At 43.6% G+C, this 572,750-nt stretch overlaps 10 protein-coding genes and 3 long non-coding RNA genes across 114 annotated transcripts in view; 10 read left to right on the forward strand and 3 right to left on the reverse strand.

The window, feature by feature from the left end:
- LOC107316541 (uncharacterized) overlaps positions 1 to 47,376 on the forward strand; it is a 171,253-nt gene extending 123,877 nt beyond the window's left edge. The window contains exons 5-14 of one of the 5 annotated variants that reach the window (XR_014948354.1): positions 14,960 to 15,106; positions 27,643 to 27,766; positions 30,159 to 30,291; positions 33,438 to 33,542; positions 35,415 to 35,515; positions 36,061 to 36,233; positions 37,540 to 38,202; positions 39,683 to 41,598; positions 42,728 to 42,898; positions 43,565 to 47,376. Coding sequence is in view for 1 of the 5 variants with exons in the window: in XM_085553396.1 (XP_085409522.1) it covers positions 27,720 to 27,766; positions 30,159 to 30,291; positions 33,438 to 33,542; positions 35,415 to 35,465 (336 nt within the window). In the remaining 4 variants the exon portion in view is untranslated. Of the gene's footprint in view, positions 1 to 14,959; positions 15,107 to 18,870; positions 19,167 to 27,642; positions 27,767 to 30,158; positions 30,292 to 33,437; positions 33,543 to 35,414; positions 35,516 to 36,060; positions 36,234 to 37,539; positions 38,203 to 39,682; positions 41,599 to 42,727 lie in introns of those variants that run through there. The other 4 variants (XR_014948355.1, XM_085553396.1, XR_014948357.1 and 1 more) reach the window with 4 other exon arrangements.
- A 33,172-nt stretch (positions 47,377 to 80,548) lies between these two features.
- On the forward strand, positions 80,549 to 253,045 carry PLCL1 (phospholipase C like 1 (inactive)). The gene is made up of 6 exons (XM_085553405.1): positions 80,549 to 84,183; positions 212,630 to 215,101; positions 217,226 to 217,429; positions 228,542 to 228,617; positions 231,568 to 231,677; positions 251,142 to 253,045. Exons 1-6 carry the CDS (start codon positions 83,938 to 83,940, stop codon positions 251,322 to 251,324), a joined length of 3,291 nt encoding a protein of 1,096 aa, XP_085409531.1. The 5' UTR covers positions 80,549 to 83,937; the 3' UTR covers positions 251,325 to 253,045.
- A 6,807-nt stretch (positions 253,046 to 259,852) lies between these two features.
- On the forward strand, positions 259,853 to 290,866 carry BOLL (boule RNA binding protein). 7 transcript variants are annotated; one of them, XM_085553410.1, is made up of 13 exons: positions 259,853 to 260,132; positions 260,617 to 260,711; positions 262,194 to 262,334; positions 265,126 to 265,217; positions 266,680 to 266,734; positions 269,441 to 269,516; positions 272,856 to 272,983; positions 273,985 to 274,056; positions 275,032 to 275,079; positions 275,746 to 275,874; positions 276,859 to 276,957; positions 281,922 to 282,054; positions 283,578 to 287,658. In XM_085553410.1, exons 2-12 carry the CDS (start codon positions 260,694 to 260,696, stop codon positions 281,943 to 281,945), a joined length of 882 nt encoding a protein of 293 aa, XP_085409536.1. In that variant the 5' UTR covers positions 259,853 to 260,132; positions 260,617 to 260,693; the 3' UTR covers positions 281,946 to 282,054; positions 283,578 to 287,658. The 7 variants fall into 7 exon arrangements, with proteins under 7 accessions (XP_085409536.1, XP_085409540.1, XP_085409538.1 ...); XM_085553414.1 differs by lacking the exon at positions 259,853 to 260,132 and having other exon boundaries at positions 260,447 to 260,711; positions 275,032 to 275,053; positions 275,810 to 275,874; XM_085553412.1 differs by lacking the exons at positions 259,853 to 260,132; positions 283,578 to 287,658 and adding an exon at positions 290,781 to 290,866 and having other exon boundaries at positions 260,453 to 260,711; positions 276,859 to 276,933; positions 281,926 to 282,054.
- On the forward strand, positions 290,466 to 316,993 carry RFTN2 (raftlin family member 2). 4 transcript variants are annotated; one of them, XM_032446018.2, is made up of 10 exons: positions 290,466 to 290,927; positions 293,970 to 294,153; positions 296,087 to 296,198; positions 297,844 to 298,156; positions 300,210 to 300,410; positions 302,476 to 302,597; positions 303,639 to 303,742; positions 309,301 to 309,379; positions 312,291 to 312,558; positions 315,267 to 316,993. In XM_032446018.2, the coding sequence occupies exons 1-9, from the start codon at positions 290,789 to 290,791 to the stop codon at positions 312,552 to 312,554; spliced, it is 1,518 nt and encodes a 505-aa protein (XP_032301909.2). In that variant the 5' UTR covers positions 290,466 to 290,788; the 3' UTR covers positions 312,555 to 312,558; positions 315,267 to 316,993. The 4 variants fall into 4 exon arrangements, with proteins under 4 accessions (XP_032301909.2, XP_015723554.2, XP_085409532.1 ...); XM_015868068.2 differs by lacking the exon at positions 315,267 to 316,993 and adding an exon at positions 313,873 to 315,104; XM_085553406.1 differs by lacking the exon at positions 315,267 to 316,993 and having other exon boundaries at positions 312,291 to 315,104.
- MOB4 (MOB family member 4, phocein) lies at positions 316,297 to 324,368 on the reverse strand. The gene is made up of 8 exons (XM_015868076.3): positions 324,278 to 324,368; positions 322,954 to 323,016; positions 321,815 to 321,915; positions 321,457 to 321,499; positions 321,117 to 321,203; positions 320,048 to 320,127; positions 319,248 to 319,359; positions 316,297 to 318,358 (listed from the first exon to the last, which is right to left on the reverse strand). Exons 1-8 carry the CDS (start codon positions 324,335 to 324,337, stop codon positions 318,227 to 318,229), a joined length of 678 nt encoding a protein of 225 aa, XP_015723562.1. The 5' UTR covers positions 324,338 to 324,368; the 3' UTR covers positions 316,297 to 318,226.
- On the forward strand, positions 322,097 to 382,473 carry LOC107316509 (uncharacterized). 2 transcript variants are annotated; one of them, XR_014948358.1, is made up of 12 exons: positions 322,097 to 322,271; positions 323,638 to 323,792; positions 325,336 to 325,494; positions 333,443 to 333,531; positions 358,959 to 359,061; positions 363,811 to 363,907; positions 364,124 to 364,316; positions 366,362 to 366,503; positions 372,477 to 372,704; positions 374,637 to 374,778; positions 381,344 to 381,426; positions 382,285 to 382,473. It is a non-coding gene; the product is annotated as an uncharacterized LOC107316509 (long non-coding RNA). The 2 variants fall into 2 exon arrangements; XR_014948359.1 differs by lacking the exons at positions 322,097 to 322,271; positions 323,638 to 323,792; positions 325,336 to 325,494; positions 333,443 to 333,531 and adding an exon at positions 346,998 to 350,767.
- Positions 382,474 to 384,787: 2,314 nt separating this feature from the next.
- COL6A3 (collagen type VI alpha 3 chain) lies at positions 384,788 to 438,573 on the reverse strand. 9 transcript variants are annotated; one of them, XM_015868077.3, is made up of 46 exons: positions 438,129 to 438,562; positions 431,865 to 432,014; positions 430,771 to 431,388; positions 426,162 to 426,764; positions 421,602 to 422,204; positions 418,545 to 419,144; positions 416,360 to 416,926; positions 412,664 to 413,284; positions 411,020 to 411,619; positions 409,872 to 410,474; positions 408,887 to 409,489; positions 407,806 to 408,152; positions 407,258 to 407,336; positions 406,795 to 406,940; positions 405,517 to 405,609; positions 405,052 to 405,105; positions 404,041 to 404,112; positions 403,205 to 403,231; positions 403,048 to 403,092; positions 402,893 to 402,946; positions 402,695 to 402,757; positions 401,896 to 401,961; positions 401,707 to 401,760; positions 401,227 to 401,262; positions 400,470 to 400,532; positions 400,177 to 400,239; positions 399,932 to 399,994; positions 399,650 to 399,712; positions 399,268 to 399,318; positions 398,975 to 399,010; positions 398,807 to 398,869; positions 398,611 to 398,673; positions 398,438 to 398,470; positions 398,298 to 398,334; positions 398,175 to 398,186; positions 397,519 to 398,012; positions 396,778 to 396,877; positions 395,589 to 396,287; positions 394,670 to 394,772; positions 394,300 to 394,580; positions 392,991 to 393,251; positions 391,166 to 391,240; positions 388,912 to 389,091; positions 388,747 to 388,800; positions 385,370 to 385,540; positions 384,788 to 385,214 (listed from the first exon to the last, which is right to left on the reverse strand). In XM_015868077.3, exons 2-46 carry the CDS (start codon positions 431,950 to 431,952, stop codon positions 385,174 to 385,176), a joined length of 9,648 nt encoding a protein of 3,215 aa, XP_015723563.2. In that variant the 5' UTR covers positions 431,953 to 432,014; positions 438,129 to 438,562; the 3' UTR covers positions 384,788 to 385,173. The 9 variants fall into 9 exon arrangements, with proteins under 9 accessions (XP_015723563.2, XP_085409523.1, XP_085409526.1 ...); XM_085553397.1 differs by lacking the exons at positions 384,788 to 385,214; positions 385,370 to 385,540; positions 388,747 to 388,800; ... (7 more) ...; positions 397,519 to 398,012; positions 418,545 to 419,144 and having other exon boundaries at positions 398,044 to 398,186; positions 438,129 to 438,573; XM_085553398.1 differs by lacking the exons at positions 384,788 to 385,214; positions 385,370 to 385,540; positions 388,747 to 388,800; ... (7 more) ...; positions 397,519 to 398,012; positions 430,771 to 431,388 and having other exon boundaries at positions 398,051 to 398,186; positions 438,129 to 438,571.
- On the forward strand, positions 399,989 to 402,766 carry LOC146760124 (uncharacterized). The gene is made up of 3 exons (XR_014948360.1): positions 399,989 to 400,124; positions 401,606 to 402,205; positions 402,630 to 402,766. It is a non-coding gene; the product is annotated as an uncharacterized LOC146760124 (long non-coding RNA).
- Positions 438,574 to 447,249: 8,676 nt separating the features above from the next.
- On the forward strand, positions 447,250 to 470,722 carry MLPH (melanophilin). Of its 27 annotated transcripts, none has more exons than XM_085553416.1 (18): positions 447,250 to 447,376; positions 451,403 to 451,526; positions 455,389 to 455,610; positions 455,870 to 456,006; positions 456,961 to 456,999; positions 457,546 to 457,640; positions 458,155 to 458,283; positions 458,887 to 459,082; positions 459,546 to 459,712; positions 462,763 to 462,846; positions 463,870 to 464,061; positions 465,826 to 466,008; positions 467,105 to 467,260; positions 467,363 to 467,455; positions 467,609 to 467,671; positions 467,814 to 467,871; positions 469,065 to 469,162; positions 469,319 to 470,722. In XM_085553416.1, exons 1-18 carry the CDS (start codon positions 447,337 to 447,339, stop codon positions 469,343 to 469,345), a joined length of 2,103 nt encoding a protein of 700 aa, XP_085409542.1. In that variant the 5' UTR covers positions 447,250 to 447,336; the 3' UTR covers positions 469,346 to 470,722. The 27 variants fall into 27 exon arrangements, with proteins under 27 accessions (XP_085409542.1, XP_085409554.1, XP_085409552.1 ...); XM_032445680.2 differs by lacking the exon at positions 447,250 to 447,376 and adding an exon at positions 450,754 to 450,881; XM_015868095.3 differs by lacking the exon at positions 447,250 to 447,376 and adding an exon at positions 451,223 to 451,241.
- Positions 470,723 to 470,871: 149 nt separating this feature from the next.
- Positions 470,872 to 472,268, forward strand: PRLH (prolactin releasing hormone). Its single transcript, XM_085552907.1, has 4 exons — positions 470,872 to 470,959; positions 471,238 to 471,484; positions 471,712 to 471,857; positions 472,057 to 472,268. Exons 1-4 carry the CDS (start codon positions 470,872 to 470,874, stop codon positions 472,221 to 472,223), a joined length of 648 nt encoding a protein of 215 aa, XP_085409033.1. The 3' UTR covers positions 472,224 to 472,268.
- A 599-nt stretch (positions 472,269 to 472,867) lies between these two features.
- On the reverse strand, positions 472,868 to 478,012 carry RAB17 (RAB17, member RAS oncogene family). 3 transcript variants are annotated; one of them, XM_085553432.1, is made up of 7 exons: positions 477,863 to 478,012; positions 477,667 to 477,763; positions 475,368 to 475,527; positions 474,546 to 474,697; positions 474,199 to 474,324; positions 473,946 to 474,014; positions 472,868 to 473,310 (listed from the first exon to the last, which is right to left on the reverse strand). In XM_085553432.1, the coding sequence occupies exons 1-7, from the start codon at positions 477,940 to 477,942 to the stop codon at positions 473,170 to 473,172; spliced, it is 825 nt and encodes a 274-aa protein (XP_085409558.1). In that variant the 5' UTR covers positions 477,943 to 478,012; the 3' UTR covers positions 472,868 to 473,169. The 3 variants fall into 3 exon arrangements, with proteins under 3 accessions (XP_085409558.1, XP_085409557.1, XP_015723591.2); XM_085553431.1 differs by having other exon boundaries at positions 473,921 to 474,014; positions 477,863 to 478,006; XM_015868105.3 differs by having other exon boundaries at positions 477,856 to 477,991.
- A 3,326-nt stretch (positions 478,013 to 481,338) lies between these two features.
- Positions 481,339 to 491,060, forward strand: LOC107316511 (uncharacterized). Of its 3 annotated transcripts, none has more exons than XR_014948363.1 (4): positions 481,339 to 481,742; positions 484,767 to 485,715; positions 486,425 to 490,343; positions 490,785 to 491,060. It is a non-coding gene; the product is annotated as an uncharacterized LOC107316511 (long non-coding RNA). The 3 variants fall into 3 exon arrangements; XR_014948364.1 differs by having other exon boundaries at positions 486,425 to 489,309; positions 490,181 to 491,060; XR_014948362.1 differs by having other exon boundaries at positions 486,425 to 491,060.
- A 5,151-nt stretch (positions 491,061 to 496,211) lies between these two features.
- Positions 496,212 to 572,750, forward strand: part of LRRFIP1 (LRR binding FLII interacting protein 1) — an 87,404-nt gene continuing 10,865 nt past the window's right edge. Inside the window, exons 1-22 of one of the 50 annotated variants that reach the window (XM_015868027.3) lie at positions 496,212 to 496,389; positions 531,889 to 531,975; positions 538,561 to 538,578; positions 542,156 to 542,203; positions 543,660 to 543,704; positions 544,235 to 544,285; positions 546,688 to 546,720; positions 547,371 to 547,418; positions 549,821 to 549,877; positions 551,047 to 551,127; positions 552,238 to 552,282; positions 553,175 to 553,240; positions 555,807 to 555,884; positions 561,139 to 561,171; positions 562,129 to 562,254; positions 562,988 to 563,059; positions 564,715 to 564,885; positions 565,862 to 565,954; positions 566,409 to 566,501; positions 567,676 to 567,768; positions 568,248 to 568,389; positions 569,997 to 572,750. The exon at positions 569,997 to 572,750 is cut by the window's right edge and continues 4,314 nt beyond it. In XM_015868027.3, coding sequence (XP_015723513.2) covers positions 496,300 to 496,389; positions 531,889 to 531,975; positions 538,561 to 538,578; positions 542,156 to 542,203; positions 543,660 to 543,704; positions 544,235 to 544,285; positions 546,688 to 546,720; positions 547,371 to 547,418; positions 549,821 to 549,877; positions 551,047 to 551,127; positions 552,238 to 552,282; positions 553,175 to 553,240; positions 555,807 to 555,884; positions 561,139 to 561,171; positions 562,129 to 562,254; positions 562,988 to 563,059; positions 564,715 to 564,885; positions 565,862 to 565,954; positions 566,409 to 566,501; positions 567,676 to 567,768; positions 568,248 to 568,389; positions 569,997 to 572,092 — 3,666 coding nt within the window. In that variant the 5' untranslated portion in view covers positions 496,212 to 496,299 and the 3' untranslated portion in view covers positions 572,093 to 572,750. Of the gene's footprint in view, positions 496,390 to 496,466; positions 496,586 to 505,971; positions 506,111 to 521,948; positions 522,089 to 525,335; positions 526,366 to 531,888; positions 531,976 to 538,560; positions 538,579 to 542,155; positions 542,204 to 543,659; positions 543,705 to 544,234; positions 544,286 to 546,687; positions 546,721 to 547,370; positions 547,419 to 549,820; positions 549,878 to 551,046; positions 551,128 to 552,237; positions 552,283 to 553,174; positions 553,241 to 555,806; positions 555,885 to 561,138; positions 561,172 to 562,128; positions 562,255 to 562,987; positions 563,060 to 564,714; positions 564,886 to 565,861; positions 565,955 to 566,408; positions 566,502 to 567,675; positions 567,769 to 568,247; positions 568,390 to 569,996 lie in introns of those variants that run through there. The other 49 variants (XM_015868041.3, XM_085553435.1, XM_015868032.3 and 46 more) reach the window with 49 other exon arrangements.

Consider the following 572,750-nt stretch of genomic DNA (forward strand, 5'->3'; position numbering starts at 1 on the left):
CAGTGCTGTGGCCTGGCCTTCCCAGATCACCCTTCTCATGGCTGCCCTGGACCATGGGCTCAACATGGTACCCTGGCCCTTTATGTGGCCTGGGAGGGCTTACTCTGACTGCTGTGAGGTGAGGGGGCTTTCAGCAATAGGGGAAGGGTCCTGTTTGGGGGGTGCCAGGGTAAAATACATGAGCAGAATAGATACGATGGGATGTTAACTTCACACAGGAGAGATTGATTTGTATAAGGAGATGATGTGCTTTTGTGGGTCCTGCATCTGGTGTTAGTGTCATCCTGTTCTGAGTTGTTCTACTATAATGTTCACGTTATGGATAAACATTGTATAGCTGGATGAAATGTGTACATTAGGAGGCATGCCTGATACCATGCACTAAGTAAAAGGAAGCAATACTATGTGTATGAATGCAGTTTCTGTCCTCATTCTGGTCTCTGCCTCTTGTTAAATGTGAGTATTCTCCTAAGAGACGGCAGCAGGTGTAGAGTTAGCCAATACACTTGGGATGTCAGCTGTGCTGAGTTCTGCAGGGCAGTGAACCTGGGGGCAGCAAGGAAAAGCAGAGGGTGTTTCCTCTGAGGAGAAAGGAGCTGCAGTGGAGCAGCAGGAAGCAGCCCTCAGGGAGGAGATGGATGGTACACTCAGACCCAAGGAACGAGGCCAGTCCTGAGGTACTCCTGCACCTGGGTAGTGCAGCCTTCATCCCCCTACCTCTCATCAGCATGGGCAGGCATCACTAGCTCTGCATGGGTAGATCAAATATGTCATCTGGAAAATCCGGGGGTAGAAAATTAAAAATGAAGAGGAGGGAAAGAAGAAAGTAGGAGATATTCACAGGTTCAGTTTTACTATTTTTTCGGGTTCAATCCCATTATTTTCTCTCTGGTAGGTGAATGAAACCTAAATTTCTTTGACAGAAACAAACATCTGTGCAATGTAACTAGATCAGTGCACTAATGCCAAGGGCTGTCTGGATGAAGGGTAAATCCTAGCTGGTTTACAGTCGACAGTCTAGCATCCTTGTAGTGTGACAGGGTGTACTCGCCAAGCCAGCTGGTTTAGAAAGAGGGGAAAATGTTCCAAAGAAAACTTTGTGCTGTTGCGCTTGGTTCTAGACCGAAGGCAAGATAGCATTCCTGGGGAGTGAGTGCAGGAACGTGTCTTTGCTGCCCATCCTGGAGAGAATTTCTGTAATCAAATTAAACACAATTTCTTGCTTTCACTCTCTGACTGAGCCAGGAGAAAGGGTCATGAGATCCTCTGCTGCTCAAACCCTGCAAAGACCTCGGGGGTGGGAGGGGTAAGTTTCTTGTGGTTGAAGTCCCCAGATGTGTGGCATTTGGTTCTGCTTGTCTGAGGGCAGCACAGAGCCATAAATCTTTAAGATAAATGCACAGCACACATTTTGGCGTTTAAAAATCTGTGCAATTTAGTACCACTCAGTTTGTGTTTGCTTTAGGATGATGTCTGTGAACAAAGTCACAGGAGGTGTTAATAACCAAGTAAAATTGCAAAACCTCTTTGTTTTGTTTTGACTGCAAGTCCCTAAACACATAGTCACAGTGCAGAAAACAAGCTCTTGTCAGAAATATGGTAGCCATGCCCCAAGTCTGGGACCATCGCTGGCATCCCAGCCACCCTGGGAGGAAGGTGTTTGTTGGGCTCCAAGCACTGAGGTAGGCTCTCCAGCAGGAGGAAGTCAGGGGCTACTGGCCCTGGGATTTGCTTGTGTGTGCCTGACTTTCATGGGCACGAGGTTCAGGAGGTGCATGGTCCTGGTTGGGCAAGTTCGGGCTGAGCATTGCTTGGTTATAAAGCTGGCTTTAACAAAGCGATAGCCATGCAGACATACCTCGGCCACTTTGGCAAAAGCAGTCTCAGTACTGGCATTTGACAGGGTTGCTGATGCTCTCAACTGTATATAAATTGAATATATGGCTATCTTAAACAGTGCTATCTGGCTACTGAGTCAGGAGTTGGGCTGATCTTGATTTTAGTCCTGCTCCCTCAAAGGATTTCCATCAAAACTCATAAAACAGTCATAAGGCTGCATGTGAGAAACAAGAAGAGCAAGATGGGTCACTGAGCAAAGAAAATAGCCACTACTTGCTTGACTGTGAGGTTTCCCTGTTCCTCAGTGCAGAGCATCCTGAGACATGCATACTGTGCTGCAAGGAATCCTGAGCAAAGTGCTGCTACTGTTGGTGCAGTGGGTGCATAGCAGCAAATTTGTACAGCAGGGAATGCCCTTTTCCTCTGACCCCTGGTGTTTTGCAGAAGGAATGAGCATCCATGTCACAACAGACATTATTAGTTCAAGCTATTCTGCAGAAATGTTACTCCATGCCAGCGAGCCACCTGACAGTACAACATGTCACCCAATAGAATCACTCAGGTTGAAAAAGACCTTAAAGATCGTCAAGTCCAACTGCAACCTAACCATACTACCTTAACAACCCTCCACTGAATCATGTCCCTGAGCACCACATCCAGACAGTTTTTAAACACATCCAGGGATGGCAACTCAACCACCTCCCTGTGGAGCTTATTCTAGTACTCCTATTCCAGTGCTTAACAACCCTTTCAGTAAAGAAGTGTTTCCTAATATTCAACCTAAACCTACTCTGGTGCAACTTGAGGCCCTTTCCTGTCATCCTGTCACCTGTTAGCAGTAAGAAGAGACCAACCCTGCTCTCGCTGTAAGCGCCTTTCAGATATTGGAAGTGAGCAATAAGGTCCCTCCTCAGCCTCCTTTTCCCCAGACTAAAAAGGCCTCCTTTAGGGAGCTGAAAGGGAGCATAGCATGCAGGGAAGCCCTTGATGGAGGCTTCTGGGGTTTAATTTGGTCAGGAAAAGAGCATGATCAACCCAGAGAAAGGATAAGTGAATTCCTACTTTGCAATATTCCTGTCTGGAAGTATGAATGATCCAACTCCACCAAAGCATGTTGGTCATAAGGTTTAGTGATCAGCGTGTGGAGTAGTCTTGCTGTGCTGGGTTACTAGTGCTGGCTTTGGCAGTGCAGAGCAGTGTATTCTCTGTGCTGGGGCAGAGAGAGACACGAGCCTGAAGCATGTGCTGTTGGGTAATTAAGCCCCCGAAATGCCATAACACAGCAAGGTAGTCTGCGTTCAATCACAAGGAAAGAAACACTAAACAATAACTGGAAGAAACTTAGCTCTTTTCTCCCTCTGAAACAGATCTCCCTTGCCATAATAGCCCTTTCCTTCTGCATTCTTCCTGTAGGGTTAACATAAACATCTTTAAGTTCTACTTCACGACACTATGCTAACTATTCTTGGCCATTGCAACTCAGAGGTGGTTTGCACTGACACAGTCACTCTGTTCTGGCCAGTGGCAGAGGAACAGGTGCAGTGCCACTGGCTGTCCCCATGGGGTGCTCACCCACCTGCACCAATGCAGTGTCTGTGGCCCATCTCTTGTGAAACCTGCCCTGGTCCTTGGGTGAGGAGCAGGTTGTAGAGTCCCGCATGGAGCTAGGGGAGCAGGCTGATGGCCTCCCACAACATGTGGGAGTGATTAACAAAAAGAATTGTGCTGGATAGATCCCAGATGAGTTAACTTCATAAACTTGTGGTCTAATTAAACCACATCCCTTGCATCTTATCTGTCTTCCTGCATGTCCAGAACAATGCCCCAAGATGAGACTGCTACTGCGTTGCGCCTGCATGGAGCATCAGGATCCAATAAGCCCTGCTGTACTGGTGAACTTGTAGGGTTTAATTCCCCAGGAGGTCTTTGCCACCCGCAGTCATCATCAGAGCCTGTCTTGGCTATGCTGCTCAGTGCCCAGTACCATCCCATGCTGCTGAGGAAAGCAGATGTGACGTGCTTTGCCCTGGGAAAACCTGGGGTGCATGCATGGACAAGGGGTGAGAGAGGAGAGGGCAGGATTTTGCATTGTCCTCCAGTCCTTCTGGACAGTTTTCTTCTCTACAGCAGCATGTTTCATCCTTTTGCATGGCTTGAGTCTTTTTCAAGTATAGTTATGTCTATTAAGTAGATCGATTAACCTTGAGCAATATGGAGATCTGAGAACTGAGCCAGCCTCGTGATGTAAAAGTGCTGTGAAGTCTTCAGTAACGAAGTGAAAGGCCTGTGCATTAAAGGGTCCCCATGCTCACTCAGAGGTTTAACACTGCATGGTTCCTCTGCAGCTGGAGCACCCACTGGGTACGAGTGTATACCTGGTGCCAGCTACAGGAGCGACTGAGGAGGGAGGATGTGAATCAAGCCCTTGTGTGGCAGGCAGGGCAGCTGCATCAGGGGGTGCTGCTGGGGGTACAGAGGAGATGCTGGTGCATTTTTGGCCCCTGCCTCTCTGAACAGCCAGAAAGCAAAATTACGTGCAGTTAAATGACTTGGAAGGGAAAAACTATGAGAGAGAGTCCTAATAGGAAGGTTTGTACTCTGCATATCTGGTATATGTCTCACTGCAGAAATAAACAGCCCTTAACTGAGAAGTCTCCGTGGACAGGAATATAATAAATGGAGAGAAGATGGTTGTATCATTCTGCTCAGTTGGTCATTACATGGAATTATAACTATATTATCAATAAGCCTCAATGTCATTACTTTGCTATACTTGGCAAATGCACCCATGCACTCAAATAAACATTCTCCATTAGAAATATTGCAGCCAATTTGCTAACTTTAGCTCCTCAGGGCCTGAGCCTGCAGCTCCTTGGTGCTCACCTGCCCAGGGGTTTCCTCTTAGTCCACCCCCATGTCTCCTTCCATGGGCTCTGGGTAGGGCTGGCCCTCCTGGGATGTGGGCACAGCAGCCAGCTCGCACCTGCACAGCCTGCTCCACAGGAGAAGGAATTTCCATGCTCATTTAACTGTATTTGCACCCACGGCCTATGCGGTAAATCTTGTTGCAGGTTTCAGGATATTTATTTTTAAAGGGAGAATTAATAATGACTGTTTCCTCCCTAGTGAAGATAAGTGTCCGGGGAGACTTGAGCTATCATGTATTTCATGTATATGGCCTCAAATTCTTCTGTGTCCCTTTGCAATTTATTTTCACTCAATTAATTTTATTTTATGATAAAGTCAATGGCCCACGGTGCTGATGGGCATTAGCTGTGGAGCTATCACATTATAATACAATCAGGTTAACTCCTAGCACCATGAGTTAACGCTCCCATCTGCCACAAATAGTCCCAAATGATTGTCTTTTTGTGAAAGCACAGCTCTAACTGTTGGTCACACACCCAGTTACCAGTGCTTACCAGGGGAGCTTGTGCCCCATGGGTGGCTGTAGTGGGGGGCCTGAGTTGCCTATGGAAAGCATCAGAGGGGTTGGATGTGTTTGGGATTCTTTGTGGGATGTTTTTGAATTGTGCTGTTCTCAGCATGTTGAACTTCCAGGGGTTTTGAGCAATGATAGGATCTTGGGCACCAGACAGGAGTCAAACTGCAGCTATGAGGTCTGTTCCTCCTTTAGCCCAGCTTTCAAAGGAGGCCCTCCCCAGGAGGAACACTTTGTGCTGGTATCTCTTTAAGAAAGGCCACATATTTTTTTCCAGGGGACTTGAATTTGAAGAAAATAAGCTTTGACTGAGTCCTCGGTTTAAAGCCACATTTAAGGCTCCAAGCAAAGCTTTATGGTTGCGTTTGAAAACTCTTCCAAATAGGGGTTTGTTATGGAAATGCTGATGTAGCCCTTACCATAGCAGCAGAAGTGCTTTGCTATTATCTGCTGGTCTTTGTGGGAGTGGCCAGATGGCACAAGGACAAGCACCCAGTGGCACGGCCATTGCCTCACATCTGTCTCCCAGGGACCTGGCTCCCCACTGCTGTGCTGGACCTGAGGTCACTGTGAGGCGAAAGCAGGGTGGGCAGCAGGATGTAGGCAGCTCCCATGGGCCCTCTACAGCCAACAAAGACCGTTTTGATGCAGGTGATGCTTCAGGTGAGGCTGGTGATGGGAAGATGATTTTCATGTTAGGCGCTGGCAGCACTGAGCACATCAGGTGCTCAAGAGGGAGCAGACTGGGCTGAACACTATCAAGTCCAAGCCGTTAGTTTTCCCAGCCTGCATATCTCTAAAGACTTCAAGCCTTTCTTTGCTGTTGGTACAGCTGGAAGCTTCTTTTTCCCTTACAGTTGTTTTAAATTCAAACCCTGGGAGGTGAAGCTTGAGGAGAAGAAACCTTAGCCGTGGTGATAACCATGATTTAGCCAACAGGGATGTACTCCCAGATTCTGCACCACTGAATCTTCCTTTGGAATTGCTGGTTCTAACAGGCTGTATGTTCTCTGTCCAGCAAACATCTGATTCAAACTCAGCCTTCCCAGAGTGAACATCAAGAGTAGAGGCTCAGACACGAGGTCTCTTTGGGCTCACCTCTCAGGCTGTGACTTTCCAAGCAGTGTCTTTGGGTCGAGTTAGTTGCAGGGGATGCTCTCTAATCAGGTTTATCCTAGCTGAGGGTGGTTTTATCTGAAAGTGAAGGACCTGAACAGCACTGAGGTGCTGCCTGCTCTTGCCACTGGTGAGGCCTCTTTTCAGGAGGAGCATCCACTAAGGAATGGGGATGTGGGTTGAGAGGAACCTGTGCAGAGGGCTCAGGGCTGCGCCAAACAGAGGCTTTACTGCTCAAGTGCAAACAACTAAGGACGCTTTCTTGACAAGCACCCAATAAAACTGCATTATTACATCCTGTGAACAGCTCAAAAATCCTTAACTCTGGAATATCAGCAGCTTCTCAGTGAAACTAAGCTAATAAACAAGTAGATAATTAACAAAGGCAAACATGAGTCTTGATACCAGTGACTTCATATTAAGAAACCTTCTGGTTTTAATATTTGGCATGTATGCATGAAATAATTTATTGCTGTTTCAAAGCAATTTCAACTGTTAAACATTCATTGGTTTGCTGAAGGAAATAGTAAAAAAAATTCTTTCATGTGAACATTAGTTCTTAATTTTAACATTTCCTTATTTTCTATAATGTGATTTGATGTGGCAATAAGCTTTAGGAACAGATCTAAGTGGAAAAATATTGTTAGCAGGTGAAGGTTTTCTTACCAGATTCCTTAGCTATCTGCTAACCAGGAGAGCTGAATGGGAAGGCGCCCAGAGCCCAGGATTTGGATGGAGGAGTGGATTGTCTCTCTCCTGTGACAGCCTCAGCAAAGCTGATGGGCAACACTGGGTATACCTGAATACACCATCAGGTGAAGGAGACACTCAGCATATTTCTTCTGCTCTTCTCCAAGTTTCAGGATGTTTACTAGAGGGTTGGGTGAATAAGGAGTGTAAATGATGGTGTTAATGGAAAAAGGTGAATAGCGGTCGTATAAGTACTGGGGGATCTGTGTGTAGCCAAGAACCATTCAGTAGCAACCTACATGTTTACCAGGGCTTGGTTTATACATGGTGACTGGAGCTTTGCTGCAAAGACATCCTGTGTCAGCTAGCAGTAACTTTGTCAAAAACAGACTCACACATTGGATTCAGGCATTTTTTGCACACAAATTCTGCACCCTGTTATATCTGGTCTATGTTTATGCACTGATTTAAGAAAGAAGACGTCTTCCTTGACAGCATTGTACAGCTAAGAGATAATATACAGTAACATCTTCAAAATACTCACAATCTATTTCTGTTTTCAAGCAGCCCTGGCTAATGTTATGGCATAGTGCACCTTCGAGTTGTGCCAGTGATGACAGTGTAGGCAGCATGGCCCCATTGCCCTTGTGCTGCCAGAGATTGCAGCAGCACAGTGTTGCTCTTGCCCTCAGAGTGGCTCTAGGGTCTCCATCCAGCAGGGTCAGCTATGCAGAATATTCTGAACATCCTTCTTGCTTCCTGGTCTTGAAAAGAGGCATGGCCACCATTATGAAGTTATGTCAGAGCATCTCTAACTGAAAGAAATGCCCATTTGATTCTGGAACGATTCCTGTGTAGCCTTCACACTGCATGCCCAACCTGCCTCCAGCCCACATTCCCAAAGCAAGGCACATAGCTCAGACTCACTATCCTTGCTGCCTCTATCAGTAACATTTTATTTAATGGAAAAATGATGGTATGGTCTCTTTCAATTAAAAATTAGTAAAGCTGAGGTAAGAATTAAAACTTGCAATTAACTTTTTACTCCCTCCCTTGGTTAGTGTGATGCCATCAGCATCCCTGTACCTGCACTGTTTTCATTGTCACTCAGTGAGAGTGTGCCAGTGCATGTATTGTACTGGAGCTGCCGTGGGAGTAGAGCAGAGGTGTTTGTGCCCTTTGCACTGACCTGCAGGTCCCTGGTCTTGCCCACTCAGTTCTGGCCTGACACAGGTTTTCCTGTGCACAGTGCATCATTGCACAGCAGTCAGGCTGGATGGCCCACACCAAATCTTTTTCATCCCAGTGCTGCTACTGTCAGTGCGTCTGAACTCCTCTATGCCTGTATTTATTGGAAGGGATTTTTTTAAGCACTGAGCGTATATTTGTATGTGCGGCAATACTTCATCATTTTCAGCTGATTTCATCTAGCAGAGCAGAATAGTCCCTCTTTATAATAATCTTAAGCATGTTAACTCATTCATCTGGGTAAGGCAACAAGTTCAAGTGAGGCCTCCAGTGTGTTAATTATTCATGCATGAATCTTTTATTTCATCTAGCCCCATCCACACCAACTGCCTTTCCTAGGAAAGCTCTGTTGAGAAGGAAGCAGCAAATACTGGGTGGTGATATGAAGGGAAGAAAATCAGCTGCGTGTTCCCAAGTGTAAGTTGCCTAGTCTCAGCCTTTTTTCTCTACTGCCATCTATTGTGCAGCAAAAAACACATAGTTCGATGGCTGAGAACTCTGATCTATGAGTTGAAGGAGAGTGGTCACCTGGTGGTGCCTGTAGCTGCTCCTGCTCATTGGGGAACCCATTAAATTAATAAGAAGGAATAAAAGCCACCAGGAAGCAATAACTGGGAGGCCTGGGAGCACCTAAGAATATAGACGGGATCTGGTGTTAGGAAGTACAAAATGGGCTGCCGGGCTTTGCTTGTAAAATTGCCCCGTAAAGCAGGAGCAGCAGACAGCCCTCACTCTGTGAGGGACTCCTGAATGCAGTCAGGCTGTGGAGATGAAGCATGGAGCCCTTGGCTGTGATGTGCCCTAGGACAGCCCGAAAGACAGGCCCACCTGCCATAGTGAGTGTCATGCAGATGGAACGATGTGCTCAAGTCGTGGCTGCCATCTGAAAGCACTTCCCTGGCATCCAGAGCAGTAGATCCATGGGCTGCAGTGAAGCTGGGCATTGAGGTCAAGTGTGGGTTGAACAAAGTACTTGTACATGTTTAGAAAAGAATTCTGAAAGCTGTGACATCAGGATATTGTCAGGGGAAAGAGAGGATAAAATCAGGAAAAGTAGGATCAAAGCAGTGGAAAACACATGAAAATTAATGACTGTCCTTAATACATCTGTCTGAAAGGGCAGCCAAAAGCCTGTTGCAGGCTGGTTCCATACAGCTGTGTTGAGCTGGCTGTGAAGTGCCCAAGGGTGAGGAGCTGTGCTCCTCTTCCCTCCTGCACTGTGCACTACCTGTGCTACACCTTCACAGGCACCACAGGGTCACCCATCTGTGCCTAAACTGGAATGACAGTACGTATTGTCTCTGATTTATTAGTAAACGACTAAGTAGCAACATTAAGCTTTTAGGAAAAGATTAACAATGCTGTGCAGCGGAAACCTGTCATCTTAATTTAAGTGAAAGCCGCTGAAAATGCTCACTCTGTGAGGGAACATGCAAAATTCTTTGCCTAATGGATGTGGAAATGGTATTAGATCCCTTTCGCATCAGGACATTAAAAGCACGTTATTGGCTCTTTATTTGTTTGTTTCTAAGTTTTGCTCTGGTTTTGTTTGATTTTAGTTTCATCATGGAGAAAGACAGGGAGATGCTCATGTTCCTGTTCTTAATGCAGTGTTCCAGTTTCCAAACTGAGATTGATTTTTAGACTTCAGATTGATTTCTGTACTATTACAGGTGATTTTGGTGGTGTCAGGAGATTCCAAACCCTTCTAAGAAGTTAGCAGCTCAGCTTTGAACAACTGCATCTGTTTATCGCCATTACAATGAACAGGTTCACTTTTCCTCTGGGAGATATAATGCCAACAGCCACGTTTGTCCTTGTTTACTTCCCCCAAGCATTTGAAATGCTCATGAAAGCATCCCCAACCTTTGTCCTGGAACAGAGCTGTGCAACAGTGCCTGGTGGACATTTGCTAAGGTTATTGGTGGACTAATGTGCCAGTTTGCCAACACTGGCAAGTTTTGGTGATGTGTTGGTTGTGCTGCATCTCTCCTAGCAAACCAGCCAAGTACAATGGAATGCAGAAAGCCCTTTAAAGAGAAGTTGCTGTACCAAGACTGGGCAAAAATTTCTATGCTGATATCCTTCCCTGACACCCATCGATAAGCAGTGCAACCACACGCCCTTGTTCAGGCACAGAATTCCAAGTCCACTCTTACCTGCAAATATTTCCCTAAAATCTCCAGCAAAACCAAGTAAGGGTAGGGAGAGCACAAATATATTGCTATTGATTCAACCATTATATGTCATGTGTGTTGAATTAGTATCACGTCCTGGTCCAAAGCTCAGTAAAGTCAGAGCAAAATCCCCACAGATTTCAGTATGGATCAGCCTGTAAGGAGGTATTGCAGAAGTGCTAGTATAATATACATGCCAGAATATATTTTATGAGGAAGATAGTCTGAAATCAACATTACAATTTACTAATTCAGTAGAAGAACAGCTGGAAAAATAAATGTGTTTAGCTAGAATAGCATATCTATTTATTGAGCTTCCTTCCGCAGCTATGCACATATCAGCAGTAGGATTGGTCTCTAAAAAATGGGGGAGAAAGGGAGGGGGATGATGGGGAATTCAAATTGATGCACTACTTATTCCACAATAGTAATTCAATTAATGATTTTATAGACCCTGTGTTGCCTCTAGTTCTCAGTCGTTCTCTGCCAAATGAAACACAGAAGCAAGCAATTAGCAGGGCTTGGCGAGGCGGCAGGCCTGTGCTGAGCAAGGGCTGCCCGTGGGAGTGTAGCAATGCCCAGCCCCAGCTCCTGTGCTCCTTGTCTGCAGCAGCAAGCAGCCTGGCCACCATTGAGCTCTTGCAGCTGCAAAGACAGCAAAATGCTTTCTTTTGCTCACCCATTTCCTTAACTTTTTTTTTTAAACTTTTTTCTTTTTTTTTTGAGTGGGGGGTGGTGGGCAAAACACTCACAGAAGCTTTTCATGCTCAGCCCTTGCTCAAGGTTGATGACATAAGGAAATACTTCTGTGTGATTTCTGAGTTACGACCGAACTTTTGGTCAAAGCTACAGCAAAGCCAGTGCTTGAAACTTGAGCTGAATGTAAATCTGATCCAGGAAATTGTTTAGGTACCTGCCTAATTTTAAGCAGTGAAATAGTCATATTGCATTCACCTGAATGACTTGAGTGCCTGAAGATAAACATTTGCCAATAACAGCCCAGAGCACCCTGATCCGTACTTCCCCAAGACCTGGCTGGGGCTGGACTGGGCACACAAAGTAATAGTCTCCCATAAAACATACTGCAAGTAGGCACAGGTCACTCTTAAGAAGGTGCATGTTTCAGAGCTGTAAGTGCCATAATTGCACCAATGGCAAACCCCATTCTTTTTCCAGTGTTCACCATGTTGGTCTTTGCCTTGTTAGTGAACAAATGTCCCCAAAGGCATCCAACTGGTGTTTTGGCTAGGGACTCAAATGGCCCCAAGGGTGCTTTGTGCCCAGAGGATATAGCCAGATGAGTGCCCCTGCTGATGTCCGTGCTGCCATGACATGGCTCCATCATGGAGCCTATGACTGGGGCACTTGAAGCTTTGTTCTCTTTGCTCCACTACCTTTCTTCCAGGAGGCCGGTGGAGGTCTCTATATTTTATTCACATAATCCAGACCTTCAGTGTCAGTGCCTGAAACGAATTACTGTTTATATTAGGAACTTAGTTTAATAAATTAAGTCTGGTCTATGAACTGTCAAAGTCCTTATAGTCTGCAATTCATATAGAACAGATGCCTTTTCCATGACTCTTAACTAGAAGTGGCCAACTTGATTGCTTCCTTTTTGCCATTACTACATTCTGTAGGTTTAGTTATCTACTGCCTACAGAGAATTCAAAACAATTTAAAAGGGCATCTGGTATAAAGCACTCTCTGGGAAAAAAAAAAACTTTCCATATACAATAACTTTCTGTTTAGGTCAGAGAATTATTCAATAATTGGCACTTGTTTAACTAGACCATTCAGAATCAGTTTGGTTTTGGTTTTCCAATTGTAGGTAGTGTTACGGAGCTTTTTCTTTCCAAACAAGCAGGTTTGTGAGTCCTAATTTCCAGCATATTTGTGGCACCGCTGTGATTAAGACCTAACAACTAATTTTTGTACAAGTAACAAACACATATTTCAAAAGTGTCATAAATAATTCAGTGATTTTTTTTTCCCCAGATTGTTTATAAATTATAAATTTTCATTTACTCTGTCCTAGTTTTATATAATACTGATTAAAAAAAAAAAAAAAAAAAAGGAAGAAGAAGAAGAACTAACAGCAATGATTTAATTGAGGGGTGGCAGTCAAGGACAGGATGGCCAGAGCAGACCCCTCTCCCTCGTGTTTCAGTTTCCCAGTCACCAACACCTGAAAGGCCAGACTCAGTAACAGGGGCTGTTGTGAGTCTTCGCTTCCAATATTTATGTTTGGTGAAGCACTTTTAATGCACAAACAGTTGTCGCATGAAAAGTTAATAATGAAGCGCAACCACAAGTATGAAAAGAAAGCAGGGCGGATGCTCTTTGCGTCAGCAGCTGCACGTCCAGGCCTCTTCAAGGTGATATTTTTCCTGTCTTGCTCGTGCAAACATTGCACTGTAGGACTCAACCTGACCCAGCCTTGGCTCTCCCCTTGCCTGCACCAGGGCCGGCTCAGTGACTTTAGTAGTTTGTGTCCCAGGGCAGGACCATTGTCTGTGAGCTACTTGTCTGTGTGCAAATCTTTGTTAAGTTGCTGTGGTACCTGCTTCATTAGGTGTTGTTAATCACAGCTCATGCTGGCTGCATGTCGTGGTTGAGCACAGGCTGCTCTCATCTAATGTTCAAGGAACATTTGGACGTTGTGTTGAGGGACATGGTTTAGTGAGAACTATTGGTGATGGATGGATGGTTGGACGTTGTGATCCTTCGGGTCTTTTCCAACCTTGGTGATTCTATGATTCTGTGATTCTATGGAAGTGCCACAAAGTGTTATTGTGACACTAAGTGTGGTGAACCCATCACTTGGACATTCTCACAGGGCCCCTCTTCCTTCCCCCTTTGTAGGGTTGTGATCTCTATCTTCATAAATGTGCATTTATAAATGTTTGTGTTGGCACTGAGTTGTCTGTACAAGTCCCCTTACTTCACCATAGTGGTTAATTTGGGCAGGTGTCAGGGACACCCATACAAGTTGCTGGGAAGGTTGACATGAAGAAATGCATGCCCAGGTCCCCTTTGTTGTCTCTGCTCTGGCCAGTGAGCAAGAACAACCCATGAGATGCAGAGCTTACCACGTGCTCCACTATGGCCTACAGGTGCTGGTTTTCAATAGCCAAGGATCACATGATCCCATGCCATTAAGACCAAAGTTAACCCCAAGTAAGCATGGAAAAGGAGATGTGCAGGTGACAGAGCTGAGGTGGCTGTGCCAGGCTGTTTCCTGGGAGCCTAAAGGTGCTGAGGAGCAGCTCAAAAGCTGATTTCCAACACAGCTGTTTTTTTCTCTTACGCTTTCTCTATTTGATTTTCAACTTTAAACTCTTCAAAAACTTATTGCCACTGCCAGCCATATATTTTCTGGTGCTGATAAAGTCATTCATTAATGTAAATGTGACAGGAGGTTACTTTTGGTTTTTTTGCTTTTTTTTAAACTTTGCGTTCATCCTTTTCCTCCTGCGTAAATCACACCATTCCGATCTGCTGTATATGCTTTTCTCCCTTAAATTATTCTGTTCTCAAACTTTGTTCATGTCTGTAATCCTGTTTTTTATTTGCTTGTCTTTTTTTGTCTGCTACCCTTCATTTTACTGTCTCTCCTCTTCACAATGCTCTAATTATCTTGACTTTCCACAGCCATTTTGCAAGCCACTGGCCAAGGCAATTTCCAATATATTTGAGCTTGCCAAAGTATTCTTGGATGGACCATGCAATGGAATTATACTGTACTGAACCTAAATCTGACTCTCTGGTGCTCTGATTATAGCCCTGCCTGGTCTGTATTGAAAAACACAGGCACATTTAAAGAGACGGGTTTCCTATTATCTTAAGACCAGCTGTGATTCTCTCTCATTCCTTCTTTTTTCTAATTAGTTTAGTGAAATGGCGTCTGTCAAACCCACTCTCCATAGTGATCTTTGCACCCCAGTTCTAGGCTGAAATGCCATTGTCCCAGGAAACCTCAAGGTCCACTGCTATCATGTGCTTACTGGGAGCTACCCAGTCATACAGCACTATTAAATGTTTTTTTCAGCCAAATCCATGTGTGCCCAGTCTGTATGCTGCTGGGATTACAGGAACTCTTCCTACTGGCTTCAGTGCTTCAAATCCATCCATAGTTCTGTTCACCCTAAAAATCACCAGCCTACAGCTAATGACCATGGTTTTCCTCTCATATCTTCTGCTTCCAGAAAACCAAAAGCTTCCACATAGCTGCCAACCTCCTGGCCACTCCGCTGTATCACAGCACTTGGACTTTTTGGCTCTATTGCCCTAGATGGAGCTTCCCCATGCAGGGGGTTCAGTGGTAGAAACTGGGAGAAGTATTTTTGTTTGGCAGAGAGGGATCCTACAAGCTTTTGTCATAATGCTGGTGACCCAAACCCTGTGGTTCCAAGCTCTGTATTTGTATTTGTTTCCCTTTCCCTATCAGGAGCAAGTGACTCAGGCCTGCTGTGTGTAGAAAACTGGTGTGGAGAAATGTCGTGACGTGAGGATGGGCCAGAAGACAGCCCCCAGACACTGGTCACACTCAGGGATGCCTGTGGTCCCTTCTGAGCCAGCAGACATGAATTCAAAGGTAAACGAGCAGCACACGCATGCTGGAAACAGTCTCCACCTTGCTTGGGGATGGGGCTTTGAGGGAGGTTGATGCGAAGTGAGTTGCACGGCAGAGCAGATGAGTTAGAAATGCTACCAGCCCTTTCCTGAAGCCCTCTCCTTTCTCTTGAGGCAAACTTCTTGTTCTGAGGCTGCCCCACTGGTACCTCCTCATTGCTCCACTTTCTGGAGGCCCTGAGGATTCATTGCAAGTCTCCCAGCTCTCTTGCCACAGGCTTGCACTGTGCAGGTCTGCCAGCAGTGTTTAGCAGCAGATGCCATGATCTCTGTGCTCTACACTGTAGCTTGGCATCTGCTGTCGCTGCTCACACCAGCTCATTCCAACAAGGCCAAAGCTCTGGAGAAGCCCTCGGTCCAGCCTATGTAGCAAGGCAGACCTGTTCCTCAATGGCTTCCAAAGCAGCAGCTGGGTGCTTGGTGTGAGCCCCACATCCCTGTCCCCCATGGGCACTGCTGAGCTCCCACATGCTCACTTCAAGGTCTCCAGCACTGCAGTGGTGGCAGCAGGCCGCAGGTGGCTCAGTCCTCGGCTTTGTTCTTGGAAGCCTTGAAAGTTTTCCCCAGGCGGAGGGGGGAGAGTCTGTTAATTCCACACTTCACAATAATCTTTGCCCTCTATTTCTCCTTCTTAAATACGATTGTGTTATGCACGGAGATGTTTTAGGGACTCAGAACAATGCGGGGCTTCCACGGCTTTCTCCTCCAGCGCTCCTGTGACACTCATATTTCCATTGACTCGAGGCACTCCTTGCCGTTCCCAAGAGCTGTACACAAAGCTCCATGGGGCTGCTAGCTCTGTGCTCAAGGGGGAGGTGAACATGTGCCAAATGCTGAAATCTCGTCCCTATTATGGAGAAGGACTTTGCCCGGTGCTGAGGGAGGTCAGAGTGCAAAACACCTTCCAGTGCAAGCAAAAACCAGTTTCAGCCAATTGAAGCTGTTCCTCTCAGCTCATTTCATACCCCAGATCTCATGCACAAAGACTGGAAAAAAGCTAAACCCCCTGAATTCTAGCATGTGTCCACTTGTGCACATGGGATTTCCAGGAGTGAGGCTTGAGCTGTTCTAAACACTGGCTTCTCCCACTGCAAGGGTGCCGTGGTCAGGTACTCAAAGCCGAAGGAGAGATGAGGACAAAGCCATGGGCTGAGCTGTGTCCAGTGCAAGGGGCACAGCAGGCTCCATGGGGATGGGGCTTGCAGCAGGCTCAGGAAACAACAGGATGTTTTAATCTTTCCTTGCAAAATTTTGCACAATAAATGGTGTTATGTTTGGCTGTATAGAGGGGTCCTGTCTTGAAGTGCTGTTTTTCTTCTTGCCTGAGGGGGAAGGCATGATATCAACCAGATTTGTTGAACACTAGCGGTTTTCTGTGTTGTTGTTTGGATTGTAAACACTATGGGTCATCAGCCCTCTGCTTTTGCTGTGCCTTCACCCTGGTCCTGCACAAGCAGCCCCTTTCCCTGTCTGGGCTGTGGATGCTGCCAGGACACAGCTAATAGAAGATTTCTTAACTGACCTGAAGCTGCAATGACACCTCTGGCCCCAGATCTGCCATTGCACTACCCAAGAATGCTGAAGCAGCTCCCGCTGCCACCCTCTTTCTGGGCTATTCCATTCCAGTTCCTACCCTCCCTGCTTGTGGCAAGGCATGTCCCCAGTGCATCTCCCTTACAGGTGGTCGGTCCTCCTTCTTATGGCAGCACCACACGAACCCCCTGCTCACAAGGACACAAACTTCTTCCCAAGCACCGGGGCAGATAAAAACCACATGTGTTTTGGACTGTTTTTCCCCAGCTGTTTTCAGCTCTCCTGTTCCCTCCAGCTGAATGGGTTTTTGTTTATATGCTGCCCAGGTTTCCCATTTCCATCAGCCCCGGCACTGTCCCCTGCTGTTGTCCCCAGTGTCACTACAGCTGGTCCCTGAGTGGCTGTGCCACATCCCCATACCTTGGCCTCATGCCCATGGTGCTTGCCAGAAGTTAGGTGCAATCCAGTAGAGTGAGAGCCTCTTGGGAGGCAATAGGATGCAGGACAGAATTCCAAAGGGAGAAAGCCACCAGCATACAAGGAGAAGCCCAGCCTCTCTTGCTCATCTTTGTGCTTCTGCACTGCATAGCATCCCACTGTCTGGGACTGATCACTTGGTGTAGCTTATTAACAAGAAATAATGTTTAGTTTTCTCTCCCCTAGGGTTTCAAAAAATGTTTTCTAAACATTGTTGTATACCATAAGGTCTTTCCTCACTGCCAGTCGCTCCTCCGGGGCTTGGATGGGAGTCGAGAATTCACTGGCAGGCAGCACGGCAGGCAGCCACTTCTCTCCCTGCCTCTCGTCCACTGGCCCCTATTAGGAAAGAGGTGGCATGTATTTTCTCATACCCATATGGCAGCTCTCATGGGACTCTCATAAAAAGCAGGGCAGGAAGTGCATCCATAGGTACACTGGGTACCATGGGGGTGCACACCTGAACAGGATGTGTAGTCTTCATAGCTGGGACACTGCATCTCCAGTGTGTCCTCTCTTTTGTGTAGAACCTTGCTGAAACTGTGGCATGTGCAGATTCTGCTCCCTGTCAGTTTGCCTGTCTGCAGAGTGTCCTTGTTAACCTGTGACAAAGAAGGTACCATTGCAACCCGCTTCTCCCCAATATTTTTTTTTGCAGAGGCCACCATTCCTTGTGGCTGCTGGCTGAGTTTCTTTGTAAGCATCCTATAGGCTGTCGATTCCTCCATATCCAGACAGCATGGAGGGCTATCACTAATGTGTGTCATTCATCAAAGCAAAATTACATGTGTCCCAAAAAAAAGGACAGCATGCAGACAAATTACAGCATGCGACAAATTGCTTGCTTGCTTGCTGAGGGGAAAAAAATGAAGCGTGCTGTTTCCCTTTCCTCCCAGAGGTAGGTGTTTGATTCAGCATATTAACACAGATAAGTGTATTTATAGCTGTGGGACATGGGGCAGCCCGATGGCAGAGGGCACAGCTCCGTGCCACCTCCCAGCAGGGTCGCACCATGCCGGGAGGTCCCAGCAGCATCCCCCCACCCCGGGGCCCCTTTTGGTCTTTGGGACCACTAGAGCCCCTCTCATGCAGTTAATTGACTTTCATTAATCACAGTCTTCTCATCTACTTGTTTATGTTCTTCACTACTTCACAAATGTAATCTGACATCTGATTTACAGATTTCAGAAATTAACCTTCCTTCGGCATTTCTGTTTCAGTGTATCTTTATTTATTTACATTCCTGTCAAGTGCAGTTCGATAGAAACGATTTCTGCTTTTGGCAAGTAAGCAAGCCTATTGTTTTACATGTAAACATGCATTTTTGTCAGAGGGGTAGAACACAAATGGCTAATTGTGGGTTGAGCCACTCGGTCCTCGCTTCAGTCCAGCAGTGCTTGGATTCAAGGACCCCCAGCCGGCTGCTCCTCACACTGTGCTGGGCCAGCTGTGTGCCAGGGCCAGGATGTCCCCGAGCATTGGTCCTCTGCCTGGGGGCAGGTGAGACAGGTGGGATGGAGGTGCTGCTGGTGTCCCCAGCCATGCAGCTCCTCTGCAGCCCCAGTCCCTGCCAGGAGAAAGGAGCTAATGGCAGACATTCCCATCTGTGCGCTGCCCCACCTGGGCCACAGGGAAAGGGCTGGCCTCTGCTGCTGTCATTTGGTTTGCCACAAAGACCCGCGCTCCTTGATCAAGCAGACAGCAGCTGCCTCCAGAGAAAGGGATTTTGTGTTTCTGAAGTAACAGTTAACCTGGCAATGACATTATTTTCTTATTTGTGGAGAAAGGTTTGTGCATTATTACTGCAATGAAGCTCCTTGGCTCACTCCACATTCAAGGGCTATTGTCTTTGACAAAGCATCATGCAAAGAGCAAGAGCGGCTTCTCCTGCAGCGGCTGTGGCAGGCCTTGCAAAGGAAATGAAAACAAGCCATGAACAACTCTGTATCAGAATGAAGAAAAAGAAAACAAAGGGGGAAAGAAGTGAGGGCACACTGTGTCGAGGATTAAAGGTAATTTTGGAGTGGCCCCATCTGATTGCATCTACCTCCCCTGGGGATCGTGAGACTGATGGGCAGCACAGTGATGTGGAGTCCATGTCAATGCTATGGTGGCAGGGGCTGCAGGCAACCACCAACCTGCCAGTAGGTCCTGCTGGTACCCGGGACAGATAATAGGGAACACATTTTTCCAGAAATAATATTGAAGGGTAAATGCAATAAAGTGTAGCGTAGGTTTACCAAAGGCGGTTGGTGTCAGGCTAATCTAATTTCCTTATTTAGCAAATGGTTTCTCTAAAGAACTGGAATTCATTCCATTCTGTACTACGCCCTGTGGGAAATTATTAGTGAAATGGGAGACGATGGAAGTCGGCACGGGAGCAGCAGGGTGGCAAGGACAGGGAGTAGAGACCACAGTGTTATGTGTGCCACAGATGCACTGCTGCAGAGGCAGCTGCTGGCCAAGTTTCTCAGGAGCTGCTCGTGAGACCAGACCACTTCTTCATTTAACTGTTTACCTTGGCGTAAGGGGACCTAGGGCTTAATGCTAAGCAGGACAGAGTAGGATGTGGTAGCTGGTCACAACCTTGTGTGACAGCATCTGCCCTGCCTGGCACTGAAGGGCCAGCAAAGCAAACACAGTGGCCCTGAGCAGCACCACTTGCTTTGATGTCGAGGTGGTGGAGCCTCGTGTGACTCCCTGAGGAAATTGCAGAGGGCTCTCCACCACAAAGCAGCCCAGCCTCAGGGCAACCTTGTTGACCTCTCTCACCCTTGGCTGCTCTCACCATTGCACCACGTTACAGCCTCAAGTAAGGCACAACCTGCAATAATCAACCCAAAATAACCTGGGCACCATCTTCCTGACCTCACACCCTTCCTGAGAGCACCTCTTGCCTAGTCCTGCACGTGTGGCAGCCGGAGCCCAGCAGCCCTGTCTGCAACCTGCACGCATGCTGCATGCCTGCATGCCAGCAGGGCAGTGGCATCTGAAGGTGCTGCTGGCTGAGCCCATGTGTCCTCCAGAGCTGGGATGCCGTCTTGCTGTCCCATGGGCACAGACCCAGCCTGTGACCTCCTCTGACATCAGCTGTATGGCCACGCAGGAACAGACGGGTTTCTATTCTTGTTTGGCAGAGACTATGGCACATGCCCATCCTGTAAACAAAGCCAGCACTCTAGAAGCCACCGGATGTGAAGGATGTAATTTTGTTTCTTAATAGCCTCACTGAGGCTATTTTGGCCCACGCAGTGGGATGGCAGTGGGGCCGTACTCTCTGCCCTGGCCAGCGGGCACCTTGCTCCTGGGACACTGATGTCCAGAGCTGTTCATCCTGGGGGGATTCCTGCCTGCTCAGTTACAGCTATCTCAGCTGCAAGATCTCCAGCTGTGTGTTATGGTCCTCAAGTAGCCTCACAAAGGGCAACCAGAGAGACTGCGAAGCACTGAAAAATATTTTGCTCTCCAATAAAAGAGATGTCGTGGTCTTTGGATGTGCTTGCAAGGTCTTGAGTGCACCGAGCATTCCAAGTTTAGGGGCTGGTAATGCTTTGAGGAGACAAGCATGGGAAGTTCAGAGGGCTTGGTCTTCACATGGACCATCATTTTTATCTTGTGCCTCCAGAGCACTCATTCAGTCAGCTCAGAGCCATCTCCCTGGCACATACAGCTGCCCATGTGCACACAAGCTCGTTCAAAACCCAAAGCCCTTCTCTGAATCAAACTGCCATCCTCCCACTCGCATGGATACGTTAGCGCCAACTGTGTAACATCAGTTCGCATCCCTGTATAGCATATGAATAAGCCTTTCAAATTGTATATTCTGCCCTGCAGCATTTATCTCATATTTTGATCGTGATTTTTTCAGCTAAGATGCTCACTCCTCTCTATTCAGCCAGCTCAGTGCTTTGTGCACTTCTAATTTAGGGTTCATTTGTGACTTTCCAGCTCTGTGTTCATTTGGTAACAGTTTGTTCACTTGCTAATATGTTCTCAAACCATACGTTATAATGGATTTTTGCAATGGTTAAAGATAGCGACAAAAGGTTTTTTTCCCATTCCATAGCGTGTCGATTTAACAGTTTGTATTGCTGAAGGAGATCTTAATCACTGTTTTAATTCTCCTTTTGAAGAAAAAAGAACCTGCTATTTATCTTTAGAAGTGAAGACAAGGTTTGGGGGTAATTGTGAGCATTGGGTATTATAAGGCACTTTGATTAATTAAAACAAAATGTCACGATGGCTAGAAAAATTTGCCTTGATGGGATACTCCAAAATTAGCAGAGAATTGATGCCTGACACAGAGCAGCAGGTTGAAGCACACTGGTTAAAAATACTGCCTTCTTTTCTGTAAATCACCTGCCTGCCTTCAGGAAGTTTCTCATGGCCCGGGTTCACAGCATACCTTTAAGATGAAGAAATCACATCTCTGAGGCCAGGAAGGGAAAAGGGTGAGGAGGAGAGCTCTGCTGGTCACAGGGACATCGCAGAACTCCAGCAAGCGCTCAGCCCCTTCTGGCAGCGGGCAGATCCTCCCGGATTGCAACAAATGGCAAACCTCTCATCGGCTCCGAGTGAGAAAAATACCACATCCTTTCATGTTGCAGTAGGAGTAGTCATTAAAAGAAGCATATGGTTTTGAGCTGGTGTACAGCCTCATAGAGCTACCAATGCTGTCTTTCTCCTTGGCCGGAACGTACCCCACAGGCTGAGCTGCCTGATCGAAGAGCATCAAAACTCAGCAAAAAACATATTTTCTAAAAAGCTCTACTTCCATTGTGCACTTACAATAGCAGCGCTACCTTTTTATTTTCTCATAAGGAAAACTCAGACCGCCCTGCAATTAGCAGCGAAACCATGAATACTTTCTTCGTTAACCACAAATGGTTCTTTTCGCGAGGAGCGGGCTCACATATGTTCTAAATATGTTCAGTTTCATTAGGCGGAGACGCGCTGCAGATCTGCTGTTTTATTCAGGAAGGAAAACAAGCACTGCATATGTGCAGCAGAAGTTTGTGGGAATGGGAAGGACTCGAGGCGCTCGCAGAGCGCTGGCGACACTGGGACTTGCTGGGGATGCATGATGGCCCAGCTCATGTTTCCTCACTGGTGGGTACGGGTGCATGGGGTGCGGCGTCCCCAGAAAGCACTGTGGTGTTGGGCTCAGCGTGGGCAGTGAGGTGCCAATGCACAGCACTGTGCCACGTGGGGCCCACAAAGGGGCTGCAGGAAATCTGTTATCCCTCCCTGATGGGTGCAGAGGGGTTTGGTTTCCATGCCCAATTTGTTTGAACAGTTGCAAAGCTGCAAATAAATAAACCAGCAGTGGTTGATACGTATTGCAGTGTGCACAGTGATGCCATTCCTTTTCCTCCCCTAACACACAACCTGATATCAGTAGTGCCTTTAGCCGTTCCTGGCTCACTCTGTGATCCCTGCACCGCGTAGCAGTGCAATCCCCACCTCACCCATGGAGCCCCCAGCACCCGCAGTGCGGCTCAGGAAGCATGGAGTTAAATAAGTTTGTGTCTCTCTCCATCCGAACAATTGAAATCAGCAGTTTGCATTATTTTAAAAATGAATGCCTGGAATCAGCAATTTTCTGTTTCTTTTTTTTTTTTTTTTTCTTTTCTTTTTTTTTTTAAGATCTTGAGGGTTGTTTGTTTTTTTTTATTTAAAGTGGAAAACTACATTAAGTGCAAGGCACTCAACAAAGAAGCAGTCATAAAGCCTAAGTATTCTTAGAGTTATAAAATATGTCCGTTGTGGCAATTCTACTGCCAACAATGAAGTTTTAAGCATTAATATGCCTTCATTGCAGTTTTAATGCCTTAATATTGACTCTATAGCTCTTTTGGGTAATTTTGCTTTCTCTGGTACTTGAAAGGTGATGATGTCAGCGTTCTTCGCACTGATTCATATGCAGGTTGATGAAGCTGAGTTATTTATTGAGTTCCATTATATTTTCTATAAACATTAGTTCTCAATAAACAGAGACATTTAGCCGAGGGTTTATTTATTAAATAGGTACTGTACAGATGGTTTTGCCACACATGATGTGCTGCAGAGGATATTACTCAGGAATAATCAGCTGTGTTATAGCTTGGCTAAATTAATAAGATGATAATGATGAAATTGATGCTTTTGAGCTAGGCTTGGTAAATGGTTTTTGCATAAACAAACTGATAAATTTGAGAAGCAATTACTTGCTTGTCAAAGATAAAAACACAACAGGGCCCATTTATAGTTAGGTCCTATTTATTTTTAAAGATTGTACCAGATTTTATGTTTAATACGCTGCAATTAAAAAATAATACTTAAATGAAGAATAATAAAAAACTAACTTTCTGAGCTCTCCTTCAAATTTGAAGATGCAGCATTGCTTGGTTAGACATCAAGTAAACTTTTTTCAAGGCTTTCACTACATCCAGAAAAAATGTAATTGTTTTATGAGAGATTCTGCCCGGAGTTGTGTGAGGCAGGCTCTGGCAGTGCTTCCTGTGGCTGTACTTGCTCTAAAATTAAGCTGACTTTGATGGGAAGAAGCGCAGTCTCCAGTCCCCTGTCTGATGTGGGTTTCACTGCAGTGATGGCACAGAGGAACAGAGGTAGATGCTCCCCATGCATGCCGACTTCGTGCAGCTCTGCAATACAGTCACCTACACACCTATACGTGTGTGGATATAAGTATATTGGCACACAAGGAAGGCCATCTTTTGATGTGTCTCCTCCCAAGCCTAAGTGTGTTGTGTAGTTTTATTCTCCAGCCAGAGTAGTTTGTTGATGTTTACTTAGAATAGGTTTAATCAGAAAGGCCTTGGCAGCACTGGAGAAACCCCCAGGAGCAGCTGACATCAGCCATGTCCTCAGGATAAGTGTGGCACCCCACGGGACATGGTCAGGGCTTTCCACTCTGGGGTTTGGGGACACAGGTCAGGGAGCACAGGAGCATGCATTTGGCTTCATGATGTCCCTGCGAGGTGAGTGCTGTCACCCTTGACAGAGGTCGGGAGAACATGAGCCAAAAAAGGATGCCAGCTGACCCAAGGCTCTGCGGAAGGGCCCAGTCCCAAGTGCCACCACCAATGATTTATTTAAAGTTACTCTGTAGTAATGCCCTGCGGGCATTGGCTCTGGTGACTAATTCTTTCTGGCTCTGGAAATCAGGGTGGTGGGCCCTAGGACCCATCCTTTTCACCACTACTGTCTTCTACATCCTTGCAGGGATGTCCAAAGTGGACTAGAGCTGAAAGGAGTCATTGTGTGGCCAAAAGTAGGCAGCCATGCTACCTTACTCACACGTGCTCCCCAGCCCATACAAAGACTTTTGTAGCCTCAGTGAGGGGCTGGTGCAGGCCTGGAAGCAGTGCAGCTGTGACAGGAGGCTCTGCCCTTAGGAGCACATCCCTCATGGGTCCCATCAGGGGCTGCTGTGTTTTGACATCCCTACTGCTTAACTGAGACCTTTGCAGCAAAGAATTTGCTCAGCACAGAGCTGGGAAGCTGCTGCTGTGCTGCAGGGCTGCACCTGCTGACCCCTGGTGTGGGCAGTGTGATGTTCAAAGCTGCTGTCACTATATTCCTCCGGGTACTGCCATGCTTCTTGTACTGGGAAGGAAAGAAAGTGAGGGAAGGGAAACAAATTGCTTCACAGCTTTCAAAATATAATTACTTTTTAACTGTTCCTGAGAACTCCAGGTTAAAAATTGTGATTTTGAAGACTTAACATGTTCAAACAAAATAGTTGATTTTAAATAGAATATGATTTCTGCCAGTCAGGATTTCCTTCTCATGAACAATTTTACAGTACTCAGTGATAATATTAATTAGCAAAACCTGAGGATTCTCCAAAAATATTGTTGAAGGATTTACTTGCTATAGGCAGGGGTAGAGCTGAACTTTGCTTTTGGTAGAGGAGTCAGCTCAGAGCTGCTGTCATGAAAGAAAAATAATCAGAATGAACCCAAATGTGGAGCGGTCGCTGTGCAAACCCCCTGCACTTGGGTGCTTTGCTGCAGCCCAGCCAGCCCTAAAGCTACTTTAAAACCAAGGCATTGCAGTGCTTTAAAGGCAGGATTGTTCATTATTAATGAGGTTGTGCTAAAAATCCTATGGACGTGCTGATGACGCTCAATGAGCCAATCCCAAATAACGCCACAGTAATGAATTCCAGAGGAATAAATAATGATTGAGCTATTAGCATAATGGGCAGCCGCAACCTGGTACGGCCACTGCCACCTCGCTGATGGTGCCGTCCCTGCAGCCCCAGCAGTGCCCATTGTGCCACTCTCCATGTGAACACAACGTTGGGGTGGGTGTCTGTGCCCCTCTTGCTCTGCTGTGCAATCAGAGTTTTTCTTCCATGGCTTGCACAGGAAAATTAATTAGAAATTTATATGGCCAGAAGTTCAGTTTAGCACGCGTTTGAGACAGAGGCTATTGCTGCGAACATATTTGCACTCTTCGTCATGGAACAATTATTTGCCCATTTAGAAAATGTGAAATTTGTTTCTGTTTTAAGAGACGTTCCTGAGTGTAAAAGCATCAGAGTGCTGTGGATCGCAGCGCACTGAAAAACCTCCTAAGGGAGCACCCGGCTTGTGGCCCCACACACCGGCATGCACCAGTTGGGGGGGTGGGGAGTTCTATAAAATAGCACTATCCATTTATTTCTTTATAATGCTAAAGATATATATGAATATATTCATAATGCTATCAGGTGGTAAGCGATTGTAACAGGTTACTCAAAGAGCTGGTGGATGCCCCATTCTTGGAGACATTCAAGGTCAGGCTGGATAGGGCTCTGAGCAGCCTGACCTAGTATAGGTGTCCCTGTTCATTGCAGGGGAGTTGAACTAAAGACATTTAAAGGTCCCTTCCAACTTGAACGTCTCTGTGATGCTACGATTCCTGCACAGGAAATCAAGCAGTTGGGTAGAAGGGCTGTGGGCCGGCAGTAGGGCAGCTCTGCCAGCGTCCCCATCCCCATGGCAGCCCAGCAGACCGGCGTCAGGTGCTCCTGCCCTTCTCCTGTCTGCCGCTCGCAAACCCAGCCAGGGAATGTCATTAGAAGCAGCCATGCCATCTGCCTCCTCCTCCCCTCCCCTTTAAATAAGGAAACACCTTGTCAAACACATCCCTCTGAATATCCCTCCTGCGCACTCCGTGGGATCATGCACCATCTGGGCCCTGCACAGCACAGTGTGGCCCACCACAGTGCCCTGATGCCCGTATGGGACAGGCAGGCATGGGGCCTTGTGTCCCTGAAGGTAACTGCAATGTGTGGCAGGGCCTCAGACAAGGGAGGGCAAGGTGGCCAACATCGTGGCGTTGGGAATGGCAGAGCTAAGCAAAGGCAGTGAGTTAACAAGAGGAACAATCCTGGCAGCTCCGTGTTGTTGAACCCAGAGAATTATCCGAGCAAGACCTCAAACGCAGGCATTTGTTAACATGCAAATGGACTGAGTCAGCAATTAGTCAATGCTCAGCATAATTGAATAGAATATAGTAATTAAGTTGCCTTTTAATTATTCCCATTTTGTTTAAGGTAAATATTTACCACTACCATGTGTTTTTTTTTCATTGTCTCCCGCATGGAAAGACAATATCTGCACAAAGGGCCTGCCACAAAGTTTCCCAAAACCTTGAACTCTGCACGTTGCCTCTGTGCAGTACAGTGACCGCTACCAAAACCTCCCCCCGTGCTGGGGAGGCACTCCAAAACCATGACCGCCCCCTCCAGGGCTCGGCCACACAAGGTGGCATAAGGCTGTGGCCTGGCACTCACCCAACATCCACAGACCCGTTCACCAGGTGCACGCTCTGCACAAGTGTGAGTGTGCACAAGTGTGCAGGAGCACACACACGTACGCCTGCCTACAGACCGTTGCAGACAAGTCTTTGTTCTGGGTGATTGCTGTGCAGACAACACACTCACCCGGCTGTGCCGAGACACTGCGCAAAGCGATGTGCTGATAAGTGAGATATCGCTGAGCGGAGCCTTAGGAGACAGGGGAACATTATTTTAAATTATCTCAAACATAAAAACAAAGTGGAGATTTGGCAACCTTGCAGCAAAAACCTCAAAACCAGTTATTCCTTTTAAATAAAAACAAAAATGAGAAACAGTAACTATTAGAAATCCCACCTGGTGCTTTCTCTGTGTTAATGATGCTTCTTAAATTGCATGTGGGTAAATGGTAATTTTGTCTCACACCATTAAAAACTAATGGAACCCTTGATGATAAGAAATGCCATAGCTAGCTTGTTGGAAAACGTTTAATTAATAAAGTAATAAAATTATTGTAAACTAGTGCAGTTTCACAGAGGATTCAATGGGATATAAAACAGATAAAACATCCTTGAGAGTTGGTACAAGAAATAAATGTTACTCTATAAAAAGCAGCGCTATAAAGTTAAGCTGCCCTGTGTTGTACAGAGATAAGATGAGATATTGAAATAATAAGGCAATTTGGATTATTCTTCCAGGGCAGGTGCTGGGATAACGCCATGAGTGGAGGAGCAGGTATATTCTTCCTGGACCAGAAGGGAAGCGCACGTTTCATATGAGCTGGCACAGAGCTGGAGGAAGCTGCTTCACTGCTGCAACACTGTGAGCCAGTGTGAATGTATTGTTCTTCTTATTATTAGCACTGTTATTATTTGCCATTCAGCCCAGGCTGGGGCACACGCAACCTGAGCTCTCCTCACTGTGGGTGCAGCCAGGCACTACCAGCAAAGCCCTGCAGAAGGCTGTGGGACAGCGTGGCTGCGGGGAAGGGGACTGCAGCTCTTCTTTCTCCCATATGTCACAAGCATGTCATGAGATGATGACAAAATAATAACAAGTTGGTGGCTGCTCGAAACTTTTTTTTTTAGCAGCTGTGTTTTTAGAATATTCTAATTAACCATCCGCTTGCTTTAATCACTTTAAGATTTCTGAAATAGCTGAGAGCTTGCTGTACCTTCTCTCGACAGCAGTCTTCCCCATGTGGGGACCATGGCTTTGTTTTTTGGAAGGGAGGGCAGAATCAACAGGGCCAGGCTGGAATCATGCAGTCAGGTTTGTCATTGGCAAGAATTGCCAACACCATCGTGCAGTGATTTTAACTTGCAGCCACTGTAGTACCAGCAAGAAAAGAGGTGACGTTGTCTTTCATCTGCACAATGACTGACTCACTTCGCCTGGACTCAGTTTTGCAAAATTTAAATGCAGTAAGTGCAGTATTTGTCGGAAGAATAAAAGGGTGAGCAATGAGTAAAGGGAAAAATATTTGTCAGCCTGCCAGGGAGAAGGAAGATTAAAAGCTGCCCGTGAATAAGGCATGTGGATGGCACAGCCATCTTGCCACTCAGTGCCGTTGCCTGAATCAGGTAAAAGCGGAGGGCATTATCTCCAGAACGCCCTCCTGTCTGTCAGCGTTAGTTGTTTTCTTAAATGACATGTTTTCTTCTGGCAGATGGGAACAAGCCTTGAAGAATAATTTTTTTTGGAGGCAGACAAATTGGCTGCCTGGAAATGCTTGTGTGTTTAGGAACCTGGGGGCTCTTGGTGTGGGTTGGTGGTGCCCAGCTCACCTCACCCTGTGGCCTCTGCAGGCTGTGCCTGTTCCCAGCCCGCCACGTGCTCTGAGTGTCACCCATGTTGCCTTGAGACCGCAGTACAAAACTTCTGTTCCTCCAGCCAGGGGATTTTACCAAAATTGGGCTTTGGGCTTGGTGAGCTGGCAGCAGAAGGCAGCAGCTGGAAAGGTTTTTGAACATGGCAGCAGTGCCTGAAGTTTGGCAGCAAGGGAATGAAACAGTCAGCTGAGTCCAAATACATCACCTGGAAGTCCCCAGCAGTGCACATGGCACAGTGATGGTGGGCTCCAGCACAGGCATTGCTATCTGCTCTGTTGGGATGGTGGTACTTGTGGCAGCTCCTCACCAGGCTGTTTTCTCCCTCTTGGCAGTGCACATTACCTCCTTCCCTTGCCACAGAGCAGGAGCACACTGACAAATCTCTTCTTTGAGTGACCTTTAGCATACTCGGAGATCTTGGTCCTAACAAGGGGATCCCAGCGTTACACACAAGTGGGCTCATGTCTACACACAAACGTACATGTGCCTTCAGACACCTGCAGTTTTCCTTCTCGCTCTCTATAAATATATACACACATATGTACATCCACAGATACACAGGCATGTGTGCGTATATGTGTGTGCAAAGAGGGGAGGGGAAAGACACTCAGAAAATGAAAGACAAATGTTCAAAAATAATATTCCCAAGCCCTGAAATCCCTAATCATGAGTTTGATGCAATATTTGCCCTAATGGGAAATGATAACTGGCAATAGTCCAAAGCAAACCTCTTAGAAAGGAGCAATAAAAAAGGAAAATGCTAGCTTGGCAGTTAAAGAAAGAGGAGCCGAAGCGAGAACTGCTGTCGGAGATAATAAAGAATTAACCACAAACCCCTTTTCTATTAAGCACAAAAAAGGATATTAAAATAACATGCCCCCACCCTGAATATCTAAGGGGTTGTGTCATACTTTGCTCTGCAGCTTCCCTGGGACTGGCAGAGCTGGGGGCTGCAGCCCGCCCCCCGCCTCCCTGCACCCACTCCTGCCAGGGTGGCTGCTTCACAGTCACACACACTTGCTTCTTGCCTGCATGCTGCGGGCACAACCCTGATGTTTACTATGAGAGGGAATGGGGGCATGGCCTTAGGGGGTGTGAGAGGGGCAGTGAGCTGCAGGGAGCCACGCTGCTCCTCAAACCAGCAAATGTAAAGTCCCCACTGCCCTTGCAGTGCCCTCGCAGCACCTTTGCTGTTCTAGCGAGCTCCTGCAGAGTCTGGGGATAACTTCAGGGACAAAACTACATCCATTGATAAATTTGGCCATGAAAGTAGATTTTGTGAATTACGTATAGCTTGTGGATGTCATCTGTTTAACCAACATCTTTCTGTGTGTGTAGAGCACACCAACACAACAATAACAGCTGTTTCTTCTTGCTCTAAGGGGCTGCCCACTGTTTGGTCCTGCTACCTCCCACTGCATCTATTGCTTAATGAAACAACTGCATGATGAGCTGCTACCAGTACCTTCAAAGCACTTCCTCGTGGATTTAATCAATCCCTACAATGACAACAAGGTAAATTCCACATTACCTGGTCCTTTCTTTTATTACCTGGCTTTCTTGTGTGGCTTCCACAAAGACCTTTAAGACGGGGCTGTATCATACCAGGGCTTCTTTTACCTTTCAGTTTCCTCATTGCCCTGCATGTCACAGAGTACTCTGTACAATGCAGCATTGCTATGCTATCCATACAGTTCACAGATACAAGGACATCTGTTAATGAGTCTTAATGGTCTTAATGCTCTCTTTACCAGTTTTGGTGGCAAACATCAGTACACTTACCTTCAGTTTTGTTGTTTTTTTTAATGTTTGGGCATATTTCATTTTAAGGGTGGTATGCAAATTAAGGCAGAAAGTGACACTCTCTGGCACTTCTATGTGGCAGGGAGTTCCCTGACCTGGTCTGCAGCCATGGGGCATCTTGTAATGCTAACAAACCACAGCACTATGGCCTGCTGGGTTTGGGCAAAGCCAGGAGAAGCTGCAGGAGTTGTGGCTGTCTCCCAGTGCCTGTGCACTTGGGGAATGCCCCAAGCCCAGTTTGACTCAAGCCAAAAAGATGGAGACACTGTAAGGAATCACTAAGAATTTTGGTAAGTGTTACATGACTTGCATCTGCCAGTAACAGCTTATTTAAAAACACAGTGTGTGTATCGCTTTGATATATCTACTTAGAGCATAAAGATTTGGAAGGAAAAAGCAAGTCACCTGTAGGAGACATTTTTTAAATCAAAATTTCTTGCTCTTTTAAAAGTCTTTGTGAAGGAAATAGTCACCAACTCTACTAGTAAACTACTGAGAGGATCTACTTACTTCCAGAGGAAAAAATCAAAACTTCTTCCTGAGCAACATCAGCATAGAAAAGCAGAGCTAAACTTTAATTGCTTTTATCCAAGTTCCTAAATTTATAAACACTTAACCGGAATTCTACCAACTATTACGAAGTTTAAAAATGGAGCATTTGTATGCCTGTGTGCCAGTCTACATTAATTTCTCATCTGAACTTAAAAAATCAAATCAATAAAGGTGTGGGTGGGGATCTTTAAAAAATAACTACTGTGCGCTGTGAGCCAAGAGCTTTAGTACAAGATGTATCTGCCCAAAGTACAGGCAGGCTGGCGTTCAGATCAGGCACCTAAAGCTGGGGTGTCATAAAGCAGAAAAATACCGCCGGGAGCTGTTCTTAGCACAGAGCAGCGGCACATCCAGTGAAACTCCTCTCCAGTTAGATTCATTGCCAAATTACTAATTCCTATTTGATTTATCAATCACAATTTTGTATTGTTAATTCATATGTTCATTAGACAAATCTGTCCCTCCAAGGTAATCACTTAAGGTACTGCTGGCATGTGAACATGCACAAATGGATAATTCTTAATGACCTTCCAAGCTGACACATTTTTGGCATGGGTTTTCTGTATCCTAATTTCAAGCTGCTTTCTCTGTTGCTGTTGTAGGGCTCACTTCCCTCAGCAAGGAGGTCTTGTAATGAGAGGTCGCTGCTAAGAGTGTTCCCATCAAATAGCAGCAGAACAAGGAAAAATTAACACGATCTCCTTGCATAGAAGTGGAAACAATCTTCTCTTTCAGCAGCCTTGCAGAGAGGAGAAAACATTTATATTGAGCAGCTTGACTAGTTCTGTGACTTCTTTTTCACTGTTGCTCCTGTAAATAATAGCGTGATAGGTATGGGCTGCTCAAGCTGTGCTGGCTGGAATGCATGCTGCCCACCCACAAGGCCAAGCCAGCATCACTAATCCTGTATCATGGATTAATAAGATACACAGCTCAACATACAACATGGAACAGCCATGTCACAATTGACAAATATCATGACACACAGGTCAAATAGAGTAGCTCAAACCCTTTGGTAGTGTAGGAGGCCCCATCACAGGCTATGGGCACCAAGTTCAGCACAGAAGATGATGTCAACCACCGTTGCGTCTTCTCACCCAGCTGTGTGGAATGGCAAAATGAAGTCAAGACAAGTCTTGCAGGGCTGCTGGCCATCTCACAAAATTCCCCAGGGGCAGACCATGGGCTGGCCAGATCTGGGAGGAAGAAATGGAACAGAACAGGTACCTCCAACCACCCAGCCTTGGGTTTGGTAGGGTTGGAGGATGGCTGAGAAAAGAGCAAGACAGGACAGGAGAGAGTGGCACCAGAAAAGCACCCATCCCACACGAGTAGCAGCCCCTGGAGAAGAAGAGTTTGCATCCCTTCCTCAAAAGCACAGCTCCGGCTGAAAAACCCGAATGTATGGACGAAATGTAAATGCATTATGACAAGCTGTATGAGAAATCAAAACAAGGAACAAGGAGCGTATGTTTCTTTTAGAGAAATGTCCTTTATCTCGCAGGCAGAATGAAGTGTGTGGCATTCAAATGTTAAGATTTTTACACACTTTCATGAAATACTAAAGAGAAACCCAAAAAAAAAAAGAAGAAAAAAAAAAAGAAGAAAATAACCCAAGTCCATGTCACTTCTCAGCTAGTTTGGTTATTGCTGCTCCTGAGTACTGTAACATATGCACTTTCCCTTTTGAAAATGTATCAAAGTTGTTATTTTGGGGGTGGGATAAACTCTTACCCATGCATATCTTATGTTTCAAAGCCAAGAATGCTTGAGAACCGGCTCTGGATCTGCACATCAGATGCATAAGTGATTAGTGACAAGTGACACAGAAACAGAGAATGTGCTGTGTTACAATGAATAATAAACACGCACAATTTATGCAGGCAGAGTGAGTGGGGAGATGGCATCCTGTGCCTTTTCCATATAAATAATGTGAATCTTGTCGAGCCAGGGTTGGGCACTGCCGGCTGAAGAGTGAGGCTGGGACGGGCGCAGAGGGGTGGTGGGTAGGTGGGGAGCTGGGTCTTCCAGTGGTTTTGTTATGGAGCAAGCTGACAGCAATTGCTCTTGTGTAAATGGGAGCAGAGACAGGGAGATACATTACTGTGGTCAAAAATTTTCACTCTGAAAAGAACTAGTGGATAATGAAAGAAGTTTCACAAAAAGCAGTGGTAACATTTTACAGGTTTCTTGTGAACTTCCCTGAAACATCCATTGTAAAGGCACTGCCGAGCAGAGGGATTGGTGGTGCCTCTCTGAAAAAGCCAACACTGATGAATTTTTGCATGTGCAAACTCTGTTTCTAGACAAAGTTTCACAAACATGCATCTGGACACGTCCCTTCGTGGCACGCCAGCACCTTGGTGAGGCTGCAGTGCATCATCTCTGCGCGAGACAAGGCATGGAGCCAGGTTGTGCTGTCTTTGCTGCCCTCTGCCCGCCTTCCACCCCTGGCTGCCCTATTGGGAAGGAGTTTGTTCTCCAGGGAAAGCTCAAAGCAACAATATTTCTTTTTTTTTTTTTAATTAAAAAATTTCCCCGAAGCACCTGCTGCTTAACTCTGCACATTTTTTTTCCTGGCTATCCTGGCCTGCCAACTCCGAGCGAGCTTTTCTCTCTCATTTTTTACACTCTCTACACTTCCAGAAACGTATGCAGTTGGATAAAAGTAGAACTGAGAGGGGAAAATGCATATTCTGTTATAAAAAAAAAGAAAAAGAAAAGGAAAAAAAAAAAAAAAAGTTGAAAAAAGTGTCTAAAAGATGGATGCGTAAAGAAATCATCCCTGCACTTCAACTCCGGGTCTGAGTTATATAAAGTGAACTGTGGTAATTACCACGCTCCTCCGGATTAATAAACAATTACCATAGTAACTACACCATCAGATGAAACCTATGCTCATGAATTTTTAAAGCATAAATGGAAATACATGCCGGCCTAGAAAGTCTCCCATTTATTTAGCTCCTGGAGGATAAGGCAGCAGCTCCATTAAGGAGCCCAGGAAGCCGCCCAGGCAGCATGTATTATGTACAGGTCCCCTGCACTAAGGAGGAACCCACCAGCACGTCACCCCAGCTGCCCGATGGGCTCTTCTTCTTTTTGGTAAACGTGAGGTTTGGAGAAAGTCTTTAGGCTGATGGTGTGGGACCACACAGAGGAGGCGTCTCCATCCAATTCAATGCTGGCAGAGGGCGCCCACAGCCAGATCACATGGAAAACAACCCCATGGCTTTCTCTGCCATTCATATGAGCTCCTATCTTAACTCCACAGTCAACAGTTTGCCTTAAGGGCTTCAAGCTCATCCTGGAGCTCTGCTATGGCTGAGCCCAGCCTTGGTGTAACAGTTAACAAGAGACATATCAAAACTCCAAATAACAATATTATGTATCAACTTGTTGATAATTCTGACGGGAAAGCTGAAAAGCACCACTAAGTTAAAAAATAATGATGTGCAGCATTTGCAGCAATATTCTAAAACATGAGGTGAGCCCTCTACGCTTTAAGTTTGCGCCACTTACTTCTGATAATGATGATGAGCTGGAATAATACCCCCATTCACAAGAAAGTATTTCTTAAAACACTTTCAGAGTTAGGAAAGCCATTAAATCTTTGTGGATTGAAGGTAAAAAAATAAATTGTATGTATTTTAGACTTTGAATGATCTTCCTATAGCAATTTTAGGGGGGGAAAAAACCTAGGAAGAATTCTGCAATTTTAATCTCCTCAGTAGCTTCCCATTACTAAACAAGCAGAACGCCACGGTACAAATGTGGATGTTACATGTCATCTTGATCTGCTGCTTTTTTCTTTCATTAAAGCTTTAATGCAGCAATTATGGCTACGTTGCCCTATAAAAAAAGGAAAAGGCAGTTTACTTTAAAAAGTGAAATTGCATAGCCTACTATTTAATTATACACAAATGTAAATGGCCTATTTTTCCATAACTGGTTATTACAGCACTGTTTTACTTTCTGAGTTTTCACAATCTCTAAAACCTACAACGCTTCCTGCTATATAATTGTTTTGCTACATTATTGTTTTCATCTTATTTTTTCTTTTAATGCGAGTGCAGCGGGATAAATCTTGGTTTTAAGCCAGCCAGTACTTCATCTACTTAAGCTTTTATAGATGAAGATTGCTGTAATTATCAGAATACCCGCTTATTTCTGAAGTATTATCTTGGCAACCTGCTGGCATTTACAACCAATTAACAAGCTTTGCCCATTAGTTGCATAAGGGGTATCACAGAGTAAAGCCATTGTGTGCTAATTTTCTATTTTAGATAATCAGTTTGGCCATCCAAAATGGAAAGGGGAAGAAAAGAAAGGTTTGACACGCAGTGGCAGACATGTAAAAATGACTACATGCCTTCCCGAGACAAAGGTATCCAGCGCCTGCATGATTGCTTCACTGTCGTCACCACTGGGTTTTAAGTATTTATTCCCTTTGTCTCCTTTGGAAGATAAAATATAAAGTACAGCTTCAGCAAAGTAATCACGTCCTCTTTTTTATTTTTTTAAACAGACTGGCTTCTCCCCTTGTCCTCTCGGTCTTGTAATTTCACCAGATTGTGCAAGTGTTAAACACGACGTCCAAAAAAAAAAGGAGAGGGAGAGGGAGAGGGAGCGGAGTGAGTCTGGCTGGCGGCAGGCTGGGGTTGGGGTAGAGCCCCACGGCTCACCCTGCCCTGTGCCCTGGTGCTTCCAGCCAGGCTGCTGGCAGCAGGCAGGATGTAGCCCAGTGGCTTTGGGTTTGAAGGGTGGGGGGGGGCTTTTTTTAAAGTGGTTTGTTTGTTTGTTTGTTTTGTGTGTGTGTGTATTATATTTATTTGCTGCCTCTGTTATGGGGGTGTGCCGGGGAAAAGAAGAAGAGATAGAGAAATAACCAAAAAAGTTGTCCTATATTTCATTGTTGCCTTCTTTGGACAGGTGCCTCACCACTGCAGCTCTGTCATCCCCCAGTGCTATTGGCAGCACTAACTCAGACCCGGACACCCGGCCCTGACTGGGGAATGGGGTTCCCTCCTCTACCCCGTGCCAGACATGTCCCATTGCAGCCAGACCCTGCCCAGAGCGTGGCACTGCACTGCTCAGCCAGCAAGGTAAGTAATGAAGTGCAGCAATTGCTGGAGGCAGCGGGGCTCACCCATTTAATTGTACATAAATGAGATGTTAGCTGCAGCCCATGCTTTGCAATGAGGGTAGAAAATAATCAGTGTAAAGATGAGCACAGCCCTTCAAGCGCGGTTTGATCACATCTACTCCATTGAACAGAACGGGTGGATGGCTCCTGTTGTAAAATGGTTTTATAAAACGTAGCGGACTGTACAATGACGTGTTTTATGTGCCTCCTGTGGCTTAGTTTCGTATTTTGCTTTAGCATAAGTTAAACAAAATAAAGACTATGATCACGCTAAGAAAGTGCAGCCAGTGAAGTGAAGACAGAAAGTCATAAAGAATGATCAGCTGTGCAATTAGTAAAGACTGAAAATATATGCTGAAGTCTATGAAGTTGTAAATGAATAAGAAAAATGTTGTGCTTGGCAACTGGATGTGCATATTTGCCTCAATTATTTCAAATTATTTGCTACAGCCATTAGAAAACTTTAGCTTTCAGCAAGCTATGATGATAAACTCCCTCTTAGAAAAGGGATCTGGCCAGAGGGCCAGCCTGACTTGCATATTTGGGCTGCTCAGAAAGGGGAGGTCAGAAGACAGATGAGCTGCATGCCAGCAGCCCATGCCCCACTACACTGCTTCGAAGTCCCCTGGTTCCTGTCACACCTAGCTCACAGCTGTCCCGTTGGGACACCACTGGGATGTCCCCATCTGGCAGCAGCTGGGCTTCTGCCCGCAACACACTGTTGACATTGCTCCTCTGCACGGTGGCAAAAAGATTATTATTGAAATGCAAAATAAAAAGTGGATTTCTCCCAGTACTTCACTCCTGAAGGGCCCTTGAGAGATGAAGCTTACCTTGAGCTAAAGGAAAACATTTTTTGTGAAGGGCTCTTGTATGATAGAAGTGCTGCAAGGGTGTAGCCGTGAGTTAAAAACCACAGCTGCAGGGAGAGGACCCCACACATGCTCCCTGCCGCCATCCAGCGCACATCCTTCTGAAGGGCTGGAGCAGGCATCACCGGACACAATCAGGACTGTCCCAAAACAACTGGCTTGGGAAAGTCAGCATGAGTCTGTTCTGCTTTTTTGTCAATGTGAAATTTTAAGTTCCTGTCCCAAAGTGATGCTGAGATTACTTGAAGGTGCATTTGATTTCCTTTTCCAAATAAAGATGGTTACAACCATAGGACAGGTATCAGATGGTTGGGCTGCTTCCCCACATTTTCATGTCGCTAAGAGGAAAAAAAAAAATAGAGGGAAACCCATTTAAAGGGGATTTACTTTCAGTCTCATGCAGATCACCAGACTGAAGGAGCAGTCCTAGCCCAGCATTAACCAACCAGGCCATTGCCATCCAGGAGCCCTGCATCCCAACAGCCTCAGCAAGAGCACAGCAGTGACAACTGAAAAATGGAAGCAGAGAAACTCGCATCATGGAAGAGACAGCACAGACACCCCGTTATATGTTCTGCCTCTGCAAGGGAGGAATCATGCTCCTCCAGGACTCTAATCCCCATCGCTAACAGCATTAAATATTTATGTACCACCACAACTTTGCATGACACTTCACAGAGATAAAAGTGCTATCTCTGTGCCGAAGATCTTAGAGATGACGTCAGACAAAGGAAGAAAGCGAGGTTTACAGAAAGGAGACACGATGAAGATTAAGAAACCAAACTAAAGCTGGTGACCCAGAAGCATTTTTAAATTGTAAGAGAGGGTGGGACGTGGGCTGAGGAAATATTGGGGTTCATTTTGCTTTCCAAGCTTCTTAACTTTTAAAAGTATTTCCAGCCTTATCAGTGATGGTGAGAGATTTCCCAGGTTTCCAAGAAGAAACCAAGTTAGAAACGGAACGGAGAGCTCGTGCAGAGAGAGGCAGCAGCACTCACAGCATCGCCTGAGACAACAATGGACAGAATATATGGGGCAGAGATAGTGTAATCTAAGGCAAGTAGCAATATACATATATCTGCAGTCATGCACATGAACACACTCATGTATATCCATACATACACTCCTAGCAATTCAGTTAGATTAATTTGCTTTGGATATTCCATTATTTTACTGTAGTCCTTGTGTAGTACTTAAAGAATCAGGTTAAGCATTCTGCATTAGATGCACAAACAATGCTGCTTTACCTCCGCATGGGTGTTGTGAGACTTTAATTAATGTTTGTAAAGTGCTTTCAGATCCCCAGAAGAAAGGCGCTATAGAAGTGTGAAGTCTGATTATTTCATGGCATACAAAAGTAGAGGTGAAAAGAAATATTCTCCTCCTTACACACAAAACTACTGATCTCAACTCCTGCATTTAAAAAAGAAGATGTTAAGAAAGAAAAGAATTCTGACCATGAACCTATTTCAGGCTTCCCCTTTGCCTTTTTCATCTGATTTCTGGTTGAGTGAAATAATAAAGTATTGTATTGCTGTAAACTCTTTGTAAGTAGATTTGACTAAGACAACAGAGTTCAGTGCCAGCAGCTACTCTGATCATTCTTTTAAATGGAAATTTACCGTCTGCTGCATCACATGGAAAAAATATAGAACTATTTTTCACAGCTTGTTCACTGAACAGATTATTGGAGGGAAGAAAAAATAAAAAGGCTTCATTTTCTACAGATCCCAAATCTTGGTGTAGAAAGTCTTGGCAATTTCCTTTTGAGAGGAGACAGATTTCACTTTCGCATTGATTTAACAATGATAAGAGTTTCCAAAATGAGGGCCCGATTCTGAAAATCTAAATGGTTGGCCATGCTTGGTTCAATAGCTTATCTATGAGAGCAAAATTACTCACATGCATCAGTCTGTGCAGGATCTGGTCCTAATATAGAACCAGTTCTTGATGTCATAAAATCTTTTTTAACAGCATCTTGTGTTACATTTAATTTATTTCACATGGCCTCATAAAATAAGATAAAAGCTTGTAAGTCTAAAAGTCATATAAAGAAGATGGGGAAAAAAAAGTCCTACCATGTATTCATGTTTATTAAGCATTATCTTCATGCAACTTACAGGCTTTTAACTCCAGAATTTCCAAATGTTTCCCCTGATCCTAATTGCAGTCAGCAAGGGCTGTTAGTGCATGAAACAGATTGCAGCGGATGAGCTTTTTGAGTGAGCAAGGCTTTCCCCAGGCTCTCACAGACTAGTGCTCACACTGCCCTTGCTGCACAGGACAGGACTGGATGTGCCATCCAGTACACAAGGGTAGGTGGCAGTTCAGCATCTGGCTAACTCTCTCCATCCACTAAGCTGCACGTTACTTTGGCTTCTGCAATAACACATGGGATGTGATATATCAGAAGGGCTGCTTTTCAATTTTTTGTTTTAGCATGAGCTCCTCTATGCCAAAGGAAACCTAAAAGAGTAAAGAACAAATATCTAGACTGCAAGAGGAGCAACATGTCTGTTTTGTTTCTGACCTCCAGGTGCAGCACATGAAGCCTGGGAATCATTGCTTGTATCTCCTGTCGGCCTGCAGACAGAGAATGGCTCCAAGCAGGAACATCGTGAGTAGAGGAGCATCTTTGAAGGCAAAGATGGCTTCACCCCTCTACAAGTCAAGGCCAGAATGCTCCTTCTCCCAGGCTGGTGCTGGCAGCAACAGCAGTAATGCTAGGAAAGAGAAGAGACACAGATAAATGGTAGGCCAGCACATGCCAGAGCATGCACCTGAGAGCAGTGTGATTAACTGCAGGATGGTGTTTTACAAAACCCTGTGAAAACTACCAGAGTTAAACTTTGCAATTTAGGAAAACACTTATTTACCCACGAGGCAATGCCCATCATCACTGCTGAGAGATTTTAAAGTGGGCCACGATGGCCAAGCCCTGTTCGATTTTAGCAACTTTCATGAGTTGATGTAAAAGTGTAAAATGTCAAAGGGGGTGGCTTCTTGCTCCCAGTGTGGGCCCTTTAGTGGTAATCATTACTGTAAGGAAACAGAGAGGTCTCACCTCACTGCAGCTGCTGCTAGTGCAGTGCCATCAGCAGGCACTCTGGTGGAAGGTGGCAGAGCTTGCACATTCCCTACACCAAGGCCAATGCAGTGAGCAGACTGCACCCCCAGCCTCAGCCCTGGAAAAGAAAAGTTACTTCTGGTGGAGTTAAAGGATTCCTGAGGACAACTTTCAGAAAAGGCAAACTTGAACCACAATCTGACACAACAGCCAATAAACAGCTTTGAGATAATCGCACGTACCTCTGTGGTAGGCAGTGGTCTAACCCAGGCAGAGATGCTTTTAGAACATGGCTTTTCTCACCAGCCCTTGATATTTTTCTTGTGATCAAGGCAACATCTACAGTGAGAAACCTACGCCACAGCTGTCAGGGCTTCTCTCCAGCAGATAATTAAATTCCAACTCGATTGCCATTGTGACAAGTGAGCTCAAGTTTGGTGGTACCATGCCCGCCAGCCAAACGCAGACGAGAGCCATCAGCTGCACAGTCATTAATGGCTGTGCTGGAAGCAGAGGTGCTGTGGTACTTACTGGCACTCCCCAGGAGGCGGTCAGCCTCCCAGAGACTGACAATAGCAGGAGCACATCTCGAGGTGTGACTGCATTTGGATCCGCATGCTTACGTGGGAGGCCTGACAAAAGTGGAGTGAGTCAACGAGTTTAGAGGACTTTCAAGATCTCTTCCACACCAGAGAAAGGCAGGGTTTAGCCTGGGTTGGTGCGTGGTATGATTGCTAAATGCAAGAAGACAAAGTTATCTGAGTTCTCTGCTTTGGATTGCACTCTTAAGTTGCTCTTTTAGATAAAGAGTTTATTTTTTTTCCCTCTCCGCTTGATTACAATATGCGCATCTCATGTTTTTGCAGATACATCTATTCTTCATAGAAAAGAACATTAAAACTGAGTTTATCCATTAAAAATCAGACTGCACATTAGCTTAGATGTATTTGGCTTCCTAATAACTGTTTTTTCGTAGCTGGCCCACATCATATGTAAATCCACTGTGTATTTCTAGGCTCGTTATTGAACTTTACAATTTTAAATTCAGCTGGAGGAAGACTGTGATTTATTCTCACAAGAGAGAAATGCTGATTTGCTACCAGCATCTCGGAGAGACTCCTCCAGTTCATAAAAGGTGACCAGGTCTCATGTTGAAGAACCACATGAGCCACATCTGTCCATTTGCCTTGCTTGTTGCTTGCAGGTTTACAGCCAGTCAAGCTCTGAGGCGGTTATGGAGATGGCCTCTGCTGAGGCACGTACTCACCCCAACTCTCTGTGCCAGATGAAGGACAGCAGGCTACATGGAGTCTCCTGGAAGTCTCCATTCTGACCTTAAGACCAAGCACCAGCCAACACTCTGAATTATGAAGTACAAATATCAGGTACAGGAGGAATCCAGTAGAAGTATTTTCTGTTGCGTACAGTGTGACACAAGAGGTGTGGCCTTTGGTTGTGCCTGCACTGTGGTTAGCCAGCAGGCATGCTTCAAGATACCCCCTGGCCATGCTGAAATGGAGCAAGGCTTTGAGGCATCCAAGTGGGACCAAACCCAGCTGCCCTACTTGGTGGGACGCAGCACTGGCAGCACCAGGTGGCTGTTAGGTAGATAGGTTTAAGGCTTGGCAGCACCTAAAATCTGGGTGTAGGCACTTAAAGCTGTGCCTGAATAGGTTGGCCCCTTTGTAGATCTCACCCTAGTCTCCTAAAGGCTGAGTTTATTCATCACCCTATGTGCTTTGCTTGCAGCATTGGCTTCTCCGCTTGTCAACACGCCGTTTTCTGAATTCTCAGTGCAAAGGAAGCCTTTCATGGTTTGGCATCCTCTTATATGTTTATGCTTCTCAAGATATATTCTCTAGCCAAGTCTTTAAGTTCTTACATTAGTCCCCAAGCCCAGACATCAATCTGTTGCTGATCAGGTCTTTTCACATCATGCTGCTTTTATCTGGAATGCTGTTTTTGATGCTTCCAGGGAAGCTCTGCCTGATGTTTTTAAGAATGTGGTTAATATATATATATATATATATTTTCTTTCTGTTTAAAACGACACTTGAGTACCACTATTTCTTTTAACCTTTTGCTTTTACCATAAGACTTCAGCAAGAAATTTGCCTTATAAATGCATTTATACTGGGGAGGTCCTGATTTGCATCTTTGTCCTTGGGTAATGCAGAAGCAGCACAGGGGTCCACAAGCAGACAGAGACGGATTATTCCCCCCCCCCCCCCCCTTTTATAGTCTACAATAAAAAGTTTCTTTAAAGGGGAAGAAAAGGGAGGCACATGCTTAATATAGTAGAAAAGCCTTCTTGTGCTTGATACATTGGATAAACGGTTCAAGAACACTTCATCCTCCTCCAACTATTTCCCGCACTTGTGCCAAGGTTAGGGAAACCTTGGGTTAGCTGCTGTCTGAATGCTGCAGGCTGGTATCAGTCTGAACAAGTTCAGCTGACTGCTTAGAAGATTTTCTTTATTCTTCCTCCCGTTGTCTCTCCACTTTGGCAAATAGAAATCACCTTCGTCATTGGGGGAGGCCTCGGCCTGAAAGCGCCCAACAAAGAGCGGCTGGCGGCAGGTCAAGGTCCTTCCATTGAGTCGCCCAGTCCCCATCAGGTTGTGTTGGTGATCAGCCAGCTGTCAGGGAAAAAAGGCTCTCCAGATCAGTGTGGTCTGGGACCAGGTGGGTTGTAAAACCTGACGGCATATTTCAATACATGACTGGAAGATTATAATAAAATTAAAAGCACAACATAAAAAAGAAAAAAATCCAAGAAAAATCAAATTCCTCCCTCATAAGGGAGCTCCCACTTTTCCACACCAGCAAAGAAGGAAACAAAGTGGTGGAAAGTGAAAGTGTCAGCAAGCATGACTGACTACAAGTGGTGGATGTAGTCCTGCTTTCCTTGCTGCCTTTGTACAGTTTTCATACCATGAACTAGCCCATTAATTTTCCTGTAGGTGAGCGTTTTGTCTCTAACCTACTGGGTGATTAACCAGAGTCAAAACCAGAATCTCCAATTTAAATTTAAACATTTAAAATTAAATAACCTTAAAAAGAAAGGTACTGCCTCATGCAGAAATGGTTTTAGTTAGATCATTAAGTTACTGCCATGAAGGTAGAATCAGCTTTGACTGAATTATAACCATTTCTATCACCATGGAGCTGCCCCAGCATTTGTGCAGACAACAATACTCCAAGCTCGCTCTGTACATTTTATAGTGAGAGCCACCTGGGTAAAGCTGACCTACTGGTTCATTGAAAATAAGACAGAATACATCCAATTCCTCCTCTAATGGTCATCTACTTTATAATAAGGATTGCACTAATCATCACTTTCTCTAACAGGACCACGGCCTGGGCCTAACTGTAAGAGCTACATTCATTTAAAGACAGGACATGGAGAACACAGCGATGGGGAAAAGCGCAAAAGCTTCAGCAGATGAGGAAGAGTGATTTCTTCTTCTGTGTTTTCCCTTGCTGAAACTGCTCAAGATGTATTACCATGGCTACCCACCTGGAAAGGCAACACTTTTCCAGTTACTTCATGGCAGCAGAAAGGATCCCAGGAAAGGCTTCCTTCAGGTGAAGAGATGCCAGTGACTATTTCCACCACAAGCCTCCTCCTCCTCCCATGGTGCCCATGCCCTCTGTTCTGGCCCTGGCCCCTCCAAAGTCTTCTGCAGGCCTGGGGCTGCCCCACAGAACCAGCCACATGTACTGTGCTCTGCTCCATGGGAGCTGCTCTGCACGGCACAGACCACAGCCAGGTGAGGAGCAAAGGGCAGATGTGGCATGGATAGTCAGCCCAGCTTTGAGCTGGTGTCCCACAGTGGTAACCGCATTTCTAACCCAATGCATAGATGAGAGGTGCCTGGAAAGGTGGGCTGCATGTCATGATTTTCAAGCTTATTTTGTGATATCTCATGTGGGATATGGCCCTGCCCAAGGTCCCCTGTGCAGGACAACAGAGACAGAAAGGGACTGGTTGCCAGCAGCTGCAGACACCCCGCTGCCCCATTACAGGGCCACCCTCCTGCAAACAGCAGCACTGTTTCCTGACCGTACTGCGTGATGCCTTTGCATTCCTAAATCTTTAAATCCCTGCCTGCATTTCTCGAAACACAACGCTTCAGGAAAAGAGCAAGCCTGAGCCAGGGCTGCGTGGTGGCCTGGGCACCGGCTTCATCACGTTCCTACCCATTAGCCAAGCTGACATCATTAAAGTACATACTCATTTAAGGATTACTCTAACGTTGCTCATTTCTAGGTCAATTATTGACTTAAATCATGTTAAACTTTAACATAAATATGCTACAATATCACCTGTACATATATTACGATAATTATATGGTTACAAAATTCTTTTAAAACAGCAATTTCCCCTTTGGAAACTAGGGAAACTGGCTACTGCTGGAAAATAAAGGCTCACAGACTGCTTTGAAATCTACACAAAGAAATCTGAAGATTCCCATTACCTTCCCATCAGCTTCTCAGCAATCAGTTTGGATTATTAAACACATCTACAAATTAATTCCCCCTCAGTTAAAATCATCGCTTCCTAAAAACGTTCTCTCTAACCCTTTCGGAAAGAAAAGGGGGGAGGGCACAAGAAGTGAAAGGCACCGGATCACAAACAACTTCTAAAGATAGAAGCAATGTGAGATAATGAAGAAAATATCATCATCATTAAAAACAAAGCACTGCTAACTTTTTCACATTGTAGCAAACTTTTCAATTAAGATTTCTTCCCGGCTATTGAAATACGCTTCAAGTAATGATTTTCTGTAATTTGTCTTTTTCCTTTGGAAGCATACCGTGCTATTGTCAGCTTTAAAAAAAGAAGCAATTTTCTGACTTTTGAGATTGAGCAGGTCATGGAAAAATTACTACTGTGGGAACCTGTAATTAAATGGAAAATGCAGCTGCACTTATGAAAAACTAAAATTAAATTTATTCTATTAATACTTGATTCCAGGATGACATTTGACTCTTCAGACACAGGTCCAACTGAAACGGCACCTTACCTGCAGCTTGCAAAGGCGGACGTGATAGAAGATGTACCAACATATTGCTAATTATTTGCTCTCCAATTAAGTTACATTCGTTATAGCAGGATAGTCATTTATGCACGTAGCCCTGCTTCTTTTTCTGGTACTGGCACTTCATCTTTGGGTGTTTTGTTGGTTTTGTTTTCCTAAAGGAGTCAATTAAAATAAATCCATGCAAAATCAGTAACCCTATTGTAAATTTAAATTGAAAGAAAGGAACTTTTGAGCAAAACTATTTAAAACAGTGCATCAGGTAAAGCTCTCCTCCTGGCTTTCAGCAGTCGTGATATGGAGACGATTCAATACAATAACAGGACACAAATCCAGGCTTCAGTTAAAGAAAAAATACCAGGTTCCAACCAAATGCTTACAGTGGACGAGATACAGAGTTTAAATTATATTAATAAAAATCTCCAATAAGATATTTCTGTGACCCACAATACCTTTTAAAACACCCAAAATAGGCAAGGTGAACAAAAGGCGCACCAAGAGATTCGGGTGCAGACGAATTGACTAAGGATCTATTAGACACAATCTGACATCTGATGGTAAAAAATATTTGCCCAGAAACCTTAAAATATAAAGTTAGAAATAATGCAAGAAGAGCAGATCAGTTTAAAATAACTGTATTAATTTTATTTAGTAATTTTAATTTAAAAACACCAGTGTTTTTTTTTTATTCATTGGCATTTAGGAACCTCTCAAAATTTCTAGGGTAATAGCAGGGAATATTGAGCGACCTCTCCTTATTACATGATTTTTAGAAATTACTAAATATGAATTTTCTATACTATATAATAATCTGTAAAACTAAATTCCCTTTAAACCTCCACTAATTTGCTAGTTTTGGGGGGTTCTTTATTTGAATACATAGGGAGGAAATTTTCCATCTCCTGTTCAGCAATCACACACACCCAGTTGTCTGTGCTATTATTAAAAGCACAACTAAATCCACATTGTTTATTTCACATTTATATTATACATCTACATGTTATACACTACAACACTCAGGTTGCAGTCCTTTCTTCGTATGCAAATTCAGCTCCACTATTTTGATTACACTTCCATATTAACTCTAATACAGATATTCATAACTCCTGTGAGAAGGAAAGGAGCAAATTGGAGATCTGCGAAGGAGCAATCACACGCAGCCTGGGAAAGATTTGTTCATCTTTCAGAAGCGACTTGTGAGCAATAGCGTGGTGGCACAGCAAGCCACAAAACCTGCACTGCGTGCACCGCCTGACTGAAGGCACTCAGAAGGGACCTGAGGAGCCAGCAGTACATCCATTTGATTGCACGTGCACCACTTGCTTGCTCTCGGCTGCCTGTTTGGTCAGTGGCTTTTGCTTTCTTTTTTTTTCCCTTCATGCCGTGGAGCTGGATTCCTATTTTCCAGCCACGTATATTCCACGGAGAAAAGGAAAACTGATCCATGAAGTTCCTATTTGCATAAAGCACAGAAACATCTGTCACGAGCTCCTTGTCAGAGGAACGAGCATCAGGAGCGAGATACTGCGGCTGGTCGCCTGCCCTTAATAAAATTCAGTTCTTTTTCTGTCAATAGCAGCTCAGAGTGAGAGTGTTTGAAGGGGCAGAGAAGAGAGAATTTGACCAGAGAAGACGTTACAGTTTGAAACGAGCAATCAGTTACGTGATGCAGTCTCACTGATTAATGTGCCCAAGCGAGCTCTGCCCCAGGATCAGAAATGCCCTGTTCTATTCAATCTCAGCTCTTTGCAGGCGCTGTTCTTACAAAGGTGTATGATTATTAAATCAGAGTCCTGCAGATGCCTGCAATACACAGCAGCTTTCTACTGTTGTTAAACTTTTTTGCAGTAAATGATCCGTGGTGGCAAGGCTGACAACAGAAAGCAGTCGGTCTGCAGTGCTCGTTGGAGTTCTGATTTCAGCCTCGGGAATCCAAGAAAAATATCAAGGAAGACTTATCTGTATCTCAGATCAGGAACATTTTCAGTCTGTTTCTGTATGTATATACGATGCATGTCTACAATCATAAATATCAGGTGGAACAGCCAATTTGTTCGTACAGAATATATAAATGGAACAGGAAGACGGGGAAGTAAAATAGCAACTCTTAAAAACAGAGTAACTGTGTTAGGTCAAGTTATTTCCAGAACCACTACAAATACTTTGGGTAACATACAAGATTTCTATTTCTAAGTCCTGTTCCTTTCCATTATGGACTAACCCTTAAATTAACGAGCTTTATCGATACAATTGTGCAGCGGGCTCCAGGCTGGCCTCCCCTCAGCTCAAAGTCAGAAATCAGCCTAACCTACGGCATGCCGCACTAACAAAGTGCTCCGCTCTGCTCGCGTGTTTTGTGGTATTTAACAGCCAAACGGAGAGGAAAATATTTCCTTTGCATTTACTGCCTACTCGTGTCAGAAGTGGTATGAAGGTGGTCGATAGCACTCTGTTTTCTACCAACAGATAGCAGGCTTCACGCACTAGGGCAGAAGAGATTAATATCACGTTACTAACATCTCCCTCACCATCGTCATTGTAAAAGAAAGGCTTCAAACATTCCTTACGCGGAGCAGACAAGCATGCATGCTTTCTTTCCTGTTTTTATCTCCCTCGTACCTTCACCCACTCTTTGATACCTCGATTTGCCTGTGTCTGGGTGCTGGAAATACCACTTGAGAGCGCGGCTCAGCAGGGTCACGCATTCAGGCAGGGCTGCGGGATATTGTGAAACAACAGTAGTGAGAATAGTACCAAAAAGCAGCAGCAGGAGCGATCTTTGCTCTCATACGCAGATTTGTATAAAAAGTTTCCCTGGCAGTGGTTCATCGGCAGGCAGTAATCTGCTAGGTTACTTCTTTGTAATTTTTCTGTTTCATAAATAATACAGGAGTTTACTAACAGGAAGTTTGTGGGAAGCAACAGTAAACAGTCTAGCAATCCATCTGTTATTGTGGAATCGAGAAAGCTGAATCAGGTTCTTTGCAAGTGGACTATTTTAGTTCGTGCTAGAGAAGACGTGTGGGAAATGGGCATTCGAGTCGTTGAGGCGAACTCTTGCAGCCCTCTTTCCCCCCTTGCCGCGTGGAAAGGGACAGCAGCGTGCAATCACAGTAAGAGACTCGAGTTCATTAGTGGCTGCAGGGCAGCTCAGAATCACCCCGAGCAAAGATGAGGCCGCCGGTCAGAAACAAAGCTCGCAAGCGGCGGCCACGGGGAGTTGTGCCGCTTAAGACACGCAGCTCAGAAAGAGCGACAAATACACAGAAATCCGTTAGCACCTGTCTCGGCATCGAGGTGTTTACCGGGAGGAAACTGAGGGGCTGAAGGGATCCAGAATGGGGGAGTGGGGGGGTTGATGAAGGCAATAAGGGGAAGCAAGGCACGTTGTTCCGACAGGTGTTTGTGCCTTGAGCGCTGCGCCGTGTGCGAGCAGAGGGCACTGGCAGCACAGCGGGACGGGACGGCCGGTCTGCAGCGCTGCGGCCACGTGTGAGCAGGAGCCCGAGCTCAGCATCGGGGTCAATCGCTTCTTCGAGCGGGCTCGCAAACTGCGCTCGTTCACAATACAACCGAGCGTAGCGCTTGGTTTAGAAGAGACAACGAATACACGGAACCCCGAACCCTGGCGGAACGATGCCGGAGGTGAACGACAGGCAGAGAGAAGTGACGCAGGGCAGCTCACGCTGCACACCCGCAGCCCGGGCCACGCGGCTGCGAGACGCGGGGCTCACCCGAGGGATGCGAGCGGTTCACCCAGCTCCCCCTCCGCGGCTCCTCGCCGCTCTCCCGAAGGGGTTTGCTGCCCCCTGCCGGGTCCTGCTTGCTCTGCGGGCGGCCGTTTTCGCTCCTCGGAGGGCAGGAGGGATCCGTGTCCCAGCGCTGCCCCCACGTGGGGCTGCCCGTGCCGAGCAGCGCGATTTGCAACGGGAAAAGGTGAGCTGCATGAAGGCTGGGCCCATACAACACAGAGCAGAGTCCGGGCAGTAAGTGGTGTTTGCATGGTTCCAGCGTCACCTCAGCTAACTTTCTTTTGCAAGATATCATTCCACCATTGCCTCTCTAGCAGCTACAGGTGAATCCGTTGTTCCCTGAAGTAGTAAAAGAAATCACCTGATAACTGTGCAACATAATTAAAAGTTGAGCATTATCTATGCCAGTTCCACCTGGACAGTGGCAGAAATGTAGAACAGTGACAAAGACTGCCATGATTTTCTCTCAAACCAGTAGAAAACCCTGCAAATGGTTCCTCCGAACCTGGACCTGTAATGTCTGTGACTGCAGGACATGCCCTTCTCACATGAACACACTGCAAGTGAATCAGAGTGCTGCATAGTGCTCCTGCAGTGTGCTGTATGGGCACACGGTGGGACCAGATCACTTACACAGAGTGTAGAAGTGGAAATGTTGGTGTGTGTTCTGATAACACTGCAGTGTTACCACCTGTGACTGCCTCCAGCTATAGCCTGGCTTTTTAGCACAGGTTTTACCCTGCGAGCATTAACCTCCATCAGGAAGCACAGGTGTATGTACTTTATCACTCTACAGACTAGAAAAGACCCTATTTCCTGGCATCCAGGTTTCCCCTGCTTCCACGCAGTTCAAGGGCTGTTCCTCTGTACCAGGTCTGCTGCAAGAAGCATCTCACGGTAAGAAGCAGTGTGGTTTTATTATGTTATTTTGCTCATTTGGTTGTAGGGTTTGGAGGTGTTTGTTTCTGTGTTGTAGCATAGTTGATGTTCAGCAGTGCATCAGCACAGCCCGAGTACTGAGGACAGCAAGGAGCTGTGGCAGCCTGGCCACATCATTTAGGCATGCGTAGCCTTTCTGCAGGTCTTGCTCATTTGAATGTGGCATAATCCTGTGTGCTATTTCCTCTATTTGTGTAATTGTTATAAGACAAGGCAGGCCCAGGTGTTCTATCCAGTGTTCCCTGTTGTGAGAAACTTCCATAATGAGGGGTGTTGATGGTATATTTACTGAGTGTTCACTGATTTGCATGTTTCTGTTACCCTCATCTGCTCAAGGTGCAAGGACCCTACAACCACTTATCAGGCAAGTGTTTGATGTTAGGGGCGTTTGTGCACAAGGGAATGGTAAATGATTGCTAATGATGTGCTGGGAGCGTGGTCTTGGCAGTTGACTAGTCTGGGCTCAGAGCTTTGCTCTCTGGAAAGTGTGATAAATGAACTTCTTGTTTGCAAGTCTGAGTCACTACAGTGCTTTGTGAGTTTGTTGTAACGTTAGCAGGTCAAATGCAGGGCTCCACTGAGCTTCGTTGCTGCAATCTGGTTGAGTCTTTGAAACTCTGAACAAGTGCCTCAATGAGACTCTGAGCTGTGATTCCCCATTGTATGTGAGGTACAGCTGCTGCTCTGTACCACTTGGTATCACTGGAGGGACCTGAGCTGTTGCAACACCTGTGATTGCAATTTGGATGTAGGGTTTTTCTTGCTCTAGACCAGCACTGTGTGACCTCTTGGCTTCAGTGCAAACCCTTTGGCTCTGCTGATTATTAAATGGAGAGATTCTGAGCCCTCAGGTCATACTGAGTGCACAGATGTGTAACCACACAGAGGCCTGTGCTGTAGTAGTTGGTAGAGAACTCAGACTCCAGCCCTTTTTGGAAGCCTGCCATAACAGCCCCTGGGGTCCTTCCCTAAGCCTCACCTTCAAGTTGCACTCCTTGCTGGATGGATCAATCTGTATTATATTATGTCACTTCTGCGCCTGTTTCTTTTGTGTTTGTTGGTGTACTCAAGCTGAAAACCACTAGCACCATCATGTTAGACAATCAATTGAAAGTCATATAGACAGAGATTTTAGAAATTGATCTCTAGCAGGAACCTTTGCCCAGGTTTATTGAGTCATGATGCTAATTTATTTCCTCTGTGCCAGGGGAAATCCTGTCTCTATAGTTACCTTTTCTCATCACTTCAGTTTTGTGTCCAGCTCAGCTACCTAATTCTTAGTGTTTTCTGTTCGTGGCAACCAAAACCACTTTATCCATGGAGAAATACAGGCTTTGAAGCTAGTGAGGCTAATTTCAAACACACATAAAATTCAGTGTGGGTAGACAGCTCAGTGAGCTGGAAAACACAAATGCTGCTCATTGCTAGGAGTCATGACACGGTGCAGCAGGTAGCACTGCAAAGCCTCCCCATAAATACCGGAAAAAACAGATGCTGAGAGGGTGTGAGCTGAAGTCTGGGGATTGAGCAGTCCCCTTTTATCTTGCTTATCTGAGCTCGGGTGCCCACAGAGTAGCTCCGCTGCGGCTTCGTGGCTGCACGGTGCCGCCAGAGGGCGGGCGAGGCTGCAGTCGGGAGCTGCCTGCGGGGCTCTACTGACCCCCAGGTGATTTGTGCGGGCATAGGGGGAGCATTCAGTCTCAGAACGAGCCTTTAAGGAGATGCAGAGAAAAAATTAAACGGATGAAAGTGAACCATTTAGGTGTGCTACAGTTATATGAGGAAAGATGCACGTAATGATGCGATAAAGCTCTGCCTAGGCTTCCATAGTGTGTCTCCTGCAGAATCCAGTAGGGAGGCTGAGCATGTATTCCCACCAATTGCACGTAACTGGCAACGCAAGTCAGCACAGACAGAAACCCTATCCCTGGAGGCATTTAAGGCTTGGTTGAGCAGACAGAGAGAGATGTGCTTTAAGGTGTCCTTCAACCCAACCCTATTCCTGTCCCACACTCAGTGCTCACACAAACAGAAACAGCACCACAGGTTTCATCCCATTCCCCTTTCATAGGTGATCAGACTGAAGGCATGTTTGTGGGAAACATGTGCATAAAATCACCCCATTAGCTGGCAGTACTATAAGTAGTAATCCTAGTATCTGACCCTTGAGTTTTCTTGTCTCAAGTTGCTTTATGCACAGAGATGCACACAAATAAATGGGCCTCTCTACTGACCGCCCCCAGAACCACGCCGTCTCTCTAGAAGTTGTTCTGGACCTCACGGTCCATCCACTGGCCATTCATTATGCACAGACACATCCATATCCAGCCCAGACCTGCTTCTCAAGCCACTTTACCCCCAGCTGGTCCATAAAAAAACCTCAGGTTCATTATTAACAAATTTAAAAGAAACCTTCCCCTTAAGTATTTACATGGAATTTAAGTATTTCTTTCTTTAACATAAACAGTGCACACAACAGTTGTTCTTGATTCAGGACTTGGCAATGGTATATAAACCTCAAGTCAATTGCTGTAAGTGAACTGCACGTTTTTCTTACAGTACTTTTAATTAAGCTCTCAAAGGTTTTAATTTTAAAAGACTTTAAGAACAAAAAGACTCTCTTGGCTTTTTTCATAATATAGATGGGAAGAGCTGTTTGCGTGGTCCAGTGGGAATATCTAAATGAAAGCATTAGAAACTGCATTTCCAAGTTCTTTTTCTTCCTTGCTCAGTTTCCAAATGAATGTCTTTTATTGCTACTCAGCCAGCTGCAAAGCCTGTCAATGGTGTAATGCATTTTCAGCATGAAAAGTGTCACCTATACAGATTTAAGTGCTGTGTGTGTAAAATAATAAAGCTCATTGATAACTGGAGGCAAACTAATCAAGAGAAACTAGGCAGAGAACAATTTGACAGTACAGCAAGCTGCCCAGTGATATCACTGAACAACTGTTCTCAAGGCTCAGCCGTGCTGCTGGGAACACAGGAAACCAGTGCAGGTGGTGTATCAGTACCACCCAAAATCTGTTTAGCCCTACAATTGGGCAGACAATTAAAAAGTGGTTACAGCAGATTTTAATTTTCATGCACAATGTATCTTCCTTCCCCATGGAGATCCTCAGTAAAGGAGGTTGCCCTTCACTCCTTCCAGAGCCTTCAGGACCCAGGTAGAAGGCAGCAAGGAAGAGCATCCTACCCAACACCAGCACACTGTTCTTCATGGGGAACTGCTCCTGTCAGAACAGTCACCAACATCCACTACTTTGTTTAGATGGTATGTTACCAAGGTCATCATAATCTAATGCCTATTAGAATGAATTGACTTCAGAATATATATATTCTGCAAAAGGCCAAGTCAGGCTTAAATCCCTAAAATGCAGCAGGTTTAGCATTGTCCTTTTTGTTCATTTGGACCATAGGATTTTGTCTGACACCAAAGTAAGGAAAATTAAACACATGTTTAAAAATGACACTCTTAAGGAGAGTTAAGAAGTATGTATGTAAGGAAAGCACCAGTACACTGCAGCCTGTAAGTGAGAGAATTCAAAGCACTGAGGCTTTTGTCGGCAGCATGGTAATAGTAAGTGGCAAACGTAAGTCAGTGAAAATACCTTCCTTCCTCTATTAAACAATCCTTGTACTTTTCTTTCTCTTCCCTCTCTCACCACCAGGAGTCCCACCAACACTAGGCATAGTAAGAACCAACAAAAGGCACATGTACTTAGTAGGTTGTTTTCCTAATCAGAATTAATCAAAAGTCTTCTCTTGCAAGACATCGTAGAGCTGTTTGATAGATTTTTCCTCTATCAATAGCAAGCTGGCCTTGTGTAGTGGAAGATTAGAAAGTATGCTGTCAACTTAAATTTGTGCCTGCATGAAAAGATAACACTTTAGGAATCCATATAACTAGTAGGAATGTTTATATGATTTAAAAAACATTCCAGAAAGGACTACAGCTCTTAAACAAATCAGCATGTCTCAGTATGTTTGAAGCCCAAATACTGAAGCTGTAGGCAGCCAGCAGAGCAAGCTGCTTCTGAATGCTTTTAGAAGATGCTCTTATGTCAATAATAGAAACAAATGAATTTCATAAGTGACTACTGAATGAAATACAGCCACAGGTTTGCAGCACCAGACCCCATAGAGATGTGGTGCCAGTTATCATAGAAACTGGGGGCTGTGTTTTCAATTTATAAGTTTGCAGTAGCCCTTCATGGGCATTTCAGACCTTCATGATAAGGATCTAGTGGAAAATCATGGCTCCAGCAGAATGAATAGCAAAAACTCCTAAGTGACACAAAGCAACCCTACCTCTTTCATCTTAAAGAGTGACAGTACTCATATAAATGTGTACAGACACACTACCGACTTGCTTGTGTAGTACAGCCAAAATATCATCTGGATGATAAGTTCTTCTCCTTTCCTGGCAAAGCCCTTTTTGAGGAGCACAGCAGCTCCCAGTTGGCCCATGCCAGCTCACAGCCAGTTTATCTCCTTTCTAAGTGACGCCACAGTCTGTGTGGCCAACACTATGTGGTTGTATGTAGATTTTTGCAGGTAGTGTATTCTGTCCCTGTAAGAAGCATCTTTTATTTAAAAATAATAATAATAATAAAAAATGGGGAAAGGATAATACTTCACTCCAGAGAGAAAAAATATGACAACAGCCCCAGTAACTGCTGCATCCAAGTCACAAGTCTGAGGGTAAGCCAGGCATGCAAGATAAAGGAATCAGCAGTCTAACTAAAGAGAACCAAAAAAGGAGCCTTCCAAAGTGACTCACTACAAAGGATAAAAAAAGGAACTTGCATAGATAGCAAAGTTTTTCAAAGCTGTCATGATCTCCTCTGTCTGCAGCTCTGCTTTGGAAATGAGAGCCAGCACCACAGCATGTGGGCAGATGATTCTGGGCATCTTTCTCATGATTCTGCAGAAGTTCAGTAGTTTCCTTGGTCATCATCCCACTGAAACAAGGCACAACAGTGAACGCTGAGCTATCTTCCAGATAACAAGGCCCTGTCTGTACTCAAACTGCTCTTGCGGCACAGCAATCCAGGAACCAAGAAACTAAGACAGACTTATTACTTGGTGAGCAGGTCTTGTCTGGTTTTTAGATGGAGGACGTGAATCAGATTAAACATGTTCCTGTGCTTGTTTAAGACAGTTATGGAACAGTGCTAGAAATGCTGCTTGGAGTAGGTATAAAATTCTCTATCATGGATATATTTCACACCAGATTATGAATATGGATATATTTCACATCAGATTTTTTTAATGGAGACAGAAAAATAGGATGGGCCTTTCATCCTTTGTGCAGGTTGCTTCAGATCTCCCCCACATCTGGGAATCTCCAGGTGTGGGGCAACACAAGTACAAATCAAACTTGTGTATCATGTGCAGTGTGAGTGAAATCAGTCAGGCCTGTGTAAGAGCTAATATTGGCTCCCTCTCAACTACTTAATAGTTCAGTACAAATAAACATAAAAAGTGCTGTTTTCATTTAACTGTGGAACGTAAATAAGATGTCAGCTAATGTTACTAAAGGACAAAAATGTTATTTCCGTAACTTCAAAAATCTCAAGCGCTTAAAAGACATAAAACACATGTCTAAAGGCATGAGTTCTCACCAGAAAACTCTTAAGAAGTAGCAAGTATCAGCACTTTCTGAAAAATAATTGTTTGGTTGATACTTCATTTCTAACAGCACCTCATTATATCCACTGGGCAGAGCTGAAGTTCTAGGACAGCAATGATGATCTAGTAATGTCTGAGGGATATGTTCAGATGCGGGTTAGAGGCTCTGCACTAGATCTTCCATATTTGTTTTTTGAGTGACATAATAGGGACAACGCTGGCATTTTCACAGCTATAACTGTATGTGTTGGAATAATTAACCTATCCCAACTTTGTTCCAATTCAAAGATGTTTAGGATGTTTGTTTCAGCTTTGCTTTTTGACCCCCTAACGAGCAAACTATTTCTCCTTTATATCTTGCTGCCAAGATCCAAATATGTAGTTTCTGTGTTTCTCTGGTAACAGCTAGTGATGTCATAAATTCACTATGTGGTGCAGGGAGACACTACGCTCTGTGCAGCTGTGATGGTCTGGAAGAAAATAGCCAGCCTGCTCTCTGCCTGGCTGCCTGCACTTCTTAATTGCCTGCCCAGCTCTGCAGAGATTATCTGGATATCTTTGGAGAGATCCACAGAAGACCATAGGATTATCTGCTCTTACTTCTTGCATCTTAATCTTGAGGCTTTGAGTGGGATCAACATGGAGAGGTTTTCTAACCAAGGTTTGTTTCTGAAATTATATTCTGAACTCTTTGTTGGTCCTGCTCTGTGTCGGTGCAACAGCAAAGCAAGAATAGTAAAGGCATAGAAGTGATGAAATGTTCAAGGCCAGGCTGGATGAGGCCAAAGGCAGCTTGATCTAGAGTGTGACAACCCTGCCTAGAGCAGGGGGATTGGAACTGGGTGATCATTAAGGTCCCTTCCAACTCAAGCCACTTTAAGATGATGATATGATCATCCAAATTTAGAGGCTTTAAAAGAGAACTATTTTATTTTTTTTCCATGAACTTGTCAAAGTCCACTTAAATAACTTAAATTCCTCTCCATCGTTTTGTTCAGGGATTTTCTATATTTCACTTTGCTAATCACTGGTGAGCTGAGTCACTATTCACAACACAGAACCTCCCATCCTTAGATAAGGGACAGAAATCTTCCTGTTGAACCGAGCTCAGCCACACTTCAGGAGTCATAGAAAAGAGAGCTGCAGATGAGCAGCTTTTTATGAGAGCTTCTCTCTTTCCATTTCAACATTCAGATCCAACCTTGACACCAGTATCTCATGAATTCCTGTCACAGGGGACATCTCAGGGAAGTCTGGAGAACTAAACCTACAGAAAATACTGTTCTTGACTACCTCAGTTGCCTCTCTCAAGTTCACTCTAAAGCTCCTTGAAGAAGCTACCTGTGGTGGGGCTTCTTTACCCATTACTTCTTTCTTTCAACCCACCAAATAATGATCTTCCTTGGGATTCCATCTGTACCAGAAATTAATAAAGTAAAATTACCTTGAGGAATAAAACCCATGCAATTTCCTTTAGATATATGTGTGTGTGTGTGTGATTTTGGCCTAGAGCTAAAATCTTACAATAAATAAAAGAAAAACAAGCTAACAAATAAACAAAAAAACAAAGTCCCTAGACAAATAAGAGAAATTCAGAGCACAGCAATGAACTCTACAACACTCTGTAGAAAAGATGCCTAGGAAGAATATTACTGCTAAAAAAGCAATCATTTTCTCCTCTGTTGCAGAGTGCTTCATTAGGGAAAGAAAGAAAGCCCTAGGCAGAAATTGGTATCAAGCTTATTTTATTAATTTCTGTTACTAGATCATAAAATCCTTTAAGTCATTAAGAGGCCAAAGTGGATGGCTGAGACCAATTACTCAGGACAGTGTACTATAGGACAGGAAACCTCTGCTGAATATTAGCAGGAAATCTGGGGAGCTGCCTAGCTTTGGCTCATTTGTGGGAGTGTTATTGGTGTTGGTGTTTTCAGCAGTAAAGGCTAATAGACACCCCTCACAAGAGAGTAGATGAGGTTCAGAGAGCATTTTGTTCACTTCGTTAATAAACATAAAAGTACCTGGACCTTAGAACCAAGAGTCAAACAAATATGTAATAATTTCTTTTACTAGAAAAGAAAGGGTGAGTTGTCTCTGCTAATAGAATATTAAGAGCAATAAAGCATGAAGTGTATCACCACTTTAGATGTGAAAATAGGTAATTGCATATTTTAACGTTAAGCGTCTTTACAAGAGGTTAATGAAGTCAGGTTGTGTTTTCAAGATGCTGTTAACCTTTAACAGGCTGACACTAGTGACACTGGAATGCAAGATTAAGAGGTCATGTAATGTTAGATAGCTGACCAAGGCATATTAGTTGTAGCACAAGAAGTGCAAGCAATACATAAAATAAAAAAACACGTGTATATTTCATGCTTCAGAGATTATATTGGCATGTTTAATGGTTTAGAGGGAAGACAAGCTGTTTTTTTCTGTGATCTGTTGTAAGTTATTTCTGCTCCCACCAAGCACGTGAGGTTTTAACTCTTAGACAGTTAAGAGTTCAGAGAAAGACTCAGAATACTCACATTATTTTTGTATCAACTGAAACTCTGTAGCTTTTCTTGTGCAAACTACATGATTTCCAGTAATAATTCTTGTTTTGCCTTGTGGTTCTTTAGAAGGACAAACCTGTTTTAAAAAATTGCTCAACTGTACAGTCCTTATCCTTATATAACAAGCAGCAGCTTCTTGATGAAGCTGAAAAAGAGGGACTGATCTTCATTATTAGCTACAGTATCTGAGGAACATAGATGCAGAACATAAACATGTTCCCCAATGGCCACATACCTGCCAATAGTATCTTTGTCTTGGTAATCACTTATTTCTTATTCTGAATGAAAGTGAGTATAAGAGATCACAGAAATTGTATGAGGGTAAGCTGAGCTTCAGATTAAAGTCAGAGGTGAGATGTTTAAATCTGCTGTTCAGGCCTGTTAACTCTTCATTTGACCGCTGCTCTCTAAAAGCAACAAGCAGTTCAAAGGGTTAGATGAGTCATGCCTCTATTTAGTGTACCTGAGCTTTTTCTAGACTAGGGTGTGTTTTAGGACAATATTGGCTACCCAGATCAGTCTACCCTATTTCTTTCCTTCCATTCTTTATCTGAAAACCAGGGATATGCCACCTTAAAGCACAAATGAAGAAAGGAGGTAGGTCACTTCAGTGCTATTGACCCGTCTAATCCTGTAATACAGGAGATAATAAAAGCATGATGACGAGCATGACAAGGAATGGATTTATAATTGCAGACTTTGCTACACGCTGCTAGATATAAAACTTAAATAATGAACTAGAAACAGACACTAGGCTTCAGCTCTGGAGTGTGTTACAGCTAGCAAAAAAGGAGGTCTCTTCAGCAAGATGTCATCTCTTCAAGAGTACTTTTGCTCCTACCTATGCATTATGCAAGTCTTAATAGCTGTATCAAGCAACTATTGAAAACTCTGGCACTGGAGAGCAATGGTCTTGGTTGTAATCATCACACTGCTCTCAGGAGTAATTTGATGGACAAGGCTGCTTTCCTGCAGCAAATCATCTGCCGGAGAACCAGTACTATACACACTAGACAGCTTTTGCTTTTCAAATGTGAACTTTCTTTCTCCAAAGTGATGGACATATATCCAAGAGTTGCATATTTTTTCAGGCTTATTTTTTTATGCTCTATGCTTCCCACAGTTCTTGACACAGACATCAAGCAGCAAATCATTTATGGACAGAAGGTCCTGTTGCCACCTAGCTTTTGATAAGCCTCACCCTCACAGTAATCAGGCATTGTCTCCATTCATCTGAAGAATATTTGGTGTTCTTTGTGTCTTTCACCTACAGAATACCACATTGGAGAGAGATGGATAAACTGTTCTGCTTCATTTCTGCTCATCTCAATTAGAAACAAACTATTGCTGTTACTGTGCAAAGGCAGCTTCTGTGGCAGCTTATATTCTCACTTCATACACAAAACCTGGCAGCTTTGTTTTATTTCACGTTTGTCACACCCTATAAAGATTTAAGGAGCACAGCAACCATCTAGATCAAGGTATCTAACAGTAAAATCTCAGTTTCAGCACTGAGATTTAATTGTTTTAAAAGAATGAATTTAACAGCTGCAAATGAATTGCAATGAGTTGAGTAAAATGGGTTCCACTGAGGACTTTCTAGATATCTCCAAATCAGTGAGCACCGCACCTGAACAAAACCAACCACAATTAAACCTAAAAAAGTAATTTAATGTGGCCAGCCACTGTTAGTGCTAAAATGTAGACAGCATCTATAGCCATGTAGAGAACTGTTATAAGCAGTGTGTTCTTAAATATGCTAAAGGGAGAAGGATTTCTACTTCTGGTTTTGGTAAGCACAGTGTGGCATTATTGATGGTAGCTGTTTCATGTTTTGTGAAAATCACAAAGGCTTAGTTAGCACTAATATAAAGTTTCTCTATAGCAAAGTTATGAGCTGAGTCACAGATCTCTTGCAAGTGAGTTATTCTGCACTTAGAAATGTTGTGCATGTCATTATTCATTAGCACTATCGTAAATGGAGACCCTGTCTCAGTTTTGATGTTGCAGATATTTCTGGATGATAAGGCAGCTTGTTTTCTACTTGACCAATAGCACAACAGGAAGAGATAACAGCAGAGGCAAGTAGTATATAGGCATATACCATATGGAAATGCATTATTAGTTCTGTCAGTATAATCTTGGGCTTCTGCTGCTCTCATGGTGGCAACCCAGAGAATCCTTCTGCAAGACTTCCAGGTTCTGCACATGCCTTCCATCATTCCATGCTTATTTTTGGTTCTGTGATCTGTTAAAAACAATGGGGTTAAACACTCTTTACCAAATTAATGAACTTTGACAGAGAGATACATGGGTGAGAGAGCAGATCATATAACAGAGGCTCCTTGCTCACGTGAGAAGTGATCTATGTAATACATGGCCTTGTATGGTGATTTTTAACCAAGATATTACTGCTCCACTTCACTAAAAAAAGCTTTTTAATCAAACTTTAAATTAGCTGGTTCAATGCCTTGATACTGTTATTACAGACTTGCTGTACTTAACATCAATATCTCAATACTCATTGAGAAAAATAATCACTTTAGCATCTAGACAGCTTTACCAATACAGAAAATAAGAGGTGAGTAATGGTCCAGAAGAAGCACCTGACAAACATTAATAGTTGGATGTCACTTAAGGACATGGCAGTACACTCCCGCTGCTTGGGGCTTTAACCACTAGCTGACAAGTATATGATAATTGTAAGGCTCCTTGCAAGGAGCAGCCAGCTCTCAGCTTTCTCATTTCTTGGCTAATGTAGGATCAAAGGCTGGGGTTCTGGCCCTTCTCTCATGCCTGCCGCTGTGAATTGGGACTTCCTCCACTCATGTAGAAGTTTTCAAGAAGAACAAGAAACACAAGTCTAATATTCATTTTTCATGAAGAACATTTGCAGTCATTCCTTACCGTTTTATGATAGTAAAATGATCCCAGAATTCTACCTCATCAGCTACTTCACCTTCTTCAAGTAGTGACATTGGCGTGATTACCATAATGAAATTTAAAGAAGACAATGGCAGCAGTAACAACTCTATTCTGAACTTGCCACTTGTGATTAAAGAAAACATCTTGTAGCTGTCGACAGCTATGAACAGCGTGTAGATTTAACACTTCTCCCACCAGGCCAACTCAGAGGGCCTTATATGCAACAAAAAGTGTTTCACAGATACTTCTGGTAGTGATAGGCTGAGCAGTCTGCCAGAATGAGCACCTAATACTTGCAGTAGTGTTGCAAAGCAATGGCTTTGATCAGCTTGCCAGAAATGTGGCACAAATATACCCTTAACTATAGCATACAGAAAACATAAAAAATACCACATATACACCAGACCCCTTACTAGAGACACCAGTGTTTTTAACAGCATTCAAGGCCTTAAGGAGGAAGACTTCATCCTCACCTTCCATGTACGAAAGGAATGAAAAAGAAAAAAAGCAGCAGATAAATTTGGTGTTCCCTTAAAGCCTAGTTTATTTGTAGCTTTTGGCTTTCAGCCTTTCTTGCTATGCTGATTGAATTGCTAAGGAAACAATGCATGAAGGGAGATTTCCAGCCATTTCTGTTGAGGAACTGAAGCTTCCCAGGAGGGTGATGATAAGCTGAAATGATGGGTATGATAGAAAGCATCAGATATGGATAGGAAGAGCCAACCAGCTTCAGCTAAATGTATCCAAAATACACAAAGCTGAAAACAGAGAGAATCTCACTAGCAACCTGGAATGATGCCTATTTCAGCAAAAATGACTTGTCAGGGGCAAGCAGCCATGTTAGGACTTTTAATAAGCATTTCCCAACAGCTGCACTGTAGACATTCCTCCTGGCTGTGTTATTCACTTGGCTGCCCATATGCCTGATGGTAATGGCTGTCTTTTGGCCTTGTTACTGGGCATCATCAGGCTCTGGCTTCATTCTTAATGGTTATTTGGATTTATAAGGCAGCAGCCTTCCAACTACATGAAATATATAGCCCATAGGCATATATTTTCAACATGTGCTGCATCTTGTCCTCCGTGCTGTTCCTATTAACCTGACGCAAAATGAGGAGACTGGGACCTCTGTACTCTAAGCTGTTACTACTTCTCAAGACAGTATGGAAAAGGTCTCGTTGTTGCAAGCCTGGCCTCAAGGCTTGGAAATAATAATGACCAAACTTTGTTATGTGTCTAACTAGGCTGTCCTGCTGATTATTCTTGCCTTAACTTTTCCTTGTACATTATCTCTTCTTCTTCCAAACAGGTAAATGTTGCAGATTAAAACCCATTTTGAATAAAACCTCATTCACACCTTATATTACATCACATCAAGCTCTTGAGACTTACCAGAAGTTATAGCACAGGTATAAGATGTAGATGAACTGTTCCTGATTTACACCCATTTAAGTGACAGTTGAATCAGGGGAGCATTTTTTGGGACATCAAGATAAAAGATCTGAGTGTTTTTAACTGTCTGGTAAGATTAATTTTTATCATGTGTCTGGTCATTCATTGTTAGTTTTGATTTGCAGTTCAGCTGGAAGATTAGCGCTTTGCTGCATGCCAGCAATAAGCATGCGGTTGCTCAGAAACTCTAAGCTATTTCTGAAGTGGGTTGTGTAGAAAGCTTCATATTCCATCACTCAGTATTTACTGTGTTTTAGTGGCAAGTTGGACAATAGAGTTCTCTAGTTCAGAGAAAAGAGGAGTAGTATTCAGATATTCAGCCTTAGCCTTTTCTTCCTGATCCCACCACTTACATATGTACCCACATGACAGAATCTTCTACATTCAAAACACAGGTGATCATGTGAGTCGTTATCATGTGCTGAGGTATTAAAATATCACTATCCTTTGCTGAAACAGAACCTGGGAAGCATTACTTTGAGTTGGGCATCAGGTGGGACTTAACCAAAACAACTTTCTTGTTATGTGTTCCACAACACTCTGTGCTCACAGAGTTTGTGGTCCTCTGCTCACATTTATGTGGTCTGCTTTAGAAGAAAATAAGAATTGCTATCCTATATCCTCAAGTCTTTCCCTCCCAGAGGCATACATTGTGTTTCTCCACACTAAGCTGTGGTTTTGTTGCTGATAGAGCATAGAGCACTATGCAGGGGCTCGGAATTGCTTACAAGAGTAAGTCTTGGCAAAAGGGGAGGGAAGGAGGCTTCCTATAACTGGTAGTTTTTTAGCAACTTCAGAAGTGGTTGAAACAAAAACCAGCCTGGTTGTGCAATTGTAAAACTGGAAGGCAGTTGTACAAAAGTTTCATTGCATCAGGAGCTCAGAATCTTCTCTTCAAGGGCTGAAATCTCGTGAGTGTGGTTCACAAGCAGCTCCTTTTCCAGTGTCTCTTGGCACTCCGTTCTTCCTATTCAATCTGGGATTAATGCCAGCCTGTTTCTGAGGCTGTTTCAAACCTGCAGACCATTTGTCAAACCACTAAACCAGAGCATGGACGATGCAGAGAAGCAGATTAAATTTAGCCCATGCTGAGTTCTGTGACTAGGTTGCTCTGAGATATCCAAAGCACCTCATTTGAAGCTAATTCAGGTACTTCTGTACTCCACTGCAGCACAGACACATTCCCCAGGGTTCACAAAGTCCTAAGGATCAAAATCTCTTTAAACGGGAGGCTCGTGCTCCTCAAGAAAAATCTTAAAGTGGGAATCATGGAAATCCTTTGCATTCCTTTTAGCCTAAGACTTCTGTGGATTAATCTTTCCTATTAGTTGCAAGTATGGCAGAATGGTATGTGAAAGTCTCGATGCATCATGTCTCAGGGTACTGCGAGGGCCAGGAGCAGCAAGGGCACATCTGGGATTGGCAGGACTAGGATTCACAGCCAGGATTCATACCACACCTTAGCCAGGGAGCAGGCATCTCCCTGGTGATGGGATAGGGATGGGATGAGGTCTGTCTGAGTTGTACCCGTGTGGGTGAGAATGGAATGGAAAAAGGCTGAGGATGTCAGCCTGTAGATGGTGGCCAGGCAGGGCAGGGCTGTGGCAGAGCTGGAGTCTGACATCCAAAAGCATTGCTGATGCAAAACTGAAGCAGGGCTCTGGACCATGAATAGGGAGGGAGTGAGGCCCCAGAGGAGACTGGGCAGGTTTTTTAGTGCTCCCATGTCCCCGCTAGCATGTAAGGAGCTGTATGTTCTTGGAACTGTCATAGAGGCAGGACAGTACAACTTCCCAACACTAGACTGTGGTTCTATATTTGAAAGTTTTAAAACACGATGAAAGAATTACAGGAAACAAAGAGGCATTTTAGTTTGGGATTTAATTTTTTTTATTATTACTATTTTTTCATTTGGCAGGCAGAGGGTATATTCAGTCTAGACCTAAATATAGCCTTTCTGTCTGCTTAGGGACTATTTATTCTTTCTGTCTCCTGACACCGGTACACACAAAATCTATTTAACATTCAGCAGATGCAGCCCTCATACAAAACCATACGATTTGCTTCTGAGAAATCAGCAGTAATTTTGAGAAGTTATCAGCATGGTGGGGGTGGAAGATCAGCCAGCAGCACCATGACAGAGTCATCCATTTCCCAGCAAGGAACTTCTCCCATGGACACCTGAAGCTAGCACTGGGAGTTAGCAAATAAGATGGTCAAAGCTGATTGAAACATCATGAGGGTGTAACTGATCAGCAGTTTTCCACCTGAATGACTTTCCCAATAAGAAGTCAGACTGTGCTGCTCTTCAAAATCACTTTTTATGTCAGCAGAGTCAGACCCTGCTACCTCTAAAGCTTCTGTAGTTTTGTTTCTGCCTCAAGGAAAATGGCCCCTTTCTGGGTCTCTGCAAGTACAATAACCACATGGAAAAATTAACAGCAGTGAAAGTTTCAATGTAAAAGCATTATTTTCCATACATTGAGACTGTCAGTGGTTAAATTAAGAACCTTAATCTCAGCTCATATATTCATCAGAAGAGTTTCATTATATATTAAATAGTACAGTTTATATATCCTCACTTAACAACTGTTAATCTGACAGAGGTCTGACAGATCCTAAGTACTAGAACTTCACTATTTCACAAATAAGATTTTGCCTGTTTGATGGCAAAACTTGTTACTAAATGCAGTGATTTAAATATATAATGTATGTAGCACAAAGAAATATTTTTTCAAAACTAGTATTTAAAAATATCCCTTATTTCTTCAGTATGAAGTTTTTTTTACTTAAAAAGGGGGATCCCCACAGGCCAGTGGGTCTTTTAGTTGTCTGGGTTCTTGTGGACTGGTGGGCCCTCCTATGGTTGGGGTTCCTGGCTTGCCAAAATGCCTCGGTGTGGAGGATCCTAATGTGTCACCTTTACCCCAGTTGTTATGGACCTGTGGAGTCCCTGCCCGCAGGACATGGAGGTTGTACTGGAGATACTGACCCTGGTGTTGGTGTGCTTGCATTCACTGCTGTAGAATGAGCCCAACAACAATATCATCTTGACTTGGCAAAGTGGGAGGGCACCCAGCTGATTCTGCAGCAGGGACTAGTGTGTGTCAGGAAGGAGCTGTAGACGGGATGCAGGAACAGAGGGAAAACAAGGGAACACGTGAGGACATTGTGAATAAGGAGGGACAGGGTCACATGGCATTTATAGAATCCCTGGGTGCTTTGGTCCTTCCCAAAGCATCACAACTTTAAAGAAGTGATGAGCGAGTGTCCAGAGATTTCAAGGTCCTGCTATATATCCATAGTAATAGGAGAAGAAAGAACAGCACGAGCATAGATGAAGGAGAGAGTACTAGGGACAGTTTGTTTCTCTAATGGAAAATTTTATTTTTTAATACTTGGTACCAAAGGAGGACAGCATTCCAAATTGCAACAGAAAAATCTCCCAGGTTCATCTGAAGGCAGGGTCAGGTCTCATAATCAACATCTCTCTGAGCAGGGAGCTATCATTGGCACTTGAGGCAACCCTGAGGTGAAATCACACTCACTTAGCAAAAGAATTGATGTCAGTAATGCTTTTCAAGGTGATCTTTCCAGTCCAACAATTCCCAGTTTAACAAATTGTACTGAGAAGCTGGGACCAATCGAATCACAAGAGCTTACCTGCTACCATGGGACATAGGGCTGTTCCAGACAGCCTCCTTTGTTTATCCACAGACAGATGGAAGATGTTAACTGCTGTTAAGTTGTATTACTTTAGAAAAAGACAGACATATAAACCTGAACCCTTCAGTAGTAGCAAAATCTCAGACAACTGAGAATTATACAACCTGCTTATCAAACTATTTGCTAAAAATCCCAAGACTGTGGGGTAAGCCCCACTGCCATTGAAGACTAGAAATCTATCGCTGCTTTTAGCTAAGCCAGAATTTCTCACAGGACTATTGGAAGGAAAAAAAACAACTGACTACAGCAAATTGTGTGGATATTTTGTTCTTCACAGAAGAAGAAAAAAAAATTGAGAATTAAATGCTCCATTTAATAGTTGAGAAGATAAAAACCATTTAATCTCAAGTTTGAGAACACAAATATGAAACTAATTCTCATGAAGCATCTAGATCAATAACTTCCTCTGTATAATCCTGTACTTCCTGCAGGGACGTGTTCCCAATTGAGAGCAAGAACAGAATAGGCAAACCAGGTGAACAGATGCAAAATCAGACAGAGAAATACGAATATATTCTGTGGAAAAAGCAGGAAAACTCTTAAACTCTTAACCCATCAATACACTTATTGAGAAAAGAACAATAGCTACTTACTGAAGCACTTCTTCAATGTCTGAAAACATCTCTAAAGATGTATAGGTCTATTTCTTCAAAGAAAAATCTTAAATTAGAAGAAAATCAACTATAATTGTGTTTACAAATGAGCACCAACAACTGAAAAAAGAATCTAGTGCTACTGAGAAAACAATAGCACTGCATAATAGCAGCTGCACAAACCTGCTCTCAGCCAAATCCACGAGCCCTCCTTCAAGAGCTTTGCCTACCCAAACTGTTCCTCAGCTGGCTGCGTTTTGCCTGCCAAAAATTAAATTCCCAGGTATTTTTAGTTCAACTCCACTTCTCACATCTGCACTTGAATCTGGAGACTGTTTGGGAACTGTATGTGCACTTTTTTCTTCTGCTGACTTTGTGTTTCTGAGTTTGGGTTTAACTGGCGACAGTAGTCTGATAGGTCTGCTGTTTAAATGCCCAGACTTCACCATGTCACATGCCTTCTCATCCTCTTCCTCTTCTATTCGCTACACATATCCATGGCAACTGCAACTCCTGCTTAAAAGAAAACAGAGACATTAGGAAATGTCTAGAATCTCATGCCATAGTTTGGCACTGAATCATAGGATGTAGATCCAGCACCCTTCGGCTGCCTATGGAGCAACAGCATCACATTCCATTATCTTCCCCAGAGACCCCAGGCCACAATATCATCACAGTTATGCAAAGTACAAAGCAACAGTCAAGCACAGCACTTTGTTTGAAGAGGCTATTTCCATCTTGAAGGATCATCACAGGAGAAGGAGAAGGAACACAGCGTAGGAAATGAATTAGTTCATTATACAGGAGTGAGATAGGAAATAGTAAACAGCTTGCATTTCATATGGGCAGAAAGGTGAGGTCTGGAAAAGAAAAAAACAGTGTTGGATCAGTCTGTTCCAGCAAAGCACAAAGCTAAATGTGGTACAGAGACATACTATTCACCCACAAACTCTAAACCTACAGAGGAAGCATATGCTTGTCAACATATTGACTTGTAATAGAATTAGTCACATATAGCAAAACAAAGAAAAAAAGCCTTAAAAAGAGAGCCCTAAAATTGATGAGAAAAAATGAAGGGAATGAAAGTACTTAATAAACTGTGCTGATCCTGAATGACAGGTACAGAGAATAAAGAAGTCAGAGGGCATGAATATTGAGAGCCTGATTCTCCCTGGTATTTGTGTATATTTACAGACCCAGCTGATCAGTTGGGTGACTTCAAAGTGAGATTAGAAGAGTAGATGGCAAGAAAGATTCTTTTAGGTTTGATTTTTGAATAGCCATTAAAACACTCACTGTACTTAGAGTTATTTTTCTCTTGAAGTATTGCTCCAGATACTCCGACAATGATTCATTTGTGAATGAAGGTCAGGCTTCTTCCATCCCTTCAAGTAAACAAAGGAATGAGAAATTGTGGTTCTAGAAAGAAATACAAAAGAGGATCTTCCAAGAACTCCTAGTGGAGCTCACATCTTGTTTGCAAAGGTTTGGTCTCTGTATCCAAGACAGTTTTTAGAAAAGCTATGCCTTTTGTTAAACTAATTGATACAACGGGGAGAAACAGAAGTTTCCTACCTTAATAGTACTTCATAGTCGCTGTGGTCTAGTTGAGCCCCCAAAAATGCCTTTGGTATTTGACTGTATTTGACTGTTTCTTTTCCAAGGATTCAAAGAGCACTGAACTTCTTGCCTTCTAAAAGACAGGAAAAAGATTAACTCAATAAGATACTGAATTGTTAAATCATCTTGAGGTTCATTTGAACTACAGCCCTCTTCCCTGCTCTCCCACTGCATGTTTAGCAGCCAAACTCACAATGAAATGGAAGGTCAAGCCCAGAAGGGACTTGACTTCTTGGGAGATAAATTTTTCTTTACGTCTGCAGTGAGATGAGCAGAGCTAAAGAGCTGACCTGATACAGTATTAGTAATCAAACTGTGAATTGGTTTCACAGAAAACTATGCAGTGTTGTAATTAGAGGGAGAGAGGAAGAACTGGACTACACATCTGTGCATATGTGTGTTTCTCAACCTGTTGTTGGGCTGTGGGGGTAAGGAGAAAAAAAGCTCTTCTTCCTGGATAAGATAAAATAATACACTGAAATTATACTTCTTGATTTTAAAGCATGAGTAGAAAGTACTTAAAGAAATGGCATATCACACATCTGCCTAGGGACAGCTGATCACCTTGAACACCACATTTCTGAACAAACAGATCAAAGATCAAGGATGCATGGGAGCAAATTTCTTTAATAAAAGCAAAGTGGATAGTTTACAATTTTCTGATAAAAAATCACTTGGGGAGATATAAGGGAGTCATTGCTCAGTTGTACACTTAAATTCACTACCAGGAATTGAATGTGTTCAGTTGGTTACAGACTCACAAATTCATATCATGATAGAATGGCCTCGATCAGCTTGGCCCCAGTGGCAGCTCTCTGAGCTGCATTTCACACTATGCAAGGGAATTCTGCCATGGCAGTGCACACTTGCCAATTGGTTCATCTGCATGACTCAGTGGTGATACATTTCCATATCACAGCTCAGCTTTATCTCCAGCCACACAGTTCTTCATCATGAACCCAATCATAATCAGACAACAGCAACTGTGACAAGGCATCAAGTATTTTGTTAAGCTCTGAGGGAAATGCAGATCATAAGACATTGGTGTTAACCTTCCAATTGTGATTAAAGATTTTGGCATGTATTTTCACTTATGGTTCTCTTAAAAAAAAAAAAAAGAGAAACATGAGGTAAGGGAGGCCAGACTTACAAACTTTCTGCTCGTGAAACATGTTACTATACAAGGCAAAAAGTATGTGGGATCAGTTCTTTGCTAAGATTATATGTCTAACCTTTATTAGCTTGAAAACAGCTGATAGAAGAGTCAAGGTGGTAGGGTAGGAATCCAAACACAAAAGAGGATGCACAGGGCCTTCTAGCTGCAGGGTACAGGAGTGTAGAGATAGGAAGGAAAGAAAATAAGGAGCACTTGAAATATAGAAGAGGTACTGAAGAGTTTTTTCACAACACTGTATCAGCACAGACTATTAGTAATGAGCAGTTCCCCAGCTGCATTGCTGTAACAGCTAAGCCATTGTTTCCAGCCCTGTTTTTCGTTATCAAGTGGGGAGGCAGAACTTGGAAAAATTCAGTGAGACTCAGCCATTGTAATCATAAATGGAGAATGGCTTTCTCCTTCCAATCACCTCCCATTCTTTCCTGTCTTTTTCTGTCTCTCTGAAAACATTTACATTTAATGAAGTTGTGCATTTGCTCATTTTTATAGGTGACATTAAAGAATTACTGTGAAGTATTATATCCTTTTAGATGCACCAGGGGCATTTCCCATCGATTCTCTGCTTTTCAGAGACAACTGACACTCTTGGGGAAGTGTGCTTTTTGCAGTGATGTCCATGTCATGTTAGGAACATTCACCATGGGAATAGGACTACGAAAAGAGTGAGCCCTGTATAATGTGCAGACCGCATGATCTGTGGGAGGCAAAGAGCAAGAAAAGTCAATAATCCTCCAGGGTTCATAGAGTTTCTGCTCCTATTGAGTGCTAAGAGATGATTTTGCCTCTTCACATAAATTTGTGGCAAGGTCCCTCTTGGAATTCCTTCAAGTGCTATTGCTGCACAAACTCAAGTTAGTCTGGCTTTTTGACAACCATATTTACCTATCAGGCATTCTCTGTGGCTGTATCTTACTATTGTGAAGGCATTGTTGGGCTGTAACCTAGTTTGTAGCAGGCTAAAGAAAAGAAAAGGAGAGGTATGTCTGAGTGATGGAAATTAACCTCTGTTACACTAAGTTCTGAAGAAGCAAGAATGTAGAGCACGTGTGAATGAGCATTAATATGTGAACAATTAATTGTATAAGATGAGGCTACAGGTTTCTCCTTTTGTTTACCAGTTATAAGAGAACTCTTTAAATGCCTGGTGGAAATAAATGTTCTTTTAGAAAGGAGCTACTTTCCATCTATATTTACATCAGGAACTGAGGAAGGTGATCAGTGTGAGCCGCTCTGGGAAGTTCTGCTCCAAATATGTATTCTGCATATGTATATGCATGCTCCAGCATGTGCATGGGTCCATTTCAAACCAAACAGGGACAGTATTTAGCATTCTTAGTTCATTTCTTAGCACGCACACACAAAGTCAAACGTTGCACTGTTGTTTCGTTTGGCATTGTAGGAGGGCAGTAGTCACAAGAGTACTACTTGTTAGGAATTTTTAAGGAGTATTTTCTTAACAAATGTTATCTTTTCCAAGGATAATTTCAGTGATTTAGAATTCCCCTGATACCCTTTGCATGTAGTGAGCCCAGCACAGCAGCAATTTTGATCTCCTGACAGTTATGTAACTTCTCCCACTCTGACAAGCACTTGGGACGCAGGCAAAAAGAAAATGCAGCTGATGTTACATATGCTTATGCCTCCATAGAGGTCTAGAGCTTAGGATGGGGCAGTCTCTGCTTTTCAAAGGTAAACCTGACTGAGAGAGCGGGCCTACAGGCTGATGACCCAACGACAACAGGGCAATGTCTAATATCAAACATTGTAGATCATTGTAAAACAGATTAATAACCAGGTACGTCATCACAGTATTCCAGTAGAAATTGTTATAATGTAGAGACCCGAGCTTTCAGGGCTACATCACACATTAAGGTCATCAGAACCTGCTGCAAGGCTTAGCCTGGTGCTAGAATCTGTACTTATGTGGTAGATACATAGCTGCCTGGTGCACAAAGTACATTTCTTGGTCTCAAAAGAGGCAGCATTATAAGTAATTAGATCCAAAACCTGCTTTTTGTCTATAAGAGACTGCACACAAAGCCTGTGTTTCATGCTGAGCCTTGTGCACCTGGTTGCACAAGATCTGCTACTCACCAGACAAGCCCCCAGAACCTCATGGAACACCTCATGAAACAGAATCACCACAATTCTCATGTTGTGAAGCTCTTGTGCACAAGTTACTGCTTGGAAGAACCGCCCAGCTTTTAGGAAAGACAGTTCAGCAAGGCTCCTATGGAGGTACTGCAAAGTAGTCTTCTGCCATGTAGCTTAAATATGACAGTCCATGAGATCTGGCAGCAATTTTGGAAGACATGCAGCATCCAAGTTCTTTTCTGGTTTGTCTACAAAACTTGATATATGAATTTTGCTAGTGACAATCTGCTTTATTTGGCAGGCAAGACAAAAGGATTCAGTCATGGTCCAGTAAAGCTTTCAGGCAGGAATAGCCAGGAAATCAGTGCAATAAGGTTAAGCATACAAAGACAGAAAACAAACAATCAAAAAGGAGGATTTGCCAACCGAAAATGAGCTTACACTCAAAATGCAACTTATTTTTATGAGGAATATCTTGGCAAAAATAATTAGAAATTTAGAGATACTTTTGACTTCATTTAGATGATTTCTACTGAGCCCACCATTTTCTTTCTTTGTATGCTTGGGCTTCTGATGATGTGTTACTATGGAACAGTGATCTTTCTTGCTTACTTTGTGAACTGTCTCTGGAAGAAATCAAGTGCATCCCCACTCAGACAGGGTATCACCCAAGGCTGAAAGAAATCCCTACATACCACCAAGTGGGGACAGTGAAGACACCACAGATGTGAACTGCAAGACAAGCTGCAAAGGTAGGGTCATCACAAGTTCCCCAAAAATGGCCCTTATCAAGCTGGCACTCAAGCTGCCCTAGGGGCCCTGAGCACTCACAGTGAGCTAGGTGGGCAGGCAGACTCTTGGTCTCAATGGCATGAGAAAGAAGAGAGAATTTCAGTGCCTGCTGCAGACACAGATGTACACAGACTCCTGCATTTAAACTGATTCCTCCCTAAGCACTGGAGCAGTGTTGGAGCTGCTGGCCACCTGTGTCCTTTGCTGATTGCCTGCAGCATTTTTCAGACTATTCTAGGAGAAGAAATGGAGATAACTTTTTGGAAACAACACAGTGATCAGAATAGCTGGAACATCCTTCACCCAGCCACCCAGCCAGCAGTGCCGTGGGCTTCAGCTGCTGTAGTTTTATTTGAGCTCCAGCAACATCATTCAGCAAAGTCATGACAGTATGAAACATGGCACTCCCAGCCCTGGCACCTCTACAGCAGCTAGTGCTCTGGGTGCCAGGCAGGTCCTCAGGCCAGTGGCTGCTTCCACTGGATAACAGATTCACCTGTGCTGGAGAGGATGCACTGATACAGCTGTTGTGAACATAAACACATGCAAGGCCCCAGTTCCAGGGGGAAGTATATGCACATCTGGGTTAACTCAAAGCTGTTATCTACTTGATCTGTTTTCTCAAGACAGCAAGAGGAGAAAGTAGTAACAATATATTTTTTAAACTATTTTATATTTATAACCTCAGTGGCCCAGAATCTTTGCTGGGATAGTTTTTAGACCTACATCATTCACCCATCAGATACAGGGCAAATATCAACCTTCAAAAGCAGTGAGAGCCAGAGGTTGTGACAGCTGGCACATTACTGAATAACCTTGGCCAACAATCAAGCATACTGGAGACTAATTTGGTTACTCTCCAGTTGTTTTTATATGTACTTTCAACATCCTGCACTCTGTTTTTTTATAGCTATTCTTCAGTTGGAGCACAGAGTCTGTAGACAAGAACACTATTCCGTGGCAGCAATACACTGAACATGCAGCACTGTCACCATGAGGAAGGACTTACAAGAGAAAACAGCCCAGGCCAGCTGGTAAAGTATCAGTCATGTTTTAAAGGGATATACAAAGATTAGGCACTCTTCCCAAACAAATCAGGATCTCTCAAACCCTGCTTTAGGCTTCCGAGGGCCAAGTCACTGCCTTCTCTACAGAACAGCTCTTCCTCTCATGAATGATAGAGGCAGATTTTACAGAGTTTAAGTAGGAATGAATTTTGATTCTGACTGGCTGGTGAAACTTCCTTGCAAGTTACTACTTGGGTGGAAAGCAGGCACTATGAGTGGGGTGCTTTTCGTCTCTTCAGATCTCGTAGCATTTTAATAGTGGTTTCAGTAGGGAACGGGAAATCTCATAACTGCTGAAAATAAAAAACACTACAGCTCCTTTGTTGCACAGAACTCTGAGTCATCAGCTCTGCTCACTCTCAGCTGGCAGTTACCCTATTAAAATAAGCCTACTGAAACCAGCTGTGATCAGAAAGTCTTTGTTCTCTATCTTATTGACCCTGTCAGCATCTTTTCTACCTGATTCTTTCCAGGGAAGGCAGTCGTCTCCCACGTCAAACCTAGTCAAATCCCATGTCCCACCAATGATGACAAAGGTAATATTTCCTGCAACATCCAACTGTTACCTGATACTGCACATTAGACTCACTTCCTTCTTTATTCAGATTTACATGGAAGCAGGACTGGTTTCATCTTGTAGTGACTGAGAAACACCATTCAAACACACTCCTCTTTCTGAATCTTTCAAAGTTCCCTGCTATTCAGCTCCTTTTTGCTATAAAAAAAACACAGCTTTTCCTAAATGTTTGTGAACACGGAAGGAAAATACAGACTCTTTAAGAAACCTTTGTATGCATCTGATCAAATGCAGTCTCTGGGCTCAGAGTGGTCATGCTGTTATTTCTACAGCACTTCAAAAGAATGAAATTTCTTTCCTGCCAGGTGTTCTTAGAAATGCATGAAGCAGCATAAGTATTTTGCATGCCACATTCCCAATAACTCAAACCTTTTACTGTTCAAAAGCTGAAGTTTTCTGAATTGTGCAACTGCTTAAATGACTTTTATTAATACTTTGTCATAAGGATTCAGGACAACCTTCTTGAAGGCACATCAATCATTTTGAATCAACATACAAGACGAGTTCTGGAACAGCATTTACAAAGCCACCAAGTAAAAAAACATCCTTTTGGATGAATCATATTCATGAGGACATCAACTCTCAGTGCTTCAATCAGTTTCCACACGATCTCACATGAGGCATAGTCTGTATGGAAACCATTAGGTCACAGCCTGAACCAGTGTTTAAGAAATACCTCTGCTTGGAAATCACCTCCTTTGGAAGTTCTTGGGCAAGCACTTGGAAAGGAGGTAAGCTATTCCTTCTTTATTACTGAATTGTGAGCAAAGCTTTTCTTGGTGACCTAAAAGCTGATCAATGGTAGCTGTATCTTCTGTCTTATACAATACATTGCCAAAAGCAGTTCTCTCTCATGTCTTGTATCATCACTATAATGAGTCAGCTACAAGTTGCAGGAACCCTATGTTATAGTAAGAGCACAGGAGAAGGGAAATGAAAGGACTGAGTGTGGTAAATTCCCTTATCCTTTCTTTGTCCAGCTGAACCTCTCCTGTTTGTCAGCCCAGGTAAGCAAGGATTCATAGTACCCCATCATTCACAGGCAATAGTGCTCTCACTGCTCTGGCTTGAAGGCACAAGTCCACAGCAGCTTGAAGGCAGAAGTAGAGTGAGATTCAGTGTCTCCACTACCGTGCACAGATCAGTGTGACTTACTGTGAACCTGAAATAGAATGAAGCACAGCTGTCCATCCCAGGACAGAGGTACACAGCTCACCAACCTGCAGGGCTGCCTGCTCATGGCTGGGAGCAGGGAGAGTTGATGTGTGAGCTGAGGCAGCTGGTGCAGCCAGCCAAGCTACAGAGGGGCTGGAGTGCCTTTGCAGAGGGACGGAAAAACAGAGGTACAGATAAGTGTTCTGCCATCTCTATGGCAACTGCCAGGGAGCCACACCATTTTCACTGGGGAAAATGGAAAAAAGGGAGAGAGAAGGATAAAACCCAGAGCACAGCCAAGAAAACACTTAGCACTGAGAAACTCACAGCAAAGGGGAAGAAAAAAAGAAGGTGGGAGAGGAAGAGCACAGCTCACCCATGCTGAAAGGGAGAGCAAAGGGCTCAGGGTCAGTGTCCTAGGAGGAAGCCTTCACCTCCCAGCACAGATGCTCCATCAGCCTCCTATCCATGTCTCATAGCACGCAGCCTGCTGCAGCCAGGCACTGCCCTCTGACAGGACAGCAAAAGTACCCTATTATCTTCTAGGAGACGCCAAGAAAGGGGTGAGACTTAGAAAACCACACAAAGGTCTTGAAGTGCTGCAGTGCATACAAAATTTAGTGCTTGAAATATTCATTTTACTCAAGCCACAGATGAATATTAAACTGAAATAAAGATGCCAAGTAGAAGGTGAGTAAATCATATTCACTGAAACCCGTCTGAATTAATGTAAAATAAATAGTGAAAAACCACAAACCAAGGAGCAAGCTAAGCAAGCATCAGAAAACAATGAAAAGGCAGTTCTGATTCTATTTAACTAGTTTAGTTCAGCTCCCTCACTTCCAAAAAGCTTCGACTCTGTTCAGTCTGGAAGTAAAGGTGAAAAAAAAATATTAAAAAAAATCACTCCTTGCTCCCCATGTGGTCACATTACAAGAATTTATGGGTGCTCAATTTGCCTCAGTTTCTCAGTTATAGTGGCAAAGCAGTTGCACCATTGAACTCCATGATTCAGAAGAAAACACGAGTGCAGAAGCCTTGCCAAGCAGAGGAATTAACAGCACAGCCTCTTCTAAGCCATAAGGACGTTTAGCACAGAAAATCTCTCTGCCACTCATGCAAACAGACAAAAGGCTGACAGCTGAGCAGCGGGTCACAGACTTATTCAAGGCTGAATGAGGTCCAGCTCTGACCTGCTTGTCAGCGTTTGTTAGTGGGCGTAAGGACTCTTAGGAAGAGCAGTTTACATGTAGTGGCAGCAAAACCTAGAGCAAAGCTTCCTAGGCTGAGGTGTAGCATCTACGTCATCCCAACCTCCCTCCAAGGTGAGAGCATGGAAAAGTTTTCATCAGAGATGATAGAATGGAGGCAGGTCAACCTGGCACAGACATGGGATCTACTGCCCCACTTTAGCAACAGAGGAGATGGAGAGGCTGAAGCAGTCACCTCCCTCAGTGTGCCCAAGGGCTGGTTCAGGTTCCCTGCAACAAGCTGTAGCCTCTTTGGTGATTGCCTTTCCACCCTTTGATAAGTAAAGTAAAGTCCTGGTCAAGGTCTTCTCAGCAGCTGCTGAGAGGAGCATGGAGGCTGGGAGCTGGTGAGCACTCAGGGACTGGGCCTGGTTACAGGACCTGCAGTGACAGCACTGCAAAACCACATCTGCAAGGAGGTGGCTTTGCATGATGCTCCTACACTCATACAGCCAAAAACTGCATCCTACTGAGTTAAAATGCAGGAAATTAAAATATATATATATATATAAAAATTCAACAAAGAAATTCAGTCTGCATTAACTAGCATCCAAATTTAAGGCAAATTTGTTAAACTGCATCAAATGCTGTTGGGGATACTCGCATTTCTAACTACATCAGCCTTAATTACACTGATCTTAATTAACTTATATATCTAGGACATTCTATACCTTGTAATGTTGCGTAAAAGAACAGGCTGAGCCTTTCACCTGCTTCATACCTTGATGTAAGGAATTCAAATTAAGAGCAGCTGAAATAATACCAAAACATTTAAGAACCTGAAAACATATTCTGCGCAGTTTTGATTGTTGGATCTTCCACATTACACCTCCTCCTCAGGTTAGAAAATTAAATCTAGGTTATTTACATTCAAAATAAGACAACTGTGACATAAATAGGATGATCACAGATCAGTGAGAAAGATTCGTCTTTTTTTTTAATATTGGGATTACTTAAAAATGAAAACCTGAAAATCTAACATGCTTATAAACGTAACGAGAGCTAGCAGAGCAGAGCTGGCAAAAAATATTGCCATGTGCACAGGATTTAAATATTACAACAAAAGTTACTGGGCTGCCCTAGCACCATGGGCTGCTTCATTAACAGAAGAGCATCCTGGATTAGGGATTCATTCTCTAAGCAAATCAGGAGTGTCTGTTTTTCCTGACTCTGCACGCCAGCAATATACACAGCATGAAGTGATCTCTCCTACTGTTCTCTCACACAAATTAAAAGGCAGTGCTGGACATAGACAAGAGTCTGGCTGTGCTGGTTCCTTTAGGTTCTTCCTTTTGTCCTTTTTATAGCATCAGAGAAAGTCAGAGGCCAAGTAAAGAAAGATAAAGGGAAAAAAGCAAAAGACTAAAATAGAGAGACAAAATTATTTGGGAGGAGAAAAGAGGAAACAAGGTCTCTGGGTTCAAAAAGGCAAATGTAATTTTATGAGCAATACTCGGGCCTGGCAACAGACTCTTCTTCCACTGATTGATTGCTTGACCTTCAAAAAGACGTACTGCCTCTTTTGCTGCTGTTACTTATCTGTAGGTAATGCCTTACCTTACCTACCAGCATCTTTTGATCCTTTCACTGAAATACAAGTGTTAATATACTTCCTTCCTGCTATCAAATTCATAACGCTGTAATGTAGGTTGTAAGTAAGAGATTGACTTCTGCCTCTATCACATCAAATGCAGTTTTATTTAAACTAGAAGTGCAGTTTATGAAGATAAACATGGTGATTTCTCATACCGGCTTGTGAACGGGTCCTTTCCATCATGAGCCTTTACCAGAGCAATCAAAAAACAAGAGCTCTTAGGTGTTCAAGAAATTTGAAGAGGCCTTCTTCAGGAATTACAGTACTTTTTAGCATATGATGGTGTATTGTCAGTTTGCTAAGCAGAGGCAGAATTTTCACTTTTCTTCTGCATTTGAATGTAAACCACTGCATTTGTGAGTATTTGCAAAATGCTTCACTTTTGCTAATGATGTTGTAAGCTACAGTGGGAGTCAGTATAGACTGTATGGATTTTAACTACAAGCTTATTTAATCTGATTCAGCAGAGATGTAGACAAACAGTGGTTAACAACACTTTCAACTTCAGCACATTAGCACTCCCACAGCACCAAACTTCAGGAAAATAAGCTCACATAGATTAGTCATTAGCTGTTCTTTTCCATGCCCTTAGAATAGCTTCTTTCCTGACATGTAGCAAACAAGAAAATTTGCATTAAAAGAATAAATATACTTCATATCTGATTGAAAGCATTTTCAATCTTGTTAAAATCCTGTTCAATTAACACTAGGGGAATGTAAATTACTTTTGAGATTACATTTTCATCTTCTCTCTTTTCTTGGGGATGTCCTTCCCTAATGAATTAAGAAGGACCAAATTTGCATGCATGGGAGACAGAAGTCTTCAGAACCATCCGCCGAGCCAAATGGAAGCTTGTATTTAGAAGTGGTGTCAAGGACTGAGCCAAAGTCTGCCTAACCAGTTCCAGCATAAGAATGCACAGACTATAGGGTTCCTGTCTCTTTCCTCTCCCCTCACATCTACCACCATTTTAAGCCAGTTTAGGAGCTGACCAAAACACCGGTAAAAACCACCTTCATGTTTTTCACTGAATATGTCTTCGAAATGAGGCAGATGTGAGTTTAACTCTTTAAACTCTTTTCCTGGGTAGCCAGTTAAGCACTGGAGATCCAAAAGAAGCACTGCACTTCTATCATTGACGTACTTTGGGTTAATAGTGGCCTAATATTTTTGTTTTGATGAGAAGTCCAATTCTGGAGCAAACATACCCCAATCATCCTAACCTATCTGCTTGGTTCACATTACAAAGCAGTTTCTGAGCAGACAAACTGCCTTATCTCTATTGAAACTAAAACAGAAGTTATGCCTCAAGACTACAATTATTATACTGTGCAGCTATTCTGTGCATCAGAGTGTACTAGGATAAACTTCACCCAAAATGCCTGAGGTGTAGTTGTCAGACCATCCAGTCCTGCTATAAGCTTTAATGCTTTCCCTTGGCATTATCAAGAGCTGCATGAAAGAATTCCTCAAGCAGACTTTTCTCCTGAGGGCTGGGCTTCTTTGGTGGTGCAGGCTGCACGTGATTAAAGTGTCTGATTAACAGGCAGAAGTACAGCCCATATTCCATGCCTGATATACTCACAAATTGCCTCCAAAACTTATAATTGCAAAGTAAATATGAATGTGGTTACTTCTGGCAATGCCAGCAATTTTCTTCTGAGGTGGCAAAATTACAGATGTTAATGGGAGCTTTTTAATTTGGATATTACCAGAAAGCCTGCTTTCATCAGTAAAAAGAATTCCTGACTAAAAATAGCATTTTACACTGTTTCCCCAGCAGCCACACACTTCATGATAAGCCAAACAGCCCCCCATAAAATGCATGCAAGTGCTTGGGAACCACAGTGCCACACATTTTAACAGTGAATACATCCACTAAGGTGGCAAGGACATGAAGCACTGTCTGCTAAATAGTATGCTGGCATGAAATTACACCTGTTGGTTGGTAATTACCACAGAGAGGAAGAAATGGATGATATTGTTCATAGCAGTTAACAAGCAAGTTCAAATATCCTGAACAGTAGCATCACCTACAATTAGATTTCTATGCATGTATTACAGCCAAAGAAATAATAAAAGCAATAATCACAGGAGTTAAAAAGACCTCTGTGAAAAAGACTGTTACCGGTAACTATTAAATGGAATTACCGCCTACCATTTAAAGAATCCATTATTATTAAGTGTACTATCAACAAATGTACAGTCAGCAGAGTGGCATGGTTAGGATGGTATTTTACAGGTTGTGTGATTAGAAAGATTAATGCAGCGGAAAGAGATAATCAAAGATAAATGAAATCTCACATGTGTTGTAGGCATACATAAATGCTCCAAAGGGAGCAGTCTTCAGAAAGAGATCCTTCCCCAGCAACAGTCAGCCCTTCAATGGAGTCTAGCAGAGGTGCAGCCATGTTCCACCTCTCCCAGTCACACAGCTGGATTGCCTTCACCTGTGCTCCCAGGGCTGACTCGTGCTCTCCTCAGGTGCTCAATCGGTGGTTCAGGCTGTGACTCAACAGTTCCCATACATTATCTATCATCAGACTTGAATATGAGCTGATATTTAAAAGACTCTTCCAAATCCTCCAGATAATATACAGTGATGTATACAATATGCCTTTTCTTCCCTCCCCCATGCTTCAGGAACTAGCAGCTAAACATAACCAAGCCTCTACTAGTTACACCAATGAATAAAGTCTTACAATGCATCAGAATGTTTCCCCAAAGGAGCAGCATGTTGTTCATTTTCAATTACTTGTTAACTATCTGAACTTGAGTCAGTTCACCCAAAAATGCGAAGACAGGTGTAGGCCTCACATTCTGACTCTGTTTATGTGAAGGAAAGGGAACCTGGCCTGGAAGATAAGAATAGGAATAAACACTTGTCAAAATGATTGCGAGGCCCTGTTTTCACAGTCTGTATTTGTACTGAGAATCAAGATCAAGCGAGCTTTTACCCTTCTGCTCCACTTCTCTCTAAGTTAGAGGCAACATAATATTTATACTACTTAAAAATATGATTGAAAAAAAAAGAACTAAGTAGAGAACAAGAATGAACAAGAGTCACCAAAATGACACTGAATCAAATGACAATATTTTGGTGGAAAAAAAACAACAACAAATGACATTGAGGACATACAGTTATACATCAAAGATTATTTTCTTTTAACTGTATTTGCTAAATACAGGCTCAGTCTGGTTTTTGTTGTTGCTTTTTCAGCTCAGTGACTTCATAGTAATGTTGTAGGCAAAACGTGAGTTCTAATTGTCTTACAAACAACTGAGTGAAGCTTAGCAACAAGTACATTTTTTAATGAATAAATTATAACATTCCTGTGCTATTTTGTTTTAGAATTGCCTATTTGGGATGCAACAATACCAGGAAACCTTATGCAATAATAAGACTTTATAACATACTATTTTATGAACTACCTATCATGGAGCTTTCTTTGTAAAGGACTCATTAAATGTAAAACAAACAATGATTTGCTATTATTGTGGATGAAAAAATGACAACTTGTACCCTATTGCTCTTCTCCAGTCTTGCTAATTGAATGTTCCCGACAGGAAAAAAGGCATCAGCTTTCACACTTCATCAGTCAAGGTCAGTTGATACAGAAGTACCACTTTCACACTCCCAGCAGAACACTTCATTTAAGAGCTACCCAAAACACTCTTTCTAGTGGATACTACTGGTTTATATAAGCTCCAAAAAGACTGCCTCCTCAGTTGTTGTACATTACAGAACACACCCACTGAGGAACAATAGCATGGACTTACAAACAAAGCTGAATGTATGAAAAAAGAACATAAAAAGAAACATTACAGGCACTTACTGACTCACAAGCTCAAATACCTCTATTTGATGTTTTTTAACTACCACCTTGTTTTTCTTAACCAGATGGAATTTGTTTCTAAAAACACATCTTTATCTCTTCCTTTTTACTCATCTTAACGTATACTTGTATTGCAGATTCTATACAGTCTTGAAATATAAAAAAAGAAAATCATATTAGATGAACTTCTTTAACATAAAAAACCCTGAAAAACACAGACTGTAAGAAACTCTATGGAGAGACTATGAGATTATCTGTGCATCCTGTTACGTTAACAACCAACCCACACAAAAAACAATGTGCTCCAGAGAAAGTCTGTTTCTTTAATATACTATTATTTTTTTCTACAGTTACTTATTTCATAGCCCATTTTTTCAGTGAAAACAAACATTTATATGTGTTATGGACCGAAGCAGTGATTGAGCACCTGGTGGAAGGCAGGGCCAACCCAGGGGAGCTCAGGTGCATGCAATGCAGTGCAATGCACCTGAGTGTCTAGAAGAGGTGGAGCCAGGATTCACACCTCCCCAGATCTCATTTAAGGGCTGGCAGTGGAGGTGAGGGTGTTTTGCTGGAGTTTGCTGTATACCTGTGACCTTTGTATGTTAGAGGTAAGTTGCTATTTGTTTTTTGTTTTTGTAGTTGTTGAATTTGGGCTTGTTCTCATTTGTTGCTGTTGGAGAATCCTGCTTTGCTGTTATTGTAGTGCTTTCCATCCAACTTTTGCTTTGTGGCTTGTTTTAATGTTTACTTTATTTAGTTTGAATTTAAATGGGGCCTTATGAAGGAAAAGTAATTGGAGTTTTGTTTAGTCCTGAATTCGTGTATCTTAAGTTGAATATGTTGAATACTTTCATAATCTTGATAGGTGTTCAGTGATTTTACACATGGAGATATGAAGTATATATTCAGTATGTAACCCTAACTGCTATTGGAATCAGAGAGAGGCAAACTTTCCACTGGTTCTTATCTCTGTTAAGTTGGTAACTGTTATCCGGTCCAGCCTCGCTTACGTAGTGAGGACTGGGCAAGCCTGCCGTCCTTCCTATGCACTGCTTTGTTATGCCTGCCGTCCTTTCCTGAGCTCTCGCAGTTGGCACACAGCCCTCCGAGCCCCTCACTCACACAGTATCCATGCAGGACAGCCTCCACGTTCCCGCTGGGTGGTGCTGTTGGCTCTACAACGGTGTGAGCCGCGGCTGCAAAGGGACGGCGGCGGTCCCGGGGCTGGAGCTTCTCGCCTCGCTCCCTTCTGCTGCGAAACACCGCGACCGCAACTAACGCGGCGTGTTTCGGACGGAGGTTCTCGCAGCGCAGAGCGGCGATCGCTCTCCCTCTCGTTTGCTGGTACCGTTACGCGAGGTGCTTTCACAGCGGTGGTTTTGCGTGCTGTACCGCATTGTGTTGTGCCCGGAGCTGCCTGTCGCGACTCCCACTGCGGCAACCGCTGCCGGCACGGCGTGAGCCCCCCTTGCGTGGCTGCAGCACTCGGCCGCCCATCCCGCTGCACGCACGTGTTCACTCCTTACAGCTACAGACACGAACGGCCCCGCACCGCGCTGTCCCGCAGCGCTACCTGCCCCGCATCGCCCCGTCGCCCTCCGGGCGGCCCGTGGGCGCATCCCCTTCTTGCTTTTATTGGTCGCCGGGGCACCCGCGGGCGGCTTCGGCGGTGCTGAGTGGCGCGGCCCCCCGTCCGTCAGCGCCGCCCATCGCAGCACGCCCGAGCTCCTGTCACAACAGAGCGGGGCTGCGGCTGCACTTCCTGCGCTCCCGGCTCCGCAACGCCGAGCCGAGCATCCCCCCCGGCCGCCCCGGGCATGGCCGCTCCGCCGAGAACCGGCTTCAGCCCCGCCGCACGCTGAGCGGAGCGCTGCGGGACGCGGTTCCGCCCTCCCCTCCCGCGTCCCCCGCAGAAGTTGCCGCTGTTCGGCGGGGCGATGGCAGAGGCTGCGGGCGGCAGGGAGCGGCCGGCAGGCAGGGCTCCTCCCGACGCCGCCGTCCGTGCCGAGGAGGAGCAGCTGGAGGCGGCGGGCAGGAGGAGGGAGCGCCGCAGCGGCGTTTCGGCCGTCGGTGCCGGAGAGCGCTTCCCCGGAGGCAGCCTGGGGCAGGCGGCTGCGCCCGAGCCTGACTCTTCTCTCTTGGAGGCGGCCAAGGCCACCCCTCGCCGGAGCAGCATCATCAAGGTAAGGAAGGGCGGCCGCGGGTCGGGACGGTGCCGCTCCGGGCAGGGTCCCGTTGCTCTCCGCCGCCCCGGGAGCTGGAGGTTGGTGCTTGGCGGCGGGGCTGTGCCGCGGCACGCTGCTGGAAGAGCCCGAGGCGGAACGGGTCGCTCCCGAGCGGCGAAATATGCAGTGTCACAAGTTAACAGCAGGCGTGTTTGGAGAGCAGCGCGGTGTGAATTGCTGCCGAGAGGCACCGCGCGTTGCAGCCCGTGTGTGCTATTAGCGGGTCGAGCGGTGGGATTACAGCCTTTGTCTGCCATACAATCCGGTGAGGAGAGTGGCCTTCGGACCGTGCTTACTGGTGCTTCTTCTGTCTTTTAATTTTTAGCAATACGTGGTTTGCAATTAGGTGGAAATCTCCTTGCTGGTATATAGATGAGTTGCTGGCTTCTACGCAGGTGGTGAATGAAACCTCCTGGGCGAAGTTAATTCATCGTTTGCTCACGTGTGAATTCTCTTGTAGCGATTTGCACTGTAAGGTTGTAGCGATTTGCACTGTAAGGTTGTAGCGATTTGCACTGTAAGGTTGTAGCGATTTGCACTGTAAGGTATCGCTGGGTGCACTGGGAAATGAGTATTCATTAGTTTAAATGTGTGAAAGCGCTGTGCCAGAAGTGGAGAATGCATACTTAGCTCTGAGTTCAGCCCTTCCGAGTAGGAATGGATAAACAAAAGGATTGCTTGTGCATTATAGAGCTTCAGTGTTCAAGGATACCAAGATAGCTAAAGGTGAAAGAACCCTAAGGATCCTTTTAAGTTCCACCTTGAGGTACTAACTCCTTAGGTCTAGCCATGTGTGACTTCTAGTCTTCTAAGGGCATCCCGTGTGCATGATGTTGAATGCTTCCAATCTGAAGTTACATCAACCCGTAAATGCCTTATTAAATCAGGACCAAAGTTCTGAAAGTGCTGTGGTTTGGAAATCCAGGACTGTATGATGGGTTTGAAAGCTGGAAATGCACAGTCTTGGGCACAAAGAAAAGAACACATGTTTTTTTTGCAGTTTATCAGCCATACAAATGTCACAAATGCAAGGTAGGTTGTAACGTTAGAGTGGCATTTTCAGTACAGGTTGACATTTAGCAGTATTATTGAGCGAAGTGATATGTTTTCCAGCTGGAGAAAATTTCTTGAGATACATCCTGGGGTGGTGTTAATTGACAGAGCTATTTCTGACAGATCACAAAGCATTAATGCTGTGCGAGGAACTGGTAACAGCATCTGAAATGTTGGATAGAATCTATTTCCTGTGCTTAGGAATTGTGCATCCAAACTGGAACAGGTGGAAGTCACAGTAACCAGGATAGGCTCAGAAGGGACCAAAAACTACAGAGAGTGTTTTGCTTAGCCTAGTGAAATAATGGCCAAAGGGGATGAGTGATGAATCTTGGCTCCTATGTTACAGAGAGGAGCTTTGCTGTATGGGAAGCTTTGGGACAGAGGGTGCTGTACTTAAACCCAATGTGGACCATCACTGTAGGGGTCTGGTTTGTTAGGAATACCAAGAACCAAATAAAGTCATATCTGATCATGAATAATTTATCCTAACATTAATTGTTTGGGTTATTGATTAAATTAAATGGCATGGTAGTGTTTGAAAGCAGGTGTTTGAACTTGCAGGCTACTCATCTCTAAGGCATTATTATGTTGAGGCTCCATTTGAGCATGCTGCTTTTCCCAGCAAGGTTGTCTCAGTGGTCTATACAGTCTGTAGCCAGAGTATATTCCACTGCTTTCCGTAGACTGATCTTATCAGCGGGAAACATGGGCTTCAGAAAGCAGTGGAAGCAGCCAGAGCAAGTCTTTGTTCTGCTTGAACTGGACACTTGTGCTCTACTCTCTTGTTTCTGAAGGTGGGGTTAGATGATCAAAATACATTTCTGGTACCTTTTCACCCATCAGTCTTTCTGAGCCTCACAAGTTTGTTGTTTAGCATTGGAGAGCCCAATTCCAGTGCAAGCTGCTGTTGCTCGCATTGGAGGGTTTTGGTGTCCATGGGATATTTAAGCACAAAGGGCTGAACAGCAACTTGCTTTAAAAACTTCTTGCAGCAAATTGCATTTGGCATATATTAGTAAAATATAAACCATTATAGATTTGGTGTATTCAACTGCTCTATATTTGGCCTCAGAAGCAAGAGAAGTCATAGGGAAAGAACAAAATGTAGCTGGAATGTTTTATTCCCATTTTACTTGGCTTATGTTCACAGTTTTGCAGCTTGAGGTAAACTTGAAGCAGCATTCATGAGAAACAACTGTAGCTGCTCTTGTGCTTTAAAAAATGTCCCTATTATGTGTGCATTAGTTGTCTTTTTCTTCTTTTTTCCCCTTATTGCAAGAAGGGAGTAAGTAGTGCTACCACAGAACTGGAGCAGGAACGGATGTTTGCTGTGAGGAGGTTGAAAGAAGCAGTAATAGTTGGGAGATGGAAGGAGAGGAAGGGCAGGATAGAGCCAGCCCCATTCTCCAGAAAACCTAAACATGGACTGCACGCCTGGGATAGATCATTTTTCAAGTGTTTCCATATTGATTTTATTTTTTTGGTCTTTGTGAGCCCTTTGTTTGCAAATAAAATGTTAATTGTAGCCACTTTTAGGGCAGAAAACAAGAAGCCAAAGAATAGGAGGATACCTCCTTTACATGTGAAATTTTGCTACCTTTTCTGTGCAGAGTTCCAGGCAGAGTCAACTGGTGTTTTCCTTCTAGCATGTTTCTTTTGACATTGCCACGCATGGGCACTTTAATAAATGGGTAGGAAGGCTGTGCAATTTGTTATGTAATGCCTGCTGAAATATTTTGTAACTTTTCATCTATGGTATTTCTAGTCAGTGCTTATCAGGCTCTCTTTCTGCTCTGTTTGCCTGCAACAGGTATTTTCAGGACCACGCATTTCTTCTTCCTGATCTTTGTCTAAAGGTACTGTAGCAGATAACGCAGCTCAGTATGATAACAGTAGGCTGTGCCCATGAAGGAAGTTTGAGGTAGGAGCTGGGTGACCAGACATGAACTTAAGTCACGTTAGAGCTGAGAAACCTTTACCTTGAAGTGAAGGTAAATTTCTTTCAAGAAGTTGTATTGACCCTGATGACTTTATTTAACTTTAATATACTTAAGACAAAAAAAAATACCAGGCTTAGTTTCTTTGAGCTTGTGTTCTGAAGTGTAATGACAGAATTTGTGTTTCAAGGACATGATGCGTCTTTCTGTGCTACATGACTATCTAGCTTTTTTTTTTCCTCTTCAGAAAACTGGAATTTTCAGGACTTTAATGATTCTGCAGTAACTATTGCTTTGCTTTTTGCTGTGTAAGGTTACGTTTAGATACCTGCTGCTTAATAATCTAAAGCTATAGCTATCTAGGATTTACTATGGTTGATTAATTGGCTGACAGGCCAGTTGTGCTTTTAATGCAGTTGCTTTCCTCAGCATGTTCATAGGTACTTTGGAGAAAGTGAAAAATAGGTAGACAACACTGTAGAGAAGGCAATAGAGCTTGAAAAGTTAAAGAGAAGAGCAAGAATGATGTGCCTAACCACAGAAAGACTGCTACGAAGTGAGAAGTTCCTTAGGTCAGTTGGGAAAAAGGCAATTAAAGGTTGGTATTTTAGATGTTAAGCGTATCTCCAAACACTGTGCAAAGAGAAACAGGGAAGTATTCTTATTTTCTTTTTTCCTCACAGGAGAAGTATTATGGGAAACCCAATAATAGTTAAATAGCAACAAGTTTAAAAAATATTGCCTGATGCAGCGTGTAATTAAATCACGCTCATAACAGCCACAGAAAGCTGTGTCAGTCACACATGTAAATGGGTTCATGCAGGTTCAAAATGACAAATTGATGGAGGAGAGCTTCACAAAGCACCAGGAGCATCTGGCTTACAGAGTCCCTGAACTACCAGCTGTTGAGTAAGGGGCGCTGCAGTGGAGGATTGATCACTTTGTACGTTGTTATGTGCCTCCACATGCATGCTGTCCTGTAGCTGGGATACCAACCTGGACTGACCTTTATCTAACCCAGTATTCCTTGGCTAAGAAAAACTGAAATACTGAGCGACCCAGCTGACTGTTTTCTATTACTGCCAGTCTAGTGATCAGAAATAAAGAGTACTTTCTGTTAATAATTCAGAACATCTTTTTTATCAGCTTTAGAAAGAGAAAACATCTTGGAGAGGTTTTCTGGAATGCAAAGGCATAGCTGTAGTCTTAATAATGTGTGTAGTCATGATGCTGCACCTGGATTCTGTATACTCCTGTTTTTTTGTTTTTTTTTATAAGCATCTACTTCCAACAGTTTGGAAGAGAAACTGAACTGGTTACAGACTTGTTTTTGTCAAATTAATTATAACCAGTAAGTGGAATAATTGTTCATATTTATCAGTACTGTGGAACTGTTGCGTTTACTGCAAAGGTAATGGACTGTGAGCATTTCAAACTGGGGCCTGACCCCTGCTTTTTCCTTTGAAATGAAACAATTTCAGCTCTTGTGAGGCCCCATCTGTAGTGCTGCATCCAGGTCTGGGGTCCCCAGTACAGGGAGAACATGGGTCTAGAGTAGGGCCACTAGGATGACCAGAGGGCTGTGTTGAGGGATCTGGGCTTGTTTAGATTGGAGAACAGAAGGCTCTGAGAAGACCTCATTGTGGCCTTCCAGTACTTGGAAGTACTAAAGCTAACCTGGTGGCTCTCCTAGCTTCTTATGCACTTTTAGCTTTTAATGTATCTATCCTTTGTCAGATAAGTTCTTACACGTATTTTTGGTAGTGCATGCTCAAGGTCTCTTACACTTGTTATGGAGCCTTTTGATATCTACCTTGTACCCAAGTCAGCCTGTGATGAATAGGCAAAGATTTCTTTATTTTGCATTTCGGAGTCATTTGTGTTTTCACTTATTTCATTTCCAGTGGTCACATTTTCCACATGGTACCATAATTGTGATTTGCAGACATTGTTACACACAAGTTCTCTAGATTAACTTCTGCTCGAAGAGAGTTGGGGGCCTGACTAGAATTATCTTAGAAAGCAATGAGAGCCTTTACATTCACTTGAATAGGAGCAAGGTAAGACTTGGATCAGGAGTTGAGAAATAAAAACCATCCAAGGCAAACTTCTCTATCGAGTTGAGCGCTAACTACCGAGCAGCTTTCTTGTCAGTCGGTTCAATAAAGAATGTGATGTTAGTATATAGGCTCATTAAATATAGGTAGTAATGGCACAATGTTTGTGGTGTCTTTCCATGCAGTGTCCTAACAGTCAACATTATCTGAATGCCTTTCATTGTAAGTTTCTAAAGGTGACCTTTTCTCAAGCTGGTGATTCCTTTCTGTTGATGAGGTTGGTGATATTTCAAAAAGAAATCAACCTGTTTATTGTGTACCCAAAGACAGGAGTACTTAATAAACTGTTCAGAAATAATGTTCTGTTGGAGTGATGGGCCTGATGGGTAGGGCAGCAGCAGAGAAATGCTTTGTGTTGTTTGGCAAATATGCTTGGCAGCAGTTAATAAAACCAAGTGTTCATATCTGTGTTGAGATGTGGATCCTTATAATAATATTGTATTCATTTTGTAGCTCCACTGAGATCAACTGCATCTGCAACAGATATGTTTTATTTCAGTTAATGGTATATTTTTTTCTGTCCTTCCCTGCTGCTAATGTAAAAAATGGAAGCAATTACTGTAGAGCCAGTAAGGCATCCTCTGTGGCAAAGAAACATTCAGCTGCTCCTGCTCATAAACCTAATTAGCATATTTTTCTATTTCCAGGATGCACCTGGTAGGTGTAATTTTTGGTAGTGTCTTCATAATTTTATTAGGGAATGGGGAATGATCATTAATAGAAATATTTAGGCATTTACATTCTAGCTTGTTTATTTTTCTTCTAGTTAGTACAACTTGGAGGTTCTGACATGCATTGTGGTTTAGAAACTACCTAGGCTTGGTTAAGAAGTTACCTTCTGTGAAAGGTTAAATACGTGTACTAGATGCTGGGAAGTTCTGAAGACCTGTCTTTGTGCTTGTTGATGCATTTAGCGTTGAAGCACTGTTCTTTAATCTTATTGTATCATAAGCCTTTATGGGTTTGAAGCCTACTTATGTGGACTGCTGTTTGTGGGGGAGTTTTATTTCAGGAATTTACAGTTTGCATGGTTATTGAGTCCCTTCCTGAAATACGTTTAAATTACTGACGTGACTGTGATGACTTCTGTTAGTCTTAACTCATTACTAACCCATTTGTTTATTACATTGAAAGTTGTGACCATTAAGGCTGTGTACATGCTCTAACTTCAGTGATCATCTGGAGGTAAACTGAGACCCAGTGTTCCTGTTCCAAAACCATTTAATGTGATTAATAATTCAGGGTATTACATGTCAGGTAATATTGTGACATGCATGTCTAACAGTGGATCGAACTCTTAGAAGCTCCAGTGAAGTTCAAAAAATGGGAATAAGTGTCATACAAATGAGTGCTGGGGGGGGAGGCTGTCAGGGAGTAGGCAGTCTTAGCCTGTTATTGCATGCGAATGAAAGTGTAAGCATTGCTGTTTTTTAACTGAAGTTTACTCTTTAGATGCTTGCAAAACAGGGTATAGGCAGCTCATTGTAAATGCTAGATGACTTTGGGATGCTAGCGTTGTATTTCTTTAGAAGCTGTACCTTCATTTGGAAGAGCCATACAACTTGGTTTTCTTTGTTCTTATGGTTTAATTTTATAACTATTTTCATAAATATCTGGTTGGAAGCTGTGCTTTGCTGAGCTAAAGAGACTGCTAAAGTCGGGAGCTATAGGGGAAAGCACTATGAGTGAATTACTGTAAGATCTCTCCTTTTTCTTCCAAATGAGATTATGTAGAAGCTTCATTGAGTTAATTTAACAAACATAATAGTTTAATAAAAGAACTGTCCTCTGCTGGAATATGACACACCTCCAGGGTACCTGATATAAATACTTAAGTGAAAACATTTGTGAGCACTGGCTTAAAAAATAGCAATTGAAATTGATTAAACTAATGAAAAAGACTTGGTAAATGCAGAGCTTCCTGCAGCAGACAGAGCTTTGTCCCACACAGTGCCTGGAAGCTGCGCAGCTTTCAGCAGGAGTTCTGCTGGAGTCGGCTTTGCTCTGTAACCCCTGAGCCTTGGTTCTCTGCTTAGTATGGGTCTGTGCTGGTAAATGTGGCTGCAGCCCAAAAGAAGTGCAGCTTTCTAATGTTCTGTGAAATTGGTTGTGCTGCTTTGATTTGAAAATGCAAGTCATGCTGTATATATATAGCTTGGGATTTTTTTTCAGTGTGGTGATTTGTTATGGCACTTGCACCCTAAAGCGATGCAGATTTTGGGTATGGGCAGCTTCTGCAGTCTATGAAACCAGGCAGTTTTCCCGCTGCTATTAATGGAAGGTGGGTTGGGCTAATCTGCAATACAAATATCCAATCACAAAACTAAGTTATTTTGAAGTTTTATTATTCAGGTTCTTAAAAACTTTGCAATGTAGTTAATTTTTTCTGGTGATCCTGCTTTTAAGCTGTATTACGTTCTTATGGCAGAAGTGTATTGGTTTAAACCTGGACAACTGATAAGGGATGGGTTTTAGGGGGTCGTTTCCAGATAACAGTTGCTCCTAGTAGAAACAGAAGAATAACTTGTTATTAGAGCAGAGATAAACAACATAGAAATGATTTAAACAATGCACTTGCTGGAAGTTACTTGCTTTGCAGTGCCGTTGTGTTGTGTGCTGACTGCCTATTACAATTCTCTTTATGTTCCATGCTTTTTTTTTCCCTCTTTACACCTTTGTAAACAAGTCGCTCATTTCAAGGGACTGATCCAAATTCTGCTGAGATGAAATTAGAGCTATTTCATCAGCTGCCAAATGTTTTCCTGGTGTCCTTTGGTCATCAAGTAGGAGTGTGCCCTTCAGCAATGCTTCTTGATTTTGAAGACTTAGTTTTTGGACTGGTTAAAAAGAAAAAGTTGCCTTTCTGTAGAAGCTGATTTTCAGCAGTAGAAAAGCGATGTAAGTAAAAAATTTGGGCTTGGGAGAGCCAAAGTGATGTAGTGAAGCAGCATGTTTTGTATGTGCTCATCTGCCTGGCTTGGAGGATGTGTGTTGGGAGCAGGTGGAAAGCTTGGAGGAATAGGAAAAATGGTTAATCCGATGAGATGTGGTTAATAACTTCACCTGCTTTGGTCAGTCAAAAGACAACAAGTGTCTTTCACCATAACTATATCTCCTGTGCTGTGAAATGCTGACTTATAAGTACTTCTGATGGAATCCTGTGGCTGCTGGAGTTTGACTAAAAAGAACTGTCCCTTTTTCTGAAGACTTTCCTTTTCTGAGGGTAAACGTCTGGACTCAGATTTGGATGTGGTCTGGTGCTGGATGGATGGCCTCATTTAACAGAAAGAGATGAGACCAAGGGAGGAATGAAGAGGATCACATTAGGTAGTAAGATGGCGAAGCAATGCTGAAGAGAGGAGGTGCCAGAAAGCTGCAGGGCTATGGGCAGTGCCCAGGACATCTGCAGAAGAGCGATTTTTTTGCTGCAGCTTTTCAGGTAATTGGGATTTGCGGTCTGTGAAGTAAAACCCCCCAGTCTTAAGAGTATGCTCTGATCCCATAGTAGCTTTACTTCCAAATAGGAAAGGACAGTATATTTTGTGGCTTAAGAAAACTGCCTTGCAGCTGGTGTCTGCCTTGTATGCATCAGTTCTCTGCTATAGGGGAATTGTGAACTTCCTTCAGACCAGCTTTTAAATTCTCCAAAGATGCTTGGCTCTCATTGCGAATAAATGAAGCTCCATCCTACTGCGAGTGCTTTTGGCATCCTTTTAGAAATTTGAGGATTTGAAAGGAACAGTGTAGGCACAGTGTTCCATTCACTGGGAGAGGAAAGATGAGCTTTCTCACGTAAAAGGTGGCAGCGTTTCCTTTCTTGCTTGAATAGTTGTGAGGCACAAGACATGACCCAAACAAGATATACCTCAGCTAAATCACATAAGTGGTATAATCCAGAAGTCTTTATTGCATTTGAAATGCCATTTACTTTGTTTACCTCTCTGTACACCCACTCATGGATTGCAGAATGTCTCTGACTTGTGTTGTGGCATTTTGCAGCCAGGAGCACATATTGTACAGTTCTCCAAATACCATTTAACAGAAACAGTGATGTGTTTACAGGTCTAGATAACCTGTATATTTAAAAGAACATGGTTTCACTTGCTTGCTTCATTATCTTCCCATCTGTCTGTGGAATAATTGATTAAGGTATAGCATTGCTCACTGGAAATGAAGGTACAGACTGTTCACAGGGGTACAAGAGCAGAATGCAGCCAGTGTGCCATTAAATGGCATGGGAAGTGGAGCAGAGTGGAGATATTCAGGCCAAGTTTTGTGGTCCATAACAGTTTCCCAGGTAAACTTACATGTCAGCAACATCAGGAGTACTTGATGTACTGGATTTTAGAAAAACAGTTCTGGGATGGAGTCTTGGTGGTACCAAACTGCTCACCTGCTACCCTTGTTGACAAAAATAAATATGTCCTTTAGTGAACTTTGCTTATTATGCGCTCTGTATAATACGTACCCCCCTCCCAAAAGCTACCTGCCTCTAAGGTGTTACCACCTCTACGTGAGTAGAGGCTGGACATCTCTTCTCAGCCCTGCTAGGGATGCCTACTGGGTAAGGATTGCACAGATGGCTATGGAGAGTGCTTCTCCAGGAAACTTTGTGGTCCCCATAGAGTTGGTTTTATAAATTAGCTCAGTTATAACTAGGCTGAATTATTCTTCTTTCTTGGCACGTGCTTTGAATTGGACCTCTCATGCTTAGCAGACAATTAATTATCACTGACAATTCAAAAGAACATGCAATCTCTTCCTAATAAACTGCACTATTTATTGAGCTAGCTGTGTGAGTTCTGCTTGGGCATGGCTATAATTTCTTCGCTAACCAAACCATGAGAGTACTGACTTGACACTGCTAGACCAGTAAAGAACAGGTTGTGAATAAGCTGTTACAATGGCAATAAGTGAGTTGGGAATGGCATTACATGTGAAATTGTAATAATGATGGGTTGTGTTGAACATGACCAGACCAAATTGGGCATCCCTCAGATTGTTGTTCTTTAATGCAGCACCATCTATCTATTTATCATATGCTTGGCATGCCTATTGAAATTTACAGAACATTACCTTGACTTTTTAGGCTAAATTCTGCAGTATTGCACAGTTGTATCAGTGGGAAATGGTTATCTTGTTTCCTTTAGTGAACCTAGGAGCAAAACTTCATAATTTATTGCAAAATACACATTATTTTCAAAGAAGAAAGACTATTTTAATTGAGTGTTGGAGCAGAGGCGTATGTAGAAGAAGGCAAAGCATGGTTTTCACTGCCAAATAACTTGGCAACATTGCAAGTTCTTTTTAGGAGTTATCTCTTATTCTTTTTGGCCTACTGTAATTACAAGTTACCATGGTTTATTTAAAAAGGATTTTTGAAAGGGGCTTTGTATATAGACCAGCATTAATTTTAAACAAGCTTATCAAGAGTTAGCTCAAATTAAAGGTGGTATAATAGGTTATCTGTATAATGATTTGTAATGGCTCTTCACTGACCTAAGGTTGTGTATGGATATTTTCAAGGTCCCTTTTCTTGTAAGATGGAAAGGTTCCTCTCAAATGAGTGCCAGAAGAATCAGGGAATGTGAAAGAACAAGTGTCGCCTTCACAGTGCGGTGGGTTTGCTTGAAACTTGCTATGCTTACTTTCAGTCTGAGCTGGAAGTTTCTGCAGAAAGCTGCTGTGTTCATTGCCTGAACGAGTTGCACGCTATGTTGTGCTGCCGTAGCAAACTCTAGTACAGAGAACTCTCTTGTGCCATCAGAACTGGCTGCGTGGAGGGGTTGTATATCTGAGACTTCAGGTAATATTCTTTAGAGTTGTCGCTTCAATGTAGGACTTGATCTGTAGTGTATTCAGATTACAGAAGAAGGTTATAGCAGACCTCTTGGCACCAGGAACAGATGCTGATCTTCATGAGTGACAAATATGGCAGTAGTAAAGGAATTACATTTTTTAGAATAGGAACAATGAATGCGTCTTATGGCAAATGCAGTGAAGCAAGAAATGCTGATTTGTAGTTTAGACAGTGGAAATCATTCTAAGCTTCCTGGCAATGTTAAATCAATTGATTAGTACTACTGAGCATGAACCTGTGCTTCTTAGCATTTATTTGTTATTCCTTTCTGTATTTTAGTGGCTGTTCATGGTATATTCTGTCTTTGGGAACTTTTCCATTTACAGGTCAAAATCTGAATGCCTTGCCTGTATTTGTTCATAACATCATGTAACCCTTTAGGCTTATTGTGCTCCTTTGCAATAATCAGTGAGTGAATGTAAACCTGAGGATGAAAGTTATTGAAGAGAAAAATATTCTAGAAGAGTGCAAATGCTCTCTGTGTTTCAATGACTTGATCTCATCAGTTATTTTCACTTAGGAATGCTGGCTGCTCGTTAATTTGTACAGCAGATCTTACTGTTCCCAAATTATAGCAAACTTGATTTTTTCCTCCCTTTTCCAAGTTCACAAAAATGCTGGATTTTAGGGTTTTGACGCTGTATGTTGGCTGCTGTGTAAAAGATCTCACTACATTGAGGAAAGTATTCATGGTATTTTCCACATTGCTGTATTGGTAGTGGCAGTTCTACTGCCATTATAATACTAAATCTCATTTAGGAAAAGACTAGAGAAGCTAACTTCACCAGCATTTAAAACTCCAGACCTCAGGGATTTAATAAGCATCCTTCCAGAAGGACCTGATGTGGCTGGGCACATTGCAGAGCTTTTAAATGAGCTTCTAGTTATCTCAGATGAACCCCTAACCACTGAGAAATGCAGTTTTTTCTCACTTTCAGCGGTAATTTGGTGATCAATAGCAGTAAAATAATCCATGTGTTGCACCCTGGAGGATTGCTGATCATCTCTAGTGGCTGTTTAACTTTTAAGATAAGCTTCATGATGTTTTCTGTGACAATAATGATTGTTTCCATTGCTGTTGACTCTTTGGTACTGTTGTTTTTTTTTTCCTGTTAGAGTTTGTATACTATGTGATAAGTTTACTGCTGTCTCTCCCAGCAGGTCACTTCTAACCTTGCAAAGCTGCCTAATTAAATGACTCATGATGATGATGGATTCATATTTGATTTTACAGATCTGTCTGTGTGTCTTCTTCCCTGAAGACTCCACTGTACTTTCTTATGGAAAGTGTGATGAGAAACTGAGTTGCCAGTAATTGTCTGGAAGCATTTGAAGAGTTGCAGGAGAACTAATGTTCCCATCTCCTACTCGTTAATGTATGTTATGTGCAGTGTAATAGAGGGCTTGTAGGGGAGGGACTGTGCAGCTAAAACTGAAGGCTTGTAAAGACTTATTAACTGTAGGAACCTTTCCTGCAGTGAGGATCTGCTGATGATGCTTGTGTTAAAGAAATGTCTGCTTGGAGTTAAAAGTGAGGAGGTTTTAAATGTTGTATTGCCAGAGCACTGAAGATGCAAGATGGTAGTGTAATTTTTCTGAGGAAAACAAACTGGTGAAGGCGATGGAGCTGAATGTGCAGTTCTGAGGCAGATGAAGGCTTGCTTGATATTGAAGTATCTTTTAATATAGATTACAGAGGTCATAATAAACCTTCAAAATCCTGACATTGAACTGGGGTATAGAAATGGGGAAACGTGCCAGGAGTAGAGTTAACATTTTTAGAATATTGTTTCTCCTGCATTTTTATATTCCATAAGAAGAGCAGGTTGTGTGAAGGAACTTCATTGTGTTTAGCCACTTTTCTTTCTGTGAAGTTTGTTGTTGAAGTCAGAACAGATGATGCTGGCACTGTTGGATGCATCTGCCAGCTTGGTTAAGTAGGCTGGATGTGTAACACAGGAGAGCAGTGGAAGAAAGCCTGCAGTGTGATTTAACAAGGCCTTGACTAAATAATTCTAACCTCCGCTGGAGTTTGCAGTCATTTATAAATAAGGGCTTCATCTCATTTTTACATCCAAATGGTGCTGCTCTTGTCTATTTTTATCTTGCTATTTAAAACTTTCCATTTTATTGCAAAGAAAGTGACCATCAGTTAATGACAGAGGTCATAAATTCTGCTGCCAAATAAAAATCAGTACATCCGCAATCTTTTATCCATGCAGTAATGTTGTTTTTTTACCTGCTATTTTGGAATGGAATCTGTGCTATGTTGAAACTATTGTGTGATGGCTGGCTTAAGTTGCCATGGTTAAGATACCATATCTGGTAGCTCCTTGTCCAGTCAAAATGTATGGGAGTGAGTTGCTGTGGTATGGAGACTTGTGGTACTGGCTTCCTTGCTTTGTCACTACTGAGCAAGAAGGTGACAATATTGTGCTGTTAACACACTTGATAAGTACTAATGTGATTTTGCAGTTTTTTTTTATCACACTTTCTAAAGTTTGTGCAGTATTTGATGAAGTACGGAGCTGTGGTTAGTTTCCATAGTACTCTACCAATATCCAAATACTGAACAATGTGTAGTCACCATTTCTGCATGAAAGATAACTTAATATAGTATCCAACACCAAGAAGGTGAACAGAAAAAGTTGTATTATTTTGTTGCCATAGTGATGTAGTGGTGAATTTTGAGTCCGTGTATCAATTTCCAAGGTAAATACACCATGCTTTGTCTTCTGGAGGAAGGGGAATATGAGTCATTAAACAAAGATAAAACTGTTTGTATGTACTTTGATGGTGACACAGGAAGATGAACAGAGACACTAATGATGATGTCTATGAGGACACTGTGCAATGCAGTAAGAATTGTGTTTCTTGGTTTAATCCGCTTTCCAGAAAGCAACACTGATTAAAAAATAAAAGTCTAGAGAAAGAGAGAAATGAGAATTCATAGAAAAAGACAGCAGAGAGGTTCTTTCCTTGAATGAGAAAGCAAAGCTTGAGATAAAGGAGCAGCCCTCTCCAGAAGGATGTGATTTCTAAATGACTGTATTAACAAACAAATGAAATTATTGGTTTTCTGTCTCCAGATGGCTTTGAGGATGTCAGACTTGTCTCTCTTGTCTACTAATAGGGGATGTGAAAGAGCTCGCCGTGCTTCTTTTGCTGAGCTTCTTGCATGCAGCCTCAGCCTGCATGTCTCCTGCTGGCCACAGCCAGCTGGTCTCCATGGCTGGGCAGAATGGTTGCTCTCCTGGGAAAAGTGGATATACTGAAATCAATGTCAATGTCTTTGTCATAAATATGGCAAACATTAAGTGTGAGTTGATTTTTCCAGTTACTTTTATAGCAACAGTTTAGTTTTAAAATTAGTGTATGCGTCCCGTTATCTTTCTGCAAATGGTCCGTGCTTTTTGCACATAAGGATGGCAATTACGTACGTGTTACTTACTCAACTAATGTGAAGAGCTGAGAAGCCGTGGATGCTGATCCTACTATGTGTCCAGTTTTCTACATGTGGTTGGGCTGTGTCTTAAAATATCAGGGTTTATTATTTTTCCAAACAGATGGAATCATTTTCTCCCTCCAGTGTTTCCATTTTAGGTAGAATAATGAATTAATTTTTTTTTTTTTTTTAATAGATCTCACTGTAAAATCCCTCCGTAAGAAGGCTTAAGCAAATATGGAAAAACCATCCTAGGAAAGGATGGAACGGAAGGGAAAGGTGTTTTATAGGTACATTGATCAGTTCCTGAAATCAAGACCTCTTATTCCAGCGTAAGGAATCAAAATTGGTCCTCATTTATTCCTTTCCTCCTATGTAGAGTTGTATCAAAAGTAAATTGTCTTCCCACGTCACTTTGAAATTTGCCAGCATTGCTAATATTGCATTTATTTGGGGAGAAAAAGTCTCCAAATCCTGTTATATTTTATAGTTCCTATAAGTTGAGACTACAAAGAAAAATTGAGGAAAAATTGACTGTAAAGAAAAAAGAAAATACTGGGTGTGCTCAGTGAGCCTGAGGAGAATTTCAAACTTAAGTTGTTTGTATGTAAATAGATGATGAAAATAACTGAAAGGTAGGTGTTAAGCTAACCGATTTTCTACAGAACAATGGCAGGACTAGCATGGATTGTGCAGTGTAAAGAGTTACTTGGATGTTTGACAAGCAATGGAAAAATCTCAACCTGCAGTTTTATGGGGGAAATAAACTTTCACAAGTTTATGTTGGATACAAATGGAAAAGGATGTCAGAATAATCACATCTGCAGCCAAAATATTATTATTCCTTCGAGGCTCCAGTTACCAAAATTCAGTAAGTTATTACTCCACTAACAGGTCTTTGTAGTTATTTTGAATTTATGAAATTATATGTGTTTTTGTAATGTTACAACCATGGGAACGGAAATCTGTCTGTTACACAGCTATTTGTGATGCTTTTGCCTAATACTTGGATATATGTATATTGAGACGGTGAATTACATTCCCATCCTGTGAAATCCATGTGGCTAGTGAGAAGGCCAGGATTTCTCCTTCTTTCAGGGAAATGTGCTTAGTGTCAGTCACCAAACAGATGTTGTTCTGGATGTCTTAATGCTATATGTTATGTTTTGGCTTTCTGGATTGGAACCAGTTCATTGACGGCTTTGGCTATCTGCATCGGTAACCTGTTTTATTCCTTGAGGATTCTTTAGTCTGAGAGTCTGCTCTCCTCCAAACAGTACTTCTAGTGGATTGTCCCATCCAAGTAACATCTAATTGCAAAACTACCTGCATAGAAAGTTGTGAGGGTATCTGGCTGTTCTGCCTGAAGCTGCTGGGACACAGAAAAGAGGGACTGTAGAGTCTCGTGTGTGCAGTTCATAGTAGGAGAACATGCAGAGATTCAAGCTCGAACTCATTTGCAACACCTGTTTTGTCTTCTGTTACACAAATCAAAACTCAGCTCTGGAGGTTACAGCTGAATGCAGTAGTGAGAACTGAAAATTTAGCCATTTATCCTTGCTTATTTTTTTCTTGCAACTCATTATTGTATTTTTTGCATGAAAAGCTCTATCTTCCATGGTTAAAATATGGAGAAATACCAGTTAAAACACCTTCCAAACACTCTTTAAGTCTTTTCCAGTAATGACACACAAGCAGTAAAAATAAAAGTGGATTTTGTTGCTTCTTGCCTTCAAAGAAATGTCAGTGTGACTAGAGAACATTAGGAACAGACAAAGCAGAGAACTAAAACACGACCCTAGACTTTAGTTTGTATAACAGCTTTGAGTGTGGTGCTTCATAAGAAAATGAGTTAAGTAACTTCCTATTTCCTTGTTTTTTGTCATAGAACTTCATGTAGTTTAAGTCCAAGAGGAGGCTCTCAAAGTCTGTCTGTAATTTATTGTAAGCAAAGAAGGATGGGGAGGCCAGGGGTGCTTAGTGCAAGTGTGGGCAGCCTGTGTAGGACACTCAGTTGTGTTCATTCTTCAAAGTTCCTTGTTCCACAGAATGACTTAGGTGAATTTCATCTCTAATTTTCAGATGATGTTTGTCATTTCTTATCTTTTTCATAATAACTTTACACTGGCTTATAGTGACCATCCCAACTGCCTTGGCTTTTTCCTCACTGCAGATTTGTAGTGTTGGACCTCTCTGCTGTTTGTGCTCTTGTCTTTTTGTTTACTGTTCCTCCAGAAGATGTTATGATACTTACATCATAATGTGATCCTAGCCTTGAAACAGTTGAATTGGTAAATAATTTTATTGCATCTTTTACGCAATGTATTACTGCAGGAAGTTTTGTGACAGTAACTTGGTTCCACATTTAAGGAAGGTAACATTTTCCTTTTTTTTCCTGTTGGCTACAGAATTTTGGATGCAAAATGTACTTTGTGCTTTAAAGCAGATTTAATATAAAGCAGTACTTATTCATAAAGCAGTATTATAAATTTTCATTGTAAAACAGTACGCTGCTTTCCTGAGTATCACAACCATTAATATAATGGAATGTGATGATTTAGAGCAAACTCTCTTGCTGGGTTAGTTTACTGATAATCCTTTTCCTATCACTTAGAAACCATTTGGTTAAATTAAGCTCAGATGCAATCAGTAGTTCTTACACTTGCAATTTGGATAAAATGTATTTTAGATAACTAATTCATATTAAAATATTAAGAAAAATCTGATTTATCTGATTAAAACATTGAAGATGGTTTTATTTTGCAGTTTGCCCTGTAAATACCATTGGGCAGCCATTATTGCTTTTTCTTTAGTTTCTGTGTTGATAGGGATTGATCAGGCCAGCTTTCCTTGTGCTGCGTTGAACTTTGCTCTAAATGCTGTCTCACTGATTCTTCTGGAGCATCAGAGCTGACAGATGAATTATATCTTCTTCATATCCTTATTTTTCTTTTATCCTTTTTTTTTTGTGTGTGTGTGTGAATAGGAAGTTGGCTATAAACAAAAATCCTTCAGGCTTTTCATGGATGTTGTCAGTATTAAAATACTCTTATTTAGCAAAGTCTTGCCCTCTGGGCTGTTAACCCGAGGAAGATTTTAAAATGATTAGATAGGCCTTATAGAGTGCTTTGACATCATGTTTATGTATTTTGATCGAGGTTAATTAGAGATTAGGTTTAAATGATTTGTTTTTTTGGCACCACTGATGGATAACTGTTTCTGTGCTGAAGCAGCCTCTGGATAAATAGCTACAGACAAAGTTGCAGAATCCTCTGATAGCAGTGAGCTTCTGGTTGACTTTTAATCTTGTCATCATTTTCGAAGTAATAACACTAGCATGAAAGAAGTAAGCATCAGGCATATAGCTGCTGTTGTTTGGACTGTGATAGGAATTTTGTGCATGGCTTCTACACTGTGCCTGCCATATGTTGAATTGAGACCAACTCCATGTATTCCCATAGCCTAGTTTTGGTTGCCTGGCCCTTCTGAGGCAGCATAGCTTTGGCAGCCAGGTTTCAGTAGACCTCAAGAAGACCTCACTGCATTGGCAGATGTTCATAGGCCATACTTTAGTGGGAGTGTCTAGCCTTGGAAAGAAAACTGAGCCTGGGATTTTAAATTATGTTGCTAATATGTACGTTCTATGGAAAGTCAACTTAGATTGTAAATATGGCTAGGTAAACCTTCTTGGGAGGCAACTGTATTATAAAAAAAAAGGTACAAATCTTCCAAATGATACTCCTGTGTTGATAGATTCAGGTCCCATCCGGACTTTGTCACAGATGTGCATCAGGGATATGCAAAAAAGAAAATATAGTCATAGGCATGTAGGAGCTAACCTATAAATGCAGAATTAACTTGTATTTTTATTACTATTCAAGCAATTCATGTAATGAAGCTTTGTGTATTCTAGTACATTGACACAACATGGACTAGAGTGCTCTGAGAAATGAGAAGCTTTTTGCTTGGATTATTTATTATAATCACGGAAATGGACTTTTAAAGCATCGTTTTCATACGTGCAGGTCCGTTCTTTGCCCTTGCTTTAAAACAGATGACCTCCCACTGAATTTGTGATGTAAGTCACAACCAAATACGATTAACTGTGCCAGATACTGTTTATATTTGCTGCAAACTTGTGGATTGGACTGTGTAAATGTTAATGAAGACAGCTTTTTAAATTATGGGGAGATGTGACATTGAGAAACCTTGTCCACACAGACACTTATCATCAGGGTGCTACATCGGAACGTCTTGCACTGTGCCTTCAGTGTATTGCTTACTTCTTCGGATATGTGGACTGCATAAGTAACTTTGGCCCAGCTTCTGAGGTGTATTTTAGGTCTCTGGCCTTCCACTGAAGGAAGAGATGAGCAGAAGACGTAGTGTATTTTAGCATGGGATCTCTGTATATAGTAGCCCTCAACTTTTTTTTGAGACTTTCCAAATACAGGGAACATATGAGAAAATAGAGTACTTGTATCCATCTTAGCCATTTTTCATTGTATATAATATATTTTAGTTTTCATTTTACAGGTATTAGTTATGGCACTGATTTAGTGAGGATATTATGGCATATGAGAAGTCACTTTGTATTTTCCCATACAACAAGACCGATTTCTTTCTGTTTTAGTGCCTGCTCTCTCTGGCTGCAGAGAGTTTCTAAATTCAACTTGTTATTGCATCTGAAAAAAATTAGGATCAGTTGTAGTTAAGAAATGCAACTTCTGTAGTTCTGTGAGCCTGATTTTTGTGTAGTGACACATCTTCTGGAAATGAACAACACCTGAGAATTTGAATTGAAGCAAAATCTGCCTGAGGGCTGAATTACTTGGCTCATCTCCATACCAATTGCCATTATATACCTCTGCCCAATGTTCAAGTGAGATGAAAAGGGGTGAAGTGCTGCAAGAAGAGTTGCTTTGCAGCTCATTAGACTATGGAGTACTGTGGACCAAAAAAAAAAAAAAAAAAAAAAAAGCAGATTTTTTCCTCACCCTTAAATCTGGCGTTTCATCATATAAGGAAGCTGCATCCGAGTGTGTACTTCTGCTGATACCTGACCTGTAAAATCGTTGAGGTCACTGACTCCCAGAGATGTCAAAGCCTGAACTGTAAACCACCTTAACAGATGTGCTGCTGGAAAGGATGCTGTGAGTACTTTGAGAAAATGAAAATGACTGTCATTGACATTAATGATTAAAGTATAGTAATGGGATAATTGCTGACTATAGATAAGAAGCAGCTGCCAGCACACAGGGCCTGTAGATTTTTCCATTTGTGGGCATTGTAAAAGCAAACTCGTTTATTTGCAAGGTTCCCAGTTGAGAGAAAATTTACTGTAGTGCTAGCAGGGAAAATCTTCTTTAGTAGTTCTCAAGGACAGCTCAAGGTTTTATGTATGTTATAAAGCTAAAGGAGGCTGCCCATGAAAGACTTAATTATGGAACACTAGTTAATCCTAGCTGTTCTTTTGGCAGGGTTCCAGCCTTACAAAGGGGTGGAAATCATCCCTGTCCCCTGACAGGTGGGGAGAGCAATGCTCTGTGCTGTATTCCAGTAGGAAGATCAGTGGCTTGACTTTCTGTTATTCTTCTGCTCGTTCTCTAATGCTCTGGAAGTTAGTGGAACTGAAGACCTGCTCAGGTAGAACAGTGTCCGAATCTGAGAAAAGCGCTGGTCTTTGCTCATGCAGTTTCTGTGCCTCTTTTCACCTCATCTTTTTTGGCACAACTCTCCTGTTCAGGGAACAAGCTTCTGGCTCCCCTTATGCTGGGGATTTTTCTGCATACACAATTTCTGGCACAGTACCCAAGTTATCTGGGATATAAGACCTGAAGGAGTGGCCACAGTATTGATAATAAATTCCACACTTGGCTTTTCCTGCTCTGTGCATGTTTTCACATAATTCTGCAGCAGTGTTTGAATGGGCTCAAGCAGACATTACTCATTTTTGACAACATAATTATGAAGAGTTTTACAATTTTTGCAGCTATTAGGGGTTTAGTTTTACAATTCATTAGTTAATGTTTATTTGCCTTTTTGATTATGTTTCCAGAGCAAAGTGACAATAGAAATTAGAGCTGACACAGTAAGTTCTGCCCCATGACAAGCTTGTGAAATTCTATTCTCCTACTCAGCTAGAGCGAGTAATGATTTATTTCCTTTGTTATTGCAGGAGGGATGTGTAGTGAGGATGGGTCAGTAAGTTTTCTTGCCTTTTGCTAAATGTTTCTTTACTGTTGGTTATGATTCTTTACTAATGAGGACTTCTTTTATTATAATAGTGTGAATTACAGAATCCACAGCCCATTTGTTGAATGTTGTGAAATGCTTATTGGAAATGTATCCAGCCATGGGAAATCAGCGCATTGCTTTATTCTGAATGTAGTGGTGTCTCTGTCTGCTGGTAGATTAAGGGAAGAGTCTGGTGACTGACATGTTAGCTTGACTCTCCTGGAGCTTTGATTAAAGAAAAAGCTTAGCATACTGGAACTTTTGCAGAGATCCTGCCACAGTAGGTGTGCACCTACTGCTGTAGGCAGGCACTTAAGGCTTGCAGATGTCAGTCTAGATGGTGTTGGGTACCCTTGGCTGCAGAGAACTAGCTACAATGCTCTCTGGCCTCATGGGAAATGTGCTGAGTTAAGCATGACATGTGCAGAATACTATTTGGCAGTGTTGCCTGTTGGGTTCTTTTACTGGGTTTGATGTACTTTAGTCTGTCCTCTTTCCTCTTCCTCGATAGGGGTGAAGACCTGGGGCTAAGACCCTTGTTGTGTTGAGGAATATGATTTAGATGAGGAGTATCGGTAATGGTTGGACTAGATGATCTTCTAGGTCATTTCCAACCTTGATAATTCTGTGATTCTAATGTCAGTGTGGCTAGCGCTGGGGCTGGTAAGAAGCTTGCCGTGACAGCCACTGGAGAGCTCTTAAAGGTGGTCTCATTTCTTTTGCAGACATAGAAGATAGCTTTCATCACACTTTTACAACAAAGCTCTTCTTTTCCAGAGAAGTTTCTTCATTAGTTCAGTAGCATTTGAACATACCAAAGATTAAATAAAATTTAGTATGTTAAAAAAAGTGTTCTGTTGGAGTAATGTAACAACATGAACTGTAATGAGGAGCCAGAAAGATATTGCTGTAATAATATCTCAAATTCTGATTAGGACCCCATAGCAAAATCTTCGACAGAGCTGTCAGCAATCTGCTACTGTTGCTGAATGAAAGACTGAACAGAGAAGGAAAAATGGTGGGAAGGTTGCTTCTCATTTGTCATTGGATCCATCCAGCCAAAGAACTTGACCATTTTATTTCAGATCTGGAAGCAACGTAGCTGCAACAGATTTAATGCATGGGCCCTTGCTGTCATTAGGATTTCAAGCAATATTTCCTCTTACATGCGTGTGTGCAGACTGTTTTGTTGAACAGCATGGCATGAGTTTTTGAATCAAAATTTATAGTACAAATTAAATACATTTTGGGAAGCTGACACTTGAAATGGAAATAGTGGAGGAAAATGAACATATTGAACCACCCACTTATTGCTTACTCACTCTGTTTCTTGACACACTCAGCTTCTGCTGGGCTTGCTGCAGCACAAAGATTAGGAGAGCTGATTCTTTGCTTCCTTGTCCCTTGCGTTGCTGCTCGTTTTAGGCAAGACTGTTGTCTTGTATCTGGTCTTGGAAGTCTGCAAGAGAGGACAGATATCAGAGATGGACTCTGCTTGGGGTCTGCTAGTCTTGGGCAGCTTGATAGCATGACTAAGCAGGGTAATTTTCAGTACTTCTTGTTCAAAAAGAAACAAAATCCAGAAAGAAGACACAGCTGCTCTGCAGTCAGAAGTGTTCTGCAAGTGATTGCTTCCCCCTGTCTACTTCATTGGGAAAAGGCACATTTCAAAAACAGCTTCATAATGTACTGTTTACATTTAAACTACACCTTCAGGAATGCTTAAGGAATACATCCATCTCCACTTAAGAGTACCTTAGATGCAAAAAGAACTTCTGAAAAGACAAGTGTGTTTCCTTATTATACAATTGTCTCTTTTGAAGCAAGGTCAGGAAAGTGCTTAAATGTTAGCAAAGCATCTTAATATTCTCCTAGCTTTACTCTTAGAACTATTGAATTTATTTTAATACTTGTGGATTTATTTTCTTCATTAGTAACAAGCACTTGATGGGGAAAATGTTGACTCAAAGAGTTGAAAGCTGGTGAGTGTATAAGCAGAAAAATGAAGGGGAAAAAAAAAATAGCCCTTGCTGATGAGTAAAATTAGCATGAAGGATGGCTTCACTGTCTTGGCCTTCAGAGCGCATGACTTCTGAACCTGCATTTCAAAGAGATCTAAACGTTTCCTCAACACACTATATTTAGTCAGCCTTCGCTTATCAGCATTTTAATCTACTGAAAAATCTTGATTATGATCTCAAGAAAGACAGCATCCGTTTGTTTTGTCTTTCAGTTTGCTCACCATGTGTGCAGGTCAGGCTTCAGATTCTTGCTTTCATGAGCAGCATGTTTGCATTGAGATTATAGAGCTTCTACATGCTGGAAAAAGGAATGAGACATCTAAACCCAATTGCAAAGAGTTGTTTGTGGCTCCCCTCAATCCTGTTGTATCTAAAAGTCTCCGATGAAGTTTTAGAGGTGAGCAGGTAGTAGTTGTCTCACATGCTGCTTATTGCCTGTTTTATAGGCAGTCAACTGGAAAAACCTTCAGTCTGAAGGATGCATAGAAAAACATGCTGCTGAGTTCAGTCAGTGTTTGCTCCCAAGGCTTTGTTGCCAGTGAGCATTGCTTTACCATGTGAAATGAATATGGGCCCTCCAAGCCACTATCACAGAAAAACTGGATGGCTCTGATGGCAGCATATGAGAGTCAAGATGATGCATGGACACAGCTTAATTCTTGGTTCACACTGGAAGATTTCACCCTAGAAGCAGAGCTGTCTTTCTCTTAAGACCAGAGCTATTTCTTTTTAATGATTTGGGAGCAAAAGCAAGACTTCAACATGACCTCTTTGCTACTTAGCCACACCTCAGGGGGACTGTATTCTCACAAACATGTATCATTTAGGTAAAACAGGGTTATTATCAAATTCATACAGAATTCTTAGAATCATGTTTAAAAACAACAAAATGAGCTTTCATTTTCCTGTATTAAAACCCTAAAACCAAAGTCAGTAGTATGAGTAAAAGTTATAAAGTAAAACTTCCATGTATTGATAGTGATGGTGCTTTGATGTTGTCTGCGTAATTATGTTCTATTTTTCAGCCCAGGCACCTTGTATTATTCACCATTGTTTAAAATAATTAAGTCTCACTTATTGCCAGTAATAGAAATCCGAGGCATTTTTTCCAGAGTGATGCTGAACAGCTTTTTTTTCTTTTTCTTTTGTTTTTTTTTTTTTTTGCAGGTTTACTCATTTGAATTTAATGTAGTTATTTCTTAAATTATTAAGAAGCCTGAGATAGCCAAGTTCTGTTTTTAAAACAAGGTTCATTAATAGACTTGCTTGCTCTTTGACTTAATGCAACTAATTAAATTGTTATTAGATTGCTAATGTGGAAGACAAAACTATCCTGGAGCGCAGAAGTGCTTGAGCAGATCTTAGACAAGCCATGCATACAGAGTTAAGGATACCTTGGGGACCTCAGTGCTTTGAAGGATGTGGCTGTTGTGCTGTCATGTTTTGATAGGAGGCAACATCAGCAAAGCCAAAACAGCTGAGAGCTTTAGTCCTTGCTTAAAGCCAGTCGGGATAGGATAATTGAATGTGGGTGTTTCCTGGTTTGGGACTTTTTCTCTAGATCTTCAGTAGTCACTGGGGTCTGAATTTGAGCAGCAGAGTGGGATTAGGTTGACAGTGAGCGTTTATTTATACAGGGAAATGATTATCTCTCTTTCTGCCCTCATTGCACAGAGCTCTGAGGAAATCATGTGCCACTTCTTCCTCTGCTTGAGACGGTAGGATTTTGTCCAGCTACTTCTGTCAGTGTCAGGCTGTCTTGCTAAAACTGTGCCAGGGCGCTAGGAAGTGGCTGCTGAGACTGTGCTTCCCTGTAAATCCAGCTCCCCTGATTTCTTTAGGAGCACAAGGGAGCACCAAGTCCACCTCTTCACAGGCTTTTTCACAGCTCCGGCCAACACTAAGGAACTTTGGCACAAAGACTATTGGGGTGTTGTAGTGCTGCCTTGGCTGGGTATCTCTTATCTCCTCCTGTATTTTCTTTCTGTGTAAGCAATAGTAATAAGTAAAATCCTACTCTACCCTTTTGAAGACCAAAAACCCAAAGCGTACAAATAATTGTACTTTTCCCACATCTTGGAAGTGATCCTTTGGCAATGACCAGCTCATTAAGAGATTAACGTGGTGGCAGCAACAATCTGTTTTGTCATGTCTAAAGATGAAATTTCCAGTGACAGCAAGCTGTGAGTTCCTGCATGTACCTTGAGTGCAAGCATGCTCCTCTTGAGGAGAAGAGTTGAATGGTGAAGTGAGCAAAGCCATAATGGAAATGAGGAAAGCTTGCTTTTCTTCTGTGTGGAGGAGAGGTGGCTAACTGCTTTGGTACAGAAGTCAGACTGACTATTACCTATTTAAATTTGTTCTGAAATGTACCACAACTATGGTAAAATTAAAGTAGAAATTGATTATAGTGGGTTAAGCACTAATGTGGAATAAAGCCAGGTTTTTGGTGACATTTATTTGCCTGAATTGTGTTGTATGCATAGGGAAGGAAAGTTGTTTTGATAGTTCTTCCTGGTTTACTAAGATGCAGAGAAAAGCCATTAAGAAACCTATTTACCTTTGCTAATATTTGCTGTTTTTACTGATTTCTTATCCTTTAAAGTAGCCAGGATAGGAGTAAAAATAAGTGAATAGCCATGTGTTGAAAGGGGTTTATTTCCTCATCCAAGGTGCAGAAAAGTGGTGAAACATCTGAGTTATTCTCTCTGATTCTTGTGGGTTTTCTTGCAATCACGTACTCTCATTTCAATACATTAATCTTCCTGTAAGCTGTGTGAAAAATCCATATAGAGCAAAGGAAACTGATGGGTACTCCTCAAGGGAGTAGTTCTGACTGTGATCAAACAGTTTTCAGATGTGCATTGTAAACAAACTGCAAATTTAAGATTTCCACCTGCTTAATTGTTCTTTGATGGCAGTATTGGCAGAAAACTTGTCATGACAGCAGTGAGAGATTTCCCCACAGAGGAAGGAGTTTGAAAGCAGATAAAGCATTGTCTCCTATCAGTGCTGCATCAGTCTCCTCTAGTTTTCCAAGCCCTCCAGCCCCAACTTTGGAAATTCTCAGGCTGATAGGATAAAGCAAGTCATGGGAGAGTTTAGTAGAGAAGTGAGACTGTTTTCCCCTTTGAACCGTGGAGTTCAGCTCTTTTTACCTGACTTACCATTTTGTTTCCAGTGAGAGGTACCTCAGTGTCTCCATGAGGATTTAACTATGTTGGGTAAACTAGATATTGGCTGGAGATCTACAGTGTTACACAGGCAGCCTCGAGACAAATTTTGTTTCCTGCTTTCCATTCTTGAAAAGAAAAACCAGAAGAGAGTCAGCTTTGCTTCCTCACAGCTGCCTGGAGCTGTGGACAGGCCACTGGAGCTCCATTCAATTGTGCTTGCTCCTCCATTGGTGCCAGCTCTGCTTTGCAAGAGTCTCAAGGCAGAGCAGCACACCTGCTGCGCTTTGATTTCTGGATTCTTCTCTGTTGTGGAGGCTGAAGTGCAGGTATTTTGTTTGCAGCCTGGCAGAGAGCGTGTGTGCTTTAAAGGATGGTGGTTTAGAACTGGCTCCAAACCTGTGTGCAGTAAATATCTGTATTACATCTTGTGGCTCTGTTTAAGGTATTTGAGGTAAGAATGTGGCCAAATCCAGTCAAAAATCCCTAAAAAGCATTTCCAGCCCTGTTAAATGAGTTGTGTCCCCTTTATGTTCCAGTTTGTCTTTTTTCCTCGAGAGCAAAAATGTACCAAAGGGTGAGCAGTGAGCAGCTCTTCTCTCAGCCTGTTGCTGTATTCTTTAAAACCTTTGGTAAGAAAGATATTGACTAAAAAGTTGGTATTTGTGGAAGTAGCTTAGAGGCACCAGAGCATGGGAAGCTGGGTAGTTATGTGATCCCAGCTTCACGTGTGCTTCTGCTGCCAGAATGTGTACCTAGGGCTACTCACTGGCTGTAGCACAGGGATGAACTGTTGGATGGAGATTGGCTATCTGGGCTGATGGAAGAGAAGGAAGAAGAAGGCTACTGAGAGGAATAGTACATCATCATTACCTCTGTAGTCTGTGATGTCTTCTGTACATACAGAATGAAAACATTCGAGACTCCCTTCTACAAATTACTGCGGAGGCAGTCAGCAGGAGCTGAGCTGGGCTGGTTTTGGTGATGAGCAAGATGAATGTGAAACTGAAAATCCCTTTGTGGTTTCTTTGTTTGCCTCTCAAAATTGGAGGGACTGTGTGAATACTACATGCTTCCTAATGACTTCTGCTGTTGTTTTACCATCCCTCCTGGAGGGTTTAAAGTATTTAACTTGCTTAAAGACTCTGATTTGAAATCTCCTAGGTGGGAAAGCACTGTCTGTTGGCAAGTTCCAGTGTACAACTGGTTGTACCAGTGAGCACACAGTGCACTGGAGCCGAACAGAACACTCAAACTGAGAATTCTGTAGACCAGAATAAGTTTGTTAGTGGATTTTCATTACTGGTTGCTGAGAACATAACTAGTAAGCACTGCATCCAAAGGCAGTGGAGTTTAATGAATTAACATAGTTAATTTGGGCTGGGTTTTGAACGTCTTCCTTCTTCCAGTGCACCATTCCTTGAACTTGTACTTATAAGGTGTGGTTCACTTTTCCTCAAAGTTTGATAAAAAGGCTTTTTTAGTATTTCTATTACAGCTGAGGTAAAATTAGACACTCAAATAGGTATCTTAACCGCTCATTAATGTAAGGTATAAGAAGCTACAATTTAAACAATGTTAATCCTCAGAAAAGGGATTATTTTCTTTGCATTTACTCATTTGAACTTGGAAGCTTTTAAAACGAAGGATTAGAAGCGATGTTCCAGAAAAGCTGAAATTAAAGTTACCATTGCTACATAGGGCTTGCTTTTTCCTGGTCAGGATTACCAGGTGCTCAAATTAATTCCATTTATTGCCTATGATTTGTGTGACCCCTCTTTAGAGGCGAGGGGTTAATCCACTAAAAAATTGCTCTGTGATGTATGCTATTAAGTCTCGCAGAACAGGTTTGAGTTGTTAATTATATTCCATCACTCCCGTTGCATTCTTTATAGAAAAGCGCTGTTTGAGGTGTAGTGGAACTGTCTGATGCTGTGCCCCAATATCATATCGTAGTATCAAGGTGTTTTTCTGTTTACCTAGAGCTGTGCTGGGAGTGCTCATTGGCAGTGCTGAAAGCCAGAAACGTTTTGTGTCTTTCTTAACAGCTCACTGCATCCTCTCTGGCTCTTTTTCCTCCCTTGTGAGTTGGAAGAACATGCTGGATGTTTCTCACCTTACCGTTACCATTTAATTTGTCTGCTTTGCAAGAGCTAGGAGGGAAGAACTGCTGCTTTATCCACCCCATGAGCTGCTTTGCTCCTTGGCCTGCTAGAGGGACACAGTGTAGGGCTTTTCTTTATCTCCTGCCAATGTTCAGCTCTCACTGTATTAAAGGACATGCAGGAAGGACTCTTTCTACCTAAAGATCAACAATGCAGTTGCTTGTTGTTGTTGCGTGTAAGCCCCTCAGGCCTTTTTTTCTTGTCCCCACTACATGTTACTGATACGATGGTTTTGAGGTTACTAGAAGAATATATAGAAGAAAGCTCTTATTGTGACACAATCATTATTTAATGTGATAAGAAGCAAGAAATACATGAACTGCCTACCTATCGTTTTCTAAGTTAGCAAAAATGTAGTATTTGCTGCAAATATATGATGCTTTGTTAGTGTAAAAATTTATTTTCTGAGTGTTTGGCTGTGACAAGCTGAGGTACGTCAAAGTTTGACTTTGTCTTGTGTTTCCTCAAAGCATTTTGTGTTCTCCAAATAGCATTTCTGTTTAGAGTTGCAAAAGCTGCGCTGACCTTGACTAGAAAGTTCAAGGAAAGGGGGGGGAGGGGGGAAAGAGTGACTGAAGAATGGGGACACTCTGGCCTGGCTGGTATATTGAACAGAATCCAGGGATAATATGAGATCACAAGTATGTCAGGTGTGCAGTGCCAGTGAATCTTCAAAGAGAGGTAATTTTGTTCTGGGTGTCATCAGAGATGCATACATAAGAAGCCTTGGGAGGGCTCTCACTGAATGACTAAATTTTTGAGGCACTGAGCCTTTGGTGAGATCTGTGATGAGCATCTTGCTGTGAAGCACTTGAGAGGCCCAGTTTGGTGCCTGTCTTCACTGCCTGCAGCTGCTCACTGTGCAGTGTGTCCTCTGGAAGGCAGAATCGAAACTACTCACTGTGTAAAGTCACATATTTGTGTGAACACATCAAAACTTTTTAGTGATCACAAAAGATACGTACATTGCTAATGTAAGCACCAACGTGGAACAAAACACACTAACACACTTGTGCAGCCAGTGATTTTGACAGCAATGTAGTTATTTTTTTTTATCTCCTCTCCCCAGTCCTCAGAGTTATACATCTCAAATGGCCAGCTCAGGGAAGCATTTTAATATTGGTACTAAAGATATTGTTATTCAAGTCAGACTTTTTAACATTTGCCTTGTGTTAAACCCCATGAGAATAAGACCTAATCCCCTACTTGAACTTTAACCTGTTCTTTTTCTATTCATGATATGGATGCTTTTCAAATTAAAGTATGATTGAGTGACTGGGATAGGGGTGAGGACTTCTGTAGAACCTCTCTGAGACAGATATATCTATGGTTTTTTTTCTGTGAAGAGGGAAAAGTAACCGTTAACAAGAAGGGTATTTACCATTTCCTAGTTAAAGCTTTGCTTATGATGAAATGAAAAGAAGTACCTTGTGGTACAAAACATGCAGAGGTCCCTGCATTAAACAAAAACACCTGCAGACAAATGTGCTTTGTCTCTTGCCTGAAAATTCCCCTCTGAAACGCCCAAGCATGGGAGGGAGGTGGGTCTGGCTGGGCTGTCCCATGCCTGCACTGTGCCCCCTTTGTGTCTGCTTTGTGCTCCCTTTGCTTTTTTTGAGTGCTGCTGTAAGACAGGATTCTGCATCTGCTTTTCTTTCAACCCTGAGCCTTGTCAGTATTTAGTCACTAACTGTTCTGGACTGGATTTCTGAGTTCAGTAGGATTCTGCTGTGAATTGAGTGGAGGCTGATGTGTTCCTGTTGTGGCTTAAGCTTAAACAGTGTTGGTCTTGTTGTGGTGTTTTTTTTTCATGCCCTCTGTTGGTAAATGGGAAGGATGCTCTGTTGCACCAATTGTCTCTCAGCTAAGTGCTGGTTAATTAGGTGTGTTAACAATTGGTCTTGTTGCAAATGCTCTCCTGTCTTTTTAACTCTGTTTGAAATGAAAATAGAAGCATTTGTGATGAATTTATCCTCCATATTTACTGTTTATGCAGTGTAGCTGCAGACAGTTTTTGTTTGTTTGTTTTAAGTAATAATGTTCCTCAGTTTCCTATTGTGTTTTGTACTCAATGAAGTGAAACAAAAGCATGTAGCTGCACCGCTTCTTAACATGCCTTGCTGTTGGGCTCTGAAGATGCAAATGATGGCAGTGCAGTTGCTCACGTTCTGGTTAATGTACATGCCTGTCTGGAATCATTTTGCCGCCTGTTTTGGAATGCTTCCCTAATGTTTTAGAATCAAATATCTCAACTAAACATGATCACACATTCAGGTGTGGAAACGTGGAGTACCTAGAATGTGAACTGCCATGTTTGCTATTTCCTGTGTTGGAGAGTGGTGAGGATTCAGTGCGTTTTGCTCTGCTTCTGTCACCCACCCAGGTGTTTTGTGTGGGCAGACAGTAGTTGTCTGAATAGATTAAGGAACCCTTTCTATTTTTTCATCATTTTTATTTCTCAGAAGGGGAGGAATAGGAGAAGAGAGGGAGAGGTAAGATGAGTTTGAGAAGTAGGCAAATACAGCCAGGCTATCTAAGGCTTTTCTTTGTTGATGTACACTATTGAAGTGGCACATGAAACTTTTGGTGTACGGGGAGAGCTCGGTGTCTTATCCATAGACCAATCTGCTGTCTGAAATAAAGAGCTGCTTAACAGGGTGCAGAAAGGGGATAACTGGTCCTGGTACAGAGTCAGTGTGATAGGGGAGCTTTGGAGAAGGGTCTCAGTAGCAAGGGAAAAAGGCAAATATTCTGCCAAGTAGGAAGGAGTGTGAGGAAGGAAGGGTGGTCTGCTGGGAGAGGCTTAAGGGACTAAGTTCTCTTGGAGGGAGAGGAAAGGCACTACCAAAAAGAGAGAAAATAAATAAAAGGAAAAAAAAGAATGTAGTGATTGGTAAATTAGTACCTCATGTTCCTTTTAAGTTCTTCAGGTCTTTTGAGATGGAAATTGAGAGGCAAATTGACTTTTTATGATGTATGAATGGATGCAAGTAACACTTTCTAAACAATTTTCTTTTGAGAGGAGAAATGTGAAATGCACTTGATTTATCATCTTCAGATAAGACAATTGCAAGTGAAGGCCTTGATAACAGTCTTGCTAGTATAATCAGAAGACTGTGTGTTCCTCACCCAGGAATAAATTAGGCTTTTGTTCACTTTAGAGACTAATAAGACTACTGAGCGTGTGACAAGTGAGCGATTAATGTCAATAGTAATTAATGTTTGGTTGTGCTAGAAGCTGTATTTAATAATTAATAGTGATGCCAATGTATATGCATAAAAGTTAATGGCTGTAGAAGGATTTACAGGCTCAGGAGAAACTTGGTTGCTTCCTGGTAAATATCATTTTACTGCTGTTGTAGTCAGTGATATGTTTGTAAGTAGGCTGCCTTGTTTACTTGTAAGAATAACAGTGTAACTTTGAGGAACTGCCACGAACACATCCTACAACAGTGAATGGGATAAATAGAGCTGAAAGAGCCTGAATTTTTTTGTATAGTTTCTCCTGATATTCAGAAATGAATTTGATTTTTGCATTGATGATTTCTCATCTTTGACATCTCAATAAAAATAAGCATTAAAAGGATATATAAGAGGGAGTTGACTGAGCATTTTGCTGATCTGTAGTGGGGAAAAAAGCCAAACACTCTCATCTCTGCTTTCTTAGCCCATACAATTGTACATTGTAATTTCCTCTACTTATTATTCAAAGTGATGTTAAAAGTGCTGGCTTCTTTCATGTAACTTAAATGGCAGCTTTACTACCTTTACATCCTTTACATTATTCACAGAAATTTTATTCCTTGATCGTGCTACACAAAATAAATACAATTGTGTGTTCTGAATTGATTTTTCCAAAGCTGTCATTTAATAGTCAACACTGGATTGCTGTTCAGGGGACCCAGAGTTTAGTTTAAATGAAAGTTCCTAATAAATATAAGTCTTCAAGAAAAAAAAAGACAGTATTTGGTTTGCCTGTTTCTCTATCTGTTCAATACACACTTTGTATCCTAGATAAAAGCAGTGTTTCTGTACATGTCTGTTTAGTATAGCTTGGAGGGACAGAGGCCTTATTACAGAGAGATACACCACCTTTTTAGTATTTAGGTTTAAGAACTTAATATGTAACAGTCTAAGACTTGAGAACAGCGTTGGGTTTGAGATCATACAGGAAGCTGTAATAGATGCAGAGACTGTACGTAGTTGATTAGACTCATTATTATTTTTCTGAGCTTTGTCAGGCAGTGTGGCCGTCGTCCTCTGCCTCCTTCCTCCTTCCTGGAAGCTGCAGTGTAGCAGTGCTGACAGGCAGTTGATTTCTTTTTATTTTAAACTTGTCTGATGCAGTCTTTTCATCTAATATGCTTCTTTAGGAACTGCTCCCCAGGGAGAAATGTTTAGGCTTAGCATGCACTAGTGCATGGGAAGCACAGTGCATGTTTTTTGAGCTCTTTGAAGAAACTTAGGTGACCTTGGGTAACTTGTTTTCCTCTTCTTCTCTTAGTCCTCATTTATTTAGTTGGGTTAGTATATTTTACAGAGCTCAATGGAAAGCTAGTCTTATATTGGTCATCTGAGTATTTTCTTACTTTCCTTATAACCTTTTAAAACTACTACTACTCTCATTAGGCTTTCCTGTTATTTTGGCATCAGAAAGCATCTGCTTTGTGCAAATACCTGGTACTTTAACTTGTTGATCAAAGTGAAGAAGTGGAGGAGGGGGAAAAATCAGATTGGGATGATATGCAAAGTGTTTTGGTTTTTGTTTTTAATGAAGGAAAACTTCTATTGTGTTTCTGATGCATCAAAATAGTTTATTCTGATGGTTTTGAAGGTAGTTGTGTTGACATCTGCAAAATGTTGGTTCCCTTAAAGAGGAGGCATGCAGGGCCATGAGCTGCTTTCCCCTTTGCACCAGGTGAGGGCACCAGATAAGGATTTCATTGCTGGTCGAGGGCTGTGGACCAGCTTTTGATGCTGCTGCGGGTCATGTGACATAACTTGCTTCTGGCAGCGTCTGGTAACTCATTCTTTCAACACATAGTTTGTGGAGAGTGTATTCCAGTGCTGGCAGGCTGTCATTTCTAGCCTAATTCTTTAGGTAGCCATGCCCTATTAACATGAAGTTAGGAGCATCTACCTGTGAAATGGGAGACCAAAATTTGCTCCACCCTTCAACTGGTTCAGAGCATGGAACCAAGACCTCAAGGATTACTCGTGTGGGGGCCTGCAGTGATGTGAACAGAATAGTGTGGCTCCTCTGTGGCCTGGGGAGACAGCTGAGTTGTCAGGTAGAAGTGAACAGTGGTTTGCAGATAAAAGGTTAATTTTGGGTTGAGCAACTGATTATTCTCAGAGCTTGAAACTTTAATCTGGAAGTGTCAGTATAGCTCATTCTGGAACTGATGGAATAAACTGTTGAGTGTTTTGTTTTTGGCAGTGTTTTGCCAAACCTGAACCAGATGGTTCTCTTTGGTAAATGCTAGCTGTCTTTTTCACCACTAGGCATTCCATAAATGAATTCAGAGATTACCTGAACCTACACATAGTAAGACCTTCTCTTAGCATAAGGTGTTGTGATAGTAGGAAGCGTTTTGTTTCCATTGAATTTCCTTGTTAATATTAAACATGATGCAGTACTTACTGAAGGCTATGAAAGTAATGAACTGATTATCATTCACAAAGTAGGTGCAAGTGAGCAATTAGAAATGTGAACTGGGAATGACATTTTATAGTGTTGGCTGTGAAATGTAAAAGTCCACTTCTTTAATAAATATCAATATGACACAGGCTTAGCATTTAATAAGTGGAATTGCTCAAGCTTTATTACATCTAGGTAGCCTTTGGTAGTAATTCTGCCTAACACTATTTAAAAGAGGAACCCCAGAAATAGGGGGATATGAAAGGGGCTTTAAAATCTGAAAAGTACGAGGGTAGAGTAGGAATCTAATTGGGGTTCAGAGTGCATGAAATAGAGGTAAATTTTTCTCTAGGCTTACATAAATGAATTCAAAGCCCATACTGAACAAAAAGGGAATGCAACCTCAATTCTAAATTTGTCAGATACCTTCAAGACGTTGTTGCTGCAACTTTGAAAATGCCCATGTGCAAAGCAAAGGCTTTGTTTTACTGGAGCACAAGATGTATTAACTGAGGGTCCAGTTTGACTCGGAGACTTTCTGATTCTTTGACTGCTTTAGAGTCATTTTCTAGCCTATTGCTTTTGTTTTATGCTGGATGCATAGTCAAAACTGCTTGTTATGTGTTGTTGTTAACAGTTCCCACTACAAGATAGGCTGTGTAATAAGTGATACTATTTTGCTGTCTGCTGGCGAGTGCGTCAGATGGTTGGTAGCAATAATGGGCTGCTGAAAGAGGACCTGAGAGTATTTAAGCAATGTGAAGATGAGTTACTTTTGTGTCTTTAATCATTCTTGTGTGCAAAATGATCCCAGTACGTGAGCTGGCATAAATGTCTTGGGCCAAGAGTGACGATAGAAACAAGAAACATAAAAGACAGAAGTAACAGTGTTTATCTATATTATCATGTTTTCAGTATTCAAAGTGTTCTAGAAACTTCGGTCTTAGTAAGCTTCGGGGAACAGATCTGAGTAATTCTCTCCTCATTTTAGAGGAAGGGAGTGCTTTGATTGCTGTTCTTGTCCTATCTGATCGTTCCCTTGTTCTGAGCAGCAAAACAAAGCAACTGCAGATATAGTTTTTTTTTCTGCTGGAAAGAATGGATGTCTGGAGAAGCTGCACTCATCTACTAAAGTCTTTTGGCAGCTTCTAATCTCTATTTTACATGGTATTTATCTTGGCCATATTGTGCTGCAGGTGCCTTTCTGCTCTTGATTGCAGCAGAGGCTGCTGTCATTTCCCCTGCCTTTCTGGAAATTCTCAGAGACCACAGTACCCATCACAGAGTGATTCTTGAACACATTAATGAGGACTGGTGGTGTTCATGGTATGCCTCATCAGATCTTCAGTCTGTGACTGGGAGAGCTTTGGTCTTGCAGTGGTATTTATTGTTGTTGTTAGGGTAGGGCTTTTTTTTCCTGCTTTTTGCTGTTTTTGTTGTTTTTTTTTTTTCCACAGAAGACACATTATGAGTGTATTCCTTAGTGAAACCGAAGTGTTCCTGAAAGTAACTGTGGAGTTAAAATAGATTTTCCTTTGGTGCCGTAGCTTCCCACCCTGATGAGATGTCAGAATTCCATTAGGATCAGAGGTGTTTCAGAGGGGGTTCTCTTAGTAGTGTTAAGAAGTGCAGGCCTTGGTCTGGGCTGAAATCTACTTGCAGTTGGAATCTCTGTAACTTTTAATGAAGTCAACAGTTCATCTTAATCTCCTTGTTAGATGAGTCTAAGGATGTCCTGAACTGTGTTTCCTGTAAAAAGAATATGTCAGAAAAGAAGAATGCTTCCAGAGTTGTTCATTCTTCATCCTTTCCTTTTCTTGCTTTCTCTTGCCACATTATTTTATGGTATTCTCCAGGTCATATGTTTGTTGTCACAGCAATGATAGTAATCTTTGTAAAATAACAAAATGATTTAATTTCTTGACAGCAGGAAGAGAAAATAGATCAGGTTGTTGATATGCAATATCATAAGCAGATCTTCTTGGCAGGAAACTTGTACAGATGAGAGGTCTCCTAACAAAAACCAGACTTCTTTTTATGTGGAGTTTTTAACCCAGTTTTAGATGAGTGAAGTTTGAGACCGTTTAGAGCTGTTGTTCACTTGTCTATTTGAAAGCTATGCCTCCATTTGAAGGCACTCAGTACTAAATTTTCTTGAACAAACAAACCTCTGTCCCCCCACAAATTGAATTTCCTGCAATGTTCCTTGGTAACTATTTTAGTTTCACATTTTAATTGTAGCCCAGAGGCCTCAACACCACTTAAAACTACGTTCCTATATATAGTAGAGAACTGTCTCTAGTCTCAGGAGCTTGCAATCAAAGAGAACAGACAAGGCAGGTGTTTGAAGTAAGATGTATCAGCAGTATGGGAGGAAGGCAGGTGTATTTGCTGTGTGCAGCTCTGCAGTCTGAATTAAGCTGTATTCTCAGTGAAGAGAGAGAGAATCTTTAGAGACACTTTTTGAGCAGGTAATGCAGTCCCTGGAGCTCTGCACACAGATAACTGGTAGGATGGGGGAGGCTGTAGAGAGCTGCCCAGACTTCAGGCTGAACAGGGCTGTTCCAGTCACCCCATCATGCCTCAGGTCTGCCAGGCTTAAGTAAAATAACTTAATCTTGTGAGTGCACAGGTGAGGTGACAGCTGCATGTAGCTTCATGTGAAGGATCCCAGCTATCCCTGGATGCTTCTAGAAGGCTGGGTATACCTAAGGGGTATTCTACAAATACAGCCTCTTTTTAGCTTCCAATTTTATAAGCTTTTGTGACTTCTGAAGTACAACAGCTGGGAATGTTTTTTACATCAAAACCCCGGGGAACATGTAACAATAGGAACTTTACTATGAGATCACGAGTAAGGACAAACCATTTATATTGCCATTGAGAGCAGCTACTGAGTTGAGTCCTGAATGCTGTCCTTACTTGGTGTACTGCTGAATAAAAACAATGTGTCTGTTCTAAACAAATGTCACCTTGCAGTTCCATTTCCAACATTGAGCCAGAGGAGCACAGCACAGATGAGATAGTTTCTGTTTTGTCACAGAGTCTAATCATGCTTTCTTTTGGTTTGTTTGTTTTCATTTAAGGGAGGAAATGTTTTAGAACTGGCTGAGCTGTATCTTGAGGGAAAATAGGGAGTCTTTTTGCATGTTCCCTTCAGCTGCAGAATGCAGATGTCTGGTGATCTATGCTTATCTTGGGTACTGGTGCTAGTGATCTCTGAGAACACTGCTCAGCAACAGTTACTGCAAGGATCAGAAACCCCAGCAATGCGTAGCTTGGTCTTTCCTTGTTGTAGAAGGAAGCATCACAGGAACTTGAGCTGGCTATACTCCAAAATGCCTTTTTGTCCTGTTTCTTTATCACGTGCTTTGAATGCTGGAGCCCATGTTTTGCTTAAACATATTGGGTTGTTTTATGTTTTTGCCTCCCCTCCTACCTCCACTAAGTCTAGATTCAGGTGTATTCATTTTAGGTAAAACTTTTCTGCTTAAGTATCAGTTAAACTAGGAGTTATTGAGAGTGTAAAAGATGTCAACTACTTGATTTTTGTGTGTATGGTAGTTACGTTATGCCACCTCTCATTATACTCTTCTTCCCATGAAGATAAATGTAAAACTAGTAAAGTATGAATGTAACTGTTTAAGCTTCAGGTTAACAAAATAACAAGGAGAACCAATTAAAATAAGCACTTATTTTTTTTCTTCCAATTATGGCTAGATAAAACTCTAGGCTGTTTAAGCAATAGGGGAGACTACAGCATTCTGACCTTAACCACTCACTTAACAAGTAAGGGCCTTGTTCTTAGGACTGATGACCAAATGTTAGGTTTTCAACTCTAAGTAGGTGTTCATGGCAAAGAGCATTCACATTTGGCAATCCATTTGTGATCCCAGCATTAGTTCTTTTTTTTTCTTCTTTTGGTTGCAAATGTAGCTCCTTCAAAATAAAATGCAATTAAAATAATGCTGGTGTACTAGTCAAAACGCCATGCTCAGTCAATGAGCAGTTTAAATTGTAGTGGGTGGATTAATTCAATTCCTTAAATTTTGCAGCCAAGAAAACAGTTGTTTCTATTTCATGTTATAAGTATGATGCTTTATGTACCAGTGGGTTTGCATCACTGGGAATTCTAGCATTGATTCACTCAGCCATGAAACAAAACTGCCCCTCCAAAAACAAAAACCAAAATCCAACCCAACAAAGAAACACAAAAGCCCATCACTATGACCAAAAAAATCCTTCTTGTGAAAGACTTTCTGGACATTACTGTTGCTTGTAGGAGAAGAGGGCGGCAGCTGCAAATGTGTATAAGATGATCTGTATTTGGAACATGGAATGAAAAAATTAGTGTTGACATGTTATGCATTTTGAAAAACGGATTTGTGGAAAAGTGATGTGAAACAAAACTGCAGTTTGTCTCATTTTTAACTTCTGTTAATGTAACTGAGAATCAAAAAGGAAGGGATTTACACAGATCAAAAGGCCTGCTGTTGTAGAGCTGAAAAATGGTGGTGTTGAAATAAAAGGAGTTTACCCACTGCTGTCTTAGCAGTGGAAGGCTTATTGACTTTTCAGAGACATCAAATAAGTGTTCACTTGCTTTTTAATTTAATTTGCCTCCTTCTCAAAGCACGCAGCCCATCAGAGCGGTCCTGGAGCTGAGCAGTACCAGGCTCAGGCAGCAGCCCCATCACATCTGATGTGAAGCTGGTTGGTCAGAAACACCAATAAGCTTGGGCTGTAAGACCCAGCCTGCTTCATGAAGGACACCTAGCTCTGAGACAGCACCCAGCTTGTCACTGAAATGCCAGACTTGGCAAAGGGGTTGGTTGTCTTTGGCCATGTGTATGAACAGAGAGCAAGCTCAGAATGGCAGGCTTTAGCAACTACACCTATATGCTATAGAAAGCCAAGGGGTGAAGAACTCAGACCTCAGTTGAGATGTGAGCACTGAAAGTAGAACCCAGTTCTGCTGTGAATAAAGGAAAACCTTTTTTCTGCGTTTTTCAATACCAGTAGATTACCGATACTTCTATTTAATTTGTTGGTCCAACTATCCCCAATGATGGGAGAGGAGAGTTATAGAAAGATCTAGATTCCTAAGTGTGGTTAAAAGATGGGGGGGGGGGGTTGTTACTGCTGCCCTGTTCCATTTGCTTCGTGAATCTGCCACAAGGTATACTTGTAGCAGAATTTTTCAAGGTTTGTAATGTGAAAGAATTTAGACAGGCAGTTTACCATGAAGACTCACTTTTGTAAATAATTCTAGGAACCAGACTGCCAAAATGAAACCTAACTATTGTTTCAATCCAAACAAAGTGTGTGCTGTGGAAGTCAGCTGTCTCAAAGGAGGAAATGGAGCTGACATCCACCCTAGTAAAAGCGTCAGGAGGCTTTATGCTTTGTGCAAATACACAGTGCCCTTCACTCTGCTTGGAACTGCTTTGCTCTAGCTGCAGATCCAGGTAAATATTGCTGTCAGGATTACACTTAGGCCACATTTTCATATTTTTAAGCTTGAGGGCTGCATTTTTATAAGTAGAAACTAGGAAATACAGATAGATTGAAGTAATCGCATCTTTGAGCCGTGCTTAGATTTGGTCCTCCTACATTCAGTTTTTAGTTAGTGACATGATTTTTCTCCTATTTGGGCTAAGAGTGAAATAAACTAAGAATATTTTCAGTAACGCTTTTCTTACAGAGAATGCAGTTCATTTTGTGCGCCGTGCTTAAAAGCCAGTAAATAGCCATGGCTTCCCTTTGACACAGCAGAATGCAGCAGGGCTGTTTGCCCTAAATTATAGCACAGACTGCAGGACTTGATAAGAAAGCACTGTGTGGGAGCAAGATAAAATTACATCCATAGGATTATGCTAAAAATACATTTGAGAAAACTGTGTTTTCATGGCATGGTTTGATCTAACCTGTCCTTGAAGTCATCACACCTCTTTTTGCCTCATACTGTTTTATCTTGTTCCGCAGATGGTGTATGGGGAAAATAAAGCACAGTGATAATGGTCAGCGTCTTGTGTATTTGTAGCTGTGCGAGCAGCAGTTGCACACTGTGTTTATAACCTCAGGCACTGCATGATTTTTATATTTATCCCTGCTTGTCAAACCAGGCTTCCCGCTGTGTACAAGGGCCTTTTAGGACTCCTGTCTTAGGAGCAACAGAGAAAATGGTGCCTGTTTTTAGGAATACCCTGCTGGAGCATTGCCTCTGTATCAGTGTCTTAGAAGTGACAGTTGGCTCAAAGTTAGGTTGTTATGAAAGCCAACAGGCACACAGTGAAACACTTGAAAGTAAACATAGCTTTTGTACCTCATTTAAATGAAGAATTTGGAATAGTTGCTGCTTGGAGCTTATTGTGATTTGTCTTGGTCACAAATCAAGGGATTAGGATGGCTTACTCTTTCAGTACATTACACTCAGGCTAGGAAATCCTATGTATCTTAAGTCCTCAGGGTCTTTGTTAGTTTATTTATTAATGTGTACTTGTAACCTAGTATGCAACCCCTATCTATCTACTCTGGAAGAGGAAGGAGAAATCCAGGTGTGTTTCTGGCTTTTTATCATTGGCTTGTTGTGTATATCCGTGTTGTATTGTTTTTCTTGGCTAGAAATGAATCACCTCATATTTAAAAATTCATGTTTGAATTCAGCTCAGCCTGGAACACAATAATTCTTAGTAAAAAGAAGGGTTCAGTCCCTTCAGTCTCGTATGTTGTTGCTGTTAGAACTTGGCCTACCTGAGAGCAGGAAAACAAAAACAAAACTGCAAGTTTGTGCTGAAATGAGTTTGCTGTAAAGACTGTTTCCAGCTGGCTGCATTATTGATGCTTCTTTGTGTCTTTTGGGTTTCATGTAGCAACACTGAGCTGAAGAATTAGAGACATTTAATGTCTTGCTGCAGAACTTCTTCTGTTAGATATGTTTTAAAAAGAATATATCATATCTTCTAGTAAGCATAACAAATGGTTTGCCATCTCTGCAAGGAAAGCTCTGCTGCTGATCAATTACTATTGCAATGCTACTGGGAAGGAAAAGAATTTGACTGTTCATCCCTTTACCAATTTGTTTTTGAGTGACTCCCTTTTTCTGTTTCTCCTCCTTCCACCTCTACCAGTAACCATGAGGCAGTCAGTCTTTTTATTCAATGTAAATTGAAGATTAAAGGCAACAACCATACCAAGGCTTCCTATGAGAGCCATAGTAAAGTTGAAATGGTCTTTAGTTCAGAGTCCTATATCCACTAAACTTATTCCTTTAAGAAAATGGGTTATTTCTGTCAGTGTTTGTCATGCAAGGTGAGAGGGTATTAATTTGGAGGAGTCTGTATGAGCTAAGGCTGTGAGGCAGGATTCCTAGGGCTGTGCTGCTCGTAAGAACTGTATTCAGCAAGTTGCAAAACACTGTCCCAGGGTGAATAGAATACATATTATGTGAAGATTGGAACAGGCCTTTCAGACTTTACTTCTTAATCATTGAGCTGTGGTATTTTGTTTTCCCTTATGCGCTGTCTGTCTTGCCTGCTGTGGCAAGGGCTGGAGCAGGGGCTGGTGGAAATCAGAAGCAAATGGGCTGGAACTGCTGAAGCTAGTGAGTACTTGTTAGGCTTGTGACTCTCTAGAGCCCTGTAAACTAGAATAAAGAAACACTCATAGTAGCACACTGTTCTGCCCTGCTTAAAAGGAGGGTGAAGATCCTTCCTTTCCTTCCTTAAAGGCTGAGGGGGCTGTTTGTTGCTGACCCCATGTAGTTTAGGGTCCTTGAGGGAGGGTGGAGAAGAAGCTGTTGTGGTATATTTGAGCTTGCATCCAGGCCCTCCTTCTTCCCTCCATCACTTTGAGCACCCTATTTAGGATGGAAATCATCCAGGCTTTTGGTTATCTCTGGAGTGGCCTGGGCTGCCAGCTGAGAGGGCAGTAGAGGCTGAAGGGCTGGCAGTGGGAAGAGCTGAGCCAGAGCGCAGAGCAGGGAGCAGCAGATGGGGAGACATGGTCAGCCTTCCCAGAAGGACAGCAAGGTGGGGGTGAGGGATGGAGCCTGTTCCCGTTGCCTCTGTTTCACTCTTTGCTGAATGGGGAACTCTGCTTAGACCAGATTTCAACCAGGGTAGCCTGTTGACAGGGCTGCTAGACTTGGACTATTCCTAAGGGATTTGTGAATGGTAAAACAAGCTTTCTGTTGAAAGGTTTCAGATGCATTTCAGAGCACTTCATACTGCTATCAGAGAATGTGTAGGAGGAGTAGAAGTTGAGAACAGTTTGAAAACCCCTTTTTATACAAGTTATTTTACCTGGTACTCTATCAGCATCCAGTTCCCATTATGCTTTAATTAGGCATGTATCAGGGAGAGAAGTGGATAAGCCATTTCTGCGTGCTCCTGCTATTCGTTGTCTGTCTAAATCTTGTCCTCATGCTGACAGGCTGAGGGTGGCACGTGCCATGATTTAGTCAGGTTTCATTTCACTGGAATGAAAGATCAGCCTGACTCAGCTTTTTTTTGTTTCTAACGATATGTTTGCTCTCTCCACCTCCTCCAGGGCATCTGGTTTATGCTCTGAGCAATGTTGGTGGCTCATACTCAAATTTCTTTACTGTGCTACTTAATTTAGCATTTAACATGTTGTCGTGTATCTATGTTGAACACTAACTTGTTAGACAGGCAGGCTAGATCGTGCTTGTGGTTGTAGCTGCTGGTGCTCTTCACTTCCTTGTAGAGTATGTCATTCAAATGCTACAGTAAATGTAGAAAAGAGGTCTGAACTGCAATTCCTGATAGATTGCCTCACTCTCACATCTTATGCCTTTTGAGATTCCAGTTTTGACAGATTTTTATTTATTTATTTATTATTTACAAACTACAGTTACTCATACTGGATAATTGGCGTTACAGTGTAGCTGCTTTTATGGCTCTGGCCTGGTAGTCTCCACTCACATCCTGCTGGAGCAGCTCTGCACATCAGCAGTAGTTCCTGGCTCTTTGTGCTGGAGGAAATACCCTGGGAGCATTTGTGTGTGTGATGTACCAGAGAAACTGCTTGCTTGTCTGGGACCTACCTTACATTTTTTACAGCCTCCTTTCTTGTTCCTAAACCTTATTGAATCCCATAGTGGTGCTCAGTACCTGTTCAGTGTTGTAACATAAGAGTCAAAGGCAACTTTTATTTAAACACATCCTTTTGAGAGAGAAGGATTCAGGTTAATTTCTGTGGTTAGTGTATAAGACAGCTGGTCTCTTACTTTGTCCAGCTTCATTTTCTTGCATCTTTGGTTGTCTTGAAAATAGTTCGAAAATAGACTAGAAAATAGACTAGAATAATCCTATTTGATTTTACTTGTTTGTAATAACAGTTTGTCTTCTGTTCTAAAACCACAATTGCACCATAATATGCAACTGTCTGCAGAATAATTATGACATAAAGAAAGGCAAAAACAAAAGCCTTGAAGCACACAATAAGTGTAATCAATTCATGGTGAGGATTTTCTTTTTTCTTTATTCTAGATTGATTCTCCTTCCTCTTTTACTTTCTCATCATGGTTTGGAGAAGATGGTAAGATAGGAAGGGTTTAATTTTGCCATAGCTCTACTTAATAGTTTTTTTTCTGAGGAGCAGCCAAGGAAGCTGTAAATAGTGTGGCCAGCACTTGTTGGTACTGAATTTGTGTAATGTATACAACCTTTCTTTTACTGTATGAACTCATGGGTTTTGGAAGTCTTGTTTCCTGATATTCTTGACTTGATTTTAGAGACTGTGTTTATCTTGTATTTAATTTATTAATGCCCTAAGGGCTTGGAATATTCCTTTGTTACAGTTCTCCCATACATCTTCTGAGCAATGCATCTCTGACACAGGTAAGCTTACACATTGTATGTAGCAAACACGCATTTCACCTGTGTGCAGTAGTGATGTAGGTGAAGCTTTTTCTTTTGTGTATCAGCATCTCTCTGTATATTTTTTTCTTGGGAAATCTACTTCATTTGTTCCACTACAATAGCACCAAGAGGTGCTTTAATAAAACCAACAGCAAAAACTTATTAAAAGACATTCATAAATCTGTAGGTCTCCAGAGTAAATTTAGTGGCTTGAATAAATTCAAACTGAAATTAAAATCACAGCATTGCCATTAAGTTTATTAAGAAAATATGTTGTGGAGGTGAGCAAAAAATGAATATATGGAGTGTAGCCAAGATCTGAGTAACTGCTGTTATTAAAACATAAATGCTTTGCATTCTGCACCTCCCCCCCCCCCCCAAAAAAAAAAAGAAAAGAAAAAGGTAGAGCCTTTCATAAGTGCTTCACAGATGGATTTTTACAAGATATGCATCTACTGTGGTGAGGACTGACTGTATGCAGGTGGGAAAGAAACTAATGCAGGTTGCATGGTCTTTTGAGGGAGCATTGAGCGTTTTGAGGGAGCAGATCTTTAGCAGTTCATTTCTCTGGAATTGGGCTTATTGAAAGCATGCTAGGGTCCGGCTGGTATTTCTGCCTGTGTTAAAAGGTGTAATGAACAGTGAATGAGATGATGATCTTAGGGGTGTAGCAGACAGGCTGTGTATATGTCTGCATGCTCCAAAAGCAGGGTGCAGACTTGTGCCTTTTTCTTCATGGGCTGAATGAGCACAGCTGTAGGCTGGGCAGCACTGAGACCCAGACATGTTCTCCCATTATGCCCACCTATGGTAGTGGAGCTATACAGAATGGTGGGCACTGCTGACAGGGGCTGAGATTAACACTGAGGAGATATGGAAAAGCATAGCAATGAGTAATAAGGTTGTAGATGATTCATTTGTTTGTGTTTGAACAGAGCTTCCTGTAATATTACAAATGCCCTTGTGGAGAGGGCAAAGATGTACAAATTGTTTGACTACTGCCGTTCATTGGGTTATATCACACAGATATCATTGAGATGTTAATCACTGTACAGGATATCTGCAAGCCATTCAGTATGGAGTGGAGATGACCTGCTGGTTGGGATAGAAAGAGCAGTGTTTTAGGCTGAGAATGCTTTCCAGCCTCCTCACCTGGTGCTTGATCCCTATGGGGAAAGGACCTGCAATGTGAGGAAGCTGATGTGTACTTTCTTTAGGCCCTAAGTCTGGCTGACTCTTGAGTTTCCAGAAAGTCTCAGGCAGAGACAGGAACCAGTAGTGCAGGCTGGTGCATCAGAAGCGAGGCAACTTTCAGGATGCAGCATGCTGATAGGAGCTGCAAATGCATTTAAAGATGGAGAAGTAGCAAAACGTGGCAGCTTTAAACAAACAAAAAAAAAGCATGAATAAGAATTAGTGAAATTGGATCACATGTAAGCAACTTACTGGGTAGAAGTAAACTAAAGCAGATGTTCAATTGAGGCAGTATGCTCAGCAATAAACAATGGCAAAGGAAACGTAGGTGAAAGTTAAACGAGTCTGTCTGTAGGTTGTAGACCTGCTTTGTAAAGCTGTGGTGCCTGCATTTAAAATACTGCTTTATTTCCTTGCTTTTTCAGCATCAGAATGACATAAACAAACTGGAAGTAGTTGAGATAAGAGAGCCATAAATAATTAAAACGCTGGAGGGGAGTACTGAAGAAAAAGGCAAGTACTGATTGAGTTTGGCAAAGTGTAGGCTAGGGAAAGACATAAATCTTACTCCATTGAGAGTAATAGAACAGAAGGGAGGACAGCATTGCAGTTGGATCTATGTGAGCAGATTCTTCTGGTGTGTGGGTCTGATGGAGCTGTGTGGGCCTGCATCTGCAGCAGCAGGCTTAAACAGCGTGCTGCAGGGGCAGGGCTTCCTCAAATTTAAAGGCTAACATGTTATTAAGCTCAAGGGAAGGGCAGCTGCTGGAGTGAGAGAGGGACATAAGTCCTGTGCTGGAAAAAAAAAAACCTGCTAGAGGAAGTGTGATGAAATAAATATTGAGAAGAATCTTGGTTGAGGATGGGATAGTTATGGACCATAGTAGTATAGGGAACATTGCTTTTTCGTTGTTGTTAAACCATCTGGAAAGTGGATAGACCTAGATGGAATGTACAGCATTGTGATTTCATTACAGAAACAAGCTGTGCTCACGTAGTGCGATGGGCTTTTGCTTAGAAAAGAGATTAAGGGAAGAAGCAGGCTTGGGAAAATAATGCTGTGACTTAAATCTGCTTTTTAAAATGCTTATTCTGCATTGAGTCTTGATTGAGATGAACAGTATAATAACAATACTGCAAGTCGTTGTTGCTGTAGCAGGTCCATGTGGCTTTCTGTTTTGCATAGTCACCAGTGGGGTTTTTACTCACTTCATAACTAAAGAAAGAAGATTCCAGCTCTGGAGCTAACAAGCTTTTCCACCAACTCCAGAGCTATGTGTAGGCTCTGTGCAGTGTCTGGGGAATCCAGTAGGTTCTACCTGCATTCCTCTGGAGTCCCTGCAGATGCTTTTCTAGGCTGCAGCAGTGCAGTAGCAGAGCTGATCCACTTCCAGACCTGTTGTGCTCCCACAACAAAGGCACCTGTAGCTTCATCACTTCAGTGTGAGAAAGAGAAAACAAGATTTGTGCTCATCAGATAGCATGCAGTAGAACAGCACAGGTTCAATTGATACTACCCTGTTATTTATTATTTGATCACAAAGAGAAACAAAATCATTGGGATAATGTTTGGTCTTCTGATACTGCAGGGGTGTAATGCTACCTTACCTGGAGACCTGTGATCCCTATACAGCTCCTTAGAAGGATGTGCTAACCTCAGAACTGACTTGGCACCTACAGGCATGACTGAACCAGTGAGTAGCTTGTGAAATGAAAAACATGCACTCGTAGGCTGCTTGATAGCTGTTTTTCTGTCCTACCAGAGGCACTGACCCTAGACTTGAGGCAGAAAAAATCAGGTCAAAGCCTGCCCATTTCTAGAGTAACCTGCACCTGTTTGCTGCAGGCCCTGATCTATTGGCATCAATAAAGAACGCAGTGAAACAGAAGGAAAATAAGAAGCGTTTTGGAAAAACAGTGGCACTGTATGTATCTAAACACCCACATGGAGCACTTAGCTACAGAGCCTGAGGTTCAGAACAGATCTGCTGTCAGATACATGTGGAATTAAGAGTTAGTACTGTGTGTTTCAGTTGAACTATAAGTAATGTAATCTACTGCTACCTCATCTTCCCTGGGCACTTGATTGTCAGAGAGGATAGAAGTGAGTTACTGACCTTGATCAATCCTCTTCCCTTTTGCTGGGGCTGTAAAAGAGATGCTGGTTATTGTATTGTTGTGAGAACTTGGACTACACAACCTGAGGCAATATTACTACCAAAAATATGTTCTAGGCTAACAGCTTTGTGAGGATTAATGTGGGCTCAGTGTGAAGAGCATCTTTAAAACTGATGCTCCCTCTATATCCACATTCTTGGAATGCCTTTTTGGTGGATATCTGAACTTGAAATGCTACCTTGTCAGATCATGAAAGGGTCCATGTTTTTTAGAAGGCTGTTCATGTGGGGACACTTATACTTGTTGAAGATCTAGAGTGTGTTTGGTGGGTAATTACCATCTAGTAACACATAGACTCCTTCCATGTGTTTGTGTTGAGTACAGGTGAGTGACAGATGAAAGCAAAGAGAAGGGCAACTTGGGACAGGGCACCTCAAGCTCAAGTAAGGTTTTTATTGTTGCCACCAAGCAATCCTTAATAGTGACACCTTTCAGGTTAGGTTGGATCAGGTGTTCATGGCTCTTTAACCAGCGTAACCCTTGACTGTAACAGCATGTGGATTCACCACTCCGCAGAGTTTACTGGAGTGTTACTTGTTCTTTATTGAATGGAGGAGTACTCAGTTGGGTTTTCTTAAGGAAGTTACTTTTTCTGACCTCCAAAGCTAACACGTTTCACTTTTAATTATAATTTTGTACGTAGAGATTCAGTGACTTGCAGGTCAGCATTTCATTTATGTTGATTAATGATAACATCATTAATGGTCTGGGTGGAATAGTATATGCTGCTAGTTACAATTAGATTTTCTTTTTATCTTAACTTTTAAAGAAGTAGCATATCCCTGCTATACAGGAGGCTCTCCTTCTGTTTGTTTGTGTGTTTTCTTCACATTCCTCAAAAATGGAGCAGTTACATGACCTCGGGATGTTGTTTCACTGTGAAAGACTCTGCAGAGCCTTCCAAACGTGTCTTGCTATTTGGCACGATCCAACTTGTTTAGTGGGTGTAAAAAGTTCAAGCTGATGGAACTGCTGAAAATAAGCTCAAGATCTTGAATGCTTTTGTTTACTATAACTTCCCCTGTTAGGATCAGCTTTGTTCAGTTTAGTTTGCTGCATATTGCCAAGAAATTGGAGAGTGTGGAATGTGTATTTATACAGTATGTGTTCCAGAAAGGGTAAGTATTTAAATCAGCTTTGCGTGTTATATGATCAGTGTGCTTTTTATTTAAGTACTTTCTCCTCTGGAAGCAAAATAGCAAAGGAAGATAATGTTGGCAGAGTCCAGAAGTGAACAGGGATTGTATCACACTATACCAAATCTGGATTGGCTGCCTAAACAAATACTGGCAGTGAAAAAAAGCCTGTGCCTTTTGGAACAGATTGTGTTCAGTCCTTTTTTTTTTGGATGTGCAAGGTGACTGGGCGGGGGGAGGGGGGAAGGAAGACATGGCTGATGTGTGCTGCTTTACAGTTGCTTTTACTGGTGCTGGGTAGTGCAGGAAAATGCTTTGGTGTAAAAGTTAAGGTATTTTGCCGAAAGCAAGTCGAACTCAAAGCATTGCATCTGCGTAGAGGCAAAGATGTTCATGTACTGGTTCAATAAAGTAAGCATGAGCATAGTATTTAAAACAACTGGAGTGTTTTAAAACCGTGTACTGAAGGAATCTGTTGGGCTGGAGACTTCTGCAAACAGCTGGAGTTTTGAATGAGGCTGTGGAGTTCAGGCCCAATTACTGCCCTGTATTTGTATGGGGGGGAACCACAATCAAAATCTATTCATGTGAGGCTATGAAATACCCGAAAGTCTTAAGAAAAGTCTCTAGTAGGAGCAAGTTCACATGGAATTTACTAGATCCAAGTACGTGGTGTGCCATTCACTGTGACTGAATGCCACTAAATGCTCTGGAGCTGCTGGAGGGAAGCAGAACAACTCCAGGGCTTTCTCGATGTTAGCTCTCCCTTAGTTAAGGCTATTAGCTGTAAAAATCACAGCAAATCTCTTGCCTGTAGTAATAGGTTGGGAAAGATAGTTGATTAGCACCTACCATTATACATTATTAAAGGCTATTTGTATGCGTTTTGAATTTGAATAGTTGCACTGCAGTTCATTGTTGATGCTACAGTTCTTACAACGTAGATTTGTTCTAATTAGTTGTATCAAGACAGAAAGAGCTCATTGGCCTGAAGGCAGGGAGAGTTGCCTCATTTGTTTGTTGCTGTTTTGGAATCATCAAGCAGAAGTGATTGCATCTGAACTTCATGATTTATTTTTCTCCCCCTCTTTGTGAACAAATAATGTTTTTTCTAGTTCTTGTAGGATCTTACAGAGTGTACACATGGTTTCGTTTGTGTTGCCTTAAAAGAAAGGTTACCAGGGTGCTTTATATTGGCAGATCTTCTGTTACAGATGCATGGTGGTTGTTTGGGTTTTTTTTTTTAGTGTAATGTTCAAAATATTATCGTTCTGCTGAGAAATGAGTAGTGATGCATTATTAAAACTTTCACCTTTTAGGTGAGCAGAATTAGTTAACTGCAAGCCATTGTTTTTGTTGCTTATCACTGCAAAATGTAGTCAAGATGTTCATTAGCATTATGAGCCTTTTAAAAAAGATTTGACTGAAACTTAAGGCTCTGGGATGGTAAGATACCTATGAGTTATAAAAAATTATTGTTCCAAAGTGAAATATGATTGTTCAGGAGCACAGGAAACGGTGCTCTTTCTATTGCAGTGAACATACAGGCTGAGAAAAGACACAATGTGGAGAAAACCATCAAGAAATGAAAGAACAAAGAACAGAAATGGTAAGCCATGTGAAGGTATTCACAGAAAGAACATGTCTTAAATCAGGCAGCCCTGTCTATGTGAGAGATGGAAGGCTGGAAAATAAACAGGGAGGGACTTTGCAAATGTTACTTTTTACAGGAATGTTCTTTACTGTATTAAGGATGTGTCTGTGGATCATTACCAGCAGTGCTCATAGCAAAGACCACGGTAAAGTAGTTAGAACTTGAGAAAGCTGAAGGCAAAATGCTGAAGCTGTTCCTTGAGGATTGAAATTTAGACTTGTGGAGGAAACAGAATGAAGAACGTGGTATTATTGTGAAAAATGCCTTTAAAAAATGTGATTTCAAGATCCACAGAAACTCAGTGTTTCAGATCTTGGTGTAAGGGTGGGTATTCTGCACTGTTATATTAGGCAGAGAAAACCCAGCTGAGGTAAAGCTGGGTCTGAGTTGCATTTGGTCTTGATAAGATGCTAGCCAGCTTTTCGCTCTCAAAAACTAACGTTTAGTGGGTGTAAGGAAGCAGGTTTTTCCTCAAACAGTATAACTTACTAAAAGAATTTGACAGTTTCCATTGCAATGTTCTCTGGCACATTTCAAAGTGTTGCAGCATGCCAATACAAGTAATTAAAAACTCAGGTTTTTAAATCAGGTTGCAACCTTCACATTTAAATCCTTCACTACAATTTGTTTACTTCAAAATAAAAACTGGTTCTTTGACTTCTCAGTGCCCTTGACACTATTGTAGGTAATCTTAGATGCAGTGCATTTATCACAGACCTTACAAATGGTACGTAAAGATGCATTTTGCTGGTGGCACAGTTCTTACACATGGCAGCTGTGAAAACAGAAAATGTGCTGTCCAGAAGATGGTGGGAGTGGAGAATGGCAGGTCCCAGCTGGATCCTTGCTATGGAAGCTGTGTAGGGCTGAAACAGCATCCACATTCCCTTCTCTGCTGATGGCTCTGTGCCTGCTGTAGGTCAAGAAGCAAAAGAAAGGACAGGTTTCCGTTTTCTTACAGTTCAGTGATTTTGTACATGGAAGATTGTCTTCCTGTTAAGTTTGATTCTCCATGAATCTGCCTGATCACTTCTGAACCCTGTTGTATTTAGGTATCTAAGACAGCCAAGGTAGTATTGCTTACCAGAAGATGAGCAGCCAAGTCTGTTGCTTTCCAAGTGACCTGTAATAGGAGATATTAATGAGAAATAATCTCACAGGTAAGCAACAACCTGTGATGATGTTTTCATTCTTGGATATAAATGAGTGAAAGGCCAAAATCTGCAAAAATAAATGTTCTTAAGTTTAAGGAAGGTTGTGGGATATCCTGCTCAGCACTGTTGCTCAGCCTGGACAAGTAACAAGCCCACATATGAATCACTGTGTGTCTGGCTGGCTGAACTGCCTTCCCTGGATTTGGTGGGATTAGCAGCCTTCTTCCCCTTAATGCCCCATTCTTTTCAGTGTGCCCTCACTCGGGGGGAGGACAGACTGAAAAGGGCAATTAGGTTTCATTAATGGCTTGATTAAAAAGCAAATTGATATATACAATTGCAAGGCTGACATGATGACAGAATGTACTCTACTGAATTTGACAAATACTGTTTGAAGCGTTCAGCTAGTTATGCTTCCCAAGTAGTTATTTATGGCATGCTGCATAGTGCTATAATAAAGGCAAAGCTCACTCTTTGTTCCTCTGCTTAATTGAAGCGACCAGACTGTGAGAGGTTATCAGAGCTGTGGGTGCAGAGAACTGTCTACTGGCATTGTCTGTATAAATCCTGCAGCAGAAAGCTCTGGAGAGCAAGGTCTGCAAAGAAGTATTCCAGTATGATCTTTTCCTATTTCTGTCCTAACCCACATCATCTTCCCTCACCCCCTTCTTGACAGTTGCCTTATCTTCCTCCAAGGAGATGGCTCTGACTGCATCTCATCAGCTGTTCATGGCCTTTATGAGAGACATAAAACAGAGCCCTGGATACCATGATAACCAACCGAAAGTGGCAGCTTGTATTCATCACTGCACTATATGAACTTTTCTGGCTTGCATCTCTTGCTGTGGCACCTCTGTCCCCTGTAGACTTGCTTTGTAAGTGCCTCTAAACTAACTAACAAAGCACGGGTAAATGCAGCAAGAATTACTGACATTACTCTCATCAACATGAGGTTTTGATTCTTGCTGAGGTTCTCCAAGCATGCAAAAGTAAGTACTTGGCTATTCCTGCTCAAGAGCTTTCTTGACCCTGTATTTATTATGAGAAACAAAGGGAAAAGATGATTACCTGAATTGTGCTTTTCTGAACAGTGAATTAAAATACTCTTATAGGGAAGTGATAGGGAAAGATTCTGGAGAGAAAAATCCAGGTAAACATGTGGGTCCTGAACACACTGTGGTATCCATGATGGCAGTGACTTGAGTGGTACAGTAGATGCCACAAGCGTAGACTCACCCTGTGCTGTTTCTGTCTTAAAACAAGAAGAAAAAAAAAAAGAGGAAAGGAGAGGGGAAAAAAAAGAAAAAGATGCTGTCATTGTGCCATAAGTAACTTCTACTTCTTTTCTTGAGTTTTCATATGCTGTGTTAAAATCTTGTATTCATATTGACAGTGTTTAAAGATGCACTTGAAGTGGAGCCAATGCATGTTTTATTTTCTGATTCATGGTCCTTGCTTGTTTGACTCTATTCTGTGTTCTCCTATTAAGTTTGATTTATGGAGGAAGCTTATATTAAATACCTGATGTAGTTCCTGTATAGTTTAGGTTAGAGGAGAACAAATATTATTTGGAGTCACTTTTAAAGACTTGTAAGATGCCTTCTTCAAGACTAATGTGTTACAAATAGAATGCATCCACTGAAGAAAGAGCAGTAGTTTCTTCTAGCCATTTATTTTTGGTTGCTTTGCTTTGACCCTGGTGATTTTACTTGTAGACTCCCTGAATAACTACTTACCAAGTTGATACGTAATATTTCACTTCAGTGGCATCCTTTAAGAGTGTGAATTCTTGTTTATAGCGTATTTCATTCTGACAGGTAGATTTAGATATATTTGTCTGAAAACATTGGCATATACAGATGAAAGAGCTTTAGTCAGGTTTTTGTTGTGTTGTTTGTTTTTTGGTTCAATGAGTTTTAGGTGTTGTTCTGTTTCTTTTTGCTCACTGTTAATAAAAACACATGCTCTGGTCTATGAGCATTTACAGGGTGTATTGGTTTCAGACAGGTCCTCTGGCAATAGGCTTTTTCCTCATCCTTAGCCATATTTTGGCAGGCTGTGTTGAAAGGTCTGTGCAAAGTTCTCCCCATCCATGAGGCCTTTACTTTTTTCCCTTTCCTCCAGTGAAGACTGCCCTGTCCCTGCTGGTGTGCTAACCACTAATGACAAGCTCTGAAGCTGACAGGCAGCGTGTTTCCCAGACTGCAATGCCAGCTGCTTTGGAGCTGGGAAGAGATCCAACTGCTATGGGCAGCCTGTTTTGCAATGGTAGCAGTAGCATCTGGTTGTTTCAATGACTGTACGTGGTGGAAGTTTTTCTCTGTTTATCAGTTCTGTTGTAGATGGTTAGAGGTAAGAAGGTCAACTCCAATTCTTATTCTCTCTTGCTTTTCAGCTGTTGCTTAAACGTGGCAGGTTATCATAAGATAACTGTGAGTAAAGCTGAGTTATGCATATTTCAGTTGATGATTCTGAGCACCATAGAACCATGGGTTGTGTATTCAAACATACAGCTCTCTGCTGTTGGACTGGCTCTCTAGTTCCTCTCATGTACCTATGGAGCTTGTACCTGGAGCAACAGCATCTGAAGAGGATGGCAGGCCAACATGTAGCGCTCATCTGTTGGTGACAGTTATGATGAGAGGTTAATAAATCAACTGAAAAAGGACTCAAAAGTTAGCCATTTTCATTAAGGTAGTTCACACTTTGAGGTTTTACGAGAATGATACAGGTTGGACTTGTAACTTGTTTGATAAGATAGTTTGTTTAGTAAGATACTGCAGAATAACATGTAAGTGACCTTCCTAATTGAGAAAGATAGGAGGGGAGGGTTACACGTAACCATTTTGTGTCATTATCACTTACTGGTAGAATTTGGCTTGATTTTTCCCGTTGTCAATATATTGACTGGTTAGTTATCATCCAGCTAGGCCTTAATCCTACTGGTTTTATTAAGAAATACAGTCTTCCTTTCTCTTAAGCATTTTACAGCAGTGGACATGCACACTGTTTTGCAAAGAGGGGAAGCTGAGCAGAATAAAGAGAACTAACTTGTTTGAGGCCATACTGGAAGCAGAGGCAGAAGTGAAGTTTCTTGACAACCTGCAGCTCGGTGTTTTGGCTGTTAGGCTCTAGGATCTCTCACAAAGGAGGCTTGCCAAGATGATGGAGGCAGCTTGGGAAATCAGAACTGCAAATGTCATAATTAAAACAGTTTGCCACTTTTCCCAAGCCCCTGAAGAGAGAATCCCATCTGGTGTGGTGTGAGATGGAGGAGAGCCCTTGCTCAAGAAACAGCTCTTTTCCTGTCAGCAAAATTTCTGTAATAGATTTTGCTTACTATGGAAACACTTGAATTTCGGGGAGCCACCAAATAACTTATAGCAAGAGCACCGCATGTGCCTTTGCAAAAGACTACTATTCAGGCATCTGGAAGCAATCCATCTACTGGGTTCTTTATTTCTAGAGTAACAATCATTGAGTAAAGTTACCAGGTGGCAGGTGATGCCAAGTTGTGCTTTGTCACCCTGTGGTGACTTGTGCAATGCATGTCAGTATCCTGCAGTAGTGAAGAGCATGGAAAGACATGCTGTGCATCACTGCATTGTCTTGTGTGCTGAACTGAATACAAGGTGACCTTGGGTAGTCTAGAAGCTTGTCTAAAAATGGGCCCAAATTTTCTATAGGGAGAGAATTGGTGGTGAGGAGCAGCAATATACGCATTTAATAACTGCAGAATGATAATGAGGAAAGCAAAGGTAACAGGTATCCGTATGGAGATTTCTGAATTCCAAGTGGTTGAGTTTTTAGGACTTGTGTACCCCTGAAACTGTCACCTCTGCTGGCTTTCATATTTTTCCAAGAGATGACATCATTTTGTAATGCATCATGCTGCCAAGTGAAACAGTTCAGACTAATGAAATGATTGCATAATGCTATTGAGAATGTGCTGTAAAATACTTGGAAGATGTGCCAATAATGAGCAGTGTATTGTGACTAACTCTTGGAGCAAGTGCACTGGTCATTTAAGGAAAAGGAAAAAAACAAACAAGGAAAATAAAAAAACAAAACACAAGAATAACCATGCAAAAAAAAAAAAACAAAAAAAACCATAAACAAACAGAAAATCCCAGCACTGTAGAACGTGCCTTTGAATTATTAAAATTAAACACAGTCATCCAGAATCCAAACAACTGAAAGATTAAAGGTCATAGGTAGCTGTGAAACACGGACCCTTTGGGAACACAAGGAATTGGAAAAGTGGTGTTTGTAGCGCCATCAAGAAGAGAGTATACAAGATTGCTTCAAAAGTTGCATTTATCCCTCAGGGGCAAAGGTGTATGTGTTTGTTTGGTTCTTTCCTTTTCAAGCCATTCTTGCTTCTTGCCAGGAGTCTGCCTGATGAGATAAACAGATAGTAGGTGGAATTTATGGATGGTTTACTGAGCATCAGAAGAGACTAACTAGTCATCAGATCATTAGTAGTTATGCTGGCTTTGCTGAAATAATGCACTTCCAAGTAACTGCTCTGAGCATGCATAAATTACTGGACTGAATCTCATGATTCAGGATTGGAAGAAGTTAGTATTATGGGAAAAGATGGAACAGCTGTACTAGTATGGAAATTGCTACATTTTATGTGGTCCGCTTCATCCTATAACATAAGGCAATAAATGCAGCTATCATACGTTCTTAAACGAAAATGACCGTAGCAGATGTTGCGAGTTAGCTCTGGGAAAGCTATATGACTGAGAGCTGTGTGAGAGCAAAAGGGTTGAGCTGTATAGGATGTGATCCATCTCAACAGCGATGTTGGATTTCTTCATCCTGTTCTGATGTGATTAGTGCAAAGAAGTACTCGGTAACCAATGGAACATATAGCGTGACTGTAAATTACATGTGTGGGGAATTACAGCTGGAGTAATGCTGCATAGCTTCATTGATTTTGACTGGGGATGTGCGGATTGTTTGTGCTCAAATACTTGGCCAGCAATCTTACACACAAAATAGAATTGCCTAATGATGTCTGTTTTGTGAAGTAAATACATGTTCCGTGCTAATCTTGGTCTCAAAAGGTGCTACCAGATCACAGGAAATAGTGCAGCTATTAGGTGAAATACTCCAGCTACTGGGTTGAAAATCTATTTTGTTTGAAATTATGTGACTGTTTACTTGAACTGATAAATGAGTCTTGGCAAGAGGAAGCGTTCTGGGCTGATCTCAGATGCATGCAAATGGCTCTTGTTTTCAGCAGAGCCAGGCCAGCTAGAAGAGAGTGGAGTGGTGCTCCTATGACCAGCACAAACCATTGCTGGCCCTGAACAGTATTTCATGTCCCCATTAATCAGGAAGAATGAGAATAGGACATAAATACCATACTGATAAATGCTGAGACTCAGAATGTGACACAATTGGTACTGAAGTTGTGTATTTTGTTGACATTACTCCTGCAACTGCTCTCTGTAGTGGTCACAATATCTCTAGCGGTCGTTTACTTTTTTTCTCTTCATTTCCTTGAGCACTTCAACCTCCGAGCAAAGTAATTTTCCTTTTAAATACGTGAACAATAAAATAGGTCCTCATCAGGAGGGTTTGTGAGCACACTGAGGGCTGACTTTGTCCATACCAGAAAAGTCCCTTGTGGGAGAAATACTCAACTTTTTGCCAACATACTGTGCACCAGTTTTCAAACAATTGGGAAGAAGGCTGTGGGCTGTTTGAGTAGTCACAGCAATGTGGCCTCCATCTAGTGAAGTACCTGCAGAAGCCTTGGCTTGGATGGCCAGGTAGGAGCAGGGCATTGCTTTACTCCTGGGTGCCCACGGGGTGGCTGCATCCTGCACGCTGCTGGGAGGCTTGGAGTGTGTGCTTCATTCATGCATTCCCATCTACTTGTGTGGGGGGCTGTGGGGCACAGCTTGGCACAGGCACCTTTCAAAAATGTGAAAATTAATTGTGTTGTGCAGCTGATTGTCAGAAATGCAAGTTAAATCATGAATAATAACTGCACAGACCCAGATGAGAACTGAACAAAAAGAAAGGGGAGGTGCTTGGAACAAACCCAACAGTTGTCAGGGAGCCATGAAATGCTCACACCTCTGCAGCCGTGAGGCAGGTCCTTGGCTCAGAGTGGGGGAGAGGAAGTCTGGAGAAGATCAGATAGCAATAAACAGACCTGGTTTATATAGGACCAATTCTGCCAGGCAGATTTAATCAAAACCTTAGGTCAAGTTACACAAGTAGGGGATGAGTTGCATGCTCTCACATGAAACTGTGTTGTGATAAAGGGGTAACTGGCAGTCTTCTTGGGGGTGGCTTATATTTGGGTAAGAATGGGGCTGAGTGGCAGCTCAGGGGTGGGAGTGGGGAAGAATGATGTGCAGGATTGGAAAAAGCACTCAGCGATGACCAGGCAGGCTCAGGGACTCCAACTGAAGAGCCTGTGTCCTGTGCTAGGTGTCCTGAGGGCAGTTTTGTTCAGTGCCACGTGCTGGTTGAAGTTGTTACTCTATGAAAAAGAAGGTTAATTGTGGAGGTGGTTAAATGCAGCTGTGAAGCTTATTTGCTCATGCTGCTTGCTAAGCCAAAGGAGTAATGTAAATTAGAGAAAGTTTCTAGAGAGCTTAACCAGAAACTCAAGAAATAAAATGAAGTTCAAAATGGAAAAATACGAGTTGGCACGTTGGTTGGGAAATAGTTCAAAACACAGATGCTCCGTGACAGGGGAAGACGGTTGGAAAGCAGTAGTGCTGGAAGGACCTGCAGTTGGTAATAGGAAGGAAATTAGCCGCAATTTGGTGTGTGACAGGTAAGACAAGCCAACATAAATGGCAGATTACATACAGGACTCTGAATGGTTTTGCTACAGTCCACTTTATTTCCTGGCTAAACTTCGGAAAACGTGATTTTGAAATCAGGTTGGTCAACCTGATGGAGCTGTGCATGTGCATGCATTGCAGGGGAGATGGATTAGATGGCCTTTAAAAGTCCCTTCCAACTCAAAGAATTCTATGATTATATGATAACTGAGAGTTATCAAGTGAGACCTGACAAGTTTGGAAAGGAAATCCATTCCTGTGTTTCATACTGTTTTAAAGTTAAGATAAAAACATGGAGCAGATAAAAATGACAGAAGCTTCTGCTTGAAAGAGTATTGTTATTTTAGAGCTGTAGCTATTCTAATTAGCAGACTTGTTCTTCATAGAATGTATCCAGAGGGCTATGGCTGCAATCCAGCTGTAATTGCGAATGTTTTTTATATTCAGCAGTCACAACTGTTGCTACTGAGAAGTGGAGAATGCATTCACTGTTCAGGAAGGGAATATTTTAGTGATCCTAGTCTCTAATGAGCACCTGTCCACACAATTAATTTTACTACCAGCAATGAGCAGCCCACAGATAGGCTTTCCAAAGCAATGGGCACTTGAACCATTAGTCAGAAGCCAGCACTGACCAGTTAAGTTCTCTGCTACAGTGGTACCCCCAACCCTATTGAAGTCTATTTAGCAGGTTGTGTTATTATAAAACAACAAATATCTGTACTTCATTCACAACTTTGATAGTTGCTGCGGGAAATTCACAAAATAATGCATTACTGTTCCAGAATACATATGATTGTTTTAAGTTAGTAGTCATGAAGGCTTCTGCTTAGCAACCCAAAGCCAAATATTTACACACAGAAACATGCCTTGGGAGGTGGGGATCTTAGGCAGGCAAATAGGGTTACACTGGATGTAATGGTGTGGAGATGTCTGTTGCTGAGCATGCTCATTTGGCAGTAAAGTAAGGTAAATAAAGTGTGTTTTTGTTTCTTTTTTGTTGTTTCCTCACACAAAATAATCTGCCTTCTGCCCTTGGTCTACTTGTGCAAACACAGTGGTTTGACCCAAGCTGGGTAATCTCTGTGTGCTTTTTCAGTGTCATTTAGAACTGTTTCATGATGTTCCAAAGGGTTTTACGAGTGTGCATGTAATTAGACGGTGTTTTTAGAGGAACGTTATGCAAACCTTCAAGATATAAAATACCTCCAAGGCAGATTTTTAGGAATGACAATTAGCAGAAGTATTTCTTCTTTCAGTAAATGTGACTTAAGGAGACGGGACAGGAGAAGTCAGTATAACCTCACGCAAATTGAAAACATCAAACCAGCAGATCTGCAGTACTGCTGGGAGGAGGTTGCTGTGATCCAAGGAAGGTTTTCAAGTGCTTTTACTCTCTGTTGCTGGGAAGAAAACTTTTAAACTACTGATGGAGGGATGCTTTGCTGGTCAGTGCCCTGATGTTGGAAATACAACTTCCCTCGTGGTAGTGGTATTGCAGATACGCAGTTGTGAAACTGGACCACAACCACAGCGCTTGTGTTCCTGCATAGTATTACCAACTTGATTTTGCTTGTAGAAGGGTTTGTAAAAATCTTGGTATGGGTCATTTTATGCATTAGATGCAGAGCTTAGAGCTCTGGCATGTGGCTGGCTCCTAACAGGGCCTTCACCTTGGCACAGCCAGAAGGCCCAAGTGCCACTGGGTTTAGGTGATTAGAGGAAGGATAAAAATACAGGCAAAGCTTTTTAGGTTGGTACTTGTGGTCATGTTTAGTTCTGCAGGACTCTTGAGTAAAAAACTTGATGACAGACCACATCAGTACTTCACAAAAAATGTTTATAATAATGAGAAGCCTGACAGTTTCCATAAGCACAGGAATAATCTTACCCAAGGTAAATGAATGATTCAAATTAAACTCCTGCTGGAGTAAAGCACACAGGAGCTTCTCAAAATATACAGGAAATTCTTCAAGTTATTCAGGCTTATACATCTAATAAAATAAATAGGACGTCCCACACATCTCATTTATCCTAAAACCTCAGTCTGTGTTTTCCTACTATCATGTATTAGAAGAGATTGTCTTTCAAGGCCGATGTTTTACATCTGTTCTCTGGGGCTGATGGTCTAAATGACGTGAAATACGAAGAGTAATCCCATCTATTGACTCTGCAGCATTTTGTCAAACTCACTGGAACTGAATTCACCATCTGTGCCTTTTTGTCAGGGTCAGTAATAGCTTTTTCTAACCATTTATTTTGTAGAGGGCTCTGTTTTCCCTGCCAGGTGTGTGACATTAATATGCTTGCTAATGTACATTTTGAATAACATTATCAGGTAGATGCTATACTTTCTTTAAAGGCTAGTTTACATTTCTTTGTTACTTCTGTCTTTGCACAGAAGCTTAAAAACTAATTTTTTGAATGAGTGAGTCTCTCTTTTCTCTGCTGAGATGGTTTATTCACAGAGCGCCTTGCACTTTGTGAGGCTGTTTTCAAGCTGGTAAACCAGAAATGTCACTTAGGGGTTCTATTACAGGCTAGAGACACCTCTAACTGGAGTACTGTGTCCCATACTTACCTCTGGAGTTAGGGTTCAGCTCCCTTTTGTTATGCTAGAGAAGACAGCTTCAGGTGGTGTGTGTGAATTTACCCTTCCTACATTAGGCAGTCAGAAAGGCAGAAGTTGTTCTTGCTTTCCTACAGCTCTCTCCCCATATATCTCTGTCCTGGCTGAGCAGTGGAAGCTAATGTTAAACCCTGGATGTACACATGCATATTCACTGTCGTCTTTGAAAACTTTGCTTGCAAAGAAAATCTCTTTGCACTCCTTCCCCCTCTCCCAATTTTGGGGTGGCTCTGGATCTCCTTGAGAAGCAGGTGCTTGTGAAGGACTGACTTCAGCATATACAGTTTCTGGTTGTGTTCCCCCTCCCCAGCTCTGGCCAGATCTGGCTGATGCTTTGCTCATTAGGGAGAGGATGCAAACAATAGCAGATGCCTGCTGGTGGTAATTAAATAAAAGAAACAAGTACTTTAAATGCTGCAGTGAGAGGAGAGGTACTTCCTAGGCAGGTTGAAGAGGGATTGTTTCTTAAGGCTGATATTAAGCTTCCTACTACCTGTTTGTGTGTTGGTTTTTTCTTTTCCTGTTTCACTCATTGAGCAAATGTATGTCATTTTCTTGCTCATCTGTTTCATTCTGTCTTTTTCCGACTCCTACATGTTCTTCCTTCTCATCTTCCTATATTAGGTGTTAGTTGCTCATCTGCACCCCTGTGCAGTGATGCTCACTTGGAAATGGAAATTTCTTTCTGGCTTTTGTTCCCTAGAAATGGAATTGTGGCCTTAGCAGCCTGGGACAGCAGGGAGGAAAAGCTGTTGCTTGAGAAGCAGCAAAGGATGAGCTGCAGTGTACTATTTGTTGAGCCATGCTTAGAGGGGAGTAATAGGCCTGGGTGTGCCTCCTTCCTCAGCCATGGCAATGTCATCTCTGGAGATGAAGGGGCTGAGACCATGAGCCTGGGAAGGAGAACAACATGGTGGCATCTTGCTTTTAAAGGTAGTGCTTTGACTGAATTAAGGGCATCATCTTCTGCTTTTATCCAAACTAATACCTAACCTGCTGAGCAGCCTTCAACCCTACTGTATTTGTATATCTGGAAGCTGTGAATGCTTTAATGCTTTGTGTTTAAGATACTTGTGTTTAATGGCAAGCTATGAGTTAGTGCTCCTTTGTGTATTGATGCTCACAGTTCTTGGAAAACTGTGGATATGGTGCAAACTTCTTTTAGGAGTGTGAGTGCAAATTGCATTCCAGCCAGCTGGCTTTTCGTTTTGTTATTCCTTTGCAATGTTCTCAGCTGTCAAGAGGGTTTTATCAGCAGCTACGTGTGATTGCAGTGTTTCATTAGAGATACAGCAAGATGTCCCAAAGGGCATTGCTGTATGATGTTGATTTAGGCTTCTCCTCCTGTTCTACTGTGTTGCAGGTGGGTTCATCTATGAGACCAGTCTCCCATCATTGTTTCCCTGTACCAAGTGCTTGGCTTCTTGGGGTGTAAGCGCTTTCCTGTCTTCTGTGTTGTTACTGAGGAGCTCACCTGAGATCTCAGTGTTGATACAGACAGGAGGCTTTTGTGCTGTTCAGGTGACTGCAGCTTGGCTGCATGAGTGTGCAGTGCTTTAGAGAAGAACAGGGGAGTCTTAGGTGCAAAGAGACTGTTTCAGCCCTACTCTTATTGGTTGCAGTGCCTAGAAGGCTGTAGTGTTAAGTGGAGAGCAACTATTTTGGGTTGGCTAGCCAGAAATACAGACAATAAATAAGAAGTTTAAAGGGGGGGATAATGCTGTTACAAGAGCAGTGATAAACAGAAGTGAAAAACTCTGCACAATAATTGTGATCTGCTTGTCCATTTGAGTTAGCTCCATGGGTTCCTGTCTCCTTACAGCGTGCAGGACTTCCTAGCACAAGCTTGTATGTTCTTTATTTTCATACAGGCCCTGTGCTTGCAGAGGCCAGTCAGGATCTGGGGAGTCTTCTCTCCCTTCTGTGCTTCCAGCCCAGTAGAGGAGTTTCTTCAGATGCAGACCTTGTCTGCGGGAATGTTTTAATCCTTACTTTGATGAGATGATATTGCAGTATCCCTCACAATAGTTAATTGGCTGCCCTTTTATGGCTGCGGGGGATTATGAAGTCCCTTGGATGTGGCTGGATGAGATAAGAAATGCCAGGACAGTTAAATGGAGTCCGTTCAGGGTTTAGCCAAGCAGAAGAGTCCTTCTTAGCAAATGAAGCAGAATAACAATAACTCTTTCTGTGCTATAGGGTGACAAACTCTGAGAGCAGATTGTTTTGTGCTATGAATGCAGTGGCCTCTATAAACACCTATCTTGCTAATGCCATTTTGGGCAGTTATGTAAATGGACTGAATGCAAACAGCTTGCTTTCTACTATTATCTGAGGGGGAAAAAAGGGCAGGGCTTTAATAAAATCAGATCTTTCGAAGAGGCTAATTTAAATATTCTGTTAGATAATTGGTCTGTGTAATGTATTTTATGTAAAGCTCTGTAAGTATCTTCAGTAAAATTGAGTATCACTTTACAGTGAAGGTAATAAACTGGTCCAGTGAATTCTTTCTTTCTGATGCCACTCTCGGTTTGCAGTACTCTTTCCTCATGTTATTCTCAGCTTTTACAATAAGCTTCCAAGTGCTGGTTGTCAAGAACAAGTCGGCTCTTGCCCCATATTGGCTTAGGGCAACATCCCCATATTGGCTTAGGGCAACATTTTAACACAGCCATGGTGGTATCTGTGACCGTCTCTTCTGATGCTGTGGTTTGAAAGCAGATGACAGCTGCAGATAAAACACATGACATAATGTATGATTCATGTGGGAATGCGGGAGGAACCTCTTGAGAACATACTTCCTCTTCAGAGAGAAGCAACAACATGTACAGTTCAGTAAGTCACTTAATGAACTTTTTTAGTCTTCAGGCCTGACATTAACAAAAAGGGCTCAGAATAATTGTGATCAGATGGCTTTAAAGGTCATATGTAAATTGAGTTCTGTGGTCACAGATGACTTCCTAATGGATTATAAGGTTTATTGTTGAAAGCATTGGTTATGATCAGTTTATACTTAACAAGAGGCTCTAAGAGAGATTAGGTGAAATTAAAGCAGAAAGCTGGGTTGAATGTCTTTTAGGGCTAATGGTGCTTAATTTCTTCTTGGCCACTGAGAAGCCTTCAGTTTGGGGATTAAGTCCTAGGCAAAATAATCACATTCCATCTCAGGGTATCTGAAAGTAAATTGGATGAAGTACTGGAAAAAAACCTGTCAAGAGCAATTCAGCACTAGCAGTAAAATGGACTGAACATCCTTGGTAAACATGGCCTTTTCAGTCCATCTCAACAGAGTACGCTGGTATATCATTATTTTGCTCCTAGCATATGAAAATACAGAGGTGCCTCAGACAGCTCCCAGTAGAGGCTGATAGGGCTGAGCCATCATTTTCACTCGGTATTTTTTACTTCTAGATGCCTTGGAACTGTGATACTGTAGTCAGTTTTATGGCTGACGGGAGCAGAGGAACTTGTTTATATGGAAAATCAGACCTTTTTTTGTGATGGAAACCCATCTTGATTGTTGTTTGGTGAGAACTTCTTTGACACTAATAGAATTAAGTGAAAGTAAGTGTTTGGGCAGACTAATGCAATATTAGTATACTAAAAGATGCACCAGGAAATCCTGGCAGTAGGGCTGCGGAACCTGGGTACATTTGTAAACATGTCACATGTTTGTTAATTCTTCTGAAACCGGGTGGTTAGTCCGTGACTGCTGAAGGTCTTGCACAATTGATGTGTTCTGTCTATTTTACTCAGCTATATTATTCTCTGCAGCATTTAGGACTGTATTAAAATGACTTCCCAATGGGGTTGCATTACTAGGTGGTGATGAGATGTGGAAGATACGTACTCTGGAGGATGTTTGGGTACTGTCATTTTAGGAGTGAATTTCTTATTCCACACTTTCAAGAACAAAAGAGCTGATTCACATTGGTTTGAAAGCCATTTTCATTTGTAATGGTAAGTTATGATGAGTAGCACATAACACTATGAATCATTTTTATAAATTACATCCATATGGTTGGCTTATTTTGAAGAGTAGTTGGAAAACAATATAGGCCAAAGCAGAAGTCTCTACCACTCCTGTTTTCCTTCTTAGTCTACTGAGGAAATGCCTTGTTTGCAGAGTGCCTTTAAGTTAATGTTTGTTTGGAATTTAATATGCAGAAAGTTACATGTTGTTCATACACTGTAACTTTGTGTTTTGTGACTGGCGCTTAGTGGCTGAGCCATTGGAAACAGGCTGTTTCTGTAGAGGCTGATCACAGCTGGTGAACCTGCATTGAGAACCCTGTTCAGCTTGGGAGAATAATTATAGAGTAGTCAGTGAATGTTCATGTCTTCCCATATGAAGAACTGGTAGGTTTGGCAAGTGGATATTCACTGACAGAGTTTAGGGTAATAGAGCATAGTAAATGAGAAGGTTAATTAAGCAGACATATAATGAAACGGTAAAAAAATACATATGTGTATTGAAAAAAACCCAAAACACCAACAAATCACTTTAATAAACACTTCAAAGTCAATGAGTGTCTAGTTTTGAAACAGTAAATCACTGCCATTGTACAACTGAGATGCAGAATTCTTTGGGACCTGAGGACAAAGATGGTTGGTGGTCTTTCAGTGAAGGATTTTAGAAGGAAAAATAGCTTTTTGCCTAAGTGTGTGTCCTTGAGGGTAAGTTCCCATCTTTGACAAAATCCTCCCCTCCTTGCCTGGCCCCAGGTTTGTTTAAAAGAGATGAAAATTCAAAGGCTTTATGTTTTCAGTAACACAGGAACAAGAAAATTTGGTCATCAGGGGCTGGAAAACTTTATTCATGAAGATCTGAGCAGTTTTGATGAGCAAAAAATTGTTTGGCAAAAAAGACTTTTTCAGATTCTTTGAAATGCATTACTCAGTAGCTGATAGAGCAGATACCTAGTCCTGAGCATGGGCTGCTACATACGGATACATGCAGGCTTCTTTCCATGCTAGGAAACAACCCTCCATTCTGGATGTAGGCAGCAGTCTGGACTGAAGCAATCAGCCTTTCAAGAGAAGGATGCAGGACTGAGATGTGGAACCATCTAGCACATTTCTCTTGCAATGTGGTATATAGTAGGAACTTAGAAGTAGGGTTTTTTGTTTTGCTTAGAATTGAAAAGTGCAGCAAATAGGAGGAATACAGTTGCTCCAGAGCTTCTTATAGGCAGAAAGTTTTCCTACTCTGATCTTTGTTTATAGGCCTCATTTATCACATTAGTGGGAGGGCAGCATACAGGTCACCTTGTACAATCCGTCAGACATTCATCTTAATGTAGATACAGTGAGCCATATAAAATGCTTCTGTGTTACAGGTGCCATAAAAATTGCTTGTTGTCTGCATGCAGTGTGAAACTTGAGTTGCCTTTCAGAGGTGTGACAAGCCTTGAGGGAGAAAACAAAGCATCATAGCAAAGGAAGGTTGAGGAGCCAGCAAGCACAGCCTGTGCATTTGGCTTGTTTTAGGGCTGGTACCACAGCACAGCATGGAACACGTAAGACAGCTTTTAGATTATAGTACAGAACATCTCCTTCCATAGGAGTCTTCTGAGGAAAAGGGCTACAGAAATAGAAGTGGTAATAATGAAACTGTTAAAAAGATTGATAAGCAGACTTTGTGTTGTCTTTATGTCTCCTCTTCTACATTCTTTAGCTTGTCCATCTGTTTCCTTGTAACAGAAGGGCAAAATCTGTGTTCAGTGTGAGCAGGCTGTGGGGAAATTAAATCTGTATTTATTATGTCCGAAGCAGATAAAATAGGGCCAATAAGGAGCAGGCTAACCCCAATAAAACCTACAGCTTAATATGATGACAGTTGCAGAAAGCAGCTAAACTTTAATTACAGACTAAAAAAAACAAGCCTTTTCTGATTATTATTTTAAGCAACGTTAGATAAATTCAGTTCTGTTTGTAACTTGCCTGATACCAAGATCTGTTTGTCGGAAGCTTTCACAAATGTGGCAAAGCGTGGAAACTTTGAATATTTTATGCGTATAATGAGGTTGGTATGTTTTATATGGAGAAAATATTGACTGCAATGGTAATTTATATTCCTGTGACTCAGCCGTCTGGATGAACGTTCCCAGTTATCTTTGCAAGAGGAAGCAGAGGCGTAGCTGCCAGACCATCTTCTTTGTATTACTCTTCCATTTAACTTAGGTGTAATACCACATGTAATGTTCTAGATGCACTATAGATCTAACAAGCGCTTTATTAAGTCTAATGAATTGCCCTGTTGAGCTTATGTTTATCAGTTGGTAACAGGTTTGTGTTATCTAAAGTTGAAAGTAAAGCCAGTGTCCCTCCGTACAAAGTCACAAGCCCTTTTCCTTCTCCTTTCCATGAGGAAAACCTAGAGCTTGTGTGTGTTTGTATCAGTTACATGAGCAGAGTGTAGTCTCTAGCTTGGATGGGCTGATGCCTGGATGATTTGGGATGCTACGAAGCCTCAACAGGGTGTGCAGCTCTCCGTGGCACTGCTGTATAGATTCAATACACAGCTCTATCTCTTGTTCTTCCTCAGTCTGTTCCCTCCCTGAAAGCAGGAAGGTCTGGGGGTGTTTGGGCCCCTGCTGTGTTTTCTCCTGCAGCCAAACTGGTGAGCTGGCCAGTGTTACCAGCAGTGTGAGTGTGAGATTGACACTTGACAGGAGCTTGCATTTAGGAGCCAAGGTCTGCCTGGTGCTGGTCGTGAGATGGTGCAGCCTGCCTATCTGCCGTGTTACATTTGCTGTGATTTTAGAGATTGCTTTTGTCCATCTAAAATAGAATTACACAGAAAGAATTTACTTTAGGAAGATGGATCCAAACTGTTTGTGCAGAAATGACTCACTAACTGTTTAAAAGCCTCATGCCTGTGCTATCTCTTGATGCAGTATTAAATGTGAGAGAAAAGATGGTCTCTAATTTTGTGTTTTTAGCTGAGGAGAAACATAGAGCTGACATACTGGTGAGCTGTGATGAGAAACTGTGTGTGCTCTGTGAAAAATAACCCTCTATGTGTGGAGAAGGCGTTGTATGATGTGTTTAGTTGAGGGTGCTCTTGTCAGTGAGGATGGCTTGCTGTGTTTGTCCCTGCTGTGATGCTGTCCTCGAGACAATGCTTTTATCTATATGAAATGTTAAATGTTGTTTCAAATGAATAAGGTGGTTTTGTGCAAAAGACAAAAACCCTTGAACTGTACTGAGCATGGTTTTAGTTGGGGGGGGGAGAGAAGCTGTTGTGGAAGAAATGTGCTTTAAATTTTGTAAGTGTCCAATTAAGCTTCCTCAGTTTACAATTGCCTCAGATCTGTGGGTCTTCTAGGACAACCTGTCTTAAGCATGTTGACTTTTTGGTAGGCTGATGCATCTTTCAAATAAGAAAAAATGGGAAGTTCATGAGAGAAGAAAGAATAACAAATGAGCAGTCCAAATACATTCATTAGTCTCAGACGGGTGGCACAAAAGTTGTAGTTCAATTTACACTGACTAAAATCCTCCCGTTATAGTCTCAAACTCATCCCAGTGAATCTTTCAAAGTCTTACTGACTCTGATGCTGGATTTTTCTCTAGTTGCTGTATTTGTGTCAGTGTTGCTGCCCTTGGGCATGTGAGGACTGTTAGGATACTTGTGGGTGCTGCAGACCTGGCTGTCATAAAAAAGGCTACATTTCCATAACTGGCATTGGAATGCGTATGTTTTATTCTGAACTGCTGTAAGCTGAGCAGCAAATGGTTAAGTTTTACTGCTTAGACTAGGAAACAAAGTTAAGGGCTTAAAAAAAGCCCGTCCTTTCCCCTGATAATGCGGTTAGGAGCAGGAATAACAGAGGTGAGATGGATGCAAAAAATTTACCTCCTTCCATCCATATGAACGTGCAAGAGCACGGTGTAACATCTCTGTACAAAGCTATCGTTTAAGAATCAGTTCAGCTGGGAACCAGATGTAGTGGGAACATACAGGAGATAAAGTTGTGTGTTGGAGATTTCCATCAGGACAGGGACAGAGACAAACTTCCTTTTAAATGAAACATTGCTTTCTCTTCTGGAAGTGATGTCTATTGAAGGTGCTGCTTCCAGCAAAAGGCAATTGCTCTTCTCTCAGATCACTGTTTTCCTTTAATATTAGTCTATCTCCTTTCTGGTTTTTTTTCCTCTCTAGCTGTGCAATGGGTTGCACAGATGGTCTAGCATAAGGAAGAAGGAGAATAAGGATGATGCTCACTGATGGATTTATTTGTATACAAGTCCCAGAGGATCCAAGTATTAAATAGCTTCAAGGTTTTTTAAGTGGTTATATGTGCACAGAAGGTTGAGTATGCATTGCTAAAACTGGACTTATTTTGATTAGTAAAGTGGATTTTAGTCTTAAAGTGGATATTGGGTTTTTCTTATCACAAGCATGTAAATGGCTGAACTTGATTTTCTGGGAAACATAACGTACTGGGTGGCAGGTTAATAAATGCTGGCTGAGTAGAGTAGAGTATAATATTAAAAAGAACTTTGGAATCTGTTGTTGAGAATATGAGATAATGATTGCCCTGAACTTCAGTTTTTAAATACAGCAGTGGTTGAACAGGAGACATTAAGGGCTATTGCCTGTTAAACCTGCCTGTCTTGTGAGCAAGCTATGAAAGGCAATGAACCAGAACTGTGGCAGTCAGTACCTGCTGGAAAGCTGTTCTCTGCCAATTCTTCATTGTAGGCTTTGGCTGCGTGCTAAACATCAAGAAGAATGGGCTGGTCAGAAAAAGGTTAAGGAGCTCACCTCACACTATTAACAGAGGTTATTACACATTGATTTTTTCATTTCATGGTCTCCATTGAAGGCAACTGCTCACCTGTTGCATGGACAGAGTGAAGCTGCTTCATCTTCATTTAAAGCTGCATTTAAAATGCTGTCGCTGTTAGGTGCTTGCTAATAAAAAGGTGTCCTGACAGAAGGCTTAACTGAAAGCAGTATGTTCTCCAGTTCCTAACTCATATAAGGGGCTGGTCAATGTTCTTGGAATTTTTATTGTCAATTAATTGTCTCAGGATCTGAACTGTAGACATGTCAGTTTTGCTCTGTTGACAAGGTAACACACAGTACAGGAGGTACCAGAAACAACAGCAGTCTCTGGAAGGATCCCAGCATTCATTAACATTTGCAAATTGCTTGTCTTTTATACACCAGGATTATTAACTCTTATTATTACTGTAGAGAGACTTTGTTTCTGCTGTGGGGGGGAGGGGGCTGCAGGCTTAGTGAGTGAAGCTTTCCAAGCACAGGTAACTGACAAAGTGGTTGAATTTGTTTTCCAGGCTTAAGGAATATTTCCATTCAAGGAGAACTTTTTCTTGAATGTGTCCTTTCATTGTAGTCCATTGTAGTGCTTCTTTTCAGTGTAAGATATAGTTACAATTTAATTGCAAACTGATGCTTAATAAAGAAAGCTCATGTAGTTGAAAGTGTGTGTTGGTAATTTGAAGAAAACATTGCATGCTTGTCTTTCTGATCATCTTTGTGAGCCGAAGCATGAAAACAGCCTGATTTATTCGTGTCTAAATATAGCAGATAGTTTTAGAATTTGAAATACCAATATTCTCCTGAGGTATCTGGTTGTTGTCAAGTTGTTGTGTACACGTATGAACATGTAGACAAGTAGATTTCTCTACGGTGTCTATGGTATTCTCTCATCTTTTTTACTTAAAGATACACACATACGTAGAGGAAGCTGGAAACAGTGGTAGAGATGTGCAGAAAGTAGTCTGATTTGGGAGGGAGTGAATGGGAAGGATGAAAAAATCTTCCTGGAAAATGAATGAAGCAGGTTGTGTGCTGAGGGCAGGAAGCCAGGGAGGTGCTTTGTACCCAGAAGGGGAAGCTTTAAATGTTTGGCGACTCCCAGACAGAACTGAATCGATCCTACCAGTTTACAAATGGGTCAGGATCTTTGGGTATCAAGGCAAAAAAGAAATTGTTCATTCATACAAGAAATGGGGAATGACCAGCATGCGAGGTGGGGACTGAAAATGGAAGGCGCAAGGTGTGAGTGAGTGGCCCATCTCTGGAAAAGAACTGAGTGTTTAATGGCTGTGATGGTGACTTTTGTGTACCTCTTAACAGAGAAGGAGTGGAACGTTCTGCAGGCTGTTGATTAAAGGAGGAGAGCTGTAGCCGAAGAACCAGCCTTTCCTTGCAAACATATGTGAAAAATGTATATTCTACTCAAGCTTTAAGAAATGCTAATAGAAGCCATTATATGTGGAAAAGTATTTGTCAGTGAACCTCTTTTAATGTGTGTATTTACACTACGTGGTCTTTTCACACCTACAGCTTATGCTGTTTACAATCTCAGCAGTGTATGATTTTCAAAAGAAATCTACTTAAAAAATCCTTTTAGACCAGTAAGAACTTATTGTCAAGTTCAGAAAGGTTGGTTATTCTAATATAGCCTATGATTCAGGATGGTCGTATTGTGTTTAGCTAAGGGTGAAAAGCATTGGTTAGCAAGTAGCTTTTTGCATTACCAAATAGGAAACTTGCTTGGGGGACTGAGATGCTAAATTAAAATGAATGCCTTGTGATATGAAGTATACTTGTTCCTCCACAGACTTTCTTTTAATGTTGTTGATAAGATATTATTGATCCATGCCCGGAGAGAGAAAGTGGAAAGAACAGAGATCAGGCAGAATGGAGCTCATGAAACTTGGGGGGCTGGGCTGGCATTCAAGGTTGGGGGCTGCAGGAGAGTGAGCAGAATATTTTGGGAAGACAAGTCTGAAAAACAGGAGAGATGCTGCTTTATTATGGGGTTACAGCAGGAGACAAGTATTTCTGAAATGGATACGTGCAACTTGGCCAAATATAGATTGATATCATTTGGTGTAGGGACATGATATCCATGGCATAGTCTGTGTAGGGATGAGATACTCGTGTTCCTTGGGTTACTGATGTGCTATGGATACTGGCTTTAGACTGGACTGTCATGCATTTTTTCATTGTTACCAGCTGTATTAATGACTTACTAGCTTATCTTTTGTGCCTAGCGAGTTACTGGAAGGGCCTTGTTCATCAGACATCTCTGATTTGGGGGCTGTACAGCCCGGTAATAGAAGGTTTAAGCGGAAGAGTTCGTGTTCATTTTTCACTGAGTGACTGCCAGCATCCTGATGCAGGGTTGTGTCAGGAGAAGAGGCAGAAGGGAACAAGATGGGGTATCAACTGCAGTCACACGTATTTGTCTTCTCTGCAGACAGTGGAAGTGAATACGGCTGTCAAGCTGCAGTATATGTGGCCTTCCTGTTTTATTGAGAGATGTCAAGCAGAGCTCCAGTGCAGAAAACTGTGAAATGATTAAAATTCTCACATGGTAGTGAAATATGCATATCATCTTTATCCTTACTTGAGCTTCATGACTGTTAATCACAGAAGGCTGCATCGTGATTAAGCCCACAGCAACAGTTGTGAATAGCTCTCCTGCTTGAAATAGGAGGAAAGGAAATGAAAGGATAGCTGGCTGAAAAATATGGCTGGCAGAGAGTGATGAGGCAACAACTGAAGAGTCAAACTCTTAGTTAATCGAAGCAGGCACAGAATTAGATTGTAGTCCTGGAAAAAGTCAAGTAGATTCTTAGCATGGCTGAGTGCCAGGCTGTTTCTTTTTGCTTCGAAAATGGTGAAATTGGAAACATGAGTGAAATATTAAAAACCTGTGAATAAAATCTCATTGTGTTAGCCCCTGTGTAGCTGCTATTTCCCATCTGGAATCAAAATGAATGGGCGCATAGTTATTAATATGTAATGAGATCTTAATGAAACAATAACACTGCAAGCAAGAGAGCAGAAGAATTTAGAGAAGGAAATCATTCATGTCACAGTTGTGCTTGGCATGCTGGCAGGTTAATGGTAATAGGGCAGGCGTGGCCCTGGAGACTTGTGCCAATGTATTTAAAAGGTGGAGACAGCAGGGTGTTTTGACCATGAAAGCAGGTGCTATTGTGACTTAGCTCTATATCAGTTGTCTTGTTCCAGTTCTCCGCCTCTTATAATGTTTTCTTATTCTACCATAAACTGCTTGGGGTAGGGATCATGCCTCTTTTTTGTTTTGTTTTTAAAGTGCTGCTACTTGCTGCGAACATATTTTGTTGTCTGCTAGAGGAATGACAGCAGAAATAATAGTGCCATATGCAAAATAGTTCAAGTCTTTGCAAACACGCATCTTTTCCCTATTTCCATGGGAGCTTGAAATCCCTGGTTTAAAACAACAACAACAACAAAAAGCCACATAATGCACCCATCCAATCAACCCAGCAGCACCAAAACAACAACAAAAGCTATCAAACTGGAGAGCTTATGCTAGAGATAGCGTCATTCCAGAGGGGATGCTACTGGCCATCCAGTGCCTGGGCTGTAGTGTGTGTTGGTGTTTACCTGGTGTTCAGCGTATGCTTTAGGTTGTCATATACTATACACTGAACTAGCACCACAACTGTTGGTTTGGCTTAGTTACCAAGAAACCTGGAGCTCACTCTTGCTGTAGCAATGTGCTCCCTGTGCTTCACTGCACAAATAATATTATAGTGTGCTTTTTTTTTTTTTTTTTTTTACTGGTAGTTGGGAGGATGATTAATTTCTTTTTAATACAACTTACTAAGATTTTTTTTTTCCAAGGCTTTGTCACGGAGGAACTGTACCATGAGCGACTGCAACTTGCTGTGACTAGTCTTAAATGATAGCAGTACAAAGCAGTGGCTGAAGTGTATCAGAACAGCCAAGAGCCCAATGAAACAAGTAATTAAGAAAGCTTAAAAATCAGTTCATGTAGAAATAAACTATCAGCACAGGCAGCTGCAGGTCGCTATGTGTGTATAACTACAAAAAGTAAGTCAGGCTACACTGGGCTTTCAAGTTGGTGTGCAAATGTGAAGGAGAGTAGCTGTGAGACAGAGACCCTTATGAGACATGACATTTTGTTGGCTGTCAAGTTTGAAAATGCCCAAAGATGGTTTTGTCACAAAATAGAAAGGTTTGAGGTAGTCAGCCCTATGTCCCCCTTAGCAGCCTTGCATGATGAATTACAAGCAGTGCTTTGAGGAAAACATCCAGGAGTTCTTTGCTGCCTCCTCACAAGCATGTTTCTCTGCTGCCAAGATAAACCCCAGGGTTCCTTGGTGCTCAGATTTGCCCAAGTGTATGTGTCATTAGAGAAAGATATGAATAATCAAAGGAAAGAAAGGTAATTCACCTCACTAATATAAATGGGACAAGTTGCTTCTTAATTTGACGGTCATGTTCAGATGATTTTGTTATGCACACTTTTCTAGTGTTGTTTAATCATCAGTGCTGCAAATCTTAGAATCATGGAATGACTTGAGTTGGAAGGGGGCCCCAAAGATCAAGTTCCAACCCCCTGCTGTGGGCATGGCCACCACCTTCCTGATCTGGTACTTGACCAAGTTGCCCAAGCCTGTCACTGATGAAGCTAGCTCTGAGTTGTATTAAAATCTGAGCTCTGAGTTAGTTGTGAATTGTACTAAAACTCGTTTCCTAAGCAACTTTTGATGTTCCAAGTAGTCAACTAATATATGCTCAGGAGAATACGTTAACCTTTCTGTTTTCTCACAGTACATTGTTACATTACTTATGTGATGCACTCGGCTCTTCCAGTATTATTAGTGTGTCTTCATCATATTCCCTTTCTGCAGTGCTGTGTTTCTATTGCAGACCTGAATGATGTGTATGTGAGTGAAGGCATGGGAGGCTGACCAGAGCTGAGGTAGACGAGCTCTAGATCTAGACCAAAACAGAAGGGATGAACAAAGCAGCTACAAATGTTCACTGAAAATATTCTCTGGACAAAGGATTTCAGCTGCCCTTCTCTATCCACTCATGCAGTCTTTCAAGTCTTCATGTTCTTTTAGTGCCGTTCCCATTTCTAAGATCACAAGGGAGTTAATTCTTGCACAGGTGAAGCTATAGTGGATTTCAGGTATGTCAGGAATTTTTGTGGAAAACATTAAGTGCTGTGTCATAAAAAATAATCAAGCAACATGGATATGAATGAGAAGCTGATTCTTCAGGGCGATGCATCTTATACTCAAGCCAGCATATGAGAGAGACTGAAGAATCAGCTTATTATAATACATACTCAGAAGCAGAGGAAACATAAATGTGTAACTGTGAAAATAAGGACTGTCTCTTGTAAACAGTGCAGTGTGAGTGCAGAAATGCTTGTTAGGCACAGAAACTGAATTTCTGAGGATTTCAGAGCAGGAAAGTCTTCTGAAAGCAAATGCTGATTTGTTTTCTACAGTATAGCAGGAAGCAATTGTCCTTATTAGTTATCAGAAGGCCTCCAGGAATTTAGATTTAGTAGATTTCTGTGCTTTTTAGGACCAGGAGTGGGTATGCCAAGGGAGGAAGTGATGGGCTTTGAGTCCTTTTTGAATGGGCAGATCTGTCCTATGTTCTGGGTTTTAAAAAGCCACTTAAAAGACTGAAACGTTTGTGAGTTAGCTGGTGATTGCTGTGGTGTTGGTATTTTTTATGCTGTCCCCTGGTCAGTGCTTGTTCGGGCTGTTCGGGCTGTTAATGACTCTGCTCAGCTCTGGTTACTTGCATGGTATTGCAAGGGTGGGCTCTTCTTAGAGGCAGAGCTGCTGACACACCTTACCTGGGGGTTAAAGAAGTCACAGGATTTATAACTTAGAGAAGCCCAGCAGCTATGAAGAGAATCTCTACCACAGTGATCTGTCACTGTCGTTATCTTCCCATTGGCACAGAGCTGTAAGAGAAGGCTATTAATCATACTGCCTAGGGCCTGGGAGCATGTGGAAATGCATGGAGAATTACCATAGCTTCAAAACAATCAACACAGCAGGTCTTGGCAGTTGTTTCTGCTTCAGGTCTGAAGTAATGACAAATTCATCAAAGTTCCTGTATTTTTTAATGCCCCTTTCTTTCTTCTAGGCTGGTTTCACAGCTGCCATCTTTCCCCTCCCTTGGGAAGAAGACAGTTTCATAAGGATTTGGGGGCAACTGAGGTTGAAATGACAGCTGGCTTAGGCAGGAGGGACCACAGGATGTTCAGCAGCTGCTGGCACTGAGGTGGTGTTAGCAAGAAAAGGGCAGAGGCCCCTTCCCTCCTGTATTGATAAGGAAGAACTGTCGTGGGGTGAGAGCTGGAGGTGAAGCAGTGTGTAACTGCTGCTGATCACAGGGCTGTAAGGCTGTAGCACAGTTATGGAAGTGGTTTTTTGTGGTCTGCAGGTTTGGAATACAGTTTGGATTAGGAAGAAGAGCTGTGTTGAACTTGACTAGTGAAGTTAGCAGTGATTGGCAATCTGGGCATTTATTACATTAGTATTATTCTCTGTATTAGGGCTTGTTAAAAGAGGATGAACAATCAGAAAAGTAGGTTGTAGAACTGTAGGGTGAGCTGGCTTTGGCATGTGAATGAGGATGGGTTGTTTTGTTACAGGTAATTATTGCTTGTTTGGGTTTAATGCTAGAATTTTCTTGGTACGATTCTGGGTACAAGTTTTAAATGGTTTACTTCATGTCTGAGTCTGATGTTGTGTGCTGGGGAGGGTGAGGAGGTGGCTGGCAGCTGGGAATGTCACATATATCATGAATGGCTTGCATTAATTTTCTTACTCCAGACAACATTAGGAGTTATGGTTAGGATGATGAAGGCTGGTGGAGCATAAAAGGGATTCACAGCTTAATATACTTAAGAATTTTTCAAGGGTCGAACTGATAACATGAATGCTGCTGATGCAAAGACAAAAGCCATCAATATAACGTTGCACAAATGTTTTCAAAGCTTCTGTGTGTTTATCTTTACACGTTTGCTCTGGGTTGTTCTACATACGGCTTGGTATCCCTGAAGCACTGTGCTTCATGTAAACTGTTGCTGTAGATTAATTTAACCACTAACACAGTTTTAATTCCTGGCAACTGAGGATTCATTGGAAGCTTTCTCATAAAAACAAATTTATTACTTATCATACTACAGTGTTGTTTTAAAGAGAGTAAACGCCACCTAAATGACATGGTTAACAGTTTAATTGAGTATAAGAAGCCTGATGCTTTTTCTAGTTCCTGGCCTTGTTGTTGCCTGCTATTGTACTTTATAAGGCTTTTTAGATACTATTGTAAAGATCAAATAATACTATTGTTTCTGCAGTACCTGTTTTAATTTTGCTCTATTGAAAGCTTTGGAGTGCTCTTGTATTTGTAGAATTGAAATAGTGTGGACTGCTTTTAGGCCAGTACAGAAAGTACATCTTGGGGCTCAGTATGGCAGATTTACACAGCATTACCGCACAATTTCTGGTTCTTTGTTTATGTAGTCATGATATTTGTGTGTACCTAATCCTGAATTACTAGGAACGTGTCAAGTTTCCAAGTGTTTGAAACTTATCAATGTGCTGAACCGGGAGCTCCAGCCTTCCCTCATTTTAGAAAAGCCTGTGCTCTAGCGTTTGAGATCTGCTGGAAAATCCACTCTTCCTCAGACAGCTCAATCAGCTGTTGCTAAACCTGCAGATAAAGGAGAAAATATAAGTGGACAAAGCTGTAGCGAGATCTGCCCAGTTAAGTGCCGTCTGTTGGGTGGGACAGCATACATCTCATCTTAAGGTTGCAAGAAGGACAGCTTTATTTTTCTCACACAACATAATTTTATAAGATTGAAGACCATGGTTTACTTTATTATGAAAACATTCAGTCTTTCAGCATTCCTGTCTCACAGCATGATGGATAACACAGCACAGGAAAGAAGAGGTTTTGTCTCTATAGACTACTTGCACCTCAATTTATAATGTGACAGTGTCTACGGGCTGAATCTAAACACTGTTAGAGACGATGGCATTTTCTCCTATGGCTGAAAATGCAGGTAAAACATCTCAGATTGTTGTCTTCACAAAGCAGAAAATATTTTTTGTAACAGGATTCTGGATTTTGCTGTTTAATAATCTGCCAGGCAGAGGGAGTGTTGAGACCCCTTCTGGTTCTCTGGCATGTACTGAAATGCTGGTGGCAATACTACAGCTACTCTTAATGCAGCAGCTCTTGTGGGTCAGCCCGAGCTGAGAGGGGAGATCTTGTAATGAGTGGGAGCTTTCTCAAAGAGACTAGTTTGTCTGCTGAAGTTGATGTGAAAGATCTGACATCATCTATCTGTTTGAATTTGACAAGGAACAGCAATTAACATTCTCCTAATAAATGCAGCAGGCAAACTGAGCATGTAAACCATTCGAAGGAATGAAGTTCCTTTACAGCACTGCAAGTAGTAGTCTGTAATTGTATTTTAAAACGTCCTACAATTGGTGTTGATGCTTACATAAATTGTAACTGTTAGGTATTAATGAAGTAGGTTAAATGTAAACTGTAGTCGCTTTCTTAACTAAATTGAGAGATAGCTTTAAAGAGAAAAGCAGCTATTTATGGAAAAGGAGTGAACTAGAAATAGATTTGGAAGATAAAAAGGTGGGTATCCAGTGTTTTGCAGTGGTGGAGCTATGGACGCTGCTGTGTTGCAGACAAGTCACTGAGTTTCACTGAAGTTTTGTAGTTTATCAAAAGCAAAATGAAGTAGAGGAGGTGATCAATACTTTGACTGCCCAGGTGTAGAATGTTTATTGACTGAATGCATGTGAAGCCTCTGAGATAGAAATCTTATGGAAGTGACTGTTATTAGAGCTGTCATTATTAATAAGGCTGACTAAAGCTGCCTTATTTGATTTCTGCTCTCTTATCCAAAGAGAAAGTTTTAACTGGGAAGAGTGAAGAGAACTGAAATTTATATCCTCAGAAGTGTGGTAATGGTGACTTAAAAGAAATGCTGTCAAGTTCTAGGCAGGCAGCACTGTTTGGGAAATGTATGGCCATTAAATTCAGCCATTGCTCCAGAGACTGTTTTGCTGAGGTAATAACTTCCACAGAGCATCCATCATAGTTAGAATTACTAGAAAAGCAGTCTTGCTGTCTCAGAGTTGTTATGGAAATTAGGCATAGGGAAAAGTTTTGCTGAAGATTGCGAGCCTTTCTTGGATCTCATCCTGCAGCACTCAGGCACAGCTCCCTCCTAAAACAGGACAGAATAGTGATCCCATCAGAATCAGTGGCAAATGTCCCGCTGACGTATTAGGAGAAGCATTATTTCACCCTAAGGCTATTGGGAACAGCTCTTGGAGAGTTGTGCGGAGAAAAGTAGAAAGGAGGAAGCAGTAGTTGTAAACATGGAGTGCACTGCATGGAAGAAAGATACGAATTCATACCTTCTCTCAGTTCAGACAGTCAGTATTACAGATAAATGGAACTGTAGTGGAGGGTTATCTGTTGGAATTTCCCTCTTATCCTGTAGGACCTACCTTTTCCCAGATAGAAGTGATGGGACTAGGTGACTACATACAGATACTGTAAAACATGCAACAAGTTCCAGTCCTTCTCAATTTACAGACCTGTAGCTGCCCACCAGTAGAGAGGCAGATGTGCCTGGGGTAAGCTTACTATGGTGCACTTATTGTGGTAGTCCATCATGCTTTTAAAGGGACGCTGAATTCGTACAGCTTTTGCGTGCTGAGTGTGCCCCTAATGTCTGGTTGCTGGGCATGTTGTGGCTCAGACTTCAGTACTGAGTCTGAATAAAGGAAGGCAAACTATATTATCATTGTGAGACAGAATTATAAATCACACTGAAGCAATTCTTGAGTTTTTTGTTTACCTTCAATTATACAAGTAGGAAACAAAGTAATCCTCTCAATTTGGCATGTATATTACTTGTATTAATACATGACTTCGCACTGTTAGCGTGCCATCAAGTAGCTGAAGTGTAAAAGAATGGTTCTTGTGCCACTCTGAGTATTTGACTTGAATAGGAACACAGTCTTGTGAAAGATGAGCAATAGCCTTACATTACTGTGTTAAGCAATAACCTATCTTCTGAAGTGTTTTCCTTTAAAAGCAGCAACATGCCTACACAGGGTCTGGTTCAGTGTTTTTTAATGATACTGGAAGACACCTGTGCTTGGTGCAACATAGGCTGAGGGGGGATACTGCCTCAGGAATGATGCTGATAGCCTCCCACCTTGTATGCTGCCACGAGGCTCTTGCCTGGGGAAGGCTGGAATGGTGCAAGTTCACACTGAGGGAATCCAAGGAGCTCATTTAAGGACTTGTGCTATCTCCTGCACAAATGTACAACTTCTTGTTCTGAGCATGAAGTCGGTAGTCAGCTGCTGTCAACAGGCTGTTTAATGGAGAGCTGCCTGCTGAGTAGTTTCTGAACACTTTGTCAACCAGCTGCAGCTTTTCTAGCCTAACACCTCATCACAGCCTTGAATCTATCCCATTATAGTCAGTAGATTTGTTTTGCCTGATGGAAGTTGAAAAGGAAAAACAACTTACAGTCGTTCCACCCCGCAAACATCTGTTGTGAAGCCCGATATGATGGATTCTGTTGAATTTCATTAATGTTTACTGGCCTAAATCCTCAGCTGCTGTTTCAGCTTTGAAGGTGGCTGTCTAAATCCAAGACCTGTATGCTAGCTTCGGTTCCCTCTGAATGTGCTTTAATTTACTCTATGGTTTGTTGGTATTAGTTGAAGCGTGTTTATTACCCTGTAAGAGCTATTACAAAGCTACCGCGCTGTGCAGACCAACCAGCTAGACGGCTTTGCAGTGCTCTCTCTTTTCCTTTGGCTTAATTTATTTCAAGTGTTGCTCCCCTCTGGAAGCTGTCCCTGTAGGAATGAGACAGTGGCACACCAGGGCTGTGTCTCTTCCCTGCCAGCTGGACTCGAACACAGTGCAAATGGGTCACCTGCAACCTCTGCAAAAGTCTCAATCAGACCAGTTTTGTATCCCGCCTGCCCCCAACCACATTTCCAGCTGTTCTGGTCATTGCAGCAGCAGCAGGAATTTGAGCCTTGCTGGCCTGTGCCAACAGTACATCAGAAGGCAACCCTTGGCTCTTGGCTCCGGTGAACATTTGTGTATTGCAGAGGCTGATGTGCTTGGAGAAGAGGCACTTGGCCTGCCTTGGCTCTTCGGCCCTGTGCTGCAAGTAGGAGCACATGCAGATGTGAGTAAGCTGAACACTGCTTTAAGATGGTCTTGAAAAAATTATGCAGAATGCAGCAATTGGCACATTTTCCTTCTTTGCTCTAAGTCATTGTCCATGCAGTCAGTTTCATTCTCCTGCTTGGGGAGCAGAAAGTGGTATCAGAAGCTCTGTGAGTATTCTTCTGGCAACAGTATGTGGTGTTGCTGTGTCCCCTTTTAGGATTTTATGACCCTGGGAATTACTTGTCACTTTGCACTATTGGCTTCTTTAGCTTGTGCCCCATAACTGACAGGAGATAGGGCAGCTGTCAGGGCAGGAGATGACCTTCATTTGTTTACATTTTACACAGCACTAACCAGATCTTCTGGCTGTTCTAGGATAGAGCTGCTGTTTATGACGATCCCTTTAGGTTACTGAGCAGCTGGGACCAGGAAGGCCCAGTGGATTGCATTAAAAAAGGGCTGCAGGATAAAAATGGGTAATCATGAAATCTGAAGTCTGGCTTTACTTGCTGAAAGAAAGGGGCAGTTTTTGGTGTTTTGTCATGCGAAGTTATTCTGAGTCACGCTCCTAAAGTTTATTCTTGTTTGCCCTACAGGGCTCAGCTCTAGTCATGTGCATGTCATTGTGCTGAGTTCTCACCTAGAAGTTGATGAGGACCCACATCAGTGCCTTTTTTTCCAGTGTTGGTGCCCATTGTGCAGCTCTCAGTAAAAACAAGAAACATCTGTTGCATAGGAATATGATTAGAGCAAGAAGACTGAAGTCTTTGCTGAAGTATTGCACTCTAGAGTTCTAAACCGCTTTCCTCCTCCTGAAGATGATTGTTGAAGGGAGGAAGGTTTATGCCATGCAGATATTTTTTGTAAGTTTGCTTCTTGGTATATTTTTCCTCTTTTTCTTTTATGTTTTTGTTCCATCAAAAATAGCAATGAGCCCAAGAGAAGTGAAGCTAGTGGTGCTTGAGGAGGCTGGGGCATTGCCTTAAGGAGGTAACTGGGATGGAGGTGCTCAGCTCCCTGTGGTCATGCTGCAGTGTGGCTATGAGCAGAGCCCGTTGCTTGTGTCAGTGGGACGTTCTGATTTAAAAGCAGCAGGATTTGGCTGATGGGAAACAGAGTTAAAAGAAAAACTGCTTTAAAATCTCCAAGAAACTGCTGTGGAGTTTTGCTCTTTCAGTCATTGAGCACAGTGTTGTAGAGCTCTGCTGTGTGGCTTAGAATTTCTTCAAGCACTTTCTAGGAGGGCTATCAGGCGATGTTAAATTCTTCAGGACTTCTCTGTTGTGGGAGGGCACAGCTTTTGATCCAGTCTTTATTAAAAGGAAGCCTGTTAAGTCACGACTGGTTACTTGGAATCACTCATGCATTTCCTTAGGAATAAAAGGATCCATAGAGTGTGCAGCTGAAATGGAAAGCTGTGTGAGGACCATTTCCACCAACTTATTTTCCTGACCATACTTGGGTAAGAGGAAAGGGATGTGTGAATCTTTAAATTGGAAGCAATATTAAAAGAGCCAAAACTTGAAATCAAGCAGGCATGTAATTAAATTTCCCCCTGCTCCATAATTTTCCATTGTAATTCTTTTTATTTTTTGTCATATCTACTTGCATCTTAGCAAACTGAAAATATCTTAGTTTGAACAAAACAAAAGCCTATTCATGCTTCTACAATTCATGCGGTTTAATTGGTTTACAAAATACAAATGTTCTTTGAAAGGAACTGATTTGTTTTCAGGAGGCTGGTAGCTGTCTGTCATGTATGGCCCTTCTGATCACAAAAGAAAAGGAGCAGACCTAGGCATAAATGGTTTTGTTTCAACTTGCTTTGTTTCTGATTATTATATGGACTCAGCCCTTTCTGTTGCCCAGAGAAAACAGTAGGGAAATATTCTTAGGGTTGTAGCTAATTGCACAAGTGAAAATAATTTTCCACATGTTAAGTCCAAGTGAAGAACTGGAAATGCTTTTGAAACTCTCTACTTTCCTCTTCTAGATAATACCTGCATGGCCTTCTGGGCTGAAAAATTAATCAGGTTTTTGGAATATCTGCTTGGATGGCATTACAGCAATATTTATCAATGCAAGACTGGGTTTTAATGAATATCTGCAGTTTTTTAATACTTTTGATACGTAAAGGAGGATGATTAGGTGGAAAAGGTAGCACATTCTTACATTTCTATTACGTTTAAATGGAATTACAAGCAAGAATTAGTTGAAGTTTATTTCTGGTATTGCTTGTGGACTAGTTGGTTAGGTAATGATTTCTTAATGTGGAACAAGTTTCTGTAATAAAGGCTGGGTTGGGCTGGCAACCCCAACATGCATTTGGAGGAACATGTCATGCTGTGACTGAGCTGTTCCTGAGGTGTCGGACACATAGGTAAGGTCCATGCTGAGGGACAGCCTGAGCAGCCTTAGCAGGATTTTGCTTTAAGTCAATATGGCTAATAGGAAATGCTCCTGCATAACAGCCACTTGTTGGAGTACTTCCTCTTCATACCTATCTCAGCAAGTTGCACAGCTTGCATGCAGAGAGAGCCCCAGTGCCTGGGAGGCTGCTGAGATTGTATCCCCTGCTCCTCTTCCACCAAAGGAGGGGCATTCTGGCAATAACTGTGGGATTGTGGTGAGGCGTGTGGCACAGGCTGTGCAGCTCTGTGTGCAGCCTGGCTGTATACAAAGTGAGCTCACATAGAAAAATTCCTGAACTCATTGAAAGGATCCAGGGGTTTATTTGTTGGAGTATACATCTACAGGAAGAGTGGGGTTTTATAGCACACACTTCTGTTTAAATTTGTTACCTGTTCTCCATTGTGTCATGTGGGGAACCATTGCCTAAGGAACACTCATGTTTGGGGAGCAACTGAGCATGTGGTAATGTGCAGAGCAGTGCAGTAAGGCTTCCTGCTGCTGGGGCATGGTCAGCAGCATCAACTCTCTGTGTATGCCTTCATGAGGCTGTACCCAGCACTAACAGCAAGGGAGATGTGCAGAGGTTCTGGTCAAGTCTGTCTAGCTGCCAATATAGTTTACATTGCATGAAGGGGGCATTGCAGTGAAGTAAATCAAATGCTGGTTGGCAACAATTTGCAAATGATGGAGAGACCAGAGAATGGATAGGCAACGAAGCTGTAAATTAGAGGTAGGTCTCTGAAGGATGTAGAGATGATAAAAATGGAAAATCTTGGTTATTGGCAACAATAATCAAAATTTGTGCTGTGTTTCCTTGAAGGGAACACAATCACACAACGAGAGAAAGCTTTATGTGCAGCTTGGTGAGGTAGAAATAGGAGAAAAAAAGGGAAAATGGCCCTGGCTGTTGTTGTTGTTCATCTGCATGAGTTCTGAGGCAACTTAAGAAAAATAATACTTATACTGAGTTACAGATTAAGTGGTCAAGCAATGAATAATTGAAGTGTTTAATTTACCCCAAGCATCCCTACTTAGTTTATATGCTTGGCTAACAGAAAAAGAGATGACCAGCTTGTTGAAATTTTCTTTCTAAGCAGAAGTCCTGGTTTATGCTTTACTAAGATGAACTTGATCAGGCAGCAGATCTAGCAGCCTGCTGAGTAGGCAGCCATTTACCATCTTGTGCTTCTGTTTTACGAGAGGTTCATTAGGTGAATCCCTTCTGAGTTATTTCTCTTTTAGATAGTTTCACGGGAGAAGCAAATCAGTTACATTTTTTTTTCCTTGACTTTATTTACCGTGTAAAGAGTCTTACTTCACCTTTGCTCTTGTTATACAAAGCAGAAATCAGTCTGCAATACTTAACTGATGTAGAGCATAAGAATGTTTTAGTGTGATGGAAATGGAGTTTCTCTGTAGATAGTTACTAATGCTAGGAAGACCTTATCTCATTTGCTCGTTGGTATGGGTGTAATCAATCCTGGGTACATCAGTTGGGAAACTAAGAGAAAGCAGGTTTATATACGACCTAGTGATGCTAAGCAGGCTTTACATTACACAGCTGCTGAGAATCTCTGAACACCTTTGTGTCCATTTGCCCTTCATGTTCTGCTTATTCTCATGGACATAAAAGGCAGAGTAGGATTAGCCTGTTGGTCTGACTTCAGGGGATGTCCCTTGCTCTGATGCCAGAATTCTGCCATCTGTGGCTGAAGAGGGGCTCTGGCTGGGTCGTTTTCCTGCAGTTCTGGCTCAAGGTGCTGTGCCCTCATGAGAGAAGAAGAGGGCCAGATAGGTGGAGGGAAGATCAGATGCAGCTCATGACTTTGTTCCTGCTGAAGAGGAGCCAGAACCGTACCTCTCAAATATATTCTGAGGGAGGTAATGAATGTAATTAGTAATTCATTTCTCAAGTAGTTCTGTCCTTGGACTTCTGTGATACCTCTTCTGTAGGACTGGAAACTTAAAAAGCCTGCTGTGCCGTTGGAAGCAGCTATCACAGAAATGCAGCCTGCGGGGAACAGAGATAGGCATCACCAATGGGATGACTTGCCTCTTAGGTACAGGAAGGGTAAATGTTGCTTCCAAAATGCTGCTAATCTTCTTGGGTTCATTAGGAACTTGGTATGTACTGCATTTTTTGGAGTGAGGGACTTGGTCTGGTGGCTGGAATTGGCTGGTGAAAAGCTGCATCTTTCTGACACTGCTCTGCATGTGGCAGGTATACAGTAGTGCTTTGTGGAGTGGAGGGGAATAGACTTCACTCATCTGAATGAGGTTTGACTGCTGCCAATGAGCTGTGGTTAAGGGTACCTGCACTACTCAGTCTTTTATAGACCTACTGAGAGCAAGCTTTCAGAATCCTCCAAAAGCTCTTTTCTGGTGTAGGGAGATTTGCAGGAGTTTGAGACATTCTTGCTCCTTAAGATATTCCTCCACCTGTTAGATACAGTCTTCCGATGTTACACAGTTGCTATGGAAATAAATGACATCATAGTCCAGGGAGCATGGCTTCATATGAGAAATCAATAAACTGGAGCAAATGAATTGTCACACAGCTGTTTTTCCTCCCTGTCTTACTAACATAGGGGGGGAAAAAAAAAGAAGAGGTGGGTGGATAATGAGAAAGTGATAAATACACTTTTTTTTTTCCCTCCAAGGAAGTATGTGCTTTCTGAATCAAATATCTGTCTGTTCTTTGAGACTTCAGAAGTGCTATCAGTAATCCTTATAAGGATTGAGACTTCAGAAGTGCTATCAGTAATCCTTATAAGATGTAAAGGGAATTCAAGTCAGGGAGTTGGTACTTCCCCCACTAATTGCATCATATCTTGTGTTCTGCTTATTTCCAGTTTATTTTCTGTTCTGGGGAATTGTTAGCCTGTAGAATGCCTTAAAAGGAGCTGGAATAGATGTAGTCAGCTTGCTCTGCAAGATAATTGAGACTCCTGGAAGTGCACCATTGTCTTTGTCTCTCAGCCCTTCCTCGTTATCTTCCCCTAATTAGGGGCTTCTGTCGGTGTCTCTGTGCCTGCCTGCAGGAATCAGAGTGTCCTGCTGCCCCCATATCTATGGACTTTATGGCCCCAGCTGAGCTGTGCTCCTCAGGGAGGGAGCTGGCACCTGGCAGCCTAACCCCAGGGTCCAACCCCATCACTGTGGGGTTTCTTGTGCAGGAGGTATCTCTTCCTAGGAATGAAGGAGCCTTCCCTATGGTGGGGTAGTTAGCAAGATGGATTGCAGGAAACCTCTGAGAGAAGGTAGAATGGCTGGTGCATTTTCAGCTAGGTTTTGTTAGTGCAGTAGTCCTCAGAAGAAATGTGCTCAAATCAAGGTCCTCATGTGTCCCAAATAGTTGTTTTTGACATGGTTAATAAATGAAGCAAATTAAATTGTAACTGTTTTAACTACCAGGGAAAAAAAAAAAGCCTCTAGAGTAAATCTCAAATGCCACAGTTAAAATAAAAGTTGGAAGTGTTTTAAAGCCTAGATAGGTCATACCCTTTTTTTTGTGCATCATGCACAATGAAAACTGTCAACATAAGTAAAGCAGCCAGTATTTCGTAGCTGATAGCATTTTTAATTGCAGTGGCACTGATACGCTGCTCAACACGTGGTAGACAGTCTTGAAGGGATTAGCCAATTCACTGCTTCGCAGGATGGCTGAGCAGGAAGGTTGTGCTGCTTAGTGGATTTGCTGTCACTTCTGGAGGAATTAGACAGTTCTTGTGACGAGCCCATTTGAGTCTTTAGGTTATTTCTGAATGAATCACCCGTGCAAGGGCAGCATGTTAAGGAGCTTACTCCATGTTGTATGCATAACAGTAGTGGTCTCTTTTCCAATATTTGCTTAAATAATAAAGTAAACCTTCCCAAAACATGTACAGGTTGAGAGTCTAGCATTGGCAAGCTGTGGTGTTACAATGTAGTTGTGACTGTAGTGATTTATGGTTGAATAGAGGAGGTCAGCACTGATTCCTCCATGGTTAATCGCTTTGTAAACATTAGAGTTAGCACTCACCAGCTGTACAAAAGCAAAGGAAGCATAGCGATATCACCCAAGTATGGCCACTGCTGCAGTGTGAGCTAGCAGCAGATAGCAGCTGTTGCATATACTTAGTTTTTTTCCAAAAGGATATCTAAAAAAACCTGTGAGGATTCACTTGTAAAGCCATGTGTTTGTGCAAGACACAAGAGGGTTCAGTGAAAAACATGACTCTTGTAGTGCCCTTTAAGAGACTGTAGACTCACCAGTTGGTGCAGTTGGTCTCACTGGCAGCTTTACTTAATCACTGCATGTGCCTGGAAGGACCAGCATGATGGTGGCTGCTCACCAGCCCTGCAATTGGGAATAATCATAGAGTGCTTTAGGTTGGAAGGGATCTTGAAGATCACCTTGTTCCAACCCCCTGCTATAGGCAGGGACACCCATGTCTAGATCAGGTTGTTCATGGCTCCATCCAGCCTGGCCTTGAATGTCTGCAGGGACTTATCATCCTCAACTCATTCCCGTGTCTCGCCACCCTCACAGTACAGAATCTCGTCCTTGTACCTAGTCTAAATCTACCATCTTTCAGTTTAAGGCTATTTCCCTTTATCTACTGTATGCCCTTATAAGAAGTCACTCCCCAGCTTTCCTTATAAATGTGCAGGGAAGTAGCTTCTCCTGTTCTTCCAGTGAAACAGAGGTACAACTATTTAATGCAGTGGGAAGAAAACAGTATTGGGAGAAAGTTACTGATACAAAACAGACTGAAATGCGATAGGAACACTTTTGCAAGGAAAAGGTCTTACAGTTCCTCTGTTGTTCTCTCCTGACTCTTCTTGAGCATCATGAATGAGAGCAGGAACTTGATTTCTTTAGCGTATTGATGTTAAAAGTACTGTGAGTTTTAAACATTAGAATGTGGGATCACCCAAGAGTCGCAAGCAGCCTGCTGGGACGCGATGCTTTGAATCATAAGTAGGGGTCAAGTCCTGTCTGCTTTGCACAAACATAGTTGGATCAAAGTCAACAAAACTTGACCAAGGGAAATGCCATTTGGGTCACTGGGGAGGTAGCTTTTAGTAGCAGACATTCACCGTAGAAACGGTCCTGTTGTCTATGAATGTTCTTAGTAATAAAGATGAAGAGAACAGATCTCGAGGAACAGAATAGCTCCCAAAGTGTATGTTTTCTCATGAAATATCTATTATTTATGATAGTTCTCTTGTCAAGTATCTAGGTAAGCCAGATGAGGACACTAACACAAATACAATCAGTGAATTCAGGGAGACTGCCTAAGTAAATAAAATAGGCACAGTTTGGCTCATTAAATACAGACTGCATTTTATCTTGACTTTAGCATGCCAGGGAAATTGCGTGTTCCTCCAAGAAGGAGGAAGGGAAATAATAGATGAGGCTGAAAAGTGAGAAGTATCAGGAGGCACAGATTTAAGTAATGATAGCAGTAGCTGTGGGCTGCTTGCCACTGTGGAAACAGCAGGAACAAATTAATTGTGCACCCTTTGCTTTTTTGGAGTACAGGAGAGAGGCTGGAAGTTTTCTAGGTCAAGAAAAGAGTCTTGCTGCTTACTTAATGCAAAAGATGGGTCTGAAATATGATGTTATTTACTATATCTGGTTCTGAGTCTCTGTAAAACTAACAGAAAGGTGTCTGTTGTTTCTTGTAGCTGCCTTTAAAATTTTTTTAGACTACAAATGACTGTTAAAGGTGTCAGGCAAACCCATCTGTGAGCTTACATAGCAGCAGGTAGTGCAGCCACACCATGGAGCTGTGCCATCAGCTCCAAACAGTGCCTGGAGGAGAGCCTTCCTTAAGGGGTAGCTATCAAGGCTGAGCCCTGGCACAGCTTGGTGTGGTGCTCATCTCAGGGCAGATTTTGGCTGATCCTTCCTTATGTTTCCTTGTCTGGGGAGTGTGGGAAAGGAGGCTCGTTCCTTGTGTTAGGTGCCTAGTGGCCATGGGCAGCTTAGCTGTGCTGGGTCCCAGTCTGTGTCCCAAACACACCCTGCCAAAGTGCAGTAATTGCAGTGAGAGCAGTGGCTTACAGTCCTTTCTCAGGTTACCTGATAATGTGTGCAAACTACTCTGTAGGATGCATATGCAGACACATAATGTGCACTCCTAGAGATGAAAGGTACCTTGCGCTTTCTGATGTGACAGCAAGAGGAAGTGATGCGTGGAAATGATGTTAATTAAACGCCACGTTTTGGAAAAATGAGATGCTGGGTCATTGAGTTAAAGTACTGGTGCTGTGTGAAGCAGAGTACACCAGTCTTGCAATTATTTCTAGAAACATTATCTTTATAATTTGTTTATGTTCTGGCAGTTTCTGGAAGCCCCGGTCAAGATGCAAACTGCATTATGCTAAGTCAGTTTATGGAATACTTCAAAGCAGTTCCTGGTTTAATGAGCACTGGGCTGATCTCTCTTCTGTATCCATATGTGGGAAGATGCAACTGCCTGTGCGTATTTGCACAGGAATATCTGTGCTTACAGAGTTAGGTGCCTACACAAAAAGATTGTGTCAGTGTACAAGTGACTATATCTGTGAGGTATTATACAGGTTACATACTGAAAGCTATTTTGCATATCCTGTATTTATGTAAACACAAGATGGAGCTGGGATGAGTTGCAGGCTTATAGGCTCAGGAGGGAACAGGCTTAGTGCCACACAGCAGAGCTGGTTCATGTGTAGAGGTAGAAGTGTCTGGACAGGCTGGGTTGCAATCACTGACAATTTCTTCTAGGAAGACTGGAGTTAAGAGCAGTTGAAGAAATAACTTCCATGCCAGCTAGTACAAGGGTTAACAAAAATTTGGTTTAAAAACATAAAGATGAAATGAAACTGTGGACGTGGTCTGTTTGTCAATTCCTTTCTGTGATTGCAGTCAACGACTTAGAAGAGGCTGGGATGTCTGGGGTTATTTCTTTTAAGTGCTGGAGCTGGGCGGCTTCCTGGGCTGGGGCGTGTGGCAAGGCAGCTGGCCTTGCAGGGTAGGAGGGTGCAAGGCAGCATCTGCTCAGGGGTTTGCAGTCTTCTTGTAGTGAAAGGCTATTGTCCTGAGATCTTGGGAAGTTAGCTGCAGTGCTCTATGAAATGATATTGTTAATTTTTAACAGATCTTGGAAAGCTGGGCAGATTCCAGAGGCCCGTGGGTCTGAGGTTGTTCCAGTGCTTAAATAGGGTCTGCAAACATAACCTTGGTGTTAAGAGATCAGATTTGATGTCAGGGGCAGGCTGGAAGACAGTTTGTTCTTGGGGCCACCCAGTATTAATTTAATGCTCCAAAGTATTAAAAGCTAGTAATATAATTTGTAGTGTGATTTAATGACTGGTACATTTGCCAGCTTATTTTTTGTGTGTGTTCTTATGGTTACACGCCTTCACAATAAAAAAAAAAGGCAACAGCAGTTATATGGCATACTTGAATTTCTGTAAATAGTTGGAACTGGTAATATATGTCCTTTTGATTAAAAGCGAATGCAAAAAAACTTTGCATCGACCTCCTTAATGGATTTAAAACCTGATATTTTGAAGTGAATTTGACATGTACTTATGAGCAATGAGACCCATTTCTGCCTTCCCCTGTCTATCATTGGCCCAATGTGAGGTTTTGTTGGTGGAGTTTGCATACGGAAGTGTGAGTGAGTAATGAGAATGTCAGGTTACAGAATAATGCAAATCACCTTTGTCTTAGTGCAGGCAAAATTAAGGTGATGTATAAAGCAGCTAAGAGCTTTGTTTACATAAATAAGGTAAGAAATATTGTAATCATAATACATTAACATTCACCAAGTAGCTTTTATCTCTAGCTTGAACTACTTCACAAATTCCAAGCACAAATACAGGCTGAGCAGAGAATGGATTGCAAGAAATGATCATTTGAATTTTAAACTAAAAAGAGGGTTGGCTTACATTAAACATTGTGACATTACATTAAGCATCATTCTTTACTCAGAGGGTGGTGAGGCATTGGCACAGGCTGCCCAGAGACACTGTGGCTGCCCATCCCCGGCAGTGTTAAAGGCCAGGTGGGATGGGGCACTGGGCAGCCTGGTCTAGTGGGTGGTATCCCTGCCTGTGACAGGGGCTGGAACTTGGTGAGCTTTAAGGTCCCTTCAAACACAAACCATTCTGTGATTCTATGGAAATGATAAAATACATGCTCCAAGCAGTTCAGCAGGTGAAGCCAGAAGTACAAACCAAAGTGCAAGGAGAGAGATGTTGAGGTGAAAAGGAATCCGTGTGTAACCATGTGCAGACGTCTGAATGCTGTGCAAGCTGTTCTGCATGTAAGGCTCCCTTGCTAATGCACAGGTGATTGAATTTTACACCTCCTCAGAGCAGCAGCAGTTGGATTGTGCAGCCATTCTTCTGTTTCCTCTCTTGTGAGGTGATTTCAGCTTGCTGGTTACAGAGCAAAATGGTCACAGTTGTCTTATTTCTGTATATCTATGGGAGCAACTCTGAAGAGTGCATGTCAGCATCTGCTCCAGAACAACTGCATATGCCGGTTGGCAGGGCAGTGGGAATAGGTGGGCTGCTTTCCCTTCCTGCTGCTTGCTTTTATGGCTGTGCAACCCTGTGGCAGCAGCGGGGTTTCAGTGGCATAGAACCAGTTTGTAGAAAAAGGCTGTACACGCTAGTGGGAATGCTGTGGGAGGTGGCAGCTCCGGCTGGCCTTTAAGGCTGGGAGTTGATCCATGGTGCTGGCAGCCTTCCTCAAGCAGGTGGGAGATGGAATCCAGAAACTACTAGTGGTCAAGAAATGGTTAATAAAGCAGACAGTGTATTAGCAAATGATAGGAGACTTGACTCATTATTTCAAAGCTAATTGCTAGTCTTATCATACATGGTCCGCTGAAAACTGATCTGCTAACAGAGAAATTACAGAAGTACACAAAGTTTCTTCCTAGTAAGGTATGAAGACTTCTTTGCTGTTACCTCAGGAAGTTGCACGTGATGTGGACAGACTGAGACAAAAGGTGGAGTTCAACTGCCTTGTTTGATGTCTTTAAACAAATAACACTGACTGGGGGGGCAGGGGGGGATGTCGGACAGAAGGGCCCAGTGTGGTGTAATGGGAACAGCCCTAGTGAAAGTGGTAATTTCTTAAGCAAGCACTGACTTTTGCCAGGTGAAGATTCTTCTTCCCAGAAGAGAGTGTGTAGGAAGATGTATAGCATCATAAACAAAATTGTTTGGAAACAGCTGCTTATTTTTGCTGGTATTAAACTAAGATACAGCTTAGCTTCACCAGTTTTCTGGTCCTTGGCCATCATGATTGTGCAGAGTTGTGCGCACCTGAGGAACTTGGTACATCTGTTTTCCTTCGGTATTGATTTTTCTCTCTGCTTTAGAGAGGCTTGTACTTTGTGTGAGTCTACACAGACAAGAAAAATGAAACTTAACCCTAGCCTTAAGTGTGTTGCCCTCAGGAGAAAGGAAGCATCCATTTCTTTAGAGGCATTCCACTCACTTGAGCAAGGTGATCTTTTGACTGTTGACTTAAAAGCAAACCAAGTGATGCACTGATACTGGAGGCTGAAGTGGATGCATCAGAACAAAACATGGTCTGTATTTTGCCATAATGCCTTAGTAGCTGGATTAGTCCAAATGTTGTTGTTCCTACAGGTGACCTAAACAGAAGACCCCAATTCTAGGGGATCATTGAAGAAAGGAAGCAGAAAGCATGATACCAGGGAACGTGGGGTGATGATTTGTTTTTAATACTGACTTTTTTCCTTTTTGGCTGCATACTTTTATTACAGGGGAATATTTTTTTTACCCTGTTGCAGAGCTGTATTAGTTTTTTAACAAAAGGCATAAAAGGACTGATGATGAACTGATAAAACCATACTGAGCTGTGCTTCCTGGAATGTGGTGCCTCTGACAGGGCTTTGTTGGGGTGGTTGAAGAGCTGGTTTCACTTGGGTGCTATTTTGACAGAATGCATTGTTTTTAGAGACCCTGGGAATTATGCCTCTAAAAAGCATTCAGTGGTTATGTTTATGAGGCTTCATTCAGTGCTAGCGTGGCTGTTGTCTGTGGGCCTTTTCAGGCTGGATGTGAAAGCAGGGTAGTAATCCTCAAGCTGAAGCTCATTTGTTGTGTAGGAGAATCTCTCTTAGCTATCACATCCACTGCTGTGTCAGGAGGGCTGGGCAGTGGTGCTGGGAGCAGGCTTTAATGCATGCCTCTGGGCAGAGCTGATGAGCAGGGCCAGCCCCTGGTTAGGATAAAGAGGAAAGAGATTCTTCTAGTGTTGAGTTTAGAGCAGACTTTGCTCTTCATGGCTAATGTTTTCCAAAGAGATTATTTGTGTCCCCACTGTCTCTTCTACTGGCTTCTGTGATAAGGTATAGGTGAGAAGAGTTGCACTCTATTTCTGTGTAGCACTTTATGATTACTTAAACCATGTGTGATTGTACAGCATTACACAAGTACTCTGTGTAAGACTCTGTAGTTCCTTCCTCCTGCTTTCTGCATGCTGAACCCAGGGCCACAGCTCAGCCCTCTGCAGAACTACTTTTGCTTTACTTAATACTGATTCTTAAAAGATAACAGCAGAAGTTGTTTGGCGTTAAGGAAGGACTACCACAGAATCTGTTGGGAAATATTTGTGGTGTTTTGTGAAAGTAGATATAAGTTAACTGTAGATGAATAACCTAGGAAATTCCTATTGAAGTTCTGCTGCTACTGCAGACAAAAGTGTTCCCTGATTACTCCCCCATGGACTTCAGTGATGTTTCTGATTCTTGTGTGCAAGTCTTCATTATTAAGAATAATGTACGTTCTAAGACTGAAAAAGATGAGCACTAAACTTAGAAAGATGAGCTTTCACCTGCATCGCTGTAGTTATTTTTCACAGCTGCCTTTGCTGACACAGGCAAAAACAAACAAGTTGTCTTATTTCCAGCATAACTCTCTTATTTATCTGAACTGACATAAGCAAGTGCTGTGCAGTGTGGCTTGTAGATGTACACTGTGTCTCCAGCCAGCACACCTTTATTGGTGCCCCTACCCAGAGCTGTTGTCCTCATGCAGACTAAATACTAGCACTCCTTATCTCGGCTGCGTTGTCTGCTCCTGTGATGCCCCATGGCTGCAGCTGGCTGCCCACAGACCCTGCAGGGAGAGAGAGCACTGTGGGATGGGGAGCACCAGGGACACTGCTTCAAACAAAGCACCCCAAGTGGCCCGTTGGACAACTTAATCAGTTTATTTGGTCTGTCTTTTGAAAAAGCATAAGGCTGCGCATAAATACATTGTTAGGAGATGCCTTAAAGCTAAAACCAGGCACGGTATTGTAACATGGGATCTTTTAAACGGTAGCAAGTTGGGAAAAGAAGTGATAAAAGTTCATAGGAATCCTGACTGAAAGAAAGCAATCGGTAGTGAAGCTGTAGCATGCCAAGCAGGTGAGAAGTCAGGTTAGTAACTTCCTTTCCTAAGGACCTTGCTTGGGAAGTTGTTTGTCCTCAGGGGTTGTTTCAGTGCCATGCTCAGAGTTACTGTAGTTTCTAGTTGACTATGTAATCCTAGATCTTCACAACTGTTTGTTGTGTCCCTCTGTCTAATAAAAATAAAATGATTCATCTTTATTTCAGTAGCTCTTTATCTTAGCTAATGAGATTTCCTGGCAGATAATGCTTGAATCAGTTGCAGTGTTTACAAACTGCAGATCTGGGTTGGATACCTGAGATGATGATGTGAGGAAAAGGAAAAAACAAACGTACTGAAAGATAGGTGAGAAAGCTTGGTGTGTATGTGTACCACAGGAATAAAAGCATCTGTAAAAGAGTTGGCACTGCACCACAAACCATCCTACAGACGAGGGTGTTTGTAGCTAGAACTCTCCATCTTTGCAGTTATGCATTATGGAATTAACATTTATCACTTAATTATACTATTTTCCAGTAGAAATCTTGCTGTTACTTAAAGTTTAGTTGATTCCTATTCCTTCAGCGTGTGCTCTGGCTCTAATGATGGTAGCAGCAGTTATCTGATGGTACTTGTCAAATTTGTGATGACTTCGGATACATTAATTTCTCATTGGCTCAGCTGATTTGTCTGTAGGAACAATTAATCATGTTTCTCAGGGATGTGATGTAATTTGCTCTTGGAGGGAATGCCTTGAAATTACCATCACCTGAAGAGGTGAATGTGGCCACCTGGACTGGCATGGGATGCTGACCTGTGCACAGTATCTCCTGGGTTTATCAGGATTGAGGTGAGATGCCGTGGTCTGATTTGCTTTGCAGAAAGGACTTAAATTACGCAAGGAGATGGTGACGCCTTGTGCCTTGCATGCAAGAGACTTTAATTAAAAGCAGAATCTATTAACATAAGGATGCCAGGAGAAAACAAAGTTATTTTTAAAGCTCGCTTTCATTCAGAAACTATTTTTGCAATGCTAATGGTGGTTTATTTGCTTTGTGCTTCTGTATCTTAAGCAAAATTTGCAAATGTTTAAATGCTATCCTATTTTGACACTTGGCAGCTCCAGCTCAAATTCTGCTGACATACTTTTACAGCTTGTTACTACAGGCATCAAAGCTCCAACCTAGATAAATCCTTAGTGTCTTGAATGCGCGGACTCATCTTTGCAGGCACTTAGTGTATGAAAGATCTCCTTGGAGCCCAGCTAAGTGGTTAAGTTGTCACTGATATAACGCACCCATGGTCTGCAGTTGAAGTTTCCACACAGAACTGTCGGACTGTGCCCTGTGTTGTTAGTTCTGGGAGCAATTAAAAGGCCTTAGGTTGAATTTCAGTTTGGGAGAAGACTCATAAAGATGTAATAATTATTTCAAGAGGTTTCTTTGCCTTGCTGAGTGTGGAAACCACAGTGAACCAGAACAACCTTAGTGAGGGTCGATTTGCTTGCCCATGCCCTGCAGTGAGCTGGTTTTTCTGAGTTATGACTTCATAAGTTGCCTGTTTTAGTGTCTTAATTGAAAAATCTTTCTCTGGAAAATCAGTAAGTTTAGGTCTCTGTGGGGATCTGAGTAAAGAGGATATGTGCCCTCACCTCACTCTGGAGTCTCTTTGTGGGGAGGGCTCTTTCAGGACAGTAAGCAGCACACTGAATTAAGAGATACTGAGAGCACAAGTACTTCACTGGGTTAGGCCTTAATAAGGAGTGATGTAGGAACAGTGGTACCTTGCTGCTTATCTACAGATGCAGCTTTCTGAGTCTTAATTTGCATTGCTGAGGTTTTCGTCTGAATGGCAAGAACGCTGTAAGAGTTGAACATCCTATCATCCTCTGAACACTGGCACAGAACTATGACTTTAAGTTTAACCTTTACCTTGCAGCTCAACTATCTTTTGGTTCTTGCTGGGCTTCACCAGACAATTTGATAATAGTAGTACAGAAAGACTGGCATGCGTAGCTGATGAAGGGTGGTGTGTGGATGAGGGGAATCCAAGTGCCTTCTTGAAGGCTGATCAGCAGTGAAGAGCCAGCTGATCAGTGCATTACCCCACAAAGCAGTGGGTTGTCCTTATCCTTGTTAGGGATCACGTGCTGAATGTATTCTGACCTGTGGGGTCTTTCTAGCTGCTTTCTCACTGTGCTGACAACCTTAAAACTCAGGAATATTTTTCTTATATGATGCTTTTGTACAGAAGCAATTGCTGGGTGTTTTGTGGATGTGAAAAGCTGAAATAAATGAGGAGAATGGGCTTGAGCATTCATGAGCTGGGGTGAAAAAAAGCTTGCAGGATGCGTATATAAATTTGTGGTTGCTTTGTGGAAACCTGGATGAGTCAAGCCTTGTAACTGTGGACCAGGAGATGTGAGAAAGGCAGAGGAGTTCTGAGTGGGATAGATAGAGGAACAAAAAGAATTCAGCGCTTGCTGGTGTTTCCTGATGTAAGATCTAAGGAAAAGGATGGTACAAACAGTGCGGTGGGGAGCTGAGGGAAGATAATATGAAATATCCCAACCCTTTGTTGAGTGCTCAGTAGAAAACAAGAGATTTCTTATCTTCTTACCTAGTTCTGAAATGCAATTGTGCAAAATTCACATCACCACTGGGAAGTAAATCATAAGGAAATTGCTGCAGATCTATAGGGTGCATAACACTTAGACATCCATTAAAAATACTGCTTTCCAGTACACTGAGATAGGTGGTTGTGTGGTCTTGTACATGTTCCAGCTGTAAGAAGAGCCACATTCTTCTTTTACAAGCAGATGGATACCATTGGCAGAGAGCTGTCCCTTAGTATTTCCTAGGTGGGATTCCTGCAAGGGGCAGGGAGCAGCAAGACGTTCTGGTAGCTTCTTATCTGGAGAGATCTGCATGCTGAAAAAAGAAGCTGCTGCTTCTTAGTGTGAGCCAGTGCCTGCTGCCTGTCTGAGTTCTTGTGAGCTCATTTGTTGTGATGGAAGGATAATTAAAAATGTTTGTAATGTGCATAATATAAATACAGAGGAACATTTGTGAGGTGACAGTTTGAAAAATGTAGCCATGCATGGGAGTTTACTGAGGTCCTGGAGCCAAGCTCTGTTTATAATAAACAGCAAAGTGAAAAGCTCAGGGAAAGATGAATGTGGAGTGTTTAGCATCAGGATGCTTTGTCAGTGATTAATGGAACTTGGCTAGTTTTGCTGCTTGGCAGTTATACCTCTCTGCAGTGCCCATGACGATGTTGTCTCCTTGCAGCCCTATTGTCTGTAACCATTTGGACCCACAATATAAACCATGATAGAACAAACAATTGTGGTGTCCCACTCTGTGGTCAGATTATTAATAAAATGCATATTCATCGTGACAATGAGCAGGCATTTCCAAGCCTGTTCATGACTTTAAAAGGCATCTTTTTGGAGGTACAGCATCCTTTTGGACAGTTCCTTAAACTATTTTGGATAAAATGAGTTCTGGAGTTTACCTTCATCCTCCTGAAAGGTATAACTTATTTTAATTTTGAAGCTTGCCAGCATGTTTTTGGACAGCATCCGATCTTCACGTTTGAGAGGGAAACTACAGTTGCTTTGTTCCTGCTGGGTGCCCCCCCAGGGAAGCATTTGTTTCTTGCTGGGACAAGTGAGCCACCAGAGCCTCGTGGTGGCTGCATGTGTGGAGAGGGGCGGTGTTGGTGGCTGGCAAGGATTGGGATGGAGCCATGGACAGCCTAATTGGAGCTGCTGGCAGTGGTGACTTCTTCCAGCAGCAATTCAGAATGGGAATTCCCCAGTAATTAGGAAAGGGAGGGGGGCATGCTTCTGCATCCCCACCCAGCTGCAGAGGCTTCCTGGTGCTGCTTTGTTTTCATTTAGTCCTTGCCAGTTGTGGCTGTTAAATACAGAGGAAGCCTGATTTCACTATTGTTTCTCTTGACAAAATTGTCCAAGTTACACAAGAATTGCTCTTCTCTCAACATTTCTGATCTCACCTTTAAAGAAATAAAAATAAATAAAGCGGTGGCAGGGTGTGGAGGGCCAGGCAGATTTGGCACTGCCACATGTGACAGAAGCAGCAATTGTTTTGCATGTGTGGATGTGCAGAAACAGCTGTGTTTGTGCTAGGAGCTAATGCTTCTCCTTGTCTATGCTCTCCAGCAAGTACTCTGCCAGCTGGGAGTGGAAGAGGAGACACCAGGAGGTACAGGGCTTGCTGAGAGCAGTGATGGGCACCATACCTATAAGCACACAGCTGTGGGCCTGCCCTGTCCCATACTATGGGTAGGTGCCCAGCACTGTGGTCCTGTATGAGAGGTTCAGCTTTCATGCTTGTGCTCTGTTGGTCATGCTTGCCCTAAAGCTGCGTTTTGCATTCTCCTTATTCAACACGTATAATGACAGAGTTTAAACAGCATATCAGATAATTAGTTCTGAATGCATAATTTAATACCATTTCTATGAGTTTGGGGAAGTACCTTGCCCTTGCTTAATTTAATAGGTGAAAACAGTGTATTAAACTCAGGGTGATGAAATGCACACCTTTGTCTCTGTTTTGGTTCAGATTGATTGAATGCTCCTCAGAGCTCTCCCTGCTGTCGTCTGCCAGTTTGCACCACAGTAGGTGCAGTGGGTTTTGCTACGGAAGTGCTTCTGCACAGTCGGAATAGTAGATCAAAGCCCTGGTTAGGTCTCCTGGTTCCATTTACTGCCCATAGAGGTCTGAATGGCAGTCATGGCACAGATGCTTCAGGATGTGGACATGACAGAACCCAGCAGGGAAAGGCTTGCTGGCAGTAGGTATAGCCGTTGGTCCTGGTGGTTGCAGTGCAGTATGATTGCACGTTTCTCCTGTCTGAGGAGACATGCAGCTGTTACACAATGTTTTTATGGGTTTTCAACCCAGACTGCTTTGCTTTGACTCCGAAAGGTCTGAATACAACAGGTCCCCTTGACTGGACTACCACTGTAGAGGCAGCCAAGTTTCATTTGCTTCTGTTTGACTGAAGAGCTGTCCCGACCTCAGCAAGAAGAGGATCGTATTCCATACAGCTTTGTGTTTCAGTGGGATAAATACAATATTTAGGCACTTGCAGGCTGTACAAATCCTGTCGTGTTTCCTAGCAAGTGAACAACACACTGGTTCTTTGAATCAGGGCCAGAGTAGCAGATACAGCATTTGTTGTACTTGTGAATGAGCTCTGTCTGACTTCATCAACAATAATACGGTACCAGTTGCTGCTCTAAGCAGCAGCTTTCTTGTTAGGTGTTTTAATGAGCTCAAAAAGGGTAAAATTTACTCTTATTTTCAGCATTCTCATGGTAAACACAGCTCCTAAATATGCAGGAACCAAGGCTTTTAGAGCAGGGCTTGGTTTGGGATGTAGGCTGAGTTAATGAGTGTAGGAATTATAGAAGACTCATGAGTTGAACTAAAATGCCAGGTAGACAAGAGGGCAAAAGTCTTTATTTCTAAAGCTTCTTTAAAAAGTTATCGAGTTCAGATTTCATAGGGATTTGTGATTAACAGAGTGGTTGTAATATTGGAACAGACTTGGCAACTGCTGTTCTGTAATAAAGCCATCACTTCTCCATGTGTGTAGGATAGATCTTCTGGGCATGGGCTTTGGTTCACAGGAAGACCTCCCCCCCTTCTATTATCTTCAACATGTTTTTTTCCCTCCTAAATAAGATAAATTAAATGAAGCGTTACATTCTGTTTATTTTGGGGTCTTTTGTTCCATGCTCAGTCTTTCTCTACCTTCTGTGTTGGAGCTGCAACCAAAGGAGTCTTCTTTTTACTCATGTTAGTCTGCTGCAGGCCCCATGTGAGTCCTGACGTTCCAGTACTGTCTGTGCTGTGCCACATGGAGAGATGAGGGATGTTGAATTAATTTGGTTCTCCCTGCTCTCAGGTACAGCCTCTTAAGCTCCTTTTAAACACCTCAGTGCCTGATGCAACTCACCCTTAATCAGCAAGCTCCGTTCAGCTGCTTTTAATCCAACTCACAGGCTGTAATTTTACTTAATCTCCACAGGAGATGAACAGATTTTCTTTATTGTTTCCAGTTTGGTAAACTGGTTAGATAGATTACATTGAGCCCTGTGAGGCTTCCTTTGCCTTTCAGTGCAGCATTCCAATTGCCTGTCCATGTGCAGCGTGCATGAGCTTGTTCTGCAGTGCTTCCTCTGTCACCTACCTCCCCACTGCTGCTGTCTCTGCAGTGCTGTCATCTGCTGGTGCCAGACCTGGCCTGCGCCTCCTCTGCCATCGGGAAGAGGACTTGTGTATTGCAGAGCTCTGCTGCAAGCTGTGCTGTCTGTGCCAGAATGCTTTAACCATCACATTCCACATTTGCTGCTCTATCAGGGACAGCAGTGAGAGCGAGAAGGGGCAGCTGTTCTCCCACTGTCTGGATCCCTCTGCTTGGGCTGCAAGGGAGTGAAGGGAGGTAGACCAACATGAAGGAGAGAAGATGTTATTGTAATTTTGCACCCCTTTCTTTTCCTCCATTCAGGATGATGAGGGGATGGGAAGGTGTGTGGCCTTAATTCTGTTGAAGACTAAGACTAACAGGAGCATTGCAGGCAGCAGCTGCTAGAAGTAGAGGTTATGCAATTGAGATGAACTCAGTGCTTTCATTTGACTAAACACCTTCCTGTAGTAGTTTCTAAGAACAGGGTAGGCAGAATTAATAATGTATATATGTTTCATGTTGGCTGAACAAGAATATGTTTTAACAGTGCTGCCTCTATAGTTGTGAAACAAAGATACCACAGTGTGGGAATGAGCAGCCATCCCTTCTTTGCTTGGTTACTCTCACCATGGTTAGAGGTGGCTCAGTCAGGGTTTCTCCAACTTCTGACAGCATTATGGGCCTTCAAAGGTAACACTGTCATTATTTAATCTACATTTTTATGCTGTTCTTGTGGTGGTGGGATTTGCAGTGAACGGGAGTCTAATATGGCTGTGGAAGTAAAGGCTCAGGGGCACTTGATCAACAAAAACAGCTTCTTTGGAATGGAAGCAGATGATGAGATTTCACTTGTTCAGGGCAGCCCATCAGAGATAACATCAGTGCCACCACTTCTGCCACTCAGTGATGTTGAAGTGATGTGTCCTGGAATTGCTGAAATCCTCAGTGCAATTTCCTGCGATTTCAAGGTCAGAGTTTCACCTCAGTACTGATGGAAGTTACTGTGATTATCAGGCATGAGGTGTGTGAATCATCTTTAAACACTGAAGATCTGATCTTAGCATTCTGTCACTCTCTTTGCTTTTGCTGTGGTTGCCGAGGGTGACTAGAGCAGAACAAGTTCTGTACATTCAGATAATTGCTATGTTCCCCCTTATTCACCTTGTTGATAGGGTAAAGAAGTCTCTTGTTTAGGCTAGAAGAAAGAATGACATACCTGTCAATGCAGAATTGCTCAGCGGTAGCTATTTAATGGCATGTTTTTCTTTGCCAAGTGGTGCTATAGAGTACATCCCCGTAAAAAGTGAATGCATTTTGAATCTGTTGACATGGGCTTTTGGTTTCTTTCAGCAGTAGCCATCCAGCTTCTGCTAGGGTTGCAGATCCATTGCTGCTTAAGCCAGGACTATATTTGCAGGATGCATTTGGGAGAATATGTGTTCATGTCAGCAGGGGAGGTGCCATGTGCTGTATTGGTTTGTAGGCAGATACACAGCTTTAGCGAGTGCTTAAACGTGGTTTAGGAGACCTTCACTGTGTGGAAGAGTGGGGCAACTTGAGAGCATCCTCCTGAGTGCAGAGATCTGCCTGAGGCTGTAAGATCTTCCTGGGGTTGTGCGGTGGAGTGAGGGAAGTGGCAGCAGCAAACCCCATGCTTGCCTTACATAAAGTTCTTTTAGCCAAACATATTGAAATCAAACATACCAAAACTCTTACATCTCACTGTAAGATATTAATAGGGAAAGTTTTGCACAAAAAAAACAGAAATGTTTGCTCAATGTTGAGCATACACCATGAGATAAGTTAGGAGAAAAGCAAGTGGATCAAGAGAGATCAGGCCGATGTGTCCTACACATCCAAATCTGTGGTACTGTGTTATTTGGGGGAGCGTGACTGCTGCTGGCTTTGGATATAAAGCAAATCACCCTTTCATTTTCAGGGGTTTCTGGTCAAAATGCAATTTGTAGAGTCAATCAGATGCTGAATGGATTTCATGTCTGCTCTTGAAAGTTTGGTTTTGGTATTTTTTTCTGGAGCTTCACTTAAGTACTACAAAGCCTCTCTGGATTTTGCTGCATTTCAGCATATTGATACTCTGCTTTCAACCTGACAGACGGAGGCAGTTCTTTTGGCTTCTGCTGTATAGCAACCATTTTGGTATCAGAGAGGCTGAGGGGCTGCTGTGCTGTGAGGGATGACTCCCAGTTTTTCAAAATGATGACAGGGAAAATTTAGGAATGCTGAAACAAGCAAAGAAATGTTGGCAGCCTTTTCTTTGTCAAAAAATAGAAGCTGGTCCTTTGGCATTTCAGAAGCACTGGTTTCACATTAAATAAGAACACTTCTTTTCTTTTGTATATGTTCAAAATTAGATGATAAATGGAGTATGGAAGTAGTTCTTCATTAATCACTATGAACTTCCTCAGAGAAGGCTCATAATGCAGAAGGTGGGGCTTGTGACTGAATGTAATCATTTCTCACTTCTGGATGTATCGGTATCATGGTGGACAAATTTTGAGCTGTCCTGCAGTCTTACATACGAGAGTGGGATCTGAAGTCACATTCCAACCTTAAACGATGCATTTTTTTTAAAGCAAGGGTGTTTTCTTTTTAAAGGAGCTCCAGTAAATCACTTAGAAAGGAGGTTTCAAACATGAGAACATGGGAATTGGGCTTTGTGAATAACTTACCTGACTTCCTAAGGCTCTGAATATTTTCAGTTCCGGCTGTGGGTTTTAGTTTTACTAAGGACATGTGTGGGCTCAGTTGTGTGGCTCTTGCTTTCTGAATGTAGGAATCTTATTTCAGCTGCTTTTGCTGGTTTGTGTAAAATAAAACAAAGTAGTACTGTATATCTATATAAAATTGAACTTTTCCCCGGAGTTTTAATACTCTATGTAATGGAGTACTTAGCAAGTCAATTGTTCTTTCTTAAGCAGCTAAGTGACATATTTGTGGTCTGTACTGCAGTATTTCATGTTAACTGAAACATTTTTTGTTCCTTCCTATTTCTAAATGGATGTGGTTAAGAGATGAATCTTGTGCCAGAAGTTCATGTGAATGAGCATGTAGGAATGGAACCCTTTTCTTCCCTGTTTTGTCAGAAGGCCACTTGATTTCTCCCCTGTTGTTATGGGATGTAGCTGCTCATTGGCCATGCCCCAATACCTGCTAGCAGGGAGCTGCCTGGTGCATGTACCCTCTGCTGCAGTGTCATTGTGGTGTTCTTTGCACACCCAGCCCTGTGCTCGAGGGCAGCTTGTCCATCAAACCATTTCCCTATATTTGGTAGTAAATATTTGGCTTGTTTTTACTCCTCTCGTGCATGTATCAGCCTCCCAGGATGCTCCTATAGATCCAGGCTAGGAAAAAAAAGGCTGTGCGAAATGAGTGACATTTAGCTAATCAACACCTCTGTGCAAGCATTTACACAGAGCACGTTTCCTTGAAAATGATCTCTTTGCAAGTGATAAAATTCTTGGGAAGAAATCCCAGTGAGGGAGAGCAGCAGCTGCCTGCCCAGGTGGGAGTGACAGAGGCCAGGATGCTTCCTGGGCAAAATGCAGGAGGACCAGCACCATCCTGCAGTGGGAGGAACAGGGAGAACCAGCTGAGCACTCCAGGGCACTGTGTTCTGTACTTTTAGGGTTCCTCAGAAGGTTTGGCATGGGGGGAATTGGTTGTTAGAAGAAAAGCTTGGCTTTTATTTCTGCTCACAGCAAAGCAAGTAATTCTTCAGCATTTTGACTGTAATGGCTTTTTGATGCCATTGCCATCTATTAAAACTCAGAGGTAAGGAATTTCTGTGGTATTTGGGTACACGAAGAACTGCTCTCCCCTAAACTTGCAATTAAAAGACTTGAAGAAATATTTTTAACAGATATTTTTTCCCCACCTAAAAGTATTTTCATTATATGGAATGAGCAAAGCCATCTTAGAGACAGCATTTTCTCAATCGGTTTTTAATTGCAAAGTCATCAAAGCATATATATTAATGAAAATGAGCTTCTTATTTCAAAGAGGACAAAAAAACTTGGGACAACTCTAATGATGTACAGCCACCTAGAATTCCTTTTCCTGGTGACGTTTATTAAGTAATAACTCTGCATTTTAGAGAAAAATTGTCTGTTGCCTGCAGATGAACAGTCTGCTTCCATTCCCATTATATTCAGTGCGGAGGTGTGAATATATATAATTAGAGACCTGGGGACAGGCTGTGAAACAGAAAATGAGAGGAAGTCTTCTCCATTTCCAAGGCGATCTCAGTGTCACACACTAATTAAAGAAACCTTCCTGTACTCTGGGTGCTCTCCGGCCTGTGGGTGCAATGCAGCAGCTCCAGATAAGCATAGGGTAGAGACAGCTTGGGGAAAAATCTCTGCTTCTGGCTCTCATAGGAACTGAGAGCTTGAAGATGCGTGATTCAGGAGTTGTTGTGACTGGTTTCTGTAAATTTGAAGTATATTGAGGATAACAAGTATAATAATAATAATGCCATAGCTCTTTGCCAAAGGGGCAGCTGAAGGTGAGGCACATAGCAGAAAATGACTGTTAGGCAAAGGATGGCATAGAGCAGCCTGTTGCTATTGGGTGAGCCCCAAATCAACTGTCACACCTGTACAGTTCCCCATAAGTTATTTTTCTGTTTAAAAAAAAAAGAGATAATCACTGACAAACTCTGTCTTCATTTCAAGCTGCTAACCAGAAGCAACGTGCTTAATAGACTTAATTAATGTGAATTGCCGCTTGACAGCTGAGAAAGGCTCAACTGTTGTCTTTTTAATCGTAGACAAGGGCTCCTGCTGTGAGCTGATGCTTTCTTTTACTGCGTGATCTTGAAATATAACCATCATACCAGGGAAGACGGTCAGGCTGAAAGACAAAAGTTTCACTACAGGAAGCAGCTGAGAATTATGATCTGTGAAGAATTTAAAGTGAATGTGAAAAAAGGATGTAAATATATTGAGGTGATGCACAGGCATATAGTAGGCAGCAGAGATGCTGAAGGTAGGAGATTCTTTATCTTGCTCTTGTGATTGCTCAGACTGTGCTTGGGGGGGACTCTGCAGCAAATGTTTTCAGTGCATTAGAGCAGCCACAATAACAGTTATTCTGCTTGGAAAAACAGTGTTTTTGAAGAAAAACATTTATATAGGTTGCTCCAAAAGTAGCCCTTCCTATTTATCTGTGTGGTAACTGCAACAGATACTATGGGATAGAGCAAACTCCCAGCTACAACACACTTTTGCATTTTTTCCTTGTGATGAATGAGAAATTGCATGTTGCAGTCATGAAAATCTGCACCAGTGGGGATGATTCACTGTTTCTTAGCTGTTACGATGGCACTGTATTGAAACGCACCACTCACCACCTCAGTGTCCTCACATCCACCATTAGCTCTGCGTAAACGCTCAGCAAGCATCCCTGAGTGTCAGTGGGTGCTATTTTTTCCATGCTGACATGGCAGATGCCTATCCCTAGAGCTGGGGTAGGTCATGGGTGTCCTTGGAGAAAGATTGCACAGCAGGGTCATCTTGGCAGCATCTCCACCTGCTGTTCTCTCATCTCAGCTGACTCTTCTGGTTTCTGAGTTGCATTACTGACCAAGTTTAATGAAGCATACTGCTAATGCTTGTCTCATGCTCCCTCGCCAATCAAAGCCATATTTGCAAGGAGCAGAGAAAGTCTCCCAGTCAGATGGACCTCTGCTATTAATCTGGATGGGCTCAGTAAATGCAACAAAAATCATTCTTCAACTACCTGCCTCTTTTTTTAATCATTTGTCATGCAGCCTATGGATCAGTGCCTGGTAATGCTGGTTGTGGATATAGAGGGAGTGCTCCCATCCTGTCAGCTGCCCTCCTCCAGGGGTTGAGCACAAGAAGAGGCTGTGGGTTTGCCCAGCTGTACTGTTCTCTGTTCTGACTTTGGCTCTCCTCTTTTCCATGCCCAGACATCCCAATGTCTCCTGACTGGGACCAATTTTCAGCTTACTCCAATAAGCGAAGAAAGGCAGAAGTTAATTTGGAGGAGAAACTGTTCCACCTGAGCAGACAAATAGAAGGAAGCTGTTTTGTTGACTGCATTGCTTTTATTTCTTCTTATGAGGTACCTGGCTCTTTATCTGACCCACCATCGGAGCCGGTGGGGGCCCAGCATGATCTCTGCTAGTTCAAGCTGAAGGATTTACTGGCTTTTGCCAGCTGCCTTGCCCTTGGCAAATCTTCCTGTGAGTAGACCTGGAGCAAGGCGTCTCTGTGCGTGCAGTGGGATGCAGCTCCAGGAAGCACAGAGCAGCTGTTACCCAAGTGCTGCACTGTGGCAGGGCTGGGCTTCTGCTTTGCCTGCTAGCCCTAAAAAGCCCTGTGTACTCTACAGCAGATGAGTGGGAGCCATGCCCATATCTCCCAAAGGCACAATCCTGTGGGCTGGCATCAGTGCCTGGTGAAGCTCTGGCTTGCATGAGGGCTGCATTTAATCATGTGTAAAGGGAAACCAGATGTCCTTGTCTTCCTTGCTCCCTTGGAATAGGGAGGCCAAGCTGCCTTGGTCTTGCAGGTGCGCTGGTGCTGGGTGAGAGCTGCTTGTTCTCCTGTGATGCTGGTGGTGGGCACACAAGGCTTGCTGAAGGGACCAGGTCATAGTCTATAAACTATGTGCTGCATGATGCAGTCAAAGTGGCAGCATGGAAAACTGTTTATAGGTTGGTCGTCATAGCCCCAATTCGATGCCAAATCTCTCATTTTGTTTCTTATAAACTAATATAAAAAAGTGCACATAGCAAATGGTTTAAAAGAAGATCTAGTACAGGAGTTAACTGTAGCACAGACACCGTGCCCTGTGTCAGGAAGGCTGCTCTGATGGGTGATGTTAACTGTGCTCCTCAAGCCTGGCTGCCCCTGCTGTGATGCGACAGCTGTGGGTGAGGCCAAGAGCTTCGCTCCCACAGCCACCGTGCTGGGAGTGGGGAGGGGCTCGTGGGAACACAGAGGAGACACTGCCCTTTGTGAGGTCCTCCTGGGTTTGTTGCTCTTTCCACAGAAACCTTGAGCCTTTTGTTTAGAGTACATCAGTGGGAAGCTGGAAGGCACTTGGAGCTGCTTCCCACCCGCTTTTTAGGCTCCTAGTGAGAATTACAGATGAATGAAGCCCAGTAAGATTAATTGATTTAATGCCTATCTGAAGACTGTATACAATTAAATATACTTTTTCACAGGCTCGTTCCCTCCTTGACTTAAAAGTGATTTTTGCCTGGTGTGGGAAATGGCTTAAACACTTCCCCATCCGCCAAATAATGCATATAGTGAAATGGATAAGAAAATCACTGCTGTTATTAGGCTTTGTTTCAAACTGTGTAATTTACTGTTACTGCTCTCTGTAATTTGTGTTTAGCTGTAGAGTTATTCTGAATGAGTAACCTAACTGATGAGCCAGTGTGTATTCTGAGTGCCTGAAGTTTTATCACAAATGGGAATAATGCAGTATTAATAGCAAGGCCTTTAGGCCGGCTCTCGCCTCTTCTTCATTCATGCTGTACCAACATGGTGCTGTGCAACTCCAGTTGTAAAACCTGGATGCTGCCATCGGGCAAGTGTTTACTAGCCATTATTCATTTGTGCTAAAATGCATCTGGCTGGCAGCACACGGCTATAGTAATGTAAGCTTGGTGTCTTGATTGCCATTTTGTTGTGTTTGGTCGTACTGATGGATTTGACAGTGAATCTTCCTGATGATGCATAGAATTGCATGCTCATGGTAAGGACCTTGATGGTTTTGTTGGCTTTGGCACCAAGATCATGACGATCAGGTTAGCACCCTTGGGTAGGGATTTGCTCCAGACAAGAAATTCCTGCCCTGCTTCCCCTTTCCCCACACAGTGGCTGTGAGTTGGTATGTTGAAATGAACGTAAGGTTTAGCCGTTAACTTCTGTTGCTGTAGTTTTTGTAGGAGCTAAAGTCTCACTGAAAGCCCCTTCCCTGTAAATCATCCCCTACAGTTTGTTGAGACACATAAGAAGGAATTAACATTTGACTGCTCTACATCAGTGTGACTTACAAAACAGGAAGAGGATGTTCACAGGCTGTCAGTGCTGAGATGTGGGGATTTTTTATGGTAGACCGGTTTTACCTATTGCCATATATAAACAACCAAAGTGAGATGCATCGGGAAGCTTATAGGGGAGTAGAGCAGCTGCTTCTAGTGCTCATCTACTTGCCCCCCCCTCGCTGGGATGACACGTACCTGTTGGACAGCAGCAGTCCAACTGTGGCTCATAGAGGGAACACAGGTCAGTTGTGGTTTCTAGCAATTGCAGCTGGGGTTACATTAATGGTGGTTTATCCTGTTATGGTGGTTTATCCTGTACTGGCACGCAGCTTGAATAAATCTTGATGTGAAAGCTGAATGGCACCATCCAGCACTCGCAGCCCATGCTGCTATACCTGTCTCTTCATTGTTTCTAGTATTTTTGTAGAAGAAAGGGCTTGTCTACAAGGAAGACATGTGAAAAACATTATATGCTTTCAAATAAGGTATAAATTGTATCACTGATCAATTTTCTGTCCTCATTAAGTCTCTCAGCGGTGAGTTTGGGGGGAAAAAGAGAGACAGGGAGAGCTTGGAAATGAAGTCTGTTTACAATGGAAAAAAAAGATAAAGAACAAAAAAATATGGAAAAAGGCTGGAACTCAGTGGCTTGAGAAGTGGAGGTCAGACTCAATTATCATAATGTTCTGCAGCTGCATCAACATGTATTATTTTCTTACTCTTGTATGTTTAATATATGGGAGTAACCAGTGTTTTCCTTTTGTTTGCTTTAAATATTTTGTGTGTAATGCAGCATATTGATGTGATTCCTAGTTGTTAAACCAGAGAAGAGATTCATATAGCAAAACAAAACCAACAACCGTCAATGTTTGCACACACCACAAATGTAATGACAGATACAGGCTAATAATAGAATACTTATTCCTAGAGTAAAGGGAGGGGAAGAAAAAAAGCAACTGAGCTCACACTTTGAAGCTAGAAATTACAGTTCAAGAAACAAATAAATGATAGTAGCTATTGAGTAATTAGTTCTGTGGACTTCTAGACCAAATCTGTATAAGATGTGCAATGTGAATCATTCTCTCATGTTCGTAGATACATCCATGACATTGATATTTGCTTTGTGTCCATGGAGTTTATGGGCATGTGCATGAGACCACTGACCTTGTTAAGGTGTACTTAGCCAGGAAGCCCCTGGCATCTCCTGCATTCTGAAGCTTCAGAAACTATTTTTTTTTCATCATGTAGAATGTTGCAATGCAGGGCTCTGCTAGGCTGCGTGATTCTGGGGTCTTGAAGGAAGATCAAGCTGCATCGTCTGTGTTTGGGGTGAGGCTTCTTTCTTAGATTTGAGCTGCTATGGCGAGGCAGGCAGGAATAGGGTTAACGCACAGCAGTATATTGCCTGAATGTGTTTCCATTTACCTGACAGATGAAGCTACACTGGTGAAGTTTAATGAACAAATGAATGAATCATGCATTATCTTGGGATGTAGTCCTTGTGTGAAAGGAAAGTACATAAATCTTCAAACTGCATAAAAGGAAGACAGTGAGGGAAAGCGCTCAGATAATTCTGTTTCTCCATACTGATGCACTGCTTGCTGTTGTGGTTTTTCCTAGTAATATTTAATGTAAAGGTGCAACCTTTTATTGAAGAAATTGTTCCATCAGTGATTTTTTTTTATTCTTGTGGGTGTTTCAGGGAGCGTTAAGATGGCAATAAAGAACAATCCGCTGTTCTTCCATTTGATTTTCTGTATCCTGACAAACAGTATATCTTCATTTCATTCTTCCTTGCTGGGAGATTTTCACAGAGCAAGAGAGGGGAAAGGATAACAATTTGGGTGTTTTACAGGGAGGTAAGGGGTAGGCAACACAACCTTTCAGCTCTTCCTCTGGCAGTTATGCACTTCTAAGTGGGGGAAGAAATGGGAATTCATACTGCTTAAGGGCTAGCTCCATGCTTCATGCTGTTCTCTGGGTATTAGCAGCTGGGTATGCAATGTGCTCGCATGCTGCTTCTCAATCAGAAGGTGCGCGTGGTGTGTGAAGAAGCTGATAGCAGGCTGAATGTATTTAATTTTCAGTACACTTCATTGTAAGCATTCACAGTAACTGTTAATGATTTATATAAGCTGCTTTTTAATTAAAATAAGTGTTTCAATATTTACTGGAGCGCAGAAGCTCAGTCATTTCAGACAGCGGCTGAAATCCCAGGTAACTGAAGCAATTTGGTGTGGTTGTGATGTGGCTCTCTGTGCTCCATGTTTCTGCAGTGGGTTTTACCCATGATAGTAAAGCCAAGAGAGCTGCTGGTGCACACCATGCACTTTGTGTCCTCCCTGAAGGAAGATGCTGACTTCCTCCCTGCTATTTCAGGAGGTCGTTAGTGATGATGAGATTAGAGGTTTACATCTTTAGGTCTAGGTCATTATTTCTAATCTAATCAATGCATTTGAAAATGTTTCCTCTAATAACATTGTAATGACTTTACATGATTTATCATGCTTATCAAAAGCATGGTTTTAAACATTTTCATATTTAGAAGCTTCTGGGGGAAGAGCGTACATTACTATATCATTGCTACACCAATTTCCTGCCTCTCTGTCTCCCCAGTAAATCAGAACAACCCAGGCAGTGCTGTTAGGGTGATGTACAGCCTGCCCTTGGAGCCAGGCCCTCACAAACAGAACCAAATCCTTGCGCTGGGCTGGTTTGCCACCACCTCTTTCATAACTCAGCTGCGTGCTTTGCCTTGATATGAGATAGTCTATTAGCAGGCTCATGATAAAGGAGGAAATAACCATCTGTAATGTGGAGTTTGACTGCAGAAAATGGCTTTTATGTTGCACGGGGGATGAGATAAATAGCACCCTGCAGTGGGAATGGAATTACTAAGGCAATGCTGGAGCAGTGGTGTCACGACAGCTATGTGCTTACTCACAGGCTTTTGAATATAGCGAATCTGAGTCCTTGATGCTGTTTGTGGGATTGTTCCTGGAATGTATTATTTAATACAAAATATCTGTATTTTTAAACAAACCACAGCACACCTTTGGGTCTAGGCAGGAGAAGGAGGAGCAGGAGGCATTAGCTGTGTTGGGTCCATCAAGGCTCAGTTTGAATGCACGTCTGCTGCTGCTTTGTGTGCTGCTTACACAGCTCAGCTGAAGTGAGAAGTTTAGTCACAGCCCTCAGCCATGCTCCTTTAGGACATGGTTTGTATGGATAAACTGTGGGGGCTTACTTAGTTTGAAGATCTGCTGAGAGCCCCAGATGAGAATGAAACCATTGTGAAGAGCCTCTGAAAAAACATAGGCACTTCTGAACGTTCTCCTTCATTGTCAGTGCCCTTGGGGGCTTTGGCTAGTGTTTCAGAAGCAATGAGGAGATGCAGTGCTGGAGGTGCCCATACTGGACAGTGTCCTGCAGCTGGCTTAGGGGGATGCCCCACTTGCGCTTTGGGGTGTTGGTGCTCTTTGCTGTTCTTGAGGTGGGAAGGACATACCTGTCTGGTGTTGCTTGGGAGATAAATGGCCAAGTCATCCTCCCCCTGCCTGCACCATTCACTGCTCCCCAGGCAGCAGTCCAAATACAATATGTAGAAACTTAAGGGGGTTTTGCCTGCAGCATGGCAGCAGCATTGTGACTGGGGAGACAGCAGTGGAACTGGCAAGTGGCAGTAGGCAGATGGTAGGTCTCACACTGAAAGAGAGGATGTGTAAACGACCCAACATAGGTTTTAACAGTCTTGTTCAGAGCCAGAAGTATGTTGCTGTGCAAGCTCTCAGTCTAAACATCCCTGCAAAATTTCAAGCCTGAAGTCTACTGGCATTTTATTAACTAGTTCTGGCAGCTGAAGTGGTTGCTGTGAAGCAGAGCATACAGTCCAGGTACAAGGTGACCTGGCCATGGCAGCCCTTGGTACATGGCAAGGCTGTTCCTACTGTCGCAAAGCACCTGGTCTCACCACCATTTCAGTGCAGGACTGTTCCCAGTGAGATTACGGCATGTTGTGGGACTGTGCTGTTTCTGCTCCTTTCTGTTTTCCCTTGGCTGATCTGTGTTAACAGCAAGACTATGTGAAGTCCTAGTCCTTGATCCTGCAAGCACATAGGTGGTAGCAAACAAATGTTTAGGAAGAAAATAGAACCCTAGGACATGGTTCAGTGGTGATCAGTCCCTGATGCTGGCTGACCTGTGGACTGCTTAAAACTTGTGCTCTTTTATTTATGTTTGTGATGAAATAAATCTGTTCAGCAGCACCTATGCATCACCGCTAACATTTTAATTTGCAGTTAAAAGATTTTAATTAAAAACTGACATCATTTGGTGTGAAAAACGAGTGAATTGAAATTATACATGCAGTCTGAACTCATGTCAGTTTATGTATCATTTTCAAGAACAGCTCTATCAATAGCAGCACATGCTGGAAGGGACCCATAGTTGCTCCTTTTGTCTAATACTGTTGTTATTCTATAGATGTAATTACAAAAGTTTTGTGCTGCTTTTTCCGGCTTCTCTCTGCTGGGGTTTTTCTCTTGTTCTCTCTTTCTATCTTTCTGGATGCTTCCTCATCATCTGTGTAAGTCATGACCGCTCTCTGTGTTTCACAGAGATGTTCATGTGTAAAGAGAACGTTTGCTTTTGGAACGGCCCAGGATGTACCCCAGGTTGGTTGGTTGTTTTAAATAATACAGAATGCAGGGGAGAAGCTAATGAGGTCTCTCCATCTCAGGTGTGTGCTGGTGCATGGCCTGTGTTGGTGCAGCTGCATGTGTGTGCTCCTGCATGTCTTCTAGTACCTATGTTGTCCCTTCTCAGGTCTTAGGTCTGAGAGTGGCTTTGTTCCCTATTCTGTGTTATTCACAAATGGAGTATAAACATGTCCAGGATGTGTACTTAAAATATATTTATTTAGCCAAGCATTGTCTGTCTCTTTGGTTAAGAAACAGCGCACAGGCTTACAAAGGGAAACAACTGAAAAGATTTTTCCAGGCTTTCTGGTTCTATTCCCATAAACACAGGCATCTCACAGACTGAGGCATTTTCTGTCTCTGAAAATTCTAGTTAGATTATGGTAGCGTGTCATTTCACAAAGCTGCGTTTATGGACTGCATGCGTGAGAGTGAGTTTTGCTTCAGTACTGCACATGCTCTGCACGAAACCAGGGAATAAATCTGTGTCATTGATGAAGTGTATGTAAAGGAAACGGCTGGGATAACATGGCACTCATGTGCATCTTTTCTGTGATTACATAAACAAGGACATTAAAAACAAACAAAAAACCACAGAGAAGCTTTGCAGATGTTATGTATGAAACCAGCGTTTGGTATTATTTAAATGGAACCACTTTCTTTTCCCCATTATTTTGCATTTTTCCATTATTATGAAATTCAAGATCAAATACATGGTTTAGGTTAAGTGATTAAGCCATTTCTCCTACCTTCCCCCGCAACTCCTCCTTGTGGTCAGAAATGAGCGGGATTTTCTTCAGCTAGGTGCTGTGTTCTGAAGGTATCTCAAGCAGTCAAGCTCAGGAATGGTGTGCAGCTTCTCTTCTGGATTTGCAGAGAAAAGCCTGATTTTACTAAGACAGCCATTTGGCTTATTATTACTGCATGCTGATGTAGCTCTACCATGAAGATGCAATTCATGGAATGTGGGTTTGCTACTGTACTAGGGAAAGGCAGTGGCAGATGACCAGTTCTAAATTACCCAAAAAAGAGTGATGGTAACTCTCCAGTCAAAGAAAAGAAAGATGTGCTTACCTGTCCCAAGGATTAGGACTTGTCAAATCATCCAAATGGAGGGATTTCTACCCAGAGATCCTTCCCTTGTGGCAGCCAGCCCTTAAATGAGGTTTAGGGAAGGGATGGAACGTGGTCCAACATTTCTTTCACCTGGCTGTGTTCCTTCACAGTCATTGCTCAGTCATTGGTTCAGGCTTTGACTTAGCAATTCCCATACAAATACTCTGTAAACAGGGGTGGTTTCGTGGCTCATTGTAACAGCATCAATGGCATATGCTGCTGTTTTGCCCATAGTTACTGCCATGTGACATCTGTACTCATATTTTTTAGAAATGAAATGAAAGGAGAATGTGTTTCATACCCTGGCTTGTATGTTCACCTATTTGGAGTTCAGAGTTTGATTTCAACCTTGTGTTTCCAAGCAGGCAGACAGCAAGAAAACTCTCTTAAGTTTAGCATTAAAGTTCTCAGTGTACAACTGAAAGAAAGCTATGAACCCAGCGATGTGACTGCCCAGCTCAGTCAGCCCTTGAGAAATGCTCTGCCCTTCAGTTATTTGCAGGCCCGGCTTCTTCCCTTCTACCACTTAAGAGAGATCCATATTGACCTCAACATCAGGAAACGTGTTTAGGCCACTCTCAAGTGTATCTTATAAAATGGAATACAGTGATTAATTTCTGGGTAGTGTGATTTGTAGTTCCGTTCCCCTTTCTATGTTGTGTTTGAGTTTCTTCTGGATGATGTGATTACTGATGGATAAAATGAGATTTTGTCAGGGCAGAAGACAGAACCAATGTCTGAGTTTATGCTGTGCCAGCCCTTTAACACAGAGGGAACATGACTGAAATCAGTGTGCTGGCTGACCATGTGTGACTCAGGGCAATTCACTGTTGTTTGTGTCTTAGGATGCTGACAAGTTGAAATGTCAAATGGCTGCTGATGAAGCACTCATTTTTCATGAGTGTGGTAATGCCATTTCAATTTGCTGAGATGCAACGGTGTGCTTTGATCAATAGTCAATATTTAGCATATGCAGAGTAGCTGACATACCTTGATATCCCCAGTAGCTGGAAAGATCGGTGATAGATAATTCAGTTGGCTTTAGAAAATGAGCTAAAATGCATTTATTTATATATTTTTTACAAAGGATGTTGTTAAAAACTTTTTTCCTCTTAATTACATGCAGAAAGTTGATGATGTTTCTTCTCTTTATGAATAATGGTCATGATCCCAGTTGAAAATATTATCAGGAAAAAAAACAACAAACTTGCAAGTCATCTTATTTGCATAGAATTTAGAAGATGAAAACCTATTCTAAAAGCTTGTGTATTGAAATCAGCAGGGGCAAAAGCCATTTCAGTTAATGAGTTATTTCTGTCTGATAATTCTAATGAGGTTTTTTTAATCTAGTTGTGAATGACTTAGTGTTACTACAGTATTTTGTTTTCTTCTGAGTGCAAACATATCTTGAAAGAACGAGTCCAGACAATAAGTTGTAAATCAGAGCAGGGTCTTCATGAGCCACATGTGCTATTCTGTGGTCTAGGCTCACTGTCATTAATGGGCGAGTAAGGCTTTGTGAAGTAAGAAATTGCATTCAGGTTCACACTGCAGACAGTGTTAGGACATTGGTGTTTCATGCCAATTCCCCTGGTAAAATGCAAGGCTGAAGTGTACACGTACCATTCAACACAGACAAAGACACACCATGCAAATTCTGATTTTTACTGTAAGAAGCATGATGGAAGGTGCTAGAAACTGCACCAAAAAGCAGTGTATGCCATATGCAATAAGTAGAGCAGTTGTGCAGCTAGATAAGGTAGTTCACATAAGAGTTGCAATGTTCTGCTTCTGAGAGATGAGACTTAATTAAGACAGATAAATTCTCCTGGGTACAACAGAGCAGTTCTCTGGGTACAGCCGTGATTATACTGTACTTCTTTTAAATGTATTACCAAAGTCTTTGCTATTATAATCAAACAGATGTAAAATGTCTACGTAAAGCTTTGCTTTAGGATTAAGACTGGAAATTTCACGAAGAGCTGGCAGGCAAAGCAAGTAATTTCTATAATTTTCATTTTTCAATTATTGTCCCGTTTTGATCTTGCACTAAGAGACAGACACATTGACATATTTACAGTAATATCATTTTCCTTTGACTACCAGCTGGAAGACGTACAGTATCATCTGTGAAAACCGAGCTTTCAAGTTGGCTTCTCAAAACACATTGTGTTTGGTTCACTTTGTCTGTCGTGGAGCAGTGTGTCAGTGTTCATTCCTCACACACCCACGTGAAGGAATAAAAAATAACGAGAAGGAGAAAACAGGGAGTTGATATTTTAGGAGAACAAGAAGACTTTTTTCTTAAAATCTATCTTTTTCCTGCATTTGCTTATATAAAATAAATAGTCAGGTTCTAAATGGATATAGTCTAAATGTTTCCCCTCTGGAAACTTCTGTTGGCTCTGAAAGTCTTGAGAAGCCAGGACCCTGCTGTTCAATAAGGATTTGAGGAGGTACTGCATGAACAAACGCATAGGGGCACCTCTTTCACACTGAAAAGTATGTTAACACGTGGACTGGATAACTATGGGGACCAAATGCGTGTGTCTGTATGACTAAAGCTTTACATGAGCAACTGCTAAACGACACAGTTTCTGCAAATCAAAAGCTGTTTTAAAGGACCCATCGAGCCAGCATTCTCTTCTGTTCTCACTTTTGTCCAGGGAAAAATGGTCTATGGTGGTTAATAGCAATTGCCTTTGTATATTTTGTTTGTGCCCCCTGTAAGTAGCTTCCATCCTTATCCTAACTATGTACCAATGTAAAAAATGCAGTTGTCTGCTTGGCACGCATGACTTTTGCTATATTCTCTGCAGTGTAATCTAAGTCAATCATTCTGTCCCAGCTTTCAAGGCGTAGTGCACTCATGCCATACTCCTGCTAATATTTGTGAAGTCAAACGCTGCTGGTATGTAACCGATGTCATTTTGGTCCTATTCAGATTGGTTTGGGGAGTGTGCTTGCTGGTGCTGATGGTGGCTGAGCAGGGGGGTAATGGATGCTTGTGGCTTTGCTTGGAGGAGGTGAGCTGTGGTGGCAAGACTGGGAGAGAAAGGACTCTGCTCAGGGAGAATGGTGACTGCTGTGGAAGGGGCCCGTCCTCACCCTCACCAGGTGTGCATGAAGTTAGACTCCAAGTGGAGAAAAAAATATTCTCATATCTAGAATAATGGAGCAAACTTCTGAAGACAGGTGGGATTTGATTCCTATCCCAGTATCTTCATTAAAGCTCAAAACACCTCTGCGTTTTTGGTTCCCCATCAGATGCACTCTGCAGCAGGTATCCTCCAGTTCAAATTGAATCTCTAGCTTCAGCATTATTGAGTTCTGAGTGTGTTAAGCACAGTAGTGCAGCCGTTCTGTAACTGTGCTGCTTGACTAAAAGCACTGAAGCTTTTACATGAAATCAGGAACAAGAGCCCTGTGCTTTCTGGTGGCATTGATGAGCTGGTGGATTGGGACAGGTGTTATCACATGTGGTGCATCACAGTGTGGTGCTAGGAGGGTCAGAGACCTGGAAGGGACAGTATTAGATTGGAGATACCCACCTCTATGCTCCAGAAACAGTTTTGAATCCTGTGAGCGTGACAAGTCCAAATCCAGCAGTATTTTCCAGGCAGTCTCCCAGGGGTCACTGGGCACAACTTGAAGGTAATGGTACCAATTTTCTGGTAGAGATTCCAACATTTTTTTTTCTAACTGAACATTTTCTAAGTATGCCATGTGTACGTAACTACTGGGGGGTTTCATTTAGGCATTACTTTCTCCTCATGAAGTACTAAGCATGGTGCTACACAGCAGTTAGATTATAATTGTACCATGGTTAGATTGTGGTTTTTTTTTAATACCCTTATGGCCATTAATTTTTCAGTGTTTCAATATTTCAATGTTAGCAGTATGGAAACAATTATGCCAGGTAGGTGCTAAATTTCAACCATATAATGCATGTGCTGTGTGAAACCCAACAGACTGTAATATTCAGGCGTGCAGCTAATTCACTCGTGAGAAAAAGGAATGATAATTGCCGAAGTACATGACTAGAGTGAAATTACATTACTGCATTACTACAGTCCTGTGTTTATTTAAGCAAAGCAAACAAAAATCTGAGCTGCTGGAATTAGGGACATTCTGCCTTTGAAGGCACATCATTTTGAAGAATGGGATAAAAAAAGAAGTTAACATCTCACTAGAGGAAAATCAATAATTCTTTAAATAAACTGGATGTTTGTGATGCTGCTGGTTGCCTAACAAAGCACTCCTAACCTGTATCTTTTACTCCTGATTTTGATGAGTAATGTGAACATTCAAGAGTCTACGTTGCTAGGAATTTGCTGTATGCCTACTTATTAGATTCATGTACTGTGATTTAATGAGGCTACCACAGCTGTCCCTTGAGTACTTGTTTCCTTTTGTAGTATTGGGGAAATCTTTGCTTTTAAGGCAGACGTTTAACTTGTTATGCTGACACTAAGTAAATCACTGCAATCCCTATTTTATTTATATATTGGTTTTAGCCAGGCCAACTCCCTCTTTCCGTACCAGAGTGAAGCAGCAGGGCTCATGGCTTGGCACAGGCTGCTCTTTATATGGGGATTACATCCGCAGGCGTAACTTAAGCTTACTGTTTAGCTTTTCAACCTGGGGATGCTGAAGGTGAGTACAGCGCCTATAGCATGATGTACACAGGTGCTAAGGAAAGAAACAACCCTACAAGTGGAAGTAAAGTACTTAGCGTGCTGCCATTTGTACCCGACTGTACCAACCCCTGCACCTCGAAGACGCTTTCCTAAATTCATCACAGTTTCCTTGGAGGAACTAATGCCTTTCTCAGGTGTGCTCAGGTTGCATTTGTCTCTTACAGAAAGTCAGGATCTTTAGGCTACACCCTTGAGGTAAAATTTCACCCTAACTACATTACAGATTGATCATATTCATCTTTGTCGTCTGTCTCAACCAATTGAATAATTCAATTGAGAGGCAATTAGAAAAACAATTCCATTAAAAGAATTTATCTACCTTATTCTATTGGTTTTTATTAAATTATTTTTTGGATCTTTTGCTGTTGTATGTAGTAGTTGGGGTTGATCTGAACCAGCGTAAATGTGATTAATGAAAAAATAATGTAAGTTGATTATAAGGGGCTTAAAATAATATGATTACAGTACGGAGATTTGGGTTGCTTATTGGATTATACATGTTATTCCTGGAGGATTGTTATAAGATTCAGAATGAAATTAAATTGGCCGTCCTATTTTGGGTCCCTGGTGCCAAGTAATCTACAACACCATGATACCAGACCATAGGGCGTAGTAACATTCAACAGTTTTCTCTGGAAAAATATAAGATAGAATTTTTGAGCTAATACTTAGCCAATCGGGCCAAAATACACTGTGGAAATCTGGTCTACTCTCCATTGTATAATACTTAAGTGAAATCACATTTGATCTCATGAGATGTGGTTTTGGAAGGAGTGATGATGAATGCGTTTCGGCTGGTGGAGACTTAGTTGCTGGGAGGTTATGACCACGGCCAGCTATCCACTTTTTTCCCCCCCTCTTTTTCTTTTTTTGAAGTTGTCTTTTTTACTTTGCATATGTCAACTTCCAGCTTGTGAATGTATCATATGACAGTACTGATCTATATATAATCATCTGTGTTCTGTAGCAATGTCAGTCTACGTTCTGAATTTCTACAACGTCAATAAAGAAACTTAATTTGAAGGTCGTCTTAAAGTAGGTTGACTCATTATTTAATTCAGCTACTGAATGAAACTGTTAAATCCTGAATGAAAGTGCCCAAATACGGGCACCAAATATGCCTCACTTCATAAGTCACAACAACATCTCCTATTTTCAGTTGATAACCTATTGCTTTCTTGTAGCTGATTCTTTTTCCTGTTCAAAAGACAATGTTATTAAGTAGCATCACCTTATTTCTGGCTTGTCTGGCATTGGTAGTGTTTTCCATGGACTGAGTGAAGATCTGAGAGTGTTTAGGTGATGTAGCTACATCCTATTGGTCACTATTTTGTGTCAGATTTTAAGGGCTTCCCATGGATATGATGGAGATCTCTCTCTTTTTATCTTCTTGTCTGAAGACTTTTAAAATTAAAAAATAGAAATTAAAAAAGTTCAACTAGGTCAAATTCTCAGTGAAACCCTCCTTAATTTTAGTTTAATTTTGTGGGGTTTTTTTTCCTATGTACAAGGGATACAGAGAATGTTAGCACGTAGCACAAGCATACGGGGCAGTTGCTGAATACTTTTTTACCTGGTGACATTGGGAAGGTGCTATAGTCTCCATGTTTTGGGAAGATAGTGTTGTGGCATCCTTTGTGCTTGCTGTGGAGCCAACCGATCCCTCACTAGCAAATGAGATGAATGTTAATGCTGTGCTGAGATGTGTAGTTACTGCAGTGCTCATTCTGCTACTCCCCAGGGCCATGGTAGCCCTTATGCCAGGGTAAAGCCTGTGCTGTGTTTGCCAGTGGAATTTCCAAGTCTTCCTTGTTTGTATATGCACAGTGCTGTCAGGAACACGCTAAGGCATTGATGTTTCCTATCTTTATAGCCCAGATCTTCATGGTTGTTTTTTTTCTTGTTTATTATGCCAAAAGAATAACTTGCTTAGATTGTATGGGAACACTAATGAATGGGATTTATGTTCCTTGCAACATGATTCCATGAACCTAGCACCAGAATGAAGCTCACTCATCTTTAAGTATTGCCCCTTGCTCAGTTTTACACATAAACCTCAGAGAGGGGCTCCGTCTTCAGTGTGTGTTGTTGAACAGTGTTGCAGCAGCAGCAGCAGCCAGAAGCAGGGTTTCCCATCCCAATCTTCTGTGAAGGCTCTTTAGCTGTAGCCCTTTCTGCCGTGCTCCATGCTTTGATCAATATGAAGCAGTCACCTCTGTGAACCTTTAAACCAATTCACAAGTTTTATATAAGCATAAATGGGAAAAGCTCAAACAGTCTGAACTCCACCAGTTATTCTTAGCACTGACTTGTCTCCAGACTGGATTTAAGGTACAACTCTGATCAATTAGATCTAAGTCACTTGGGACCTTTCAGCCTGAGAGAGACTTCTGCTTTGCCACCTAGTATTTAATGAAGGCCCCTGGTTTTTAACTCACTTCACTGTGGTTTGAAGTAGCACAGATCTCATGTTTCTCAGTACATTCTACTTGTCTGCAGATGAGAGGCTAATAAGAGCTGTGCTTTGCTTTGCAGGGAGTTAGAAGCTCTGTAAGGCAGATCTGAGACTGCTACTGTAGGGTTAGTTGTTTTAAACAAACACCCCATTTAATTTTTGCCACCAGGTGCATTGAAAAGAGAATCTGTAGAGTACTGAGGGTTTGTACTACAGAGATCTCCTTGGAATGCTGCAGGTGAGAACTCATTTTCCCAAGGCTTGCCATTACTGCTTCTGCTTGAAGACAAACAGTCTCTCTGTCTTCCTCAGGTTTATATTTCCTTAGAGCATGAAGATAAATTTAATCCATGTCCAAGATGCTCTTAGCGGCTCACAAGCATTGCAGCTTGCAAGCAAACAAAATGTATGGAAATAACAGGACAGTTGGGAGAGGTGGTGTTTGGAGACAACGTCCAGTGGGCTATGTGAGTCCCTTCCAAACTAAAGCTATGTGGTTAAATACAGGTAGGAATAGATTTGGCAGTGGGGGATTCATAAAGGTTTATGTTCCAGAGGGAGAATGAGGATCTATGAAAAATGTACATCAGGTAGGGTCTTCCACAGTGTTATTCAGAGGTGTTGTGTGTGTGCATTGAACTGCCATGCAGGAATTTATTTCTGGATAGGAAGGAGTTACATACTTCAGTATGGGCTGCCTTTGTGGAAACTAGCTGAATGATGAGGTGTAAAGAAAGAACTTGAGGAACAACCATGGCAGAAGGAGCTGGGAAGTGGTAGGATCATTCCAGGCACTGAATGCTTTCTTGACTTTATGCTGCATGGCCCTAATCATTAAAATAATACTAATAAAAAAGTTGGAATAGTAATTACAGTGTTATACCGTGCCAGAAAATAAACCTTTCTTCTGTTAGATGGACTTTGTTTTTGGAAAGTGCTTCCAGATGGTGTCTTTGTGTTCTGCCACTCTTTTCCTTTACTCTCCTTTGTCATTTATGCTTAAAAAGTGTATTTCCTCTAAGGATTAATTGAATGGATGTGGCAATGTTAGCGAGTTTAAACAACACAAATCTACACAACAAAACATTCTTTCAATAGCAAATCATGTCGGTTCCAATGTTTTTCTCAGATCTATTCCAGCCATTCTTTTCTCTCTGGCACTGGGTCATTTCTCTCCAGCCTACATTCCTGTATTTGAAAAGGTTTTTTAGTAGTGGAGAGAAAGAGGAAAGCAGACAAGCTGTTATAATCCTGCCCTCTGTTGAATTTCTCCAGAGGGGACCATCCAGCATCTCATCTAAGTTGAGCTACTTTCTTTACTGCGTTTTCCTGCCCTCAGAGCACCCATTCTGCAGGGTGACATTTCTTCCCTTTTTGATGAGAAGCTCATGGTAAAGTTATTATTACCAGGCTTGGTGACAGTCCTTCCATAACCATTCCCAGCAGCTGGGTGATCCTGGAGAGCACAAAGGAGCTTGCTGAAAATGTTGATATTGTATTGTTCCATTACGTGTGTATCTCAGTTCTTAAGAGTGGGTGTGTTAAACTTTGGATACAGTTCTTATTCCACGTATGCTTGAGTCCCTGAATTAGCAAGAATTTTGCTGTGAAAATACTACTGCAGTGTTATCATCTGCTCTACTAATCTGTCGTGCTGTGTGTTTTGAGCTGTCGGAGTCCAGAGTAGGACCACAAAAGTGATCAGAGGGCTGGAGCATCTCCCCTATGAGGACAGGCTGAGAGCTGGGGAATACTCAGCCTGAAGAAGAGGCTTTGGGAGGACCTTACAGCAGACTTTCAGCACCTGAAAGGAGCCCACGGGAAAGCCGGGGAGAGACTTTTTATAAGGGCAGGCAGCAACAGGATGAGGGAAAATGGTTTTAAAGTGGAAGAGGGTAGATTTAGACTAAATATTAGGAAGAAATTCTGTGCTGCAAGGGTGGTGAGACACTGGAATAGGCTTCCCAGTGAGGTTGTGGATGACTCCTCCCTGGAAACATGCAAGGCCAGGCTGGATGGAGCTGTGAGCAGCCTTGTCTAGAGGGAGGTGTCCCTGCCATTAGCAGGGGTTTGGAACCAAATGAATCTTAAAGGCTTTTTACAACCCAAACCATTCTATGATTCCCAAGTGCAAGGCAGAATCCCTATAGCTGCCTCAAGATTTTGTCTAGTTGTTGAATGCCTGTGAAGTGCTGGCTATTTTGTGCTATCAGTAGCCAGCATGGATGAAATCTTTAAGTATATAACCTTTTCTTTGCTGTTCTATGAATGTTGCAGTGGATGTCTGATAATTGCATCCTACAGGCCTTGCTGGGGGAGATTACAGGGAGTTCAGCTCATTGGTTCATTCTGATAGCAGAGGCTGTAATGAGAACAGATGAAATCTGTGAAATGGACTTTTCGTGGGTGCTCTGTGCTGATGGCCATAATATGGCTGAGATTCACAAAAATAAGTAAATAAATCGTTGAGTCCAAATAATAAATACGTTTCTGTATAGAGCATTGCTACCTGTAATAATAGCCTGCCAGTGCTGTGGGTTCATGCTTTGAGTTGCCTTGTGGGTGAGGTCTGGTTGCAGCCCTAACACCAGCGCTGACTTGATGTCCTCTTTGCTCTGCTTTACTTGATTGAAGAAGAATTACACTATCATATGTCAACCAGCTGCAAGATGTTTGGAGTGGAATTAATGACACTGATTTCTTTAACATAAGGATACATTTTTCCTACTGCAGTTTTTGTACGCCTTTAAAATGTGGAGGATTGGGATTCTCGGTGTATGACAAATACCTGGAAGCATCTTAAAAGATCAGAATGAGTACCCTTACTCATGGCCAATTAAGTGGATCATCTGGTGTTTCCAGAACAGATAGTTTTTAGGATGCAGCATTTATCACAATCTATTTGTGAGGACAGGCTAAGCTGTCTGTTATTGATTTCTTAGTGCTAAGTTCACTTAAACGGCAGAGCTCAGAATTAAGCTTTTCTTTTAGGTGTGGTGATATTCACTGGTGAAAATGTGTATTGCTTTTTGGGGAAATAGCTCTTAACTGCACTTAACGAGTTTATCTCTCGACATCAATACTGAATTTAACAGCCTTTCACAGAAGCCCCGCAGCTCTTTAAGGGCTTTTGGTGTTTTCAGTTAGGGAAGCTTTTCCCCTTTCTTGTGCTCCTTAGAAGCTTGGAATGCTGTTGATGTGTAAGAGGTCCTTCAGGTAATTAGATTTCAGATAAATTGCGCTTTAAGTCCGTGTGCTGGGTTGCGATTTTACAGCCGTTATTACTGCCCTGTTTCCTAACTTCAGACTCAACGATTTATGTCCTGTAGTTTTGCTGAAGGCAGTGGGATGAGGTGGGAAGTGTTTATTCATATATTTTTCTTTTTAAATCTCCCATATTTATTTCCGTTAGTTCTTTGATTTAAACAGCAGCAGATCGAGTGGTCAGAGGTTAGGCTGGATAGGGTGGAGTTTTCCCACAACTGCTGATGGCTTACTGATCCCACTGTTTATGTATCCAGTCCCCGTGACGAGGATGATGTGTGCAGCAGAAGAGCTTCTACTATTTTAGGATTGGGACTCTGCATCCTTCCTTCAGCAATCTTTAGAAAACAGTCATTTGCAATTTTAGGATGTGAGGCAGACCGGCACTCAGATAAGTCAGACTGGGGACAAGAAGCTGGAGAGATGCTCCGCATGAAAGGATGTGGGGTTGCTGGCTGATGGCAGGTGAATCTGAGCCAGCTGTGTGCCCGGAGCCAAAAGGGCCGACTGAACCCTGGGGGGGCACCAGGCCCTGCTAGCACTGCTACTGGGCAGGGGGAGGGTGCCACAGAGAAAGTAGAACTATTAGAGAGCCTGCAAAAGGGGTCACAAAGATGGGGAAGGGTGAAGCTGAAATCAGGTTTCTTCAGCTGAATATGTTTTATGAAGGTTTCATTTATTTCTTTTAAACCACAGGATGCCGGCTATTCTTAAACAATATGTAGCTTGTGCTTGCTATTTCACTAAGCTGTGTTAAATGAGGGTCATCTTTGAAGTGTATTTAGTTTTCAAAATGCACCAGGAAAGAAAAAAGGTGTGTGAAGCTGATGTCTGGACCTCTTTTTCTGGATGCAGTGCAAACCAATAAATACTATCGAATTTAATTGCTTCTGGGTTTATTGGCAATTATTCTCAGCGTATTTCACGGGAAAGCACTCTATGGATTGAAGTTAAGCTTGCACATGCTATGGAGACAAAAAAGGAGTAACAAGCATCAAATGGAAAAGGAAATAACGCATTCCAATGTGATCCAATGTTTCTCCTAATTTTATTCAGGACACCCTGTTTGTGTGTGGTTTTCTAAGAGCTGGCCTTTCTCTTAGCAGTAGGACAGAGTTTTAAACTAAAGGAGTAAAGGTTTAGATTAGATGTTGGGGAAAGTTCTTCACAGAAAGGGTGGTGAAGTGCTGGCACAAGCTGCCCAGAGACGCTGTGGGTGCCCCCATCACTAGAGGTGTTCGAGGTGGCTCTGGGCAACGTGGTCTAGTATTTGATCTAGTGGTTGTCAACGCTGCCTGTGGCAGAGGGTTAGAACTTGGTGATCCTTGAGGTCCCTTCCAACCCAAGCTGTTCCGCATACCATCAAATCCTCTGTTGCTAACCAATACTGGGTACCTCAGTGGAAAAAATGCATGCTTTTGTCCTTCCTAAAATTCTCAATTGAGTAATAGTCTAACTATGGGTTACCTAAATCTGAATAAATAAGAGGGGGAAAAAAACCCTCTTCTAGAATGTGAGGTGTAATTGACTGCATTTATTTATGTTCATCAGCATGTACTGCTTGAATATTTTCATGGCTGTAGTTGTGTATTAAAACATGTTGCATTAATGCAACCACAGAATGTTTTAGCAGAAGACCAATTTAAAAAGTAGCTGACCCAAAGCACTCAGCTCATTGACTTTATTTTCTCTCCAAAGACCTATTCTTATATTAAGTTCTTCAATAAATGGCTAAAGTGATACTTCCAGTCAACAGAAGTCCTTTTAGCAGTTCAATGAGAAATCTTTAAGCTAAGAAGTTTAGTGGTTTTGAGTTTGTTCCCAGTAGATCCCGTGCCTTTAAGACCATTTGTGTGTGTCTGGTGTTTTGGGAATATATCAGATGTTTCTGAATGGAGTGAGCAGATGACAACAGCAATTTTGTAATACTGTTTCTGCTGACTAATTTGCTGGAACTGTCTATACAGAAATGCCAATTACAAGTGAAGACATTCTCACCTAGACTTTTGGTCTGGCTGGCAAAGCTGTGCGAAATCCTGCTTGAGTGCAGGCAGTGAGGGGCATCAAGAAGATAGCAATGGGAGAGGATGCACAGCATGACTAGTACTAGGGATTAATTCAGGATTTGCAGGGCAGCATGAATTGAGGAAGGCTGAATGATACAGCAGATACATGGGAGCTGCAGGAAGCCAGCTCATGGTGCAGTCCAAGGTGTAAAGGCTTGAGGAACTTACTGACTGTAGTATCTCAGACTGGGTCTCCTGGGCTGTTGGGAAGCTGGTGTGTGGTGTGCTTCTCAGGACTAAGCCTGAGTGCAGTGGGATGGAAGGCTGTGTGCAAGCACCCAGCAAGATTTCCTCACCTGAGATCTAGGCAGGCAGCGAAAGTCCCTTCAGTGGCAGAAGGCAGAGAGCTGGAGTGGTATCTATGGGAAAATGGAGGGAAAGCAGTTGTGAGAAGATTATGACTATATGAATTACAGCCTTGAACAGTGTTATAAAAACAATGTTTTGTAGTTGGTGGCTTGTTTGAATACTAGCGGATTAGATGGAATTCATGCAGAGAAAAAGAATGATTTGCAATTTATAATTATTGTGAAATGTTTTGAATTGATAATATGTGGGCAAAGACTTCAATTTAGTTGCTGAGCTAAAATTACAAAAAGCTTTGCAGGCAGCTGGGTTTACATCCAGCAGTAAGTAGGTAGTTGATACTGAAATGACAGTCACATGTGCCTAAGTGCCTTCTCAAAAGGAACTAGAAAATATGTCCTAAAGAAAAGGTTTGAGATTTCTTGCTTGGTTGTCCTTCATTTTCCCATAGTATTTTGTGGTCTTGGTATTCAGGAAGTTCCAAAATAATTGCTTTTTAAAACGCTCACAGAGATGAGCAAGTGTGAGGAAGGTTGGGGCTGAGCAGGGGAGTAAATGGGGTTGTCACACAGTCATCCATGAGAGACACATTGCTGGTTGTGCAGAGGTGGTCGTCTCTGCTTGGTGAGAGCATCCCTTGGCAAATGATACTAAAACATACAAATAAGAAAGCCCAGATTCTCCTGAGTGTGAATCTCAAGTTTGTTTGGTTTTGTTGTCATTTTACATGAGGTATCTAAGACGTCAGAAAAGAGGCAGAGGCATTTCAGGAACTCTCATGCTGAGTGCCAAGCGTTCAAGTGTGCCCCACAGGCCTGGTGGTCTGTCACAGACTCTCCTCCCAGCCTTGCTTTGTTGACTTCTTCCCCTTCACCTCCTATGCACTCTGAGACTCTTTTCTAATGCCTTTTTATCCCAAAGTTTCCCTTCTACATCTTTTAAATCCTGTTTGTAAATGCAGTTCCACCCAACTTTTAAGCAGATCTGAATTAGGTGCTGGAGCTTTGCACGAAGCCCTCTTCCTGTATCTTCTTTGAAGACATGACACAACTGAATGCTGTCTCCTCATACCTCTAGCAGGTTGCTGAAATCTGGTGAAGAGTTTAATAGCTGCAAATGTCACTCATGGAAAGTTAGTGCCTGAAATGCTGCCATCAGTCAAGTCACTCTATGATTGTTTTATAGCTCAGCAGGGAACTGAATGGTGGGAAGGGATGATATGTTGTGTTTCGAGGTTCAGGAGAACATGAATTATCTTTACATAAACATATCTTCTCTATTATTTATATACTTGTGGAATAGCCAAAGAAAACTTAATCTTTTTTTTTTTTTTTTTTTTTTTTCTCTTTAAACACAATTATTCACAGGATCCTTCAAACCAGAAATGTGGAAGAAAGAAAACAGTGTCCTTCAGCAGCATGCCATCTGAGAAGAAAATAAGCAGCGCTAGTGACTGTATCAGCTTTATGCAGGCTGGCTGTGAACTGAAGAAAGTTCGTCCAAATTCACGGATTTATAACCGTTTTTTTACTTTGGATCCTGACCTGCAGGCTCTTCGTTGGGAGCCTTCCAAAAAGGACCTTGAGAAAGCCAAGCTTGATATTTCTGCTATAAAAGAAATCAGACTAGGGAAGAACACAGAAACGTTCAGGAATAATGGACTTGCAGACCAGATTTCTGAGGACTGTGCACTGTCAGTAATTCATGGTGAGAACTACGAGTCCCTCGACCTGGTTGCCAATTCAGCTGACGTGGCCAATATTTGGGTATCGGGATTAAGGTACTTGGTTTCTCGTAGCAAACAACCCCTGGATTTGATGGAAAGCAGCCATAATACCCCACGGTTTGCCTGGCTGAAAACTGTCTTTGAAGCAGCAGATGTCGACGGTAACGGCATAATGTTAGAAGATACATCTGTGGAACTAATAAAGAAGCTTAACCCCACCTTAAAGGAATCAAAAATTAGATTAAAATTCAAGGAAATCCAGAAGAGCAAAGAGAAACTGACAACACGAGTAACAGAAGAGGAATTTTGTGAAGCGTTCTGCGAACTTTGCACAAGACCTGAAGTTTATTTCTTACTTGTGCAGATATCTAAAAACAAAGAGTATCTAGATGCCAATGACCTCATGCTGTTTTTAGAGGCTGAGCAAGGAGTGACCCACATAACAGAAGAAATGTGTCTAGATATTATACGCAGATATGAACTTTCTCAAGAAGGACGTTTGAAAGGTTTTCTTGCAATTGATGGATTTACTCAATATTTGCTGTCCCCAGAATGTGATATTTTTGATCCTGAGCACAAAAAAATTGTCCAAGACATGACACAGCCCTTGTCACATTACTACATCAATGCATCCCACAACACATATCTAATTGAAGACCAACTCCGAGGGCCAGCTGATATCAATGGTTATGTCAGAGCTTTAAAAATGAGTTGTCGGAGTATTGAACTAGATGTCTGTGATGGCCCAGATAATGAGCCCATTATTTGTAACCGTAACAACATGACATCACCACTTTTATTTCAAAATGTTATTGAGGTGATAAACAAATTGGCTTTCTTTGCATCAGAATACCCCCTTATTCTCTGTTTAGGGAACCACTGCTCAGTGCAACAGCAGAAAGTTGTGGTACAACACATGAAAAGGATCTTTGGAAACAAACTCTACACAGAGACACCTTTAACTTCAGAAGCCTACCTCCCATCACCTGAGAAACTGAAAAGGAAGATCATCGTAAAAGGCAAGAAGCTACCCTGCGACCAGGATATACTAGAAGGGGAAGTCACAGATGAAGATGAAGAGGCTGAAATATCCCGGAGACTGTCAGAAGACTTCTCAAGGGAACCAAAGCTGATCTGGCTCTGCAAGGAGTTGTCTGACTTGGTGTCCCTATGCAAATCTGTCCAATACAAAGACTTTGAGACATCCATGAAAGCTCAGAATTATTGGGAAATCTGCTCCTTTAGTGAAGCAGAAGCCAGTCGAATTGCAAACGAATTCCCTGAAGATTTTGTCAACTACAACAAAAAGTTTCTTTCCAGGGTGTACCCGAGTGCTATGAGGATAGACTCCAGTAACTTAAATCCTCAAGATTTTTGGAATTGTGGTTGTCAGATAGTGGCAATGAACTATCAGACACCAGGGCCCATGATGGACCTGCACACTGGCTGGTTTCTACAGAATGGTGGATGCGGGTATGTTCTCAGGCCTTCAGTAATGCGTGAGGAAGTGTCTTATTTCAGTGCAAATACAAAGGGCATTGTTCCGGGAGTTTCTCCCCAAGTTCTACATGTCAAAATAATCAGTGGACAGAACTTTCCAAAGCCCAAAGGTGCGTGTGCAAAGGGGGATGTCATAGATCCCTATGTTTGTATAGAAATACATGGGATTCCTGCAGATTGCACTGAACAAAGAACTAAAACTGTTCAGCAAAACAGTGATAATCCAATTTTTGATGAGAGCTTTGAGTTCCAGATCAATCTACCAGAGTTGGCCATGATCCGTTTTGTTGTTTTGGATGATGACTACATTGGGGATGAGTTCATAGGCCAGTATACCATCCCACTGGAGTGCCTGCAGCCTGGATACCGGCACATACCTCTGCGGTCTTTTGTTGGTGATATCATGGAGCACGTTACGCTGTTTGTTCATATTGCAATAACCAATCGGAGTGGAGGTGGAAAGGCCCAAAAGCGCAGCCTCTCAGTGAGGATAGGAAAGAAAGCAAGGGAGTACACCATGCTGAGGAACACTGGGCTCAAAACTATCGACGACATCTTTAAGTTGGCTGTGCATCCACTACGAGAGGCCACGGACATGAGAGAGAACATGCAGGTATGGCTGTTGTCTGCATTAGTGTATATTGAACATGGCAGCAGAGGTTCTGATGAGCCCTGCCAGCAGGGAAAGCTTGATGAAACTGGAGAAGTGTCAGGCCCACAGCCATCTCGGCTTTTAAATGGGCTCCATGAACGCTGACAGTTACAGGTGTTATCTAACAGGCAGATATGTGGCTAGGCAGAAAATGTTTAAAAATCAATATATCCTCTCTGAACGCACACTTTACTGAATATGTTTATCTGGAAAAGTAAAGCAGAAGGTAGTTTTACATCCCCAGGCCTCACATCATAAAAACTTCATTTATTTGCTTTTTTTTTTTTTTTGCTGGAAAATGTCAGCAAGCTTTTGTTTTGCTAACTCAGTGAGGGCTATGCTATTTTATTTCCTTTTGGGTCTGAGTATGAGAAACAGTCAGTAGATGTGTCATTATTGTCTACACCACAGAAACCCATCATGCTAAGAACAGCACATAGCTCTGAGCGCCTGTTGCCACTGTTCAGCCAAGGGCTGTGAATGTTTAATGTACACAGCTGACGGCTGCTTGGTTTGTAATTTCCGCCTTGCTAAATAGCTGTATTGCCTTGCCTGGCTGAGTGCCTGCCCAGACAATGGTGATGCACCGTGGCTCAGATGCTCTCCTGGCACCTTGTCCGCTTGCCTAAGCTGCAATAAGAGCAACCAGAGCTCACTGTGCCTGGTTATACTGTTGTGGGCAGCAAGAGGTGATGCCACAGCAAGGCCAAGCCGACTTGGTGCTGTCTTCTGCTATGCTGGGCAGCTGTGCAGGTTTGCTAAGTGTGAGCTCAGCTCAGAGGTCCATGCACTGCCTAGAAACAAAACTGAGGAGCAATTAGACAAAGAGTTTCCTTTAATGAAAAGCTGAAATCAGCCACAACTGACTATCTCCTTGGTAAAGGCACATAAACAGTTCATTTTTCTGCCTTGAAAACAGAAGAAAAATGCGTATCACTTTATTGACCCCACTCTTCTGGATGGAGTCTAAAGCAAATTAGATGTTGGCAGCTAGAAAAGTTTACAAAATGACATAAGTTTTAAATCACTCCCAAAGGAATAGTCTAAGCATATTTTTAAGAATGGGAAATTCTTCCCAGCCTTCCCTTTCCTGCAAGCCTTGAAAGTAACTAGTTTGAGCTGCTGACTCCACCTTCTGTCAAGGTCAGGATTATGTACATGCACTATAATGAAAGAAAATGTTCTTTGACTTTAACTCAGAAATAGCATTAATCTGCCTGCCAAACAAAATTTCAGTACAAGATCTTGTTCTTGGGAACGCTCTGTAAAGTCGTAGTCATTAGATTCAACTGCATGCTAATGTATTTGATTAATGAGAGACTTCTCTCTTAATTAGTTGGTCATTTGACTTTGTTCACGAGGACATTGTGGGGTGAGTTATGAGTTGTTATATTATTCTGTCACTTAGATTTTTTCTGTGTCATGGTCACAGGTTGTATGACTTGAGAAGCTAAATTATTGAGGGTGAGTCAGCCATACATCCACTGACTTGATAAATAAATAAGTTGTCATATGCTAGTTGGGTTTGACCTGCAATATCCAGTATTGATTTTCTTACATGTGACCTATGAAGAAGAAAGACTGTTTGTGTTTCTTTATGATGTGGTAATGCAGGGCTGAAAACAAAGTATGTTTTGCCTGCCTGCCTTTCCCATGGGAAATATGAGGTCTGTCGAATTTGTTCTTGCTGGAGGATGATAATGACAGGAGAGTGAGGTGATTACAGCATCAAAAGCAATCGGACTCCAAACAGTTGAGAAGAGAAATTGTATTTTAGGCTGGTGGCTTGATAAACCGGGGACCAAAGCTTGTCCCCACGGGGGCTGGATTTGCAATGCAGAGTAGCTGCACAACTACCCACTGGGATAGCCTGGCAATGTTGTCTTGTTGACATCTTGAGAATGAAAGCAAAACTCTTAAAATTCTCCAGATATTGACATGACCCTTCCAAGCTTGAAGGTGTGCTTGTGCCTGTGTGTACACGTGGCAGAGAGGGAAGCCCCAAGGCAATGACTGTATGCTGGCAGGTGGGGAACTGATGGCAGGTGTGGATTTGTGCAAAACTATTTCTTTTTCTTCCTCCAGAATGCCATGGTGTCCGTTAAGGAGCTGTGTGGGCTGCCACCCATCGCAAGCCTGAAGCAGTGCATCCTGACCCTGTCCTCAAGGCTCGTAAGCAGTGAGAATGCACCCTCTGTTACCCTCTGTATGAAAGACGCGTTTCCTTACCTAGAGCCTCTGGGGACCATGCCCGATGTGCAGAAAAAGGTTCTGGCTGCATATGACCTGGTAGGTGCTTCCCATTGCTACCTGTGTCTTTTCCCACAGCTGCAAGAGTGGCAGGCTTCTAGCTGGCTTTCTTCTGCCTGGAAGTTTCTGTTAAATGAATGGAGCTCTTCAGGCAGTTTAAACTATACAAAATGGTCCTTCTATCATCCAAATCACAACACTGGGCTTTTTGTTGTTGTTCCTTTTTTGCTTTTAAACATGGCTGTGACTAGCACATGTTGGCACTTAAGGAGCGACTTTGTTTATAAAAACAGCAGCAGTTCAGCATGTACCAGTGCCTATTTGTCATTGCCCTTGAGAAGGGGCAAGATTTGTTTCCCTTAACTTCTTTCCCTTCAGCAGAGAGCAAGGCCATCAAAACAGGGAGGCAAAGCTGAGCTGTCCTCTCCCAATGCCTTTCTGCAGCACTGTACGTAGTGCCTGTGTCCCTGCTAAAACCAAGTAAGTGTCTTTGTTTGAGAAGATGCAAAAGAAATGTTTTAAAATGCCTACTCTTTCACACAGGGATGGAGAAAGTGGTGTGGTACAGAAATGCTTGCAGAATGTCAAGAGACGAGCTAAAATAATTTGATGCTGCTCAGCCTCATGTGCTGAGCACGCGTATCACAACTGTTTGTGGTCGAGGAACAGCTGTGTGTGACTTGTAGCAGGAGTAGTTGTTCTTATACCTCTCATATTATTAGACTGCCTTGTATCTTCCCATGCTTAGTAGCTGATCCATATCAAATGGTAGAAAACTGCATAGTTTTGTGAAATGTGACTTAAATATCACGCTGTGGCAATTAGACAACATCACAATGTATTTACAGTGCACAGCAATTATTTCCACTGCTTATGTACATAAGGAGTAAAACAGCAAGCAACCTGGGAGGCATCAGATTGCTTCCAGAGACCCTGAAGCGTTATAAAATTGATTGCATCTTTGACCAGCTATTCACTGTGCCAAGTGCCCTCCTCTTTTCTGTCTCAAATTTTGCTGTTTTAACACACTTCTCAGGAGAAAGTCAGATTGCAGGGAAAGGGAAGCGACTAAATGTGATTAAAAGATATGCTACAAATAGTCTGAAAAGAAACAACAACTTTGGGTTCCTTCCAAAGAGGTTTTTATTATTTGAAGGTAATGCATTTGTGGTAATAAACTACCAGCTGTATCAATATTAGAATGAGAATTTGGATGTCCAGACACCTGCCATATTTAGGATGGAGCCATTACATACTGTGATGCTTGGCTGAAAGAGCAAATACCACAAAATAAGGATTTCTTTCTATATTTGGAGGTCTGCTTATGTAGTTTCACAAAATGAATGTCACCTCTTTATCTACTGAAGAGTACATGAGACATATCAAGGCCTCCATGTGCTTTAGAAATAGTTTTCTTCTGTCTTAAATAGGTGAAAGCCCTCTTTAGGATGCAGATAAAAAACTCTTTAATAGCTATTTTTAAATCATGTTTACTTTCACGTTTGTCTGTTGGAGGGGGGGGAAATAATTCTACTATTGAGACACAGCACAAGGGCTTTAAAATCAGAGTGAAGAGAGAGGATTCTTCCATGTTAGCTGATTTGAGCTGCAGTTCTGCTTAATGAGAACATGGTTTAAAGTACTTTCATTCATGTTGTCTGGCTGGTTGGACGTCTTATGTTGCTAATATTATTTGCTTCTGAAAAAGCAAAAGCTAGATTTTATAAGTTTGCTTTATTTTGGTTATTCTTGACGCAGTGTCAGCAGCTGAAAGTGGAAATCTATTTTGTCTTTTCTGTATTTAGAACATGAAGTCTCTGATAATTGAAAATACAATGAGTGTGTGGTGGAGGGTTTTGTAGATTTAGCACTGAGAAAGGATTCTTGCTGTGGTGTTTGTAGTGACTTGTTATAACCGAGAGTGTCCTTCTGTTTAGCAAGGAACTGGTAATTATTAAGCTTTTCCTGGTCAGTTTGTGTGACAGGTTGAGCCAGTTAGCCAACTTGTGATTCAGCAGGCTCAGCAAGCATCAGCTAGAGCGTGTCAGGGGGTGTTAGCAAGATACAGAAAGAGAAAGGAGGAACTTAACAGAAAGGAGTGATTTTTCTCTGTGCTTTTGTTCTCCAGGAAGAAATACTTCTTAGCAGTGTGAATGTGCACTAGGAGATGTTGGTGGAAAGCAAAATAAAAGCCTTTTAGGTGTGATTAAGAAAACTCACAAACTACAGTTTCAAGTTGTTGATGAGCATGGCTCCATGGAACGGGATTGACTGGAAAGATTAATTGCTGCATGTCTTGAATTCCCCAGAAATGTCTGTTGGGCTCAAGGTGGGTTTTGAGTGAGTAGGCCTGAAAGCAGTTTAAAGTGCATACCATGAAACTACTGGTGTTGGCCTCTCTTGTATGAATGGATGTACTTCTCTTAGTTCCTGTTATGGCAGAAGGGAGAAAAGTTTGAGCCTAAGCTTTGTGGTGGAAAGCTGTCAATTGTGGTTCTGCCTTGTGCACCAAGGTCCAGAGCACAAGTAGCCTGGGTGCTGGGCAGCTGTACCTCAGAAAGTGTCGTGTATTTCACATACTTTAAAAAGCCTGTTCTGAAAGTGATCTCTGATAAAAACAATCCTATTGTGCTGTATTTATTCCCTATACCAGAAATTGCTAACGACCACATCTTCTTTTTATTTTTTATTGCCCCGCAGAGAAAATATAAACCCTGCCAGTGTGTTTAATGGGGAATGGGCAGTGCTGGCAGCTGGGGCAAATGGAAGTGCAAATACTTTGAGACCTGCCACAGCCCTCCTGGAAACAAATAACTGTTTATTCCTTTGTGTTCAGCCTTTGTCAAAGCAGGCAGATAGACAGAGACCAGTTTGTTTGTGTTTTCCTGGGTAATGAGTTCTACCATTGTGTTCAGCATTAAATATTTTCTTTTGAGACAGACTCTATTAGAATAAAATTTAATGTGCTTTGTCTAAGGATCCCAAGTGGTTTTTCTTACAGTAGCATTGGAGCGATCTTATAGAGCAATACTGCTGTTGGGTCTTGTGGAGGAAGGGTCTTGTTAGCTTCAGTGGTAGGGGAGTTTGTGCAGAGTACAGAGAATGGGACCACTTGGAAATAAGGTAGAACATGGGCAATGCAGAGAAGGCAGTACACTACCAGAAACACAGCTGAGAACAGGTTTATTGCAGCTTACATGCAGTTTTGGTTACCATTATACATAGTGTGGTATATGATGTCAGGGAAAGGTTCTGTCCCAGAGGATGGTGAGCATGGAACAGGCTGCCCGGGGCAGTGGGCACAGCCCTGAGCTGCTGGAGATCAAGGGGTGCTTGGATAGTGCTCTCATTGCCATGGGTTGGACTCGACGGTCCTCGTGGGTTCCTTCCAATTCAAGAGACTGTGTAAACAGAGGATAGCAGGGCATGCCATTTGCAGAGCTGTTCCTCAGACCTTGCCTGTCCCTCTACCTGTGGGCTCCCCATCATGGGTAGTTGGGCACTGCAAGGAGCTCACTCAGGGGAGGCAGTGTGCGTGCTGCACCTTGCAGTCTGCCAAACTGGTGCCGGTGTTCAGTGGTCACACTTAAGGGGGAGAGGGAGGGAGAAAAACAAAGCAAGAAAAGGAGATACTCCATTGGAGGAATGGGGATGGGGCCCAGCTGGACGTGACTGATGGTTGAATTATTCAATGCAAACAGTTATCCTGTGAAGTTAGATTTTTTTTGTTGGTTTTTTTGGGTGAATTTGTTGTGTTTTTTTTTTTGTAATCAGTTTGTGGTTTCTCTGCACAGTAGATTTGTTTGCTGACGCAAGCATGTATGAACTAAGGATCACTAGTGCTGTTTGCTTTCCAGTTATTGGTTCAGCCTTATTTTTCCTCTGAGATGAAATGAATTAAATCATTTGTAAATCAGAAATAACATGCACTTGGTAATTCATTTTCCTTACCCAATCGTCTGGCTCTTGTGTGAGTCTTGTTTTTGCAGAGAAAAATAAAAGAAGCTCCCCAAGTATTTCTGTATTCTTTTGAGTGACAGTTGCACAAAGGATGTATAGGTGATGTTTTTATATATATATATATATATACACAATCATGTTCACTTGAACTTTTTGCTCTGTACTCACAACTCTTTCTGGGAACTGATTGCAATTGTCTTGTAACAGATAGGTGAGGAAGGGTGGCATGTCTGTTGGTATGGTTGAGAGAAGGCAAGTTGGAGTTAACTTCTCAGCTAATGTGGAGATAGATTGGGGATTTTGGAAAAGAAATGCACTTCTGGGAAGTAATACAATGTATTTAATGGTAGTGGGCATTCTGACATAAGTACTGGTCCATGCATGCTGGCAGAAGTCTGCATAGGTGTGTATCTTTGTACATTCTTCTTTCAGATTCAGTCTTTTGGGTTTCCTTGTCTTGATGTGGGCATGACAGCTATTTATTCCCAGGGAGAAAATCCATTTTTCTCCCCAGCTGATGTAAATGCAAAATAACCAAATGGATTTTGATGAGCTTTTCCACTGAAATCTGTATTTCAGCTGGGACGGTGTCATCCCCAAAGGATCATTTTTCACAATTCTATGAACAGCTGAAAATAAGGGATATTGCAGAGCATAATATTCACTGCCAAGAAAGTGTCATAAGGCACTGACGTCAAACACAGTCCAGTACATGGACATTGAATTCATAGCCATCTTAAAGAACTTTCTACCCAAAATTGGACATAGACTGGGAAAGCAATTATTCTTTTTCTTTCTCCTTTTCTTGTAATTCTCTGTCTTTTCCCACTAGCCTCTCATTTTCTCTCTCTGATAACCACATCCATTCTTTCTAAATTAGGACCTGAAAGTGGTCCCATCAGAACTTATAGGCTGAAATTCCGTTTGCTGCTTTAGCTGGTCATTTAGCACAAGCATGTTGAAAGCTGACTCCCTCCCCTGCTTCTTGGTTGTTTCTATTGTTGTATAGATACCTGGTCTTCCTGTACTAGGTCTGTCATGGTTTGGCCTGGTTTCCATGACAAGAGGTCAAGGAGACCCATGGATCTGTGCCTTGGGAAGGGTCGGGTAGGAGAAAAAAGAGAGGGTAGAGGGATGAGCCTAGATGAGAAAGAACAGCAGCAGTGAGCTATAGGAAAATAAGCTTATGTGAGATAATACAGTATAATACAAAATGATTGAAATTGAAACTAATAAATAAAATGGAGAAGAGACAGAGTTCCTGAAACCCAAGTCCTTACTCTCATGCTGTAGGTGAGACGGGCAGGGAGCACAGAGGGCAGTCTTGTGACTCCCAGTTCATTTTGTCTCATCCTCCAAATGGAAAAATGAAGTCTTCTGGGAATTGTAGTTCATTCTTCTCTTCTGAGACCAAGAGACTGGAGCTCAGAAAGGATAGCAACAGTCTGTGGAACTGCTGCATTTAACTCTTTAACTTCCAGTGCACTGCATGATGTTATGATGTAGAATACTGATGAAAAACTACGAACCATGACAAGGTCACATCCTGCAGTGCTCTAATACCATGCTTGTCAAGAAATACTTGGAAGCCAAACCATGAAATTGGAACTTATGGTGAATTTTCTTCATTTCCTTCTGCAGTCTGTGTGGCTAAGGTGTTTCTGAGACTTCCAGGTAATGTGACCATTCCTGACGAGTATTACTGAGCTGAGCCCATCAGGCTCAAATGCAGAAACCTGGCTTAGAGTGCACTGTGACACAGGCAAAGCACAGTAGGTGGCCAGCATTTCTTCCCACGTTTTGGTACTGAGTGGACATCTTCTTTACAGCACTTGCTGGTACATCATTAATTGTCTGGCAGTTTCAAGTCTCAAATGTCTCCAAGAAATGTTTGATGCTAGAGGGAATCCTCTTGTAATTTTCATCAGCTCAGTTTGTACTTCAGATGTTTTTCCAACTGGCTGTGTTTCTGCAGTGTTTTGTGCAGCAATAGAGGCGTGATATGGCACTCCTTACCCAGGCAGAATTCTTCCTTGTCTGAGGCAGGTGCAAGAGAATGGGAGAGAGGGGAAAGCTCTCTGTTTTAATTCGATGTTCTGTCAGTTTCTGTTCAAACTTCAGAATATTTATGAGTAGGTTCTTTGAACTGTCCCTTTTCTATCATTAATCTTTGCAGCAGAAGTGGTGCTTTAATTTGCCGCCGGGTGTTTTTCCTGTCGTTCTTTCTTTTTGGTGAGACTCTGCTCTGTTAATTTCCTTTCCCCTTTTCAATTTCTAGAGCAGTCTGTAATAAAATGATGGAATTGGTTTGTAGCACAGGCGTTCGCTAAAATAAAAAGAAATAACATTTTTTTGTTCATTTTTTGCTGATGTTGTGATTAGACATCAGTACAAAAATGAAATTCTTGTGAGCTTAGAAAAAAATAAGGAATTTACTGTAAACATACTTTATATTTCACTTACAATTCATTTACCTTTGTAATAACACTTAACAGATATGACGAAGTTCCTGCAAATGTGATTTAGAAGTTAATATTGCAGGCAGTGTGTAGACACTTCAGTGAGCCAGGCCAGTTATACTTTCAGCCCACGGTCTGTTCCACCTCCTGATTCTCTGTGTATCACTGAGCTGCTGGGTTTGTGCCAGCTCCCACCTCCTGTGTGTTTGTGAGAAACCTGCCTGGTTTCAGCAGGGTGCTTTGGGTAGGTTGAGGTGAATCAAGTTTAAGCTGCTTGTTTTCAGCATTCTGCAAGAATATTTAAATAACATAAGCAACTTTGCAGGAAAAAAAATCAACACATGTAGATGAGGTTTTGTATTCCTCATCCCTATTAGTTTATTAAATGTAACATGTACTTCTGTGGCTTATGCCACATGCATCTTCTGTCATTCTGAACATCAATTTTTGCCCTTCTCATTATGAGAGCATTTCTTGCACTGCAGCCTCTACAGCAGGGTCAGCACCTCCAGGACGTGCACAGTGTTGGTGTCCCTTTTCCCCTAGAAAAGAGGCAGGGCCCCTGGTGGAGAATCAGGACCCCCTTTGTTCCTCCCTTGTATCCCCTTATAGGCTTCTGTCTGTTGGGATACAGACCCTGGTTCTGTATGTGAGCAGGATTCAAGTGGCATGAAGCGGCACGGCAAGCTGGGAGGTGGAACAAGCAGTGAGTCATGGCTTATATCTTGCTCCCTGGGTTTCAGCATCATGTGCAGAGTGAGTTCTGTCCTGATGCCTTTATGGAGTAACTTTATTAAGATGCTGCTTTGTAATCTTTCTTCTTCCCTTCTGCATCTGTTTAGAAAGTTTCTCATTCACTCTGTTCCTTGTTCTGTAGTTACTTGAAACACGTCATTCTCAAGATGAATCTTTCTAAAAGGGGAAACGAGCTGTCCTGGCTCTGAGTGGACTCAGATTTCAGCATCCATCCTTTGAAGGTTGCTTGCTAGTATGTATTTATTTGTGGGGCCAGACCCTTAAAGCTCAGTGTCAGAGTGGTGAACCACAGGTTTCCAAAGGGGTGAGAACATCTCTTCCTTTTGGAAGGCAGCAGCCAAACTGAGTTCCCACTTGGGAGCTGCCATTAAAAAGCAGCTTGGTGGACTTCAGGCAGGTGACTGGGTCTTGAAAAGTGCCTCAAGAGCACAGCTCTGCAGGGATCTTAGCAGCACAGAGGTGTGTGGAAATTCAGACTGCAGAAAGTGCTCATTTTCACATCTGAGATGGATTGCTGGATGTCATAATGTTGTTGGCAAAACTGGGCGATGGAAATCTTAGACTGTTGTTTGATTTATGGGGTTACCTTCCCAGCAGAAAATCCCACAGCTCCATGTTGTGTTTCAAGCTCCTGGTTCTTGTCTTGGCACAGCTAACAGGGTAGCTGACATCCACAAGCAGGGCTAGGGGTTTGGTGCCAGCTGGAAAAGCAGGGGAATGTTCAGACTAGGAGTTTCTGGACTCATTTAAAAACCAATGCCAAAAAATAGAGGAGAAGAAAAATGTTTCTGGATGCCACAACACAGGGCTGTGTTCAGGAGCAGCTGACAGGAACAGAGCCGTGGGGCTGAGAGTCAAGCCCACGCAGAGTGCTTGTAGCCAACATGCTGTGTCCCTGGCCAGCACCCTCTGCTGTGGTCAGGAAATCTGCTGCCTGCTCTCCTGGGTCCAGCATGGAGGTGTGCATGGAGCCCTGGCTCTCTAGTTGCACCTTTCACCCGCTTATACCTGTGGTAGGCTGTGAACTGAGGTATGATTAGCAGTAATTCCAGTAAATAGTTACCAGGGACAGCATTTTAAGTGATCCTTAGAGCAGTAACTTTGTAAATGTTACCCAAAGAGCTTCCCTGACTGTAAATGAAAATGTACAGGAGTGGGGAAAAAAAGAGAAATGGATTTTCACATTACTGTTCGATTATTTTTTGATGGTTGGCTAAGTTTTGTTCCCAACATTGGCTCCTAAACCTTCAAAGAGCATCTATTGTAAAAGACATAAAAGAGAAAAGCAAAAAAAACCCCACCCACAGAACCAAAGCCCATTGCTGTCATTTTATTCCTGGATAGCAGTCACTTGCCTGTTGTACTCTTATCTATATGAATCCATCTCTCATTCTTTGAAGCAAATGTTCTCACTTCTTCACACTAACCTGTCGCTGTGATCTTTTACTGCAGAGCTGGGAAGCGTATTTTTGGCCTGAACTGCTGAAACTGCCGACACAGTTCTGCTGGGAGCAGTTTCTGCCCTTCAGTGCAGAAGTACTGATCCCACCTGGTGTTATCACACCTGGTAAAGACACTGTAGACCCTCCAAAATCATGTCTTGTAATTGGGCTGAGTTGTATTACTGCTTCCTAATGCTGTTTCCTAGAGAGACATCTGAGGGCAAATGCCGGGTGGTGAACTAAAGGCATAGTCTAAGCCTGGTTACTGAGCCAAGGGTCCTGAGTTAGTTCTCAGCATATGTCATGGGACAAAAGCAGCTTATTTTGTCACAAGCGCCACTGTGCAAGAGGACAGGAACAGGTTAGTTTCCACTGCATGATCTAATTGTTCTTTCTGAGATGAGAGCAGTGAGACTTTGATGTCAGCATCAAAGGAGAGGAGCGCTGCTCTACCTGCTCTGCAGTAAAGGAAAATTGACATCCTCTTGCCACTTCTCTTTTAAGAACAAACATAATGCTTGCATGTTTGGTAATCCAGAGACAACTGCACCACAAGCTCCTGGGAATGGGTCCAGTAGTTGGAGGAAGACATGACCAAACTCACGTTACCAAATTTAGTGTAAAAACTCGTGATTTTCAAGCTTGCTTTCTGTGTGTTGCAGCTGTGACTCTCATAGACCAAGTTTTACACTTCATAGATCTGTACATGTGAGTCAGACTCGTTGGCTGAGGTGCACTGACCTCGCTGAGCAGCTCCCTGATGCTGCTGAGGGGGAAGTGCAGGTGCCAAAGACCCACAGTGGGACTGTGGGCAAGCCCTGGGACAGTGGGGAGCAGCCAGCAGTGCCTGGCTGCAGGCAGTGGGTCTTCATGGCAATGAGATGCACATTGGGCCTCTGCCTGGCTACTTAGTGACTCTCTTTATTGCTCAGACCGACTGCAGCATTTGTAGTTGGTGACTGAATATCTCCTTCTGCACAAACTGGCTACGTGCTGCAGCACAGAGAAGCCAGAGGCTGGGTAGAAATTGTCATTTCTTTACAGATGACAAGTGAAAATACCACAGAGAAAAAAGCCAACATGAGGCATGAACAACAAAGTAATACGCAGTGAAAAGCGAAGGATACAATCTAAAGCAATTTAACGCTCAGGCATATCTACTGGGTATCTTCTGTTGAAAAATAATTTTGCACTCGGGCCTCTTTCTTTCTGCTTGTGAATCTGGTAATGGATTTTGTTTTTCTCATGTTCTTCTTTATGTTGAAGTAAAGGTGTAGGCATTTTTATTTAAGTCAGCCTTCCTTGATAGCTTTATTTAGCAATAGGAGATGACATAAGCTGCACAATTTGAATCTGAATTTCTCCAGGGTTTGGTAGTTTGTGTGTGATGAGTAGAAATGTCTCTTCCCTTGTATCTAATTAAAACAGTAAGACATGCTCATTCACGGGGGTTGGCTTAGTACTTTCGTACCGTCTTCCACCAAAATCATTGCAACTAACTGGTTGTGTTTTCGTACTTAGTGCATTTGCCAGTAGGGATGCTTCTTACAGTTGTAGTACTTTAGCAGAGCTTTCAGATGATGGTTTCTGTATTTTCAGAAGTTAAGCAGTGCTGTGCTTCGTTTCTAATTGGCGCTGCTTTCGTTCTGCCTGGGTTTCGTGATGGAAGTCCCAGGAGAGTGGGATTATTCTCAGGCATAATTTGCTATACAGCATGCTCTTTCCTTCTGCAACAGACGTATGTTCTACCTTCTGCAAGCAATTTCATGGAATAAGCATTGAAGCAATTTGTTTGCTTGCCTGAGCTTCTGAAGAGCTTTGGGAGGATTGTTAACTGGAGAAGTTTTAAGAGGCAAGGCTCAGGAAATGTGTCACGTAATGGGCATTTCATCTGTGTTTCTCTTAATGGCCTGCTCTAGGAAGCTGCACAGATGAGGATGTCTCTTGAAACCTGTCAGTAGTCCTGTTGAAACTACTATCTGGCTGAGTTCTTGCCATCTCCTGTGAACACCGAGGTGCTGAAAGCTGTACAATTTCAATCTGAATTTCTTCAAAGAGAATCTCAAGAACTGAACTACTGTGATGCATAAAGTTACATACAGGCTTAAGTACCTCTTGAAATCAGCACTATTCATGACTTGGTAATGTGTTTGCTAACAGCTTGTACCGAGGACTGTATTTACTTCTTCATCCGTTTCAAGGAAATTACTAATTAGAAAGGTATTCTGGTTTCACAAAGAATGAGTTTTGTTTGTGCAAACTCTGCTTTCTCCTAAAATCACTTCATATTATTTACAGTATGTCTCACTGATGTAAAACAGCTGTTCTTTCATTTCTGGAACAAAACATCTCCTGAGCAACTGTCATTTACCTTAAAATAGATCTAGGGGACCTGATACGAAGCAGTGATCCAATCTTTATGGTTTTACTTGCAGAACAGAGCTCTTCCTGTGTTCTACCTTTGTGGCTTTTTGTGGATGAGATGTTGCAGGAGACCCCAATAATGCTGTTGTTTTTCATTTGTTTTCTGACAGATGATTCAGGAGAGCAGGGTTCTTATCGAGACGGCCGACAGCACTCACGACAAGATCGTTCAGTGTCAGAAAGCAGGTAATCCTTCTCTAATGTGCAGTTCTGGATGGGAGATGGGAAGCAACATGACAAGATTTTCTTGCAGTTTGTGACTGTGCATCATCTTTCACCTGATAGTTAAGAGAGCATCTTGGTCTTCCTTAGCAGGCTCTACCCTCCTGAGGGCTCATCTTCCAGCAGCACTGGTGGTGTAGGATCTGGGAAGAATGCTCAACTTTCATCTAAAAAGCTATTTTTCCATTTGGTCTACAGACATGAAACGTCTGACAGCATTTAAATTAGTTAAGTGAACCAGTAAGAAATTCAATTGAATATAGAATGGGAAGATGTGCTACCTCTGTTTACTGAACTCTATTCGCTGTCACAATTGTTCCCTTAAACATACTATAGGCAAGAGGTTTGGAAACCCACAGGGCCTAGTTCTCTTGCCTACCTTTACTTAGCTTTGCCATTTAGGTTTGTTTTAGATCTTGGAAACTTGCACCAATATAATTCTGTTGTTCAACAAATCCATGTGGCCATGCATAACGTGCATCATGCATTACGTGGGCACAAACCAGTGTAAGTGGGCTTAAAACAGATGTTGTATTGCTGTTATATTACACTGGATGCCTCTACCTGAGCTGTGACTCTGTTTTACATATAAGAGGAGGAGGAGGTAGGTTCCAAAGTGGCCACCCATATATTCTGCTCGCTACAAAATCATGCTCCTTTTCCAGGATGGTAGGAATTAACAAAATGTCTGTGGTTCACAGCTGAGCTTATTCATGCAAACCCCTTCATCTCTTATTCAGGACAGTAACCCAGACTCCTAACTGGGACATGTTTCCTGTAGTTTACAATGATAGCACAAATATAAGCTCTGCTACAGAGATAAGAGTCCACATTTGGTAGTGTTAAGATCTTAATCCCCTACAACTAAATCCATCAGCTTTCATGTATCAGAAACCATGCTGAATAAATTCATGCAGTGAATTTATGGGTTTACACTGAGGAAATAAAATCTGCTTTTGGTCAATTTAGTTGTATAGCTGCTCCTTTTGTAACCTGCAATGAGCCTCTAAGCTCAGTAATGCAAAAACGCCAGCTACTGTATTTAACTTGTGGTCTCAGGCATAGTCATCTGGGGCCACAGCAATTCTAAGTACTGTTTTTTTCAGTAGTCATTTTTGGATCTGGCAAGTGAAACAATCTACACCCATTTGCTTCTATTGAATGTAAATAATGAATGAAACTAGTGCTTTGTAGTAAATGCTTTAATTTGTGTCTTTTTAATTGAAGGAAACTCAAAAACTGTTTCAGTAATAGCGTTTATCTGATTTTTAAGTGCTACAAGAGCAGGGTGGAAAGCCAGTGTTTGAAATTCAGAGCTCTGGAGCAGTGGCCAAAGCTGTGGTAGCAAATGGAGGAGGGGTGGTATATCTTTCTGAATTTGAAGAGCTTCATCTTGGTTGTGCCTTGGCTTCTGCACAGGATCCCAAATGACTTCCCAGGCTGCTGATTTGTGGTTCTATTTATTTATTTTTCACATGTAGTTTTGATGCTTCCTTCTCACAGCCCAACAGATATTAGTAGCTGCCTCCATGTGGGGCAGCACTGTCTCCAGTCGATGGGTAAGGAAGTAAGCTTTGGGTGAAAAATAAAGTACACTGCATAAAGGCTGGGATGTCCAAGTGGAACCGAGCACTGTAGACCTTCCTGGTTCTTCAGGGGACAAAGCAAGTCACCTATTTCCTTTCTCTTAATCAAGTGATGTTATTTGTAACTCTGTTGGCATGAGGCAGCTTACATGGGAATCTTGCTTTTGAGGTACAATTAGTCAGACTGTTTTCCAAAGGAAGTGTTACGGGAGCTTTGTTACCTTAGTGCAACACATGCGAGTGATGTTGTGGAGAACAAACAGTAGATAAACCTTGCACTGCGTGACATTGAACTCCTTCAGTGTTTCTCAAGCTGTGGCTCATCTACCTCCAGATTTGGTGTGGGGCAAGAGGAAAGCTATTGCCCATTTTCCAGAAGAGCTTTGGGCAGGTTGGTGCTGATTACAAGCCTGCCTCGGGGTATCAGGGGCTGACTCCTTCAGTAACCTTGCTGAAACAGCTGCTCTGTTCAGGTGCTCTCTGTCAGGTGTCAGTGGAGGGGATCTTTGATGTAATTTCAACAAAGCTCAAACTTGTGATGTTTGTCTTAAAACACTGGGGGAGGGAGAGCTGTGAAACTGGAGATTGAACTCTCTTCAGCCAGAATGCCCTTCAGATGTTTTGGAGTGATTTAATGCCAATTAGGCCTTAGTAAAGTAAAAAGTAATGGAACACAAGCAGCTCTTTCTCCATTTTCCCTTCATTCTTAGCAACGCCAGATTAATGTTTGCAAACACTGTGCAAATCTCATAGAATTGGTGAGTTAATTGGATTCATGAAGGTTTTTAATCTGCTCCTGGATTTCTCCAGTTCTAGTATCCAGCAACGAAATGTCACAATTGCCAGGGCTATGGTTGGAAGTTTCCATTCAACAGGCCACAGGAACAGCAATCCTACCATTAGCCATGTGCATTCATGAAATTGTCATAGTGGAGTACAGTGGTTTTTGTTTGTGACTGTGATTAGGATTAATAAGAAGCTGTGCACCTGAGCCTGTGTTTGCTGTGCTGCACAGGTCTCTTCCGCATCTGCCAGATTGCCTCCCAGGGCACAGTTGTCCACTGAAGGAGAGTGACAAACGATCGCCTTTTTATCACAGCATTTCAGCAATGCAGACCTGCAAGCAGAAGCACTGGAGGAGTGTTTATGTGGGGACCAGGAGTGTGCAAGGTTGCACGTAACACTACTGTTCTGGAACATGCTCTCCAGGAATGGTGTTCTGATGGCAAAGAAGGGGGGACATGGAAACAGGATATAGGAAGTGCCAGTTGTGAGGGGAGGAATACAGTCATACAGAGGGTGATGCGATGATCTGTTTGTTTTTTTAGGGATGGAATTCCACGAAGAGCTTCATAACCTCGGGACAAAGGAAGGTTTGAAAGGAAGAAAATTAAGCAAAGCCATTGAAAGCTTTGCATGGAATATCACAGTGCTGAAGGTAAGTGCAGATAACACTGCCTCTTGCCTCCTATTATCAAATTTTTGGTCTTTTTAGCTTGTCGGTTGGTACCAACTTAGAAATATTGGAGATGCGTTTTTGTTTTAAAAGGATGTATAAATTACTCCCAATTACTGAGCATTATTGTATGTATTTCATCACAACTGTGGTTTGGAAGTTGTGGAGGGGGATTCATGTAAGCCTACGCAAAGGAGGAAAGACAGCTCATTAGTTTGTGTGCTCACAGACCCAGTTTCATTTCCCTGTTCTGCCTTCACGCACCCTGAATGTGACCTGACGCTGGGTTTTACATGCTTCATTTCTAATATGAGGACAAGAGTGCCTCGGTAAAGGTGGGGAATGGGGTAGGCTGTAATGAAAAAACACAAAACAAATAGTGTAGATCCTGCAGATGTCAGGGATGTGTTTCAAAAGTGGAGCACTAACTGAGTAGCTAAAAGAGCCTCCATCCTCCATCCTGGCTGCACAGTGACATGCTGTGCACTGAACACTTAGCTCTCCAGGCTTTAGCAACAGGTACAGCACTGGCAGCCATAAACTGCTGTGGCAGCTGGGCCTGGGTGAAGTTGCCCCAGGACAGACTAAGATGGAAAGAGGAGAGGATCTGGTACAGCTCCATCAAATGGCGAGGACCCCAGCCAAGCATTCAGGTTGTTAGCATTCAGCTCACACCTCAGCCTCATTTCCCACCTTGCTCTGATAGATCACACTTTGCTCACTCATGTCTCCTTGCTCCCTCACTGCTGCTCACTCCCTCCAGCTCCCATTAGGCAGGTTGCCCTGTCTGTAGCCCCCTAGTGCCTTTTTCTTTCACAGGGCAGAGCGAATTTTTATGAAGTTACTAATCAAATAGACATCGAAACATGGCGTGCAACAGCAGTAGCAAGAGCAGCAGGAGGTGTCAGGCCTCAGCTTCTTTGAGATGTAAAGAGCACTCACAAAAAGGAATTGGGAACAGAGATGCTGAGGGACAAAAATGGGTGGGAGAGCATGGTGGTGTGAAGGAAGGGTTAGAAGATTTGAGGGACACTTGTGGTTAATGTGTGCCTTGATTCACTGTGAGAGAGGGAGGAAAAAGGGCAATGGAGTCAGCATAGGTACAGATAATAGAACCTCTGATGAAGAGGAAAGACAGCCAATTCAAACATGATGGAAGGGACTGACCTTTTTCACACAGTATAATTAAGGTGAGTAGCTACAGAGAACAAAAAAATGCACTAGGCAATTGTGTATGTCATTCTGAATGCCTTTAGCTGTGTTAGGTAAAATAAATGCCTCACATTCAGTCACTGTAATCACAGCCAGGGCTGCTCTAAACTTCTGCATTTTTAGATGCTTGTCAATGTAGAAGTTCAGACCTATGAGGTGATCTGTGATTAATGAAGATACGAGTGGGGTATCAGGGAAACATTTCCCATGAAAAATATGTGCTGCCTAACACATACTGTCATATATCAAAGAACATTTAGTCAAGGTCAAAGAACAAATTTTGCATTGTTTCCAAACCTCATCTCCTTGGGTTTATTTACTTATATATTAAAGTACCAGCAGTGTTGGTTGCAGCTACTGTTGATAGAAGAGCACGCAAAGCACCTTTTCATTCTGACTGAAGTTCAATTCAGCCGTGCCATGAGGCAAAGATGAGTATGTTTGTACCTCAGGTCTTTGATACAAAGCAGTTGGCTTTGTTCTCTTAAAAAAAACACTGTATTTCAGTAACCCTGGCCCTAACAAACCTATTGCTGGTTACAGCTGCATCTTGTGTTTGGTGCTTACTCTACATGGTGTGCTGGTGAGAACTCCCTGGGGAGGTGTTGGTGATGGGAGAGCAACAGTTCTTCCCCAATAGAACCAACAGGGTGTCCTTTGCTTGCCCATTCTTCGGGTGGTCACTACAAATGTATTTCACTAGCTGTTGGCATAGAGGTAAGAGAAGAAAAACAGCCTGCAGTATCTAGCAAATGCATCAGATGAATCATCACTGGGTGAGGTGAGAGAAAGGCAAAACATCTCTGGGAGGAAGCTTCTTCACGTGCTCAGGGTTGTTGGAGGCAGTTATGTTGTGTGGCAGTAGTCAGCTTTTCCTGCAAGTTTATGCCCGTGAGCAGTAATAGCTGTTGTGCTTGCATGCGTGCCAGATGATTAATAGTCTTCCTAGGCTCGGGAAGAAAAGGCACATTTAATTAATGTATTATTTATACATATTCATTGCAATAGGTGAGCTTTGATTTCAAAGAGGGGATGCAGTAAAAAATAAATGCTCCAGGCCAAATCTTGAAGTAGTAACAGCGTGTAAAATCATAGTATGTTTTATAAAAATCACAACTGCAAACATTCCTCATGTTCCAGAATAGCCCGGGGTATTTGCTAGGAGGTATATAATAAGAGCAAACTGCAACAACACTGTTTTCTTCCTTAGTTTATATAAACACCATTACAGATCAGTGACACCCATCATCAGAAGGACAAGCTATTTACCAGAACATAAAGATTTTGGTAAGAACAGGGGCATTACAACTCTATGGCAAGATAACAAGTTAATTCCTGATCTTTATTATTAAAATTTTAAGTCTTTCTATTTGGACCCGTGTTGTGTAAAGTAGCGTTAAACACGCAGTTGTTAACATTGAGAAGCGCAGTGTAATTACAGTAGGTGGAATAATCATTTTCTCATAGCATAATTAGTCATTATGATCTCAAATGTAGTCTCGCTTTCATTTTTATTTCTGTGCACCTCTGTTTCTCTACCTTTGTTTTTCGCTTGTACTTAAGCACTGCTCAAGTGCAAAGGCAGCAAGAAACGTTCTGTTCATCACCTCATGTGAGCCATGGCATTACCTAGAGGCCCTGCCAAACTGCTCAGCTTGGGTTTGCCACAGATTCACAGTTGATTTTCATGAAGTATTTAGTCAGTGTTAAAACAGCTAACCGCACATATCACTGAGTGAAGGGTTTCCTGTGGGTATTTCTCCCCAGGTGCTGGCTTTTGGGTCAACACATATAGGAATGTGCAGGCAGCATTTGTGTAGATCTGGCGATGCTGGATGCTGCCTCTCCTGGGGCCCTCCTTGTCTGCTGCCTCTGCTGTGGGATTTGCTCCCAAGTGTTCTGTGACTGAGGCACTCAGCATCTGTTTCATGTGCAAAGCGCTGCTTTAATGACCGCTTAGTGAGTATTTAAGAATTTTTTCATGGGGCAGGAATGCTGTATCCTTCAAAACTGCTCTCCTTGCTGAGGTGAATGTGCCATGGGCTGCCAGGAGGTATTTGCTCAGGCATGGAAACTGGGGTCTACCAGAGTGCCCAAAACATAGCAAGTAAGCCCACAAGATTTGTGTCTGTTGTGTGGTTCAGAATTAGAGCACTCACATGGATGTGTTATGTGTGCAAATGTATTTTCCTCATCGTTCATGATCAGCACATGCACAGCCTAGCAATAATGCCACCCAATACCTGCCTTTGTGTTGATGATAACTATCTAGTAAGTCAGTTTATCTGCATGCAGACTTACTTAAAGACAAGGCATGAGAAGACAAGTGGCCTTTACTGTTTTGGTGTGCTCCAGAAGGAAAAAAGCAAATGTTTGAGTTTGTTCTCTACTCTGAAATGTGTTTGTGTTGCTGCCCGTGATAAGGTTTTGCTTCTGGTGCTGTAATTGTGTTCTTATCAGTGTGTCTTATTAGGACTCGCAACTGTTTTTGTGTGCTGCTTTTCACAGCACTTGACTACAGGACATCAAGTGGTTAGATCTTCAGGGATCATTTCATCACCTGTCTGTCAGTTCATCTGCTAACAATCTTGCATTTAAATTACTGCTGATTAGATGTATAAAGAGAAAGGTTGCTATGTGCAGAAGGCATGCAATTATTAAATAGCTAATGCAAGTCACACTGTGGGAGAAGTCCTCAAATTTATGATGTAGTCATCATCTATGTTGGCTCAGGTGTAGTGGTGTTATGCAGTGAAACTGCACAAATTCCACTTCCAGACCACCATTCCACTAATGCTTCTTTATCACAGTTATTTGTTACGATGAAGTAATCAGCCTTTGGGAACTGGAGACCTGCAGCATCCAGACCTCTCATTTGGGTGGCAGAACCCCAAGTGGCACCTCGAGGCTTCTCGGAGAGGTCAAAGATAGATTTCTGAAATACGTACATGCACACAGATGAATGCTCACCAGGCTTCACCTCAACTGAGCTGGATTTCACATCTGTAACGAGGTATCAGTTTTCTACAGGAAGCAACATATCTGACTGTGATGCTTGGAAGAACAAAGTCCTTTCACATAGTTATTACATCACAGTATGGCACTGCTTTTAGTGTGAGTTGTACAGTGTTCTAAAACAGTGTAGTAAATAAGTGCTTGTGTACACACAGGTCTTTTTTTCCTGTAGTTAGGTAGGAACTATGGCTTTGCTGCTTGGCATGCTACAGAAGACCCCAGAGCAGCATGGCATTTTCAAGAGAAGATGTGTAATTAAGCATGACCTTAGCAACGTATTCTACCTCATGTCATAAAACTGTTGCCAAAAGATTTGTGTGAGAGTTTATGCTCTGTTGGTCTTAAGCTGGAACATGGTGAACTCACATGTACCTGCAAAACTACTGCATTCCATGCACCGTGTGGTTTTTTTTACCCTGTAAGTCAGTCAGGCCTTTGCCTCTTTCCAAAGCATCCCCAAATCTGCTGTCCTTACTCTTTCCAGCACTTCTCTGAGAACATGAGCACTTTGATACTCAGTCTGCAAAGCTGCCAAAATAGATGCAGTGCATCAAATTCTGGTGATTTGCTGTCACCTTGTGACTGTGTTAGTCTGGCAGGAGTTGTCTGTGTGGTATGGAGTGTGCATACCTCCCTTCAAATGCAGGGCTGGGTATACTATTCCATGTTTACTCATCTCCAGATCTCCCTATATAAGTACGTGTTGAAAGTGCTTGCCCTGAAGACTTGTTTTCCGGAGAGGTTAAATGCTTTTTTCTCATCCTCATACGGTTTGCATTTCCACTGTTGCCGCAGTTCAGAGTGTTCTTTCAACTTTGGAACCTCCCTGGGTGGCATGACCCAGCTGTTCCTCAAGTGCTGCTGCATTACCAGGTCTGACTTGGCTGCAGTTCTTCCAAAGGATCAGCCTGCTGTGCAATGACAGATAAGAAGAAATGCCAAGCCTGTCTAATTATTCATGTAGTTGCTAGATCAGGTTTGACTCTTACGCATAAAGTTAAGGACAAAAAATGGAAAGAAATAACATGAAAAGATTGACTGAGCAGGTGCTAAAGAGAAGGTGAAGAGGTCCAGCAAGGTGTACATCCACTTATTCTTGCTAATACCAGCCTGCTTAACTTGATTCATTTTATTTAACAGCGAAGGGAAAGGTCAGGAAGGACAAAGCTGTTTGGGTTGCTGCTTGCTGAGCACGTGAAGAGTTTAGAAGAACAGAATGGAAGAATGCTTCCTTTCTGGGCCCTTCATGTGGCCTGAAAATGCTGGCATGTATGGTGCAGGCTCTGGGTTTCAGGAGGCAGAGCCTCCCTGGACCCTTGGGGCACACCTGTGCATACCAGGAGGTGTTTTGCAATTTTTCTGAGATGGAGATTTAGTGGCTTTTCAATGATGCTGAATTACAAGATAGGGAGGTAACTGTGTGTGAATTCCACACAAAGCTCTTTTAATCAGTGTATTTTGTAGACCAACAGACCCAGGCCATGTAGTTACTAGGTAGATGGTTCCTTCTTGTGTTCAGCAGGATGCTGTTCTCTGCTGTTCAGGTGGGTAAATGCTGCCTCGAGCTCTCCCTTGTTCCGCTCACATCAACCACCTTTTGCATTTCTTGTCCAAACCTGAAAGTAGGAACACACCTGCCAGGCACCAAGACAGTGGGATCTTGGTGGATTTTGTCAGTTGTATCTGATGGTGCAAACTTCTCAGGTTACTTTAACAGCATGCATCAGGATAAAAGGATTGTAATCTCAGTCTCTAAGCAGTGCTGGTTAATCAGCTCGAATATCCTGTTCTTCCTGGCTGTCAGCCACGCTGCAGGAGCACTGCTCTGGGGAGGATGTAGTTAGCAGTCTCAGACAAGTAATGCGTGGTCTCTTTGGGTACCCAACTGCTCTGTGTGAGCTTTGGAAGCTCTAAAGGTGTTATTGACCAGGTCTGTTTTCTTGGTCAAGTTACATTTCAAGACACAAGTCAGACTTAGAGCCAGTTAAATATTCACATGTTTAAAATATATGTGAAGGCCAACCAGGTGATCTTAAATCTGCAGGTACCAAATGGTGGCAAGGGAAGAGACTGAGAAGGGAAGGGAGAGCAGCAGCTTCCAGGGCTCACAACTCTGGCTTCTTCATGATACCTTGAATTTCTAAAGAGATGTGCCTGGGTACTAAGCCCAATATGGCTTTCAAATAGGCAGTTTGTCAAAAAATAAAAGAGAGACTTCATCCCATACTAGTTAGTTATTTCCTAGGGTCTTACCCACTACTGACATGGCAGCAGTGCTTTGTTGGCTGGCAAGAAGCAATGACTCAGACGTTCAGATCAGGAAAGAAGCTGTCAAACATATATGCAGAACAGCAGTAACACTGAGGCAAGAGCGGGACAGGGAAATGAAAGATGGTACAAAATGCCTCTGGTGATGTTTTGTTTTTGCCTGGTTTTCTTGTGTTTGACTAAGATAAGCCAGAGAGAAGTGGCAGGCAGTCTTACAAGGTACCTTTTATTTACAGTGACGTGACAAATTGCCAGAAGCTGTGGATGAGAAGCTGGACAAGGTGCATTGCGTTGCCATGATGGCGGTGGCAGGAGGCAGGGCTGGGACCTGTGGGGTCACTGTGCCTGGTGCCTCTTGTACCACAGGCACCTCAGTGGTACGGGTGGGAACTTCCCAAGCAAGGGGTCAGCATGCTGAGAACTCAATTGATATGTTTATAAACACATATATAAAATATATATATACGTATTAATAGCATTTAATTGCTCACCACCGCATTGTCTGTTAGACCTGTGTGTCAGATTCCCCTGTCCATGACACTAGATGTGTCCCAGCTCAGAAGCTGTCTCATTGCGCTCTGGTTCACATGAGCTTGTTGCTGCAGACTCACAGTGACACCCAATGGGGTGGCTGCACGTGGGAGCTGGCATTGCTCTGCCCTGTGCTGCAGCTGCTGCAGGCTTTGTTCTCTGCTAACCTGTCACTGTTCTTAGTACCCAGGTGTGAAGACCAGCTTCTGTCACATTTGTGGGTCATCTTGTCCAAAGACAAGATGTCATTAGTAATCAATAATGGTGGCAGTGTGTGAAATAGAAAGAGAACTTGTGCTGTGAGTACTGATTGCCTCTGGTTATCAACAAGGTTATCACTTATGAGGAGGTTATTTGAAAAATCAACATATACAATTACAAGTTCCTTAAGAAAATTAATCTTTTGAGGGAAAAGAGCTGCTGCTGCAGGTATGTGTGCCTGAACAGAACTGAGCAGGAGAACAGGTTGTAATAAGGAAAAAGCAAACAACAAAAAACTAGTAGTGACTGAATGGAACAGCATTTGTAGAGGGTTCCTCACTGAAGGAGGCTTGAGTCAGTCTAGGTCATTATCATCTGCCGTCCTTTAAAGGAGGTAAAGAAGGGAGGAACTCACATGGAGCAGGAACTTCAGCAACTTCTTCCTCCATTGCCTCCCCTGCACTGGTGCCATTTCTGTTGGAGACATCAAATATCAAATATATGGGATATCAAAGGCTGCTGTGCCCAGTGGTGGAGTTAATTAACACAGCCTGGAAGACGTGGAGGTGTCTGACGTGGAATGTGTGCTGATCTGATAACATGACCTCATTCAGAATTAAAAGGGCTGCAATGAAAGGAAGTTTCAGCAGAAATTTGCCCATTTCATCCTTTGATCTATCACTGGCTGAATTGACAAACAATGAAAAGAAATGAGTGACTGCCTCTGATGTGTTGAAGGCTGCAGTGTCTTATGGTACATTGCCTGGATGATGATTCAAAACAGTGAAGAAGTTGGTGGCCTCCTCCTTTGCTTTCCTACGTACTGTTGATTTTGTTTCGTGGTGGTCAATTAAGCAGTAGATATTTTTCTTGTTTGACACATCAAATGGAGCTTTTCTTCTTGGATGTAATTGGTAAGATTCAGCTGTAATTCAGTGTGAGTGCTGAGCACTGCTTAGGAATCTTCAGTTCTCTCTTCATACAACTTAGAGGATTTCTGATGCCTCTTAAATAATATACGAGAAGAGAGGTTCATTTACATGGTTATTTGTTATTGAAAGAACGTGTTACATTTTTAAATGACTTTGTTTCTATTTTAATCTTTTAATTCCATTTCAATGTAAATTTGGGAAGTTCACATTGCAACTGAGGATTTGCTGTGCTGATCTTGTCCCTCCCAGGTGACACACGTTGCTGTTTCTCATCTGTGCAGAGATGAGACTGGTGGTGCCTGGCAGGATGTTTTGCTTTCCCTGTGTTTTAAATTGTTGATTGCCATTGCAAATCAGCATCACGCGTCCTGATAAAGGTCTAGCAGAGCTGGGATTGCTTCAGAGCTAAGAAAGGCAGGTAGAAAAGCTCCCTTTGTTTTTCTGTAAACACGGAGCTAACCTGCATCAGCTCAGTTTCTTGCCTGAGCTAGAATAACCCACGGGGCTCTGGGAGGATTTGCACTCCAAGTGGTTGTTTTCCTAAGCTGTTAAATTCACTGCTTCATTTAGACATGGGGCTGTGAGCCATGGGGGAGCTTCTTTAGGCAGCCAGTGTCTGAGCAGAAGGCTCTGTCGCATGGTTGTCCATCTGGGGACAGGGCAGGTGGGAACTGACGCTGGAAGCCTCCATCCACAGTTAAATTTCCTGATTTTGTGCAAGGCTGTTGGGTATCAGAGGGAGATGGAGAACTGATTTGTACATGGGGAAGGGCACATGGAGAGTTACGTGTTGCTTTTTCTCCTGTGTTTGCTTACTGTTAAGTCTCAATAATATAGTTCTCTGGGAGTGTTAAGCCTGTGCTGGTCCAGAGCAGCTGTGGTTTATTGTAATCTTTAGTGTGTGCCCAAAGGCTAACGTACTTTAAAAACTACCCTTTTTGTGTGTATTTTGAGCTCCTTACTGCAAATCACATAACAGTGTTGCAAAGTTGACAGCCCCTTTTGTTAAGTGAATTGCATAACACTGTCTACAAAACCATGCTCCCTTCGCGGGGGTGAGGGGGGAATAAGTATCTAAATGAAGCTGATTCTAGACTGTCTCAGGAGGTGATGAAAGCTGCCATTTGCTCCACTGAAACTTCCTCTTCTTCTGTTGCTGAGAGGTGGTTGGTTTTCTCTGGCTGTCAGTGGTCTCAGCCACATCTGGTAACGTACTTTATAACTGTTTTACTGAAGGTGGGGTATAGCGTACCTCTTTATGAATAACAAAAATGCTCCCTTCTTCCCTCCTGGGCATACACAGAACTCCTCTCCGTCCTTGTTGGAACATGTATAATCCCACTGCTAACAAGGACCTTTGTGACTTTGTTCTGCATGTAGATGAGCCAAGAAAGCTGAGTTCTGAATCCAGTGGGCAGTGGCTTGCTTGTGTGACCTTCTCAATTTCATTGTACCAGTCCATCTTCAATTTTCTGCCTCCTTACACTGAAATAAGAAAACATTAATCCACATTGCTATTATATTCCAAAATCTGTGGTTAGTGAAGTGGTGACACGTAACTCAGTGGCGATATTGATTTATTTTTTTTAAGTCTAACCACTGGTTGTTGAGTAAATACTTCCATGTTGACATACACATTTACTGGGAATTTGGATCTGCAGGATGGACTTGGTCAATTAGTTAAAAGCCACGATCTGTGTGAAACAGAAATCATGGTTATTCTGCAAGATCAGGCTTTGTGGTTGTTCACTACAGTGACCTTGGTAGATCCTGTAAGCCCCAACCAATGGCAAGTGATCACAAGAATCTGTGCAGGTGCTGTACAGCAGTTGCTGTACAAGTCAGAGACTGAAGTGCTTGCAGGTGGAAGTGAGCTTTACTCTAGGAACAGTAGATTGGGAAACCGTGATCTTGTATCATTGTAGTTGCTGTATCCCTGATAACTGCAATTCTTTTCCTTTTTTTCTAGGCTATAGAATGGTTTAGGTTGGAGGGGACCTTACAGATAGTTTAGTTCCAGCCCCTTGCTATGGGCAGGTTGCCACCCACCAGATATGGCTGTCCAGGGCCTCATCCAACCCGGCCTTGAATGCCTCCAGCAATGGCATATCCACAGCTTCTCTGAGTAACCTGTGCCACTGTCACACCACCCTCTAGGCAAAAAAAAAAAATAAAAAATTAATCTTTTAAAAGAAGTAAATGAATAAAAAATAAACAAAATTTTAAAAAATCTGCCTAACATTTAACCTAATACGGTCATTTGAAATAAAGTGCAAGATAATGAGCCCTACTGGATCCGAAGTTGATTATATCTTATGGATCACTTCCCAGGTCCAGGTCATTTCCCACATCAGAGGATCCTATGGGATGCATTTGGTGAGAAAAGCTAAGACAAAAGCAGAGACTCTGTTGCTGTGGCAGCTTCTGTTTATTTTTAGATCACAAAAAGATGGCATTACTTATGTCTAGCTGTGTATGTGTGAGAGCAGACTGAAGAGATGCATCAGTCAGCGTTAAAGGAGTAAATTAAATGCTCGGTGCCCAGGGTCCTCCATGTTACAGGTCAGAAACAGGTTCCATTGTTGGCAAGAGAAGCATTTCAGATGCACTTTGAATTGACAGAACTAGCAGTGACAGCCATGACAGTTAAGTGCTCTGTACGTTCTCACCTGCTATCACCTCGACTCCCGTGCCTTAGTGCCTCTGGTCTGGTCATGCTGTACCAAGCAGCAGAGAGTAGGAGAGACAGATGAAGGTGATGGAAAAGCACCTGAAACAGACATGTGTTTGTGCAGTCTCCTTTGGGATGGATCTCTGTGCCAGACACCTGGTCTTAATTTTGACTCTGATTTCTTCAGGCCATCTCTGTGAGTAACATGTGGTGGTCTCCAAAGATCATTTGCAAAGGTGATTGCCCTCAGCACACCCTGGATGTCCCTGCTGTCTTCATTTCTTAGACAGAGATCTTACAGTCCTGTCTGGCAAACAGTGATAAACAAAGTGTAGGACTCAACTGAGGTCCATAATTTAATCACATGCTTTGCTTTGCTGAATCAAACTCAGATGAGCTGTCTAAACAATGTGTACTTGTAATCATGAGTTTGTGTCTTCCAGCCCTGGTTTACATTTACCAGCAGTGATGAAGGTAGTGGGAGTTGCACAGCTCAGCTAAAGGGGCCCAGTGTAGCAGTGAGAGATAAATGAACTGAGTCTGGAGGCACCTGGTAGCATCTGTGTATGGACAACTTAGTTCAGGGTGACTTGCTGGTCTGAGATTGGAGAACATAAATTTCCCCTGTGCAACTTCTCCAGCTCTCACCCAAGTAAATTTGGGGTCGTTAATGTTCTTTGTAATGGGTTTAAATGTTGAGTTTAATTTTGCTGAAAGCCTCTTGTTTTTCAGTGGCATGGCATTGTAGTGGGTTGGAAATGGCTTGATTTCCTCACTGACATTCTGGAGGAATGAGTATGTAAATTAATACCATAGTCCTCTTCATCATGTACCATTGTTTTTTGTGCTTGGCTCACTTGATTTGCTTTTTGCCTCCATTTCCGTTTATCCTGGAGAGTTCTCACATCTTGTGTGTGACCTCTGTTTTCTCCTTCCTTCCCTTCATTTCAGTAGCTCTTTGCCTCCTGGGTCAGTGTGCTTTTGACAAAAATAACCTTATGCTGTCTTGTTTGTACTTTTGTTTCACATCTGCGCTGGAAGGAACGAGCTGGGATTCTCCCAAGGCAAGCAAGGCATGCTGCACACAGATGCTGGCTGATAGCAGCCTTCTGAACTCTGCCTGGTGGGACGTGAGTGGGGGAAATGGCTCAGTTCTGCGTTTACTGAGGTCACTGGCAAACAGGCCTTTGACTTTAGAAGACTAACATCTGAGCTGGCAGGGATCAGGTGGATCAGTGCATTTCCCCTGCTGCCTTTACAAAACCTGTTTCCTCCTAGCCATTAGGTTCCCCTCCACCCCCTCTTTTGTATGATCGGGCATTAGTTGTTTCAGCTTAAGGCTTTCTGCTTCAGTGTAAAATCCTTTGTCATCTGTGCTGTTTGTGGGCAGGTTACTGACAGACTGCCCAGAGCAGCTCAGGTGAAGAAGAGAGATGGTTTCATGTCCCCTGTGTAGAAACAGGGAGCTCTGGCAGTTTCTGTTATTCCCACACCCTGGTCAGTGTGTGATGTTTACCAGACACCACAGCAGTGGGACTGCAAACCATACAGCTCCTAAGAAATCAATGCTTGTGGCAGTCAGGGACCATGAGAATGTAAAGAGCTGTTTGTAGGAGTTGGTGCCATATGAGAATGCTCCATTACCTGTGCAGGGACTGCACTCTGAATCTCATTTCACCTTAATGAGATTGTTTCTGTTAGCAGGAGGCACAGCTGCAGCTGTTTGCCCTAAGCAGTGGTGTGTTGGCAGTGATCTAAGGTGAGCAGGCACTATTTCTGCAGCATCTCCTCTTACATCCTCCTTTCCAAAACCCAAAAAAGCAAACACAAAACACTACAAATGCCAAAACAGCACAGGTACCCATTGTTCAGTCTGCATGTGAGAAGGCCAGTAAAGCCTTTCCAGTTCCTGATGAACTTGATGGATGTTTGGTGTCAACATTAGTGATGAAAGACATTATTCTAGCATGAACTGTGGTTTGCAGCCGGTGTGACAATGCAGAGAGCATGGGGGAGCAGGGAGGTGGGGGAGTGCCAGCTATTTCCAGCCAAGTGTTTTGGTCAGGGCTTGTCTTGCACAGGTGTTCTGTGAGCTGCATAAGGTATATCATCCTGCATCTGATCTGTTTACTTAGAAAAATGAAATGCAAAAAAAAATCTGCCCTTGTGGCCTCATTTTTTCCCCCTCCTTTTCTTTTTATTGACTCTGTTTGGACTTTACTAGAGTTACTGGCTGGTGATGGTACTTGTGGAGAGCTTGCTTTTGTGACAGAAGGAAGACCAACACAAGTCTAGACATATGCTTAGACTTCCATCTCAAGACCATGTATCTAAAATAATGCCCCAGTTTCTTTAATGATACGAGGTTTTCCTGGTACTGATTGTGCATTCCAGGGCTTCCAGCCAGCCCTTCAGTTCCAAAGTTATCACCAGATAGGTGATAAGATAAAAGGCAGGCTCCAAACAGGGGGAGGGGTTGACAGATATAGGGTCCTTACATTTGTGCCTGTGAAGGGAAGCTGTCTGCAAGAAGCAGTGCCTAGGAGACACGCAAACAGTTGAACTGCTCAGCATATTGCGAACTTCAAATTAATGCCATCATTTCTGTAAGCAAGTTCCTGCTGCAGCACTGGTACGTACAGTCAGTGCTCACATTCATTGGTTTTGACAGCCTCATATAAGGTAATTTAATTGAAATGCCCAGATGAAAGAGAACTGAGAGGCTTTTTTTTTTTTTTTTTAAACAAAAATAAATGCCCACCATTTTTATATATGAAATGTTTGCATGAAGGAATAAGCTAGTAGCTGTACGGTGCCATTGATTTGCAAGAGGCCATAGATTTCAGTGGAGAGCTTTGTTCAAAGAGCAGAGGGAACATTACAGCTTTGAATAGTTGTTCAAGGAAATGCTTGGTATTCATTCCTTCTCAGGCTTTAGTCTAGGGCCAGCAGCCTACTAGAAAACTAGCCAGGTTGATGCTTAACAGCTTTACTGACTATTTTTTAGATCATTTGTTTGATCATTATTTCCAGTCCAGACCTTTGGAGTGAGACCAAAGTGGCAAATAGTCAAAACATTTTGAGTCTTGTATGGGACAGCCCAAAAATGAACTGCTGGTAGATCTGTCTAGTTTGGGAGCTCAAATGTAAGTAGTTCAATCAGACAGAACTGTATTTCAGGTAACTTGTACGCTTCCACCACATGCATGATTTTAGCACCAGGCTCCACCCCTGGGTCAGAGTACCAGTTTGCAGCTGAATAGCCATCAGATGTTTTAAGAAGGTTGCCTAATGTTGGCATTCTGTGCTTGCTTAGGTACGTGACTTAAAGAGAACTGGTCTGATAGATGAGTGTGCTGAGTGCTCAGGTCAGGCTGGGGCATAAGGACTCTTGAGGGCATAGTCCTGATTCCTGCCCACTTTCCCTTAAACTGCTGGGAACTGCTTGTTTTGGACGAGTCACTGTTGCTCACATGAATTTTACCAACCACTTGGAGCAATGCTAGTGGTGTTCTTTCACTCGTACATTTGCAAAAGAAGAGGCTGCTTTGTGAAATGGTATTTTCAGTCACCTGTGAGCTCCTCTCATGGGACTTGTCCTAGAGTTGGTGCTGCTAGCAGGAGGTCACTGGCTGGGACGTATCAGCCTCAGGGCTGTGTATTTTGGCAAGGCAGTGAGCGGTTTTGAGGCTGCTGGTGTGGTTTCCCTTCTAAGACTCATGTGAATATCAAGTGTGAAGAAGAAGGAAGAGATGTGTCACTGCTGTGGCTGTTCTCTGTCTCACCCTGGTGTCTGCATCTGCCTTCTGCCTCAGGCAGTTTCCTCCTCCCAGGAGGCACTGTGATTGTGTGGTTGCTGGTTGGGATGGCTGTTGTCTGTGTCCGTAAGCAAAAGAATCTGAATGACCCTCAGTGCAGAAGACTGTTCTGTCAGCTCTTATTCCTCCTTCTGTCTTTCTGGATCAGAAACCTGGCTGTATAATAATCAAATTCATATCTGCTGTTCCCACATTTGACTTTGAAGAAGGCTTGGAAAAATATCTGCTTGACATAACAGACTAATCATTTCATTAATGATTTCCTCCTCAGGATTACAGTTCCGAAGCTGTGTGTGATCGTTTGATTGTGTGCCTCATTAATATTAAACACCATGAAGTTCCCACTATGATGCTTTGAGAATGCATCCCTCGCAGTAAATGCAGCCTTCTCACAGAGTATATGAATATCCCAACTGCACTCCAGCATTTGTGCTTTCCAAGTCCTTCAGTTGATTATCAGTGCCATTATTTTGCAGTTCTGTTTTGCTGTCTGGCTTCTTCAGCCAAGTACTCTGGGGTGGGGTTGTTGCTTTGTGATTAAATAATAAAGAGCTTGTTTCTTTGAGAAAAAGCTAAAAAAAAATAACAGTAATATCACAAGTGTGATGTAGCATGGACAGCGGGGGAGGAATAGAGACCTCTGTTATTTATTGTTTGTGTACTTAGCCCCTGTGGAATGAAAAGGAACGCTCCCATAATATGCTGTCAGGGAGTGTGTCTGCCTGGAGATACGCACTGTCTGCTTTTACAAGAAGCAGATTACAAAATGGCCTTCACAGACAATGTTTCACCCCCCTGAAAACACAACCAAGTGTTTTATGCTTGGCTGATGGCAGAGCAAGGTGCCTATGTCTGACTGGGCTGGACAGTGACCCCCAGGGTCTTCTTGCAGCCCCAGTGCTGGTGTGAGCAGCTGCAGCCTGGGGAGATTCGTGTCCTGCCTTTCTGACCATCTGAGCCCCAGTAATGGCAGGAGCCCAAAGCTGGCAGCGTGTCATGATGTAAAGGCCAACATTTCCTGGAAAGAATGGGAATAGAAATAATAATTATTAATGCATGTACCTATACTTTATATTCATTAGGAGATAACATGCATCATATATTCAAAAATAATATATATTAAAAAAAAAAAGGTGTTGTGAAATCAAGGACAAAGTGGTGCTCCTTCCCTAAACCACCTTCTTTCATTTCTCTGACCTCAGGCTCTGGCTTTTCACTGGATATAATAAGCTGTGGTCTTGATTCGTAAAAATGTAGGAGTTTGATTTGGTAAGAATTTTAAATAATATCTACAAAATTCAGCTGTGGCCATTGTGCCAGTGCCTACCTAGAGCTACTAACACACACCTTAAAGCTTCTTGCGGGTTGTCGCTGGAACTGAGCAGTACTTAAAGCTGTGCTGGATGATCCCTGTTTCCTCAGTACTTTTAGCCTGTCAAGGTAAATGCTCATAATCTCACTTTCTTGACAAACTGCATTATTTTTACAGTAATGTTAATTTATGCTTGTTGTAGTTAGGTGTATGAAACCTTACACTTACTGTTCCCTAAGTCTAAATTAAAATGGGCCTCTTGATTGTTTCTTCAAGCGCAACCCTTGATTAATCTCTTTTGGCTTAGTTTAGTGTCCTGCCAAATGTTGAATTTAACCTTTCTCACAAGCATTTGGGTTCAAGAAAGCTGATGATATCAACAGCAAAAGGAATATAGATGGTTAGATGCCGAAATGCACTGTTATGACCTCCATCTGGAAGAGATGCTTTGCTTCTAAGACCAAGGGGGATTGTTTTGTGCACAGAGGTTATCACAGTGACTGGCTTATGAAGATAGTTTCAATGCAGTCGTACTTTTGAAGTTTACTTTATCTTCTATCCAGTATTTAGTTTGTTAAGGTGTTGACACAATGTTGCTGACATTTTCCTTAAGTGGATTATGTTCGCAGCCAGTTTTACAAAGCAAACAGATGGCTTTTCAAGCAGAGAATGCCCGCAGATTTCTTTTTTCAGTATCTCTTGAATTACCACAGCTCTGTCAGACAGGGTTGGTTTGTGACAGATCATTCAAAATCCTTTCTTTTCCGTCAGCTTGCTCAAGTGAAATGGCTGTTTAAAAATAAAAAGCACGAGGAAACAAAGACGTAAATTAGTTGGTCTGCACATGAATGGAATCGCGTTGTTTTGATAAGTCCATTTCTGTATTTAGATCGCTGCGAAATATGTCTTCAAAACTTTGATGTTATGCTCAGGAGTTTTTCTCTTTTTGGAATCGGAAGATGTGTCATGTGTTATCTCAAATGTAACCTGTAATCTGAACTGCATGGTTACTTTAATGTGAAATCAAAATATGCAAAAGGGAGAGCTGGTGGCTCAAGTTCTGACACACTGGCTGCAAAGTCCCCTGACTTCTGGGGACTTCAGGTATGAGTCTTTCCAGGGTGGATGGACTGAGGCCATCATCCTCCGAATGGGGGTGTATGAAATCCCAGGTAGTTTGCCTAGAAATCTTTTCTCAGCCACCCCAACAAAGGGGATGCCAGATGCTTCTGGGTGCTGGGCCTCCATTGTCATCATCATCTGTGTTATTTTACGTCTCTGTCGTACTGTTCCTTAACATTTTGGGGTGTCATTGTGCTTTATATTGTAGGGATGTCTGTTTTGAATTGCTTTTTGTGCTGAAGAGATTATTCTGTGAATATGTAGTGCCAGGTTTTTTGCTCAGAGAAGTTAAGGCTGCAGAGCATCATCACACTGATTTGTTGTCTCATTGGTGCAACCTTCAGGGTCTGCAGTCCTGTATGCATGACAAAACAAAAGAACCAGAACTGCAAGTGGATTTGTTTTGTGCTAAAACCAAGCTATTCAAGAAATGCATTTTTGTAGTGGGGAGTCTACTACCATCTTTCATAACGTTAGTGTCATTATTAATGCTGCTGTTGGAGCTCTCTGGCTGTGCTGCGATGTGCAGCATAGGACTGGTTTGCTTCCCCTTCCATTTGCAGACAGGAAGAGTGAGGCATGCTGAGCACCAGAGGCAGATATATGGGGCTCAACCTTTATCCCAAGAGCAAGAATGCATTTATGTGAAGTGTGTGCTGCATAAATTTTGTTCTGTTTTTTGAAGCCATATCTGCTCACTGGGTTCCAAGCTGTTTTTCTGTTTACCCATACCCATCATGCTGCCAAGTTAGAAATCTCTTCAAAAGTGCTCCATACCAAATAGCACAGAGCTGCTTTCTCCATCCCAGTGCTTTTTGTTCTTCTAGCATTAAGTTGGATCCCTAGAATCTGGGGAAGGATCTGCATTGTTCAGTGGGGACAAATTAATGTCACCAGGAGATGAGGCAATCACCTCCTTGGATGCAGGATGCCATCTCTGGCTGACGTTGTTTCCCACGTGGTGTTTACCAGTGCTGGCAGACTTGCAAGCAACCATTGTGTCGTCCTTGTGAACACTGTTAACAGAGGTTCAGGTGGTGCAAGCCCGGTGCCAGGCACTGGTAAAAAGGGAAGTGTGGTCATCAGTATGGGATAAGCTCTTCCTCTCATTATTGAGGAAGGGAGAGCTGAAATGCTCCCATTGCTGGAAGTTGTCATGCTGCGCTTCCTCCAACACATCTGGTTTGTTTTGCAAACTGAAGGAGATTCAGTGGTTAGTTGCCCTTCTAGTTTTTCCCAGCTCATGCATCTGTTGCCTCCTGTGAGAGCTCACTGAGCAGCTCTGGTTTCAGGAGGTCGAGTTAGGTGGCAGAGAGGTGAATATAACATTTCAGTCAGTGGAGGAGTCCCTTCTGAATATGCTCACAAACAGCTGCACAGAGTTGGTGTAGTTTAAGCTGTACTTTGAGTGATGATAGGAGAAGAGCAGCTCAGGTTCTTAGTGATACTGAATTTTAATTACCAGATGCATCTCCTAGTTTTTATTTATTTGTATTCTCCAGCACCAGAACCTTGTTACACCATGGCGTTTGAGATACCAGTATTACATAAATATTCATTTTGGCATTTCTGAACACAAATTCTTTAATACAAATTTCATGTTTCGTGCTTTTCTTGGTAGTTACAAATTGTGTTGACAGCCTATAGTCACCTCACCTTTGCATGCTTTGAGAATACACAAACACAGGCTTTTACTCACGTGGTCCTTTGCTCCCAGCTGCCTGATCAGAGGTCTCAGAGTGGTTTGAAAGGATTCATTGTGGTGTTACAGAATGTCACGGCTTCTTGTAACCACAGTTTGGCCTGCCTCTGCTAAGGGCTGGAGAACAAATCAGGGTACAAGGAGGGATTGATAACTGGGATCTCACAGCTTGTAAGGGACCCAGGCTGCGGTCACATAGTTGTTGCCGTTTGGGATCTGATGCAATGAGTGTTCCTGCGAGGATGGAGCAGTGACATGAGGAGAGGGTGCTGTGTGGCATTGCTACTGCATCCCTGGCAGATCCTTGCTATTGACTGTGGAAGAAGATAGTCCATTTCTCTGTAGAGATGAGCTTTTGGGAGCAATGAACTCTGTAAGTCAGTCAGTCCAAGTTACTTCCCAAGGGGTATCCTAAGAGGGGGAAAGTTTGGCTCCCATTGCATTCATGCTCACTGTGCCAGCTGCTGCATTCCTTGGTGAGCTGAGCTGCAGAAGGGACTTCAGTCCCTTCCACTGGCACTGATGTTCAGGAAGGGAGAAGGGGTTTGAGACAGCACCTGGTTCACACTCCACAGTACTGAACTGGTGACAGAGTGTTGTTCCTTCTTTTGGTTCTGAGCAATGTGTGTGATCCCTGATTCTCTCTGTCTGTGCATCCTTAGGGCCAAGGAGACCTCCTGAAGAATGCCAAGAATGAAGCTCTGGAAAACATGAAACAGATCCAGCTGGCGTGCTTATCCTGTGGACTGAGCAAAACTGGAAGTGGGCCTGCAGATGCAAAGTCCAAACGGTGCCTAGAAGCGATACAGGAGAAGGATACAGGAGATGAAAACGGGAGGCTGTGATAGGAGGCAGAGCCGTTATGTTCGTCACAGATTTCAATAGCTCTAAACTATTTTTTTAAAGCTTTTAAAAATTCACAAAGGAATGCCCTGTACAGGGTGTTAATGGTATTAAAATCCTCACAATGTCAGTATTTTAATGCAGTTAATTTATCTACATTGAACCTCCAGTAGTAAGATTTCTAATGAAACCAAGCTGTCTGTATGCAAGTGCGCGTGCACATATGCAGATCCTGTAGAGGCCCTTTCATGCATTACATTAGTCATTTACTAATTTATTCCTTTGTCATCTTTGAATAGGCCTGTTCCTTCTGGAGATCAAAACAAATAGAGAGTACTTGTATCAGCTTTTGTGCTTTATTTTACTCTCCAGCTTCTGTCATTTAACTTATAGGTTCTATTGTTGTTATACCATTTAAACAGATAAAATACGTCAACAAATGTCATTAACTACTGTTTTTGTGAGGGAAAAAACAATGGTTTGCTGCAGATCCTGAATGTGATTTTTAATGAACAGTTTAAACGGAGAAGATATTGAATGGTCAGAATTGCTAAGCAGATTATGATCAGATTTCAGATGTACATTTCACTGACTGCTCTTTGGGATTCATCCAGATAATGCATACTAACATAAGAACTAGCTGATTTATTTCATTCTAATACATCATTGCTACCTTGTAGCTCTGCAGGATATCTACAGTCTTTTCTGATAGGCTTAGGTATTTAACTTGTATAGTGGTGAACATAGCTAGTCAGCCCTGTAGTTGTAAGGAGAGCTGTGAATATTCTTTGGTGATGCTCTGAAGGTGAGCTTCAGGTCCTTCTGAAACACACCGTGGTGCCAGTATTGGAAGGAAGGTTATAAAAATTCCATGTACTGTGAGCTTTATTGAAGAAGTGCAAGAGGTCAGATGTTGCTTGTCTTCTGTATAGGGTTCTTATTGAAGTTAGTTGGATAAAATGGGCAGGATCTGGCCTTACGTTGCGCTGGTTAAGAATCACGCCATGCTAGACATTTGAAACAAGGCTGCAGGACTATGGATGCAGTACAGATAAATGGCTTGGCCAAAAGGGGGGTGCAACATTTATGTGCAGCAGTTACAAATGTTCCAGCATGCGTCAAGTGTTTAGGGTAGTGCTGAGAGTTGGACATCTTTTTGTGTTGCTGTAGAAAGAAAACAGAAAATGTCACAAAGCAATGCATTCTCGTCCCTCCCAGTGTCATATATTCATATATGCTCACGGCGTTCATTTCAATTGCTTAAGTACTGTGCTTGAGTGTAGTATTTGTGTTACCTAAACAGGATTAAGTGTTTTATGGTTATGAAAAAAAGACTATATTTATTTAAAGCATTGCTTTTATTTTGAAAAGCTACTTTTTAAATTAATTTGATTAACAAATATGCTAATTTTTTGAACTTAACAAAAAGTAATTGCTTCAAGTTTGACCATTGGAGAATCTGATATAGCTACTGTGTTAAGTTATTTTTGACTCCTTAATAACACTATTATGTTCATGTTGCACATTTGAGAGAGAGTAAAGCTATGAAACAACTTCGAGCCATGTTTTTGAAGTGATTTAAGACAAGGTGACCAGTGAGACTTGAAGTGGGTGAGTTGCTTGTGAGAGGAGATCATGCTCCAGCAGGAACCATGTTATTGCAAAGGTTGTAACTCAGATGCTATCAATACCATTTCAGTAAAACTTGCCATACTTACTCGGATGCAGTCCTAAATTCTCTGTTTCTCTCGCTGATGACTATGAGTGTATTTAGCTTCTAATGAGATTTGGAGAGGAGTGCCTTGTGTTTCATGTGAGACCCAAAACCCAGATCACGGTGCATGGTCACATTTTATCTCCTGGATCACCTTCTTTATTTCATCATGGGCTGTGTTTATATGAAAAACAGTACTTGACCTTCAGCATTAGTTAGAGAGGGTGGAGATAATTAACCTAATGTCACCAGTTGTGAAGGAAGCAGTCTTTGTAATTTCTCTCAGAAGGTCAATGTTGCTACAGAATAGGAGAAAAGGGCATGCTTCCTATGATGAAGTTGCAAAGTGATACCATCCATTCTATGCATATTTGCTGAAGCAGAAGATGTTGGCTACACAGAAGTCCCCCAGCATGCAGGACACATACCTGTCGTGCTATGTTTAACATTCATATCACGTCCTGTGCCAAGCTCATTCTGTTTGACATTCTGTGCTTAAACACAATGATAAAACTCTGGACAGTCCTATGCTGCTGAGGCCAGGTTGATTCTGGTATTGGCAGCTGCAGCCATGCTCCCTCCAACAAGGAGAGAGGGGGCAGCAGCACAGTTTCACCTTGCGTTCATCTGCATGCCTTTAAGAGTCCTGGGAGAAGATGCAGAAGGGAAGCCTGCATAATAAAAATTCAACCTTCAAGGAGAACTTGAAGAAAGATCACATCCAGCATTGGTGCAACAACATGTGAAGGACTGTCTGGCCCATCTGGAGGGGTTTCGTGACATTCCTGGCTTACTGGAGTTGTACAACCTCCCCCTTGCTGCATGTCAGTATGATTTCCCTGATTTCTTACTTCAATGGACAGATATTATCATAGCAATTACTTCTGTGTTAGTAATCTCTGTGGTTCAGAGAGGCCCTGACAGCCTCTTTCCTGCAACAAGGCTGCAATGTGACCTCTGCCTGTGTTTGGCCCGTGAGGGAAAGAGTAGATGCAGAGGGTTTCACTTGCATTTTGGTTTTTGTATATGTGAAAGAGTCCTGCCATGAGACACTGAAGAGGAGGCTGAATGAGTCCAGCTGTTGGTGAACCTGGATATCATCAGGGATGATTTTTCACTGAAGTTCACATGGTTGCTTGACCAGCAGGACTGACCCTTTCCCCCTCCCTTTCCTGAGCTCAGCATGAGTTAAAGCACCATGCTGCTTTCCCTCTTTCTTTATCATTTTCATGGATTTTATTCTCTGTTTCTTAAGGGTTAATACAGCTTCCCAGCCTGAACAAGGTGAGAGCTTTGCACATTCCTCCTCCTGAGATTAACCTCCCAAAATAGATTGTTACCAGGTAATTGTGTGCATGGAGAGAACTTTCCTTTATAACAATCTATCTCGGTGCAGACTAAAACATTAGGTCATAGCCTCCTTGGCCTTCATCCCAGTCCAACAGTGGCAGACAAGTCTTACACAGGGGACTAACTCAAGGAACTCCATGAAACTAAAAAGTGATGGGGTTGCGGGATAAGTCTCTTCCTGCCTCCCCAGCTTGCTGCAGGGCTGGGAGTAGTGGTCCCAGCTCATGCTGCAGCAGCAGCACGTGATGTACGCATTCAGTAAACCTGAGACTTTCCTCTTGTAAAATACAGAGCGTAACAGGGGCAAGTTGACTGTAAGATATGAAAACATCTGGGTGCAGTGAATGGGTGCTTTGGAACGGAGAGTGATTTAATGGATTCAGGCCACAGAATTCACTCCAGAAATACTCTGAATCTCCTGGGGTACATGAGAAGTGGATGTGATGGGTAGGACCTGTAGGAACAGTAATTTGAAGGATGATTTTGATTTTGCCCCATGTTTATCCGCAGCTGGCTGTGGCTCAGCTGGGGCTGGTAAACCTATTGCTGGGTGTGTTACCCAGTGCTGCAGAAATGGGGGAATGAAATACGGCTTAGAGAGGCCTGGGCTATGTTATTGTTATTTTGGGGGTTACTGATAAAATTGTTCTCCACTTTCTAAATGCAGGAGAAAATCCTGCATGTGGCTGCACCTGTAGTGCTTGGCTGTGTTGCACTTGTGGAAGAAGAAGGAAGGTGGTGGGGATGGAACTGGGAGGAGCTCTCTGGGTAGAGAAAACTGCAGACACTGAGATGTTCTCACTCCACCTCCCAGGGCAGGTATGAAAATCCCAGGGTATCCCAATGTATCAGAATAGCCTAGCACCATCCTTTGGGTTCCCATTCACAGGTTAAGGCTGAGTAGCCTTCTGTTTGCTTTCCACAGCACAGATCTCTGGGGAGAAAAAGTTTCCTTTTTAAATTAATGTTGAGGAGTACGGGAGTTCAGTAACCGATATGTGAGCAGCTGGGCCAGAGAAGTGATGCAAGAGCTATCCCACCAGCTGTTGCTGTGCAATAGAAAACACTGTGTGAACATGCCCTGACCAAACGGGTCATGCTTTGAATGCATTTTTTCTGCTCTCTTAGATTGATTGAAGTAGTTGATGCAAAATAAATTGTTTTTGCATCTAATCCTCGTGGAGCAATTTCAAGAGAATGTGCAGAAATTGGAATCTCAGCGGACGGCGCATGAAAACAAAGTAGTGCTTTATTTGACAGTTGTTTGCTGTACCCGGTGCACACTGCCATCCACTGGAAACTGAAAGAAAAATGAGCGATTGCAAAGGCAAGTATGAATTATCAGCAATGTTAGAAGTGTTTTCTCTGTTAAATTGTGCAGTGGGAACCCACTAATTAATTAAGACATGAACACATTGGGCTTGGGAAGCAAATATCTCACTTGAGGCCAAAAGTATGCAAGCAGGGAGAGGAAGAGGTAAGTTGGCATGTGTCACACATGGAGGGTGCTGGCTGAAGCTCTCAGGAGGGGGGAGCCACCCATCACTGCAGCATGGCAGGGTTGTTTGGGCAGTGAGCAAGAGGCAGCTGGTGGGAATGCCTTCTGCCGGGTCTGTGTCCCAAACCAATGGGAATGTGTGGGGCAAAGTCAGGACTGGACTGAAGCCTCCAGCAGTAGAAGCCCTATGGGGATGGGAAGGCTCCTGGTGGCTGTGACAGTAGCATTGCTGCCACTGGATGTGAGCGGTTTGTTGCTTCATCCTGCCAGGCAGGTGTGCTGCTCAGTGCAGTTCTTGGCTGCAGGTGTCAATCACTGTCAAGTGATACCTCATTAAATCACCTCATTTGACTCACAGAATTGCTATGCTTCAATTATGTAATATGCCATTAAGAGCATCTTAGATGTTTTTGCTTGCAGCAATGTATGAAGTGTTACTTCTTTGTAAGGGAAAGAAAACTGTGATAATTTTTGACCCAAAAGTATCAGACCTCAAAGTCAACCTGACTGAATATATATAGTTCATCCTTGGTTTCTGAATTGAACGTAATTTAGAACATGGGACGAGATTGAATATGCCATATGAAGCATTAATTGCAGATGGCAGCTGAAATAAGATACTAGATGTACAAGATAAGTAGACAAAGACCAGTATCAATCTGGCTTGTCAGGAACAACATACAGGGAGAGTGGAGGAATATAGATGAATTATTTGTTTGCTTCCTCTGGATAGGGTCTGGTGGGCCAGCTATGCGTAATACAATTAGAAAAGAGATGCAAATAATGACTGAGACAGCAGGAGCTGCTGCGATTATTTATGATGCTGATGGATGGAGAAGGATGCTGGCAGCAGAGAGCAGCAGGAGTTTTGTGGCCTTGCAGTGTTAGCATTAGTGTGCCACACACAAGGGAGAGGATGTGATGCTACCCCCAGCCGCGCAAAGCAAGTGGGCCAAAGCATTAGTCACTGCTGCATTGTGTAGCTGGGCTCTGCCCAAGTGAAAAACAAGTTGGAGAGTGCTGGTGATGTAAGAGCAAAATATGAAGGATGTATTGGTACTGGCAAATCCATTTCTTTCTGGTGTTGCTGTACTTTCAAAGCCAGTGCAGAACAACTGCGCTTCTGCAAAGGTGCATGATCCTTTACAGATAACCTCTCCTTGTTCCACGGAGACCAAGAGGCAATGAGCTGCAGCAGAAAAGCTGGATAAAGGTGAGGGGGTCCCCTGCACTGCTGGCACAACAAAGAGGCAGCAAACAACCTTGGGGTATGCAGCATTTTTTTCTCTAGTGTGGGTCAATATTGTTTGGTTCAGGTTTGGCACATATTCCTTATGGCAAGGGTAAATTGATCCTGTGATCCTGGAAACTCTGCTGCAGAATTTAGGGTCTGGCTGCAGTAAACCCACAGCCGTAGTTCAGTTGGAACTGTCTCTCCTGGGTCTTGAGGGGAAGTGTTATTTGAAAACTGACACCAGGGTCTGTCATGTCTTTTTTGTGTATGGAGGCTGTTACCAGGGGATTTATTTTAATGCTTAAAGGTCATAATTAACATCGAATGAACGCAAATGTCCACAGGAGAAATGTTTCTACCATGCAGCAAATCAAGGGCACATGAAAGTCTCTGACATGGAGCCAGACAACAGCATTAATTGAAGACAGAATGGCACCAGTTTTGATTCTTCCCATTACTTAGATCAATTAGATGTGAAAATTATCTAAATAGTGTTTAATAATGATGTGCATGGGAAAGAGCCTTAGGCCTGGTGTGAGGGACTTCTATGGAGTAGCTTTGCATGATGAGGTCTCTGGATCCTGCTATCCAGCAAAAAGCCACCACTTTGTCCCTCGTATCTGAGCTGCAGGTAACTGTAAGGCCTGCCTTTTCCTAGATGGCCAGGGGTTGGAGATGGTGCTCTGCGCCTGAGCTTGCAGAGGATCAGTGCTGCTCAGAGCTTGAGGTATGGATAGGATGATCTGACTGGAGCTCCCTGCAAAGGGTGTGCAGCTGCTCCTGCTTGGATCAGCAACACAGGTCACAGCAGCTCAGCGCTGTGGGTTCCTGTAAGCAGAAGTGCTGGTCACTGCCTGAGCAGCTCCTCTGCTTGTGGGGCTGACAGCAGTACAGGTTTCACTGTGCAGCCATTGCTACAGCTAGTGCTGAGACTCCTTAGGCAGCAATTCATCCCACCTGTTTTAGCTGCAGACTGTGGGGGAGGATTCGTTTTAACCTAACAGTGCTTGTTTTCTGCCATTTACAAGAAGTATCTGTAGTAGAAATCCATAAAGAGAAACCAAGCCATTATATGTACAAAAGGTAGCCAGCTATGACAGCTCATCCTGTACAAAGCCAAATGATAAATTCTTTGGTAATCTTTTGACCAAGAAAGTCCAAGAAAGACTATGTTCCTTTTGTGGGGAAAGACCCAGAGGTGGTCCCAGAAAAGGAAGAATGGCAGTATATCACCCCTTTATTGTGTGGGTCCTGGGGAGTCTCTGCTGGTCCTGCACAGCAGGTTTCAGCCCCTCACTGTGGCTGATTAGCATTTTTCTTGGGTCTGGCAGTGCTTTTTAACCACATGTCATGAATCCTCTGTTTCCTCCTTCATTGCAAACAATTGCAGCTTCTCCAGGGGAAGTCAAATCGACTGTATGGAGTTCAAAGAATGAAAGCTGAGTAGGTGGCTTTCTAGATTATACACTTCTCTTGCCTGCCTGCAAGAGAGATGCAGAGGGTGACTGTAATTCCCTGGGATGGGAGCAGCAGTGGTTGGAGAGTGAAAGCTCAGCAGAGTGGAGCTGAAAGGATGAATCTGTCTAACTGTACATGCCATTACACCGGTGGCTGGACAGCAAATAGCCTCCAGCAGCATGCAGAATGGCATCCAGAGGCACTGGACAGGGATTCGGTGCCACTGCCCACACTGTTTTGCTGGGAAGAGCCTTGCCTCTGCATCCCAGTGTGGCAGTGTCAGCTCTCAAGCAGGGACAGAGAAGGACACATGTCTGCTTGGTACTATGGGACAGCCTGTGGGCATGGGTGGGCTGCAAGGATGCAGGGCAGCAGGGGTAATGGTGTGCAGGCCAGAATCCCCTGTCCTCTGTGAACCTCAGAGTCTGAGGATTAAGCTTTTCTTCAAGGCAGATGAGAGAGGAACGATGAAGGTTAGAGGTTGTTAATGACGTCAGCCCTTCTTTTGAGTGTAGGCTGTTTCATAACTGATTGAGCAGAAGTTTTTTGAAAACAAGAGTTTAAGCAGGCGTAAGATTAGCTAAGATTAGTAAGAATATCTGCCTGGTAGCCTGGATCTAAAGTCTTTGAGTTAGTAATCCTTCTTTCGGGTCAGCAAATCTTCTTGTAGGAGGAAAAAGAAAATGTAGGGTTATGCAAGAGTTTGGGGAACAACTGTGACTCAGCTGGTGTGACTTGGTTGTCTGTCCTGCGGGAAAAATGAACTTCAAATCATTTTGCTAGTGGTTGAATGGTATTCAGCATACACAGACAGCACAGCTGTTATTAGGGTAAGCTTTGTTGCTCCGTGGGGTAAATGTTCAAGAACAGGAATGAACGCAATTCAGCAGTTTTGCCATGAAATATCAACTGTTGTGTTGTTATTTTAAATCATCATCTCTTGCCTTTTATAGTTTTCTCAGAGAATGAAGAAAACCTCGCTGCTAACAGCTCAGCGTTATGTTGTTATGCAGTAAACACAATTAGTGGTAAGTCTTTTGTATTGTTAATTTCTTATGGTAACAGTAATGCTGCAGAAGCACCACAAGGGTGCACCCTGGACCAGTGCAGGGTCCCGCTATGGGCTCAGTGAATGTTTAAAGATGTGGTTTATATGGGAAGTGCTGCTCGTTTGGGGTTGGATTCATGTAGCATAAAGTAGACCAAGCAGGTGTGGGGGGAGGGAGGGTCAGGGTTATGAACCAGCCACCTGAATCACTTTATTCCCTGACCTGTTTAGCAGCAGAAGGATTTCAGACAGACACACGGCAGTCTGTATTTGCAAACAACATGAGATGTAAGTGCACACAGGTCCAGGTGCTGCTAGTTGGAGGAGCAGGGGGTACACCTGATAGAAATATCGCTATTGATGTGTCTCCTGCTCCTCCAAGGGCCGAAAAGAGCTGTAATATTCCCGTTCAGAACTTTAGGTGTCCGAGTTGTGGTCAAGACTTGTGCTTCTCCACGCCAACAATGATAAGGGCTGATCTGTTTCTGCCACCATCACGTAAGGCCGAGTGAGTGACCCGTTACACTGTTTGGGCTGTTTATTTTGCGGCTCTTGTTGTTTTCTGCCGTTGGGCCGGCAAACAGGTGAGGGGCACCCACCGAGGCCAGGGGTTAGGCCGGCCCTCGGAGCCAGGTGTGAGTGTGCCCTGAAACTCGAGCCGCGGGGGGGAGGCCGCAGCCCGAGGAGAGGCGCTGAGTGACGGGCACAGGTGCGGGCTGCGAAGGGGCCGGGAGGAGCGGCGGGGAGAGAAGGCCGCGGAGGGACGGGCGTTACGAGGGGGCACTTTCCGTGCGGAAAGGACGGCGGAGGGGCGCGGCGGCGGCGCCTCCTCGGGCGGTGGGCGGGGCCGGGCCGGGCGCTGGGGCGGGGCGCAGCGGTTCGACCCTCGTGCCTCGCGGTCTGGCCGGGTTCCGACTGCTCCGAAGCTTCCGTGACGCGCGCTTGTCCCAGCACCGCGCCGAGGCTTCTCTGTGTCTCCTCTCCCCCTGGAGGGTCGCCTGCCGGGCCGAGGAGGAGCCGAGGACGCGACACGTGCCGGGAACGTGCCGGGCTGAGCGGCGAGGGACAGATGGAGCCCGACGGCGCGGTGAGACGAGGCCCGAGAGCTCCGAGGGCCGCCGGGCCGGGTCAGCCGCTCCGGGGAGAGGGCGGGCGGAGGGGCCGGGAGCTGAGGGCCTCCTTCAAAGCAGCGGGACGGGGCAGCCGTGGGCTGAGCGGCGTCTCCCCGTGTAGCGGCCCCCGCTGGCGGTTATGGTGTGCCGCCATTTTGTGTGGTTGGTGGTGCTGGAAAAGCCGGCCTGCCCGTGGCTCCGTTAGGCCGCTTAGCCCTGCGGAGCGGGGACAGCCGCTTCCAGCGGGTTCAGCCCTTCGGCTCTGCTCCTTAGTGGAAGGGTTGGGGCTCTGTACCACCCTGCCCGCTTCCCGTGTTGTACGGTGCCGAGTGTTGCACTAAAACACAGTCCCTATGGGTGTTTAAACACAGCTGAGTACGACCCATCAGGAGAGGCGTGGTCAGCAGGGATAGGGAGGTGATTGTCCCTCTCTACTCTGCTCTTGTGAGGCCCCATCTGTTGTACTGTGTCCAGGTGTGGAGCCCTCAGTACAAAAAAGATATGGAGATTTTGGAAAGGGTCCAGAGGAGGGACAGGAAGATGATCAGGGGGCTGGAGCACCTCCCCTATGAGGACAGGCTGAGGGAGTTAGGTTTGTTCAGCCTGGAGAAGAGAAGGTTGCGGGGTGACCTCATTGCAGCCTTTCAATACCTGAAGGGAACTTACTCCCAGGAGGGGAGTAAACTCTTGGAAAGGGCTGACAATAGCAGGACTAGGGGAAAGGGTTTTAAGTTAAAAGAGGGATGATTTAGGTTGGATGTTAGGGGGAAGTTCTTCACTAGGAGAGTGGTTAGGCCCTGGAACAGGCTGCCCAGGGAGGTTGTGGATGCCCCGTCCTTGGAGTGTTCAAGCCCAGGTTGGACGGGGCCCTGGGCAACCTGATCTAGTAAAGGTGTATGTTTGGTGGCCCTGCCAGGCAGGGGGTTGGAACTACATGATCCTTGAGGTCCCTTCCAACCCGGTCATTCTGTGATTCTGTGATGTGTACAGCCTCAGACAGCCAGGAAGGATGAGTGACTGCTTGTTGGTGTTGTAGAATAGAGGTGTTAAAAAGAGGAGGTGTCTATTGGAAGGTGGGGTTCATCGCTGGCTTGATGTGACTGAGTTTTATTCAACATATGCGTGAAAACTTGCTTGTTTTGCTAAAAGAGCCATAGTCACACACCGTAGACATTCATACAGAGAGTGCTGTGCAAACCAAAAGGGGAAAAAACATTTGGAAACTAGGCCTAGAATGCATAATTCAAAGCACACTGGAATGTAAGTAAAATGTCAGACTGTGACTTGCTCAAGGTATTACAGAATTGCTTAAAATTAAGCTTGTTTTTAATAAAAATACATTTGCTTAATGTTTGGTGTTTACCCACCAGAAATCCTGTATATATTTTCTTTGTGAGATATAGAAAGTCTGTGAAAAGTTTCCTTTTTGGTCTTGTTTTGGTTTTTCTAATCAACAGGCTGCAAACGAGGCACAAACAGAATCTTTACCTTCATCTCCCAACGCTGTGTCGCCAGTGCCATTAAATAACCCAACCGGTGCACCAAGGTTTGGAACAGTTACTCCAAATCGCATCTTTGTAGGAGGGATTGATTTTAAGGTATTTTCTTTCCTCGTTTTACTACTAGCTGGTCTTTTATAGCCTATAAAACTCAGTAGAAGTGTGAGACTAATGATGTGTTTGCTCAGGTGGTGCCTTTCACCAAAGTCTTCAAACCAACTGCAGAAAATGAAGTTTAAGCCTTGATTTATTATCACTGTGCTACAGAGTTGCATGAAGTTCTTCACCAAGCTGGAAGCCAGGGACTTTTGATTTGCTGCTTTTTTGCTTTTTGTGTTTTTCAAAGGAGGATTCTTAATTAAATACATCACATAGTGTAACTAATTGTAATCTCAGTGATATATGTCGCAAACACTGCAGCCATCAGTAGCTTCAGCTTCTTCAGTGCTTTTCTTTCCATTCCCGCAAAGGTGGAGCTACAGTACACACGTTCTTCACCTATCAAAGTAATTTTCCTAAAGGCAAAAAGGAATATGAAAGCTTTTCTGGGCAATTTGCAGTACTGAAAAGCTCTTAGCTTTTGCACTTCCATTTGGTCTATCACCATAGTAGTGATTCTTATTTGTAAGAGGGAGTATCTCCTAAATTTAGAGAAGGAATTCAATAGGAGAAGTTATAGTTTGGTACCTGTTTAATTCAGTCTGAAGAGGTCTTTCATTAATAGTGGATGCTGTTCCTCTTTGAGGTTGGGTAGGCTTAACATTCGGCTTTCTTGAGAGTCTCACAAGTACCTTGTCCCATCGGCAGCAGGAAAATGTAAGTCCTAAGGCTGTTTCTGGTAAAATTATGGATACCATGTTTGTCCAGATATTTGCAAACTGTACTGTGAACCTTGGGCTTTTTATCTTACCATCTTTTAACGCTCTGTTCCATGGATGAATCTTTGGCTTTTGAAGCCTACTGGTCTCTGTGTATACGTTCTTACTATCTGCTAGGTGTTCAGTATAACTTACTGCATCAGTTGAGGTCTTAAGAACTCTTCAAGTGTTGCTTAATGTATTTTTTGCCTTCAGCTATTGTATCATTTATCACATTCTTAGTGTTGTGAAGTGACATAGCAGCTCATAACACACAGAGCTTACAAGAAACAGGAACACTATCCCAGGAATTCTAAGTTTTAAGGAAAAGACAGATCTTACCATCAATCTTTTTTTACCCTTTACTTGCTGTTCGTTATGTAAGAATGCTTCAGCTTATATAAAACAGTTCCATGAGCATATGCTATCATTTGTTTGGCTGGATTTGTTTTCCTACATAAACAGAACCTCACATTTCTCTTCACTTGTCAAGCGTGGTGATCTGTTCAGGAGAGTGATGTGGGGTGACATTTAGTAATACTTGAACCTTTCAGTGGTGTCTAGTTGCTCAGGATCTGGTGCAGGTGATTTCCAAGGGGAAGACCTGATTATCCAGTTGTGTGGAAACTTCCAAGTCAAGGCCTGAATCAATGATTGAGCACCTGGGGAGAAGGACCCAATCAGCCCTGGGAGCATAGGTGAAGGCAAAGGGGATGGAGCCAGGCTGCACCTCTGCTAGACCCCATTTAAGGGCTGACTGGAACTGGGGAAGGATCTCTTTCTGGAGATCTGTCCTTGTTGAAGCTTTCCCCCAAGAACCTGGAATCTTCTCAAGTGGGTGAGCAATCCTTTTCCATCATGGCACTTTTCTATCGTGTTGATCCTTCTGTCATCACATATTTGTTGTAATGCTGTTCCCATCATACAGATCTGCCCAGTTGCTACACCTAGTTATGCCTATTTCCTGCCCATTCAGAGCACTCCTGTCTCTCGTTGCTCTCTGCTCTTCTACAGTATGGCTGTATTTTATAGTGTTGTGATACTAGAACACTTGGAGCAGTGAGGAGCCAAGTCTTGTGCCATGAATGCTCCATGGACTTGAAGACTGCAACAAGTAAATTGTGTTCTTTTACTAAAATATGTATTGAAGATGGTGTTATTCATAAAGTGTTAGCTTCATATTCTATCTGTTTAGGAAAATTACTTGAGTTTTAGTTTTTCTTTCAAAATCTTCCTGCTTCTCAAACTCAGGTAAGCTCTTCATGTGCAGAAGGGATTTTTTGCTCAATTGTATATACTTGCAAAAGCAGCAGCAGCTTTTCACTTCAAGGTGTAACAATACTTCTTGCGCACCTAATATAATGAAAAATGTGGACAAGTAGAGAAATAGCCTGGATATAGAGATCAAGGTAGGACAAGAAATTCTGAAATACTATGTGTTTTATTTATGTTTACACTATTAAGCAAAGCTAATTCATAGAAGGAAGACAAGTGCTCATATTGCTGAAATGTGCATTTGTAAGGAACTTGTCTTCCTACATGTACACTCTGGTTAGACATAAACAGTTTTCTCCATATGGGTCTAGGGTGTTCTCCATTATAAGCACCTTATTTAATTTACAGCAGGGTTTTTCCCATGATGTTCCTATGTGTGTATGATATGCATGCCTTTGTGTGCATGTATTTAAGTGTATATTTATGTACACACATGCAGATGTGTGTGTATACATTGAGAAGGCTTCAGGGAATATACCTGTAAAGGGACTGTTATTATGTAGAAATGTTTTAATGTTTTACTGGCTTTCTAGTGTTACCGAATATGGAAAGGCAGCAATTAAACAGTAATATTGTTCTCTTGCTTTGAGGCACATGTTCATTCTCATTCATTGTTTTTTCATTCTGGGGTTATAGTTTGTTTGTGGTAAACTTTATCCAAATTTAATCATTAGAAGTCTTATGGTATGTACTCATTGACACATACAAATCAGTTTTTCTTCTCTTTTTTTTCCCCCCTCTTTGATTTAATTTATTAGACTAATGAAAATGACCTGAGGAAGTTTTTTGCTCAGTATGGCTGTGTGAGAGAGGTGAAGATAGTAAATGACAGAGCTGGAATATCAAAGGGGTTGGTATACTAGATAAGCATGTTGTGGAAGTTGAAAATGTACCAGAAAATTGCCTGACTGCAGCGAATTTTATTGTTTCTTTGCTCAGAACATTATTAGTATTGTGATATTGATCTGAAAGATTTCACATATGCAAAAATCTCCTTGTGTTCTCTAACATTCACCTACATAAATGTCTTTGCAATTTGCTTAACTGTTGAACTCTGTTGTCACATGAATTAAAACATAATCCCAAAGAGGGCATTTAATTCATATATTAAAAATACATATTTTCCTAATGGAAAGTCTATGTATGGGTAAGATCCCAAATGAAGGATCTACCTTTTTGTTCTTGCAACTGTGCTTTTGGAAGTGTTTCCAAACTTGATTAGAGAAAGCAATCTAGCAAGAGCCCATAGATTTAGCAGTATCTCTGTACTCGTGAACAGAGAGATGCTCACAAAACGTACTTTGTGCTGCAAATTCTAATAGGCTGTCTGGAATGATGGAAGCTCTCAGGCTTTTGTAGTAATTTTCTGAAGTCTGGCTTTGAGAATGAGCTGTGAACCTGTGAAGTTACACACCTAAAACTATTATAAGATTTAAAATAAATAAATAAAAAACTCCTGCAACTCAGAAAGGTGCAGCTTTTTCTGTAAAATAAGACACAACGATTGTTGTATATGTGCATACTGTGTAACGTACTTTAATTGTGTGATCAGGCACTTAGTTCACACAGACAGTGCTTTGTTCAGTGACGTTTCTATAGGAAATATTGATGTGTTGTGGTGTAGGAATTCTTCATAGAAAGCCTGTTTGATTTGTTGCAACAGTTGAAAGAGATGCAGTGAGAGATGCATTATGTCATGAAATGTGTGAGTACATTATCCTTGAGGTTGCCACAAAACTGTTGTTTATAGCTAATCACATCAAGAGTGACACGAGTAATTCCCAGGTAAACCATATCTATGTATTGCTGCTTTGTCTGAGAACTCATTTTAACATCCTGGGTAGTGCTTAGGGAGATGTGGAGTGTTCACAGCTCCCACTGGCATTACAGGAGCTGTGCTGAGAAGGCTGTATCATAATAATTTCAATGTTGTTAGGAGTGCATCTCATTATGGGCATTCCTAACAATTGAGGGATCCAGATCAAAAAATCTTTGTCTTATCGATAAGAAGTATCTACATACATTCACCATGTAACACCAGTAGCTCAGCAGGTTTTGCTTAGCTATTTAGGTGAACTACTCATTCGCTGCATGGAAACAATGATATATGACCATGTATCTAAACATACTAGAAAGTAGGCTACAATGAGGTTTATTAACAAATCAAAGCTACAGTTGTTACTACAGTCTCTATTTCTACAACTGTTTTTTTCCTATTCCCTTTCCCTTCTAATACCATTACTATATGGAAAGTATTAATGTGCAATATATGAAATTACGATCATCAGAGACTTAGCTCTCTTTTTATTTAGGTATGGTTTCATTACTTTTGAAACTCAAGAAGATGCACAGAAGATACTACAAGAGGTGAGTAATATTCCCCATTATGATTCCCTTATAAATAATTTATTTCATGGGGGACATAAAGTATCTCTAGTTTTCCAACCATTTTCTGTTGGCTTACATGGATTGGTAGGTCTGTTAAGGTTGGTCATTCTGTCATCCTACAATATAGTTGAGAAAGTACTTAGAGAGCTAGGGATCTAGGATACCTCCTTATGAGGAAGAGCTGAGGGAGATGGGCTTACATGGGTTGGGGAAGAGATGGCTCTGGGGAGACCTCAGTGTGGCCTTACAGTACTTTAAGGGAGTTTAAGCACGAGGTGGACAGTCTTTATACATGATCTGAAAGTGATAGGACAAGGGGGAGTGGCTTTAAACTGGAAGAAGGTAAACTTAAGTTAGGTATTAGGAAGAGGCTTTTTACTAAGAGGGTGTTGAGGCTGCCCAGAGGAGCTGTGGATGCCCCATCTCCAGAGGCATTCAAGGCCACGTTGGATGGGGCCCTGGGCAGCCTGATCTAGTGGTTGGCAGTCCTGCCCATAGCAGGGGATTGGAACTATATGATCTTTAAGGTCCCCTCCAGCCAAGGCCATTCTATTAAGACGAGAAATGCTCTGAATCTAGAGAAGTGAGCTGTCGTCTGATATTAGAATACTTTACTTTGGCATGTAGTATTTGCTTTCTTACTCTACATGTGCTCCATACAGTCTGTTCTGATGCATGCTGATTACTCCTTATCCTTCACAGTTGCTTTCATTTGCTTTACTAGAAAATGCATTGTTAAGATAAGTTGGAGAAGATAACTGCTTTATTTTATTCTGACATATTTGATCATCAGAGCTGTTGTAGCTCTTCTGAGGAATAAATTTATTAGAGGTCTTAAATAGTCAAGTTCATTTAATGTTATATAACGGTTGCATTTCCACTTACCCAAGTATCCATCTTGATGTTCCCTCTAGAGCCTCCCTTGAGACAGGATTAACTATTAGGTGTTTATTAGTTTTTCGGCTCCTACTTTAAAATAACAGACATGGGGCGGGGGGGAGAACAGAAAACAGTATCCAAGGCTTGCAAAATATCTTCTGCCAAATATAAGACAAGATAAAATATTGAAGTACTGAGTCTTTGAATATTTACAGGTTAAAATTCATTTAAAAAGAAATCTTGGGTATTTTCAAAACAAATATGTGGAGCTTGAGGAGTATGCAGACGGGAATGCTGTTTCTTTGTGGTTTTTTCCCCTTTTGCTCATGGGTTTTATTGTTTTATTTCTGTGAAATAGAAGAATACAGGGCGTACCATTGTGAATGTGGTCCAGAATGTTTGCCTGCATTGTAACTGAAAGGCTGTTCCATGTCAAGTCTTAGTAGTATCCCACTGTATGAGACTGATACCTTTTTGTTTGCAGGACATGTTTTATTTCAGACATCCTGCTATTATGTTGTATTTTTCTTCTGCATCGTACAGCCTCGTTTATCTTTAGGTCAGTTACGATCTAAGCCTTATTTGGGCTATTTCAGTAGATAGTTTCCCAGTTTTAATAGTTTATTATAGCATAAATTATTTATTTTATGCTATTGAATTTCTTCTTGTTTATAAATGTCCTACTTCTTGATCATCAATAACATCTTCTGAGTTTTTTTCATAGTGTTTTTCATTCCTCAAAAGTGTTAAATTGCATCTCAAGAACAGACTGTGTGGGATTTCTCTAGGGTCCTCTTTCCAGTCATGTACTGCTACATCTAATGCTACCTCTTCGCATTTTTCTTACTTTATAGTCACAGCTTCTCCTATTAATCTTTCCTTGTAGCATCACATGTAATTTTTCATGCAGTGCCATATTGAATGCTTTGAAGAAATCTGCACTGATTAGATATATATTTAACTGCGTAAGTCATATTTAAAAAGGCAGCCTGAATTCTGATGGATCACAGGAATAAAGTATGTTGGGAAGAGTCATCCTCTGTTGTTCGTGGAGGAATGTATTTGGACTGAAACTGACAGTAGTTTTTGGGGGGGCAAATTGCTCAGTTTTCAATAGGATTAGTTGGTGTATTTGCAGTAGAGAAATTACACCTAACGCTGAAAACTTTGTGGCATAGTAGGGTAGCATTTAGGGCTAAGTGGGAATCAGAAGACTGTATAATTTGTTGGTTCTTTGCACTCTTTTTTTAGCTATTCTGCTATTAGGACATCTTTTATTTATTTTGTGTTTTGTTAGCCTGGATGTAAGGAAGGTAACATGGGTTTAAGGCAGTCCCAAGGTCTCACATAAAATTTAAGCTTTTTATTACGTTCAGTCCTTATACTCTGGTCCTTTTTGTAGACTTGTTCTTATAAGTTGCTTTATAAAAACAAGGCTGTAATTATGAAAAAAATAAGTTTATACTTGAAATTGTCCATTTCTAAATATGTTTACTTTTTATTCTAGTAGTAGAAACATGCCTGTATGAGCAGAAGGGTAGAACAAACAAAAAACTGGGAATTAAAGATAGCTGTTAGTCAGGAGGCTCTATGATGAGTAAGGAATACTTGAGATAAGTAATGATGGCTTTTATGTATGTGTAGTCTAAGATCAGGTTAAAGAAGAAGCTAATGTGGTTCTTGTTTTGTCAATATGTGTTTAAATAAGAAGCAGTGTCTCTGGTTTTTGTTGTTCTTTGTTTTAAATGCCTTGATCTATGTAAAAAAAACCTAATACTGAATACATTTTTTTTTTTTAAATTCTAGGCTAAAAAACTTAATTACAAGGATAAGAAGTTGAATATTGGTCCTGCAATAAGAAAACAACAAACACGGATTCCCCGTATGTATATTCACTTGCACTTGTCTATTATATATGTCATTGCACATCTCATTTTTAACCAAGATGTGCCTGATCATGTGTTGTTTTAATGCTATAAAGAGAACACAGAATAAATGTGTACCAGTGGATAAATCCAGATTTGGCAAGTCCAGGATTGATCTTCAGAACTTTTTTCTCCTCCTTGGTGTATTGTTTGCTCTCTTGGGATGATGATTTATCTAGGAGCAAGGGGAATGGAATCTTATCATAGTTACATGGCAGAACCTCAGATCTAAACACTGTCCTCACAAATTGTTCAGCAGACTTTCCTGGTTCTGTGTGTTATTACTAGTTAGTAGCAAAATCCCTCAGAACTATGGCATCTTGCTTTGTTCGGTAGAAACTATAACGAGCGGGTATTTGTTGTCTCCACTAAATTCTTACGTTTCTGTCCTTTAAAATAAAGGCAGAGTTGCTAAAGGTTCCTTTTCTGGCAAAGAACTGCTTAAACTGAAAACATACATGAGAGAACTATTGGTCAGGTGGCCAACTATTGGTTTGTTACTTTGGTCAAGTATGCTGTTAAGAAGTTCTGTGGGGGTAATCTTTCAATTTTATAGGCTTCCTCTTAGAGAATGTACCATCACCTTCTGCTAGGCACTGTTTTGTTTCCATAATGTATTGCAAAAGGTGTAAACCTCTGACTTTCAGGATGAGAACTGCCAGCTTTTTTATGCTGGCTATTTTGTTATTCCTCAGTGATGTCTATAAAAATCAGAAGTAAAATGCATTACTTGAGAAGTGCAGAAGCAAATGAAGCATATCTTTGTACTTCAGTGTTCATCTGATGGTACCTTTTGGAGGGGAGTGGCGGAACACACACTTTTGGACCTGTTCTGTTCTGTGGAATTTTAGTTTTAACTCTATAGTTTTCTTAGTTTTTGCTGTCAACTTATTAAGAGGTAGTTCGTATGTACGCTACTACTGATGCTGCGGACGTACCTTCACTTGAAAGGAGATTTGTACCTCTGTATGCTTAGGTACACCCCTCTCCCCCTTAAGTGTGTAGAGTAAGATTTGCCCAGGAGAGTGGAAATTCTTTGTTCCTTCTGTATTGTTTCTTTGCTTAGAAACTAATTGTGCAATCTTCGCTCAGCCATCATCAAGGTGTTATGATTTTGATTGTGGGTTTTGTTTGTTTCTGGTGGTTTTTTCTTGTTGCTTGGTCTGTTTGCATTGCTTTGTTTCCCTTTTTGTCTTTGACTTGAAGATTCTCAAGTGCATTGCTGCACTTGCATGGCTTCATTCTCCTGATGCTTGTGCCCGGTGTGCCTATAATCAGACAGTGTTAGAAGATACAGTTGGCATCCAGATACACATCCTGGGATCTAATTTCGATTCGTCTGCTGTCATGCTCAACCCACTAACCTTAGTCATGGAGTTAATTTGATCATTTGGAGGCCTGTGAAGCCATGAAAACTAGAGTCACAGTGTCACCGTAACTGTTTTAGTTAGCAGAATTTAAAAGATTGTTCCTTTGATACTCTCATTTATCAGTCTTTTCCAGCCCAACTAACTGAGTTGCTGTCTTTCTCTACTGTTGATCAGAGCAATTTTCATCTTTGCTATTAACGCAGGACATTTTCTCTGAAGAGCTTTGACCATATTGGGATGGTTGGTATTCTTACAATTAAATCCATGCAAATCTGGCATAAGAATATATCATGTTCTAGTCCAGGCAGTGAGTTTGTCTTGGTTCAGTCAAGAGCAGTTACGTATACGGAATGCAAAGTGCATCCGTCATTTGTAAGTATCTAGTGAATCTAGATTTACTAGAACATGAATCTAGTTTGTATTTATCCTCCAGGATGGTCTCAAATACAGGTGTCTGATTTAAAATAGCCACAGATTATAAATGAAAATGCTTATGTACTTGCAGTACAGTTGTGATTGGATCTCGTAAGCTTCAGCTTAGCTCTGCCTCATCCAAGTTCTTCCATTTTTCCATTGCAGTGAGTTTGGGTTTTATAAAGAACCTTTTCTTCCAGTTTGTATGGTTTTCATTGTTTTATTTATTTATTTAGTTATTTATTTATTATTAATTATATATATATATATATATAGATTATATATATATATATATATTTACTAACTGCTCTGTATTTGGCAAAGTGGATAGGATAGTTGATCAGGGAATTCGCTTGGTTTCTTCATTTGAGATAGCAAGAATGCTTTTCTAGAATGCTTACTGGAATTCAGGTAGTCTCTAATTTTTCTCACATCTGTTTAACTCTGCTAAGAGTCAACTTAACATATGATTTTTCAATGGGTAATATTTCAGCTTTGATGTAAACAAGCATCCTCAAGTTTTTCAAGGAGTCAGTTGAACTCCTAACATCCATGAAGGCAGTTTGAATCACAGTGAGGTCCTTTTTGGTCTCCACTTACCTTTGTGGCAATCCACTTGGCACGTACCTGTCCATAAAATGGCATTTCCTGATGCAGTTTTGCAAGGAAGCTGCAAAGGGATGATGCTCTCCATCTTGTGTTTTTCTTCATTTATTTGTTTTGCATGTTAAATGTGATTTCAGAATTTCTTTTGGTTACAGAATCATTTTTCCTTTATTTTTTTATTTCTTTTTTTTTCCTTTGCATCGTGTATATTTGGAACTGAAACTTTTCTTTAACATTGTTCTTTCTACTTACCCACAAAACGCAGATAGGAACAGACTCCAGGTGATTCCAAAAGCAGTGATTGAGGAAAGCTACCTCTACATAGGAATGGAAGCCTCCTTATTTGAGCAGAGCTTACTGTCAATACCTGGTAGCTGTACAGTTGGAACTGTGCTTTGGGGTCAGAGCATTATAGCCTGTGCGGTAGCATTCCCATTGCTGACATCTGGATATCTGTTCTTACGTCAGGAAATGTGCCATCACACAGTTTTTGTGCTTTGAGAAATCAGGTTGCATTTTATAATGAAATCCTTCTGTTGTTTTTAGTGCTTGGATCCTGTTTCAGCTTAATATGAGTATGTGGAGGTTACCAATGAAAATCTCCCACAATGTGAAGTTACCTTTGGACATTTGAAGATTTAAAAAAAAATTATTTGCTGGTAATTGGAGTTGTCTGTGTTTAGTAATCAATATGCATGTTATCTTCCATACCCCTTCCCGTCTACCCCAGCATCAGCCTGTGATTCTTTGTTTGAGATGGAGCTGAGGTGGCACGTTCTTTCCCATGTTCTTTCCTTTGAATGTTTTGCATTTCTGAAGATCAGAAATGATCTTTCCTTCCTCCTTATGACTTTTGCATTGGTCAATAAATACTGTTAAGTAACTCATTTTCAAAAACGATTACAGGTTCTAATGTAATACAAGAAGGTGGTACAATGTACTTAACAACTTCCAGTGGATATCCTTATATTTACCATAATGGAGTGGCTTATTTTCATACTCCTGAAGTTGCTTCTGTTCAGCAGCCATGGCCAGTAAGTAATTGATTTTTCTGTATGTATGTTTTTCTGAAGTCCAAGATGAATACAGGGTTTCCAAGTCCCTTTTACTTCTGGTTTCTCCAGCTACACCTTATCTTTGATATTTAAGGGGTTTCTTTCTTGTGTTCGGATTTAAAACACATTACTTAAGTTTATTGTTTTTCTGTGGGGGGATTTGCTTTGGTGTGACTGAATGGGACAGAATTCATTCAGAATCAGTGTGGTCATTGCCCCAGAAGTTTTGTTACTGAGGATTCGTTGGTGCTTATGGTCCTTGGTTGGCTTCAGTTTTCATTGCTCCATGGGTGAGGTGTTCCTGGCTGCTGTGACCACTGTGTTGAATATAAAAGAAGTTAACGCTGAAACTTAAGTTTATACACTTAAGTTTATACACTTAAGTTTAAGTCCCATCCATACTCCTTTTTATTATTATTTCTGTCTATCCGGGAGTGCTGCTTATTTTAGGAGGAAGAATGCAGTAGATGAAATACTTGGCTTTAATGGGTATAGAGAAATTGATTCCTTCCTTTCATTGATGTTTTTCTGACCCTACAAAATAGAAAATAAGTTTTCAGCTAGTTTACTTCCTGGATCACTGCCCAGTCAGATGAATGCTGTGGCTGGTGTAAGTAAAGACTTGGAAAATGGAAGAAAGGAATGGGTCTATGAGGGGGTAGGAATACCTCATTGATGATTTATATTGACTAAAATTGTTACAGGAATGTGTGTGCAGTGAGTATAATAGTGGGTGAGCTTATCCAATTTCAGAAGGAACTTAATACAATGATAGTAAGACAAGCTTTTGCTTCATCTGTAATGCAGGCCCCTTGCAAGTAGTGATCTTGAAAAATTCAAATGAAAGTTAAAATATGGTCAGTCCATTTTTAAAAGGGTGGGGGACACAATTCAGCATATAGTACTTAATATTGGGTCTTAACAGGAGTGACAAATTATGAAATAGCTGCATTGACTTGTAACTTCTTTGTCTTTTTAAGTCACGCTCCGTTTCCAGTTCACCTATGATGGTAACGCAACCAGTTTATCAGCCTCCTACTTACCATTATCAGGTATCTGTTTGCAAATGAGTTCCAGAGCGGCAGGATTCTTTCCAGTCAGCTGTGCAGTTTTGTTTGCAGCACAATCTCAGTTCTGTTTATTCTTTGAATATAAGAAAAAATTCTGTAAAACCAATTTCAATTTCATTGAAGACTTCCCCCCCCCCCCACACCCTCCACCCCCAATAGAATACAGTTTCTACCTTCCTATTTAATTGCGTGGAAATGGAGTAAATTGGTGTTTTCTTGGTTGCTAGAAAACTGGTTTAGTGCTGTTCTTAAGGATTTGTTTAGTTTTTCTAAGCCAGATTCCCACTCAGAGCAGTACTGGTTAGGTAGAGAATCTCCAACATTTGTCCAGTTCAATTTTACAAGTTTCCAACAAGGGAGATTCCACATCCTGTCTGGGCAGCCTCTTCCAGTAGATGATCTTTCTCCTGGTGAAAGGCTTGGGAGCTTTTGTTTTGTATTGTTTTTATTCTTCTCCTTGTGTCTCTTTGAGAATTTTCCAAGTTCTAATACATGTTTGTCAACTCTTATGCTCTGAACACCTTTGAGTCAGACTTACTCATGTTCATACCCTCCCAGCATGTAGTAGTAGTCAGTAATAATTACATCCTGGCACCCTTATCCTTTGTAAGGCTTAGCGAAGCCATTACAATTGGCATCCTGAGATGTCAGTTCTCCAGTCCTTTAACCATCATGACAGCCCACTGCTGAGCTTAGGTGATTTGTCATGTTAAGTGTATTGGATGTCTTTTAAGTAGTACTTAGATGCTTCGTTATTCATTATTATGAAATGCCCAGCTGAGTGGCAGTAGACAAAATTCTTCTTCAATTAAGGGCTTATGAAAATCATGTTTGTTCCTTTAATAAGATTTAAATGCAGATTTGGGGTGTGTTTGGCTATCATATGTGAGGAAGGTGCATGTCTATGCATATGTTTATAATTATGAAATAATATTTTTCTTGTCTCCTTGAATTTAGGCACCAACGCAATGTCTTCCAGGTCAGTGGCAGTGGTCTGTTTCCCAGGTAAACACTGTTCATAGTTGTAGCATCGTACCCTTACTTTCCATCTAGTTTAAAGGTAGGGTGTGCTTATCAAATGCTTTTAAGTTTGTCTGCAAATCAAAAGCAAAAATCAGTAATGACAGCACTGCTGAAATATATAGCTATGTTTTATCAGTGTATCTGCAGCACTGGTAGAATACAAGGCACAAAATAGCATTTACAGAGACATAAAGTGTAAACTTCTTTTAAGGAAGGTATCTTCCTTTCTTCCTGTGGTGTAAGGTGTTTTTATTAATTTATCAAAGAGATATTTGGAAGTGTTTATAAACTACTCCATTATGCTTGATAGCAGAAATGAATATTATCTACCTCATTACCTGATAATAACTGACATTTTACTGGTTTACTAATAGTAGAAGCTGGTAGGCATGCAAGTATGGCAAAATTAGATGCAGGTCCTTGAAATAGGAGGAAGTACGTGATATTTTGTGGGGGAAAGATTTCACAGTTTTCTGATCTATATTGCAGAAGCTCTTAATATGGGGACCTCGTCACTGAGGTAATTCAGAATTTAAAGCTGAAAGGATGACCAGGACTGTTGAACTATTTGAACATGTCTTCAAAACAAGATTTCTAGATACAGTGCAAGAAGTAAATGATTTATGGAAATAACGTGTTTTATTTCAGTCTCCAACCTCTTCACCTTCGTTGTTTTACCTGCACCCGTCTGAAGTTATTTATCAACCAGTAGGGATTGCCCAGGAAGGTGGTTGCGTACCTTCTCCTTTCCTTCTAGTGGAAGCTGCAGTTCCTGAGGTATTCCTATGAGCAATTTTATTCTCAGTCATAGCGTTTATCTGCAGTAGAAAAACACACTGACAGTGATTGGCAACAGAGAGTCTTGTTAAAAATGTGTTACAAATAATTGTTATTCTTCTGCTTTGTTAATTCTGTTCTCCTTAAGAGACATGAGAATAAATGGTAAATTAGGGTAGAATTTACTGCACAAGAGAGAAGTCCCAAAACTGATACTTCATGCATCTTTGGTGAGAAATCCTGATGCACATGATTTCCCTTCAAAATTCTTTGTGAATAAAACAAGGCTTCGGTTGATGGGGTTTTTCTCCCTTTATGGCATGCATAAATGTCACTGTTAAATGTATAATCGTGGGCCCCACTGTCGTTGTTTTACCTCTTGGAGTTCTTAAATCAGTTATTAATTTGCATAGAGAGAAATTCAGAGTGTATGAACAGTAAGCAGAAAAACATGAAATGAGTTAAGGAATATTTGGATATATCGTGCTCTTCACAGATGTATCTTTTGCTAGGTTTTAAAGAAGCATTATGTGGAAATGCAGGAGGCAGTGTAAAGTTCTAAGAAAGGCCTTTGTGTTTATATAAATGTAAATAGTCTGAAACATCATTCCCAACATTATTACACTTGCAATTTGCTAATCTACACACTTCAACTCAGTTCCATTTAGAGCTGAGTGAAATGGATTTGTACTGCAGAAGTACTTTCTGGCACTTGCCTAAATAATACGGCTTAGATAGAGATGAAAACCTGTCAGTGTTCTAAATAAATTATATGTAATAAACTTCGATACAGTGAGGAAAACTTAAGTTTAAATATTGAGTTTTCAGTTTCTAGACAGTTGTTTATGGCTTGCATGCTTATGTTAGACCATGGTTTGAAGTCTTAAGGGATCTAAATGAGTGTGCAAGCTTTGCAAGAATAAAAATAAAAAAAAATAATGCACTTTTCTGCTCACTTCTGTTTTTTTTCCTTCTTTATACCAGCCATTTTCTGATCATGGAGTTCAAGCACCCCCTCACCAGCCTTTTGCCCAGAATGCTATAGCCATGCCTGCACCTGTGAGTCAAACTAAGCAAGTTAAAGTAAGCGTGGTAGTCTTACCAAAGGGGGTCAGGAAGTGGGAAAAGGATGAAAGTCTTTTATTAATGGGTTAATGATTAAGAAAAATGGTAATGCTTCAGAGAAATTGATGTTCTTTTTCACTTAAGGCTTTCTTACAGAGAGGGTGTAGAGATGACTTTCTTTTTATTGAAACTGCTTGTAGAAATTAAATAATTTTTAAAAAAAGACTAATTAATGTGATACTTGAATTAGAGAACTGCGTAGGAAGGTATGTTTTGTAAGAAAATTATGGTTACAAATTCTATTCTTTGTCTCGTTATCTTAAGAAACTCAAGTTGTTGCTTACATCATGAGGCAAGCACCGCTTGTGGCAAGGTGGAGTTCTAGATTGGGATGAAAATCTGTTTGGGTTGATCACCTGTTGGTGTCTTCTCTGTGAAGTTCTGGTGCTGAACGGGCGTTCTAAAAAGTGTGATTTTTCTGTATCACCTGATGCAAGGTTTTGCTTGAGTGTATGTTTGAGGACCTTTTGTCTATATTACTTAGGTTGCTCTGAAAGTAATGCCTCCTACTTAGTTCCACAGAAACTGCAGCAGACACTAGGAACACAGTGTTACTATTCGATAGAGCAATGATGAGATGAGTTTGCCTCATGAGACTGAATGTGTATTAGTCTATGGGGCCAAATTACATGCAGTCCTAAAGGAACTGGCTGGTGCGATTGCCAAGCTGTTCTCTGTCATTTTTGAGAAATCATGACTGTCAGATGAAGGGTGAGTGGATAAAGGGAAACACTACTCCCATTTTTAAGAAAAGGAGACAGGAAGGTGGGGAGTTCCAGAGGTGAGCCTCAGCTTTGTGCCTGAGAAGATCATGGAATGTGTCCTTCTGGAAGACATGTTAAGACACAGAGGTGATCTGAGGCAGCCAGTGCAATGTTACCAAGAGCAGATACTGGCTCACCAAAGCCTTCTGTGATGGAGTGACAGCACTTGTGGACAAAGAAATAGCAACTGATGTTGTCTACCTGTATTTCTACAAGACCTTTGACGTGGTCCCGCACAACATCTTAATCTCTAAATGGAAGAGAGGTGTGTTAGAGTGGACTATTTGGTGGATAAGAAATGTTTGGAAGGTCACAGCAAGGGTGCTGTGGTCAAAGGCTTTCTGTCCAGGAGGAGGCCAGTGTTGAGTGGTGTCCCACCGGGTTCAGCTGTTGCCACTGCTGAAATGCACTACTTACCCCTCACTGTGCTCACATCCACTGTTTGGTCTCTTTAAATGTTCAGCAAGCATTGATGAATATTGGTGCCATTTTTTTTTTTTCCAAGTGGAGGAATTCACTTATGCATCTTTGCTTCAAATACTCTTCTTTGTCAGGTGCCATTTTGTCAGACTGCCCCTTTGCTCTCATCTGTCACACAGCAACAAAATTTAACAGAGTGTTGGTGGGAAGGTCCAGCTCTTACTGCCAGACCAACATCTACCTTTGGTGTTGTGGGCCAGCATAATAAAATAGGACATGCTGCTTTTGGAACTATCTTTGTACTAAAGAATGTTAACAGAAGCTGTAAAATTGAATCTGGTGTAAATCTTGCATCATAAGAAAAGATTAAAGGCCTTAGTAGGTTTACTTGATATGACAGCGTTTCTTCAGGAAATACACTTGCTCAGCTACAAATAATGAATAGGGACTACTCCAAAGCTCCCACCTATATTGTCCTAGATGCTTGAATATTTCCAGGCTGTTGTGTAACAGTATCTACTAAAATAACCAGTAGAGGGGGCTGTAACATTAAGCACTGTCTGGAAATAAACTGCAATTACTCCAACTGAAAAAAGAAAATACAAGCTGAATGTGAACTCAGGAATAGTAATCCCGAGTTTTATTCCATTTTCTCAGTATACTAAGATGCTAAAACAAAGAAAAAAATGGTATCAGTGCTCTCAGAATAAAAAGCAAATGGATGCTTATTGTATCAAACACGAAAGGGAGCTTTTTCTGTGCAACTTATTGTTTCTCCTAGCACTAAGGAACCAAGGTAGCGTGAAGTAAACTGCAGGATGCATCTAAGACAAAGATGTACAGATACACTCTATGTCTTGTACGGTAACTAGCACAGTACCAGGGCTTTTCCTTAGAGCAAAGTAGTTTACTTAGCATTAAGTGATAGCATGTTAGTTGACCACAGGCTGTGTCTGTGCTTGGTAAAGCCATGTTTGAATGTTTACTGTGGCATAGGAAATGAGCAGTGTTTTATATTTATTTTTCACAGCTTTAGCAGTAATTTCACACACAGCTAAAGCTGGCATAACTCAGGAACTCAGCCTTTTTTCTGTATCACCCATTTCCTGTGCTGTTACAAGTTTTTGTGCGGCAGTGTGTCAAAACAGGTCAGGGAACTGGTGTTATTAAAGATGATTCTTCATTCCCACTACACAGAATGCACCAGCTTAAACCTCTGTTAATTCCTCAGATCAGTTTGTCAAGCAATTGCACAAGCTCTTGTACTTACTCTGGAAGTTTGGGGTAGGATGGAGCAAGTAGGACTTGTGTCAGCGGTATAGACTGAAGCTTGATAAAGCTTGGAGCTACCTAATCCTAATAATTCTGGAACAAATCTCCATTCACCTTAATGTTTCACATAGTTTTGAATATGTTCTGTGCATGTATCAGCTGGTGCTGTCTGTCTCTATGGCAGGACCCCAGCAGAGGTTGGAAATAGCAAATGTTGAGGGCAGGCTGGTGTGCATTAAACAAGTCATTGTATCATTACCACCTGCTTCACAGCTGCAGAAAAATACTGCCTGCTGACTGCATTCTTGCTAAGAGATGCCAACAAATGTATCTTTGCTGCTTAAAAATAACAAGTAGAAGCCTTGTAAGAGGTAGCCCATTCTCAAGGACATTGTATTGAAAGTTTGTTGTCTTCAGTGCATTAGGAATTCTGTTAGGATTAAACATATGCTTTAATATTATTCTGGCTGGGAGCTTTAGGTCACGAGAGTGATGAACAGCTGCTAGCTGGATATTTTTGCCACTTGTAAACTTGGTGCTTTTAAATGTAGCTTGAGAGAGAGCGTGCACTGCAGTCATGTTTTAATAAAGTCATAAAGGTGAACAACCAAAACATATGAAAACCAAGGAAGAAAATCACACACTTCTGAGCCACTGCTGTTGTGAATGTATAAGAACTCTGTTAGTTCATCTTGTAAAGCATTTATTTAACAGTTAACAAAGCTTCAGCTCTGGCAGTGCTCCACTTCGTTCTTCATTTTATCTTTTGTGGCAAATAATATTTATGTAGTATTTTCCCTGTGTCAATTCTTTGGTACCAAATTTTTAACGCTCTTAAAACTAGAAGAAAACTTTGCCCAATTTCTGAAAGCACGTGGTAATAGGATCTAAATTCGGTATGTGATACCAATATTCTGTTTGAATATAGTATATTAGTAGTTTCCCCCTTTGATCATCTTTCCCCTCTGGATCTTGTATTACTTCTTGTAATAAGGGGATCAGTGCTTGATTGCATCTAGAGGGCTGATATGGAATTGGCTTCAGGAGTGTGACCTGTGTAGTATGTGGTAACGGTAGCACCAGGAAGGGAAGACTGAATTTTATGCTGTCTGGTTCCAGACCAGGGAAAATTACATGAAGGGAAACTCAGGAGGCATAAGGGGTTGATTGTTACCATCTACAAAAGTCGAGTGAATATCTGAAAAAGTTGTGCCATGTGGAGGTGGATGGGTGAATGAGTTTGTTAATTTATTACATGTGCCCATCTTCGCAGTTTTAGCTGACAGCCAGCTGGTCTTCCCTAATCCTCTTGTTGGAAACTGAAAGTGCTGGACACTGGAATGGAGCGAAGAACTTTGGTATTAATTAATTTTAAGCTTACGCTTCAGAAAATCATGCAGAAATTCATAGAAGGGTACAAAAGTAGGAACATAGGGGGTTTTGTTGTTCTTTGTTTTCCCTGAACATGCTATTCGCTGGTTTCTGAAACAAGAACCTATCAACAGCAGAACTGTAATTTGCTTTTCAAGTTTGCGTGTTTCGTTTTTGTCACCGCTTTGTTCTTTACTCTCCACAATCATTTCAATAGCTTTTCAATGAGATTTTATATTCGCTGCAAGATAATGTTTTTAGAAACATCAAAGATTGTTCACTTAGATGTTGCAGATAATTGCATTGCTTCTGACTCAGAAACCAAGGTAAGATCTTCCTATGTGAAAACAGAATTTAGGGCTTTCATTTGGAACGTAGTAGAAGTAGTATTTGTGTACGCACACCTTCTGGTTATCTTGGTGCGAGATGCCTTTTCACACCTCAGCCTTTTGATACTGACTGTTATGTAAATTTAATTGAACTTAGAGCACTTCATTTTTCCCTGCAGTGATAAGCTAGGATGTGTTTTAAGTGTGATATAATGCACGTTAATATCTGTATGTTTATCTAAGTGTATAGATATGTATGTATATGCATGTTTATACCTGAATTCCTTTTAAAGCAGGTGTCTTAGTGTAATCATTTTAGGAAAAATATACTAATTTTATATTACATAGAGCATTCCAGAAGGAAAAACAGCAAAAAAATAACCATAAAGCATATTTTCAGTCCAGTAAGTTTCTTTTCATTAGTGCATGTATTGTAATTAAGGTAGAGTGAAGCTTTAGTTTTAAGTTATGTAAGTCTCAGAAGCATGAATAATACAGAACTTGTCTACAGTTAACAAAGGGTTTGTCACCAAGTGTAACACGATATATTGCTCTTTACAGGGATAGGTTGAACTCAACCAAAACCACATTCATTAAGTTTATATTAACGTAGCAAGTTGCAGATGGCATGCTTGGTCTTGAATTATTTCCTGCTGTGTTCTTTTAAGGAGCTTGTGTTTTTCTACTGGGTTGTTCATATTCTAATCTAGCAGCTTATTTTGCTTTTCCTGATCTGTATGTTCTCTCTCTGTGTCTTTCGTTACAGACAGTGTGGAGCATTCACTATTAAGCACTTCGGGCAGCTTTAGTGTACCTGTTCTGATTTTCTTGTCCAGTCCTTCCCGTGTGGCTGAGATCATCAACATACCAGCTAGCAGCTGCCTGTTGTGAAGCTTAGGGTCAGTTGTTTCATTGTAATACTTGATATTTACAAATTGCTAAACAATAAAACATGCTAAGGGAGAATTTAACATAATCTGCGACACTATTTAACTGCTTTTGGCATATTTGTATATTTTCTGATATTTATGTAAAACAGATATAATGTAATTAATTCCTGGGATAGATCTGTGTGTATTCATTCCATAGTTGCTTTCTTTTTTGTTCAACTTTCCAAATTCAGTGCATATGTGGATTACTTTTCTTCAACAAGGGCAGTTCTTAGTTCTTCAGTGTATGAGTTTTGTTCATGAAACTGTTTAAGTTTCCATTATTAGCAGCGTGATTTCTTCCCTCCCTCTTTTTATTTTGTGATGTACAGTGGTTTGTATTGATGGAGTTGAACTTTGTGACAAGTGCTCAACCACATTTCTTACTACGAAAAAGGTGCTACTTTGAGTTGTTTACTTCTCTTCAAAAATAAGAGTATCTCAATAAGAGGAAGTTAGGGTAAAATATACATTGTTTCCCATGTTAAAGTAATTCCTTTCAATTTGTTAAGTGACAGCCTTTTAGCAGCCCCACAGTCCATGGCAGAGGCTTGGTTTGTGGTTAGGATGTGACTCTTTGTCTGCTTTGTTTGTAAAGCTTGTCCTCGGGATATGGCTTTTGAAAAGTTCCATCAGTGTGGAATTCATTCTTCACCATCGCACTGGGACTAGGCTGTCGAAAGGAAAAAATACTTTGTGCCATCCTTATCCTTATGGGAGTCAAGACTAAGGAGAAAGTAGGAAGAATATTTTGGAATTGAAGTTCCGCTGATGTGAGGAAGATTGAAGTGGGTTTTAGATGAAGGCTGGTACTAGACAGCCTGAGAGCCTAGAAATGTGGGAAGGAAATCTGCAAGATGGTTTGGATTGAGTAGATGGTAATAAACTGAAATCTTGAGGTTAAGGTGGATTGAATATCCTAATAGGAATATAAGAACTACAGTATTAGCTGATAGTGTTAGGAAACTGGCAGAGCTGGAAAGGAGAGGGAAATGTGAATAGTTCAATAACAAAACAAAACAAAAAGATAGGCAGGAGATATCTAAGTTGAAGTGCTCAGGAATCAGATTATATGTTTAAAATACATCTAAGATAAACCAGAACAGTTAGAAAAACCTAATGCTGAGTTTTGGGCTTTTATAGAGAATATGTATATAGAATCTGTTAAATGGTTTTGCGTGATAACATTAAAAAAAAAAAACAACAACACTTCAGTAAGGCTAAATGGTCAGTGAACAAATCTTTTTGTTAAGTAAACAAAATCTGAACTCATTTCAAGTTATTGTTCTAATAAACAAGTGAAGGTTCTTTTTGCCACCGTCAGATTCACCTGTGTACTTAAGAGAAGTCTGTCTTTCCTTTTTGAACCACAGCTGTCTTGCTGATGCAGAGTCAAAGTGCACAGTTATTTCTTTTTGGAGTGTTATTAATGTAGTAGTTCAGACACAGCTTAAACCAGAGGAAACAATGCAGCATTTTTCCTCTCTCTTTAGGAATCAAGGTTGCGTTCTGTGAGAAGAAATTTTTCACATCCATCATCTCTGTGACTCTGAAACCTTGGTGTACATGAAGTCCCCGTTTTCATCCTAGAAAACATTACAGACTGGAAGATAAGATTCTTACACCAGCTTCACTTACAGATTCTGTAAAATAGGTTTTTAGCCATCCCACTTGCTAGTGTTCCTATCACGTGGAGGAAGTGTCGTTCCTGACTTGTAACGTTTGCCTGGATGTGCCTAAATGAAAATGCCATTGGCTTTTGTAAAGGAAGAAGGTTTGGTTTTGCAGTTTGGACAGGGAAACACCCAAAACTGTGTTTTTATCCTGGACAGCCTTTCTTAATAAAAGCACTTTCACTGGACAAAATTGTAAGCCGTAGTATACAGCCTACTACTTAGGTATGGGTTACTTACTTAGATTTAATAAAATATGCCATTTTGCAAGGGAAAAGTTCCTTTTCATTTCTGGAGGATAGAGATTTAAAAGATCTGTTAGTAAAGGTGGAAAGGCCGTCTTCCCTACTTAGTCACAGCTTTTGCCTGCTATAGATTACAATTTGGTTATTTAAATCTGTATTGCAATAGTTTGATTTCTGATTTTATTTTCAATCAGAATTCTCTGCTTTCATAAGATACCTTTACTTGTGCATCATTTCAGTGCTGGAGGATAATAACGTCTGAATATTTGGACCATGAGTTTAATAATTGCTTATTTTCATAGGTGGGTGGCATTTCTCTTCTATACAGAAAGGAATATATTTGGCTTTCTGCTGTGTTTTAAGCCTTGCTGTTCTTAATAGGAAAAACAATGACTTCATTTAACGTATGTATGATATCCTGGAGCTTTCGGTTTGTCTTCTCTGTAGAAGTTTGCTTTTTTGTTTGTTTCTTTTGTTTCTTAAGCACTCAGGGATCCTGCACAGTGGGCATTACTGTCAGCTGCTAAACTCTGTGTTATATATAAATACCTTATGGGTGATTTCTGCCATTCAGTAGCATCTCATTGGGTTATGCAGGAAGCAAGATGAAGTCAGATGCTGTTCTTACACTGTTTTGGAATTATATGAAAGGAGATGCTACGTATTGTCATTTTATTTACTGTCTTGGTTGCATGTTTGCTTAAGGTGTTCTCCGTGTTTTGCCGGGTGGGTAGAAATCTATGCAGTATGATTTCAACTTCTTGTTCCTTTGCTTTTAAAGGAGCGTTAATGTAGAATCTGGGAGGTGGTTGTGCACACCAGGTATCAGATCCTTTTTTGCATGTTTTTGAGGGGGAGAGCAGTTGCTGTAGTTTGTTGTGTCTCTGAGCCAATCTTTGCCACCAGATTCGTCTATTCAGCTGACTCGGATTTGATACAAATTTTAGCGTTGGATTTTAGAATTCATCAGTATAAGAGCTATGGAAGTGTTGGTGCATCCTAACCCTTCATTTCTGTGGAAGAATTTTTGTACAGCTGTTTTCTTAAATGCTGGGGTGTGTCTGAAGGTGTCAAAGGAAGGTTCTGTGTTCAGTTAGAGTCTGATTTGTTCTGTCATGAAACGTGAAGTCTTTTGACACAAGGCTCAGGAAATTTAGTCCTAAATCCTTACTTTTTATGTTTGCAGTTTCAAATTGGACTTGTGTGTTTCTAAAATGGCTTAGAGATGGGAGATGTCAAGTTCACAGCAAGAACTGTGTTGGAGAAGTTGTCTGAACTGATTGCTTGAAAATGTACGACTGTAGTGCAGTCATTTGTAGTGCAGTCTGTCAGATGAAGTGGCATCTACTGCAAATATTAACAAAATATCATTTATTTCCATTTATTGGAGCAGATGATGGATTATTGATAAATGGGTTGATCTTCTGGCCTTTGTTTCAAAGAACACTTAATTCATTTTGACTTGCACGTGAACTTGATCATTTGGAAGCATATTTGGCATTGGATACAGAAGTATTCCCAGGTGTTCTTTTACAGGCTCTCTAACTTTGGTCTGGAGGTATTATTTGTTAGGGTTACGTATCACCATTTCTTAACAATGTTTAGATTTGATCTGAGACCTCCAAAGTAGGAAGGGAGGAAAAGAGAAATGGCTTATTTTTGGCCTTTCTCCAGGAACTGCTGGTAACTGTTGAAATCTTGAGGGCTTTCCAGTGAAACTGTAACTTATCTTTCTTTAAAATGTCTGCCAACAATGATGGCCGTAGGAAGTGAACTTCTAAGCTTCCTGTAGTGGAATCCTTCCTTAGACACAATGGAGGCACAGTAACCAGCTTCTGTAGTTTGTGCAGGGAATACATTGGTGGGATGCACTAAGAACGGACTGTCTAATTTTTTCTCGCAAGTGCTTAAAATTGCATTAACATCACAGCTTTCATTTCTTTTTTAAATCTAAAACTTTACACTATTCCTTTCCTACCACTTATGGTTACAGTAGTAAGGAGATTCTTTACTGAAGTCATCCAGTTAAGTGCAGATGCTGGGGTCCTGATTTGGCTTTGGAGAACAGCAGCGCTTCCTAAAGGCTTCAGTTTCCTGTCAGTAGCTGTAAGGCCTTACACGTGTTAAGAGGGATTGGAGCAGATTAGGATTGTATTCCCTGGATGCTCACTAGCTAATGGCAAGTCTTTGTGCACTACTTGTCACATCTTAGCAAACAGAATTAACTCCCCAGTTCTTACTCCCTTTAGTTTAGTGACCCTGCTAGGATTGTTTTCTACTGAGTTACTTTTCACAGTATTTCTAGCGATTGTTGTTTGTTTAATGTTACGCATCCATGGCAAGATGCTCATTCTGACACTGTGCTAAGTGATGCTGTCTTACAACCCCTGGATGTACAGCAGAGCTATGCAAGTTATCACTCCTGTATTTTTATGTGTTTAATCAGGGATTCTTTTATGCATTAAGTAGAACGTTCTAGCTCCTTAATGTTTTGGGTTCCTGCTGTTGCTGGTCCTGTGTACTGGAAGTGTATTCATCATCCCTGTAAGCTATTTAGTTTTTTTCATTGTTATGTTTGATTATTCTGATATTCGTTTCTCCAAATAGTTAATGAGAAACTGCATTCCAGTGGTAACTGAACAAAACCTGACAGAACACATGGCTTTCTAAAACTGTTTTCCTGTTTTTAGCGGTTATTAAATGTAAGAAGTTGTATGGTTGTGAAATAGTTGGAAGTTGAGTGTAAAAATTGCAGTAAAATAGGTTTGTGGCTTTGTAGCGTTGAACAACTACAGTAGTTTAAATACACATGGTATATGGTTTCCTTCACTTCTGTTTCCTTTTAAAAAGATGCACATTGTGCATCATTATATTAAAGATAACAAATATAATGCCAGTGTCTTGATACACTTGTACAATCTTACACTGAGTTTTAGTGTGGAAAATCTGGAAATACAGAAGGCAGAAGAGTAATATGTGACTCTCATTTGAGCAATGTTTAATACTGCTGCTGAGATATAATGGGAAAGTGCATGTCTTACCAGGCCACCTTAGACTTCTTGAGCCTCAAATAATTAGAAAATACTGAAACTAATTTGGATGGCCTCACATGGTCATTTTATGTCTCTGTTCACTAATGGAGCTGTAATCTACAAAGTGTGTATATTAAAATATATATATATATATATTTAATTGCTTTTTAATCAGATAATTAAAAGCACATTCTAAAATGTGTGGTTTTATATAATCACAGTTGTTACACTTGATACTGTATTGCATGTACAGAAGATCTATTTAATGCAGCCCTGTTAAGTGAGATGTGCATAGATAACTACGTGTAATATATGTGTAGGTCTCAGAGAATTGTTCATGGCTGTACAAATCCAAAGCTCTTTCTGTGTGTGATATAGCAGTTAAAAATATAATAAATAGCAGCTTTTAACTTTTCACGAAGTTCTGGTTTGGTAGCTGGGAGTTTAATGCATATATGTTGGTCTGTATGTACTGTTTTAATTGTAACTTTTGTTTATTGTAGCACAGATGAGTGATTTAAACAGTTGAGAGAAATGTTAAGAATGGAAGTGATGAGCTGTTGTCATTAAACTGTGCTTCTGCAGTCATTAAAATAAACCGTTGTCGTCATCTATCTGACTAAACTTTGTAGAGTACGAAGGTAAATATCAATCCAGAAGAGTTGGAAGTTCTGCTCCGACGTGTGACAAATGCTGTTGTTCCTGTTTTATTTGCAGGATTATTCCTGCAGAGGAAGAAGAAAGGAATTGCATTAAAAGGGGGGGAGGAGGGTGGCCGAGGAGACTTCAGAATGATTACCTGCATCTCACTGATGTTTCTGTCATCTATTAAGAGCTGTGTCAGAGATGGCTCCTGTGTAGCAGATGATAATGCTTGTGTGTCTTAGTGCTGCCATTATAAACATGTAATTCACCCTTGTAAGTTGCAGACATTGGGAATTATAACTATAATTCCAAGTTTATTTGGTGCTTATGTTATATTACATCTTTGTCAAATGAAGGATCAACTGTTTCTTTTCTTGCTATTTGTCCTAGTGAAGTCTTTATAAGTGGCAGTGATTGATTCTGTAGGGAGTTGGTGCAGTTTTAAGGTATTTTTATGTATGAAGATTGTAGCTCTAACCTCCAGTATAGAAGTGGATCTTCAAAGACTGTTCAGCTGAGTTTGTTCTGGGTAAGCTCATCAGCTCAGATGTTTGAGTGGATGGTAGATAGACCTCACAAAGTCTAGTTAGATGGTGATGGTTTTGTCCTAGTGGTGACCAGACAGGCTAAAAAGTCATTCTCTCTATGTCAGGCAGTTCTAAATCGTGTGGCTGGGGAGGAGTTATTTCCCATGATTGAAATAGCACTTGTAAATTTTATGAGCCTTTGCCCATCTTTGTAGCATTTTCCCACTTCATCAGAATGAAAGCAATCACAGGATCCTTTGGGCTGTCCACAGAAGTGTAGTTGCTTTGAATTAATGGGTCCATCATTTGCTTGTGCTGCCTGCCTTTGCCCTTTGGAAAGTCTAAAAACCATATGGAGGTTGGATGACTGAGTCTTGTGCTCTTTTGCTCTTTTTTTATGGGACTGACTGTGAATCTGAGCTCAATGAGGTTTCTCTTTCTGGTGCCACTTCCCAGAGACTTCACAGTTTGGGTCACTGAAAATAGGCAGGTTTGTTGCAGTACTTTGTTGCGGAGTATTAATAGCAAATCAGTTCCTGTAGCACCTCTCATAGCCAGGAATCATAGGAGCGTATTTTCTCCCATCACTTCTAGATGTCTTGATGCAGTTTTGATCTGATGCTTTTGGGTGATTTTTCTATTTTTTCTCTACTCTGACATTTTTTCATTTCATTGGTTCAGTCCAATGACTGTTGAGTCAAGCCTGCCATGGTAGCTATTGGCTGCCTTCCTGTTTGGAAGCTTGTAACTACTTGACTAAGCTGGGTTACCTAAAGTGAAGAACATCATTTTAATCTGTCACAGTGTTTCTGCATTGGTTTCCAAAGAGTTTTTCGATACTATAAGAACCTGTCTTGGAGAAGAAGTTGGGATATAGTTTGAATCTTGCTGCAAAGAGCTCAAATGGCTGAGTACTGGCCTCAGTAAATGCAAAGGTAGCTGTAGTTAAAATGAAAACCAGGTGTCTACTGGACTCTTGCTGCAGAAAGCTTTTCAATTGTTGCTGTTTTAGCTGTTGCCATGTCTTTGTACGAGAGGTACGAGATCCATGTGGAATCAAACAGCAGGATTCTCCAGGTTGAACGGACCATTACGTGTCTGTTAGGGCTAGCAACGTGTCTTGGACTACCTTTGCTGGGGGAAAAAGGAAAAGCTGTTTGGAAGCAATTCTTTTGTAAACAGACATGCAGGAAGCTGAAGAGGTCCTTTGCTTAGTTGGTATGTTTTTCTAGGTTTTAATTAGAAGATAAGGCACGGATCTCTTCTTGGCTTCTGCACTTGGGGATTTGCTTTAAAGGCTGTAAGACTGAACTGGTGATACTGCATAGATTCCACACTCAGTGACTAATAAGTTATTCCAGCATTAAGTAAATTTGAACTTATATTAGGTGAGGGTTGCTATTTTTTACCTCTTTTTTTCTTATTTTGTTTAATTTTTAATTAAACTTATTCTGAGCCTTTGAAATTATACTGAATTTTCAGGACTTGAAGAAAAAAGATGCTTAGGGAGCAGTGCTGAATGCACACAGTTGTTCAGCTGAGGTCAGCCTGACAGAGGAGAAGAGGACTTCAGTTGTTCAATACCCATGAAAAATGAGGCAGGCGGTCTTGTAATTATATTCATATTAATTTGAAAAGGTCTTTCTGACCTGAAGTGGATGTCAGTTTTACTTTCCAGTGTTTCTCAAAACCAGTTATATAAGTTGGTCTTAGTAAAGTATATGTTTTATCATGATCATATTTTCCTTATTTTCTTGACATGAGGCTTCTTTACAACGTTTTTACATTGTTACCTTTTATTACATTATGTTCATTTTTTTCTCCCTCTGGAAGAAAGTTTCTGTGAAAAGGAAATAGGAACCAAACTTGGAAATCTAAAATAAAGACTTAACTGCTTTTCATTTACTTTTCTGCCCTTTGAGATGCCAGAAGCAATTTCCTCTTGAAGCTGACTTCCTTTCTGGAAATGATTTTCGTCTCCGACCATGTTGAGGCTCTTTTCTCATTCTTTCGTTCTGACTAACTTGCTTTTTTGCTTCTGACTTGCTACTGCATTTGGGCACTACTTCTGGGGGTAAGTAATTACACGCATACAAGTTTCTCTAACTTTCTTTTTCAGTTCTTTACTTCCCACTCCCAGTCCCCCCCCTCCCACCCGCCGCCCCTCCTTCTTACTCAGTCAGTCTAGAAGGACAAACAAAGCACTATTGGTGTCCTCTGCGAGAGAGAGCACTGATAGGGGGCTGGCTGTAAATTGACGTGGCATGGAAAATCTCTGCTAGCTTGTAGCAGCTCTTAACTTGCTGCAAAATCAAGCCTACTCAAACCAAGTCTACGGCTTAAAATCATTACGGATTTGCTGTTTATATATATAAAATGAATGGGAAGTACCTTCATTTTTTGTTCTGGGACACAGACTTTTTCTGTATTTGGATTTACGGCTAATAGAAAACAAAATCAAAGGGAATCACTTGGTTACTGGTTTTTGGTGTTGTTTTTTTGTTTGTTTTTTAAAGTGAGAGCAGCAGATCTTGCTGCTCCCCCCTCCTTCCCCTGAGATTTAATCACTTGCAGATCTTACCATGGGGTGCGGACTCAGAAAGCTGGAAGACCCAGATGATAGCAGCCCTGGAAAGATTTTTTCTACATTGAAGAGACCACAAGTTGAAACAAAGGCCGATTCTGCTTATGAATATGTATTGCTGGATTTCACTTTAGAAGGTAAATTTTACAACTTTGCTGTTGTGAGAAAGTTGGAAATAGAATTTAACTTTGTTCTGTTGTGTCTGAGTTGTAGTAAATCTGTTCTTTTAATCAAAGCCAGCCAAAATGTAAGACTTTTATTTTGAAACACAAATCATGACGAAGGTTCTTCACTTAGATAAAATTACAATGGAAACTACCAAAGTATTTTTAACAACCAAACGGTTGGAGTTACACAACTGTCCTTGTTGGGAAGCTGGCTAAAAACTGCTAGAGCTTTTCCTAGTTTCCTGTGAGTCAGATGCTGCCATCCTTACTCCCTTTGACTAATGGTTGTCTGAATTTAGCATGACTGTTCAGAAAATGCACAGTGCCTCAGCAAGGGGAGCAGAATGCCTTAACTGAGGAAACATTGTCCTAAAATGCATTCCGATTTGGAAAACAGGCTGTCATTGTCCTTGTTACTTTGTGCAGGAGTAAGTGTGTTCCTTAGTTGTTAACAGGGAATAGTTTCCACTGAGGTACGTCCCAGGCTTTTGGTAGATCTTTCAGTAAGAGTATTGTAGTTTTACTTGGGCTTTTTTTTTTTTTTTTTCTGCAAATGCTTCATTTCTAGCTGCTGAATAGGCTTTTGAAATTGTGACCAAAATGAAACAGAATTTGTATGCATAGCTGGAGGCAGACAGTGCTCTGTGGGATACTTCCTTCCCGAGGGTGTCCTGTCTCTAACAGAGCAACTCCCTGTTTCCAGAAAGTTGAAAACATAAACAAGCCCAGATGGCTGCCCTCTCAGAGCAGGCAGTTCAGTTTTGCAGGCAGATCAGTTTTCGCCCGATCTACTGGAAATTCTTAATAATAAGTAGTAGAAGTAAATACTCTAGATAGAGGGATTTGATAAAGGAAGTGTAAGCACGTGTCCTGCTACGTGTTGAGGAACTTTTTCACAAACAAAACTTTATTTCTGCTTAGTTTTCTTCCCAAGTTAAAGGATTGTAGTAATGTTTTTATTAAAATTGATGGGTCTGTTTACTGAAGAACTACAAGAACTAAATGAAGCAGTGTTTTACTGAGCTGTGGTACTTGACTGTATTTATTGCTCTGTTTAATAACTCATAGACAGATGAGGTTCTCATTGCTTTATTCTTTTGGGATAAACAAAGCTTTGGGTAGACAGGTAGTAGTAGGTAACTTAGTGGAAATGAAGATGGACTTGAATGTATACAGAAATGTCTACTGATCTACTGATAATAGAAAGGACAATAGAGTTCAGGTTTTTTTAGGCTTACGTGTATTTAATATTCTTCAGTAGTCTGTGTCCAGGTTAACTTAGCTGTGTTCTAAAGTAAGACTCTTTTGCAAGTATTGTGTAAAGGATCCGTTTTAAAGAAGATCGTGGTTTTAAGGAGGAATTGCATCGAGAAGTGCAAATAAAGTTTTCTCTTCCAAGTAATTTAGTAACCTTTAGAGTAGCAAAGATTCACTTTCCCCTTTTTAGTCTGATATTCATAAGTGCGTAGCTTCAGTAAGTTACTGTGGTATTATGATTAGGTGGTTGCCTGGTTGTAGGTGCTAACTGCAAGCAATTAGATTTGTGAACATACATATTGTTGTGGTGGAATGGTTTTAGCTGTGTGCAAGTATGTAACATTGAGGGGCTTTGTTTGAGGTCTCTCAATAGCTAAAATCATGAAAACAAGCAAAAATGGTGCATAGTACCTTTCTTGGAGGTATTTCTGAATGTTGTTTGCTTATAAAACATGAGGATTGGTTGAAGCTGTGTAGAAAATGTTGAACTACTCTTTTCTTTTAATCCATTCAGCTCATTTGAATGCTTGTTGCTACTCCAGTATCCTTGGGCAAAATACAACTTAAAAGAACGAGCTTTTTATCACTGCAGACCAAACTTAGTTTTCTTGATGCTGTCAAGCTGTATGTTCTATCTTCTATCTACAAAAACAGCTGGAGGTCAGTTTATGCATAATGTAGGGCTGAGCTAAATATTCCTATTCAAGCACAATGCTTATGGCTTTTCCAGAACCCTCCTACTAGGGAGAAGTAGGAATACTGATGCAAGGGTATTTCATGTCAGTTCATGACAATGACATGCTGTGAAGTTGTCACTCTGAACAACGGTATGAATATGTATAGAGTAGCTGTTCTGTCATCATCTTCAATGCAGTGCATCTACAGCTTATTATGCAATTGGCAAGTTAGCTGTAGTTCTGTTATTCATAGTATTTTGGTTACATATTGGGAGGCAAATGTTCTTTAATGGTTAAAGGAATTGAAAAATCTCTGAAATGATGATAATGTTGCACTCCTACCTGCTTTTGTGTGTGTGTGTGTTTGCTTTGGTGTAGGGTAGTTAGTTCTTCAGTACTTCAATACTGTGGCAAAACACATAAACTACTAACAATGCAGAATGTTTCTTTTCTCTATGCAAAAGCTGTGAACCAGAATGTTCAAAAGTACTTTCCAACTCCTATCTGCTGTTAACCTACTAATCAGAAGTGCTTGCCATACCCTCAGGGGGATCCTGCTTGGAAATTAGCGACAGCACTCAGCTTGTTGTGACATAGGTGTAAGTCTACTTGAAAACTGTAATTGGGACTGTGTTAAAATGTCAACCTGCAATTCACAGATCACTTCTAAGGGATCAAAAAAATAATACTGTGTTTGAAGAGGAGAAAGCAATGGTTCTGGGCTTAAATTAATTCTGTGGAAATGTATCTCTCAACAAGGATTCAGAGGGTTCTGCTGCACTATGCTTAAGGCTTTGGCTAGATGAAATAGTTTCTTTCGTATTCAGATCTATTGCATATTTTGATGTTGATGCAGCTTTTAAGTTAGTATGACAAAGCTAAATCCAGTTAAGTATTGCTAAATAGATACGTTAATTTGTAAATATGTATATTTCACCTACTTGTGTACGTAGTAATCAGCTGTGAATCTGCTTTTTCTTGTACAATAGGTTTTGTGTTTTAAATAATAAGAACTCACTTAGGAGAATGTATGTCCATAGTATAATTTGTTTCTTTTCTATCCCTTCAATTATTTTAGCTTCCTCTAATCCAGAAGTTATCAAGATCAGTTCTGTGTTGGATATAGCATCTAAGGTGGAAGAATATTACAACAAAGGATATGTTGTAGGAGCTGTTCATCCTATTTTGCTGCCAGTTGGACACAGAAGAAATTTCCCTGCAAGTCACATGTATCGGGTGGTACTGTCACGATTAAAACTAAGGTAACAATGAAATAATTGCATTATTTTGCCCCGATGCTTGTAAGAGGGTTGCTCAACACACACAGGCTTTAAAGTACCTCAAAGAACCAAGTAACTGTTTCCTATCTGGAAAGGTAACCAAGTTAATGATGTTTTTTTTAATTAACCCTCAGTATATAATAGGCAGATGCTTTCTTCGGTAAACTTTGAAACAAATCCAAATATGCTTATCAGAATTATAGTAGAATTGTAAAATGAATTTGTGGAAAGAGATTGTTGAAATTTACCCCTTTAATTTTTAGCACATTCTTATAATAAAGAATCATGTCTTAGAGTCTGCAACAAGTACAAGATTAAACAGAATGCCAGGAGGCTAATAACCTGCTGCTGTTCCATCATGTCTGTCTTTTTTTTCTTTGTTTTCTAAGTTTGTCTTTTTACTTTTTTGTAGGGTCTCTACTTGTTTGTAGATAAAGTGCAGTCCCTCAAAGAGAAGTAGGTGATCCTTCTTACTAAGAAGGAGGAGCTCTGTGACCAGGTTGCCCAGGGACCCATCCTGGGCAACCAGGTCAAGTACCAGATCTGTAGGTTGGTGGCCCTGCCCATGGAAGGGTTTGTAACCTGATGATCCTTGGGGTCCCTGTCAACCCAGCCATTCTATGATTATATGATTCTATGAGTGGGGAGGCCATACAAAACTTGCTTGCTGCAACAAGATTCAAGACTTTGTTTTCATTCCAGCTTGGATATTACTCATGTTTTCACTGCATTATAATCACCACATGATAGTTAAGAAAATGTATAAAGATATGTTCCTTTAATTGCAAAGACAACCTTCTGTTCTTAATTTGAGTAGCCAGAAGGGTTGATTTGTTTTTGCGTTAAGTCATGCTTCCCTTTCTTTTGTAGTAGGATGCACAAAGGTTCTTCCAGCTCCTTCAGAAAGTCTGCAGAAATATGATTCTTGGAGTCATATTAAATGTGGCTCATTTGAGGGACCTCAAATGCTTTGTTTAAGCAGGCGTCACCCATAGCTCATACAACTTAACTTTGTAAATTCACCTGCAAACCAGGTGAACGTTATCCGTGTGGATAATTTGAAGAAAAAAGAGCTGATGCTGCCTGTGCTCAGCTCCCTCAGCCCATCTTAGCCCTGTTGATGGTGGGATCCTCATGAAGCTGTCATTTGAACTAGTAGGCCCTTGGAACAGGTGAGGGACAAGAACCTGCAGTCTCCTCTGGAACAGTGTGGTGTAAGTTCCCAGCCTCCTATGCTGATGCCTTATGTACCTCAGTTGGATTTCTTGAGGGCAGGTGCATCTTGTCCAGCCACTGACTGGAAGGAAATCTTTGATACTTGAAAAGTCTCTCTGATGCTCATTGTTAGGCAGGGGCTTATGTAACAAAATTATCAGTAAAGATAATCTTGTTAAATAGATGATATACTTTGAATGTTGTATGATTAACAACGTAACTGACTTAAGATTAAAAAAATGGCTAATACTACTCTGTAATGAAAGCCTTTAGAGTTATGAAGCCTAGGAGTGAAATTAACATTGTGTAACCCAAAGTAATTGTGACTGCGGTGTATTTCTAGCATGTACCTGGGCTGTTATTTCATACCGTGGCTGCAACTCTGCTTTAATTGCTAAAATTAAACAACAGTTTATTAACAGTGCATAAGTACCATTTCAAAGCTGAGTTTCAGATGATGCCTATAAATGATCTTCAAATGAAGTCTCTATAAAATATTTTTGTCCTGATGCTGTAGTACAGAATAGTAATGTACTGTGTGTAATAAGTAGAGCAAAAGACCAAAAAATACCAAGTTTTAAGAATGAAATAGCATTCCCAGGATTCATTTTATAACATTTATACCAAAAGAAAAGAATTCTGTATTTGCCCAAGTTAGCAGCAAACTACTGACAAAGCCTGCTTTCTTCCTGTGTTGTAGCCAGAAGCATGCAGCACCCAGAGGACAAAGGAACCCCAGGCTAGTGATTGAGGAATGTCCTGTAACGTATGAAACACTGACAAACGAGGTAGTGAAAGAACTGTTAGAAAAGGTAATGGAATTTTTGTGGGTTCTCGTTTGTTGTATTTTTTTTGGTTCCAAATGTCTCTTTGGATTTGTTTTCATGTATGGTGCATGTATGTAGTTGAGGATCAGCGAATGACACACTTGTTGGGGTTTATTTTAGCTTTGAGGTTTTGCTTTCGGTTTTACTTTGTAGAAGCTACCAAGTGTTTTCTTTATGCAGTGAGATCGTTCGTTCTTCACTAATTTTCCAACTTAGAATTAATTACTTAGACCTGGAAAGCTCTGGGGGAATAGCAACTAAAGGCACTGGAAGCAGAACTGCACAATCAGGCCCAAACTTTCAGTCAGTTGTGGTAAATTGCTTTGTAGTTTTTCCTAGAGTCAGTATTTAATTTAATCTGAAGTTTGATCACAGTCTGTTTAAAGTTCATTAGGAATATCTTAGATTCAGAAATTATTGTAGATGACAGAAAACTCAACTTCCACTGGAATGAAGCTCTTGTTCCACTTATTTTTGTTTCACTTCCTCTGCAAAACTGAAGACTTGCTTAAACAGGAAGTTATTGTTATTGTAAGAGTTAGCTTTTCATCGGCTTTCAAAGAAGGAAGCAGAGGAAAAAGCGTATTGGAAATACTTGAGTGATCATTGAAATTAGCAGAGCTCTTTACAGTTTCTAAATGGCTTTTTTTATTATGCATTTACACAGTATGCAGATTGCCACCTTAGTAGTGGGAAAAAATACTTAACGTTAAGTCGTGATTTGGTCTTGCAAAAGGAAATGTAGGACAGAAGAGCTACATAAAAATGATTTTTAGATGTTCCTGGTGTTTTTAGAAGGTTGAGGGAGGAATCCATTGTAAACTTGCATACACTTTTTTCAGGATTTCCAAAAATAAGAAAAAGTAAGGTTTTATTCATAATGATTGCAGGTATGTGTCAAGTTCATTGCTGTGCATACAGAATGGTGATAAACTGTAGTACTTCAGACTATTGTGGTATCAAAATGATCTTGTATAATCACTCTGAATAAAACAGTTTCCATAGTTGACCTAGGCAGAGATTTCCCTCTCTGCCCTCACTGAGTGCTTCACAAATGATTCCTTCTCATGGGGCTGGGGTTTCCCTGTGTTTCTGTCAAATCTTTATTGCAGTCATAAGAGGAAATGCTCTTAATCCCAGCAAAAGAAAAACCCTGTTTCCAAGAACCAGTACATCCCACTGATCGCACATATTGTGCAGCTGTCTTTTGGAACCTCCGGGAGAGGGAAAAACACCCCAAGCTAAAAGAAAGGTGAAGACTTAGTAATCTTAGAGTGGCTGGCTCCACACGAGTTCAGAAGAACCACACTGTTTATTGCACCAGCATGCTGTCTGTCTGGGATTGTTCCTACTGAAGGATTTTGTGTACACAGAAGTCAGTAGCAGTGTCAGCCATCATTCTTGGCCTGAGCCCAAAGACATGCTGGAGGGCTTCTATTTACTTTAAAAACACAGACAACATACACAGACAAGCTACCCTTCTGTAATGCAATATAGTGTCCCCATGTCTCCTTGAAAATCAGCCATTTACTAAGTAAAATGTGTAGTATAGATGTTCATTTGTTTTTTTTAAATGTGTGATGCAGTGTCTTAAAACAGCTTCACAGATAAATTTCTGTTTTAAATGCAGGTTAATGAAGCAGCTAAAAGAGGAAAGAAGTTTGTGGGATTTGTAACGCAGCATTTTCCTCAAATTAAAGCCTGTAATGGAGCAAGCACAGATGGGAGTGCAGAGCTGGAATCGGCACTGGGCGGAAGAAATAGGGAACACAGAAGAAAAAGTTCTGACGATGACTATAAAAACTGGAATGAAAGGTCACTGTGTGATAACCTATCTGAGAGTGGGAACGAAGAGGAAATGCAAGCAGATAGTGCACTGTTACAGGATGCGGATTTCCAGTTTGGAAAAGAAGGCAGCCCTATTAAACCACGAAAAGGAAATGGTAATGAGTGCTGTTTTGTTGTGGCAGAAATAGAATAGGTTGTTTTAAGAAGGGAGTAGAATAAAATAGCATATTCTGTCATCAGGAGCTGTTTTTGGAAGGTACATCTTTGTTAAATGCATCCATACTTATGTACAAAGTATTGACTTCTTGCTTCATTTATCTGAAATATGATAAGATTTATAGGAAAGAAAAAAAAAGGCCCTGATTGTAAGTGTGTTGGTGCAAACAGGTAAATGTTTTTGCTTGATATACGTGTAGAAAACATGTGGCAGGAAAAACATGATGCAGATATTTTTGAAGCCTTTTCCAAAAATATTGGCTTTATCTTGTCTTAATATTGACCCTGAACTTGTAGTGAGCATCTAAAAATAAGCGATAATGGTCCCAGTCCTCCTGTCTGATTTAAAATGACAATAAGGGGACCCATCCATTCAGAGCTGTAATTTTATGTGCTTCTAGCCAGCTCACGTAGAGTACAGAGAGCAAATCCATTCATAATGGATTCTTTCTGGTTAACACGCCTTCAAGAAGTATCCTGAAAGAGATTACTTGAACTAATGCAGTGACCATGAAATCAAGGAGGATAATTGTTACAAAATGAATTTACACTAGAATAAACGAAGCGCTGAAAAGTTGCTTAGGAAAAGTATCATTGAAAAATGTTGTTGCTGTGGTAGAAGATTTAGCTGTACAAGAATCTTTAAGATACCTAGCGTAGAAGATGCTGCCGAATACCATGACTTCTGATGCTGAATCACTAAGCCCTTCTCATTTGCTAGGAGGAAATGCGAAAAGGAAGAAGGAATCTAACTCAGATGAACTAATGTATTACAGTACTGTATTGAAGGCATGAAATTTCCGCATAAGACTGCATTTTGATATATAATAGGGTCACCTGTGATGTGCCAGATGTTTGAATTGCTCTCAAGAGCAATCTTTTCACTTTCCTGCAAAATAGTTAAGCGCTCTCTAGCTGGTGGACTGTGAGGATAATGATTAAGCACTGAGATAATCAGTGTCATTCTTATTTTTAACACATCAATTAAAGCAGTTCTTGTACAACATGCTGAGCCTTTATAGAGTGATCCATTAAGGCTTAACTCTTTCCTTATAGCTTGAGATGGTGAGTTTGGTGTCTGTAACAGAATAGAATCTGCCTCTGTTTCTTGAGCTTAGAGAGACTGGCATCTCGACTGGGGTCATCTGAGTTCCTCTGTTTTGGTGTTGTGAACACTTCTGCGTTAGAGGGTTGTGTTGATTTAGGCCGCTCAGAAGTTGCAGTAGCAGACATAACATCAGGGGTTTGGAGTATTTTATTAACGGCTGTTTTATTTCCCCACGACAGTGATGTGAGTCTATCTTGTTCTTGCCTTCTAGGATACATTTATTTAGCGAAGGTTTTGTAACTCATCACCAGCGATTACTTAATTACTGTGACTTTTTCAATATGAATTTTTGGTGAATATTTGACCTTTTTGTAACGGCACTACCTTAATGTATAGGTATTCAGCACATTTGAGAATATGCAGGTTATGTTTGTTTTGCATACACTCAAGCTTGCATCAGTTTCTGTGCAGAAAACCCCAGCAGACAACTGATTATAGTGGTATTTAGTCATCTTCAGAATAGTGTGGTAAAAATAAATATAAGGTATTTGTAATAGTTAAAGACCTAGGATGTGTTTTTAATCTTTCTTTGCAGTCATTTCAAATATGTAGAGCCTTAAGTTCCACAATTGGCAAAAGAGAAGTGTATTTCCAGTGGGTTTTCACTTGAGCCTGATGTGTTTTCCTTTTTGAGAGATGTACCTACATAAAAGGCCCAGTGACAACCAAACTGCAGCATGTTCCATTTTGTAGGATACCCCATGACTAACCCTCCTAATGCCTCATCTTCTTTTTTTCCTGGTGTTTCAGGCTGTAGGTGAGTACAGCCACATCAGGAAACAATTTGTAAACCTGTTACTTAGAACTAGAGAAGCAGGTTGGAATAAGATGATGTCTTTATTTGAAAGCTCTGTCTTACAGAGGTTCATTTTTCCTGTTCTCAGACAAGCTGTATACAGTCTTCAATGTTTTTGATGACGACTCTGCCTGCTGGACCTATCATGAAGGCAGCTTGTCCATGAAAGTAACGAGAAAGGGACCCGTTATCAGTACACTGGAAGCAGACTGGCTAGAGCTAACTACATTTTATTACAAACAAGGATTATCTTTAATTGATTCTTTTGTACACTGGGAAATTTCTAAAGGTGAGTACTGTCCCAGAGTACCTTGAAGCTTTTATTTATTCATGTGGATCTAATTACTGTGCAAAAAGTAGATCTTGTGTTGCGTGTTGGTGAAAGGCAATACATAAACATGTTCAGATAGTCACAGAAAGTTGGTAGAATCCTAGTGCCTGAATAGGAAAGGAAATGATTTTGTGAAGTTGTAGCTCTGAATAACTGCAGTGGAAATTAACCATTTTCAAAGTGTAATAATGAAATAAACTCCTGTTAATGCTCTGCTGCTGCTCACTTGAAATATTTCTAATGAGATACATTAGAACTTCATTTCTCGTTGTGCTTATTGTACCATTAAGCCTTAAGTCAAAGTAAGATTTCCCATACTCTCTCCTTTCTTCTACATTCTGCTAGGCTTAAAGTTCTTAACAAAACCCTGAACTGTGTTAATTTGACTGTTTATCCTCAAGTTTCAGATATTTTGAGCACATAAAGAGCTTGAAGGCACAATTTCTATTGGCCATCTCTTTGTTCTCTTACATAATAATTCCCATCTATTGAAGTCAGTAGAAAAGACAAGGTTCCATTAAGGTTGGAGAGGTGGGAAATCATACTGGTGGTTTTCAATACAGGTTTTTTTTAGAGCTGGAAAATAACTCTCTGCAGATAGGTTACAATTCACCATAGGATATTTTCAGCAGCTGTTGAAATTAATCTTTGCAGCTGTTCTCCAAAACCAGTTTTTGCAATCTTCCCATTCCGCTGTTCCTGTCTGCTCTTTTATATGCGAGTAACTCTCCCAACTTAAATACCCAGGTTATGACTTGCTTAGGGGGATACATGCTGCCTCTTGCAACAGTTGGTGCTCCTGCTCCAGGCTTGCTGGACTGGTATAGATTTCAGCTGGATACATGGGTGTGACGCTACTGAATTAAACTGAATGTATTAGAAGGCACAGCACACCATCACAGATCACATTCTACGGCTCATCAAGTATTTGAGACTGCAGAAAAGCTGCTGAGTTTGCATGTACATCTAGTTGTCTTCACCTCCATTTTTTTAGTTTGTTTATAGACTGCAAGGTGCCTAAAGCTGCAGTTCTCCTTCCATGTCGCTTTAGTGAATCGAGCAAGATTGTTTTAATAAAAATGAAGGCAATAGATGAAGGTAGAGCTGCCACAGAAACGCTCCTCTTAAAACTCAATTCCTAGTTTAAGACAGATGGATGTTTGAAAGAATGAAATCACTGATAATCCTTAACTGTCTTCTGGTGTCAAAAGAGAACCCAGTCACAAAAGTAATCTGGGTACATTCTCTTCTACCAGCCATTTGGTTTGCTGCTTCTCTTCTTCCTTGCAGATTCTCTTAACTGTAGAAGTATGTAAGGCATGCATCACGTTTTATTTTGTTAATGATATCATTAGGTATAAACTAAAGGTCATTAGACATGGAACGCTTTGAATTAGTGGTTTGTCTTAGAAGCCACTGAGTGGTGGTACCTTGTGTATGATTTAGAGTTACATTTGAGCAATGACAGAAGTAAAATTGTGACATGCTGCTGGTTGACCATTCTAAGTATTGGCCTGAATAGAAACTGAGTACTTATAAATTACCAGGAGCTGTGCAGGTGTTCATATGCGCCCATTCACATATTAAAGTCACTGAAGCTAGGCTTAAAAACACTTCGTGCTTCATTTATCTTTACAGCCTCTCTCACCACCCCAAGAGAGACATTTATTGTCAGACATACAGTATTGAAGTTGAATAAAGAGGTTTTGTGCCTGTCTGCTGCAGGGGATATGTTGAATATGGGAAACTTGAATTTAGGCTTGCTTTTGAGAAAATGAAACAGTTCATAGCTCAGTTTGTATAGGAAAAGGAGTTCTGAATAATTAGTTGGCTGACATGCTTCATGAAGCTGTAACTAGATGCAGACAGAAATGTATGTTATATATGTTACATAACTTGAGGTCCTCGTTCACTTGAATTTAAAGGATTGTTCATTGAAAAAGGATAAGCCTGTGTGTACATCACAGGGAGATTCTGATCTAAACATCTGTATTTCAGCTTAAGTTTGTCTTCATGTTGACAGGTGACCATTCCCCCAGGTCTTTAGAAGGATTATTTATCTATGAAGAAGAAGGTTCTGGGGTTCCAGGTTCGAACAGGAAAGGAAATGATGCAATTGTTGTTGAGCAGTGGACAGTCATTGAGGTAAATAGGTGATTATTTGGCAGTAGAATTTCCTGCTTATATTTTCCTCATATCATTAGAATTGCTGTACCAGTGTTCAAATATTTCATATTGCTTTCTTTAAGTTGCCTGGGTAAGTTAAAACTAGCTTTGAGTTGTAAAAAAAGAACTCAGTCTTGTACCCATCATTGGTGAGTGTGAAGGTGTTCTGGTTTGACACTCATAAAAGTTCATACCAACAAATACAGCAACTAAATAAAATCTAATTATTTTATATCTATTTTGGTATGAAATACGTGCATTTAATTTCAGCAAGCGTAGCTTCACAGACAACATGCTCAGGTATTCTCAAAGAGGAAGAAAATAGCACAACCTGGAAGTAAGATTAAAAATAAAAGATGGGAACCGAATTAAGTAGGTCTTTCAGATGTAGGGCTTTTCTTAGTGAATGTTTTACTTTTAAATACAGAAAGATTTAATTTTTTCCTATTAAAGTTGCACATGCTGCTGTAGAGCGGCAAAGCAATAAAACAGATATTACAATTTTAAGGTAAGATGGTTGGTATAAATTAGTAGCATTTGAAGTAATGATTGGAGGATGCTAAGGGCTTGCTTTTGAGATAAGCAATAAGTGTATTTTCTTATCTGAAAAGAGATGGTACAAGAGTAACACCTACAAAAACACAAGTATATTTATTGCTGGGGGGATGCTTGTTACTCAGATCTGAAATAAAAAGCAAAATGTATCACTTGGCACATGTTTTCTGCTATTTAAAAAGTTTTGCTTTAGGGGTTAATTGAGCAACATGACAAGTTTAACAACGAATCAGGACCATCATATCTACAGTTCATATTCTGCTCTCTGTTTTCCTTATCTTCTGTTGTATTAAACTTTTCAAATTGCTTTGTTTGAAATGTGAAAAATCTTTATGTACCAAACCTAACAAATTATGATGTTAGAACTGAGAAATAGGAGTTTGTGATTTGTTATGTATAGAAATGGGAGCAAAACTTCACAGTGTGTCTTTGTGTCTTTCCTGTTTTCTGTAATTGCCAACATAGGGGTGTGAAGTGAAAACAGATTACGGACCTTTACTGAACACGTTGGCTGAGTTTGGATGGCTCCTGACCTGTGTCCTGCCTACACCTATTGTGCGACATGACAGGTATGCAGCATCTTGGTGTATGTTCCAAGTTACACAGCCTAGAGAATTATCAAGCGGTTACTTTGTGTACTGAAATATAAAAGCAAGAAATATGCTAGCAGTGTTAACCACGTGTAAAACCTGATCATTGTCTAGCATTATGGTCGATTTTCTTTTAACCACCATGTTTTAGGACTATGACTTCAGTAAGTTTCAGACTTAGACTGAGAATCCAAAATGTAAAATGCATATTGTATATGTAAGCATGAAGTATTTTATTTAGTAGACTTGTTCTCACAGACTCAGCTCTCAGTGATGGGGTTACTCTTATGCTTTTCATGTTTCAACACTTGCTCACACATCTCACTAACTCGGGGCCTAGGTCAGTGGCTATTTTAGACTGTGTAAGAAAGGATTTTGTCACAAGACAGTCATGCAGTATATTGCAGACTAGGGTGGAGAATGTGCTAGTCCAGCAAGTTATTGAGCTGTTTCCGATCTTGAACACAGACATTGTTTCAGTTTACATAGAGTACCAAAGTGCTGGATTTCAGTTCTCTTATACTGTTGCTATAATGTTACTTCAGATTTCTTTGGGAAACATTTATATGTGTAGGAAGAGCTAAATAGCAGATGTAAGTTCTCCATATTGTTCTGGACTTCTTTTCTTTTTAAAGGTAAATGTACTGTTCTTTTATTCGTAATACTAAGCTAAAACATGGCAAGTGCATCACTGAGCTAAACTTACATGGTTTTTTGGGGTTGTTTAGAGATTAAAACTGCCGAAGTCTGGGGGAAAAAAATAAATGTACTGAGACAGCTTGGGACTCATTAAAAACAATGGAACGACTGAGTAACTTTAGTAGTCTTTGGAGCCAGACCTTACTGTATTAAATCAAGACAGCATGAAAAGGATGTGAATGGGAGATTCCAAGTGAGCTGCTCCATGAACTTGGGATTTTGCTGAAGTGATTTGATGTAATTGAATCAACTCACCCCTGTGAAAAGGAGGTTTTTCTGATCAGAGGGCACCTCTTGTTTCTGTGTGGTTTTTTTTTGTTCAATTTTGTTTATTTGTTTTGTTGGACATTTTTTAATAGTTCTAACCAAACGGATACAAGCAAAGACAGAAGAAATTGAGATCATACATCTGGTGCATTTTGCTTTAAAGGCTGCTTAAGGGCTCAGAGGGCTGGGGGGAGTCTGTTTGCAGAAGCCATGTTGTAGGGCAGAATTATACTATTTTGCATCTGGTAGATTACAAAGCGATCTGGCCTAAATGCATGTGTAGGTATGTACATGAACTGTCTAATATCTGTTGTCTTAATGGTGGCCTTTTAGATACCTTTAGAAGTACGGTGAATCACATCTGGAGCGTGCCTGTAGTATATCCAATACACAACTATCCCAGTTTCTTAAAACAAAAATCTACCTAAAAGCTCGTGAAAAAGAATTCCTACTTGAGAATGAAGAATTCTTAAGAGACTCTTAAAAAGAGTGTGTTGGCCTTACAGTCTGTGTATTGATTGGGAAAAGCTACTTTTAGGCCTTGATGTTGGAATGTAAAGAAGAGAAGGAAATTCCTAGATGATTACCATGTGTCTGATATGAAAGATGCCATTACTGTGTTGGTGGATTATCTAGGAACGTCAGTTAAATGCAGAATAAAGAAGTGTACTTAGTGCTGCCAAACAGCTGTTCTTCTCCCAGACCAAGAACTCTGACCTCACATCCCAGGCTAAATATGAACAAGGTCCAGAGACACTGAATGAACAGAATGAATAACATGTTGAGATGATTTGACAAATTAATGTTTACACATTTATTTAAAAACTATAAATTTTGCAATACGTGTAAGGGAAATTCTATTTAAGAATGAAATAGGTAGGTAAGCAGAGCTGCTTACTCCCCACTTGTGTTTACCTACATGTGTTCTGTCCTACTCTACCTCTGAAGTATTGCTCATTGCTATTGCTCATTGCTCAGTACTTGCTCGTTGCCATTAAGGCTGCTGCTTGTCTGTAGGCAGAAGGTGTGACCACAGGGCTGTTTTATTGTAGCAGGCTGTTTTTCTTGTTTGGGTTTTTTGTTGTGTGGTTTTTTTTTTCTTATGGTTAGGAAAGAGTTGAAAACTGCCAGGCTATGAAGCCTCGTCCTGTGTGGTTCTGTTGTCTGTCATCTTGAAAGAAGTACCTCTCCATAAAATAATGTCCTGTTGTGTGGGGTGCCATGCCACATGCTAGCTGAATGTCATGGATCACGGTCCCGTTTCAGGCATGGGCAGCAGCCTGTAGGCCTTTTTTGTTCTTCAATTCCCACCTTGGGCTGAATCATGCTGGATACAGGAAATATTTCCTTAAGAATTGTGATCTTTGTTGTTACAGACAGAGCAGTAGTAGATAGCATGCAGAGTTGTCTTTTGTGCCACAATGAAAAATAAGGATAGTTTTGGAGTGTGGGTTTTTTTCTTTCAGTTAGCAGGCTGTGAAACCCATAGAAGTTGCTTGCCTTCTGTCAGGGGTTCTGTTTTTCCAGACATATAAGAACACAGGGCACAAAAACAGGGGTGAAAATGATGCAGTGTTTGAATCTATCGGTATCTTTGATACTTCGTTTTAACCAACAAAGCAGATGAAGACTAAATGGAAGAGACTTAGGGAGCTTCCTGCATTTATGTACAGCTGTTACTTGTAATTAAATGTTTTCAAGACAGGCATTTGACTATAATCATCCCAAATTCAGAGGCTGTATGGCATGACTAAAACGAACAATGCTTTTAGAAGTTAAGTCTAGCGATTGGGGGGGAAAATGATGTTTGGTATGTTAGTTAAAAAGAATTTATCTTGCCCCTTTTCTTCATTTTTCAAGGTATGCTGTATAACCTTAATTGATCTTAATATGAAAGGGTTCTGCATAAAAGTAAAAGCAGATGTAAAAATGTGGCTGTTTGTGGTCCTGTCTAGATTCAAGTAGGGTGATTGTTCCTAGGGATTATTTGAGATATAAGTAGAGGAAGAGGACGGAGTTGCTGCCCAAACAGCATAAGCAGACAAGCAAAGTGGTGATGTTCTAACAAAAGAGTCCCTGTTGCTCTTCATCCCTTGTAAAAGAAGGGACAGGAAAAAGGCTTCAGCAGTCTAACTTTGCAGTGACCTTTATTTCCCCTCACTGATTACTGTAGTCCTGGAAAACAGAACACAAACTGTCTGCTAGCATAGAAAAGCAAGCGGGCAAATACACTGCAGAGACCTTGACTTTGTGGTTATTAATTTGTCATCACAAACAACTTGATCTGAGTTTTCAACATGCCCTAATTTAGGAGGCAAAGCGGGAAGGAGCGCGAGGGAAGCGGAGGAGTAGCTTGCTCTGAGCATTTTTTCCTCATTTAAATTCTGTGGAAACCCCACTGTCATCAAGTTCTTTGTGAATTAAGCTCATAGCTACTTCATCGTGTGCAGCATTTTAATCAGGTCAGACTTAGAAATCTGTTAATTTACTCATTGTCTACTCGCCATCGTGTCCTTTCTCTGCTCTAGCAAAACTTGTACAAGTTGAAACTTGGTGTTTGTTTCTTTTTGTTTTCTCTAAAGGAATGCAGACACAGTTGCCAAGTAAGGCATAGGCAGATCATCATAGAAGGGAGTCTGCACAACCTTCTCTAGAGGAAGAGATTTCCCAAACCAGGCAAGGGAAGGCAACTGGTGAAGTGGAGCAAGTTTGCAGGATTACTAATTTTCTTGTTACAGTGTGAAACTGTAACACGTGGATTTTCTTTCAATGAATGGGAATAGCCAAGTAGGGATTCTCAGAAGAGAAAACATGTTAAGCCGAAGAAACAAATGAATTCATTGCCCCATTTTCCTGTGTACACCATAGCCTGTAGTTTATGGTAGTTCTCTTTTTTTCATCCAAGAAGATATGCAAAGACCTACTATGGCCTGAGCTCAGCTGCACGGAGAAGATCGTGAGGGGCCAAACGCAGTTACAAAGTCGTCATAATTCACTATTGATCAGCTCAGCACAGCTGGGAATACTGCTGTTTTGTGTATTTCCTCAGAGCTTGCTTTGAGGACCTCTGCTAGGGTAGGCTCTTAATAAATTCTTCCTGATCTCATTGCAACCGTTTTAATCCCTGATTGTTCTTGGAGCGGGTCCTTAGCATGAAATTACAGGCTCATGCCATCTTTCTGGCCCTGGCATAAAACACAAATCAGCTACTTCAGCCTTCTGTATGTGGTTAAGATTGTGACTTAAATGATTGAACTTACTATGCGTATTACTTTAGTAACCATTTCCAGAGTGCTCAGCATAATAATACAGTTATATTATTGAGAGGAGAGTGGGCAGAATCACAGCTTCCTGCAATGGGCTCCATATGTAGCAATCACTGCCAGTCTGTTTTAAGTAGTTAACATTTTGTAGTTCTATTCTGCTGTGTTTCTTTACCTTAGTTGTATTTCTGTAGTCATTTCCTTTATGTGCATTAAGAACTCGTTGACTGCTGCTCGGAAATGCAACTGAGAAGAATTTATCAGAACACAGTATCTTATATTTAGAAGAGCACTTCTAAAACCTTTCCATCCCAGAGCTCTGGTCTTGCTATTGGATTCATTTAATTTCCCCAGTATTGCTTTGCAAGACACGTGGTTAATTTGCTGGCCTGTGGTTCTAATGGAAAGCTAGTGAAAACGTGCCTTATATTTTCAAGAGGATGTAAATGAGAATTGTGCTGTTAGCAGCAGTAAAAGAATGTACTATTTTTGAGATACCAACATGAGTTGGTTTTGAGGAGCTCTTTCACCTTTTCCTGTTTATCTCTTTTATATTATGCTTTTTTGAATAAGCTATTCAGTGTTGCTTTAAATCACTTCTGCGACAGCTTCAATATTTGTAAAAGTTCAAGGACTAATAACTGAATTCCCCTTTTTTCTTCTGTTTGTCTTCTTTATTCTCCTGTGTATCCTATGCCATTATCCATCCCATGCACAAAAGTTTGCATCATTGATCTCACTGGGGATGTAGAAGTTAAACTGTGCTGAGACCTTTTAATGTTAGGTGACAGAACGACAAGCTTATCTCACTGTCCTAGTTAGATGTCACCTTAGAACCAGAAAGCACCTCTGAGTTAGCAATACAGTCTTAATTCACGGATTTCATATCACAAAAGGTCTTGAGAGATTTGGAGCGGTGAATCTATCAAGACTGATGGTACTTGTGGTGCTGACAGGTAGCTGTGTGTTGTGTATCTGCCAGAGAAGACAGATGGAAAGACTTTGAGGTTTAATTTCAGATGCTGTAAATGTGTGGACTTGAGCTTTCAAGAGCAGTTCTGTTACTCCAGAACAAATTACCCCTTACTTTATACTTTGTTTTCATGTGCACTATGTGAACACAGCTGTGTGATTCTGTTTTTTTCAGTACAATTACAGACCTATTGAAGAATTAATACACCGGTGAATGCTTGGCAGTCTGTGCTTTTCTGACTCATACAGCAATTTGCAGTTGACTCTGAAAAGTGTGACTGTATTACAGTGAATATTATTGTCTTAAACATTCAAACAATTTTCTTTATGTTTTAGTGAAGGAAATCTGGCCACAAAGCAAGTTGTTTTTCTTCAGAGACCTGTTGTATGGAATTCGGCTGTCCTGACACCAGAGGTGAGTAATGTCATGATGACATCAATATTAAACTAATAAGTAAAGAAATGAGTAATTGATACAGTGGTGCTATACAGTAAGAAATGGCTGCTTCTGGGGTGGGAATGAGGCTGGCTGTGCTGCAAGCATTTCTGTAGAAGCCATAGGGAATTCCTAAGTGAGCTGCTGCAAATCCTGCCTCTGTTGCCTGTTGCAGAGTGAAGGAGTGTTAGCCATTGCTGCATGAGAATGTGTGGCAGAAATATAGGACTTAAAATGCCTGTGGCTGTATCACTGCAGCCCCTTGTCCCTTTTGAATGAGGCTGCTGTAATAGTGGCTGTATTTTGAGGGTTCAACAACTGATATACATCACATCCCACTCAGAGCTGTGATCACAATAGCTGTGGCACCAGTGCTGTGCTGTAGGAAGGGCCAGAGAAGGATAAACTGGTGGGTTCTTCTTTGCCAAGTCTTCATGCATCCCACGGCGGGTTTTCCTTTTGTAACAGTCTTTTAAGAAGCTATGACAGCTTTGTGTGTTCCAACTACACCATCACTGGAATAGAAACTAAGTTTTGTCTTTCATGATTGTAGACTTTTATGAAGGAGTGATACCTACCCTCCTTTCCCCATCTGTGTAAATAGTTCTGCAGGTTTCTAAATATCTGGAATTCTTATTGGATCTTTTCACCTTCTATTCAGACTGCTGCCATCATCTGTGTTGTCCTCTGATTAGCGCTTCTAAAATACATTCTTCCTTTTTAGTTCTTGTCCAGATGTCTGCTTATCTCCAGCCTAACTTCCTTTTCCCTGTGTCCCAAGGTAGTTTATTCTTCCAGACCTGGAAGAATGGCTTTCAGCTTGCACAATTAAAACCCAGCTTTAATTTTCATCTCCATCACCACTTTAATTCCTAGCTGATTTTTGTATGCTCTCTGTAATGTGTTTTCCTGATCTACAAAACTTAAGGTAGTTTTTTTCACCTCTATGCTGTCTCCCGTGCAAATGCCCTCTTCTAAATTCTGCCAGTTCCTCTTGTCATTTTCCTTCTGTTTCTCTCTGTGTGCCACACATGGTCACAGCTTATGACTTTGCTTTCTTGTTTTTGTAGACTGCTTATTCTGGAACATAATTTTGTTGGTGTCAGTATTGTAAATGCATAAAACCATGTTGGTTTATGGTCAAATAAAGCGTATTTCCTGATATTTCCCAGCTTTTTCTTAATAACTGCGTGGTCTCCTGGTACGAATATTCTTTCCTTGGTAGATGTAAGACCTGCTAGTTCTAACTGCAAGCAGCTCGTGAAAGGCAGCATAAGCTACATGACTCAGGTTAGAAGGGTTAAGATTGGATTCTGCCAGGAGACGCTGTAATACAAACCAGTTCTGTAAAAACATTCAGTTTGAGGAACTGGTGAGTCCTCGAGACGTGTTTGAAATTAAAAATAGAGGAAGCATTGTGCTTGCTGTGTAAGTGCTGGTGCCAGATTGTGAGGTGTTCAGAAGTCGTTGGACCTTCATGTTGTTTATTTATACAGATATGATGGTAAGTGTGGTTTTGATCGCTGTCTTACTGTAATGGAAAACCTTTCATGTAAGCACGAGAATTATGGAAATAAGAAATAGGTGATTTTGTAGCCATTTACACAGGCATTATTGTGTTTAAAATCTGAGGAGACGTAGGATCTAAATGTGCCTCTTAAGTACCAGTGAATATTTTACTTCCCTGCCAGGAAATCTCAGTCTGGTGAGGTCATTTTAGCGTGGGATAAAGAGGTAGTTGAGGCTGGAGCTGAAATGCTTAGCAGTGTAGTGCGGTGGGCTGGGGCCGTGGCAGGGCTTTGTCCCACAGGCAGTACCAGCGCTTGGATCACTGTGAGTCACCTTCTGGTGGCTGGATGTACACGGTGCATGTGGCTTTGTGCTCTCAGGGTTGGCTTTGTTGCTGCTTTTGTAATTACTGGATTGAGGCTAAAGAACTTAGTTTCAGTAAGAATTGAGGGAAATCCTCTGTTATCTGGTCTTGTATTCCCACTGGGTTCTCTTTCTGAGGAGTCCGTATCTTATGTCCTTATGCCTCATATCTCTGCCTTCTTGTATATTTGTGTGTTAGTGCATTATGCTCTGGCTTATGATTTACGTTGTGGTTCAAACACCTCTTGGGTTTAGAAGGGCCGCATTGTCCTGATGGGTTCCTCGTCACATGCCATTTGCTTTTCTAAGGAACTAGCTCAGAACAGGAGACCTGATGTTAAACCACACTCATGTTTGAGGTTTTCTCTCTTTCCTTCAGGCAGACTTTCCATCCTCTTACTGTGGCATCCAGGCTAAGTTTATTTCCTTCTGTTTCTCCTGGGGCAACGGCATTTCCCGTTGGTCTCATTTCTTGATGTCTCCTTGTAACAGCTTCCCTTAAATACGTTTCCTTTAGCCGCAAGGGCCATTGTTTTTACTGCTGCAAAAGGGTTTGGGAAAAACATTATAGATGTATAGGAGGAACAAAGAACTTGCCAGAGCGTGGCACAAACAGCTGTACTGCTTTTGTTTGGCTTTGGTCAGAGTCAGACATGTATGTTAGGCTTTCTGCAAACAGCTGGTTTTATCACGGAGTAAGACTCGTAAATCAACCTGGATCTACCAAGTATGACATAAGAATTGAGTATTGCTGAAGTAATTGGGTTTATTTTTCTTTCTAGCATTTGCTTTATGTTTCTTTGAATCTTGACTGTGCTTTTATCTCTCGCATAGCTCTTGAAATTGATTTATATTGGAAAGAAAAGTATCTGTTGTGATTTTTCTCCAGAGTTCATGATTTAAGCTGCCTTATTTAAAATGCAGTCAGTGTTAATTCCAGACAGGTGACTCACTGCCAAGTGTTTGGCTTTGTTTTTTTCTATGTAAGCTAACGTTCAAACATTCTCCTGTATTTCAGAAGAAATCCTTGAGGCAACTTACTGGGGAGGAAAAAGGCAAAGCCGCCAGCAGAAGTGTTGGATTAGACACTGCTACTTCTCACCCTGTAGAAACTGGACAACCACCTGATGAGCTCCATTTGTCTCCTTCTAAGCAGTGTTGTATCAAAGAAGCCTCCTCCCAGTATGGGGGTTTCTCGGGGTTCGGTAGCAGCGATGGAGTATTAATGGATGATGGACAATTTGACCAGGAAGATGGAGTCACTCAGGTCACGTGTATGTGATGAAGTAAGTAACTGCATCAGATGGACATGTACATAATTCACACAACTGTAAAACGATGTACTACTTTAAATGCATTGCTGTGTAAGCTTATGACTTTTCCCAGACTCATTTTGTATTGTTGCCTGTTTCTTTGTTTTGCTATTCCTACTGTAGTAATAATACTACTGCAAAATAATTCGGCTTCCTGTCTGTCTTCGGTAGAACAGCTACCTGACCGGGTGCTCTGCTGCTTGTTGTTACTATTTTTAATAAGCAGAGAAGCAAAAGCTGCAGAAACAAGTGTGTGTTCTGTAAGAGAGAAAGGGGTGTGGATGTTGAGCATCTTCCACAAGCTGGAGGGCTGGTTATTGCATTTTTTAGTTACTGTTTTTTAAGACTGTTGTAAATATTGATTGGGGGGGAAGAAAGAAAAATGCGTAATTTTTATTATGCATAAAAGCATATTGTTATGTTTTCGCTTGACTTTTCACTCATTTTTACTTGTTCTGCCTGAACACAAAAGCCTGTAGAAAATGCAAGTCGTGCTAGAGGGTTAATTTAAGCTGCATTCAGCCTGGTATGTACAGAAGATTTCTGAAGGCTGTAGGCAGAAATTGGTTCCTGTAATACACTCTCACCTCTGTAGGATTTGCCAGGGCTCCATGTTCCAAGCTGTCTCTATATATAGCTATGTATATAAGAATGGCACGATATATTGTTAACTTAGTATGAGTGGAAATGCAGACCCTCACCACTTTGGTTGGGTAACTTGTGTTCTATGAATTTGTTTGAGGGGCTGTACATAAAACACCGACAGCCAGGTGCACACTGATGCTGATGATGTACATAGGGGAAGAAGCAGACATTAGATGAGACTTGATACAAAAACGCTGACTATATATGTTTTATTTTTTAAAGTTCCTTGCTAACTGTACATCCTAGTGGATAAACTGCATCAAATACCCCAAGTGCTGTTCAGGAGAAAGATGGAGAGCCCTGGGGTTTCATCCTTACTGTGGGGATGAGCTCAGACAGAGAGGGCACAGGCAGGAATTGTTTTGATGCCACTGTGTTGCAATTGTATCTGGCAGTTCAGCTTCCTTCCAAGCTGGTCTGCCACTACAGCTGGGAAGAAGTCAAAAGCCACGAGACAAGAAATTCTAACTTGGAGTGTGATGCCATACTCCTGAAAGTAGTGAATCTTAAAACTAAATTGCAGCTATTTATGTGCAATACCACCTAAAACACTTAACTTCAATGCAGTTACTATTTCCGGAATGCATTTATTGGACAAAAAGAATCACTTAACTTTTAATTGAGGTATTTTCATCCCACCAGGTGGTGAAAATGCAGAAAACTCCAACTGGTATCCAGGTGCTTCCTCTAAAAAAGATTTTCCCCTAAGACTGAAGGAATATGAACACAGGAGATTCCATTTATGCGATGAGAGCAGTCCAAATGTGTACCAGGCTATTCTAAGTTACTCCCACTTGGAGTAAGAGAAGCTTTTCTTAAGCTGTAGGCTACTAAAAAGGAATGTGGCTGTATTTTAGAGCTGTGAATGTACTTCAGTCCTCACTGCTGAGTCTCAGCAGGTTTTGAGGGCTGAGCAGGACCATTGTAGGAGGGCAGCAGAGAGTGGTTTCCTGCTGCAAGATCTTCAAGCAGAGGAAAGGGTTTGCTCTGTCCACATGAAGAGTGCATGTGAATGATCCAACGTCCCGCAGTAGCTGAAGAACACAGAATAACACACCTGCCTTCCTAGGGCATGGATGCTGAAATATCTGCAAATGCCTCTAAAACAAATCAAAACTCTTAATGACAAAGAGATTTTCCATCTCATTTGAAGAAGTGAAAAGGAGAGGGTGCATTTTCTGTAGAGGGGAGTTGAATTGAGGCTACGTGTTGTTACGCTCTTACACAAATAAGAGCACTGAGCTGTGCCATTACTAATGTTGCCAATTACTGGCACCTTTCTATTTATTTAAATCCAAGTTGGTAAAGCAGAAGGGCCGTGAGGGAGAGTGAGGCAGCTGGTAAGTTTGCATTAAATGCTCCTGTTACAAAAATCCTTTGCCTACACACATGCACACTGCTCAGTCTTCATTTTACAAGAACACATTCTATGTATTTCATTATCTTATGCCTTTTTATTGAATGAATTGTGAATCTCAAAGCATGAATGCATCCTCCAACAAAAAAACCAACCCATTTATGCTCCAGCGTGGCTTCAGCTGTCTTGTTTAGTTGAGTCTTACAGGTACAGAGATGGAAAGCCATTAATGCTGTTCCTAGACCTCTGCAAAAGGCTGGTTATAGCTCAACTCTTGTTTGGATAGGAAATAATTTGGAAGTGTTTGCAAACCCAGACAAGAGTCTGTTACAAACAAAAATGCTGTGCCCTGCTCTTAATTGTCACAAGGTTTTTTACATACCTCATCACCTGCAATAAACTGTTGCTTAACTTTCTGTTTCTGGTCTATAAAATACAGTGGTTTTTGTGTAATGTTAAAATCCTTTTTATATCTGAGGAGAAGCTTCTCACCATTAAAAGCACTTACTGAATTGGCTATCCGTGTCTTAATTGTATTTGTCTCACACGGGCATTAAATCCATTAGATCAGTGTGTACCTTCCTTCAGTTATTGTTGCTGGTTCTTATTTGTATGTAAAGCAAAGCTTGCTAGAATTTCAGTCATCTATAGGAAGCTAATTAGCTTTCTTTCTACTTAGGATATTAATCTGGATGCTTAAAAAAAGACAAGGTCAGGTTGCTGTTATGACGGCTCCCTATGGGTTAAATCATGGATGAGAAGTGTTAGTTCTGAAATTCGGATTTTTCAAGGCTCGTTTTCTGTGTGAGAACTGAGATGAAAGGAACAAATGATGTAAATTCTTCAGGACAACTTAACTCCAGAGAAACGGGTCTGCTGCCGTGTTCTTATCTGTTGAAGCAGAAGCTTGGACAACACCTAAAACCTGAGCAGTGCAGTCACTGTGGCTGACGTGATGCAATGCCCACTAAGACAAGCACTGGGGAAAACCTGAGTGACGAAGAGAAAGCCCCTTGTGAGTTAGCGCGTGCTCATGGTAGGCCACATCAGTGATGTGCTGTGTGTAATGTTCTGTTTATTTGGGTATTGGAAAAGGTCCCTGCTGGATCTCAGTGAGTTTTTAACTGTAATACTGGTGTTTTCTGAATTGAGAGATGAATGCGTATGAAGTCCAGCTTCTGAGTATGTGACAGTTCCGAGTATTGCATTTATCTAGTTCTGGAAGAAGGAATCTAATTCCAGCACAGCTCCTAGCAGGGATGGGAAAGCAACAGACTTTGCCTTGGAAGCGAAGAGCTGTTTCCTGCACTCTCAGACAACACGAAGGATGAGGATCACTTACTGAAATGCAGTGGAATGGGTAAGGTAACAGTTGAATTTTAACCATTGCTTTGTTTACAGCATATTTCGAAGGCAGCCTTCCATTTCCCTGTTATGTAGACTGTAAAGTCAATCTGTTAATGTATTTAACTAGGCAAACCAACAATTCTGTTAGGCAAAGTGCAGTTTTATGGTACCATTCAGGCACGTGTGTGTACACAGTACTCGTGTAAACAAGAACAAGGGAAAATACAAGCAGTGTTTCACTTAAGCCTTATATATAAAACCAGCTAAAGTGAGCAAGTCGATTTACAGTGCAAATCTGAGTGAGAATCAACAGGATAAAAACTCCCAGAGTGTTGTTCTGAAGTGAAACTCTTAAAGCGTGAGAGGATGAAAAGAGCTTTAAAACTTTAATGCAGTCCTGAGCACCACATTTTCTTTGGTGGTGTAAAGGAAATGTAATAATCATTAACACAAGTTTTATGTTGTTGCCTGTCAGTCACCGTGACCCATATAAGCATGCAGAGTGACTGTACAAAAGAACCGCGTCGTGAATGGTCCTATAGCAAACTGTACCAGAACTAAAAACATTTTGCCATCTCCAAAATGCAGTTGTCTTCTTGCCTGTAATACAAACTTAAGATACCTGTTTGGTCTATACAAGGCAAGTTGGAATTAACTGTGTAGACAGTAACAGAAGCTACGTTCGCTCATACAACATCTCATGCAATAACCCCGCTGACAGTTAAATACAATTGAAAATGTGAGACAAAACAGCTGCTGAAGAAAACAGTTGCTGAAGTGCTTCATAAGCTTAGTCTCTTTATTATCTCATAGGTAAAATTCCCTTTACATCCAGGTGGTACAGTTGCTTGAGGTGTGCTTGATTTGTGTAAAGAAAAAGAGAATTTAAGGCATGTTTAGTGTATTATGGGGAAAAAAAATATATTAAACAGGTGAGCCCTCTTCTTTCTGGATAAGCGTAACTTAGAAAACCAAGTACAGTTTACAGAATCTAGCTTAGTTAGTCCATTGTGACCTGCATAAAGAAATAACAGAGCCTCCCCCAGCAACTTCCAACAGAAATGACTGGCTACCTCTTTGAACTAATAAGCAATCTTCATTTTAACATAAGAACACCGCTAGTGCTTTTATACCCTGCATTCATCTCCACGTAGCAGTACAGCTGTCTGCTATATTCATCTCTAACACATTTAATTCTAGCATTCTAGACAAAACACAATTAAGCAGCACTCATGGAAATTGTCAGTTATTGCAAATCTGCAAAGGCAAATAGAAACAAACAGCTAAACGGGAACAGAGGCGTTAGTCCAAATCTTCCTCTCAGTATAATCCAGGTGAACAAGGAAAAATTAATAGAGACTGAGAATATGCTCAACTCTTACAGAGTCAGGCTCTGTTTTTCAAGTACTTAGGTGTTGTCTGTCTGAAAATACAAGTGAAGGCTATGCTAGTGGGTTACGTATTGTAGTGAGGATATCTGTGAGGTATACTCTGTAAGCCACCGCCATAAATACAAACAGCTGTAAGCCATGGAGTTGGTGGTGTTTTTGCCACAGTTACTGTGAAAGAAACTGCGGAGTGGAGAAGAGCAGAAGCGTGCTGTAACAGGACAGGAAGCAGCCCCTGCTGCACACAAGCCTCCGCCGCTAACTAAAGGGAAAGAACAGGCTGAAAAGGTAAGTTAGATATCTATATCAATAACATATCTGTTAAATATCATAGTCAAGTTAGCCTCTTGGTATCACTAATACTATAGATGCTATTAGTGTTTGGATAGACGCATACGAGAATATGCACAACCAGAAGTAAATCTCTTAAGCCATCTTAAAAAAATAAAAGCTGAATTAGGAATAAGCTGCGCTGCCAAGAGCTTCCTGCACAATTCCGTATTGAAGGAGGAAATCTTTCCTCTAACCTAGGTGCCGTATTACAAAACGGCTTGTTGGGTAACCTTAATCTTGCTTTATTCCCCACCCAATCTGTCATCTTCGGGATTGTTGATTCAATGATTGTTTAGCAGCAATTTTAGAGAACTGTAAATTCTTTTTATTACCAGGCATTATAAACAGATACTGCTACTTTTATTTAAAAACCATGAGTGCCACGTCGAATATACAGCCCGTGAATAACTTAAAGTAGTTCCCATATTAAAAGGCAATGCACACAGCATACAAAAAGTATACTAAACAAAGCTATGAGGATACGTGATTGAAGTGTCTAAAATGATATATACAGTACATCATTAATTTGTTTTGTTTGTATTCAGTATAGGCTTCAATACTGTCATCCCCATCATGCCTCACTCTCCCCTGACACTGAATTTTGCACTTCTTCTTCCAAAATGGGTACAATCAGGTTATCCTTGGACATCAGATTATACTTCATCACAAACTTAGTGAACCGGTGACACAAGAAAGTTTCATTCTGGAGATGAAAAGAGGCAAAAAAAATATACAGATAGAGAAGTAATATTTTAAACAATCGAGGAAGGCGTAATTAAACTGCTTTTATAGTCATGTAATGGATTTAGGAGTCCTAGAAACAAGTAGCGATGCATACGTGATAAATCTATATTACTTCTGTTAACAAGTCCCCTTTACTACTCGATTATAAGCACGTTCTTCAGTTGGGGTTTTGGTTCATGGCTTAAGTCACAGCTCAATTTAACAGTACTTAAATAAGAACTTATTAAAATATCACCTTAGTCCTCCTCTACAATCCAGAAAAGGGTTTTAAGGTATTAAATTCCCTCTACATACATTGTCCCCACCAAAATGGAACACAACCGTTCCACAGCTGTTCCATGTCTCTGACATGCAGCTGTCTCCTAATCTATTAATTTCTACTTAATAGTTAAAAAACCCCAAAGCCTTGGAAGTGCCACTTATTTATCTGCTCTGATGCAGTTTAATAATTACAATCCTTTAAATGGCAGCATAACGCACACCATCAGGAAATATATCTAAATAAGCAGTATTGACTACAAGTGTTTTGAATACATTTGGGAATCTTTAAGGTAAAATGATGAATTTCTGTTGCTTGAATAAAGCCAAGTAAATGAAAGCAGAACCAACTGGATAAATGAACTAAACCAAGAACTTTTCTTTTGTAACTCTATAAAAAGCACACACTTCCTGTGTGTCATTTAGTCCTGAGACTTACATCACAGCATGGAATTTCAGTTCTTATAGAAGTATTGTCTGCTGTAATGAATACTTTGCATTGGTGCAGGTCTTCTGTTAGTGTTAAAAGAAGGCAATGTAACTATTACAGCTGTAGCTTCAGCAAGGAACTGAACGGTTAAATTACTTACTTCATATTCATCAAATATCTGCCGGTGATGGAAATAAGCATGTGAAAATATTCTGTAGATCCTTCGGCACACAGATCCTAATTTGGCTACAGAAGATTCCTTTATGCTAACCCTGCAAGCACCAGGAGAAAGGTTACAAAACAAATCTACTGCCATGATTAGGGAAATACACGTCAATGTTAATTCTGTCTGCATGTTGATGCACCCTGCACATTTAAAAGCTGTTCTATTTGCCTGTAGTATAGAAATATCTGGTAGGGGCTGGATTTCTGCTTTCTAGCAATGGAAGAAGACTTGCAGCTATACCTCCTTACCAATAAGAGGATTCCCAGAGAAGCACCATCTTGACTTCTCTGGTTAGGTTTCCATGATCCAACATGGCAGGCTGCCCACTTAATGCATTCAGTCTGGCTTCTGCTGTGTCAAACTGAATTGCTGCTCATTTCTGGAGGTTTTTAGTGGAGTACTATATAACTCCTCTAAGTCTTGTTACTTAGACTGGCATTCTAGTGGAAGCCTCATAGCAATACCAGCAAATATTAGGAAAGCAAACAGTTTCCACTTACAAAGAACCCATGTCAGTCCCAGCTAAAGGAAGACATTTTCAATAGGCAGGAATTCTTTCTTGGCTTAAAAGTGACAGTTACTACACCAACAACACTGGCCCATTCAGTAGGACACCTGATGCTCTCGGTGGTATACCACAAAAATGGTGTTACACTTTTCTATGTGGTCTTTAGGTGTTTAGGTGCCATCTATACCCCTGCCACCTCTCTGCTCCCAAGAGAAAACATTTTTACCTGCTGGGGAAATACTTGTTGCTATTCAGAAGACACGCAGCTCCATCAAGTGTGTGTCTGGTGTAGTCTATAGCAGGACACTACAAAATACAGTGAGCACATAACTTATATAAAGAAAAACAATTATGTTTTCTGATGCTTTTAATATAATCAGCCATTTTTATCCCAGAAGTTTCTTACAGCCTCTCTGAAGTGTCTGGCTACATTTCCTTCTCAAGCTTTTCTTTGTCTCACAGCCCATGTCAATTATTTCAAGAGAAAAGTTACTATGGAAATATGGTCATGTGCATGAGCAGTGAATTTTATGTATCTCCCTAAGTAACACCTTATAATAGATAGCATACTGGAAGTATGCTAAGAGGAAAAACATTCCTCATATCACAGCTGACTTGTTTCTCACATTGTCTTCCAGACTACTGCTTTTACATCTTATCCAAGAAGTGTTATGCATCAAAAACAAAACCACGGAACTGCACCTGAGCAAAATAGCTGTTTTTAACATCATCAAAGAAAACCAAAAGCGTAATTCTAGATAAATATATAGTAAGTCAAGACCTGTCTCTGCAATCGAGTACATGGAGAAGAAAAGGACAAAAGCCAACATGAACGGGGACAGGTGGAAAGAGGTGAGCAATGCCTGTCTGTTTTGTCATCCCCTGCTTGCAGAGGAATGACTTCTCAGCTGTAACTGTTGGTCAGCAGTCTCTCAGGGTTGCCTCGCTCGCTCCCTGCCCATGAGGCAATAGCTATCAACGTGGTAAACAGCAGGTGAATGATGTTCAGAGATAACCAGCATTACCTCCTCTTCTCTCTGACTGCAAACAACACCTAGACAGAATGCAGTCAATCTATCTCTGATACTGCTGTAGGGAGCAGCACCCTCCTACCTTATCCTACCTTCTCTAAACCCAGTACTCAACAGGAAAGAAGGAAACCTCAGGTGATTGTTCTTAACCCACAAAAGCTCTCAGCTTGACTAAAAGGCCAACTGCAACAGTCTCCATGAGAGCTGTGAGGTGAGCAGAAAACCTGATATCAGTAGGGTCAGTTTTACACAACTCATCCATACCTCTTTGGGTGTTTTGTGAGCTGCACAAAGGAAAATCCATTGTTCGGTTGCTGTCATCTGAGTGCACGTGTCGGGGTGACATTCACTCTGTTAAAGCAATTGTTCAGTTACAAAAAAACAGTTTCACTTACCCAACAGCAAAAAAAAAACCAGATGGTCTTTTCAAATCGCTTCCTTGTCATGCCCACAACCAGAGGCTTATTTGCTCGAAGTCTTTAAAACCCTAAAATATCTCCTACCTGGAACCACTGCTTAAACACACACGTATAAATTCAGAAGCAAGCCCTACAGACTGCATCAAGTCTCTTCCCCAACACAATATAAAAATATTAAGATGTACCTGAAGCTTGACAGCGAGTCCATTGAGCTCAAGGCAGAATTGTCTACAAAGGAATTTGAACACAGCAACATCAAAATCAAGCCATTTGTTATCACACTGGAAATACTAAATAGAAACAAAACGATACGTCTTGATCTTCTTAACAGATGTTAATGTTTTTTGAAATGAATAGTGACAAGTCACTTCCAAGAATCTCGTGTGATTCTCACTGTATTGCGTAATACAAAACGATAACAATACTTAATAGTAGAAATAGCAAATTTCCATTAAGTTGAATATGATGAGTTAAAAGCAATAAAACCCACTACCACTATCAATAACAAAACTCAGACTTAGGACTATGTTAATGAATTCTTACCTTAGATGTTCATATTTCCATACACCTTCATCCTGGCCTTCGGGAGGTTCAAGGATCTTATCAATGTTGGAACAGTCTGCCCTGATGTTTTGCTGGATGTACTAAGGTGGAGGAGACACAAAAACTAGATCTTGTTGCAATTATAGTAAAACAAGATATTTAGGACATTATTATGCCTTCAAGAGATTTACTGTCCCAGAGATAAACTCATTTTCCAGTTATTTAGGAAGTGATGGACAGGCTAAAAAGTAGATTTCTCTGTTTTTTACAACCTGTAGTGAAAATGAAAGTCACAGCCTGAAGCAGTGATGAAGCACCTGATGGAAGGCAGGGCCAACCCAGGGATGCTCAGGTACACACAGTGCAATGCAATGCAATGCACCTGTGTGACTGGAAGGGGTTGGAGCCCAGGATGGTATCATGCTGGAGATCCCTGCACACCTGAGGCCTTACAGAGGTAAACAGATTTTCTTTGCTTGTTTCTAAGTCCACAGCTGCTGTATTTGGGCTTGTTCTCACAGAATCACAGAATGACCCGGGTTGGAAGGGACCTCAAGGATCATGTAGTTCCAACCCCCCTGCCTGGCAGGGCCACCAAACATACACCTTTACTAGATCAGGTTGCCCAGGGCCCCGTCCAACCTGGTCTTGAACACCTCCAAGGACGGGGCATCCACAACCTCCCTGGGCAGCCTGTTCCAGGGCCTAACCACTCTCCTAGTGAAGAACTTCCCCATAACAACCAACCTAAATCTTCCCTCTTTTAACTTAAAACCATTTCCCCGTGTCCTGCTATTGTCAGGACTCATTTGCTCTCATGTGCTGCTGTCTAGGGTTGTGCCACCCTGCTGTTACTGCTGTACTCTCCATCCCATTTTCAGCATTACACATCCCCACCATTTTCTTGTGTCTGCTTTGTTTAAACCATACTTGAGAATTCCAGCCAATTCTCCACATCCAATTGGTAGTTACTTGTTCTTTTAAAAAAGAAATTATACAATTCACTCTTTTGCAGACACATCGTAAGCAGGTAAATAATGTGCCAGGATGCCTTTGTTTCGCTTTAGTTTGCTTGTTTTTAAACAAAAAATAGGGAAGTTGAGAAACTGAGTTTACAAGCAATTGTTTCAGATGAGTACCTGCTGAACAGCTAACGTGCTATCCATCTCCTCAAAGGACTCATCAGGCCAATTGTAGAAATCCTGTTTAAAAAAAGAAATTGAACCAATTTAATGAAAAGAAGGGGAGAGGAAGAAAGGCACAGTGCAGTAAAATGTGAGCGAGCAAAGATGCAGGCTTAGTACATAGAATTGCAGGAAACTACATCTTAATAGAAGCAGCGTGCAAACTTGGTGTGAGTAGGGTGATGCAGTGCTTGGGCTCATGGTTGTTGCTGCCCAACAACCTCTTGAAGTCTCATGGCAGACCCAGCTGCACGTCACTGTCCTGCAGCAGTTCTCAGCCAGTGTGAATGCAGTAACCCCAGAGATATAGGATTTCTAACTCTATGTTTTCTGAACCTCACATTCAGTGCTACATCTCCTGAGAGCTCAAAGCATTACACGTTGGCCTCCTGATGCTGCAGTGACTCAGGGAAGGCAGGAATCCTCCCTGCCATGCTCAGCAAGCTGCTCTGCAACAGCCGGAGAGAAGGGAGGGAGCAGCCAGTGCTTGGATGTTGGGCTGTTGTATATGCACAACGCAGAGCTGTACCACAGCATCATCTACAATTAAATACAGTCACACACTAAAAATGTACCTTCAAAATTCTTCAGCCCATGCGAGTTTAATAATTTCACTAAACACACTTCTGTATTTTTCAGGATACCCAGAAAATAAGCAGCAGAAGGCAGATGCTCCATGTCTTCTTCTACACGTGAAGACAGTATCACAGAATTGTAGGGGTTGGAAGGGACCTCTAGAGATCATCCAGTCCAACCCCCCTGCCAAAGCAGGCTCCATACACCGTATCACACAGGTAGGCGTCCAGGCGGGTCTTAAATATCTCCAGAGAAGGAGACTCCACCACCTCTCTGGGCAAAATTCAAAAGGCAGCAGGGCACAACACTGCTTAGCGATGAAACTCTGGATGTCCTGCCTGGCTAACGAGGGAAAGAGCCGCGTCCTCCCACAGCACTGCGCCATTCCCTGCTCTGCTGTTGGGCTCGGCAAAATGAAGGCGACCCCCCCCCCCCAAAAGGCCTCACGGAGGGCTCGCCTCGGGAGCAATGAGACGAGGACGAGGCGGCCTTGGAAGCGGAGGGTGAGCAGGAAGCGGCTGACAGCCGTGTTACGTAAGGGCTGCCCGGGCTGGGCCTTCGCCGGGCCGCGAAGCAGCAGCCTCAGCTCCCGGCCCCGGGATCAAAGCGATCCCGTGGAGCGCGGCCGGGCCCATAACGGCGCACCGAAAGGACGGGCCTCGGCGGCGGCAACACCCGATTTCCCCCGGTTCCGGCTCCTCACCTGGGCCTTGGTGCCAGGCCTGTTCCGCCTCAGCACTGCCGTCCCCTCCGCCATGACCATAGTGACAGCGGAGACAGCACCCGGATGTGGCGACGCCGGGCGGGGCGGACGGAGAGGGGCCGGCAAGAGAAGGAGTGGGGCGGGGATAAGAGTCTCGCGAGGAAGCGTGCTGTGGTGTAGCACCGTAGCGCAGCCATGTTCTGGCCTGGCTTATCCCTGATGTCTGTTCCATGGCCATGTTGCTTCTGAAACGCAGACAGAGAGCAGGCAGTTCTGTGAGAAACCCGTGCACCCCTTCAGGTGGAAACCGGCCCCGTTTGGTGGGGAAAAATAAAGTTTAAAGGGTTCTTTAAGTCTCATCAACTAATTCCACAGGCTGGTTTTTAGCTGGTCTGCCTTGCTTCATGTGCACAAAGGGAAATATTGAGCCATGATCATCCTGGTGAGGCCTCATCTGGAATACTGTGTCCAGTTCTGGGCTCCCCAGTACAAAAAAGACAGGGATCTCTTGGAAAGAGTCCAGCGCAGGGCCACTAAGATGGTGAAGGGCCTGGAGCATCTCCCCTATGAGGAGAGACTAAGTGAACTGGGTCCGTTGAGCCTTGAGAAAAGAAGGCTGAGAGGGGACCTGATCCAGGTTTATAAATACCTGAGGTGTGGGAGCCATAGTGGTGAGGTTGGTCTCTTTTCAGTAGTGCGTGGGGATAGGACTAGGGGTAATGGGATGAAAGTACAGCATAGGAAGTTCCGCATGAATGTGCGGAAGAACTTCTTTACAGTGAGGGTGACGGAGCACTGGAACAGGCTGCCCAGGGAGGTGGTGGAGTCTCCTTCTCTGGAGATATTCAAGACCCAGCTGGACGCCTTCCTGTGTGACGTGGTGTAGGGAGCCTGCTTTGGCAAGGGGGTTGGACTCGATGATCTCTAGAGGTCCCTTCCAACCCCTACAATTCTGTGATTCTGTGATCCTACCCCTGCACTGTTAGGGCCTGGATGTGCCTCTCTAGGCCTTCTGCTTAGTGGGGTGCAAAAGGTTCACGCTGTTCTTACTGTGGCAGGTAACAATGTGATGAGAAAAGCCCTCTGAAAGCAGGACTGCTGCCATCGGAACCCTGAACAGAATGGGAGGAAAAAGAAGTACTAAGCATAGATGGAGTCTGCCTTCGTTCTGCATGCTTCAGATAGCTGGAAAGAAATGGAGCTACCCAAAAGGACAGGTAGGGCTGTGTGTGACTTCTTTTTTTGCATACATCAAGGCTTTGATGTTCTAGAAATCAGTGGTACAATCAGGTCTAAGTTCTTACAGCACAAGAACGAGCACTTGTTTCTGATACTGACCTCCAGTCTATAACCCAGGGGATATAAAATTTGGTATGTAGCCATGGGCTTAAGAAACAGTAATGACAGATGGGTCACCTTGGCAGTGTAGTAGGTTACACTGGCATCGTGGCAGTGCAGGTTCAGTGCAGATCTGCTGGGTGAAGGTTAGGCTGGCAGGCAGCCTTGGCCAAGGACTAAGCAAAATGGTACAGGTAGCAAAAGTCTATGTGCTACCTCTGTTCCTCAAGGTTGCCTGGTCTCAGGTTGCACCACAGGGGATTTGAGCAGCTTTTCAAGAACAAAAGTGAGAACCTCATGAGTGTAGATCCTATACAAATGATCTCTATAGTATTTAAATGCTGAAATGCTAGGCTTAAACATTTACCTGTTAGGTATTTTTTTCTACTGCACCTTTTTTCTCCTCAAGATGTCATCTGGTTTCCATAAGTTAATTAAGCTGTGGATACATGAAATATCTTCCCTCTGTCGGTATGTGATTACACCAGAATACCTGCCTTATCACACAAGATAAAAGCATGTTTGCTGCAGGAGAAGATAATGCTTCCGAGCTTGTGTTTTGTTGTGCAACAAAATTGTCCTTTATGATAACCTCAGTGTGATAACCTCGTTTCTGCTCTAACGTGTGCTGCTGTAACAACTGTAGTCCCACTGCCACAGGGCAGATTTCAGGTTGGCCTGTTGTGCCAAGGGATTTCTCTGTTACCTTGTTAGTGCCCACTCCTGCTTAGTGGGAATTCATTACCACCACCTCAACAGAGCAGCTTTGCATGGTTTGTCGCCAGCTAGGGGGAATGGGAGACACTACAGCCAACCTCTAAGGAAACTGCAGGGTGATATTTAACATTGTGGAAGAAGTGGCAACAGGTCGCCCCCAGCAGAAAATAGATAGTTTTAGAGTATGTGGGAGCTGAACTTCCTCACTGTAGGTACTGAAGCTGGTAAATATTTTTTATTACGGTCTGTTGTGGTTATCTGCTGGCTTACAGTTTATCTAGCAATGTTGATTTTATAACAGCTTTAATGCAATAAGAACTACTATTTTGTTGCTATTGATTTTGGTAGCACTGATTGCTGCATGGATTTATTTCATGCAAGCCTGTATCAAAGCCTCTTAAGACAGCTTATACTGTCAGGCTGCATTACTAGGTCAACACATACCAACTGTGAAGGTGTACCTAGGAACAGTATAAAGTGCTGATCTGTGCAGTCGAGTGCAAATAACCTTGAATCCATTCCCAAGGCAAAAGAGGGCAGTTAGAAAGGTGCCAACGTGATCGCTTCAGCATGAGTTGAGTAAATGTCTCACAATTTAAGAATGCTACAATAAAGATAAGTGAAGTATAATTTGTAAAACAGTGTCAGATCTCTACTAAGTTGTTGGAAAGGAAGAGAGCTGGTAAGGCTACAGCAAATTTATTTATTCATTACTGCATTAAGATTAGCATCAGCCTTGGTTCTCCATCTGAGAGAAGAAGCCACCAGCAGATGGCGCAGGAGCCCCACGTGGCTGCAAGTTCCGCAGGCATTTAATTCTAAACTGTTACTTAGTTCTGCTCACTGAGAACAGCTTGTTGAGCATAAAGAATTATACTTTTACGTTCACAGGCAGAACTTAATCGAGAATGAAGACAGCTGCGTTTTCATTCACCGTAGCAGAGTATTTTATAGTAACAAACTGTCAGTCTGTAGCTCATGTCAGTCTTTTTCAGGCAATTTCAAGACATGGCATCTCACATGATGTAACGGAGATTCTCAAGTCTGAAGTCCAAATGAAGAATGCTGTTAGCTGGAATGGAAGCAGCACTCCAGCTCCCACACAGGAGATGAAGGCAAGCACAGAACCCCGCCAAGCAGGGACAGGAAAAGGAATTTGCTCTGGTTTAGGAGGAAAGATATGGAGCCTTGCCAAGTCCATGGAGACAGTGTCATGCAAGGCAGGTATCCTGGGCTCACCAAAACAGCTAGAAGTAGCCTGGTATCTGTGCACCCTCTGCTGACACTGATCAGCACATGTGCTTTAAAACTAGGGAGCAGCTCTGCAGGCACAATGAAGTCCCTGTATGAGCTGACTGCTATAGGACACAGTGGGCAGGGCATGGGACAGATCCAAAGCTCCTGCAGAACCCAGTGCAGCCCCCCCAAGGTCTCAATGACCTTGCAGCTCTCTGGTCCATCTCGAGCCCCACTCCCAGTTCCAAGCTGGGCTAATCAAGCACCCACATGGCACTAAGGCAGGATGCTGATAAAGGGATCACCTGCTCTGTCCCTGCCTGCCTCCATCCCCCCGCGGCCTGGCACAGTGTGGATTGACGTTATGGATTAATGTCGTCTATAAACAACATTCCTTGAAATTGCAGGGTACATATGTAGAAATCTGGGTAAGGATGGATTATTTTCAGTTCTGATGGTGGTGGTATGGCATAGTAAAGCGAACCAGGGCTTGTGGAGCTTATTTGTTACCACCAGCTTCCTTTTTGTAAGAATTGAGAGCTGAAGCATGGGGAAAACAGAGAGATTTTGGTCTGCTCTTGATGCCCAGTATGGGACAGAAGGTCCTGCATTAAGCATTACAAAGATGCTGTTGTATGTTCTCACTGGAAGGTGGCAGTGAAGGAAGAACAATTAGGGCAACAGCATTATTTTTGTTAGAGGTCATCCGATAACCTGAAGATATGAGGTCTGCAGCTTCACTACGTTTACTCCAGTTAGTTGATTCATGAGTAAATTGGTTTCTAAAACAATCCAAAAAAAAACCAAACTGTGGATTTTTGAGTATTTGCTGAGGGATGAGATCAGTGAATGTTTGATTTGCTTAGTTTAGTAGCCAAGGGAACAACCAGGTCTAATAGTTGGAAGTGGTCTATAGAGATCACATGTGATGAGTTTTTTCCTTTAGGCAGTGAATGAGGACTCTTATGGTGGTAGACCTGCTGGAGCATGTTGTGCAATTGATGTGCTGTGGCATAACAGCATCGCTGGACTTAGTGTGGAAAATGGTCTGTGCCAGAAGCAGGGTCTTGACTGTGTAAGTTCAGTTACATCCAGAGCTTATTCCTCCTTGATGTTAAAGCAGATCATCATAGTTGTTCTTTCTGTCACACAAGCAGTGATTTGTGTATGTGGACTGGTGGGGTTGTTATCAGCAGCTGGTGTTGCTGCTGCTGTATACCTGGAAAGAGAAGCTGTTATTCTTTTCCCCTTCCTGGACAGCTTGTGTGACAGATCATGGTATATTACTGTAATCCAGAGGATGGCCACGAGGAGGATACAAATACAGGCTGAGGGAGCTGGTCTTATTCAGCTTGGAAGAGAAGGCTTGAGGGAGACCTCATTGCTGCCTTCCACTACTTAAAAGCTTACAAGCAGGATGGGTAGCAACTTTTTACACAGCCTGGTAATGATAGGACGAGGAGGAATAGCTTTAAACTAAGAGAGGGAAAAATTAAGTTGATGCTAGAGGGAAACTTCTTCCTGAGAGCATGGTGAGGCCATTGCACAAGCTGCCTAGAAAAACTGTGGGTGCCCCATCCCTGAAGTTATTTGCAGCCAGGCTGGGTGAGGTACTGGGCTGCCAGCCTGATCTAGTACCTGATTTAGTGGTTGACAATCCTGCTCATGGTGGGAGGATGGAACTGGATAATCTTTAGAGTCCCTTCCAGCTTGAGCCAAGTATAAGCACCACAGGAGACCCTGTTCTAATCTTGTTTGTTCTTGAATGTGCAGACATGGAGATTGAGGATATGCAAAAAAGATGCAGGTGGGAGTTGAAAGCAGGCAAGACTTTTTCTGGAGTAGCTTCAGATGTGAAAGAGCCAAGATTAGCAAGATGAGAATCAGAAGGAATTTCATGGAGCGTTCATTTTTTTTTCTCCATTTGGATGCTGCTAAAGGGGAAAATCGTGGTACAGTTGATGAACCTGAAAGAAAAACATTCTTCAATGTGCCAATGGGTAGGGAAGGAGTGAACCTATAGTTCAGAGTTCTTCCTGCTCCTTCAACCTGTTAGCTTTTTCTTGAGTAGTTCTGATCAGCTCAGTGAAGGACAGGCATTCAGATGTTATTCTGCCCAGGCAAGAAATCAGTTCTGAACTCAGTTGGATGGTGCAGTATTTACTGACTTGCTCCTTTTCCTATGAGAGATTTTATGGGCAGACAGATCTCTTAATCCTTGCTCATTCTGCAGGACAAGAGATCTTGATGTAATTTAAGCCCAGCTGAAGGAAATAAAGGGAGGTTTGCTCTTGAATGCAAAGTGAGAGTATGTTCCTCAATACAAACAAACTGAAACATAGCTTTAGTACATAATAGCGAAGTTCTGGATCTTGTTGCTAACTTAACAAAATAAGATGTGGATTGTGTACGCTCAGAGCAACTTAGTTCTGTGTAGAGATTTCTCTTCTCCTGTGTCAGCATAGTGAGATGTCATTTGACTTTTAGCCCAGGTGAACCTCATGAAGTTCAACAGATCCAAATGAAAGGTGTTGCACCTGGGTCATGGCAACCCCCCACTGTCAGTACAAGCTGGGGGATATAAGGACAGAGCACAGCAGTGGCAAAAGGGACCTGGGTGTGTGCCGGTGGATGGCAGCTGGACATAGCCAGCTCTGTACATTCACAGCCCAAAGCCAGTTGTATCCTGGACTGTATCCAAAGCAGTGTGGCCAGTAGGGCAAGGGAGGAGATTTACCCCTCTGTGCTGCGAGACCTCACCTGGAGCACTGTGTCCAGATGGAGAGTCCTCAGTACAGGGGAGATGTGGACCAACTGGGATGTGTCCATAGAAGGGCTGTTGGTGAACAGGAGGACAAAAGGTCAGTGTGCTGGGGCGAAGAGCCACACAACAAAGGGCCACAAAAATGATTTGAGAGATGGAACACCTTTCCTACAAGGACAGGCTGAGAGCTGTGGCTGTTCAGCATAGAGAAGAGAAAGTTCTGGTGAGACCTGATAGTGGCCTGTCAGTATCTAAAGAGGAGGGCAAATTAGGGATTTAATTTCCAGACATGCTATGAAATGCAAGTCTCCTCTGCTAGCAGATGCTGGAAACTCTGCAGTGACAGCAAGAGGCCAGTAGGATATTTCAACTGAGCTAATGTCTGAGGGAAGAAGGGAAGTATCTTCTTTTGCTGTCTTAGATACATGTTTGTTTTAAATCTTTTGGCCTCAGCGAAAGGCTAAAAAAGAACAGTGTGTTTCTGTAGTTTCCTAGGACTGTCTAGCCTCGGGGGCAAGAGGTCTCTCTTTAAAAATCATTTCCTCTTCAGTTTATCTCCTAGGAGTTTCATCCAGTTCTCACTGTAGTCAGTTACAGGTCTTCTGCTGACTTAGTCCAAGTTGTCTTGGATCGAGAATTGTAATTTTAACAATGTGGAGGAGTTTAATAGAATGGACTAATTCATGTTTCAAAACGAGCCACGTGTGCTCTGATGTGGCATGTGAAATGAATTTTTTCTTCCAGCTGCTGTGAGCGTGAGTCGTAATATTGACTTTGAAACTGTAAATATCACTTTCTTTTCCATTAGAAGTAATAGATAATCAATCTTGATGCTTGTTGTAGCCTACTAGAAAAGTAGAAAAAGCCCTGTTTTGTTTTATTTTTTCACAGAAATGTTTAAATCTTTACTGCAGTGCTTTTCTTTCAAAGCAGCTTAAATGCTTTATTTTAGCAACTTCTCTATAGGAGTGACCCATTTCAGGATGGGTTGGATGATCCCACTTGAGTTGTTGCTCGGCAGCTGACAAGCTAGGAAGGATATGGGAGTCTTTTCAAGCTGACAAAATGTTTTCACCCTTTAGCAAAGTGTAACCCAAATTACAGTCATGGTGGGAGAGCATTGCGTTCAGCAAGGGTACCTTTTAAAAAGGATAAGCCCAATAAGGAAGGGGTGCTTTTAAGCTGTGGCTCCTGTGGTGCCCCAGTGCATGTCCTGGGAAGCACTGAGGTACTTGATTGCAGTGCTTGTACCGAAGGGGTGGGTTTTCCCTCATCCCCAAGTGACCTAAAGCTCTTCTGACTTCCAGAATACTGCTGGGAAAGAAACGACAATAGCACCAGTCCCAGCCCATCTAAAAGAAAAACATGATTATATGTATAGTGAGATCTTTAGGAAGCGAAGCGGAGCATATGGGAATCCATGAAAGCTGGGGAAAGTACATTAAAGTGATTAGTCTTGTTACCCGGCTCCTTCCAGCATCTTTGCAAATACTGACTGTGAGTCATTCTAAAGCCTTGTCATTTTTCCTGTGGTTAAGAGTTCCCAGACTTTTGTAAGATGTGTCCCATTAGAAGCATGGATCTTCTCCAGCTTCTGTTACAGTGATCTAGGCTATTATAAACAAAAGTCAAGAAACCTTTTTACTAAATACACGTATAAATGTAGCACTGACACAGCCAAGGTGGATGTCAGGGGCAGTGTCCTGATTCATGCATGGATATAAAACAAATGTTTGCTTATGCTACGATATCTGATATAGGTGTGCTTTGTTGTGCCCTGCTATAGCACAGACTGAATACTGTTTTTCCTGGGCTTAGTGTGGAGCCAGATGTTTGAATTATCTCGCTCCCTAGCACCCTCCACACTCTTCCTTTGGTTAGTCAAGGATGTCAAGGTTCATTATTCCCCTGATTATTCTTTAGGGAGCAGGCACAATAAATCTTAGCAGGGTGAATATATTTGTAAACCTTGTCCAAAAAATAGCTTTTTCTTAACAGTAGTTTGAAGCAAAAGAAGTAAATCACAAAATGGGACAATATTATAATTTCTGCTTGGAAGGTCTGATGTGTTCTAGACAGCACATCTGGCTGTGGCAAGAGAGCTGTGGTAAGGAACTGTGCGGGCTCTGTTTGGAAGATGCTAAGTGACTGCTGTTTCATATGCTTTAGGAAGAGGAAAAGGGAAAGGGACATATGTAACCTTTGATTTTTATTGTTTCTCAGTTTTGTTAGAGAAGGTGTTGCTGTTCTTCCTTTTTGCCTCTGAACTTCAATCCTGCTACACGTGTGAAGTTCCCAGATATGGAGCGAAAAATACTCTTAACGGGGAATAGAACTTCAGAAACATTGGCATATCCAGCATCAGATCAATGTAATGGCATGCCACAAGACAACTTTCTTCCCTGTTGCATCATATCCAAAGCAGTGGCAAATTGGGTTTTTTTCCAGTAAGTCTTCAAGGGCAGCGGTCATACGGTTGAAGGAGTGAATTAAAAGAAAAACCTCTCAACTCCAAAGGAAGTCTTCCCTCTCAGTGTTATCAGAGGACTCTCCTTGCATGTCACACTCAGCAGGCAGGCCCTAAATGACTCTTAGCTTCTTTTCCATGGAATATTTGTAGTAGAACTTGATGTGCTGCTCAAAGGTTCTTCAGCATGTCTTTGATGGCCAATGTATTTTAGCTGTATTCTGTATTATTGCTACATTTGGCAGAGGTGACCTCAGCACTCTCTATTGCAGCCTTTGCATGTGGTGGAGCAGCCTGCTCTAGTAAAATCAGTCAGTGGGATGAATATGTGAGGAAATTCAACTCCTCATGATATTTCAACTCCTATAATTGCAATATAGTAATTCTTGGTGAATTGTTTATTTATGTAGACCCAGATAACTTAAAACTTAAACACATTAGTTGCAGACAGAGGCAGAGAGAAGCCAAGTATTAAATGTGGTACTTAATATTCCCACCCAAAGCCTGCGATTGACAGAGAGAAGAGGTAGAAAGGCATGTTAAAATGCTGGGGTTTTTTTGTAGCACTTCTCTTTCTACACTTTTTTAAATGTCATTTGGCACAATTTTTTAACTGGTTACTCTGGATCCTTATCTATTTCAGGTACACCCTTCCATGAGCTGGATATAGCCAAAGGATCCTGGGATGGGAGCTCAGAACAGAAGAGACAGCATGCACCCAGAAGTCTCTTGGTAAGGTTATTAACTTAATAGAGGCTTACGTTGCTTTTGAGATCCATATTAGAGCATATTTTCATTACATCATGAGCACTGTTCCAGTTTTTTAGCCACTCCAGCATGCTGGTTGTACATCAAATGAAAACCCTTGTAGTTCAGCATCTCAGAGTTACTTTGTCATGCTTGCAGTATGCAAAGGAACATGAAAGGCAACCTCAGGTTTAAAACTCAAGATTGTATTCACATAGAGAGTTAAGGTTGGTTGCAAGCTGTGTACTAAGCCTGTTTGATTACCTATGGCATCCTTGTGTCTTGTAGCTCAGTAGCATGCTGGGGAATGAATCAGTGGGGAGAAAGGCTGTAACTAGTTACGGTGCACAACTTTTCCTAGTTCAAAACATAATAGCTCCTTTTTCTGGAGCTATCCTGACTCATACCAGGAAGAGAGCTCCTTCTCTAGTTTCTCTTTACTTCCTGCTGGACTTTTGGTTTTTTGTATAGCGGTGAGCTGTGCTGTATGGACTTCAAGTCAAGAGCTGTTTAACGTCTCCCTGCATCCTTCTTGCAGAAGACCACTGACAAACCCCTTCTTCTTGAAGAGGTTAAGCAAATGGCTGTATTGGCTTCATTGCAGAATAGAGCTGGTAGGAAATTGAATGGTGTCTAGTGCCAAACCCATGATGCGTGTGCTCTTTCCATTGGGAACACTGAGTCATTAAAGGAAATAAAAGCTGTTATATTTCTGTGTTCTGAAAAAATGTGCTCTAGTCTAGCCTCTTTTATGAATTCATACAATCTCTGTTCAGTGAATGCTTTCCCTACTGCAGGTTGTGAAACCTGGCTTTCCTTGGTAGAAATTCAGTCTATTTCAGCTGGAAGGAATTGGGTGTCACCTTGGATGGGCCTTCTCCTTCCCCCTTCCCCCGTCAGGTCCAAGTGCTAGAACTGTGCCTTTCTAAGTAGAATTCATGTTCCTTAGTTTAATTTAGTTGAGGAGAGCTTGGCTGTGTCTTTGGCTGTTGTCAGTTGCTTGTGTTGCTGGCCAGTTTATCAAGGTATGTTTCTAACAACTAGAGAAGGAAGCACTTCTAATTGCCATGATTCCTAATTCTGATTTCAGAGCAAGTTAGATACCAACAAAATTAATATCAAATACTTCAAGGCAAGGAGCCTTAGGAGAAGATCTGAGTGTTCTCACTCTCTATGTCCAGCATAAATGGCAAGAGATAAGTACCAGATTTTATTGCCTTATTATATTGCCTTATCAGTTACAAAGTGATCGTGCTCTGCTGCAGTTTTCTTCATGTGTAGGCAAAGTTTAGGCCAAAAAAAATTATCTAATTACTGTAATTACAAACTGAGATACAGTACAGGTCTACATACAGCTATAGTAACTGAGATTTCAGCAACTGCTTCCTTACATGATCTCAAATGAGAACAAATACAGTGAAACTTAGTCTGAGCGCTCTGCTTTTGGTAGAAGCAGTACTGAAAATGTGAAAGGAGAATCTAGTAGGAACAAGTGAGGAAAGTTTTGCTTTGTTAGGGCTCAGGCACAGCTAAGAAACTGCTACTACTCATGCACCATAACAGTTGATAATTGAGTTGTTCTCCTTTATCTTAACTGGAACCTGTTACTTTTTGCCCAGTCTGCTGGGCAGAGTTGCTCAGTTACTCTGGTCTTGCTTGTTGGGAGGTAAGTATTAGAGGCAGGGTAACTTGAGTGTTGGGATACTGAGTTGTAGAATATCCTGTGTGATGCCATTTTGATGAGGTGGAAGCATGACCTACTTAAACAGTAGCCAATTAGCTGGAAAGCTTGAAGCCCAGCTGCTGTCAGAAAGTTTCTTGTTAGGAAGCAGGCAGCTGTGTAACTGAAGATAACCTGGGGAGTGTGGATGGTGGTGCTGTGCTCTGGTCACTGACTCATAGGTAGATATTACCTTAGTGCACATGCACTCTGCTTTTATTAGACATGCAATGTGGACACTAGCCATGGCAAAGGTGCTTCTTGTCTGACTGAATCCAAAGGTTCAATGACTCACTTCTTTCCATGCTGCTGTTTCATGTCACCTCTGTCTACCTGTGTGCAATGTGTGAGCTAATGGAATGAGATCTAGGTAATGTGAGAATAGCACTGCTGTTTTGACAAGGCTGATTCTTCCACACATCTCCTGTTATGTGTGCTTTGGGGAGTTTTATCCTTCAGTGGGATGTACGAGCAACATTACAGGTTCTTGCTGACAAATGGACTTCTCTTCAGGATCCTGCCTGATCCACTAAATTGATTCTAGCCAGCTTAAGTTATTAGTAGGAAAACAAAAACCAAATTGTTTTGATTGGACTCGATTTATTTGAACTGGTGTTCTCCATGGGCTCTAGGAGTGCATCCTTGCTTTTCAGTTCCATGTTCTGAATAATATGCTGGAGTTATCAGTGCATGTGAATTTCTGGAGGCAGGGTGGTTTCCTGGCCACAGTGGGAACAGAGCTAAGAGCCAGGAATTCTGAGTTGGTCTTTTTGTTATTACCAGAGTGTGCTGCAGCCTTTAGCATAGCACTGCTGTTCCCTAATTCTGTTCCTCTCTGGGAACTGGAGGTAATTCTAGTGCCTACTATTTGCCAGAACATGGAGGATTGCTTTGAGATGTATGTGGCTTCTTGCAAAATGTAAAGGAATCCATCTGTTGAATATATGGGTTTGTTAAATTTATTGAGCACGTTGGGACTGTTGGATGAAAGGCCTTATATAAACGATACTTAATTATTGTTATTACTACAGAAGGGCTAGCACAAAAGCAGTTTATCTGGGAATTCATGAAGCAAAGGTCTAGAGCATACTGCCAACATCTGCTACCACTTAGAACTTCAGCCTGCTTACAGCATGAGCCACTCTTGCTTGGAGACGCACAGAGGGGTTGTTTGAGATTGCTGAGTTGCAGCAGTCCCTCTGTCAGGCTGTTTTTATGCTGGGCAGATTCTCTAACCTCACCCTGTAGGTAATACTCTGCCCTGGTACCTCTGTCCTGGGGATCTCTTGATGTTTGATGTATCTCTTGATATTTGTATTTGAAGCAAGTCTGCTTCAAACATTGCTGTTTTCCTCCTCAGAGCTGAACAGAAACCTGTACTGATGTTTTTTGTTCGTGACCTCAAGTGTACTCACTAGCATGGGCAAGACTAGAGTACAGTGCAAACTTTCCAAGGCAGGTAGCAAAGCTTTTCTACTGGCTTCAAGCCCTAGCAGCTTCTTCCAGCTGATGGGTTTCAGCGTGTAGGAAAAATCCATTAGTGTGTGTTGTTTGGCTCTGCGTGCACCATCTGCCTTGCTTCTGGTGTGGTGAGGAGGTAAGGAGAAACTTAACCCTTGGCTTGAAGTGAAATTGGTAACCTTGCAACACCTGTACTGTAAGGTGTGAACCTAGTGCCTCCTGGAGAGATGAAACCTGCTCCTGAAGTTGTTTGCCAATTACTTACTATGTGGCGGTCTTGGGCTCGTTTCCTGGCAATGGAACTGGTCCTGTGATGAGTTTACTGACAAGTTTGCTTTCTTGCAGACCTCTCTGAGGGCTGGGAATAGGGCAGGGCCAAGGATTTTATTGTAGTGGTGCTACTTGCGTACATGTCGGGACCAGATAAACCATCAGCCAGCGTGTAGTTGTGAGTAAAGCTGTTAGTCCTGAGTAGCAGACTATGTAAATGATGGGAAGGTTTTGCATGGTGGGTGAACTAACTTTTTTCAAGTGTAACTTAGCAAATCCAGAAGTGTTTTCAGCTAAAAACAAAACTCCATAATGAAGAGATGCTCTTTTTGACCTGTTGAGATGACACTGGAATATGGTAGCTTTCAGATCTTTGACAACTTTTTGTATGTTTTTAATATGAATAGGACCAGGAAGAAAGATAGATTCCTATAGAAAGATAGAGGCCAGAATATCAGCTGTGTGAGTAGCCCTTCTGAGATGTACAAGAAGACTGAGAAGGAGGGGTTTGCCCTGTCACATGGACTTCCTAATCACAAGAGGAGGAGAGGGAGGGGCTCCACCTCCATCCCTCTTTGGTTTCAGCCAGACTTGAATTCTCCAGAACACTTACAGCAGATGGATTTGAATGATCTTTTCTAGTCATAATAGCATTTTGACTCTGTTTTGTATGTAAATACTTAACACTTTATAATTATTCAAGCACTTAACTTGATTTAGAAAGCCCTTTTGGGACGTGAGGGAAAGGAGAAGGGCTAATGCCAAAATTTGTGCTCTTTTCTTGATCTTTCTTCTGGCCTGAGCAGCTCAACTACAAATGGAGGCAACAAGCAAATGCAAAACTAGATGCAATGAATGATCTAAGAACTTCTTCTGTTTGATCTTTCCTGTCCTTATGACATGTATCACTTGTTCTTTCCACACTGAATGCATGTAGAGGAATGTTTTCTCAAACATCTGCCCACCCAAGAATCTATACTAGAAAGGAAAGGTTTGTGGTTTCTCTGCACATTTACATCAGTGGCACATTTACATTTTTGGCTAAGAGCAGTACCTGTAGGAGTAGTGTCACAAGAGTGCCCTAAGTTCAGGATACATCTGCAATTGCTCTTACATTAGCTTTGCCAGAATGCTAGGAAGGGAGATCACCTCAGTAGTTTGTTTCATGGCTCAGGAGTCAGGTACTCGTCTGATCTCTTATGTTGTACAAGCTGTGCAGCCACGCTTCTCCACTCCGTACAAGAGAGCCTTGCAGGGGTGAGGAGTAGCAAGGATTAACTGGTTCCCAGATAACCTCACAGAGTAACAAGCTGTGATGTCCACAGACTGATCCACTGTGAGTCTGTGACATCTCCTGTGTGCTGGACCATAAGAGAACGTGGTAGGGGAAGTGTTAATTTGGGCATGGAAGCTGAGTCCTTTTGTCAGTGGATTGGTAGAATGGAACTTAGTATTTGTGCATCAGTGCAATCTCTTGTTTTTGCAAAAATCTTGCTGCTTTTTAGGGAAAAATACATATTTCCTTCCAAAGACAGGTAAAAGAAGATTGTACTTTATGACTTGTAGCCAGTCCTCAAAGACATACATAGACATTTCAAACTGCATTTAGTGCATAGCACATTTCCAATTCAGACTGCTTGGTTTCACTGCTCTGATCTGCTCTACCTGGCCCCTGATGGGAAAATATCCTCAGTTAATAAGGAACTTATTTTCTTCCCGGTATTCCTAAAGTATCCCTGTAAGAGCAGTTAAAGTTGGCTTCTGATCTTTCAACTCTGATGTTACCTTTGATACTTTTGTAGCCAAAGCCTTAAGCATTGATAGTCTGTAGTGCTTTGGAAACCCTAAGTCAGAGTTTTGAAGACTGAAATGAAAACAATTTCTTTCTTCATCTCATGTTTCTAAATCATACAGGGCTTGTTCGTTCACATTACGGAGGCCTTCCTGAATTATATCTGCAAAGCTGATTTTTCTCACAAGATGACTGCAGGAAGATTTTGAATAAAAATCTTAGGTACTGCAAAAGTTGGTGTTGATTGTGCGTGAGAGTATTATTTGTTTTCCATACCAGTTCCAATATTTGACGATACTGGATGTTTCTTAGGGGCTGATGCAAAATATAGATATCCTCAAGTTGTGTGCACAAATCAAGGTACCCAGGTTGAAGTTCTGCTGAGAACTTCTTTGTGCTTAAAATTGAGGCTGTATCTAGAATACATGTGGAAACCTTATTGCATCCCATAGCAGTGGAAGCGAGTTCAAAACACATAACATAAACCACTGTGCTTGGGAAAGACCATTACAGTTTTCATGCTGAGGGCGTGCACTGTTATGGTAGCCCATGATGTATTAGAGAGACAAGTCCTTTATTGCTATAACCCAATTTGCACTCTAGCTTTTTCATAGCTGAGGTCTCAGATACAACTGCTGCTGAATTTATTCGTTAGGCCTGTTGAGAAGATCTATATTGGGTATTTTACTTGGAATAAGAGAAGGCCTGATTCTTCTGGATTTTGCCTTTTTGGATCAGTGACTGAGTGAATTCTTTGTCTTCTTTCACAGTAGTTTCAGGAAATGTTGTTTTGTTCCTGGTGATGCTCCATCAGGGTTGCTTTGAGAAGGCTTTCTAGCTGGCACTCAGCTCAGCCTTGGCAATTGCTCCAGAAACACTTCTGCCAAATGCTTCGCCGCTGAGTTACTGCTCCTGGGCTCCAACTGTTTGTTCTTCTCGAGGTGGGGAACTGCTGGGGAAGGGAAGCATTTTGGTGAATCATAACTCCCATGCTCTTGTATCCCACTATTTTCCAGCAAAAAATGCTTTCACCCTCACTCAACACCAGATACCAGCCTTACTCACAGGGTCTTTTTCAATCTGTCTTGCAGGCTGTAGTGTGTAAAGGTGATCAGGTTCTGGGGCTTCTCTGGAAAGGCAGATGGTTGACCTGAAGCAAGAAAAACATCTGCCTGTATCAGACATTCAGTTTACTTTAACTTCTGTTCTCTTGTATTACTGCTGCCGGTTGCTATCACCAATACAGAGGGGATAATGGATAAGTTACCCTGTGATTAGGTTCAAGGAACATCTTACAGCTTAACAAGAAGCAGCTTCAATTAAAGTAGGTGATCTGAGAAGCACTCTCAGCTCTGCTGGCTTTCAGTGGGACTGTGCTAATCCTTCATCAGGTATATATTTAGTACTAAGCCAGAAATATTTCCTTTGGGTCTTTATCTGTGGATTGGCAGACATATATTTTAGTATGGCCTATTTTAAGTGCTTTAAAATATGCACTAACACTCTAAAGTAGCTTGATTTTAATATTCGTGTACGTTGATGCCAAAACAGGACCTGTTTAATTGGTCATCTATACACTTAGGGGCTATAAAAATCATATTCACTGAACCAGATTGTGTGGTCTGTGCTACTGCTCTGAGTGATTAAAATCTAGATTTTTTGCTGATGGTGTGCAGTGCTTCCTGGCTCTGGATAACGCTGACCACCAGAAGCAAGGCTGTATAGTGCACAATAAAGCAAGCAGGCTTCTTCTGTGACTCTTTGGGGAGTGATGGGGAATGAAGTGGTTGCTGTTTTTACTACTGAGATATAAGGTAGAATATAAAATCCAGGGTGGAAGTCAGCACGTGTGGATGAGCACAGTCCGGAAACACCAAGCCTGAAGCTACAAAAATGGATCTGAACTCTTCTGCTGGATCAGACGTGGAGTGGGTTCTGTATCAGAATGTGGCACCAGTCTGAACCCTGGTCTTGCATGGGATGGAAGCTTATCCTCAGGAAACAGGGATTATTTGAGCTCTGTGTGTAAGGAAAAAAAAGGCAGGTAATGATGTCTGTCTCAGCACACTGTTTCAAGGACTATGATGAGCATGGAAGATTTTGGACCTTATGTTAGTGGAGCTTGGGAAGGAAAGAAATGCTTTCTTGCTGATGCAAAGTGGTGAGAAAGAAAAGCGACTGCGATATCAGTCCTGAAGCTTTGTCTCTTTAACTTCTTCAGCCATAGGGATGAGTGGTGTTCTTGCCACAGTCCTATTCTTTTTTTCTCATATCCATTAATTTGGGGTGATCTTCTTGCTTGTTAATCTTCCTAGATGTGATGGAAGGCTATTTTTCCCATGCTTGGGGTTGATATTTGGATACCCAGTTAAACATATGAGAGTTAACTGACCAAATCCCATTAGATGTGTCTTTTCCTCAAATGGGTTCCCAAGGCTGAATTTGCTTGCTAAAATGAATGCTATTCAAATATGAATTGTGGCTTTTTAGTGCAACTGATGATGCTGAAGGTAGGAGAGGCTGGAGATGGCTCATGCTTTTGCGGGGGGGTAGTGCCAGGCAGGAGTTTGTCACCAAGTGACTGATATTACTGCCTCCACCCTGCTCCCCTCCCTCAAGCTAAAGCTTTCCATGGAAATGAGCTGTGTTGGCTCTGACTGAGGTTTCAGGTTATTTATGGGAAACTTAGCAACGTTCTTGTATTTCTGTTCACTTTCAGGTCTTGAATAAAACACAGCAGTGAGCCAAATCCTGTCAACTTAGTCTGTGGTCTTCCAGCAACTGATGGGTAAAAAGTTGGCCTTGGCTCTCAGGATTGTGGTTGTTTTCTTAATGGACATGCCTTGTACTCTCCAAAGGTGTTCAGGCTACAGAAAAGGAGTGACTCAGCTTTATGAACACCTGAACTGCCTTATGAAGTTGTCTGTCTCTTCACTAACTATGTGAAGAGCTTGAGCGAACTAGGAATGGAGCTCAATGTGTGGTGTTAGCTGAGCTGAATCTTGGCCGTGGTCAGAGACTTAGTCACCGAGTCATCAACAAGTTTGGTGCTAAGCATTAGGAGCATTTCTTTTAGCCTTTGGAATTAAAAAACAAGATCTCAAGACTCTTATTTCTTTGGGACTGAGATGCAGGGAGCTCTAGAATGTTGTTTTTCTCAGCTGCAGAGTAACTTCATTTCACTCACAGCTTTATTCAGTGTCAGCTGGAATTGGATCCCAAGAACCTGCACAAGTTCACATAGTATTCTGTCACAGAGCTTGAAATAAACCCAGTTTCTCATGAGACACAGGCTTTGTACTTGTGAGATGGTTGTTGAGGTGTTTTGCTCTCTCTTCTTGAATGAAAAGGCCAGACCAGAGCTTGGAGAGAGTTTTCTCTTCTGAAAGAATTGAGGGGAGGTTGACTCCTTCCAATAGGAAGGAGAATTGCCTCTGTGCTAAAGTCCATAAATTGCAAAGAGACGAAGCTGAACAGTATGTACAGATCAGAAATGTAACTTTGCTCAAGAATTAAAGACTCAGGAAGGACTGAGTCACAGCCTTGGCAATGGCCTGGAACATACAGCAAGTACTTATGTTGGGTGTGGGATGTAACGTTGCTACTTCCATTGCAGTAAAAGCTTTGAGTCTGTCCAGTGGTGATTGCTGGAGGCTTCCTGGGAGCAGGGAAGCTCAAGAAAGCCATGGCAGGGGGATGTGCTGTGGGGTTTCCCTAAACCAAATCAACAGCTACTGTCCTAGATCCCTATACCTGCTCTGCTCTGTGGGCTGATGTGCCCCACTACTCACAGGCAAAGTCCTACAAGCGTAGGTACTTGGATTGGAAAGCAGGAGACATGCTGTTATTTATCTGGGAAACAGAGATGCAAACTGTTTTTTCCCTTTGCAGTGTCTGGGTGGGGAAGAGTTTTTTTTTTTTGAGTGGGAATGAGCAAAGATGAGCTGTAATTCTTTTTCCATGTGGAATCTGAGGGGTTACAAATCACACCTCAAATTAAAAAAAAAGGAAGAGTATGTTGTTGGATCTGCTGAGGACATGGCTATTTTTTTTTTCAGTTTAGTTTCAACAGCTGAACTTGGAAAAAAATCTGTAGAAGAAAGAAACATTGTTTTACATAAAGCCACTTCAGGCTCTCAGCTTGGAACTTTTCCCTTGAAAAATGAAGAAATTGGGAATTTAAAGCTCATCTGGAATAACCCTTTCCTATGAATACTTTCATGAGATCTCCGCTCCCCTCTTTTGGTCAAGTGTTCCTAAATAACTTTTAAGCCTTCAGAGAAGGTCTCCTGCCTTCAAAGCAAATGTTATTTGAGCAATATTTTCAGTGATGAGTTGTTTCTGTTAGGGAGCACCTGAAGCTGGAGTGAGCCGGGTGTTACTATACGTGAGACTGAAGAGACCAGCATACTGAAGACTGAGTGCTTTGTTTTAATTCCCTTGCCTAATTTCTGGCTGTAGACATCATGTTTTTACCATGCTTTGAATGCTCTTGGGTCATAGCTTGATCAAGCTTTACTATCCCTGGCCTTCAGGTACTGGAGTTACTTAGGACCATTGTGGGGAATGCTGCTGGCTGGAGCAAGCCAGAGCATCTAATGCAAATTTCTGCTGTGTCTTGCCCTCGGGAGCAGTCTTTCTGTTAAATGACTGAGGAGAAATTCTGGCTGCTTGCCCTTGATCCCTAGGGCAGCATAATGTGATATTCACCCTGTGAAATCCTGACTTGCTGAAGTGGTAAAAAACATCCCTGTTGACATCCAAGGTTTCACCTGCAGCCCCCCGCTGACTGAGCATGACATTTCTGTACCAGCCTCAGTTTGTTTGTTGAAAGCAAAGCCACAAGGCAGGCATTTGGCACTGTGCCTCCTAGGTAACGTCATGGACTGTGATTCTTGAAAGCTGCTCCCTGCACAGGAAAGAATTTGATATTGTACAAACATGACGGCTGAATACTGTTATGGTTAACTGACGTGTTCTGCTTCCCAGTGAATACGTAATTCAGCTGAGATGCATCCCTCTTGGTTTGCATGCCAGCAGTGCTCAGCTGGCATCATGGTTGTACAGAGGTAACATCAAATAGGAGCTACATTAACCAGTTCATTTCCTTTTTCTTCTAGTATTTCACTTTGTCATCTTCAACATGCTGTTTTGTAGAGAATGTTTTCCCTGAAGCCTGCTGGGATTTTATTTTTGCACGTTAGTTGAAGGCAGAGAGCAAGTGTGAGAGGTGGTGCTGGGGATGCTGGGCTTATGGCTGTGAGACTAAACCAGGCTGCCATCATCTGTAACTTTCCATCAGATCACCATTGCACAAGTAGACACAGAATGCAGTGTGGAGCTTCTCATGCTACGAGACCTCTGTGGTCACACGGTTGAGATGACTAAAGATGCCTGATGAATTGATCCCATTGAAGAAAGGCTTGTGCATGTCCCAGCTGCTGGAGAGGAAGCAACTCCCTGTGCAGCCAGGGATGCTTTGTGTACTGTGAACTGGAAATAAACTGTCTGGGTACCAGCAGTTGGGTATAGGTTGAAACTCTGCAGGCCACTGCTTGCACACAGCTAGGTTAAAGTGCTGTCTTGCCAAGTATTAATCAGGCTCAGTAATGGGAAAGCAAAACCAGTGTGAACCAAGGATAGGAGAAAGCAGAAGCTCTTCTATGTTTGGTTAGATGAGAATGGCTTTGCTGGATCACATCACAGCTTTGCCTGACCCGGTATCTTGTTATGGTTCAGGATGAGAGGTTTAAATGAGAGCCTAAGAATAAAGCACAGACATGTATTTCACCCAGATACTCTAGGTCTCCAGCAGCTGCTGAAGTCTTTTTGAGCCTGAGGTAGCTTCTCTGTGTTTATTCATTGTCACTGCTTTCTCAGGAAAATACTTATGCTCTCTTCCAGCACAGGGAATTGCAGAGGGTGCTGGGCTGTGGGAGCAGGTAGAAGCAGCAGTGTAACTCCATTCCCAGAGACATCGTGACCACCTGGGCAGGGCTGCTAAGCAGCTGTTCTGCATGCAGGTCTGGCTGCTCTTCCTCCCCAGGGTGCTGCTGTTTGCCTGGCAGCCTAACTTTGGGGATTGCCTGTGGAGCAGTTGAGGTCCCTGGGTTTGTTCAGCCCAGAGCAGGAAAGGGCTGAGGGGAGGCCTCAGGGCAGCTGCAGCTCCTCACAGGGAGTGGAGGGCTACTGCTGATCTTTGCTCCTTTCTGTGACAGCAACAGAACCCAAGGGAATGGTGTGGAGCTGTTTTGGGAATGTTCAGATGGGATATAAGGGAAAAGGTCCTTCACCTGAGGGTGGCTGGGCACTGTGACAGCCTCCCCAGGGCAGTGGTCATGGCACTGGAATTCAAGAAGCGTCTGGACAAGGCTCTCAGGCATTCAATCTGATTTTAGGGTGGTGCTGTGTGAAGCCAGGAGCTGGACTGTGATCCCTGTGGGTCCCTTCCAACTTGGGGGTTCTGAACTGGGCAGGGTTCTGGACTGACAGTGGATTTAAAAAATAGTAATAATAACTAAGGAATGCCATTAAACCTCTCTGGTTTGGCTTATGGAGACATTCCTTTTCTGTCTTCCTTATAAATCAGAGTGAAAACCTATCTGCCAGGCCTCCTACTCAAATGTTTCCAGTGAATGCTATGTTAGGGAATTGAGGGTCTTGACGCTATTCCTAAGAACTCTCCTAGGTGCCCAAGCCAAGAGAGCAGAAGGTACTTCAAGAGCAAACTGTCTCCCAAATGTGATAAGATACAAGGTATGAATCCCAGGATTCATACTATTTTTTCAGTGGGAAATCAGTTCTATTAAATATTCAATTTACCTACCTCTAAAATACTGAAACGGTTACCTCTAGGTATGCATTTATAGTTTTACTGCTTAATATTCTTGGATGGGAGAGGGGATAAAGATGCAAGTCTGAACAGATGGAAAGGTCTTAGGGTCAGTTTTTGAATCTACTCCTCAAAGGTGACATGTAGGGTTGTTCTAAGAAGATGAAGGGAAGTTCTTTACAGTATGACTGAATTCATCTTTTGCGTTTGTTTCTTTCTAGTGTCTTGTTGAACTGCCATGCTCACTGTTGCTTTAAAAATGCATGTACTGCTTCCCTTTTTGTGCATTGGTCTAAATGCTAGAGGCTTAACCGCAAGCCTTGTTTTAATTAGGTCTACTCCAAACAGCAGATATACACACATGCCATAAGGAATCTTGGACTGCCAAGGATGCCATCAAATGATTTACCAACCAATAAAGCCTGTTATTAGGGGATTATTAATGAAAGGCCTGCAAACAAAATGCAGTTTTACCCCCTTCCCTCCCTATGGTTGAGGTTATTTTTTCAAAGCTCCTCTATTTTTTTTTCTTATTAGACTTCACAGGAAGATTAATACCATATCGTTCCTCAAAAGGAAGTGCCTGAAGAAGCAGTCAGCATCAGATGGGTCAGTTCTTTTAGACCTGCAGGTTTTGCAATAGCTCCTGTCATGTGTCTGTCCACCCCTGCCATTTTGCACAGATGTGGTGAATTTCAGCCTGCTCCTAATTAGCACCAGGCCTGGTGAGAAGCTGTGGAGAAGGAATTCAGGAATACAGGGACAGAGACAGATAATTCATGCTGTTATTTGGTTTTGGCTAGCTAAGAAAAAATTTCACAGAGCTGGAAAATATGACTTGGCACTTAAGGGTTTCATTCAACAAGTGGAGGTGAATAGCTGGGAGATAGGGACTAGTCTGCCTTGCTGGCTTTTGGGCCGTGTAACCAGCAGCTTGCCTTTTCTTTTGTCTTTGTCTGCCTTGCTGGATATTAAGGCTTTGGTGTGTTGAGCACTGAGCTGACATTGTGAGAGCAGTGACCCTCACAGCTTTACTGTGTTTTGCTGCTGGGAAGTCCCAGCTTTTTGCAGAGCATCACTGCTGTTTATCCTTCCCCAGCAGCTTCAGCTCTTTATCCAAAGCAATTGGTGTTATTTCCTGGAGAATCAGCAAGTTGGTGAAGCCTGGTGTGTGTGTTCTGGAGAACTCTTTGTACCTTGGGCTGAATATGGCAGTGCCTGAAGAGCAGGCGTTCTGTTTCATGTCATGTTTGCCATAGAAGGAGCTGGGAGCACAGTGCCTTCTTAACTCACTGAAGATTTTGCTCCTTTGAGCATCAAGTTCTACATAAAAGAGCAACCAAAATGTAAAGGTAAGAAATGTCAGTAGAAGGGAGAAGGATAGAGAAGCTCTGAGAGAGGAGCTGCTTTTTCCCTAAGCACCTTCCATCAAGGAAGTTGCAATGTGAAAAAGAGCCCACATCTCACAAGGGTCCACCTTGTATCCTTGCTAGCTCATAGTCTGAGTTACAAGGTCACCTTAGAACCCCTTGGCTGTGTTCATCATCTATTTTGAAACAGCACAGGGTCAAATCCTCTTTGCTTGCTGGTGCTAGGGGAAGAGGCAGGTTTTGCTGTGCAATGCTGACTGTGCAAGAGTGAGGTGGTGCTCTCTCCCAAGCTGGTGGACTGTAGGAAGGTTGGAGTTGTTTGGCAGCTGCCTGTGGGCTGGAAGAGGTACTCAAAGAAGAAAGGCATTGAGGGATCAGTGCGGAGAAGAGAAAAAGCAAGGCCAAAGTACCTGGGGTGGAGGAGGCACAGTGTTCTCCATTAAGATCTAGCTCACTTTTTCAGCATCAGGCCCTGCAGCTCCCAGTACTGTTTCTGGTCTGATGCTGACCATGAGCTCAGACAGCTGGTAGAAAATGGATGATGCAGAAACAGCATAATTGGGGTTGGAAGAAGTAAAAGGCTTGGCTGCTTCTACAGCAAATGTTTCCGGGAATTGCTGTGGAAAAAAAACTCAGCTGGAGTTTGAGTGCAGCTGGGAGCAGAGACCATGCCAGTTCTTCCCTCCTAACTCTCACTACAGAGGAAAGCAAGGGAATGCATTTAATGGGATATTGACACAATGCAATTACATCTTTGGTGAAGCATGGGAGGCAGATGCATTACTGATGTCTTACGTATTGTCAAGCTGGCATCCATAGAGTACTGTGTTCACCAGCAAGTAGCTTGCAATACCTAGGCTACAAGCTGAACACTAAACTGAGGTCCTCGAGTCCTTCTGTTCAGGAGCTGCCTCACTTCAGAAGTGTGAGCAGACTGTGATGCTTCTCATACTGTACCCTTAGAGTTCTTGCATCTGGTGTCACGTGCCCCCACGTGGCTGCTTAGGAAGGAGTCTGTGTTTAAGCATCTGGATGCAGCAGCAGCAGAAGAGGCCCCAAACTCTAATAGTCTAGACTCAATAAGGCAACCTCAGAGCACAGGATTTACCTCTATTGCTGATGGTCTCCACCAGGGGCCCTGCTGGAGAAGGCAGCATCTTCCCTGCAAAGATGGAGGCAGGATTTTTGCACACTAGATGTACTTCCTTCAGACTGATAGTCTCTGTGCCCAAGAGACTGGGAGAACTCAACCTTGCACTTTCAGTATATGCATGTTTAAGATGCGTGCTGGGGCTTTTGACCAGTGCATGGAACAGGGAATATCTGTCTGACATGGTGGAAGATAGAGGCAGACAGATTGTGGTTTGGAAATGACTTCCTGCTTGCTTATTCTTGAGATACCTTAACTGGAGGGGTTGCTGCCTTCTGAACAGAGCAGAAGGAGAAGTGAGAGTGCAGCCTGTGTCCTCTGAGTGATGAGAAGGGGCAGTTCATCAACAGATGGCCTTCACCCATTCTTAATTGTGTAAGATGAGTGAGGCAGCTGTGCTTTAGTTTCCAATCTCAACCCATTCTGCACTTACTGTGAAAACTTTCTTATGCTGAATGCTTGTGGTCTGCCTATAAAACTGTGCCACCTTGGGTAACACTATAACGAGTGAAGCAGTTTGGATGGGATTGCTCTGTATAAGAATGGTAGAAGACTGGTGTAGAAGGAAGTAACTGCAGCATTAAGGACAAAGATAAATAGATCAGCAGGGATTCACAGTTTTATATTGCAGTCCTGTGTAAAAAGAGAAAAATACCAATGGAAAACATATGATTTGGTCAGTTTTTTCCCCCCAGACGTGGTTTTTTAAGAAGTATTATTTGGATACCTCTAGAGTCAACAAATAAAAACTAAAAACAAACCCAAATTGATATCTTTTTATTTGCATCTGATTATCTGACTGCTTAGGGTAAAAGTAAGTCTATATCTGGTTTGGTTAGAATAAACATTTCCCACTGGAATAAGGACAAATGGAACATTCTGACCCATCCTAGCAGTGCTGTCCCACTCTCAACTGTACATAGTAGATTGTAAAAGTAATCTTCTTTAAGAGTTCAGACTATTAGAAACATCTGCTTTCCTCTGTATCATGAAACACTGAAGCATGTGGAAATGGAGCCACCATAGAACATGGGCTCAGCTTAAATGCAGTTTAAACTGTGGGATTTTAATTATGGTGTGGATGTATTATTCAGTCCTATGTAATGCAATTCGGTGATGCCACAGTAATCTCTTTTCCTTAGTTGGAACTGCGCCATATTTGCTGTGTGTGGCCAAACATCAAATGCATCTGAATAAGCAGAATAATCGTTTCCAGACTAAACAGATTTCGAATTTGTTTAAGGCGTTGAGCGAGGTTAATGACTGGGAGATGTCTCTTCTCTTAAGGTGCCGTGATGTGTCGCTGCCAATGCTGATCTCTGTTTAGGTCTAGAAGTTCCAAATCCCCTGAGCTGTACTGAAGTATTCCTTCGAGTACAGTAACTGTTGGCTGAGGGCATTCTGTCATATTCTGAGCATCTACAAGCATTAATAGTTCTGTCTTTGCAGTGGCCTCTGGAGCAAAAGGTTGTAATCTTTATCGTTCTCTTTCACATGAGAAAGCTGGATTATGAGTAGACAATAATCCTAGTCTGTTTGACTTGGAATGACTTGGGAGAAGCTGGTGATGGAACCAGAGCAAAGCAGGGATTTGGCAATAGCTGAGTTCACTGCAAGATCCTTGATTCTTTAGCAAAACCATTTGGTGATTAATGGTCAAGGAGGAAGTCATCTTATCCTGACAACACACTCCTCACTTCTTCTTGATTTCTGTGCCTTTTCTATTTGATTCTCCAAATTGCCAACTCGGGAGTGTCTACAATTACAGTTTTGGAGCTGGAGCAGCAAGTGCTGAAGCACATATGAACAGCACATATAGTATGTGGGACCTTGCTCATTGTGTCTCCTAATGGTATGTCTAGACCAAAGATATTGAGGATGCCTGTGCTTGTAGGGTCTCATGCAGATGCTCCTCACTGACACAGCAGCGTTATTTCTGTACATCCTGGCCCAGAGATGTGATACTTGGCCAAAGCTCTGCTCTCAGTATGGAACAGGGGTACGAAAGTATTGCCTGCCCGCCTACATACATGCTTTTTTTGCTAATTTGACTGTTTTCTTGCTGGCTACGTTTCTGGTGGTTCTGGAAAGAGTTTATAATGCATCTGCGGTCCTTAAAGATTGCCTGGCTTCCTGTTTCTCTAGAGCTAGGGGTGTTATTAAATACAGCCTCCCACCAAATTCCAGTGACTAATCACACACAGGCCTTAGTCCCAAACCAGCCGTGACTCAGATACCAAGGAGCCTCTGTGAGTAATGCTGCAGGAAGGACCAACACGCTTCTTTCCTAGCCTTTCACAGGCAGTGGGAATGCTGAATAAGAGCAGACCAAATAGCAATTGTGGTCCTTCAGCCAAAAAAGAAAAAAAATGTAAGGTACCCGCAGTCTCTAGATGTTGTCCAGTGCTAACACTGAGCTTTCAAATGGTCCCAGCTGAAGCACATTGAGTGTGCTGAGTGTGGATGCCATAAAGGCCTGGGGCAGACCAGCTTTTCCGTGGGCAGACAGCTGGTTGGCAGGGCAGCAGCAGAAGTTTCCACTATGAGAAGGACCTTGAGTTTAACCAGACACGCAAGCACATAGCTCCTGGCAGAGGGGAGGCCACGTTGATGCTGTTTGTTTAAGGTTCGTTGGAACATCCACCTGGAGCAGTGCTTTGGATGGGAGTTAAGGGCGAATTCCTGATTATGCTCTTTCCTACCCAGAGGTAGTTTTTGTCTTAGGCCGAAGTTCTTTACAACTGAGCTTTGCCTTCCCCTTTTAAAACCGCTTATCTTGAATGGCACTGTAGTTGGCCATTTCAACCTGAGCCCGTAGCGTTTCTCCTTGCTGCAAATACTTTTGCATGCTCCAAAGTTTTTTCTCTGATTGCATATACGTAGTAGAAGACACATGGATGAGAACAACTTAATTCAAAACCATCTGAATGCAAGAATGAGACTTTTAGAGTTTGTGACAAGTGGCTGCATTAATGAGCAGAAGGAATAAAAACAATTAGCTTTCCAAAGCAACTGCAATCACTCGGTTTCTTCCCATTATTTATGGCTTTTTTTGAGTTCTCCTTATCAGTATCTTCAGCTAGAAAACACTTTCTTCTGAGAAATGTCTTCTGGCTTTTCAGTACTCGAAGTTTCAGAGTAGAAAATAATAATAATAATAATAATAATAGTAGTAGTAGTGATGATGATAATAATAATAATAATAAAGTTGCGTTTTATATTTCAGGATTTTCTTTAAGTAGATGCTGTCTTGAAAGCCTTTAATTTAAGGCCACGGCGTTCAGAGCTGAAGCTGGATGTGCAATTTCATGCTATGCTTATGAAGTCACAAAAAGCATCTGGATGCAGTGTGAAAACATTAACCAAAAACTTTCTGAAGGCTTTTTCTAGTGCTATCATCCTGGCTTAGTTTAAGTGTCAAGACTAAATCACTTTATGGGTTGGCAGTTGTGAATGCTAATGGTGAACTATTCAGTACCTTGTTTGGTGCTCTAACAACCAAGTTGCAGCCATCGTGGATATCATACAAATAAGCTAGGGAGCAATCTCTGTACGATGAGAATAGGTCTGTATGTTCAATGTGCATTCCGAAGCACTCTTATCTTTTTACTATTCTTTTTTGTCTCTCTGTAGTCTTCAACTCTGGAAGAACTACAGTCCATAGAGAATTTGAGGAAAACTTTCCCTCTCCTTTCACAGACATCAGAATGGTTGGGCAGATGCTGAACAGCACATCTGTACAGTCCCAAATGACTCATTTGCCACTGACTCTTAGTTGTTCTAAGTTACTTCTAAATAGTTAAAGACAAAAATCAAATGATAGTAATAAAATCTGAGACGGCACCTGTTGTGCATTGTCCCAGTGGATGTCCCCATGGATGAAGAGCTTTACCCTGGCTCTGCTGCTGCGTATCTCTATTGTTGCTAAATCTCCAGTTTATGGAATAATGCAAGATGTGGTGTATTAACAACTTGCCCTTGTCATTCACCATTCCCCAGTCTTTCTCTTCTATAAAATTGTCTTTTATAACATTTTATTATGGCTTTTAAGCACTGTTTTCAGTGTCTGATATCTGGGTCTTTTTATACCTGCTCTGTTATAATCTTACCCAATGTGATGTCTCCAGCAGCAACTATGAGAGGATGCCATGAGCCACAGCTCAGGGTTGGTATATTTGATGCTTTCCCCTCATTTCTTGATAACCAGCAATTTTCAGTTCAGGAATTGTTTGGATTGGATGTGATATCTATATATCAACAAGTGTTAAATAGCTGTACTGACAACTACAGCTTGATCATTGCATTGCTTGAGGTGATAATCAGTATGATTTTTATCAGTGATAATTGTGCTTTCTGTGTTGCTTGGGTAGGAAAGCACTCTCTTGGGAGAAACCATCCCATGAAGCAGCAGCACTGTTGGCCATTTATCTCCAGGTACAGACAGTTTATATTTCTGGGCTAAATAGAAAAGAAGTAGTTGATTTAGGTTTCTGATTTAGCTCTATTTTCCCAGACAGCAGGGTCACAGCTGCTCAGTCCTCCCCTGTAGGTATTTCCAAGGAAGCCCTTGAAGTGAATTACTTGAAATGATGCAATGAAAAAGGAATGTGATAGCTACAACATGTATTTCTTCCTGCTTTCAATGCCAAAAGAAACTGGAAAAGAAAAAGAGAATGCAAGCAAATATATTGGAGTGTAACCCTAGTTGGATGGTAACTTTGTTCTTTATGTTGGGAAGCTTTCTGCTATCTGCGTGCTCCAGGATTGCCAGCAATATCTCGTGTTCCCTGCATATGTAAGCCATGTGCTGCATTGTGTCTTGTGAATGAGCTCCTCAGTAATCAGTAGGGACAGCCAGCAATGAGATGGTGTCCATTTACACCAGCTCACCTTTGCATCTGCAGTTAGTCTCTGCTTCTGTTTCTTCTCTGAATCAAGGCTGGAATTGCTAGCCAGTGTAGGAGCTAATTAGCAGAATGAAACAGTTGCTTGGAGCAGTTATTTTCCCAGTTTGCTGCTAGCATTGGAGAAGATTGTGTTTTTTGCATTATCCAAATAGCTCCCAGTTTTGCAGTGTTTCAGGTTCATGCAAATCGGATAAACAATGGTGTAACTGTCTGTCTTCATTTGTGCTCTGTGGGGAGGAGAGATCTTCAAACAGAAGAAATAAGTTCCTTACAAGATGGGAAGCAACCTGGCATGTCTTTGAAGGATCACTGCCTGAAACTGAAGCCAGCTGGTGACTGGAGGAGAGTTCCCAATATCCCTAAATCCCCCTCATTAACCTTGGATTGAGGGGGAATTGCTGGACTGTAACGAGTGATGAGGACCTGAGTCTTCTGGTAACCGGTACCTGTGGAGTTGCTGTGGGAGAATGACTTGTATCTGAGCTGAAAACAGGTCAGAAACTGGCAGAGCAGGGCCCAGCAGCAGCCCTATGGATGGCCTGGAGGAAGCAGCTGAAAGCAAACCTTGGTTTTGTACTGTTTCCAAGGATTGGCTAGGTCACCTTATCTGTTGATTTATGATATCTTTTGAATAGTCTGCTCATCTGTTTGCATGAGGGGACTAACTGACTTGGAATTAGAGCTGGGAAGTGCTTTGGAAAAACAGGAGGTATGTTGGATGAGGGTAGTGCTGTCCCCCTGGCCTGGGGGGAGGTTGGTTCTTTTTTTCCCATTAAGAGGAGAAATTGATTATATTATTTGGAGAGAGGTATTCCTTGGAAAAAAAATATTGTGATTTACTTACAAAACATGCACACAATGTCCTGTTGCTATGATCTCAAGAGAAACAAACAGTTTCCTTGGTCAGAAATCTCCAGCTCTTCAGCAAGCTGTGCCCCTAAGGCTTTGTCTGTCTTTCTCCTTTTACAGACTTGCCTCCCACTTCTTCCCTTAGGTACTCAAAAGACAAGTTGCCTTGCCTTTATCTAAGTCTGCAGTTATCTGCGGATCTCAGAATTGGTTGTTACCACCTTCTAGAGCAACTGTGTTTATATCAGGAGATGTCAGGGTTTTAGACCTGAAATGAAACATTTCTACTGTCTTTTATTTTTGACTCTTTAGACTGCGTATGGTGCTTTTCACTAGATAAGTAGTGATTCTTAGGTAGATTCTTCACCCTTTGTTGATTTTTGGAATAATATTAAAGGATAGTCATAATGTAGGATAATTGGATTAAAAATGGTGTTTGGTAGGATAGCGTGGTTCTCGATGGCCTTAGTTTCTAAGTTTATAGCTGGAGGACAGGCAGTGCCTAGTGCCAAGGCTGTGGTGGCAAGTAGCTAAGTGTGGAAGACAAGAACATGGCACCAAATTGTTAGAGAGGCTATCCTACAGCGGGGTTCATAGAATTGCTTGGGTTGGAAGGGACCTCAAGGATCATGAAGCTCCAACCCCCTGCCACAGGGTTGGGGTAATCTTTCCAGGTAGAACCACATGTGCTGTCTGCTGTGCCTCAGAGCACCATCATTACACAACTGATGTTCAATGAAATGATTGTGTGAGCTGGACTGTGCTCATTTCTGCTCTATTCTAAGGGCTGATAATGGTGACGAATTCTATGCTGGCCACATGTCTCCTGGGGATTTCTTGACTGTTTGTGTAATCCCTTCTTTGCTGGACCAGCTGATCTCCAGCAATATGGGGCTTCCCCTTCCCAGGGCAGCTGCTGTTTGCTCTAGGATTTTTCAGTGTATTCAGGCAGCAATGAGTCTGCGGCTTGCCTGGAAAGCTTAAATCTATTCTGAGCATACAAAGTGTTTGAATGGCACACAGGCAGCCCCCAAGAGAGCTGGATTTCACCGAGTTGCCAGTAGCCAGTGCAGGTCTGTTTGATGCTTCTGAAATCTTTGACTAACAGAGAAAACCTCTAATGCATCTTGAACTCTGCCTTGGGACAGGAAAGAAGCATAAATCCAAATAATGATGACCATATACCTTTAAATCCCACAAACCATAGGTTGCAGCTGATTTATATTCTGTGGTGTAGATTTCTATTGCAGCCTTGCCTGAGCTACAATGGAAGGAAATTTGCTTTGCTACCGAAGGTCTGTTATATTTATATCCACTTCTGTCGGATCAAGTGGGGAAAACATTTAGGTCCCATTCAACAGGTCAAGAGAGAAATGACTGAGTGACCGAGGCTATACTCCCAGCTGAGTCAGTCACCCTGCCCCAGTGCATACAGTGTATTACGGAAAGACTGATCTGTGCTGCTTTACTGGGAATTTGTTCCGTGTTGCAAAATCATGTTCTGGTGGCTTCTGTTCTCTGCTTGGCACTGTGATGTGAGCAGGCCTTCAGCACTTCCAGTGTATGATGAGGAACAAGCAGTTTCTATCCTGATAACGGATCTCTCTCTTCCTATCAGCAGTTGTCATAGACAATTTTCCAAACATCTCAGTATCATCCAGACAGCATATGAGATATCTCACCTTCTGCTTGATAGACCAGGGAGCCATTGGGCATATTTGGCTGAGCCCAGCTCTTGCAGGAAGAACCAACTTCCATTTTGCTGCTTTTCGGTCTGTTTTTTGAGTCCTGAATGGAAAATCACAATCATAGAATCATTCAGGTTGGAAAAGTCCAACCCAAGCCCACCCCTACCGTGCCCACTGACTACATCGCTCAGTACCTTTCCATGGTTCTGGAACATCTCAAGGAACAGCGACCATACCACCCTCCTGGGCAGCCCGCTCCAGCACCCCACCACTCTTCCTGAAAAGAAATGCTTCCTAATATCCAACCTGAACCTCTCTCTTGGCGCAACCTGAGGCCACTTGCTCTTGTTTTGTCACTCTTATGTGGGAGAAGACTCTGACCCCCTCAAAAAGAGGTACAGTCAATTAAAATGGTTCTGTGTCCTCCATATCACCTGGCTTGGCAAGATACTGAAGATTTATATTGGGAACTCCACTGAAGCCATCTTTAAGTTCTCCATCTCCTGAATGTATGACTGTAAAGACTGCAGCTGCTGGAGCAGGCAGAACAGAGTTACAGCTCCCTGTCTATCTTCTGGCTCTGCATCTCTGTGTGGTAAAAATAGCCATATTTTACATCTATGGGAAACATTAAGGATGTAATCTCTTTGGAGTTCCTTTCAGCCAAGAGTAAGGAGATATGAACAATTTGGCTGCTGTCCTCTGCTCCTGCACCACCCAGCCACCGATCATGCTAATGAAACTCAGTGGCTACTGTATTTTCGTGGCCCTTCTGACAGTATGACGTTAGTGGGAGCACAGCTGCTTCAGTACCCAGGCATGTGTCTGTCTTTCCCTGGCAAATCCCTCGATGATGTGAGGCTGTCATGTTAAAGAGGGAAGGTAAAAATTTATAGGCAGTCTGAGCAGCATGTTATTCAAGGCCAGGTTGCTGGCCCATCTGATACTACTTAAGGGGTTGGATATTGCCAGTAAATGAAAATAAATGCTATTAGCATCCTTTCTGGTCAGGGGAATTAGCTGCTCTTCAGCTGATACTTGGTTTTACAGCACAAGATATGCTGGCTTTCAAGGGTCATGGCTTTAAATGCTGGGAAGGCGCTAATCTTGGGATTATGGTGATGAAAACAGAAATAGGATTTTAGAAAAACCAGCAGAGAGTCTTCACTTCTTACTCTGAGTCTGTTAAATGGACCTGCAGAAATCAGGGGCAAAGAGACAGAGTGCAGTGCTGTTAACACCACGGGTTTCTCCTTTACCACAGTAGAACCTTGGAAGGGACCTTCTTTCCTCCTCATCTCAGCCAGTCTCAGGAGAATTCTCTTTGCTTAAAAGAACTTCCATTCTGTTTCCTGTCTGTATTGAGCCATTTGCTTTTGGCATTAACTGTCAAACTCTGAATCACTCTTTGGGGATGTGTGCTGGAAAGCTGGTGGGAACTGATTGCATATCAGCAGCTGAGATGCAATACTTGGCTTTGCTCTTCTTGGGAATCACAGTGTGCAGACCTGGACAGCATCATGCACATAGTGTAAGAGACCAAGCACTTCATGTGGGCTGAGTATATCAAATCCTGAGGCAAATGCTTACTGCAAACGTTGGGGCATGAGAGAGGTGGGAGGGAGAGATATCAACCTAAAGCTTTGGTTTCTTGCACAGAGCAAGGAAAGGAATATAAAAAGAATGAATGTATTTTGTTTTCCTTAGTCAATCAGAGCTGAAATTAGCTATGGGGTATTTAACACAGAAGTGGAAGAGAGAGGTGGAAAACTGAAAGAGCAACTGCTTGAAAACTGCACCAAATGTTTCTTCCCAAAGAGAAATATGAAGGACTTATTTAGTGTAAGTCACTCCTCAGCAAGACCCCCAGCTGGGATGAAGAAACAAGAGGCCAAGGCTTCTGGCATCCTGCTGCAATGTGACATAAAGAGGAGATGCCACAAGCAGGTGGGGAAAGCTGGCAGTGAAACAGGTCTCCCATCCAAACCTTACACTGCTTCCACTCTGCTCTGCGGTGGTTTGGGTCTGTGAAAATAAACCAGGGCAGCGCAAATGAGAAAATGAGATACAGCTCCTAATAACCATCTCAGAAATATTCCTGGAAGGGTCTTGTTTTCATCCCAGATGAGGATGGGGGCAGGGAGAACAATCCCAAACCTTGATTCCTAGCTGATCCCAAACCTTCATGGAGTCTGGAAAGCCTGTAAAATACTGCTCTGTATCATTAGATGGATAATACAAGTTGAGTTTGCTCTCCAGGTTAGCACTGCATGTGCTGAGCTGAGCTCAGCCTGTTGTAACTAGAAAATTTATCCTGGCTCTGGAAAACAAAAAAAAACCCTCCCTGATAAATTTATTTAATAAAAATGCATGTTATTTTTCTGACACAACAAGGTTTTTCCATGAGGTGAAAACTGAATCCAGAAAAACACAAGCAAGCACATCACACGAATACAGAGTAGTCAGCAGTTAGTGCAGCCTCTTGGAGAAGGGCCTGGAATAAAGCAGCTTTTTATTTGTTTAGCTATTTGTGATATGTTGGCTAATGATGTGCTAATAGCAGAGACGTGTCTGTAATAACTGATTGGCTTTAAAATACCTCAGCAGAGCCAGGATCCTATTTGGGCTGAAGGGGCACTTGCAGTTTGCCAGTAAGGCAGACGCTGGGACCATACCCAGCAGATCTGGGAAATCACAGCCATGATCCAGCAAAGCCCAGAAAGCACGTGCTTAATGCTACCCTTCCTCCAAAAAACTTTATATATATAGACAAAATGGAGCAGAAGGACTATCGCTGCCATTAGAGAAAGGGGGAAAGACTGAGTTGGCCAAGTCAGGCAGGAGGCCTATGTCAGCGCCAGGAGCTGAAATCACCCCTCCTGAGGACCATCTTTAATGTTACTTCCAAAAGAAGGCTCTTCTCTAACCTAGAGCTGGCCTCCCTGTGGCTCCTACCATGCAAGATCCCCACAGCTCATTGAGCCCTGCCATTTGAATCCTGCTTCTTAATGTTGTCATTTCTGCTTATCTGCCCTCAGTCTGCTTTCTGGGTGGGTAAAGGTCTGGGGATGGATTAGCATGAGAAGGCTTTTCCTACTGGGATTTGAAAAGAAAAACAACACCAAAATGACCTTCTGTGAGATTCTTTTTAACCTATACTCTTGCCAAAGCTTAATGCTGTGGTGGAGGATGAGGTTGTGCAGTGTGGTCTGGAAGAAGCAGTTGTTAACCCTGGGGCAGGCAGCAAGCAGGGCATCCTCAAGTGATAGCTCTGGAAAGGCTGGGAGAAATGTATGAAACATTGGCCCTAACAGCAGGCAGGAGTGATACATTAACTGATGATAAAACATCACCTCTTTGCTCCACCTTTTAGGAAGTCCTTGTCTCAGAGAAAGGAGATGGTTTTATTGAGGCAGATCCCCCCAGGAGCTTGAAGTGCTACTGGAAGCAAGCAGAGGCTGTCCTGCGGAGACAAGGTGAGCAAACAGGTTGGGCTAATGCTGTTGTATTTGGTGGTGATGTCTTACATGTACCTTGTCCCAGGAAGCACGTTAAGGAACAACTTGAACGAGTGGAGACCTCTTCCCCTAAAGGCAGCCTGTTTCACAGGGGGGTGGGACTCAGCAAAGCCATCTGAGCAGTGCTGCTGCACCAACTGCAGTCATAGTAGCTGGCTCTCAGCAGCTAGTGGGGATGCAGTCCCTGACAAGTTGTGTTTGCCCAATCCCTGACCTTTTAGGTCAGTGGGAAGAGTCCCAGGCAGTCAGCAGGCTTGAGAAAAAGCCCCAAATGACATCGGAAATTCAACTTTGAACTGTTATTGCTGCTTGACTCATGGCTATGGGTATTTTATTGTCTGTGCAGCTGTTGGGAGAACTGGGGGTGGCTCCTGGGAGATGATTGAACGCATGTGACATCCCTGAGGTGAAAGAGCTCTGCAGCGAGGCCTTAACGTTAATCCTAACAACCAGTAACTGACAGGCATTACTATATGGAAGGAGTCTGCCCTGGCTCTGCTGTGAAATTCCTTGGACTCTTTATACAAAGATAGCACCCACCCCTCCCAGTCTTACATGAACAAGGCAAAGAAATGGTCATTGCCCCTAGAAAGCTTACTGTTTACAAAGGAAACTAGTCCAGCTGTCTATACTAGAGGTAACCCCATCCTTTGTGGTCAGGTCCCTTATCTTTTGTACAGGGAGAGTCACTTAACTTCCCGAGACCTGTCCTCAAGACCTTGGGAAAGCCGAGTCCTCAAATCTCCTTCAGGAGAAAGTTACTAAGAAAACACAGGGTCCCTTAAACTACTTTTCTTTAATCACCTTTTGAGCTCCAGAATTACAGATCTGAGGGTGCAGGCCCAGAGATCTGTTGGTCTGAAAGGCTTCTGGCTGTTGTGGAAGCTCTTACTTTCAGGTGGGTGCTATTAGCAGCAAGGGGAGATGCCTGGCCAGGCTGAGGCTGCTTGCAGCTGCAGGCTTCTTTCTTCCCAGCTCTCTTTCCAAGAGGGTTCAGGGTCAGAGCAGCAACCAAAGTGCCAGGGAAAACTTTCAGAAGTGATAGCTGTAGTTCTCTTCTATCTGCAAAGCTCAAAATGGAGAGGGACCAAAAAAAAGTCTGAAACTCCACAGTGATTATAATAATAATAATAATCCCCAAATCCCTTGTAGTCAGTCTCATCTCACCCCACCCTTTATTTTCTTCTTCTTCAGGAGGAAAATGTTTTCCCAGTGTTATTGGCACCCTTCGCAGGACAGCTCTGGTGCAGGAGTTGTGTGGGGGTCAGGCAGAGAGATAGCACAAAGGTCTGGGCAGTGAGTCCAAATCATCACTCCGCCAAAGATTTTTCCACGTGACTCTTTTAAACTCAATTCTCCAGCAGTTAAATGGGATAGGACTTCACGCAAAGCCATTGCTTGAGCTTGGAGGGAGTTCCTCCAATGTACATTGGACCAGCATTGCTGCACAGCACAAATTAGCCAGGTATATATGCAAAAAACACAGGGCAGTCTCTGCTTAGAGAGGGAGGTCCCTGAAGCCGGCCTGTGTGCACACTGAGCAGCTGGGTCCCTCTGGACCGCTGGGCTCTCACTAGCAGAGCTGGACATAAGACTTGGAACAGGTGTTACAAATTTTGGTGCTTTTTCTCTTTTTTTTTTCCCCTCAAGCAGGGCAAAAGCATCTGGTCTGTCGTGCTCTGAGGTCATGTAATGTTTTCCAGGACTGCCAGGAAATAGAAAATATTTCTGCACTGTAGAATGCGTAGAGCAAACAAATCTATATACATGTGCAAAAAAGCAGACCAGGGTGTAGTGTTTTATGAAGTATTACAGTGAAGTGGCTCCCAGCATTTTGCCTTAGGAAGCTGTGCAGCTGTTTCCAGCTGTCAAGCACTTGGGGAGATGCTTTGTGTTTGCACGACAAAGGCAAAAACAGCATACCATCTGCATGACTGCTTTCTTGCTTGCCATGCTGGGGTATCTTCCAGCCCTGCTCTCTGATAAGGTTAGGACTTCCTCTGCCTGCAGCCAGGGGTCACAGAGACGTTACCTTGTTGCTCAAACCCGTTTCTGATCTGGAGAAAGTAATGCTATTGGCTGCAGCTCAAAAACTTCAATGAAAGCTTGATGGAGCCAGTGGGAACCTTTCCATAAAGTGCTCGAGGGTTTGTCTTGGATTTAATCCGTGCTCTGCAAACCTGGCTCAAGGCCAGCAGAATGACTTGCTTTGTGATGTGCACACTGTCCCTTTGTGAAGTGTTTCGGAGATTAGCAAGAGCTCGCCTCCAGACTGGAAGTATGATCCTTGTGCTCCATGGAGGACGTCATCCCTATCTCAACTGGCCTGTCATGGAATCATAGAATGTCCTGGGTTGAAAAGGATCACAGTGAACATCTGGTTTCAACCCCCCTGCTACGTGCAGGGTCGCCAACCTCCAGACCAGGCTGCCCAGAGCCACATCCAGCCTGGCCTTGAATGTCTTCAGGGATGAGGCATCCACAGCCTCCTTAGGCAACCTGTTCCTATGCATCAGTGCCTATCTCAAGATCTGCATAGTCCACTGCTCGAGAACCTGCAGTAATTTAATATTACCACCCATATGCCAGTTATTAGATGCACCTGAATTATTATGGCACTAAGGAACTTTAACACACTTTGAGGCTGAACACCTTGCTAATATAACTATATAAAATAACTAAGTGAGAATCTGTTTATCCGACTGTCTTATATCTAGGGGTTTTGGGAAAGGAGATGAGAACTGTTTCCCAAAAGTTATACAGAGACAAAGCTGTAAACACTGCGTCAGCATTCCCACATCATAGCACCAGAGCCCCCAGTAGGTGCCAGTTGAGTTTCTCATTGCACCTTGCTGCAGGTTTCCATATATTCCAGCCTTTTATCATGAGAGGTCCTGGAAGCAACTCCTCTGTCATGATATATAAAGATTGGCTGTAGCCTTGAGGAAACAGAAGTTGTCCTCCCTTTTGAAACTTGTGGTGTCTTCAGCTGTAGCATCACAGGGAGTCAGTCGATATGATCCTGAATTGTATCAACTGCTTTGTGCCATCCAGAATTTGTATCTTCAGAAGGCTATCCCCAAGAGGTGATGAATACGTGCACCACTTCAGTTTTGCTCAGGGGCAGCAGCATACCAGAACTATTCTAGGTTTAAAATCAAACCTGGGAGAAATAAAATGCTTGAAGAGATCATTGTGGTTGGATGGTCCTAATGAGGTAGAAGAGTGCATCTTTGCATCACGTGTATGACCACCGCTGCAGCTCATCCAAAGGACTGCCAGACTTCCCTGCCAGCAAACTTGGTTAGTCCATCTGGGTGAAACTGGGTGAAGCAGGGAGTATAGGGCAGCCAGATTGCAATGCCTGGATACTCATGGTGTGCCAGAGCAGAGATGTGCTGCACTGGAGTCTGGCTTGAAACTAAGACTGCAACTTTGGCCTGCTCTGGAGTGTACCTTGGTCCCACTTAAGCAATGAGGGTGTGTTATTCAGTAGATGCACAGCACTGCTAATGCTTCAGGACAGATTTATAGGTACGGTGATTGGAGACAGACTGTCCTGCAGCATGATTTGTTTGGGTTTATGGATTTCAAAGTCTTCTAATTGCCTTTTAAATAGCTACTCCTTTATTCCAGGAAATCTGCCTTAGGCTTTCCCAGTTTCAATTCCAGATTCCCACGGAAATCCAGGAGTCAGGGGATATTCAGGCTGAGGTTTATGCTCCATGATGTCTTTGGCTTTTTTCTAGACGTTTTAGATGCAAATTGTGTGCTGCAGAAAATGTTACAGCAAGAGATCTTAGGATTCACCTTTAAGTTTGTTTACAGGCTGAGAAACATGTTTCAGCCCTCAGCCCTTAATCATGTTGCAGCTACTCAGGCTGAAAACAGCCTGTTAGGACAGCAGGATGGTGCACATTTTGCCATGGGTCTGCTTTATTCAGGTCTCACTTATCATGTGTTAGAGTTAGGCTGGTTTCATTGATTCTGTAGTTTTCAGCATTCTTTGAGCTTTCTAGGGAAATTAAAAAAAAGGTTTCTTGTTACAAGTTCCTGTAACCAAATGTAGTTCTAACTCCTACACTATGAATATTTTTGATGTGCTGTTCAAAGCAAACTCATCCAAGCAGGATACTGTTAATGAAACTCAGGAGAAACAAGAGGTCAAGTGACAGGAGTAAATAGAGGTTTCAGTCTCTTTGGAGCTTCTGTTCAGAGCCAAAAGGAATTTATCCTGATGAAAAGCCTGGTTTTCACTTTGGAGGGTGCACTTTGAACCAGAAAGAACTGCTTCATACTAGTGGATTACATAAAGGCATTTATCCACATCTTTCTGTTGCTCCCAGATCTATCCAGGGTCAACTGGCATTCCTTTATTTTCTATCAAAAGAAGTAAATCCCAAACCAGCATTCTTAACCTCCTGGTGGCCTTGAGATTTGTGTTCAAGGGCCATGGCCACCAGCTAGCCATACAAAGGAAGAATAACCTATCTCCACAATAGGTTAAGATTTAAGGGTCAAAGCTTTCCAACGTGTGGCACTGAGGGGATGTGGTCAATGGGCATGGTGGGGGTGGGCTGGGGTTGGACTTGAGGGTCTAAGAGGTCTTTTCCAACCTGAATGATTCTATGATGTTAGCATTTCAGTAACAGAACCATTTATAATGTGAAATGAGTTATCATAGTTCATGCTTTTTTCACCCAATAGGAATTTGAATTGTACAGTGTCGGAGAAGGCATCAACGACACAAACTCCCTTGTTTGAGCAGCAGAAAAACTCAACATATGGAAAAGAACTCAAGCTGGTGAGAGGTTCTTTCTCAAGTCTGTCTGTTCTTACCTGATATCTTTTGAGAGAGCATGCAGGTGTGTTATATGGCACCTGTGGATTCATAGCAGAGGGGAATTTGTTGATCTATACGTAAGGCCTAGACTTCTTTATTTAATGTTTGTAAAAGTTCCTGCATAACTTCTGAGTGCAATCTAAGGTATTTAATTCAGGTACTTAATTCTCTCTGTAGGCTCATGGTGAACTGATATGTTCTATGGTCTGGAAGCAGTTGGTGGGAGCTTCACCTTCTCTATCAGCAGGAAAACTTTGGAGACACAGCTGAAGGATTGAACAATACCTACCAGGGAGGTAACATCTCCAGAGGAAAAGAGGATGGGGCTTTAAAACACCTACAGCTGGCTTCTACACCCCTCTGACCTGCAGTAAGTGACCTTTCTTTTCCCATCTTCTGCTGTCTCAGCATAGAGAGGCAACTCATCCCCAAGGCCACGTTTTGCTATTGATATATGCAAGCTCAATTTAATGATTCTCCCCGCACTATGGTCATGTCTGCAGTCATGTCATTAATGTAACTACATCAAGCTTTTGTCAGGCAGTTTTGCTATATTAGAACAATGCTATTTGCTGTCCTATTCTATTCTATTATATTCTATTATAACCAAAATGTCTGAAGAATTGGTAATAATATTCAATATGTATTATGCTTTGGGCTTGAATTCAGCCAGCCTGCATTGCTAATTGCTCAGATGGCTTTATTTCCTCCCACTCTGGAAAGGAAAAAGAATAGCTTTTGGTTTATGTGTTAGGAAGAATAACACTGATTTGATTTTTGAGGGCAAAACCTCCCACGAATGATGCATAATGCCATGGCTAGTGATCAGGCAAGCCACGGCCTGGGGCAGCAGGCTGTGGAGCTGGCCAGAATGGCCAGGATCAGGTTGCTGGTGGCAAGAAGTCAGAATGTGGTGCTCCCACCCATGTTTTTCCCATGAGACAAAGTAAGCAGCGAACTTCCTTCTCTGTGTAGCTCTCTGTAATCTCTCTGGTGCTGCATCCTTGGTCAGGGGATGGGAAGATGTGATTTGCTTACCCTGTTGGAAATCTCCAAGCTGCTCTTGCATAGGGACAGCTCTGGTTTCAGGGGTGAGGGCCAGCCAGTGGGCACATAGCCTGGGGAAAGAGCTGGATGGATGAGGATTTCTCTGAGTATTGGTTGATTTTAGGGTAATGCAGATGCACAAGGGGAAGATCAAAGTATTGGCTGGTACTTGGCACTTAATTGTTCAAAACAATTGTTCAGAAGTAATGTTTTGACTTTCTTGATAATGCTCTTGTGTTTTCCCAAACAAAACAAATTTGCTTAGTTCTGCACAAGTCTATGAATGACTTTGTTCGACCCCCACATCCAGTGTTGCAGAGAAGCATGGGAGGAGAATGGAACAAGAAATTGAGTTTGTGTTGGCTCATGGAACTTCTATTTTCAGTATTTCAGTTTGGTCCCCAAAGTCTTTTTGTTTCTGAACTTCTGAATTTTAGATTCCACGCCTTTAATACACCCTTACTGTATCTCAGGAGAGCCATAACTTACACTGAAATACAGAGGATAGGACAGCACTAATCACTGCTGGCACTGAGATCGGTGCAGTGGGCAGGAGCCATTCCATGGAAAGAAATTAAAACCCAGCTGGATGTGTCTTAGGGGAAGCATATCCCTACTCCCTGCATGTTAAATGGCATAGAAAACTTTCTGTGAGTGTTCTCCAGGCTTTGAAGTCTGAGCTTCTCTCAGGAAAATGAAGCCATTTGGGTCTCACTGTGGAGGTCTTCCTAGCCTAATGTACATTTATTTTCACGTCACCCTGTAGTCAGGGTGTGATTTGTCTCAAGTACCCATGGTCTCCTTAGACATCTGTTGCATTGCCTAAGCTTGTATATGCTGCTCCAGCCAGAGGGGGAGATGGCACCTCTAGATCCACTCTGAGCTGAAACAAGCTGAGAGAAGTGACCCAGAGTGTAGATTGATGCTGTAGGCTTGCATGTGCCTGGCTGTGGAGGAGCTGCTGGTGATTTGAAGAGGATTGCCCTGGATAGCAGCAGACCAAGGCTATCTTTAGCTAAGGAACCTCTGGTTTTATAATCTGCTGGGTTTTTGTTGTTGTCCTCTTTCCCAGAGAGAGATCAGTGATATCACTTTCATCTGCACATGGCCCTGTGCTTTTAGCTGACTTTCCACCCTCCCTTTCACTTAACTGGGTTAACTCCAGCATGCAAAACATTCTGTGTCTGACAGAATACTTGTGCCCCAGATATCTGACACGGGAGTCCCACATGTGAGGTTCCTACCTAGAAGAGCTGTTGCCCGCCTTCAGGAAGTCTGCCCTGTGTATTTGGTAGCAGGCAGGACTTGACCCACTGGGCTGGGCTCCCTGCTTCTGCCAGGTTTTCACTAGCTGTATTTCTGTCCTAGTTTCAGGTTGGCCCCACCAAGATGCCTGTCTGCCTTGGCTGATGAGGATTGCTACCCAACAGCAAAGACCGTATTTTCCCTTAGCGCACCATGTTGTGGGAAGTGTTTACTGCTGCTGCTCTTACAGAGCAGAAAACCAGAGGTAAGGAAGCTGATTGCAGCTGAAAATTCAATTTTTGATGGCACATCCAGCCTCGTGGTTTGTTTCTCCATCTCTTCTTGCTCAATAAGCCTGAGCTTCTCATCAGTGAGTGGGTCACCAGCAGCGATGGAGAGATGTGCTCACCTCTTGGCAAAGGTGCTTTCGTGTAGCCCTAAGCTCAGAGCACAGCTGTAATGCTCCCTGCTGCTCCTGCCCATTGCCAATGTCTGGAAGTGACCTTGCAGAAGACACTTCTCTGTTTTATCAGATCTCTATCAAGGTAAACAAAATGGGAGAGCTTCAGCAGGAAAAAAAGCATGCCTAAGTAAAAAGTGGGTTACTTGGTTTTGTTTGAAAAAGCTAGATGTTATTGAAATACCTTGACATGGGCACTGTGTCAACCATGTGGGCAATCAGCCTTGTAAGATGTATTTTGAGTGCCCTAAAACCTCAAGCCCACTATTTCCTTGCAGCCTAGAGAGGCCAAATTAAGAGAAGCTTGTAGTAGTCTTTTGGGATGAAAAGGAGTGTGTTGGAAAACCTGGCTGCAGCCTGTTGAATATCCAGTAAATAGTTGCTGACAGGAAGATAGCACATGGCGTATGCTCTGTGGGAACTCTCTCCTTTCTTTGGATCCGTGCCTTCTGCTAGCAGTTTCTGTGGCTATCATCATGGTGATATTCCAGCTTCATTTCTCCCTTGGCTATTGGATGTGGTCATCAGACTCACGGAGCAAAAATCTTACCCTGGTTTGGCTGGGGACCTAACTGATCACCATTTCCAGTTCCTGCACAGATTTCTGTGCCCATGGCTCCTTGAGACTCAGGAATGGAACTGCAAACCAGCTGTATCCCCAGCTCCAATGGAGCCTCCCTTCCCTCCAAGTGACTCATGGTCTACGCTGATTGAGACCCTTTCTTCCAGAAAGCTCTGGGCGCATTGCAGAAAAAAAAAAAAAGGGCAAAAGTCACTTGGAAATTACTGTAGCATTGGGATAAAATGTAAAAGAAGTACAAAGTGGGGTTTGCCTCCCTGGGGAAAGAGGCTGGTTCAAATACATGTCCCTCCTACCCACCTCCAGACAAACTGACTCTACCCACAAAGTGCTTCTCTTTCTGATGGCTACAGAGTGCTGCATGCCAAGGTGCTTGCAAATTTGGGGGAATGTTGAAGGCAGAGTTTGGTTTTAAAGATCAATTCTCTACCATACAGAGTGAAAGGAGGCTAATTTTAACAGAGGAATTTTTCCCATAGTTTTTCCTATTTCTGTGACCGCACATCTCTCTATTTACATGTAAAGTATAGCCCTCACCACAGTTATTAAATCAAGAACTTAGTGTCTCTCGCTGGGAAAAGATGCACTTCTTAGGGAAAAAAAAAAAAAAGAGAGTGAACTGGGGGGCAGAAAATAAGGAAGTGTTTGAAGGAGTTCATAAAGCCTCAGATTTCTCTAGGGTCCCCAGCTGTGCTGTATGTTGTCCCAGCTGAACTCCAGATATTTCCGCTCTGCACATTAATGCATTCAAGGAGAAATCAAAGCAGTTGTCTTGAGTGTGCTTTGGGCCAAGTGTGTATGTCCTACCTCAGGACAGCCCTGATCCCTGAGGTTGTGCTCCCTTTGATATTCCTCCTTACGGGACCGAGGCTGAACACAAGCTTTCCGGAGCTCATTACGGCTATCTGCCCATCAATATGTAAACTGATAGATGAATCTTAGGATGCTTTGTGGTCCCTGTAGTCTGGAAGCCATGTCTTCTACTGGACCTTTCTGTGTCAAGGAGACTGAGGGAGAGGCCTCATAGAGCTGCATTGGGAGGGTCAGGTGGGGGTAAGGAATGGTAGGCATGGAGCAGCACCCAGGGCACTGGGCACAGCTCTGAGCTGACAGAGCTCAGGGAGGTTTCAGGGACCTGAACCACAGCAGTTCAGTCTGAGGTTTCATTTCTCTGGAACAGCCCTGAAAAGCAGCTCATCCAAAGTGTAGTTTTTCTCCCAAGGTTTTACATCTTCTTTCTGGCTTGCTTTTACTTATAGTTCATAGTCCATAGAAAGGGAAAGGTGGTTTTGAAAGCACCTGAATTTGGAAACAAATAATTATGGCATTTTTACAAGCTTCCTGTGCTGTTCTGAGATCCAAACTTGCAGTAGAAATAGAGTCAAGAGCTGAGTGAGAACTGACTTTGATAGCTTGAGAGTTTTATTTAGGCATGAGTTGGTTACTACAGTGCAGATGCTCATATATGTGTGATTATGAGGTAAATGTGAAGGATCTGTGTGGCCTCACTTTTCTTCTTTCTCCTTCCCATGCTTGATTTACTTATTCCAGATAGCAAGAAACATACCTTGCTATGTCTTTTCTCTAATCAGGCTCAGGGAAAGCACAAAGACTGTCTTACAGCTTTCAGGTACCTAGCAAGTAGCAATATAATGGAAATCAATGATGGAAGTAAAACTAACATGTCTTAGCTTTACTTCTCTTCTACCGTTGATTAGAAGTCTACAGGATGTCATTGCGTAGTTAGAGGGGGAGGTCCTGGTGTCATGCCTCAACATATTCTGTTCAGATCCACACATCCACTAACATTTCAGCTATTTTGAGAAGCTGGCCTCTTAGCAGAAATCACTGAGTGCAAAGGAGACCAGGAGATCTGCTGATAATTAAAAGTACTGTGAACAGTAGAAAGTGTAGTGAAAGGGTTCCATCCCTTACCAGTATCAAGTTGCGTAAGTCGATGTTGGCCAAAAAAAAAGTTGAAATAACAGCTCACTTCCTAAAATGGAAATATCCCCGTGTTTTTCCTGGCAAAGGGCTGCTCTCGGGGGCAAGATCAGCAAGCAGACAGCAGTGACGGCAGCATGTCCCTTGCCACTACTGGCCTGCATGGTGCAAGGGAAGCAAGAAAGCAGTATTTGCCATAGATCTCCTGACAAGTAGCACTTTAAAGAATACCATTGGTTTAGCTTGAACTGGCAACTAATAGCCTCCAGCCTAAGTAGTATGCCTTTCTTTTGGAGAAGCTACTGGTTTCTGGAATGCAACCTGTCAATCCTCCAGTCTCTGCAAGATCTTGCCCTGATGTTTCTTCCACTGTATCTAAGCATTTTTATGTACATAAGGACAAGAACTGTGATGTTCCCCATAGTTTTAAGTTCTCGACCAAGCTTATATTTTATGCTTTACTTTTTTTCCACATTCATTCTGCCATTTATTCTTTGCCCAGCCCTTCATTTCTTTGGAAGTTTCTCTGTTCCACACATTTTCTTTCCAAAAGCTCCTTGATGGTGTCTGACTCTGTCCACCTGTTGTCTTGGCTTTATTGAGACCCACTGGGTTGTCAGGCTCAGCTGTGCAACTGAACTGGAGCAAGGTTAGCCAGCTGGTGAGCTCCATCCTTTGCATAGTGCACAGCCCTTATTTATTCCTGCCCTGAAAATGAAAGTAAAATACAAGCAATTCTGAGCACATACAGATCTAATCCAGATTTGTTCATCCGAGTGATCATGCAGAGTAGCCTTGGTCACCATAATGTGCAGAAAACTGGATGGCTTCTTAGATGCTGCTTAAGCATTTCTTTTGTGGACATGGAAAATGCTTTTTTCAAGCTCTGGTTCTAAAGAGCCCTAGTGTCCTTGTCTTCTGCTGTGCCTGTTTTGAGAAAGCCTTGGAAAGCTCATTTGGAAAGACTTACTTGGCTGCCATGAAAGAGGTATGTATGAAGATCAACCGGAGAATGAATGAGGACAAGCTATTTCTCATGGCCCAATTGCTTTTGCATGTTTTCCTGTGTTCAGTTCCAGGTCAGGCTGCTGCTAGCAGAGCAGAGGAAGGGATGGCAGGGATAAACAGGAAGCACGTGGCTGCTTTGACATTATTGTCCCACTTATTTTAAGTTCAAGGATCATAAATGGAAATTTGCTCCAGAAGAAAAATCAGTGGAGTCATCATTCACATCTCACACTGGTTACCGAGGTTATGTCTGCAGGTACAGATACATACACACACGTTGCTTTAAGCCAAGGTGGTTCTTCTGCAGTAAAAATGGATGAAGTCTTGCACAGATTGATGCTATATTCATGGGCATTTGCAGATGTGTCTTTCAGCACAGTGCACCAGCCAAGATGGGCATGGAGTTGGCTGGCAGAGGAGTGAGGTTCAATTGTTGCAAAGCCCAAATTTCATCTGCCCATGCTCCATGGCAGAATTCAGTCCAGCACTGCAGCAGAAACTGGTTCTAGTGGTGTCAGCAGCCAAAATGGAATTTCTGCTTTAAAAACAAGAGAGGCATCTGATGGGATTTGCTTTTGCTTTGCTCTCTCCTTCTTTTCTTTCAAGAATAGGAAAATTAAGAATGAAAACCAATGTGGTCACTATAATAATGAAGCTGCCCAGCTTTACAAAAGGACGCAGGTCTGGAATCTGCCTCAGTGATCCTTGGGATTACCTTGTGGGTTTCCACTATGTGCTCGAATCTTAAGTTTTGTGGAACTGGATGTTCCTTTGATTTATGGAGAAATTCCCACTTGGTAGATATCTTGCCTGGGGTAAATTCCTCCTTTTTCTGTGCCTCTCTAGCTCTTTAGCTCTGAGCTGGGTTTTAGCCCATCAACTAGCTTTGAATTTGGTTGTTTTCATTTCTGTCTTCCTTGGCACAGGAGGGACGTAAGCCGTGACTAAACTTTTCTGGCGTTAATGCCAGCACAATCATGTGAGACTTCGGAGGCTGAAGAAAATGCTGAAAAGTTACATCTGAAAATAGAGATTTACAGCTTCTTACACATCAAGCTGTAGATGACGAGGAGTAAACTAAAGCAAAATTCAGGCAAATGCCATTCCTCGTTGGCAGGCACAAAAAACACCCACCCAGCGCTTTCTGTTACCGGACAAAAGTAGCAGTAGTGTGGCTTTCAGAATGGAGAATTAGAGGCTTGCACTGTGATGGCTTCAAAATTCGGGCTGAAGATTCAATCTGTAGATACCATACACACGTATGTTTTAAAAGTACGGCAGTCACGTGCATTTTTCAGAATGGATGTTGCTCACTAGAAACACTGGCAGTGGTTGTCTTCCCTTACAGCAGTTAACAAGGGCATGCTCCAGAGCTGTTGGTGAAGCTCATTTCCTTATTGTGCTTCCCCTGTTGAAGCCTTGGGTCTTACTCTAGTTATGTGATTTCCTTTTCCTTCCTGCACTGGGAAGGTGAAGTCACATTTTGTTGGGAAGTACTGGTGCACCCAGAGCTGATAGGGAAACCCACATGCTAAGCACTGGTCAAGCAAAGAGATCACTTTGCTCCCAGCCCATCACTAAGCATCAGTGCTTAGTGTCTGTGATGGGCATGGTCCAACTGCAAAGCTAAAGAGTAAGCATTGCATGCCCCTGCTTGCAGGTAAGTAATATGCTGGTAGCCTTTCTAGGACTGAGCTCTTCCAAATTGCTTTGGAGATGTCCAGAGGAACGTGTGGTGCATGCTAGCAGCACTGGGCTCTGGCCTGCTGCCTGTTGTCTGTGCTCTCTGCCTTTTCTTCGTGTTCTCCTACAAAACAAATGAAAGGTTTGTGAAATTGCTTCCACATTCTACCAGTTCACACCTCTGCTTCTTCCAGAGGCCTGGCTCCAGCTGGGCTCAGCTCAGGCCATAGCGAATGCTGTGGAAAGCTCCTAGCTTTGCTAAAAGAATTGGGCTGGTGAGGGATCACACGCAACTTTATTGAGTCTTAATTCAAGCAGGTCCCAAATGGGGATATAGAAAACCCATGTCACCCCACAAGCCCTGCCTTGCTGGATGACTTACTCTCTACTATGTGGATGGAAGAGGGCTTGCCTTGATCCCCTTACCCTGCTCTGCGCTGGATGCTCATATCTATGGGCACATAACAGCAGGAATCAGCTTGTAAGACTGAAAGTTTCTTGTAAAAATGTAAGAATGTAAGTAGAGGAACAGGTTTCTTCTTGTACTTTTTTTCTCTTCTTAGACCATGTGGGTCCAAGCGGAGGTGCAGAGCCACGTGGAGGGTGGATAATTTGAGTTTTGGACACAGAGCATCACGGGTGGTGCCTTGGCCAGCTGTATGCTGAGGTCAGCTTGGACTTGGAGACCTTACTTTTTGCTCTTTGCCTTCTCCTTTTGTACCCCTGAGCAGAAGAGGACCAAGCCTCTGTCATCCATACGGCACAAACTGGGAAGCACATCCAAAAAGCATGTGAGTACCTTGTTATCATCTTCGCTTGATGAGATGAACTGATAACAGCCATAAACGAAAAGCATCTCCAGGGGGAGGCTTGCAGCCAGCACGTAAATCAAATGCGCACCTAACTTTTTCCCTCCCACTTGTGCCAGTGTTTGATTTGGCAAACTGTGCTCATTTTCAGAGCATTAAGGAACTGAATTAAATAATTGAATCTTTTCCTTTGTTAATGTTGTCCCCTGATCTGCTGCCAGGCTCATACTGGGAGAGGGAGCAGCCACTGCTTGAAGCAGCAGATATACTCAGTATGCAGTTAGCTGGCTGGGCTGATCACATGTCCCCTGACCTCCCCGAGGCTGGGGGTCCTCCCAAAGCACCCCTATAGGCTGGGCAGCCTGCTCTGTGGGAGATATCCCTGCCCATGGCCGCGGTTGGGACTGGTGAGCTGTGGAATCCCTTGTGCCCTAAACCATTCTATAGTACTATGATTCTATAACGAACAATTAGTTTAGGGTGTGGTTTACTCTTTTGCATCCCCTCACGCCCCCAGCACCCCATGTTCCTGCCCAAACTTACACACTGTAGGACCTGTAGGAAACACAGCTGCTCCCACAGGCACAGGTCTCTCTGCTTCCCAACCACATCCATGTTGTTGCCTCCTGTCCACCTGCCAGCTCATCACTCACAGAGCTTTTCTGCTTCCCTGGGAGACAGCAGGTTCAGCCTGAGGGCAGGTTGTTGCTTAGGAAGGATCACATATCTCCATGTGCCTTTGCAAAAAGGCTCTTTAGCAAAATCACAGCCATGAAGTTGTGTGGTATATGTAGGCTTTCACTGGTTGTTTTCCTTTTTTTCCTTATTTAAGCCGTATCATAGAAAATCTTTTTTTCTCCTGTCCTGAGGTGTAGGGGCTGTTTATAACAGATTTCTGGTTTCCAGCTCTGAACTGGTTCCCTTCATGCAGGGAAGATTTTTCCAGTGCATCCCAGCAGCATGGGGCTACCAGCCAGCTCTGCACCCCATTGGCCGCCAGGAAAGTCAGGCTCTCATGCCTGGTTTTTATTTGCTATGAAATATCGCCCAAGCCTTTCTGCTGAAAAATGAGAGGGAAAACAGCCAAATGACCAAGCTTTTGAGGACACGTTTTCAGCCCGGTGCTCAACCTTGTGCTGCTGGGAGGAAAGGAAAACGTTTCACTGCCGCTTTCCCCGTTGCTAAGTCCCCAGGGAGGGTCCCCGGGAAATCAGAGGGGACAAAGACAAAGCAAAGCCTGGGGCCTCTCTCTTCTGTGCTCCACGTGGGCAACATGAAGCATCCACGTGTGCAGCTCAAGGAGCATGGGATGCATGACCAGAGCTGTGCTTTGTTAATGTGTGACCAAAGGTTTGGTGGCAGTGACAATTTTAACAGAATTCATTAACACAGCAATGAAACCCAGTCTGTGCTCATGTCTAGCCACATGTTTCCCTGTCTACCAAGGAAAGCAGGACCCCAGGAGGCCTGAAGTGTGCAGTGCTGAGCAGGTACAAAAACAGCCAGTGTATGACTTAGATCTCCCTTAATTAACATTATATGTCACCCCACATGTCTCCAGCAATGACTAAAGTCTGACTTGACAGTGCTGGCTTTCTGTAAGCACAGGCAGGCGGTCTCTGTTGCAAGAAGGTGTCTGGCACTTCTGTGAAACATGAACAACCTCATGGCATGGCAAGGCTTCCTGCAGAGTCTGGTGTACATGAAGTAAGGGAAAAAGCTGATAACTGGAGGAAATTATTAGAAATTCTGCCTGGGATCGGTTGGTTGCTATCCTTGAGTTTCTGGAAAATAACATCCATGGGCTGAGGGGGGTTTATTATATATATGTGTATATATATATATATATATACAGGTATGGATATTTTGTTTGCTGTGTAGAGAGTTTAATATATATATATATTATATACCCAGCAGCTGGGATGCAGCAAGCTCACAACAAGGAAAAGCAGAAAGAAGAATGACCCCGTGCCACTGTTAGAAACAGCTTCCTGAAAGCAGCTTGCGGCCAGGAAAACCGCTGGATGAAATCCCTCGGAGGAGGAGAAAGTCCAGGGTAACGTGGTTTATTTTGTGTCTTTCCAAAGAATAGATCATGTGAGCTGGAGGCTGCCCTGGAAAAGGTGCATCCCTTGGATGTCAGTGGGGTGCAGGCAGGGAGGGTCTTACCCCTCGTGATTTATGGTGGAGCTGAATCCCTTTGGGGTTTCATTGGAGTCCTATAGAGGAGGTTTATCATTGTTTGCACACCTGAAAGCTGCCCTGGCAGCTGGTAGCCCTGCAAGGATGCGGTGAGACTTAGTGCAGTTGGCTTCAGAAGGGGTCTTGAAATATTTTCCATTTGAAAACAGTTGTTCCTCCTCTTCTCTCCCCACCCATCCCACTCTGATTCAGCAGATCCTTGCTGGCCTGTTCTCAAAACCATCCCGCTGTAGCTGAAATCCATTTTGGTTGACCTTGGTGGGGTTCAAATGCTGCCTTGTTAGCCTCCAGGGTCTCTGTGAGCAAGTCAACCCTGTTCAACCAATACCAAAACACTTCTGTAGGGACAGAAGAAAAACATAATACAAAGCTTCCAGCTTTGCACCAATCAGTTGTACTGGTGAAAGCTGCTTGTGGCGTGCTGGTTCCCATTTAAAAAAGAACTTTACATCTCTTCTACTCCTTGCCAACAGCCAGGTTCTCTCTGGACAGGAAGACCAGAGACATGGGCCACTGGTGGCTATCACCAGATGAATCATAGAATGGCCTGGGTTGAAAAGGACCACAAAAAACCTTCTAGTTTCAAGCCCTATGCTATGTGTAGGATCGCCAAACACCAGACCAGGCTGCCCAGAGCCACATCCAGCTTGGCCTTGAATGCCTCCTGGTGTGGCCTTTGTCCTTCTGGACCCCAAAACTCAGACTGAATCTGACTCATACAGCATTGGCTGTGGTTGGAGCTGGAGGGATTTTCCAGCTGTTGGAATTCTTATTGTTGGACTGCAGGAGGTTTAAGAGGTGCTCAGCTTCTCTTCCTCCCAAGCATTCTTCTTGGCTTTCCTAAGGTAGAGACCTCACCAAACCCAAAGCTCCCCCACTACAACTGAATGGGCCTTGCTGCTGTTTTCCACTCAGCTTGGGACCCTCCTCCTGAAACGCCACACCAACACAGGCACAGGAGTTTCTCCTCCCTTCCAGAATGAAAGCAAACCAGAGTGTTTTCTCACTCTTTTTTCAAGTTTGCCCTTGATATTGAGGAGGGATAAACCATTCTTAAACTCATATGAGAGCACAAAGGTGATGCTTCCCTGGGCCACGCTACCTGGTGATCCTTGTTATGAGGATTAGGTTTGTGTTTTTAATAGGAAGTATGTGCTGGAGCAGTAAACCTGAGTCAGAGCAAGCTTCTGCCTGCAGCCCATTTCCAGCAGCTTTTCAAATTGTTTTACGTGTCCCTGGCGGCCGGGCTGCTACCATCCCTGCACTGATTGCAAACAGGCCGATAGCTTGGGCGCCCGTCTCCTTCCCCACTTGCTGGCTCTGCTCACACATCATGCTTCTCATTCCTCAGCTCTTCCAAAGTGCATCGGCTCCACTCCCTGCCCCGTGTTTCCATGCTCCCAGCCCTTCTCGTGGATGTCCTGCCCTGACCTTGCAGGGCTTGGCTGCTCCTGTCACCAGCACGGATGCAGCAGTGCTGGTGATGAGGTGCCTGGGAAGCAGACTTTCACCTCCAACGTGGGTGATGAGCTGCAGGGTTTCCCTGCCGGACCCCTTGGCTGTGCTGAGGAGTAGAAAGGGTCTCTGCTGCAGAAGGACAGAGAGCTAGCTCTGCATTCCCGTACCAAAGGGGCTGGGTGCCCCGTTTTGAGGAACATCTCTGCAGCACGCCTCCAGTTCCCACGCTAATGAGAAACAGCTTGAAGTGTGCCTAAGCCTTGCTTGCTTTTCTCACATTTACAAAAGATTAGCAGGGCTTGGTTCATCTCGGAACCTCCCAGCAAGCCATTAGGAGGGAGAGCCCCTTACCCATGCTGCCTCGTTAATAAAATCACTTCCAGAAACTGCAGTGCAGGTGGGCTGGCCATTGCCACATAAGGGTTTGATTTTCTTTGTCGTCCCATGTTGGCATTACTGATACCACCTGTGTGGTTTCCTGGATCTGGCCATGCTCCCCACCTGTAACACATGAGCTGTCTTCCCCAAGGACAAATACAGTTCTGTGCCATAGATGTCTTGGCTATTCTCAGAGGTTAAGAGACAGGTTAAGAGACCTTGCCTGTGGCCTGTGCCGCATCCAGATGAGGAATACTGGTCTCTCTGAGGGGTTCTGTAGAATCACGTGAGTTAGAATGGACCTTTAAAGGGCATCTGGTCCAGCTCCTCTGCAATGAAAAGGGACACCCACAGCTCCCTCAGGTGCTCAGAGCCCTGTCTAGCCTGGCCTTGAATGTCTCTAGTGCCGTCTACATGGTGAATGTCTCCATGTAGTGTCCCACATTCTGTGTGGGCCCAGCGCAGATCACAGTTGTGTTAAATCTGTAGGATCTGTTGGCTAAGTTCTCCTTTATTTCCAATACACCTGGACCTCGGAGCAAGAAAATAAGCAGGAAAAGCATCAGTAGGATCTACCTAATGTACCTTAAGCCAAGAGCCTTGTGACAAAAGCACCTTTCCCAGAGCTAGAAATGTTCTTGCCTGATGCACAGTTTGCCATATGTGCTGTGTGTAGGTTACCTCCAATTTCTCCTACAAGTAGCATGCTATTGGTTTTCATCCCTTGCTCTATGAGCGTGTGCTGCAGTTGTATTCCCCTGCAAACCTCACGATTAGCAAAGACATGCTTGAAATCCCAAAGGGTGACCTACACCTACAAACATCAAACACACGCAGGGTTTGAAGCACATCATATGATTCAGCAGAGCTTGTCTGAACTGAAGCAACAGTGATTTTTTCCCTCAGTTTTTGGGAAGTTTTCTGGCAGGCTGTTTTGCTAACCTACCTCAGTGGTTTCCCCCCCCCATCCCCATTTTGTCCTCTTTCTAAGTCACAGTAGCCTCATCTAGAGTCGTTCTCAAGCTTCTCTCTTCCTTCTTTCCCCCCTTTCCAGCTCTCCTATCCCCCGTGCTGCCTTTCCCTTCTCTTCCCTCCCACTCTAGGCTGGCTGTGCCCCAGCGATGAGCTAAGGCTGCTCACTGCCGGGTCCCGGATCTGCGGGGGAGGCAGCGCGACGCCGGCTGGGGCTCAGCCTGGGGGTGCTGGGGCTGTGGGGCAGCCGTGTGGGGCTGGAGCCGCTGGGTAGGTGGGGCGGGATGGTGCTGGGGGGAGCCTGGGGGCTCCAAACGGCTCCAGTTTGCAGAGCCTGCTTTGCAGACACACTCATCTGCTGGCTCTTTTGGCTTTGTGAGCGAATGTCCCTTTGCAAACAAATGTCCCTTAGCAAGCACTAAGTGTTTGAGGGGGATACAATACTGAGAGAGATGTGGTTGTTCAGATTGGAGAAGAGAAGGCTTCAGGGAGACCTGATAGTGTCCTTCCAGTATGTTAAGGGGGGCTATAAGAAAGAAGGGGACAAACACTTCAGCAGGGTCTCTGTGATAGGACAAGGGGAAATGGTTTCAAACTGAGAGAGGGGAGATTTGTGTTGGATATAAGGAAGGTGTTTTCTTTAACTGTAAGAGTAGTGAAGCACTGACACAGGTTGCCCAGAGAGGTGGTGGATGACCCATTCCTGGAGACATTCAAGGTCAGGCTGGATGGGACTCTGAGCACCTGATGGAGCTGTGGGTGTCCCTATTGATTGCAGGGGAGTTGGGCTGGATAACCTCTGTTCCAACTCAGTTCTATGATTCGACATAGACAACAACTGAACAGCCTTTGGGATCTGGGCTTACTGCTCTCTTGGCTGCCATTGCTCACATCCATGCCTGTATCCATCATCCTGTGAAGCCAACTGCTCAACAGGCTTGACAACCTCTCTTTTACATTTAAGTCCTAGATGTTTCTTTTCCCTGTTGACAGCTCCCCAGATTTGTTATCATTCCTGGGGGATGTGACCAGTGACAAGCCTTGGATTGCTGTCTCTCTTGGCACAGGTATCTAAAGGCATTTATGAGTGGCTTTCCAGCACTTGAAAGTATCAGTGGGGCTTTGATTTTCATCCCGCCTTCCTATAACATCCCAGTGGCAGACAGTTTCCCACTTACTGCAACCATTTCATCTTGCAGGAAATGCCAAAATCCAGATCTCTCACACAGACAGGATCCATTTATCTCAGAAAGAGGGATGCTGCAGTGGCACAGCTGCCCAGGGAGGTGTTGGGTTCACTGTCCCTGGAGGTGTTCCCTAACCATGGGGACAATAGGCATGGTGGGGTGGGCTGGGTTTGGACTGGGTATCTGAGAGGACTTTTCCAATCTGAATGATTCTACGATGCCTCCAAAACAGCAACCTCCTGTGCTGTCCCGAAGTGCTGGGTGTGCTTGGAAGTCTTGGTGCAAATGATTGATGGAGTGCTGTTTGCATTTCGTGCCCTGCAGAATGCACTGCTGCAGCTTACCTTAGTGCTCAATAGCAGCTCACTGCACAGTGCTGTTTGGTGGCGTGCCCTCATTTTCCCAGCTTTGTGGGCTGCTAGTGACATTCCCAGGGCTTTCCAGCTGGGAAATAGCAGCCATCTCCACAGAGAGCCTGATGTCACAAGATTTTTCGGCCTGATTTCCAGAGCAGTGGTCTGGATGTGCTTCAAACTCCTGACTGCTTTTTCCAACCAGCCTCGTTGCTTGGGATACTTCTTTTTTTTTCTTCTGGGCTCTCCCTTCCCCAGCGCTCACGCACTCACAGAGCAATTGGTGTCCCTCCATAGGCATGTCTTTTAAAAAATGCAGAGATTTCCTGAGCAGGGTGCAGTGGAAATTCCTGGGATCGCTGGTGCAGACGGACACGTAGTTAGCTGAGTCTGAGAGGGAGCAGCTCTGGAGATGGGTTTTCTGCGGAAGCAAATCCTTTCTGCTCATCTTTTCCAGTCTACATCTATGGGAGCAATGCTCTTCCCACCTACACCTTCCTCTGAATGTAGTGTGGTTCTTGGGATCCACATTGCCCTGACCTCTCCTTGTGGTTTGGGATCAGAGTGGCTTAAAACTCCTTGCACTCTGCAGTGTTAGCACCGCGACCTTATTTGCCAAGTCTGGCGATGGGACAGGGAGCAGAGATTGCCAACATCAGTCCCACTCGTGGGAGTGAGTGCCACTGCCAGGGGCTGGCTGTCAAAAGGGTTTGCAAGAGGGGATGTTCTCAGCCCTGTTTTTACGTGACCACTAGCAGCAGTGCTGCGGTGGAACACAGCTGTAGGACAATGGATGGGGCTGACCAGAACACGGCGCACTCTTTCGCAATGAGCTTGGCTCTGGGCTACGTGAAAAATGTCCTTTTTTTTTTCTTTTTCTTATTTCTTTTTCCCCCCTAAAAAGAAGGAAAGGAGCTTTTTGCAGAAGGGGGCAGGTGGAAACCAGGTGTTGTTTTCAGTATGATGCTTCCTGATGGTGCCAAAATGAGTGAGGCAGGTCTTAAACTGGGAGCAATGGGTGAGGAGCCAAATGGGCCAGGGGTGCTCTGGAAATGAGAAGGCTCTGAATGACAAAATCACAAGTGACAGGAAAGTGATTAGAAGAGATGGTGTTGGGCAGGTTGGAAGCAGTGTACTGAGAGCGGGAGGTAGCCCCATGTCGGGCTCTTCATCCTGGGGTAACCTCGATGCCCATCCCCAAGCTGTAGCCAGCACCATGCCTGGCATCCTTGCTCATATGTGTTATACCACTGTGGAGGAAACTGAAACTCCTCAGAGACACGGTGAGGGGTTCTTCTTGGTAAAACCTTTGGGCTATTTGCTGCTTTTAAGCAGCTGAAGTCAGGCTTAAGTGCAAAGAAGGGGTGCTCCTAAGGGAGCATCTTTGAAGCTGCTCCTCTGCCTTTCCCCCATGGCTTGTTTACCAGTTTCACTCTGGGAAAGAAATAACATGAGTAAGAATTGCTGCAAAAATACCTCTCTTAGAACACTGATCATCATTTACTTAGAAATTGCCCCTGCTATAAAATCTGCCAGGTTTCCAAGGAAAAATTTGCAAGTAATGAGCAAACGTATTTAACGTTCCTTTCCAAATGACCCTTGTTTTAACTTTTGCTTGCTCCACTGTAAGCAATAACGCTTTCACCCCAGATTTGCACATACTGCAATTAAACACTCAGTAAGCATGGGGATGTTCCAAGGGCTGGGAGAAGCAGTGAGCTTGCGGGGCTGCAGTGGGATGCTGAAGAGTGGTAGCTGTCCACTTATTTGAAAATCAAGCTGTTCCATGTCCTCTGCGAAGTTGCAGTCAATTGAATGCAGTGCTAATTTTTTTTTAATTAACCTCCAATGCAACCTCCCCATCTGCAGAATTAATCACTGCTGGAAAACTAGACTAATATTTCAGAAATAACAAACTGCTGCTTTCCTCCCTAGCAACTTCTTTGTGGCCTTTCAGATTTGTACATCCACTCCAGTTCACTGGCCGTGCTCAACCTGGAAGATACCATGCATAGATGGTATGATATATATTGCTTACTTACATGCTTAAACTATTCCTATTTTGTTTCAGGAATGATAATGTATATGGCCTGTACTTCCCTGCAATGGGGATCTTCATGTCTTGGACCATGCCCTGAACAAGCTGACCAAGCTGTAAGTGTCCCTGTTCACTGCTGGGGAGGTGAACTAGATGGTCTTTAAGGGTCCCTTCCAATTCATGCAGTTCTATGATTCTACATCCACCAGCTGCACAGGGCTGCCTTCAGAACCTGCTTCTCCTTCTACTCACCCTTCCTCAGCCCTGCTCTTCAGGACACTAGAGCGATAGACATGCCTATGTGCAAATCTTCAGACACTAATCTTCCTGGGTTGCATCTTTGTGATACAGGATTTTGATGGAGTAACAGAATGAGGTCATCACAGCCGGCTGCACTTTTATTTCAGCGTGGTCGCTATAGCAGCCAATGTCAAAACAAAACATATAGTTCACCAAAGCAAAGTTTCCTGGCTGATGGTGTTCATTTTTCTTTATGAGCTGACTTTGGAAGACAGTGAAGCAGCAGGCAATGGAAACTCAAATGTCTTTCTCTCTCCCCTGTCTGCTTCTCTGTCTCTGCAGCGATCGAGATAAAGGTTAAACATCTGTTTCAGATCTGCTCTGCTTAAGTGAAGGAAAGACCTGCTCCTGCCGTCTCATAAATCACCCTGCTGCTGGAGCATGGTCCCAACTAATTGCCATTTACCCCCATGACATACAGCTCAGCCCTGGGCACTGCTGCTGGGAGGGCTGAGCCTCCTGCCTGCTGACTCCTGCCATTTTGTGAGCACTCCCCATCTGCTCTGCAGCTGGTTATCACCTACACAAGTGAGGGGTGATCATAGAATCATGTAATCACTGAGGCTGGAAAAGACCTCTAAGAGCATCCAGTCCAACCATCCCCATAGAACATTATTTCCCTACTAAGCCATATCCCTTAGTATAATACCTAAATGTTTCTTGCCTGCCTCCAGGGCTGATGACTCCTTCACCTCCCTGTGACAGAGGGACAAAAAGAGAAGGATGGACAGACACCTACCCAGCAGCTACTCCAGAAGCCAGCACAGGAAGAGGATGGAAGACAGGACAAACACAGGCAGCTCATGCAAGAACAGCTATATTATAATTGAGTTTGTAAGTAAAACAAAATAGCAATCACAGAATTTAGAGGAGTGTTTTGTTTCCTCCTGGAAGCACAAGCAGAGGAGGGGAAGGCCAGCGACGTTCCTGCAGGGCAGCATCTAGCAGCACGCCTGCGCCGAGCAAGGCGGGACACGGAGCTGTGCCGAGCTATTTTTACTTCTGCTCCAGTCCTGCAGCCACGCTGGCAGATGTGCTCCCAGCTGCAGATGACTTCCATGTGTAACCCCGCACTGGCCAGGGGCCCAGGGCGTAGCGTGCTTCCTTAAAAGGCCCGGGAGAGCAAAGCGATGCCCAATCCCAGGGGCGAGTGGCCATGGGGGGCCTCAAGCCGCCCACTGCCCTTGGGAAAGCCCAGGCTGCATGACACAGGGTCACTGTGATGGGGAAAGAGGGGTGGGAAGGATGATTCACAGGTCGTTGTAACCCACCTAACCCTCTCTGCTCCCACCTAAAGGAGAGGCTGTGGAGGAGGCAACATGTAGGAGCATGGGGTGAGTGCAGTTTGCAAGGCTTATGACCCCAGAAAGAGAAAAAGGGTGCTTTCTGCATGCCCCTGTGCACGCTGAAATGAATGCAGGGCAGACTGCTCTGCCCTCCAGGCAGCTCCAGCTGGGTGCAGACGTTATGAGAAACAACTATATTAATAAGTGCAATAAAAAGTCAATTCCCTGTTCCCTCGTTCTCTAATGGAGCCCTTGCAATGTGCTCATGGATGGTGCCAAATAAACGGCATAGCTTCCCAAGCGTGGCTGCCAGGGCTCAGCTCATGCCCAGCTGAAGCAGCATCCCCAGCAACAGCTGGGTACTGATGGGAAATGTCATGAGCTGGGCTGCTCTGTGAGCTGAGAACAGCATAGGAGCACCTACAGATGTGAATCCTTATGGGGACAAAGCCTGGGGCAGATCTCAGTCCTATGTGTTTTCTTTGCCACAAAGTCTACACTCCTAAAGATGTCAAGGTGAGTCTCTTGGACTCAGAGGCAGCATTGAACAGGGAACTGGAGGTGTCCTTCCAGCTCTATTTAGCCTTGTAAGTGCCTTAGCTCCTCTGCTTGGTCATGGGAAGCACTGCCAAGTTCCCTTGGAGCTGAGGCTCACCAAGATGTGGGACCCTATCCTGGCCCTGTGAGGTGCTGTGTGGAGGCAGGAGTTGGGCTCAGTGATTCTTATGGATCCCTTCCAACTTGTGAAGCATCTCATTTTATGAGAACCTCATAGCACTGATTGCTCCACTGGGCTGTGGTAGCAAAGGGCAACCTGGCAGTGGAAAGAGCAAATCCTGAGCTGGTAATTGCATCATGATGCCCTTTTTTCTTCATTATCCATACAGGGTGTGTCACGCTCATTGCAGCCTCAGTAATTTTAAGTGAAAGCATAGGGCATGAAGCTGCAAGTGCAGTGCAAGCTGCAGGGAGCAAGCAGGGAAAGGGCAGGAGAATGGGGCCAAAGCTGACCAGAGAGTACAGACAAATGTACATGGCATTCTGAGTCACCAGGAGCCGAAGCCAAGGCAGTCAGCTGTCTTGTCCCAGTTCCATATGGTTATAAGAGGAGGGCTCCTCCTTGTCTATCTCTCCAGGAACCTCTCATCTGATTTGTGCTGCTCTTGCCAGGTTTGGCAGAGCACTTTCTGGATTAGCTTCAAATGACCAAGCTGGCTTTGGAGGATCCACCTTCCCACCCCATTGGTGGTTGTTTTGCCCGACTGTTATTTCTGGGTATTCATCTACTTCATGCTTTTGGGGGGGCTCTCAGTGATGGATGTCCATACTACAACCATCCTTCCTCTTACAGCCATTGGGATCGCCAAACCCAAATCACTCCACCGATGCCCATCACGACGTTTACAAACAGAGGGACAAAAGCGTGAGTTTCTCAAAACCTCCATTAGACTTTATTTAAAAGTTCTTTGTATAGACTTCCTGACACAGAATCCACAAGAAAAATAAAATTCCCCCCCCCCCTCCCACCCACCCGCCCACCTCACCCCATATTGCTTTGCTTTGTGTTTTATAAAACATACAACATGAGAAGAATGCCGGAGACATTCTACACCACAATTTAACAATTCATTAACTGAGGCCTTGGTCCCAGCAGTGCATTTGCATTTGGAAACTTTGCTTCCTTTTCCTTGCTCGTTTGGTTGGCCACATATGTTACAAATACATAAGAGAGATCTAGTTTGAAAAACTGATCCAGCGAAAGGAGAAAAACAAAAAGGAAGAACGAAACACTGAACGACTTATTTATCAGCATTAGCTACTCCCTTACACCAAGGCTTTCCATGTGCAGTTATGCTCAGATATGAAGATGATAAAAGCAAGCATGTAACAGTTGCAGTGAAATTATTATGATGATTTTTATTTATTTTCATTGCTAATTTTTCTGCTGCCTTAGATAGGCAGGCTGCCGGAATCGGAAAGAGAGGGTAATTTAGATACGTGTTCAGACACAATAACAATCTGCAATCAGGTAAATATTTTGTAATGTTGAAGCTATACAATATATCCTGGGCACACGTAGCACTCAGTCCACAAACAGTTTAGCACCATATTGATAGGTCATACAGCAAAACCTTTTCTTCAAGGTTTGCTTCGGAAGTTAAAAGCATGAAATAGTACAGTGCAAGGTAGTCTATACCCTTAGCTTCTACTGGGGTAAGGTGGCAACGGTGGATGCTCCTGGCTGTCTCAGAGGTATGTGTTGGCAGGTTGTTGGCTCTATGTTCCTATCGTCGTCACCACACCAGGGCTGATGTTACCTGAGGAAGTTTGATGGAGAAGGGGAAGATACATGAGGTTACCAGGTGGGATGCTGAGGGAGGGTAAGTGCTGCTGGTGACCGTGCTACAAAGCCCACACCGCCCTCAGTCCACTTGCAGACCCAGCACTTTTTTGCCCACTTCTGGGTGCTTACCAGGGCTGCAGGCTTTCTCACATTCTTTCTGTGTGTTGAATCTGTTCTCATTGCCTCCACAGCCTCCATACCAGAACCTGGCACAGCTCTTGGTCTTCACGTCGTAGTGCCATTTGAGCACAAAGTCCCTGCAGGTCCCCTCCTCCTTCTGCAGCAGGCAGATGTCCATGACTGCAGAGAAAAGCAGGAGAAAGAAGAGTCAGCTAGAGGTCTGGGCTGCTGGGCTAAACACAGGCTCCCTCAAGACATTTGCATGGTAAAAAAAAATGCCAGTGAACACGGCTGGCATGCAAGACCAGAAGGGGGGACTGAAGCCAAGGTGTTGCCTGGTCTCCTGTGGCTGAGCCCCATCTCTGTGTTGACAAAGAGAAGGTCTTTGCCCAGCACTGAGCCTGAGAAGATGCCAACCCTGTTCTTCAAGCCATCAGCTGTGTTGCTTTGTGCATCCATGGTGTGAAGCTGGAGTAAAGGCAGAGAGAAGGACATGTGCCATGTGGCAACAATTGTCAGCAGATCCCTTCGATTTCAAGGAAGTAAGTTGGTAGGTGTCAGATCTGGGTCTTAAGGGAAAACCATTTTTGCCATCATTTTCCCAAAAACAGAGACAGAGTATAGCAGCCATGAGTGGCCAGGAAATCTACCTCCTGAAGTTGTCTTGTGATAACCTCATTCCCTTTGTAAGATACACTATAGACGGGGTGCTAGAAACCGAGCTGCAGTGTCCTACCAGAAACAGTTCCCACATATCCACAAGGAGAATAGAGAAGAATATAGAAATAAAGGGTGAATTAATGGAAGGGTATACTTGCAAGCAAAGTTTTGGAGGGAGTTTGATGATAGAAAATGCATGCTAAACCCTTTCCAAATGTTCATGGGAAGAAGGATGCAGAGTATTATCACTGAAATCCTGACTAGAAAGTAGGTCTGGCAGCAAATCCTAGAAAATAAGAAAGTGCTGGTGGCAGGTTTGCTTGAAAGGAAATTGCGGCTGGTGCTGGCAGCTGCACAGAGCACAGGAATGCTGCAGCCAGCGGGACAGGGAAAGGGAGAAATCAGTGTCATGGACCCCATGCCCATCAGAACCCAGGGATGGGCAGGACCCTGCCTAAGCTCTCCCTGTCCTCTCCTTCTAATTGCCTTTTCTCTTTGTGTGCTGCAGGCATGGAGCTGAGCAGGTCACAGCCTGACCTTGCATGGGTCATACCAAGCAGAGGTTTGCTGGATGGTTTGAAGTGTGAGCTGGGAATGCATCCTTCTGAGAGAGAAGCGTTGGAAAGGACTCTCTTGTTCACAGACAGTTTGTTTTGCTGTGATCTAAAAGCAGCTTGTTGAAGTAGGATTTCTTTCTAAATCTCTGCTTCTCCTAGGAATTTGAAATCAATATTGGAACTTCCAATTCAGCTTTGTTATCAGACTCCTTCAGCCAAAAGCTTCCCCATCCCTTTGGCAAGCTTTTTTCCTTTTCTATTTATTCTGCTAAAAGCTCTTCTCCCTTCCGGCCTGCCTTCCAAAACGCCAGCAGATGCAAACACCAGAAAGACTCTGCTCCAAACCCTGTGCACCCTTTCATGAATCCAGCCAGCCATCACTCAGCCCATGAGAGGGATCCTGTATTTTCTCTTAGAGCACAAGTACAAAGCATCCCTGCTTCTTCACCCCATCGTACTCTTGGATGGCAGCAGGAGCTTTCAGGATCAACTAATGGATGGGGAAATTCAATGGCAGTGCTGGAGGCAGATCTGATTTCAGTGCTGGCTTCAGGAAGGCTGCTGTGCTGTGTTAGATGAAGATTCCCTTGAAGAGTGACCTTCCAACCTTCCATTCACCAGCCCAGGTATTCATACTATGTGGGCTGGTGCTGACCTCCAGGCTGAGAGCACTATGGGATGCTATCATTCCCCATCTTTCAATTGTTCCATCCAAAAGACCAAAATACAGGATGGCATTTGGTCTGAGACCTCTCCTGCCAAAAAAAAAAAAAAAAATACAGCCTTATCCTCATTTTTTGAAGAGCTAAGGAGCTAAAATGTGCTTTAAGTGCCATCTGGCTCCATCATGTTCAAAAGATGGGGGTTGCCACCATCAGCAGGGTATTTAAGTCATCCCATAGAGAAAATGCATCTAAGCCTTAGGTTCACGTTTAAATTAAGCATATGTATATACCTATAAATTGCAATAATGAAAGGATAGCCAAGCACTGATTCCAAGGAGGGATGGGTGTGGAGCACACCCAAAGGGCCCTAGGATTTGGGAAACTGAGGCTTTTCTCAGTGTTGCACCTGGCTCTGGTCCTTGCTATGAGCTGAACCAAGAGCCCGACCCAATGCCCAGCATCTTAAAAGCTCAGTTTCTTTTTCCACAGCACACTGTTTTGCAGAAAACAAAAAGAAAAGGGAGAGAAAGCGATGAATAGAGCGGGGGACCCTCACAGGGTGGGCAGAGACATGAGTGTCCCTCCAGGGCCCCTTCATTGCTTTTCTTGACTATCTGCCCGGGGCAGAATGGTGCCAAGTTCATGAAATATCAATCTAAGCTGAACAACAGTTGCTGGAAACATCATCAAGGCTTGTGATGATGATCGGAAGGGGCAGGGCTTTGGGATGGGGTTAGTAGGAACACATGTTGCTATACAGAACTACCCACCAGCAAGGCTTCCCTGCTCCACGAGGGTGAAATCCTGCTCCCAACTCAAGCCATTAGTTTCTGCATGAGCCCCCAAACTCAGTCTCAGAGCTCACTTTGCTTCTAGCTTTCTCCCCTTTCTTTTGGGGCAAAGGGCCCCAAAAGATTGTGAGAAGGGGAGACCGCCATGAGGGAAAGGCCTTTGGGACTCAGGTTCCCATCCCACCCCGCTGCTTTGCCAGCACAGGTGACTGTAAGTCCCTGCTTTCTTCCCAGGTCCTTGAAACCAAAGGGCTGAGAAATACCCTGAGCAAAGAAGCTTGTTACCACTTTCCTGCTGGCCCCTTCTTCAGCTTTCAGACCTGTGTCACAATTTCCCTTGCAAAGTGTTTGCAGTTCTTCGCACCCCAACAAAGGCACACTGATGAGCGATGGCGTTGCTTAGACATGCAGTGATAACAAAAGATGCTTTGGGACCGCGCTGCTGCACACTTCTTACAATATCCAGCCTGCTTTTGTGTTAGCTATGGCTTGCACTTGGGTCGTGCAACCACAGCTTCTCCTGGGGTGAGACAAGGCATGCAGGTGACTTGCTCATGCAAAGCAGATGGTGAGGCATGGCCACATCAGGGAGCAAATGCAAACCAGGGTGCTTCTGGTGATCTCATAGTGGGCAAGCATGGATGAATGCTGTGAAATGGTGAAGGTGAATGATGGATGTGCTTTATTTTATGGTTACTTTTTCAGTGTGTTACCTGGCGATAATCTTTTCTCAAGGGGTGGCTGCTGCATGGCTTTCTCAGCTGCTGCTGGAGGAAAAAGTGTGTTGGTTTGGTGTTTAAAGGATGTTTTCTCTCTGATCCAAACGTTATTTGAAACGCCAATAAAAGTGGAAGGATTAACCCCCGTGTGGTACTTACATGGTTTCAAGCATTTGCTATTGCACTCAGCTTCGGTCTCAAATCTATTGGCATTACCACCGCAGCCACCATACCAACCCTGGCTGCAGATCTTGTGTTTGTAGTCAAAGAACCACACAACCTGATAGTCCTTGCACTGCATGCCCATGTCAAAGTCCAGCAAGCAAGGGTCTGCCAAATCTGCATATCAAAAGGTGCAAAGGTTAAATGATTCCGGAAGGGTTAAAAGCTGAAAAAAAGGAAAGAGATTCAGGAAAAGGAGAAAATAAAATAAATCAAACCCAAAGCATTTTAAATCATCGGAAGCCAAGAGGGTTGGATCAGACCATGCAGGTGGGTCATACTTCTGCTGGGGTTGTTTCCTCATCACTCCATTTCTGTTCCCCCTTCTCTCCCCCTCCCTTCACACAGCTCCCCCATGTCCATTTCCAAAGGTCTTTACCTTGGCAGTAACTTCTGTTCTTAAGTGTGTTTATCTTACCTTTAAAGGCAAACCACACCTGGTATTCTTCAGGGCATAAGTAGAGGTATTTTTCCTGCCCAGAAATGATCATTTAGGCCCAAACCCCAGAGTTTTTACTAGCAAGGGCCATCATTGCTAGCAGCTGCATTGCCTATATAAGGACAGCACAATTTGGGGCTTCCTCCAAGGTTTGCTTTAAGATTTATGTGCAGGTCTCTCCCCTTCTGCAGAGAACCATCTCTGCTGCCCTGCTCTGTTTATAATATCCTCAGCCTGCTGAAAAGCTTAAGATTAGCAACAGCACCCTTGAAGGCCTCCAGAAAAGGCTTTCCCCTGACAGCCAGATGCCATAAATCCTAGGGCAGGGGCACTTGCTGCAAATGGGTCTTGAAAAAAGCTAGGACTCAGAGATGTGCATTGATGTGCAGAGCATATCAACACACCCACCTAGCACTACACCTTGTCTCCAAAGGGCTGGTGCATGAGGGGTTAAGCAAAGCCAGGGCATGGGTTCATGTCACCTGGAGGGGACTGGCCAGTGGGAATGCGTGGGAGGCACTTTGCAGATGCAGCAGGAGAAGCCATTCAGAGCATCACAGCAGTGATGGGACATGCATCAAGACACAGGTAAGATGTTCCTTGAGACCTCCACCCTAGACCTCCACCTTTTGCTCCCTGACTCTAACACCCTTCTCCCCTCCTCCTCAAGATCCTGATGAAGATAATGAGCCACAGTGTGAGCAAGAGGCTTATTAAAATAGAGTGCTTATATGGAGATGACTTTTAGATGTCAGATGATCCACAGTCGGTGCCTGTGAGAGCTTTATGAAGGCCACAGACCCTTCCCATTCTATAGTTACAGCCCAGCACTTACAATGTGATTGAACTGTAGGGCTGATACAGTGAGCTTGATGTCAACAAAAGCAATGAGGCAACATTTGAACAGCTGCAGTGATTTAACAGGATAACTAAGGTATGTTAATGTGATTATCAGCAGAGTGGGTGCTTGTTAGTGCTTTACTGTGATAAGCCACTGATGGTAGGAAAATAGAGAGGGCAGCTGGGAAGCTGTCAGTCAGCTAAATATAAGCAAGTGTTTGCTTCTAGCTTCCCTGCAATCCCTGGCTATGGGTGAAGTCCTTGTTGGGAGCTGTGCTAAACCAAGGAGCCAAGTGCTGTTCTTTATGGCAGACCAGGAGAGGAGGAGCAAACAGTTTGATGTCTACATGCATGAGGTAGGCTATGGGTTGTAGTGTGACCCTGGGGAGTGGCCAGTAGTTGGGCTCAAGCTCATCTTCCAATTCTATTATGGAAATTAGGCCTGGTCTGAGGCTCCTGCAAAGATCACAGTAGTTGTAGTGGGCTTTGGATGCAACGTGGGTCTGAGGCATCATGCAGAGTACAGACTTTTATGCTCAGTGCTTTTATCTAGCCCACATCCTATTGGCTCTGCAAAGTTAAGAACTTGAAGATCCTTTGGCCCTAGCAGAGCTATGCTTGCTCTGAGGAAGTCTGTGTTTGGCAGTGGGCAAGGGAAAGACTAGTGCTAATGGTCAGGCTCTTCACAGAATGGCTTAGGTTAGAAGGGACCTTAAAGATCACCCAGTTTTACTCCCCTGTTACAGACTGGGTTGCTACTGGTGTATCAGGCTGCCCAGGTCCCATTCAACCCAGCCTGATCACTTTTGTGGTCCTCATTTGGACCTGCTCCAACAGCTCTGCAGCTTTCTTTTTTGTGGAGGTTCTTCTCAGAGCTCCCAGCCCATCTCTCTCATTGGCACCAACACTCACCATTTTCAGGCCCTTCCAGTGGCTCAGTGCTCAGCATCATGTTGGCCAGGGCCACTTTGGGCTGTGCTGGGGTCTCTGGGGAAGATAGAAAGAGAGGTCAGCCAAGGGCAGCCATGTTCTGCAGCAACACCCTTGGGGATCCCCACCACCCCCAGCCGTACTGGTGAGCCATTCCAGCACACTGGCTTCAATTCCAGCAGAGGGATCAGGGGACATGCAGGTTGTAGGAATCAGGCCTGGATCTGTTTATCCTAGCACGTATGTTTCAGAAATGTTTATTGGATGCAGCTGACACAATGAGTAATCCATCCACAACCATCTGGCTGCGCCAGGATGCTTCACATTGCTCTCCTCAATTAGCAGCAGTGCTGCACAATTGGGCTTTTCTGTGGTGGTTATGGAGATCCATCTCAACCAGCTCTGAGTAGCCACTGCTCTCACCACAGCATGAGATGGGGCAGGGGCTCTGGAGGAGCAGTTGTTGTCTCTTGGTTTAACTTTACTCCTCTAGGCTTAGAGAGGGTGGGCTAAGACAACAACCAAGAGAACAAAGAGGCTGTGGTGGATCTTGTCTTGCTCCCCTGCAGTCCTCAAGGATTGTCTGTGCACTGCACAAAGGGCTTCAGTGGTGCTCTGCCCACATTCCCCACATCACAGCCTCACAGCCCTCTGGGGACTCGGTCATTTAGGACAGGCATCAAGGGAAGAAAAAAAATCCCTTGCCTTAGAAAGGAGATGGTGGTTAATATTGCATCACACTCCTTCCACGGGGCTGGAGGGCTGCAGCCACAAGAACTGATGGATGGAGAGGAATGTCTTGAATGGATGTGAGTGAGGGAGACAGTGCTACCTGGTGTTAAGGCCACGTAGGTGGTATTGCTGCTGCCTGTCCAATTTGTTCCCATTCATGATTTCTATAGGAAATGAAGCCTCCCTGGGCACTGAGGCTCTAAGTCAACACATACAAATATTACTTCCACAAACTGATGTGTTTTCTCAACACTTTTGTGGGCATGTTTATTGTTGGTGAAGGTAAGAGACTTCAGACCTGATCCAAACCCACTGAAGCCAAAAGAAAGGCTCCTTGCAGGCAGTGGAGGAGGCTCTGAAGTGCCAGAACAGCCAGGGGCAGCGCTGGTGGCACCAACACAAGCTTTGCCGCATCATCCAGCCAAGGCACTTCTATGCCAAACTGCTGAAGGGAAAAGTTGGCCTTCTCTTACAGAGCAACTTCTGGCAACGCCAAAGGGTTTGGTGAGTTTTACATGTGATCTTTGCAAGTGGAGCTTGATTCTCAAGACTCAATTCACCATTTTATCCTTCCTATATGCTTTATTTGGATATTGCAGTATGCTGAGCAGATAGTGACCATGAAGATTATTATCAGAGAAACAGCTTTTCTTGCTTGTTTTGCAATTAAGCTGATCTGAATTGACTATTAATCGTGTTTGGCTCTTATTACTAATTACAGTCTGGATGCTAGCAGGACCCATTGTGCAAAGCCTTCTGCATGCACAATGAGACCAACACCCCTCCAGGACTGGCTTTAATTCTCCCACAATCTGGGTCAGTTTAATGCCCCTGAAGTGTCGTTTTTCATTTGCCAAATAATTCCAATGTTTCATAAATGGGGACAGAGGATACCTGGAAAGCAGTGACACAACTGAGTGTTGCCAGGGTTGGGACCATACGTTCTGACTGGTTATTATTATTTTTCCCCTTCCATACATGTTTATTTACTTATTTTGTGTCTGTTATCTTAAACTAAGTGGGGGGGAAGAGGGGAATAGTAATAAATGTTGGTATTTCACCAAGAGGAACTCACTTGTGCTGAATGTCCCTGTGTAGGTCACTTTGGGCTGGGATTTCAGGTAGCCGGTAATGAAGACGAGGTATTTCTGTCCACTTCTGAGGCCCCCAATGACACGTTCAGTGCCGGTTACGTTTTGCTTCAGCACAAGAGAGTGGTCGTGTGCTAAGGTGATGGCGAGATCAAATACGTAGGCGTTGTGTGGCTCAGGGCTGGCCCAGCGCAGCCTGGCGCTGTTCTCAGTGACATCCGTGATCTGGATGTCATTCATCTTTGCTGCAATTTGGGAACAGGGAGAGAAACTGTGTGAAGGTCTGGAGAGGAAAGGTCTGAAAGAAAGGTGAGAGTCTACTTGTAGCACGTTGATCCCCAGTGTGCTGTAGGGAGGCTTTCTTTTTCATGGCCTGGATGAGGACCTTAAAGCAAAGCTGGCCTCAGGCCTAATGTAACCTCAGACAAGTCACAGAAGCTGTTAGAGAAAGGTTTTCCTGCTACAGAGGAGCATTGGAGGAGGCCTTAACATTGCTTGGAAGCAACAGTGGAACAAGAAATACCCAGAAAAGCTTGTTCCCTGAAAGCAGATGAAAGCATTGACCTTGCAAAAGCTGTTTTTACATGGTGATGTGTTCATCAACTGGCTTAGCTTTTGACAGATGTTCCTTGTTACTTGTAGAGAGCTGCCTGCACCCCCCTGCAGGAGCACATGGGAAAGCTTCTTTACGTGAACTGTAGTCATATGGAACAGCTTTATCATTCCCAACGAGGCCTCCACACTAATTCAGTGATGAATGAACTTCAACTATTTATATTAGCTGACAGAGAACTCAAACAACCTCTCTGTATGAATCACCATAAATAGCAAAACATAGCTAGGGGGATAAAAACACTGAAAGCAAAGGGGCCATGCTAGAAAGAGAAGTGTTCTGTCACCATGTTACTGGGCTGGGCAGCAGGCAATGGATTGTCCCATTCTTAGATCCTAGAGCCATTCAGGTTGGAAAAGACCTCTGAGATTCCCAAGTCCAAGTGTGAACATATGCCCACTGCCCATGTCCTTCAGTGCCACATCTCCATGGTTCTGTAACACCTCCAGGGATGGTGACCCCAGGGGAGCCCATGCCAGTGCCTCACTTCTCTTACTGAGAAGAAACCAGTACAGCTTTGCACTTAAAAATGTCTTTCTGCAAGAATAAAACTTGGCTTCCTAGTGGCATTTCTCATTAGGATGACTCTCTTGGGAAGTAAGCAAAGCCCTAATTTGCTACATCATAGACAAACCCAGACAAGAAAGTGATGTGAGGAATGGAGACAGCCTTCTACATACCTCCTTGTCTTCTCCTGCCGCTTGCTGCTGCAGCCGTGGTGCTTGTTGTGGTGCGGCTGGTGGCTTTGGTGTTGGCAGCAGTGCTTCCTTGGCTCTGTACAGTAGCATTCACCTGGACAGTAGTGCTCTCTGTGGGCCTCCCCGTGGCTCTGGTCTGGGCTGTGGTGCTGGCAGTGGTGGTCCTGGCATGAGCACTGGTGCTTGCAGCAGGCTTGATGGTGGTGCTTAGCGTGGTGGTGGTGCTTATGGTTTGGGTTATGGTTGCATTGGGGGCCACGTGTCTATCAAAGTGAAAAGCAGTTCATGTCTATTTTTCATATTCATTATTTTCCCAAATACTAGAGAAGCAGAATTTTGGAGGTCTACTTACACTGCTTTTTGTCCAGTATGCTCAGGGCTCTTGGGTGTTTGATCACCTTGAAGCCACTTGCACTGTTTCCTTATTTCTGGAGACAGGTAGAAAGCAAAGTCACCTAGAGATGGAGGTAGATTGGTGTTAAACGCTGTTGTTGAAGGTGGTTGTTACCTACCAACATCACATTACATGTATTTCTTCTTGATTAAGAAAACACTTCTCTTTGCTTGCTCTTGTTAAAAGCTATGGACTGTTTCTTGATGTTTTTGTGGTCAGTGCAGCATCCTGGGCAGAGAGACTTGTTATTCTGACATACAAAGAGCAGTAGCTGCAAGATACTAGATGGCTGTGTGTTTTAGTCACATGTAAACAGCACTCTCATAGCAAAGCACTTCCAACCACACTTCTAGTATTTTACTGAGAAGTTTCCAAGATCTCTGTAAGCAGTGGCTGGAAAAAATCAAAAGGAGAAAAACTAAACATTTCTTTGTCGGGGAAGATGTGTGCATGTTGGGTTATTATTTTACTGCAAGACAAGCTCCAGTTCAGATCCTCAGCACAACCAGACCCAACAGGACAAACTGCAGATCAGCTAGAATGCCAGGCACGATTAGGTTAGATCTCTATAATGAGCCCGTAGAGGCCAAGCTAGATGCACACACAGACTCTGCTTGGTGGATCAAAAAGATGAGTGGGATGAGGAGGCCAAAAGGACCCCAAAGCACAGAGACAGACAACTGGACAGACCTACAGGCAGTAACAAAACACCACAAGTTATAGAACATATAAAACAAGGTTACTTCTTCAGTGGTACTACTGCCCAGTTAGGTGGTGAGGACAGAGAGCACCCAGCAGACAGGCACAAGCTGGCAGGTTAATCCCACTGAGGTCAGGTGTTGCCCCTTCCACGCTGACTGCAGGATGTTATACTTACTTCTGATAAAAGATGGCAACAGTCTCCCAAAGCGTAGCAAGGGTTCTTCATGAAGCTCCCCAGGTTTAGAGACCAGTTTGAAGAACACGTCGTTTGGCTCACTAGCGAGGCTATAGACATTCTTGACATCCACATTCTTGCCAATGCCCAAGATAACAAACAAGTATCCTTTGCATTTTGCATCAATTACAGCCTCCCGCAGGTACTCAAGTTCTTGTTTTTCCATTTTTCCAGTTAACATGAGAACTATGACTTTGAGATCCCGAGGGTTTGGTGCACTTTCAAAAACATGAGCCACCGTGTGTTCGACTGCGCTTCCCATCGCCATTGTGCCATAGAGCTGCGTCATCTGGTTCTGTAAGTAATGAATGATCTTCTCTTTGGATCCATAATCAGTTAATGAGAACTCTGTTTTCACTGGTGGGAAGCTTGAGTTGGTTTCATGTTCGTAAGGAGCTTGCTGGAGAACTGCCACTCTCGCATGGTGCTGAGATATTTTTGGCTCAGAGCTGATTTCCATGTTGCTTATGAGGTGGGAAATGTACTTCTTCATCTCGTTGAACTGCAGAGGTGTGGTGGAGGCCGAGCTATCCATGATGAAGGCTATGTCGGTGTCTACATCTGTTGGGGCTGCCCTTCTGTCTCTGAATACAGGTCTTTGATTGCCATAGCCGCAAATGGGATCGGGTTCACACACATCTAGGGCAGAAATACAGTGGATTAACCACCTGAAGGTAACCATCCCTTGTCACTGTTGACAGTCTCTTTATTACATGAGATGCTGCTAAGATACAGACGTTCACTGGTCCATTACTTGCTAACAAAGAAATTTCATCCCAAAACACATTTAACCATACAATTAGTATTTATACTGCACTCCTCTGTCCAAAGAGACTTTTGAAGCTCTCAATCATAAATGACAGAGGGCCATATTTTAGAGCACTGAGATAATGGTATTTGGGATGTCAAAGCTGAAAAACAGAGTTTCTATTAACAGCCTGGAGAACATGCCTAACAAACAGTGCGCCTTAGTCACAATGCAAGTATGCTCAGCCTAAACAAGGATCCCTTGTCTTCAGCAGCAAACGAGCTGACTCCTAGCTGGGCTTCCCTTCTGTACCACTGACAACCAACTGCTATGCAACCAGAAGGATCTGGCACCATCTAGAAGGGAATTTGGATGCTTTACCCAGACAAACATGACAAGTCAAGAGCCTGCGGATGGTGTCGTTCAGCTGGCTGCCACTGGCTGGGAGAACGATCGCGTGTCCAACTGCTGTGTTGTTGATCTGGTAAGATGCAAACAAAAAGAAAGCCGTGATGTTAGCATTGTTGCCTTCTGTTGTTTTCAACAGAAAGTAGGGGAGAGCAACCTCATGGCCAGCTCTAAGGGGTTCCCTACGCAGCATGCTGGTTTTGGTGCCTCCTATCTGGAGGAACCTAGAACACCTGATGTTGGTTAGTGGGAGTAGTTTAGACATGAAAAGGGTCAAGCACTTGAATCAGCGTTTAGCATGCTCAGCTAGGGCTCTTTTTTCTGCTTTATATGTATATACCTCAGCTCTCCCTTTAGTAAGGATGCTACCACAATTCTACCTTCCCCCCCCCCCCCCCCCCCCCACTGACTTTGCCTTTCCTTCTTGCTACAGAAGCAATCTTTTTCATACCACGTCGAGCACACGGGAGCCATGGTTTGAGAAACAATTGACTCATCATAACATCGCTAGAGCTTTGCAGCATGTATCTCAAATTTCTCTAACAGACATGCTAGATGAGTTTGCATAGTAATGCTTCTCAGCGCTAAGCACTTGAAAGGCCTATGGAAGCCAACCAGCAGCTGGAAGAGCCAAGAGAAACATGCCATCAATCTCCCAATGAACTGAACTGAGGTCAGGAGCAGGAAAGGAAAGAAAGGGTGAACAGCCCCAACCTCCAGAGCTCTTTCGAGAACTGCATCCTGCCTGCTGGTGAGGAACACAGGAGTGACCCCAGCATCATAGAGCTTCAGCACGGCATCGTTGAGCTGTGGGGTGGCTTTTGTCTCCCCGTTGCTGAAAAAGACAGCCACCTTCCTCATGAGGAACCCACTTCGGGCACGTTTGAAGGTGTTCCTGGCCACAAAGGACATGGCAGTCTCCAGGCTGCGTGGCTTTGTGGTCAGGGTTGCCTGGAAGTTTTGGATCTGCTGGAGTAGGCTCGATTTCTTCCTGGCATCAGCAAAGCGGATCTCTGTGGTGACTTCATTGTTGTAGGTGACCAGAGCCACACGGGCACCACGAGGGCAGTTGCTTTCAGCGATGGTTAAGTTGCTGACCACTCTGAGCACGGTTTGTTTCATCCTGTTGAAGACATCCCTCCCGACACCTGAGGAGGTGTCAATAGCAAAGGCCAGCTCGGTTGGGAAGACAGGACACTCCTTGGGACCTGCCAAAAACACGTATTGGGAACAAAGTGTGCCCCAGACAGTTGTCAGGGTGCAAGGACTACATGCTCAGGGGAAGTCAATCATTTGTACCACGTTTGTGGGGGAAATAACAGTTCCTGCACACGACAGCATCAGGACGTAAAGGACTGAAGGTAACTTACCATAGCAGCAAGCTGTGGAAAAGATAAAGGGGGGAAAAAAGCAGTTCAGTCAGTGCCATTCATGTGATGTGATTGGCATACAAGGGTAGCAAAGGGGAATCAGCAAAGCACTGAGGTACTCACGGCATTTATCTTTGATGTTCTGCACAAGAGCACATTGCTTTAGGAAACAGAAGGAGAGAGAGTTAGAAAGGGCAAATAAACATGGGACAGAGCCAACAAAAGAATATCTCAAAATAAGGCTGAAATGATGCCACACTTACACTGATGGATAGTCCTTTATCACCTTTAAGTCCCTGTTAATAAAAATAATAAAAGTAATTGAATGCAGTAGGTAACTTCAGTAGGCATATTTTTCAACCCCTGGCACAAATAGGGGTTGTCACATTTCTCAGACAGGCAATGAGGAGACTCTCTGGGTGCAATGAACACTTACAGACGGTCCAGGGTATCCAATCTCTCCTTTCTGACCAGGTGTGCCAGGATTTCCAGCGTCTCCCTAGAAAGAGAAGTCCTCTCTGTGAATGTCAGCTGGAGGACTCCCAGAAGCATGAGTTAACCCTTAGAAGAGACGTGCATGTCTTCCAGGGTGCACTTGCGTAGGGGAAAGACTGCATCAGAGTAATACTCACTCTGCGGCCTCTGTTTCCTTTAGGTCCGGGGCCTCCAGCACCACCACGGTCACCAGGTTCACCCTGGATGGGGACAAACAGAAATCATAGCTCTCAATTTGCACAGGTCCTCAGGTTGTAGCTACGTTGTTTGGTAAGTGAACCCATAGTTCATGGGCTGCATTGTACCTTGGGGCCTGGGTAGCCAACGAAGCCACGTTCTCCCTGGGGAAAAAAACATAAAACCATAAAGTTCTATTTGAAAACAGGGTTTTAGAAAATGATCCTGTTTCTGTAGATGGACATGTAACAACAGATTAAAATGATGGAGGAAAAAGTGGGAGAGACTGTGAATTTGGCTTACGATTTTGCTCCTTGAATAGTTAACAAAAAGAGAACAGACATTCTTTTTGAGGTCTGATTGCTCCTCCCTATCCTTTTTAACTCATGTTGGTAGGTGGCTGTGTTGAGCATGCACGTACCTTTCTGCCTTTAGGACCTGGGCCACCAATTCCATCTCGTCCATCATCACCCTGAAGTTGGAAAAGAAATGGCATTAATATTCAGTCATGCTTGAGTACCTTAAAGTTTACAGAGCCTGTGGCATTGGTAGAGAAAAACACCAGTGCCAGAGGCCCTGGAAAATTAGTTTTGAGAATAACAGTACAAACAAAGTGCTGCTTAAACAAGAATGAATTGAAGTCTGCTTAGCCTACAGATACTAGGTGTAAAACTATGCTCATGCCAGAGGAAGGCATGGGGCTGATTTCCCTCTCTAATACTGTACTTTGGAGAGTATAAAGATGACATGCAAGCTAAACTCTCTGCTATGAGAGCCTGCAGCTGGTCCATGACCACCCTTACCATCTCTCCTCGTGGGCCTGGCTGTCCATTTGGTCCCCTGGGTCCAGGATTTCCAGGCTCACCCTGAAAACAGGAGCATGTTTAGTCATACACCCCACTGTCACTGGTTTCTTTTCACAAGCCAGTTGTTTTTGCAGCAGAAAAATCATGTCTGCTCCTCCCCACCCAATGAAGATGAGTTAATTTTGCTCCAAGATGTTCATCTCCAGTATTATTTAAAGCCCATTCCTATGCTCCTGGTTGCTGTTTTTGTTCTGATTCCCAGAGCTCATGAAGACGTACCTTTCGTCCCAATGGACCGATCCTGCCCCTTTCTCCTGGTGGTCCTGGTTGCCCACCACCAGCCTGGAACAGAAAGGAGAGGCATATTGGCAGCCTGTCAATACAACCGAGTACCTTAAATGAGGGATTTGCATGGCCACAGGAATCACGGATCAACCACTAGGGCTGGTGCCACTCGAAGCACTGTAAGAAGGTCAGTGAGGTCTCCAGACTGAGCCTTGTTGGGAATGGGCAGAAGGACTCACCCTGGGCCCAGGGACACCTTGCTCTCCCCTGATGCCTGGAGTGCCAATCTGGCCAGGTGGGCCCTGTGCAGAAGAAAGGAGAGATACATCAATATACATGGGGAGAGACACACCAGCACAACCAGAGATTGGGAGGGAAAGCAAACTCTTCAGCACCCAACAGATGGCTTCTGAATACATCATGCCTTGGGAACTGCACATCAGTCCCACCAGTCCTTGCTATCCAGGCCCTGGGAAGGGGGAATGCAACAGCGTGCTGCCACAAGATGTACATTTTGCCTTCTCTCACTGACCTGTGGTCCTCTCATGCCTTGTTCTCCAGCTGGCCCTGGCTGGCCGAGTGCGCCCTTGGTGCCCTGGAGGTGCAGAACAGCACAAGTTAGCAAGGGACAGGGTGTGTCAGGGCATGGGAAGCTGCTTTATGGCTATGTGAAGGGCAGGGAAGAATAGTTTTTATTTATTTTGTAGAATAAGAACAAGCATGGAAACAATGGGGCAGTTTGCCTCTCACAATCAGTGGGTGTCAATGTATACATTAACATCATTTATGCTTTGACCCTACTATGCTGCCTGGTCTGGCATGGGAAGCTGCCACCAGCCTGATTTCACAGCAGCAAGAGGGAGCTTATAGAGTTGTAAGTGGATTCACAGGTGAGAGGAAGCAGGGAAGAGGAAGCAAATCCTGCAGCAGGAGGCACCAGTGCCAGACCTGCAGCAGAAATGCTAAGTCATGGCTGAAGCAGTGATTGAGCACCTGATGGGAAGGCAGGGCCAGCCCAGGGGAGCTCAGGTGCATGCATGTACCTGAGTGGCCAGAAGGGGTGGAGCCAGGAACCACTCGTTTCCAGACCTCATTTAAGGGTTGGCAATAGAGGTACCTCATTGGAGGTTCCTGCCTACCTGAGGCCTTCCAAGGGTAAGTAGACTTCTTCTTTGTTTCTATGTCCGTGGCTGTTGCATTTGAGCTTATCCTCACTTGCTGTAGCTTAGGACTTTGATACCCTGCTATCACTGTTACGTTTTCTATTGCATTACTATACAGATTCTTACCTTGATTCCTATTGTCCCCCTGCGTCCTGCCATGCCCTGTGAGTACAGAAATAATGGGACACATTAGGCATGGATGTAAGCATGCACGCTACTCTATTGCATTTAGGGTAGCACTCTTCACTTCTTATTGCAAAATTGACTTCAAATAGTTTACTGGGGGCAGAGGTAAGAGAGGAATCCCTGCTCCACCTTGTGCCAGCGATTGCAAACCAAGCTTTGACATGTTTTCTCCTTCATTGCAGCCTCTTGTCACCATACATAGGTGAGTTGTTCATTCTCATGTGTAGCAGTGTGTTTCCCCTCTGCTGAGGGGCTGGCAGCTACATAGACATCCCAGCTATGTGTTTTCCTTTTGAGTGTGGTTCTTTTCTCCCTACAGCAGTGATTCCTGACGCTCATGGAACTAAATGTGTGGCAAGGCAGGAGGGGATGGAGATGGTTTTTTGAAACAACAGCAGCCCTGCAGATCCAGCATCTTACCTGCCTCCCGACTCCTCCATCTGGGCCTCTCTGCCCCGCAGGTCCAGGCTCTCCCTAAGGGAAATACACAAGGGTGAGATGAATTCAAGGAGCTTGCACCTTTTTGGCAGTATCTTTTTTTCCTCTTACTTTCTCTGTCCCATCTCATTGTATAAACAAAAACAACAAAAGGCAACAAGGGAGCTTTACCATTTGTCCGATTTCACCCTTTTGGCCTCTGGTTCCCCGCTGAGTATTATCTGCTCCCGAATCTCCCTGAAAGCAATGGAGCAATGAGAAACAGCTGTGTGAGCGAGACAAGAAACTTACACATCACGAATTGCTCTGTTACAGCTCAGAACCAATAATTCCTTTTTTTCCCCTCTTTTTTACTGAATTAAGTGCACAATTCTGGTGGTTCAAGGCAAACATGGCTTTTCAGCTGAGAAATAATAACACTGACAAGAGGAATGGGATTTCTAAGAGACTGAAGCAATGAGTGACAGCCCAGTACCCCGAGGTATGTGTTCCCCATCTTTGGGTCCTTTGTTACTGGACCTGCCCCTTGCCCATATGATAGCAAATAGCCTTTGGTGGTGTCTTGCCCTAAAACCACTGCACCATCGGAAGGCTTTGGGCCCTCAGATCTGTCCTTTCACGCAGCTCTCTTCCCCAGCCACGATAGGTTGTTACACACAGGCATCCTGGCCTGAAAGTTTGCCTTTGAACACTCACTATAAGAACTGTCCTGGTGCTATGGGCTATAGGGCAAGGAGGCTTTTTGTGGCACAGCCTTCATAGGAGGGCAGGGTGCATAGGCTGAACAAGCTCATGTGTTATAACCCACTGCCAACAGCATCTGCGCTTCAGGCTGCAAGGCTGAGAGCTGTTGCTTCTGGTCCAGAAGCATTCAATAACCGTGAATACACACTCACTGCTTGCAGAAGACACCCCACCCCCTCCCTGGACTTGGAGGGGGAGGTCAAGAAGCTGCCCCAGCAACACTTACAGGATCTCCACGGAGCCCACGGTCACCTCGCTCTCCTCGTTCACCTTTGGCTCCTTTATTACCCTGGGAGAAAGGAGGGAGAGTTAACAGGAGCAGCGCTTGTCTCCACCAGCTCCCTAGCCCCAAAGGGAGAAGAGGACCTTTCACCCTCTCCAGGCTCCCTTCCACCCTTTGTAACAGTGTGTGATGAACACCTACCCTCCTGCCAGAGAACCCCTTCTCTCCAGAGGAACCAGGCAAGCCTTTGTCTCCCTACAAAAGAACAGGAATATTTTAGGTGAGTGTTTGCTACTTCCATGTCTTTTTCACCTGAACATCACATTGTAAAGAGAAATGTGCTGGGAATGACTGACCTCTTCTCCATCAATGCCATCCAGACCCATTTCTCCCAGTTCGCCCTGCAGAAGAGATGTGGGAAGCAAATGCTCACCAAGGATAAGGAGAACCAGGGAGGTGGATGCTGGTGCATCCTCATGCTCATCACTGTGTGAGGAGGAAATAGTTGCATACCTTCTCTCCTGGGAATCCCCGAGAACCCTAAAGGGATCAGAAAAAGGAGTAAGTGTGCTGCTCTCTGGGCCACCTCTGTGGGTTGTAGTGGGGAAGAGGGGTGGACCCAGAGCCAGGATGGGCTGGGATGGACAAGGTGTGCTGCAAGGGGGCTAACCATCCCTCACTTCCCCTGTGCAAACCTTCAGCTGTCTCCTGGCCAATCACACTGAGATAAAATATGTGCACAGTGGGTTTTAGCCAGCTGACCCAATAAAATAGTTTATTCCTTAGCTCTTTGCATAGATAATGAGTTGGATTGCCACTGACTTTGCTTTCTCCCCACACCCCTTCTTAAATGGATCCAGACCTCAGGGGCCACACAGAGCATCAGTTTTGTCCAAGGCTGGGCAGCTTTTTAAGGAGTCTCAGTAGCTCAGCTGCAACTAATGGGCTTGGTTCAGGCATTCCTGCACTCCCTGCCAGAGGATCCTGCTGTCAGAGCAAATGGTAGGAAACAGCGCTTTCATATCACTGGAAATTACCCATGGATATTGAATCTTTCACCACCTTTTCTAGTTTGTGGCATGGCTGCTGTCCTGAGATCAAGGATCCCCTCCAAAGCAGTGGTGGTGGCTCACTTTTCTCCATCCTCTTCAACAGCAAATCCTGCCTGTGGGCTGAGCCTGTCTCCCTTTTGCTCCTCAGAGCCACGCGATACACACTGGGAGCTTTGGTGCTCAGCCAGGTGGATGCTGGTGTGGACTTTGTGTCTGCTGCGTGACAACCTAAAGCAGCGGTGGACTTCCCCCAGCTGGATGCAGTATCTGTGCCACGCAGGCTCTGGAAAGACATACCTTGGTTCCTCTGTGCCCAGGGCATCCCTGGAAACCCTGTGTTCCATTCGCTCCTGGAGGTCCACGTTCACCCTGTGCACAGAGGAGAAAACACAATGGTCAAGGTTTGCTTCTGCATGCATATCTTTATCTAACTGCAGTTATTGGCAAGCGTGGGAGGTACTTTGTCCTAAACCACAGAGCATCAAGTTTTGAAGGTCAGAGCCCAGCCAATGCACTAGGGCTATCTCTTGTCCTCAATATTCATCCTGAAGGGGTCATCTTTGCTGCTGAGAGAGACTCATCCTTGCCAAGCTCTCAGCTTTGAGAGATCTTCCTCCTTCCAAAAAATGACAAGAACCCCTCAGAGCTCAACGGAGATGACTAACCCAAACCTGACCTTATATCTGACCACAGCATTTGGCCCCTGCTTGTGATATTGGAAAAGGAGCACACCATCAGCCCCTTGGCCTCAGTTTCACCCCCTGGGCGTGCTGCGTGGGGAGCTGTTTGTTCCAGCACTGACATGGGATTCGTGAAGTAAGAGTTTGGAAGAAGTCGTGCTAAGAAGAAATCATGGGACTCACATTGCCTGTCACCATGATGGATTGGAACACCCCTTCGTGGTCTGACACTTGGACTATCTCGGCTCTTCCAGCTGCATTCAATATGGGTACTTTGGAGCAGGCTGTGGCTTTAATGCAGCTGAAGATTTTACTGTGTTGGTGCTTGCTGTGACCACAACACCCTGCTCTGCTTAGAGGTAGCTGGGACCAGCTGCAAACCTCCCCAGCTGCCTCACAGGAACAGCATAGAACCGGGTCAGCCTGCAGCATGGGAGCTATTCCCCACAGGTCTCAAGGAGCAGCCAGGACCTGTGGAGGACACAAAGTCCTGCCTGCTCTCTTGTCATTCCACCCCCACATCTCCTGCAGAAAGTATTTAGGAAAAGGACTCTGAATGCTTTGCTGTGGTGAGGTCCCTGATTTAAGCAGTACTGAGCACTTGGAGCAGAGTGGGGCAGTCACTCACCGGTCCTCCTTCATCACCAGGATATCCTCCATAGCCAATATCACCTGTAGCACCCTAGAAGAAAATACAAAGCACTTTTTGTTTTCTTCCTAGTGCTGTGAGCTACCTCTAAATTGACATCTAGGATTTCTGCACATCGACATCTAGGATCTGCTGGATTGCCTACATAAACATGGCAAGGAAAGCAACCAACTCGCTTCAATGTCCCCAGGTTGTCTCACGGGACGCTTTGCTCTCTCCTTCCCTCCTGCCCTCCCTTCCCTCTCAGTTGGTCTACATCACACAGGCTGTGAGGAAAAGAAAGAAGAGCAGTTTTCATCTGCTGTGGATGGCCCAGAGGCAATTTTACAACGGGGGAACACAACCTCCCCATGAGCACCACCCAGTGCAATGTGCACAACCTGTGTGCTCACCCACCCATCACCTCCATGGTAGATGCTGTCCTCTTCAAATGAAGCAACCTACCTTTGGTCCTATGGGGCCAGGAAGACCTCTGTCCCCTCTCTGCCCTGAGCACTTGCAATGGACCCCACAGCATGTCCTTTCTGCAATGTTATCCTGCGGAGAAACACAGATGGCACAACTGAACGTTGGGTTCCCTCCGCCGGGAAGCAGCCACAGCAGTGTGAGAAAGAGGTGCGTGATGGCAGAGAGATTAGATGGTTTGTTTAGGGGATATCAAATCAACGTTCTGCTTGGGCAAAAGTCACAGAGGACATTTAGCAGGAGACCAGTCCCCAAAATGGTGCCTGTTGCTGAAGAGAACGATCACATCTGCGAAGAAACAAATCCAGGCTGTGGAATAGGGCAGGAGAAAGCTGTTGCAGTGAGCAGCTCACTAGCAGCGCACGGGCTGAGAACAATTTGCAAGCACGCAGCAAGAGGAAAAAATAAGAAGATATGAATTCAGAGAAATCACAGCTTGGTTTTGCATCATCCACTGGAAAGAAAAACTCCTTTTCTTTGCCAAGGACATTGCTGGCTGCAGATGCCTCCTGCCAGCTTTGCACATTTACATTTTGAAAGGATTTTCCTAGTTGAAGGGAACTACACGGGGATGGGCTGAGGAGTAGCTCTTACCCCAGAAACCACAGTTCACTTCCAAGTGTCTGCACTTGGCTCTGCAGAGAAGGGCCCATCAAGGTTGTAACAGCGCATTAAGCCTAATTTTATTAAAGCTGCTGGAAAAGGAGTTTAACAAATCTAGAGCAGATGTGAAGTTAGCAGGAGCTGCACGTGTAAGGGATGATGGCTAATTAGCTCTCAAAAGGAGAGGATATATACATGGAGTGTAGGTAAATCTATGGCTTCTGTCTGGAAGAAAAAGAACTACCATTTGTAAGGAACACATCTAATGCATAGGCACTGTATCAGCTCCAGGAAGAAACCTAGAAAGCTATGTTTGTATAGGAGATTTAGCACTGACAATGCATGACAGTGCACCACCCTCAAGCCTTTAGTGTGGTATTTGGATTGTTAACCTATTCCATTTGACCGAGACTCGCTGGGCTTTGTGCTTTGCAGCCTGAACTGGAGAAGTCCTACTCCAGGAATGGTACAGGACAGGGCAGCAGCAGGATCTGCTTTTCATTAATTTGCTATGGCATCTGTATAAAAAGCAGACGTGAGCTAGGGAGGCCAAGAGGGTGTGATTCAGCAGCACTCCAGACCTGCAGCACATCCAGCCTTTGGCTTTTCCCCAACAGCATTGCGAGGCAGCACTGTCTGTGCCAAGTGACTTACGAGCTGCTCTGCCAACTCGAAATCCAAGTCCAGGAGATTAACTCTCAGTGGCCTGTTGTAGGTGAAACCCCGCCCAAACTCCAGCTGCATCACTTCCTCAAAGTTTTTCACTCGATCCAAGCCAACGAAGAGGAGAGCATGGACACCTGGAAGCAGAAGGAACTGTGATGGGACACGGTGCTCTGCAAAGCTGGGTTGCTCTCAGCCTCTCTGGTTGCAAATGGAAATTGTTTGGCCAAGAACAAATATATTTGGTGCAAGTTCCCCCTGTGCCTAGGTGCTGGCTGGTATCTAAATATCACAGGAAGGTGATGAAAAAACAGCAATGTGCGCACAAGTCTCTGATGTACTGAAATCCTTATTCATCGCTATCAAAACGTGGCTGATCCATGAAGAACAATGTTAAAGCACGTGACGTCTTAACGTGGGCTCCAAAGTCACCTTCTCAATAAGTAAAAATTACCTTGTCTACGCAAATCAGCCGAGGCAGTCTTCATCTGATCCAAGTAGTCATCTGTACCATCTGTAAAATGGATTACCACCTGGGAGAGAAACAAACTGATGTTAGGACCAAGAGATTTTTCTGGTGCGAAATCACAGAATCACTGAATTATGGAATCATAGAATCCTCAGATTTGGAATGCAATCATGAGCAACCTGGAGGGCCTTCGTCCAAAGGATGTTTTGTCCAAGGTGAAGTGGGGGAATTGCTCCTCCCTTCCCAACTTTGCTGGATGTGAAACTATGCATTTCTGTGCCAGATTTATGTGCATCATATCAGACAGGCGTGAAAAGCGTGTGGCCAAGCAGTGCACCTGGATCCTGGCTGCTCAGAAATGACCAAGGCAGGGTACTGACAGTGCTGGGCAGCCACAGGGAACAAGTAGGTGACCAAAAGTCAGAGTTTTTTTTTTTATGAATACACATCAAAGAGCAGCCTTCCTTCTCAACCAAAGTATACCTTCAGGGCAGCTTTTCAGTCCAACACTATCGGCCTCAGTTTTGACTTACCTTGGTGCTGCCAGAGGGTGCTGATCTGAACTTGTTCTGGTAGGATTTCAGTGTCTCAGCTGTGAGGAAATAGGGCCCACGGGTGCGCATGCCTTGGAACCTCTCGAAGAGCTCAGGCTGGTACTCAGAAAAGTCCAGTCCCTCCACAGGTCCCCCCCGGGACTGGGCCATGATGGCCACCCTGACGTTGGGTGCCCGGCTGCCAGTACAGCTGATCTTCTGCATCTGTGTTATTCTGTTCAGCACAGCCTCGACCCTGGACTCCAGCCCTCTCTGGGAATTGAAGATGTTTTGGCCGGCTCCGACATCTGACACATCGAAGCCAAGGATCACATCTAAGTCACAGTCTGAAAGGGAAACATGGAAACAGAGGAGAGCGTCACTGTTGAGCAATGCAACTGATAATTTTCAAGCAACAATGACAGAACCAAAGAATGGCTGCAGTGGGAAGAAATCTCTAGGTTCCTCTGGCACAACCCTAGCTCCAACAGGGCCACCCAGAGCAGAGTGCCCAGCACCACGTCCAAGTAACTTACATAGGTCTCCATAGAGGAGATTCTACAGCCTCTCTAAGCAGCCTGTCCCAGTGTCCTGTCAGACATCGGGTTGAAGGTTGGACTAGGTGATCTTAGTGGTCTTTCCAACCATCACGATTCTATGACTTGAACAGATGGTCTCTGAATGGAGAAATGCCACTATTTGATATACAAGTGCTGTGGATTTCCTTTCATCACAGCAATGATAACCTGGGTCAATCAGGATTGGGCAGGCAGGAGGCCTTCTGATAGAGCAGCAGAGGGTGAGAAGTTTGGGGCAAGCCTGTTTTTGAGGTGAAGCAATCTCTGTCAAGCAATGTCTCCTGTGCCACAGCCTGTTCACTTCTTCCACCACAACTGCAGCCCTGAGGTGACAGTGCAGGAGTCAATCATGTGCTGAAGCTCCTGTAAAAGGGCTGACCTCCGTGTTCTTGTAGGAGGTCGAAGCTCATGCCTGGACTCAGCTAAAGGCAGTCTGGAGGAGTCCATCAAAATGGACTCCAACTGGGAATAACCTGAACACATTATGGAAGGATGGTGCTTACCTCTCATCACATCTGTTGTTCCTGGGCACAGTTTCTCCTCCATAGCAGCTGCCAATGTAACCAAGACCTGCTCATTCAGTTCAGACAACTCCTGAGCTGTCGACACTCTGAAGCTCGTGGCGCTCTCGCTGGCCAACTTGCTGACCTCCTCCAAGTCGATGTTCCTTACGCCAACTGCAAACACCTTGACACCTTTCTGTGCAACTTCCATGGAGGCCCCCTGCCCATCATCTGAGGATTTCCCCCCTGTGATGATGAAGGCGATCTGAGGCACCCTCTGGTCAATTCGGCTGCCGGCCTCCTTTACGAAGTGTTTTGCCTGAAGGTGCCTGATGGCTGCACCAGTGTTTGCCACTCGGCCACCTTTGTAGATCACTTTGTTGATGGCATCTAAAATCTGAGGTTTGCTGGAGTAATCCTTGAGGAAAAACTCATCAGTGACATCGGAGTTGTACTGTGCCAGTCCTACCTGGATGGAGTCACCATCCTCATAGATGGCATCCACTATAGAATACACGAACTGGAGAACTTCCTGGAAGTTATCTCTTCCCAGGTTGATGGAGCCATCCAGCAAAAACACAATGTCAGCCTGCTTTTTGCCTCCTGAAAAAAAGAAATTACAAAGAAATCACAATGGTTAATCACTGCTTGCGACATTTATAATATTTATGGTGCTTATGGCTATGTCAAATAGTGTTGCATTTCTCTCTCCTTTCAAACTCCTTAGTTCTGTTGGTCTTCAGCATGATTTTACATGTATGCAAGAAGTAACCTTTTACATGACTTACTAATTACACCTCATGCAAGATTACTTGTTCAAATTTAATTCTATGCTTTCCCATGCTAAACAAAATCTTCTTCAAAGCATTATTTAAAGCAATGCAACTGAACTGCTGGGTATCAGAAAGAGTTATGGAGCTATCTACACATTGTACTAACTCTGTGTTATATTCAGAAAAGCCTGCAGGATATGTAGCAATCTTACCAGGTCCTGGATATACAGGGCTGTCTGTTGTAGGTACTGGAAGCTCTTCAAGAATGTTCTGCACCTTTCTTTCTAACGTGGGCAGTCCTGTGAAGTCCTGTACTACAAGCACACGGCCAGGATCATTGGTAATGACCTGCAGCTGGTTCCTGTCTACATTCCTGGCTCCTACACCCAGAGGTTGAATGCTTGTTGAAGAGATCACATTAGCAGGCCTGTTGACATCGTCCTGGGACTGATCTCCAAGGATGACAACTAGATGCTGGGGCACTCCATCTTCTATCCTGCTCCCTGCAGATTTGATGAAGTAGTTCTTCACCACGTAGTCCAGGGCTTTGCCAGCGTTCACGGGGTACCCTCCTCTAAGCCGTAAGCGGCGGATGGCTTGCAGTACGGCATTTTTGGATCTGTGGGTTTTCAAGAAGAACTCAGGGAAGACGTTATTGCTGAACTGCACCACTCCAATCCGCACTTTGTTTGGCCCAACATCAAGCTGCTGAACAATTCTGCTGATGAAATCCCGAATGTGAGCAAGCCCATCAGACCTAACGCCGTCAGAGCTATCAATAAGGAAGACTATATCCTTTTCCTCACCAGAAACATCTGCCGGGAAGCAAAAAGAGGGGAAATTATTTGTGCACTGAGTCTTTGCTTAGTCTTTTATTTAGGATTTCTGTGCTATATCTTCTCAGGCAATGTAAAACTGCATGGTATATTTTACCCAAATTTAGGCATGGTGCTTTGTGGAGCTCATCCACAAGGGCTTGTCTGCAAGTGCATTAGTGACCTGCCTAATATTCTAAGCATGTATTACTCAGACCCTTATCCGTTTCATTCTCCTACAGTCTTGTCTGGATTTGGCAATGTTTCTAGCTTTGTTCTGCCACGAATTTATGCCTTTCTCTTAGAGAGCCACTAGATGGGAACATGCAATCAAGCACCTTGCAGTCTTTGACTTGAAAATGAAAATAAGTGATATATTTAGGCACTAAGGAAGAATTTCTGCATGTTTAGAAGTGGTCTCCAAAAGCAGCATGTGTTCTGCCCCCACTTACAACTAAGAAAAGAAGGGATTGAAAGTCATTTACCCAGCTGTGTAGTATTTACTTGAATAGCAACAGAGGCAGCTGGTAATGACAGGGTCTTACCTGGAATTGTTGTCACATCTCCCAAAAGTTGTCTGATTTGTTCCGCACTCAGAGTTTCAATAGGAGCCAGCAGCTTCTGTTCAAGGCTGGGCAGTTCTTGGAAGCTGGAGACTTGGAACACATAGTCGGGGCTAAGGGAAATCTGCACCATCTCCTCAGGATCCATGTTCTTTGCTACGACCAGAGGTGCCACTCCTACTTGTTTGACTTGTACCGATGGGAATTCTAAGTCATCGTCAGACTTGCGGGAGGAGAGGATAATCAAAAACTGAGGGACACCCTCTTCTATGCGGCTCCCAGAGGGACGGGTGAAGATGGTTTTTGCCACAAATTCAAGGGCTTCCCCCACATTCACCTGCTGGCCACCCCGTGGCCGCAGCCGCCTCACTGCGCCTTGCACCTCATCCTTGGTGGAGTGAGCATTGAGTAGAAACTCTACATGGGGATGCTCGCTGAACTGCACCACCGAAATCCGGGTGGTGTCAAAGCCCACATCCAGGTTGTTCACTATCCTCTCAATGAGATCACGGATGAGGTAGAACTCCTGAGCGGCGTAGCGGGAGCCATCGACCAGGAACACAACATCCCTCTTCACACCCACTGTGGAAAAGAAGGAAGGAGTCAAAGGATGTACCAAGCACTGTCTATGGAGAGCAGCTAATGTCATCATCTACATCACTGGCCCATGCTTTGGGAAGATGCTCATTGTTTCTTTCCTTGTGATTTCTCCTGGGAGCCCCAGAGACTGGCCCAGTCTGCTAGACACATCCCGAGGCAGTGCAAGAACAGCAGTTTCCAGAGAAAAGAAAGCAAGAGAGAGCAAGGGAATCTCAGAACATTAATTCCTCATGGGATCTAGACACAAGAAAAGGTAGCATGGTGATGCCTCTTACTCAAGGCAGGCTGCCACACAAGCCATTTCTCTTTCCTTGTTTTTCTCCTCTAAGATAGATTTTATCCCATGATTCTCTCAGTAATTCAGGTCAGAGCCTGAATTATCACTTAATATTGCATTGACAAGTGGAGCTGGGGGAAAGCAGTCTGACTCTGAAGGGAAGGAATAGATAAAGTAGAATGGTGTACTTCAAAGGGACTGAATTGGGTTAGTGTACCCTTAATCCCCCTCATGATGGGTGAATGCTGGCTGGATTTCATTCAAAGTGAGACCAGAAATGGAAGTTCTGATTCTTTTCCATTTTCCTTTCCCCTGTGAATGTGCATAGCAAATGTCAGACACATCAGAAGAAGGTCTTACATTTAGCAGAAAGGTGATGTTGGTATGTAGCTGTGTGAAGGAATCCCTGTAACATCTAAATGATGCCATTTCCTTTTTCAGAGGAATAGTACAGGCTGAAATAACAGTTCATTGAATTAAAATACGATCAAAGTCCTGGCATCCACTTTGTGTGTGCTCCATGTTGATGTAACATGGACCACCTTGTAGGACTGTGATTAAGGGTGGGTCAGCTTAATGTCACAGCTCCTGCTAACCCTAAGCACATCAGAAAATACACCAAAAGTGATACACCAAGGTGGGTGTAGAGCCGTGACTGTCTTTGCTTTTCTGTTTGTGTTGCAACCATGATGTTACTAAACATCATATTTTGCCGCTGGCTCTTGGTGCAGACACAAACTTCTTCTCACCTGGGCTGGGTGATGTGAAAACCAGATCAGGGGCAAGTGACTCTATTTCTTTCTTGGTCAGTCGGATGACTCTGTTGGAGATGGCCTGTTGCACTGAATCCAGCTGGCTGAAGTCGGGTACAGAGATAGCAAAATCTGGGAGGAAGGAAATCGTCTGAAGTTCTGTGAGGTCGGCATTTCCAATCCCGATGCCAAAGGGCACTGTGCCACTCGTCTTGAGAACCACCGAGGGCCTCCTCACATCATCCTGGGATCGGTCAGCAGTGAGCAGGATCAGGAACTGCGGGACGCCCTCAGCTATCCTGCTGCCACTCGACACAGTGAACACATTCTTGATGAGATAGTCGAGGGCTGCCCCGGTGTTCAGAGGAGATCCTCCCATAATTGTCAGTGCCTGGATGGCACTGATTAAATCGGCTTTGTCTTCATAGGCATCCAGCAGGAACTCAGGTTGTATGACGTTGCTGTACTGCACAATGGCAACACGGACCTTGTCACGGCCAATATCAAGGCTTTCGACAACTCTTTCCACGAAGGTCTTCAGGTGAGGGAAACCTCTTCTGACACCATCCGAGCCATCGATTAGAAATACCACATCCTTCTTCTCACCTCTCTCAACTACTGTTTGAGACAAGTAAGGGAAGGGAGAATAAGTGAGATTCTCTTTTGAAGTGATTATTCCCTGAATACACTGAACCAAAGGAGTACAGAAGTGTAAGGAGGGGACAGCGAGGTGTCAGAATGGGTTTTTTGGTTACTTTGCAATCAGATGCAATCCTTGGTGAGGAGGCAGATGGGTGGAAGTTGGTGGAAACCACAGTGCAACATCTGCAGTGCTTTATCCACCAAGTCATAGAATCATAGACCCATAGGAAATAGGGTGCCAAGGGCCTCCGGGTGTCATCCTCTACCTGAGGGATTTTGGCTGACAGATCAATGTGGTTTTCAGAAGGAAATATTTTTCTATGATTACCACAGAGAGGGTGCTTGCAGGGAGCCAGCAGAAAGGGAGACAGAAGCTTTTCTCAGGCATCACTGACCTCAGAGACAGATGATTCTGCACATGCCCAGACAAAATAAGAACTTGCTGAAAAGCACATCCAGCTGAAAATGCTGAGATGCTTTTCTGAAATACAAGTCACTGTATTTGTTTTTTTGTGTTGTTTCTTTTTTTGTTGTTGTTGTTTGTTTGTTTCTTTTAAGTCTGAACTTTCTTCGAGGGCAAAGAATAATAATCATGAGCTAATACTCAGTAATTATTTATCTAACTCAGAGATCAGAAAAGCTGTTGTTGTGTTCTGCTGTTGGCTAACGGAATTGCAAAACTTTGGCTCAGCCAAACAGAAAACATCATTGCATCTCAAATACTGAGCAGAAGAATGGCGTCCCCATTGCTTGTTTATAGCAATGGCCAATGGGACAACAAGAGCATGAACTGTTCTCCTGAAGGAAATATTAAATGTGGGTTTATGAATGCTCAAAGTTTAAACAGTTATCAAGGGTAATTGAAATCTTAATACAGACTTCAGGAAACGTTTATTACACAGGAGTAATGACAGAAATTTGGTATACTAATACATAGGGCTGGAATATTAAAACAGCTTGTTGAGCAAGGCAAATAGGAAGGGGGAGCAGATGCTGCCTGGCATATACTAGTTTCATACAGCTCCTCTGAAGCTCAGGAACAGAGGAAAAGAGTTCTAACAAAAGTGTCTAGGTAGAAGAAAAATGATGCATACTTTGATGAGGTGGGTCAAGAATACTAGGAAAAGGAGGTGAGTGCAGCTTTTGGTGAGTGGAACTGGTTACAGTACCTCATTGTCAAAGGAATTTTAAACCCTCAGCCTGCTGGGATTAGTCTGCAGAATGCAAGCTTCTTAACAACACTGAAGACACCTAGCTACGCCTCTGAAAAACGCTGATAATGAAGAGCTCTTCATGAAGCATGAGAGGATTTGTGTAAAAGTGCAGATGGGATCAGATTACTTGGGAGTAGTACTCCAGACCAGCACAGAGAAAATGAGAATGGCCAGAGGCATGAACTGAGACCTTCCAAGAAGCACCTGCAGTAGCAAAGATCTGATTTGTAAGTAATTTGCAGTAAAAGGAAGACCAAACATACTGCTGGTCATCCACAAAGTGAAGGCTCTAGGCAGACAATACCAACATGGGCAAAATATTTAATACCTTTTAACTTCCACCTCCCACTAAGAGTAGAGATACTTCCAGCAACAATGGGATATGGTTTCTGTCTCATGTAAGAGAAGATCAATTTAAGAATGTTCAAATGTCCTTACTTATACCCTAGTTTTCAAACAAATTGAGCCTGATGAACTAATCCTAGAAGACTGAGAAGGTTACACAGCCAGAGACATAAAGACTGAGAAAAGACATAGAATGACTTGAGTTGGAAGGGACCTTTAAAGGCCATCTGGTCCAACTCCATTGCAGTCAACACGGACACCCACAGCTCCATCAGGTGCTCAGAGCCCTGTCCAGCCTGACCTTGAGTGTCTCCAGGGATGGGGCACCCACCACCTCTCTGGGCAACCTGTGCCACTGCCTCCTTACATACATGGCAAGCTTGAAGTGAATGAAAGGTGATCAAACAAAACACAAGAAAATGCTGACATCTGTATTCCTTCTGAGTTGAAAGAGATGTACATGGATTGAGCCATGACTAGAAAAGCAGAGAACTGACATTTATGTCACATATCTACCAACAAGAATATTCAATCAATTGCATTGATTGATTAGAGAGGGCAGGGGAATTTTCTCCTCTAGATTTTCAGAACAGGTTAGAAAAGTGTCAGCCAAATGTGGACAAGCAGATCCTCTTGGGGAAATGGATGTGTAGCAGATGGCACCCTGAGATCTCTTCCAGCCCTATTTCTGTTGTATGTTTCTATGATTCTAAGTCCATCTGCCCTGAACTTTCATGAAGAGATGACATGGAAGTCATTACAGCTTTCCTTGTCTCCACCTGGTGTTGGAAGACAGGTCAACTCTCAAATTAGGGCTGCCTTTGGGAAATCATAGAATTGCATAATTTCCAGTACTGCAGTTTCGATTTCAGATTGAGGCCATATATATATTTTTTTAAGGTATGTTATTTTCTTTAATTCATCCTTTTTCAGCAGGCGAGCTTTTAACAGTAACTGTGTGAAGAGCGTCTGATTTACTGGTGCTTAGGTTCAAAATGCAAAGACTGCTGTTACACCCTTTAAGTAACAGAGAAAGAGTGAATGAGGGGGGTTTGTGCTGTGGGATCACACTGACTCTATAGTGCTTCTTACACCCTATCACTCCTCCAGGAAGTGGTGAATAGAAATAGGAATCGAGACAAGCCTTAATTTGCTCCTCCAAGTCCTTGCCCAGCACTGTATGCCAGTTTATTTAATTAGGGCAACAGATCTGTTATTTCATGCTTGTACCAGTAACAGCATCTACTGCAGCTCTTGCAGCTGAACAAAAAGCTTTTTCCTTTGATGGAATTGCTCATCTTTAAAATTCAGTTTGGACTTTAGTGTTATCTAGATCAGGGTCTGACCATAGGAAAATCCAAGTACAACAGCAGTTTCTACCTAATCATTTTAAATATCACGAGGCCCAATTGCCCCAGTAACCGAAGAGAAGGGGCAAGTGAACTGTAACTCTCAGCCCCTTGGAGACCACAGAAACCATGGGGCCTTGTACCTGTTGGCTGAAGCGGGATAGTTTTCAGTAGGTTTACTATGTTTGCCTGGAGCTCTGAAATCCGAGGAAGGGATTCAACATTCAGAATGAACTGTGGGGAGTAAGCTATCCTTTCCAGCTCTGATAATTCAGCATTTTTGGCTTTGATAGCAAAGGTCACAACTCCAGCTTCCTTTAGAGCTACTGATGGTCGCTCCACATCATCAGTTGATCTCCCAGCAGCGAGGAGGACCAGGAACTGTGGAATGCCTTCTTCAATTCTGCTTCCAGCTTCCTTCACAAACAGTCTCCTCACGGCTTCTTCGAGCGCAACTCCGATATTCAGTTGCTTCCCAGTTTTTAACCTCATCCTTTTCACTTTCAGAAGCATGTCTTGCTTTGACGGGAGTTCAGCAAAGTCAAATTCAGTTTGGATGTTGTCACTGAACTGAGCCACAGCTACTCGCGTGGCATCGGGACCCACGTTCAGGTCAGAAATGACTTTGTGTATAAAGTCCCGGACAGCAGGAAAGCTACCCAAGAGGTTGGCTGAACCATCAATCAGGAATAAAATGTCTTTCTTGCTTTCTAGAATAAATTCACAAATGAAAAGAGGGAAAGAAAAGATATGAAGGCATGTTTCTTCTTAAATTTCATCCTAGAAACTTCTCTCTAAATCAGATGGATTTCAATATGCAAAACAAGTGATTCTCATTTACCAAGTTATTCAGAGACTACAGGATTAAACAGTACCTTTGATGTGTTTATCTGATAAGGAAAGGAAAGCAAGGACATCTCTCTTAAGACTCAGTAAATTCAGGCACCAGGATCTCGTATCATAAAGCATATCATACGCTTTCATCATACCATGTCAGTCATTTCATAAGTTGGTCATTTCAGACATCTATAGTGACATCTATTCTTAGCAACTTGCTGACAACAGAGGCATGAAGTACAACAGAAGCAAAAGGGGTTTCTTTTGTATGTAAAGGCTCAGTAGGTGATGAACAAACATTAGTTTACACACACAGATATAGCATATTTTCAGTGTTCTCTTAGAGTACTCCTCTCAATTGCATTGCAAGGCATTCTTATCCTGAGGTGAGTTATGACTTTGGGAGGGGGAAATTTATGTTACCCATTATCAGTGGCCCTTTCAGTTTCATTAAGCATCCAAGGCAAAACCAAGCACCTCATGTTTGTGCATCTTAACATCTGCTGTGTTAATCTTAATGGCCTCCTTTCCAATCTAAACAATTCTGAATATTTTTCTGTCTTTGTATGTGTATAACCATAGTGCATAGGAAATGCTAAATCACGGCCTGAAGCAGTGACTGAGTACCTGGTGGAAGGCAGGGCCAACCCAGGGGAGCTCAGCTGAATGCAATGTGCCTGAGTGATTGGAACAGATGGAGCCAGGATCCACCTCTTCCCAGGCCTCATTTAAGGGTTGGCAGCGGAAGGGAGAGTTTATCATTGGAGATACCAGTCTACCTGAGATCTTCTGAAGGTAAGCAGCTTTTTTTCCTTTGTTTTTGCATTTACAGCTGCTGCACTTGAGCTTATCATCACTTGCTGCAGCCTGAGACTCTGCTACTATGCTGTCATTGCTGATTTCCATCATGTTACAGAGTTACACCATAGTAAAGGAATTACTTAGCTAACATTTGTTTACATAGGTTAAGTTTAATGCTAGAGCCTAACTTTGAATATCTGAAGATGCATTCAGTCTCTGTGAAAGTCCGATTATATTACTTCTACAGAGTGGTTGTAGGGAACAATTTATCTATGTGTACGTGGCTAGATCTTTGCTCCTGCATGCTCACTGGTGCTACACCTATCTTCATAAAACAGTCCCTGTGGCCAAATTACAAGCTCTCATTGCCTAAGCTATTACAAGCAATGAACTTGCAAATTGTGATGCTTTTATGGAAGTGAAAAGGGAGCATGGGGAACAGTGACTAGTGGACACAGACTCTGTTCACCCTTCAGTCCTGACCTCCTTCAAACTGTGATGTTTTTAAAGTGCAACTTCAACAAAATGAAGAGCTGACTGTGTCAAAACAAATATTTAAGGTTAGGCACAGTCCTAAATGCTTTGATGACTGAGGGCCCTGGGCAAGTGTGAAGGTGTACATTGGGAATAAACAGTCAAGAAAAACAAGATTAATGTAATGCAGTCAAGATGAAGGAAGGTAGGTATTACCTGTTGGGGCGAGTGGAACCTCCTCCACACCTCCACTAACATATGTTGTTATAGGCTTATTTAACTCCTGAGGTAATGCTGTCAGATCACTGAAATCATCCATAAAATATACCATTCTTGGATTAAATGCAATCTGTTCAAGCTCTGCCTTATCCGCATTCCTAACTCCAACAGCAAAAGTCAGCACTCCGGCCCGAGCTAAGTCATTGGAAACTTGCAGGAAGGGATCAGCAGACCTCCCTGCTGTCACCAGGACTAGGACCTGTGGCACTTGTTCATTTATTCTGCTCCCACCAGCTTCAGTGAAGTGATTCGAAAGCACAAAGTTCAGTGCAGAGCCGGTGTTCAGCACTGACCCACCCTTGGGCCTCAGCTGCCCCAGACGTTGAATTATGTCTGATTTGGTTTGGTATGAGTATAGGGAGAACTCAGTTTTAGGAGTGTCGCTAAATTGCACTAAGCCAACTCGGGTTTTGTCGGTTCCGACATCAAGGTAGTTAACTAAAGTCACAACAAAGTCCCGCACAAAGGGGAAGTTGGCATTTCCGACGTTGAGTGATCCATCCAAAAGAAAGATGATATCCCTTTTGGTTACTTGAACTGCGGTAGAGCACAGAAAATAACATGAGACATCATGGAAAACAAAATGGATATTTTCATGTGTGCATACAGCATGTGCTGTACACACATGTGAACCTTGTTAGGAGGGAGGGGAACATGGGGGAGAGAAAGAGAAGAGAGAGTGTGATCAGAAGACAAATAACAAGGGCTTTGGACATCACTGAATTTGGCAAATGAGCTTTCTGACTTGTATCGAAAAGCCTTTAAGCATCAGTTTTGTCAGTAGGGCTCAGTTTCTGTTAAGGTACATGATTTCAATGGCTGCTGATGCCAGAGCTGCATGTTCTGGGCCATACTTTAGCTGGCAAAAGGTAGCTCTCTTGACTTGATGGGGCAACACTGAATTATACTCACAGCCTTTGCTTATCTGGAAGTCAGCATGGATTTTCTCAGGGCTTACTGCTTTAGGGAATGTTGCCATTTCCTGGCACATAAAGCATTTGCTGACACCCAGCTCTGTTCTACCACCTTTGCTGAGCAATCCCCATACTATAGGGATGCGGAGAACCATACCATGCCCTGCAGTGTCTGCTCTGGCCACACTACCCTCACACTGCGCTGGCCTGTCATGCAGAGCATGGGAAAACTCTTCTGCCAAGTAACTAATTTGGTTGTTATTTTGAGTGGGTATTAAAAATAGCTTTTACTATTGGCTTTAGAACTCAGTCTGGATGAGGTGGTAATGAATGCCCGAGACACGTGCTTTCCAACATCTGCATTCAATGCTGAAAATTGCATTTTATATCTCTGCAGTTACAGACTTGCATGTAGCAAGCAGTAAAAGGGGCAAAAGTCTCTCTGGACTTTAACTGGCCGATTCTCAGCTCCTTCTGTAAGACAAAGTTGACCCCAAGTTGTCTGCCTGTGATTGAGCCCTGAGTCACAGATCTACTGTGTCACCCCCTAAGATGCTGCAGGTTCTCCCTGTGTGCCTTTTGCTCTTAATACATCATCTCCAGATGGGAGACAATGGGCTTTTCTTCCCATCACAGTTTCATTCAAGGCCCAGGGTGAGAGGATATCTTTAGGTACTCAAGTTGAAATCTAACAGACTGCCCAGTGTCAAATTCAGTTACGTTATTAACGATAGTCTGTTTACAGAGTGGGAGATGTTTATTTGCTTACTGTGAATGGGTGTAGGTGTGAGTTCAGAACAATAAAAGGAGTAGAAAAGAAAACAAAAGCTGCATGAATAAATTGTAAAGAATGAGGAGGTGTAGGAACATTTTTAACTTGCATGGGGAAAACAACAATGTCAGGTTTAGTACACAGCCATGCAAAACTGTATTAGCAGGAAACATGTTCTGAAAAATAGCTTATTAAATGATGAGCTCCGTGATATTCATCTTAATTAAGGACAAGTATCAGCTAACTGATTTTTACAGTGTCTACTCTTCATATAGATCAGTCATGGACTTTAATTTTTTTGAAGGATTCTTTCAAAAAAAATCTGTGCTTTATAAGTTATTTAAAAAGCAACAGCATGGATGGTTCAACACCCACTTAAGCCAACAGGAATCTCACTATTGGCCTTACAGGAAGCTGGACAAAGTCTTGTTTTACTGATGTCTGTATGGCATGGGACAGAACTGCGAGGTTCAAATGTGACCTCGCACAACAAGAATTCAACCTCAAGCATCTCTACTGGGGACAAACCCTGTGGAAATTTGGTATAAAATCTCTATACAGATTAAAAACCTAAAATACCAGGAAACTGCCTCCGAAGACACAACTCTACCTTCTGAATTTCTTCTCAAAGTCTACTGATGTGAATGGAAATACCAAGTAAAAAGGATACATTGGTTTCACAGGGCTTTGGATCACCTTCCAAACAGATTAAATTAAAGTCAACATTGCAACAGTCTTGTGTGCCTCTTAAGGCATGGGCTGAATAAATGTTGGTAAGAAAACTATAAATATATTATTGAAGCAGCTATTTCTGGCCAACGGTGTCAGGCTAGCTTTCTCTGAACATTTCCATGAGCAAATATTCTTGTTTTATTTACACTAACAGAAAAAAATTAAGCTCTCTTGACCCTATATCCACTATGGCAGATTTTCAAGCTAAGGAAGTGATGATGATATTCGAAGTGTGTCCTATCCATTGGTTACGTGCATCCTAAGGGAAAGCAAAAACCTCCAGTGTATGATCTGAGTACCTCACTAGTAATGTTATTATTTTGTATCCAGACTTTGAAGGCTGGTATCTAACATGGACTGGGACAAAGCTCCCAGGAAGGAATGGCAAAGTTATAACGACAAGCATGCTACCATATTTATCTGTCTGGTCATGCACATTCTGCAAATCAAAGAGACAACATTTAGCTATGCTGAAATGCTCTTCATGCTTGTTTGTGTTATCTCTGCATGTAACAAAATACAAGCTGATTAACTTATAAATAATATCACTTTAATTAGAACAAGATGATTAATTACCTGATGGTGTTTCATGAATAATCATTCCTCCAGAGAGTGTCCGGATGGGTGACAGCACCTCAGGAAGAATGGCTTGCATGAACTGAAGGCGGAAGTCATTTGGGTTGAACACAAAATCTTTCTCATGAGCAATTTCTTGGAGTTCTGCTATGTCAGCATTCCTTGACCCAACAGCAAGGATCACGATCCGGTTCCTTTTCATCTCTGCTGCAGCTTGCTCAACAGCATCCATGGACTTACCACCAGTGATGAGCACCAGCATGGGGAGCACCCCTTCCTCCATCCTACACCCGGCAGCACTGGTGAACAAGTTGTTCCTCACAAAGTCCAGTGCCGAGCCAGTGTTGAGGGCCGTACCACCCATGAGCTTCATTTTCTTCACATTAGCCATCACATCCTTCCTGTTCTGATGGGTGTTAAAGTAAAACTCTGGCCTCACAGTGTCTGCATACTGAGCCACCGCAACTTGGATCAGGTCGGGTCCAACCTCCAGCCTTTGGACGATTTTGGCAACAAAATCACGAATTGAGTTAAAGGGGCCAGTCCCCAGAGCTGTTGAGCCATCTATCAGGAAGACTATATCCTTCTTGTTCACTTCAATAACTGCAAGAAATGATACACACACATGAATATAATTTCAGTGAAGCCTTCCACTACACCCTCTGCATAAATCCTATGTCAACGGTCCAGCAAGATTTAGGACTTGTTTATTGTTTGTGGGGCTGTTACTTTTCATACCTTTTTAAGGGTCTTAAAGAAAAGCCAACAGCAGAATTGTTACTCAGGTTCTAGCAGGGGGCTAGCCAGAAATCTGCTTAAGTGTTTCCCATTTCAAAAACACTGAGGAGTTGTAAGACTTAAACTGTTTATAAAAATACTAAAATGCTGACATAAGCCAAAACAAGGAAGAAGTGCTAAAACTCAGGAGAAAGCTTGGCAGTTTGCTGGAATGTGAGACAAAGTAATCTGGTGGTGCTCCTCAGTCTGCAGTGGAGTTATCTGAATAAAACCTGAGAGTGATTTGGTCTCAGAAGGACTAGGTTCACAAGAGCAATGACACAAGTAAAGAATAATCTCTGCTTATTCAACGTACCTGGACTTTTGGTCTTCGCGTCCTACATCTTATTCCTTACCTAACGAAAACAAGCTATGTTTTTTTTTCTTGGCACAGCCAGTCCAGTCATGGAAGAGCTGAATTCTATTCTGTTTGCCATGTGTTTAGCAAAATAGGTATCCTAGGTTGTAATCTCTGAAACTGTATTATTGTTGATGGCATAGGGTGAAGAAAGGGCATGTTTAGCTTTCCAGTTCTCTGGCTTAGTTTGAAGGAAGATAGTTAGGGGGAAAAAACCAAACAACTTGTTGTGCAGCATTGGAACCAAAACACCATCATATTTAATACATCAGATGTATATGATGCAGCAATCAATTTTAAAAAGACCCAGACTCATATTATGACAAAAGCATTATATAGTATCATGATGGGAGACACCATCTTTCAAACAACCCACTTTCATCCATCATCATCTCCCAGGCTCAGTCCCAGGGAAGCTGAGACCCAGCCATTAGGACCTTGCACTGCCTGGGGTAAGTGGTAGCAAACAGTACGCTGTGCCCAGATGGAAAAGGGCAATCCTTCATCCCATCAGGACTCCTCTGCATGGAGTCTATTTACTTTGGATATGAACAAAGAACAAAGCATTGGCTGCAGTCCTCCTTGGCCAGGCACCAGCTGGCTGCAGAAAGCAGTGCTCACAAAGGCCATTTTTTGCCTGGGGAGAATGGTCTCCATCGGGTTTCTGATGATGGACAAACACTGTAGGCCTGGGCTACCCCAAGGAGTGGTTTACAGCTGGAGACAACTTCTGCAATGTGGCTCTCCTGAGGGACCTGCCTCTGTTGGCAAGCATGAGCCTTGCAAATGCCCCTCACGCTCAGAGACCAGATGGAAATTGTTTGAAGAAGGACTGACCATCAAAATTTGAAGCATAGAATAGTCCGCCGTGGTGGTTTTGGATTTTAAAAAAAAAAGTGATGAAACTCTGTGTGAAGTGAATGAGAGCTCCCACCCCAAGCTACAACCTGAATTGAACTGCCACTGCCATGGGCTAGCAGTGTGTTGACCACCCAGGCTGTCCAAACAGAGCTACTCACATAGGAACAAGGGTTTGTTTGAGCATTCCCCTTCCCAGAGCCAGGATGCATCCAGTATTTATCCCCCTAGACAGGTTTTTTCCTCACCAATTACTCCAAGGAGAAGAGGATTGAATACAGGAAACTTTCCAAGTGGAGAACAGCGCCTGAAATCCCTGTTTTGTGTCATCCAGAAAAGATGAATATAGTGCATTCTTAGCTTTTCAGCAGCAGATACCCAAAAATTGAGACCCTGGGAACTTTTGACTTTATATAGAAGCTTGTGGAAAACATCAAAGGGGCTTTGCAAAGACAAGAGAAGCCACAAAGGAACAGCTCCCTCCTCTATTAAATCTTCTCAGTTCTCTCAGATCCTGCAATACGTTTCCTTAGAGAAGAGGAATGCAAGAACTGACCCCAAAACCAGCAGGAAGAAAGAACCCGTGGTGTTAATTCCAATAGAAACAAAGCAAAAATATATAGGGAAAGCTGTACACCTCTCATGGGTTCTTATGTAGCACCCAGTGAAACCAATGGCAAGACACAGGAATTTCAGATGGGTTGGGACCAAAGAACTTTCTTGGGTTTTCAAGATTACTGCAGCCCCCTAGGAACGTCTGATGATGCCACCATCAAACCTGATCCTGCAGAGAACCCTTCTCAGTGCCATCTCTGCTATCATATTCCGCTGTAGCTAAGAGAGAGTGGAGAGAGGCAGAAAGGTACTTTGGGAGACTCCTTCATCCCCAGAGGACTATTGTGTGGCCCCAGAGCTAAAGTGAAGCAAGATGACTTGTGTATTTGACAGGAATGCTTGGCATCTCCATTTGGCTTGGTATCCTATTCCAGATGCAAGGAGTGTCCCAAACCACTGCTTTACACTGCAGACATCCAAGGCATCAATGTGAACTGAGCAGCTCCATCCAAATGAATGCTAGGGAAAGGAAGTTCCCCAAAGCTACTTGGAGAACACCACCTTCTCTATTTAGCTGATCCACCTACCTATATGTGATTGCACTGGCTGTTGCAGTACCTTCTACAAACAAACTAGCATTGGAAGTGGAAATACTCCAAGTGCAGAAGAAATCAGATGTGCCCACATTATTAATCTGAGTATTCTCCAATTACCAAATTGAAAGCTTTTATTTCAGAAGCTCAAAGCTTTGGAAACTGTTTTGAACTAAAGATTCCTGTCCCAGCAAACAACCCATTTGCTGGGATTTGAACAGTGTTAAGATCAGTGGGGCAGAAGAGGGGATTTCCATTGACATACTTGGGTTCTGACATATGCATTTTAGCTTGAATTGTACATTTCACCTTATTTAGGTAAATATGTCACTTGTTAGCTTTGCTCCTTCTAGAAATAATAGAGGCAAGGTCATAAAAATGATATTTTAGGCAAATTCCTCTCTTTGGTTTGAGCGATGAGATAGCAAATATGTTTAGATATAGATTAGAGAAGACATCTGGGATGCAGCTTTATAGGTTAACATCCATCATGGGTTGAACGTTGTGTACAGAACAGCAGACTGGAACACAAATCCCAGAAGTGTTGTTTGCATTAAGCATTCTGGTGGTTATGTACAGGAACTGTAGCCTGGCCTTTCCCAGGGGTCTCTGAAATGTAATGCGTTGGGCCTTTCATAAGGCTCACTACCACTACATTTAACTGAGTTGTAAAATCACAGGGTGAGAAACGTAAATCACACATGTGCTCCATAAATCCAGCACAGAAGTCCCAGATATTTGTTATTCTACTGCCCCTGAGATCATGCTAGACCAGAAATAATGGCCATAAGGACTTAGAGTAACAAAGTGACCTCGGTGGAACATAGACTTCATGTTCTTCCATGGCCTGGTGGAATGCTGCAAACTCAGATTAGAGACTGAAGGGGAAACATATGATAGGCAAAGTAGGGTTTTCACTTCAGAACAACTGAGGGTTGTTTTTCTTTTAAGTCCAGTGACACAAAATCCTCTACAGAGGCTTCAGGGTGCATTTTTACCCTTCTCTCAAGGCTGGTGCATAGTTTCAATGAAGTAGGTGATTCAACTGCTGGAAACAGACAGGAATCCATCTTACACCCCTATTAGCTTCCCCATCCTTCTCATGCCACTTTCTACTGACACAAAACATGCTGCAGTATTTACTTCCAGGAGTGCAGAGATACCATAATAGAGATTAAATGAGCCTTTTTTATACCCTTAGATATTACACTAAGGATTATATGAGCCTTTTTATACAGTGTTCTTTAAAACCCCATGCTATGCCTGTTATAGACAACCCACTGAGCAAACAAGTTTCTGAACATTGGCTGCACATTTCCTCCAAAATCAGGTCAGAGAGATGCATTGCAAAAACTGAAAAAGGATTTTTAAAGCGTGCAAAATTCATCAAAATGCAACAGTCCAGAAAGGCATACATACCTTCAGTCACAATGGTTGGGGCCTCTAACAAAATGAGTCTTTGGGCCACTCCAAGAATGTTGGGCAGTAATAATTCTCGAAGAGCAGCAAGGTTACGGATATCCAGGGCAGTAAATGCGAAGCTTCCATCAGTAGCAATCTGCTGCAGCTCTGCACTGTCAGCATTCAGGACCCCAATGCTAAATGAAAATATACTAGCTTGCTTCACTGCTAACAAGCCCTCTCGGATATCATCGCTAGACTCTCCACCACTTATCAGCACTAAGATCTGAGGCACCGCTTCCTCTATTCTGCTGCCTCCTGCCTGGGTGAAGAGGTTCTCCACCACATACTCCAGTGCTGCACCAATGTTAGCTTCCTTGCCACCGCGGAAACTGAGTGCCTTCACGGCATCCAGAACATCCGCTTTTGTGGTGTAGCTGTTCAAAGCGAACTCGGTTCTGGGTTGATCACTATACTGCACCACCCCAATGTGTATCTGCTGAGCTCCAACTCTGAGGCTTTCAATCATATTTACAAGGAAATCGCGTATGGCTTGAAAATTGACACTTCCGATGTTGTTTGATCCGTCAATAAGGAAAATAATGTCAGCAGACTCTTGAGCTTGAAAAAAAGAAATGCAAAAGGTGAAAGCATTAAAATGAGTGATTACATGCAGTCATACAGTGTTCTGACATGTTTCTTGGAAAACCAGTAAGAAACAAGAAAATGAGAAAACAAAACATGTGTTCAATGAGGAGGTGACATTTGCCTCTTAGTTCTGCATTCTGATTGAATACGAGTTCCAGCCCCAGCATCTGCTCCAGGGTTGGGCACAACCTGAGCTCGAGGCTGCTGTCCTGTGGGCATCTGTGATTCTGACACGTGAGAAGAAAACACAGCAAAACACTACAGCTGAAAATCTGGATCCACTCCATCTGTACCCTGTCCTGTCACAATATTTGAGCTGACAGAGTCAAAATAAACAGTGGATTTGGGTGGAAATTCACACTGAAGATACTGGGGAACAACAGTAACGTTCACAGGGGATTTTCCTCACTGTAGTCATCTTCTTTTTTTAAGAAAAAAGCCATTATTTACATGTTACATGGAAAGTTTCAGCCTCTCTTTTGCAATTCTGCTCTTTTGCTTCTTAGAACAGTGGCTGCACATACTGGCTTCTCTCAGCACATGTAAATGTTACTTGAAATGCAACTGTAAGAAACAACTGGAAAAGTTTTGGTTGCTGTTCTTGCCCTGCAATTCTTTTGCCAGCTGTCCAGCATATGCACAATGGTATTCATCCATCAGTCTGACCCATACAATTATCCACCCATGCCGCACAAATGCTGTCTTGTGTTAATCGCTTTGCACAGATGCACTGATTATCAATAGATATGTCTGATCTGTGTTTTTGTTTGTTTGTTTTTTTCATGTGGACACTTCATATTCAATCAAGGAATGCAGAATCAGGTTAAAACGGTGATGAAATCAGTCATGACACAATTATCCAACTCTATTCGTTATGACTGTACCCAGATGATCGCAAGGATCTGCTGAGAATATACACACACCAAAAGAACACTTTTATATGGCATTAGCATGGTTGTTGGGGGGAGGCATTTTTTCTGTGAGACTTACCGAAGCAGACCCAAAATGGCCTGGTGTCTGCTCTTCCTTCTTTTGCTCAAGTGACTTTACCATCCACATCACCAAGAGCTGTATGCATTCGATAGTCAGGGGAAGAAGACCCCAGAGCGTGCTCAAGTGGTTCCATGCTACCATTCTCCAATCTCATCAACAAATCAAACTTCAGATCATTTGCAAATGACTGACAAGCCATGTTTGGGAATCTGGCTCTCTGCTTTTGAAAGCTGATGGTGAACCTAGTAGCAAAACTGGCCCACAGTTTAGCAGAGCCAGGAATAAACCTGCAGCCATTGCAATGAGCATCATCCATCATTTTTTGGCAACTGTGTAGCTGCTTCTCTAGTAAATGTTTTCATGCGCCGCAATGCCACCGAGAGACTCAACTGTGCAATTCCAGCAGCAAAGGGAAAGGCTCTCCAAGGAGTTACCATTTCCCTAGGCCAACTCAATGGCCAACCCCAGCTTGGAGAACGCCAACACAGTTCAGAATTGCAAAGTGCTCTGGAATTCTTTTCCAAAGCTGAGTCAAGTGCTGTGAGAGTGCTTAGGGTTGGCTTAGTTGTGCCGTTTGTGGTTAGGATGCTCACGCTCCACTCTCATAACACAAAGAGAAATCTCCAAGTATACAGCGCTGCTTCAGATACCCTGAGGAATGGCATTTCAGACATCGGTGGGCATCATTACATCATCGCTGGTTGCTCCCGCAAAAGAGGAAACAGTTTTTAAGAAACAGGTGTGTTGGATAATTTGTCATCACTGTAAAAACTCTTGTACTTCAGTGCACATTTATGGAACAAGACTGTGCTGGAGGACAAATGAACGCATGCTTGTTACACAACTAAGCAAGAAGGATCAGATGAGACAGACAGCTCAGTTTTAACGAATACACCAGGGCAAACTCAAGGCTGACTTCCATACTTACGCCAGTCAGCTCTGGGGACTGCCACAGACCAACAGCTCTGGTGCTCTATATTGGAAATACTGTGGGGCTGGTTGGTTTTCTTTCACATTATTTCTTCGCATTCAGGTGCATTTCTAGGGTAACATCCATGGCATTTCTACATATATCAATGCTGCATGGAGTTAGCAGCTGAAAGAAGGACATCCTTAGCTCTTAGGCAAACTATTAATTGCACCATGCCTTGCACACCACATACTGTCATGCCATGTAACATCTTTTTACGTATTTAATGATACTCCACAGATAGCATGTGCAGAGTGTGCTGGGACAAAACTGCAAGAGTAGGATTAGCTTAAATTTTGTGACATAGGAGGGGATGGGAAGGCTTACAAAGATTATCTCTCAGCAGAAACGAACTTGGAAATGCTTCCTAATGTACACAAAGTGGGAATTTGCCTTGATAGCTTTTAAAGAAGCATCTGAGAATTGGCACATCTGTGGAGTTACCTGCTGGCATGTCCCAGAGGATGACAGCCAGCAGCTAAGGCCCAATTCCCCTATTGGTTTCAGCAGGAAAGCACTGTGGCCCTTCACAGTGATGATGCTAAACAGCCTCTGCAGCACTGTCAGCACATCCTATACGGCATTCCTTTAACACATGTATCAGCATGTTTTCCTTAGAAATGGCAAACGTTACATCTTCTTTCTGGGGGAGCTCCTTTTCTTCCCTGTGGCTTTCACGTGACCTGGATATTTGCCCTGTCAAGCACTTTACACACAAAAACAACAACACGTGTGAACACAGCCGTTTGGTGTCGCTTGGTGTCATGCAGTGATGGAGAGCACCCAGTGGGGTGGCGTGAGGGTTAATCAGACAAGACAACACAGAAGATTAATGTTACACCTCATCACACTGCCATTGCCTTACGTCACCCCACAAGCTATTGACCTTCAGATGGAGTCTCAGGAATAAAAAGAAAGGTTTGATCTCTTGGACTTCTGTTTTGAAACACAACAAAGCTGCTCAGAAGGCCCTTTACACGCTGCCTTTTCATAAACAAGAGGAGGGACAGAGGAAGGCTTTCTTATCTTTTCCAGGCAAAATCGGTTCCCAGCTTGCGGTCAGTGCAGATTCCTTGAAGCCAGAGCAGAATGCAGAGATCTTAAAGAAGGGTCTGGTGCCCCGGCAGGTGAGAATCACCAGCTTGGATAGAAGGCAACTGAGTGGCATGGCAAAAAGGGACTGTGACACCGCACATTTTCTCCAAGCAGCGGAGAAGTGAGGTCTGTGAACTGGCTGAGTTGGAGCTCTTACCCAAACTACTCTCCGCAAGCACTGCTTCTGCTGTCTTCAGCTGAAATAGGAAAAATAATGGGGCTTTCTAGAGTCACCCCACACTGTCTGTGGGAATACAGTCTCCCAAGGCCCCACTGTATTCACAAGGCTGTGTAGAAGCTACATCCTCCAAACCTAAAAAGGCCATGAGGTCTTGGACAGGGGGACCAAACCCTGGCATGTCAACTCTGCGCTGCTTCAAGCTATGGTGGCATCTCAGTTGTGATGCCTGCATCCCACCATGTCCCTGGGATCCCCTGCACAGACCCCATTTTGCACTGCCCCACCAGCTACAAGGGAACATCCCATCCCACGTCCCTGCAGCCAGCAGGGACCTGTGCAGACCACAGAGGGCTTTGGTTCAAAACCATCGGAGCTGATGTGCTTCTCTCCTATTTCCCTACCTGGGGAGTGTAAAGGATGAGGCGATTTAAGAGCTCTGCAGAAGCCCTAAGCTTGCATTTCTGTGCTGTGAGTGCAGAAGAATGTCTCCAAGGGACAACGACCCATGCCAGGGCTCCTGCACTGCCTCCTGCAGTGGGAATTTCAGCTCTGTTTGCAAACCATGGCATACCCAGGAAGTACAAGTGCAGGGCCATACGCTTCAAACCTTTGTTTTTAAACCTCTGACAATCCATCTTAGTCCGCCCTCACAAAGGCTTCACACAGTGCAGCACCAGCGGTCACCATGCTGACAGAAGCCACCAGCATGGCCAGGACAGAGCGCAGCAGTCGGCCATTACCTGTGATGTCTTTAACCAGTCCTTTGGCTCCAGCCTTTTCTGGAGTCATGGAGGTACGGACACTTGCCACTAAGTCTCCAACTATGCCATGGAGAGCAGTAAAATTCTCTAGGTTGAAAAGGTGGGTATCGAAGGGTTGGCTCGCTATTTCCTTTAACTCCCCTTCCACCGCGTCCGGCACGCCGACCGCAATCATGTTTACATGAGCTGATTTAAGGACAGATGATGGCAGAGCCACATCATCCTGGGATTGTCCATCCGTTAACACTATAATAACCTGGGGGACGCCTTCACTCGCTCTGCTTCCAGCAGCTTTAGTGAGATGGTTCTCGATTAGGTACTCTAATCCTTTTCCAGTCTTGCTGCCTCCCCCCATGTAAGTCATATTTGCGATATGGGAGAGCACATCTTGGTTAGAGGGGTATGTATTTAACTGGAACTCTGTGTGCGGGTTTCCGCTGAACTGGACCAGTGCAAAACGGAAATCATTTCCTCCCACATCTAAAGCCTTTACAACATCATACAGAAACTCTCGAACGAGTTGGAAGTGCTCCTTCCCAATGCTCCAAGAGGAATCCACTAGAAATATTATATCAGCCACGGCAACGTTTCTGACAGCTTTAAAAAAACAGATGGAGTTTAGGATTTTCTAGCAGTCAGCACAAGCATTCCTCCTCAACCCAGTGCCATGAGCTCCACTCCAAAGGGTGCTGGCACCTCCTAAAAACCCGTCTGCTCCCTACGGGTCGGTGGCAGTGCTCCTCTCGCATCTCCCCTCCGCTTCCCACGCTCATACACATGCAAGGAGGAGGCCAGAACAGCCCTGCCCTGGAGGAAACCCACTTGGGGCCACGCTGGGGCAAAACCCCACATCCCGCACCCCAGCCACGCAGAGCATCCTGGAGCTGGCCTGCAGGCTAGCAACATGCTGGGGAAGGTCCAGGCTCTGAGGTCAGCCCAATAGGAGTAGAGGAGCAGGAGAAACCACAATGTACCATTGACATGCACATTAAAAACCAAACGGTGCGAACATCTCGGTGCGAGCGAGCGGCGTGCTCGTGGAGGACTGTGGTCAGTAATGGATCTTGTCTTACCTGCTTGCTGCTGGGCACCAACTGAGCAAAAGCCTGAGAGCAGGAGGCCAAGTATTGCCACAAGGGGCAAATGCCGGGGCTTCCTCATTTTGTTCTTTTGTTTCAGTTTTCCTTTTTATTCTCCGTGTTTCAAAGCACCTGATGTGAGACCTAAGGGAGAGGGAGAACGGGGTTAGTAGCCTGGTCATTATTAAATACCTAATTGTTAATGTGTACTTGTAGCCATCCCACCTCCTACAGGAAGATGTCAATGCAGGATGTTCATAGAATCAAAGAATGGCCTGGGTTGAAAAGGGCCACAACGATCATCTAGTTTCAACCCCCTACTATGTGCAGGGTTGCCAACCAGCAGACCAGGCTGCCCAGAGCCACATCCAGCCTGGTCTTGAATGCCTGCAGGGATGGGGGACCCACAGCCTCCCTGGGCAACCTGTTTCAGTGCATCACCACCCTCTGGGTGACTGTGATCAGTCATACAGTCCAATTTTTAGGTGGTCCTATACAGAGACAGGAGTTGGATTTGATAATCCTTATGGATCCCTTCCAACTTTGGATATTCTATGATTCCACACATGTACCTGGTCTTAAACAGTTGAGATGGGATAGAAAAGTCAAACTGTGTGGTTTTATGATGCTTTGGTGATGTTTTGGTAGGTAACAATGATTTTAATGCTGGTCAGGTTCTTTTTTTTTGTAAAAGAACAGTCATTCCCATCATTGATACCCAGTCATCACTGTGGGGCATAGATGGCTTTGTTTTTACCTATACTGCCCAGGTAATTCTGAGTATATTGGCAAATATTCAGCTTCGATTTCTTCTCTGATCATTCGGCAACCAAAATATCTGGCCACTGTCTCCTTGCCCACAGGGCACTAGTCAAAACATCTGGGCAAAGCACACTTTCCTGCTATTGCTGCTCCTTGTTTGACTTTTTGCAGAAGGCAGATCCTCCTGAACGCCCCTCTTTGCCTCAGTTCACCTTTTCAGCTCTCCCACAGCTACGAACGGAAACTTAATTATCCCAGGCCCAACCAAGCCACATGTTCTGGCTATACAGCAGAAAGCCCTTGGACTCCCTCAAGCTCAAAGCCCCAGTGGTGGAATAGTCTGTGCTGGCTGACCACATTTTGGAAAGGCACCAAGAGTAATATTTTATGTGCCGGAGCCAAAATATAATTTATGGATGATTCTTATCTTTGATTCACCTGGCAAACCTTCTGAAACAATGCCTCCTTCAGGAGAGCTGTGTATCCGTTGTCATAGAGATGGCCAATTTATTATTTCATCCACACATCCAGGCCTACAGAGCAGAAACCAGCTCTGTAGGCTTGGATGTGAAGAAACGCTTGTTTCACTATGAAAATATCCTCCCAAAAGGGAGCACGGTGATATAATAATTCTCATCCCCCCAAAGGAGCTCAATTAATCAAATGAGCCAAAAGTGATTCAAATACACTGAGCTGTTAACCGGGTCATTGCTGAGAAGGAAGATCAATTTTCCCACAGCCATTGCTGCCAGCTCCATCAGTCTAAGCAACCTGGAGAGTCTCAGAGGGTTAAACAGCCTGCCCTGTCAGCAAAGCCTTGCAAGATGCATAAATGGCAAATGTGGCACAGACAGGAGCACAACCAAGAGCCCTTATAGTACAAGTCAGGCTCTGACTCTCCTACTGCTGTATGTAACAGTAATAACACCAGGTGGAGAGCTGTTTAATAGGCAGCCAGAGCCAGCAGCTAGCATGCAGGATTACTTAAGACAGGACAAGACTTCCCTGTTATTGGCAACTCTTCAATTAATAGAGGCAACAGCTGCAGCTGGGGTATCTCTATCATTTATAGTCTAAAAAACTGCCTTCTTATCTGGCCACCATCCATCTCCCAGCTACTGGAGCCCAAGCCAAACATCCCAGTGCCTCCAGTGACAGAAAACCTGCTCTACTGGACACTCCCCCTCATTCACACATCATTCCTTTGCTCTCAGTGATGGGAAAGCTGTGTAGCACCCATAGGACACTGTGAGATAACCTTGCCCAATTCACTGTGCTGGAGCAACGCTCAGTCTTGGGTTTCTTTGATTTGATCCATCCAGCTTAGAATTAGGATGTATTTTTCAATCAGTAACATGCTGGCTATTCTTTTAATTGCCTTCTATTCTGCTTTAATCCTTAGAGGGTCCCAGATCTATTTCCAGCTATCTCTGTGATCATTGTATTTTTAGTTACATGTAAGCAGAGAGCCCTGTTGGTTAACACAGCTGTGTTAATCCCTCTTGCATCACATCTTAACATCCAGGTGAGCTAAAAGGAGACAGGCAGAGAAATGTTTGGGAACAGGTGTTTGCTAGAGACTGACTGACCACTCAGGGAGAAGAGGAGCCTTTAAGCACAAGTGTTTCCTAATGGGTTTCCTCTTTATCCCTAACCACAGAGTAAGGCGAGGTGCTGGGTGGCTGTGGAGAAGAAGCAAAGGTGCTGCTCAGGTTTCATCTGATAGAGCAAACAGTAAGTCTCCTGCTTGGTGGAAGAAATGGATGAGTTGATTTTTGTTGCTTGGGTTGGGCTGCTTGGTTTGTTTGGACAAGATGCAAGGTATAACCTACTCTGCTCCATTTTTCTACCCTTATCTGCTGTTCCTACAGCTCCTGCTGGCCACAGAAGCTGGATTCAGCTTGTAGGAGGTGGAGGTCAAAAGCAGAGAATGTGAATTTAAAGCAATTCATCTTATTTTGTGGTTGCTAATGTGTGTCCGTTTTGCAAATGCTTTCTTGTGGCTTACTATCTGAGCAGGTTATTTTCATACTGAATTTATCACTGAATTTCTCAATGGAAAGTTTCTCACAGTCTCAGGTGTGGAATCTCCAGTAGAGCTTTTGATATAGCCACTATAAGCCTGGAAGAAAGGCTGAAAAGCCTGAAGCTGAAGGGAGTAAACTGTTTGAAAGGGCTGATAATAGTAGAACAAGGGGAAATGGTTTTAAGTTGAAAGAGGAGAGATTTAGGTTGGATGTTAGGGGAAGCTCTTTACCAGGAGAGTGGTGAGGTCCTGGAACAGGCTGCCCAGGGATGCTGTGGATGCCCCGTCCCTGGAGGTGTTCAAGGCCAGGTTGGATGGGGCCCTGGGCAACCTGATCTAGTAAATGTGGAAGCTTGGTGGCTCTGCCAGGCCAGGGGTTTGGAGCTTCATGATCCTTGAGGTTCCTTCCAACCCGGGTCATTCTGTGATTCTGTGAAGCTGGAGTACTTCTGGGAGAGCAAAGAGCTTTCTGAGCTGGTAGGGAACCCTGGAGACCCTATCTGTTAATAGCTGCTATGTGATGAAATGGACTGGTGTGGTATTCAATAATCTGCAGTTTTTCTGTCTGCCTCAAGCTGATGCAGCGTGTGGTGACCTCTGGTTGCAACAGCATCTCCTCCATTTCATCAGAAGATATGCATCTGTTACCAATAATGCTTTCAAAAGGCAACCATTTCTGCCACTAACGCAATGATTTCCTTAAATATTTTCCCCAGCAGCTATTTTCTGCTTTATGCACAGACAAGCATGCAATGAGTTGATCGACTCACAGCATTCTATATTTGTGTGGGCGCTTCGAACTTCAGATCATCCATTTGTGTGCGTTTCTCTCACCAGAGCATAATTAAAATCCAAAGAAGCACAAAGCAAATGAGCAGGATTTAAAAAGCAAAACATAAAAGGCAGGAAAGAATTACTCCAGCTTTTACATATCGCTTTGATTCGTTGCATATGCCTCTCAGCTGGGCTGGCTGGCTTTCAAGGGAGGGGAAGTGTCTATGGCTTTGGTGCATATAGGAATGCAATGTGTGTCACGTGCAGATGCAGATGGGTGCTGGCCAGCCTTTGGGATGCTGTCCCAGACCAAGTTACACGTGGTCCCGTTTTCCTGTCCAGCCCTAAGGCTCTTCCCCAAAAATTCCTTCAATAAAAGCAATTGTGGGGCCCTAAATCTGCACTTTGTGTGTGCGGGGTGGGTCACTTCTTTTGGAGGGTTTCCCTTAATGCTGCTGCCTCTTGGCATTGATGGCACTGGAAAAATGAGGGCTGCTTCTGAAAAAGTTTCTTCCCACCAACGTAGACCTGAGCATTGCAAGTGACCAAGCCCAAAAGCATGGAAAATCCTCCTGCTTTGGCAAGCTTGTTTAGCATTTAGCAGAGCTCCGGGGTTGCGCTGCTTTCATATCACACCCAGCATACCAGCATCTCAGATGAATCGCATATTCATTTCTGTTCTTTTAACCATGCAATTGGCTTAAAATCTGCTTGTTTTACCCTACCTAAAGGCTGAGACTAAAATAGGGCTGTTATTAAGAGGGAAGGGAGTATTTGCTGGAAAAAGAAAAAAAATAAAGAGGATACTCCCTCGAAGATCAATGACTCTTTATATAGGGTAACATAAGCCTCTCTGCTCAGACAAATCATCCCCTTAATGTGGAACACAGAGCACTTAAAAAAGGTGGAAAAAGTGATGGGCACGTGGGCAGCAGGCTGGCCACGATTCATGCAATGCCAGCCAAAGCCTGGCCCTGCATAGAGCAGGATCGTCCCCATTGCAAGTCAAGCACGAAAGCAATGAGGGAATAATCTGAGGTTGGCCAGAGCTTGCAGTGATGCAAGGAATAGGATGTTCCCAAACAGGCACGTCTCAGAAGTTAGGAGAGAAACAGCATTTTTCCCTTGGTAGCAATGGGGATTGGTTGAGCTCTCCCTGAAAGCGAAGGGAGATAATGCTTTGAATGGAAAATTGAGAGTTTCAAAACTCACAGAGGGTTTGCAGGAAAGTGGAGAGGTACAGAATGAAAGAATGAATGAATGAATTGAATCACATGGGGCATGCTGCTCCTGTTGCAGAGAAACCACCCGCCCCCCAAAGTTAGTGAACATCTCTGCAAAGAGGTTAAATCTGATCAAATCTGTATCCAGGAGGGATTAGAAAGCCTAGTTCCTAAAGTCCACACTGGTGAGCTGAGGGATGGTGCTAGGGAGGTGTCCTGCTCTGTTCCTGTGCCTTGGGGATGTTTTGGACTCCACAAAGCTCCCAAACTGTTTGGTTGTTTCCCCAGCAGCAGAACTACTTGAGCATGGCAATTATCTGACCATCCATACTGATGTGTAATTTTTCTTTTTAATTAGTTAGTAATGGGGTAAAGCCAGAAGTTTGAAAAATGCGGTGTCTCTCCCCTGGGAGCCCCTATGAATCATCACCAGGAATGAGCTGAGAGTTTCCCCTTTGAGCCTGCTGGAAAGAAAGTGGCTTTGGCCACCTCCACTCCAGCCCCTTTTGGCCTCTGTGCCTGGTCAGGAAACCAGTTTGGCTACAACCAGGCTGGGGTTGGGAAGGGAGGGCTCTGCAGTGGAGAGAGGGTGGTGGGATGTCTCCTCCATTAGTCATTGTCTCCCTTTGGTGAGAGCATTGCTGCCTGAAATATCCCAATGCACTGATAGTGAGGGGACTATGGAGGGAAAGTGGGGTTGGCTCTGTGCTGGGCTGAAGAGCCCTTCCCTTAGAGAGAAAAATTGACATTAGCCAATCTCTGTGAGATGATGGGACCATTGCAGGGGACGAGCCCAGCAGCGGGACCCACATAGAGTGGGCAAGTCTTTGTTAGGCATCCCTCTCACCCTAGGGTGAGAGACACCAGGTCTGCCTTAAAGAACTCCAAGATGGGGATTACCCCAGGGAAGATGCAATGAGAGCCCCTCTTAGGTTGCCACTGTCCCTCCTAGAGCCTTCACTGGGTCCCATGCATGCACCCACCTTGCTATGCTCAGGCAGCCCCACAGACCACATCCCAAGAGTAGGCTCCCCAGCAGCACACCCCTAAATGTCCTTTCTGGGGCTCCTATTCCATGGATACTCCCTCCTGAGCTCTTTTGTGTTCCCACCCCACCGAAGTGCTGCAGCAGTGCTGTCAAAGCGTAGCAGGCAAACACCCGTAGAGAAACCCCGTTGGTTTTAAGTGAGTTTAATTCAATTCTGTGTTTCCCGGAGCATCCCCTTGCACCTGCAGTGCTCCGGCTCTGCACGGAGGCTCCTGGGGTGTCATGCTTTACAAGCCTGTTGCAGCACTGCTTCTCCCTGCAGAACGAAAGCGAAAACACGGCTTTCCTCTAAGACTTTTGCCTCTCCTGTTGAGTTTTGCCTAAAACTCTTTGGACCTTTTCCCCCGTAAAAAAAAAAAGCAAGCAGCAGCCACGAAGAGTGGCGAGCGCAAGCTACGAGCTCCCGCACGGGCAGCGGCACTTACCCAAAGTGAACCCCCAAAATATATCGCTTATCCCGGGGTTCTCCCCTTCCGAAGCACCTTTCCGTGGCCGTGCCGGTGCCGCTCACCGTCCCCGCTTCCCTTCCTCGGAGGGGCCGCTCGGGGTGCGCTGGTTCCCCAGCAGGCGGCCGCCGCGGCTCTGAGCGGGGCCGGGGGAGGCGGCTGGCGCGGTACCGCTGGGGGCCGGCCGCTGCAAATGGGATCCAGATGCTGTGCTCTGGCGGCGGCGGAGGGGCTGAGGTCAGAGCTGCTCATCGCACGCCGTCCTCCCTCTCTTCCTCCCTCCTTCCCACCCTCTTGTCCCCCGTCCCCGCCCCAACCAGAGCTCCCCCGGGGACGCCTCCCCGCGCTGCTTCCCCTTCCCAGAACGCTATTTCCTTATTATCTATAAAGGCGAAAAACGGGATGGTGAATTATTTTAATCGCACGCCTTTCAGTTGAGAAGGGCTGGGCTTGGATGCTGGAGGCAGCCAGGGAGCGCCAAGGGCCGTACCAAGTTACGCAGGGCTCCCTCGAAGCCCTTTTGGGATGCTGGAGAGCCCGGCTGAGCCCTCCCATCCACAACGAGCACGACCTGAAAGAGCCTTTTCATGCAGTTTCTCATCAGATGCAGCAGTAGAAGTAAGGGTTATGTTCCCCACTCCTTGTGCCCCTCGGGAAATCAACATTTGCCCCTTAGGCTGTTTTCTAATACATGTAGCCCAGAGAATACTTTATGAAGGTGTTACACCCGTCAGATGAGTGAGCAGTTTGTGATTTGCTTTTCACCTCTGTGCCATCAATACCTACAGTTAACCTTTCACTAGGCAGCACTAACTGGGTTTGGGATTTGTTTTTAGCCCTCTGCAAGCTGAAATTAAACATTTAATTCTGGTTCAGGTTGTGTTTTTGCAAGAGCATTTGGTATAGAAGCAGTAATTTTTATTTCTTGCCCTTGCTTTGGTCTGCATGAGGCTGGAGTTGCAGTCGTGTCCTGGGAATCAAACGGTCAGTCTCTCTTCTGTTGTTTCAAATGGGGATTTATGATGTTTGCTCTAGTTTTTCTGCTATTTGAAAGATCAGCCCCATTAAAATAAAATAGCTGGAATGCTGTGGGGAAATGCTGAGGTCTTGAACCGCTGCAGTAGCTCATTCTGGTGGTGGTGTGGAGAGAAAGCTGGCCCTGCAAAGGGACTCAGCACCACACAGCCTTACTCTGAGCACAACCCTGCAGGTCCAGTTGGCTACCACCAGTGGAAACCAGTGCAGTACTGGCACAACTGGTTTTATTTCTGTCTATCATTGTGCTTTTCAATCAGCCCACAGCAGTTTGCTCTACTTTCAGTCAGGAAAGCCCCAGCTTTCCCCTGCATGAGCAAATAGAGAACTTGGGCTCCTTCGCTCTGTGGTCCCAAAGGAGATCACTGCAGCATCCCAAGGGGAAATAAATATAGGGGAACACCCGAAGGGGAAGGCTTTGTTCTGTCCCCAGCCGCCTAACAGCTCACTCTGGTCATTGGATCACACCATGGCAGCAATTTCTAGAGACAGCAAGGGAGGGCACTGACTAAGTTTAGCAGGATTTCCTCCCTGGAGTATTAATAACTGGAAGTGCTGAGTGTGATGAGTCAAGGAGAGGGTTTTTAGGAATTCTCTTTCCACCCGCAATAGAAAAGGCCTTGCGTGCTGCTCCCTCACCCTAATGCAAAGGGGACCCTCCAGGTGTCCTCCCTGCAATAAGGGTCTCAGATTGAGGCCATTCAAAATCTCAACAGAGAGGCAGCATTCTGCAGTACTTTTCTGGATATCTATGGGATTCAGCTGAGCCATTTCTACATGCAATCTAAGAAATGCACTGTGGGTTTCCTTGGTGTAATTCACCTGCACACGGTGCTTGCTTCCATCCCACCTAAGCGGCTGCTTTATGTGCACTGATTGTTGTGAATGCGTGGGGGTAGCAGGAGCCATACCTCTACTTAGTAAAAAAAAACCCCACAAATCTGGGCTGTAAGGTACAAATGCAATTTGCTATTCCCTATTTTGGACTAGTGAGCTTGCTACAACCTGCTGGAGCTCAGCAGATTTCTAGACCTAGTGTCCATGGCAAGCTTTGGGCATTGCATTGAATGTCACAGCGTGCAAAGATTGGGGCAATCCTGAAGTTGTTCCACTTCTGATGCAACATCCCACTGTGGCTCCATCCTTGAGCACCATCTGCTGGCTTCTCCTCCAGGGATTACTTGGGCACCTACCAGGCCACAGCCACCTTTGAGCCCTTGGATAATGCCTGCTCCCAGAAGGTGGGGCTGCTGCATACCATGCATGAGATTGCCATGAGAAGTTTGTCTCATCCCTGGAGGTGCTGAAGGCCAGGCTGGATGGCATCCTGGGCAGTGTGATCTGGAGGGGGGCAGCCAGCCCATGGCAGGGGGGTTGGAAATGGATGGTCTTTAAGCTCCCTTCCAACTGAGGCTATTCTATGATGATGGTAAAATCCATGAGTTCCACCAAATCCAAAGGTCACTCTGTTCTTCTTCTACCACTAACCCAGCCGTCTGTGATGTGGTTGGATGTATGGGGTCAAGCTGTGACCCCCAAACCATGTTTGCTGAGTTCAAAGAGCTGAGGATTGCTCTGCTAAAAGTAGGGTAGAACTGCAGATTGCATGTTAATTCTGCTTGCTGATAGATGGTTCTCATTAGCACCAAAGCAGTTGCCATTGCTTTCCTCCTAAAACTCCCCACACAGCCACCACCCTAGTTAGGGAATCCTGGGAATATTTTCTGAGGCTTTGTTCTGTTCTGCTTTTCTCTCAACTTTCTGGATTATTATTATTTTGCTGTTGTTATTCTGCCTCTGTGCAAATGCCTCCTGAGGCATTTGTACCACTTCTGATGGCACCCTTGGCTTTGAAGCAGCTGGAGAAAGAAGGAGCAGGAGCATCTCTGGAGTACACAGAGAGGGAAATACCACTGCAGAATTTCCATCCCAGGGAGCTGTTTCTCTCCTATGCAACCAGAAGGAAAATCCTCCTGGAGGGAAGAACAACTTAGGAATCCCATAAAAGCGTGCCTGTTTTGTTGCAGTGTTTTTGCCTGATGCTAATGCTGCTAATAAATCACAGTGGGATAACCCCAGCAGAAGTCATAAAAACAAGCCTATGGGCTACACGTATGGATGTATATTCTCTGAATCCACGCTTGCATGGACTGCAGGGGAGATAATAACTCAACTGAAGAAACTTGGCGCCTGCCTAAGCTGCAGCCTGCAAAAAGAGACATCCTGCTACAAGAGCTTTCCTGTGACAAGGAACAAACTACTCTCAACTATGTAAATACTGAGGATGCTTTCCTTCTAACACAATGCAATGCACAGCTTGTAGGTCACTAAACTGTAATGTGAGCCATGATGCTCGGCTTCTAGGAAAAAAGCTTGTTGAGCTCTTTCTCAGAATAAGAGATGTCTGGAAATGGATGTGCGATGCGCTTGGGCCAAAGCAAAATGTTGCAATGAGTTGTTCCTGTTTGCTTCCATACATGATGCTTCCAGGTGGTGCCTATTACAAGAAATGCTATGAGGGAGAGCAGTGAAGATGCGAAGTTTGGTATAGATGTACCACATGTGCTGGTCCCCTTAGGGTACGTTCTTATTAAAGCCCTATGCTAAGGACATGTATCATGTTCCAGGCTGTGCTGTGCGCTCTCTCACTTATAAACTTAGGAGGAGCTGAGATAAACAGCGTCTCAAAACTGTGACTATTTTGTTTGGAAAATCAGCATTTGAAAGAATGCACACAAAAAACAGGAAATGCCATGTGTGTGGCTGGGATATATATTTATCCCTTGGGGGCTTGTAAGTGATTTGCATCAAGCATATGGAACAGCTCGTGCTCAAGGTGCATATCTGAGGCTGTGCTACCACTGTGGTACTCGTGGCTTTGGGCTGAGATGGTGAGCAATGGTGTGGGAGATGCTGAATTTTCCCCTGCACGTGGCTGAAGCTCCTTAGGATGTGAAAAAGTCAATTTTTTTTTGCCCAGAATATCTTTCACGGTATGGGTAACTTGCTGGCTGGTCTTGGCAATGCCCAGAGCAATGCATCTGCCTGCAGGAGAGCGATAACAGCAACGCAGCATCCATCCTTCATCCAGATATCTTTCCTTTAATGAGGTTTCAGTTCATTAGTGCTGCTGGGGTACCAAGTGCAAACCAGAAAGTGGAATCGACCCAGTTGTCCCTGGCCCTGGATGTGAAAGATGTTCCCGTCCCCAGGCAGGAAGAGGTGGGGACAGCTTTGCGTGGTTACTGTTGCTGTTTACCACCTTCTCCAACCGCTGATGGCAAAAGCGAGTGGAAAAAAGCCTTCAGCTCTGCCTATAAAACGCAGAGCCAGCAGCCCTGCCAGCCTGACTAACGCGTCGTCCATCAAATGTTTCATTCATCCATTCTGCAGCCCGACACACAAAAATTACATGGCCTGCCCAAAGCAGAACAACGGCCCGCTTTGTCCCTAAAAACACGCAGCAGTGAGCAAGCCACCTGTAGGTTACAAGCAAACCAGAACAGGGATGGTTTTTATGGGACCCATATGGGTCAAATGGGGGAGTACCAGCAGAGCCTGGTACCACAAGGAACCAGAACATCTTGGCTAGGCATCCTGTCCCCATCCTGTGGGGACAATGTGTTCCCTGTTTGCCACATCCAGGGAGGAGGCCTGTGGAGAGAATGAGTCCATGGAAGATGATGCTCGTGATGCGTTGCTCCCAGTAGACACGTTGTGCCATCACCACCTTCACCCCAAAGAGAGGAGATGGGTGCCAAGAGGACAACACACATCCCTTACAAACATCGGCAGCTCTGACTGCTCAACCCTGATGTTACAGGGAGCTTTCATTTGTATCCTCCCTCCAATCACAGCTAACCTGCATTCTGTTTCCCCCCAGCCTTTGGAGCAATCCAGTGTTGCTGAAGATTGCTGTCCTCTGTCACTGGTAGCTTGGTCCATCACATTTACCGTTCTTCTGGAAAAGGGGAAGCAGCAATGAGGATGAGAAGGGGTGGGGATGCTGATCTCAGTCCTGTGGAGCTGATCCCAAAGGGTTTTGTGGATCTGAAGCACCATCTCATTAACTTGATTTCATCTTCAGCTCTGCAGCAGGGAAGCTTTGCTGCAGCCGGGACGTGCGGCGATGTTCAGAGTACAGCACGTCCGTGGCTCCTGCTGACAGCAGCATGTTCTCACTAATTTCTCACTTGATCTATAGCCCCGAGCAGGCTGCCACTAATGTCCTCTAGCTGTGCAACTGAGGAGCCTCTGCAGAAAACATCTGGCCACTGAGCTTCCCCACTGACCTGCTCTGCGTGTCCTGAGGTAAAACTAGATGCTCGCAGGCTAAATGAAAACAGACCGCATGTGAAATGATACCTCTCCAAGATTCACAGCTGGGGGGCAGCAGGCTGATGCCTCATTGCCTTGGGAAGAGGCTAATAGTGAGAGGGATGTGACATCATAACCACGTACCTGGTGTGGAGGTATGCCAGCAGACCTCCTTCATTAGGCACTGGTTATATATTCCGTGTAATTAGTTCTCTATGTGCAGTTCCCCTAAGGATTGCTTCTGACGTGTGTGGCTTGCAGGCCTTCTCCCGTGCTGCCATGCCACAGACTGGCAGCCCATGGGACTTGGTGGTGGTAGGTGATGGTCAGACTTGACATTCTGCAGGGTAGAACCTGAATAATGCTGTAATAGGAATCTGGGGAGATGTTATTTAAAGGAGGATGCTGCAAAGTGGGCCAAATTTTCTTTGGTTTCTAATAGCAGGAGAGATTTTTACATGATGTGACCCAAAATATTCCACAGAAATGCCAGCTTGGCCTGTACTCAACTAGGATGAGGGATCCCAAAGGGAAAGAGGAGATTTTTCTTTCCTCTAAGAATCCAAGCTTGGCCAGGCTTCACTGCAGTCATGGGACAGCAGTTGGGATTTTCCTTCTCCACAAAGAGAAGGGAGGAGAAAAGGAACTTGTAAGCACTCCCTGGGGGTCAGGAGACTTTTCCAAATGCAAAAAATAAAAGCACCAAACTCTTAGAGTTGGTGTTTGTTTCTTTTCCGTGGTTTAAGCTCTTGGGAGGGCCGGGAGGGCACCTCTCTGTCGGCAGTACCTGGCAAGGGAGCTGTGAAAAACTTGTTTGTGAGAGAGAAATATGCAGTGCCTCCAGCTAAGGGAAAAATCCCTCTGCTTTGTCCCCGTGCCGAGGTCCAGCTCGCTGAGTGCTCAGCCCTGATGTGGTTTTCTCAGCCATGTGCACAGCAGTTGTTGTTGGACAACCTGTGCAGTGCAACCAGCCAGCAGCCATAGGATGTGTAGAGATTTTGTCCAGCTGGATGAGGTCATCCTGGCACCCCAAACCATCCCCACGGGGCTCCCCCAGCCCTATCATCTCTGAAGAACTCGGAGGTAGTGTACTTTTGAGAGACGCTTTTCAATCCTGTGCTGTAAACCTCCCAGGTTTACAGCCTGTATTTTATGCCTGACTCCACAAGGTGGCACAAGGAAACCGGAGCATCCCCGAGGTTATCCCTTGGCTCCAGCAATCTTTTGGCCAGGAAGGGAAACACCGTGCACGGTGGGTTGCAGCGCCTTTTGCAGATGGGTGTTTGCAAGACTAGTGAGGACAGGGAGCCTGCAGTATTTTGGCTGCTGCACCCACCCCTATGGAGATGTATCCCCTTTCCCGGGGGTGTCTTGGGAGCTCTCCTGGTGCTGGGTACCATTGTCAGAAACACCAGCAAGGGAAGGAACTGCTGCTACAGCCATGTGAGAGTTGGCTTTTCTTTTAAGCAGACTGTGCTTTCAGGCTGGAATGGGATGAAAGTTTCTCTTTATCACTGCAAGCTCTGATGTGGGTGTTGTTTGACTTCACACACACAGGCATCTCCGTGGACTCTGTGTTCCCTTTCAGCTCGCCTTGATATCTGAAGAAAAAGAAAAGCAGGTGATGTTCATTATTCCTGGGGTTGGCCTGGTGTGTGAGGAGGCTGGTGGTGGGCAGGTGACTATCACTTCATCTTCAGTAACCCAAACAGATCATCAGTGTAGTTTTTGTGGCATAGCCCTCCAAAGACGGGGCTGAGGGGAGTCCTCATGGCAGCCTGCAGCTCCCAGGGCAGCAGGCACAGCCCCAATGCTGGAGCTCAGGGAGCACTGAGACACCAGTCTAAGCCATAGGGGTTGGGTTTGGGTGGTGCTGTGTGGGAGCAGGGGGTTGGACTGGGTGACCCTTGTTAGTCCCTCCTAACTTGGAATGTTCTATAGTTCTATAGTTATATATAGAATATATATATATATATATATAATGCCAATATATAATGTATATAGTATAGTTATGTATATAGTATAGCAAGCTGTTGGTGTGAAATGCTGTGCTGAGCACCCATTTAACCAAAAGCAGAATCCTGTAGCAATGCAAGTGGGCCCACTAGCCATCAGGCAACAGGAAAAGGATAAGACCTGTCACTGGCTCTGCAGCCCAGAGAGGCAGACAGGCAGGAACAGCACTGAGAAGCATTGGAGCCAGATCCTTGCTCAAACCTACTCATTAGCCGCTTATTAGATGAGCAGGGAGCATCTCTCTTGCTGTTACATCCCAAGGGAAGCCTCTGCAAGAGGTTGTTTTTCTTTCAAATGAAATGTGCTTTCAGGCTGGGATGGGCTAAAAGTTTCCCTTTCCCTATCAATCTGAAGAGCCCTGCAAAACAGCTCTGCCTCCCCTCTCCTTAGGGCACCTCGCTCTGTGCCCTGGCTGAAGGCCACCTTTCTCCAGCTCACTGGGAAGAGGACAGAAATACTGGCACTGCCCAGAAACAGCCAAATGGAAACTCATTAGAGAGCGGATCGACCGGCAGCCCTCCGCATGGCCAGCGGGGCTCTCCTTATGCGACCTTGCTGGGAGTGGTTCACAGCTCCATCCCATCCCTTTCTCTGCCTCCAGGGTCTGACAGGGACAGCAGCAACCCAAGGGCTGGGAGTCAATGCTAGACACCTTCTGGCTAGAAAATGCAGAATACATCTGAAACAAGGATGAGGAACAACTGGGAGAGCTTCGTGAGGGCCTGGGGACACCTCTGATCCCAGCAGCTTCAAAATACAGCCTGGAGCAGGACAGTGTGCTGAAAAAAGGCTGCAGCTCAAGGATGGTGGAAACAAATCCCATGGCCTGCACCCAAGCCACTCAGCTCAAGTGCTGCCAAGCAATTCTGTCGTGATAGGGATGGAGATGGATGCTTGGGAGAAGCCAAAAGCACTGCCCAGCTAATTGTTCGCTATCTGATTGTCTACCTCCTGGGTTCTGCATCCTCATTTCCAGCACTTACCCCATCATATGTCTGCCTCAATTGTCTTCAGCCAGCCAAAAACATGCCGTCCTGCTTCATGCTCTCACTTGGGTTAAAGGCAGATAAATCTCTGAGCACCTGGTCAGGTCTGGGGGTGCCAAAGTGCAGTCTCACATAGGATTCTCACACAGTGTACTGAGGGGTAGCAGCAGAAAAAATAAAAAAAAAGACACAACTATTTCTATCAACATCTAGATTAAACAAATAGAGCAATTGTCTGAAAGGATCCCACGGTGTGGGCACACACCTGCAGCTGATGTGAGAGGCAGAGGTGTGCCAAGGTGCTTGCCAACAGCACAGTGCTGCTGGGCTCTAGTGCCTCCGCCAGCACAGAGCGCTCCATGAAGATACTGGAGCCCAGAAGGAACAAAACAAAGCCCTTTGTAATCAAATTTTTCTTTTGGAAAATAAACTATTGGAAGTTCTGACATTGGAAATTCCCTGTTGGAGAGGATTAAGAGAGAGAATCATCTTGGAAGACTTAGAAAAGGGGCGGGTTGTCCCAGCATGGAACACCACGTTGATGCACCAACAAGGCCTGGTCTTGCCTTGCTAGAGATTTCACTGCCTGTGTTTGGTTTACTTTTAAGTCAACACCACATTCATCACCGTCGCCAGCAGGACCAGGATCTAACTGAACAGCTGCACACAGAGCTTTATCTTGCTGCTACACCCCTACTTCCTCGTGAGTAACCTGGGGCGGGGTGCAAATCATCCCTCTGGAACAACAAGGGCTTGTTTTCCTCTATAGGTCCCTGACAGCCCTCCAAGTCCATGGATGGCTGAACCGTGGCCCTGAGATTATTCATCTTTGCATGCAGGCTCCTACAGAATTGTCCTCTAACCAAAACATGGGTAAGTGTCCTTGGCCCAGCCATGACCATGTAAAACACTGCTAAGTCACAGCACCGGCTCTGGGAGCCAAACGGGCTCGTTTCCTGCTTAATGACTGAAAAACTCATCTCCCTCCTGGCAGAGTTGGAATAAGTTGTTTGTTTGGTGGGGTTCTGTTTTGTTTTTGAGTTCAATCACTCCTTCAGTTAGCAATATGCATTCCTCGTGATTGTGCCAGCTTGCAGAATAAACAGCAGGGTGGTTTCTCAGAGGATGTCCTTCCCAGGGTCAGCCATCCTACGTGCTGACTCCAATGCTCTGCTTCTTGCAGTCAGCTCCATTGCCCCACTCCTGCCAAGTGTAATCTACGCTGTGCATGGTTATCCCAGAAAACTGGAGTGATGAAGGATGGATGTTTGGGGTCTGCTTCTTTTTAGTGGTATCAGCTTTGCTTTTAGCATGGCACAGAGACCCCTTGAGACTCTAGCAAAGCAGAAATGGGTTCAGCAGTGGCAGCCTGTGCCCTCAGACAGCCCAAAGCAAGCACTCTAGACATGCACAGACTCCTGCATCTCTCAGGCAATTAGCTTTCTGGAACTGCGTTTGCGTGCCTGAATGCAGTTCATTTTTGACCTTGGTAATTGTCTGAACAAGAACATCCAGTTGGGTGTCCTTACCTGATTAGTGAAACCTTCTTTGCATCTGTGTAGGTGCTCAGGGCCCAGCTGATTCCACTGGCAAATCCTCCAGCACTGCTATCCATAAAGACAGTGTCAAACCAAATCCCTGCTGTAGGGCTGCAGTCCTGGTTGTGATATAAATAGTAAAAGAAAGGAAATACATTGATACTGCCAGAATATTCCTCCCATGCATCGTCTGGGACTATTTCATTTTGATGACCACAGCAAAGCATGCACTTCCTTATTGTCAAAATGGTGTGAAGAGGCTTAGGGTGTACTGCAAGCTAGAAGAGAATAGTCTGCTGAAATGAAATGAGGAATGGTACAGACAGTCCATCCTCTGCCTCAAGACAAGGTCAACACGACCTTATGCCAAATCTGAGCTGTCTGTAAAGACTTCCACCTCTGCAGTCACCAGGCTATTCTGGGGTACTGCTTGAACTCGAGAGCATTTGAGCTCAAGGATGAAAGCCCAGCGCTCCAACATGGGTTAGGATGGTCCTCAGGGGGAAGAGGTCCATCCTCTGCTTGGTCTGGTGTCCCTGTCAAGACACTACCAAATGTGGGATCAGCACTGTAGTCACTGAGCAGCCTCCCCCACTTTAGATTTTGTGACCCATTGAAGTATTGTTGGCCCAACCATAGCATCATAGAACGGCCTGGATTGAAAAGGGCCACAACAATCATCTAGTTTCAACCCCCTGCTATGTGCAGGGTCACCAACCAGCAGACCAGGCTGCCCAGAGCCACATCCAGCCTGGCTTTGAATACTTCCAGGGATGGGGCATCCACAGCCTTCCTGGGCAACCTGTTCCAGTGCGTCACCACCCTCTGGGGGAAAAAAATCTACGAGCATTTCACCTACAAGGTATGTTGATCCATTGGTTGTTGGCATGACTCCCCAGCTAATGCTAAAATGAGTGATGAACTTCACCCAGCTCCAGGCTCTGACCCTAAAAGCGTTTCTCAGACCTCATCTCCCAGGCTGAGTGGGACCTGTGCCTGCTTATTGCACTCTGTTCAGCCCAAAGCAATCCTTTAGCCATGAACATATCATGTCACTGCCCAGGTTGTAACACCTGTGTCTGACACGACCTTGTTGAGCTGGAAGTGATTAACTCGTGTTTGTTCAGCTATTGTTTACCTTGGTAATTCCTGGGAGCTGTCAAGTGACAGCCTTTGCCAACTATTTTACCACCTCTCGGCAGGCAGTGGTTTGAATTACATTTTTATCAGCTGAAATGAGACGTTCCCACAGGATCAAATTCACCTCGACCAAGAGAGTAAATCCACAACTTAAGGGCTGTTCCTGTTAGAATATCAGTTTCTGATGGGAGCTCTCCCAGCTAGCTTTTTGTTAGGCGAGGGGATGGGGTTCCCTTGTTATTAAGGCATTAGTTGGAGAAAAAAAGGTGGTGGAATTTGTAGGGATTTGTAGGAATTTGGAATCTGCTCTGTTTACATGAGCAGCAAAAAGGCTCCTATATGAAATACAGCTTCCACCCCAACGATGACACTACAAACATTCTTTTCTAATCATGTGACTGTGTTTATCTAATTGCAACCAATGTCAGAGCATCATTTTCCAAGATAATTACCATCAATTGGCCATTTTCTTTAGGGGAGGCTGCTGGGGTCGTTCTGGTAGCCTCCAAATGAGATATGGTCACGCAATAACAAAATTTCACAGTCATATTAATAGACAAAACCCATATCAAACCCCTATGGGCCTTGTACAGAAATAGCAGGGGCTCTGAGCAACCCTTCCCTGCCCTTCTTGTTCTGCACCAGCATGATGGGAGCGGGTCAGAATGGGCCTTTATAAAAGTGCCAAGGGCTGATAAGAAAGCAACCACAGAGCCGAGGGGTCTCATGATTCGGGGATGACTGCAGAGCAGCACATGCTCAGGGCTGCTCTGCTTCCACAAGGGCACATTTCTCTTAAAGAAGCTGCCACTGAAATACTGCTCTTTTCTTTGCGTGTCAAGGCCACAAATGACCAGCTGAGCCCCAATTTTGACCATACCCAAGTTATTTGGATAGCCATATCATTGAGTTGGGGGAGAGCTTCCCATAAGGAATGCAGTACCCTAACAGACAGAACACTAGGAATTTATGGCCACCTATGGGCCTGCATTCAAGAAGCCTCCCATACCACTCTGATCCCAAGCACTTGGGACCTGGTAATTGAGTTGGCAGGTCCTCGGACAGGGTCTTGTTATGATGTTAATTGGGATCTATCAGCCCGCTGTGCTGTTTGGGTGCACTGAGGCGCACAGGCTTGCAGACACACTTACGTAAGGACCGTTCAGCTCACATCTCACCCCTGCCAAAAAACTAATTGCTTTCTCCAGGACAGCATCTCTGCTGGAAGGGGGGCTAAAAATCAATGTATGGCATCCAGAGATCAGGCATTCCTGATACCCAGCGTCTGTAATTATCACTTTTTCTGTACAAAATCCATTCAAGTTTGGATTGAAAAATCCCTTTCTGGCTCCATCCGTAGGTTTTACCCTAATCTTGTTTCAAGTGAGTTAGTGGGGGGAAATAATTCCCTGCACCACGCGGGCAGAACACGGCGGCCGAGTGGCCAAAGCCCTCCAAGTCTGGCTGCTTCCACTGCACTCAGCCTTTTTAGGGCAGAATGTTTTTCTCCTTCTTTGATGAAGATAAGGAAAGGGTTTCTTTTCATTCTCTTTTCCATTCTCTCCTTTCTTTAGTATATGTAATACAGGAATTCCTACTGAGAGGCACAGGGAGTGTTTTACTTTGAGGGCAAACAGCAAATACATCAACAAGACCATCTCTGCTGACTGGATTATTGCAATTTAAATATATTCCTCCAGGTACATGAGATGCTTAGTATTTGTTTGGCTTTTAAAAAATTATTATTATTTTTTTAATCCTGTCAAACCATTTTCTGCTAACTGTAAATGAGGGGAGTCTGCTAATTAAGGTATCTGCTCCTGGTGTAGCTCATATTCTCCAAATTGCTGGGAGGGCAAACAACATAGCTTGGGCATCCAGCTGCTCCCATTTCCCTCATTAGAGCTGCTGGTTTAACAAGGTGAGGTGGGGCACAGAGTAGGTTTGGTGGTGGGATGTTTGGCCTTTGCTTATGCTGTGCCTCTATGCTTGCCTTTCCTGGGGAGGTGCTTTAAGACCGGTTGGATCTATGCTCCCTGCACAACACGAGTGGTTTGGCAGTGAGTCAATGCTTCCTCTAACCCAGCTGGGCGGATGAGGTCTGGGGCTGGCAGAGCCAGCCTGCCCGCGGCCCCATTATTTGGGGCGGTCACGGAGGTGGGGCCCAGCAGTGTGTCGGGTAACGGGGCCGGCCATAGGAATGCCTCTGGTTGTCACTTAGGCTTGTCGTGCAAGATGGGGAGGAAGCTGGATCTCTCTAAGCTGACCGATGAGGAGGCCAAGCATGTCTGGGAGGTGGTTCGGCGTGACTTCAACCTGCGGAAGAAAGAGGAGGAGCGGCTGGAGTGAGTACCTGTGTCTGCCAATGGGAGCTATAGGTTCCTTCCTCTTCTGTTGGGTATGGATAAAGCAGTGGGCATGGAGGAGAGAGCTGTAAACTGAACATAGTGTTTGACAGGTGATGTTATCAGCTGCGTCAATGCAATCAGGGCAGTTGATGGGGCAGCTTATCTGGCCCTGCTCAGTGCACCCCACTGGCTGGCGGGATCCATTTCCCAAGTAGTCCTTGGCTGTGTGGTTAAATGGGGGTCTTCTGCCACTGTGCTGTTTTGGAGTTCTTGTATGCTTCGTAGAATAGAATCATAGGATGGCTTAGGTTGGAAGGCATCTTAGAAGAGTGTAGTGGGACCTGGGAGCCTACATACCCTGGAATGGCCATTGGAAAGTAACTGAGAGGAGTACAGCAGTTGTTGGGGAGCTGAAATACCCTCCATGGCAGTCTGTGCCACGCTGGGGTAACTTCAATGAGCCACAGATTGGGATAAGATAAGAAGTCAGTGAACTGCAAATCGATGCATGCGCTATAAAGGAAAGGAGTTAGCAGCACTGTTGCAGCCCAAGCAAAGATTTAATGCAGGTTTTCCCTGAGTGTGTGTCAGGAAACGGCATTGTTTTCAGTGTCAAGGGAAGCAAGTAGGTTTGTAAAGTTCCCTTTTCATGGTATGTGAGACACTGGTTCACTTGTGTGATGTGCTTCGTGATACAACAACAGCTGGTGGGAAAACAGGTTCCTCTGCCTGCAGTGGGCTTCCTCGTGCTTCTGAGAACTCCCTGTTGGTCTGGCCAGGCACCTTTGCAGCAATTAACTCGGAACGAGAGCCCCTGCCCAGCCACAATTCCTGCATGCGTGGATGTGTTGGGCTGAGTGATCCTAACCACTGCCTGCACTGAGGATGCTGAGCAGGGCAGATGGGGTGTGCCATTCACCACAAGCTCTCAGCTGGAAAGCTGGGAGCCTGCTGATTACATATCTGATTATTGTGTGTGGGAGGCAGAGAGAATTCCCTATCATTGCCATTCTGTAGCTGGTAGCTCAAAAGCAGGAGGCAGATCAGACAAGGGTGCTGTAAAACCTGTGATTACTGGAAAGGGCAAGTGTCTCCTGTATGACGGAGCCGTGCTTTGCCTGGAGGAGGGAGGTGGGGACATACATTGCTGTGCCCTACAGCAAAGCAGTGGGCGATGTGAATTCCTCACTGACTTGACCTGGCGCCAGACTGGCTTAATTGGGTGCCCTGTGTGTGGATCCCATGGGGAGTGTTGTCTGGCTGTGGGTCAGCCATAGCTGCAGCTGAGCCCTTGAGCCTCCAAAGAAAAAAGTATCAAGGCTGGGATCGAGGCAGAGATAAGCACTGAACTCAGGTAGGGTAAAGAAAAAAGGGTTAACTAAGGAATAAGGGGAAAAGCTGGGCTATCCTGTGATCCCAGCTTATTCTTGTGTGCTTCTCTGCTTCTCACCCGAGATGCAAAGTGCTGCGATGCCCACATCCCAGCAGTCATAGCCTTTATATTTAGCTTTCCATTTGGACAAGCATTGCAGAGCTCAGAGGTGCTTCTGGAATCCTGCAACCTTTAAATGCCCTGTTCTGCTCCATTAGCTGCTTCCTGCCCTACACAGGACCTGCGATAACTCTGTGGGGCCGGGCACTGCTGAGGTTTACAGGGCAGGCAGATATTGGGTGAGCTCTGAGCACGAAGAAATGTGCTGCTGTTGCACATGGCTTTTCAGAACAGGGGCTGGCCCTGCAAACAAAAGCTGAAGGCAACAGGAAGGTCGGGTCCAAAGTCAGCTCAAGTAAGAGGAACCCATTTTGTTGCTGGCAGGATAGCAAGTCCTGTTTGTCTGGTTTGTACAAGCAGGAAGCGATAAATGTGATTGAAATTCATTCTATGAAAACAGGTGAGTGTGCTTTGTCCTCTTGTGTAGCACAGGCACCATGAGCAGCAACATCTTTCAGCACAAGCATATCACCCAGTCAGAGGTGCATGCATGGGCTCACCAGCCCACCTCTCTGTCTCCACCAAGCTAAAGCTGGTATAGACGTATGGCATAGCATATATCCCTATACAGTCAGGTCATACCAGGCCACCCTGGGTGTTGGGCAAGCTTCAATGCACCTGCATGCTGGACAAGAGGATACATGTTCAGTTTCTCTGTGTGAGAAGCTGGGACATGATGGAAGAATCCCACTGACCCTGCTCCCTTTGCTCTGGCCATCCCCGCTTGGTTCTCTGGGCCTGTCTCAACGTGCAAGCCTTGAAGGAATGTTCCCCCACTAGGTCTTTTTCTTCCCTTTCAGCCTCCTTTCAGTGTTTTTGTCAGGAGCTTTTCACTCAGCATTGACAAGGGCTTCTGCTGCCCAGAAACCACACAACTATGTGCCTGAGGAATTCAGGAGCAGCCTATGCAGGGCATCCCAAAGCCTCCTTAAAGCTTGCTGCCAGAACCCCCTCCTTTTGGGACAGAGCAGCTGGTATCTCCCTGCATCCCTGCTGCTGGTTCACTTTTTGCAGAGCAGTGCAAGGATGGGCTGCCAGGATGGACAGACGGAGGCATGCAGGTTTTAAACTGGTTGGACTGAGGCTTGTCCTTCCTTTAGCAGCTCTCACGGGTAAGGGATGGGAGGTGAAGGGGTCTGACTGGCTCCGAGAACAGGAAAAGGCAGTCCAGGGAAAGATTGGATCCTGCTAGAAGTAACCTGGGCTCGGTGTGGCAAAGCTTGAGATCAGCACCTAAAACTGGAGCCCTTTTGGTGAAGCCATGGATGAACGCAGCGTACCACAAATTCAAAGGCAAGCTGAGTCCCTGGGAAGCTTTCTTCTTCTTTGTTTGCTGTTTGCTCTTCCGGACTGAGTGCTGCTGTGCCACTGGGGTTAAGATCAGGGCAGCGGTTTGGGCTTGTTTAGTACCTGCTTCCTTGGCTTGTGTGCTTAGAAGGTGGTTTGTGAGGCTGCCACAGCCTGCAGCTGGGTGGGATTTATGTTCTGGGGTTTGTTTTATGTAGCTATATATAAGCTTACTGCCTATTTTAACATGTTGTGTCCCATAGTGAGTGCAAGCTGCTCCATCAGGAAGCTCCAGAGGAAAGCTTTGCACTGGTTTAGGTGACCAGATGCAGTGCAAAGCCTCCTGCTTGCTTGAGTCTTCTGGTCCTGACCAATTTCTTCCAAACACAGCTTCCTCACCCTGCCCAGATGGAAAACAAGCCTGCTAGGGCCTCTTGCAAGTCAAACACCATCTCTCCACCATAGCCCAGAAGGCAAACAAGCCTGGGCTAGCACAGAGAACAAACAGAAAGCCTTTGGGCAAAGCCTCAGGCCCCTAAAAGTTTGGGTTGAAATGCATTTCAGCTGTTGCAGAGGGTTTGGTGGCAAAGAGATGCCCCATGCAGCAAAAAAGACTGATTTTCAGCACAGCCAAATCTGATCTGTAATGTAGCAGTGGCAGATCCTGATGCACAGGGACCTGCTCTGAATGTGGAGCCCACTGCCTTGCTCAGTTTGGTTCAGTTTTACCCCGTGATAGGTTATTAATTAGATTTGCCCTGCAGCTGTTTCCACCAGCTGTGGGCCTCGAGGTGCTCCGTGGAAAATCATTCCCTGGGCTGATCGAGTGTTACTGGGTTTGCCATGTGAGAGGCTGCAGAGCTCACTGAAATGATATTGTGTGCTGGGGAAAGGCATCCGGGATGAAAACATAACAGTCGGGGGAGAAATCATGGATAGAGTGATGCAAGAATCAGAGTGGTAGCACTGATTTCCTTGGGGTTACTACAGGTGTCTGGGGCTGAGAGCAGAAGGGAGCTGCTGTTGGGTGCCGTGTCACCACCTAATGCACAACTCTCTGTTTATGGGATGCGTGTGCAGGGACCTGAAGTGCAAGATAGACCAGGAAAGCAGCAAGAGAGAGTTCCTGACCCACCAGTCCCACCTGAATGAAACGCACTGCGTACACTGCCTGCAGCCCTTCAAGTTCCTGCTGAACAGCAAGCGGCAGTGCCTGGATTGCCGCTTCTACACCTGCAAGAGCTGCAGCCGCTACAACAAGAGGGAGCAGGGCTGGGTCTGTGATCCCTGCCGCCTCTCCAGGTATGGGCACTGGGATGGAGACTTTCTGCAGCCTCAGCCCCACGCTCAGTTTGTTGTCTTAGAATTGTTTGAGTTGGAAGGGACCTCTGAAGGTCACCTGGACCAGCTTCCTTGTGATGTACAGGGACAGCTTTGTGCTGGTCTGCTTTCTATCCGACCTCTGCTTGTTCCTCATACCCTAAGGGTGACCCTTTTGCTCAGTGGGGTGGGAGTGGGGTGAGGGTCAGTTTTGGTGATGCTGTCTCACCTCTGTATGCAGGGTGGTGAAGATCGGTTCCCTCGAGTGGTACTACGAGCATGTGCGGTCCCGCTTCAAGAGGTTTGGAAGTGCCAAGGTGCTGCAGTCCCTCTACGGCAGGCTGCAGCCAGGGCAGAAGGGGAATTCAGCTCTTCTAGGTGAGGACAAGCGCTGGGGTTTCTGCTGTCCTGCAAGCTGGGCAGGAACTTGAAGGGCTGCCAGCCAGGGAAGTTAGCACTGATATCCATGAAGCAGCAGGGTGGGATGTCCAAGCTTCATATTCAGCTGGGGTTAACTTTCTCACCTTGGCTTACATAGCTTGCTGAGGAGTATGCTTAACAACTGGCTGTGTGCTGGCTGCCTGCAGGCTTGATGTGTGGTAGATGGAGCAGCTTCAGCTCCCTGCTGTCACGTCTCTGTCTGGCACATACAGCCAGCAGGCACAGAATCTGCCACAGCCATGCCAAGCCCTTGGGATTTTAGGGTCTGAGGTTTGAACCTGGGTGCTGTGCACGCAGCAGCCGCTGTCAGCAGGTGGCACTGGCTGCCAGGCTCAAAGCCTGTTTCGGCACCTCAGCTCTGCCCATGCAGGGCTGTGGTTTGTGTACCCAGCTGTGATTGCCACCTCTGCAGTTGGTGTGCTTTCTTGGCATCAGCACGATGCCTATGGCATGTGTTTCTGAGATTTCTTTTTATTTAAAAAGGACAAGAGAATCACAGAATCGTTCTGGTTGGGAAAAACTTAAGATCCCCATGTCCAACCCCAACCCAGCCCGCCATGCCCATATCCCTCAGTGCCACATCCCCACGCTTATGGAACACCCCCAGGGACAGTGACCCCACCACTCCCTGGGCAGCTGTGCTATTGCAGCACTGCTCTTTATGAGAAGGTATTGTGCCTAATATCCAAGCTGATCTTCCAAGTCAAGCTCTGTCTCCAAGCGCGTGCTTTGTTCTCTCCAAAGAGCCTTTGATGGTTGTGCCTTGTGATGGCTGGAGACTGAGAACTGTGGTTAAGTATTGCTCTGAGGCTTGTTCTGTTCAAGCTATGTAGAGAAAACATTTATTTATCTTCCTCCTCCCCCTGCCCTTTTTTTTCCCCTCTTGTTCAGGTCTTCATGACAGAGTTTACAGCCTGCCAGACATCAACAGTAAGTCAAAAAGAGAACTGCAGCGTGTGTTTGCTTTTTGCCCCCTCTGGTTGTGGGTACCCTAGGGCTGCTCAGTGTGGCTGGGACCAGGAGCCTTGCTGCTCATCCCCTGCCCTGCAGCACCCCTGAGGCTTCTGAGGGCAGACTCTGAAACAACAGGGCTTTTTGTTGGCTGCCAGACTCGTGGCTTGCAAGTACTCACCATGATCTCAGAGCATCCATGTCATGTGCTTGAAGCTGACCGTGTTCATAACAAATGCACTGAATACGTGGGTTTAAGCTGTGTTCTTCTTTCACAAAGGGTTTGGTCAACCCTTTGCCACTGAACATTTTGCTCTTTCATGAGGATTTTTTGTTCCTTTTCTTTCCCTTCCTTTTATTTGTGCCTCGTAGGCACTACAGTGCAACATGTCAAATAAGAATTGAAGGAGGTGTTTCCAAATCAGACTTTCTGATGTGCACTGGTGGGACACCAGGATGGGGGGTTGCCTGCCCCAGAGTCAGTACAGGAGCTGCCCGTGCTCACCATGCCCTTGTCTCCTCCAGGTGAATGCCAGTTCCCTGCCAATGGTGGCACTGGGGATGACAGTGATGATGAAGATGAAGTGCTCCATGGAGCTGAAGCAGAGTGCTACAGCAGAGTAAGGACTTCCCTGCAGCCACTCATCCCTCCTGGGTGCGGGGTAGCCTGCATTGTGTGGCGGTGGCTGGGTTCTGCTTTGCTCTCTGCCCCTCTCTCAGACCAGCTCATGTCTTTCCCCATATCTGGGGAGGTTTGTTCCCAGAATCAAAGATACGGAGCTGCTTCAGACTCCAAGAGCAGCTCCTGAGCCTCTTTCTGAGGGGTTCAGCTGCTCATCTTACCTTCAGTACCTTTATAAACCAGCAGAGCATCTTGCTGTCTGCTTCTGGCTGCAGTCCTGATGCAGAGACCATAGAAACGAGATCTTTAAGTTTAGTCCTATGCAGTCCTATGTAGCTGGCTCCCTGCAAGCAGGGTTCTCCTGAGAGCCCAGTGTTCTTCAGAACAAGTGGGAGCTTCCCCTACTGGAAGCTTCCCACAGACAGATTCGTGCAAACCAGGCAGATGAGCCCCTCCTTCTGCTTGCCATGGAAGTCAGCTGAATTTTCCTTTCTCGCCCTTTCCATGCCAAGATGCGCAAGACAAAGCGTCTGCTGTCCGTGCACCCCTTTGATTTTGAGCTGGACTCGGAGTACTCTGCCCAGTCTCGCCGCCAGTCTGCTCAGCTCTCTCCAGTGGCCATCAGCCCTGATGCTTTCCAGGTACTGGGCTTGCCTTTCTCCCTGTTCTCTTCCTGCTGTTCTGGCTGTAGTGTTGCACAGTGGCTTTGGGAAGCAGTGGTGCCAATCTCTGTGCAGAGCCCTGCTATTTCTTTTTCCATTTCAAGCCCTTTGCCTGAGTTAGAAACAGGAGAGCTGACTGCAGTGAGGACTCTCTGCATCTCTCCCTCCAGATCTGGGCTGATCCCTTTGCTGGCTATTTCTTGTGCTGTCCCAGAGCTGTGGGACACCCTAGCTTCCAGCCAGTGTTTGGGAGCAGAACATTCAGCACTTAAGGAATGCTGAAAGCAGCTTTCTCTCCCACCATCACATCCAATTTGGGGCTGCTTTCCCCCATGCAAGGCTGGATCTTGAGGCCCAAAACTTTGTCAGCCTGGCAGATGGGGCTGTGCCTAGCTCTCATAGAGGCTAACAGTGCCCCCTGGCAGTCATCTGAAAAATTGCTCAGAGATTAAAAAGCCTTTAAGCCAGGTTGCTTCAAGCCGGTGCTATACAGGGTCAGTCTGTGCAGCTATTGGAGGACGAAGCAAGGAACCGCTTGGGGAGGTGGGGAGGGCAGTCCCAGCATCAGCCCCCGTCTCTCAGTCCTTCCCAGATTACTCTGGCCCAGCTGAAGATGCCCCCCAAGAGCCCCGGCTGGAAGAAGCTGACCTGGCAGCTGTGTTCCACATCTTGAGTGAGCAGGAGCAGCACCTCAGCCCTCCGGAGCAGCACTTCAGCACAGAGGTTCGGTTCACGCTCAATGCACGCAGACGGAGCCTGGACAGAAGTTCAAAGCCTGGTAGGTTCTGGGCTCCAGCATTCCGCTGGGAAAAAGTGCCTGTAAGAGCTACCCAAGCGATCTTCCCCAGCATTCGTTGCACCTTAGGAAGATGTGCTCCCTGTTTTCATAACTTACGTGCCATGTGGATAAACTGCTTCCAGCACCCAAACTGAATGAGGAGCAGTGCCCAAACCTGGGCTGCAATATGATTGAAGAGGCATGAGAAGGTTGTGGTGAGGGTCCCAGCTGCTTGGGCTCTGAGAGGGTGAAGGGAATGTTCCTTGTGCCTGCCTGTAGCTCAGCAGGACCCTGGTTAGGTGGATGGAGTAGCAGGCTGAACCCCTGCAACTACTCTGCAGGAATGAATGAGTAAATTGACCTGCCTATTTGCTCGTCTGAGGGATGGGACTGACATCCAGGGCTTTGTGCTGGGGGCTGTAAATCTCTTGGGTCCTGACACTGAAGCTTTCTCCCTCCACAGGCAGCCCCTGGATGGAGCAGCCCCGGTCCCCCTACTCTGCAGATATGGACACCTCCGATGAGGATGTGAAGGGAGCCCCAAAGCTCACTGCTTGCTTGCCTTACCACATGAAACACCGGAGCAGAGCATCCTCTCAGGAGAACATCAGCCACAGCTCAGGAAGTCAGGTACCAAACAGTGCCATTGAGGCTCATGGGGTGGCCTAGGGGCCGTCACATCTGCTTGCCACACTGTAGTTGTGTGGCACTAGGTGAATGAATGTCCAGGCCGTGCTCAGCCCTCAGGCTATGAGAAGGTGGACATGAAATGGGAAACCAGGCTGGTACACGGGAAGGCAAGTTTTCTGCTCATCCCCCTCTTCATGGTGAGGAGATCAGGCTTTTCACTGCCCCATTAGTATTACACAGTATTCCTCACATCAGTCCTTCTATTTCTATGGCCTTGACTGGGAGAAACTGTACCCAGTGTTGTTGCAGTAACAAGCCTGCCTTCAATGCTGTTAATTTCTGTCTTGCCCCTGTTAATCTACGTGCTACCTATAGTTTTATGTGTCCTCATTCATCAAGTGAATGGGCTTTATGATCAAGGCTTGGAGGGGAATATTTAATCAGCCTTGAGCTCCTATTCTTTGGCAGCGTGGAGCGTTCCGGCCCTGGTAGGACAGGGTCAGGTCGACCTGTCACGCATTTCTCCCAAGTGATAATAGGGGAACAGCCTAGAGAAGGGTGTCAGGAAGGCTGTGCGCTTGTTTTAATTGTAAAGTGAGGACCTGCAGTTCTTGACATCACCTTTGAGAAAGGATGTGAATGGTTAAGCCTCCCCGACCCTCTTCAGCAGCAAATTGCACATTGGTGTCTGACCACACAGATATCCAAGGGCAGAAGTGTGCTGGGTCCACTTACAGCTGTGCACATCTTGGATGCTGCTGAGCACCCTGCTCTGTGTGCCTCCGTGGGGGCATCTTCCCTTTGGCCTTTATTTCTCACAGCATATGTGCAATTTGGTGGATGTGCTTCATTTTTCCAGCCCACTGCAAATGGAAAAAGCTCAGCCTGGGTGTTCTTAATGAGCCCACGGTACGTTAGGCATGAAATGTGTGCTGTGCTTTGCAGTGGGGAAATGGGGCCAAATTCCCACCAGTGCTTCAGATGACTTCCTTCATCTCCTCTCCCAGCCCTGGTGTAGGAGCAGTGTGCTTGGTGTTATGTTCTGTTGCAGCACCACCAAGGCTTTGACAGCACCTCATCACTCTAATGGTTACAAGGCATCTCCTAATTCCCAACTCAACCCCATTTGTTTGTATGCCAGTATCGTTCATTAGCTTAAGTAGTAGTTCATCCTTCCTGCCCTTTATGTAGCTGATGGGTTTACAGCTAGCAACAGCTAGCAGAGCCTGCCCCTTGCCCAACAGGAGGAAATGGGGCTCTGTGCTGGCCCATTTAACCCCACAGCAACACACATGGCTGCCACTGCTACCTCAGGACAGGCCAACAGGAGCCCAAAGAGGACAGAAAGCCAGAGCAGCTCTTAAAGCATGTTTAAGAATTAATCTGATGATGGTTCACATAAAGTGTTTAGGCAGAGATGTATTTACCAGCTTTTGTTGTTTAGAGAGCAGTGTAGGTGGGCCAGCCCCTAATGGTGGGATACACCCTAATAGGGTGCACCTCACTTTGCACAGTGATAACTGGGCACTAAAGCCAGCCTTTCTTGAGAAGAATGAAAACCAGCTCTTCCTGTCCCTGTAACCTGCTAACAGCCATCTCTGCATTGTGCTCTGACCTCTCTGAGCCGCTGCTTACTGGAAATGCAGACTGCACCAGGTGCTGAGCTCACATCCATCCCCTCTCCTGAAGTTTATGGTCCATCACAGGCTTCTCATTGTCACCGGAGTGCTGCAGGAGTCAGGCCCAATGGTACTGAGAAACCACTTAGAGCTGGCGTGGATTGCTTCCTGCCTGTGGGTTTAATGCTGCTTAAAGGCTCATTCAATTCGGGGCAGTAATTGCAACACTCTGCTCTCCCCAAGTGCCAGGTTGTTACATCCATCTTTGCTTAAGCAGATGCAAGCTGTTGTGAGGATGTAATTAATGAAATACCAGCCAGCGCAAAAACTCGGTGAGAGGGTGGAAATGTTTCAAAAACAAAGTGGAGCCCTCACGTCTCTTTGTTGCTCCATTTATTTACTGCATTTGCTGCTCGTCTCCTTTGAGTGGGAGGCAGCCACCCGGAGCAGGAGTGATGCAGCAGGCAGCGTTTTATCTGTATGGAATGGGGGATATTTTACATCATTTGTGTTTTATTTGTTTGGATCAAAGGAGAAAAGCCTGGTCCTAAAAGAAGTAAAATATTTGTTTATGAAAGAAGAAGGAAAAATAAAGAGGTTCCCTTTATGCTTTCAGTCATTTAACCATAAAAAAAAATGTGTTGTGGCTCTTGAGCATAGAAAGCCCTTTTCTCCATGATATTCAGAATTTGGTCTTTATTCCTCCTTTCTTTTCAGTTGGTAGAGGGAGGAGGAAAAGAGGGCTGAGAATCCTGACAGATCAAAGCATGGAGAAGAGAGAAAACTTCAAAGTGTGTTGGGAAAAATGTTCAGATTTGTGTTCCGATTCACAGTTCCTCATGGGGAACTCCTCCCTTCTTCCTTTCTTACCCTGTGATGTATTCAGCAGGGTATCACGGGGTAAACGGATGAGCCATCTGAAAAAGGCTGCGGTAGGAAAAGTGCTACTTAAATTAATTTGGGGCAAGATAAATGTCTGCGTTATAATCCTGTGCCTCTGGTCACGAATGGATGCTCTGGGGCTGGTGGTATGGTGTGGTGGTCTCCACACTGAAGCTCCCGATGCTCTGGTGGGACTTGCAGTGCTCCATGGATGCAGCATCACTTTGAGCATTATGGTTTTGAGGAGAGGTTCTGCACCTTGTGAAGCACTTCAGGGTGCCCAGGGTAACAGTCCTTCACTCTCTGATGTCCAACACAACGTGGTGTTTTGGTATCTTGGTCTCTAGCACTGAGGGACATGATTAGTGAGAATGGTGGGGATGAGTCAACCGTTGGACTAGATAATCTTAGGGGTCTTTTCCAACCTTAATGTTTCTATGATTCTTTTTTTTATTTCTGCTGGTTGCTTTCCCCCCCAGGCTCTTCTCCCACTGTTCTGTCAATGGTGGCTGGTCTGTTCTCTGTTCTTTTCTCTCTCCTTTCCTCTAGATTCATGAGCTCAACAAACGCATGTCAGTGATTGAACGCGTGCTGAACCGCTTGGAGGAAAAAATCCTGGTGCGCTCTGCTGAGGTAACAGGGCAACAGGGAGAGAGAGGGGGCTTCACTGGCCCCTTCCCCTCATTGGCGGAGGGGTTTCAGGGAGAAATCGCTGCCCTGGGTCACCCCAAAAGCAGCATGATGAGGAGGTGCAGTCCCAAAGTGGAACCACAGGAAAAAATAAGCTTGGTCCAGCTTCCCAAAGGGCTTAACTCCTCTTGATTCAGGTAGCAAAAACATTTTATAGTAGGGGAGAAATGGAGGCAAGCTTAACTTAGGACATTTGAATCCCTGTGCAAGCTAGTGCCGGGCTTCTTCTGCACAAGGAAAAAACATGTTTCAGTTTGATTCTCTATTAAGTGCTCATAGGAGAATCAATCAATATGTATAGAGAAGTGTTTTGGTTATTTTAAATGAGAGCTCTGAGTCAAGAGGGACTTCTGCATCTCTTCTGGGCTGCTCTTGTCTTGCTGTGCCATCAATCTCTGAAGGAAATGTCTAAATTAAGTTAAAGTTGGGTAAGGATGCAGGATCTGTGAATACATAGGTTGCTTAACATTGATTTTGGGTTTCTTATTTTAGGCTATGTACTTTTCCTTCATGTGAACCTATTGCAGTGAGGTGCTCTGGCCACTAATGGCTCAGTAGGATGGATAGTAATAATTACAAAGCAGTCCCTCAGGCACGGGGGAGGAACAACGTAATGTCTTATTCTTCCCAAAAGTCGTAATGGGGACAGCTGTTTGGTGTTCCTGTTGGAAAATCTGAGTGCTTTCTCATTGCAAATCAGACTATTGGCAGACTCTGATTCAGCACAGCTGCGTGACCTAAGGGAATGGGAGTTCTCCTTGCAGCCCGGTGCGCTGCCTTTGGGTGCTGGGGATGTGTGCCCTCGAAGCCACCAGCTACAAATGAAAATGTGGTGGTTTTTGGTCCCTATTCCCTCATGTGTTTTTTATTTATTATTTATTTATTTATTAAGGGGAAAACTCCCATTTTTCATGGGGAAAACCAAATAAATTCTATGTGAACAAGTCCATTCTGCTGTTGTTTCAGTCTCCGGCCACGGAGTCCCAGCTTGATCCTGATGCTGAGGAGGAAGAGTTGAAGAGGAAGCTGGAGGAGTTCACCAGCAACATCAGTGATAGAGAAGTCTCTTCTGAAGAAGAGGAACGTGAAGAAAGGAAGGCAGTGAAGAGACCAGAGATGAGCTCCTCCAGTGATGACATAGCCAGTGAAGCTCGAAAGGTAATCTGTGCCCTCACTTACACCATGACTGTGTCTCTTGTTCTGTCATATATCAGCTTGATGTCTCTAGGGCTGTGGCTTGTCTGGATCAGCTGCCTCTATCATAGAGCATTCTAAGGTGGAAAGGTTGACCTGCACAGATCAATTCCAGCTCGGGATAGGAAAGTCTTAGAGTATTGGATCTAGATCTTTCACCTTAGGAAGACTTGTAGGCTCTCCTAGTCTGAGTCAAGAGTTGAAAATAAGTTCTGTTAGTGGGCTGTAAGACCACTGCCATCGTGGGAAGGGACACAACATCCACATTCATGCAGAAGGGTCATACACACTTAGCTCAGGGTCTGGATTCCATTACAGGGATGCTATGGAGAAGAGGGTCATGTTGGGGCTAGAAGAGCTCAGTGATGATTTGGCATTGGCAGCCACCTGCTGTGTCTTGAAATGTCTCTTCCAGACCTGCCAGCAGGTCCCACTTTTCCCCACATATTCCCCAGTAGGGCCATAAGCATGAAACGGGGAGGTCAAGGTGAGACAGATGACACGGGGATTATGCAGCTCAGCTCCCAAGCAGAGAGACGTCCAGCCTTCTGCATTGCAGTGACACTCATTGCAATGACACTGTTGCAAAGGCAACAAATACCGTAATAGTGAGTGAGAGATGACTGCAGTGACGTGCAGGTGGAGGAGTTTGGGTTAAAGGCTGTGTCAGTGCCTATTTTTACAGCAGCCTGCCTTGCGGTTTGTTTGAGAGATTTCTGAGGGCATCTCATGAGAAAACCCTGTGACATTCTGACATAAGTGATCTGCAGTTATCAGAACTGAGTTCAGAGCACATCCAGAAGTGGGGAGCACAAAGCCTGATGAAACACAGCACCATCTCCATGACCAAATCCAGACCTGGGTCTGGAATTCACATAATCATCAGTTGGTTTCTATGCAAGTCCCATCCAGTTGGGAAAAAAGGCTTCTAATGGGGGAGCGCTCAGATAAAAGCGACGTTTGTGGTGTGAAACATGAAACTCTGCTGTACCATGAGGGCACCATAAAGTGATAAGAGTGTCAGCTGGGCCGAGTTAGCTGGTTCTTCGCAGAGTGGCTTGCCTGGAAATACGTGCAGTGGTAAACAAAACTGTTTGTCTTTGTCTCCAATGCACATATCACCCCAATCTCCTTGGTTTCTAGGGAATTATCAGCTGAGAGAGGGATGATGAGTTTCTTGGGTCTATTTTTATGAGTGCTTTATGACTTACCTAGCAAAAAGGCTAACGCGGGCAGCACTTAGAGGCATCACAGCTGTTTGCGCTCCTTGAGGTGGGAGGGGAAGGATATCAGCCCCAGGCTCTGGCAGCAGGGCAATGTTACACTTCTTACATGCTTTTCCAGTGTGGTGACACAACTGGCTGACCTGGCAGGAGAAGGGGTAAGAGCATCATCCCATATTCAGGTTGGAAAAGATCTCTAAGATAACAACCCCAGCCTGCCCCACCATGACCAATGACCACGTCCTTCCCTGCCACATCTCCATGGATCAGGAATTCCGCAGGGATGGTGACCTTACCACTCCTTGGGCAGCCACGTTTTCAGCCCCACTGGAGAGCCCTTAAGCCCTTCTGTTATCCGTTCTCCATCTTCCACTGGCTCCCCTAGGCCTGATGCCCCTCCATGCCTACTTGTACTGAGCTGTACACTAGAAGTGCACATTATGAAATAATTAAATACTCTTTTTTTTCCCTCACCCCTTCCTTTACTTTGACTGGGCATTCACAGAGGTCCTCAGCTCAGGCTTTGAGTGAGATCACGGCCAAAGCACTGAGAGCCATAAATGCCACGGAGAAAGCGGTCTCTGAGTCACTGCAAGGACAGAGCTGGGGCAGTGGTGGCGGTGCCTTGCATCTCAGCATGAAGGATGGGAAAGAGGCAGCTGAAGCATACCGTGAGCTTGAGGAAAATGTAAGGTTCCCCAGAGTCTCTGTGAGCAGGGAGGGATTTGAGGGTGGGAGTTCAGTGGACCCCCTCTAAGCCGCTTGTTAGTAGGTGTGCTGGAGGTCAAAGGATGAGCACTGCAGGCATATACGTATAAGGATGCTGCGACCCTCCCAGCTACGAAGCTGTGGGTTGTGAAGCTCAGGGTAGAATTTAGGGGAAGGAAATGTTTCTGTTTGCCTCTAAAGGACTAACTGAGGGTTGACACACTCTGATTTTCTTATATGCCTCAAACAGTAGGTTATTTGTAGTACATAGACACAGAGGTCCTCCTAGCTAAGTGCTGTAGCTGGAGATCTGAGCTTGGGCATCACACCTGTGCTCCAATAGCCATGCCTTCTGACATCCCCACTATCCCATCCCATGATTCTGAGCCCCTCCTGCTGTCCAAGTGAGCCGTGCTCCTTCCTTTGGGGTCTGACTGGTGCAAGAGCAACATTGAGCTTCCTGCTTCTTCTGCTCACTGGAACTGTGTGCTCATCCCACTGTTCCCTCGGGTCCCTGGTGAGTCAGGTCCCACTGCTTGCACTCTAAGGAATGCCACTGGCCTTGAGGATGTTTAATGATGCTCAATGGCCTGGCAGCAAACAGTGCCTTTGTGACTCACAGACTGAATGTCAGTGCTTGGTTATGGATATGCTGCCTCAGGGTTTTCTTTGGGGTCAGTGGGAACCTGTAGGACATGAGATGTGGGTGCTCAGCATGCCAGCAGATAGGGCTGGAGGAGCTGGCTGTGCATTAGCAGTACTGAGATTTTGGGATCGTTCAGCAAAACTGCGGCTTTCTGATGTTATTGTATAGACAAATTAACTTCTTCTAAATTGCTTTGCTTGGACTTGCATTCATGTAGTAGCCAAGGGGCAGTAACAGCACTTGAGTAACACATCTCCTCCCTAGCTTGCTGCCAATGGGGCACGCAGAGACAAAGAGCCCTGCCAGAACTGAGCAGTGCTGCCAGGGCTGCAGGGTGGGAAGGCAGTCATAGCAGCATAGCAGCAGGAGGGGAGTGAATAGAAAGCTTAATGGTGTGATCTATTATTTTTTTTTCCCCTTTTTATATCAGGTCTACCTGGCTGCTGGGAAGGCCTACCAGCTGGAGACAACCTTGACAGAGCTTGAGGAGGGGGCTCAGCACTGTGGCAGGACCGACTCAGAGCTGTCGGAGCTGGAGGACAAGGTGGCCTTGGCGGCTGCACAGGTACAGCAGGCAGAGAGCGAGGTAAGGGCTGACCAGGAGCTGCTTCACCTCCAGCCCAGTGAACACAGCTTGTTGGGAGTCCGCCAAACGCTGCCCACCTGTTCTGTTTTCCTCCCTCTAAAGGTATCAGATATTGAATCTCGGATCGCAGCTCTGTCCGCTGCGGGGCTGACAGTGAAGCCGGTGGAAAAGACAAGGAAGAAATCAAATGGGCAGGTGAGTGGGGAGGATGGGGGTTGTGAGCACAGGAAGGGCTGCCTGCCTGCTCCCAGCTGCTTCCTGGCTGCTCTGAACCTCACTGAGGATGACATGGGAGGCTGCTTTGGGGTGAAGCAAGCCCAGAGACCTGTGCCCCTTTTCTGTCTGCAGGCCTTCCACATCTGCTCCCCCAATCCCACCAGCAGCCCCGGGGAGTCTTCGGATGATGTTAAGGTGGGTACATGTTAAGCATGTGTTTGGTAAGCCTTAGTTCCATGTTCCAGGACACAGGTTTGAATGCTTAGCACAAGCAGCAGTGCATCCTTTGGAGGTACCTGTGTCCTCCCACTCATTCACTGCTTTCCCTCTCTTGCAGGCAATGTCTGGGCCACAGGTCCTCAGGAGGAGGTTCAACTGTCCCTTTGAAATCACTGGTAAGAGCCATGGCTCTGTCTGTGGGAAGACCTTGGCTCATGAGGTGCTTGTGAGCACCCCCTATTTTCTCCCTTTTTGGAATGCTGTTCCCTGTGCTTGTGTCCTGCCAGTAGAGCCTTATCTGTAGTGGAGGATCAGGGACAGCGCTGGGGACAGGATGAGGTGGCTCCCATACAGGTCTTGGTGGTAGACAACTGCCTGCCACATGGGCCATTGCTCTGCATTGTGGGCTTCTATCACCTTAGTGGCTCTGCCTTCAAAACTAGCCCTCAACACCCCACCTAAGACCATTGCTTCTTGCTTTAGCCATTTCTTCTCACTTGGTTGCCCTGGGGAGCGTATCCTTTGCCCTGCTATCTGCCTACCTCTGCTACTGGTCCTACTGCGAGGTCAAGAGCCAAGCCATGGAAAATGACAGCTTGGAATTGCTTGAAAGTAGGCCGTGACCTGAAACTCAGCCCAGCAGCCCATGTGGCAGAGAGCAATTGCAGAAAAAGCTTCATTCTGACAGATATCAGCAAATGGTGTTAGGAAATGACTTTTCTATTTCCGTTATCTTGCCTCATATGCTTACAGGCAGAAGGAATTGTTCTCCTTCCATATAACACCAAATAGAAGATGAGTGGAGGAAAGGAGGGGAAATATCACTTAATGCAAAGAAAGAATTGTGTTTCCCATGTGAGCAGACAATTACAAGTTCTTAATTCCAGGCTGAGGCTGGTGGTGGAAAGGTCTCCTCAGCCATCCACTCTCCTATGGCAAAGGGCAGGTGGATAAAGGCAGCCTCAAAGACACGTCAGTCCTGCAAAGAAGATAGGAGGATGCTCCATCAGGCCAGATGTCACTGGGCAAGCCTAATCCCCTCTGAATGGGATGAGGCAGCTCCATTCCTGTGTTGCCCTACTGGCTAGTCAGTGACTTTGCAAAGCAGTCCAAGTTGGTAGTGGAGAAAGGGAGATGACTGAGTGGGACAAATGTTGTAGGTTTGGGTGGTGAGAACTTGCCTGTGGGATGGGTATGCCCTGTGAGTGGGAAGTGAGGGGACTGGAGAAAGGTGAAGTGCTGCCAGCGGTGGAAAAGTCAGGGATGACACATGCTGTAGGGTCTGTTTTCAAGGAGCCAAGCTCTCCTTATGAAGTCCCAAACATGGAGCACTGCCCAGTCTCACCTTCTGCCTCTTCTTCCATTACAGGTTTTGATGATTCTTTTGACCGCAACTCGGTTTACCGTGGCTCGCTGACACAGAGGAACCCCAATGGGAAGAACAGGAGAGTGGAGCGTCTCTTTGCGGTACGTGGTCAGGGTGGCAGTGGTACCCATCCTCTGGTGCTCTCCTGCAATCCCCAGAGCCCCAGGAGGGACAGGCAACATGCTGTCCATATCACCTGGGGTGGCACGTGGGGTAAGGGACAGCAGTGCTGATGCCTTGCCTCTTGTGCCTTGCAGAAGCCAGTGATGACCCACCTGTCCTGAAGGAAGGGGCACCCACCACCTCAGCACACAGCCTTCCCCCAGTGCTTGCCCTTCCTTCTCCTATGGCCACGACCCCCTGGAAGCTGGGACAGAGAGGAATGAGGTGCTGGAGTGCAATACACATGGCTGGATAATCAGGAGGATCACATCTGTTTGAACAGGATGCTGCTCTCCTTGTCCCTTGCAGTAGGGACATTGTTCAGTTTAGTGGGAACCAGTGGTGGTGATGCTAGAGAAAGGGTCCCCATGGTTAAAGCACAGTGTCCCAAGGCCAGATGTGCAGCCCAGCACTTGTCCTGCTGTCCTGCCTCATCCTTGGGGTACTGTTTCCTTTCCCTGCTGGGAGCAATGAGCTCTTGACCAGCAACTCTTCACACTAAACCCAGTAAGTACATGCTGAGGCTTCTTGTCTGAAGCAGCTGGGCTCATGTGGGAACATGAGCAAGGTGAAGCTTGTAGGAAGAGGTGGCAGCTTTTGCCAGACCAGTGAGAAGAGGGCTGGGGGTCAGGCTGCCCAAAGGTGCCCTCTCTCCCTGCAAGGCTCTATCAGCGGGCTCAGAAAGAACCCAGCACCAAGCTCTCCCCAGGTTGCAGAGAGGTCCCCTTGAGGTGTGTCTGTGTCCCCTAGGGGCTGCCCTGGCCCTGAGCTCAAAGCAGGTAGCAGCAGCAGCACTGATAGCACCCTCCCACTCACCCAGGTTGGCTGTTTTTCTCCACCTTTTGCTTCCAGTAACTGGAGGCTGGAGGAGGGGGGGATTTTGTTAATAACTTCAGCTCAGTATCTCCCAGTCCCTGCCTTTTTACCTTTAGGTTTGGCTTTTATCATAGCAGAAAACTCACTATCAAGGCATTAGTTCTGCAGTCAACCTAGAGAAGTGGTGTGAGGCTGGAACAAAACCAGTTTTCCTTTATTAAAATGAAATCCTTGTGGCCTGAAGTTGAAAAAGGGTAAAGAATCACATTAACTGGGGTGCAACTGCACCTTCCCCAGCTTGCAAGCAATTGGTGGCACACAGGCATGTGCACCCTCCTCCCTGGAAAACACATGGAAGGTCTGCACTGATCTGCAGTTGATGAGCATCACGGAGCTCTGGGCAGTGCTGTGGGTTTGCTCTGGTTGTGCGGTTCAACTCTCACCCCACACACCTCTTGCTGTACCCAGTTCCATTGATAAGCCAAGTCCTTTCAGGTGGTCAGGCAGACTCTTGCCCCTCAGAAGCCCTCCTTGTGAGTTATAGCAGCAAACAGTAAGTTGATGTTCAAGTTGTAGTTATCCACATTAATATTTGCTGGTCTCCTTCTCTGCCTGCATGTGTAGAGATTATATTAATGTACACTACATCATACAATAAAGCCAAGAACGATCCAGAACCCATAGTCCATTTCACTGTGTCTTCCTTGAGCATGCTGCAGCTAAGGATGGTTTCTCTCCCTGCCCTTCCATTAGCACAGGTGCTGTGGTTAAACTCTGGCCCCACACAGCCCCTTACACACAGCTGCGTTGTATGGGACATCCCTTCGGCCATATGGGGTCAGCTGTCCCGGCTGTGTCGTTCCACCCCCCCCATCCCCTCAGTGGTAAAGAGCACGAGAAGGAATGCAACATTGCCCGGGGTAAGCACGGTCAGGGGTACCCAGCTGCTTCTCCAGCCCCACGGAGCAGGGGATGCTCGGAGTTGCCTCCAGGCAGCCCCACACGGTGGCCGTACTCCTGATCGACCGGGAAGGGACCGAATCTGTCCCAACCCCCTCCGGAATGGGTGGAATTCTTCTCCTCGTCCCAAACCGCGTCACGTCGAGGACAGAGATCAGCACGCTCCCGAGCGATGCGCCTCGGCCGACTGGAGATAAAATTATGGCTCTCTGAGTCACGAAAATCCCTTTCCTGATTTGACGAGAGCGAGTGCGGGAAGCGGTGGGGAGGGGAGATGCCTCGGTTCTGTCCCCGCCGGGGCTCGTTTCTGACATCAGCACGAAACCGGGCATAAAAGCGGCGAGCTGCACCCCGGGGCGCAGAGGGCGAGCGCTGGGCTCCGTGGGACGGCACCGGGCGCTGCGGGACCGAGGTAAGAGTGGGGCGAAGGGAGCGCGGAGCGGGCTCTCACGGCCGCTTCTCCGAGCCGAGGGCTTCTGCTGCAGGTGGGGTTGCTGCAAACTTCATCCCCTCCCCTGGGGGTGAACCTGCCGCCGGTCCGGGGATGCTGCGACGGGAGCCGGATGGGGGTGGTGTTTCCCAATAGTATTCCCACGGCAGGGATGCTCTTTTTCCATCGCCTGGCTATCAACACAATGAGGGTCTCGCCAAGGGAAACCACCGGCTTCGTGACACCCCTCAGAACGTGACTGCCCTGTTCGTGTGCCCGCAGGTTGCAACTGTCGCTGTTGTCGAGCCGCTGCAGGGGGAAAGCGTCGGGGATGAAGCTGGGGACCACCTGCCTGCTGTGCTTGCTGCTCACCTGCATGGCCCTGCCCACCGCCTGCCGCCTCCGTGAGCGCTCCATGGATATCAGGAGTAAGGAGAGCAGGAGTAAGGGAACCCCCAGGACCCTCCCTGGTACCCCGGCCCCGCGGCGCAGCCCGTAGGTTCGGGCAGCGTTGCTTCGCAGTAGCCCAGCAGGCAGCCCCGAGCACTCCTCTCTACCTTGTGGGTCCCTTTCTTTCTTCCCCACGTGCCTCACTGCCCTGACTGTTCCTTGCCGCTTTCCTTGCAGACCCAGACATCGACCCCTCCTGGTACACCGGCCGTGGCATCAGGCCCGTGGGGCGATTCGGACGACGGCGAGCGCTGGGGGAAAATACCCAACCTAGGGGAGCTGCCCTGCACCCTGTCTGTGTTCCCCCACACACCCAACCCCCCCGGGAGCAGCGAAGTGTCTGAGCTGAAGATGGGGGACACCAATAAAAAGCCCTTTTTTCTCTCCTACTACCTGGCCCTGTCTCTCTGCTCCAAAACCTGGTGCGTGGGGAGCTTGGGGTGGGACAAGGCATGAGCCCTGGTGGTGTTGGTATCACTTAAAATTAAGCTCTGGAGCCTCTCCTCTCTTTCTACAAGCAAATCCTCTGGGATCCCCACAGTGTGTCAGCACCCCCAAGAGCACCAAACCCCCCACCTCACCTCAGAGCTCAGATCAGCCCTCACTTCATGACAACCCCTCTCGCAAGCTGCCTCCTCCACTGCTTTACCCATTCCCCAGTTTGGAGCAAGGATGGATGTCGTTCCCAAAGGCAAGCTAAATGTGGGAAGCAAGGGTCAGGGCTGCTTAGGGAGGGAAGGGTTAATCTGGGAGGGAGGGGATAAGCGGCAATTAGCTAACAAATTAGCTGCTTAATTAACAGAGGGGGTTTGGCAGGAGGAGGAAGCAGCTGGAAGGATCCCACACACTTAGTGTGGGGAAGCAGTTCTGAGGGTGCTGGTGTATGGGGGGCAGGAGGGGAGAGCTCCCTACAGTGCCACACTCTGGTCATTGCCACCTCCAATCCTCCCGCATATTGGCACACACAGGGAAGAAAAAAGGATGTGGCTAAGATGAGCTGCTCTTTATTGGCAGTCAAGTATTAAAGTCATTGGGCTGTGCTCCGTATGCCAAACTCTCGAGTCTGGGGAAAGCTGATGCATGGCTGGGGCAGGGGGATGTCCCCAGCTGGGTTGCTTCTTGGCAGGAGACATTCCCACTCATCACTTGGAGAACACCATCATAGGACCCTGCTGAGGGTCTGCACGCACTGCATGCATTCACTTGCAGAAGACAGGTAGAAAATCATTGCTACATATTGGCTGTGTTGTCACCCCTTGGCCGCTGATGCAAATAGCACAAGGTCCAGTCTCACATCCTGTGGGGAGCCAGTGGCTCCTCAGACATGGCAGCACCCCCTCCTTGTCCCGTTTGCATGCAGGTCCAAGCGCTGCCCACTGCCTGTGGATGGGATGGCTGCCTTCTCGCCTTCACGCCGCAGGAGCTCTTGGGCTGATGGGGAGCACAAAGTCACAGGGCATCACCTCTCTTGCCGGGTCACAGGGCCAGCCAATGCATGTTAGGATGCACCTGCTTGCTCTGTCCCACCCCACTGGTGCCAGGTACTACCCAGCAACTTCTAGCCAGAATGGTGATGTCACTTGGAGGACAGATGTACTGGGGACACAGGTCAGGTCAGGTATATATGCCCAGATCAGCTACCAAACTCAAAAAACATAGTGGCTTTGATCTCTGCACCTCTAACGCTGCATCTTGGCATGGAGCTGTCTGTCCTGTGTCACGAGGTGCTGTGCCACCACAGCCACTGCCACCTCCAGCCTGGCAGGAGGGATGCAAGCTGCAAAGCAGGCCTTGCTGGCTGGCTGGGATTTGGGGAGAAGGCAGCTGTAGCCTGGAAGTATGGGCAGGAAGAGCCCATTGTCTTCCCCAAATATTCTGATAGCAAAGAGGTAGAGCAGAGCAGCCACACTGGTGTGAGGACATGGCATCAGACCGGGGACAGAGCAGCTCTGCTGTGCCCCATCATGCACAGGAGGTTTGGGGGAGGTTTACCCACGGTTTACCCGCTTTGGTTTTCACCTGGAGCCCCTCCACACCTTACCTACGGCCATAAAGATTTCATTTACTTGGTGGTTGGATTTTGCAGACGTCTCCATGAAGAGCAGGCTTCTACTCCTTGCAAACTCTTCTCCATCCTAGGAGGAGAAAAACAGTATTATTTCCCCTGTGCCAAGGGACCCATGAGAACAAGGCAGGGCTCCTGCATGCCACTCAGCAATGGGGAGACCATCTGGCAGAGCAGGAGGGACCCCCCTTGGGAAGCAAAGGTATGCTAGGGTATGTCTCAATGCTTGCAGTGGGGATGTGGTGTGCGCTCACCTCTGTTGCAACCTCCCGTTCGTCAGCCAGGTCTGTCTTGTTGCCCACCAAAGCAATGACAATTTCATCAGGAAGGAACTCCTTCTCCAGTTCAATCAGCCACTGCTTCGCTCTGCTGAGTGTTTCCTGGAGAGAAAGGGACAGCCACCCCTGATGCAGGTACAGGAAAGCTGTAGTAGGAACCCCCAGGCTCTGTAGCTGCTGATGCATCCCAGTGGGACATTTATCTGCTTACAGTTTGTGATCTTTTCTGCCCTATCAGGGACACATCCGGATGCCTGTCCCATCAGCTCTACTGCCACATAGCAGTGTTTTGATGTGGACAGGACCCGCATCCACCATCTCACCTTGTTAGTGAGGTCGTAAACAAGGAGTGCAGCGTGGGCACCGCGGTAGTAGAGGTGGCAGACACTGTGGTACTTCTCCTGGCCAGCTGTGTCCCAGATCTCCAGCTTGATGGTGGCTGTCTCCAGATGGATCAACTGTGTGAAGAAGGAGCCTGCAAGATATGTGGTGGAAGGCTCTGGCCTGCTGCTGTGGGATCAAAGCTGCTTTGAGGGGTAGTGATGATGTTATGGTGCATAAAATCAAATGGGTTTCAAATAAGTGTCCCAAGCCAATCAGCTCAGATGGAGCTAATATAGAGTTTGGTTTGATTCCAATGTCACTGTTGTCACAGCTGCTGTGACTAACAGTAGGATAGGAGATCCCAACAATTTCTTATAGGGCTATTTGAACCTGAACAGTTTCACAGCATGGCCATGCATTGGTGATGGACAACACTTGAAGGGACAGCATGTCACCAAGCAGGGCTGGCAGCCCTCCTTTTTAGCATCTTTGGGCAGACACACAAGTTTTGATACATGCCCTGCCTGGGGTTATTCAGCATGGTTTGGCAGAGCAGGACAGTGGGGAAGAGGCTTGCTCCAATACGCTCCTGACCCACGCCTGGGCAAAGAACCTTGAGGAGACACTTCTGAGGTGTCCAAACAGATGTAAGGGATCAAACATAAAAGGCAGATGGGGCCATATGATTTGGAACCCAGGTTTCCATGCTTTCCTGCTAAGCTGCCTGCAACAAGCAGAGGTAAAATCAAACCTCTGTGGTTTGGATTTGTCTCTGCTTACAGCATGAGGCAGAAAGAAATGGACTGAAGCTGCTCACTCACATCCCACAGTAGGCAGCGACTCCTTGAAATCATTTTTCACATATCGGTAGGCAAGGCTTGATTTTCCCACCGACGTGCTCCCCAGCAGGACCATCTTGTAGATGTAAGTGGGACGGTTATCCCCCAGGGAGCTGCCTGGCACTGCTGGCTGTGCCATGTCCTGCAAGGAAACCAACTCCATCAGAATGCATCAGCTGTGATCCCAGGCCCACCAGAACGAACTCGCTACCAGCAGCAGCGTGGTGATGTTTGGCTGAATTAAATGTGGGCCAAACTGCCACTGCCTTTGACTATGAGTTAGTCAAGAGCTGAGAGTGGAAATCTTTATGAAGAAACTTGATGTGAGAGGTATGCTTGCATGCAGACAAGGAGATTTGGTTGCATGCATCTCCTTTGAGATGCAGAAAGGTTCCATAAGGACATGCTGGGGAGAGCTGAAGACAGAGAAACATCAATTAAGAGAGTGCCTTGCTCTTGAGCACCCCTTCTTGGGATATCTTACACGCTGCACTTATTGGGCGATTGGGTTAAAAGTTACACTGGGATAACCAGGCTGGATGTGAGTTCAGAGATGGAGGAGATGGTACTCCCAGCTTGCCAGGGATGCTGCCCAGGGGCTGAGTGCAAGCTGCCAGGGCTGGCTGGGCTTAGTGGCAGCAGCACATCAAGTTGGTGCGTTGCCATGAGAGTGAACAGAAACAGTGGCTTGCTATGGAGAGATTTTATACCTTCTGAGATATAGTCAAGGATCTCTGTGTGCCTCCAGCTGCATTACAAACACCATCCCTAACAAGAGTTAAGCAACATGGGGCACCAAAGCTGGAGAAGCCTCATGACTATTGCACCACCCAGTGTGTCTCTATCACACGGGCTGAGAGAGGAGCCCAGAATAACAGTGGTGGCCCCAAGCCTGACCCCTGGAGAGCTTGCGGGTGTGTGTCACACTCCAGGTTGGCAGCCCTTTCCAATCCCTGACCACCCCCAGAGATTCTTCCCAATGTCCAATCTAACCCTCCCATAGTGCAGCCCTGAGCAGTGGGTTCACACCCCGTGCCTTCTCCCAGCCCCCCATGGCTCCCTCCTCTTACAAAAGCCCCTTGTTTCTGCATGCTGCCTGCCCCTTCATTTCACAGTTTCTCCCCTGCAATCTGGCGGGCTTTGGGCCTTTAATTTTTCTCTGTTCCCCACCTGTTTGCCCCCATAATCAACACAAACTGTCTTCACAAGAAGCTGCATGAATTTCATCTATCTTATAAACTCTGTTTCTCATTATTTCATGTGGCTGCTTCTTAAATTGCCCCCAAGCACTCTCTCAATTTAACCCCAGAAGATTGCACCGATGCTTGAATAAAGCTCACTCAACAATTACTGCAATAGCAGGAAATTTTCCTTTCAAACTTCTCCTACAAGAAAACAGCTATTAGGGATGGGAAGCTTTGCCAAACAATTTCTTTTCCATCTTGAGAGGGTGCAGGGGGTGCTCCTCTCTTTTCACCTAAGGAGAATGGCAAGAAAGCAAAACAAGTAGAATCATAAATCAGAATATCTGGAGTTAGCAATGCCCCAGAAAAATCCATGAGTCCAACCCCTGGCCTCACAGAGCACCACGTATAGCTGAGACTCTCCAAAATATGCAAGATGTTTGCTGAACTTCTGCAGATATGTAGAAGCTCCTTGGAAAAAGCAGGTCGCCAGTGTTACAGGTTGAGCTTGGCTCAGGGCTCTGAGCACCTGATGGAGCTGTAGCCATCTCTGTTCATTGCAGGGGAGCTGAACTGGAAGGTCTTTAAAGGTCCCTTCCAACTCCAACAATCCTGTGAATGTAGAGCATGTTTCTACCCAAGTACTGTAATTCCACAGTGCCTGGGCCTGCAAGTTTGGGACAGGAGGTCTTTTTGCCCCTGGTGGTGCTAGCACACTGCCTCCCCACTTTCCTGCTGCTGACATTCAGCTCAGTGGCAGTCACTTGGTGTACGAGCACTCTTAAGCAAAGTTTACCAGGGGACACAAAAACCTGAGCTGCACAAACACTTCCGTGTGTAAACACCACAGGAGTGACATAGTGCTGATTTCTTTATGCAGTCTCCTCTGAGCTGAGATCGTTAATCACACAGGTGGAGAGAAATAAGCCAGCAGGAAGCAGAGACCCCCCACTCTGGCTGGGGATTTAGAGAGCAGAATGCCTTTATGGCCATAATCAGGAGCTGCTTTCTGGTGGGAAGGCAAATCTGATGGGTCTGGGGGAAGAGGTGGCTGGGAGGAGACAGGTGCAGCCATACAAGGCAGAGGAAAGAGTTACCTGTATGTAGTCTTCGTCCCTTCCTACACAGGGGTCGCAGAGGATGTGAACAGCCTCAACAGATGAGAATGCTCCTTCCTCCCTGGCTGCCTCCTTGCTGCAGGAAAAGAAAAGCGAAACTCAGGCAGGTGAGCCGGCAGCTCCCAGAGAGTGGTGCCAGAGTTGAGAGGTGAGCAGAAACCAATGAACCTTAAACCTTATTGCTGGTAGGGAGAGGCTGGGATATAAACCCTGCCCTCTGCACTGCCCCTTGGCTCTGCTGCTATTCTGTGGCATCCAGCAACAGAGATTGAGGGCTGGGTACAGGGCAGGCTGGAGCAGTGCGTTGTAGCACAGCAGCTTCTGCTGACGTGGGTTAGGCTTCCTTTGGTCTCATGCCAGGATGTGGGTACTGATAACTCAGACTTGGGACTGCCAGAGTGAATTGCTGTTCAGGAGCTGGTGGGAAGCAGCACACCCGCTTCTCCCACAAGGTGCTTCAGCAGACAAGCCAGCAAGGGGCAGACAAAGAGAGCAAAAATAAACCTGAGCACTTGGGCTTCTCCTGCCTTTTAATTAAACTAATAGTTGTAGTTTGCACAGGTGGCTGGGCTGGGTGCTTTGTAGGAATCTCTTGTTCAAATGCTCACACCTTAACGTGGAGGAAGCACAGTGTGCTAGTGCGTTGGGATAGCCTGTCTGGGGCAAGAACAGGGAGATCTGTGGATCATTAACAACATAAATGAAGATAGTTTTTGTATTTCTAGCACTAGCCTCATGATATTTAATGACTTTCCTTCAGGCAGCAGCTCCTACAGCTTTCTGGGAGTGCTACAAAGCCTATTCCTAATGGTGTCAGGGAGCAGGGAGAAAAGAAGAGCCCCTAAAAGGAAAGGACAAGGGGAAATGTTTTCAAAAAAGGGAAGAGATTTAGATTGGATATAAGGAAAAAGCTTTTTGCAGTGGGGGTAGGGAAGCACTGGCACAGGTTGCCCAGAGAGGCAGTGGGTGCCCCATCCCCGCAGACACCCATGTTCAGACCAGGCAGGGCTCTAAGCACCTGATGGAGCTACGTGTGTTCCTGTTCACCACAGGGAAGTCAGTCCAGATGGCCTTTAAGGGTCCTTTCCAACCCGAATAGATTCTATGAATCTATGATTCTAAAAGCCAGATTAAAAACGCTTATCCCTGTTGTGCAATGAAGAGCAGGTCTTGTGATCTCCAAAGCCTGACTGCTGGAGCTCCATTACTTCTCATATCTGTACTGAAACACCATTTATGGACAGCCAAGAGCTGCACAGAATTCACACGGGAGCAAATCCCCCACTGGTTTGAATCAGTTTTGTAAATCCACAAGTAGTGTTGGTCTGATAGCCAAATAACAATGGCTTTCCCTGTGTCCCCCCTAAACTGGCTCACATACGCTCTTGTACACCCCTACCCTGAACAAAGCTGCTTTTCCATAGGGCAGAAGAGCCTCACCCAGGTCCCTTTTTGCCAGCCCTACCCAATCTAGAAAGGATCTGCGAAGCCTTTGAAGAAGACTCCTAACAACCCTGGGAAATCTCAAACCATCTGAGGCTGGTGTAATTATCTCAGCACAGAAGTGAATTCCAGTCCCTTGCTCACAGCAGGTGGGAAACCAGGTCTCTTATGGTATTGCTCTCTCTTTTTTTTCCAGGGCTTTAGGTGAATGGTTATAGTGGCACAGCAGAGGCATTCAAAAGTGTTCAAGTGTTTGGGAAAGGCTGAGGTGTAGGGGGCATTTTTACCTTGAGCTGAGAATGCTGCAGGATGTTTCCCATCACCAGCACAAGCCTGATGGCTCTGGCAAAACTTGCTTTTATCCACATATTCGGGGCACTTACTGACCTAGTGGAACACCATCAATGATCATTCTGATTTTTGGGGTTACATTCCCCATCTGAGGATCTGCCTGAGATGAGGCAGATGCTTTTGCTGAGAGATCTGATAGAAGGCAGTGGCTTAAGTGCGACGCCTGCCCAAAGCATTGCCTGGTGGAGACGGTCCCGGGCAGCCCAGGCACGCGTCCCTTGGGTGGGCGCATCTCAGCTGGGACTTTCTCCAGCTCCCGGTGAGCCGGGCCCACTAGAGGGCATCACTCATCCATGGTTTCAGTTAAGTCTCATTCTGCACCAGGCAGCCGACAGACAGTAGGCTGTGATGGTGACAGGACAGATGGATGAGGGGCTGGCAGCCAGAACTACACCCAGACCATCAGTTTTTCTCCAGTTTCTCCAAGGTAGTAGCTGGCTTAAAGCTTTGTTGCTGTGTCGCACCTTGCTTGACTGTGCTCGTAGCCAAAATAAGCTTCCCTGGCAAAGACTGAGCATTGTTTATGTTCCTGAGAATAGGGATTGCCTTTAGTTTTTATGCTTGCCTGGTGTAATGACACCCCAGGAGTGGTAGGGATCAAATATTCCAGCACAGCATTGTATGACCTGTACACCTCAAAACTACTCACAGACCTTCCCACACTTCTCTGCTCTAAACCTTTCCCCTTAGAGAACCTTGTGACATTTCAATAGGGCACAGGTCAAAGTAAAACTCCTAAGGCCAACTTGTAAGAATAATTCCAGCAGTCTCATTTCTGGCTCTGACTGCTGCAGGTTGCCTCTTTTTGCCTGTTTCTCTGAGTAAAAGTTGGTGCAAGGGCACTGGCCTGTCTGGAGCATTTTGGAAGTTTCTGGAGGGCTCCTTCTCTGTGGTGTGCACTGGTTCCTCCTTACTCTGACTGCTGCAAGGAAACATTAGCTCACCAGTATGAGCAATGCAAAATGCCCCAACTTTAAGGAAGAGCTGCAGGGTTGAAAAAGAGGCAGTATCCTGTACTAAGGGCACTGTCTAGAAGTTTAGAAACAAGACTAGAAACTTGCCTGCCCATAGGGAGGGCTACTTTTTATCCCCAGTTACTGCCTCTGGCTCCCGTTGGCTGCTCCGCTTTGTCCACACGTGCTCACTGGTGTGATGCCCAATGCAGGGGTCACACCTCTATCCTAAGAGTTGCTGAAACAGCAGGAAGACCTCATGTTGCTTATGAACTATTAGTTGTTTAGGAGTTGCTAATTGCTTAGCCTCAGCTTTTGTGCTTTCATATGGTGTACATGTGTGATGGCACCTGAATTATGCTGTTGTCCCGAGCCACAGACTGGTGGCTTTATGGCTCTGAGCTGCACCGAAAGCCCACAGTGGCCAGAAGTTACTGCTGATCTGTTGTAAACTGCCAAAATGCCATATATAGACTCTGATGGGCTCCCTTTGCAATGGCAGGTGCCCTGAGGGCATGCGTACCCGTCTTAACTTGACAATAGTTACCAGTCTTAACGTGGGCTTAACTTGACAACAGAGAAGGTGAATTATTTTGTAACTTTGTTTTGCACATTTTTGTTTGTTTGTTTGTTTGAATACTTATATAGTCCTACCAATTATTGCATTGTACTTCATGGTGAGTTTGTGGCCTGTATTTTATTACTTTTTTGTCAGAATGTTAGAAAAGGTTAATAAATTGTATGTTAATTCAGCGATGTGATCAGTGGCTAACTTGGACACTGAGCTTTGCTGGAGACTTTAAAATTGCCAGACGTACAGACACACTGCTTGTACAACGAATACTTTTCCAAAGCTGAAAAAGTTTTTATCCAAAGCAAACCCAATCCAAAACCACCCACTTGATCAGGCTGCCCGGAGCCCCATCCATCCCAGCCTCGAACACCTCTGGAGATGGGGCCATCATGACTTCTCTGGGCATCCTGTGCCAGTGCCTCACCACCCTCAGTAAAAAAAATCCTGCCAGCTAATATCTAACCTAAATCTCCCCTCTTGTAATTTAAAGCTATTCCACTTTGTCCTGTCAGTATCAGGCTGTAGCTGAAATGCTAATTCAGGGCTGGAACCGGTGATGGAGCACCTGGCAGGAAGGTGGGGCTGAGCCAGGGGAGCTCAGGTGCATGCAATGTAGCTGAGTGCCTGGGAGGGGTGGAGCTGGGATCTACCCCTCCCCAGCCCTCATTTAAGGGTTGGCAGCGGAGGTGAGAGCATCTTGATGGAAGTCCTGGCCTACTGGAATCGTTGTGAGGGTAAGCAGCTTTGTTTGCCTTTATGCATGTGTAGTAGCTCTTGTGTTTGGGCTTGTCCTGGTTTGCTGCAGCCTGGGATTTTGCCACCCAGCTTTGTTGCTGTACTTTCAGTTGTGTCATAGCATTACACAAACCATGCAGGAAGCTGGTTTTCCTCCTGTTTATAACCTCTCTTCAAGTGCTAGAAGCTCACAGTGAGGCCTTTTCTTCTCCCAGATAAAAAAACCCAATTCCCTCCACTGTTTATGACAGGAGCAGTGCTGCACCCCTGGCTCATCTTTGCTGGTTCTAGCTCTAGCAGGTCCATGTTATTTCCTTGCACTGAGGGGTGCAGGCACAGGAGTCCAGCTGGGGCTTGTTACAAATGGGCATGTGATGTTCTTCCAGTCCCTATAGAGTTGCTCAGAAGCCACAATTTACTTACAATTAATCAATTATGGTGCAGAGCAGTGTGGCCATTGCATCAGGTGATCTCTTTGGTACCCTGGGTTGCATGTTATCGAGCCCTATGGACCTGAGCATGTTCAGTCTCATGGGGCAGTCTCAGACTCGCTCTTCTCTCTACACTGGGAGGGATTTTGCTCCCACAGCCCCTGCCCAGAACTTTAGGGACACAAGATATGAGACAAGCTGGATGGCTGACAAAGTGTGTGGCAAAAAAACTCATTGAGCACCTCAACATAGCCTATGTCTGTTGTTGCCTGTTCTCCCTTCTTGCTTATCAGAGGCCACGTGCCTTCCTCAGCCTTTCTCTTTTGAGGAGCGTACCTGTAGAAATCCTTGTTGTTTTTTACATCTAGTGATTTCAGGTTCATCTGTGTGTCAGTTGTTTTGTGTCTGTGTGCCTGGAAAGCATCTCTGCATTCTTCCCAGGTGACACATCCCTGTTTCCCCTGCCCTGACTTTCTCCTCCTTCTCTCCTATTTTTTTCCCTGGCAGATTATTGCCCCGTCACCTGCTGGTTTCCTGTTTTCTGAGCTTGGTTTTTACTGCTGGGGGCTGGAGAACTCTGGTGCTCTCAGATGGGCATCTTTAAGGAGTTTCTGTTATGCTCTTTTATAATTCAGCTTTTGAGGAAATAAAAATATGTGTATGATATATATATATAATGCATATATAAAATATGTAATATATATTTATATTTTGTATATATATAAATATATATGTAATACATACACATATACACACGCATTTTTTATGAAATGTTTGTTTGTGCAGGTGAGTCTTCTTAATGGTGTGAATTTTCTGTGCGATAAATTAAAATAAGACTTTCTTGAGTACAGAATGTGCTGTGTTGTTAACAACTTGGGCCACATAAAAGGGTATTTTTTTTCCTTTTTCTCCTTTTTTTTTTTCTTTTTTCTTTTGTATAATAGTGAGTGAAATGCTCTGAATTGGAGCACAGTCATTGTAAATGTAAGACTGGAAATGAGATCGGTTGGACCAGCAAGTTCCTGACGATGCAGCAGTTAAATTTCTTTTTATGAGGTAGATAATCACCCTATCCGGGAACAGAGCAAATTCTTCCTGCAGCATTTCTAAGCGAGACCTCAGATTGTGCCTTTATTCTTAGCATAAATAATTGAGAAGAGGATTCAGCAAGTCAGAATGTGAGTTCAGGCCTGTACTCTTGTGTTTGATGGTCTTACTTTATCAGGCTACTGTTAATCTCTCCGGACAGCAGTTCTGTCTGACCTCTCAAGGCCGGCGTGTCTCAGTAGTTTGAATAGCTTCTATTGTAAGCACTAAGATTTGCATGACTATAAGAGACCTGTAAAGTTAGGGTTGGAACCCATGATGGAGCACCTGGGAACAATCAGGTGAAAGCAGTCGGTTCAGCTGTCAGAGGGAATTGAGCCAGGTTCTCCCCTGTTAACCCTTGTTTAAGGGCTGACTGCCACATAGGAAGGATCTCTTCTGGGTGTTTTCTCCTTAATGGTGTATTTGTGCAAGCCTAGATCTTCAGAGATGGGTGTGAGTTCTTGTTTTTGTGTCATCATCTTCTCATTGCGCCGATCCCAGTGCAGTTATGAAGATGAGATCTTGTTCTTTCCTGACTTTTTCTCCTTGTACCACTGTTTTTTGTCAAGTAATTACTTGCAAAGCTGTGACCCACTGAGAAAGGCTCATTTGACGAAGTAAGTTTATAAGACCTCCTGTTGTCCTTGTGCTCTGTAGTTTGTTTTATTTATTTCTTTTCAAATGAAAAAATCTCCTTGGTTTGACATTCACGGAGTAGGTCTGGGGGGAGGAATTTATCTTCTCAGCTTGGTGACCAGAGTTGATTCAGAAAGGAGATGACTGTGGATGTTGTTCCCACATGTGAGCGTAGAAACTGGACAAGAGCGGAGCTCCCTCAGGTGCCGCTTGACAAGGGATAGGTGCTCTATCTAAACAATGACAGGACAAAGGTCAGAGTATTGAAATTGCTCACCGTTGAACGTTGTTTGTTGCTGACAAGCTTAGGTGAAGTTTGGATCAGGGCTTGTGTTTCTGAGCTGTCATAAAAAGTTAAAAAAAAGAAAGCAAAATGTTTTTTCTCTCCACTAATGGAGGAATCTACTCATACAGCCGGGCCTCTGACTAAAGTAAGGGTGATGGGAGCTTGTACTGGCATTTGTAATGAAAGATCTTACAGAGACCATTGTGTGTGTTGGAAGCTCTGTTGTGAACATGGGCACCCAGGAAATTCATGACAAACCATTAGAGGGGTTCTTTTTAAGCAGTGTTAGGCTTTATAGCTGCAGACCATACTTCTTGTGCAGCCATTCTGGATAATAATGGTAGGATACACACTAATTATATTTACTGTGCCAAAAATGTGAACTGTAAAATGACTTGGAGTGTAGCAGTTAGAAACATCCAACTTTGAGTGGGAGAAAATCTTCACTCATAGCTATGAATTTATTACTGATTTAAGACAGATCTTATTTATTTCATTCCTCTATTAGAGGGATGCATCTATTAAATTCAATTGTCTATTAGGTCCTAATTCACTAATTGCTGTATCTTCTGTTTTTTAAGGATTCCTGCAAGTTGAACACTTCTCAGATCTACCCCACCATTAGAGAGAACACCTGTGTTACAAGGGAGATATATTCATTTGTGCTTTAGTTCTAAGCATGTGATGTCTCCTCAAGAAGGTAAGGTGACCTGGAAACCACATCCCATGTCAGAACAAAGACCTCCCTAATTGTAACTGTTAAAAAACAAATAACTAAGCAGTGACTCCACCTCATACCAAATATATACAATATATTTGAGAATATATTTTAGAATATATGAGATCATGAGAGGCTGGAAGACAGACAGGAGTCAGAGTCCAGTTGTTTCTTACCAAAGGCAGTTCTCTTTATTATTTCTATGAATTATCATAACACAAGAGTCAAATGCATATTCAGCTCCACAGCATCGTGGTCTCACACTGAACACTGCATGGAGTTCTGCAAGGTACAGTCTAAAACAGAAGAGAAATAAAGGGCTCAGGAAACATTCAACATTCAGAGCTAGGGGGTGAGGGTCCCTCCTGACATGGGATGCTGTCTCATTGTATAAACAAAAAACATTTCATTGAGTTAGTATCTTCATATACTTTTTATATACTTTTTCCTTTCTGTGTTTGGGCTGATCTTCACACGGAGACATCTCACCACAGCCTGAAACAAAGCAACACAACAAACAAAACGTCACACAGAATCTCACGCTCTGGTTTTAAAAGCAGCCTCTCGCAAAGCCTTTCAGCCCCAGCGGCGCAAAGACAGGACAACGCAACGCACCCATCACCTACACCCCCAAGCAATGAATCTCAGAAACGCACTCGTAGCTCCCAGCAGCCTCCGGCGGAGCTTAAGAGACTTTGTGACGGACACACCCCGAGCTTCGAAAGAGGCTCAAGATCTGGTCCCAAACCTGCCGTGGGACAGACATCTCATCTCTTTGCACTGCCAGCTTCAAATGAACAAGTCACCTGTGTGTGAGTATATATAGCATGCCTTGCCATTGGGATAACTCTTTCAGTTTATGCAGCCCTGCTATAAATAAGCAGAGTCCATCTGTGGTCCTGAGCCTGCACTTGCAAAGCCTGTCTCCATGCTGTGCCCCTTTGAACATGGCTCACACATGCCCTGGGTGCTGCAGAGATGAATGGTTTGGGAGCTTGAGGCGCGCTTTGAGTGAGGTGGGCGTGCGGTGTGAACGCTGCTGAACCTGGTCCTGGGAGGGGGACAGCAAATGCAGAGCTTCAGAAACAGGGAGTTTTTGCTGTTTTTGCAAGCCAATGCATTTTGAGAAGAAACATCTGAAACCACAGCAAGTGCAGCGAAGTCAAAACAGTCACTCACTCAAGAGGTCACAAGAAGTTATGTTTATTACCTGCAAATGGGCTCGTTTGCTATCGAACCACCTTAAATGTGCTGTTAAAAAAACACTGTTAAACAACACCATATAACCTTATGAAAGCTTAGTTGAGCCATTTTACTGCTTCAATTCCCCTGCACTTGCTGACAGGTATATGATGTGGTAGGGTAGGAATGGCCGACCCATTGGGGTGGTTCATAGTAACTCAGAGCAAAAGCTCACACTGAACAGAAAAGAAGGCAGTGTCTGCGTGAAGATTTGTGATGGGAACTGTCATGGGCCGGTAAATTCCCTTCTCTGCTGTTTCTCCTCCCATGTGCCTGCAGTAACATCTGGAACTGATGCCACAAGATCGACTGGAGTTCACCTGCCGGAGCCTGGAGACCAGCAGTAACCGACTGGCAATCCCACAGGCAAGAGTTGTCACTGCTGTGATGGAGTTGTTCTGTCTGCCCTGAGAGGAGGAGGTGTTGTGCCCTCGCTAATGAAAAATGAGTCGAGCTCCTCACTGCTGCACTGATGGTGAGGTAAGATTCTGAGGATTTGTGGAACTGTAATGATGAACAGATTGTTCACGCTGAGCCTCGAAACCGAGCCCATTGTGCACTGCTTTGGGCTCCTGAAGTGCCGGCCTCCCCATATTAATTATTAACAATGCTAAAACACTCCAGGGATTGGCTTGGAAACATCAAACATGCTTAATATTAATGGCTCCCAGATGATAGCTGACAGTGAGCACTTGAATGTGTTAAAGACCAAGGAGGAAAATAACTACTGAATACAATAAACATTTTCAATATTAATTACAAAGAGAATACATATGTGAAACACAAGAAATGCCTTCCTAAACACTGCCTAATGCTTTCTTATAGCATAACCTGCTACCTGTTTGAGGAGACTGATCATATTCTTTACATACACGGAGAGAAGCTTAACTTGCTTGGAGCACAGGGGGGTAGCGAGTCCAGCTACTTGCCTCCTTGTACCTGAGAGGAGCTGCCCATGGCTGCCTGTGGCTCAGAATTGCTGCCTTCTTATGCGGCTCTCCTATTAGCCTCCTCCCTTGTCATTTCTGGCTTATTCCTCAATGAGAATATTTTGCTACGAACTGTTTGCTTATCCCCAAACTCCACTGCACAACTCCTGCCCACCTTGCCGAGAGGGCCACAACGCAGCTTTGCTTTGGGTCCTGGACTTCAAAGAATGAGCTGCCTCCCAGAGGATGCAGAGACAAGGAGATCAACTGTGGGAAATGGGAGACACATTATCTGACAGAGGACAGGTTTTGCAGTGTTTTACCTGATGAAGGCACTCAGGCTCTCTCCGCCACATGCTGTGAGCTGCTCACTGGGCTGCTTTTTGCCATTGGGATTATCGAGTTTAAGGAGATGTACCCCAGCCTCTCTGATAAACTTGGTGGCTCCTGACCAGCTGGCTTATGCTGCGAGTCTGGGACGGGAGCGCTGCTACAAAGAGTGAGTGCTTATGTCTCATTCCCTTAGGAAACCAGGCTAAAAATGGCTGTAGGCAGCACCTTTCTGTTCTAGAGGAGGTTACTGACAGCCATAAATGCCTCCCAGTTCAGTAATCTCACCCAGAAGTGTTTCTCTCGTCGGTGTTCCCCAGGCAGTTGTAATATGTGTGGCTGCCAGTACTTTGACAGTGCTTGGAGAAAGGAATATTTAAGTCATGCTGTCTAGCACAGACTTGGAAAGTGAGTGTGGGTGTCAACATAGGGTTTTTTTTTTGCTGGGATCCCCACCCAGATTTTGGATGTATGGTACAGATGTGTCCACAGGGCATTGTGCGATGGGGTCTGTTTTACTTGTTTTGCAGTGTGTCAATGGCCGTATGGTACTCTTACTTTTTTCAAGCTGTGTCTAAATTGTTGGCTGGTTTTCACCTGGTTCCCAGCCTCAAGCTGTGGGTGTTATGGGTGCAGTCTGGAAACTGAAATTATTTAATCTGTTGGAGCCTGAGCAGCCATGCCTAACACCAGCCACTGCTGGAAGAGCAGCATGCTGTTACACAGGGGTGAAGCAACTCATGTGTCACTAGGAAGGAACAAAGATGCCTCGAGGGGGAACCATTATCTGCTATTACCTAGAGCAGCTCCTTTTTTAATTGAAAAATGTATTAAAAATTATTTTGGGAACTTCTAATTAGTTTGTCGGGGCACTAATGTGCTCAGGATGTTTCAGAAACTTTAGTAACTGCCCAGAAAGAGGCCACCACAGAGAAATTGGTCTTTCCTGCCTTGACCCACTGCTGAAATGTCAAGGAGGAAGAAAACTTGTTCAGAAATTGAGGTTGAGCAACAGAGGTGGTGTCTGACAAGTTCCTGGGGAACTCCCTCTGATGGCACCAAGCCCTGTGCGACTTCAAGCTGGGAACACTGCAGTAAGAAGCTTAGAGTAAGGCAGAGCTAGGAGAGCCAGAAGGCAAAAGAAAGAAAAAACGGTGCCTTGTGGATGGGCATCTGTTTCCAGCCTGGTGCTTGACAAGCCGCACTGCTAGCCACAGAAATGGTGGTTTGTAGATGCAAGCACCAGTTTTCCTTTCTGCCCAGCTGGGGATATTTTTTTAGCGTAGCTGAAAGGAAAGCATTCTGTGGCAACTGGATGAATTGAGAAAAAATCTTCTTTTGTTTCCACAACTGGCAAGAAGTCTGAACACTGGAGAGTATGACATCTCCTGCCCGACTTTTCTTGGCTCTCTTTGCTGATGGAGAATTGAAGAAATAATGCCTTCACATTCCTACAGGGAAGGATCAGAAGGTTTTTAATACCGTAATAATTAATGCTGTGGAACAGCCAACAGGAAAATTGCTGAGGGTGGTAATTGGGTGGGTGCAGGAGCTGACCGATGGGTTGGCTCAAGGTCCACAAGGGCAGGGGAAACACCCTGAGCAGATGAGTCACAGCCAAACACCGCTCCTGGTTCCCTGAGCATGCAAAAACAGGAATGCTATGGATGCTAAGAAAATATGTTATGGCTTCAAATCAGAGGCACCCTTAGCTCTAATGCACTGCAATGTCTGAAGTGTTTCATTTCTGTTTCCTCTGATGTTTTCTTACTGTTATCTTCTTTCACTTCCGAGTTTAGGCCAATGTCTTTGTTTCAGGAAGCTATAATGACCTGCCTTCCTGCCCTACTTGTGATTAACACAGCTGGAATCCGACTCCTTTAGCACTGGCACGGCTTATTTTAGGTAAGCCAGGAACTATCAGCTGCCTGCTGCTGTTCTGGTTGGGTGAGCAGAAAGGTGAAAGGAGATGAGGTTGCTGATACACTGCTTCGAGTACATAATGCAGAACCACAAGGTGTCAGATAGAGGAGCAGTTCTTTCTATCATTAAGTGGTTGGAACTGTTCCCTGGGAGAAGACATAGTAATAAGTGAGTGGAAGATACGGAGACCTGAATAAGTGTGGTAGATCCCTAGAAGCCAAGCATGGTTATGTTTTCCTGCACTTCAGAAAAGGCACATTTTTGCTCTGAGATGCACTTCGTGTGAATCCAGATGAATTTCCATAGGAATGACAAAAGGCTCCTCCTTTCCCTCCTTCCACTCCAGCTAGGGAATCAAACTGCAACGCAGTGTTCACGTAAGCTTTTCCAAACCCATGTTCACATGCCATTTTACAGGACGGTATGACTAACTAGCACAAACAATCTGCTACAAACAATTGGTGTTTTCAGACCATATGTTGTGGCTGTGTGTTACAGCAGCCCCAAACAACTCAAGTTTAAGAAAACTGGGAAGGCCCGTGTGGAAAATGCTGCTCAGCTTGGAATGTTTGACATGGGAGCGGATGAGGCCACACAGCGTGGAGCAGACAAAGCACGCGAAGTCCAACAAGCAGAGAGCATCCAGCCCTCGTAAGCAGGCCATGTGTCCCCTTGCTCTCGTGTCTATGCACTGTCAGAGCAGCAAAGACAGTGTGGCAGTGGCAGAAGGAAAACTTCCATACATTAATCACAAAGAGATGCAGAGGCAGCTCCAGCTGATGTAATGCATTGTTTTCGCCAAAGCTATCCCAGTTTAGTCTTGCTAAAGGAAAACCCATCTGCTTTTTGACAGATGTACATGCAGCACTCCCACATGAAATGTGCCTATTGATCTCTTGCTGACTTTGGATCGGGCTATGGGAGAAAAGGTGTAGGGGTGCAGTTCTTGCCTTGGAGGTATTATTACTGTGTGATCCTGCTGTCTGAAATGGGATTTTATCCCCACAGCACTTCTGGTAAGTGAAAAGGTGAGTGTTGTTAGGCCACGTGAAACTGATGCATGATGTATACCTAGAAAGTTCCTCCAAGAACAGCCTAGAGCTGTCTTAACACTGAGCTTCACAGCAAGAGGGAAAGCCAGAGAAGGAGGAGCAGCCAGATTTTGCAACTGGAGGGAGCAGATAGCGGTGCAGATTACACACAGCAGCCCGTGACTGCTTTGTGTGTGAGCCAGGCGCTGCCATCAGCTGCTGTGCAGCAGCCTGGGATGGATTTGGCTCCCAGTAACTACAGCTGCTGTGAAGCTGGCTTAACTTCGATTTGTGCCAAAATGCTAAGAGCTGTGGTGTGTCTGCTCCTAATTAGATTAGGTCTGCAGAGGCTGCCATGAGTGGGCTCCCACTGTAGCCCAAGATGGGCAGTTTTCAATAAGCTCAGTGAGCATTTTCAAATTGCAGGTGAATTCCCTGCTTGGCACCGCAGCGCACAGCATACAAGATTGCAATGCTGGGAATGTGTTATCCATACCGGGAGAGTCAGGACAACCCCTCCACAGCTGCAGTGATGCTGCCTGTGAGAGATACTCACGTCTCAGGCCTCGTGGCTGGGAAGAAAGCGTGCGGTGTCCGGGCTAGTGTGAGGGTTGGCAGCCAAGAACTCATGGTAATGCTCACAACTTCTTTTGGATTTGTGTCCAGAAACTTGGCAATAAACATCTGATTTCCAGACTGCAATTACATATGGCCTGTTTAGTTGTAAGCTTTTCTGCTAACTTGGCTCCAAACTTTACACAGAATTATCTACAGATCTTTTCTCCAAAGGAGTTTATAGAAAAGATATGCAGTCGTTCTGTTTTTCACTGGACAAGCCAACTCATCTCAGAAAAGATCCTCCCGCTTCTTATGCCAGCAGCTTTTTCTTCTCAGATATGCAAGTCTGAACACTTCTTAATGTGGGTAAGCAGACAAAGGGACACCATTTTAGGTAAGGTCACACAGGTGTTCTGTGTGACGATATAAATATTTGCACTAGGAGACCCTTACCTGAAATGTTCTAACATTAAACACAATTCTTTGGTGTTTGTGTTGTATTGATGACACACAACCAAACCGTGACTGATTTATAATCTCAGAACTTCCTCCTCTCCATAATTTCTAGCTGATGAGATCATGAGCTTAGTCCTCAATGTGGGATTTGCAGTCTGCTCTGTTCCATTCCATCTGTGACTCAAATCCTCAACATCTTCCCATTCCTGTATGACTTTACCTACCTGTACTGATGTTGCTTCATACACTGTCATCCAAGTATTTCATTAGTGCTATCACACTTGCACTAGGGTGCTAATGAAAATATTAGCTGAAATCAAACCCGGGGCTTTGAAAGACTCCGTCTGATGGAAGAGTCTTCCTCAACATTGATAGAGGCCCAATTCAGAGACCTCCGGATCTCCAGAGTGTAAAAGAGAGCAAGGTGTTTGTCTGCTGGTCTTTTTTCTCTAGTCCTTTTGAAGTTCATCTTTGAAGGCCACCTTTTTAGGGAATGCCAACTCAAGTGCATTGATCTCCACGCTGGAGCACCCTGGGAAGCTGCTATCAGTTATGGCTTTGCTCTGATCCCTCACTGCGTAACCTATAGCCTTAGGATAGAGAAGTATAAGCCATGCAAGGTTCCCACCCTGCCAGATCTCCCCGATACAAATAACCCCTCAGCTGGCCTGAAGAGGAATAAATCGCACCCAGACAAATCTGCACAGACACTAGCAGTCTCCTGAGCCTGGTCTTGACCCTGCTCAGATGTGGCAACATCTGAAAGAATTTCCCGTGGGGGTTCATTTTCTGTGGAAGATCATTGTAGGCTCCTTAAGAGGTATAATACAGTAGAAGCCCTTTAGTTGCCCCAGTGATTTTTCTGAAGTACTTCAGTACCAGCATGTATATGTCTGTGATGTAATTTTTACCCATTAATAAATCTACAAACTCTGCTGGATACCACTGCTATTACGTTTGCAAAATGTTACCATATTAATGGAGCTCTGCTCCTTTCAAGGATCTTGGCAATATGAAATATTGGCCTCTTAGGCGTAGGTTTTCTGAAGTATTTAAACATTCCGCTCTCCTTGAACCAATGGACATCTTGTTAAAGCTGTCAGACTTCCTTTCTGGCTTGCCAGATGTCAAGATCTTACAGTGGAGCAGAAGGTGACCCCATGTTTTCTTTCCATGCTGTCATCTAGCCACTGGTTTCCTCTATCCCAGGTTTTAAAGCTAATAGAAATGTAATCATACTTTGCTGTGCAAAACATAAAACCATTTTATTATGTAGAAATGGTCTACTGAGTACACAAGCAACAGTAGTTTTAACAGCCGACGGCTTGTTCTGGCTCTCAAGAGTGTGGTTTTACTAGATGGTTTGGTTTAAAAGCAACACAGAGGGAGAATTGTATCTTTGGGATGTGCTCTGCATGAAACAGCCTCCTTGTATGTAGGATATTGGAGAATTATGCCCTTAAAATCAAGCCCTTTGAAGCTGGCAAAGGATACTCCGTCTTGCGTGAGTATAATTAATCAATTATAACTCTCACACTAAATGAGTCTTGACTTCACATTGCTTGTTAAAATAAGAGATGTATATTCCAGTACTTGACTTTCAACTGCAGTCACTGTACTTCGTACTGTAGCCAAAACTAATGTATTTGAATCATTATTATGTATTTACTTGGACAAATTCTGTATATATAGTAGTTTTATGACAAGATGGCTTATTTGGACTTTATTAAAAGAAATAAATGCTGTAAGAATCTGGAATGCAGGCAAGAAGTGGGATTCCTTAAGCTACAGCTCACGTTCAACATGTGACTTGAATTCTGACTGTAGTCAGTCAGTAGCTTCTTCTATTCCAAGTTCTGTGATGTTGGGTTTTTTTGTTTGTTTTTGTTTTGTTAAGTCCTCTCAATAGTACATTTGCAGACAGAAATCTACTCCACACAGATCTCAGGTTGGCAGTAAGGAACTTTCAGTCAAGCAATGAGAATGCAAATTGTACAGGACTGCTGAACTGGAAATTCCTTGCATGGATACAGTGATGCAGCTGCACAGGTGGCTGAAATCCCTGGGTAACACAGGCCTAAAAATAAGGAACAGCGCTGTATCTTTAGCCAGAATTCCTCAAAGGGCAGGGGCAAATTCAAGGATAAGGTCTCTGGAAACAAGTTATGTAGAGCCTGAAACAGCGGTAGTGCAAAGCAAGGTTCCTGGCAGATGAGGATGACTGCAGAAGAGAAACCTGCAGGATAGCAAAGAAAACAAGCCACAGTGAGGCTTGCTCCCATAGCAGGGCTTGAAAACATTTCTAAGGCTCCTGCGGTGCCTCGCAGAGCATGTTTTTTTGTTATATTGTTCTTTTTTTTCCCCACTCATGTGGAAGCAGAGTAAACTTGACTCCAAATCTCAGGACACGGCATGCTTGTTTCCAGTGCCCAAGCAAAACAAGGATCTCACTTTGCTCCTTGTTCTGATTAAAAAGTGATTATTTGCTCCTTGCAAAGATCAGTGGTACCTGACACAAGAAATAGTATTGATCCAGTACCAGTGTGGAGTCATGATGAAAGTGGTGGGTCCCCTACAGATGTAACACCATCTCTAAGAAATAAACTGACGTTTAACCAGAGCTGGCAGGGTGAGGGACAGGATGCAACTGGGGATTCCTGTTGGAAGTGATGCTGAACAGGATAAACCTGTGCAAGGCTGCAGGGTTGCAGTTCAGTCAATGGGGCCACAGGGTGCACCCTGGCTGTGCACAGTGGGGTGGCTGGTTCCGGTGTGTCTCCCAGGGCTTAGCTTAGAATTCCCTATTACTCATGTGCTCTGAGGGCAGTGGCTGTCCATCAAAGGCCTCGCCAAGCTTTGTGCACAGCCTTTCTGAGTGCAGCACGTTGCCCTGCTAAGGAATGAAGACAAAAGATTCAGCACAGGCACCAGCTATAAATAGTCACCTTGATGTCACTCATATAAAAAGCAACAAGTGACAATTAAATAGTTTCTGGGGAACAAGTAGCAGCCTGGATTGTATAGAGGGCATCTATACCCATCTGGGGAGAGGGATTCTGCTAGAACTAGATCTTTTTTCCTGGAGCAGCAACCAGTTGCTTTACAATCTGATAAATGCCCTCTTGGGAAGGCTGATATATTTAACTGTTTGACATGGTTTTGAATTTGAGGACCAGTCTTCCGCACGAATGACCCAAATCTCAATTTTTGTATGTGAAAACTTCCAGATAAACGTTGGCTTTGGGTGTGCGTGGACTGCGGGCTCCAGTCTGACTGAGAAGAAGCCTGTGGGCAGTGATGTCGTGGCAATTTCTGATTTTAGGATGGGTCTGATCTGTAACATACAGCTGCCCTGGACTCTGGGTGTTTTCCTGTCCTCTCTAAGCTCTGGATGTAAGCCTCTGAAAGATTTTAAGGCTTGGAAAAACAAGTATCTATATAAGCGCTCCTCTTGAGCATTGGACTCTGTTCAGTTCAGCCGTGTCTGGAAGCCACCAGCAGCCTGGCAGGGCACTGGGGTGGGCTGCAGGGAGATGGAGCTCTGGAGACATTGCAGGGCAGTGCAAGAATCAGCTCTTGCAACATAGAACCATTAATTGTATGGGAAACTGGTAATCACAGCCTGAACATCTGATTAATCAGCTGAGGCAAGTGTCAGGTCAGCTCTGGGAGCACAGGTGAGAGTAATTTAGCTGTGCTCCTGGAAGGGGTGGAGCTTGACTCCACCTCTTCTAGATTTCATTTAAGGGCTGACCACCACTAAGGCAGCATCTCTTTGAGATGGTTCCTCTGTGGAGGCTGTCTCTGTGTTTTCCATCCAGACTGAAGGTTTCTTCACTGGTGAGTTTTTCCTACAGCTAACCTTTTGGGTATTTATCACCATCCTTCTTGGGTTTTTTTTTTTCCTGTCTTTTTATTATTTTCACCTTACAATTGTGAAGGTTGGAGAAGAGCTTGGAGATCATCCAGTCCAACCATCAACACATCCCCACTGTGTTCCTCAGTGCCACAACCTTTACAGTATCAGGGGATGCTGGGGCTGCTCAGAGCTGGCTAGCACTTCTTTATATCTTTATTGAGTTTGAATTTACTGTAGGATTGAGTCACAGAGAAGAAATGCATCACTCTGGTCTTTGTCAGCAGGTGGATTTATTGGGCAGTCCTGTTTCTGTGGGGTGCCTGTGTAACAGGTTTGGTATCCTGAGCTGGAGAGACTGATAGAGAAGGAACTAATGTGGACTGGATTTGAGGTACAAGGGCTGTGACAGGAATCCCTACTTGTTCAATGCAAATTAATCTTCATCTGGGGTAAGCGGCCAGGTGTTTGACACCAACAATTCACTGGAAAGAGTCAAGCCTATCGTCCATAGGAAAATGGATGGCTGAAGTGATGGATAGGTTCAGAGGGATGAGCAGGCAGGAAGAATGCTGTGGTCTTGGCCCAATCTCTTTGCTTTGAAGCGCAGATAAGCAAGTAATGAGCCCCAGTCCTATCAGGTTGGATGTTAGAGACAGTTTCCTCTTGTAAAGAGTGATAATGCCCAGGTAGTGGTGGACATCCCTGTGGGTGTTCCAGCACAGTGGGGATGCAGTTCATGATCTTAGCGGTGTGAATGACTCTGTGATGGCGCTCCATCTCCCACTTCCCCCATTTCGGTAGGGATGTCTTCAGCTTTGCAGACAAGGGGAGGGGGCCGGTTTCCATCCAGAGCCGCAGTTTTGCCGCAGCGATTGAAGGGTCTGCAGCCGGCAAACCACGCTCAGCGCCCCTCCCGGCCCAACAAGGGCGGGGGGCGGCGGCGCATGCGCCGGGTGGGGGCGGTGACGGCTGGGTTCTTCGGGGCCGGCGAGCGGCTGGGGCGGCGGGTGTGAGCAGCCGGGCGTGGGGAACGAGGAGCCGGGCTCGACTCCATTCCATCCATCCGCCATGGGGACGCAGGGAGCCGGCAGGAAGAGGTTACCGAACCGGGAACGCCTGACTGCGGAGGACGACGCTCTGAACCAGATCGCCCGAGAGGTGAGCGGCCGGAGGAGGCACCCCCACCCCGCTGCCTCCCCCTCTCCCTCCGCCCGGGGCTCCCCAGCCGGCGCGCAGGCGCATCCCCGGGCGACGGACGCTAGGGCCGGGCTGCTGTGGGGCTGCGATCCGTTTAGAAGCCGAACAAAAAGCCCTGGGCTGCTCGGAGGCGTGGTGAAAGGCACCGCGATGGCAGGTGTGGCGCTGAGTTGAACGGAGGTGGCAGCGCCTTTGAGGCGGCAATGAGGCTTTACTCATCCTCTATCGAGAATAGAGGAGCGGAGAGAACTTGTAGGCTTGCAGGCAGCTCGCTGGGTTCTGTGTTCCTGTGCTGGCCTTAGCCAAAAATTGTGTCTGCCAAACCTGATTTAACACGGTGCGGAGCCCCCTTCTGTACCTCGGCCCCGTCATGTAGCTGCTGGGGAGGGTAGTGTTAATCTCCGAGATCCAGGAAATGGGCTCATCGTGTTTTATGGTGGTACATAGATGTGAGCCTACATTGTGACTTGCTGCGTGCGTTTACTGGGGTAGACATGCAGTCCAGTAAGCACTGCAGCAGTGTTTGCCTTTGATCTGACTTTAAGCAATTAAAACCGGCTGATGCCTGTCCTGTTTCTACCTGCTTAGCCTGACTTGTTGGTTCCAGCGCTGTGAGCTCGGTGTTGATCATGAAGATGTGCGTTTGGTTCTAAGTTCACATGCGTTTTCTGCCTTTTTTCTCTTGTAATCTCCTAAGTGGAGGCTGGTGAACCTGGCTCAAGCCCTGGTCAGCAGCTCGGGGCTCAGCTCCTTGCCGTGTCTGAGCTGGGTGCCGCTGGCTGCAGCTGGAGGTGAGCATCCTGTTCCCGTGTCTGCCCCCTCCTCTGATAGTACAGCACCGCCTGGCTGCGGGATGGGTTGACTGAAGGAATTACTCCTGTGAGATAAATCGCTCTTAACAGAGGTTTAACTTTTCTGTGGTTTCCTTTCTTCAAGCTCAGCTACTGTAGGATCATGCAGTCAGCTAGGAAGGAAGAAGGCAGGGTTATTTTAGTGCAGCTCAGGTAGTATTAGCAGTGTTGGTCTGGGGTGTTCTTACTCTTTTTCTATGCAAAGTATTTTGTAGTATCTTTGGAGTATGTGCTGTTTGCTACGTGAGAGATTTAGGTGGTAAGTTTGCAGAAGTCAGGGTTGTGTCAGTATGATGAGGAAATGCTCTTTGGGCATTGCTGGGAGCGAGTAAGTTCCTACGGAGGTGGTGTGAAGTAAAAAGGCAGGAATGCCTCATGTTCAGGATGTAAGTTAGCAAGTCTGAATGATTGTGCTCTCTGCTATAGGTTGAGACATGATGACAGCCTGGGGATTGCTTTAGGATGAGGGTTTAAATTCCACAGTCCTGGTCTTTCTATCATTTGATGAAGCTGAATGTAAATCTGTAGCAGGAGGCCTAGGTTATTGTTTTCTGTCGTAGGTTCCTCTTCCACTCTTTGCTGTGCGGTACAGTGGTTTGATGCCTAAATAGTGGTGTTTATTTGTTTTCTTTGAGGATCTGCTAAAGGACAATTGCATTTATTGGAAAGCTCCTTCACAAGCACGTCTTTTATCTTCTCCCTGGAGTGCTAAAACTGTGAACTGAAAAGTTCAAGGTTCAGCATTTTCCCATATTATTTTAACTCCTTGCATTACTGTGTTTTAAGTTTCATGCACTTATGATGGTTTTGTTGTTTAGCAGTCTGTTCTTAACACAGGGATTCCTGTCCACATCTTTCCACTGGGGGCTAAGAACTCCTACATAAAATAATGTAAGCTTTTCATCTTCTCCTAATAAAGATGCTTTGAGTCCTTATGTTAAGAAGGGCATGAGAGTTACTGAGATTTCACCTTTTCCAGCCTTCCTTGTAGGTGTTTAGGCAAAGCTTCTTTCTTGCATAGGTTTTCAGTCATTCATTTCCTTCAGCCTTTCTGTCTTAACCAAAAGCCACAGAACCTTGCAATTGATTGTGGATTCTGTGTTGTCTCATTGTTGTGTTCAGATGGAAGTCTCTGTGCGTCATATCTCCTTTTGGTTTTTCCTCCAGAAGGTTAATGCTGCTTTGATGCTTTACAGCTGTTGTCTTGTAATGGGTGAAACATCTTGAAAAACTAACAGGCAAATCCTACTGTGTGTATGGTCTCGCACAGACTGAAAGCCTGGTCTAGTGATCGCTGACCCTGCACACAGCATGAGGGTTGAAACTGGATGATCATTGTGGTCCTCATCAACCCAGGCCATGCTATGGTTCTATGAAAGAGAGCTTTGTGCTGTGTGAGGTTGGCAGCCCTTGGCCCTGCAGGATGTGGGAGCAGTGTTAAGAGGAAGTAACCATAAGTGAACGGAAGGAAACTGTAAAAGTGAAGCTTGTTGTAGTGACAGGCTTTCGGTAGTATTGAGATGAAAAGGTTTGGGGTGATTTCTGAACTAGATCAGCTGTAAGTAGCTTATCATGTTGACTAGGCCTGTAGTAGTGTTACTGTATCTTGTCCAGCAGAGAAGAGTGGTGCCATATTACTAAGTCTGGTGTGGTCATTAGAGAGCTGGCAGTTCTGTAGGTGTAGTTAAACCAAGAACGCAGTGTTCTGTGTTTTCAACCATCACAGAAGGCTGCCGCTCTGCTTTCTCTGTTACTACACCCAGCTTGTATTGCTGAGGTGGTGTTTTCTGTTTGTCAGCTTTTGCAGATGAGGGTGAAGCTGATCGATGAATGGCTTCTCTACTTTCAGACTCGTGTTCTGACGCCAGTAGATGATTCTGTGTTTAGGTCAATGGAAACTTTTGGACTATTTTATCCCTCTGTGTGAGTACATGCCAGCAGTGTTTGCAAAATCAAGTGGTTTGATATTCCTCGATGTCTGTGCCAGCACAGCCAGCAGGAGCTGTTGTACGCACACAGTGCAGTCATCTCTCCCCGCACCCACAGTTTGGGGAGGCTGCTGAACACTGACTTGTAAACCTGACTTGGTGGTTTCCAGCTTTTTCTCCCTTGCTGCGGTTAGATGGGCTTGACTTATAACTGGACACGTTGTTTCTGGGAGAGTATCTTTTTGTAACTTCTGAAGCCCTCGGTGTGATACAGAAACAGCCCAGTGTTACATGACCTAAGAGAGATCTGCCAGTACAGTGAGAAGTGCAGTCTATCTAAAAGAGATACTTCTCCTATAAGCAGATACTATTAACCACTCTCTTTCATTTTCTTGAATGAGGAAAGCAAGGTTGGGGCACATTTATCTTTGTTAGGAAAGTGATGTAAACATTGTTATCTTGTATACAGACGTGTTATATGGCTAATGTGGTCTCTGTGCTAAAAAACTTCCTCTTTCATCAACCAGTTTACAGAGCATTACTCTTTCATAGGTCATTCATTTGAAAAGTTGCTCAACCAACATTATTTAATTGTTATTTTTTAATCTCTTTTTCTGTTAAGAGTGTAGCTGTTGAGAAATGGCTCAAAGCAGAGCTGAAGGTAACGAGCCCGCAGTGCTGTGTGAGGTAGGAAGGCCCCAACTAACTTCAAAAGCCTACGGTGGAGCTTCAGGACTAGTGAAGAGGAGCTGTGGTAATTGTACATTGAATTTAGAGGTCTGCCTTTTGAACCAAGGTGATAATTTGAGGGAGAGCTCTGGCTTACAAGGCAATTTGTTTGACCTGCCTAATAGAGAGAGATGAAAACAGTTTGGTAGACATTGAAGTTGTGACAAACAGATTGGGTGTATTCACACAGGAGCATAAGTGAGGCGAACTTTATTTGAACTGTTGTACAGGTCAGAGCATTTGAATCTGATATTTAAGAGATGCATGGAGGCTTGGAAAGCAGATACATATTCTAAGACAAGCCATTAGAAACAGTCTGCTGTATCTAACACCAGCTGCTTGTACCTGGCTGCCTTTTTTGCCTTTGTCGTAGTGCAAATGTATGGTCCCAAGAGAGCAAATGGTCTGAAAATGCATGCTTGGCTGTAGGCCTCTGTCTAGAATAGAAAATTATAAAGGCAAGGGATGCTTGTGGAGGGTTTGATTCTGAGCCCAGCTGACTTAAATATAGGAAGGGTGGAAGCCTTCTTAGGAAATGCCTGCCAATAGGCTACGGAGAACTGTTCCAAAACTAGGACCATTTTATATCATGATCATGCTCCTCTTCAGTTAATGCCTTTTACTGGATATGTAGCAGTAAAACATTAAATAAAGCAAATGCCTTTTTCCTATAAGCCTTCCCAAGGGAAGGGTGGTTTTAGATGCTTTTAAAAGTGAGGCACAAATTTTAAGATCTATCTCATTTTAGTTAAACGGGTGATTGTAGCCTGCCTTCCAGCTCCCTGTCTGCCTATTGCAATGTTTTAGTGTGTTTTTGCGTCTGCGCCTGGCCTGAGTCCTCTTCAGCTGTTCTCACTGTCTGAGGAAACAGCTGTTTAGGAACTGTGATTCCTATTTCAGTCAGGCAAGAGGCTGCTGTTAGGATTAGCAACGTGGAAAGCCCAGCCTTTTTCTTTGTAAGCCCAGATGCTGAGCTCGTCTGCAGTATGTAACACAAATCACTACCTCAGCTAGAAGGATATTTTTCCAGGCCAGTTGCTGAACAGAGGTGGGGCTTGAGTGTGCTTGCAGTGCTTTTAACACTTAGTTGTAGTGGGTTTTTTTTTCATCATTGGGTTGCAAGTAGCATAATCCATATAGCATTTCAGGCTTGTGAAATGAGGTACGTGTCCCTCCTGTCAAGTCAGCAGGTTGCCAGGAGCAGTGAATCTATCTAGCTAGATGTACACACTCATGGGTAAACCTTAAAATAGCAGCTCTGAAATATCAGCTGTTGTCTCACTTCTATGTAAATACTTTTGAGGGGACAAGTTGACTGTTGGAATGGAATGGAGAGGGAGGGGGACTGCAGTAAGCCAGTTTCTACTTTAGTTAGTCAAGGGGTTGCTTTGGTAATTTCTCTTTTCTGAGAAGGTAAAGTAGGTATGCTTGCATTTCATCTGGGAGCTCTCTCTGCTTCTGGTGTTAATATGATCTGAATCTTCTTTAGATGAATAATTGGCCTTGTGTGGAAGAAAAGAATAGCTCGTGTTTGGGCATCACCTGCACAGTAAAGATGAGGGAAGTGTTTAAGTGCATGTTATAGAAAGAAGTCTGTAACAACCCACTTCCAGGAAGCTCTTCTCCCTTTCTGTATTCATTAGGATACAGAAAGCAGGCTTTAGAAAATCCTCAACTGGAGCTGGAAAGATACCTGGCATGTACATTGAAGTAAGAATATTGTGTCAAGCAAAAACTTTGTTAGAGAGCATCCGTATGGGTGGGCATGACTAAAGCTGTACTTCACTGTGGCTAATCTGAAGACTTGAATTTCTGTAGATGAAGCTAAACTACCTGCCATGCAGCGCTTGAGGTGTGGGAAAGAATTTGGGAAGAGAAGGTTGTGAGTGACCATGTGACACAATCTGGTCAGGTCCTTTAAAAATGTTGGGGTTTTTTTGGAGCCTATAGAGAGGTTGTGGATGTGAGCATTCAGAGACCGGGGAAGCACAGACGTAATACTTCCACCTTAACAAGAATGTGACAGAACTCTCACCACTGCAACTATTGGAAACTGTCTTTGCACTGAGTCAAGTTGGACCTCACCGGTTAGACCTCAGTGTTTGGATGGATTTCTAATTTTGTCTTCAAGCAGATGTTAGTAAGCAGTATGAAGTGCAGAGGGCCAGACCCAGGGAGTATTTCCCCACTAAGCAGGGCTGCAAGGATGGAGCAGCTTTCTGGCCTGGCCTGCTGAATTTTGGGTGCCTGCAGAGGATAAGATGCGAGATAACTATTTCCATTACTGATAGGTGCTTTTTCTGGTACATGGATGCATGCTCAAAACAGAAAGGCAGAGGGGAGCTTGTCCCTGGTTAAACAAACCAATGCCCACAAGTCAGATTTGAATCACACAGGGGCGTTCAGCCTGCAATCCTGCTCTGTGTTCCCTCAGACCCCTCAGCCATGTCATGTTTTCCTGTGATTGAATTTGATGCGGTGTGTAGTGCCGTTTTAAGGCTGTGGACTTCGGGGCAGAGAGGCTCTGTTCTAAAGCTTTGAAAAATATTGAGGTTTGTTGTCAGCTGTAAAAGCTAGAAAACTACAAATCTAGAGTAGCTGTTTGTATGGGTTATGGAGAGATGGATGTTTGGGGCATTGAGCACAATTGCACTGAACTGGCACAACTCCGACTGAAAACTTAGAGTGGCTGTTTCTGGCTTGGAAGTTTTACTGAATGGATTGAAATGAATTTTGGTGATTTACCAACTTAAAATGCTGTTCAGTGCCAATAGCTGATTGCTATTGGAGCTCTGGGGATTCCAAATAGATAATAACACGGGTATTTGAATGGCATGTCCCCCTCTGCTCTCCCCTTCTCTTCAAGTGACTGAAGACCTGTATATTATTTCAGAGTGTGAGGGAAAAATAGTGATTGTAATGCTAGCATGGTCAGACATCCATCTCTGGAAGGGCTGCACTTAAGTAGCTTGCACACTGTTGCTATTCCAAGGAGGACTCAAATGCTGAATAAATGGACAACATGGAGAAATGGCTTTGGATGGGGCACTATTGGGGTGTGAGAACTCAGGTTTTTAGCTGAAAGGAGTGGTGTTTTTGGTTAGGTTGTTAAACAGAGTGTTTGGTTCTGAACTCTTCTTAGTGAGCAACATGCTGGTAAAATGAAAATTGTGATCGCTTTGTACTGAACTGGTATTTTGGTGCTTTGTAAGCTGTGTTCTTTGAGGAAGTATTTAGATTTCTTTTGTATTATATGTTTCTGTATGAGAAATCAGAGGCTTGTGCAAACCAAAATTGACAGGTGCATCACCATTGGTGTGTTCCTATTTTTGATACCCAGTGATTAGGCAGGGCAGTGCTTGTTATCATTGGCACGTGAAGAAATGCAGAAACAACAGTTAAAACTTCAAGGTGGCAATTTTCTTCCTTCTTAGCTGTCAGAATGTTTATGTTTATTGTGAATGAGAGCGGAGAGTCTGTATTCAAACGAGCAGGATAAGATCACCAGTTACTCCTGGCTTTCTCCAAAATAGGTTCTTGGAGCTCAGTTTTACCCTGCTATAAGTGTCACTGCTTGCAGTTTTTAATGTCACTTGTGTCAGATTGATTTATCTTTCCCAGAAAGGAGTGTGAGGGTTTTTCCAACTTACTGAATGTGACTTCCACAACAGCAGTCTGTGCATGTGTTTGGTTAGTCAGTGACTTGTCTGTTAGTGTTGCCTGTAATTAAGTGATAATGCATCTGTCATGAATGGTCTCGGTGGTGATTCCTTGCAGATCACACTCGCAATCCTACAACTGCCTCGAATGCAGGCTTCTGCACTGACATTGGACTCCAAGGAATAGTGTTTCTTCCCTCTGTCTTTGCTCTTAAGTACTGCTGACTTCTGCCAGTTTCTAATTTAAATCTAATATCTATTTATTTTTCTTTGCCTTCCCCTTTTGAGTACTTCCTACATCCCAAAATATGCTTTCTTCAGGCCCACATTGGAATACTAACTTTAGATGCGTCTGTCTCTTCTGTCAGCGTTTGCCAGCCTCTTCCAGTAGATGTAAAATGGGCTACAGGAGGATCTGGCATGCTGAAGGGCTGGGTTGGGTTTTTGAACTCATTCCCTCAGGTCAGATGGATTTCAGACATCCTTGCTTGGGTCTTCTAATTATGGAGCATTTATCAGCTGGCATACCAGGTTGACAGGGGAGTAAGGAAAGGCTCTTGCTGTGCTTCATGAGCAGAGAAGTCCCCAGGTTCCAGCCTCCTGTCAGACTCTGTAGCTTTACATTTTTCCCTTCCTTTTTAAAACGCGTGACTTCAGATTCTCTTTGAAAGCATGGTTAAGATATGGCTGTTTACACTGGATCCTGTGTGCTACATGGAAAAAAGAAATAATTTTTGCTTTTGCCAGCCACTATCAGTGAAAGATATTGGCTTACTGTCTTTTAGTGTGTATGTGTCCATGTAATCATTTCTTGTTGCTCTCTGCTTTCTCTTGAGTAGTGAGGAACACGATAGAACCAACTTCATATGCTTTTCAAGAGTTCATCTGTTTATATTTGAGTGTTCTGCAGCCCTTTTGCATTGCTGTGCAACTGTGTGTTTCCCACCCACCATTCTGTTTAAAATGTACTTTCTGCCACATGAGATGTCTGTGTGCTGCTGCATAGTTTTCTTGCTGAATGCATTGCTGAGCTCTAAGAGGATTTATGTTGACAAATATGTTGAATAAACATCTGTTGAAAATTGAAGTGGGCTTTTGGGACGTTCTGGTGATACCCAAGGGTTGTGATATTCCATTGTCTGTTAAATATGAAATGTAGATCTGTTCTGATGTGAAACAAGTACATTGAAACAGCGATGTGACCTAACCTTTACATGAACTGCGGAGGAATCTAGAGGCTCTGGGAAACAGTGAGCTTGTATGCGGATATAAGGGATAATGTTGGTATATGTAGAATATACCACTGTTTTTTAAATGGTTACACAGTGTTTTTAGTAATATTTGTACATTCTTGTCTAATTACCCCGGAGAAAAAATAACAGCCTTATTTGGTGAACTAAAGCAAGCAAAGAAAGGTTCTTTGTGTGTTGGGGAAAGGCTTTTATATCGCTGATGAAATAAGTATATACTGTCAGACTCAGTCTGGAAGTCATTGTTCAAGCAGAAAGGCATCTGGTAACCTAGAACTGGTTGCTCTCTAACGAAGCAATCTGCAAATGTAGTGTTAGAAAATAAAGATCAATGAGTCTGAGAATGCAGGGAAAATGCATAAAAACCTTATCTATAACATTTCTGAGATGTGCGCCAAGCACACATAATGTACTCTCTTTACTCAGAGAGGTGAGGTGCTGGGACAGCTGCCCAGTGAAGCTGTGGATGCCCCATCCCTGGAGGTGTTCAAGGCCAGGTTGGATGGTGCCCTGGGCAGCCTGGTCTGGTATTAAATGTGGAGGTCTGTGGCCCTGCATGGGGTGGGAGGTGGGAGATTCTTGATCCTTGAGGTCCCTTCCAACCCAAACCATTCTGTGATACTGGGTTCTTGTTGCCCTTCTGGTGGAAAGTGCTTCTCCAAGGGCTGTTCCTTTGTTGCTGCTTTATGCTATTCTCTCAGCAATTTTGTTGCTTGCCATTTTTCTAATGCAGCTGTTCTCAGCATCCAGCTGTTGACATGGTCTGAATTTCAGATGGTAAGTCTGAGGAACCAATGATATCTGCTGAGTGGTGATCACTCCTAGGGGGGGATAGGACCTGACTGGGGGGATGGCACCTCTGTGCTGGTGGCAGCGCTCTCAGTATATTCCACATAGCCTGCCTTGAGTTTTAGAATGCCGATAAATAGCTGTGAAGGTAGTTCTTACCACAGAACAGTCTCTCTAACCTGGTAGTACATTTGTTAGTCAGGGTTAGGGCACAGGCTCTGCAGGTAATCCAGGATAACTCGGACTCAGTTTGGATACAGTAATCTTATCCCACCCCCACATGAAAGCTGTCCAATCATTTCTTCAACAACAGTGATTTTTCAGCCTTAATCTGAGCTGATGGGTTACTCAGTGCTGTCTCACTTGGTGCGAGTCGGCTTGAAGGCCCTGGCTCTCTAATAGTTTTCCTTAACACAGGGGAAATGGATTGTGAAACAATAGTGAACATGAGAGGGTAATTGCTGTCCACTGACCAGGTAAGAGTACCTTGTAGATATAAAATAACTTTAAAAGCTCAGCTGTAATAGTGGGATAGTGAGATTCTCATTTATTTTTTTACAGATCTATTTAAATGATTCCAAGTGTGATGTTTTGTCTGTGAAATTTCCTGGTTTTTTTTTTTCCTTCAAACCCAAAGTGGATCTTGGCTTTTGGCCGTAGGAGATGTGATTAGGGTGCTGTTGCTAGATGTGAGAATGGATGGTTACGTGGATGGTCTCACTGGCAGGAAGGGGAGTTAAGGTGAAGACCTGCATGAAATGTTTTCCCAACCATCCCCATATTTCCATATCTAGCAAGCGTTTCAGGGCTTAGCAGCACTTTAAAGTAGTGGTAGGCATGAAAACAAATGATAATTTTTTACAACATTTCTCTTGTATATGGTGTTTGTATCAAAAATGTAAAGTTGACGTATGGAAAGAGGTAATGAAAACCAGTGCTTTGTAACGTGAAGTCATTATGCTGTAGACTCACAAAACACACTGTAAATACAGTTGGGACTGTCTTTATTATCAGGTTGTTCTGTTAACTTGAATCAGACAGAAGAGCTAAACTGAATTTGGACTGAGAACATTCAACCTGCAGAAAGGTGCTCTTGAGGTCATCCCTAGTTCAGAATGTTGAAGTATAACAAATACTCTGTTTTGTCTTTACTTGAGGCCAGATAAGAATGTAGCATGGGATGGTACTGTGAATGCTCAATGACATGCTCAGTAGTCATGCATTCTGGCTTTTCATTCAGCTCTGGCAGTCTGACTCTTTCGTCAGAGCGCAGAGAACCTGCAGTTTGCCCTCAGCCATTTTACAGGTAGAACCAGCGTGCTTCTTCCAGTGCACTCTATGATGTGTGTATGGGAAACTGGTAATCACAGCCTGAACCTCTGGTTAATCAGCTGAGGCTAGTGTAGGGTCAGCTGTGGAAGCACAGGTGAGGGTAATTCAGCTGTGCTCCTGGAAGGGGTGGAGCTTTGCTCCACCTCTTCTAGATTTCATTTAGGGGCTGACCACCACTAAGGCAGCATCTCTTGGAGATAGCTCGTTTGTGGAGGCTGGATAACCAGTCTCAGCATTTTCCAGCTAGACTGAAGGCATACATATTGGTGAGTTTTTCCTATAGATAACCTTTTGGATATCTATCACCATCATTCTTGTATTATTACCATCTTTGTGTTATTTTACATGACAACCACCATCATTGTATTATTCACACCTTACTAACATGCTAAGCTTGACAGCACACCATGGGAGATGTAAGAACCAGCTACTGAGACTGGATTTCCCTGTTGATGGTTACTGGGAGAAAGAGGTTCAGTGTGGAATGGCAGATAAGGACAGTCCAGATATCTAATATTCTGGGTTGAATTGCTTGAAAATGTTTATACTTACCTTACATGCTACTGATATGGTATTTATAGGATTAGAGATTTGTTTTTAGTGTCAAACTGCTTCTGCAGTTGTACAGCAGGAATGTGAGCAGGCTGGATGTAACAAAATATAATATTAATCTGAGTATTGCCAAACCAGGACCATTGCATAAATGAGTTTAGTTTCAAATTCTGTGGCATTACAATGTCTGCAACATGACCTGCTTGTACAAGGAACACAGTGGAGAGTATGAGAATGACACTTGTTTTTATATAACACAGTGGTTCTTGTTGACATTCTACTCTCAGAAGTTCATTTGAAGTAACTTTTCTTGCACAATAGTTGTTAAACTAGACCTATTTTTATAATGCATTAAAATACTTAGGCTGGGTGGGAGTCTGCAATAAATATTTTTATTCCCTGAAGTAATGGCTGCTGGCTACTTCTGTGTTCTTACTCATCAGCTGCTGGTCTTGGTTCTGCTGAATTCATCCTTTTTTATCTCTAAAGAGCAGAGGCAATTCCTTATGCATGTTTCACACCCTTGAGTGGGGTCTCATTGATGAGCTGCTGTGATGCTTTGGTTCCTGAAGGCAGTTCATTCAGGTGCCTGGCTGTGCCATTGCCACAGCTGGCATTGTGCAGCTCTGCCAATAACAGTGCTGCCTTCACAACTTCCTCATGGCTTTCTCAAGTTGTATCTGAACCAGAGAGCCTCAAAAAATTGCTGTACTGAGCGCTGCCAGCCATATGCTTCATAAAACCAAGCTTTAAGTACAAAAGTCTCTCTTAAATAAAAGGTCTGGAAGCTGGAGGCTGAATCTGAGCAAAGCAGTGAAGTCACACTGTAGTGGTTTGTCTCCTCGTCCTGTTTGGTTGCTTATGCAGTGAGATTATGTTACCTAAATACGAAACCCCAAGATAAAAGTGGAAAAATATATAGCTTCCTAGAAGGCTTTTTAGTTTGTCAAGCGGTGTTTATTTTAGAAATGGGCTGGTTGAGGAGCATGAGAGAGAATCATGGTAATGCCGTCAAATGCTTCGGTAATTAGATGTCAAAGCACTCAGCATTTATTTTGCTTGAATGCTTTTTAGTGTTATTGCTTTTAGAAGATAATCAGTGTAGTGGGCAACTGCTTTATTTTCATGCATCTTGTTCCTGTGTCAGCTGTCTTCTTTATGGAATATTCTAAGCTCTTCAAATCAAAAAGTCATAGTTACTTTTATAGCAGTTTAATGATGTGCAGAAAGTTACAAGGGTCTGCTTTACTTTGGTTTCTGTTTCTACCATACCACTGCTGAAAGAATGGAATGGAAATGGAGAGTGGACTTTCTTCACTTGAATGCTGACTCAGACTGAGAACAGAGTGAACCTAGCAGAGTTCCTTGGGAAAAATCTGTGTTTCTTGGGCAGTCAAGAAGCTGCGTTTTACAACTGCGATGCTCCCTCTCATAAGGGAGAATAAAGGAAAAATGAGTTGGTGATGTAGAAAGGGAGGATAAAAGGGAGAGAGATGCCTGATTAAAAAATGCCATAGGCCAGTAACAGTGCCTTTCCCCCCCCCCCATTCCTTAAATCCTGCCTTGCTATATTGTGTCTTTCAAGGGTGTGCAGAACTGCAGGGCCTGTGGTTTGGCTCTGGCTGTCACAGGAATGAGCTTCCTGTCATAACGGCTGTGTTCTTCCCCTGCTGTAGCTGACTCACACTTTGTCAGATGTTGGAGTTAACCCTTAAAAGAGAGAAGTAAGGCAGACCACCTGTTGTTATTAACAGAATCACAGAATGGCGCAGGTTGGAAGGTGCCTCAAGGATCATGAAGCTTCAACCCCCCCCCCACTACAGGCAGAGCCATCTATCTCCATGTTTAATAGTATACCAAGCTGTCCAGGGCCCTGTCCAACCTGACCTTGAACACCTCCAGGGACGGGACATCCACAGCCTCTTTGGGCAGCCTGTTCTAGCACCTCACCACTCTCTGAGCAAAGAACTTGCCCCTGATATCCAACCTAAATATTCCCTCCTTCAACTTAAAATTTCTCCTTGTTCTGCTTGTTTTCCCTGTTCTCTCTTCAGACAGGGTTAGGTCCTGCCAGCGTGGACAGAGAGCAAATGATTTTGTCATGCAGGTTGGTGACTGGATTTCAGATCTGTTCTGGTGCAGGTTGATGCTCTAAGGCAGTTTTTTGGGCTTTAATGTTTTGGACATTTTTTCAAGCATTATGAGAAAGGCCTTTGTAAAATTATCTGCCTTTTCCTACATGTTTTTAGCAAGATAGTGAGGAAAAGTGGAGGAGTTACTGTTGGGATGGAGTGCATATAAAGTTTATCTCAAGTCTTCCAGCCCTTCTGTAACTTCGTGAGGATGGTATTTAATCTGGTATTGGTCTTATGGCATCTGAAATCTGTTGTAAAACCATTATCCCAGACGAAGTCTTGAATTTCCCAGTTGTGACAGTATAGTTGAGGAGGTTCAAATACATTTGAAAATGAAACAATTTACTTAAGTGCTTTAAGAATAGCATCAGTTCTACTATTTTTCAGTAATACCGAAGTAGCTCCTTATCAACCTCAGCTCAAGTTTAGCAAAAACAGTACCGGGCTTCCTTATTGCAAATATCAGCTCCCTAGTGTGGTGGCTGCTGTAGTAGGGTATGCCTAGAACAAGTATATGTTTAGAAGCAATACTGGTTCATTAATAAAGTCTAGAGAAAGCAAGCTTTGCTGCTCAGCAGATTCTCTGCTCATCTTATATAGTTTTTAGTACTCACTTTGAGAAGTTGTACTCTTTCCCCCCCCATTCCTCCCCCCCAAAAAATAGAGCTTGGCAAGTTCAAATCACATGATTTAAGTATATATCTCAGATAAGAGACTCAGCAGAACTGATGAGTTCATGAATGAGCTGAAAGCGTAGACAGGGCAAGCCAAGATAATGCTTATAGCAGCAGCCAGAGCTGTTATGTAGTGCACCTTTTATCGCTGCATTTGGACCAGAGTCGCTTCCTTGCATCCAAGGCTTTTGGCACCCTGACTCCTCTCTTGATGCAGTTGTAGAGGGTTTGGGCTGCAGTTGTTTAACAGCAGTTTCAAAGAGCTTTTAGAAAGGAAGAGCTGTAAAGAAGAAAACAAGTTCTGGTAAAGCTTAGAAGCAGAACTGTCAGCTTGATCTGTTCTTGTTCTCAAAGCAACGCATCTAGATGTGGGAAATGTGTGCAAGTGGAGGGGTGAGGTTGAAACTCAGTTGCTGACAACAAGTGGCCTCCATCTCTGAATGAGCTGTGATTGGAAGTTGGTTAAAAAAAGGAAGGACTGAATAACTGAGAACTGGACTGAAGTTTTACATCGTAGTTGTAGGGGCTCTTCCCACATAGGAACACTGGAAGCTTATCTACTGTCTTTTATAAGATGATGTTGTGGTCACTAGCTGTCTGAAACTGGAACCGTTCCCCCCCCTCCGCCAAAGAAAAAAGTCATTGAAGATGACAGTTGAGAGCTGAAAATACCTTGTGGATCTGAAAGAGCGGGACCCATACATGTTTGTCCATTTCAGCTGCTCACTGCTGGGTGAAGTGCGCTGCCTTGAGCAATTCATTATGATAGATTGTGAAATTGACTCTTTTCTTTAAAAAGGAAACTAAATTGCTCAGAGCTTTGATTTTTTTACTGGTAATTAATGCTTAAGACCTCACTGACTCTTATAATTAACGTTAATAGCCTTATAAATACTCTTCACATATAATTACATGTTGGAGAAGTCAAGATTAAGTTGCTTCGCTGTAAGGAATAATAGGCTCTAGCAGAACCATAGTTAAGAACAAAACCTCACAGAGCAAGTGGTGGCTTTCAGGTAGTGTTATATTGAAAGTAATATTGTCTGCATACGTAGTGCCTTCAAATTAATCGCTGTATGGTCTGTTTTCTTCCTTGTAAACAGGCTGTGTGTACGTATGTAAATATTGTTGTATTTCTGGAGTGTCAGAAACAGTGTTCTGATAAACTCTTCTCATCCCTGTAAAACTGTTTCTTTGTAGCATGTCAAGTGCTTAATACAAAGCTGCTTTTTGTGACAGTGTTTGGCTTTTCAGCACTGAACTGTTGTATGGCATGGAGTCAAAAGCAGCTTTTTCCCTTCCCGAAAGCAAAGACTTTGTGTGCTTGACAAAAGGAAGGGGCTTTAAGATCCCACATGTTTGGCATGGCTTCTTGTGACTTGTGGAAGGGAAGTGGAAATCAGTTTCTAAAATTAAAGTGAACTTTCACATTTTTCCCCCCTCCTTCTCCCACTGAATGTGTTGCATTGTCTTCTGGGGATGTGGACGAGAGAGGAGGCTTCATTATAGGACTGGTCAGCACTGATACCTCCAGTTTCTCCTTGGAATTTTGAAGTCACAAAGACAAGTTTCTTGTATCATCTTGAATCTGATCTGCTCTATTTACCCCTTTTGCTGTCAAAAGGAAGGATTAAAGTGTTTCCTGCAGGCACTCCCCCTCCACAAGGTGAACAAATAAGGAAGGGCCATGCTACATGCTGCAGTTAGAGTAATGTGGAGATGGCTGTTGGTCAACAGCTGCAGCCCTGTGCTATCATGTTAGTGTTTGCCACACTGCTTATTTTAACGAGCTCCATCTGTATGTGGTATAGGCCATAATACAAAGCAGTCTGCTTGCTAAGTGGTGTCCACAGCGTAGTTTAGATGCTATGGTTTACTTTACTGGGTTGCATGCTAAGGTTGGATATTAAAGTGAAGCATTTGTTTGCTATAGGGCTGTAGAATGGTTTGGGTTAGGAGACCTTAAAGATCATATATGTTCCAGTGCAGGATTATTATACAAGATGTTAAAACTTTGCATGAGTAGGAATGGGATGGCAGGGTGAGGCGAGAATAGGGCAACAAAGGAACTGATGTCCTTCTGAAAGAAGCAGCTCAGAGTCTCTTAAGGATTAACTAACAAATCAATTTATTTTTTTCTTCTAAAAGCCCTGATAATAATGATGTATCATCTGCTATTGAAAACTTCATATGAAAATGAAGTCTTATTTGGATAACGTATTGGTGAAGGATTCAGTAGTGAGAGCTAAACAAATGTGACCAAGGCAACGCAGTATGGATTCATTTTGATGTGATGTCCAACTAAAGTCCAAGCACTTTTCTTCTTCAGAACAAAAGAAATACATGCACTTGTAGATTAGGCTTAAGACAGAAATAATGCTGTGGTTTTTTTGTTTGTTGTTTTTTTTAGCTGTAGCTTATTCAGGTTAAATTGCTTCAGCCTGAGTTTAAATATATCAGGTATGGCATCCAAAGGCATAGTTGGCTTACTGGGAATGTATGGTGCAACATATTTTCCTTTTCCTCTGCCATAGGTTCAGTATAAATCCTTAAACAGCCTGCCATACCAAAAATAAGGCTGTATAAATATCTGAGCGCATGGAAAAATAGCTTTCCTCTTACTGTTGTGTTAGAATTTAGAATAATTACTCGGTTTTAGACACTCAGTTGGAACCATTTAAATTATTAAGGATTCTGAGAACCCAAACATCCAGATTCTGGGCAGATTACTGGAAATGAGTGAGGCAGTGCTGGCACATGCACTGAGATGACCATTACCAAGTAGGATTTCAGGGAAAATGTTTGACATTTTGTACTTCCAACAGCTGACGGACTTTTTCAACTATAAGTGCCAAATTAGAGAACTTCATACTTTTTGTATTCCACTTGCTTCACCTTCTATTTTAGATTTGATACAGAGAAAGCTTAGGCTGTCTAAATGCACAAATTAGTCATCTAAGTGCTTATGTTAAAATAATACTGTGGAAGGGAATGAACGCCTTTGACAGCCGTTAGTGGGATCTGTAAGCTTTGTACTGTATATTATCAAGGTCACGGGCAGTTATGGTGGATTCAGCTGAGCTACAGTTTGTGCTTTGTATCACTGAAGCATTACAAGGCTGGGCACTGTTTATGCTATGGCAATGTGTAAGAGCACATAGAAACCCTAGTAGTATGTAACTGAAGAGGATCGATACCTTCTGCATGTGAAGAAATCTAGTTTTGGAGGATGATGTATGCTGTGGGAAACATGCAGGGCTTTTGAGAGCCCTATTTTGAGTTTCGTGTCATTTGAATGGCATTTGCTAGTAGTAAATGCATTGAACAGAACTAATTTTAGAACTATAGGTCAGCACTTGAATTTGTTTGATCCTCGGTAGTCTCACAGATAGATGAGGCCTTAAATTTTATAATGAACAACACTTACTCTCATTTCTTTCCTCCTTGTCAGGTACTGTCACATTTAGTACAAGCCAAAGAACATTCTTATTACTGGTTGTGCAGCCTGTTCTCTTGATGAGGTGGGCTCCATTTTTAGTGCTTCAGTCATCTTTCCAGCAGTAGATCTTTTTCTTACTCAATTTTTCTTTTGTTCCTGATCTTTTGTTTCTTTTGTCAGCTATAGAAATGCTGTTGCACGAGTCAGCTGGGTTGTCACAGGGAGACTTCACAGCATGAATGTGATGGAAAAATAACCTTTTTTCTTATTGAGGTACTGTAGGGGGATGAGCAGCAAAATTACTTCCTTACCAACCCGTGGATTAGCGCGAGTGGGGCAAAGAGCAATGTGCAGTTTTGCTTCTGTTGCTCCCTTGCTACTGGATTTGAAAGCTGAGCAAAGGAAAAGCAAGCAGTAATCTGTCATGTAGGAGTATCCCTTGGAATCAGCAAGCAGTCCAAGCCAGGTTGGTGGTTTTTTATCTCCTGCTGAAAGGGAAGCGCGTGGTGAGTATGCCTTTGCCATCTGTCCCTTGTTGCTCGCGTTCATTCCATTAAGAATGGTGCTTTCATTGTCCCTCAGAGGACATAGTGGGACAAACAGCAGCTGCCTTGCTGGCAGTGTGCGCTAATGCCCTAAGGAGATCAGCTCAGGAGGGGCCTGCCCACGAGCTGCAAAAGGGGAGTGCTGCAGGCAGCGTGCAGAGGTGAAATGCACAAATCCCTCTTACAGAAGTTGCAGCTTTCACCATCTCTGCTTCTGCCTCTGTCTGTGGGCTGCTCTGTGTATTTCATTGATCCCTTGGATATAGGCGTTTTTATGGGATTGATGATAATCAGCCTGTGTAGAGTTCTTTCCGCTTCAGTGAAACCGATGCAAGAGCATGGCAGGAGTTCAATCCCACGCATCATTAAGGGAAAAGAAACCCTTCCTTGGGCTCAGTGGCAGTGAGGGGTGGCTGTTGTTTGGAATGATGCAATACCGTGGCAGAATTTGAAGGGTCAAACAGCTTGGTTTATGTGGGGCAGATGATCAATACTCTTAGCAGTGTACTTCTTTAAAATCTACACATACTATGCTTGATCTTAGCCAAAAGGCAGAGAAATGATTTGGCTGTAGATGCTCCATCCCTGGAGGTGTTTGAGGCCAGGCTGGATGGGGCCCTGGGCATCCTGGTCTATGGTTAGATATGGAGGTTGGTAGCCCTGTCTGTGGTGAGAGCTTGGAGCTTCATCATCCCTGGGGTCCCTTCCAACTCAAACCATTCTGTGGTTCTACAAGGCTAAGAAGAGCTCCCAAAGGAGGAAAAGATGCTAAATAGTTAAAATGTATTTCAGTTTCTTTGGAGAATGCACAGCTAGGGCGTAAGATGGCTTTTCTTTTAGGAAGATTGCTCTGTAAGTGCAAGTCAAGCACTGATCTGTTGGTAGGACTAATCACCTGAGGATTCTTGTGCTTGTTTAATGAAAGATTTGATCCCCTTGTCTTCATACAGATGAGATGAGATCTTGGTTAGTTTCTGGATGCCACCAAAACATGAACAATGAAAAGGTTATTATGCAATAAGGGAACAGAAATAGATGCTTTTGTGTCAGAGCTATAATGATATTCCATTGCACTTAATCTGGCTGCTTGATCTCCATAGGTGTTAAACTTGAGCCTGGCAAACAAACCAAGAGTAATTCCTTATCGAACTCTTAAAATGAATTAACTTCCTTATGTTTTTAGTGGAAAAGTCTCTTGTCAGGGGAGGCCAAATAATGATAATGATGTCTATTTCAGTGTGGCCACAGGAGAGGCAGACTTGGTAGCATCATCTCGGTGCGTTCGTAGTGTGCACCCAGCATCCTCTGCAGTGGACATTTAGGTCCTTTAGGACTATTAGACCATTAGGACTTTCTCGTGGTTATAAGTGGCACCTCCCAAGCGAGCCTTGGATGTAATACACCTGCAAAGCAAGCATCCCTGTGATAAGCTTGGAAGGATTGTGTCTGGCTGGGGAAAGTCAGCCATCAATCTGTATGGGAAGATGCAGGGTGTGTTGGATTCAGTGCCTGTGTCCTACCCTATGCTTTGTGTGTGACTCTGGCTTCTGCCCAGAAGCAGGACATCAGCACCGTGTGCTTTCAGGCTGGCTGCCAGATGCCCTGGGAAGAAACTGCTGCATAATAAACGGACAGGGATGCAGCCCAAAGTCATTTCCTGCAGATCTATGTGTGTGAACGTCCCCCACTGAAACTACTGTGCCTCTCAGCTGTTGTTTGGACATGTCAGAGAGGGGAGCATCCTTCCCCTCCCTCGTGTTTCCTTGTGTCCAGGCAGCTGCCAGCTGTAGTGTCTCTGCAGGTGTAGTGTGGCATATGACAGTGATCTGATAGATGCTCTTTAAGCCACGTGAGAATCTCTGAGCAGTTTGTTTGCAGTGCAATGGTTGTAAAGGCATGTGTGTCAGAACCTTGACTACTCATCACGCTTACTTCTAGCATGTAGCTGGACTTAAAGCAGCACTTCTGCTATTAGAAGAGAGTTAATCTTGCTATTCCCAGCCTCGCTAGGAGCGCTGAACTGGATCTGCATGTGCTTGGATGGCTTTTCCAGTCTTGGTGCTACAGACTTGCAGTGACTTTGACTGTGGCTTTTGTCAGAGAGCTGTTAGCATGACACGGGAGTGTCCTTCCAGCACTCAAGGCTGCTTGCAGATAACCTTCACTGTCAGAATTTCAAAAACCCCATTGAGTTAAGGATTCTGCGACCTTTTCTTCTGTACAAGAGGGGCAGCGATCTTTGTGATACTGCTAACTGCTTGTGAAGTGACCATTAATTGTATGAAACTCTGCCTTTTATTTTATAGGAAGCTTTAAACCTGCTGTTAAAAAGTGATTAAGCTGAAGCCATTCACACATTGGCTGGTGTGTGCAGCTTCTGTGCTCACACTTCAATGTGCTGTTCAGAGAAAAACTGCATTCCTTTCCCGGTGTACTTCCTTCTGCTCCTTTGCTAGGAGCTACATGAAGCACAGGCTGTGCGGTTTGGAACACTGCATCTCCTAGATAGACTGAGGCTTGATGACCTCAACGCTTTTTTTAAACCTTTTTTGGCACCTTTATCTCTGAGTATAAATAGCTGCCAAGCCCGTTCCTCAGTATTGGCTAAGCAGAGAGGAGTGTTAAATGTTTTTGCAAGGTGAAAATAGGCTTTCTCAGTTACTTGTGCATGGAGCATGTCCAAGCTGCTTGATATATTTACTCACTTCCATTCCCTAACAAATGTTATGCCACAGATTCAGGCAGCATCTGCAGATTTTTGCATGACTGTACTTAAAATGCTCTCCTTACAGAGGGTTTGTGCTGGGCTTTACAGACAAGTGAGTCTGTTCATAGATCACTTATATACAGCTACTGGAAGCAGCTCTTTCTGCAGTGTATGCATGCAGTTCTTAATCAGTTTTCAGATTGAACTGCTTTCTGGATTTCCTGAAGAATCACTTCAAATGGTCACTTGCTTTGATGGTATTTTGTGTGAGCAACTGGACAAGTTTACCTTTCATGCCCTTCAGTCTCAATTGATTTTTATTTTTCTCTTAACAATTGGGCTTGGCATATGTAGATTTTTATCAGCACCCTGCCTTGTAGGAGATAGGAGGTACATGGGTTCAATAATCTCATGTTTCTGCCAGGGAGGAGCAGGTGGGCAGAACCTGATCTGGATTTCAATAGAAGCAGCCTAACTGATAGAAGAAGATACATTGAAGTGTATCACTGTGTTGTCTTTTGTTGTGTAACCTTAAAGCCTATTGTAGTTACCAGCAAGCTGCTTTGTGATCATTACTGCGTTAATATTTTTCAGTGATTTCAGGCAAAGCAGGTGTCTCTGAAACCTGATGTTCTGTATGTCTGTGGCTGTACACAGACAGCTGCTGCATTGAACAACCAAAGGAGCATGATAGGCCGTTAGTGCTCACAATGAAGCCTGTGCTAGACTGGTGACCGTACCCAGGGTCCATTTGTAAAAGCACCAGGGCCACTCTGTATGCAAGAGCTGGTAGCCAGGCTGGAGCTGGGATTGGGTAATTGAGCCAGAAAATCAAATCACAGATGCTGTAACGCTGGGCTGGGAGGCAGGAGGCAAAATGCTGCAGGAGGTTCTGCCTCTACGGAAGCATTTAGTGCAGTTTTCCACTTTTCCTTGGAGCTCTGAGGTGCTCCCACTGAAAGCAGCATAACTGTCACCAAAGTGCTCTGCTGTCATATTTATTCCTGCTCATTCACTTAAAAACAAGCTTGGCAGGCAGCTGTGGCAGCCAGCAAGACGTGTTATGAACACTTTAAACCACTTAATGCTCTGTTTTATTCCTGCAGCAGTAAAGTTCTGAGTGCCAGAAGCTTCTGAATACCTTTGAATACCTGGCACCTTGAGTAGCTGGTATTTAAAGAAATAACGTAGAGGTTTTGTTGGAGGTGTTCAAACAGCATTCATGAAGGTGAGGATGGAGACGCTGAACATAGACAATAGGCAGAATGAAGTCTGGAATTATGTTTGTGAGAGGAAAATGTGGAATCTTAGGACAGACTTGAAGCACCTCCATCCTTTTGCTACCTTTGTTAGTTTGCTTCAGCTTTATTTTTCCCTTCTTTATTCTTTGTATGGGTGATTGAAAGGCATTTGGAAGGGCAAGTGATTTAAGGAAGTCTGAAATAACATGTAGGTACACAGAGGAATAGGCCTTCTACAGTGGTCATGTATCCTGTTTGTTATCCCATAGTTATCTTTAAAAGTGCTGATATCTTCATCCACATTTTCCATGACAGAGTTTTCAAGCAATGGAACTCTTGTACCAAAAATATGGGGCCCCTGCATTGTGTGATTGAAGCACTGCCTCTTTGGTTACTCAGAACATTTGCTTTGTTTGTTACTCCCTCTTGTGGGTTTCAGGACAGACTGAACAGGCTACAAGTTCACTCTTGGCCTTTCCGTATGGAGCAATTCATCACCATTACTCCTCTGCTATGCTAGATGGGATGCTGACCTTCAGACTTGCCTCAGTGCATACATGGGAGAATTAGAGTATTCTTTTATTTCAAACAGATTAAGTATGGGTGGTACCTTTAAAAAAAAAAAACAAAACAAAAACCAACAAACATTTTCTTCCTACTCCTGTTCAGAAACTTGCAATTAATTCTGTGCCTTTAATGTGTAGCGTGGCTTGTTTTCTCATAAAAGTAGCTGAGAGTATGTCATAGCATTTCTGTCTTGCAGACTTGGCAGGCACATGATACAGTGACCGTATTACGATCTCTCATATCTCTTCTGCTGCAGTCAGCACTTCTGAGTTGCAGTTTGCAGAGTGTTGCTCTTGTCTGCAGAGAGCTGCTATGCTATTCGAGTTGCTCCTGAAAACTAAATTCCATAAAAGAGCTGTGTTTGCTTCCAGCCTGCTCTCCTGTGTACCTAATAAATACAAGCGAGTTAGCTGTGCAGAAGATTAAGCTCTTACTGGAGTTTGTGATTTGTTCTGCTGGCATAACGCTTTTGAAATGTGTTGTGTGAAGATTTCAAAGTATTACCTCTCTCATTTGTTTTCTTCCAGAGGGACATTTAATCTTTTCTCTGGGCAAGAAACTGAAGCATGGTGCAAGTCTGTATTAATTGATGACAAAGGCTGGTGCAACCTACTGATTAGTTTTTGGCATGAAGATTTGAGAACTTCTCGCTGATACAAGTAGTTTTGACCTATAGCAAAATGTTGAGGTATCACACTAAGGGTGATTCTCAAGCAATTCACACATCCTAACTTCAATCTTAGGCATCTGAACATAACATTACAGTGTGTCTTGGGTTTGGAAGATGTTCTTCTGTATCAGCATTTGGTGTGGCCATGCAATGCACTGAGTAAAAAGCTCTCAGGAAACTTTTTCTGCATCAGCTCTGACCTCTGGTCTGACTATTGGACACTGGAAATTCAGAAGTGTAGCGCCTTTACTGCGGAGCTGTACTTAGTGTCTCATTCACAGAGCTGTGCACAGTCTCACTCTGCTTTCCAGCTGATTGGAATGATGATGGCTTTACAAATGGAAAAAGTCTACACCCAGCTCAGCCTGGTTGAACCATTGAATTTAATTGAGAAAGGAAAAATAAGTACAATCTGTATCTGGTGGTTCTTTATGATGCATTTTGATTTTTGGGATAGAGCTTAATGGACTGAAAAAAAACCTTCTGTTTGTGTTGAAGTTCTTTTTGTCTTTGCAGGAGTAACACTATATATGTGGCTGTAGCAGTGGCTGCCCTTGTTTTGCTCATTTCAGAAACTGAGATAAAGCAGACACCTTGTAAACAGGAAAGAGGAGCAGCAAGTTCCTTTCATTCCAGGGCTAATCCCTAAAAATTAATGGAAGAGCTGTTTGTATATAGAAACAGGACTATGGCTGTTAAATCTTGGGTGTTGCAGGCTTTGGCTCTTGTCCCATGTTCTTTTATTTTCCTCTGTAACTTTTACTTTCGTAAGCATCTTAATTCCTATCCTCCTTGTGCTCTTGCTTGATATTCATCATCTTTTTTGTCTATATAATGTTTTCAATGTATCCCACCATGTATTTTGCTTAGTCTGCAGTATTTTCAACCTGTCCCTCAAAGCAGCATTAGTAACTTTTGGATTATTTTTTCCTCAATTAAAAGCTTATGGGTGCTGCTTTAAGCTGAGGTTTGTGACATGTGAACATGCTAAAATTCTGGGCCATATTGCACACTTATTCAGATGAAGTTTGGAATGCTGTGGGTACCACACTTTGGTCTTCACTGACTATATTGATTGTAACAATCTCTGACTAGCAGTGGTTATTTATATTTCAAATGCTATTATCGGTCAGGAACAAAAGCTTTGTTTATGTCCATGTTCAAAAAGGTGCTGGCATTCACCCAGCCCTGGAGCCCTCCCTGACCTGTGTTTACTCTATAAAGAAGCCACCAAAATAGTGCTGTTTATTGCAGGCTCCAAATATGGCTATTGTGCTTGCTTCTTCCATGAGCAGCATGGTCCAGACAAGTGTGTTTGCTCTTTGCTGATGTGTACCAACAGCTGAATTCAATTAGCATGTGTACTTCCTTACTGAAGGTCTACTGAGACCTGGGCGTTTACAGACCAGCCCTACTGTGAAACATGCCATTTGCAGCTTGGCTTTAGCTAGAAAGAAGTGGCGGAGCATTATCAAGGATCTGAAATACAGTTCAATTCATTTTCTGTGTGTAACATTGTACTAAGATGTTAAGCTGGAGAGAGCGCAGAGCCATTATGGCAAGTGGAAGGGACCACTGAACACAGCTTACTGCAAGTGGGTGTTTTAGGAGACAGTGCTGTGGACCTTATTATATTCTTGTCAAAGTGCAGTGTTTGCTCTTACTGTCGGTTGGTTTTCTTGGGTTTTTCCTACTGGATATCATTTTAGATTCAACAATTGTGATTTGCTTATCTGTCTGAAGGATCCAGCTGTTTCCAAGGTCAGCGTTGAGTGCCTTGAAACTACTTTACGTGAGTAATGGTCTTGAGCTCAAGTACATGAATGAATGAAGTCTTGCATAGGCTGTATAAAGCTCATGGCTTTATTCTTTGAGATAACAGCTGTGAAGTGGCATCCAAATGCTTCCCTGATGGGAGCAGTCACTCCCAGACTAGAGTTGATCAGGGATGCTAACTGAAGATGTGACTGAAATGCTGATACAGTGTTGGTTCTCTGCCAGGTCAGTACACCACCTATAGAAAAGTGGTCAGGATAGGAAACTGCAACACACTCCTGCAGGGCTGCCCACAGCCTCTGTGCTGGGGTTGTTCTTGCCTCCCTTCTGTGCTGTATTTGAGTACAAAAATGGGATGGGTATTGCTAAACAGCCATGAAAATGGTATGCCCTCTTTGTATATAGATCAACCAGTTTAGGATTGCTTTCTGTTTGTAACCAATTATCTTCCCATGCAGGCTCTTTAGCTGCAATATTTACACAGAAGTGTTGGGGTTTTTTTTGTTTTTAATGGCCTGCAGAACTAATTAGCTGTCACACTCATTTTCTTCTGGAGCATGTTGAACTCTGCAGCATTTTCACGTGGAGGGGGTTTGTTTAGATTGAAGGAGGTGCTTCCAGCACTGTCCCTCCTCCCACTAGTCCAGAGTGCCTTAAAGCAGAGCCCTGCTTATAGCTGAACCAGCTGCAGTGAGCCAGCAGCCTGGGATGCATGGCAGGCCCAGCGCTGTGCCAGAGACCACTCTAGGAGAGCAAGCCCCTGTGGAACTGCTCTACGAACTCGTTATTGATAGTGTGCATGAACTACACAAACAGGTAAGAGAAAAAGAGACTTTATCAGCTTTCGGAGTAATGCATGAATTTCACAGCATCATGAATACTTTTCCCATCCTGGGAGGTTTTAAAAAGCAAAGGGTTTGCTAAGGGAATAATTGCCGGCTGAATGCTGCTAGGGTCTATGACAATTGTTGCATGATACCCCCCTTTTTACAGGTGTGTTAAGATTGATTCCTTGTGCTGGGGTGAGCTTTGGCAATCCGTGCGATCTCATGATGGAGTTCAGTTATTGTTTAGACTGTATTTTTAGCAGCAGCCCTTTGTGACTGCATGGCAATACAATTTATGAAGTAAGATGCAACTCCTTAATTGTCTCTTATGTTGTCGAGCTGTACGCAGTGTTCACTGCAGAGCTCCGCAAAGTAAACATTTGCTTCACTTATGGGGAAAGGGTTCTTGTCAACGAGACTTCCCAGCTTCTGGTCACATGCTTGAATTATCTCTGAGATGCATTTTCTGGCAAATGCATAAGCAAATGTTTTTCAAGTTCATGCTGTTCTTATGTAAATTCCTCATTAGCTATGGGTTTCTTCCCCTCTTCTTGGTGTCTGGCTTAAAATGTTAAGCATGGAGAGCAAGAATGCTGACCCATTAAACAGAGATAACTTGTGCTTGCACCATCGAGATGCCAAAGGGGAATGTCTGCATGATCGTTCTCCTGGCACTTGAAGTTAACAGAGGAAAAACTAAGTTCTGGAATTCTGAGGAACAAAATAAGAACTCGCTCTTGGGACGCCCTTGCAAGACGAGCTTGCCATGAGAAATTCTAATTTAACCTCCCAACAAACCCTGGTCTTGCAGGATTGTGTGGTGTGAATTAGTAAGTCAGGAAAAGATGCTTAGGTTGCTGCTGGGCATCACGAGGCACAACAGCTCTCTTTTTGGTCAGTTTGCCTCTGTAGGTGTCCTTAAGCGTTGGAAAATTGGACTCTTGTCAAAGTCAATAGTTCTGCTAAGATGTTTAATGGCGTGAGTCTTCCATGTTTGCAGGTACATAAGGTAAAGAAATGACTGTTGTACATTTGAGTTGACACAGTGTTTTATTTCTCTGTAGCGAACGTGGAATGTTGTAAGCAGTTTTCTTTCTCTTCCTTGCTGTGTCGCCATCTAGCCTCAATCGAACATTATCTGTTGATACTGGCAGCATGTTCTTGTGATGAAAAACGGACATTGTTTTCCTAAGAAGCATTTAGTTGTGTATACTTGAGTCCATTGCCTTGGTGACAGTTTACAAGGAGGTTTTGTTAACTCTGCCAGCTGAGCTGCAAGTGTGCCAGGATGCCCACAGCAGGCAGTCACAGTGAAGTGAGATACATATGTAGTTTCTTGTCTTCATGACTTCAGTAGGTTGTTACTCCATAGGTTGTTATAGACATTCTTGAAATTAGAACAAGATCATAAACTGAAGGAGGAAAAAACCCTTGAGTAACGACATTTGTCTGTTATGATGTGCTTGCCAGCCTTTTTGTCTATAACTTGAGCTTTGCATTTCCCCTTCTTGCTGTCAGGAATGCCAGTAATAAATACAATGCTAGCATTCTAAAATATGCTACTTGAAGATAAAAAGAAGACATAATATTTTCTTTTGTATTATTTTTAAGATATAAATGCAGTCAGCAGAGTTGCAGATGGACGTGAGGGACAGCATTGCAGTGTGGCTGTTAAGATTAATATAGGGGTGGTCTAATATGGAAAGGTGTTGCAGGTTTTCTTGGTGATATTATTTGTATGTTAAGCTTTTGGCCTTTTTTATTCTATTCTTTTATTCTTGAAGCTCTGCTTCAAGTTACTTGTAGTGACTGACTCTGGTGTAACATGCCCTGAGGACATCAGTTGGGTGTGACCTGTGTTGGAGGGCTCCCCTGGGTATCAAAGCAGTTGTTCTCTGTCAGCTTAGTGGTTCTGAATGGCTTTGGAGTGCAATCAAGTAAGATGCGGCATTGGCTGCCTAGCTTGCATCTCAGCTGATGTAGTTCAGCATCATGTGTGCTTGCTTTCTATTTCAGTGCCTGGAGAACCCCACAGAGCACCAGAGGAAGGAGAGGTGAGGAAGAGAACATGTCTGTAGCAGTTCCCCTTCCTGGGAAATCCAGCAGCACCAGCTTGCAAATCCAAACAGAATGTGCTTTGCTCTATGTAGAATCAAGGCAGACGTGCCTTGAATGCTGCCAACTGTATATTACTAAGGGGAGGGGAAAAAATGGAAATTCAGAGGTATTAAAATGACCTCCTAATCCTGGAAGTCTGTGGCACACTGTGTGTTTTGACTTACCCTGAGGTTTGAAGTGCTTTCTCAAGTAAGCCCATTGAAAACAAACATCTTGGGTTCTATGTTGGTTTTAGAAGTAATTGAAAAAAGGTGTGTGGGGGGAGATTCTTAGTATCATAGGCCTCATACAGGAAGTATTCACGTTTCTGGTATATCTTTGTAGTGACGCACAGGATACAAATCTGTACGGGTTTGCCAGTAAATTAGAGGGGAGTTGGATTCTTGTTGATCATGAAAGCCATAGCAAATCCACCTACTTTATGCTCATGTAAAATTCAGCATACTTCTTCATGCTGAGTTACCACGCTCTCCTATGTGAGGAAAGATAGTTGTCTGGAAGAGTTTACTTCAGAGACTGGCTCCTGTCCCACCTTAGGGGGAGCTGCCATTACCCAGGAGTGCACTTTCAAGCTAGTTTTGGTTTGGGGGTTTCTGCAATGCTTTGCTCCATTGTGCTGAGCACTGCAGGATAACTGCTGGGTGATGTCAGACTGCGGCTCTAGAGCAAGGGAATCTGCTGGGCCTTAGAAGTTGTGTGAGGACCTGGAATATTTGTTATTCTTTCAGTCCTGTAAAATTTGTCAGCAAGAGCAGAGAATGCCAAAGCATGAGGGAAATAGAACAGACTAGAGCTCCCTCTCATTGCTTGTGATGGAGGAGCAGTGTGTCTGTCTCGCCTGTCCAGGAGCAATAGGATGTTGCTGGGTCTCCCAACCAGTGAAAGCAGCCAGCTGGTTACCTTCTGAATGCAAATAGTGCCAGCGCTTCCAAATTAGCTAAAATATTGTCAGCGGCATGGAAAATACAGGAACAGGGTGCTCTGCCAGCAGGAGAATTGAGCTCTTCGTGCAGGCCTGGCAGCTCATGGAAAAACTGAGCTCAGCTCCTGGGCGGAGACTTCATGAGGTCCCCACCTTTGCCTGTGACCAGGAAAGCAAGAGCAGGGTTTGGTTGCTGGTGACCAGGAAAAAGAGAGCAAGGTTTTGTTGCTAAGGGAGCGCCCTGTTTTGCTTGTCTGGTGCACCGCGTGCCAGGAGGAGATGACTCGTAGCGCCTGCTATTGTTGCTGCTGCAAAACCTCTGTGGGTAAAAGGAGCTGCTTAGGGTTTTCTTCATACCCCAGTAGCTTCCTCCCTGCCCTCACCTCTGTCACCTCTGCTTTCCAGGCAAAATCAGGAGGGCTGCATGTGGCTCTGGGCAGCCTGGTCTGGTGGTTGGTGACCTTGTGTGTAGCAGGTGGTTGGGATGAGATGATCATTGTGGTCTTTTTCAACCCAGGCCATTCTGTGGTTCTTATGCTGGTGCACCTGGTTTACACCACTGCCCTGAGCTCAGCTCTACCCGAACCACGCAGCGTATTGATAGAATTGCAGCAAATTAGAGGCAGTTGAGTGCTTTATTTCTGAGATGCGAACGCCGATGGTGTGAATGTCTGCGTGTAAGCATCTGTTCGAGTGCTTCCTGTTGTTAACGTTCAGTGTGCTCGGAGATGCAGCTCGGTTGCGCTGCCCAGAGGGCAGCCATAGGCTAAGCGGGTGGTTGTGCCGTTGTTGCCGGCGTTTATCTCGCTCCAGCACATAAAGGAAGCTGTAAGCCTGGGAAGCTCTGCAGCCGTTCTCACAATTGCTTTCTCTTTCTCTACACCAAGAAGCACGCTACATGCATAAGAGTCTTCACCAAAAAAGCGGCGTGAATAGCAATCGGTAGAAGCAACAGCCGGCGTGCTGATAAGAGCCAAGAAACGCGTGTAGTTGTCACATCGGTGCCGGCGGGCGCTGCTGACTCACAGCGAGTACCGACAGCCCGCGGGCACGGAGCGCTCGGACTTCGGCTCCGGGAGGTGCCGGCAGCGCGTCGTTCTCCTCCAGCACGAGCCTGGCGGGGTCTGCTCGGAGGAGCCGGGTGGGGTTTTTCTCTTTCATGCGAAGATCCAACTGCAGCAATGCCGATAGAAGCGGACTGCCTGAGCCCAGAGGCTCAGAAACTGGTACGGCGTTGGGGAGGGTGGGGGTGTTACGGCTCTTACGGTCCGAATCACAGCCGGGCAGCACCTGTGCTCATTTAACCCTTCGGGGGCTGCTCTGCATTTAATCGGCTTTCACAGCGCTTAGTAAGCGGTGCCCCCAATTGGGTATGTTTGCCCTGAACTTGTCTGCCCCCAGTTTAAACCGTAGCGAGTTTGGTTTTATCGCCTCTTGCGGGACTGTATCTTTGCAGTCTGCGTTACAGCCCAGGTTACCCAGCTGCGTGCAGTGAAGCTCTTGGCCGCTTAGCGAGCTGCTGAGCAATGCTGCGCCCCTAAATTGCTTCCTCCGGGTTTCTGCTGTGTTACAGCTGCACGTGCCTTTGGCTGAACTCAAACATTATAATCATAGATGTTTAGAGAAAGTTCTGCTGTTTGTTTTTCTTGCGTGTGTGTTTGTAAGGTTTGGAACAGTCTGTGAGAACAGCCTCATTTTGGACGCGCTGTGTAATTAACAGCACCTCTACAGCAGTGGGGTGCCAACTGTTGGCACTGACTGGCGCCCACGAGTAGCTAATATTTCCCTATGCTTCTAGTTTTCTAAGCCCTTTTAAAAAGTAAAGTATAGGAATGTGAGTTATTTGCTTTTCAAATTGACATGGGAGCAGATACGCCAACATAATTTCTTCTTGTGCTTTGTAAGTGAAGTTTAAAAGCAGCCGCGTGTCTCCATGGAATTGTAATAGGCGTTACTGGGCTGCCAATGTGGGTTGGTGATGTGAACTATCATCCTCCTGGATCCTCCCTCACTGTCACCCTATGGAACAGAGGGAAGCTGTCAGACGTGTCTGTAATGATCCCCACTGTCTGAAGGATGATGGTGGCCTGTGGTTATTAGAAAGGAATCCTTACCTTTATATTTAGTTATCATTTGCATGTAAGAGAAAGGTGAAGAGCTGGGCAGGATGTGGGCTGACCAATCCCTGTGTGATTCATTGGCTGATCATTACATGAGTAAGTGGTGCAAAGTGTACTTAGGCTCCCAGCTCAGATGCAAAGAACATCAGGTAGATGCACTCTGAGCATCATCACGTACAGACACCCTTGTTTCAGCGTGAAGGAGCAGGTGATTATTCACGTTGAGCTCCAGGTGCATAAGTGAAGGCAAGGTGAAGGCAAACACTGCTGTCACTTAGTTGAGGTTGAGCTGATAGATGTATGTCTGCTGCCTTAGGAGAATCTTTCAAATCAGGTGCTGCTTGTGTAAATAAACCTTACACTTTTGAGGAGCACAGCAAACCTTGCCAGGTTTCTTTTGACTAATGAAGCATGTGACTTATGTAAATGGAGAGAGCAGTTGTGTAACACTTGAAGAAAAAGTTTTTCCATGCAGGGTACTGGGCTGGGATGGCAGTGCCCATGAGAAGCTGCGCTCGCAGCAAACAAATAGCTGGCTCTGTCTTAAGAATAAGGCAAGCAGCTGATGTTAGCCTGAGAAAAGTTGTTAAAAGAATATGTAATAGCTGCTGTATGGTTTGCAGGTGTATTTTTCTGGTAATGAGATCAGAGAGCTTTCTGAGCTTGATTTTGTGCTTACAGACCAACACTTGACTGTTAAGTCTTCGAAGCGGATGGCTTTGAGTACACTGGATTTAAGGAGTGCTATGTATAGATTGCAAACTATTACGTGTGTAGCTGTGCTGTAAGTCAACACAGTCATTTTCCAGTGCTGAGAAAAGCAGCCTAATTTCCTGCCTTTGTTGGTTGTTTCTTGGGGCTTCCAGTTTAACAATGACCCCTTGAATCTTTCCGAAAGGAAAAGCTCCAAGAATGCACACCTTCAGGATGTGTGTCACTAGAATCTACCTAAGTTACCCAAAGAATTCCCTCATTGAGACACTAATGAGCAGGCAGCTTCTCCAGGCCAGGAAACCTGCCTTTCTGTTGCCATTGCCCTTCAAGCATCAGTGCTGGGAGCACAGCACTCCTCACTGGTTCCCACCGGTGACTGAAAAGGGGTTGGGATGTCTTCAGCCATCCCAGATTCCTAGTTCTGTCCATAGCTCAGTGCTATGGGCTGATTGATGTTGGAAGGCTCATACCCAGTGCCTGCCTTTTCTCATCAGTAGTGAGCCAGGTTATTTAATGTTATCCTGCTCAGAGCTGAACGTACTGAACTCCTTCATGCACGATAAAGATCTGCACAGCACTGGATTTTTCTTTGGAAACTGAACAGGGCTGTGGAGCGCAGAGCAAGTGGACCAACAAAAGCAGCCGGCGTTTTGCAGTGCAGCGGGGTGTTTGCTTTGGGGCTCTGAGTCTATAAATCACCCCAGGCAATTGCAATAAAATGACAAAAACGCAGGATGTGTAGCTGGAGTGTTTGAGCAACTCCCTTGAATTAAGGCGATCATTCTTCAGCTGGTGTAGGTTTCCATGTTGTGAGCACTGTGCTGTCTCTCTCCTTGTTTTTCCCACAGGCTTTTACAGAAGCCCCTTAGGGTTTATTTTGGATGACATGCACAATGCAGCTGAAGCTGCCAGTACTCCTTGTCAGATGCTCAATGGTTCATAAAGGGAAGTTACAAAGGCTTTCTAATGAGTGCAATTAGGCTTTGTGTTTTTATTCGTGTGTTTTTTGCTAGTGATCTGCAGCTTCTGATTGAGGTACTGCTCATGGAGTTGGTAGTGAATTTTAGATGTGTTTCTATCTTAGTGATTTTCCATCTCGGATCCATTTAATAGCTATTTATTTTGGCAGCCTTGAGAGTTCCATTTCAGCTCTTTAAGTCTGACTTGCAGAAGCCTGTATACATTTGTGTTTGCGGTATGCTGAGCACTGAGCCCCTTGCAAGATATGGGCACCTCTCTCTGCCTTGGAGGTGACTCGGGTCTGATGTCAGACAGGTGCTTGGGCTGGAGGGAGGCCAAATCTGTTCAGACAGAGCCTGCTTTGGTGTAGTCAGCATAGAGAAATGTGAAGTCAAAGCTGCCCCTTGCAGAAATCAGGGTATTTATAGCAGGGCACTATTAATGCAAAAATGGAGCCTAAGTGTGTGGTTTGATAAACACAGACAAATTGAGTCACGCTCCTGCTTTTGAGGAAGAGGTCCATAATAAATGTCACTGTTACATGTTTCTCTAAAGCTTGTAGCTGTCAGTTTGGCTTGTGTTAGGATCCTTTGCTTGTCCATGGCTCCTGTTGTGTTGTTGGGGTGGCTGCCACTGTCAACAGGTGTGCTGTGCTTTCACACAGGGAAATCTGTCATGGCTCGTGTGGGTCTTCCATGCTTACTGCTGGCCTTGTTCCATGCTAGGCTTGATTCTCCACTTCAAGTTGGAATTGAGTAAAACTGTTATTGAGTGTGAGGTGTGGGTAAGGACCTACCCAGTTTGATTTACTTCCTCTGATCTCATGTGTGACGCTTGTTTTGTCACCTGGCTACTTAGAGAATATCAGAAATGTTCATTCTGCTTCCATCATTTTATCAGTTAAAGTTTGTCTAAGTGGAGTCCCACAGGACAGATGTGGATTATTTAGGGATCATCATGCTCTTCAAAGGTTTGTGCACAGCATCAGCTGAGAAGAGTTGCAGTCACTGACATAGGGTATGGGAGCTTGTGTGGCTGGGTGGCTTTCTGCTGTTTGCCGGGTGATGGCTTCCTGGGAGCAGCTCTTTGTGGGGGGTGTGTGTGGCAGAGGAATTTAAGGCTTGAAACTTCAGCTTCAGTTGTGGTACAGCATAAAGTGAGAATCACTCAGAGGATGGTCAGGCATCAGAGCAGTAGCCCTGAAAAGCTGCAAAGCCTCCAGCCTTGCAATTTTTTAAGACCCAACTGGACAAAGTCTGGGGCAGCGTGGTCTGAATCAAATGCTGACTGTGTCCAGAGGAGGAGGTTGGAGCTTGAATGCCTCTGTACTGCTTTGATGTGTTACCAGGGTGCTGTGATGTAGTCCTAGGTAGTGTTCTGGGTGCAATGACTTTCCATTGACTTATTGCAAATGTATCAGTGGGGTATATGCTAATGGCAGGGTTTGATAAGCTTAAAAAAAGAAAATGAAGATTACAAAGCTGTTTAAAAGGATTCAGAATATTTTCTTCTCTTGCTTGTTATGACAGATACTAACTGCTGAAGAGCCATGTGGTCCTGGAAAGACCAAGTTCATTAAAAACATATGTTAGTTCCAGGATGTAAGCCAAGCCAAAGATACTGAGGAAAAATATATTTTTACTCTTGCATGTCTTTAGGGTTCAAAAATTGGCTTTGGATGAGCAGGCAAAGACTTCAAAGCTGAAATACAATAAATTAGAGACTACCCATGGATTGGCGCTTGAAACCAAAATGTATCATATATATGCATATGTAACGTCATGTAATGGGATGTTCTGCAAAGAAAGAATTCATGTATTACAGTCAGTATCCAGGGAACAGGCAAGCTTTGTTCCCAGGGAGGATGTAGAATAACTTTTTTCCCCTTGCATCTTAAAAGTTTTTTCATTTGCCAAGTTGCTTCATTTCATTGTATGCTGGAGAATATACGCTTCTGCAATACAGCTAGCAAGTGTGTGAATCCCTTTGCCCTTGTAATATCACACAGTCACAGAACTGTATGGGCTGGTAGGGACCTCCAGGGATTATCAAGTCCATGCCTTATGCAGTAAGGCTCTGGAAGCAGAGAGGAGCTGAGTGTGCTTCCAGGATGATGAGAGCACATGGTCCCTCCTGCTCCCTGCCCACCTCTCCTGACTTGCTGTGGGGGAACTGCTTGCAGTCCCACTGCACAGAGCCTGAGCTGACTTTGCACGTGAGGCTTCCTGTTTTTGCCTGGGATTAAAAGCAGATAATTAAAACTGTTACTTTGCAGCGTGTTCTGGCACTTCCAACCCTGATGAAATGAGGAAGCTCAATAGATCTCATGGGAGGCCTGTGCTTGGCAGGCATCCACTCCGGAGAGGTTTGGATTTGAATGCTGCTGTCTGGATGCTCTAGTCGAGCTGATGCATTTTCTCAGGTTCCCTGTTTCCTTGCCTGGATCGTTCCAGCCTTGGCTGAGTGTGGTTGTTCTGCTGAGCTGCTGTGCCTGCGTGTACATGGTGTCAGCTCTTGGGGAAAATGGCACGGAACGTGTTTGCTGTATGTCTAATTAATTCATCAATAAAAAGATAATGTGCACCGCAGGGAAGGGGAAAAAAACATAACACAAAACAAGCCAGACCTGCCTTTCTGAAAAAAAGTAAATAAACCTGACTGTTTTCTCTGTTGCAGCACTTCCTCTCTATCTGCACAAATAGTAATTACAGAGACACAGGGTGCATCTCAAGGCAGCTGCTCACTGGGGTTGGTGCCTACACTCAGCTGCATTACCTGCTGGTGAAGCATAACGAGTTATGGAAGGCAGGGCCATTGCTAGCAGTAGGGAATTAACACCTACAGGTGTGTTTACAGCCTTACAGAGCCTTACACCTCTGTATTTGGCACCCTGAGCGCACGTGCCTCACACTGCGCTGTGTGCCTTTGGTCTCATTGCTGTGTTCCCATCTACAGGCTGAAGCAAGGCTGGCGGCAAAGCGAGCGGCACGGGCAGAAGCACGGGAGATCCGGATGAAGGAACTCGAACGGCAGCAGAAAGAGGTATGTCCATGGGGTAGGGGGGGGACAGATGGCCCATCTGCTTTCTTAAAGGTGATCCCAGGTGCTGGAGTGAAGGGTTAACCTATGCTTTGCTGAAGCCTCAGTCTGTATGGAGCTAGTGCTGCTCCATTGGTTGATCACAGCAAAGAAAGTGACTGAAATTAGGGATCGTGGCAACTACTTCGTTTATTGAAGCTGGTATAATTATTCACAGCCAACACTGGTTAGTTTGTAATCTCTGCTTAGTATTAAACTTGGTGATATGTGGCCTGGTTGTATGTGTGCGGGAAGTGGATTTTTAGTACTTCATTAGACATAGTGAGGAAGACTCCTGGCCCTCCTGTAGCTCTCTACTTGCAAACTGAGGTGAGTGTTGTGATTGCCCCGTTTATAGAAATGATGGTCTGATGTGACAGGGGACTGCATTTGGTAAAACAGGACCCATTGCAGAGTCTTGGAAAGAACTCGTTGTTTTTATGCAGTCAGTATGTGTGAGGCTGTGGGCTTCTATTACAGGAGTCCTAATGAATGGTGTGCTTGGTGTGCCAGAGCTGTACTCAGTGTTGTTAACCTCCACTTCAGGAAACAGTAGTGGTGTATTTTGAAGCTGGTATGAGTTAAAGCAGTCAGGATGGAGCTACAGGCAGAGATGGACACAGGCAGACCAGTGGTGAGAACCAGCAGGGTTTAAAACTTGCATTTCTTGCTGTGCATTTAATGAAACAACAGAAGAGATGTAACAAGATCAATGACAATCAATGTTTATTACTCAAATGAAGTAAGCTTTGATGGCAAGGAAAAAAATAAGGAGTTTGGGTCTGGGGGCATATGTGGGAAGATTAAATGTAGATGTGTGCTTTGGGGTGCAGGGAAGGTTTTGGTTTAGCTTTAAAATGGTGGATCAGGTGCAGTAGCAGACCAGCATTAGTGCAGACTGCAGTAACCACCCTGGAGCAGAAGCAGGTGGGCAGTTTGCCCATACTGAGCATAGTGGTGAAGTGTCTCATCTAGCTGAGGCATGTTTGGATGTTTCTTAACGCCCCTAAGCTGCAGTGAGGTTCAGATATACCTGAAGACACACCAGAAGTCAGAGCTGCAGAGGAGCATTGCTGCAAGCATGGTGCATGTGGAAGGGAGGAGCCTGTTAGTGCTCCAGCTGCTGCTTTTTGAAGGATGTTTCTTGTAACCTGGATCACATTCGGAGCACCCAGACTGTGGATAAGCAATGGTACCAACAAGCATTGTGGTGTGCCTGTAGCCTTAGTTCTGGGATTGGCTCAGCAGCCCTTGGAAGCTCCGTGGCAAACAAACACAAGGTGTTTTGTTTGGGCGGCAAACTAAATATGGGTGTCGTGGCAGCTGACAGTGGTGCTACCATCTAATTTGCAGATAATACTAATGAGACTTGATGACCCCTTGAAGCTTAAAAAGCTGGTGCTGCAAAGAACATCCTTGTAAATTGAAATGTTGGTATGAAAGCTGAAGCTTGAAAAGCTTCTGTGCGTGCTCCTGCAGATAACCCATCTGAAACTTGGTGGAAATTGCCTTATATAGATGGAATTTGCATGGTACAACGTGTCATTCTGAAGTATGGAATTCAGCTACAATCTGTTTTGCAATTCACTGGCATAGATCTCAAAATGTGACTACGTGATTGTGTAATATTTCACAAGCTTTGGATGTTCCCTGAATTTTTCACATAGCTTCATCTCAACCCCCAGATAGAAGGTAGAGCTAATGAGGATGTCTGCACGAAGCTGTTGCCACAGATATATCACAAATCTAATGAATGAGAGTATGGATAAAGAAGATTCCAAGTAGGAAGCAGCACAAGAGATTTGGCACTTTCCCCTTCTTCTTGGGAGAGAACAGACTGTGGTACTGGTGTCTGTACAGCTTGTTGTCTGCCATCTTTCCTGTCCTTCTCAAGCTTTTCAGGGAAATAAATAGCACATTCACACATGTCAAAGAAGAACTTAAAGCACTTGCTCTACTACTTCAGGAGGTTTTTAGAGCCAGTTATGGGAGTAGAAAAGCATTAAGTAAACTTATTGCATATGTCTTTATTTGTTTGTTATTAAAGCAGCATACGTGCTCTGACAGGCTTCTTGTGGAGCGTGGCTCTCTCAGGAATATAGATACATATTGTTAGTCTAGGTTACATGTTTCCAGATGTTACCATTACAAGCTATAAACAGAGCAGTATAGCTCCTGCTGATACTGCGATAGTGTGTTGTAATGATTTGGATGTGGACTGGAATCTGGTTTCCCTCGTGCCCACCATCTAATATTAACAATGTTTCTTAGTCTGTCATTTTCCTAGCTTTAATATAATTGGATAACTAGTGCATTGTGAGTGTAGGTATATGACTTAAGTCATGTTTGCAGTCCTGGCAAGGACGACGCACCAGGTAGCTGTTGTGCTTGTTCCCATAAATGTTTCTATATGTAGAAGCAACTGTTTTATTAGGATGCTATTAAAAGGTCACATTCTGTAGGCTAGCTTATATGTGAAGAATGAAACAAAGATTACTCACAACTGCATAATAAAGCTCATCAGTAAATGGAGGGGATACGTGACACCATGCCCAGCTCCTCGTCTGGTAGGATTTAATGCGGCACGTGGAACTGGCAGCAGAAGCTCCAGTATAGTTGGTTATTGTGGAGATTAAAATTCAGGCTGCTTGGTTTTGCATGGTGGTAAGTGTGCTTGCTTGCAGGTGTGGGTTGAGCCCCTGATAATGTCTATGCAGAAGGGTAGATTGAGTAAATTCAGGTTGAAATATAAGGGCACAGAGGGGCTTTTGAGAGAAAGCTCCCTGCATTGAGCTGTGAGATGTGCTGAAGCTCCAGGGTAGGTTGCTGCAGGTCCCTGTGGTGGAGCAGGATTCCAGGTGTGTTTGGAAAGGTGGATTTGTTTGATCACCTGATAGCATCTTGGGGCAGGCAGCAGGAAGGGCAAGTGTGCCAGGGTGCTGTCGGACAGAGGGAGCTGGGGAAGAGCATGCTTCCAAGTTGCATAGAGATGTGAGCTGGGTAAGTGAGGAGCCTGCTCTGAAAGAACATGAGCACCAGAACCGTGATCTGATACTCGCTGATCTGCGAAGATAGGGCTGGTGGTAGGTCTCAGATCACACACATTTGGCAGAGAAAGGGTTCCTCATTGTGAGGCTCTAGGAAAGGCACAGATCTGCTAAAACACAGCTGCGGGAACTTGTTGTTCTGTGCTACTTGTTGTTTTCCACCAAAGATGTAAATGATTAATAGGGAGGTTGCTGTAGGTTTTCCTGGCATCCTTCAGCACGCAGTCTGTGCAGGAGAGGCAAATGCCAATGCACTTTCTCAGCTGTGTGGGTGGCTGCAATAGGTGGCACTTAGTGCCCTGCCTGCTTACAGGCTCCCGGTCCCACCCTGTTGAGCCCTGTGGTTTCCCCTGCCATGCTGCTGTGGCCTTTAAACGTTTGGTTTACAGTTGCTGAGTCAAAGGTCAGTCGATCTGGATCCTACTGTAGAGTTATGTTTGGTACCGAGTCAAATACTTGTGTGCATTCTGACGTTTATTTTTAATTCACGCAGCAGAACAAGGCAAGAGTTGGCTCGGTAGCTCTGAATAAGAAACTGTAAATTCTAGTGGGGTTACCAGCTTAAAGAGAAGATTTTTTGTGTTTGGTTTTTTTTCCCTGCTTGCAATAATACATACTAAAGTTTTCCTTTTATAAGAAGTGTTGAGTTGTTGCGTTTCAGGACCTTTTAAAGTCTCAGCATTAGTGGCTAATTGGGAAGAATGTGTTATGTAGGAGTACATTCTGTGTTCTGCTGGCAAGACTCAGTTGCCTCATTGAGGACTGATGCTGGGAGACCACTGTTTAAGCTGATATTAAAGCCTGAAGGAGGGAGAGAGAGAGATCTCCTCCCACTCTGTAATCTGCAGGATAAGGTTCCTGCATGGCAGTTCATGCAGCACGTGAGCCTCTGCTTTTAGTTCAGGGCAAGTGCTCTGTACGTGTCTCCTCACTTTGTTTTCAGCTCTCGCTGTGCAGGCTTAGCACAACACTTGCCTTTGCAGTTTTGTCCATTCTTTCTTTGCCAACAGATTTATTTGCACATACTTCCCTCTCTGCGTTTGTGCTTTGATGAAGTAAAATATGTCACTGGTACTTCATTGTGGCTTCCCCCCATGTCATATGCAGCCTGTGAATGTAAGTGTACTAAAGGCAAGCTAGTGTGGGCAGGAGACTTGAGAACACCCTTGATCTGCTTACAGGTCCTGCTGACCATGACTTAGACCCTTTTTCTGCCTTGCTAGGATTTAGTGGCTGCGAGCCTGACCTGAGTCAGCAGGTCTTGTGTCAGCTGGCATTTGGGAGTGTTTGGAGCTATATCAGATCCTAGGCGGTATAGGAAAAAACTAGAGAAAAGCCGTGGTGTTTGAATGGGAGGTGGGAGGCTGACCATGAAACTTGGTGCTTATGTATGTGGAGAAGGAACTAAGGAGCTCGTGAAAGTTATCTGTCTTTGATGTACAAACAGTGTGAAGGTGCAGAGGGAAGTCAGGGGAGGACTGAGGTACGGGTGTGTTTAATAGGCAGATTTTCTGCTTCTTGCTGCCATCAAACTGTACGGCACTAGCTTGGTTTTGCCTCTTTTAAGCTGTTTGTATGACACGTTATTTCTGTAGCAAACTACATTTGCTAAGGAAACTGGGAGAGCAGTCCTTTCTGTATCATCATAGGAAAGACCACTGGCTCTACTGGGGATACACTTTCAACAGAGACTGTCTCCTTCCTGTACTATGTTATCTAATAAGGGCACTGCACTGATTAGAGACTGGCTGCTTTGCAGCAGAGCTCTTGTGACCATGCTATGGGGCTGACCAAAAAATGCCAGGTTTCCAAAAGGTTAAGGCAGTTCTGATGATGTGCTGGGTTCTGTCCCTGTGCCCCTATGCACTGCTTGCAGTGTCTGGCCTGAAACAAGGGCCTCGTTGTTGTTTGGGCCATTGGCAGTCTGGGTCCTGGGCACAGGGCTTTCTGTGCTGTGCTGCACACAGCAGGGACACCTGTTACGCTGAGCCTGAAGCAGTGCATTTGAAAAATAAAGGATACGTGGTGTTGTCCCAAAGGCATGGAACAGCTTTCAGAAAGCATCATCCACGTGCAAGTGGTGTCAATGTGCCCCAAAGCTTAGCTGTACCTGTTAGCCAAGCCCTGGCAGGGTATGTTTAAAAGGAGTGTACTGTGGGTGAAACAACAGTGTGGCAATGTTAAACCTATAACAGCTGCTAATTGCCACATGAAAAACTGCAGTGCTTGAATGGATGAAAAGCACCCTGCATATGCAGATTAGATTTGCTGTGTGTTCTTGGGAACTGTGGGAGGCTTTAGTTCAGTTTCTTCTTAAGGGCTTTCTTAGCACAAGATAAAGTGAGGTGATTAGTTGTGTGGGAAAGCTAGCTTTAAATGTGGGTCTTGGTTATCCCTTGTGCATTTGTTAGGAATAGGAATTAATGCTTTGAAGGTATTAAGTTGGCTTCTGCAGTTGTCCTTCATAGTCCAGAAAGCAAACCTGAGCCGATCCCGGAGGTGTTGAATGAAGGGAGCGTGCTTTGCACCCAGCACTGGGATCTGGGTTCACCTGAGGTGGCCCAGGACAGCCACAGATGGCAGAGATCCAGGAATACATATCCAGAAGTACGAGAATTGCCTGCCCTGCCACCTTCAGACTGGCAGAAGGGATGGTGTCCAAGCACCGTCCCCTTCCCCCAGGTCCCATTTGTATAGCAGAGGGCTGGGAGTCTCATACATTCAGTGTCAGTGCTCATCTGGGAACATGGGCAGTAAGACAGCTGGCACTTCTAAACAGCATCGTCATTTTTTGCTACAGATACAAAGCTGAAAAGGTGCTCAGCAGAGGAGTGTGGAGACTGAAGCTGCAATTTCCTGCTGAGTTTGGGTACCAGTTAAGTAACTTTTGAACAAGGAGGGGGGGGTCTCTTGCAAAAAACAAAACCTGCAGAGATCTTCCAGTTCTGGCAGTACACTTGAAATGCTCCACAAATTGATGCTGTCTATTACACAGCTAAAAGATAGGCAGTACTGATGATATTTGTTTCATCAGCCAAGGAGAACTTTATCTTTAACAGCAGCATGGATTTTTCTATAGTTGGTTCCTTTTGTTTTTTTACTGTAATGGTAGATGCACAGCTGCCATCCCAGGTGAGTATTTGGGCAGTGGATATAAGAGTGGTAGGAAATCAGGAGGCTCTGCCCTTCAGCTGGAGTGCTCTCCTGCCCACCTGCCTATGGAGAAGATGTCCATGCGCCTCCCAGGAGCCGGCAGGTAGGCACATGGGAGTGTTGTGTTTTACCCAGGCATGTTGGAGGAAGCCTGGAGTGTAACACCTGCTTTCATCTTACTTGACTTAATAGGATTTGGATATGTGTTTCTTTGTATACATGTTTTGCTGTATATTCTGCATAAATGAGTTTTCACCCATCCAGGCTGGCTTACAGCGTGTTGTTGCTGTTCATTCATTCACGCTAGCTTTTGTTTCCTTGTTTCTTTCCTCTCCCTATTCCCCCTTAGATCTATCAAGTTCAGAAGGTAGGGCTTGCTTGTTCATTCTTGTTTGCATGTGTGTGTTCTCTCACAAGTCTTGTCTGCACCTCAGAAAAGCTTCTTAAGAATGGAAGATATGAAGCAGGCTTTGTTTCCATGCCTTCATGTCTCCTTTCCTCTCATAGCCTTGTGGAGTGGGTAATAAAAGGGAGAGGGAAGGTGACCTGTTTGACTACATGCTTTAGTACCATCTTTTCCTCTTGACTACATGACAAGGAATCAGTGATAAGGAGAAGAGTTTTGCAAAGCAGCCGTCCTATGTGTTTGGTGGCTCACCGTGTCACCAAGAGCCGTGCAGACTCTTTGCTGCTGAAGGCCAAGTACATCGTTGCACATGCTGCAGGCTGCGTAAGCACCTAATGGGTGCCAGGAGGAAGGACTTCTGGATGACTTTGCATGCAGAAAGTCACTGAAGCAAGTCAGGGACACTGTGTTTGAGTTTGTAATCGCTTGGTGAATAAACTGTATGGCCTTACTTCCAGCGTGCCTAAAATGTTTAACCACTATGTTGTTTGATGCTCTGTCTGCACAGTTCCAAGTCGTGATCTCTTCCCTCTTCCCAGTTATCTTCTCATTGCTCTAAAAGGTGGCTTAGCTGATTATAATAGCTGTAATGGAGGTCACCTGCTACGTAACAAGAATTTGGGGTTTTTGTTGGCTGTTCTGTGTCTGAGCAAGTGGATTGTGCAGTACATAAAGAATGAGGAAATTTCACAGGGGGAGAGAAAGCATGGATTTCTTTAAGCCTGCTCATTTTCCACTATACTGAATGATTTTTATCCTAGTGTTTTTAATTGCATGCTGAGTGAGAAATGTGTCCCAAAACCACAGCCTGCTTGTTTTGCTGTGATACTCCTGGGCCCTCACTGCATGTCTCCCTGGCTTGGTGTAGCGATGTGTGCAGTTCTGGAAATGCTGTTCTCCTCTCTGAGTGCATATGTGTATGAGGGTAACTACTGAAATCATGCTCTCGTTGAATCCTGACTTGGCTAGTTTGATGACAAACCCATCTTACTCTTGTATTTATTTCTGGAGTTGGCCACGTGCTGAGTGAATCAAATTAATGTCTTCCTGTGGATTAACAGGCTTGTTATCAATCTCCTGTATGGGAGCTAATTTAATCTGTTGGTACCTATGCAGCCCCACAGGTGACAAAGAAGCCGTTTACTCTTGGTGTCCTGACATGGATGAGGAGATAAATGGGTTAGCTCCATGGCATCCCATAGTGAGTTTGCAAGTTGAGTAGTTTCACTGGCGCTTAGTGAGCAAATCTGATCCAGAGTCCTCTCTCAATGGTATTAATGTCATTAATTACTGAATTTTAATATCAGTTTTCAGGGTAGAAGAGGAGTATGGAAGAGGTATATAGCTAAATGATGAAGGCATTTTTCACTTCCAGCAGATCCCTTGTGGCAGAGCGCTTGACTTAAAGAAAGGATTGGGAAGTGTCTGGAGCAAAATAGCTGAAACGTCAGATGCTGTCGGCTCAGTCTGGTGTGAGATGTGTGATTTAGATTAAAATAGAAGTAGTCTCAAGGCTATTGCTTTCATTAATGGTTTTCTTTTGGGGATGTGAATCATGTAGCTATGTCATTTCAGATGGGTGGAGGAAGAGACAGCTGTACAGGTCTTTCAAGGAGTGCTTCCTCATCTCTCTTCTGCAGGACTTAATTCAGAAGCCTGTGTCAGAAAGTAAGCCGAGCCAAGGGTGGCCAGTAGGAAATATTAGTGTACTGATGGGCCTTTCCTATGCGTGAGAAAGGGTCCTCTGTCTTTGTCTGGAGTTTTTAGGATGCTTTTTTCCCCCTTGGATGTGTGTATGTTCTTTGTTTGTGTTTTTGTTTTATTTAAATCAGTTTTTAACATCAGAAAATCTTGCCCATTTTATTTTCTTTGGGAAAGAGGGAGCCTCTAATAAGGCTTTACCTGATCTGATTTACCACACAGCATAATCTGTTGGTTCTGCTCTCATACTCAATCCTGACCAGCTGGAATTCCTATAGCTTTAAGAACTAGGCTCACTTTCAGGATGTGATTTACATAAACCTTAATTTTACAACATGCTGTCATACATATTTTACTTCTGCCTGGAAACAACTGGTCAGAGCACGTACAAGGAAGCTTGCAAAGCTTGGAAAAGCAGTAGTTAATATAATCCTCTCTAATTCATGTTGTCTAAGGGTGAAGTTTCACTCAAGTGCAGCTTGGCTAGGCATTGCATAGAGATTCTGGGTGTATTTGAGCACTGAGAAGCCTTTGTACAGTTTGGGTTCTCCATGATGTCCCAATGCAGCAACCCTGTGTGTATTCTGCTTTATAATGGGCTGTCTTCAGAGCTATTGAGATGAAAAAAAAGTCGGTCTGAAGGTGAATATAATTTTGTTGAAAGGAAACTCTGAAGTGGGAATAAACTGGTGCAGTATCAGAGAGCTCAGATGTTTTTTCTTATTTGTTACTAAATAGAGAGTGGGGTTTTGGAGCACAAGTCAAGTTACATTAATACCATTGAATGAGTGCAAAATGCCGAGCCTCAATGATGAACAAGATTCCAAATGCTGCTCATTAGTTAATGTTTCACCTGCTACTGTTCTGCTTCATCAAGCCTCTGTAAAGCAGGCAGGAGTAGGCACTTTTTTCTTTTTCCTCGCACAAATACACAAACCTCAAAATGCGTAACCTAAATTGCTCTAAAATACATCCAGTACTTCCTTGAGCAAGTCTTCCATTTGCCCATTACTGTGCTTTACCATGGTGATTTTCCTCACACCGAAATGTTATGGTGCCATTGTAAATGTGAGCTTCCTGAGATTAGATTCCAAGTGTGTGTTTGGAAAGGATGAAAAATCCTGTTGAGCTTGTTGATCTTCAGCAGTTCGCTGTCTGCTGGGAATGCAAGGTCAGTGGGAAGTTCTGAGAGTTATGCCAAGAACATCTGACCTGCAAATGAGTTCAGGTAGGACAGCCTGCTAGGGAAACATATGATGCGGAACTAAAACACAGGGACCTTTCCAACCATGTTACTCTGATGTAAAGGATCCTCAAGGCTCCTGTTTTACCATCAGTGCCAAGATGATCAAGATACAGGCAAAAATGAGATCTGTAGAGTTAAGAAAACAGTAAGGATGCACAGATAATTTTCATTTTTTTCAACTTGTCTTCCCAGTTTGACAGATCTGTACAGCGAACACAGTTTGACAGCATTTTTCATCCTAGTAATGTTCTGTGTTCAGATCCCTTATAATGAGTCTTGACTTAAATGGGTCAGAAATTCAAGACTCATTATGCCCTTTGCTCCTTTCCTAGTAGTGCTGTTTGGTTTTCTTTTCCCTTGCTGAGCAATAGGGAGCTGTGTAGGGGTCGGACTGTCCCAGTGAATGCGCCTGTTTCTGTGCTGGGAAGTTTTTCTGGGCATCTGCTGCATCAGACTTGGCACCCAATGGATCCTGTCACTGGCATGGCTTTGAAGTCCGCATGTGTGAGTCTGTGCACTGGCAATGCATGTCTAAGTGTTCAGTATGTGCCTTTCTCATCTAAATTCCATTTTTCCCTTTTCTGTCTGTAGAAATATTATGGTCTGGATACTAAGTGGGGCGACATCGAGCAATGGATGGTAGGCCTTAATCAACATAGTTACATCAGCTGTTGTGTGTTGAAGTTTTGTGCAGTTAGTAGAGTTTGAGACCCCACCAAGTAGTTATTTCCATACACTGGAAATATGCTCTTAGCATGCAGGTTCTTGCAATCCATATTAGTTCCTGAAATGCAGATTAAATCTGGTACGGGTTTGGTTAGAGCCATCTCTTTTTGCAGACCTCTATCTCCATCCTATCACTTGAAGATTGGATTAGCATGTAGACCCAATAGAGCCACTAATGCAAGGAATATGTATATACTCTCTTTATTTCTTGTGGATTTTGCTACAATTTGAACTTCTTCAAAGCTGTCTTCAGGTAAATGCTGGGCAAATTTTATTTGTGCTTCTGCTGTTAGCTCTGTCCATTCCTGATGCAGTAGTAGTAGTACTGTGGCAGTGCTCACCTTTTCTGGTCTTGGATCTCATTAGTTGCTAAGTTGCTAGAGTTGGCTTAGTGACTTAGACACAGATGTGGCCATTAGCAGCATCAGTCTGTTTTAACAGCCATAACGTGAGATGAAAGGATTGCTGAAGGGCTGGGAGACATTTCCTTCATGTGTCTGTCTGGCATAAGTTCATGACATCGCTTAGCAGTGATGCCGGATGAAAACTACTGTTCCCTGGCCTCGTGGCCTTTCTCTACAATCCAAATAGTGCATGCTGTAAGAGGCACGGTGGAACAGCTGACTTCCAGTCTGGGAGATGACTTCCTTCATAATTTGCTGGCATAAATGCTGGCTTGCTGCATCCCTGCTTTAAAACCTGCTGTCCAAGGGAGCAGCCAGTCACTGGAGATGCTCCAATCAGATGAGCAATTTAGTCTCTCCACATAGAATCATAGCATGGCCTGGGTTGAAAAGGACCACATTTTTTTATTATCTGGTTTCAACCCCCTGCTACGTGCAGGGTCACCGACCACCAAACCAGGCTGCCCAGAGCCATGTTCAGCCTGGCCTTGAATGCCTCCAGGGATGGGGCATTCACAGCCTCCTTGGACAACTTGTTCCACTGCATCACCTCCCTCTGGGTGAAAAACTTCCTCCTAATATCCAACCTAAGCCTTCCCTGTCTCAGTTTAAAACCTTGCCCCCTTGTTCTATCACTATCCACCCTTGTAAACAGTTGTTCCCCCTCCTGTTTGTATGCTCCCTTTAAGTATTGGGAGGCCATACAGTGAGCCTAGCTCTATGTTACAAGTAATTCCCTTGCTTAAAAATCAGCTCACCTCTGAAAACCATTAATTCCATTGTTGAAACTAGTTTTTTCCCTGTTTTTTGCATTTTTTCCCCAAATTCCTTGTCAAATCAGTTGATTGAACTGTAACACTTGCTACAGCATTTGCACAGCCTCTGTCCCACACAAGGTAATGATGCTGGTGGTGGATTTGTCCTTTCAACGCTTCACTCTTTGTTTTTCTCTGCTGCCTCGCTAGGAAGACAGTGAGCGCTATTCACGTAGAGCCCGAAGAAATGCCTCGGTTAGTATGTTGTGCTTTTGCTTTTCCTTTGTAGCTAGGCATTGCTCCTGAATTAAACAGATGTGAGTAAAGCAGTTCCTTTTTAAAAGGAAGAAAAAAAACCCCAAAGCGTTCCCTTCCCCCACAACTGAATAAAGCCCCAAACTCACTTCCTGGCTTCTCTGCCCTCTCTCCAGTCATTCTGAAGAGCTCTTGCGAACTTGCTAGAATAAAGGGGTGGGGTGAAGGATGGGGAAATAACCTGCCTGGAGTGCGTAATGTTCATATATTCAACTGTGGGCTGAGAACGTAAAGCCAGGAGTAGCTGAGCAAGTTTGTGTTTTGTCCTGTAGTAAAATGCTGACTGCTTCTTGGGCAGGATATGGCTTAATTTATTGTTTGCTTGGAGTTCAATGCAATTCTTTTTAATTTGCCAACTTATTCTTCCTTTTTTTTCCTTCTGTCCCATCAAAGCTCACCTGCATTTACATCACTGCCTGTTATTTATGTTCATTTCATTGTTTTCTTGTCTCTATACTTTCTTTTGATAGGCTTCGGATGAAGATGAGCGCATGTCAGTGGGTAGCCGTGGAAGCCTGAGGGTTGGTAAAATGTACCATTTAAGTGTGCATGTGTGTGTTCTGAAGCTGCTGTCCTGTAGCACAGAGTCATTGTCCTGCGCCTTTACTTAGTGCTCTGCAAACATCTTCCTTCCAAGGTCATGCTGTTTTCTGTGCTCAGAGTGTGCTTTATTTTGCACTGCTGCATTTAGGCCAGTAATTGCTTCAACCCAAGGAACTGTCTGATTTGTACTCGCTGTTGAGAAACACGAGCAAAGTGTGTGATGCCTACCCTTCTGGTTAATGCTACTCAGTGTTTTGTCACAGGAAGAACTTAGCCACAACTTTAGCCTGTGTGGCTATGGGAGTCTTGTAAGCTCCCTTGCTTGATTGTCAATATGGAGAACTGAGTTCTGGGGAGAGATTAGTAGGGCACCCAGAGCCACAGTGCACCACTGCTAATCTGTAGGAAAGCCTACAATGCTTTTTCTCCAACTATCAGTACAAAGTTTGTCCATATAATACGCATACAAATCTTTACTGTGGCTAAACATAATCAGCTCTTATCACTGTGGAGCTAGTTAAGCGGTTCAGTTCTTAGTGGCTAATACTACTGTCACAGCATGTGCTGGTGGTCTTTCAAAGATGGTCAGAGCCCACTGCTTCTGAGATTTGCACAGAGCATTCAGCTGGCGGCACAACAGGAACAACGACAAGGCAATGGAGGGAGCGCACAGCAGTTCTGAACACAAATCAGCTGCTGCCAGTTGGTTACAGAGTCAATTGTGCCTAAAACAGACGTGTTTGAGAGTAACTCCATCTTCTGATGCTGTTCCCAATTTATCAGTGGTACTAGTTAGGAGATTTAGGCTGGACAGTCAGTTTTATTTTTATAGATCGAGCAAGACCAATGTTATTTACAGCAAGGTCTGTGTTGCTAATCATTGTGTTCAGTGGGAAGACTTCTTGTCTTCCTGTGAATCTGTTATTGATTCCTTTGATGCATTTTTTTATAACGTGCTCCTGATTTGTTTTAATACACTTAAACAGGATCCTTGCATTCTGTTCTCCACAGTCCCTGGAGAGGCTTTCCTGACACGTTCTCCTGGAGCAGTCCATTGCTTGGCTGGCTGATAACCACTGCTCTTCTGCCAGAGAGGGATCTCCTGTGCTGTAGGGGGTGGCCCATAAATACCCAGTACTTCTGTAAATAATGTCCTTTTCTGACAGGACAATCTGGTTGAAGCTTTACTTCCTGCTATTTCCAATGATGTTGCACAGACTCTCCACTGCCCCCGTAAAGTAGCGTTCTGTGAACGTTCTTGTGCAAGACATCTGATGCTTTGGGCGTGCACAGGAAGGGCCTTGTATATCTCAAGGCTTCCATCCCTTATCTAGCGTCACTGGGATTGGAGGGGAAAGGGAGAAATAAACCTGCAAGTTCATTTAGTCTGGTTGGAGGGTTACCCTTATGCTTAATTTATTTTTTTTAACTTGGAATTAGGTGATAAGAGTACACACAGATTATTTTCCTAACAAGATGCTGCATACCTATGTTAGAAGCCTGACCACATCTGGTTATGGAGGTTTATCTCCTATGGTGCCCACGTAAAACAGAGAATAACTGAGCAACTACCAACTGAAAGTCACCTCTATGGACATCCGAGCTACTTTAGTGTGAAGGAAGTGCTGTCTGTTCCATGCAGGCTTTTTAAAGCTGAACACTTACTGCTCTTCATTTCTGGACATTAAAATACCATTTCCTCACTATTTTTGTTGTGAATGTCGTTCAAGACTTTCACTTTCTGATAGCTGATCTTGTATTTTTGGCACTCTGGGTCACTGGGAGGCTGACTCCAGTAGGAATTACTCTTTGAAGCATTGGTTCTTTTCCAGCCCACAACATGGGCTGCACCAGAGGTGTTAGTTAGAGCATGAGCCAAGTTCTTGAAGCTCTGTGGCTGGGCTGTGCTGTAGCCAGTAACCTACGGGTCATAATGCTGTCCCTAGAGCATCTGTGCCTCCTGCAGGGAGAATGTCGGCTGCAGAGGTTGGACATCTTTAGTAGCTTTTCCATGGCTCATACTGAAGCCATCAATAATGTCCTGCCTTTCTTGTTTCTTTCCCATGCAGTTTTTCTTAAGGAGGCTCAATAACATCATCATGTACTTGACTGCAAGTGCCTTTGTTCCCCTTCTTCTCAGCTGGCTGTCATCTGAGACTCCAGCATGTAACGCTGCTGCTATTAGTCACTCAGGACACAATTTGGGCACATTTTATTGCTTTGTCTGCCCAATAAAGTTCCCAGCTTCCAGCACTGTGCATCACCAGCATTATATTTGTGGGATGTTCATCTTTTAAGGGATGAAGAAGGTTGTTTGACATCACTTGCTTCACCATTTTCTGTTGTTGTTCTGATTTCTGTTTCTTTCATGCTTTGACAGTCTCATGTGGAGTATGCCAGCGCCTATCCAGTGGTGAGAATAGCCTGAAACTTGCAGTGTGCGTTTAAAAACTAACTGTGAAAAAAACTAATATCAAGTGTGATAGCTCATCTAAGGTGAGGGATGAGCGTTAATACAGCTCGACGCAGGATGCTCATTGACTGCATTGAGGTAGATCTGCATCTCAGGGGCACAGGAGGGACTTAGTAGGGAAAACAAAGCAAACAGTGGGAGAACGGATTTATAGACTCTAGCTGTTTTGTTTTTTTTCCTCACTCTTCTTCATTCCCTGCCCTATTTCAGATTAGAAATGCAGTGAATCTGTTTGAGTGACCTATATACAGAAATAGTCTAAACACATTTGGATTTTGCATGGATGTATTGATGTAGTAAGTATAGACAGCTGGTAGCTCAGTAAATTGACTTAACCCAGCAAGCATGAATAATTTTAACTGTGACTACTAAATTTAACAATACTATCATTACTGTGAACAATATTCTCTAATAGCTGACCGTTTGACTTTGAGATTTGATTTTTTTTCCTGTGTGCTTACTGAGCCATGTTCTATAGAGCTGGAGAGATGCTGAATGGATGGATTTGCTCAGTGCTGTGCATGCCTGGCTCTGGTGTGTGCATGCAAATTCACTGATCTTTTCACCCTGCGTTCTTAATCTCACTGCAGGCTGGATTAGAGAATGAAAGGACCAAATGGAAGAACTACTCCAAAGCAGTATGTATCTTCACTATTGGGCTGATGTTTTTGCATATGAAAGTGATGTGATGAGACTAGAAAAGCAAGTACACTTTAAGTCACACTTGTGACTTGTAAGGTCACCAGCCCAATGTCAAGGATACAGTGCAGCTCTCAGACTTGTGTCCACAGGAATGCCTGGAATTGCTTTATCTGCTGAATGTAGCATGATCCAAAGGTCTGTGGTGGCACCATACCTAGAGAGCCTCCAGAAACACTCAGAACGTAGCTCAGGCTTTAACATTACACAAGTGAATAAGGTAAAGTTGATGGTAAATGTGTAGTAAAGACTGAATGTTTTCACCTAAGGAAAGTAGTTTGTTTTTTTTTTTAAATGTATGAACATAGTAGGTTAGCCCCAATCAACAACAGCATTTGGGTTCTTAGTAATTAGGCAGTGCTTCAGAAGCCCAGCATTTGCAAATTAGATGTATATTAGCTGGGGTGCTGAAGCTTTAAGTTAGAAATATTCAGGGGGCTGAGGGAGCTTGATTCCATCCCGCATTGTCTGATCGTTGGTAGCACAAATATTGGAATTAATTTCAGATCGGGATGTTAGTTATTCAGTACAACACATGGCACGTTGTGAGTGGCAGTGCTTCCAGACAGGGTACTCAGCGTGCTGAGCTGATGAAACACAGGGAGAACTCAGTTGCCTGCATTTTGGAAGGAAATTAATGACAGGCTTTCCTTTAATGCAGCAACATTTTGACAATTCCATACTGTAACGTGGTAAATGTGAGTATTTATCAGGAAACCTAACGGCATTGACCCTGCCTAAAATTGCTCTACTAGGGCCTGCACTGTGAAGCCAGACTTGCACAGAAGGTAAAGAGTAGTGGGCTTTCATGCACTCAGGCTATCAGCTGAAATCTCATTCAAGGAACTGAGAGAGAGAAGGATCACTTCGTAGTTATCTCCAGTGTGCCATCCTGTTTGTTTCAGTTTTTGTAAAGGTTTCGATCAGGTACTTAGCATAAAACAAAGGTCAGCAAGGTCTGATGAAGCTCATCCTGCAGAGCTTTAGTAGATCATTGGCTTTGAAAAATATGAGCTGGAGAAAGAAGAGGACAGTGGTTGTAGTGGCAAAGAAAATGACCGGAGCCGTAATGCTTCAGCTTGAAATCTAAAAGATAACAGGGCAAATTAAACTCTCTGCATTGAGAAGTGCCTCATTAACAGCAATAGATAACCTGGATTTGTGAAAAACAAGTCATGGCAATTCAACATGATTTTCCAAAGCAAGGTAATTATTAAAGAGCATAAAGTAAAAGTATGAGATGAAACTCTAATGTGACTCCAAGGATTTTGGTGTGCTTCTGCTTAACATTCTTGAGCGAAACCTTTGCCAAGATCAAGTTATTGTAAAAGAGATGCAGTTAGTTGAAAAATAGCTTTTGGAAAAGCTAGCAACTGGAAAGAATCTCATTTGGGCTCTTCCCATCTAGGACAGTGTTGTGTGCTTTTGAAGGGGAAATCAGATCTATAGAAGCCTGTAGTGCCTGATTATCTGCATATAGAGAACAAGGAGTTATCCTGAAGATTGGAAGAATGGACCGATCTGTTTAATGTTATTCTCTTTCTTGAGCTATGTAGTATATGATATTTCTTTGGCTTGGAGATGGGTTCAGGATGAGCTTAATGACTTGAACTATGTCACCCCGAATCTCTCATTTACTCTGAGCACGTTTGTGTTTTCTTCTCTCAGAGAAAACTTACGTGCAGCAGCAAGGCAGAGTGTTGAGTGTGCAGAGGACAACTAAACCGCCTTAAACCCTGTGCCGTCTTTGCATTGCCTTGCCAAGCATTGACCACTGGATGGCCGCTGTCTGGGGTTCATTTTGGTTTAACTGGGGAAAGCCAAAAAGAGATTTAATGTATCATTCTTTGTCAGCTGAACAGAGTTTCTTGAATGTAAACTTAAGATTAAGTTCTTAGCTATAATCTGCTGCTTTTTAAGGTGTTCAGCTGCCAGGAATGTAAGTGACTACTGTGATATATTTATTACACTTTCCCGTCCCCTGTGTTTCCTTTTCATCCTCCGTTCTCTTCATGAGGAGTTTGAAGAGTTACAGGTGTTACAGTGCCATAATAATGGGGGAAGCAGAAGTTTCTTCTTAACAAGAAGAAAAGGGTCAAAAAGGCAAGCAGGAGTATCCTTGACATTTTTTGGCTGGTTTACAGATTTTGACGGACAAAAAAGTGTTCACATCCTCATGTTTGAAACCCTGACCTAGTTCTGCACTTCTGTTCCTGGTTTAGCATTGAAAAGTTCTCTTTCTGCTTTTGCTTTTCATAAACGGTGGCTGTCATGCACACTTGTCTTTTGGGTCTGCATCGGTTTCTTTTCTTTCCTTTTCTCTCCTTTCTTTCCGTAACAGACCAATGGTTATGAGGAAGACGTGTATGGATCATCCCAGAATAGAAAATCTAGCAGGGTTAGTATATTGTAGTATGATTTATATCGCTATAAAATCTCCTGCTCTATTTAATGGGATTAAATCTAATTAGCAAATTCTTTTGGGCGGTGAAGCAGGTTTTTCCTGCCTTGCATGTTGTGGGTTTTGCAGTTTCTCAGATGTAGAGGTGCAGCAATAAGCCGTTTAAAGAAAAAAATAAAACTAGGCCATGAGTGAGAAAGGAAGTCTCTGCATTAGATACAACTTGGAAGCCAGAACTGCTTAACCTGTAATCATAACTGGGTGAAAGTTGAACCGTAACAAGAAATATCTTGATGGCACCTGGCAGGGAGGGCTTGTAGGCACTGCCTGTGCAGGTGCTGTGTATCAGAGCTTGTTTTGCAGCCTGTGCAATGCCCTCACATTGTGCTGTAAGGCTGAGACTCCGTAGGCTGGGAGTAGTCTGTGTGCATTTGCACATGTGCAGTGCACTTGGCCTTTGGACTTTCCCAGAGCACATGCTGTTTGTTTGAAGTTTGCTTAACAAAGCATTTATTTGTTTGATAAATTATATAGAGGTTTTGGAAGTTCTCACAAAGGTGAACGGCCTGCGAAAGTGTTATACGTAGGTGTGTGGCATCACCTTTGATGTACTTTATTGCTAGGAATATTTACATCAGAAAAGCTTAACTAGTAACTCCCCTGCGTGTGTGCATATGATTTTATGCAGTTGGCCTATATATGTTGATAAGATGAAATAGTGTTTTTTAAGCCATTGAAAATCAGCATGTCCTGCTGCTGGCCCTCTTGCTGAACTGCTGGGAGTTCAAGAAGCCTTATGTAGTTATTCTGATGGTGTCCTTATTATTCCATGACATACTCCAGGGGCAGGAAGAGCAAAATGTGTATAAGAAAGTCATCCAGGGAAACACTGCTTAGTTTCCATTGAAATGATTGAATATCCTCTTGGTGTGATAGGGGTAGAGGAAAGACCTTTCATTTAAGTCCCTACTTCACAAATAGAAACAGTTTTCATGTGTCCTATTATTTTGAATGCAGTTTTCTTAATGCAATTACCTTTTTGTATCTGTGATCGCATGGACTTTTGAGTATTCTTAGTTTCCTTATTTATGTTTTACTTCCCACTTGAAGGAGTTTAAAGTCATGTTATTGAGTTCTCAAGGGCTTTTTGTTTGCAACTAATGCAGGCTTCATACTACCCTGATCTGGGTCTTCACAACAGTGGCTATGCTTCCACATCTCAGCCTTCTTCCCAAAATGGAAACTGGGTCTGTTGTCTGCTGGTTTTGCCTGGCCTGTGCTTCTCACTCTGACTTCATTTGGATAATATGACCTTGTGTATAAGAAATGAAGCTGCACCAATTGTCAGGAGCTGTTATAGGTCTTAGTGAAGCTGCCACAGTCAGGAAGAAAAATCCCAAAGCCAAAAAAATTTTTTTGCTTTAAGATCGGGGAGTGTAATATGTAATAGCAAGCCATTTTCACATTGGCAGACATAGTTTTCCTTTGGTGCTCCTCCCTTTCCTGCAGTTACTTTGCTTGCTTTTGGCCTGAACTGCTTTGCAAAAGGAAGGGAAAATTTAATTGACTCAAGTTTTTAAGGCAATTCTGTTTGCCTGAAGTGGTGCTCGAAGCAAAATTCCAAAGCTTTCCAGTACCCTGAGAGGTTGGATTGTCCTCTGCACGTGGATGGAGCTGGGCAGCATCATGCTGGTGCTTGAGCAGTGCTGTGAGCAGGACAGGGCAGCATCACTGTGCTCCTGACAGCTGGGGGTGGCGTTAGGCCTGTGAGCTGGGACTACTGCTGGAGCATCACACCCACTCACAGCAGTATGTACCTGCTGATCTGAGGTGTGCTGCATTGTGCAGGTGTTTACTAACAGTTTGTTTTATGGTGCTGTGACGTAGGTAGTCATAACTTCATTCTGAATAACTGGGGTTTCTCAGTGCAAGTGGCAACACACAAGAGGTGATCTTGCCGCAGTATGGAACACCTACCATGTGTTGCTTAAAATATTTGCCTTTGCACGTAGTTCTGGTTTTGGTTGAAGTGAGGAGGAACACCCTTTCTGGCTGCTTCTCACACGTGTTGGGAGGCGATAACAACCACCTAAAATTAAATGACACTCTTGTGCTTCTCTTATACTTTGGTTTCCTCCCTTCCTGTAGGAAATGCATGTCTGCTTGGTATTCTCAGTCTTAGGAGATGAAATCTAATGCTTTTATGTAACACACAACAAATATTCTTTATGCTGGGTTTCCTTCTGTTGCAGTGTAATAATCCTAACCTTTTACCAAGGCAGTGATTTCTGCTGTAGGCAGCCTTTCTGTTTTGTTTCATTTTCTATGCCAAAAAGTGTTGTGCTTGTCTTCCCCAGCCCTCCTTGCTGTACAGCGATGCCCTGCCAGCCAGAAGTTACAGGGTTTGTTGTACTAACACTTGAAGCACAAATACTGAAGCCATTCACTTCCAGCCATGCGCACACTGTCTTCTACCTGTCTAGTTCTCATTGGCTCCATTTCTTTCACATTCTGGTGTCCCTTGTCTGGTCCATCTGAATGCATGTGTGTGATGCTGTTTGTATAGTCAGACTTCATATTGCTCCCGCTGGAATCATACAGCCGCTGGTTGTGAAGTTACAGTGTTCCCGTGGGCTTTTCTTGGGACACAGGCTGTCACCTATGTTTTGGTGTACCCTCAGGGTGGACGGGAGTGGACTGGAGAGAGGCAACATCAATTCTTCCTTACTAGCCAAATTCCATGGTTCTCTTTAAAACCTAAACTCTGAATGATGCTTATTTAAATGTCAACACTTCAAGGCAGAATTGCTTCTGTTTCCTGAACTAGATGCTCACAGTCATAACTGGAGCCCTATATGGCATCTTTTTGCTTTTTTTTTTATAAGTCTGGAAAACCAGCTTGTTGTTGGGATTCACGTGGCATTAATTTTTCCCATGTTTTGCGAGCACCAGAAATGAAAATCAAACAGACAATAAACAATTTAAGAATTGATGTAGCCATTTTGGTCATGGGTAACATTAACGATTGAGTTGGTGATGGAAGAACTGCTAGAAACGCATGGCTATGTGATGGATATGGAGGAATCATTCAGGTTTTGCACGTATGTTGTGGGATTTCCCAGCCTGCTGACTTCAGGCTGTGTTAGTTTTTCACTTGCATGCTGCTTGTGGTTGTTTGCAGGAGATGCTCTTCATTCCCCTGTGTCCTTGCACCGTGTGAGCCTTCAATGCTACAGGGTGAAAGTAGAAACTTAGATCTGTTGGTTTTGTTCTGACTCTGTCTTTTACTTGTAGGCGTCTGTGTATGACGAGAGTGTTTACAGTGGGAACCGTCGATATAGTGCCTCTAGTTCTCGTGCTGTAAGATGTTTTCTGCATTTCCCCCTTGTTGTGTCTCTGTCCTTCTGTAGCTGTCTTTACTGGAGCGCAGGCTTTTTGAGGCTGAGGAGTGTTTAGGATGGACTGTGACAGACTCGTAGCCTGCTGCTGTAGCGAAGTGCAGGCACCAAAGTTCTGTGAGCTTCTATCAAATCCTAAATTCTGACAAGGTGGCGTAGTGATGCATTGACTTGGGCTCTGCTACCAGCAGTGTACCAGCACCAGGTGGTGTCACTGCTGCAGCAAGGGGAGCTCAGCTCTGCCCCCGTGCTTAGTTTCTAGCTCAGGTACCTTAGCAAGGCAGTGCAGGAAGTCCCTTTGCTCACAGAGATCTCATTTTTCTTCTGCAAACTGTGATTAATATAGATTACAAAGGAATCGCTTCCCTAGCATTACTTTGTTAGCGTAACAGGCATAGCTGTTAATTTAATGTTAAAAACTTGCAATGTAGTTGGCTTGGAAGAGCAATCAAGAATGCCCATTGTGCCCTTGTTAGCCATTAAAGGGCCTTCATGTTGCATAACGCTGCTTCATTAGGAGTGCTGTGAATCTTGCTGCTATTGATCTTAAGCCTCAAATTACTTTGTGTTTCCTAATTATGCCTTGTTTGTGTTTGGCTGTGTTGTGGAACAGTCTGCCTGCACTTCAGTGGGTTTGTTGTTTGCGCTTCACTAAGCTGGTTGTCATCCTTTGTATGACAGGTCTTCCTTTGCAGGTGAGAGCTCCAGATGACTCAGTTCTGATCTGGGGAGAAATAATTCCCAGTGGAATTATTATTAATTATTATTATTAATTATTATTAATGTGGGCCTGCGAGCTGTTTACAGGCCCCACTGCTAATGGTCTGAAGATTAAATCAACTCTGGTGCTTGTTCCCTTTCATCTGTCCCCATCCAGCACCATGTCGCGGATGCTGTGCCTCATCACCCTTCTGGTTTCATAGGACTATAGAGTGGCCTGGGTTGAAAAGGACCACAATGATCATCTAATTTCAACTCCCCTGTTATGTGCAGGGTTGCCAGCCACCAGACCAGGCTGCCCAGAACCACATCCAACCTGCTTTGTGTTGCCTGGTGGGCTGTACAAGCATGAGAGCTGAAGCATGCGACTTCAGCCTCACATGGCACAGCTTTGTCACAGCCATGGTGTTTCCAGTGGGCATTTCAGCATCACTGAAGCCCATAGCACTGCTCTGCTGTCAGAGAGTAATGCAGTGTGGGTGGCTTTGTGGTCAGTGTGTTGGATTGCAGTCAGGGTTATTTCCCACTTACCCTGGTATCATATGTTAGTACTGTAAGCTTCATTTACACTGTGCGTGATGGAAGGTAACAAAGCAGACCTCCAGTAGTGAAAGCCTGGGCGTCTCAGTAGTAGTTTTAGGGGATTCCTGTGGAGAAACCTTCAAATCAAATAAAAGTAGACACATATCAAAAGTATGGTAACTCTTTAGATTTCATATCCCAGATCAAAGGACTATAAAAGACACTCTCTGGGGTCACACAGCTCCTCAAGGTACTGGGGACTGAACTGGTGCTTCTTGTTGCCCTGAGCTGCCTGCTTCCCCTGCTCGGTGTCAGGCTTTGTGTAGGAGATCTGATGCACTGACGTGACCCTTTGTAAGGGCCACGCTCACAGCGCCTAGAGGGGAGTGGTAATAAGAGAAACAATATATCTAGCAAATACCCAGGGACTTGGTTCACTTGTGTCTGTTCTGAATGTGTGTAGCTCATATATGCCTATATTCTATAAAACCTGTTCTAATTGGGTACAAAGGTGCTGCTTTGAAATTGAAAAACACAGGGGAGTAGTTCTAAAATTAATATACAGGGTAAGTTCTAGGTCTGTTTCCCTGCTGCTTCCAACTTTCGTTTCCATTCTGTACTCCCACTGCATCATAAGCTCTGAAAAGAAAGCAGGATACATGCATTCTTTGCCCTTGTCAGCAGCAAGCCAGCCCTTTCTGCTCTGCATCACTGCTTTGGTATTTGCTTTTATGAAGGGCTAAAATACTTCATTGGCAGGAGGTGAGGGATGCAGGTGCTGGAAAATCAGGAGGATTCTCCAGACTCTGAGATGGTCTCAATTTCTGCTTGAATCACTGTAGAGCTGTCTGGTTGTTGCTTTGGCCTGTGGAACATGGGTTCATTTTATACGTGCATGATGTCGGACATACGAGAAAGCTCTCTGGAGAGCCTCAGAGCTCTCAAAGACAAGTAGGATTGAGCCCTCTGTATTGAAACTAAGAGCTCTTTGACTGTGAATGGTGTCCTGAGGTATTTAAGTACAAGTTACTGTTATTGTTCTGCCCTACTGTGAATTGAATCAAAACTCTTTCCTTGGTAAACTTCAACTAGAATAACTGTTTGCCTCATGTTTTTTCAAGTTAACACTTGAAATGTCTGTTCTGACTCTAACTGCTCTTTCTTTGTCCAGCTGCATGTAACCATTTCTGTAACTGTGCATTGCTTTAATTTCTCTCTTGCTTCCTTTCCCAGTCCTAATTCTTTTCTCTCCTCTCTGCTTGCTGGTCCTGGATTGCTCATGGCAGCCTTCAGAGTACAGCTGTTACCTCGGTTCGGGATCTCGGGCGTCCTCAAGAGCCAGCTCTGCTCGGGCCAGTCCGGTGGTGAGCTCCTCTATTTTCTTTTGCTCTGAAACTGTTCCATTTCTGTCTTTTATGCTCTTCTCTGCACAAAGAGGTCGCCATCTCTCATGAGACACTTTTTGGTCCTATTAATTGGGCCATCCAGGTGATATTACAGATAAAGAAGTGATGAACCAGATGAAAAGTTACAAAAACAAAGGGAAAATAGAGTTAGCATTCTTACAGGAACTCAGAGGGTACTTCTATTATAAAGGCAATAAATTGCATAAGAATTTAAGCACAGTAACAAGGATACTGAGGAAGAGATTGCATTGTTGATGGATAGTGCTGCATCTCCTATGGCTGTTAAAATCAGGAAACCCTACAACTTATTGCAGCATTCTGGTTTCTCTCCATTAGCAGTATGGCGGTATTGCTGCAGGGCAATCTAGACCTTGGAGTTGAACATACTTGCGGACTACCAGGCACAGCAGGGTCTCTAGCATCATGAAGCGCTGGAGGTGCTATGTGTACTTAGCTTGGATAGCATCATGAACTTCTGACTGGTTGTGGCTGGGCAAGGCATAAACACTTAAGGCTGTGCAACTCCTGTGACTGTTGTTGGCCAGGACATCCACTTTTTCCCCTGCTTCTTACCTGTTGTGGATTGCGTACCATATCCTCAAGATGCAGAGTGATCAGGATGGTGATATGAATTAACACACATAACATTCCTCTCTAATCATAACATCTACTGCCTTCGTGACTTTTAGAGGAGAACATCTGGATACTCAAGATAGCACAGCAAGGAGTGAGGTAGGCTGTACCATGGAAAATTGGAGTGGTGTTCTGCAGTAGCACAGGCTGCCTGCAGTGATGAATAGCATCATGTCTGCTGTCTTATATTGCACAGTTCCCCCCAGATGTGGCCTGCAGATTGGAATTGTACTCTTGGCATTTTGTTCCACAGCTGGAACTGCACAGAATGCCTGCAGTGTAGCAGGGATGGGTGCCTTGAGCTCTGCCCACATGTTTATGCTGCTTACATTCAGCAGGGTCATTGAGCAAACTCTGTCCTCCCATCTGAGAAAGGTGCTGAATAAAGTGCATGAATAAAGGCCTTAAAACTGAATTTTAATTACCCACAAGCCCAAAAATAATCAGTATAACCTTACCGTTATAGTCCTTAAACTGGTTACCCCTACATTGGCATTGGCTTATGTTACGTGTTTTTTTGCACGCATTCTGAGTCATTAGTGCAAGTTGCTGTTAGTAATAACAAAACACAGTTTGTCCCTCCTGGGACTTGTAGGGGATTTTTCTTATTTTAATTCTCTGCTTACAGTTTGGACTGTTTGCATGCAAGTGGGTGGAGGTGGTTAGTTGTGTCAGCACAGAAACTGGAGAGATGCCACGCTGAATTTGGTCTGCAAGGAGACAGGAAGCACTCGGGGCTGAACAGGCTGAGTTTCCAGCAAGCTTTTGTCACCTACTGGTTTGATAGTTCGCAGTATCTCTGTGCTGTGATAAAACTCAGTGCCCGGCACAGAAGGTAAATATGATCTTTCTTCTGTTTGTGAGGCAGAAGAATGGAACTGAATTATTCCCTAGCTTGACTGACTCTCGTGAGGAATTAAGATATTGAGAAGGGAAAACTTTTGAACCAACCTTTGTGAATTAAAAATGAATTAAAGTGTAAGACATGCTGTCGCTTAAATCCTCTCTGAGAATTCTGTTTCTTCCCCCATCTCTGTTCATTAAGCAGCATGCCAAAAGCTACAGTAATTTTGCCAGCTTGTGACTGGAAATGCGGTGCCACTCAATGAGGGCAGGCCTTGGGATGTGAATTAAAGCATGGCTGTGAACAGAGTTTCTCATATGAAGATGCTTATCACATTCTTGCCAGCAATGAAATGAAGTCAGCCACAGATTTATTTTGCTTGGAAGCAGTTATCTGTGTCCTAAAGCTTTACCTTTTCCTTGCACCAAAAGATTTACGTTGGGTGCTGGCAGGGCCTGTGTCTGCTTAGACCTCTCCAGTGCTCACTTATATTTCCAACACTGATAAGTTTGTTTAAACAGTGAGCTTTGGCATAACATGCATTCCTGAGCAAGGATAGTTGTGACAGATCCACTTGAGACCTGACAAAGTTCAGCAGTGTTTTTCAGTGCTAATTGCTGGAGTTAAGGTGGCTCTTCCTATCAGACAAACACTCAGGATCCCTAAACCACTGGGAGCCACTCCCAGGCAGACAGAGGGGGTGCAGATGTGGCTGGATGGGTTGCTCTGCTGGCTCTTCAGTGCAGGCCACTCTTTTCCTTTCAGGCCCTGCTGTGCTGCTTCAAGAGCAGGAAACGATCTTAACTAGATCTGTCACAGCCATTGCCTTGCTTTTATGAGGAAGTGATCTAAGTGCAAGATCCAGGAAGACCTGATTAGAGCCCTTTCAGTATGCAAATAGAGGTATGAGAAGGAAGGGCACGGACTCTTTGTCTGCTGTGATAGGACAAGGGGTTTCAAACCAGAAGGGGAAGATTTAGACCGGCCATAAGGAAGAAGCTTTTTACAGTATGGGCTATGAGGCACTGGCACAGGTTGCCCAGAGAGGTGCAGGATGCCCATTGACTTAAAGATATGGTTAACTTTTCCTCTTCTGTGTGCAGCTGGGATATAATGCAGAACTGTCACCAGGCTTAAGAGCTGCATGGGAGGTTTTGGAGCACTTGTGTCAGACACTCCAGTGCTGCCATAGTCTCACTGTCTGGCCTGAGTAACCACTAACAGAATGGCTTCAATGGTTAGCCAGTCCTCTGTGGTGTGGAGAGAAATGCTTTTTCAGACACTAAAATGCTAAAATGATTTCAGTGTCAATGAAAAATAGGGCCTTCATCCATATACAGGCTTACGGGATGATTTTGTCTTGTTAAGTTTCCAGCTGCGGTGAGCCTCTGATATTGCTGACATCTTTGTAACATGGCTCAGGATTCATTCTGAGCTAACTTTCAGACAAGGCTGAACTCTGAACCCACAACACTTTTTACAAGGAGCGGTCTATTGCTCTTGCCAAAGCCTCCTGTACCTTTTTTGTGCACTAAGATATTAATTGCCCAACGTGTTGACAGTGAAGGAGATAATCTGGTGCGTGATATACCTGTGCCTTGTAGAAACAGAAGATGACAGTGTTCTATCAATGCAAGGTCACGTATCGTTGAGTGAATTCCTCCTGATTTCTCTCCTGGCAAGTATGCTGGGCATAGCATGGTGAAACTAAAGTATTTGTTTTCAGTCTAACTGCTTTGTAGTACTTTTGATTGCATGTAAATATGGAGGGTAAGTTTTTCAGACATGAGTTTTTTATGACTTCAAATAAAGATGTTTTCCTGAATGTCCTTTGGTTTCTTACTGGATCAGATGCCCAAGGGCTCCTTGGAGACTGGCTGAAGGCTGAACAGCCGGGGCTCCCTCTGCTGGCTGCCTGTGCTTGGGAAGCACTCCATCAGCGAGCAGAACGAGAACTGTGGGAAACATTCATATCAAACAGCCTTCTGTCATTCAGACACTCCTTACAGCTTTTATGGTATTGCTGCCTTATAAACATAACTTTACATCTTTGTAATGATGTGATGCTGGGCTAAGGGAAATGGCTTTGCTCAAAACAGATGAAATGACCAGCAGTGATTCTTACTCTAAGGAGAAAATGCTGTGGCTGTTTCGTAGACTTGTGTAGCATGGAGTCATAGGGCAAAATAAAATCTCCTGTTATGTCTGAAACCACATTCATTGAAGAGGTTACTTAATAGCTTTGAGTGATTACGTCCTATTGTAAGTCTCGATTATTGAAGATCATTTTGCAAGGAATCTGCAGTAAACATCACAGTATGGGAATGAGAGCCAAGCAGGAACATCCACTGCATTCATATCAACACATCAGCTTTAATGTCTTGCCCTTTGTAAATAGAAGCTTTTATTTGACTTGTGTGATGCTTCACTTAAAGAAGAGAGTAAATCTTGATTTGCATCTTAAGAACATCCTTTTGTCCTTATTCTACAAATTGTTGAAGAAAAGCAATGTTTTCTTTTGTACCCAGAAGCAACAATGCAGGCTTTGCCAAAGGCAGTATAGAAATTTGTGGATGTCAAAAACAGTGTGTGCGTATGCATTAGTCTGTGGTAACACACCAGTATTTATATCTTCTCAGATCTTTTGTTACGCAGCAAAGCAGTGTCTGGTTGGGCTGAAAAGCTGCCAAATGAAACCTATGCTGTCCAGGAATGGAAGTAATGGGGTACTGTGGGCAAAATGCAACATAACAAGCAGAGCCCTCCACACATTTCTGTGTATAATTACAAGGGGAAAAATATGAGTGCTGACTGGTTGGAAAGAGATGGCAGCTTTGAGTTAGTTCTCTCTGATGAAATGCATTCTTAACTTAACCTCAGCTTTGCCCTGCCTTCTTCTGAAGCAGATCTCTGTTGCTTTCTCGGTCATTTCAAAATCACTCTTCTCTTTAGCTCCCTTAGGCTCTTGGTCCGGGTAAGCTGTTTGTTTTTGAGAAGTATCTTTTCAGGAAACCATCTTGATTGCTGTACTGAGCGTTCCCAGAAGCTGACATCTGGGGTTCTTGCATCTACTGAAGTTTTATTGGTCCTGCTCTGTCTTCTGAGCTCTGAACTCGTCTTGGTTCCTGATAATTTTCTTGCTCCTAAATGCTGCTTTGGCTCCAGTCTTTTTTCTTCTGTGTTACTTTTAGCATAAGTTTGGTCATCTGAATCAGCGAATCCCAGCGAAGTTCTGAAATCATAAACCATCTGTTTGTTTAGACTTTGAGCTGGTCTCAGATATGTGACTGCAGGGTCAGTTTTTGTCGTCTCAGCCTTATGTGTGTTTTTGCTTGAAGTCAGGCACCTTTTCTCACAGAAGGAGAGCTCTAAACTTATTAGGGCTCCTGAACTTTGCATTTTTCTTTTACCTTTTTCCTTTTTGGGAGAGGTGCAGGTGCAACCCAGTCCTTCAAACCTAAGACGGTGCATTGTTTTTTGGAGTGAGGGGTGCAGGTGCTTCGATTTATTTCAAGACCATAAAACGGTACCTTCAAGAAGCTGTCTTGATCTTGAAGTCTGTTCACCTTTCAATTGAACAGCTTTGATCTCTGCTTAAGTAAGTTGTTTTAGGCTCATTAGAGAAACTGCTAATGAAAAGTACCTCAAATATTTAAGAATTCCCCCTTCTGACATTGTATTACCTTCTCTTATACTTAATTATCTAATGATTCCCTCTGAATCTTTGTTTTACAGATTGAGGAACGGCCAGAAAAAGATTTTGAGAAGGTAAGAAGGATGTTGTGAACTGCTCTGACAATAGCACAGCTGTTTTTGTATCTGAGCTTGTAATGAGTGTGAACTAACAGAGCTTTCTATGACTAGAATCATAGCATAGCATGGCCTGGGTTGAAAAGGACCACAATGATCATCCAGTTTGTACCCCCTGCTATGTGCAGGGTCGCAAACCACCAGACTAGGCTTCCACCTTACATTTTTTGAAGGCAGGCTTGAAAACAACGTGGTTATTCAGGGGCTAATAGTTAACATTTAACAGCACTGAAATGGCTTTGGGCTAAGCCACATGAATATCAGTTATATTTAGTAGAGCTTAATGATGGTATTGCATAAAAATAAATAAAATGAAGATCGCACCGCAGCAGTGAGAAATTGGCCTTACCCCCACTACTCTATTACAGAGTTGCTACTGCTGTGGAGTAGATAAATAGAAATGAAAGCAGAAGAGTTTGAGGAGTAGTCAAAAGCATCTACAACATAATACAAGTCCTAAAAGCATCTGGCAAGATGGTATTAGCCCCTAAAAATTTTGTCTAATTATGAATTAAAACTTAGAAGCTAATTTGTGCACAGAGATAACAATGTTTAGCTACATTCTCCTTTTTCTCATTGCCTCTTCTTGCTAAATCTTGATCTCAGTTCTTCTTCCTGAGAGATGTTAGTGGAACTTGTATGATTTAGAAATGCATGGGTTCTTCTTTCCTGGCCTGATGTTAAAGCTGCCCTTGCTGAGCAGTTGAGTAGCAACAGCCCCCATTCCCCTGGGTTTGTTTTTAGCACTCATTTCTGATGATTCTTGTGACATTAGAGACCAGTTAGGTGCAAAAGAAACAGTTGCTGTCTTGTCATTTGTCTTTATCAACTGATAAATAGTCTCTGGTACATGCATTAAAAATTTCCTCTAGGAAGAAAATATTCACAAGCCAATTTAACTGTTTGTGATTGCAGGGAGCACGTACTGTCTCAAGTCTGTCAGCAGCTACCTTAGCTTCCTTGGGTGGGACTTCTTCTCGAAGAGGCAGCGGGGATACATCCATCTCAGTGGATACAGAGGCATCTATTAGAGAAATCAAGGTGAGATGTTCTTAAAGGCAGCATAAATTGTATGTTATTATGCCTTTTTTTTTTTCAATCTGAGTGTCTGGGTAGTCCATAACTAAACTCTTTGGGTTTTATTTCTAAAGTTTGTTTTAAGGCTGCATTCTGAAATCTGTTTTTAAATTGGAAACGTGAGTTCCATTAACTTTCAGACATTATGATGACTTAAAATATCTAGATTTCTATTGGAGAGCACAGATACAAGCAGTTCTGACCATTTTCAACACCATAAGAACAGCTGAAAGACAATCATGTGGTCATGACCAATGACAAAGAGGATAGACTATAGGCCTTATGATTATGTTTAATGTGATGGATGGGTTTTGTAAAGTTGGGTTTTTTTTATGTAGTGCTATTACAGCCTCTATTAGCTTTGACTGTGCTATCAGAATTCCCCAAAAAGGCTGATAATTAGTGAAAAAGGGTAGAAAAGGGCTCTGGCTGGGACGTATCCTTGTTGGAGACCTAGAAGTTGGAGCTGTATCTTGGCCTTATTGTTAGTCATCATTTTTCCAGTCAAGAAGGGAAGAATTAGGATAAGTCTCTAACCGAGACGTTTCACCCTCTTGCAAGGCTTCAGATTAGGATCGGACAGATTAACTTTGCGATAGAAATACTTATATGAGGGCTTTGAGTACTTGCTCTTTCATGTGCACTTGAACCCATTAGCATCAGGGACATCATTGACCTTTCTCACCATTTCCCTCAGGATATCTATGAGTTAAAGGAGCAGATTCAAGATGTAGAAGGCAAATACATGCAGGGACTGAAAGAAATGAAGGTACTGGTTTATTGCAGTGTGAAGCGTGCTAATTAACACCAGCTAAACAGTCACAGAGCCAGGGTGAGATGTAACACTGACCTTGCACACTTTTCTACTGGGAGAGGTTATAAACTGTGGAAAGCATTACATTACCAGGAGCAGAGTCCTTTCTGGTGTCTGTCAATTGTGACGAGCGGTGCTTCCAAATATAATCTGAAAGGCTGCTGATTGCTATTGCATGTCTTACTTGATGTTCTGAAATGGCAATCATTTTGCTTGCAAATGAAAATCACTAGGTAGTGGGTTTTTTTTTTTAACATAGCTTTATAATCCAGGAAGCCTCCCAAAACTGGGAGCTGGCACCAAGAAAGCACTCATTATTTCCACAGAGCTGGAAAGGAGTTTGATGCTTTGGTGTCAAGGTATCCAGGTGCTCAACTGGTGGAACTTGATGCTAACAAAACTAAATGTAGCATGCCAAAGGAGTGCTGCAGCATCTTCCTTAACTTACTTGCATATACTTCTTTTCCATCTAATTTCTGAGATTAATCTTTCCAATGTTTCCAATTTCCGCTGCTTTTCTGTACATGCTATTTCTTACCTTTGGGCTGGAATGTGTGTCAAAACAGAACTTCTGTTTCAGGTGACTAATTATAGGCCCAAAGACAAATGCTTTTATTTGTCCATAGAAATGTGAATTAAACTAGTTCAGAATTACTGTTGTGATCTGGACTGTTATCCCCAGTTTTGTGTATTGAAAGGAATGGGAAGTATATGGAAGTTGCCTGTGCTATAGGAATAAGTCCAATAGTGCTGAAGTTCCTAGAAGAGTCACTTGCTCTGGAAACTAAAAGGCTGTGTGTTTTTGCATATTTTCTCTGCTTTGCCTATGTAAGACCTTTATCGCTGTATTAAAATCAAGTACTGCAAGTTTGGCTGCACAGCACAGGGAAAGGTCCTGGTCTTTGTTTTGCCATTGCCTGTTGTTATAAACATCTCAGTCTCTTATATTCAGGACAAGTTGTTAAGATGGTTTTTCAGGACACTGGGATTTGTATTTTACAGAGTAAACTTGTTAAGATGGAAAGCAATTTAGGAAACATAAAGATGATGCGTCTCATCCACAAAGGCTGCAGCTTTCACAGCAAATTCTAGTTCCTGAGTTAGTGTACTTAGTTATATCAGTGTTTCCTGCCTCACACTGAAATTTGCGTGAAGTGGCTGTTAAGCTGCCTTAGGTTAAAGCCTACCCCGTTGAGATGGGACTGCCTAAAATGAGCTCGAATCAAGGCTAGTTTGCCTTTAAATAAAAAGATTTTGCAGCTTGTCATCTTCATCAGCTGCTTTGAGCTGCCAGCGTTCAGGGGCAGGGGGAGGAGGGAGAAGGAAGAAAACCCTGAGAAAGCAGGAGCTGAAGCAGCAGAGAACAGGAAACATTTTAATCCATCCCAAGGTAAGGTTTCTTGCTCATTAAAAGAAGCCATGTGGGAACACAGGGGATGTTATCCTCACCTTGGGACAGCTGCTGTCTGTCCTGCAGATGATTAGCACTGGTTTCAGCAGGACTGCTCGGGAGGCTTGTGGTGCGATACCTTCATTGTCTCACTTCATGTCTTGGCTGGCAGAGCGTTTTTTGTAACTGACCTCTCACTGTGGTTGCTTATTCTTTGCAGGACTCTCTAGCTGAAGTTGAAGAGAAATATAAGAAGGCGATGGTGTCGAATGCTCAGCTAGACAATGAGAAAACAAATTTCATGTACCAAGTAGATACCCTGAAGGATGCACTCTTAGAATTAGAGGAACAGCTCGCAGAATCCAGGAGGCAATATGAAGAAAAGAGTAAAGTATGTATATAGCAGTGGTGTCTTATATAGCAGTGGGAGACTCCTGGGGGGCGGACATCTTTGAGAGGATCAAACCATATTACTGTTGAAGATTTTATATGAGTTATTTTTTATATATCAGTGTGCTGTGGGTTTGCAGTCATACAAGTAGAATTTTTCCCTTAGTTTCTGTTTCCGAAAGCAGTTTCTACAGTGAAGTAATGATTAATATGGGAAGGATACCCTGTAGTACTGCTGTAGTATCATATATCCTTTTATACTGTATATTGGAAGTAAATGTAAAGATTTTGTTTGTAGTCACTTCTGGAGTATTTTAATGCATGAAACTCTTCCAAAGACAGTTGTGTATCTTGTAGAGTCAAAGCAGCTGCTTGTTTTGCAGCTTGTCAGCAGCTTGTTTTGCACAAATTCAGCATCTGAGAGCTAATAAGTTGGTGTTAAATAATAAATCTGTGGCTTGTGTCAGCTTCTCAGAGCTGTCCCTTTAACCCGGGGGCTCTTTACTATAGTGTGCTGCAAGACATACAGTGCCTGCAAGATTTGGTGCCTGGTCTGGTTGTTTTGTTTTGATTTGGGATCGATTTTTCATTTGTTTGGAGTTTTTATTTAAGTCCTGAATGTCCAGTGAATGTTCTGTGCTGTTCTCACATAGGAAGAGTGGGTTAAATTCCCATCCATTCATCTGTGAAGTCAGTAGGGTTTGGGTGTAACAGCTGTTCACTGGCATCTTGCTGCCCACATTGTGAGGCTGGCTAAGTGATGTCTGTCACTTCTATGTTTGATGTAATAACAGTAGTTTGGGAAAAGGACAAGTAAGCCAAAACAAACCTGAACTCTTGTGGGATTGTGATTGGAAGCACATGGAAGAATTGCGTGGCAGTAAGCATTTTCTGGGTTGCTGGGCTTGTTTCCTCCCGTTTTTCATGGGATGCTATTTTTGATCGATTACATCTCATGAATTTTTTATCATTCATAGGAATTTGAGAGAGAGAAGCACGCTCATAGCATACTGCAGTTCCAATTTAAGGAAATCAAAGAGGCTTTGAAGCAAAGAGACGAAATGCTTGCAGTAAGTAACTTCTTTTCTTTAATGGTTTATTTGATTGGTGTGTGCCCACTTAGCAAACTAGGCATGTAGAAGGGAAGGAATTTTATTCCCTTCTTGAGTTTCTCACCTGAAGAAATAGCAGTGATCCAGGACAAGCAGATTCAGAGCTAACTTAAAGAAATAGTATTTTCCTAAGTATTATCTGAAGTTGTGTTGTCCACGATGTGAAATAAGCTGTTGATGTAGAGGAAAGCAGTGCAACTATTTAACCTTATAAATCAGCATGTGAACAGCCAGGTTGCCTTAGGAAGGGTTAGATAGGATTTAGCTGACGTGTGAAAAGTTATCATATTGTGCATGCAGATACCTTTCTACTTCACCTGACTGTTTTGTTCTTTGGCATCACTGCAATCTCGACTGTCTTTGGTAACCTGTTCCCTACTCTCTGTCTTCTCATTTTGCTCTCATCTCTCAGGAAATCCAACAGCTGCAACAGAAACAGCAGAGCTATGTCAGGGAAATTTCTGATCTTCAGGAGACAATAGAGTGGAAAGACAAAAAAATAGGGGTAGGACTGTCAACTCCTGAGATGTGTTGAGAGTGGCATTGTTGTTCTTCAGCTGATCCTGCTTTTGCAAAACCTGATGGATAGTGTACTCCTGAGTGCCTCTGCTTGCTGTGACTGGCTTAGTATATTAGCGGTGAACTAGCAAGTAGCACGTTCTGTCTTTGTTCAACACTATAAAATCCAAGAAAAACTTAGCAGCTGTTCTGAATTTGAAACCTGAGGGTTATTATTTGCCATGGTGCTTCATTTGTGTGTGTCGTATTGAGAAAGGAAGAGCTATTTGTAATGCAATTCTGTCAGTACTGCCTATTTGGACTTAATCTGCAGACTGAGCAGAAACTGGAGTGTGATCAATAAGCAGTAGAGCTCTTTGTGGCCTGTGGGGTTGAAAGTCTTGAACTCTCCCTTGTTTCTCATGCCTTCACACCACTCCTTATCAAAGCTGAATGGGAACACACTCTAAAAGAGAAGCATCACTTTAATTAACAATGAATCCTGGAAGAATTTCTGAATGTGGAAGGGGAAGTAAATCATACAGCTAACTTCCAGTAATTCCTTGCAATTTGAAACTCAGGTGTCTGAGTTTTGTTATTGTTCTATTTGTGAGTTTATATAAGACATACCAAGGGGGTTCCATTCTAAATTACACCTTTACTACGCAGTATGTCCCAAAGTCTGAAGATGACTTAATTGCAGTTTTCAGGTTGATTGAAATGTAATGCAGCCATTGTGGTAACCATTGCAATTAATAGCCCTTTTATACTCCATTAAAATGTCAGACCTGCTTTCATCCTCTTGTCTGAGTACATGGGTATCACATTATATCTTCAACATACACGGTGAAGTAATATGAATGAATTCACCTAGCAGATAAGAGGGTAAAGTAGATCCTTATTTGAAGTCTTTCTTGTGAAGGTTTGGGCTCCAAGTGTCTTTAGTAGGAATTCCTGGGGCTGATTATTACTGAATAAGCTGTGCATTTCTTGGATTTGAAGCTTGTCTGTGTGTCTGCAAACTTGGTCCTTTAATCTCCGAACTTTACTTTTTTCATGTGTCACTTCCACGACTCTGTGAATATCTTAAATCTGCTCATTCCTATTTACAGTTGCTTTTCATGATCTTTTCTCCTTTCCTCTCTTCATACCTCCTCACTCTGTCTGTGTCGTGAACTCAGGCCTTAGAGAGGCAGAAAGATTTCTTTGATTCCATAAGGAGTGAGCGGGATGACCTTAGAGACGAAGTAATGATGCTGAAGGAGCAACTGAAGGTATGCAAGAGGAGTAAGAGAAGCTTACCACTTACTGACTGCTGACCTTTCTCTCCTACGCATTTTTAGCAGAAAATTGGAGTGGAGCTGAGTTGCAAGAACTCTTGTCGTGTTGCCTATAAGCTGCCATTTTGGGCATTTTCTGATAAAGTCCTTCCCCCTGATATTGATTGTGAGCTCTTAGAATAGACTGTAACATTCAGCATTAAACTGTTGCTTTTGTAGGAGGCTCATATCCAGGGAGCGCTTTAAACAGCAGAATTATGTTTAAAGATTGAAGCCAAGCTGGTATCACATACTTTTGGTGATGCTGGCTAAACAGGGAGCTGTAATATTCTGTGATATTTTCTGACTTCCAGCCATTTTTAATGGAGCAATTGAAGCAATTATTTGTTCAGAATGTCAGGGACAAGAACATGTGAACGATCCTGTTCTTACTGAGCAGCAGGCTTTAAAGTGCTGGTTTTGCTTCTCCATAGAAACATGGAATAATCCCAGACTCCGACATAGCCACCAATGGGGATGCATCAGACGTTCTCGATAACGAAGGACACTTGGATTCTTCCAAAGCTGTTCCAGGCACACCGCAGGCATTAAAGACAGCAGGGGATGGCATGCTAGGTAAGTGCTGGCTATCCTTTCATATCTTTCTGTCTGTCTGTCCACTCATTCACCTTCGCTTGGAGTTTGGGCTTTTGTTAGTGGGACAATTAACACGTCACGCAGCATGCCACTTGTTGAATCACTTGTGCTTCACATCACCTAATGCATTTCCCCGCTTGATATTTATTGTCACTTCAAGTATGTTGTGAAGTTTCCTGCAAAAGCAGACTTCAGTCCCCCTTCAAGGTGACAAAGGATGAGAATACAAACATTACATGTTACAGATAAGTAGCAGTCATTTGGATTACTATATGAACTCGTAATCATCCCAGAGTATTCCCACTGTCACTCAGCATTTTTCTGCACATATCTTAAAGAATCAGACTAAAAGCATTTTAGTTTCCTGTAAAAATCATGTGTGCTGCTTCACTGCACTACCTGAGAAGTGTCAGCATCTCTTGAACAGAAATGGTGGTCACCATTACAGCTCTCTGGTGCGTGAATTCTTTATTCTTGGCATGTTGTGCTGTTGAACACTTCATATTACCGTTTCACCATTCCAACCTCTTATAATGGAATGAGCGCCATTAAATTTAATGAGTTGGACTCTGAGACGGATACTGTAAGTAAGGAAGGAGAAATCTGGTTGGCAAAACCTTCCTCCTTATCTAGTTGTGGTGCGTGACCACTCAGAGAACTGTTATAATAGCAAAAGGAAAGGGAGTGAATTTCTGTTGTTACTGCTCTAAATTGACATTGTAGCAAATAACAACAAGCAGCCAATGGCTGCAAGTGCAATTTATCTTGCTGTTGGCTGCTTTTTCCTTGCTCTGTTTTTGTATGGAAACAATATGGAGCACCAAAACCAAGGTAAGGGTATGCATTTAAATGTAATATGTTCTTTGTGTTTCCTTATTCTGTTTATTTGAAAACAGGTACAACATAGACTCGAAAGCTAACTGCTGAAGCCACAGTGTTGTTTTAGTACCTGTTGCTTCTAAATAAAGTTGGAAGAAACAACAACCAACCTACAGAATTCCCCATCCCTTTGAGTGGATGGAGTGGCACTGTATCTGTGTTGGTAATGTTGAACGGCTGAAACATTTGCTTGCCGATCAGACTTTATCTATAAGTCAACACTGATGATGCCTGTGATGAGATACTACCAAGTTACTCTTGCTCACTTCATTCTACAGGCATCAGACAAACTCTTGCATGCACAGAGTGGTGTTAGGCCTAAAGCTGTAGAAAATACTGCTGAGAAAATGTAATCTTTACAGTTTCAGAGTTATATCTGCACATATTATTAAGTTGCACTGCTTGAAACAAAGTTGTTTTCATCTCTGGGAGCTGTAGTTCACACGGCCAAGAGCATAGATGTGTTACTTGACAAAAACACAGGCCAGCGCTGAGGGCTTTTCTGGCTTTGAGAGGGTGGTGGTGGTGGTGAATTTCACTGATCAAAAAAGCCCACGCCCTTACTAATTCAATCGCTGCTTTGCCTCACGTAATCGGCAACAGTTGATCTTCCATTAACCTGTTCTTTAATTCATTCTCTTTTGGGTTTTAAGCGGGGAGGTAAGAGCTGCGGCGCGGTCCCTTCAACTTTCTCAATGGTCTTTTAGGCAAAGCCAAGGAAGTGGACATGAAAAATGAGATTGTGGAGGATGTGGGGAAAAGAGAAATCTTGCAGAATTCTGAGCATGAGGAACACAAAGAGGAGTCTGAGGAACAGGAAGTACAGACATTGCATGCTGATGAAAATACAAGGGCAGAAAACCTGATTGAAGAACCTGATGCTCTGTCAACAGTGATGTTACCAGATAGTAGGTTCTGTAAGGCTTTGGATCAGTTCTGTAAACCTGTGTCAGGGAATGCTTGTTCAAGTGATGATAGTGATGCAGATGATTTGAGAAAGGAGACACAGTCAGCAGACACAGCAGCCCAGCAGCCTGTTAGCAAGGAGGTTGAACAGAGTAACTTAAACCCGAGGACAACTGAGAACTCAGAAATGGGCTCACTGCAAGGTCAGGATTTTGAGAGTCCTCAGGAAAGGCACGGTGAATTAAATGCAGAGCATGAACTGGAAAAAGCTGCTCTTCAACAGGAAGAAGGAGAGGATGTGGAAGCTAGCTGTGCACTGAGTGCTAATGAGGCAGAACAAGCAGCAGACAGTGCAGGTGACAGCAGTGAGGTGGTTTCTGGCCAGTCAGGGCTACCAGAGCTAGCGGACTCACAAAGTGAAGAGGTAAATGTGGAGCACTGTGCTGAAACACTCCAGTGCTCGGGAGAAAGTGCTGGAAGCAAAGTTACAGAGGTCTTAGAGAAAACTCTTGTTGAAAGCAAAGACTGCACTGATGGAACAGCTAATGAAACTGGAGGTGATAGAGCTGGAGAACAAAATGAGGTTGGGAGTGCAGTTCAGGGTGAGAAAATGGAAAGAGATTCCACGGGCTCAGAAGGGGAGGAGTCATGTGGAAGCGGTGCCCCGTCAGATCCAAATGAGGAGGGAGGTGATCAGGCACAGATCCAGCCAGTTTCCTCAGAGGACAGTGAGGTAGCATTGTTAGAGGTACAGAATATGCAGGAACAAATGGAACTTAAGCCTGCTGAGAAAGGTGGACAGGAGGAAGTATTGACTGGAAACTTAGAGGAGTGTTCAGATTGTGCAGAAAAGCAGGAGAAGGCTTCAGGGGAGTCTGCAGGCTCTGCTAATGAGGCAGAAGTTAGTGCACTGCATCAGACAGAGCCAGACACGGACACTGTGAAAGAAATGGCGTCTCAGGAAACCAGTTTAGACCCAGTTATTTCAGATGATGAAACTGAGGAAACAGAAATGCAAACAGGAGTTATGTCTGGGAAAGGAGAGGAAAATAGAATAGAATACTTAGAACATGATAGAACAGAAGACTTAAAATCAAAGGCAGAGCTTCAAATGGTTCAGTGCAGCAAAGAAACAACAGGTGACTCAGAGGATGAGAAAAATATTTCTTTAGAAAGTGAAGCACAGAATGTAGTTAAACAAGGTGAATCTAAAGAGGAGTCTGTTGTATGTCACAGTGTAACTAGTGAGAATCAAGTTGATAAAGAAACGTTTAAAGAAGATACAAAGCAGTCAGACCTCGCAGATCAGCAGGGTGATGGCTTTACTTCTATGGAAGGTACAGATAATTCACTTGGACAGAAAGCTGAGCTGGATGGAAGTGTGAGAGAGCAACTTAGACTAGAGGGCCAAGCAGAGGAAGAACAAGAAGATGAAGGTGATGCATTTGATTTTGATGAGGATTCAGAACAGATACTGGAAACTGATGAAAAACGCGATGGAGGAGAATCTGATGCACAGAGTGAAGAGGATGACGGAACAAGCAGCATGATAAGAAAAGCTGCCCCTACAGGTGAAGCCGGAGAGAGAACTGGCAAAATAAAAACCAGTGACACCTTGACCAAAGATGATGGCTTACAGCGTAAGGAAGGAAATGAGTCAGAAGAAGCAGGGCACTCGCAAGAGGAAGCGTCAGCACTGAAAACTGATGAGAAGGCTGATGTGTCGGCAGAGGGAAACGAAGCATCAGATTCTAATGAAGCGGAAAAGGCACCAGGTGACAGTGGTCTAGAACAGGATTTGGAGAGTGCCGGCTGTAACAGGGCTGAAAGCAAAGAGGATTTGCGAGGTGGTAGGAAGGGTAAGGGTAAATCCAGAGATGACTGTACAGTGTCCTGAGTTCTGAATTCCGGACTGTAGGAGTCAGAAGCCATTTGATCAGGCTCAGTACCAAAGCATGCACTTTGCACGATGAATCAGTCCTTAAGGAATATAGGAGTACTCTTAAGGTGTTCATTTTTTCCTTGCAGGTAGATCTCATAATACACTGCTGGGTCATGTAAGTGGCGATAATGCCAATATTAAACTATTCACTGACGTACCTAGCCACAAAAAATCATTCAGAAGTTTGGTTTTGCTGTGTCTCAGGTTAAACATTTGTCACCAAACAAAGCAAGCTTCACAAAGGAACTGATCAGGCTTTTGCAGTTAAAGTACTCCTATTGTTGATAACTGCTACCGAGGAGCTTTTATATGCAATTCCTACTTCTTAGCCTAGAGTAAAAAATAGATTATCTGAATGTACTAGTATGTGCAATAGGGCCTACAGTAAGTGTGTTAACACTTTGTCACGGAGGAACTCGGAAGATCAGCAACACTTAGATCTAATGCTAGCGTTTGTTGCTGAACGATTAAAGCCTAGGAGCCCTTTTCCATAGCAAAAGAAGAAGAAAAAAAGATACTCTCATTCCACTTTCTGTGTATGTATGTTTCTGAGGTGTATGTATTCCAAACCATTGGTAGATCACTGTGAATTAAGTCAGCGCTTTGGAGGAAC

Source organism: Coturnix japonica, chromosome 7, assembly GCF_054131305.1.
Source record: "Coturnix japonica strain WE chromosome 7, WE-NBRP24, whole genome shotgun sequence".
Taxonomy (NCBI): domain Eukaryota; kingdom Metazoa; phylum Chordata; class Aves; order Galliformes; family Phasianidae; genus Coturnix; species Coturnix japonica.

Bases quoted from the DNA above. Each gene is read 5' to 3' on its own strand.
- MLPH (XM_015868092.3), top strand. From the start codon at position 451,276: ATGAGGTCTGGGGCTGGCAGAGCCAGCCTGCCCGCGGCCCCATTATTT. The intron at 451,527-455,388 runs GTGAGTACCTGT...ATGCGTGTGCAG, and splicing joins AAAGAGGAGGAGCGGCTGGA to GGACCTGAAGTGCAAGATAG. The intron at 459,713-462,762 runs GTACCAAACAGT...CCTTTCCTCTAG, and splicing joins GCCACAGCTCAGGAAGTCAG to ATTCATGAGCTCAACAAACG.
- PLCL1 (XM_085553405.1), top strand. From the start codon at position 83,938: ATGGCAGAGGCTGCGGGCGGCAGGGAGCGGCCGGCAGGCAGGGCTCCT. The intron at 84,184-212,629 runs GTAAGGAAGGGC...AATTATTCACAG, and splicing joins GCCGGAGCAGCATCATCAAG to GATCCTTCAAACCAGAAATG. The intron at 215,102-217,225 runs GTATGGCTGTTG...TTCTTCCTCCAG, and splicing joins ACATGAGAGAGAACATGCAG to AATGCCATGGTGTCCGTTAA.
- RAB17 (XM_085553432.1), bottom strand. From the start codon at position 477,942: ATGCCACAGAATAGCAGCAGAGCCAAGGGGCAGTGCAGAGGGCAGGGT. The intron at 477,764-477,862 runs GTTTAAGGTTCA...CTTTTCCTGCAG, and splicing joins CTCTCCCTACCAGCAATAAG to CAAGGAGGCAGCCAGGGAGG. The intron at 473,311-473,945 runs GTAAATGAAATC...GCTCCCCATCAG, and splicing joins CTGCAAAATCCAACCACCAA to CCCAAGAGCTCCTGCGGCGT.
- RFTN2 (XM_032446018.2), top strand. From the start codon at position 290,789: ATGGGGTGCGGACTCAGAAAGCTGGAAGACCCAGATGATAGCAGCCCT. The intron at 290,928-293,969 runs GTAAATTTTACA...CAATTATTTTAG, and splicing joins GCTGGATTTCACTTTAGAAG to CTTCCTCTAATCCAGAAGTT. The intron at 296,199-297,843 runs GTAATGGAATTT...TTTTAAATGCAG, and splicing joins TGAAAGAACTGTTAGAAAAG to GTTAATGAAGCAGCTAAAAG.
- COL6A3 (XM_015868077.3), bottom strand. From the start codon at position 431,952: ATGAGGAAGCCCCGGCATTTGCCCCTTGTGGCAATACTTGGCCTCCTG. The intron at 398,674-398,806 runs GTGAGTATTACT...TTCTCTTTCTAG, and splicing joins AAGGAAACAGAGGCCGCAGA to GGAGACGCTGGAAATCCTGG. The intron at 385,541-388,746 runs GTAACACACTGA...TTTTCTCTGCAG, and splicing joins TGAGAAAAGATTATCGCCAG to TCATGGACATCTGCCTGCTG.
- BOLL (XM_085553410.1), top strand. The intron at 262,335-265,125 runs GTATTTTCTTTC...TTAATTTATTAG, and splicing joins TAGGAGGGATTGATTTTAAG to ACTAATGAAAATGACCTGAG. The intron at 275,080-275,745 runs GTAAACACTGTT...GTTTTATTTCAG, and splicing joins GGCAGTGGTCTGTTTCCCAG to TCTCCAACCTCTTCACCTTC.
- PRLH (XM_085552907.1), top strand. From the start codon at position 470,872: ATGGGGTCAGCTGTCCCGGCTGTGTCGTTCCACCCCCCCCATCCCCTC. The intron at 471,485-471,711 runs GTGGGGTTGCTG...GTGTGCCCGCAG, and splicing joins GCCGAGGGCTTCTGCTGCAG to GTTGCAACTGTCGCTGTTGT. The intron at 471,858-472,056 runs GTAAGGAGAGCA...CTTTCCTTGCAG, and splicing joins GCGCTCCATGGATATCAGGA to ACCCAGACATCGACCCCTCC.
- MOB4 (XM_015868076.3), bottom strand. From the start codon at position 324,337: ATGGTCATGGCGGAGGGGACGGCAGTGCTGAGGCGGAACAGGCCTGGC. The intron at 323,017-324,277 runs GTGAGGAGCCGG...TTTTTTAAACAG, and splicing joins GGCCTGGCACCAAGGCCCAG to GATTTCTACAATTGGCCTGA. The intron at 321,916-322,953 runs GTACTCATCTGA...CCTCCACCTTAG, and splicing joins GCACGTTAGCTGTTCAGCAG to TACATCCAGCAAAACATCAG.